Source organism: Macaca fascicularis, chromosome 19, assembly GCF_037993035.2.
Source record: "Macaca fascicularis isolate 582-1 chromosome 19, T2T-MFA8v1.1".
In the NCBI taxonomy this organism is placed as follows: Eukaryota; Metazoa; Chordata; class Mammalia; order Primates; family Cercopithecidae; genus Macaca; species Macaca fascicularis.
The window spans coordinates 43558983-44010799 of NC_088393.1; the positions used below are offsets into that span (position 1 = coordinate 43558983).

General features: G+C 42.7%; 9 protein-coding genes, 3 long non-coding RNA genes and 2 pseudogenes across 107 annotated transcripts; 5 read left to right on the plus strand and 9 right to left on the minus strand.

Annotated features, from left to right (window-relative positions):
- Positions 1–2806: 2806 nt before the first annotated feature.
- Positions 2807–41972, minus strand: ZFP14 (ZFP14 zinc finger protein). 5 transcript variants are annotated; one of them, XM_005588958.5, is made up of 5 exons: positions 41934–41972; positions 30947–31034; positions 26248–26374; positions 24549–24647; positions 2807–4546 (listed from the first exon to the last, which is right to left on the minus strand). In XM_005588958.5, exons 2-5 carry the CDS (start codon positions 30953–30955, stop codon positions 3180–3182), a joined length of 1602 nt encoding a protein of 533 aa, XP_005589015.1. In that variant the 5' UTR covers positions 30956–31034; positions 41934–41972; the 3' UTR covers positions 2807–3179. The 5 variants fall into 5 exon arrangements, with proteins under 5 accessions (XP_005589015.1, XP_005589013.1, XP_015297244.1 ...); XM_005588956.5 differs by having other exon boundaries at positions 24549–24650; XM_015441758.4 differs by lacking the exon at positions 41934–41972 and adding an exon at positions 39519–39654 and having other exon boundaries at positions 24549–24650.
- Positions 41973–55300: 13328 nt separating this feature from the next.
- On the minus strand, positions 55301–145729 carry ZFP82 (ZFP82 zinc finger protein). Of its 5 annotated transcripts, XM_065536499.2 has the most exons (6): positions 81187–81327; positions 79303–79469; positions 73050–73136; positions 71126–71252; positions 68463–68555; positions 55301–57444 (listed from the first exon to the last, which is right to left on the minus strand). In XM_065536499.2, the coding sequence occupies exons 3-6, from the start codon at positions 73056–73058 to the stop codon at positions 56075–56077; spliced, it is 1599 nt and encodes a 532-aa protein (XP_065392571.1). In that variant the 5' UTR covers positions 73059–73136; positions 79303–79469; positions 81187–81327; the 3' UTR covers positions 55301–56074. The 5 variants fall into 5 exon arrangements, with proteins under 5 accessions (XP_065392571.1, XP_045234775.1, XP_005589010.2 ...); XM_045378840.3 differs by lacking the exons at positions 79303–79469; positions 81187–81327 and adding an exon at positions 145642–145729; XM_005588953.5 differs by lacking the exon at positions 79303–79469.
- LOC141409087 (uncharacterized) lies at positions 80379–83215 on the plus strand. The gene is made up of 2 exons (XR_012427505.1): positions 80379–80497; positions 80969–83215. It is a non-coding gene; the product is annotated as an uncharacterized lncRNA (long non-coding RNA).
- On the plus strand, positions 85456–87032 carry LOC102137067 (peroxisomal succinyl-coenzyme A thioesterase pseudogene; annotated as a pseudogene).
- Positions 99969–146028, minus strand: ZNF566 (zinc finger protein 566). 15 transcript variants are annotated; one of them, XM_015441746.4, is made up of 5 exons: positions 145642–146028; positions 132983–133050; positions 129788–129914; positions 129366–129461; positions 101274–104754 (listed from the first exon to the last, which is right to left on the minus strand). In XM_015441746.4, exons 2-5 carry the CDS (start codon positions 132989–132991, stop codon positions 103730–103732), a joined length of 1257 nt encoding a protein of 418 aa, XP_015297232.2. In that variant the 5' UTR covers positions 132992–133050; positions 145642–146028; the 3' UTR covers positions 101274–103729. The 15 variants fall into 15 exon arrangements, with proteins under 15 accessions (XP_073879383.1, XP_015297232.2, XP_015297230.2 ...); XM_015441744.4 differs by having other exon boundaries at positions 129366–129464; XM_074023281.1 differs by having other exon boundaries at positions 145581–145729.
- A 5525-nt stretch (positions 146029–151553) lies between these two features.
- Positions 151554–155112, minus strand: LOC102126867 (C-terminal-binding protein 2 pseudogene; annotated as a pseudogene).
- A 10849-nt stretch (positions 155113–165961) lies between these two features.
- On the minus strand, positions 165962–184202 carry ZNF260 (zinc finger protein 260). Of its 6 annotated transcripts, none has more exons than XM_045378848.2 (4): positions 184035–184202; positions 180982–181182; positions 174426–174553; positions 165962–170999 (listed from the first exon to the last, which is right to left on the minus strand). In XM_045378848.2, the coding sequence occupies exon 4, from the start codon at positions 170534–170536 to the stop codon at positions 169298–169300; it is 1239 nt and encodes a 412-aa protein (XP_045234783.1). In that variant the 5' UTR covers positions 170537–170999; positions 174426–174553; positions 180982–181182; positions 184035–184202; the 3' UTR covers positions 165962–169297. The 6 variants fall into 6 exon arrangements, 5 of the variants coding, with proteins under 5 accessions (XP_045234783.1, XP_065392589.1, XP_015297275.2 ...); XM_065536517.1 differs by having other exon boundaries at positions 174426–174521; positions 180963–181182; XM_015441789.3 differs by having other exon boundaries at positions 180963–181182.
- A 14042-nt stretch (positions 184203–198244) lies between these two features.
- Positions 198245–250556, minus strand: ZNF529 (zinc finger protein 529). Of its 8 annotated transcripts, XM_045378854.2 has the most exons (6): positions 250134–250288; positions 246176–246260; positions 226714–226773; positions 210546–210639; positions 209427–209553; positions 198245–202107 (listed from the first exon to the last, which is right to left on the minus strand). In XM_045378854.2, exons 3-6 carry the CDS (start codon positions 226725–226727, stop codon positions 200651–200653), a joined length of 1692 nt encoding a protein of 563 aa, XP_045234789.2. In that variant the 5' UTR covers positions 226728–226773; positions 246176–246260; positions 250134–250288; the 3' UTR covers positions 198245–200650. The 8 variants fall into 8 exon arrangements, with proteins under 8 accessions (XP_045234789.2, XP_065392578.1, XP_045234792.1 ...); XM_065536506.2 differs by lacking the exons at positions 226714–226773; positions 250134–250288 and adding an exon at positions 250334–250556; XM_045378857.2 differs by lacking the exon at positions 226714–226773.
- ZNF382 (zinc finger protein 382) lies at positions 227731–279171 on the plus strand. 36 transcript variants are annotated; one of them, XR_012427514.1, is made up of 11 exons: positions 228044–228338; positions 241170–241341; positions 244061–244181; positions 252549–252619; positions 254469–254502; positions 254930–255056; positions 255651–255743; positions 270846–272262; positions 274883–275025; positions 276658–276791; positions 278210–279171. XR_012427514.1 is itself a non-coding variant. In XM_074023296.1 (9 exons), the coding sequence occupies exons 6-9, from the start codon at positions 255023–255025 to the stop codon at positions 276713–276715; spliced, it is 1602 nt and encodes a 533-aa protein (XP_073879397.1). In that variant the 5' UTR covers positions 227731–227888; positions 241170–241341; positions 244061–244181; positions 252549–252619; positions 254469–254502; positions 254930–255022; the 3' UTR covers positions 276716–276933. The 36 variants fall into 36 exon arrangements, 26 of the variants coding, with proteins under 26 accessions (XP_073879397.1, XP_015296899.2, XP_015296902.2 ...); XR_012427507.1 differs by lacking the exons at positions 228044–228338; positions 254469–254502 and adding an exon at positions 227731–227888; XR_012427506.1 differs by lacking the exons at positions 228044–228338; positions 254469–254502; positions 274883–275025 and adding an exon at positions 227731–227888.
- On the minus strand, positions 275588–279159 carry LOC141409088 (uncharacterized). The gene is made up of 2 exons (XR_012427518.1): positions 278399–279159; positions 275588–277181 (listed from the first exon to the last, which is right to left on the minus strand). It is a non-coding gene; the product is annotated as an uncharacterized lncRNA (long non-coding RNA).
- A 7881-nt stretch (positions 279172–287052) lies between the features above and the next one.
- Positions 287053–322958, minus strand: ZNF461 (zinc finger protein 461). 9 transcript variants are annotated; one of them, XM_005588990.4, is made up of 6 exons: positions 322820–322958; positions 320821–320909; positions 311528–311617; positions 309629–309724; positions 293236–293304; positions 287053–289086 (listed from the first exon to the last, which is right to left on the minus strand). In XM_005588990.4, the coding sequence occupies exons 3-6, from the start codon at positions 311568–311570 to the stop codon at positions 287699–287701; spliced, it is 1596 nt and encodes a 531-aa protein (XP_005589047.2). In that variant the 5' UTR covers positions 311571–311617; positions 320821–320909; positions 322820–322958; the 3' UTR covers positions 287053–287698. The 9 variants fall into 9 exon arrangements, with proteins under 9 accessions (XP_005589047.2, XP_005589043.2, XP_015296913.2 ...); XM_005588986.4 differs by having other exon boundaries at positions 311491–311617; XM_015441427.3 differs by having other exon boundaries at positions 311491–311638.
- A 96-nt stretch (positions 322959–323054) lies between these two features.
- ZNF567 (zinc finger protein 567) lies at positions 323055–383057 on the plus strand. Of its 16 annotated transcripts, none has more exons than XM_074023336.1 (8): positions 344902–344940; positions 346404–346496; positions 352532–352606; positions 370197–370323; positions 370594–370680; positions 378686–380299; positions 382084–382181; positions 382893–383057. In XM_074023336.1, the coding sequence occupies exons 3-7, from the start codon at positions 352598–352600 to the stop codon at positions 382167–382169; spliced, it is 1923 nt and encodes a 640-aa protein (XP_073879437.1). In that variant the 5' UTR covers positions 344902–344940; positions 346404–346496; positions 352532–352597; the 3' UTR covers positions 382170–382181; positions 382893–383057. The 16 variants fall into 16 exon arrangements, with proteins under 16 accessions (XP_045237051.2, XP_065392596.1, XP_065392601.1 ...); XM_045381118.2 differs by having other exon boundaries at positions 344916–345155; XM_045381116.3 differs by lacking the exons at positions 344902–344940; positions 382084–382181; positions 382893–383057 and adding an exon at positions 323055–323299 and having other exon boundaries at positions 378686–381050.
- A 14697-nt stretch (positions 383058–397754) lies between these two features.
- On the minus strand, positions 397755–428628 carry ZNF850 (zinc finger protein 850). Of its 4 annotated transcripts, none has more exons than XM_045381128.3 (5): positions 428598–428628; positions 416792–416872; positions 416503–416629; positions 415847–415942; positions 397755–401717 (listed from the first exon to the last, which is right to left on the minus strand). In XM_045381128.3, the coding sequence occupies exons 2-5, from the start codon at positions 416801–416803 to the stop codon at positions 398680–398682; spliced, it is 3273 nt and encodes a 1090-aa protein (XP_045237063.2). In that variant the 5' UTR covers positions 416804–416872; positions 428598–428628; the 3' UTR covers positions 397755–398679. The 4 variants fall into 4 exon arrangements, with proteins under 4 accessions (XP_045237063.2, XP_045237066.2, XP_045237064.2 ...); XM_045381131.3 differs by having other exon boundaries at positions 428465–428628; XM_045381129.3 differs by lacking the exon at positions 428598–428628 and adding an exon at positions 428353–428458.
- Positions 428629–429218: 590 nt separating this feature from the next.
- LOC141409090 (uncharacterized) lies at positions 429219–433868 on the plus strand. The gene is made up of 2 exons (XR_012427529.1): positions 429219–429348; positions 431694–433868. It is a non-coding gene; the product is annotated as an uncharacterized lncRNA (long non-coding RNA).
- The last annotated feature ends 17949 nt before the right edge of the window (positions 433869–451817 follow it).

Here is a 451817-nt window from a genome sequence, read left to right on the forward strand (position 1 = left end):
ATTTAATATTAATCCATGTCCACACTTCCCCCACTGTCTCCAAAATGGCTTTTTATGTTTTGTTCAAACCGGCTCCAAGTAATGCCAACATACTGAATTTAGTTGACATGTCTCTTTAAGTCTCTCTTAATCTGTTAACGGTTGCCCTTCCGCTTGTATTTTCATGCCACCTGTTAGTTGAAGAAATCAGGTAATTTGCTCTGCAGAATTTCACACATTCTGGATATGTTTGGCTTCTTCCTGTGGTGCCCTTTAAAGCCAGCCCTCCATATTTGCAGATTCAACCAACCTCAAATAGAAAATACTCAAAAAAAAAGAAGAAAAAAACAATAAAAATAAAAATACAATAAAAATAATACAAATTGCAAAATACGGTATAACAACTATTTACATAGTATTTACATTGTGTTAGGTATAAGTCATCCAAAGATTAAAGTATACAGGAGGATGTGAGTAGGTAATATGCAAATACATACAATGCCATTTTATACAAGGGACTTGAGCATCCTCAGATTTTACCATCACTGGAGGATCCCGGAACCAATTCCCCATGGATACCAAGGGATGACTATACACTGTTCATCTAGTCCCCTTGTTTTTTATTCCAGCAATAAGGCTTTGTAGATGGTGGTATTGACTTCTTATTGCACTATGTCAGGAAGTATGTGTGTTGTCTGATAGACCTATTTTTATTAAGGTTAAAATAGATCAAAGGGTTTAGAGGTGGCCAGCTTGATAAATCCACCATAAAAATCTCGCTATAAAATGTTTCACCTATTAGTTGTAGTACCCATTGAAGATCGTGTCTTCTGGACCCATTATTCCATTAAGGTCTAGAAAATGGTGATTTTTCTAATCCTATAATTCCTTCTGGATTTATTAGACTTCTTTAAAAAAGAAAAACCCATTCAATTTTTTTTTTTTTTTTTTTTTTTTTTTGAGACAGGATCTCACTCTGTCACCTAGGCTGGAGTGCAGTGGCGCGATCTCAGCTCACTGCAAACTTTGCCTCTTGGGTTCAAGCGATCCTCTCACCTCAGCCTCCCAAGTAGCTGGGACTACAGGCGTGTGCCACCACGCCTGGCTAATTTTTGTATCTTTAGTACACACAGGGTTTCACCATGTTGACCAGGTTGGTCTCAAACTCCTGGCCTCAAGTGATCCACCCACCTTGTCCTCCCAAAGTGCTGGAATTACAGGCATGAGCCCCTGCCTGTGCCAGGCCAAATCCACTTGAATCTGATGAACTTCTGGTGACCCTGAAATTTGGTTCACATGGGAAAAAGAAATGAAATGTCAATTTTTCCTCCGATTTATTGATTTCAAGAATAATGAGTTGGGCTGGGTGTGGTGGCTCATGCCTGCAACCCCAGCACCTTTGGAGGCCAAGGAGGTAGGATCACTTGAGCCCAGAAGTTCAAGACGTGCCTGGGCAACACAGTGAGACCCTTTCTCTAAAAAAAAAAAAAAAAATTAATTAGCCAGGCACAGTGGTGCACACCTGTAGTCCCAGCTACTCAGGAGGTTGAGGTGGGCCCAGGAGGAACAGGGTACAGTGAACTATGCTTGTGCCACTGCACTCCAGCCTGGGGGACAAAGTGACACTCTGTCTCAAAAAATATATATATAAATTGGTGCTCTAGCATCTTCCATAGGTGACCAAATTATGCAGCCACAATCAAGTAAACTATCAAATTACTGGTGGGATCACATCAAAAACTCAACTTGAAACAACTCCTACTGGTTGAAGATACTTACAGAATGATGTTTTCTTTCTTTTCCACAGCAGTTTTATACACACACATAAATATACACAATAATATGAAATTCCTAGGTGGTTCATTTCTTTTAAGCCACATTTTTGATAGTTTCTAATTAATTTTGAACTGTGGTCAGACAACAGGGATTGTAAGCCTTTTGCTTTTTGGAATTATGGGAAAATCATTTCCTGTTTCCCTCTAATTCTTCAACAGCTGTACTACAAATGACCTCACATTCATGAAATTCACAGGGTTTCTTTTTGGCATGAAATTTCTAATGCAGCTCAAGTGCTGAAGAACATCCTACATTCACTACAATCTAGATTTTACCTAGAATAAATTATGTTTAATAATTTCTGAGAGGTGACAGGAGGCATTTCTACATTTATTATATCTACAGATCTTCCTTGTATGTGAATTCACTAATACTAATGACAATAACAATTATAGATAATATTTACAGAATACATGCTATATGACTGTGATTCCTCCAAGTATTAACTACTTACTCCTTGCAACAATCCTATTCCACAGTGTGGCAGGCTGACTCTAAAAAGGCCCCCCAGTGGTCCTGTCTTGAGGACTTGTTCACACTCTTGTATCATCCTCTTCTCTTGAGTGTGGGCTATCCTAGTAACTTATTTCTACCAGTAGAAGGTGAGGGAATGTTACTTCCATGATTAGATAACACATGATTGTAACTTCCATCTTGCTAGCAGACTCTCCCTGCTTTTGGCTTGCATGCCTTGATGAAGCAAGCAGCTATGCTGATGAGACTATTGTGGCTAGGGAACTGCAGTCAGCGTTCAGCCAACAGCCAGCTAGAAACTGAGAATCTCAATGCAACAGGCCTCACGGAAATACATTTGGGTAACAACTGTGTTAGTATGGATGTGGATCCTTCCCCAGTTGAGCCTTCAGATGAGACCTCAGCCCTGGCTGAAATCTGTAGCCTTGCAAGAGACCCTGAAACAGAGGACCCAATTAAGTCATGCCTATACTTCTGATCCAAATTGTAAGATATAAATGTATGTTATTTTAAGCTACTACGTTTGTGGTAATTTATTACACAGCAATAAATAACTAATACATATAAGTACTATTATTACCATTTTACAAGTCAGCAAAATGAGGCACAGAAGCTTAGTATCTTGTCCAATAAATCACACTGGTAATAAAGTGGAGAAAGGGAGATAATGACAGATAAGGCTAAAGATTTTCCTACATTCATTACGTTATTCTCATAGGAATTTGCTGAAGATAAACCATGTTTAAATGGTGTTGGAAGGCTTTTAAATCAACATATTCTTTCTCTAATATAAAATTTATTATGTTTGGAATTAAGCATGGAACACATTTTCTCAAAAATGAATTTTCTGATGTTCTGTAACATCATATACATTTGAAGGCTTTCTTCTATTAAATTCCATTATGAATCTTCTGATGTTGAGTAAGGTGTGAATGCTGTCTAAAGGCCTTCTTACACTCCTTACACTTGTAGGGTTTCTCACCAGTATGAATTCTCTGGTGTTGAGTAAGAAATGAATAAAGTCTAAAAGCCTTACCACATTCCTTACATTCATAAGGTTTCTCACCAGTGTGAATACTCTGATGTTGGGTAAGTTGTGAGAGCAGTCTAAAAGGTTTTCTACATTCCTTACATTCATAAGGTTTCTCACCAGTGTGAATACTTTGATGCTGAGTAAGTTGTGAAAGCAGTCTAAAGGCCTTTCCACACTCTTCACATTCATAGGGTCTCTCACCAATATGAATGCTCTGGTGTGAAATTAGCTGTGAGTAACTACTAAAGGTCTTCCAACATTCCATACATTCATAGGGTTTCTCACGAGTATGTATTCTCTGATGGCGAACTAGTTGTTGTCTTAATCTAAAAGTCTTCCCACATTCCTTACATTCGTAGGGTTTCTCACCAGTATGAATACTCTGATGAACAGTAAGTTGTTGGCATATTCTAAAAGCCTTCCCACATTCCTTACATTCATAGGGTTTCTCACCAAAATGAATTTTCTGATGTACTCTAAGGTCTGGACCACATACGAAGGCTTTCCCACATTCCTTACATTCATAGAGCTTTTCAGCAGTATGAAGTCTCTGATGGCGTGTAAGGTGTGTACACTGTCTAAAGGTCTTTCCACAGTCCTTACATTCGTAGGGTTTCTCACCAGTGTGAATTCTCTGATGTCGAGCCAGTTGCTGATGTACTCTAAAGGCCTTTCCACATTCCTTACATTCATAGGGCTTTTCACCCGTATGAAGTCTCTGATGTTGAGTAAGTTCTTGGAGCACTGTAAAGGCCTTCCCACACTCCTTACATTCATAGGGTTTCTCACCAGTGTGAAGTTTGTGATGTCGAATAAGATGTGCACGCTGTCTAAAGGCCTGCCCACATTCTTTACACTTATAAGGTTTCTCACCAGTATGAATTCTCAGGTGTTGACTAAGTGTTGAGCGACGAATAAAGGTCTTCCTACACTCCTTACACTCATACACCTTTTCTCCATTATGAACGATCTGATACTCCGTAAGAAAATTGTGCCTTTTGTAAGTGGTCATTTTTTCAGAGGTAATTTTCACTTGCCCAAAATATTCCTCTTGTTGTTGCTTTTCCCCCTCAATCTTGCTTTTGCATTCCCAATCATTCCTAAAAACAGAACCCTGAAGGCTATAGCTTTTAATTCTTTCCATTATATCCCATTGAAATGAATATATTTCATAAATGTCCTTTTCTGGAGATAAAGTATTGGTCCTATATCTGGATTCCAAATCTGAAAGAAAACAAGAAAGCAAATACATACTGTTTTCCTGTTCCAGAAAGGAAAAAACAAAGAACAAACAAACAAAAAAACTTCTGTAAAGAAATAAAAGGCACTAAAATAATGCCTGTTACAAGCTGAATGGATGAGACAGATCTCAAACATACACATTTCTGCCACAATCTTACATATGTGTACCTAAAAAACTTTATCTTCTACAAAAGCATACACTAAAAAATTACTGCGTTCAGAGGAAAAATAGGCCCGGAGCAGGAACACTTAATTCTATGCATCTTTTTTTTTTTTTTTTTGAGATGGAGTCTTGCTCTGTCACCTAGGCTGGAGTGCAGTGGCACAATCTGTGCACTACAACCTCGGACTCCCAGCTTCAAGCAATTATCCTGCCTCAGCCTTCCTAGTAGCTGGGATTACAGGCACACACCACCAAGCCAGGCTAATTTTTCTGTGTGTATTTTTAGTAGAGATGGGGTTTCACCATGTTGGCTAGGCTGGTCTCGAACTACTGATCTCAGGTGATTCGCCCGCCTCAGCCTTCCAAAGTACTGGGATTACAGGTGTGAGCCACCATGCCCAGCCAATTCTATGCATCTTTAATCAGTAGAACACTAATAAATAAACTAGTTGACATCTAAAGGGATAAACCAAAAGGCAGCTCAGCATGGCTAAAATCCACTTCATGTGTATTAAAATGCACAAAAATAAAGAAGCAATGCTAGACTTCAGGTCCTGAGACACTGCACATGAAAATAAAGCTCAGAGCCAATGAGGACGTCGTTAAGGTGGGAGTAAGGTAAACTGAAGCCTGTCTTTAGATAAGAGGCCATGCAAGGTTGATGGTACATTCCTCTGGGGAGGGAGTCCTGGGTGCAGACATTTATTATTAATTTTCTTAAAACAGAGGTGAAAGGGCTCCTGATAATAAAGCATCATATGGAGGGCCTTTGTCTTTCCTACTGAACATTACAAATATACCTCTACTAAGCTAGCTCCACTGGACTAAGACAATTACTCATGAGCCAATCATCTTCTACATTATACACAATTCTTTTGTCACTATTCTGCTAATGTGTACCATGGGACAGATTGCAGTCTCATCATTTTGAAAAAGGGCAAGGGAAACATAGCAAATAGAGTCCAGGAGTGCAGGCAGGGCTGGTGATTAGGAAAGCAAGTCAAATCAGTGAAGGCCTGATTTAAGTGTGGAGAAGGATCACCTAGAGATTTGTTGAAACTATGCAGATGTGTTTTTAACTGACTGAAACCATCTTAGGACAAAGTCCTGGGCAAGTAATTGTTTTGTTCTTGTTTACATTCTCCAAGACATTATTGGGATGCTGATCAATATTTGAGTCTTTCTATTTAAATGTTTTCAATGCTATCTCTTTGCTATTAGAATAAAATATAAATACCTGAGCATAAATAATAAAGCTGCTGCTTGTCAACAAATCTCTTCTCCCATTTATTCTCTCTGTCCATAGCATACTGGGCCTCTTTCAACGCACAAAATGCCCCACAACTGTTCCAAATAAATAGGACTCTTCACAGGCTGCTCCTTCTTTGAGGAATCCTCTGACACTGCATGGTTGGCTGGTTTTCATTCTCAGCCTCAAATCAAAATCACTTCTTCACAAAGGCTAGTCCTGCTGGCCCTATTTAAGTCTATGCACTTTACGCTTGTCTTAGTCCATTTTCTGTTGCTTATAACGAAGTATCTGAAAATGGGTAATTTATAAAGAAAAGGAATGTATTATTATTATTTCTACTCTACTCTGACAGATTAAGGAGTTTATTTCTTAACAATTATGGGGGCTGAGAACTCCAAAGTTGAGGGACTGCATCTGGTGAGGGCCTTCTTGCTGGTGAGGACCCGGAAGAGTCCCAACGCGGCGCACAGACCATCAGTGGGTAATGGGGGCTGAGTGTGCTAGCTCAGGTGTCTCTTTCGCTTCTTACGAAGCCATGTGTCCCACTGCCATAATAACTCATTAATCCATTAAGCCATGAAAGCCCTTGTAACCCATTCACCCCTTATAGGTCCCACCCATGGGGATTAAGTTTCAACATGAGTTTTGGAGGAGACAAACATTCAAACCATAGCAACACTCTTAGCAAACTCTCTTTTCTTTTCTTGTTTTTTTTGAGATGGAGTTTCTCTCTTGTTGCCCAGGCTGGAGTGCGATGGCACAATCTCAGCTCACTGCAACCTCTGCCTCCCAGGTTCAAGTAATTCTCCTGCCTCAACCTCCCCAGTAGCTGGGATTACAGGCACCCACCACCAGGCTCGGCTAATTTTTCTGTATTTTTAGTAGAGACAGGGTTTCACCATGTTGGCCAGACTGGTCTTGAACTCCTGACCTCAGATGATCTGCCCGCCTCGGCCTCCCAAAGTGCTGGGATTACAGTGTGAGACACTGTACCCGGCCATGCACATTCTTTTTCATATTTATAACTCTTTCTCCGATTTTTGAATATGTTTATTAATTTTCTCATATTATTCTGTTAGCTTAGTCTGTTAAGTGTTATCCTTGAGTTACCCCTGGGGCAGAAACAATCTCTATTATCGCCATTAATTAACAAATCCCAAATACATATTACCAGTTTAATTCTCATAATTATATAGTCATTAATTAATATGTTTATCTGCCTCTAATCTTAATACCAGAGGTCCCCAACCCCTGGGCCACAGACCAGTCCATGGTCTGTTGGGAACCGGGCTGCACAGCAGAAGGTGAACAGCCAGTGAGTGAGCATGACCGCCTGAGCTCCACCTCCTGTCAGATCAGCAGTGACTTTAGATTCTCATAGGAGCGTGAACCTTATTGTGAACTGTGTATGCGAGGGATCTAGGTTGCACACTCCGTATGAGAATCTAATGCCTGATTATCTGAGGTGGAACAGTTTCATCCCAAAACCATCTACCATTTTCCCCCGCCCCAGTCCATGGAAACATTGTCTTCCATAAAACCGGTCCCTGGTGTCAAAAAGGTAGGGACTGCTGCTTTATACCATATTATAATGATTTACTTATCTCTGCTAGAATTTATATTATTACTTATCAATTCTACACTTACTCAAACTTCTGTTGACTAGGTGCAGTGGCTCACACCTATAATCTCAACACTTTGGGAGGCCGAGGGGGGCAGATCACCTCAGGTCGGGAGTTCGAGACCAGCCTGACCAACTTGGAGAAACCCCATCTCTACTAAAAATACAAAATTAGCCGAGCGTGGTGGCAAATGCCTGTAATCTCAGCTACTCGGGAGGCTGAGGCAGGAGAATCGCTTGAACCCGGGAGGTGGAGGTTGGGGTGAGCCAAGATCGTGCCATTGCACTCCAGCCTGGGCAATAAGAGTGAAACTCCATCTCAAACAAAACAAAACAAAACAAAACTTTTGTTCCTTCACATCCTTCCCTTGTGTGGTGCTATCCATTCCCATGTAGCCAACGCAAGTTAAGGTATTTTTTTTTTTCAATCATGCTAACATTGAAAGGCTTATGAAATCCTGAGCAAAAAGTCATGGCAAATATCAAGTACAGCAGAATGACTATCAAAAATGGAAGGGCGTCTGGGGTCACCTGAATGCACGAGAGTAAAAATAAAGGCTATGTTGGATGTGGGCTCGAAGATCATGATCCAGATGGGGTACTTTCATTAAGAAAATCTAAAATGCTGAATGAAGTAAGCAAAGACATGGGTTGAGACAGTATAGGAGAGGAGGAGAATTTTTTTTCTGTGACTACAGTATAAATGTGTAAAACTGGTGAAATGACCCAAGTAACAGTTTGTGATCACTGTGAAACAAAGTAGGAAAAAACAGAATGATGAAACCAAAAGACATCTTCACTTCAGATTTTAAAACTCTTTCCTAAATATAGAACAGTAATACTGAAAAATACTACATTATAAAGAACCTATGAAAATAGCTACGGATCTTAGAAGAACATTCATAGATACATTTAAATTCTTAGAGCAATAGAAATGAAGGAAAATATGAGTACCCCACTCAAAAGTTAGACAAAGAACAACAAAGTATACTGAGGAACAAAGAATGAAGAAATAGATTAAAATGAAAGCAGAATTTCATTGATTAGATAACAGAAATGAAAGTCACATATAAAAAAATCCAGGTTGGCCAGGCATGATGACTTATGCCTGTAAACCCAGCACTTTGGGAGGCTGACGCCGGAGGATTGCTTGAGCGCAGGAGTTCAAGACCAGTCTGGGCAACATGGTAAAACCCTATCTCTACAAAAAATTAGTCAGGCATGGTGGTGCTTGCTTATAGTCCCAGCTACTCGGAAGGCTCAGAGAAAGAGGATCATCTGAGCCCGGCAGGCAGACATTGCAATGAGCCATGATTATGCCACTGCACTCCAGCCTGGGTGACAGAGCGACAACCTGTCTCAAAACAAATAAACAAAAAACCCAAGTTGTTTGGAAAACAAAAACAAAAACAATCAGTGGAACACAACCATTAGCTAAGATAACAAGAGAAAAAGGAAAGCATTCAAACAAAATAAAAAATGGTCACTAGCTATTCAGTGACAACTCACCATAGAGCTCTTTTTTTTTTTTTTTTTTTTTTTTTAAGACAGAGTCTCACTCTGTCACTAGGCTGGAGTGCAGTGGCACAGTCTCGGCTCACTGTGACCTCTGCCTCCCAGGTTCAAGCGATCCTCCTGCCTCAGCCTCCCGAGTAGGTGGGACTATAGGCGCGGGCTACCATGCCCAGCTAATTTTTTGTATTTTTAGTAGAAACGGGGTTTCACTATGTTGGCCAGGATGGTCTTGATCTCTTGACCTCGTGATCCACCTGCCTCAGCCTCCCAAAGTGCTGGGATTACAGGCGTGAGCCACTGCGCCCAGTCACTCTCACATTTTTTGTACATCTTGTTGGCAGAAGCACTACCTACCTTTGTTCTGGGATATCTTTTCAAGAATGTTTCTATACTATAACAAACGGCCTTGCAAGGTAGAGATAATGTCTCTCTCTGGATCAATAGGCAGGTTTGCTTGCTTGTTCAGGATAATAAAGGTAATGTCTCCTTCCAAGCTAAGGCTACGTACACTTATTGCCCATGATGAATGATTTGGGTTCTCTAAGCTCAGTGTTCCTTTTCTATAAGGCAGCTCACTGCATGCTCAGGAACTATCTAGACCCATCCATACCAGCCTCATGGGACTTGCAAGCAAGGAGGAACTGCTGGCTGTGCTGACAACAATCAAATCCTTTGTCTTTGACTGAGAGTGTGTGTTTCCTGCCAACATCCATGACACTATGGCAAGCTAACTTGTCAGCTTGCAAGTAGGGTGAAGTTGTAGAAATAATATAGTTCTGGACACTAGTAAATAACAAAACAGAATATTTTGAAAATTGTCATGGACTACTATGACAACCAAGGCTGATTACTAACAAAGTACAGAAAAAGTAATCAAGGCTGGGCACAATGGCTCACGCCTGTAATCCCAACACTTTGGAAGGCCGAGGCGGGTAGACTGCTTGAGGTCAGGAGTTCGAGACCAGCCTGGCCAACATGGTGAAACCCTGTCTCTACTAAAAGTACAAAAATTAGCCAGGTGTGATAGCAGGTGCCTATAGTCCCAGTTACTCGGGAGGCTGGGGCAGGAAATCACTTGAAACTGGGAGGCAGAGGTTGCAGTGAGCCGAGATTGTGCTACTGCACTCCAGCCTGGGCAACAGAGCAAGGCTCCATCTCAAAAAAAAAAAAAAAAAAAAAAAAGAAAAGAAAGAAAAAGAAAAAGTAACGAAAGACTCACTCCAAAAATTATTTTGAAGATTATCAAAATTTGAGAAAGCACTCAATTATATTTAAAGTGGCCCAGAACATTTTATAAAACCTAAAACTCCAAGTTATCTTTGAGTATAAAAATGAAATCAGGCTGTGTGCAGTGGCTCACGCCTGTCATCCCAGCACTTTGGGAAGCTGAGGTGGGCAGATCGCCTGAGGTCGGGAGTTTGAGGCCAGCCTGGCCAACATGGTGAAACTCTGTCATACTAAAAATACAAAAATTAGCTGAGTGTGGTGGCACGCGCCTGTAACCCCAGCTACTCAGGAGGCTGAGGCAGGAGAATCATTTGAACCCGGGAGGTGGAAGTTGAGGTGAGCCAATATTGTGCCACTGCACTCCAGACTGGACAACAGAGTGATTAAAAAAAAAAAAAAAAAAAAGTCTTCTTTCTCTTTGCCCACACATATTCCCTTGGAAAAGTCAATTTCTAATGGCTTTCTTTGGTCACCAGACAGTCACCTAGAACAGGCAAAGCCTATAGAACAGAAATATAAGTAGTTGGGTGCCATGCAATAATACCACAGGGATTTGAATTAAGGATCGACATATCATTTTAAATGAAATTGTGTAACTGGCTTTTAAGTACATTTTTAAAGGACTGGGTAGGTACTTGAGTCGATACTTCTGTTTGACGTGTTCAAGCCACAAATACACAAATATACAGCTGTCACTGATAAACCTGGGAAGCTGACCCCTTTAGTCTAGGTTGGCCTTCATGAGATCAGAATGCCCAGCTCCTATTTATCAGGGTAACACCAGCTGACTCCCTGATATGTAGGTTCTGGAGGATGTCTTATCAGGACAGTCAGGGAGGTTAGGATTTTTTGTTTGTTTGTTTATTTGTTTGTTTGGACATGAAGTCTCACTCTGTCGCCCAGGCTGGAGTGCAGTGGTGCAATCTCGGCTCACTGCAACCTCCGCCTCCTGGGTTCAAGTGATTCTCCTGCGTCAGCCTCCCAAGTAGCTGGGATTACAAGCATGTGCCACCACGCCCATCCAACTTTGTATTTTTAGTAGAGACAGGGTTTCATCATGTTAGCCAGGCTGGTCTTGAACTCCAGAGTCAGGATTTGACCTGTGCTGCAACCTTCTGGGACCTCCTGTAGGAAGTGCTGTACCTGCTTTGGAAGAAGCAGCTCTCATAGGAAATAACAGCAACTGGTTCCTCCCCAGGATATCCCAGAAACAAGAGGTGGAACTTAAGCTGGCTTGTATTTTTTTTAATCAATGCTCTGACTCTGTATCTCAGTGGAAAATTCTATTCAACAAGAAGAGGGTCGGGCATGGTGGCTCACACCTGTAATCCCAGCACTTTGGGAGGCCGAGGTGGGTGGATCACCTGAGGTCAGGAGTTCAACACCAGCCCGGCCAACATGGTGAAACCCCATCTCTACTAAAAATACAAAAAATTAGCCAGATGTGGTGCCACGTGCCTGTAGTTCCAGCTACTTGGGAGGCTGAGGCAGGAGAATCACTTGAACCCAGGAGGCAGTGGCTGCAGCGAGCCGAGATTACGCCATTGCATTCCAGCCTGGGCTATAAGAGGGGAACTCTATTCCAAAAAAAAAAGAGGAAGAACATAATTTATTCTCCTCTAGAACTAAAAAAGGTTGTATTTTATCAGAATAATATACCAGTTTAATTAACTTCTTTAATGCTCTTTGAAAATGTGAATTTACAGACTAGGCACTGTGGCTCATGCCTGTAATCCCAGCACTTTGGGAGGCCGAGGCGGGTAGATCACCTGAGCTCAGGAGTTTCAGACCAGCCTGAGCAACATGGCAAAACCCCATCTCTACTAAACATTAGCCAGGCGTGGTGGTGTGCACCTGTAATCCCAGCTACTCGGAAGGTTGAGGCAGGAGGATCACTTGAACCTCAGGAGGCAGAGGTTGCAGTGAGCCAAGATGACATGACTGCACTCCAATCTGGGTGGCAGAGCAAGACTCTGTCTCAAAAAAAAAAAAAAGAAAAAGAAAAAGAAAAAAAATATATATATTTTATAAATACAAATGTTGAAATGAAAATTAAAAATCTAACAGGTAGCTTTAACAACAGGTTAGACTTAGCACACGAGAAGACTAGTGAATACAGGCGTGGATTTGAAGAAGATACCAAGGTTGAAAGGAATAAAAAAGAACAACAGATAGGCTGGGCGCAGTGGCTCAGGCCTGTAATCCCAGCACTTTAGGAGGCCAAGGTGGGCAGATTGCTTTGAACTCAAACTCCACAAGCTTGAGACCAGCATGGCCAACATGGTGAAACCCTGCCTCTACTAAAAATACAAAAAAAAAAATACAAAAAAAAAAAAAGTAGCTGGGTTTGGTGGTGCTTGAGCCGGGGAAGTGGAGGCTGCAGTGAGCTGAGATTGTGCCACTGTACCCCAGCCTGGACAACAGAGTCACACCCCGTCTCAAAAAAAAAAACCAAAAAACCCCAAAAACCAGAAAAGAATGTAAAAGATACATGGAACAACATTAAAGTGTCTAACATATGTGTAACCCACACAGAGAAAAGAACAAAAATGAGAAACAAACACTATCCGAAGATATAGTAACCAGAATTTTCCCAAACTGACAAAAGACATCAAACCCAAGATTTACAAAAATTCCCAGCTGAGCCTAGTGACTCAGGCCTGTAATCTCAACAATTTGAGAAGCCAAGGAGGGAAAACTACTTGAGGCTAGGAGTTTGAGACTATCCTGGGCAACATAGGGAGACCCCATCTCTAAAAAAATACAAAAGTTCACTGGGTGTGGTGGTGTGCACCTGTGGTCCAAGCTACTTGAGAGGCTGAGGTAGGAGGATCACTTGAGCCCAAGAGGGTGAGGCTGCTGTGAGCTAAAATCGTATCACTGCACCCCAACCTGGGCATCCAAGCAAGACCCTGTCTTTAAAACAAACAAACAAACAAACAGAAAAAAAACTTCCTAAATACTTCCAGCAGATAACACAATATCCACCACACTATAAAACTATTCCACAATATAATTGGGATTTTTACATTTCACTGCAATATAAAGGTACGCACACCACAGTAATCTGTTAAAAAAAAATTCTAAAAGCAGCTAAAAGGAAAAAATACCTGTAAAACAATTACCTCTGAAGGAGTTACAATGTAAGTGACAAACTACTACTCAATGGAAATAATAAAAGACAGAAGACAAGGAGGGGATATTTGCTAAGAGAAAATAACTGCCAACTCAGAATTCTATTCTCCACAAAAATAAAGACAAAATTTTGTACCCTGTAAAAATTAAGATGAACGGCCGGGCGCGGTGGCTCACGCCTGTAATCCCAGCACTTTGGGAGGCCGAGGCGGGCGGATCGCGAGGTCAGGAGATCAAGACCATCCTGGCTAAGGTGGTAAAACCCCGTCTCTACTAAAAATACAAAAAAAATTAGCTGGGCGTGGTGGCATGCGCCTGTAGTCCCAGCTACTCAGGAGGCTGAGGCAGGAGAATGGCGTGAACCCAGGAGGCAGAGCTTGCAGTGAGCCAAGATCGTGCCACTGCACTCCAGCTTGGGGGACAGAGTGCGAGGCTCCGTCTCAAAAAAAAAAAAAAATTAAGACGAAATAAATACATTTTCTAATAAAACGTAAGAGAATGTATTGCCAGTGGGCACAATAAAATAAATACTAAGTAAGTTATTTGGGTACACAGAAAATGGTTCCAGATAAAAGCAATGCAATGCAGAAAATAATAAGGCGCACTGTAAAAGGTAAACATGTGGGCAAATGTAAACAAACATTCACTACATATTACAATTAGAAATTAATGCCCTGTGGGGATTAATTTGTGGAATTAAGATACATGACAACATGGCTGGGTACAGTGGCTCACGCCTGTAATCCCAGCACTTTGGGAGGCTGAGGTGGGGGGATCACCTGGGATCAGGAGTTCAAGACCAGCCTGGCCAACATGGCAAAACCCCATCTCTACTAAAAAATACAAAAATTAGCCAGCATGGTGGTGCATGCCTGTAGTCCCAGCTACTCAAGAGGCTGAGGTGGGAGAATCACTTGAACCCAGGTGGCAGAGGTTGCAGTGAGCTAGAATCCCACCACTTCACTCTAGCCTAGGCAATAGAGTGAGACTGTATATCACAAAAAAAAAAAAAAAAGATATATGACAACAAATGCACAAAAAACTGAGGACACATAAAAGGAATTAAACTACTATTAAGGGTTGGGTACAGTGGCTCACGCCTGTAATCACAGTACTTTGGGAGGCCGAGACAGGAGGATTTGAGCCCAAGAGTTCAAGACCAGCCTGGCCAACACAGTGAGAACCCCATCTCCAAAATAAAACAAATTAGCCAGGCATGGTGGTGTGTACCCGTAGTCCTACCTACCCAAGAGGCTGAAGTGGGTGAACTGCTTGAGCCCAGGAGTTTGAGGTTGCAGTGAGCTATGATCACACTACTGCACTCCAGCCTCAGTGATGGAGTGAGACCCTGCCTCTATAAATAAATGAATACTTTTTTTAAAATTCTATTAAGAGCCGGCCGGGTGTGGTGGCTCATGCCTGTAATCCCAGCACTTTGGGAGGCCGAGGCTGGTGAATCACAAGGTCAGGATATTGAGACCATCCTGGCCAACACGGTGAAACCCCATCTCTACTAAAAATCCAAAAAAAAAATAGCTGGGCGTGGTGGTGGGCACCTGTAGTCCTAGCTACTCGGGAGGCTGAGGCAGGAGAATGGTGTGAACCTGGGAGGTGGAGCTTGCATTGAGCTGAGATCTTGCCACTGCACTCCAGCCAGGGCAACAGAGCCAGACTCTGTCTCAAAAAAAAAAAAAGAAAAAAATTATATTAAGATCCCTACAAGTTTGAGAAAGATATAAAGAAGCTAATTGCAGGTTTGATGCAATAAGTAAATAATGTATTTGTTAATCTCTAAGGCAACCACAAGAAGAGAACTAAATGTATGTATAACGATCATGTTATAAAAGGAAAAACTAGAATAAAAATGCTTGATTAATCCAAAAAAGGCAGGAGAATGAAAAAAGGAAGAACATACTGAGCAAAAAGAAAAACACTGGGAAGACAGCATATTTAAATCCAAATATATAAGAAAATTAATGAAATGTAGACGGATAAAATACATCAATTAATAGACAAAAATGGCTGGGCACAGTGGCTCACACCTGTAATACCAGCACTTTGGGAGGCCAAGGTGGGAGGATCCCTTGAGGCCAGGAGGTTTAGACCAACCTGGCAACACAGTCAGACACTGTGTCTATAAAAAATGCTTAAAAATTAGCCATGTGTGGTGGTGCGCACCTGTAGTCCCAGCTACTCAGGAGGCTGAGGTGGGAGGATCACTTGAGCCCAGGAAGTTGAGGCTGCAGTGAGACATGTTCATGTAACTGTCCTCCAGCCTGAGGCAACAGAGAAGACCCTATCTCCCAAAAAAAAAAAAAAAAAAAAAAAAGAAAGAAAAAGAAAAAGATCTTCCTTACCAACACTGTGGATAGGATGCTGTTTCCATTGATGGGGGCAGCCTAGTGCAGGCTGTTGCAGTCCATGCGCGGTAAGGGAAGTATTCAGAGAAGAGCAGCCCAGCATGTACCAGGCAAACCTATCAGGAATCTAACATTTTCTCTCAACCTCCCACTAGTACCATTCTCAGCAAAACCAGTATCATCTTCAATTTGAACAAATGAAATAGCCTCCTAGTGGGTCTTCCAACGATCCATCATGCCCTTATTCAATCTATTCTCTGTAGAGTGATATTTAAAAATCAGCTCATGTAGGCCGGGTGTGGTGGCTCATGCCTGTAATTCCAGCACTTTGGGAGGCTGAGGCAGGTGGATCACGAGGTCAGGCGTTCGAGACCAGCCTGACCAACATGGTGAAACCCCATCTCTACTAAAAATACAAAAATTGGCCGGGCGCGGTGGCTCAAGCCTGTAATCCCAGCACTTTGGGAGGCCGAGACGGGCGGATCACGAGGTCAGGAGATCGAGACCATCCTGGCTAACACAGTGAAACCCCGTCTCTACTAAAAATACAAAAACTTAGCCGGGCGAGGTGGCAGGCGCCTGTAGTCCCAGCTACTCGGGAGGCTGAGGCAGGAGAATGGCGTGAACCCGGGAGGCGGAGCTTGCAGTGAGCTGAGATCCGGCCACTGCATCACAGCCTGGGTGACAGAGCGAGACTCCGTCTCAAAAAAAAAAAAAAAAAAAAAAAAAAAAAAAAAAAAAAAAAAAAAAAAATACAAAAATTAGCTGAGTGTGGTAGTGTGTGCCTGTAATCCTAACTACTTGGGAGGCTGAAGCAGGAGAATTACTTGAACCCAGCTCAGCAGTGAGCTGAGATCACGCCACTACACTCCAGTCTGGGCAACAGAGCGAGACTCCATCTCAAAAAAAAAAACAAAAAAACCAGCTCATGTTACTCCCCTGCTCAAAAATCTCCAGCAGCTTTCTACCACACTTAAAATAAAAAATGTCAGATGCAGCTGAGTGCAGTGGCTCATGCCTGTAATCCCAGCACTTTGGGAGACTGAGGTGGGAGAATCACTTGAGCCCAGGAGTTCAAGACCAGCCTGGGCAACATAGCAAAACCGTCGTCTCTACAAAAAAATACAAAAATTTTCCAGGGGTGGTGGCATGGGCATGCGCCTATAGTCCTAGCTACTTGGGAGGCTGAGGCCAAGGTGGGTGGATCACCAGGTCAGGAGTTCAAGACCAGCCTGGCCAACATAGTGAAACCCTGTCTCTACTAAAAATACAAAAATTAGCCAGGCGCGGTGGCAGGCACCTATAATCCCAGCTACTCTGGAGGCTGAAGTGGGAGAATCGCTTGAACCCGGGAGGTGAAGGTTGCAGTGAGCCGAGATCACGCAACTGCACTCCAGCCTGGGCAACAGAAGCGAGATTCCATCACACACACACACACACACACACACACAAACACACACACACACACAGTCAAATGCCTTCTCCTATGATATACAAACCATTACATGATCTTGCTTTTGCCTAACATTATCTTGTTTCTATACCTTTCACCTACCTTTTGAATAAGCATCTGAATCATCTTGGGCTTCTTGCAGTTCCTCAAACATACAAAGCTCCCCTCTCCCCACCCAAAGCCTTTGTATTTGCTGATCTCTGCCAGGAATGTCCTTGCTTTAGATATTCATATGGCCGGCTCTTTTTTCATGTCACTACTCAAGTATCACCTCCTCAAAATGTCCTGACCACCCTATTTAAAATATCCCTCTCTACTTGCCAACTTCCATTCTTGCCCAGGCTGGAATGCAGCAGCGGGATCTTGGCTCACTGCAACCTCCACATCCCAGGTTCAAGCGATACTTCTGCCTCAGCCTGCTGAGTAGTTGAGACTACAGGCGTGTGCCACCACGCCCAGCTAATTTTCGTATTTTCAGTAGAGACAGGTTTCACAATGTTGGCCAGGCTGGTCTCGAACTCCTGGCCTCAAGTGATCCTCCCGTCTCAGCCTCTCAAAGTGCTGGGATTACAGGTATGAGCCACTGCGCCTGGCCCTTCTTACTTTTCTTAATCCTTGTCGCTACCTAGTGTTATGTATTGGTGTACTTGTTTACTTAATGTCCTTACTCCTATTAAGATGGAAACATGATTGCTGGGACGTATGGGTCTCATTCACATCTGCTCCACTAGCGTCCAGCACAACACATAGTTCCGACTAGGCACTCAAGTACTTGCCAAATAAATGAAGGAATATATTTCTAGCCAATGAAAGCCAAATCAACCTAATCATGATAGAAGCTGGAAAGAAACTGGGTCCTAAATATGGACTGAACTGTGTTCCCCAAAATTTTAATGTTGAAGCCCTAACTAACTGTATTTGGAGATGGGGCTTTTAGGAGGTAATTGAGGTTAAATGAGGCCTAAAGGTGGGGTCCTAATCCACTAGAATTACTGGCCAGGTAATTTAAGGAGAGGAAGAGGGCCAGGTGCAGTGGCTTGCGCCTGTCATCCCAGCACCTTGGGAGGCTGAGGTGGGAGGATCACTTGAGCCCAGGAGTTCAAGACCAGCCTAGGGAATACAGTGAGATCTCTGTCTCTACAAAAAATGTTTTTTAAAAATAGCTAAGTGTGGAGGCATGTGCCGGTAAACCCAGCTACTCAGAAGGCTGAGACGGGAGGATTGCTTGGGCCCAGGAGTTGGAGACTGCAGTGAGCTGTGATGGTACCATTACACTCCAGCCTGGGCAACAGAGTGAAACCTTGTCTCAAACAAAAAAAAAAAAGAAAAGGAAAAAAAAAGGAAAAAAAAAGGAAGAGAATGGCCTCTTTCTCTCTGTGTGTCATATGGGGACACAGCAAGAAGACAGCTGCCTGCAAGACAGGAAGAGAGACTTCACCAGAACCCGGCACCCTGATTTCGGACTTCCAGCCTCTAGAATCGTGAGAAAATACATATCTGGTGTTTAAGCCACCCAGACTATGGTATTCTGTTATGGCAGCTTAAGATGACTAATACAGATTTAGATAGAGATAAAACTGTAGTCACTGATTCAAAAAAAGAGTAGCCCCTCTCTTTGTCAAATCTTTTCCCCTTTCTCCTCAACAGCATCCTTAAAAAAAAACTTTTTTTTTTTTTTTTTTTGGTGACAGAGTCTCGTGCTGTTGCCCAGGCTGGAGTGCAGTGACTGGATCTCAGCTCACTGCAAGCTCCGTCTCCCAGGTTTACGCCATTCTCCTGCCTCAGCCTCCCGAGTAGCTGGGACTACAGGCGCCCGCCACTTCGCCCGGCTATTTTTTGTATTTTTTAGTAGAGACAGGGTTTCACCGGGTTAGCCAGGATGGTCTCGATCTCCTGACCTCGTGATCCGCCCGTCTCGGCCTCCCAAAGTGCTGGGATTACAGGCTTGAGCCACCGCGCCTCGCCTAAAAATTTTTTTTTATTTTAAAATAATTACAGATCCAATGGAAGTTGCACAAAAATGTACAGAAAAGTCCTGTGTAGACTTCACCCAGCCCCTCCCAGTGTTAACATCTTAGGCAAGTATAGTACAATATTCAAATCAAGAAATTCATGTGGCCAGGCGCGGTGGCTCATGCCTCTAATCCCAGCACTTTGGGAGGCCAAGATGGGTGGATCACCTGAGGTCAGGAGTTCGAAACCAGACTGGCCAACATGGTTAAACTCCTTCTCTACTAAAAATACAAAATTAGCCGGGTGTGGTGGCACATGCCTGTAATCCCAGCTACTTGAGGGGCTGCGGTGGGAGAATCACATAAACCCGGGAGGTGGAGGGTGCAGTGAGCCGAGATCCCGCCACTGCACTCCAGCCTGGGCGACAGAGTGAGACTCTGTCTCAAAAAAATAAAAATAAAAAAAGAAAGAAATTAATGTTGGTATATTCCATAGAGCTTACTTAGACTTCACCAGTTCTATGTGCACTCGTGTGTTTATGTGCATAGCTCTATGCAATTTTATCACAGGTAGCCTGCTAAAACCACCACCACAATCAAGATACTCACCCGTACCATGACTGCAAGACTTCCTTGTGTTACCCCTTTCTAACCCAAACCATCCTCTCCTCCCTACATCCCTACCCTTGGAAACCACTAATTTGTTTTTCCATGTCTATGTTATTTTGCAAATATTACATACGTAAAGTCATGTAGTGCATAACCATTTGTGATTGATTTTGTCACTCAGCATAATTTCCTTGAAATTCACCCAAGTTGTTGCATGTATCAAGAGTTTATTCCTTGCTGTTGCTCAGTCTATTCATGGTATTGGTGTGCCTTTCACTCAGTTTTAATTGGGCTACTTATCATTTTAGCACTGAGTTGTATATACACTAGATACTGGTCCCTTGTCAGATACGTTTTACCACTATTACTCTCCCAGTCTGTGACTTACCCATTCATCTTCTTATTGGTATATTCTCATGAGACAAAGTTTTCAATTTGGATAAAGTCTAATGTATTAATTATTTATTTATTTTGAGACGGCGTCCCACTCTGTCACCCAAGCTGGTGTGCAGTGGTGTGATCTTGGCTCACTGGAACCTCCACCTCCCAGGTTCAAGTGACTGTCCTGCCTCAGCCTCCCGAGTAGTTGGGATTACAGGCATGCCACCACGCACGGCTAATTTTTGTATTTTCAGTAGAGATCAGGTTTTGCCATGTTGGCCAGGCTGGTCTCAAACTCCCAAAATCAGGTGATCCGCCCGCCTTGGCCTCCCAAAGTGCTAGGATTACAGGTGTAAGCCACCTCGCCCGGCCTGATTTTTTTATTTTTATGGTTATTGTTTTCACTCAAGAAACCTTTGCCTACTGCCAAGTCATAAGTTGGGATACTCATCACTGTCCTGTTTCCCTCTAAAAACTTTATGATTTTAGCGTTTATATGTAGGTCTAAAAACCATCTCAAATTAATTTTGGTATGAGGTAAAGGTTGAGAGGTTTGTTTATTTGTTTCCCCAGTTATTCTAGTACTATATGTTGAAAAGACTTTCTTCTCCCCATTGGAATGCTTTGGCATCTTTGTCAAACAATAAATGACCCTTTAAGTGTGTGCATGGCAGGGTATGTTTCTAGGACCTCTGTTCTGTTTTGTTCGGTGATCTTTGCCAATATCATACTGTCTTGATCACTGTAGTTTTAATAAATCCTGAAGTTTGTTTGTTTGTTTGTTTTTTGAGATAGAGTCTCACTCTGTCACCCAGGCTGGAGTGCAGTAGCGCGACCTCCCTGCGCCTCCCAGATTCACGCGATTCTCCTTCCTTGGCCTCCTGAGTAACTGGGACTATAGGCACGTGCCAAGCCAACATCGGGTAATTTTAAATCCTGAAATATCTTGATGTCATGTCATCTAAGTCCTGTAATATGTTCTTATGTTTTCAAGTTGCTTGGGATATGCTAAGTCATTTGTTATTTTGTATAAATCTTAGAATCTGCTTGCTAATTTCTACCAAAAAAAAAAAAAAAAAGCCTGCTAGGATTATGACTGGAATTATATTGAATTAATAAAATTGAAATTTTTATAATACTGAGTCTTCCCATTCCAAAAATGATTATTTCTATTTATTTAGGCCTTATTTAATTTCTCTTAGCAATGGTCTATGGTTTTTAGCGTAGATGTCTTGCATATGTTTTATCAAACTCAATTTTTAGTATTTTATGTTTTTTGACACTCTCATAAATTGTTATTTACTTTTCCTTTTTTTTTTTTTTTTGCTTCTAATATGTAAAACACAACTGATTTAGCTATTTATTTATTTATGACTCAGAGTCTCACTCACTCTGTCACCTAGGGTAGAGTGCAGTGGTGTGATCTCAGCTCACTGCAACCTCCACTTCCCAGGTTCAAGCGATTCTCGTGCCTCACCCTTCCCAGTAGCTGGGACTACAGGCTCGCACCACCATGTCTGACTAATTTTTATATTTTTAGTAGAGATGGGGTTTCACCATGTTGACCAGGCTGGTCTTGAACTCCTGACCTCAGGTGATCCACCCACCTCGGCCTCCCACAGTGCAGGGATTCCAGGCATGAGCCACCATGCCCAGCCCTGATCATCTATCTATCTATCTATCTATCTATCTATCTATCTATTTATTTTATTTTTTGAGATGGAGTCTTGCTCTATCATCTGAGCTGGAGTGCAGTGGCATGATCTCGGCTCACTGCAAACTCTGCCTCCTGAGTGCAACCAATTTTCCCACCTCAACTCCTGAGTAGCTGGGATTACAGGCATGCACCACTACATCCAGTTAATTTTTGTATTTTTAGTAGAGATGGGGTTTCATCATGTTGGTCAGGCTGGTCTTGAACTCCTGACCTCAAGTGATCTGCCTGCCTTGGCCTCCCAAAGTGCTGGGATTATATGTGTGAGCCACTGCACCCGGCCTGATTTTTTTTTTTTTTTTTTTTTTTTTGAGACGGGGTCTCGCTCTGTCACCCAGGCTGGAGTGCAGTGGCCGGATCTCAGCTCACTGCAAGCTCCGCCTCCCGGGTTCACACCATTCTCCTGCCTCAGCCTCCCGAGTAGCTGGGACTACAGGCGCCCGCCACCTCACCCGGCTAGTTTTTTGTATTTTTTAGTAGAGACGGGGTTTCACCGGGTTCGCCAGGATGGTCTCGATCTCCTGACCTTGTGATCCGCCCGTCTCGGCCTCCCAAAGTGCTGGGATTACAGGCGTGAGCCACCGCGCCCGGCCAATTTTTTAACATTAACTTTATAGCCTGTGACCTTATTGTGATTTTTCAATTACTATTTCGAATAGTTGTTGTCTTGATTCCTTAGGACTTTCTATGTACACCATCATGTCATCTCCAAATGCAGACTTACGTCTTCGTTTTTTGATATTTATGTCTCATTTCTTTTTCTTATTGATAATGGATTTTTGCAGTTTATAGTGTATTTTTTTAATAGGTGCCCCTTACCAGATTGAGGAAGTTCCCTTCAATTTCTTGTTTGCTGAAAGCTTTTTATCATAAATGGATGGTGGATTTTGTCATATGCTATTTTTACATATATGAAGATGACTGCTCTGGTTTGAATGTTTGTTGCCTCCAAAACTCATGTTGAAAATTAATTCCTAATGGCAATATTGAGAGTGGGGTTTTTAAGAGGTGACTGGGCCATGACGGCTCTGCTCTCATGAATGGATGAACCTATTCACGGATTGGTGAGTTAATCAATTAATGGGTTATCACAGGATTGGGACTGATGACTTTATAAAAAGAAGGGAGGCCTGAACTAGCACATTTGCATGTTCAGCCCCCTTGCCATGTGATGCCCTGCAAAGCCTCAGAATTCAGCAGAGTCCCCAACAGCAAGAAGGCCCTCACTAGACACAGCCCCTTGACGCTGGACTTCTCAGCCTCCAAAACTGTAAGAAATAAACTCCTTTTCCTTATAAATTACTGAATTTCAAGGTATTCTGTTATAAGCAACAGAAAATGAACTAAGATAATGATCATATGGTCTTTCACTTTTTCTGTTAATATGGTGAATTAACAGGTAGAAAGAAACCCTACTTAATCATCATTTTTGTATATCATTATATTTGATTTGTTAATATTTGGTTAAAATTTTTGTATCTATGTATGGAAAAGATATGGGTTTATGCTTTTTTTGTAATTTCTTTTTCGGGTTATGGTATGTTATGTTGGCCTCATAAAATGCATTCCTTTTCGGAAGGAGTTTGTACGATACTGCTGCTACTTCTTCCTTAGATATTTAATGGAATTCACCAGTGAAACCATCTGGGGCTGGCATTTTCTTTGTGGAGATTTCTGATAACGAATTCAATTACTTTAATAGCATAAGGGTATTCAATTTCTTTTACATCTTGTGTCAGTTCCGGTAAGTTGTATTTCTCCAGAAATTTTAAAATTTAAGTTATCAAATTTACTGGCATAAAGTAATTCATGGCATTCTCTTATTATTCTTTTTTTTGGAGTAGGGGTAGAGTCTCACTCTGTCACTCAGGCTGGAGTGTAATGGCGCGATCTTGGCTCACTGCAACCTCTGCCTCCCAGGTTCATGAGACTCTTGTGTCTCAACTTCCAGAGTGGCTGGGACTACAGGCACCCGCCACCATGCCCAGCTAATTTTTGTATTTTTAGTAGAGACAGTGTTTTGCTGTGTTGGCCAGACTGGTTTGGAACCCCTGACCTCAAGTGTCCAGCCTACCTCGGCCTCCCAAAATGCTGGGATTACAGGTATGAGCCACCATGCCCGGCCTCTTATTATTCTTTTAATGGCTATTGGATCTAAAGCGAAAATTCCTCTTTCATTCCTGATATTAGTAATTTATGTTCTTTAAAAAAAGAGAACATAAATTACTAGGTGTTTACCATCTTTGTTGATCTTTTCAAGAAATCAATTTTTGGCTTTATTAATTTTATTTCTTTTCTATTTTGCTGATCTCTGCTCTTATATTTAATTATTTTTTTCTTCTATCAGGAATAGTTCTTCTCTTTAAAGTGAGAGAGAAATATGAAAGATGAGAAACAGTGTTGCAATCAAGGTCAATAGAAAGTTCCTTTGCTAGTCCAGGCTTAAAAGATATTAATTTGCTTCAAGTCCCAAGCCCTTCCTCCATAGGCCACGGACTTTTTGAAGAGAGATCCCAACATCTCAAGGGTGTGCCTCCACCCTAGTCAGTTTAGCTATTACCTGCAGTAATGATTTCTCAATGCCTGCTCAGCCCTCACTCACCAGGGCAGTATCTTCTTGTCCCTTCCCTTACAACCATCCCGGGTTCCTTCCCTTCTTCATCCAATAAGGTAATCACATCTGGTTTAGAAATGGAAGGTCCTGCTTAAAAGAAAAATGTGACATGAAATTATACACCCAAAAATCTTTAGATTCAGATTTGGTTAAATTTATAATTAACTATAAATCAATATGACACTTTATAAAGCCTAAGTGCAAAGAATTGCAAGGCAGTTGAAGAATGCTCATATTAAGGTAACTTGAGGGTCACAACGAATAGCCTGTGTGAGGTTAAATTAATTATACTAAGGTCATTATATTAACCATCTGGTCAAGAACAGGCCTTAATATAATTTAACCTCACACAGGCTCTGTTGAAAGGCAGTATTGTGTAGAGGGAAGAACACAGACTGGGTCCAGACTGTCTGGCTTTACATCCTGCCTTTGTTTCTGTGTTACCTAGCAAATTATTAACCTTTTGTGTCTATGTTTCCTCAAATAAAATGAAGATAATAGTATCTTTTCATAGAGTTGCTGTGAGGATTAATTAATAATGAACAATGCTTAGAATAATGTTTAAGCCCAAATATATGGTGATGTTTATTAACATATACACATAATATATGTATTAGCTATTAGCTATTTACTGTTATCATTTTGATGAGTGCATAATAAAAGGTTTATTGAGACATTCTCAGATCTTTTCTAGGATATTCATTCAATGTTAAAGGCCAGGCTTTTAGATTTTAATTTTCAATTACAAAGTAGGTAGAACTGAATAGTCTGTTATAGGAAACAGAATGTGTTTCAGGGTTTTTTCTGTTTGAGACGGAGTCTCGCTCTGTCACCCAGGCTGGAGTGCAGTGGCGCGATCTCAACTCACTGCAACCTCAGCCTCCTAGCTTCAAGCAATTCTCCCTGCCTCACCCTCCCAAGTAGCTGGGATTACAGGCACATACCACCATGCCTGGCTAATTTTTATATTTTTAGTAGAGATGGGGTTTCACCACATTGGCCAGGCTGGTCTCGAGCTCCTGACCTCAAGAGATCCACCTGCATCGGTCTCCCAAAGTGCTGGAATTACAGGCATGAGCCACCATGCCTGGCCTTGAGGGGTTGTTTTTGGGATGGAGTCTTGCTCTGTCACCCAGGATGGAATGCAGTGGTGTGATCTCAGCTCACTGCAACCTCCCCCTCCTGGGTTTAAGTGATTCTCCTACCTCAGCCTCCCAAGTAGCTGGGATTACAGGCATGCACCACCATTCCCGGCTACGAGTTCTAAACAACCTTTCTGGATCCATCTCACACTATCTATGTTCTACAGACTCCTTTGATTTTTAGAGAAACTCAGAACCCCTATGTCTAGGTATTCTACTTGCAGATGGACTAGAAAGTGGTGTGAAGCATTTATGTCAATTCCAAGCTCCAATATATGGTGAAGTCTGGTTTCTTGAACAATGCTTTTGCCATATTCAAATCCATCTCCTTGGATACTAAGGAAATCAGGAATTACAGAGTCTGAAGGAAGCCTGAAGGGCATAGCTGACTGGACATGATGAAATGGAGAGGCCTAGTTCCAACCTAACAAAGCTTAAATCATTCCTTTGGGAACAGAAAGTGGAAGTTTTAGATCGTTTTTCTAAATATAGTCCTGAAATTGACAGCAGAGAAAGTTAATATCATTTGGGATAAATAAACTTACCTAATGAAATGAAGTTGCTATAGTTCTCCCACATCACATCCCTATATAAGTCCCTCTGAGCAGGATCCAGGAATTCCCATTCTTCCTGTGAAAAGTCTATGGCCACATCCCTGAATGTCACTGAACCCTGAAAAAACAAACTCAGTTATTACTTGTGAAAATAAATTAAATACTTTTACAATGGAAAGAGGGGAGATTGAGGATTGCATTGCAGAGAGGGGTAACATGGCATGCAAACAGCACTGGTCTGAAAACTTGTGACATGAGTAGGGGCCAGTAAGAAAATCAGTATTTCTGAAGCATTGAGCCTACATGTTCTTAAATAGTCCTGTGGCTACAGATATGATGACATTTTCATCCAAACATATCTAGAAATGAGTACGTAACCCAAAAAATCCTAATTAAATGAAATATTGCACACAAGCCTTTTGAATACTATGTGCCTCCACCATAAATTCTTTTTTTTTTTTTTTTTTTTTTTTTTGAGACGGAGTCTCGCTGTGTCTCCCAGGCTGGAGTGCAGTGGCGTGATCTTGGCTCACTGCAAGCTCCGCCTCCTGGGTTCACGCCATTCTCCCGCCTCAGCCTCCCAAGTAGCTGAGACTACAGGCGCCCGCCACCACGCCTGGCTAGTTTTTTGTATTTTTAGTAGAGACGGGGTTTCACCATGTTAGCCAGGATAGTCTCGATCTCCTGACCTCGTGATCCACCCGCCTCGGCCTCCCAAAGTGCTGGGATTACAGGCTTGAGCCACCGCGCCTGGCCCACCATAAATTCTTTAAAAATGTGAGGTCTTGAGGCAAAGTACAGAGGCTCATGCCTATAATCCCAGCACTTTGGGAGGCCCAGATGAGAGAATCACTCGAGCCCAGAAGTTCAAGACCAGCTTGATCAACATTAGCAAGACCCTGTCTCTACAAAAAAAGAAATTTAAAAATTTAAAAAAAAGAAATATGAGGTCTTGGGCTCTCTTTTTCCCTTTAACGATCATTTAAAAACATTGATAAAAATTTATCTCACATGTGCTACAAAATCTCTAAGAAGATAGATTCAAATTCATCACAAACTCGGGTTTTATTATAAACACTTTCCCTTTTATAACCAATTTTTTAGCAAACTTTCAAAAATTTGTTCGATGGCAGTCTACATTTTTAATATATTAGATTCTTTTTTCTTTAGATATTTTAATTCAATAAAATCTTGAAAGTCTTCCCCAATTCTCAATGTCTACCATATCTAATCCTTACGGATGTGAATCATCTTCTTGCTTGTCACCATCTATCATCTCTCGAACATCGTTTTTTTGTTGCTGAGTTACAGGATACTGAATCATGAAGATATCATAAAGATATCACCGGGACACCAGTATCAATCATTTTCTTTTTTTTTTTTTGAGACGGAGTCTCACTCTGTCGCCCAGGCAGAAGTGCAGTGGCGTGATCTCAGGTCACTGCAAGCTCCACCTTCCGGGTTCACACCATTCTCCTGCCTCAGTCTCCCGAGTAGCTGGGACTACAGGTGCCCGCCCCCATGCCCGGCCAAATTTTTTTGTATTTTTAGTAGAGACGGGGTTTTACCATGTTAGTCAGGATAGTCTTGATCTCCTGACCTCGTGATGCACCCGCCTCGGCTTCCCAAAGTGCTGGGATTACAGACGCGAGTCACCACGCCTGGCCCCCTGTATCAGTCATTTTCATGAAGAGTCATTTTGCTCCCCAAAAGATATCTGGCCATATCTGGAGACAACTTTGGTTGTCACAATTGGAGGAAAAGGTGTGAGTGTTACAGGCATCTAATGGGTAGAGGCCAAGGACACTGTTAGACATCCTACAATGCACAGGACAGCCTCCTACAATACAAGACTCTCCAGCAAAATGTTAATAGTTCAGGCCAGGTGCAGTGGCTCATGCCTGTAATCCCAACACTTTGGGAGGCCAAGGTGGGCAGATCACTTGAGGTCAGGAGTTTGAGACCAACCTAGTCAACATGGTGAAGCCCTGTCTCTACTAAAGATACAAAAATCAGCTGAGTGTGATGGTGGGAGCCTGTAATCTCAGCTACAGGAGGCTGACGCAGTAGAATCACTTGAACCCAGGAGACGGAGGTTGCAGTGAGCTGAGACCACTGCACTCCAGCCTAGGCGACAGAGTAAGACTCGGTCTCAAAAAAAAAAAAAAAAGTCAATAGTTTCAAGGTTGAGAAATCCTGCTTTAGACCAGCACATCCTGTAAAAATACACAGTGGACCTCGTTCCTGGCATTCTTCTCCGCAGGAGGAAATCTCCATTGATTGATGTATCTATTTGCAGTCCTATTCTGATCACATCCTATTCACCCTATTGGTGAAGGAGGGATCCCTGCCCTAAAAAGTACAAGACAATCAAATAGCCCACGCCGGACAGATGAGATTGACAGCAATTTGTTAGATGCATATATTCAGAGCCTGAGAGAGGACATCATACATCACGCAGGGGCACAAGGGGGTTGCATTCAAGAACAGCATGAACAAGCAGGGGTGTGGGAGGCAGGCTTTACAGTAATAACAAGGTGAGGTGTTCCCTGGTTCCTGTAGTGGTATGTGATTGGCTTGTTTGAATAATTCCATAGGCTAGGAGGGAGGTGAAACCCATTAGGTTGAGGACCATGAGGCGTGTAACTTGTCCAGCTCATAGGGGAACTAGCTGAGTAGGAAGCCTTTCCCGCTGGGGGTGGGCATGTCGGGTAAGAGCAGGGAAACTCATGGTTAGGCCTTTAGGGTCTCGACAAAGGTGCCAAGGCACACATGAAAGTTTAGGCCTTACCTTATAAGGCCCAATTACATCTCTACCCAATTCACCTAACCCTAAAAGCCTTCCATAGCATAGGGTCTCAACACACAAAAAAACCAAGGTCAGTCAACACTAAATCCTATCTTATATACTTGAAAAACTCAGATCTGTGGAGAAGTTTAGAGTTTTCCCCATAAGCAATCAGATAAGACCAAAATCTCTCTGTCATCAAATCACAGATCTTAAGGAAAGCTCAAAATAGGGACCTCCCACTTAACATCAGTAATCAATTCCTGAAAATCAGACATTTTAACGATTAACCAGGTACCTATTTTTCCATAACGTATTTTCTATTTTCTTTCTTTTCTTCCTTCCTTCCCTTTTCTTTCTTTTCTTTTTCTTTTCTTTTTTTTTTTTTGACAGGGTCTCACTCTGCTGCCCAGGCTGTTGCCTAGGCTGGAGTACAGTGATGTGATCACAGCTCACTGCAACCTTGAATTCCTGGCCTCAAGCAATGGCCTCCCAAAGGAGGGATTACAGGCGTGAGCCACTACACATGGCCTCCCATTATGTTAAATCAGAGCATTATAAAGTGTTGTATGTCAATTCCATCCCTCAAACTAGCTTCGCACATTTTCCTCCAATATAGAACTATGGGACACAGTGGGTCAGTGCACACACAATATCTTTGCTTTTAGTATTTTTTTTTTTTTTTTTTTTTGAGACGGAGTCTCGCTCTGTCACCCAGGCCGGAGTGCAGTGGCAGGATCTTGGCTCACTGCAAGCTCCGCCTCCCAGGTTCACGTCATTCTCCTGCCTCAGCCTCCCAAGTAGCTGGGACTACAGGTGCCCGCCACCACGCCCGGCTAATTTTTTGTATTTTTTAAGTAGAGACGGGGTTTCACCATGTTAGCCAGGATGGTCTCAATCTCCTGACCTCGTGATCCGCCCTCCTCAGCCTCCCGAAGTGCTGGGATTACAGGCATGAGCCACCGCACCCAGCCTGCTTTTAGTATTTTAATCATCTCTTTTACTAAATTCATTTTTCTCACTTGCTTTGTTTCTTTCTCCACAATTTTCTTCAATACTTTTCCAACCTTTTAGGAACTCATTTTACACTAGACAAAAACGAGGGCTACATGTGAAGCACAGTATGGAAAATTGTTTCCAACAAGAACGTAACAGCAGGAACAGCTGACGCTCAGGATGGTGCTGCTACCTCCTCAGTCACTAGCTGCACCAGGTACACATATGCCCTTGAATGATAGTTAGTTACACACATTTCAAAACATCTGCAGATGGTTCCATTGGTCTAACAACTGTATTTGGGATATAACAATATTCTTCCTGGATGTTATTTTTGTTTTAAAAAAAAAAAGGCATTGGATCAGGAGCGGTGGATCACGCCTATAATGCCAATATTTTGGGGGGCTGAAGTGGGAGAATCACTTGAGCCCAGGAGTTCGAGTTCAGCTTAGGCAACGTAGTGGGACCCCATCGCTACAACAAATTTTAGAAGTTAGCCAGGAGTGGTGGCACGTGCCTGTAGTCCCCAGTACTCAGGAGGCTGAGGTGGGAGGATCACCTGAGCCTGGGAGGTTGGGGCTGCAGTTAGTTGGGATCATGCCACTGCATTCCAGCCTGGGTGACCAAGTGAGACCTTGTGTCAAAAAAAAAAAAAAAAAGAAAAAAAAAAAAGGCTAGGTGTCATGGTGGATGATGTCTCATGCCTGTAATCCCAGCACTTTGGGAGGTCAAGGCAGGTGGATCATTTGAAGTGAGGATTACAGGCGTGAGTCACCGTGCCCAGCCATGGAGCAGGTTCTTGGATGAAGCTCTGGTAAGCAGGAAGTTTCAGAATAAAAAATGAATCTATATACATGATACAGAAATTGACAGTATTTCGAAAAGGACAGAGAAACATTAACTTACATGGGCCATGGTTTTAGAAGCGCAAAAACTGGTCAGTCCTTTTCAAGATTTCTCTGTTGGAGAACTATGGAGTCCTGATAAGCCAGAGCTGAAAGAAAAAAAAGAAACCATGAAATAAGCTGTGCCACAGAGCTCCCAAAATGATGTACATCATAAATATGAAAACTTTTTTCTCTTCCATTCCTTCTCCCAAACTACTTCCATTGGCTCTTCCAAACTACTACCTACCATTATGACCATCCTATCCTATACCCACATAAACTGGGGAAAAGTATAGGGAGTCTAAAGAAATACAAGCTCTGGCCAGCTGCAGTGGCTCTCGCCTGGAATCTCAGCACTTTGGGAGGCCGAGGCAGCCGGATCACCTGAGGTCAGGAGTTCGACACCAGCCTGACGATCATGGAGAAACCCCGCCTCTACTAAAAATACAAAATTAGCCGGGCGTGGTGGCACATGCTTGTAATTCCAGCTACTTGGGAGGCTGAGGCAGGAGAATCGCTTGAACCCAGGAGGCAGAGGTTGCGGTGAGCTGAGATTGTGCCATTGCACTCCAGCCTGGGCAACAAGAGCGAAAGAAGAGAAGAGAAGAGAAGAAAAAGAAAAGCTCTGAAGAAATAGGTGACAAATGATGAACTTGGTGTAGAAGGCTAGCTACTTCTGCAAGAGGATTTTGGACCAGGTCGCCCTCTGGCAATGTGGATGGATCTGGTCCAGGCACTGGATTACTCAGATTTGTTCTGAGCAGCTCCTCCTCACTGTAAGACAACTTTTCAGGACTGAGATGGGCCCTGAATCCTGCCCCTAGAATCCTGCCTGAACTGCCTAAACACAACAACTAAAAGACCACACAGATTGAACCTGGCACCTTCCACCAATGTGAGGCTACCCTTGCCTTCCCCAGCCAGGAAGCTCACCACTCCAATTTTCCAAACAGGGCCTCCCATACCTTGACATCCTTCACCACTCCTTCTCTTTTATTGACTTTTTTTTTTTTTTTTAAGATGGAATTTCACTCTGTCACCCAGGCTGGAGTGCAATGGCACGATCTCAGCTCACTGCAACCTCCAGCTCCCGGGTTCAAGCGATTCTCCTGCCTCAGTCTCCTGAGTAGCTGGGATTACAGGTACACGCCACCAAGCCCAGCTAATTTTTATATTTTTAGTAGAGACGGGGTTTCGCCATGTTGACCAGGCTTGTCTTGAACTCCTGACCTCAGGTGATCCTCCTGCCTCAGCCTCCCAAAGGGCTGGGATTACAGGCGTGAGCCACCGCGCCTGGTCCCACTTTCCTTTTAGTATCCAAGCTGGGGACAGAAGGGATTCATGATTCCTGCAGTTGGTCAACAACATTCATTGAGAACCTCTATGTGTTAGGTACTTTATACACACTGTCAGTTGTCCTCAGTACTGTTCTGCAATGTAGTGCTCTCCTTTTAATAGCTCAGGAAACTAATGCCCAAGGGTCGAATCAGTTAAGTTGCAGATGGAGTCTTGTTCTGTCACCCAAGCTGAACTGCAGTGGCACGATCGTGGCTCACTGTAACCTCTGCCTCCAGGGTTCAAGCGATTCTCCTGCCTCAGTCTCCTGAGTAGCTGGGATTACAGGCGCCTGCCACTATGCCTGGCTAATTTTTGTATTTATAGTAAAGACAGGGTTTCACCATGTTGCCCAGGCTGGTCTCGAATTCCTGACCTCAACTGATCCGCCTGCCTCAGCCTCCTAAAATGCTGGGATTACAGGCGTGAGCCACCACACCCAGCCTAAAAGCCAGTTTCTCTTTCAACTCAGGTATTTGTCTCTGAAGCAAGGATTTCTGCTTCATCAGGAGAAATCTGATCATCAGCAACTTACTAAAAAAAAAGAGTAATAACTAACAGTAGATTTTATTTTGTTTTTCTTTTCTTTTTTTTTTTTTTTTTTGAGACGGAGTCTCGCTCTGTCGCCCAGGCTGGAGTGCAGTGGCGCGATCTCGGCTCACTGCAAGCTCCGCCTCCCGGGTTCACGCCATTCTCCTGCCTCAGCCTCCCGAGTAGCTGGGACTACAGGCGCCCACAACCGCGCCCGGCTAATTTTTTGTATTTTTAGTAGAGACGGGGTTTCACCGTGGTCTCCATCTCCTGACCTTGTGATCCGCCCGTCTCGGCCTCCCAAAGTGCTGGGATTACAGGCGTGAGCCACCGCGTCGGGCCCTTATTTTGTTTTTCAAAAACAGGGTCTCACTCTGTTACCCAGGCTGGACTGCAGAGGCATGATCTTGGCTCACAGCAGCCTCCCACCTCAGATTCCCAAGTAGCTGGGACTATAGGTGGGCACCACCATGCCCAGCTAATAATCTTTAAAAAAATATTAAATCTCAGAAGATAGCAAAATAGTTCTCTCCATCTATGGTCCACCTGCAGAAACATCAGTTTGAGCAATTATCCATGAACAAAAATGCCTTCACAATAGCTAAGGCAACCAGGTGAGAGATCGCAGTACTGGGTTGTAGCACAATAATAAGAAAAGAAGGCCGGGCGCGGTGGCTCAAGCCTGTAATCCCAGCACTTTGGGAGGCCGAGACGGGCGGATCATGAGGTCAGGAGATCGAGACCATCCTGGCTAACACGGTGAAACCCCGTCTCTACTAAAAAATACAAAAAACTAGCTGGGCGAAGTGGTGGGTGCCTGTAGTCCCAGCTACTCGGGAGGCTGAGGCAGGAGAATGGTGTGAACCTGAGAGGAGGAGCTTGCAGTGAACTGAGATCCAGCCACTGCACTCCAGCCTGGGTGACAGAGCAAGACTCCGTCTCAAAAAAAAAAAAAAAAAAAAGAAGCACTGAAGAGTGCAGGAAGGAGAGTTCGACATTACCCATGTCACCCTTCCCCAACTCAAGGCAGCACAGTGTAGACAAAGGTATTGCCCATTTGGGGAAGTCAGAAAAGTGAGCACAGAACTTTTGCCTGTTCCCTAATACCAGGCCTGCCCAGCAACAGGGAGACTCCCAACCCCAGACTCCAGGCCAGTAGCCACAGACTGACCCTCTAGACCTGCTCTGGCATCAAGAAAGATCATGAAGCCCAGGCTTCAGGCTTTCATGATGAACTCCACCTCCAGGCTGCCACCACCATCAGGCTGACATCAGAGGCCCTGGGCTCCAACAGCCCTCAGCAACAGGCAGGCCTCAGTGGCCTCTGCAATCAGGCACATAACAGTATGGCACCATTCACAGTGGTCTCAGGCTTTGAGCGTGCCACAGCACTGCACTGGCCAGATTGGCCCTGGCCTTGGGGCATGCTATGTGCAACATCAGAGAATGTGGTTCCAGCCTTTTGGAGCATCCCAGCACTATACCCACCATAGCAGCCCCAGCCTTAAGAACCAAACCAGACAGGCTGCCCAGAATCACTGGATGGGCTGACTACTGATGGGCTTTCCCAGATGAAACTCATTCTGCAAAGACTGGAATAAATACACAGTCCTTTCAAGTGTGCAGACATCAACGCACGGTCACAAGGATCAACAACAATCAGGGAAACATATCACCAATAGGACAACATAAAGTGCCATTGATTGACTCTAAAAAAATGGAGATGTCTGAACTGCCTGATAAAGAATTCAAATAGGCCAGGCGCGGTGGCTCACGCTTGTAATCCCAGCACTTTGGGAGGCCGAGGCAGTTGCATCACGAGGTCAGGATATTGAGACCATTCTGGCTAACATGGTGAAACCCCATCTCTACTAAAAAATACAAAAAAAATAGGTGGCGTGGTGGTGGGTGCCTGTAGTCCCAGCTACTCAGGAGGCTGAGGCAGGAGGATCACTTGGGCCCAGTAGTTCAAGGTTGCAGTGAGCTATGATCATGCCACTACACTCCAGCCTGGGCAACAGAGTGAGATGAAAGGAAAGGAAGGAAGATAAGGAAGGAAGGAGGGAGGGAGGGAGGGAAGGAAGGAAGGAAGGAAGGAAGGAAGGAAGGAAGGAAGGAAGGAAGGACGGAAGGAAGGAAAAAGAAAGAGGAAAGAGAAAAAAAGAGAAGCAAAAAAACTTTCCAAACCTGAGGAAAGGTAAATATCCAGGTATAGCCCCAAGTTAGAAGGAAGAAAATAATAAAGATTAGGGCAGAAATAAATGACACAGACTAGAAAGCCATTAGAAAGAATCAATAAAATTAAGAGTTTTTTTTTTTTTGAAAAAATAAAAAAACCTCACAAAATTGACAAACCTAACTAAGCTATATTAACCAAGAGAAAACAGAAAATATTGAAAATATTCAAATAAAACCAGAAATGAAAAAGGAGACATTACAACTGATACAACAGAAATACAAGAGACTATTATGAACAAATATACACCAGGAAATTGGATAACCTAGAATAAATGATTAATTCCCTGACACATACAACCTACCAAGATTGAATTATGAAGAAATAAAAAATCTGAACAGGCTGGGCATGGTGGCTCCTGCCTGTATTCCCAACACTTTGGGAAGCCAGTCATTATGACAAACAGTATGGAAAGGCCTCAAAAAATTAAAAACAGAACTACCATATGATCTAGCAATCACACTACTGTATATATCCAAAGGAAATGAAATCAGAATGTCAAAGAGATCTCTGCACTCTCACATTTATTATAGCATTATTCACAATGGCCAACACATGGAATCAACCTAAGTGTCCATCAATGGATGAATGGACAAAGAAAATCTGCTATGTATATAAAATGTAATACTATTTAGCTATGATAAAGAAACAAAACCTGTCATTTGTGACAACATGGATGAACCTGGAAGGACGTTATGTTAAGAGAAATAAGCCAGAAACAGAAAGATAAACACCACATGATCTCACTCATAAATGGAATCTTAAAAAGTTGATCTCAGCCAGGGGTGGTGGCTCACGCCTGTAATTCCAGCACTTTGGGAGGCCAAGGCAGGCGGATCACCTGAGGTCAGGAGTTCAAGACCAGCCTTACCAACATGGAGAAACCCCGTCTCTACTAAAAATACAAAATTAGCTGAGCATGGTGGTGCACACCTGTAATCCCAGTTACTTGGGAGGCTAAGGCAGGAGAATCACTTAAACCCGGGAGGTGGAGGAGGTTGTGGTGAGCTGAGATAACACTACTGCACTCCAGCCTGGGCAACAAGAGCAAAACTCTGTCTCAAAATAAATAAATAAACAAACAAACAAACTTGATCTGATAGAAGTAGAGAGTAGAATGGTAGTTACCAGAATCTGGGCAACATAGCGAGACTTCATCTCTACAAAAAAAAATTAAAAAATTAGCCAGGCATGGTAGCATATACACCTGTAGTCTCAGTTACTCAGGAGGTTGAGGCAGGAGGATGGCTTGAGCCTGGGAAGCAGAGGTTGCAGTGAGCTGAGATCATGCCACTGCACTAAAGCCTGGGCAACAAAGTAAGATCCTGTTGAAAGAAAGAAAGAGAGAAAGAGAGAAAGGAAAAGAAAGGAAAGGAAAAGAAAAGAAAAAAATGAGTGTTAAACAAAATGTACCTTTTTACAAGGACTGCATTGGGAGACCTCAAAGACGGATGATGTCCTATATCAGCAAGGTCGTGGGGATGCCGACACTAAGTCAGTCCACATTTAGAGCTATGTGAAGCAGCATTTCAACCCTGTAAACTCTGAATCGAAGCTCCACTTCCGACACTAAAGGGACTGTTTGTATCTGTACATAAAGATTATGCAGAGCTATGGCCAGGGCCGCTGGCCCACGCCTGTAATCCAAGCACTTTGGGAGGCTGAGGTGGGCGGATCACCTGAGGTCAGGAGTTGAAGACCAGCCTGGCCAACATGGTGAAACCCTGTCTCTACAAAAATATACAAATTAGCCGGGCATGATGGCAGGTGCCTGTAATCCCAGCTACTCAGGAGGTTAGGGCAGAAGAATCGCTTGAACCCGGGAGACGGAGGTTGCAGTGAGCTGAGATCGTGCCATTGCACTCCAGCCTGGGTGACAGAGGGAGACTCTGTCTCAAAAAAAAAAAAAAAATTTATGCAGAGCTATGCTGACAGCATGGTTTATAATGGATTAAAGCTGAAAGGAACCTAATTTTGGAATGATTCAATAACCTGTTGTTTATCCATACCACTGAAAATGATGCAACTATTAAAAATGATGTTGCCTTAATTTTGAATGGGTGAAGCCAGTGTGTTTTAAAAAAAGAAAATACCAGCATGTGTAGTGTGAAACTATTTTGACAGAAAAAAAAAAAAATCATGTTTCCCTAGCAGGACCAGTTAAAATGTTTACAGTCACAGCCAGCAACACGCATCACCACATTAAATAGCGTGAGCCTGAAATACCCAAATACTCCAAATAAGACTTTCCCGCTTCAAGTTTTTCTTTCAGTCTTCCCTTTAACTGAGAAAAAAAGCTAAGGATACTGTAAAAACAGATGCTGTTTTTCCTGAGTGGCTTTTTTTTTCACTTCAGCTTCCCATTCATGAACCAACGCTATGATTTAATTTGCCCATGTGTGTTGGAGTATGGCCTAGAAAAGAATGGCAAAAAGTCCCTGACTGATGTCTTCTAAGCACTGAAGGCAGCCCCATGCTGCTTCCTTTTACATCTTCTGGACAAACAGGTTTATTTTGCGTCTGAACCAGTTCTTTTGGCTAAGATGCCTATGAAGCCCTCCAGCAGATGTTGGGTCTCCTTGACCAACTGGTCTCACTTTGCATATAACATCATTAAAATAAAAACTGTAAGGCATACATCTGTATGAAATCCAGTTACCTCCATAAAGACCCTATAGCTTCAGTATAATCTGGACTAAACTTGACAGTGCGTGCCATCATCAGATCAGTATCTGTCAGATTGATATCTCTTCCCTTCATCATGAGATTGCTGAATAAAGCAGAAAGGATTTTTTTTTTTTTTTTTTTGAGACAAGGTCTCGCTTTGTCACCCAGGCTGGAGCGCAGTGGCACGATCTCAGCTCACTGCAACTTCCACCTCCTGGGTTCAAGCGATTCTCGGCCTCCCGAATAGTTGGGATCACAGGCGTGTGCCACTATGCCCAGCTCATTTTTGTATTTTCAGTAGAGATGGGTTTCACTATTTTGGCCAGGCTGGTCTCAAACTCCTGACCTCGGGTAATGCACCTGCCTTGGCCTCCCAAAGTGCTGGGATTACAGGCATGAGCCACCGTGCCCAGCCAGATTTTTTTACGATGATATTTGGTATACTGTTGTAATTACCAATATATGCTTTTTTTTTTTTTTTTACTGCATGATATTAGGTTACTTTCCAGTTCCCCCATATGAAATGGTGAGAACTACAGTTTCTACCTGAAAGAATTGTTATGAGAACTAAATAAGACACTACATATAAGGCACTTAGAATAGTAAATAAGCATTTCATAAGTCAGCTATATTACTAAAGATGAAGAATACTACTTATGCTTCTTCCCACAATTATTTTTAGAATTCTTCCCAGCACTTTGGGAGGCCAACGCAGGCGGATCACTTAGGTCAGGAGTTTAAGACCAGCCTGGCCAACATGGTGAAATCCTGTCTCTACTAAAAATACAAAAATTAGCCAGGCACGGTGATGCATACCTGTAATCCCAGCTACTTGGGAGGCTGAGGCAGGAGAATGGCTTGAACCTGGGGGGTGGTGGTTGCAGTGAGCCAAGATCGTGCCACCGCACTACAACCTGGATGACAGAGCAAAACTCTGTCTCAAAAAACAAACAAACAAAAAACATTCTTCGCAGCCCTGCTGTTGATAGGTAATCCTTCTTGATGATCAACAGTTTACAAAAGGAGGGTACACAGATAAGACAAATGTAGTAGGATACTAATTTTTGGATATGGGTGATGAGGAAAAATATTAAATTACAACCTAACGGTAACAAATCTACTGAGCATTTATTATGTGCCAAGCATTAACTAAGGGTTTTGCATATATTAATTCCTCTACTCAGAGCCATCCTATATCGTAGGGTCTATCATTATCCTCATTTTGCAGATGATGAAACTATGGCACAAAGAGATGAAATAAATTGTCCCAAGCTCAGGCAGCTCTAAGTGGCAGGTTGAGGACTAGAACCCCACTACTTTAGCTCCATAACCCAGACGACTGTCACTATACTAAACTGCATCTCATGAGACCTGATAAATACGTGGCCTGAAACAAACTCACCCTGTCAAAAACTTCAAACCACTTTCCAAATTTCTACTGTCTTCCCTTCCCTTCTAATAACCCCTTCCCTTGTTAACACAGACCTCTCCACTAAAAACCCTGTCATATTATCACTCCTTAAAAGCCTCAAAAGCAGAAAAGATCCTGTCGTCAAACCACCTCCTTACCTTTCCCTGCTTTTGAACTCAGGGCGGTGGGGATCAAAGAGACCTAGTGTGTCATTCCATCTCAACTGTAAACTCCTCAACTAATCACCATTGAATGAAAGTTCTGCGCGGTGGCTCATGCCTGTAATCTCAACACTTTGGGAGGCTGAGGTGGAAGAATTCCTTGAGTCCAGGAGTTTGAGATCAGCCTGTGCAACATAGGGAGACCTCATTTCTACAAAAAATTTTTAAAATTGGGCGTGGGGCCACGTACCTGTGGTCTCAGCTACTCAGGAGGCTGAGGTGGGAGGATCACTTGAGCCAGGGAGGTCCAGGCTGCAGGGAGCGAGATCACTTCATTGCACTCCAGCCTGAGGGACAGAGTGAGACTTTGTCCCCCCCACCCCCCCGCAAAAAAAAAAAAAAGTAATAAAATAAAGTTCTGGTCGGGCGCGGTGGCTCACGCCTGTAATCCCAGCACTTTGGGAGGCCGAGGCGGGCGGATCACAAGGTCAGGAGATCGAGACCACGGTGAAACCCCGTCTCTACTAAAAATACAAAAAATTAGCCAGGCGCGGTGGCGGGCGCCTGTAGTCCCAGCTACTCAGGAGGCAGAGGCAGGAGAATCACTTGAACCCGGGAGGTGGAGCTTGCAATGAGCCAAGATCGCGCCACTGCACTCCAGCCTGGGCGACAGAGCAAGACTCTTGTCTCCAAAATAAATAAATAAATAAATAAATAAATAAATAAATAAATAAATAGGCCGGGCGCGGTGGCTCAAGCCTGTAATCCCAGCACTTTGGGAGGCCGAGATGGGTGGATCACGAGGTCAGAAGATCGAGACCATCCTGGTGAACATGGTGAAACCCCGTCTCTACTAAAAAATACAAAAAACTAGCCGGGCGAGGTGGCGGCGCCTGTAGTCCCAGCTACTCGGGAGGCTGAGGCAGGAGAATGGTGTGAACCCGGGAGGCGGAGCTTGCAGTGAGCTGAGATCCGGCCACTGCACTCCAGCCTGGGCGACAGAGCCAGACTCAGTCTCAAAAAAAATAAAAAATAAAAATAAATAAATAAATAACAAAATAAAGTTCTGCAGTTAGCTTCTCTTCAGGAGGTTTACTTCCAGACCATCCAAATGATTAGAAAGAGGCAGCTCATAAGAGAAACTAAATTACTGCCAAATGCTCACGTCAATACCTACTGGAAGCCGGGCGCGGTGACTCATCCCTGTAATCCTAGCTACTGGAGAGGCTGAGGCAGGAGAATCCCTTGAACCCAGGAGGCGGAGGTTGCAGTGAGCCCATCCTGTCACTGCACTCCAGCCTGAGTAACACACCCAGACTCCGTCTCAAAAAACAGACCCAAAGTCCATCTCAAAAACAAAACAAAACAAAACAAAAACCTACTGGAAAGGGGTAGGAAGTTGGAATCTACCCTGATCACCCCATCATTCACTGGGAAGGAAGGACAAAGCACCAGGTCAGTGGACAGGACATTTCAGGAGTTAAAGCCTAACCAGCCGAAGATTAACGGGAACAAGCCCGCATAGTCCGACAAAATCGTATCTATTGACTGGTAGAAAGGGAGAAAATTCCACAGGAAGGGCTGGAATAGAATGGACGAGAGAGAGGAGAAAAGCTCTTTTTGTAAACGGTTGAGTTCCAGCTGAAGGATTCTAAGGAGGATCTAATGACAGCTGCGATCTGGAATGGCTGTTGTTTCCAAGGTGAGATTATGAAAGGCAGGAATTAATGAGATATTGAATGCAATCATGAGTGTAATCAAGAGGGTATCCCCAGTAATAGAATGAAAACAGCAAAGCAAGTCTAGAACATCACTGGTAAGAAAACTGTAATCTCTCAAAGAGGGAGTCATTATGCCATTTTACAACTACTGCACCATCTGGGAAGAAATCATGTTTTCTATTAATTTTGCAACTGGCGTTATCTGTCTCTTCCTTCCTAGCCTGATTAATGACAGAGCTGCTTCATTGTTCAGTCCGAGCTGATTTTCACCCCTTCACAGAAGAGGAAAGCAAATGTCCCCACGCCCAGAAAAATAAAGATTACACTTCATGGAACAAAAAGGAAACACTCATCTGGATGTTGACTTGTGTATATGCAACAGCAATAATTTCCTCCTCTCCCCGCTGCCTTCCTAAAGAACAGCAGGATTGGGAAAGGAGACGGGAATCTTGAGACCCCAGGCCTTTCCTGCAGCCGGCCTTGGCTGATCAGGACACACCCCCGCTAGCGCACTTGCTCCCTCCGTCTACTGCGCGCAAAACCCGATGGAAATAACAGGGAGCCTGGAATAAAGCTGACCCTTTCCCGTATCAGAGAGAAAGGCCAGGTACACGAAGAAGGGGCTGGAATCTGTCTCCGAGTTCCCCGCAGTTTCCATGGGAGGGAGCTCAGGTAAAGCTGTGCAATCTGCAGTCCTTCTTCAGACTGCGTCTTTTTGTTTGGGGGCCTTCATTCACTCCGGGGTTCCTGCATCTAACTCGGAGCCATTCCGGGCCGCTGGACCTGCGCGGCTCTGAAGCTGTAAGGCAGAGGACGCAACAGGGCACCCGGCGCCCAGTCAGCGGCACAAACTCCACAGCTACGGCCTCCTGGCTCACACAGAGGTCCGCGCCGCCCCCGCGCCGCCCCCGCGCCCATTGCCTGGGTGCACGCGACCAACTCACCTCTCGGATCCGACACCAGCAGGGAAGCCGGAAAGAACTGCGCGCGGAGGCCTGTGGGAAATGTAGTCCGCCGATGGGAGGGACTGGTTCCAGCCCCAACAGGCTGCGCGGAGTGCGCGTGCGCGGGCGCTGGAGCTTTGGACGCTCGGGGCAGGAGGGCTTTCCAGGCTGCCTGGGGCTGAGGCGAGCTCGGGCTTGCGTTTGTTTTTGTCGCTGAGGAATACTTTATTTATTTATTTTTTTCTTGAGGCAGGGTCTCGCTCTGTCGCCCAGGCTGGAGTGCAGTGGCGTGATTAGTTACAGCTCACTGCAGCCTCGACCTCCGGGCTCAAGCTACCCTCCCACCTGAGCCTCCAGAGTAGCTGGGACTGCAGGCGCGCGCCACCACGCCCAACTAATTTTAAAAATTTTTATAGAGACCAGAGCTCCCGATGTTACCCAAGCCGGTGTCGAACTCCTGGGCTTAAAAGATCCTCCCGCCTGAGCCTCCCAAAGTGCTGGGACTACAGGCGTGAGGCACCAGGCTCAGCTGCGGAGGATTTAGAAAGAAGTTTTGGCACCAGCAGGTGCCTAATACGTGTACTAAACACCTAGCAGTTACTCACCGCATACACCCAAGCAAGGTGTGGGCACACATCAGGCATGTAATGAAAATACTCTCAAAGCCCACCAGAACCTGGAGCAGGACCTAGATTCAGAAAGGTCGCTCGTGCTCACTGCGCTCTCCCTTTCTCTCCCTTTCTCTCTCTCTCTCTCTGTCTCGTATCTCCTGCAATTGTGAATGTGTCGTTCTACTAGAAATACAAAAAATTAGCCGAGCGTGGTCGCGCGCGCCTGTAATCCCAGCTACTCGGGAGGCTGAGGCAGGAGAATCGCTTGAACCCGGGTGGCGGAGGTTGCATTAAGCTGAGATGCGCCATTGCACCCAAGCTTGGGCAACAAGAGCAGAACTCCGTTCCAAAAGAAAAAGACTAACTGGAGAGGTCTCAGATAAGATTGAATTTGTCCTGCCCTGCGTTCCTTCAGGAAAGAAATGGGATAAGCCCACCAGGGACCATCCTGAGGCATCTTCTGTACCCCAAATTCTTTGATACATTAGTTAATACATGAAATACTTTGTTCTTTCCTTAAGAATATAAAACTTTAGAAGATATTTGAAAATGCCTAGGCAATCTTGTTTCATTTTGCAAAGAATAGTATATGCATGAAATAGGAGATAAATGAAAAATCTGAGCTACTATATAACCCTAAGAAGGCGGCAGGCACGGTTTGGGAGGCCGAGGCAGGTGGATCACCTGACATCAGGCGTTAGAGACCAGCCTGGCCAACATGGTGAAACCTCGTCTCTACTAAAAATACAAAAAAATTTAGCCGGGCATGGTGGCGCACACCTGTTGTCCCAGCTACTCGGAGGCTGAGGCAGGAAAATCGCTTGAACCTGGGAGATGGAGGTTGCAGTGAGCCAAGATCGTGTCACTGAACTCCAGCCTGGGCGACAGAGCAAGACTCCGTATCAAAAACAAACAAACAAACAAACAAAACTACTAAGAAGGCTGAAGTCCCAAAGTATTTTTTAAATTCAAAATCACAGTCCTATGTACCTGTTTACAATTAAATTTATGTAAGAAAATCAACACTCCATTAAAAAAAAGCAATAAAAAGAATTATTAAAACATCTCCTCCATATTCTCTTTCTGTTTTGACTTTTTTTTTTTGAAACAAAGTCTCACTCTGTCACCCTGCCTGGAGTGTGGTGGCACCATACTGTCTCACTGCAACCTCAGCCTCCCAAGTTCAAAGGATTCTCCTGCCTCAGCCTCCTGAGTAGCTGAGATTACAGGTGCCCACCACCACGCCCAGCTAATTTTTTGTATTTTTAGTAGAGACAGGGTTTCACCACGTTGGCCAGGCTGGTCTCGAACTCCTGGCCTCAAGTGATCCGCCTGCCTTGGCCTCCCAAAGTGCTGGGATTACAGGCTTGAGCCACTGCACCTGGCCTTGTTTTGACTAAGTTTTGAGGCCTTCTGACACTAGGGGCTAAATTCTTCACACCCTCTCTGGTGAGGAGACTGCTGGTGAACATAACTAACTGTGGGTCATTTTCCTTGTCCAACAGCACCAGAGAATTAACGCCTGACTTCACTGAAGTACAATGGAGGGATTTTTGGAAAGGGCCCTGCTCTGTGTCAAATGATGGCGCGCTTAGACCAATATCATGCTCACTGACCTTCTGAAATAGGATTTTCTTCAGATTGTTTCTTTTCTCGTATTGTTCAGTTTGAAAAAAGCGGTTTGAATCTTCAATTCATCATAATCATGCAGAATAAGAGTGTTTCTTTCAGAGAGTTTCATTTCTTTTCTTAGTATCTAAATCTGTACTATTAATATTTTCAGTTGCCTCTCAGACATCTGCAGTTTCTCTTAGTAGAAAAAAAAAAAACCCACGTGTCAAATGCTCCATCATTTGACACAGAGCAGTGTCCTTTCCAAAAACCCTTCCATTGTACATCTAAAACCTGTCATTCTAACCTTTTTGTTGTTCTTATTAACAGGTCATGGACAGGCATGGTGGCTCAAGCCTGTAATCCCAGAACTTTGGGAGGATGAGGTAAGTGAATGGCTTGAGCCCAGGAGTTTAAGACCAGCCTGGGTAACAGCTGACTCTACAAAAAAGTACAAAAATTAGCCAGGCATGGTGAGGCACATCTGTAATTCCAACTACTCAATTTTTTTCATATTTATATTTGTGTGTGTATATATATATATACACACACACACACACACACACATATATATATATATGATTTTACTAACTTTGAAATCATAAAAACTAAAGGTGCCTCACCAGGAATTAAATCCATGTTATTTCTCAACATATTTCTGGAGCCTTCATTTATTCCAAAACTGTATCTTGTGAATGTAATTTACATTAAATTTGCATATTTTGAAAGTGGCCCAACATGTACCAAACCTTGTGTTTTAATCATTTGTGGTAATATCGTATAATTTATGACCTCAACTTTTGTTAAATACCTTCATGACAAAGGCACTATCAGAATCTGCTGCAAAACCTCATACCATCAGCACTGGTGAAGGAGAAGGAGAAAGCTGTTGCTTTCTGCTTTCTTCTGTCTTCCTAATCTTGCATGAGTTTATCTCACTGGAAGAACATAGATCACATCTGGAATTCTAGAGGCAAGAGGGTCTAAAAACTGTAGTGCTGAGGCTTCCAGCCTCTGTAGCACAAAAAAGAGCCTGGGGCACAGTAGAATACTTATAACAAAACAACAACAACAACTGATATCCAACACACTTGGTTTTTTAAAAACAATTTTTTATTTTTATTTTTGGAGACGAAGTTTTGCTCTTGTCACCCAGGCTGGAGTGTAATGGTGTGATCTCAACTCACTGCAACCTCTGCCTCCTAGGTTCAAGCAATTCTCCCGCCTCAGTTTCCCAAGTAGCTGGGAATGCTACAGGTGTGTGCCACCGTGCCTGGCTAATTTTTTTTTTTCTTTTTTTTGGTATTTTTAGTAGAGACAGGGTTTCACCATGTTAGCCAAGCTGGTCTCGAACTCCTGACCTCAGGTGATCCACCCACCTCAGCCTCCCAAAGTGCTGGGATTACAGCCATGAGCCACCACGCCCGGCCGGTTTTTTAAACAATTTAATATCATCATTTAAAATTTGGCTTTTTTCTCAAAATTTCTCAAAAAAAAAAAAAAAGAAAAAAAAATCGTGTTGCTTCTCCAATGCTAGAAAGATATTCTACATTTTCTCCTGAAGCCCTTCTTGCTTTCCCTTTTACGATTAGATCACTCATGCATCTGGAATTTATTTATGTATTGTGAGGTAAGGGTCAAGATGAATTTTTTTATCAGAACAGATACACAACTGATCCAGTGCTTTTTATTGAAAAGACCACCATTTCCCAACCACATGGCCGAGGAAACTTTATCAGAAATTAGACAACCACATATATATATACAAAGAGAGATATTTCAGGGCTCTTCATTTTGTTCCATTGGTCTATTTGTTCATTCTTGCTCATTCTAACATACATGAATGAACATTCTTGTTCATTCTAACATACCTGCCTTAATGACTACAGTACAACTTGTCACATTAACAAACTCAAGGAGAAAAACATCGTATCAATGAGCCAAAAAGGCATCTGACTATATTTAGCAGATATTTCTAAAAAAAAAAAAAAAAAAAAAAAAAAGTTAAACAGGAACTGAGACAACTGAGCCACAACAAAATCTATTTATCTCAGACCTAGAGTAAACATTACACCAAGTAATTTTCATTAAATTGGAGAAAATGAACAGATGCCTGCTATCACCATGAATACTAAACCTTGTTCTGGAGACTCTATTACAATAACAATAATTTTAAAAATAATCACTATAAATATTTAGGATAAAACCAAAATTATATCTATTTGCACTTGACACACCTGATTGCCTAGAAAACCAACAGTCTAGTAAAAAATAAAATTTAAAAGATTATTAGGTAATAATGAGAGCTATGACTGTATCCACATTTAACGTATTCATATGACAGTATCAACATAAAAACAATATGGGAGAAGGTAAGTCCATTTATAATAAAGGACTACTATCTAGAATTTTATTTTTTAAGAATCCTATAATTCTTATATTTTAAAAGCTTTTTTAAAGGAACAGGCAAAGACATAAATTGGCAAGTTACAGTGTTGAGCCAATATGCAGATGTGAAAAGATGCCCAACTCACTATTAACCAGGAAAATATTACTATGCATACCAGAAGTAAGGATATAAGGAAAACATATTTCACTGGTTGAAGGGATTGTGAACTGGGAGCATACTGATGCTTTCTACTTCTATGACAGTATCTAGTGAGGTTGAAAATAAATATTAACTATGACTGAGCAATTCTACTTTTGATAAATACCTTAGAGAAACTCTTGCTTATGTACAGTAATAAACACAGACCTGTTCAATAAGGTATTTTTCACAGCAAGAAATTGCTTCTCACCTAAATATTGATCAATAAGAAAGTTTAAATACATATAGTGTAAATATAAAAGATAGGGCTAGTGGACTTTCTATTCTATTGAAAAGTATCATTCAAAAAAAAGCAAGCAGTTGGTTACAAAGCATGATGGGAGTTGCTTTCCTCACCATACAAGTAACCATACATCTGCCATAATGCTGACATTTTCATCTTTGAAGTCCTTTTGGTTATGGCAGCATCTGCCAAAGTAGAATCACATCTGCAATAGGTATTGGGAATGGGAGTTCTATGGTGAAGTCTGAATTACACTGAGTTAGAGAAAATAAAACTCCATTTTCTTTCATTTTGATAGGCACTTAATATGACTTTTTCCCCCAAGAAATATAGTATACAGAGCTCTCACACGTTTCACAAAATCATTTCCTTCAAGTAGGATTAAGTACTAGTGTTCTGTGGAACAACTTTTCAGAAATTCTGAGTAAATGTACTGTCTCCAGAAGACCTCTGTTAATGTGAAAATGTTACCTAAGAGGAGAAACACACTGTCCTATTAGCAAAACCTAATTTTACTATAGCACTTCAAATAGTCTTCCTCATGTTACATTTTACTGTTTACAAATTAAAAGCAATCTGAAATCTTGGGTGGGAAAGATTTATTATTCTAGATGATTAATGACTAATCAATGACATCTGCCCTATCTGAGCCAACTGGACTTGGAGGTACAAATCTTAATCTATGAACAGAGTGACATTACAGAGATTTGATTAAAAATAAGGAGTTATGGTAATACTTACTTTTATTTTGTGGAAGGTGCTGTGGTTTGAATGTATCCCCCAAAGTTCATTTTCAAGTTTTTGGGAGAAACTTGATCCCTAATGCAACAGTATTAAGAGGTGGGACTGTTAAGAGGTGATTAGGCCATGAGGGTTCTGCCCTCATGAATGGATTAATGCTGTTACCACAGGAATGGGTTTGTTATCACATGAGTGGGTTTCTCATAAAGGGTGAGTTTGGCCCCTTTTGCTGGCTTGCTGTCTCTCTCACCCCCTCTCTGCCCTTCTGCCATGAGATGACACAGTAAGAGGGCACTCATAAGATGTCAGCCTGTCAATCTTGGGCTTCTCAGCCTCCAGAACCATGAGTCAATATTTTTCTGTTTGCTGTGAATTACTGAGTCTGTAGTACTCTGTTATAGCAACACAAAACAGACTAAGACAGAAAATTGGTACTGGAAAAGTGGGGAGTTGCTATAATGAATACCTGAAAGTGGCTTTGGAACTAGGTAATGGGGAAGAGCTGAAAGAGTTTTGAAGTGAATGTTAGAAAAAGACTATTGCTGTGGGTGGAATGTTAAAGGGTGATTCTGGTGAGGGCTCAGAAGAGCTGTATGGAAAGTCTGAAACTTTTTAGAGATTACTTCAGTGGTTGTGATCAGAACGGTGATAAATATAGGGATGGCAAAGGCAATTCTGATGAGGTCTCAGCCGGAAATGAGAAACAAGGTATTGGAAACTAGAATAAAGGCCATCCTTACTAGAAATTAACAAAGAATTTGGCTGAATTTGTGACCATGCCTTGGGCTTTATTGGAAGGCAGAATTTAAGACCAATGAACTGAATATCTGGTGGAAGAAATTTCTAAGCAGAATACTGAAAGAGTTACGTGTTTTCTTTTAACTGCATATAGTAAGATGTGAGAGGTAGAAATGATTTAAAGATAAAACATAATTAAAAGGCAGAACAAAAAGATACGGAATTTGCAGGCTGTCCATTTATGAAGTGAAAAGGTGTGTTTAGGAGAGCAAACCAAGGTTGTATCTCCAGAGACTGCTGAAAACATTATTATAAATAGAAGGAACCCAGGAGCTATCAAGACGGTGGGAGAATGACCCCGAAGCCTCAAAACTCTTTGAGGCTGCCCCTTCCATCACAGACAGCATTCACTGGCTCATGCTGCCTCATGACTCTGCTTCCCACATGCCAGTAGCGTGCCCCTTGGCTGCCCCAGCCATTGGTTCCTGCTGGCTCAGGTGTGGCTCAACCTGCCACTGGGCATAAACTGTAAGCTTGTGGTGGCAGTATCCATGTGGTGTTAATTTGGCAGGAGTGCAGAATGCAAGAGTCATGGGGGCATGGCTTCCTTCACTTCGATTTCAAAGGATGCCTTGGGTAGCGTGGGGGCCCAGTCAGACTTGTCCATGGAACCACTGCAGAGAGTCCCCACTAGGACAGTGCCTAATGGAGTGAGGCCATCCCCAAGACCCCAGAACTGAAGACCTGCCAGTGTGAAACTCCAACCTGTGACAGATGCTGTGTGGCATGAGCCCAGCAAAGCCATGGGGGCAAGGACCCACCCCAGTGTGTCCAAATAGGTCACATAGTTAAGGAAGAGTCTTCTGGAGCCTTAAGAGTTAATGTTGTTTGGCCGGGCACGGTGGCTCATGCCTGTAATCCCAGCACTTTGGAAGGCCAACGCAGGCGGATCACCTGAGGTCAGGAATTCAAGACCAGCCTGGCCAACATGGCAAAATCCCATCTCTACTAAAAATACAAAAATTAGCTGGGCATGGTGGCAGATGCCTGTAATCCCGACTACTCGGGAGGCTGAGGCAGGAGAATTGCTTGAACGTGGAGACAGAGGTTGCAGTGGGCTGAGATCATGGCATTGTACTCTAGCCTGGGTGACAGAGTGAGACTATCTCAAAAAAGGAGTTAGTTGTTTGCACTGTTGGGTTTTGGACTTACTTGGGACCAGTTATCCCCTTTTTCTTCCCTATTTCTTTCAGAATAGGAATGTCTAGGCTATGCCTGTCCCACCATTGTGTTTTGGGAGTAAATATCTTGCTTGATTTCATAGACTAACAGCTGGAGGAAAATTTGCCTGAGGATAAATCATGCCTTGTCTCACCATATCTGATCTAGCTGAGACTGAACTTTTGAGTTTGTGCTGGAAAGAGTTAAGACTTTGGGGCAATCAGAATGGGGTGTATGTATTTTGCATGTGAGAAGAACATGAATTTGGGAGGCCAGAGAAGGCATGTTATATTTGAATGTGTCCCCCAGTGTTCACCCCCAAGTTTTAGGGAGAAACTTGATCCCCAGTGCAATAGTATTAAGAGGTGGGACCTTTAAGAAGTGATTGGGCCATGAGGACTCTGCTTTCATGAATGGATTAATGCCATTATCACAGGAGTGGGTTCCTTATCAAAAGATGAGTTGAGCTCCCTCTTGCCCTCTCTCTCTCTCTTGCCCTCTCTGCCCTTCTGCCATAAGATGATGGAGCAAGAAGGTCCTTATCAGATGCCAGCCTTTTAATCTTGGAATTCCTACCCTTCAGAACTGTGAGTCAATTTCTGTCCATTGTAAATTACCCAGTCTGTGGTATTCTTCTTTTTTTTTCTTCTTGAGATGCAGTTTCGCTCCTGTTGCCCAGGCTGGAGTGCAGTGGTGCAATCTCAGCTCACTGCAACCTCCACCTCCCAGGTTCAAGCAATTCTCCTGTCTCAGCCTCCCGAGTAGCTGGGATTTCAGGCATGCGCCACCACGCCTGGCTAATTTTGTATCTTTAGTAGAGATGGGGTTTCGCCATGTTGGCCAGGCTGATCTCAAACTCCTAACCTCAAGTGATCCACCAGCCTCAGCCTCCCAAAGTGCTGGGATTACAGGCATGAGCCATCATGCCCAGCCAGTATTCTTTTATAGTAACACAAAACAGACTAAAAAAAGAGGTAATAATTTTTGTGTTGAATTCCTATTTTTATATGTATTGTTCATTCCTTTTGTAAAGTCAATGAAACTAAGATAAATGAGAATAGAAACCATCTAAAAGATACTGTGACTGAATCATGTCATTTTTTATAACACTGTTGCATTGTTCAAGTCAGGAAACCTACAATCTGGATACATATTTAAATGAGAACAGGCCAGGCCCCAGGGTATTCCTAGTAAATCATTTTATGTTTTATAATTGTTTATAGACTATTGAGTTCAATTTATTGATACTGTTTTGCCAATGTTTGCATGTATCTTAAGTAAAATTGGCCCACATTTTGCTTTTTAGGAGGTATTTATCCTCATCTACCTACATTGGGATAGTTGCCTTACAGAATGATCTAGTAAGATTTTGTTATGGGTTATATATTCTTTTTTTTTTTTTTTTTTTTTTTGAGACGGAGTCTCGCTCAGTGCTCAGTCGCCCAGGCTGGAGTGCAGTGGCCCAATCTCAGCTTGCTGCAAGCTCCGCTTCCTGGGTTCACGCCACTCTCTTGCCTCAGCCTCCCCAGTAGCTGGGACTACAGGCGCCCGCCACTACGCCTGGCTAATTTTTTGTATTTTTAGTAGAGACAGGGTTTCACTGTGTTAGCCAGGATGGTCTCGATCTCCTGACCTCGTGATCCGCCCACTCGGCCTCCCAAAGTGCTGGGATTACAGGCGTGAGCCACCACGCCAGGCCGGGTTATATATTTTTTAAAGCTTTTTACTGCCTGTAAATCTATAGATTCTAGTTTTTAAAAAACAAGATCATAACTGTACTTTTTCCCCTTTATTTATGGATTAGTTCAGGGTTTTTTTGGTATCTGGAGTCAACTGTAACCATTTCGATTTCTCTAGATTGCAACATATTGAAATATATGTATATAGTAATACAGAAACATTGAAATATATGTATAAATATACGTATATAGTAATACGTAACTTAATTTTTAAAAATCTCATTATGTAGCTATTTCACCTTTTCCGTACATAAAGTTGAGTCATGTTTTTCCCTCAATAAATGCCAATTTTATATTAATGTTATTTTCAAAGAGAATATCCTTAGTCTATTATTTTATTAACTATTCCATTAATTTATTTGATCATATGAACAACTTGCCATTATTCACCTTAGTTTTAAAACATTTCTGGCTTAAGTTAATCCTTATTTTTTCCCACCACATTTATAAATTGCCTATTATGTGATAGGTACCATAGGTGTGTGAACAGAGTGGTGAACAAGACAAATACTTATTTCTCAATCCAGATTTTCTAAATGCATTGCTTTAAATTTTCTACCAAGTAGAGCTTTGGTTGGTGATTTCCCCCAAGTTATCTGTAGGCAACACGTGATCATTCATCACTAAACAGTCTACAATTTCAGACTTGATTTTCTTTTTTCTTTTTTGAGATGGAGTCTTGCTCTGTCACCAGGCTGGAGTGCAGTGGTGCAATCTCAGCTCACTGCAACCTTCACCTCCCAGGTTCAAGCGATTCTCCTGCCTCAGCCTCCCAAGTAGCTGGGACTACAGGACACCATGTCCAGCTAATTTTTACTAGAGATGGAGTTTCACTATGTTGGCCAGGATGGTCTCGATTTCCTGACCTCAAATGATCCACCCACCTAGGCCTCCCAAAGTACTACAATTACAGGCATGAGCCACCACGCCTGACCCAAACTTGATTTTCTACGTTAAAAAACTTCATGATGGAAATTTAAAATATATGTAAAGATAGTAAGAACAGCACAATGAACCCTGTGTACCAAATGACCCAGATTAAACATTTACCAACTTTTTGCTAATCTTGTTTCATATATCCCTCCCACCTTTTGTTTTTCTTAAGTATTTAAAAGTAAATCATAGGCATGACATTTCAGCCTCAAATACCTCAGTATGAATCTCTAACACTTAAGGACTCACACATATATACCCACAATGCCATAGTCATGCCTGACATATGAACAATAAATTACTTAGTATCATTTAGTAACCAATCCATGTTTACATTTGTACAATATCTAGAGACATTTTATTCCTTCAAATCTTGTATTGACTATGTTTTCTTTATTCTCTGTATTCTTGATGCTCTGGCCACTTGGGGCCTTAATCCTGGAGAGACTGCCCCTCCCAGGGCAAGCTAATGCACAGATGATAAATTCTACTTGCAATCATGCCTTTCATATACAGACCAACCAATCCAGAGCCCATACGCCCAACTATCTCCATCAAACTCTCATATACCAATTCAATATTCCCCTGCCCTAACTAGACAACTAGGAAACACCCCTAGAGCCCAGAGACCAACAAAATTACTCAAACTATCCAATCCTAAGCTTACCAGTGTGCCTACCCCTGCCTTGTCCATTCCTTCCCATGAAAACCCCCAGTAAAAGCTCTGGGCCATGCTCTGCCCTCACCCCGTCTGCCTCCTGATACACCTGGGTACTTCCCCTTTTTTTTTTTTTTTTTTTTTTTGAGACGGTGTCTCGCTCTGTCACCCAGGCTGGAGTGTAGTGGCGCGATCTTAGCTCACTGCAAGTTCTACCTCCCGGGTTCATGCCATTCTCCCGCCTCAGCCTCCCAAGTAGCTGGGACTACAGGCGCCCACTACCACGCCCGGCTAATTTTTTGTATTTTTAGTAGAGACGGGGTTTCACCGTGTTAGCCAGGATGGTCTCGATGATCTGACCTCATGATCCACCCGCCTAGGCCTCCCAAAGTGCTGGGATTACAGGCGTGAGCCCCCACGCCTGGCCTACACCCGGGTGCTTCTTTAGGTGACCTTGCATGCCATGCTACGCCTCCTGTTTCTGGGATCTGTGTATAAACTTCTTCCTTCATGACAATCATTTCCATGTCTGCCTGTCTCACCATGATTGATTAAAACAAATCCCAAGCGCAGCATTTTAACACAAGGATCCTAAAATGCTCCATACACTGTATTTGAAGGTACGTTTCTTAAGTCTCCTTTAATGTGTAGGATTCCATTTTTGTCTTTTTTTTTTTTTGACATGTATTCGTTAAAAAAATAGGCCATTACTTCTGCAGAATTTCCCAAATTTTGCATTGGTTGTTTGCTTCTTTGTGTTGTTAATTTGTTCTTTTATTCCCCATGTTTCCTGTAAACTGGTAATTAGGTTTGGAGACTAACTTGTACTTCTCAGTTTTGGGGGGGTGCCAAGAAAACTTCACAGGTGTCCACAGTATGCATCCATTTCATCATATCAAGTGCATCTAGCTGATCTCATTTAGATGTTAATATAGATTAGTGTCCTGTCATTCTGCTCCACGCATTATAAGCTTCCTATCCATTTTTCACCTAATCGTTTTCACATCCATTGCTATCACCATGAAAATCCATGATTTTGCAAAATTAAAGAGTGTCATTTTCAAAGTCTGTCATTCATTTGATCTTTTTTTTTTTTTTTTTTGAGACGGAGTCTCACTCTGTCGCCCAGGCTGGAGTGCAGCAGCACGATCTTGGCTCACTGCAAGCTCCGCCTCCCAGGTTCAGGCCATTCTCCTGCCTCAGCCTCCTAAGTATCTGGGACTACAGGTGCCCACCGCCACGCCCGGCTAATTTTTTGTATTTTTAGTAGAGACGGGGTTTCACCATCTTAGCCAGGATGGTCTCCATCTCCTGACCTTGTGAGCCGCCTGCCTCAGCCTCCCAAAGTGCTGGGATTACAGGCGTGAGCCACCGCGCCCTACCTCCTTTGACATTTTAACCAGTTGGAATTCTCTAATAATAAACAACTTTCCTTCACCAACTTTTGGTTGTCTTGAAATATAGTCTGTAAAGGATAGGCAAGGTAAATATTCTATTCTTTTCCTTTGTTAATAATGCTCTAAGTATGCTCCATAACTCATCAATGCATTTGGTTCAGGAAAAAAAAAAAAAGCTGAAAGGTTGGAGCGCTCATGATAAAAGGACACAGGAGTCAATTTGAGGGGATTGCCATTGGCCAAATATAGGACAATTTAGCATTTTTAAAAACTACAATGAAGTAATTAAAAAAAATTAATGGAGCTTTATAATAAGGTGATTTTTGATTTCCAAAGTTTCATGTTATCCTTTGTCAATTTTTAATATTGACTGGGGCCAGAGAAAGCTGATTGTAGATTTTTTTTTTTTTTTTTTGAGATAGGGTCTTGCTGTGTGACTCAAGCTTGAGTGCAGTGGTACAATCACAGCTCACTGAAGCCTCAACTCTTGGGTTCAAGTGATCCTCCCACCTCAGCCTCCCAAGTAGCTAGGACTACAGGCATGCACCACCATGCCCAGCTAATTTTTAAAGTTTTTTTGGTAGAGAAAGGGTCTCACGATGTTGCCCAGACTGGTCTCGAACTTCTGGCCTCAAGCAGTCCTCCTTACTTGGCCTCCCAAAGTGCTGGATTTACAGGCATGGGCCACCTCACCTGGTCTAGGATATCTGTTTTTTAATGAACAAATTGGAAAGGAATTCCTTACTTTCAATATTTTAATGAGAGTAAGATATCTCAAGTTCAATGAAGGATAAATGTTGGTAGAAGGCATTTCTATATTCATTATGCCCATAGCCTTTAGTATGATTTATCTACAAAGAAATATTAAATATGATAATAAAAGAAAGTTTAGTGGCTTAAAATGACAACCATTTTATTATATCTCATGTTTTTGTGGGTCAGAAATTTGGGCAGGGGCTCAGCTGGTCAATTCTTCCATTCTACATGGCATCAGTTGATGTTACCAAGTCACTCAGTGGCATTTAGCTGGTGGCTGGTCTGGTGGATCCAAAATTTCACTCAAATGTCTGGTATCTTGGCAGATGTCAAGAAGACAGGGTTCAGCAGGTGCCTCTCCCTCTCTATGTAGTTTCAGGGCCTCTTCATGTGGTCTCTTCAGCACAGTAGCCAGACTCTGTAACATGACAGTTCTCTCATTTCATGAGATGAAGTAACTCTACCAGTAAAGTCTGAGTCAAGAAACCAGCACAGCAGTACATCTACCATATTCTACGGGGCGAAGCAGTCACAGAGTCTGCCTATATACAACAGAGGGATGTAAATTCCACCTCTTGATTGAAAGAGTGTCAAATTGCTGCACTCTTATATGACCATTTCATAAATTAAAAAATTAAAGCACACAGCAGTTAAGCTTCTTGTCCAGTATGACACAAAGTGATGGGATAGGGATGACGGTATCTTTCTCATTCTTATAACAGGATTCGTTTTTAGAACAAATGTGCTGAAGTTTCAGGTTTGAGTGATGACGGAATACAATACATGATCACACTCTTTTAATGGTATAAAATCTCTAATGCCAAGTCAGTTGCATGTATGGAGCAAAAGAGATTAATTACTACATTCATAGAATGTTCTATTACACAGAAGTTGAAAAGACTTTCTTAGATTTTTACATTATGAATTTTCAGATGATGAGTAAGGTGTGAATGTTGCCTAAAGGCCTTCTTACATTCCTTGCATTCATAGGGTTTCTCACCAGAATGAATTCTCAGATGTTGAATAAGGGATGAATTAAGCCTAAAGGCCTTCCTACACTCCTTACACTCAAAGGGTTTTTCACCAGTATGAATGCTCTGATGTAGAGTAAGTTTTTGGCGCAATCTAAAGGCCTTGCCACATTCCTTACATTTATAGGGTTTCTCACCAATATGAATACTCTGATGCTGTGTGAGCTGTGAAAGTAGTCTAAAGGCCTTCCCGCATTCCTTACAGTCATAGGGCTTAACACCAATATGAATACTCTGATGTGAAATAAGTTGTGAGTAGCGACTAAAGGCTTTCCAGCATTCCTTACATTCATAAGGTTTTTCACCAGTATGAATTCTGTGATGGAGAATAAGATGATAACCACGGCTGAAGGTCTTCCCACATTCCTTACATTCATAGGGCTTCTCACCAGTGTGAATTCTCTGATGCAGTGTTAGCTGTTGCCGCACTCTAAAGGCCTTTCCACATTCCTTACATTCATAGGGTTTCTCACCAGTATGAAGTTTGTGATGTACTCTAAGACCAGAGCCACACAAAAACGCCTTCCCACATTCTTTGCACTCATAGAGCCTGTCAGCACTATTAAGCTTCTGATGCCGAGTCAGGTGTGCATACTGTCTAAAGGCCTTTCCACACTCTTTACACACATAGGGTTTCTCACCAGTATGAATCCTCTGATGCAGAGTAAGTTGTCCTCGTACCCTAAAAGCCTTCCCACATTCTTTACATTCATAGGGCTTCTCACCAATATGCATTTTCTGATGTACTCTAAGATCTGCACCACATATGAAAGCTTCCCCACATTCCTTACATTCATAGAGTTTTTCACCAGAATGAAGTCTCTGATGTCGAGTAAGGTGTGCAGTCTGTCTGAAGGCCATCCCACACTCCTTACATTCATAGGGTTTTTCACCAGTATGAATTCTGTGATGAAAAGTAAGCTGTTGGCGCACTCTGAACGCCTTCCCACATTCCTTACATTCATAGGGTTTATCGACAAAATGAAGTCTCTGATGTGAAGTAACAGATGTGCGTTTCTGGTAAGAGGACACCTTTTCAGATGGCATTTTCACACTACTGAAGTATCCTTCTTGAGGTCTCTCCTGTCCTTCCATTTTTCCTGTGGATTCCCAATCATGTTTTAAAATGAGACCCTTAAGGCCATGGTTTTTAATTCTTTCCATTATCTTCCACGGGGATAAATTTATTTCATAAATGTCATTTTCTAAAGATAACTTCTTGGTTTCATACTTGGTCTCCAAATCTAAAATGAAACAAGAAAGCAAACACATGCTGTTTTCTTTCACTAAAAGAAGCAACATTTCTAATGTAGAAATAAAAGACAACAAAAGTAATCCTCAACCAAACTCTAAAATTGGTTATACAATTTGGAAGAAAAAAAAAAGCCAAAGGGAACATCAGGAAAAATGAGAGTTCATACCATATAGCAAGATTGGTGATTAAATAAACATTTTAAGTCAGTGGTTCTCATACTGAGGTGTGGATCACAATCACCACGTAGCTGGTTACTAACACTGAAGTTTAGACACCACCCAAACCACCTGGATCAGACTCTGCAGTCCTGGAAGGATATTTAATATTCTCTACACGACAATTTTGATGAAGATGAGAGGTTGAGAATCTATACCTACATTTTTTTCATCTTTCGTCATTCTTAGAATCCACTCAATCTCACTGTGGTTAAGAAGGCTTACCTACATCATATGATCTCAACCCAGTATCCCCTTTACTGCTCCCTGGAGAGGTCTCCTTGTAGACCTCACATGTCCTAACTTACTTCCATCTCTTAGGACTCTTCACAGTCTGTTCCATCTCCCACAAATCTCCTGACTGGGCTCTTTGCATCGCTGGCTCCTTTCATCCTGAGATCTTAGAGTAAAAGTCATTTCCTTTAAGGTTGACCCTATTGATAGTACCTAAATCCATGTTGCTATTCTCTATTCCTTGCCTTTATAATAGCTCTCAATTTAAAAATTATATACTTATTAACTTCTCCAATTGTCATACTGTTTATTCTTACCTATAAATCTCCTCAAGGACAGAAACAATCCCTAGTTAACTCTACATTAAGTAATAAATGCTAAGCATATAATAGGTTTTACTTATTTAATTCCCATAGCTATATACTTGTTCTAAATGTATCTCTCTGCCTCTAGTCTCTCATGCCTTACTACAATGATTAAATATTCTCTTTATTCATCCAAGGTAGCCCAGCTAAATACAAGAATGGAAATAGGTGGCTATATATTCCTACGCATCCGCCACCGCTTATGCCCTTACCTATGCAGTACACTGCCCATTTGCTCCTTCACATAGCTATGGGTAACTTTTTCTTTGTCTCTACACCATAGCAAAGGTATTGAGGAGTTCTACCTACTCAATCTCTCCTTCAACTTATTCTCTTACTCATTCATTTGCCAAATGTTCAACTGGTTTTGTTCTTTCCTCCCATTGCTCAAGTTTTGTCCTTTCCATTCCCTCATAGTCAAGGCCATTCCTGTACTTTTAGGAAATGTGTATCAGTGATTTTTTAGACAGGAAAACACATCTGTATCTTATTGAAGTTCTTATGAAATTCATGGCACAAAAAGATAGGATATGCTTGTAACTCAGTAATGTGGACAAAAGTAATGTGCATGTTCAAATGCTGCAGTCATCTGAATGTGAAGGACTTGCTAAGAAACGTCACATCAGATGTAGGCCAGAGGATAGCAAGCCAGCAACAGGAACAGCCAGAGGAAAATCTACGTGCTGAATGAGTTGTGTATGAGAGAGAAACAGGATGAGGTTTTCAATTATGGCAATGTGGTCTCTATTAAAAAGTTGAAATCTAGAAACACAACTAGGAGTTAGCCAAAAAAAAAAAAAAAACAAAAGTTGAAATCATATAGACATTTTCTACTAAAACTAGAAATTAATAACAAAATTTAAAAAACTAAAACTAAAATCTACCTGAAAATTCAAAAGTCTATATTAAATAACTCTTAGGTCCACAGGAAAATAAGATCTGAAACAGTATTTTTGTTTTTGTTTGTTTGTTTTTTGAGATGGAGTCTCCCTCTGTCACCCAGGCTGGAATGCAGTGGTGTGACCTCGGCTCACTCACTGCAGCCTCTCCCTCCTGGGCTCAAGTGATTCTCCTGCCTCAGCCTCCCGAGTAGCTGGGATTACAGACGTGTACCACCACACCTGGCTTTTTTTTTTTTTTTTTTTTTTTTGGTATTTTGTATTTTTAGTAGAGACAGGGTTTCACCATGTTGACCAGGCTGGTCTCAAACTCCTGACTGATCCTCCCGCCTCCGCCTCCCAAAGTGCTGGGATTACAGGCATGAGCCAGGGCACCTGGCTGTATTTTAGTTTTTTTGAAAGTCATGGGAGGCCAGGTGCGGTGGCTCACACCTGTAATCCCAGTACTTTAGGAGGCTAAGGCAGGAGGATTTCTTCAGCCCAGGAGTTTGAGACCAGTCAGGGCAACATGGCAAGACCTCATCTCTAAAAAAAATAAATTAAAAAATTAGCTGGGCGCAGTGGTGTGCTATAGTCCCAGCTACTTGGGAGACTAAGGTAGGAGAAGTGCTTGAGCCCAGGAGGTCAAGGCTGCAGTGAGCTCTGTCTATGCCACTGCACTCTAGGTTGGGTGACAGAGCAAGACTCTGTTTCTTTAAAAATAATAATAATAATAATAATAAAGTCTACATTTTGAAAACTTTCATATAAGTATCTATAAAATATAACCATAGTGCTTATAAGAAAATTTAAAAACTAAAACACAGCAAAAGTGAAAAACATCATTAAAAGTCTCACTCAAAAAAAGAAAATAAAATTAAGCTGAAGCAAAGCAGAAGAAAAATATTAACCGATATAAAAGCAGAATCAGAATACAGAAATAGAAGTAATAAAGCATAAACAAATTTTTTTTTTTGAGATGGAGTTTTGCTCTTGTTGCCCAGGCTGGGGTGCAGTGGCCTGATCTTGGATTGCTGCAACCTCCACCTCCCGGTTCAAGCGATCCTCCTGCCTCAGTCTTCGGAGTAGCTGGGATTACAGGCACGTGCCGCCATGCCCAGCTAGTTTTTTGCGTTGTTAGTAGAGATGGGTTTCATCATGTTGGCCAGGCTGGTCAAAAACTCGACCTCAGGTGATCCACCCGTCTTGGCCTCCCAAAGTGCAGGGATTACAGGTGTCAGCCACTGCGCCTGGCCTCATAAACCAGTTTTTTAATCAACAAAATATAAACCGTGGTTAAGATATTGAAAACAGCAAGAAAGTACAGACATAGAAATAAGAACAAAGTAAAAATGATCATGAATACAGAGGACAGATGACTATGCTAATAAATTTGAAAACATAGCTAAAATGGATAATTTGTTGTTGTTTTTTTTTTGTTTTTTGGTTTTTGGTTTTTGAACGGAGTCTCAGTCTGTCACCCAGGCTAGAGTTCAGTGGCGTGATCTCTGTTCACTGCAACCTCCACCTCTGCCTGCCGACCCCCACCCCACCCCACTGCCTTCAAACAATTCTGCTGCCTCAGCCTCTCAAGTAGCTGCGATTACAAGCGCATGCCACCGCACCCGGCTAATTTTTGTATTTTTAGTAGAGACGGGGTTTCACCATCTTAGCCAGGCTGGTCTTGAACTCTTGACCTCATGATCTACCCACCTCAGCTTCCCAAAGTGCTGGGATTACAGGCATGAACCACCGTGCCCAGCTTAAAATGTATAATTTTTTAGAAAAATATAATTTATCAAAACTGACCATGGAAGAGACAGATATTAATAAAATGTTTATATAGATCAATTCCCATAGAGCAAATAGAGAATGTGGTGAGACTTACCATCCCTTTTGTCAAAAATAAAGCTTTACAACTTACTTAAGCTTAAAGACAGGCTATCAAAATTCTTTTTCAACTAAGAATTATCAGGACTTCCAAACTGTTTTCATAAAGTGATACTGAAATAAAGATCGCTCACAAAAAGAAAACTACACACTAATTTTCTAAACACTGAAGAAAAAATTCTAAATATTTAATAAAACAGCACACTGAAAGACCCAAGGGGTGTTTATTACAAGAACGTTTTAGGCCGGGCGCAGTGGCTCACACCTGTAATCCCAACACTTTGGGAGGCCAAGGTGGGTGGATCACGAGGTCAGGAGTTCGAGACCTGCCTGGCCAATATGGTGAAACCCTGTCTCTATTAAAAATACAAAAGTTAGCAGGTTGTGGTGGCGCACGCTTGTAGTCCCAGCTACTTGAGAGGAGCTGAGTCCCAGCTACCCGGAGCTACTTGGGAGAAGAATCGCTTGAACCCAGGAGGCAGAGGTTGCAGTGAGCCAAGATCGTGCCACTGCACTCCAGCCTGGGCAACAAAAGCGAAACTCCGTCTCAAAAAAAAAAAAACGAAGAAGAAGAATGTTTTAATGGTTCAATATGGGGAAATCTATTAAGACAATTCAACATATCAACACAATGAAGGAGAAAAAAAAATCACACAATCAATTCCATAGATGCTGAAAAGGTAACTAAAAAAAGACCAGAACTGTTCCTGAATTTGTTTTCCCAAGAAACAGCGTCTCCCTCTGTCACCCAGGCTGGAGTGCAGCAGTGCAATTACAGCTCACTGCCGCCTCTAACTCGTGGGCTCAAGCAATCCTCCCGCCTCATGTTCCTGATTTTTTTAAAAGAGCTCAATGAAACAGTAATGATACTTCCCTAAATGATAAAGTATATATTATCTTACCAAAAAGGCAGTTTGCCTAACATTACCACTACTATTAATGATGTAGTATTAGAGTTATTAGTCAACACAATTTAAAAATCAGGAAAAAAAATCAGAGATAGAAGAATTACAGGTAAAACTCTATTTCCAAAGGATATGCCTGTCTAATTGGAAAACTCAAAGGTTTAAATATTATAAATGGCAACAAAATTTAGAAAGAAAATGTATAAAGTCAAAAAAATTTGATTTTATATCAAAATCAAAATACAAACAACAATAACCTTTGAATATACATTTAACAATAAAATATGAAGGGAAAGATCTCATTCATAATACTTACAAAAATTTAAAATATATGGATAACCTTTATGAGGAAAACTTTGAAACACTCACGAAGTATTTAGCATTGGGTATACTGAAGAAATCATACACCAAATCACAAGGAAGAGATTCCTGCACAGAAGCTAAGGGTGTCCCACCAAGGGTGGTCATATTAAGAAGTTGCTGAGCAAGAAGCAGGGATGGAGACAGTGGCAAAACACAGGGTAACTGCTGTGTTCAAAGTGGTCAGATATACTTAACCCTCAGGTTACCTCTCCAAGGCCAGACAGCAATTACTACTGTTCACCTCCAGAGGAGGCAACAGACAAGGGGTTAGGGTATCAGAGACAGGTCAGTGGCTGGTCATGTCCTGGGGATACAGCCACAGTCACAGGCCCAGGTGACAAAGCACCCCACCTCACAAGAGGCAACTATGCTTGTTCCAAACAAGTTTAGGTGCGTTTCACTTTTTTCCTGAAAGTATCTAATTTAATAAACGTTAAATAAATTCATGAGTGTAAACTCACGAATAACAATGAGGAAACAGCTGATTCTATGAAAACAAAATTGAACACTTCAGAAAACTGATGATAAATACAGATTGCTAAAAATCTCAGCTGTTGAAAATTAAGTGTAGGAAATACAATAGTAAAAAGTGAAAGAAAACATAACAATCAAGAAGTATTCTGTACTCATACTGCAAGTTTGATTCCTATTCTACTTTAAAAATAAATAAAACTGGGCCGGGTGCGGTGGCTCAAGCCTGTAATCCCAGCACTTTGGGAGGCCGAGATGGGCAGATCACGAGGTCAGGAGATCGAGACCATCCTGGCTAACACGGTGAAACCCCGTCTCTACTAAAAATACAAAAAACTAGCCGGGCGAGGTGGTGGGCGCCTGTAGTCCCAGCTACTCGGGAGGCTGAGGCAGGAGAATGGCGTAAACCCAGGAGGCGGAGCTTGCAGTGAGCTGAGATCCGGCCACTGCACACTCCAGCCTGGGCGACAAGCGAGACTCCGTCTCAAAAAAAATAAAAAAAAAATAATAATAAAATAAATAAATAAAACTGGAAATAATAGACTTTGTATTATGTGTGTGATTTAGATGAAAAATGAAATACAATGAGACAATGGAAAGGAAGACTTGGACACTATCAAAAATACTGGCAAACAGACATACATTTGAATGTTCTAAGTTAAAATAATACTTTCATGGTATGTACATAAAATATATGACCCATTTTTTTTTAATGACTAACAGATCTATTACCAGTCCCAAATCTGTTGGATCAAAGGATTTCTAGTCTATTAAACACTTCTGATGAGAATGTAGAAAAGTCCTTTTTTTGATCAGGTAAAAATATATAAATATAAAAAATCATAAATGTGATTCCTCTTTGCAGAGAACCACCTTTAATTAAACAGAAAATGTCATATAAATCACTTAGACTTACTCTATTTGGGCACTGTATCGACCATCTTACTTTGTTGAAACAAGAAGTCTGGGATACAAAAGATTTGGTTCCAAGGAAGTCCTATTTGCATTTCAACACAGGGACAATGCACAAAGATGTGAAAATAATAAAACCTGACATCTAAGGAACTGTACTTCGGAGAACCAATTTTAATCACATCCTGAATAAGCCCATACTGAATGCTAATAATATTCCATTGATGCTCTCACATTCTATTGATCTTTCTTATTTCACTGAGAAAACAGCAACAGAAGAATAAGCTGTCTTCTCTCCACCATCCTGACCAACCTACCTGCACACGTAACTACACTGTTTTCCCTTTTATTCCCCTTACTCACTGGATCCTTTCCCACTCCAGTCTTGAAGACATTGCTCCAACAATTATGCCCTTTCTCTACTGTATTGATTTCCTCCACCCATAGAATCATTCCCATGAGCACACAAACATGCCCTCATGTCATAAAATACACTGCTTTTTAACCCATATCCCCAGTGTAACTGCCAACCCTATTTCCCAGCTTCCCTTCATACATAATTCCTCCAAAGAGTTGTCTTATATTCATTCTCATTACTGCCTCACCAACCCTTCTCTCATCAAGTCACTCCACTTGGGCTTTCATCCTGACTCCACTGAAATCTTTCTTGACAAGCTCACCAGGATTCTCCATCTTGCTAGAACCTGGGGTCAATTCTCAGTCCTCATTCTCTACTCCCTCCATGGTGAAACATTTACTTTATTTTTATTTTATCTCAATGGCTGCTCCTTTTTTCTCTTTTGTTGTCCCTCTTTCCCTCTTTCAAAGGTCTACATGGTAGAGTGACCCATGAGTCAGTTCTCAGGCTGCTTCTTCTCCTTATCTGCTTTATTTCACCTGCCTGCCTTCCCTAGTTGGTCACATCCAGACCCATGAATGTAAATTCCAACCATCAAGAGAGCCAAACATAAACCAGGCTGTAATCTCTCCAAGTTCCGGGTGTACATATTCAACTGCCTACGCAACATCTCAAACTGGACAGATACTAATCATATCAAATTTAAAATATCTTAAACAGAAATTCTTAGTGTCAACTTTCCAACTTGCTCTTCCTATCTTCCCACTTCAGTAAATTCTGCTTCTATTAACCCAATTGTTTAAGCCAACACCCATTTCTTCTCCTTTTATATCACTCCTTCCCACTTAGTTCACTTATAATCCTATCAGCATGTTCTTTTGACAGTGCCTTCAAACACATCATGAGCCTAACAGCTTCCTACTACTTCCTAACAATGCCATTCTTATCCAAACCACCACCCTGTCTAACTCAACAACTGAAACTGCCTCCATATCAGTGCTTCCTGCTTTTGCACTCAACTGGAGAAATCATTTTAGAATACAAGCAGCCTGTGGCTTTCAATTTCTCTTAGTGATTACATTACCAGGTCCTTGCCTAACTCTGATCTCATCTTGTTACTTTCCCTTTCCCTGCTCTGACCATAATGGCCGTCTTTGTTATTCCTCAGACAAGCAAGGCTAACGCCCCACTCAGACCTTTTCTATCAGCTCATAATGCCCTTTTCCCAGAAAATGACATGTCTTGAGCCCTTACTTCATGTCTTTTTTCAAATATCACCTTAAGAAAGTCATTTGTCCACTTTTCTGAAGGCATGTTATTTATAGTTTAATCAAACTTTCTTAAAGGAAGAATAGAAAAGAAAGAAAAAAAAATACATGGTCTTGTTTAAGGTGTCTAACTCTGAGCCAACAGTTATTATTTTGGCAAAATGCTTCCTGACTAAATGGATATTATCTTATTCACTTGGAACCTCTGCATTACATTTTGAGTATTAATAATTGTAGATGTCACTTAATTACCTGAATGTGAATTTTAAAATAGATTAGGGGGCTGGGCACGGTGGTTCACGCCTGTAATCCCAGCACTTTGGGAGGCCGAGGCAGGCAGATCACAGGGTCAGGAGACAGACACCATCCTGGCTAACATGGTGAAATCCCGTCTCTACTAAAAATACAAAAAATTTAGCCGGGCGTGGTGGCAGGCGCCTGTAGTCCCAGCTACTCGGGAGGCTGAGGCAGGAGAATGGTGTGAACCCGGGAGGTGGAGCTTGCAGTGAGCTAAGATCACGCCACTGCACTCCAGCCTGGGCAAAAGAGCGAGACTCCGTCTCAAAAAAAATAAATAAAATAAAATAAAATAAAATTTAAATTTAAAAATAAGATTAGAGATTAGAGGGAAAAAGCATGTTTTTCTTTCTTTTGGTAGAAGGTTAAGTCGGAAGATAGAACATTACAAACAGTGTAGGCACTGAAATGGCCCTACGGTTATAAAATAAGAACTAGTACCCTAAAATAAGTGTCCTCATCCAGACCTGAATATACAGAGAAGAAAATACAAAATTACAACATATGTCTCTGTATAAAAACATTTTGAAAGCCTTTTGTGGCTGGGTGCGGTGGCTCTCACCTGTAATTCCAGCACTTTGGGAGGCCAAGATGGGCGGATCATGAGGTCAGGAGTTCGAAACCAGCCTGACCAACATGGTTAAACCCCATCTCTACTATAAAAATTAGCCAGGCATAGCCAGGTGCGGTGGCTCACGCCTGGAATCCCAGAACACAAGGTCAGGAGATCGAGACCAACCTGGCTAATGTGGTGAAATCCTGACTCTACTAAAAAAAAATACAAAAACTTAGCTGGGCATGGTGGCGGGCGCCTGTAGTCCCAGCTTCTCGGGAGGCTGAGGCAGGAGGAATGGCGAGAAACTGGGAGGTGGAACTTGCAGTGAGCCGAGATTGCACCACTGCACTATAGCCTGGGCAACAGAGCGAGACTCCATCTCAAAAAAAAAACAAAACAAAAACATTTGAAACAAGAGCTGCAAAGAGAGATGAAAACAGCACCTAGACAAGGTAAATGAAAGATAATGAGATCATTCTCTCTAGAGTCTACTATATCCATATTTCTTCTTAATGTGAAGATAGATAGATACATAGATGGAAAAAGCAAGTAAGAATGATATTCTGTGATCTAGAAGCTATCTTCTAGAATAATTCATATGAAACTTTAGTTGCTGATAACACACATATGATTATAATATCAAGCATACCGTTTTTGTAGTCTTTTATTTTCCTTTAATAATTTAAGAGAAAAGATGGGGGGAAAAAGGCTTCTCTGATAACTAAAATAATCTTCCCATAGCACATCTCCATCCCCTTACTCTGCATACTTTTCGTTATAGCACTCTCATTACCTGACATTGTATTTCCTATTTATTTATAGGTATTACGTTTTTCTTATTACAAGGTAAATTCGGTGGGAATAGAAACTTGACTGGTTGTTTACTACTGTACTCCGAGGCCACCTATCTATTTATTAAAGACCGAAGTAAAAGTCCTAAACCCCGACAGACGGAAGGACCCTCTTTTGGCTAAAGACCCCCAAACTTTAAGTTCCCAGTCATGGCACATGGCGGAACAGAAGGCTGGTCATGACCCATTTGCTTCCAATCCCTTTCACCTTTCTGATCATTAGATTTTCTCAAAAGTCAGCTTGAGAAAATCAAAGGCTGAAAGACCCTTTTGCTTACTTCATCAGAACACTCCCCCACCACTCCACACTCCTGTTTTTATGGTTCCAACATGACAGCTATTCCAGTCCACAGCTTGTTCTTGATAAACAACTTACAGCCTTGGACTGGTTTTGACTGGTCTCCTAAGGATACACAGATCATGGACTTGTGTCCTACATTTACCCTTTTAAAGAATAGGTCCTACTTATAATGCATTTAAATGTTAAATCTCTACCCTAAAATGATCATAGGACTTATGTTAACCTAATATGCATGTGTACAGTCTCCTTCCTGAGTATTCATAGCTCCTCCTGTAGCCTGTTGAACATGTATACTTGGCTAACATTCAGCATATGTTTCTGTCTTACCCTCTACCTCCCTTGAAGTGCCTGTCTCTGGACAGAAACCTAGGCTACACTTCCCAGTCTGTCAGAATAACCACCTTGCAAGCTGCAACCCTTTATGAAAAATAAAACACTCCTTTCCAAATGTATGAACTTTGTCATTCTTCAGCTGACACTATAAATGCAAAAGAGGGGCCGGGCACGGTGGCTCACATCTGTAATCTCAGCACTTTGGGAGGCTGAGGTGGGCAGATCACCTGAGGTCAGGAGTTCAAGACCAGCCTCGCCAACATGGCAAAACCCTGTCTCTACTAACATGGCAAAACCCCGTCTCTACTAAAAATACAAAAATTAGCCAGGCGCGATGGCACATGCCTATAAACCCAGCTACTCGGGAGGCTGAGGCAGGAGAATCGCTGAACCCAGAAGGTGGAGGCTGCAGTGAGCCGAGATCGTGCCATTGCACTCCAGCCTGGCAACAAGAGCAAAATTCCATCTCAGGAAAAAAAAAATGCAAAAGAGGAAAGCAACTGAATCAAAATATACAATGGTTGTCAACAGTGAGCCAAAGAGAGCACCACCCCACCCCTCAGTTCCATCAAAGAGGAGGAAAACTACAGAGAACAATAATAAAAAAGAAGAGTGGTAAATGGGACAAATAAGTGGTTATTTTAGTACCCCCCAACTAAGACCTTAATTTGCTCCCCAGGTTGCAGACCTTTCCTCCTTGGGCCACAGACCTTTCAAGAGGGCTTTCTAAACAACATAAGGATGTGCCTCTTCCCCAACCATCTGGGGCTCCCTGTGGTGATGGCTTCTTCCTGCCCAACTGGCCCTCACCTGGATATTGTCTTCTTCCTTTCCTCACAACTTTCCAAGGCTCTTTTCCTTGTTCCAATAAGGAAATCACATCTGGTTTAGAAATGAAGCATCCTGTTTAGAAGAAAAGGAATATAAGGTACATGAAAATAAAAAATAAATCAAAATTACTTTGATTCAGTCTTGGTTAAATTATATGTCAAAACAGTAATTGATAAGGCAAAACAAAGAAGTGAAAGATGTTTTAAAAACATGTACATTGGCCGGGCGCGGTGGCTCAAGCCTGTAATCCCAGCACTTTGGGAGGCCGAGGCGGGCGGATCACGAGGTCAGGAGATCGAGACCATCCTGGCTAACACGGTGAAACCCCGTCTCTACTAAAAATAAAAAAAGAAATTAGCCGGGCGTGGTGGCGGGCGCCTGTAGTCCCAGCTACTCCGGAGGCTGAGGCAGGAGAATGGCGTGAACCCGGGAGGCGGAGCTTGCAGTGAGCCGAGATCGCGCCACTGCACTCCAGTCTGGGCGACAGAGCGAGACTCCGTCTCAAAAAAAAAAAAACAAAACAAAACAAAAAAAAAAACATGTACATTAAGGTTACACAATAAATAGATATTAGAGAAGGAATGAAAAAATCTTTTCAAAATCTATATTCATATAAGTGTTTCTTCTTCAGAGGCAATAGTGGTTGAGATCACAGACTGCTGGGTGCAAATCCTGTCTGAGCCACATCCCAGTTGTGTGGCCTTGGGCAAGTTACTTCTATGCTACCTTTTCCTTCCCTATAAAATAGGGATAATCATAGTACCTATCTTATATGATTATTGTTAATACTATATTTATATATGTCTGTATCTAAACATTGCCTAGAGTATATACCAAACACTATTCATATTTCATTAGCTATTGGTTATTCTTCTTTTGCTGAGAGGAAAAATAAGCTTCCTACGAGATGTATTATTATTTCTTGGATATTCATTCAAACAATGTTAAATTAAATGTAAAGTTCTTGGATTTTAACAGCTTTACTGCAATATAATTTATGTAACATAAAATCTAACTGTTTTAAGTGTACAATTCAATGATTTTTAGTAAATTTACAGAGTTGTGCAAACATCACCACAATCAACACTTAGAATATTTCCATCATCCCCCAAACATCCCTGCTGGTCACTGGCAGTCAATCCTCATTCCTACTCCCAGCCCCAGACATCCATTGATCTTCTTTTTGTCTCTACAGATTTGCTTTTTCTGGGCATTTTATATAAACAGAATCATATAATATGTAATCTTTTGCATCTGGCTTCTTTCACTTAGCATCGTGTTTTTGATATTCTTGCATGCTATAACATGTATCAGGAGTTTGGTCCTTCAATGAATAGTCTATTGTATGACTGTGCCATATTTTATTTAATTTTTTTTTTTTTTTTTTTTGAGACGGAGTCTCGCTGTGTCGCCCAGGCTGGAGTGCAGTGGCCGGATCTCAGCTCACTGCAAGCTCTGCCTCCCGGGTTTTTATGCCATTCTCCTGCCTCAGCCTCCCGAGTAGCCGGGACTACAGGCGCCCGCCACCTCGCCCGGCTAGTTTTTTGTATTTTTTAGTAGAGACGGGGTTTCACCGTGTTAGCCAGGATGGTCTCAAACTCCTGACCTCGTGATCCGCCCGTCTCGGCCTCCCAAAGTGCTGGGATTACAGGCTTGAGCCACCGCGCCCGGCCGCCATATTTTATTTATCCATTTATTTAGACATTGTGAATAATGCTGCTGTGAATACTTATACATCTTTGTATAGACACATGTTTTTATTTCTCTTGAGTAAACATTTAGGAGAAGAATTACAGGGTCATATCTTTAACATCTTACATTCCCACTGTAATGTATGAGGGTTCCAGTTTTTCCATATACTCACTAATAATTATTTTGTCTTTTGACTAATAATTGTATATATTTATAGGCTACAATGTGATGTTTTGATACATGTTACTGTGAAATTAGCAAATCAGGGTAATCAGCATATCCATCACCTCAAATATTTATTATTTCTTTTCTTTGTAGTGAGGACATTAAAAACACTCTCTTGTAGCCATTTTGAAATATACAATACACATTATTATTAACTATACTCATCTTGCTGTGCAATAAAACACATGAACAAAATTCTTACGTTTTTAATTTTCAATCATAAAAGTAGGTAAAGCTGGTAAAATTGAGTATGTTTATTTATTAATGAAAGGTATGAGTTCTTTTGAATTGTAAATAAATGCTGTCGATCCATTTTGCTACTACATAAATCATATGTATTCTTTTGATAGAGTAAACTCAATAAACAGGATCTAGCTATTTCCCTTACAAATACACCAACAAGCAACAAAACATCTAAAGTAATTCTGAATCCAAACACAAAGTGAAACTTGTTTTCTTTGACACTGGTAAGGCTACAAATCACAAAGATCTCAAACCCAGCCCCTTCGTTATTAAGGAAGGCCCAAGGGCTACTTAAGGATGGGGAGGGTGGATGTGCTTAATGAAAGTGCTCACTTCCAGTGAAATAAAGCTCAAAGTGTTCCCTTTAGAAAGTGGAGCAAAAATTTAGATAGTTTCCTAAAAGATACTCTTGAAATTTCCAGAGGAAAAAGTTGATGTTACAGAGAACAGAGTCTAAATTCCTAAGAAGCAGTTGACCTTACCCAGAGAGACCAAGTTGCTGTAGTTCTCCAACATCACATCTCTGTACAAGTCCTTCTGTTCCAAGTCCAGGTATTCCCACTCTTCCGGAGAGAAGTCTATGGATACATCACTGAACATCACCGATCGCTGAAATGACAAACCACACATTATAAATGAAATGGAAGAAAATGTATTTTAAGATAGAAGGAGAAAAGAGGGAAGAGATACTGCAGGAAGTGGACCATATGGTAAGAAAACAGGCTCGGGCTGGAAGCCTGCAACACAGCGAGTCAGGAAATGAGTGTGCCTGAAGCAAAGTGCCTGGGTTCCTGAAGGATCCTGTTGCTACAGACACAGCCTCTTATACTCCGGCAAATCTTAATCTAGACATGCCTGGGAAAGAAAAAAAAATCAGTTTTCCAATTAAATGAAATACTGTATATAAGCCTTTGCCTACTATGTCTCCCTCATAAATTCCCAAGGAAGGTGAGTTCTTCCACCCCTTTCTCCTTAAATAACAGATTGTTTTTTAAAGCCTCCCTCCATATAATATCTTTATTTTAGAAAAGGATCTAAATGCAATTAGAGAATGTCTTCTAAGTTTGTCCTAGAAGCAGATCATATCATAAGCATTTTTCTAATTATGACTGTTAAAAATTGGTTGTATAGTCTGGGCACCGTGGCTCACGCCTGTAATCCCAGCACTTTCAGAGGCCGAGGTGGGAGGATTACCTGAGGTCGGGAGTTCGAGACTAGCCTGACCAACAGGAGAAACCCTGTCTCTACTAAAAATACAAAATTAGTTGGGCCTGGTGGCACACACCTCTAATCCTAGCTACTCGGGAAGCTAAGGCAGCAGAATCGCTTGAACCCAGGAGGTAGAGGTTTTGGTAAGCCAAGATGGCACCATTGCACTCCAGCCCGGCCAACAAAAGCAAAACTCTGTCTCAAAAAAAAAAAAAAAAAATTGGTTGTATAATAGTCTATACAATGCATATGTGAGATTTAATCATTCTTCTATACTTAGATATTTTGGTTGGACAAAACCTTAAGATCCTCCTCAATTCTGGGAGTCAACATGACTACTTATGTACCTGGATTACCTTCTCACATGCTATCACTTTCCATCCCTCACTGTATGCCTTCCTGATTCCTGAGTTAAAGGATACTGATACAGCATAATCCAGAATCACAAAGATGTCATTCTAGACCAGCACATCCTGTTCAACCAAAAACGGAATCTTGTTCCTGTGTAACTCAGGAATTCCAAGAGAAGATCTCAGATCTCTCTGTATGTAAGACCTAGCCACACCCCTAATCAGTCCTAAAAGCCTCACAGAGCATGAGATCTTATGATATACTGAGGCTGAGGCCAACTAACAGCAACTCTTACCTTTTTGTTTTTTAACTTTTTCTTTTTTTTTAAGAGACAGGGTCTCCCTCTGTCACCCAGGCTGGAGTACAGTGGCACATCCACAGCTTCACTGCAGCCTCGAACTCCTGGGCTCAAGCAATCCTCCCATGTCAACCTCCTGAATGGGTGGGATTACAAGTGCCAGCCACCATGCCCAGCCACGACCCTTATCTTATGTACTTGGAAAACTCAAGTCTGGAAAAGTTCAGTTTTCCTATAAGTGGCTAAATGGGCCCATCCTCTCTTATCAACTCACAAAGACTGGTAAAATATTTAAGAGATTTCATTTTTCCTCCATCGCAGCTTTTAGCAGAAGACTGAGCACATATAGGAGACGCGGAATGATTTGTTCAACAAATACAAGAGCAATGACTAGAATAAAGAGTGTTCATAGGACAAGCATTGTGGTTCACCCGCCACTGGATGTGGAAGAACTGGAAGAAGGTTCTTCCAGTTAGGAAGTTTCAGGATAAAAAAATGGTGACAGGACCTTGACATGATAGTATTCCCAGAAGGAGAAAAAAACTTACAAGGGCCATGGTATAGAAATTCAAGAACTGGTCAGTCCTCCTTGGGGTTTACTTGCCAGGAGAAGCACCGAGTTCACAGAGGCTGATCTAGGGGGAGGAAAACAAGGCCGTGAGATCAGATGGACCTCAGAAATCCCCAAATGACTTGAGTTACTATGATCTTTCCCCTCTCTTCTGATCTCTCCACCACAGCACCCCCAACACACACGTGTGCACACACACACAGACAGAGAGAAATTTGAGGGAGCCTGGACGAGTCTAATCCGTTGCTAATTCCAGGGCTGATAAGGGGCCATATCATCTAAACCATAATCTTCCTCCTTCAAAGTTTCATAGGTCTGTTTAGATTCACGAGACACAAAGAGAGAAATTCATAAAGACCAAGCCTGGCAGCCATTACCACCACAAAATTGCTGCACTGGCAGCCCTGCTTGCAGCCAGAACAACTTTCAAAGTCCTCCTGGCTCATCACTCTCTCTTTCCAGTCAGAATCAGAATCATCCACATTGTCTTCTGGAATGAATTCATTTGTCATTCTCTTTCTTACAACCTAGGCTGAACAGGCATGGACTCATGCTCTTGGTCATTTGACAAGAACGAATGTCTATTTATCAAGAACTCCCGTATGTTGGGTGTTATATGTGTGTGTGTATGTGTGTATATATACATACATATATAAATATATATATATATTTTTTTTTTTTTTTTTCCTTTTTTTTGAGACGGAGTCTCTCTCTTATTGCCCAGGCTGGAGTGCAATGGCACAATCTTGGCTCACTGCAACCTCCAGCTCCTGGGTTCAAGCGATTCTTCTGCCTCAGCCACCCGAGTAGCTAGGACTACAGGCGTGCGCCACCACACCCGGCTAATTCTTGTATTTTTAGTAGAGACGGGGTTTCACCATATTCACCAGGCTGGTCTCGAACTCGTGATCTGCCCACCTTGGCCTCCCAAAGTGCTGGGATTACAGATGTGAGCCACCGCACCTGGCCTGTTTTATATATATTAACTCTATACTCAGGATGGCTCTTTAGCACAATAATTATTCTATCCATGCAATGGATCAGAAATTCACATGAAGAGAAATAAAACCACTTGGGCTGGGTGTGGTGGCTCACGCCTATAATCCCAGCACTTTGGGAGGCCCAGGCAGGTGAATCACCTGAGGTCAGGAGTTCGAGACCAGCCTGACCAACGTGGTAAAACCCTGTCTCTACTAAAAATACAAAAATTAGCTGGGTGTGGTGGCAGACACCTGTAATCCCAGGTGAGGCAGGAAAATTGCTTGGACTTGGTGGGGGCGGAGGTTGCAGTGAGCCGAGACTGCGCCATTGCACTCCAGCCTGGGAGACAGAGCGAGACTCCGTCTTGAGAAAAAAAAAAAGGAAATAAAATCACTTGTAGAAATGCAGTTTATGAGTAGCAAAGCTGCATTTGGAATCATTTATCTAACCACAGAGTCAGCTTTCCTTCAACTCTAGCTCTTTTCTCTGAAACCCAGAATTTCTATTCCAGTGAGAGAAAACTGGCATGTATGATTCACTAAAAATAAAATAAAATAAAAATAACACATCAACTCGCCAACAGGTATCTGGTACTGATGCCCATATTAGTAAGCATGAGAGCAAATGAACATTCTAACCAGTATACTGCAGATTATATAGATTTTAAAGTATGTACGAGCAGCATTTAAACCATACACACTCTTTGATTCAGAAATTCTACTTTGGGGATTAAAAAAATAATTGTACATATGATCAAAGGTATGTGTATGAGTATGTGGATATTGTTCATAATAGAAAAAAGCTGGAAAGAATCTAAATGTCCTTCAATAGAAAACAGGTTAAATAAATCATAAAGCATCCATAGAGTAAAACAAACTGCTGTCATTTAAAAAAATGATGATGTAGCTCTTTTTTTTTTTTTTTTTTTTGAGACAGAGTCTCGCTCTGTTGCCCAGGCTGGAGTGCAGTGGCCGGATCTCAGCTCACTGCAAGCTCCGCCTCCCGGGTCTACGCCATTCTCCTGCCTCAGCCCCCTGAGTAGCTGGGACTACAGGCGCCTGCCACCTCACCCGGCTAGTTTTTTGTATTTTTTTAGTACAGACGGGGTTTCACCGTGTTAGCCAGGCTGGTCTCGATCTCCTGACCGCGTGATCCACCCGTCTTGGCCTCCCAAAGTGCTGGGATTACAGGCTTGAGCCACCACGCCCGGCTGATGATGTAGCTCTTTAACTGGAAAGATGGAAATATATTCAGTACAGTTTGTTGAGTGAAGAATGCAGTAACAGTTGTGAGTGGTATGATCCTGTTAAGGTACAGCAAAAACAGATGTGAAAGAGAGAGAGAGAGAGAGAGAGAGAGCTTATGTGTGTGTGTGTGTGTGTGTATGAATCACTAAATACTAAGTTTTAGAAAATATACAAGGACATATTCTTAGAAAAATAAAATGAACATTATGAGGACATCTGTAAAGTATACATACAAATCAGCACAAAGAAACACTGAGAGGCATCAATAGATAGTGATCTTGATTTTCTTTTTCTTACATTTATTTCATGATTCTACATGACCATATATATATTTGAAATATGGATTTTAACTTTGCATAGTGGAAAACGTTCTTTTTTTTTTTTTTTTTTGAGACGGAGTCTCGCTCTGTCGCCCAGGCTGGAGTGCAGTGGCCGGATCTCAGCTCACTGCAAGCTCTGCCTCCCGGGTTCACGCCATTCTCCTGCCTCAGCCTCCCAAGTAGCTGGGACTACAGACGCCCGCCACCTCGCCCGGCTAGTTTTTTGTATTTTTTAGTAGAGACGGGGTTTCACCGTGTTAGTCAAGATGGTCTCGATCTCCTGACCTCGTGATCCGCCCATCTCGGCCTCCCAAAGTGCTGGGATTACAGGCTTGAGCCACCACGCCCGGCCGGAAAACGTTCTTTAAATAGGTTAGATACTTTTTAAAGTAGTCATCCCTTGAACTTGGAGAAAAAACTCAATATCTTAAAAAACGCTGCTATGTTTTTACTGGTTTTGTTGATTTCAGTTTCCAAAATTTGAACTGACTCCATTATTTCTAAGTGTGTTCATGTATGTTGGAATTCTGCTTACATAAACATGGCTACACATCTTCAATTAATGCCTTGTTTCACTGCTGCTACTTCTCATGACTTCTTGACCAAGCTTTTGTTTTGCTTCTCAAAGAGTTGTTTTAGCCATGAGGCCCTCCTAGGAGTTGCTGAATCTTCTTGTCCTGTTCATTTGCATCAACATCATGAGAATAAAAACTATAAGGCATATGCTTATTCCATAAAATCCATTACCCCATAGGAACCCCATGAGTTTGGTATTATTTGGCCGTGACCTGACAATGCTTGCTATAATCAGCTGTCTCCTTCCCATGACCTCTCAAGCCATGCCATCTGACTTCTTCAATGACCTTTACCTCACCTATCTCAGTCTTATTCTTGCATAGGCTTATCTACCTTGAAAGATAACAAACAACCTGAGGATATCAACCATGTCATTTTGGTCACTGTATTTCCCCTGAGGACTGGCACAGGATCTGGCATATTGTGAGTACTTTATAAATGTCTCATAATTCAACCCAGAAATTCCACTTTTAGGAATTTATCATTAGGAAATATTTATAAAAGTATACAAAGATGTATTGCAAGAGAGTTCATCAAAGAATAGTTTACTGGCTGGGCGCAGTGGCTCACACCTGTAACCAACACTTTGGGAGGCCAAGGCGGGCAGGTCACTTGAGGTCAGCAGTTTGAGACCAGCCTGGCCAACATGATGAAATTCCATCTCTACTAATAATACAAAAATTAGCTTGGCATGGTGGCGGACACCTGTAATCCCAGCTACTTGGGAGGCTGAGGCAGGAGAATCACTTGAACCTGGGAGGCGGAGGTTGCAGTGAGCCGAGATTGCACCATTGCACTTCAGCCTGGGCAACAGAGAGAGATTCCGTCTCAAAAAAAAAAGAATAATTTACGACAACCTGAAATCAAATATCTAACAGTAGGCAACAAGTTGAATAAATGATGTTCCACTATATTATAGCATATTATGCAATTATTATTGATGGCATTGGCCCATATTAATTAAAGAAGGAAGATATTCATGATAAATTACTAGCTATGGGAGTCAGACTAAAAGAACATGTACAATGTTGGGAGGTGGCAGATTCTCATTTATTAAAAATACAGGCTTTGTTGTCAAGATTCAGGATATGAACAGAGCTCTGGGAATTATTAACTGTGAGAATTTGGACACATTAATTTTCAGTGTCTCAGTTTCCTCAGAGATAAATTAAGGAATCAACAGTACCTACCTTATAGGGTTGTTGTGAAGGTTAGGAACATAATACGTAAAGCACTTAAAATGGCTTACTGTAAGCACTAAATTCAGTGAAAAACATTACATACCCCTCATTCCATTATTTTAAAAATTATCTTCGATAATTTTCAATTTAAAAATTTGGTATTTGCTGATAAATTATCTTTAATAATTTTAATAGTAGTCCCTTTCTCTAAAAACTTCTTGAGATTTTTCAGCACTGCTCTTAAAACACTGATAAATGTTAGAACTAGGCTTGAAAACGTAATTCTTTTTTTTTTTTTTGAGACGGAATCTTGCTCTGTCGCCAGGCTGGAATGCAGTGGCACGATCTCGGCTCACTGCAACCTCTGCCTCCCGGATGCAAGCGATTCCCCTGCCTCAGCCTCCCAAGTAACTGGGACTACAGGCACCCGCCACTACGCCCGGCTAATTTTTTTGTATTTTAGTACAGACGGGGTTTCACCATGTTGGCCAGGATGGTCTCGATCTCCTGACCTTGTGATCTGCCTGCCTCGGCCTCCCAAAGTGCTGGGATTACAGGGATGAGCCACTGCGTCTGGCCTATGTAATTCTTCTTAATAATGTTATCAAAAAAGGATTCACAGAAATCAAAAAGTAGAGCAAGGCCCCTGTTGCTTTCCATCCCTAGTAGTTCCAAAGGGAAATCATTCCATATCATAAAACCAGCTCAAGAATTTTGCTTTGATAAGGTATCATATTAAATACTTTTTTTTTTTTTTTTGAGACAGTTTCGCTCCTGTTGCCCAGGCTAGAGTGCAATGGCACGATCTCGGGTCACTGCAACCTCCGCCTCCTGGGTTCGGTTCTCCTGCCTCAGCCTCCCAAGTAGCTGAGATTACAGGCATACGCCACTACGCCCGGCTAATTTTGTAATTTTTTTTTTTTTTTTTTTTTTTTTGAGACGGAGTCTCGCTCTGTCGCCCAGGCTGGAGTGCAGTGGCCGGATCTCGGCTCACTGCAAGCTCTGCCTCCCGGGTTTACGCCATTCTCCTGCCTCAGCCTCCCGAGTAGCTGGGACTACAGGCGCCCGCCACCTCGCCCGGCTAGTTTTTTGTATTTTTTAGTAGAGACGGGGTTTCACCGTGTTAGCCAGGATGGTCTCGATCTCCTGACCTCGTGATCCGCCCGTCTCGGCCTCCCAAAGTGCTGGGATTACAGGCTTGAGCCACTGCGCCCAGCCTTTTTTTTTTTTTTTGAGACGGAGTCTCACTCTGTCGCCCAGGCTGGAGTGCAGTGGTGCGATCTGGGCTCACTGCAACTCTGCCTCCTGGGTTCACACCATTCTCCTGTCTCAGCCTCCCCAGTAGCTGGGACTACAGGTGCCCGCCACCATGCCCAGCTAATTTTTTGTATTTTTTTTAGTAGAGGCGGGGTTTCACTGTGTTAGTCAGGATGGTCTCGACCTCCTGACCTCGTGATCCGCCCGCCTCAGCCTTCCAAAGTGCTGGAATTACAGGCGTGAGTCACCGCGCCCGGCATAATTTTGTATTTTTAGTAGAGACAGGGTTTCACCATGTTGGTCAGGCTGGTCTCGAACTCCCGACCTCAGGTGATCCACCCGCCTTGGCCTCCCAAAGTGCTGGGATTACAGGCGTGAGCCACCACACCCAACCTCTTTTTCGTTTTTCAAACAAAGTGTTGGAGAGTCTTTGTCTCCTTAAATGATCAATTGTTGTGATTCTATTTTGGAAAACAAACACATGTGCACAAGTGCACAGAAAAAAATGGAAAAACAAACATTAGAATAGTAGTATTTATTCTGCACGGTGAGACTACGGGCAACTTAAATTTTAGTATTATAGAGTGAAGATGACTGGGTGGTAGGGGATGGAGAAAATCTTTTCTGAATAGTACTAAAAATAGTTGGCAGCTTAAACCAGGACTTACTTTCTTTTTTTTTTGGAGCCAGAATCTCACTCTGTCACCCAGGCTGGAGTGTAATAGCAGGATCTCGGCTCACCGCAACCTCTGCATCACGGGTTCAAGCAATTCTTCTGCCTCAGCCTCCCTAGTAGCTGGGATTACAGGCATGCGCCACCATGCCCAGCTAATTTCTGTATTTTTAGTAGAGACGGGGTTTCACCATATTGACCAGGCTAGTCTCAAACTCCTGACCTCAGGTGATCTGCCCACCTCAGCCTCCCAAAGTGCTGAGATTACAGGCATGAGCCACTGCGCCCACCCAATTAAACTATTTTCATACAAATAAAATTAAAAACAAGAGTTGTGAAGAGGGAATATCTTTTAGTTGTTAAGAAAATTGTGATTCTATAAGCCTGTGACATGAGTGGGTTTTGGGAAAATAAACAACAGCATGGCACAAATAAGTAACACCCATCAGTTCTTTGTTCTTCATCAAAACGATGGGCTATTTTCACTATCAAGATTCTTCTATGAATGAACACAATCAAGTAACATTCCTAAATTCAGTAAAAATATACCAAAGCAGACAGAACAGTGTGGTAAACAACTGTTTATCTCTTTTTCTCCACTAAGAAACTAGTTTTATATTATGTATAATCCTTGCAAAATGTTTTATTAATCTCTGTTCTAAGAGCTTTACACATAGTAATTAAAAGAAGGCCCACAGAAGTAATGAAAAATATCTACCAAACGGGTATGTGCATACAGGCTCTCGGGAGCGGACCTAGGTATCAACTCAATGGACAGGACATTTATGGAGAATGAAACAAATATTCTCATGTCCTAAGAAATAAGAATGCATTTCACAGAAGAAAGCAGAAACACCCACTCGCCTCGACCTTGACTTAAACAGGCAACAGCAACTCATTCCTCCTCCCCCTCAGACCCCTTTTCTTAAAGAGTTGGGCAGGACTGGCTAAGAAGGGAACCTGGCTTTTCTTGCAGCCCAGCCTCGCATGGTTAAATTAGGGCACAATGCCACTACCGCCCACCCACACATAACCAGAGTAACATAAGAGAAGGGGTTGTTAACTCTTCCCAGTATCAAAGAAAGATCAGGGTCATGGATGCCCGGGGCTGGAACTGGAGTTCACAGTAGCTTCCTGGAAGCAATGCTGTGGTTCTGAAACCTGCAGCTGGACTCTTCAGAGCTGTGAGTGTACGTGCATGGGTCCGGGTCCGCGGGGAGGTGGCGTGGGAGTCCCTCCAGGAGCAAGCATGGGCGGGAGCGGGGGCTCGTTCAGTTCTAACATTCCTATCCCAAGGTCGGGTCTGAGCCTTGTTCCGCTGTTGCCCAGGCTGGAATGCAGTTGGTGCTATCATAGCTCACTGCAGCCTCGACCTCCTCCTAGGCTCAAGCCATCCTCCCGCCTCAGCCTCTCCAGTAGCTGGGACCACAGGAGAGCGCCACCACACTCGGCTCATTTTTTAAATTTCTGGTACAGATGGGAGTTTCGCTTTGCTGCCCAGGCTGGTCTCGAACTCCTGGCTTCCTGCGATCCTCCCGCCTCGCTCTCCCAGAGCGTTGGGATTACAGATGTGAGCCACCTGGCCGGGCCTAGTCTGAGCCTTTCTGCTGGGAGTCTTTTTTCTGGCGCGCAGAAACTAACCAAGGGCCATTTCTCTGCAGCTGGGCCCGGTGTGGGCAGAGGATGCTGGGGTCAGTCACGCACTCCACGGCCACAACAACCTTCGCTCATACAATAGGCTCTGCACCCAAGTCAGCCGCACAGACGCCGTCACATCCCAGCCCCGGCCCCGTCACGCCCACGACACACACACCCGGGCCTGAGGCGCGGGGTCCCGCCGCTCTGCGATACTGCAGTGGTCCCGCTCCCCTCTCCTTACCCCGTGCCGCAGTGCTTTTCCTACGGATTGCCAGGACCGACGCTTCGAGCCAGGACTCCTCACTCGGGGCGCGAACCCGAGGCACAGCGATGCCGGAACAGAGGGAGCCACGGCCGGATCGGGCCACAATCTCCGGGGCCTAACGGGCTGCGCGCGGGGGCTGCTGGGAGGGCCGGGCGCGCTCACGGAGTGCGCAGGCGCGGCCAGTCGCAAGGGTCCGCTCACTGGTGCAGCTCCACGCTCTGTGTGAACCGCGAGCCGGAGTTAGGCCTGTCCCAACGAGGCTGCGCTTCGAGTCCCTTAGCGCTTGCGGATAGGGCGGCAGGGCCTGGGAGGGAGCGGGGACAGATGGCTGGCGCGTTAAAGAAAGGCGCCCGCGACCGCCTCTCCATAGGGCCGACTAGGGAGCTCTGTGAGCGAGGACGGCGCTGCGGGTCTGTCCTTGGCGCGGTCCTGTCCCTGGCACGGTCCTGTCCCTGGCGCGGTCCTGAGTGGGATTCTTTCACTGGGTGTGGCTGGTTGGGATTTGAGACGATGTGACTCGGCAGACTTGGGGATGACCGGGATGAGGTTTGTGACAGATTGTGTGACTGGAATTGAGTCGAGCTCCATAGGACTGAGAGTACCGTGGGCGACTGTGAGGCCACCCGGTTGACTGCGTGCGCTTGCGTTTCTGTGAGCGCGTATATAACCCACGATAAACTTTAATGTGGCGCGGTTTTTTTGATGTTTGTTTTCCTCTTCGGATCTTTCCTGGAGATCGTGTGAGTCAGTGTGTGTCTGAGAAACGACGTCCCTGATTGTGTGGTGGGTGTGTGCCCGCGGGGCTGTGACGAAGTGACTGGATAATTGATTGTGACCCAGAGCCTCGCTCTCCTCAACTACGAAACAGAGAGGGGAATGTTGCATCCTCAAGAGCATCAGCTTGACTGCAGGATTTGGTGAAAAGCGCATTTTTTTAAATTACGTATTTATTTTCCATTTAATCACAGGCTTATTATGGGGGAGAATGCAAATGAGCGTAACTTTTACATTAAGATTTTATAGGAGATTCTTGGCATAGTTTATTTGCTTCTGCCCCAGATTCCTTCTTTATTAGGGATTTTGAGGGGGAAGTGAGGGAAGATTTGAGAAGGCCTAGACTAAGAAAAAATAAAAGCAGCAGTATGGCTAAATCAGACAGCCCAGGATTATGGAGTCAGATATCTTGGGTTCTAGATCAGGCATTGTTTTCCCTTTATTAAAGCAGTGCAAGAAACTTGAGACCCAAAGCATGAGTTCAGACTCACATTACTAATCTAAATTTAACATCACAGGGTTTTATTCTTGCCTTTTATATTCCTGTTTATTTTCTTTAACAAATCTTGGTTCCTAGCAATATTAACATATTTATTAGTTTTAGACTAAATCGCTATAAAAAGTTTAAAATTGCAACACCAATATTATTGCTAACAACAAAGCTAGTAATTGAAATATCAGATTGCAGTTCTTTTAGAGCAGCTATATCCTGCAGGCCAAATCTGTCCTGCTGCCAGTTGTTGTATAGCTAAGGAAATAGGAATGGTGTGTGTGTGTGTGTGTGTGTGTGTGTGTGTGTGTGTGTGTAAATTTTTTTTTTTTTTGAGACAGAGCAAGACTCTGTTGCCCAGGCTAGAGTGCAGTGGCACGATCTCGACTCACTGCAGCCTTCATCTCCCAGGTTCCAGCAATTCTCCTGCCTCGGCCTCCTGAGTAGCTGGGATTACAGGTGCCCGCCACCATGCCTGGCTAATTTTTGTATTTTTAGTAGAGATGGGGTTTCACCATGTTGGCCAGGCTGGTCTCAAACTCCTGGTCTCAAGTGATCCGCCCACCTCTGCCTCCCAAAGTGCTGGGATTACAGGTGTGAGCCACTGCGCCCGGCCCGTTCCTATATTTTCCGTTTCTATATTTTTAAATAATAAAAAAATGAAAAGGAGAATATTTTGTGAAGTATGAAAATCATACATGTCAAATTTCAGTGTCCATAAATAAAAGTTTTATTGGAACATAGCCGTACTTGGTTGTGTACTGTCTATGGCTATATTTGAACTACAAGGACAGACTCGAGTAGTTACACAGACCAGATGGCCCACGCATCCTAAAATACAGTCAGTTCTCACTATTCACAGTAGTTATGGTCTATAAACTTGCTGCAAACATGGAATTAGTGCATACCATTCCACTGCTTCTAGGGGAAATACAGGGTTAGCTTCCTGTAAGCATCTCGTCACATTTTAGTCAACTGATGAATGCATAAGCTTATTTTGTTGTGTTTCTTGTCTTTCTTTCTTTTTTCTTTCTTGCTTTTTTTTTTTTTTTTTTTTTTGAGATAGGGTCTTACTGTGTCACCCAGGCTGGAGTGCAGTGGTGGGAACTTGGCTCACTGCAACCTCCACCTCCCAGGTTCCAGAAATCTCCTGCCTCAGTCCCCAGAGTAGCTGGGAATACAGATGCATGTCACCATGCCCAGCTGATTTTTGTATTTTGTAGAGACGGAGTTTCACCATGTTGACTAGGCTGGTCTCGAACTCCTGACCTCAGGTGATCCACCCGCCTGGGCCTCCCAAAAGTGCTGAGATTACAGGCATGAGCCACTGTGCCCAGCCTTATTGTGTTTCTATTTAAACACCTTAATATATATTATTGATTCATTAACACTTGAACTCATGGCCAACAGCTCCATAACTCATGCCTGAATGAAACTTACCTAACACATGTATTTTTTCTATAAGACACAAGACCGCCTTCTCATTCATAGCAACATTCAACAGCACTTTAGCACTACTCCATTTGGGGTCCCTTTGAAACAGCAAAATCACCAGCAATCACAAAAATACGAGAAGCCAAGGTACTAAATGGACGGTAAAAAGGGCACTTGTTTACAGTATGAGAGCTGAAATAAGAAGACAGAGAGTCACTTTGTTTGACTTTGGCTGAGAACATGCCTATTAAGGGACTCAAAACTGTTCACCGCTCTTCAGATGTCCACAAATAACCACAAAGGTGCTGCAAATATTGACTCTGAGTTTACACAAAAAAGTTTTAGGAAGTAGATGAATTCACAGATACAGAATCTGTGAATGAAGATTGACTGTATTTACTATCAGGCCCTGTAAAGTAAAAGTTTGCCAATCCCTGTTTTTATATGTCCCTCTTAGTTATACAGCTAGTGTTTAAAAACTACTTGAAATAATTATTTTCCCTATGCCATCAATTATGTCTATAATTGATTGTACCCCATTAAATAAGCAAAAAGAAAAAAAGCTTTCTTTATAGAAGGCCAGCTAATAACTATCAGGTGTTTGATTTTACCTGGCTTAGACACTGTGCTTCAAATGCATTTATGATGTTTGGTTTTAACAAGGATTTTGCACAGTATAGTATTTTCCTTAAGTTCAATGTCATTTCTATGTCATGGCAGCCATCACCTGCAGTTAGGTAAGACAGTGACATCATTAACATGGATGCATTTTCATGGCATGAAGGCTAGCCATTGGTGGGGTAATATTATAACCCAATTTATCAGTAAACGCTGAGTTTTCTTTGAAGTCAGTCTCTGATTTCTTACAGTACTTGATGTCTGCTTTGCCTGCTAGTGACCAATTCCCCTGCGTCTTTACAGAGCCTTGTCACTCACTCAGTGTAAATAAACACAGTGGTGGAAACGAGGTTTCCCAAAGTATCCTTATGTGCAAGAGTGTTTCTTATTACTTTGGAAATACTAAGCTGAGTTTAATGTTTATTCTTTTTCTACCAACAGACACAAAAAGGACAAGTACATTCCTTAGAATATTCAATAAAATTTTCTACAGGGATATGGTTAAATACTCTTCTGTCTTCACCACTTTTTTTGTTTTTACTTTACTTGGAAATTATAATTCTCTAGGAATAATGGGGCAGGAGTCTAAAATATACTTTGTGGGAGTGAAGTAGATATTTTTTCCAAGTAAAAAAAAAAAAAATCAGGCTAGGCGTGATGGTTTAGGCCAGGCGTGAAGGCTCATGCCTATACTCGTGATGGCTCTGACACATACTCGGAAGGCCGAGGCAGGAGGATAGCTTGAGCCTGTGAGATCGAGATTACAGTGAGCTATGATCAGCCACTGCACTCCGGCCTGGGCAACAGAGCGAGACCGTGTCTCAAAAAAAAAAAAAAAAAAAAAAAAAAAAAAAAAAAAAAAAAAAAATTCTGCGCTCCCCGGGGTCCGAGGAGAGGACCCAGGAGAGGAGTCTAGCTCCTTTTGCCTCAGACGAGTCCAGGGCGCCGGGTTAACTGGTCTAAAGTCCCAGGCGCTCTCTGGGACTGCTCAGCCACCGGCCGCTCCCGGCACCAGGAGACACCGGACGCCCTCTGGACAATCGGCGCACTTGCCACGATCTTGGACGGGCCTCGGGCATCAACCTTGGGATTCCCCGCTCCGGCTCCAAAATGTCAGCAACGCTGATCCTGGAGCCCACGGGCCGCGGCTGCTGGGACAAGCGGTGCGTATCGCCGTGCGCGGCCTGGCCCCGGAGCAACCGGTCGCGCTGCGCGCGCGTCCCTGCACTACGAGAAGGGCGCGCTCTTCCGGGCCCACGCGCGCTACTGAGCTGACGCCCGCGGCGAGCTGGACCTGGAGCGCGCGCCCGTGCTGGGCGGCAGCCTCGGGGTCTCGAGCCCATGGGGCTGCTCTGGGCCCTGGAATCCAAGAAGTCTTTTTGGCGCTTTCTGAAGCGGGACATACAGATTCCCTTTGTGGTGGAGTTGGAGGTGCTGGACGGCCACGACCCCAGGCCTGGACGGCTGCTATGCCACGCGCGGCACGAGCTCGGCTTCTTCTCGCTGGGGGTGCGGCGCGGGTCAGTACGCGCGGGCCGGGTGCGCGCCACGCCCTTCCTGTCGCCAGGACCTGGACCCTTCCTAGGGATCATTGGCATCTTTGGTTATCGGAGGGAGCCTGTTAAAATATCGAGCCAGCCTCCTTGCTGGCCGTGGCTTTGTCACGTTGGCTCTAGCTTATTATAACTTTGAAGATCTCCCCAAGATCGTGGACAACATACCCCTGGAGTACTTCGAAGAAGCCCTATGCTACATGTTTCAGCATCCCCAGGTAAAAGGTCCAGGCATTGGGCTTTGGGGCATTTCTCTAGGAACTGATACTTGTCTCTCAATGGCCTCATTCTTGAAGAATGTCTCAGCCAGTTTCCATCAATGGATCCCGGATCAGTGGGAACAGAGGCATAAACTAGAAGCAGAATAGCATTCCACGATTGGGCTATGACCTGAGGAGAATCAAGGTAGCTTTCTCAGGCCTCGTGGACGTCGTGGATATAAGGAATGATCTTGGAGGAGGGTATGAGAACCCCAGCATGATTTCAATAGAGAAGGCCCAGGGCCCCATCCTTTTCATTGTTGGTCAGGATGACCATAACCGGAGGAGTGAGTTGTATGCCCGGTCTCTGAACGGTTACAGGCCCATGGAAAGGAAAAAGCCCAGATCGTCTTTTTACCCTGGGACTGGGCTTTACATTGAGCCTCCTTACTTCCCTCTGTGCCCAGCTTCCCTTCACAAATTACTGAACAAACATGTGATGTGGATTGGGGAGCCAGGGCTCATTCTAAGGCCCAGGTAGATGCCTGGAAGCAAATTCTAGCCGCCTTCTGCAAACATGTGGGAGGTACCCAGAAAACAGCTTTCCCTAAATTGTAATTCATTTGTCTGTTGTTGACATGACAGATTCAACATCAGATTCTAGTGTTCAATAACCCTATGTGAATCAGCTGTCTCCTGGATAACATTAAAGCCATGTCTTTGTTATTAAAAAAAAAAAAAAAAATCGGCCGGGTGCGGTAGCTCAGGCCTGTAATCCCAGCACTTTGGGAGGCGGAGGCGGGTGGATCACAAGGTCAGGAGTTCGAGACCAGCCTGGCCAACATGGCGAAACCCCGTCTCTACTAAAAATACAAAAATCAGCCAGGAGTGGTGCAGGCACCTATGATCCCAGCTACTCGGTAGGCTGAGGCAGGAGAATCGCTTGAACCCAGGAGGCGGAGGTTGCAGTGAGCCAAGATCATGCCATTGCACTCCATCCTGGAAGACAAGAGCAAGATTCCGTCTCAAAAAAAAAAAGAAAAAAAAAAATCAGTAAACTAGAAATCTCTGAACGAAGTATCATACATGTAACTTAATTTTCCCATAGATATAGGCAAAGAGAAGTTGTTTAGTTACAGCCTCTATCTAGCACAGCAATCTCCTCAAAACACAAGGTAGCCACCTGGAGAGGCCACAGAGGAGATATCTAAGAGATATAACACTAGGGACGTTTGCAATTGGAAATTAAATGACACTTTAAAAGTGTATTTATCAATGTCAAGCCTTGATAGAGTGTTCACATATGTCTGAAACCTAATACATGTTTTATATGTAATAAATGTAAACAGCTTAGCTCTCATCCATTCAAGATGGGAGAAAAACTAAGTTAATGTGATAAATGTATTGAGGTGTTTGGCTTTCACTCAATGCTTCCTGATACTCAAAAAGTCTTCAAGGGAAGGAACCAAATAAATGCAGAGTATGGAAAAAATGAAGCCATACACATATTAGTGTGTGGTAAATGTTTCCATTGAAAGTAAAATCTTTACACTCACCAAAGCGTCTCCATAAGAGAGAAGCTGTATATTAGAAATGTAAATGTTTTGATAGCAACTGAAATCTTTACAGAGATAGAGAAATCTGATAACTGTTATTATTGTAGTAGGGATTTAAGCTAAGTTCTTGTCTCATGGTAGTCATCTAGGTTCTTGATGTTTTGAACAAAGAATTGGACAAAATGCACAAAGCAACAAAACAATGAAGCAACGGAAGCACAGATTTATTGAAACAAAAGTACACTCTGCAGAGGGGGAGCAGGCTTAAGCGCAAAGAGTTCTGGTTACGGAATTTTCTGGGTTTTAAATACCCTCTAGAGGTTTCCCATTGGGTACTTGGTTACACTGTATGTAAATGAAGGAATGGCCCACAACCAGTCTGATTGGTTGTGGAAGGCAGGACCAATCAGAGACTAAAAGGTAGTTACAAAGTTATGCCCTATGCAAGTGTCTGATTGATTTCTGCACCACAGTGCAAAGGTAGTAGCTTCTGATCCTTTTGTTACTTGGGTGTGGAGAGACAGGATTTTCCTTTTGATTCAGTTCTAAGAAGTCAGCGGGAATGGCCTTATGTTCCCTGCCTCCAGACCTATTCTCTTGTCTCACCTCCATTTATCACTGAAGAGTTCACAATACATGACTCTCCAGAAAGAGACATGTGACATTAATATGTCAGACTCAATCAGTGTCTTCACACTGGAATGACTTTATTAGTATGAAGCTGGAGTAACATTTTATCATTAGCACAGAACGAGAAGCATTGCAGATGATAGAGCCTTTTTTGGTCACCAAGTGATGCAGCCAGTACACTATTGACTAGCAGTGACGGTAGCAGGTCTTCTTGCCTTGGTCCTGATCTTAAAGGGAAAGATTTCAGTATTTCATCATTAAGTAAAAAATATGCTGTTGTTGTTTTTTTGAAACAGGGTCTCCCTCTGTCGCCTAGGTTGGAGTGCAATGGTGCCATCAGGGCTCACTGCAGCCTCTACCTCCTAGGCTCAAGTAGTTCTCCTGACTCAGCCTCCTAAGTAGCTGGTACTAGACAAGCACCACCACACCCAGCTAATTTTTTTTTTTTTTTTTTTTTTGAGACGGAGTCTTGCTCTGTAGCCCGGGCTGGAGTGCAGTGGCCGGATCTCAGCTCACTGCAAGCTCCGCCTCCCGGGTTTACGCCATTCTCCTGCCTCAGCCTCCGGAGTAGCTGGGACTACAGGCGCCCGCCACCTCGCCCGGCTAGTTTTTTGTATTTTTAGTAGAGACGGGGTTTCACGGTGTTAGCCAGGATGGTCTCGATCTCCTGACGTCGTGATCCGCCCGTCTCGGCCTCCCAAAGTGCTGGGATTACAGGCTTGAGCCACCGCGCCCGGCCGCTAATTTTTAAATTTTTTTGTAGAGATGAGGTCTCACTATATTGCCCAGGCTGGTCTCAAACTCCTGGGCTCAAGTAATCCTCCTGCCTCAGCCTCCCAAAGTGCTGGGATTACAGGTATGAGGCACCGTGCCCATCAAAAAAATGCGCTTAAAGTTCTCCTTTGATATCCTTTCTTAGAAGTTTCCTTGTATTTCCATTTTTCCAAGAGGCTTGATGATAATTTAATTTGAAATTCTATCATCTTTTCTATATCTTTTCAGATGATCCTGGGGTTCTTTCTAAATTAATACATTAATGTGGGGAATCATATTAACTGATTTTTAAATAATAAGTCAAACTTGCATTTCTGGAATAAATATCTCAAGTTGGTCATAATCTAGTTGGCTAAAAATCTAGTTCCCTTAATGATTTAGATAAGAACTTTGTATCTACCTTCATGAATACAACTACCCCATAATTTTCTTTTCTCATACTGTCTTTGAGAGATTTTGAAATCAAGGTGATCATATTTTCCTTCTTTTTAATTTTTTTGAGAAAAAGTCTGTCTCTGTTGCTCAAGCTGGAGTGCAGTGGCATGATCTCAGCCTACTACAACTTCCAACTCCTGGGTTCAAGAGATTCTCCTGCCTCAGCCTCCGAAGTAGCTGGGAATACAGGCCGCACCACCATGCCCAGCTAATTTTTGTGTTTTTAGTAGAGATGGGATTACTATGTTGGCCAGGCTGGTCTTGAACTCCTGACCTCGTGATCCACCCGTCTCTGCCTCCTAAAGTGCTGGGATTACAGGTGTGAGCCACCACGCCCGGCCAGTGATCCTATTTTCATTAAAGAAGTCATTGTTTCTGCCTTTTTATTCTCTGGGAAAGTTTATGTAAGGTTGGAATTGTTCTTAACCTGAATGGGTTGGTAGAACTTTTCAATTAAATCATTTGGAACTGAAATTCTCTTTCTGGGATGCTATTTGCTGATAGTCATTCCAAAAACTTCTGTGCCAAAAAAGCCACACACTAGGTATCTTAGTTCATGGTCTACTCAGTGTAACACACAATAAATATCTCCCTGAAGCTAAGGAAAAGGCCACCTTCCACCCTTCAGTGAACAACAATGAGTTCAGGGAGCAGTAATCTCTTTCTCAATTCCAGCTGGTCTTATCTATAGTTCTTCTATGCCAGATTCCCTTTTGTATCTTTTGTACCTTTGTGGATTTGATTACAAGTGGGGTCACAATTGTGGATAGCCTGAAGATATGAGAAATGTCTATTGTGAGAAGGTAATGAAGGAGAGTTGGTGACCAGCAGGATGAGAGCTTTAGCCATGGGGCAAATAAGACAGAGCCAAGTCAGCAGGGATGTAAGATGTAAGAGGGCTCTGGTGCTCAGGTAGAACTGGATAAAGGATGGGTGAGTTGGAGTTAAAAGTTCCATGTCATAACACCAGGAAGGCAATAAAAATGTTTTTATTGTGGCAAAATATACATAATATAAAAAGTCACCATTTTAACCATTTTTAAAGCATAACATTTAGAGGCACCTAGTGAATTCACAGTAGTTTTTGTTTTTGAGACAGAGTCTCGCACTGTCGCCCGGGCTGGAGTCTGGAGTGCAGCAGCACGATCTTGGCTCACTGCAACCTCCGCCTCTGCCTCCCGTGTTCAAGCCATTCTCCTGCCTCAGCCTCCTGAGTAGCTGGGATTATAGGTGCCCAACACCACGCCCAGATAATTTTTGTATTTTAGTAGAGACGGGGTTTCACCATGTTGGCCAGGTTGGTTTCAAACTCCCGACCTCGTAATTTGCCTGCCTTGGCCTCCCAAAGTGCTGGGAATACAGGCGTGAGCCACTGTGCCCAGCTGAATTCATGGTGTTCTTTCATCACCACTATCCAGTTCCAGAACATTTAATCACCACCCCCCAAAAAAATAATAATAATAAAAATAAAAGCCATTGATATGGTTTGGCTCTGTGTCCCCACCTAAATCTCATCTCAAATTGTAATCCCCATAATCCCCACATGTTGAAGGAGGGACTTGATGGGAGGTGATTGGATTATAGGGGCAGTTTCCTCCATGCTGTTTTTGTGATAGTGAGTTCTCACCAGATCTGATGGTTTTATAAGTGTTTGACAGTTCCTCCTTCACACTCTCTCTCTCACCTGCTGCTGTGTAAGACGTGCTTGCTTCCTCTTCCGTCATGATTGTAAGTTTCCTGAGGCCTCCCGAGCCATGCGGAACTGTGAGTCAATTAAACCTCCTTTCTTTAAAAATTACACAGTCTCTAGGCCGGGCGCAGTGGCTCAAGCCTGTAATCCCAGCACTTTGGGAGGCCGAGACGGGCGGATCACGAGGTCAGGAGTTCGAGACCATCCTGGCTAACACGGTGAAACCCCGTCTCTACTAAAAAAAAAATACAAAAAACTAGCCGGGCGAGGTGGCGGGCGCCTGTAGTCCCGGCTACTCGGGAGGCTGAGGCAGGAGAATGGCGTAAAAACCCGGGAGGCAGAGCTTGCAGTGAGCTGAGATCCGGCCACTGCACTCCAGCCTGGGCGACACAGCGAGACTCCGTCTCAAAAAAAAAAAAAAAAAAAAAATTACACAGTCTCGGGCAGTTCTTTATAGCAGTGTGAAAACGAACTAATATACCCCCATACCTTCTAAGTTGCTTTGCATTCCTTACTTCCTCCAGCCTTGGCAACTACTAATCTGCTTTCTGTCTCTATAGATTTGCCTGTTATAGATACTTTATATAAATGGAACCATACAATATGAGCCCTTTTATGTCTGGCTCCTTTCACTTAGCATAATATTTTGAATATTCATCCATGCTGTAGCATACATCAATACATCAATACTTTATTTCTTTTTCTAGCTGAATACTGTTCTATTGTATGAATGTACCACATTTTGTTGACCCATCAGTAGATAGAAGTGCATTGTTTCTACCTTTTGGCTATTGTGAATATTGCTGCCATAAACTTTGTGTACAAGTTTTTGTTTAAACACTCATTTTCAATTCTTTTAAGTATATACTCAATATATACAAGTGGGCCAGGCATGGTGGCTCACACCTGTAATCTCAGCCCTTTGGAAGGCCAAGGTGGGCAGATCACTTGAGGCCAGGATTTCAAGACCAGCCTGGCCAACATGGTAAAACTCTGTCTCTACTAAAAGTACAAAAATTAGCTGGGCATGGTGGTGTGCACCTGTAATCCCAGCTACTTGGGAGGCTGAGGCATGAGAATCACTTAAACTCAAGAAGGGGAGGTTGCAGTAAGCCAAGACTGCACTCCAGCCTGGGCAACAGTGCAAGATTCTGTCTTAAAAAAAAAAGTCTTAAAAAAATGCATAGCATGTGTGTGTATATATATATATATGCACACACACACACGCACACACACATACACAAAGCACATATATATATATGGAATTCCTGAGTCATACAGTAATTTATGTTCAGTTTATTGAGTAACCCCCAAACTTTTTTCCACAGCAGCTACACCATTTACATTTCCATAAACAATGTATGATAGTTCCAATTTCGCTACATTCTCACTAGCACTTATTTTCCTTTAAAAAAAAATTATTGGCTGTACGTGGTGGCTCAAGCCTGTAATCCCAACACTTTGGGAGGCTGAGTGGGCAGATCACAAGGTCAGGAGTTTGAGACCAGTCTGACCAACATGGTAAAACCCCGTCTCTACTAAAAATACAAAAATCAGGTAAGCGTGATGCCTCACGCCTGTAATCCCAGCTCCTCAGCAGGCTGGGGCAGCAGAAACGCCTGAACCCGGGAGGCGGAGCTTGCAGTGAGCCGACATCTCGCCACTGCACTCCAGCCTGGGCAACAGAGCGAGACTCCATCTCAAAAAAAAAAAATTTGCCCTTGAATGTTCATAGTAGCTTTATTCACACTGTCAAACACTGGACGCTACCCATTCTCTATCAACTGGTAAACAGATAAACAAATTGGAAGATGTCCACACAATGCAATATTACTCAGAAAACAAAGAATAATTTACTGACATATGCAACAACATGAATGAATCTCAAAAGCACTATGTTAAGTACAAGAAGCTTTACATAAAAGATCAAATACTATATGATTCTATTTATATGAAATTCTAGAAGAAGTACAACTATTGTGGACAGGAAGGAGAACAGCGGCCCTCAGGGGCTGGGGCAGGGGTTGGGGAGGAGACGGACTGCAAAAGTGCATGAGTGGCCGGGCGCCGTGGCTCATGCCTGTAATCCCAGCACTTTGGGAGGCTGAGGCAGGCGGATCACGGACCAGCCTGGCCAACATGGAGAAACCCCATGTCTACTAAAAATACAAAATTAGTTGGGTGTGATTGAGCATGCCTGTAATCCCAGCTACTTGGCAGGCTGAGGCAGGAGAATCGCTTGAACCTGGGAGGTGGAGGTTGCATTGAGCCAAGATTGTGCCACTGCACTACAGCCTGGGCAACATGCGGGGCTGGATGCGGTGGTTTACACCTGTAATCCCAGCACTTTGGGAACCCGAGGTGGGCGGATCTCTTGGGTCAGGAGTTCGAGAGGAGCCTGGCCAACATGGTGAAACCCTGTCTCTACTAAAAACACAAAAATTAGCCGGGTTCAGTGGCACCATAGTCACAGCTACTCTGGAGGTGGGGAGAGAAGGTGCAGTGAGACGAGATCACGTCACTGCACTCCAGCCTGAGCAACACAGCGAGACTCTGTCTCAAAAAAAAAAAAAAAGGACATGAGGGAACTTTCTGAGTTGATGGAAGTTCTGTATATCATGATTGTGGTTGTGAAAGGAACACATCTTGGGCCCCCAAAATCACTAAGGTAAAGAGAAAAGTCAAGCTGGGAACTGCTTGGGACAAACCTGCCTCCCGTTCTATTCAAAGTCATTCCTCTGCTCACTGAGATAAATGCATATCTGATTGCCTCTTTGGAGAGGCTCATCAGAAACTCAAAAGAATGCAGCCATGGTCAGGCGCGGTGGCTCACGCCTGTAATCCCAGCACTTTGGGAGGCCGAGCCGGGCGGATCACCTGAGGTCAGGAGTTCAAGACATGGCCAAACCCTGTCTCTACTAACAATACAAGAAAATTAGCCGGGCATGGTGGCAGGCGCCTGTAATCCCAGCTTGGGAAGCTGAGGCAGGAGAATCGCTTGAACCCAGGAGGTGAAGGTTGCAATGAGCCAAGATCATAGCACTGCACTCCAGCCTGGGAGACAAGAGTGAAACTCCGTCTCAAAAAATAAAAATAAAAATAAAAATAAAAGCCATGAATAAAAAGAATGCAACCATTTGTGTCTCACCTACCTGTGAACTGTCCTACCTTTCTGGACCAAACCAATGTTCATTTTACATATATTGATTGATGTCTCATATCTTCCTAAAATGTGTAAAACCAAGCTGTGCTCTGACCACCTTGGGCACGTGTCATCAGGAACTCCTGAGGCTGTGTCACGGGCGCATGTCCTCGACCTTGGCAAAATAAACGTTCTTTTTTTTTTTCCTGAGACGGAGCCTCACTCTGTCGCCCAAGCTGCAGTGCAGTGGCAAGATCTTGGCTCACTGCAACCTCTGCCTCTCGGGTTCAAGCGATTCTCCTGCCTCAGCCTTCTGAGTAACTGGGACTACAGGTGCCCGCCACCATGCTTGGCTAATTTTATTTTATTTTATTTATTTATTTATTTTTAATTTTTAGTAGAGACGGCGTTTCACCATGTCGGCCAGGCTGGTCTCAAACTCCTGACCTCGTGATCTGCCCACCTCGGCTTCCCAAAGTGCTGAGGTTGCAGGCATGAGCCACCGTGCCCTGCAGCAAGATAAACTTTCTAAATTAACTGAGACCTCTCTCAAATTTTCGAGGTTCAATGGTAATAATTACATGATTGCATATGTGTCAAAACTCATCAAATTGTACACTTAAAATTGATACATTTTGTTGCATGCAAATTTTCCCTCAATAAAGCTGATTAAAACAAAACAAAAACAGAAGCACCAAGATTCTAGAAAAATTGTGCCTCCAGCAGTAGTTTTTGAATCTTCCAAAATCCCCAAATAAAAATAGAGCAATCAGACAGCAAAACCAAAAGCCTGTTGACAACATTCAAACAAAACTACGTGAGATAATGTGATGGGCTGAATTGCACACTTCCAAAATTCGTATGTTTAAGCTGTAACCCCCAGTACCTCACAATCTGAGTGTATTTGGAGGTGCAGTCTTCAAAGAGATGATTAAGCTAAAATGAGGTAGTTGCGGTGGGTCCTAATCCTATATGACTGTTGTCCTTATTTTATCTTTTTTTTTTTTTTTTTTTTGAGACAAGAGTCTCACTCTGTCACACAGGCTGGAGGGCAGTGGCTTGATCTTGGCTCACTGTAACCTCCACCTCCTGGGTTCAACGATTCTTGTGCCTCAGCCTCCCGAGTAGCGGGGACTGCAGGCATGTGTCACCATGCCTGGCTAATTTTTGTATTTTTAGTAGATACGGGGCTTCGCCATGTTGCCCAGGCTAGTCTCCAACTCCTGACTTCAGGTGATCCGCCCGCCTCAGCCTCCCAAAGTGCTGGAATTACAGGTGTGAGCCACCACACCCAGCCTGGTGTCCTTATTTTAAAAAAGGAAATTTGGATATGCTGAGGCACATGAGGGATGTGCACATGCAGCGGAAATGCCGTGTGAAAATCCAGCAAGAAGGCAGTTGTCTGCAAGCCAAGGAGAGAGGCCTTAGGATAAACCAGACCTGCCAACACCTTGATCTGTGACAAAAAGCCTCTAGAGCTGTGAGAAAATAAAGTTATGTGTAAGCTACCCAGCTGTGGTGATCTGTTATAGCAGTACCAGCAAACTAATACAGGAAATGTCCCCATGAGCCCCCAGATATAAGCAGATCAGAACAATCATAAACATCACAATACCTGCAATAGTGGACCTGAGCATCTGTGAAGGAGGCAGCTGAGGGAAGTGATGGGGCATCTGAAATCATCTGAAAACGGAAGAGCCTCAAAACGAGTATTAAAACACAGAAGGGGTTGGGTATGGTGGCTCATGCCTGTAATCCCAGCACTTTGGGAGGCCGAGGCAGGTGGATCATGAGGTCAGGAGTTCAAGACCAGCCTGGCCAACGTGGCGAAACCCCATTGCTACTAAAAATACAAAATTAGCTGGGCATGGTGGCAGGCACCTGTAATCCCAGCTACATGAGAGGCTGAGGCAGGAGAATCGCTTGAACCCGGGAGGTGGAGGTTGCAGTGAGCCAAGATTGTGCCTCTGCACTCCAACCTGGGTGACAGAGCAAGACTCCGTCTTGAAAAAACAAAACAACGGAAAACAGAGGGCCACGCTGAGAGCAGCAAGCAGAGAGGGGTTGAGGCTTTGCCCACATCAACAGGAGGGGAATGCAAGTGGTCCACGAGGGAAGACCTGAAGGGGCCAGTGAACTCTTCTCTGTGACAACTCTTAAAACCGACAGCCAAAATTCCTTTCCATTTCTAAATAAATAAATAAATAAGCAACACCGGCGGGGCACGGTGGCTCACGCCTGTAACACCAGCACTTTGGGAGGCTGAGGCGGGTGGATCATTTGAGGTCAGGAGTTCAAGACCAGCCTGGCCAACATGGTGACACGCCGTTTCTACTACAAATACAAAAAAAATTAGATGGGCATGTTGGCACACTAAATCCCAGCTACTTGGAAGGCTGAAGCCGGGCGCAGTGGCTCACGCCTGTAATCCCAGCACTTTGGGAGGCTGAGGCGGGCGGATCATGAGGTCAGGAGATCAAGACCATCCTGGCTAACACAATGAAACCCTGTCTCTACTAAAAATACAAAAAAATTAGCCGGGCGTGGTAGTGGACGCCTGTAGTCCCAGCTACTCGGGAGGCTGAGGCAGGAGAATGGTGTGAACCAGGGAGGCGGAGGTTGCAGTGAGCTGAGATTGTGCCACTGCACTCCAGCCTGGGTGACAGAGCAAGACTCCGTCTAAAAAAAAAAAAAAAAAAAAAGAGGAAGGCTGACGCAGGAGGATCATTTGAGCCTGAGAAGTGGAGGTTGCAATGAGCTGAGCTCCCACCACTGCACTCTAGCCTGGGTGACAGAGCGAGACTCTGTCTTAAACAATAAAATTAAATGGAATCCCAGCACTTTGGGAGACAGAGGTGGGCGGATCATGAGGTCTGGAGTTCGAGCAGCCTGGCCAACATGGTGAAACCCCGTCTCTACTAAATTAGCCAGGTATGGTGGTGCACACCTGTAGTCCCAGCTACTTGGGAGGCTGAGGCAGAAGAATGGCTTGAACCCGGGAGGCGGAGGTTGCAGTAAGTCAAGATCGTGCCACTGCACTCCAGCCTGGGCGACAGAGCGAGACTCCATCTCAATAAACAAACAAGCAAATAAATAAATAAATAAATAAATAATTTTAAAAAGCAACAGAAAAGTATCAAGCATGAATTCTCTAAGAGTTACAATTTAAAAGAGAGAGAGAGAATAAGGAACACAATAACATTCCTCCAGACAATAAAAGCATATCCAAAAGCCATGCCCACAGGAGATCAGAGCTGGAACTTGCTATTTCAAATTGAGCTAAAATTTCATTAACAAAATGATACAAGATATGAAAGAATAAAATCAGTTAGAATCAGAAAATGTGGGAAATGAGGTAATAATTCAGAAAATAATTCAAAATAAAAGAATCATTTCAGAAATGAAAACTAAACTAAAAGGACCACCACAAAGAATAAACACAACAAATGCTTAAGAGAAACTGAAGGTAAAAATGGGAAAATTTCTTTTGTTTGGAGCAACCTCGTTAACTGAAAAATGAGGACAATTTCTTTCTTTCTTTTTTTTTTTTTTTTGAGATGGAGTTTTGCTTTTTTGCCCAGGCTGGAGTGCAGTGGCACATCTCGGCTCACTGCAACCTCCGCTTTCTGGTTTCAAGCGATTCTCCTGCTTCAGCCTCCCAAGTACTGGGATTACAGATGCCCACCACCACGCCTGGCTAATTTTTGTATTTTTAGTAGAGATGGGGTTTCGCCATGTTGGCCAGGCTGGTCTCGAACTGCTGACCTGTGATCCTCCTGCCTCAGCCTCCCAAAGTGCTGGGATTACAGGCGTGAGCCACCGCGCCTGGCCTGCCTTTCTTTCTTTTCTTTCTCTCTTTCCTTCCTTCCTTCCTTCTTTCCTTTGTCTCTCTCTCTCTCTTCTCTCTCTCTTTTTTTTTTTTTAAGTTTTTCAGACAGGCTTTTAGCTCTGTTGCCCAGGCTGGAGTGCAGTGGCACCATCATGGGTCACTGCAGCCTTGATGTCTTGGGCTCAAGCCATCCTCCTACCTCAGTCCCTGCGAATGGCTGGCACTACAGGCACGTGCTGCAATGTCCAGTTAATTTTTTTTTTATTTTTTGTATCACCAATGTGTCACTATGTTGCCCAGGCTGGTCTTGAACTCCTGGGCTTGTGATCCTCTTGCCTTGGCCTCCCAAAAGCTGGGACTACAGGCATGAGCCAGCCACCACACCCAGCTGTGATTGGAAGTTTTTAAAGTGACTCAAATCTTCTTTCATAGGATCTGAATTATTGTTAGTTACTATAGTTTTCTATTAACTTTTACTATTGTAAAAGGTAGAGGTAGAAGTTGACCCAGGGGAATCTTTGCATTCTATCCATGTTACATTTAGAAGGTTCAAACCTATTTCTAGCTTGAGAGCCAGGATCAATCAGCCCAGCAAACACCAACCTACTCCCCCTTACCTCTCCCACCCCAAACTTTGGTCTGTTGCCTATGGTCACAAGGAGCACCAAATAGCTGGATTATATTCTCACTTTCCATTTTATTGGAATCACTGTTGTGTCTCTGGTGAAGGTGCTCCTTCATCTATTCGCTACATTATTTTTAGATAAAGTTTCAAAATCTGGCAATATTTTTGATATGTAGTTTTGATTTCATAATTGGTCATTGAGAGAATGCTGAGGTTTTTATTACATTTTATGGTCTGGATGTTACAGGGGGAGCAAGAAAAACAGTAACACCCTTGCAAGGTAACTACCTCAGACACGATCATTATAGGATCTTGAAGCAAGACATGTCTCATAATGCATTTTGTCTTAAAGTTTCTGTTATTGGGCCGCGCGTGGTGGCTCACACCTGTAATCCCAGCATTTTGGGAGGCCAAGGCAGGCGATCACCTGAGGTTGGGAGTTCCGGACCAGCCTGACCAACATGGAGAAACCCCATCTCTACTAAAAATATAAAATTAGCCGCGCATGGTGGCACATGCCTGTAATCCCAGCTACTTGGGAGGCTGAGGCAGGAGAATCACTTGAACCTGGGAGGCGGAGGTCGTGGTGAGCCGAGATTGCACCATTGTATTCCAGCCCAGGTGACAGAGGGAGACTCCGTCTCAAAATAAAAATAAAATAAAATAAGATAGATATAAAAAATATTGTGATAGGTACGTCACCTTTATCTGCAGATTATGTAACTATAGAGCCCAAAAGAATCTATCACCTTATAAGCAGAACCCTAATAAATTTTCAAATATTACTAGCATATTTTAAGTTTTGTGAGACATTACAGTAAATAGTGTTATTATTAGATATTAGAGGGTCAGGAGGATAAGGAGTTATAAAAGAAACCTCAAGATGTGTTAATGAATATCCACTCAGCGTCAATCGTTTATTCATTTAGGATACTCTGTATTTAAAACTGAAGAAATTCAAAATATAATCCTAATGTGTTTTTCATTGGAAAACGAGTAAGTCAAAAATTCTCATTAGAAACATGTCTTTATTTGCAAATAATAAACTATATATTAATAATACATACATACATCTTTATTTCAAAGTAATAAAAGCTACTGAAAAGTGTCAAGGATTGCTAGAATATGGAGAATAGAAATAGATGTATAGCACTTAATATACAACTGATAGTATTTTAATTCAGTAGGAGAAAGGTGAATAATAGTTACTTCTGGCATAATTGGTTTTATTCCTGGATAGAAACAAGTCTGACAGCCTGCATTATATTGTATAATCAGTTCCTGATGTATTAAAAGATTAAATCTGTGTATACACACTCAGAATCACATGTGAAAAACTGCACTCTGTACCTTTATTCTCTTGCCCTCTGAAATCCTCTAGAAGCAAAACCTTCCTAGGAAACATAGAAAACACTGGAAATGATGCTGGGCGTGGTGGCTCACGGCTATCATGCCAGCACTTTGGGAGACCGAGGGGTGGATCACCTGAGGTCGGGAGTTCGAGACCAGCCTGACCAACATGGAGAAACCCCGTCTCTACTAAAAATACAAAATTATCCAGGTGTGGTGGCGCATGCCTGTAACCCCAGCTACTTGGGAGGCTGAGGCAGGAGAATCGCTTGAACCCGGGAGGCAGAGGTTGCGGTAAGCCAATATCGTGCCATTGCACTCCAGCATAGCCAATTAAGAGTGAAACTCTGTGTCAAAACAAAACAAATACACTGGAAATGACTTGGGGAGCTTATTTTACAGAAATAAAACAGAGAATACAAAAGCGTTTATTGCAGCATTACTTTTAGATGGCAAAAAAGCGCAAACAGTCCATAATATCACAATTGGGAAAGTGGTTGAAAAGGCATTGGTAAAGAATACTGTGGAACATACTGCAACCATCAGAAAGACTGTTAGATCATCATCTATTGAAGGAAAATCCAAGATGTACAGCTGAATGTAAAAAAGCAAATTTCAGGGAAATGTATAGTTATCCATTTTTCTGTAAAAACATAATAAAATAAATAACTGTGTGTTAATGTTTTAGCATGAAGATATATATGGGTAATATACACAACCTTTAAACATTATTCAGAAGAAAATGGACAGAGGGAAGGGAATGAGGAATGGAGAAGAGCAAAGATAATCATTTTTTCTTTTTTTTTTTTTTGAGACAGATTTTTTTGAGACTCTGTTGCCCAGGCTGGAGTGCAGTCAGGATCTCGGCTCACTGCATCCTCCGCCTCCCGGGTTCAAGCAATTCTCCTGCATCAGCCTCCCGAGCAGCTGGGACTACAGGCATGTACCACCACGCCCAGCTAATTTTTGTATTTTTAGTAGAGATGGGGTTTCCCCATATTGGCCAAGCTGGTCTTGAACTCCTGACCTCGTGATCCACCTGCCTTGGCTTCTCAAAGTGCTGGGATTACAGGCGTGAGCCACCGCACCCAGCCCCTTTTCTTTTTCTTTAATGGTATTGCTTCATTAATTTGGGTGCAAATGCACTATCTCTAATTTTAGATGAGGAACTTTAAAGACTTATAAGCACACAAGAAAAGAAAGTAAAAAAAATTTCATTGGGCAATTCTCATTTTGATAATGCAAAATATTACAACAGTCCATTTTTAGTAATTCTCTCATTTGCAGATATTTTTACTCACTCTACCTTTCTCAAATTTATTATGAAATATTTTACTTCCTTATGCCAGTAAAGTAACACAACATTCAGAGAGACCCGTCTACACAGGATCTAAGAAAAAAGGAAGTGGGGCATAAAATAACAGTTCTACAGACATAAACTTCATCCTTCCACACATGCGATCTGTCCAGTGTGGGGAGCTGCTTGCTAAGCATGCTTTGAGCACAGGGAAGGCCCATTTCAAAACACTAACTTAACCCCAAAGCTACACTGTGGACATTTTTTTTTTTGAGACACAGTCTCAATCTGTCTCAGGCTGAAGTGCGGTGGCGTGATCTTGGCTCACTGCAACCTCTGCCTCCTGCGTTCAAGTGATTCTCCTGCCTCAGCCTCCCCAGTAGCTGGGATTACAGGCATGTGCCACCACACCTGGCTAAGTTTTGTATTTTTTACTAAAAATGGGGTTTCAACATGTTGGCCAGGATGGTCTCAAACTCCTGGCCTCAAATAATCCTAACACCTAAGACTCCCAAAGTGTTGGGATTACAGGCATGAGCCAAGACATGTACTTCTATATAACTGAAATAGTTCCTTGAACATTTGATAAAGTTTTCCTTAGAAAGAAACTGGATTTCGTGCTTCATTAGTAATAGTTAATTGATCACATGCTCATTTTTCCCATTCTCTGTGTTTATGAGAGTCTTCCAAGAGTCCTAATTTTCTTGGAGTCAATATTGATGTATACTTGCCTTAAAAATCATTTTGTTTAAATTTTCAAACATATCAGAAAAAAGCATTATATTTAACATAACCTTTTAAATCTGTAACTATGTTTCTATCTCTGTCCATTTTTTAAATATGATGCTATTTCTCTTTTCATACTTTTTTTCCTCAGTGCACCAATATTTTGTTTATGTTCTCTTTTCTTTTTTACTGGGTATATAATGTGGCAAAAAGAGTATTCTGGAATAAAGTCCTTCACACACATTATTCACAGTACTTTCCCCACCAATAGCTAGGATTATTCCATGTTCAATAGGAAGTACATGATGATGGGAAATTTTCTTAACTTGTTACCTTCAAAAAGGGTCTTTCTTCAGTCAATTACCCTGCCTAATGGTGACTAAGTTCTGCAGAAGTTAAAAAGCCTTTCTACAAATAATAATACTGATGACGATGAATATAATAATGATGACTAACATTCAGTGAGTATGCATTTATCATGTCAGGCACAATGCTAAGCACTTTATGGGTCTTAATTTAACCCTCACAAAGCATTATGAGGTAGGTATTATAATTATCCCCCATTTTCTAATTTTTACTGAGACACGCATGTATATATAAACAGAAAAATGATCAGCAATAAACAATAAACTGATAAAGACTATACTTTGGGAAGGGAATGGACACAAGACAATGGTCAAAGGGTACATTTGCCTTTTTGTAATGCTTGCATCTTTTATAAGGAAAATATATTCACACATTATTTCTGCAGTTAAAAGATATGATACGAATATGTGCTTAGGGAGAATGTCCATCAGGGACTTGTATTTTGGCATGTATTATGGCAAAATATCTAGAGGAGACCATGATATCCACCAATAGGATTTCATAAGCGATATTACAGTAACACAATGAAACACCATGAAAATATTGAAGGATCTCTATTAAGTAAAATGTTGTTCATGAACATTTTTACAGTAAGAAAGCCTTAATGTTATAAAGAATGAAAAGAATAAGCCATCTTCAAAAATAAAGAGGTCATTTCTCCCAGATACTAAAAGTATTTTTAAGAATGTAAGTTAGACAAATTACAGGAAAAAATGAAAACCACAGGACTACATTTCTACAAAAATTCTCTGATGTTTAAGAGGGTTAGAAAGGTGTTAAAAGTGCTGTCATTTTCAGTACGACAGACTGAATTATCTGATGTCAAGAGAAGTGAGCATTTGGTTAAGGTTTTCAAAATATATTCTATCATAGGGTGTTTCTCCAACATTATTTTTTCCAGGCTGAATAAGCTATAGTCCACAAATACAATGTTTCTACATTATTCCATCTAGGGAAATTATTAACAAGATAAATTCTGTTTTGAGCCATAATTAAAAGCCTCCCTACACATTTCATATATTCTGGCTCATCACCAGTACAAATTTTGATGCTGAATAAGTTGTGGGTTATAATTAAAGTTCTTTCCACATTCCCTATATTCATAGGGTTTCTCACTAGTATGAATTCTATGATGACTAATAAGCTGTGAACTCTGAGAATAAGCCTTCCCACATATCTTACATTCATAGGGTTTCTCACCAGTATGAATTCTCTGATGTCTAGTAAGGTCTGAGCCAGAACGAAAAGCCTTTTCACATTCCTTACATTCATAAGGTTTCTCACCTGTATGGATTCTTTGATGTTTAATAAGTTGTGAGCTCTGACTAAAGGCATTGCCACATTCCTTACATTCATACGGTTTTTCCCCAGTATGAATTCTCTGATGTTGAGTAAAGTTTGAGCCACTACTAAAGGCCTTCCCGCATTCTTTGCATTCATAAGGCTTCTCACCCGTGTGAATTCTCTGATGTCGAGTGAAGTTGGAACCACTACTAAAGGCCTTCCCACATTCCTTACATTCATAGGGTTTCTCACCAGTGTGAATTCTGTGATGTCGCGTAAGGTCTGAGCCACAAATAAAGGTTTTTCCACATTCCTTACATTCAAAGGGTTTCTTGCCAGTATGAATTTTCTGATGATGAGCGAGTCTTGAGGGATGTCTAAAGGACTTTCCACATTCCTTACATTCATAGGGCTTCTCAATGGTATGAATTATCTCATGTGTAGCAAATTGTGAGCCATGTCTAAAGGTTTTCCTATATTCTTTAGATGCACAGAATTTCTTTTTACTATTAATGATTTGCTGTAATGTAAAGGATGGATGCTGACTCAAAGTGGGCAGATCTTCATGAGTGAATACCAATTGATTGAAATGTCCCCCCTGAGAGCCGAGCTGTTTCTCAAACTGGATATTACAATCCCAATCATCTCTGAAACTAGAGCACTGAAAATCATGTCTTGTGAGTTTTTCCATTATTTCCCACTGGGTTGATTCTATTTCATAAATTTCTTTCTTCAGAAATAATTTCTTGGTCTCACATCTTGATTCCAGGACTGAAAGAAAATATGAAAGTAATTCACTCATGTTTTTCTTATTTGGGAGAAACGAAACTTCAATCAATATGGGAGAATTTCACTGATTTTTTTTTACAAATGAATGAGGAAAAAAGAGAGTTAGAAGACAGGTTACATAATAAGATGAGGGTAGTGATTAGGAAAACAAAATAAGTCACTGCTTCCCAAACATTGCTATAGATCAGGATTACTTTGGGAAGCTTGCTAAATACACACATGCCTTAGTCCTGTCTCCCTTGTTAAAGGATGACTCTAATCATACACACACAAAATGTCTCATTGCATATATACACATGGGACATATAATAGGATCCCACAGTATTAATTGTAAAATAAGGGAAATGGCCAGGCATGGTGGCTTACACCTGTAATCTCAGCACCTTGGGTGGGTGAGGCAGGCAGAACACTTGAGGTCAGGAGTTTGAGATCAGCCTGGCCAACATGGTGAAACCTGTCTCTACTAAAAATATAAAAATTGGCTGGGCCTGGTGGCATGCGCCTGTAATCCCAGCTACTGGGGAGGCTAAGGCACGAGAATTGCTTGAACCCGGGAGGCAGAGGTTGCAGTGAGCCAAGATTGCGCCACTGCACTCCAGCCTGGGCGACAGAGTGAGTCTCTGTCTCAATAAATAAATAAATAATCAATCACACTGTTAACAGGGCTATTGTCAGGATGAAATGAATACGCCTAATGGAAAATTCCCAGGGATCAGTAAACTATGGCCTATGGCCCCGCACCGATTTTTATAAATGAAGTTTTATTAGCCATACTTGTTACGTATTGTCTATGGATGCTTTTGCGCTAAAAGGGCAGAAGTGAGTAGTTATGACACAGAACGTGTGAACTGCAAACCTAAAATACTTACTATTTGCCTTTCAAGAAAAAGTTTGCCAGCCCCTGGTTAGATACGCATTGTCTAACACGGTAGCTACTAGCTACATGTCGTATTTAAAATTTCAAATAATTAACAATGAGATCACTTGGACTCGGGAAGGGGAACATCACACACCGGGGCCTACCATGGGGAGGGGGGAGGAGGGAGGGATTGCATTGGGAGTTATACCTGATGTAAATGATGAGTTGATGGGTGCTGACGAGTCGATGGGTGCAGCACACCAACATATCACAAGTATACATGTGTAACAAACCTGCACATTATGCACATGTACCCTAGAACTTAAAGTATAATAATAAAAAAATTTTTCAAATAATTTAAATGAAGTGTGCATTTTATTTTGAAATAAAAGCCGAATTTGAAAATTCAGTTTCTCAGTCACACTATTCACATTTCCAATGTTCAACAGCCAAACTTGGCTGGTAGCTTTTGTACTGGAAGTCGGTACTAAACATCACAAATATAAAACATTTCCAATACCACTGAATGTTCTCTTGGATAGCCCTGGTCTGGATTCTGTAACTGGAGGTCCAGAGCTCTTTAAAAAATGATAAGGAACTAGAGGGTAGCCATCCAGAAAAAAGCCTAGCTTAAGAAAAGTCAAGTGTGGAATGAACATAGTATGAGTGGTAGGTAGGACTCATGTGTGCACAGATATGATATATGTTTGGGGTTGGATGAAAATAGTGTTTGTCTTGTAATTCTGAGATGCTGGCCTTTGTTAAAGAGAAGAGGGGACTTAACAAGTACACGAGCACTATAGTAGTGATGACTGACTGGCAGAAAAGACATTTGTAGGTTCAAGGAAAGGAGAGAGAGTAAAACGGAAGGCATTGTATGGTACTGACAGATCAGAGATACTAGATTCAGTTACATGCGTTTTATACTCAAACTTGAATAATTATAAGCTTTGTTTTCTTGGGCAAATTAGTTCCACTTTCCAAACCTCCAGTTCTCTGTCTAATACAATAGGAATGATAGCCCTTACAGCTGTTGTGAGGATTGGGATTAATGTTTGTAAATACCACAGAAGAATTTCCGCCAGGCACGGTGGCTTATGCCTGTAATCCCAGCACTTTGGGAGGCCAAGGCAGGTGGATCACGAGGTCAGGAGTTTGAGACCAGCCTGACCAAAATGGTGAAATCCCATCTCTACTAAAAATACAAAAATTAGCCAGTTGTGGTAGCGCGTGCCTGTAATCCCAGCTACTCAGGAGGCCGAGGCAGGAGAATTGCTTGAACCCAGGAGGCAGAGGTTGCAGTGAGCCAAGATCGCGCCACTGCACTCCAGCCTAGGGAACAGAGTGAGACTCTATCTCAAACAAACAAACAAACAAACAAACAGACAACACACAAAAAAAAGAATTTCCATACAAAAGTGGGGACATTAGGCCCGACCCCTTGATTCCTAAAAAAAATAAAGTCAGGGAGAATAGCTAGAAGACTTGAAAGTCACTGACTCGGCCGGGCGCGGTGGCTCAAGCCTGTAATCCCAGCACTTTGGGAGGCCGAGACGGGCGGATCACGAGGTCAGGAGATCGAGAGACGATCCCGGCTAACACGGGGAAACCCCGTCTCTACTAAAAAATACAAAAAAATAGCCGGGCGAGGTGGCGGGCGCCTGTAGTCCCAGCTACTCGGGAGGCTGAGGCAGGAGAATGGCGTAAACCCGGGAGGCGGAGCTTGCAGTGAGCTGAGATCCGGCCACTGCACTCCAGCCTGGGTGACAGAGCAAGACTCCGTCTCAAAAAAAAAAAAAAAAAAAAAAAAGAAAGTCACTGACTCTTAGACAAGGAAATGGAGGGGTAAGGAAGGTACAGCTTTGTAAACTATTATAATATACATGTAATACAAATATATTTTTAAAAGAAATAGCTTGGTCTGGTTACAGAGGGACAGGATCTCAGCTAGTATTCTTATCACTTACCCATAGAGAAAGAAATGACTACGAAATGAGATATGATGAAAAGAAAAAATGAGTATAGCAAGGTGGTTGAGAAAACTGAAGGCTTTAGGGTTGTAAAAGAGGTCTGAATTCTGGACTTTTTAACTAGCTGAGAGGCCATAGACAAATTATGAAACCTCAATGAACACTGTTTTTATCATCTGTAAAATCATCAAGTGTATGACACTAATAGGTACTCAATATTTTTGTGGAATAATGTTCTGAATTATGTAAGGAAGATAGTTTGAAATCATACCAGATGATATGGTAAAAACGTACATCATGCCGGGCGTGGTGGCTCACGCCTGTAATCCCAGCACTTTGGGAGGCCAAGGCGGGCGGATCACGAGGTCAGGAGATCGAGACCATCCTGGCCAACATGGTGAAATCCCGTCTCTACTAAAAATACAAAAAATTAACCAGGCAAGGTGGTGGGCGCCTGTAGTCCCAGCTACTCGGGAGGCTGAGGCAGGAGAATGGCGTGAACCTGGGAGGTGAAGCTTGCAGTGAGCCAAGATCGTGCCACTGCACTCCAGCCTGGGCGACAGAGTGAGACTCCGCCTCAAAAAAAAAAAAAAAAAAAAAAAAAAAAAAAAAAAAAAACCGTACATCATACAATCTTTCTCTGATAGCTGTAAGGCATTTAATCTGATCACTGAATCCCAAACAAAAGACGTGAGAGGATATCAACACTAGATTTAACTTATAAGAAACACCAAAAAGAGTTCTTCAAGTAGAAAGAAAAGGACACTAACAATATAAAAATATAAAACTCATTGTAAAGGTATGAATATAGTTATATTCAGAATACTCTGATAATGTAATAATAGTGCATAAATCACTTTTAACTCTAGTATAAAAGTTAATAGATAAGGTTGGGCACAGTGGCTCACACCTGTAATCCTAGCACTTTGGGAGGCTGGAGTGGGCAGATCACGAGGTCAGGAGTTCAAGACCAGCCTGACCAATATGGTGAAATCCCGTCTCTACTAAAAATATAAAAATTAGCTGGGTAGGTAGCGTGTGCCTGTAATCCCAGTTACTCAGGAGGCTGAGGCAGGAGAATTGCTTGAACTTGGGAGGTAGAGTTGCAGTGAGCTGAAATCGTGCCACTGCACTCCAGCCTGGGTGACAGACAAAGACTCTGTCTCAAAAAAAAAAAAAAAAAAAAAAAGTTAAAAGACAAAGGTATTAAAAATAAACCTACAATCATTTGCTAATAGATGCACAATATATAAAAGACGTACATTGTAACATCAATAACGTAATGTGGCTGGAAAAGTGCAGACTTTTTGTATGTGGTCAAAGTTAAGCTATTATTATTATTATTACTATTATTATTATTATTGAGAAACAGGGTCTTGCTCTGTAGCCCAGGCCAGGGTCCTCACTGTAGCCTCAACCTCCTGGGCTCAAGAGATCCTCCTACCTCAACCTCCTGAGTAGCTGGAACTAGATGTGTACCACCACACCTGGTTAACTTTTTTTTGAGACAGACTCTTGCTCTGTCTCCCAGGCTGAGTGCAGTGGCGCAAACTCGGTTTGCTGCAACCTCTGCCTCCCAGGTTCAAGCAATTCTCCTGCCTCAGCCTCCCAAGTAGCTGGGATTACAGGCGCCTGCCACCACATCTGGCTAATTTTTTGTATTTTTAGTAGAGACAAAGTTTCATCATGGTGGCCAGACTGGTTTCAAACTCCTGACCTCAAGTGATCCTTAAACATTTTGGTGGAGACAGGGTCTCGCTATGTTGCCCAGGCTGGTCTCAAATTTCTGGGCTCAAGCGATCCTTCCACCTCAGCCTCCCAAAGTGCTGGGAATACAGGTGTGAGCCACCACACCCAGCCTAAAGTTAAGGTATTATTAACTTACAATAGACTGTTATAACTATGAGATGTTTTATGTAAGCCTTATGGTAACCACAAAGAAAAACTCTCTAGTAGATACACTGAAGACAAAGAAACATCAAATCATACCACCATAAAAAAATCAAATCAGAAAGAAAGAGTGAGCTAGGAACAAAGACACCATAAAACAGTCAGGATTAGCTCGGCAGAGTAGTGCACGACTATAGCCCCAGTTACTTGAGAGGCTGAGGCAGGAAGATTGCCTGAGCCCAGGAGTTCAAAACTGGAGTGAGTTATGATCATGCCACTATACTCTAGCCTGGGCAACAGAGGGAGACTTCATCTCTAAAACAACAACAACAACACAAACAAAGAATCATAAGCGACTACTACGAATAATTATATGCCAACAAATTGGATAAACTAGGAAAAAATGGATAAATTCCTAGAAACATACACTACCAAGCCTGAATCATGAAGAAAGAGAAAATCTGAAGAGACCAATTATGAGTAGGATAGTTCAATCAGTAATCCAAAACCTCCTAATAAAGAAGAGACAAAGACTTGATGGCTTCACAAGTAAATTCTATCGGACACTTAAAGAAGAATTAACTCCAATTCTTCTCAAACTCTTCCAAAATGTTGAAGACGGAACACTTCCAAACTCATTTTATGAGGATAGTATTACCCTGATACCAAAGCCAGACAAAAAATCTACAAGAAAATAACAGGCCGGCCAGGCGCTGTGGCTCACGCCTGTAATTCCAGCACTTTGGGAGGCCGAGACGGGCGGATCACGAGGTCAGGAGATCGAGACCATCCTGGCTAACACAGTGAAACCCCGTCTCTACTAAAAATACAAAAAGTTAGCCGGGCGTGGTGGTGGGCGCCTGTAGTCCCAGCTACTAGGGAGGCTGAGGCAGGAGAATGGCGTGAACCCAGGAGGCGGAGCTTGCAGTGAGCCGAGATCGTGCGACTGCACTCCAGCCTGGGCCACACAGCAAGACTCCGTCTCAAAAAAGAAAAGAAAATAACAGGCCAATATCCCTGATGAACATAGATACAGAAATCCTCAACAAAATACTAGCAAATGGAATTCAACAGCACATTAAAAGGATCATACAGCATGATCAAGTGAGATTTATTCCTAGGATACGGACGTTTCAACATAAGCAAATCAATCAATGTGATACATCACATTAACAAAGTGAAGGACAAAAACCACATGATCATTTCAGTAGACACAGAAAAATCATCTTACAAAATTGAACATACTTTCATAATCAACACTCTCTCAACAAATTAGGTGTACAAGGAATCTACCTCAACATAATAAAGGCCATATATGACAAACCTACAGCTAACATTATCCTCAACATTGGAAAGATAAAGGTTTTTCCCCTAAGATCAGAAACAAGACAAGGATATCCGCTCTTGACACTCTGCTCAACATAGTACCAAAAGTCCTTTTTATTCATTTAAGGCAATAAAAAGGAATAAAAGCCATCCAAGTTCAAAAAAACCCTAGAGGATCTACCATAAAATTGTTAGAAGTAATAAATATTATTTATTTACAGCTCAGTGTGCTTATACCAGTAATTCCAGCACTTTGGGAGGCCAAGGCGGGCAGATCATTTGAGGTCAGGAGTTTGAGACCAGCCTGGTCAACAGGGCAACACCTCGTCTCTACTAAAAATACAAAAATTAGCCAGGTGTGGTGGTGGGCACCTGTAATCCCAGCTCCTCAGGAGGCTGAGGCACGAGAATTGCTTGAACCCAGGAGACGGAGGTTGCAGTGAGACAAGATCATGCCGCTGCACTCCAGCCTGGGTGACAGAGCACGATTCTGTCTCCAAAAAAAAAAATATGTAATAAGGCTTGGCACGGTGGCTCATGCCTGTAATCCCAACACTTTGGGAGGCCAAGGCGGGTGGATCATGAGGTCAGGAGATTGAGACCATCCTGGCTAACATGGTGAAACCCCTATTAAAAATACAAAAAATTAGGCCGGGCGCGGTGGCTCAAGCCTGTAATCCCAGCACTTTGGGAGGCCGAGACGGGCGGATCACGAGGTCAGGAGATCAAGACCATCCTGGCTAACACGGTGAAACCCCGTCTCTACTAAAAAATACAAAAAACTAGCCGGGCGAGGTGGCGGGCGCCTGTAGTCCCAGCTACTCGGGAGGCTGAGGCAGGAGAATAGTCTAAACCCGGGAGGCGGAGCTTGCAGTGAGCTGAGATCCGGCCACTGCACCCTAGCCTGGGCGACAGAGCAAGACTCTGTCTCAAAAAAAAAAAAAAAAAAGCCGGGCGCGGTGGCTCACGCCTGTAATCCCAGCACTTTGGGAGGCCGAGGCGGGCGGATCACCAGGTCAGGAGATCGAGACCACGGTGAAACCCCGTCTCTACTAAAAAAATACAAAAAATTAGCCAGGCGCGGTTGTGGGCGCCTGTAGTCCCAGCTACTTGGGAGGCTGAGGCAGGAGAATGGCGTGAACCCGGGAGGCGGAGCTTGCAGTGAGCCAAGATCGTGCCATTGCACTCCAGCCTGGGCGACAGAGCGAGACTCCGTCTCAAAAAAAAAAAAAAAAAAAAAATTAGCCAGGCATGGTGGTGGGCGCCTGTAGTCCCAGCTAATAGAGAGGCTGAGGCAGGAGAATGGCATGAACCCCGGAGGCGGAGCTTGCAGTGAGCCGAGATTGCGCCACTGCACTGCAGCCTGGGTGACAGAGCGAGACTCCGTCTCAAAAAAAAAAAAAAAAAGTTATAAATGTATGTGTATTCAGTAAGATACAAAAATCAGTTGTTTCTATACACTAGCAACAAATTATCAGAAAAAGAAATCAAGAAAACAATCCCATGTATAATAACATCAAAAAGAATAAAATACTTGGGAAAAACTTTAACAAAGGAAATCTGTATACGTAAAACTATAAAACACTGATGAAAAAAAATGAAGACACGCCAGGCGTGGTGGATGACGCCTGTAATCACAGCACTTTGGAAGGCCAAGGCGGGTGGATTGGTTGAGCTAAGGAGTTCAAGACCAGCCTGGGCAACACAGTGAAGCCCCATCTCTACTAAAATTCAAAAATAAAAGAAAAAAAAATTAGCTGGGCGTGGCAGCATGTGCCTGTTGTCCCAGCTACTCGGGAAGCTGAGGCAGAAGAATTGCTTGAACCCGGGAGGCATAGATTGTAGTGAGCTGCGATCATACCATTGCACTCCAGCCTAAGCAACAGAGTGAGACTCTTGTCTAAAAAAAAATTGCATTAAATAAAAAAGGGCGGGGGTGGGGAGCTAGGAGAGGGATAGGATTAGAAGAAATATCTAATGTAGATGACGAGTTGATGGGTGCAGCAAACCACCATGGCATGTGTATACCTATGTAACAAACCTGCACATTCTGCACATGTATCCCAGAACTTAAAGTATAATAAAAAAAAATGAAGACACAAATAAATGAAAATATATTCTGTATTCATAAATGGGAAGAATTAATATTGTTAAAATGTCCATACAACCCAAAGCAATGTACAGATTCAGTGGAATCCCTAACAAAATTCCAAAGGTACTTTTCACAGAAACAGCAAAATCAATCCTAAAATTCATATGGAACCATAAAAGACCCTGAATAGTCAAGGTAATCTTGAACAAGAAGAACGAAGCTGGAGGCATCACTACATCAGATAGATTTCAAAACAGATGACAAAGCTGCAGTAATCAAAACACCATGGCACTGGCATAAAAATAGACACATCAACCAAGGGAACAGAATACAGAACCAAGAATCCATACAGAACCCTTGCATTTACGGTCATTGGATTTTCAATAAAAATGCCAAGAACACACAATGGAGAAAAAGACAGTTCAATAAATGGTGATGAGAAACTGGATGTCCACATGCAAAAGAATAAAATTGAATTCCTATCACATACATATACAAAAGTGAACTCAAAATGGATTAAAGACTTAAACATAAGACACAAAACTATAAAACTACTAGAAGAAAACAGAGGAGGGAAAGTTCCATGATGTCAGTCTAGGCAATGATTTTTTTTTTTGCATATGACCCCAAAACACATAAAAGAAAAGCGAAAAATAGAAAAATGTGATTACACCAAACTAAAAAGCTTCTGCACAGCAAAGGAAACAACAGAGTAAAGAGACTATCCACAGAGTGGGATAAAATATTTTCAAGCCTTGTATCTGGTAAGATGCTAATATCCAAAATATATAAGGAACTCAACTCAGTAACAAGAAAAAAAATAACCCAATTTAAAAAGTGGGCATTTCTCAAAAGAAAACATAGAAACAGCCAATAGGTATATGAAAAAAACACTCAACATTACTAATCATCAGGAAAATGGAAATTGAAACCACAATGAAATATCACCTCCTTGCCGGGCACCATGGCTCAGGTCTATAATCCCAGCACTTTGGGAGGCCAAGGCGGGTGGATCACCTGAGGTCAGGAGCTCGACACCAGCCTGACCAACATGATGAAACCCCATCTCTACTAAAATACAAAAAGTATCCAGGCATAGTGGTGGGCACCTGTAATCTCAGCTACTTGGGAGGCTGAGGCGGGAGAATCACTTGAACTCCAGAGGCGGAGGTTGCAGTGAGCCGAGATTGCACCACTGCACTCCAGCCTGGGCAACAAGAGTAAGACTCCGTTTCAAACAAGCAAACAAATGAACAAAATCCTCTCACACCTGTCAGAACTGCTATAATCAAAAAGACAAAAAATAACAAGTGTTGGAAAGGATGTGGCAAAAAGGGAATCCTTGTACACTGTTAGTAGCATAAATTGAAACAGCCATCATGGAAAACAGCATGGAGGTTTCTCAAAACTACCCTATAACCCAGCAAACTCACTTCTGGGTATATATCCAAATGAAATCAAATCAGTATGGGGAAAAAATATCTGCATTCTTATGTTCATTGCAGCATCATTCATGATAGCCAAGATATGGAGTCAATGGATAAACTGATAAAGAAAATGTGATGTGTGGGTGTATGTATGTATACACACACACATACACATACATACACACACAATGGAATGTGTATGTATATATACAAATACACAAACACTGGAATATTATTAAACTTTAAAAATGAAGAAAATCCTGTTACTTTCAACAACATAGATAAAGCTGGAGGGCATATGTGAAATAAGCCAGGCACAGAAAGACAGATACTGCAGTGATTTCACTTATATAGGAAGTCTAAAACGTTGAACTCATAGAAGAAGAACGTAGAATGGAGGTTGCCAGGGGTTGGGGGATGGAGGAAAGAATATATTGGTCAAACGGTACAAAGTTCCAGTTACGCAGAATAAAAAATTTCTGGAGATCTAATATACAGCATTATATAGTAATAGTATATACTGCCATGTAAGTACATACCATTAATAGTAATACCAGTACAGAATGTATACCATGGTAACTATAGTTTATAATACTGTATTATATACTCGGAATTTATTATGGGAGTAGATCTTAATGTTCTTACCATATACACACATATACAAATTGGTAACTATGTGATATGATAGATACATTAATTGGCTTGATTATGGTAATCATTTCACAATGCATACACATATATCAAAACACCTAATTGCATACTGTAAATATATACAATTTTTTTTTTTTTTTGAGACAAAGTTTTCACTCTTGTTGCCCAGGCTGGAGCGCAATGGCACGATCTTGGCTCACTGCAACCTCTGCCTCCTGGGTTCAAGCAATTCTCCTGCCTCAGTCTCCCAAGTAGCTGGGACTACAGGCATGTGCCACCACACCAGGCTAATTTTTGTATTTTTAGTAGAGATGGGTTTCGCCATATTGGTCAGGCTGGTCACATAATCCTGACCTCAGGTGATCCACCTGCCTCGGCCTCCCAAAAGTGCTGGGATTACAGGCTTGAGCCACCACACCCAGTCAATATATATAATTTTTATTTGCCAAATATACCTCAATAATGCTAGGGAAAAAGCTGGAATGAATTGTTTAAAAAACTTTCAGAGAAGGATGAAAATGATGACAGAAAACAGTAAGTCACAGGGAAGAAAAATTGATGTAAGAAATAAAATGAATGTAAAATATGAATTCTGGAAGGAAAATATGGCAATGATATAGAACCCTAATAAAACAAATTTCCAGGGTTGATTAAAACTCTTAGTATTCAGATGGTTCCCTTTTTACTGAACAATATATATGAGGAAAGTGGTTTTTGTTTCATTTTGTTTTTGCCTCAGCCTCCCAAGTAGCTGGGATTACAGGCATGCGCCACCACACCTGGCTAACTTTTGTATTTTTAGTAGAGATGGGGTTTCACCATCTTGGCCAGGCTGGTCTTGAACTCCTGACCTTGTGATCCACCCACCTTGGCCTCCCAAACTGCTGGGATTATAGGCGTGAGCCACCGCACCCAGCCTATTAATTTTTTTTTTTTTTTAGATGGAATCTTGCTCTGTTGCCCAGGCGAGAGTACAGAGGCGTGATCTCAGCTCACTGCAACCTCCGCCTCCTGGGTTCAAAAGATCCTCCTGCCTCAGCCTCTGGAGTAGCTGAGATCACACCCAGTTAATTTTTTTGAATTTTTAGTAAAGACAGGTTTCAACACGTTGGCCAGGCTGGTCTTGAACTCCTGACCTCAAGTGATCTGCCCACCTCGACCTCCCAAAGTGCTGGGATTACAGGCGTAAGCCACTGTACCTGGCTTCCATAGGATTTAAAGAAGATCTGGGGTCTTACAGAATAATATTCAGAATGCCTTAGGATACCATCCAAAATCACTCAACATATGAAGAATGAAGAAAATTTTAACTCACATGGCAAAAGACAACAGACACCAAAATAAAGGTGATTCATGTTGGAATTATCAGATAATGACTTTAAAGCAGATATTTTAAAAATGCTTGAACAAGGAACCATGCACACTCTGCAAACCAATATAAAAATAGAAAGTTTCAGCAAAAGAGTAGAAGATATAAAGAAGAATAAACAAATTTTAGAACTGAAAAGTGCAGTAGCCAAAATAAAAACTACTGGCTAGTCTCAAAAGCAGAATGGAGGTAATAAAGTCAATAAACTTGAAGACAGTTCAAAAGAAATTAGCTAATATGAATAACAGTAAAAATAAGATGGAAAATGTAAAAACAACACAGCCTCTGGGAATGTAGAACAAGAAAAGATTTAACATTTGTGTCATCAGGGTTTCAGAAGAGAAAGTACAGGACTCAAAAAAGATTTGAAGAAATAATGGCTGAAAACTTACCAATTTTGGTGAAAGATAAAACAAAGCCATTTTGAGAAGCCACCCCAAATAGGATAAACCCAAAGAAATCCATACTCAGACATATCATAATCAAACTGCTGAAAATGAAAGAAAAAATAAATAGTGAAAGAACTGTAAAAAAATAATGTATTACTTATGGGTGAAACAATGATTTGAATGACTGGATTACTCTTCATAAACTCTGGAGGCCAGAAAAAAGTGGAACAGTAATTTATTGTGCTGAAAAAAAGAGCTGTCAATCCAGAATTTTATATCTAGCAAAAATATCCTTCAGTAATGAAGGTGAGATTAAGAAAGTAATATTGCAAATGTACGTTGCAGCTCAGGCTGTGCCCTCAGGGTCTGTGTGGGAGTAGGCAATAGTGGGGACAGTGGTTAGTGAAAGAGCTTGTACTCCTTCTCAAAGGGGTTAAGTGCTTGTTAAATCTAGGAGACAGCTGTCATGTAAGAATGAAGGTCCAGTGCTGCTTTCCAGCTCTCCAAAGAAAACCAGAAATCCAGATTTCTGTATTAAATCCCCTGATAGCTTGAGTCTGGTAACTAATTCAGAACTTTAGAGAACTGCAGGGGCAGCACCAAACACAAACATGTACAGGATACACCCTGAGTCACTAGGTTGTTACTTCAGTGGAGTTTTCTCTGTTTCTTTGAACTTCAGAAATTATACCAAGATACATCTAAGTAAAATTCTCGGCTGGGTGCAGTGGCTCACGTCTGTGATCCCAGCTCTCTGGGAGGCTGATGCGGGCGGATCACCTGAGGTCAAGAGTTCGAGACCAGCCTGGTCAACATGGTAAAACCTCGTCTCTACTAAAAATACAAAAAAAAAAAAAAAAAAAAAAAGGCTAGGCTTAGTGGTTAATTTGACTTGTTTATTGCATAGGATAGAGATAATTCCAGCTGGAGTGTAGTGGTAAACCCACAGCTCACTGCAGTCTGGACCTCCTGGGCTCAAGCGATCCTCCTACCTCAGCCCACGAGTGGCTGAAACCGCAGACGTGTGCCACTATGTCTGTAGTCCCAGCTACTCAGGGAGGCTCAGGCAGGAGAATCCCTTGAACCCGGGAGGCAGAGGTTGCAGTGAGCCAAGATCGTGCCACTGCACTCCAGCCTGGGCGACAGAGCGAGACTCTGTCTCAGAAAAAAAATAAAATAAAAAATAATAAAACATAAAATAAATCCTATGGAGATGGTTAATACTTTTGTTTTAACAGGTATTGACCGTGTTGGGTTCAGGCTGCAAGTTCCAACAAGCCTTGTGTGGACTGTGACTCCAGTGTCAGTTTTCAAGGCCTTTGCAGTGTTATTTGGATTTGTCCACTGTGTGCACCATCCAATCCAATCTGAAACTTACACTTTAGTTCTTAAAGTCTTCGATATGTTATTTAGGGACAGATCCACATATATTCAGGCAAAAATGAGCCTAAGAGTTCCTAAAAACTGAGTTTTTTTGAACTTTGGGGTTTTTTTTTGTTTTTGTTTTGTTTTTTAGACGGAGTTTCGCTCTTGTTGCCCAGGCTGGAGTGCAATGGCACGATCTCGGCTCACCCTAACCTCCGCCTCCCGGGTTCAAGCAATTCTCCTGCCTCAGCCTCCCGAGTAGCTGGGATTACAGGTGTGCACCACCACGCCCAGCTAATTTTGTATTTTTAGTAGAGACGGGGTTTCCCCATGTTGGTCAGGCTGGTCTCAAACTCCCGACCTCAGGTGATCCACTCACCTCAGCCTCCAAAAGTGCTGCGATCACAGGCGTGAGCCACCATGCTGGGGCCAACTTTGGGTTTTTTGAACTTGAACATGGGTTGCTTTTTGAACTTGTTCCTTTCTGGGATCTTCTTGATACTTTCTAGTTCCCTGGAGCTCCCCTATTCAGTTCTTCAGTCATAATGCTGGGGTTTTAGTTACCTCCCTCTGCTATGTACTTTCTACAACTATGCCTGGGTATGGCAGGAGGAAACAGAGAAAAAAAGTGATGGGGGTTCACTCCACAGCAACTCTAATAGGAAAAGAAGGTTCCTACCCCTTGTAGTTTTAGATACCTGCAGGCCCCCACTGCTTCCACTGTTGCTGCTGCTGCTGTGAGATTGTCTGGAGGCTGGGATGCGCAAAAACGGGGGGGAAAATATAGACACATATTTGTGTATATATACATGTATGTATGTATGTACATATGTATGTAAATACACACACAAGCAAGAGATTGCTCCAATCTCTCTTGGTGTTAAGAATCCCATTTCCCCCCATCTCTACTAAAAATACAAAAAATTAGCCGGGTGTGGTGGCACGTGCCTGTAATCCAAACTACTTGGGAGGCTGAGGCAGGAGCATCGCTTGAACCCAGGAGATGGAGGTTGCAGTGAGCCGAGATTGCGCCACTGCACTCCAGCCTGGGTGGCAGAGCGAGACTCTGTCTCAAAAAAAAAAAAAAAAAAGAATCCCATTTCCTGTGCCTTCTGCCAAAACTAGAAGGCTTGTTTGTCTTGGGCCAGGTGCAGTAATCCCAGCACTTTGGGAGGCCAAGGTGGGAGGACTACTTGAGCCCAGGAGTTCAAAATCAGCCTAGACAACACAGGGAGACGTGGTTTCTACTAAAATTTTAAAAATTAGTTGGGCATGGTGGCACACATCTGCAGTTGCAGCTACTTGGGGGCTGAGGTAGGAAGATCGCTTGAGCCCAGGAGGTCCAGACAGCAGTGAGCTGTGGGTTCACCACTACACTCCAGCTGGAATTACCTTTGTCTATACCCTATGCAATAAACAAGTCAACTGCATTTGTAGTCCCCCCAAAACATACAGAAAATACGTAGAAATAAAATATCAAATGAACTATAAGCCCTTTTTTGGGATAAGTTTATAAAAATACACTGAAATATCATCAAGAAGGCCTAAATAAATGGAGAAAAGTACTGTGATAATGGCAAATATGATTTAATATAATAAAGATATCAGTTACTACTAAAGTGATATAAAAATTCAATGTATTTTTTTTTTTTTTTTTTTGAGACAGAGTCTTGCTCTGTTGCCCAGGCTACAGTACAGTAGTACCATCTTGGCTCACTGTAATCTCTGCCTCCTGGGTTCAAGTGATTCTCATGCCTCAGACTCCCGAGTAGCTGGGACAACAGCTGTGCGCCACCACACCTGGCTAATTTTTGTGTTTGCTTTTGTTGGGTTTTTTTGAGACAGAGTCTCACTCCATCACCCAGACTGGAGTGCAGTGGCATGATCTCGGTTCACTGCAACCTCCACCTCCCAGGTTCAAGCAATTCTTGTGCCTCTGACTCCCGAGTAGCTGGGATTACAGTTGTGCGCTACCACGCCTGGCTAATTTTTGTATTTTTAGTAGAGCCAGGGTTTCACCACGTTGGCCAGGCTGGTCTCGAACTCCTGGCCTCAACCGATCTGCCCACCTCGGCCTCCCAAAGTGCTGGGATTACAGGAGCGAGCCACCGCACCCGGCCAAATTCAACTCAACATTTTAAATAAAATATAAAGTAATTTTTAATACTATATGAAAGATCACAGAGATAAGTATAACCAAAACACGCCTAAAGAAAAGGTGGAGGGATATGTCCTACCAGAAATCAAGACTTGTTATATAAACATGAGTAATTTAGACAGGGATAACAAGGCTCAATGTAACAAGAAATACCCGTGCATATATGAAATCCGAATATATGACAGAGGAGCATTATTGATCAGTGAAGAATAGATGGAGTTTTCATTTGAGAGGGAAACATAATTTTTTTTTTTTTAGGAGACGGTGTTTCCCTCTGTTACCCAGGCTGGTTTTGAATTTCTGGGCTCAAGCAACCCTCCTGCCTTAACCTCCCCAAGTGCTGGGATTATAGGCATGAGCTACCACACCCAGCCAATTCGTTTTCTATACAGGAAAAATAGCTGATCTCCATCTCATACTATTCATAAAAATCAATTAAAGTTGCATTAATAGGGCTTTAATAAGAAAGCGAAAACATAAAAATTGTTGGGAGTTTGAGATCAGCATGGGCAACATGGCAAAACCCTGTCTCTACAAAAAATATAAAAAGTTAGCCAGGAGTGACAGCACGTGCCTGCAGTCTCAGGAGGCTGAGGTGGGAGGATCACCTGAGCCTAGGAGGTAGAAGCTGCAGTGAGCCGTGATTGTTCCACTGCACTCTAGCCTGTCTGACTTTTTCTGTCTAAAAAAAAAAAAAAGAAAAATCTTGGAATTAAAATAGAAAATTGGGCTAGGAAAGGTTTCTGAGGATCCAAAAAGTATAAAGCATACAGGAAAAAGATAAAAATGTTTATAAGCAACATATAATTTAACCATTAAACATACAATTTGGCAATATTAACACAAATAATTACTGTTCATCAAAAGATACCATAACAAAAGTGAATAAAAAAGATGTAAACTGGAAAACATATCTACAAAACATGTGATTGATCAAAAATGAGTATCTAGAATTTATACAAGGAATTCCTACAAATCTTCGGAAAAAGACAAATTAGCCTAATACAAAAGGATCAAAATGACATTACACAGAAGAGACACTAATGACCAATAAACATAGGGAAAGGTGATCACCTTCAATAACGACCAGGGAAATTTAATTGAAAACGATAAAATAAGATTTCATACTCATCAATCAGATTATTAAAAAATGAAAAAATCTTATAATATCATAAGGAGAGATGGTGGAACAAAAGTACCTCCCACATAAACTAATACATCACTTGGAAAACAGTTTGGCATCACCTTGCAAAGCTGAGTAAGCATGTACACCAAGATCCCGCAATGGTATTCCTAAGTATATTTCCTAACAAATCTCTTGCACATGTAAGTCTGCAGATGTAAATATTATTGTCATAATTATATGTTTATGTATATACATGCTATATATTCTACTATGTTTATAAATACCATTTTAAGGGAAAATTTTTTTTTTTTTTTTTTTGTTTGAGACGGAGTCTCGCTCTGTCGCCCAGGCTGGAGTGCAGTGGCCGGATCTCAGCTCACTGCAAGCTCCGCCTCCCGGGTTCAGGCCATTCTCCTGCCTCAGCCTCCCGAGTAGCTAGGACTACAGGCGCCCACCACCTCGCCTGGCTAGTTTTTTGTATTTTTTAGTAGAGACGGGGTTTCACCGTGTTAGCCAGGATGGTCTCGATCTCCTGACCTCGTGATCCGCCCGTCTCGGCCTCCCAAAGTGCTGGGATTACAGGCTTGAGCCACCGCGCCCGGCCTTAAGGGAAAATTTTAATGGACGGGTTCAAAAGTGTAAAGGTCATTGTTACAGAATATATTAGCAAATCAATACAAATGAGGGCCAAAGAAATATATACAAAGGCAGTATAAATGGAAAAACAGATGAAGAGTAAGAGACACAGGAGATAATACAGACGTTTTATGTCAGTCTAACAGAAGGAAAAAAGGAAATGGTAACAAGGCAATATTTGAAGAGATGACTACTAAGAATTTCCTATCACACACACAAAAAAAGATGTAAGTCCTCAGATTGAAAAATGCTACCAGAGGCAAAGCATAAGGGGAATAAAGCTAACCATATCTGAATTTATCACAGTAAAAATTTAGCCTGTTAGAGGAAAACATTTTTCTCTAAAGGAAAGGAACAAGAATCGTCTATCAGAAAGAAAACAGTGGAGAGTACCTTCATGGCCTTGTGGCAGGCAAAGATACATTTACAAAGACAATAATGTACAGCTGGCCCTCTGTACTGGGTGGGAGGGGGGAGGAGGGGTGAGGTTTGGTTCCAGGATCATGGCAGACACCAAAATCTGCACATGCTCAAGTCCCTTATACAAAGTGGCACAGTAAGTTGGTTTCAACCAACTATGGCTCTCAACCTATTAATACAGAGGGCCAACTATATGTATTTTACCTCCATGATTGGTTGAGTCTGTGGATGCAGAATCAACGCATAGGAAGGGCTGACTATACACATGCGGTGATTCCATTTATGTAAGATTCAAATATAGGCTAAGGAAGAATTTCTTAAGTCCCTAGAAGTGTGAAGCATAAAAGAAAAGATGGATACATTTGACTACAGTAATCATTAAAAACTTCTCCTCACAGAAAAGAAAACCATAAAGAGAGCTAAATTCAATTCAGAGTAGAAAAAGAGACTTGTAGTTTGTAGAACATGCAAAGTCCCACAAGCAGAATATATAAAGAACCCTTACACATTATTAAGAAAAATACAGACAGCCAGGCGCGGTGGCTCAAGCCTGTAATCCCAGCACTTTGGGAGGCCGAGGCAGGCAGATCACGAGGTCAGGAGATCGAGACCATCCTGGCTAACACAGTGAAACCCCGTCTCTACTAAAAATACAAAAAAATTAGCCGGATGTGGTGGCGGGCGCCTGTAGTCCCAGCTACTCGGGAGGCTGAGGCAGGAGAATGGTGTGAACGCAGGAGGCGGAGCTTGCAGTAAGCCAAGATTGCGCCACTGCACTCCAGCCTGAGGGACAGAGCAAGACTCCATCTCAAAAAAAATAAAGTAAAATAAAATAAAAAAAAATACAGACAATTCAACAGAAAAACAGGCAAAAGATTTGAGCAGGCAATTCACTAAAGAATTTCAGCTGGCGTGGTGGCTCACACCTGCAATCCCAGCACTTTGGGAGGCTGAGACAGGCTGATCACAAGGTCAGGAGTTCAAGGCCAGCCTGGCCAATACAGTGAAACCCTGTCTCTACTAAAAATACAAAAAATTAGCTGGGCATGGTGGTGGGCACCTGTAATCCCAGCTACTCTGGAGGCTGAGGCAGGAGAATCGCTTGAACCTGAGAGGCGGAGTTTGCAGTGAGCCAAGATCTCACCACTGCACTCTAGCCTGGGCAACAATGTGAGACTCCGTTTCCAAAAAAAAAAAAAAAAGAATTTCCAAAAACTAAAAATGACATGAAAATGTGTGCTAAAACTCACCAGTAAAGAAAGAAACGTGGCCGGGCACGGTGGCTCAAGACTGTAATCCCAGTACTTTGGGAGGCTGACACAGGTGGATCACTTGAGGTCAGGAGTTCAAGATCAGCCTGGCCAACATGGTGAAACCATATCTCTACTAAAAATATAAAAATTAGCCGGGCATGGTGGCATGTGTTTATAATTCTAGCTACTTGGGAGGCTGAGGTAAGAGAATTGCTTGAACCTGAGAGGTAGAGGTTGCAGTGAGCCAAGATCGTGTCACTGTACTCCAGCCTGAGTGACAGAGCAAGACTCCGTCTCAAATTAAAAAAAAAAAAAAGAAAAAAAAAAAGATGGAAATGTAAATTAAAACCATACCGAATTATTATTATACACTCACTAACTGATAAAAATCAAAGTTTGGGCTGGGTGTGGTAGCTCATGCCTATAATCCCAGCACTTTGGGAGGCCGAGGCAGGCAGATCACCTGAGGTCAGGAGTTCGAGAGCAGCCTGACCAACAGGGAGAAACCCCATCTCTACTAAAAATACAAAATTAGCCAGGCGCATGCTAATTTTGGTGGTGGCGCATGCCTGTAATCCCAGCTACTTCGGAGGCTGAGGCAGAAGAATCACTTGAACCTGGGAGGCAGAGGTTGCAGTGAGCCAAGATCGTGTCATTGCACTCCAGCCTGGGCAATAAAAGCGAAACTCCATCTCAAAAAAAAAAAAAAAAAATCAAAGTTTGATAATACCGTATATTAGGAAGCATGTGCAACAATGGGAATGTTCATATACTGCTGGTGAAATTGTAAACAAATACAAGTGTTGAAGAAAAGTTAAAATTAGGCAGCTCAGCTGAGCGAGGTGGCTCCCTCCTGTAATCCTAACACTTTGGGAGGTTCAGGTGGGAGGATCACTTGAGGCCAGGAGTTAGAGACCAGCCTGGCCAACATGGCAAAACCCTGTCTCTACTAAATATACAAAAATTAGCTGGGTATGGTGGTGCATGCCTGTAATCCTTGCAATTCGGGAGGCTAAGGCATGAGAATTGCTTCAATCTTGGAGGCAGAAGTTGCAGTGAACCCAGATCACGCCATTACACTCCAGCCTGGATCACAGAGCTAGACTCTGTCTCAAAAAAACTAAAATATTAGGCAGCTAGGTTGGGAGCAGTGGCTCATGCCTGTAATCCCAGCACTTTTGGAGCCCGAGGCGGTGGGATCACTTGAGCCCAGGAGTTCCAGACCAGCCTGGGCAACATGGTAAAACCCCATCTCTACAAAAAATACAAAAAATTAACCAGGTGTGGTGGCATGCACCTGTAGTCCCATCTACCCAGGAGGCTGAGGTGGGGGGATCACGTGAGCCTAAGAGGTGGTCAAGACTGCAGTGAGCCATGATAGTGCCACTGCCCTCCAGCCTGGGCAAGAGTGAGACCCTGTTTCAAAAAAAAAGTAAAAGCACCCTCTGGAAACCAATAGGTAAATATTATTATTTTGCAAAGTCCATAAAAACTGAAAGAATAAACTCAGTAACAGATTAAAAGTATGAAATATAGGAATGAACAAGTTAATTATGCTATGGTGAAAACGTCCACTCTCACAAGTACTCAATATAACGACAATAAAGCAGTCCAGTATACAAAGAAATCACTGTAAAATTTATATAACTTTGCATTAAAGTTATATAACGGAGAAAATATCCATATTTTTTAGAATTACATAATGAGATTATGCAAGGGTGAAATGACATGAGGTTCTGGATTTACTTGAAATTATCTGCGGTGGGGCGCGGTGGCTTACATCTGCAATCCCAGAATTTGGGAGGACAAGGCAAGTGGATCATTTGAGGTCAGGAGTTCGAGATCAGCTTGGTCAAGCTGGTGAAACCCCATCTCTATGAAAAATACAATAAAATTAGCCAGGCATGGTGGCGGGTGCCTGTAATCCCCACTACTCGGGAGGCTGAGGCAGGAGAATCGCTTGAACCCGGGAGGCGGAGGTTGCAGTGAGCTGAGATCACACCATTACACTCCAGCCTGGGTAACAAGAGCAAAACTCCATCTCGAAAACAAGGAAAAAAAAAGAAAATATTTGTGCAACAATAGGGGTAGATGAGTGGCATGTAGTTTTGAAAATTTTCACAATGAAAAACAACATTCTATGACTTGTAAAATAAATGAGCGAAAACATTTATTTCAAATAAAAATTAACCATTCTTAAAGAGTACAGTGAAATGAATACTACCAAACATTGTGTCTGAAAGTTTCAGAAATATCTTGTCTCTGAGAATCTATCCTAAGCAAATACAGAAAAATCTATATGCATAAAGTTGTGCTTTTACATAAAGAATGGTGCTTTTACAAACAAGCATTGATTAGAAAGCAGCCTAACTATGTAAGTATAAGTACTTGAACTGTACTAAAAGAAAAAAACAGAATTATATGAGAAAATGCAGGTAAAAACTATTACATACCTATCTAATCTTCATGGCCAGATCTTTCTGGTACTTTTCTTTCTGAGTTTCTGAGTTCACCTTCCATCCTGCTGTCTTCTCAACCTACATTTCCTTGCCATATCTTCTCCTGCTGTAAACCTCTAGGTATTAGGGTGCTTCAGGTTTCTGTCCTTGCTATATTTATTCCCTAGGAGATTCCATCCAGTCACAAGACTCTATATCTCTTTTTTTTTTTTTTTTTTTTTGAGACGGAGTCTTGCTCTGTCGCCCAGGCTGGAGTGCAGTGGCCAGATCTCAGCTCACTGTAAGCTTCACCTCCCGGGTTCACGCCATTCTCCTGCCTCAGCCTCCTGAGTAGCTGGGACTACAGGCGCCCGCCACCTCGCCCGGCTAGTTTTTTGTATTTTTTTAGTAGAGACGGGGTTTCACTGTGTTAGCCAGGATGGTCTCGATCTCCTGACCTCGTGATCCACCCATCTCGGCCTGCCAAAGTGCTGGGATTACAGGCTTGACTCTATATCTCTATATTGAAGGCTCTCCAAATTTTCCTCCAACGCTGATCTGACCTCCCAGTTCCAGACTTCTATACTGAACTGCCTGCATGGCATCTATGCTGCGTCCAATAAGCAACTGAAGCTTAACATAAGCGAACCCACCCTTGATTTTGCAACCCCCAAATCTACTCTTTCCCCATTTCAGTAATTACAAAGCCCATTCTTCCATAGGCTCTCCCTAAAAAGCATGAATCCTTTTCCTCTTACACTCCAAGACTGAATCCTGCTAACTCTTCCTTGAAAAGATTTCAAACCCACCACTTCCTTCCACTGCCACTGATAACATTTCAATGGTCTCTGAGCCATCACTGTATCCCAACCAGACTACTATAAAAATCTGCTATACAGCCACTCTGCTTCCAACCTTGTCTCCTACAAAGCAGTTAGGGAAATCCTTTTAAAACACATGTTGCATCAAGTCCAGGTGTAGTGGCTCACACCTATAATCCCAGTACGTTGGGAGGCTGAGGTGGGAGGATTACTTGAGGTCAGGATTTCGAGACCAGCCTGGCCAACATGGTGAAACACTGTCTCTACTAAAATACAAAAATTAGTTGGACGTGGTGGCCTGTAATCCCAGCTACTCAGGACGATGAGGCACAAGAATCGCTTGAGCCCAGGAGGTAGAGGTTGCAGTGAGCCAAGATCATGCCATGGCACTCCAGCCTGGGCGACAGAGCAAGACTCCATCTCAAACAAAAACATGGCCAGGCATGGTGGCTCACACCTATAATCCCAGCGCTTTGGGAGGCTGAGGTGGGCAGATCACAAGGTCAGGAGATCGAGATCATCCTGGCTAACATGGTGAAACCCCATCTCTACTAAAAAAATACAAAAAAATTAGCCGGGCGTGGTGGCATGCGCCTGTAATCCCAGCTACTCAGGGGGCTGAGGCAGGAGAATCGCTTGAACCTGGGAAGTGGAGGTTGCAGTGAGCTGAGATCATGCCACTGCACTCCAGCCTGGGCAACAGAGCAAGACTCTGTCTCAAAAAAAAAACACAAACAAAAAAATAAGTTGCATCAAGCCATTTCTAGGTGCAAAGCCTTCTGATGACTTCTTGTCTTAGAATGAAAAGATTTCCCATGGCCTGTATGGCAGACTGTACATAAACTGACCCACTCTTTCCCACTCCTGCCTCTTTGATCTCATCTCCCACCCATGTACCCCTCTGCTACCAGTCACTGCCCTCTGGTGCTGCTCCTCAAACACAGCCAATGCACAGTTGCCTCAGGACTTTGAAGGTCTGCGTTCCTCCATCTGGAGCAGTCTTCCGCCTCGTGCCCATATACAATGACTTACCGTGGTACTTCTTTGGGTCTCTGCCCAAATGTTACCATATCATTTGGTAAGATATGGTAAATTTCTCTTGCTTCTTCACATAAAATATCATCCTTTATCCCTTTCCTCTACTTCTTATTTCTTTTTAGTATTTACTATTACCTGGTATGTTATATATTCATCTATTTTCATCTCTCTCCCTACACTGTGGGGTAGGCTGTGGGAACACAGATTATGCACGTTCTTTTTTTTCTTTTTTTCAGGCTGGAGTGCAGTGGCATGATCTTGGCTCACTGCGACCTCCACCTCTTGGGTTCAAGTGATTCTCCTGCCTCAACCTCCTGAGTAGCTGGGATTATAGGTGCCTGCCACCACACCCGGCTGATTTTTGTATTTTTTAGTAGAGATGGGGTTTCATCATGTTGGCCAGGCTGGACTCAAACTCCTGACCTCAGGCAATCCTCCTGCCTCAGCCTCCCGAAGGGCTGGGATTACAGGCGTGAGTCACTGCACCCAATCACGCATGTTCTATTCATTACTGTAACCTCAGTGTTGAGAATAGTGCTGGGCATACCATAGGCACTCCAGAAACATAAACTAAATAAATGAATGTGCTCTCCTCCCCTTCATACCAAATCTCTCTTTGCCAGCTCTTACCTTCTCCATGGAGACACAAGCCCTTTATTTCCAACCCTCTATATAAAGTCAATGACGCTCACAACCAAAATCTCCCCCTATGACTTCTATGTGGATCAACTCCTCTTCTACATCGTTAGCCCTCGCTTTCTGCTAAGCTCCCTATTTTAACTTCACTTATGGTGGTTCTATTTTGTAGAAGTTATTTGTAGACATGTTCTAGTACTTCTACTAGGCAGTAAGTTCTGAAATTGCTTATTCCTTTTTTAAACTCTGCAGCACCTAGCCGAGTGCCTTATACATGTTAGAAAATCAGTAGATGTTGGTAAAAAATATTAATGAATCAATGAGGGCATAAACCCCATCCCAAAAAAACTTAGTAAAAGAAAATAAGTCTCCGGCAGTGCAGGAAAAAATCTCTTTCTGGAGACAGTGATGCTTTTATTAGACTAAATACAAAGGGGGATGAAAAGCTAGGAAGGAAATGGGCCCAAAATATGGATAGAAAGGAATATCACTAGAGGGGTAAAGGAGGACACCAGCTGGTTAGAACTGAGAGAGAAGAATAAGAGAAGAAAAGCAGGCAAAGTGTGTTAGGTAAGGGGGAAAGGTAGGATCATTTGAAAGCTCATGTAGAAAAGGTCTTACATTTGCACAACAGGCCAAAAGCCTTTGAGGAGAGTTTCCCAGATAGCATCTAAAAGATGCAGTCTCTCTACTGGCCAAATCACACATTACCTACTGTGCTTCACTTACCTGGCCACTGGCCTCTTGTTAGCTCTCTGTCAACCAACCAGGGCTCCTTCCCTTGCTCCAAGTAGGAGATCACATTTGGTTTAGAAATAGAATGCCCTGCTTACAAAAGAAGTGACAAAACAAATTTATCATGAGAATATCCTAGAATTCAAATCCAGTCCCTTCATTATAAAGAAAGACATGGCACTACGAGAAGAGTCAAAGAGAGGTACAACGGACTTATGAAACATAACGGAAGATGTAAAACATCCCCCGAAACTCAATGCAGCCTCCTTTTTCTAACTCTACCATATTCAGAACATTCCTGTGAGAACAGGATGTCAAAATTCGACTGGTTTTTGAAAGCCAGGTGAGCATTTCACATTGGAGGAAGTAGGCCTTCCAAGGCCGGAATCTAAATTACTATGGACAGATGTCCTTACCCATTGAAACCAGGTTGCTGTAATTCTCCAACATCACATCTCTGTATAAATCTCTCTGATCATCATTCAGGCACTCCCACTCCTCCTGAGAGAAGTCTATGGACACATCACTGAACATCACTGACTCCTGGAACAATAACCACGTATATGACTTGATTAATTAAAAAAAAAAGTATTTTTGTGAAGGAAAGAGAGAAGAAAAAGATTAAGGTAGAGGAAGTAAAACATAGCATATGAATGCCTGGGATGCAGTGGAGGACTGTAATCAAGTAAGCACAACTGAATCACTGGGTTTCCATGTCATTCTTTTTCCTCCAAATGAAACTGCCTGAGTACGGGAGGATACCTCCATTATCCAAACAAGGTTGGGAAGGTATAAAAATTCAGCTAAGAGGGCTTTCCCAATTAAATGAGATTGTATATGCAATGCCTTGCACTATACCTGTCATATAATAAATCAACAATACATTTGATCTGTCTCCCTCTCTTTTCCCAAATAGCTGAAAGTCAAATTTCAGAATAAGGGATAAAGACAAGACATTAAAAGCCTCCAGAGCAAAGAGCAGGTCATATAAAAGGCATCAAAAATTAGAGTGGCAATTGAATTCTCAAGAACACCTCTAAAAGCGAGAAACAATAAGAACAATTCTTCAATATTCAATATGGAGAAAATAAACTCTGACCTAGACTTTCATAAACAAACTATCATTCTGTTTTGAGAGTTGAGAAAAGACATTTGTAGACATCCAAGGACTCAAGAAGAGTTTCTTCGGAAACTTCTAGAGGATATGCTCCACAAAAACGAGGGAGTAAATAAAAAAAGAAGACAACATAGGATTCAGGAAATAGGTAAAGTCTCAGGAAAGCTGTGACTGAGAGAGTAAACCAGACCAGATGGGAACAAGGACACAGGAAATGGGGAAGCAAGTCTCTACATCAAAAGGAACTGATGTGTCTGACCAGAGGGAAAACGTATTGACTGGCCTGTGGCAGTGATGCTGGAGATTCTGGATGTAAACACACAAATGACTAAGCAAATGGGGGGAAAGCAATTAACCCCAGGAAAATGAAGGTTTGTGTGGAACAAAACTATGAGCTCGCTTGGCAGAGAATAATATTTGCAGCCATAACAAGGTGTATACTGTTGATTTAACCAAAAACAGTCATATGGTAACAGTCAGGAAAAATGAAAGTGCAGTATGGGAATACAATGTTCCCTTTAACTTTGCAATCAATCAAGAGATAATGACTAAAGTGGGCTTATCAAAAAATGGTAGTAAACCAATTTTCAAGAGTTGCTTGGAGTGGGACTGGTAATGGGACAAAACCAGAAATGAACTACTTCCCTTGTAGACATGTGTAAAATTACTTGTAAAAAATTTGTATCTTAGAAAATAAAATTAGCATATAATTTAAGACTCTGATCCATTCCTATGCCAGACTATTATACAATAATAAATGTTCCTTGTTAAAACAAATACTATTCAAATTTGTTGTAACATAATTTGAATAATATTTATTATAAGCCTATAAATGATATCTGTTCTTTGGCCTTTAGAAATTCAGGCTGCAGGTGATCTTTAAAGACCTCTCCAACACTGGCCCAATCTTATTTATAACCACCTACTGCCCAGCTGTAAATTCCCCTTATAACTAAGCTACAGAAAATTAGTGAAGGGATGATCCAGTTTCACCGTTGGTATTAGTGACATCATTGTTTTTGTTTTTCAAACAGGGTCTTCTTCTGTCACCCAGGCTGAAGTGCAGTGGCATGATCACATCTCGCCGCAGCCATGACTTCCTGGGCTCATGTGATCCTCCCACCTCTGCCTCCCGAGTAGCTGGGACTACAGGCGTGCACCAACAGGCCTGGCTAATTTTTGTATTTTTTGTAGAGACGGGGTTTGCCATGTTGCCCAGGCTAGTCACCTGGGTTCAAGCAAACCACCAGCCTCAACCTCCCAAAATGCTGGAATTACAGGTGTGAGTCACCACATTTGGCCACTGACGTCAATTTTTCATGGATGCTTAGTGAGGTGTGAGAGCTTTGTACGAACCACTAGTCACACTCTCGAACATAAAAGGCTCATTAACCAGGAGGCCTTGCCCTGTACTAGGACCGAAATCAAACAAAACCACAGCATGTATTTTGTTATTGGAAAACCCAGGTCTACAGAGCTAATGAGGGCTTTTCCCTATAAGGTGCCCCTAATTACTTATTTTCATCCCATCAAATCACTGTCCAAGCAAATTAGATTCATACTAATTCAATGTGGGGAACACATTTCTGTCCTATCAGGATTTTTGGTAGAAGCCTGAGATAGGAGATGCTAAAGGACTTCGTAAACGAGTATGTAAACATTGTTTAAAAGCGGGGGTAACTGGAGAGGAGACTGGGGTTGTTTAGGAGGAAATGCATGTCCTTTTCCTGACAGGGGGCCCTGGAAACCAGCGTAAAAAAATTATTCCACACCTGATCTGGGTCAGATCATTTTTACATTACATAATTCTTAATCTCTTAATGGAAAGAAATAAGTATTCTTGATGCAATTGATAGGGGATTTTCTGATGGACATTAATCTAAATTAAAACTTCTTCAGAGAAATTTGTTATTCAACCACTTGGCTGACTAATACGTAACTGTGAGTTAAGAATATAAATTTTTTGCTGGGCACAGTGGCTCATGCCTGTAATCCCAGCTCTTTGGGAGGCTGAGGCAGGTGGATCGCTTGAGGTCAGGAGTTCGAGGCCAGCCTGGACAACACGGCAAAACCTCATCTCTACCAAAAATACAAAAATTAGCTGGGTGTGGTGGTGGGCGCCTGTAATCTCAGCTACTTAGGAGGCCGAAGTAAGAGAATCACTTGAACCCGGGAGGCAGAGGTTGCAGTGAGCCGAGATTGTGCCACTGTACTCCAGCCTAGAAGACAGAGCGAGACTCCATCTCAAATTAAAAAAAAAGGGGGGGTATGTGTAAATTTTCTAACAATGATTATCTAATCAATTCTTTTTTTTCTATGAATTGGCCTGTTAGAGATCCTTTCCTTTACAGCAAAATTCCGGCATTGCTCATAACCAAACTTTCTGAAAGGTTGTTTTTCTAACATCAAAAAGCATCATAATGAGGAAAACAAATGTTTACAGGTACTAGAGGTAAAAATCACTCTATCTGAGCAAAAGGAAACAGAATCTCACCTGAGCCATGGCTCTGATATTTGTAGAAAAGGACCTTCTCTTGGCTCTTCTTTTGGAGAAGAGTAGAGCTGGGAGAGGCAAAAGAAGATAGATAAGACCCCACTTTCTTCACAGCTCCGGCCCAGAATGATCATTTCCCTTCTGTTCATGCTTCAGAAATGCTTGCAGGGTATCAGTGAGGAGAATGGGCAAATGTCTCTATCATCCCTAGCTTCAAAGATACCAGGCTATAACTGGAACAGGATGGATTAGGGCAACTCAACATGGCTTGGAAAATATATGTTTATATACACACATATACACACATATAAAGTTGTTTTTTTTTTTTTTTTTGAGACGGAGTCTTGCTCTGTCGCCCAGGCTGGAGTGCAGTGGCCGGATCTCAGCTCACTGCAAGCTCCGCCTCCTGGGTTTACGCCATTCTCCTGCCTCAGCCTCCCGAGTAGCTGGGACTACAGGCGCCTGCCACCTCGCCCGGCTAGTGTTTTGTATTTTTTAGTAGAGACGGGGTTTCACCATGTTAGGCAGGATGGTCTCGATCTCCTGACCTCGTGATCCGCCCGTCTCGGCCTCCCAAAGTGCTGGGATTACAGGCTTGAGCCACCGTGCCCGGCCATAAAGATTTTTTTAACTCATATTATACACACTACTTATACACATTGCTATTTTTACTTAATGTATCTTGGAATGGGGTCCCAATGAGTATATATTGTGTTACATAACTGGTTTAATAGCTACACTGTAGTCCATTATATGGATATAACTTAACTTTTTTATTTTCCTTTTGAGACAGAGTCTCCATCTGTCGCTGAGGCTGGAGTGCAGTGGCACAATCTTGGCTCACTGCAACTTCCGCGTCCTTCTGCCTCAGCCTCCTGAGTAGCTGGGACTACAGGCGTGTGCCACCAGGCCTGGCTAATTTTTGTATTTTTAGTAGTGATGGGGTTTCACCGTGTTAGCCAGGATGGTCTCGATCTCCTGACCTTGTGATCCGCCCGTCTCGGCCTCCCAAAGTGCTGGGATTACAGGCATGAGCCACTGCACCTGGCCATAACTTAATTTATTTAACCAATCTGTGGCCAATCATCATTTAGGCTTTTTCTAGTTTTTCATTATAACAAACAATGCTGTAATAAATATCCTTGTGTATGTATCATTTTACTCATATATGAATCCTTCACAATTAATTCCTAAAAGCATAATTGCTCAAAGATAATACACATTTTAAGTTTGGATATACCTAGGTCAAACCAGTTTTCAATGTGCTTGGATTGTACAATCACGTTGCAAGTGCTAACAAAAAAACAACTCCTTTGCTTAGTTTGAGAAGACTTTTGGGATTAATCGGTCTTGACTTAAGATAATTGAAACCCAGAAAATAAAAAATAATATTACTGAAACCTCAGGAAGATACTAAAATTAATAACAGTAACAATAGGAAGGAATTAAAAAGTATAAAGTAATGTAGAAATGAACTAAACTCACATCACTGATATTTTAGAATAGCTTTTAAGTGTAAGTGTAGCAATAAACTTGTAACAATTCTATGTATTCTTTTTTTTTTTTTTTTTGAGACAGAGTTTTGCTGTGTCGCCCAGGCTGGAGTGCAATGGTGTGATCTCTGCTCACTGCCACCTCCACCTCCTGGGTTCATGCAATGCTCCTGTCTCAGCCTCCCGTAGCTGGGATTACAGGCGTGTGCTACCACACCTGGCTAATTTTGTGTTTTTGTATTTTTAGTAGAGATGGGGTTTCACCATGTTGGCCAGACTGTTCTCCAACTCCTGGCCTCAAGTGGTCCGCCTGCCTTGGCCTCCCAAAGTGCTGGGATTACAGGCGTGAGCCACCCCATCTGGCCAATTGTATGTTATTCTTTTTTTTTTTTTTTTTTTGGAGATGGAGTCTTGCTCTATCACCTAGGCTGGAGTGCCGTGGCAGGATCTTAGCTCACTGCAACCTCCACTTCCCATGTTCCAGGTATTCTCCTGCCTCAGCCTCCTGAGTAGCTGGGATTACAGGCTCCCGCCACCATGTCCGTCTCAATTTTGTATTTTTAGCAGAGATGGGGTTTCACCATGTTGGCCAGGTTGGTCTCAAACTCCTGACCTCAGGTGATCCTCCCACCTTGACCTCCCAAAGTGCTGGGATTACAGGTGTGAGTCACCGCACCCAGCCTTGTGTGTATTCTTTATAAACATCTTCACTTTAAGATGTTTAAAGTGCCTGAAAGAATAAGTTATGGCCGGGCGCAGTGGCTCAAGCCTGTAATCCCAGCACTTTGGGAGGCCGAGACGGGCGGATCACGAGGTCAGGAGATCGAGACCATCCTGGCTAACACGGTGAAACCCCGTCTCTACTAAAAAATACAAAAAACTAGCCGGGCGAGGTGGCGGGCGCCTGTAGTCCCAGCTACTCGGGAGGCTGAGGCAGGAGAATGGTCTAAACCCGGGAGGCGGAGCTTGCAGTGAGCTGAGATCCGGCCACTGCACCCCAGCCTGGGCGACAGAGCAAGACTCTGTCTCAAAAAAAAAAAAAAAAAAAAAAGAATAAGTTATACTAAAGGAAGACTACATTGTTTAAGGGGAAGAACTGAATTAGTGATCAACATTTAAATGTTTACGAAAACTTTGGTGTTTTGCTTATCAGCTACAAGAACTTAATAAACTTAAAATTATATAAGCTATAAAGAGCACTATTATTCTCTATGCACCAAGCTTCTTGATCATTAAACAATTCATCAATTATTTCATGTAAAACTGACCACCCAGAAAGTAGCACCATGTTGTCAATTACCTCACGGTTTCCTCTACTCATAGGCACTCACTCACTGTACTTCCCCAGATGAATACCAAAGGAATACAAGTGTCTCTTCTTTAAAACCTAAATGCACCCTTTGATATTATTATTATTACTACTACATATTACGCTCTTAGTATTCTTTTATCAACCAAATAGCCTATGATATATGATAGCCAGGCATCGTGCTAGATACTAAAGAGTCAAAAATTATCCAGAAAGATCTGGGAACAGAGTTCCTTCTTGTATAGTGCTCACTTTAAGCCCTCCTTTCTGGTCTCTCCTCCTGGCCTTCCTCTGGTTAAAGGGATGTCTTCAAATGCTGTACCTTCCAAGCAGGATGGCATGAAACATTCCCACTTCAACAGCTCCATACCATGCTTGTTGCATTCTCAACACTCCTTATCTTTGCCCCAGAGGGCAGCCTCCCAGACTGAATTTTTGCATGGGAGATCTGCTCCTCTCTTTTAAATTCAGCCCTCATTAATGTAAAAAAAAAAAAAAAAAAAAAAAAGTCTTAACGAAATGAGAAAGAAAACTTCCTCAACTTGATGAGTAGCATCTACAAAATACCTACTGTTGGGAAAGACAGTCACCGTGGGTCTCTCACATTCTTAGGCATCTTGCTGGGTATGCCTAGAATGCAAGATTCTAACTACTCATTTCCCAGGGTTATTTATGCAGCTGATAACCTTGAGAGAAGAGGTAAGAGCACAGACAGTAGGCTTGCTTACTGCTGACTATAAAAGCAATGGATTATCCAGGCTCAGTGTTCCTCAGTGGCTATGCCTGTGCACTGCATGAATAGCATCCATATAGACCCTCATGTTGTCCCCATGGGAGCTGAGAGAAAGAGGAACTGATGAACACTGATGCCTATGCTGCTTGCTGTGCCATGAGTAATTAAGTCTTTGTCTCTGATCCAGGAGTCTCATGTTTTCCACCAGCATTCATGAAACTAACAGGCTAATGTATTAGCTTGTATGTAGGAAAATATCAAATCCTAGAGTTAATATTATACCTAATGTTGAAACACTGAAAAATGTCCCCCTGAATCCAGGAAAAAAAGAATAATGTGTATTATCATCATTTCTTTTTAACAATGTACTAAAGGGCTTGGTCAGTACAATAGGGCACGATGAAGAAATAAAAGGTACAAAGATTGGTAGGAAAGAAATAAAACGATCATTATTCACAGATGATAAGTTGCAGACATAGAAAATCCTAAATAATCAATAAACTCTTAAAATTAGCAAGTGAATTAAATAACATGGTCTCATATAGGGCCAATAGACAAAAATCAATTGCATTTCTAGTAACAAGTAATTGGAAATTTTTTAAAAATGTAAATACTATTCAGAGTTTCGATAATAAACATCAAATACCCAGGTATAAAGCTAGCAAAAAATGTTGCTAACAACGACAACAAATTGGTAAGAGAAATTAAGGATCTTAACAAATGTAGACATATACCATATGTACTATAGACTGAATATTGATGTCAATTCTCCCAAAATGAACACAGTTTTTGTTTTTGTTTTGAGATAGGGTCTTGCTTTGTCATCCAGGCCGGAGTGCTGTGGCACAATCAAAGCTCGCTGTAGCCTCAACCTGAGGGGCTCAAGCGATTCTCCCACCCCAGGCTGCTGAGAAGCTGGGAGTAGAAGCACACCATCAAGTCCAGCTATGTGTTTGGGGTTTTGTTTCTTTGTTTGTTTGCGTGTTTGCTTGGTTTTAGTTTTGTTTTTGTTTTTTGTTTTTTTTGTAGAGACAGGGTCTCACTATGTTGCCCAGGCTTGTCTTAAACTCCTGAGCTCAAGCAATCCTCCAGCCTTGGCCTCCCAAAGTGCTGGGATTACAGATGTGAGCCACTGCATCGGGCCCCAAAATGAACACATAGATTACGTAAACAAAACCCCAGCAAGGCTTTGGGGGGTATAAGGTAAAAATTAGCAAGTTGATTCTAACATTTATTTGGAAATTGGAAGAGCTTATAATAGCCAAGATAGTTTGGAAAAGAAAAAAAGTAGGAGGACTAAAACTACAGATTTCAAGACAGCAGTCCATAGAAGAGAATAAATAAAACCAAACAATATAGAGTCCAGAAAGACAGCCACATAGCCACATGTATATACTGTCAACTGATTTATGAGAAAGACTCCATGCAACCAACCTTCCTTCCTTCCTTCCTTCCCTCCCTCCCTCCCTCCCTCCCTCCTTCCTTCCTTCCTTCCTTTCCTTCCTTGTCTCACTCTGTCACACAGGCTGGAGTGCAGTGGCATGATCTTGGTTTACTGCAATCTCTGCCTCCCAGGTTCAAGTGATTCTCCCACCTCAGCCTCCAGAGTAGCTGGGATTACCACCACGCCCAGCTAATTTTTGTATTTTTAGTGGAGACAGGGTTTCAACATGTTGGCCACGCTGGTCTCAAATTCCTGACCTCAGGTGATCTGCCTGCCTTGGCCTCCCGAAGTGCTGGGATTACAGGCATGAGCCACCATGCCTGGCGAATGTTTTCACATTCAAAATAGTGTAGCCTGCTACAATCAACCAGGATGTGGGGGAACCCAAATGCAACGAATGATCTTTAAATGTAAGAAAAATGAGTAGCAAAACCACACTGAAAAAAGTGGCAAAGAAAATAACTAAATTGAGTAACTTTGGAAGATGTTTTTTACTATATACTATAAGCTTAAAGAAAAGAGCTACACAGAGATTCTCTACTGTAGTTAGTAAATTTGTTTTTTACACAGGTCCGGGTTAGCAACTCTGAACTAATTTGCATGTATTCTAGGATAGCGCTAATTATTGATTCTGAGAAGCAGATTTCTCTCTGTTGGAAAATGAAGTAACCAGCAAATGGCTAAATTTGATGGGAGACAATTCTCCATGGGTCTTGCATGTTTCTGCGTATCTTGCAAGCAGAGGTACTAAGTGCTTTTGTTCTGCACTATTTTGCCAAGTTGTTTATACAGTGAACAGCCTTGGAAGACAGAGTTCATCTCCTTCTACAGCAAAGGGTAGGCATTCTAACTTCCCATTATAAAAAATTCAGGTTTCCTAGGGTCAAGAGAACACACAGATACCCATGTATTTTGCATAATCCTGGGTGTATGACTGAATCAGTGCCAAGAGAATGTAGATATTCTGAAGATTGCCATGAGCAACAAAGCATCCTTTGTCTCTGACTCAGAAGTCTAATGTCTTCTGAACGTATCTGTGATACTGACAAGCTAACTTACTGGCTTACAACTGAGGGTAAAATCTCAGATATTTCATAGTTCTTGGGGAAAAAAAATATCCTGTGGTACTGGAATAGAATTGAACATATGAGTGTAAACTGGTGTGTTTTTAACATATAAATAAATAGACATAAATGTGTGTATAGACATTTGTGTATTTTCTCACTGTCTGCACTGACCAGAACCAGAGCAAAGACACACCAGTAGTAATAAGCACACCAAGTGCCCAGATCTTGGTTTAAAAATTCATTCTCCAATAAAAGAAACTAACACTGCTTGGAGAAATTGCTGAGCCCAGAGATGGAAGAGGGAAGATACAAGATGAGCCTGGAATATCTTATGGTGCCAGAAAGCGGGGTCCGGGGGAAGCTTTAAAAAAATGATCATACGTTGGAAAGGACACAAGAGCCAACTTAAGGAGCTTCTGATGGCCAAATCTGGGAAATTTTAAACAGCAAAATAAATAAATAATAATAATAGAGAATAGAATAAAATAAATGTCCATGAGTCCATAGGTAGACAATTGAATAAACAAATGGGGATAAAAGAAAAACTTCAGCTGAATTAAATGTAAAGGAGTTTCACTGGGCAATGAACGATTCGCAAATCAGGCAACCCCCAGAATCACAGCAGATTCAGAGGCACCCCAGGGATGCCTTGTGGTCAGAACACATTTATAAACAAAAAGAAAGGGAAGTGACGTACAAAAATCAGAAGTGAGGTGGAGAAATAGCTCAACTGGTTACAAGTTGGTATTTGCCTTTTGTTTTCTTCCTTGAGATGGATTTTTGCTCTTGTTGCGCAAGCTGGAGTGCAATGGCATGATCTCGACTCACTGCAATTGTCCTCTGTCAGCCTCCTGAGTAGCTGGGATTACAGGCGCACTCCACCACACCTGGCTAATTTTTTGTATTTTCAGTAGAAGTGGGATTCCACCATTTTGGTCAGGCTGGTCTCCAACTCCTGACCTCAGGTGATCCGCCTGCCTTGGCCTCCCAAAGTGCTGGGATTACAGGCGTGAGTTACTGTGCCCGGACGGTGTTTGCCTTATTTAACACAATTTGAACACTCACCAGTTGTATGAATGGTTGAAGTATTGCTGCTGGGATTGGTCAAGACTCAGCTTGTTACAGGCACACAAGTTAGGTTTCCAATTCTGTCTACCTATTAGGATACAGTTCATCCGTAAGGACTCAAATATAGAAATACAAAGTCCTTCTCAGGCCATATTTAGTTCACTTTAACAGGAGGAAGAAGAGACAGCTCTTCCTTATAGTAGAATTTAAATTATCAAAGTGTAAGAAATGATAGAAGGAGAAAAGCACCACTAGGCAAACATCACAGTAATAATTGTTACAGGTAAAAAAATAATAATAATAATTGTTACATTGTAAAAATTGGTTTTTACAATGAATGTTAAAACCAATGGGTGAGAAAGCATGATGAGAAATCGGATTTTTGCATAGTTTCAAATTATTTCTCCACAAGATACTTACTAAATAAAGTGGGAAAAACAGTAATTTTACAGAGGAGAAATCTGGCAAACAACATTGTTACCAAGTTTTCAAAGTTAACATTGCCAACGAGATATACTAATATATATATCTCTCCTGATGTGACACACTGAGAAGAGTTTAACGTCATTTCTGTGACCTTCTTGCCAAAACTGCACGGTCTAAATCTAACCATAAAGAAACATCAGGTAAACCCAAATTGAAAAATATTCTACAGGCCGGGTGTGGCAATCCCAGCACTTTGGGAGGCTAAAGCAGGAGGATAGCATGAAACCAGGAGTTCAAGACCAGCCTCGGCAATATAGCAAGATGCTATCTCTACAAAGAGAAAAGAAAAGAAAAGAAATAGCCAGGAGTGGTGGTGTATACCTATAGTTCCAGCTACTCAGGGGCTGAGGTGGAAGAATTGCTTGAGCCCTAAAGGTTGAGGCTGCAGTGAGCCATGATCATGCCACTGCACTTGCATTCGCACTCCAGCTTGGATGATGGAGGAAGACCTTGTCTATTAAAAAAAAAAGTGGCCAGGACCAGGTGCGCTGGCTCACACCTGTAATCCCACTACTTTGGGAGGTCAAGTCGGGTGGATCACCTGAAGTCAGGAGTTCGAGATCAACCTGGCCAACATGGTGAAATCCCATCTCTACTAAAAATACAAAAATCAGCCAGGGGTGGTGGCAGGTACGTGTAATCCCAGCTACTCGGGAGGCTGAGGCAGGAGAATCACTTGAACCGGGGAGGCAGAGGTTGCAGTGAGCCGAGGTCGCGCCATTGCACTCCAGCCTGGGGGTCAAGAGTGAGACTTCGTCTCAAAAAAAAAAAAAAAAAAGCGGCCAGGCGCAGTGGGAGGCCAAGGCAGGTAGATCATGAGGTCAGGAGTTCAAGACCAGCCTGGCCAATATGGTGAAACCTCGTCTCTGCCAAAAATACAAAAATTAGCTGGGCATGATGGTGTGTGTCTATAGTCCCAGCTGCTCAGGAGGCTGAGGCAGGAGAATCACTGGAACCCAAGAGGCGGAGGCTGTAGTGAGCCTAGATCGTGCCATTATACTCCAGCCTGGGTGACAGAGACTCCGTCTCAAAAAATAAGAGAGAGAAAGAAAGAAAAAAAAAAAAGAAAAAAAAAGATATTTTCCAAAATAACTGGCCAGTACTCTTCAAAAGGGTCAAAGTCCTGAAAGATGAAAAGGATTAAAGAACTCTCACAGATGGAAGGAGACTAATGAAACAAGACAATTCAACGCAGGACCTTGGATTGGATCCTGAAACAGTAAAGAAAATTTAACAAAATATGAAAAAAGTCTCTAATTTAATTAAAAGTCTTCCTATCAGCATAAATTTCCTGGTTTTCATCATTGTACTATGGGCACCTGAAAAGTATTTGCAAATTCCTTATACTATCTTCACAATATGAAAATAAAATTTTAGGCAGGGCATGGTGGCTCACACCTGTAATCCCAGCACTTTGAGGGGACGAGGCGGTTGGATCACCTGAGGTCAGGAGTTCGAGACCAGCATGACCAACATGGCGAAACCCTGTCTCTACTAAAAATACAAAATTAGCTGGCCGTGGTGGCACAAGCCTGTAATCCCAACTACTTGGGAGGCTGAGGCAGGAGAATTGCTTGAACCTGGGAGGCGGAGGTTGCAGTGAGCTGAAATTGTGCCATTGCACTCCAGCCTGGGCAGCAAGAGGGAAACTCTGTCTCAAAAAAAGGAAGGAAGGAAGGGAGGGAGGGAGGAATATTTTTAAAAAATTAAAAAGGGGAAAGCAGACACAAAAAAGAGGATATACACTGGGGCTGGGCACGGTGGCTCATGCCTGTAATCCCAGCACTATGGGAGGCCGAGGCGGGCGGATCACAAGGTCAGGAGATCGAGACCATCTTGGCTAACACAGTGAAACTCCGTCTCTACTAAAAATATAAAAAATTAGCTGGGCGTGGTGGTGGGCACCTGTAGTCCTACTTACTCGGGAGCCTGAGGCAGGAGAATGGCGTGAACCCGGGAGGCGGAGCTTGCAGCGAGCCAAGATCACGCCACTGCACTCCAGCCTGGGTGACAAAGCGAGACTCCATCTCAAAAAAAAAAAAAAAAAGAGGATATACAAATGCCCAGTAAAAATACAAAAAGGTGCTGAACATCATTTCACATCAAGGAAATACAAATTAAAACTATGATGAGGCTGGATGCAGTGGCTCACACCTATAATCCCAGGACTTTCAGAGGCTGAGGCGGGCAGGAGTTTCACATGGTAAAACTCTGTCTCTACTAAAGATACAAAAATTAGCTGGGTGTGGTGGTGTGCACCTGTAATCCCAGCTACTCAGGAGGCTGAGGCAGGAGAATCACTTGAACCTGGGAGGCGGAGTTTGCAGTGAGCTGAGATCACACCACTGCACTTCAGCCTGGGCAACAGAGCAAGACTCTGTCTCAAAAAACAAAACAAAACAAAAACCTATGATGAAACTGTACCATACAACAAACAAAATAGTTAAAAGACTAACAGTACCAAATTACGGAGAGGATATGAAGCAACTGGAACTCTTATACATTGCTGGATGGAGTGTAAACTGGAACACCCCCATGAGAGCGTGGTAGCATCTATTAAACATTAGCCTACCCTATGAGCTAGCAATGCCACTCCTAAGTATCAACCCAGGAGAAAAGCCTTCATGTGCTCACCAAACACAGCGTAGAGTGTTCACAGCTGCAGCATCATTTGTAACAGCCCCAAACTGGAAACTATCCAAATAGTCATTAACAATGTAATCGACTAATATACTACAATATATCCCCAATGTAATGAGAACTATGTACAATTATGCTGAACAACATGAATGAATTTCACAAACATAATATATAACAAAAGAAGCCTGGCATAAAACAGTACATGCTATATAACTACATATATACAGGAAGTTCTAGAATGTGTAAGGGAGCCAGATGCACTGGCTCATGCCTATAATCCCAGCACTTTCGGAGGCCAAGGCGGGCGGATCACCTGAGGTCAGGACCAGCCTGGCCAATATGGAGAAACCCTGTCTCTACCAAAAATACAAAAATTAGCCGGGCATGATGGTTGGGTGCCTGTAATCCCAGCTATTCAGGAGGCTGAGGCAGGAGAATCGCTTGAACCCAGGAGGTGGAGGTTGCAGTGAGCCAAGATCACGTCACTGCACTCCAGCCTGGGCGGCAAGAGCAAGACTCTGTCTCAAAAAAGAAAAAGAAAAAAAGAATGGATAAAACTAGTTAATGATGATAGAATTCTCAATAGATTGGGGGAGAAATCACTGAGAAGAGGCATGAGGGAACCATCTCAGGTCCTGGCAAAGTTCTTTGTATAGATCTAGGAGTGTTACACAGCTGTACACTTAAGATTTGCACACTTTATATAGACTCTATCTATGTATCTATTGACAGCCTCCTGCTCTGTTGCCCAGGCTGAAGAGCAGTGGTGTGATCACTGCTTACTGCAGCTGCAAAGTACTGGGCTCAAGCGATCCTCTCATCTCAACCTCCTGAGTAGCTAGGACTTATAGGTGCCAGCCACCATGCCCAGCTAATTTTTTATGTATGTATGTATGTATGGTAGAGTTAGGGTCTAACGATGTTGCCCCGGCTGGTCTCCAACTCCTGGCCTCAAGCGATCCTCTTGCCTTGACCTGGCAAAGTGCTGGGATTACACACATGAGCCCCCACACCTGGCTTAAAAAATTTTTTTTAACTCTTGGAACTATGCTTTGGTAGTGATAAGGAACAATAAGATATTTCAGCCGGGTGCGGTGGCTCACGCCTGTAATCCCAGCACTTTGGGAGGCCGAGACGGGTGGATCACGAGGTCAGGAGATCGAGGCCATCCTGGCTAACACAGTGAAACCCCGTCTCTACTAAAGAATACAAAAAATTAGCCGGGCGCGGTTGTGGGCGCCTGTAGTCCCAGCTACTCGGGAGGCTGAGGCAGGAGAATGGCGTGAACCCGGGAGGCGGAGCTTGCAGTGAGCCGAGATCGCGCCACTGCACTCCAGCCTGGGCGACAGAGCGAGACTCCGTCTCAAAAAAAAAAAAAAAAAAAAAAAGATATTTCAAACACTGCTGTTCAACTACAAATTTGTGCAGCCACTCTGGTATATATTTTGACACTGTTTAGTAAAGTGGAAGATATACGAACCAGCAATTCTGCTGGTAAATAAGCATGTGTACCCCATGTGAAAGAATGTTTGTGGCTGTGTTGTTTATAAAATAAAAAACTATAAATAACTAATATGGGCATCATTACTAGAAAGGATGAATAATTGTGGTGTACTTCAAAAGCGAGAATACAATATAGCAAAGAAACTGAATTAACCGCTATTTTATCTAATAGAAATGATTCACAGAATTGTAAAAATAAACCAAAGACAGTATGACAACATTAATATAAAGTTTTAAAATGGGGAAAAACTGGAGTATAATGCCTAGAGAAGTATACTTAAGTGATAAAACCTCACACTGATAAGTCTATCCAGTCACACAAACCTGATCACATCCCCACCATGGGGACATTCAGCTACAGACAATCCACGCCCAAAGCAACAGGGTCGCACACGGAGGGCCTCCATCGGTCACATAAGCACAAGTGCACACTTAGCGAAGAGACATTCACAGTCACAAGCACATTGTCACAACCACATTGTCGGCGCACACCTGTACCCGGTCACAGTCACGATCACACATTAACCACAGCCACACACACAGATAGAAACATGCAGTTACTCGCAGGTATCCCCACCTGAACTCTGCCGCACAGTCACACAGCACACAGTCGCACATCACTACGGGGACAAACGCGGTAACACTCAACCAGACACCAGCTCCCCACGGCCGCACACACAATGCCGCACGTGGTCCCCCTCCCTCTCGCACACACCAGCAGCCACAGTCTCCGAGGCCGTGCTGCACACGGTGTGAGCGTTGGAAACACACTCATCACAAGAGCAGCCTGTCACAATCGCGCGATCATTCACCACACACCTCCACACAGACGCAAGCGCACACTTTCAACCTCACCTCCACCGCCGCACAAAGCCGAGGCCCGGCCCCCGGCCCCGCCCTCTCCCGGGTTCCTCACCTCCGGCCTTACGAGCTTCCGAAGCAGCAGAATCCTCCCCAGCACTGGGGTAGTTGCTGGTAAAGCCCTCAGGGTCCCGCCAGCGCGTGACTTGGATGCTGAATTCCCGCGAGAAATACAGTCTTGCCGAGGAGTCCTCTGGGAAACGTAGTCAGAGACGTATCAAGGCCGGAGAAGATGGCTCCCGATTGTTAGAATTGCTGTCCGCGCCTAGCGTCAGCCCAGCCGAAAGGATCGCCCCCCTCATCAAACCGCTCGCGCCCCAGAGGCCTCACGGAGCCCTGGCTCAGGCTCGAGCCTTGGCCCCCAAAGAAAGCCACTCCGACGTGTTTGAGATGGGCTTAGTTCCCGGACCCGTCCTACTGCCCCCAGGCGCTGGACAGCCTCAGAAAGAGGACAAGTCCACACGGAAAGATAATCGCACAGCTGAGCCTTCTGGGAGATGTAGTTCGGAGCTGGGAAGGCGGTTGGACCCTCCGAAAGTCATCTTAATTGCTCTCACAGATAAGCCGGCGCTGCGCTGTAGGCCTGAGTGCTGTGCGCCCAGAGTACGCAGGCGCAAACACGCCGGGTTGCTGTTTTGGCCTTTTAGTGCTCCTTAGTGCAGAGGGGTTATGGGACCAGAGGTTGTGAGACTCAAAACTAATTGGAGAGGCAGAAGGGGTGTAGACCAGGAACCTGCGACGTGATGGGGGAGGTCGAAGGAAAGGAATCGCCAGACGTGGGACAGGTTTGGAGAGGCAGAAAGAGAGGAGTGTGAAATTGCAAAGGGCAGGTGTTATTCTGAGTTCTGTGTACTTTGTGATAAATGAGTGCAACAGGAAGTAAGAGGAGTTTCACTTTCTCCTTCTGCAATTATTTGTGTACTTGGACTAAGTATATCTTATGGCCAATATTTGACTGCTTTTGACCTATAAAGATATTGTATAAACAGTAATGCATAGCTTAATAATAAGGATATATTTTAGCCGGGCGCAGTGGTTCACGCCTGTAATCCCAGCACTTTGGGAGACTGAGGGGTTCGAGACCAGCCTGGGCAACATAGTATAAACCCCATCTATATTAAAAATGCAAAAATTGGCCAGGCGTGGTGGTGCGCACCTGTAGTCCCAACTACTCTGGAGGCTGAGGCAGGAGAATCACTTGAACCCAGGAGGCGGAGGTTGCAGTGAGCCGAGATTGCACCACAACACTCCAGCCTGGGCGACAGTGTGAGACTCGGTCTCAAAAAAAAAAATACATTCTGAGAAATACATTGTTGGGCAATTTCATCATTGTGTAATAATTTCATCATTATAGAGTGTACTTACACAAACCTAGACAGTATAGCTGACTGAATACTTAGGCTATATGGTATAACCTGTTGCTCCTAGACTACAAAGCTATACAGCATGTTACTCTGCTGAATACGGTACTTGTACTGAATACAGTTGGAACGCTTTAGGGACCAGCCCCACAGGGTCTGTGGGTTTTTCTCCCCGTGTGTGGAGATGAGAGATCATAGATGTAAAGACAAAAGACAAAGAAATGAAAAGACAGCTGGGCCCGGGGGACCACTACCACCAAGACGCAGAGACCAGTAGTGGCCCCGAATGCCAGGCTGCGCTGTTATTTATTGGATACAAGACAAGGGGGCAGGGTAAGGAGTGTGAGTCATCTCCAATGATAGGTAAGGTCACATGTCCACTGGACAGGGGGCCCTTCCCTGTTTGGAAGCTGAGGTGGAGAGAGAGTGAAGACAGCTTGCACCATTATTTCTGCATATCAGAGACTTTCAGTACTTTCACTCATTTTGCTACTGCTATCTAGAAGGCAGAGCCAGGTGTACAGGATGGAACATGGAAGGAGACCAGGAGTGTGACCACTGAAGCACAGCATCACAGGAAGACGGTTAGGCCTCCAGAAAACTGGGCAGGCCTGACTAATGTCAGGCCCTCCGCAAGACGGGGTGGACTAGAGTCTTCTCTAAATTCCCCCAGGGAAAGGGAGACTCCCTTTGCTGGTCTGCTAAGTAGCGGGTGCTTTTCCTTGGCACTGATGCTACCGCTAGACCACGGTCTGCTTGGTAACAGGCATCTTTCCAGATGCTGGCATTACCGCTAGACCAAGGAACCCTCTGGTAGCCCCGTCCAGGCATAACAGAAGGCTCACACTCTTGTGTCTGGTCACTTCTCACCATGTCCCTTCAGCTCCTATCTCTCTATGGCCTGATTTTTTTCTAGGTTATGATTGTAGAGTGAGGATTATTATAATATTTGAATAAAGAGTAATTACTACAAACTAATGATTAGTTATATATATAATCATATCTGTGATCTATATCTAGTATAACTCTTGTATTATATATATTATACTGGAACAGCTCATGCCCTCAGTCTCTTGCCTCAGCACCTGGGTGGCTTTTACCCACAGAACACAATGGTAAGTATTTATGTATCTAAACATATCTAAACACACAAAAGCTACAGTAAAAAATCAGCATACGAAGTAAAAAATGGTATACCTGTATAGGGTACTTACCATGAATGGAGGCTGCAGGACTGGAAGTTGCTCTGGAGAGTCGGTGAGAGGTGAGTGAATGTGAAGGCTGGGACATTACGGTACACCACTCTAGACTTTATAAACACTGTACACTTAGGCTACATTAATTTAAAGTTTTTCTTCCATAATCCTTCCTTGCTGTAACTTTTTTACTTTATAAACGTTCAAAATTTTAAAAACTTTTTGACTCTTCTGTAATATCACTTAGCTTAAAACACAAACACATTGCACAGCCCATGTGGGATCCGTATTTCTTGGTAAGGAAATGTTCCAGGTCAGATGTCATTCTTATGTGACCGCGTAGAGGTAGAAAGACTGCATATATGATACCGCCTTTCCCAACCAGGGGTTCATATTCTAACATATCACAGCAATGCCCAATATTTATGGGGTCATAGAAAATAGGATTCACTATGGTTGGAGAATTTCCAGAGCCAACTTAAGTTCAGGAATGCTGGCAATGAGAATGGTGAGTGGGAATCTAGTGTAATGATTTACATAGTTGAAACTATTAACTGGACCAGGCACGGTGGCTCACACCTGTAATCCCAGCACTTTGTGAGGCTGAGGTGGGTGGATCACCTGAGGTCAGGAGTTTGAGACCAGCCTGGGCAACATGGTGAAACCCCGTCTCTACTAAAAATACAAAAATTAGCCAGGTGTGGTGGCGGCCATCTGTGATACCAGCTACTCAGGAGGCCAAGACAGGAGAACTGCTTGAACTTGGGAGGTGGAGGCTGCAGTCCGCTGAGATCATGCCACTGCATTCAAGCCTGGGCAACAGAGCAAAGACTCCATCTCAAAATAAAAATTAAAATAAAATAAAACATATTTCTGATAGCCATTATTTTTCTGTTTGGGGCAATTTTAAAGTTTTTCTTTTGTCACAAAAACAGGAGTGTACCTATGCAAAGACTTGAAATAGACCATCTTTTTTTTTTTTTTTGAGTTGGAATTTTGCTCTTGTTGCCCAGGCAGGCTGGAGTGCAACGGCGCGATCTCGGCTCACCACAGCCTCCATCTCCCAGGTTCAAGTGATTCTCCTGCCTCAGCCTCCCAAGTAACTGGGATTACAGGCTTGCACTACCATTGCCTGGCTAATTTTGTGTTTTTAGTAGAGACAGGGTTTCTCCATGTTGGTCGGGCTGGTCTTGAACTTCTGATCTCAGGTGATCTGCCTGCCTCAGCCTCCCGAAAAGATGGGATTACAGGCATGAGCCACCGTGCCTGGAAAATAGGCCATCTTTTTAAACAAAAGGCAATGATTCACAAAAGTCTATGAATAGAACATGTAACTAGTTGATATAAATCTAATAGGATTTGTTAAAAATCAGTCAAATCTTGGCCGGGCGCGGTGGCTCAAGCCTGTAATCCCAGCACTTTGGGAGGCCGAGGCGGGCGGATCACAAGGTCAGGAGATCGAGACCACAGTGAAACCCCGTCTCTACTAAAAATACAAAAAATTAGCCGGGCGCGGTGGCGGGCGCCTGTAGTCCCAGCTACTCAGGAGGCTGAGGCAGGAGAATGGTGGGAACCCGGGAGGCGGGGCTTGCAGTGAGCCGAGATCGCGTCACTGCACTCCAGCCTGGGCAAGAGCGTGAGACTCCGTCTCAAAAAAAAAAAAAAAAAAAAAAAAAAAAAAAATCAGTCAAATCTAATACATCTGAAGTGTTCTTGTATAAAATACCACGAAAAGAAGACTTTATTAATGTCTAAAAACAATGGGTTTGTTCATAGACAGTATGACAAGTTACCATTAAAAGTGTTTCCGGAGACATAAGGAAATGCAACATTATTCTTCCTGAACACTTTGAGTTCAAGACTTTCCACTCAATAAAATAGGAAAGGATCTGAAACTGAGAAAATGTATTTTGAGTACAAACAGCTTGTGAAACGTAATACTTTTTTTTCTTTTTTGCATCATCAGAGGGTTTTACTGAACTCATGACTAACTTCCTAACTCAGTATGCAATTCAGATGTGAGCGTGGGACCAGGCGCAGTGGCTCACGCCTGTGATCCCAACACTTTGGGAGGCTGAGGCAGGTGAATCACCTGAGGTCAGGAGTTTGAGACCAGTCTGGCCAATATGGTGAAACCGCATCACTACTAAAAATACAAAAATTAGCTGGGCGTGGTGGTGTATGCTTGTAATCCTAGGTACTCGGGAGGCTGACACAGGAGAATCACTTGAACCTGGGAGGCAGAGGTTGCAGTGAGTCCAGATCTCACCACTGCACTCCAGCCTGGGTGACAGAGCAAGACTCCATCTCAAAACAAAACAAAACAAAAAACAGATGTGAGAGGAGAAATGTGTCTCACAGGAGCCTGTACTGTCTTCAATCCTATGTGTGCAGGTATCTACCACAGGCAAACAGTTTTCTCCCCATTTTGTAGCAATATTATCTTCCTACTAGCAAAAAGAGTTAAACAGCCCCTGTAGACTGAAGGGACTAGAGTCACGGGATGAAGCTTTCCTCTTAATATTTTTTATTTTGATGTTTGAACTCTTTTTTTTTTTTTTTTTCCTTGAGACAGAGTCTTGCTCTTTCACCTAGGCTGGAGTGCAGTGGCACAATCTTGGCTTACTGCAACCTCCACCTCCCAGATTCAAACAATTCTCCTACATCAGCCTCCCGAGTAGCTGGGATTACAGGCACTCACCACCACGCCCAGCTAATTTTTGTATTTTTAGTAGAGACGGAGTTTCACCATTTTGGCCAGGCTGGTCTCGAACTCCTGACCTTAGGTGATCCACCTGTTGGGCTCCCAAGTGCTGGGATTACAGGCGTGAGCCACCGTGCATGGCCTGATGTTTGAACTCTTTTTTTTTTTTTTTGAGACAGAGTCTGGCTCTGTCGCCCAGGCTGGAGTGCAGTGTCCGGATCTCAGCTCACTGCAAGCTCTGCCTCCCGAGCTTACACCATTCTCCTACCTCAGCCTCTGGAGTAGCTAGGACTATAGGCGCCCGCTACGTCGCCCGGCTAGTTTTTTGTATTTTTTTTTTAGTAGAGACGGGGTTTCAACGTGTTAGCCAGGATGGTCTCGATCTCCTGACCTCGTGATTCACCCATCTCGGCCTCCCAACGTGCTGGGATTACAGGCTTGAGCCACCGCACCCGGCCTGATGTTTGAACTCTTAAGGCAACATTCTAGAGAACGGTGTTTGGGACCTGCTGTGCCCAAGGGACCAATAAAGAAAAAAGCTCTATTATTTGTGATTTGATGCACAGATGAAAAACTTAACACACAATAACGGAAGTTGGTTGTTAGTAAGTCACATCCTAGTCTTTCAGCGCTTCCATAAGCAGACGACATCTTCAGTTGTCTAGCTCTTGTAGTTTTAGCACTGTGACATCAGTGATGCCTCTGTCCAGAATCAGTTAAAAAGACTGTAATATTTTTTTCTTAGTTCATCTATTTTTCACTGGCTCATGGTCCCAAGTGTGTCAGAATGATTACCTTTGGGCATTCTTTGCTATTGCTCATTAGGGTGCTCTCAGTTGTCCCCATGTTTTGTGGGCTGGTTGGGAGAGGGAGCTTGGGAAGGATGTGCCACTCTCAGGAGGTTGTAAGTCATTGGGACGCCTCCAGGGATGATTCCTTCCATGGCTGCAGGAAGTCCTACTGGAGCCACGCCCATGATGCCTGGCAGATACCTGTATGTTGCACGGTTGAGCTCGGGATGAATTGCTTGCTGGTCTGTTGCTGACCAAGGTGCTGATGTGACAAATAATTCCTTGTTCACACAGTTTCTTAAGCTTTCTGGGATGCGAACTGTGATGGCTCAGCGAATCTCAGTGGCAGCTGCCTCCTTCATCTCCAGCGACGCCTGCTTGCTGTCCCAGGCAGTGTGCGGAGTGCAGATGAGATTTGGCGCATCTTTCAAAGGAGCCTGAGCAAAGCTAACGGGCTCCGATTTGTGCAAGTAGAGGGCTGCCCCTCGTATCCTGTCCTCCTTGAGGGCCTGTGGTAAGGCTTTCTCGTCCACCAGGCCACCACGGGCTGTGTTCACAAGGAATGCTCCCTGCCTCATCTGCTTTATAGTCAAGTCAATGACGAGGTGGTGGTTATGTTCACTGAGATTGCAGTCCAAGGAGACGCAGTCACTCTGATACAGCAAATCCTGCAGGGTGTATCGGCGTCCCCTCTGCACGCCCTGGGACTGCTCTATCCCGTCCTACAAGTAGGGGTCATAAAATATGACGCTGAATCCAAAGGCCTTGGCTCGAACTACAACCGCCTGCCCTGTGTGACCGAAGCCCATGAGGCCTAGCGCCTCCCCATGAATGTGGGCCACTCCCGAGGCCATCTCGAGGATCTGCTCCAGGCTCTGAACCTGTGTGCCTTCCCACAGTGCCTGGTACAGCCACGTGTTCCTCCGGCACAGATTGAGGATGTGGCAGACAGTGGAGTCGGCTGCCTCTTCCACGGCTGCAGAGGGGTGTTGCACATAGTAATCTGGAGCTTGCTGGTAGCCTTGATGTCTACATTGTTGTAGCCACTTGCCTATCCACACGATCACTCTCAGGACCTTGAACTTCTCCAGGTCCTCCCTGGTGAGGGTGACGGTGGTACATCATGGTGCCTACGGTTTTGTTTAAAACCTTCTCGTGGATCCCCTGTGTGGACTGTGCATCACAGAAGGCTGCGGTGGGCCAGATCCTTCAGGATGGGCATCTCCATGGTGCGGTCACAGCCATCCAGCAGTGCCAGCAGCGGGAGGGGGTGCAGGGGGCCGTTTGTGATCTGGAGGTGAAGACCTTCATAAATTCTGTCCAATCGCTGTCTTGTGATTTTGTGTTTATCCACAAGGGCATCTTTACAGAAGTTTGCAACTCTCAGATCAAAAGTCAAGGCAGGCCTGGCATGGTGGCTCGTGCCTGTAATCCAAGTGGCTCGTGCACTTGGAAGGTCGAGGTGGGAGGATCCCTTGAAGTCAGGAGTTTGAGACCAGCCTGGCCAACATGGGGAAACACCATCTTTACTAAAAATATAAATATTAGCTGGGCGTGGTGGCGCACTCCTGTAATCCCAGCTACTCGGGAGGCTGAGGCAGGAGAATAGCTTGAACCCAAGAGGTGGAGGTTTCAGTGAGCTGAGATCACATCACTGCACTCCAGCCTGAGCAACAGAGTCAGACTGTCTCCAAAAAACAAACCAAAACAACAACAACAAAACAAAAGGCAAAGCAGTCCTCTAAAAACTTATAGAAACTCACAGAAGTTCCCAGCACTTTGGGAGGCCGAGACGGGCGGATCACGAGGTCAGGAGATCGAGACCATCCTGGCTAACACCGTGAAACCCCGTCTCTACTAAAAATACAAAAAACTAGCCGGGCGAGGTGGCGGGCGCCTGTAGTCCCAGCTACTCCGGAGGCTGAGGCAGGAGAATGGCCTAAAAACCCGGGAGGCGGAGCTTGCAGTGAGCTGAGATCCGGCCACTGCACTCCAGCCCGGGCGGCAGAGCAAGACTCCGTCTCAAAAAAAAAAAAAAAAGAAACTCACAGAAGTGTGCGTGCATGACACCACTATGAACCCAAAATATATCTGTCCACAAACTCTGTAGTTCACAGGATGCGCTGTCCATCGTTTTTTTTTTTTTGGTCATCAGGCTGTTGGAGTACAGTGGCACGATCTCGGCTCACTGCAATCTCCACCTCCTGGGTTCAAGGGATTGTCCTGCCTCAGCCTCCCGAGTAGCTGGGACTACAGGCGCCCACCACCACGCCCGGCTAATTTTTTTGTATTTTTAGTAGAGACGGGGTTTCACCGTGTTAGCCAGGAAGGTCTCGATCTCCTGACCTCGTGATCCGCCCGCCTCAGCCTCCCAAAGTGCTGGGATTACAGGCATGAGCCACCGCGCCCAGCCTTATTTTTTTAATTTATTTTTTCTTTTTTTTTCTTTTCCTTTTTTTTCTTTTTTGAGACAGAGTCTCGCTCTGTCGCCAGGCTGGAGTGCACTGGCACGACCTCGGCTTACTGCAACCTCCACCTCCAGGTTCAAGTGATTCTCCTGCCTCAGCCTCCAGAGTAGCTGGGACTTCAGGTGCCTGCCACCATGCCCAGCTAATTTTTGTACTTTTAGTAGAGATGGGGTTTCACTGTATTGGCCAGGCTGGTCTCAAACTCCTGACCTTGTAATCTGACTGCCTTGGCCGCCTATATTGCTGGGATTACAGGCATGAGCCACTGCGCCCGGCTAATTTTTTTTTTTTTGAGACGGACTCTCGCCCTGTTGCCCAGGCTGGAATGCAATGGTGCGATCTTGGCTCACTGCAACCTCTGCCTCCTGGGTTCAAGCAATTCTCCTGCCTTAGCCTCCTGAGTAACTAGGATTACAGGCGCCCACCACCATGCCTGGTTAATTTTTGTATTTTTATTATAGACGGGTTGCACCATGTTGGTCACGCTTGTCTCGAACTCCTGACCTGGTGATCTGCCCGCCTCAGCCTCCCAAAGTGCTGGGATTACAGGCGTGAGCCACCGTGCCTGGCCCCAAATATTTATTATTTATTATTCCTTATATTACATTTCCAGGAGCTACTATATATTTTTTATATTTTCATTTTATTTTTAATTAAGAAGTAATAATTGCATGTATTTATGGGGTACAATTTAATGTGTACATTGTATTCATCGCGATGTGTATACAATGACACGGGTACATTGTGGAGTAATTGAATCAGCTTTTCCAAGTGTCTTTTCTTCTAGCATCTCCAAACCTCTCCTCAAGTTAACTTCAAGCCTTGAGAGACACAAAGTGCTCTCCCTTAAACTGGGTTGCTTTGATTCCCAGTGGAAAGGTGAGTCACAGAGGGAGGCTCTCTCTCTCTTTCACGTGCTTGGGTTTCACTCACTTTTATCAGCTGGCCACTGCCGCAGGGGCTGATTGCTCCCACTCCCTTCCCCAGGTTCTGGGTTATCGTTCATGATTCCAGTGGATTTCCATTTTTCTTCTTGAAATAAAGTGCGCAGAGTTTATCTTTATGCACTACCATGCTATTCCCAAGTGGCTGAGGCATGCTGTAATCTGCCATCTTGGACGAAGAGAAGTTTTATGTTTGATGTCACAGTTTACATGTAATTTGTGTCAATTAACAAATTATGGGTGTTTTGTCTTTTTTTTTTTTTAGTCGGAGTCTCGCTCTGTTGCCCAGGCTGGAGTACAATGGCGCAATCTCAGCTCACTGCAACCTCCACCTTCCAGGTTCAAGCAATTCTGCCTCAGCCTCCCAAGTAGCTGGGACTACAGGTACGTGCCATCATGCCCAACTTATTTTTTGTAGTTTTAGTAGAGATGGGGTTTCATCATGCTGGCCAGGCTGGTCTTGAACTCCTGACTTCGTGATCCGCCTGCCTGGGCCTCCCAAAGTGCTGGGATTATAGGCGTGAGCCACCGCACCTGGCCTCCAGTTTTGTCTTTTAATCTTCAAACTAGAGAGAGAATTGATTTACACCTCACCATTACAGTATTAGAGCGTTGTGAATTTGACAATATACTTATTTTTTATCTGTAAGTTCATTTTCGTTTTTTTGTTTTTTAAGATGGAGTCTCATTCTGTCACCCAGGCTGGAATGCGGTGGTGCGATCTTTGCTCACTGCAACCTCGCCTTGCGGGTTCAAACGAACCTCCTGCCTCAGCTTCCCGAGTAGCTGGATTACAGGCGTGTGCCACCATGCCTAGCTAATTTTTGCATTTTTAGTAGAGACAGGGTTTCACCACGTTGGCCAGGCTGGTCTTGGACTTCTGACCTCAAGTGGTCTGGCTGCCTTGGCCTTCCAAAGTGCTGGGATTACAGGTGTGAGCCAGCTTGCCTGGCCAGTTTTATATACTTTCATATGTTTTCATGTTACTAATAAATGACCTTTTCCTTCAGCTTGAAGAATTCTCTTTAGCATTTCTTGTAGTGCAGATATAGGAGTGTTAAACACCTTCAACTTTTGTTTGTCTGAGAAAGTCTTAATTTCTCCTTCATTTATGAAATACAGGTTATCTGAGTATAGTATTCTCACATGGCAGTTGTTTTCTCTCTAACAATGTATCATCCCACTCCCTTCTGGCCTGCAAGATTTCTGTGGAAAAATCCACTGATGATCTTATTAAGGTGACCTTGTACATAAGTGAACATAAGAAGTCACTTTTTCCTTGCTCCTTTAAAGATTCTCTCTTTGTGTTTAACTTTTGAAAATTTGATTATAATGCAACTCTGTGTGGGTTTCTTTTTTTTTTTTTTTTTTTTTTTGAGACGGAGTCTCGCTCTGTCGCCCAGGCTGGAGTGCAGTGGCCAGATCTCAGCTCACTGCAAGCTCCGCCTCCCGGGTTCACGCCATTCTCCTGCCTCAGCCTCCCGAGTAGCTGGGACTACAGGCGCTGCCACCACGCCCTGCTAGTTTTTTGTATTTTTAGTAGAGACGGGGTTTCACCGTGTTAGCCAGGATGGTCTCGATCTCCTGACCTCGTGATCCGCCCACCTTGGCCTCCCAAAGTGCTGGGATTACAGGCGTGAGCCACCGCGCCCGGCGTGGGTTTCTTTTGATTTCTCCTATTTGGTGTCCTTTTGGCTTCTTCGATCTGGATTTCTATTTCCTTTCCCAGGCTTGGGAAGTTTTCTGCCATTATTTCTTTATATAAGCTCTCTGTCTCCTTCTCTTTTATCCTTCTGACCCTTTGGCAATCTTGATGGTGTTCCAAAAGTCCCTTATGCTGTCTTCACTATTTTATGTTATTTTGCTCCTCAGATTGGATGATTTCCAATTACCTGTTTCTGAGTTTGTTGATCCTTGCTTCTGTTTGATCTAGTCCGATACTGAACCCGTTTATTGCATTTTTCAGTTCAGTTACTGTACTCTTCAGCCCTAATCTTTCTTTCTTTCTTTCTCTTTCTTTCTTTTCTTTTTTCTTTCTTTCCTTCCTACCCCCTTCCCTTCCCTTCCCTCTTTCTTTTTCTTTCTTTTTCTTTCTTTCTGTCTGTCTTTCTTTTTTCTTTCTTTCCTTCCTCCCCCCTTCCCTTCCCCTTTTCTTTCCTTCCTTTCTTCCCCTTCCTTCCTTCCTTCTTTTCTCTTTCTTTCTTTCTTTCTTTCTTTCTTTCTTTCTTTCTTTCTTTCTTTCTTTCTTTCTTTCTTTCTTTCTTTCTTTCTTTCTTTCCTTCTTTCCTTCTTTCTTTCTTTCTTTCTCAGAGTCTTGCTCTGTCACCTAGGCTGGAGTGCAATGGCATGATCTTGGCTCAGTGCAACCTCTGCCTCCGGGTTCAAGCAATTCTACTCAGCTTCCCAAGTAACTGGGATTACAGGTGCAAGTCACCATGCCCAGCTAATTTTTTGTATTTTTAGTAGAGATGGGGTTTCACCATGTTGGCCAGGCTGGTCTCAAACTCCTTACCTCAGGTGATCCACCTGCTTGGGCTTCCCAAAGTGCTGGGATTACAGGCATGAGCCTCCCTACCTGGCCATCCCTAAGATTTCTGTTTGGTACTTTTTTATACTTTCTGCTTATTGAAATTCTCAAGGTTGTTCATGCATTGCTTTCCTCACCTTGGTGAGCATCTTTGTGATGATTCTTTTGAATTGCCTGTTGGGTAAATCGCATTATCTCCATTTCAGTAGGGTTGGTTTCTGGAAATTAATTTTGTTCTATTATTTGGAACATATTTCCCTGTTTCTTCATTTTCCTTGTATCTCTGTTGGTTTCTGTGTATTAATAAGAAAACAGTCTCACTCAGTTTTTCACACTGGCCTTACATAGAAGAGCCTAATCAATATATGTAAGGTGCCTCTCACATTTTTGTGTTTGTCCAAACTGCAGTCTCTGTTTTTAGTGACCCCTAGGAGATTAGGATGTGCCAAGACCTGGCAGTCCTCTGAGTCAGGTAAGATAGAAGCCAGTCCCTCTAAATGTAGCTGGAAAGATTGGGGCGTTAGATTTGTCTTCCACTTCATTTTGTCCTCAGGGTGAAGCTGAGAGGAGTTTATCTCCAAGTCTCCCTGCATTAAGTCAGGGAGTGTATCTGTAGCAAATGCCTGCACTCTCCTTCAAATTGCATCCTCTGATCCTCTGCTGGACGTGGCGTCATTGAATGTCCACATCTTTGTTTTCTGTGGTCTAGGGAGGCTCAGAAATGCTGAGCTCAATCAACTTACAGAGCTAGGTGGTTATAGAGGCAACACCTTGGGAGGGAGCTGTAGAAGTTATGGCACTCAATGCTCCTTCAGGGAGCATCTACATACCTGGCTTTATTGCTCAAGCAAACTGAGGGGGAAAAGCACAGGAAATGCCTAAGCTCCTGTTCAGGCTCCCATAGGTCTATTGCTTTTCTACCCCATTAGTTTCCAGGTGCAGGATAGATTCTCAAACCACAGCTGAAAAAGTGTGCAGACAGACACTTCCAGAGAGAAACTGAGAGGTGTGCACTTTAGACCATTCGCTGCACTGGTCCTGATATGTAAACAATGGCAGGGTTCGTGTATCAGTTTAAAACCACCTCTTGGCCAGTGGCGGTGGCTCACACCTGTAATCCCAGCACTTTGGGAGGCTGGGGCAGGCAGATCACCTGAGGTTGGGAGTTTGAGACCAGCCTGACCAACATGGAGAAACCTTGTCGCTACTAAAAATACAAAATTAGCTGGCTGTGGTGGCACATGCCTGTAATCCCAGCTACTCAGGAGCCTGAGACAGGAGAATTGCTTGAACTCGGGAGGCAGAGATTACGGCGAGCCCAGATCGCATCGTTGCACTCCAGCCTGGGCAACAAGAGCGAAACTCCATCTCAAAAACAAAAACAAAAACACCAAAAAACAAACAAACAACCCACCTGTTCGTTCTGTGTTCTAGAGAGACTAGTGAATGCCAAGTCCTTTCAGTTCCCAATTTTAGATGGTTTAGGATGGAGTCTCTTAGTTGGGAGCTGTGAAAACTGGGGCACTCTATGTGTGGAAATAGTTTTTTTTTTTTTTTTTTTTTTTTTTTTTTAAGAAAGAATCTGTAGACATGGAGTGAGCCGGGGGAGACTTGGAAAGTGCCAAACTTCCATTTAGACTCCCAAGGGTCTATATCCTGTTAGATGTAGGCTGGTTAGAAGCCTGTCAAGCAGCAACTGGAGGAGTGTTCTGGGAAACCCCTTCTGTGGCAAAAGACACATAAAATAAATTTGCCATCTTAGACCTTTTTTTTTTTTTGAGATGGAGTCTCACTGTGTCGCTCAGGCTGGAGTGCAATGGCACAATCTCAGCTCACTACAAGCTTCGCCTCCTGGGTTCAAGCCATTCTCCTGCCTCAGCCTCCCGAGTAGCTGAGACTACAGGTGCCCGCCACCACACCTGGCTAATTTTTTGTATTTTTAGTAGAGATGGGGTTTCACCATGTTGGCCAGGATGGTCTCCATCTCCTGACCTTGTGATCCACCCGTCTTGGCCCCCCAAAGTGCTGGGATTACAGGCGTGAGCCACCGCGCCTAGCATTTTTTTCAAAATTTTTTGAGACGAGTCTCACATTGTCACCCAGGCTGGAGTGCAGTGGCATGATTTTGGCTCATTGCAACCTCCGACTCCTGGGTTCAAGCGATTTTTCTGCCTCAGCCTCCCAAGTAGCTGGTATTACAGGCACCCACCACCACAACCGGCTATTTTTTTTTTTTTTTTTGTACTTTTAGTAGAGACGGCATTTCACTATGTTAGCCAGGCTGGTCTCGCACACTTGACCTTGTGATTAGCCCACCTCAGCCTCCCAAAGTGCTGGGAATAGTGCTGGGAATACTGGCGTGAGCCACTGCGCCTGGCCCTCATCTTAGACATTTTAAGGTGTACTGTTCAGTGGTATTAAATACATTCATAATGTTGTGCAACTGTCACCACCACGTCTTTATAATTCTTTTCATCCTGTCATAATGAAAATCTATACCCATTAAACAATTAACTCCCCATTCTTCTTTTCTGCTAAAAACTGTAATTCTACTGTCTTTATGAGTTTGACTACTTTAAGTACCTTGTATAAGTGGAATCATTTAGTATTTATCTTTTTGTGACTGGAATATATCACTTAGCATTTTTTTTTTTTTTTTTTTTTGAGACGGAGTCTCGCTTTGTGGTCCAGGCTGGAGTGCAGTGGCCGGATCTCAGCTCACTGCAAGCTCCGCCTCCCGGGTTTACGCCATTCTCCTGCCTCAGCCTCCCGAGTAGCTGGGACTACAGGCACCCGCCACCTCGCCCGGCTAGTTTTTTGTATTTTTTAGTAGAGACGGGGTTTCACCGTGTTAGCCAGGATGGTCTCGATCTCCTGACCTCGTGATCCGCCCGTCTCGGCCTCCCAAAGTGCTGGGATTACAGGCTTGAGCCACTGCGCCCGGCCATATCACTTAGCATTATGTGCTCAAAGTTCATCCACATTGTAGCCTGTTGCAGAATGTCCTTCATTTTTAAGGCCTAATAATATTCCACTGTATGTATATACCACATTTTGCTTACCCATTCATCTATCTGTAGACACTGGGGTTGCCTCCATGTTTTTGGTATTATGAATAACGCTGCTATAAACATGAGTGTTTGAGTCCCTTCTTTCAATTCTTTTAAGTATATACTCAGAAATGGAATTGTTGAATCAGATGGTAGTTGTAGGTTTAATGTTTTTCTCTTTTTTTTGGAGACAGGGTCTCTCTCTGTTGCCCAGGCAGGAGTGCAGTGGTGAGACCACAGCTCACTGCAGCCTTGACCTCTAGGGTTCAAGCAATCCTCCCACCTCGGCCTCCTGAGCAGCCTTCTGAGGCAAGGGCTGAAGTTGCTGTGGACTGATATGAATACGCTGCTGGTAACTTGGGATAACTTGGATCTGTGCCACTGCTAACATTATCATGACATTATCAAGACTTCAGGGAGCGGTGGCTCATGCCTGTAATCCCAGCACTTTGGGAGACTGAGGCGGGTGGATCACGTGAGATCAGGAGTTCAAGACCAGCCTGGCCAACATGGTGAAACACGTCTCTACCAAAAATGCAAAAATTAGCTGGGTGTGGTGGCAGGTGCCTGTAATCCCAGCTACTTAGGAGGCTGAGGCAGGAGAATCACTTGAACCCGGGAGGCGGAGGTTGCAGTGAGCTGGTATCTCACCACTGCACTCCAGCCTAGGCGACAGAGCAAGACTCAAAATGTCTGGCTGGGCGTGGTGGCTCATGCCTGTAATCCCAGCACTTTGGGAGGCCGAGGCGGTGGATCACCTAGGGTCGGGAGGTCAGGAGCTCAAGACCAGCCTGACCAACATGGAGAAGTGCTATCTCTACTAAAAATACAAAATTAGCCAAGCGTGGTGGTATATGCCTGTAATCCCAGCTACTCGGGAGGCTAAGGCAGGAGAATCATGCCACTGCACTCTAGCCTCGGCAACAAGAGCAAAACTCCATCTCAAAAAAATAAAAAAAAATTTCAACTTAGGGGCATAAAGTACAGGTGCATGCCACCACAGCCAGCTAATTTTTATATTTTTTGTAGAGGTTGCCCAGACTGGTCTCAAACTCCTGTGCTCAAGAGATCCCCTTGCCTCAGCCTCCCAAAGTGCTATATATTTAATTTTTTTGAGGAACTACTCTAATTTTTTCCACAGTGGCTGTACCACTTTACACCCTCATCAATAGGGCATAAGAGTTCCCATCTCTTTTTTTTTTTTTTGGAGACAGAGTCTTGCTCTGTTGCCCAGGCTGGAGTGCAGTGGCTAATTTTCTTGTATTTTAGTAGAGACAGGATTTCACCATGTTGCCCAGGCAGGTCTCGAACTCCTGAGCTCAGGCAATCTGCTTGTCTTGGCCTTCCAAAGTGCTAGGATTACAGGTGTGAGCCACCGCACCAGGCCAGGTTCCTATTTCTTTTTATCCTTAAACACTTGTTATTTTCTGTATTTTGTTTAATAGCCATCCTAATGGGTGAGTTGGTAATCTCATTTTAGTTTTGATTTGCATATTCCTAATGATGTTGAGATTTTTTCATGCGTCAGTAAGCATGAAGCCAGTAAGCACTGGCGCATGAAAAAATCTTGGGCCGGTTTCAGTGGCTCATGCCTGTAATTCCAACATTTTGGGAGGCTGAGGCAGGTGGATCACCTGAGGTCAGGAGTTCGAGACCAGCCTGACCAACATGGCAAATCCTCATCTCTACTAAAAACATAAAAATTAGCCGTGCATGGTGGTATGCACCTGTAATCCCAGTTACTCAGGAGGCTAAGTCAGAGAGTTGCTTGAACCCTGGAAGCAGAGGTTGCAGTGAGCCAAGATTGTGCCGCTGCACTCTAGCCTGGGTGACAGAGCCAGACTTTGTTTCAAAAAACAAACAAACAAACAAACAAAAAACTTATTTGGATAAATGGCTATTTAATTCATTTACCCTTTTGGTCTCGTTGTTTGCTTTCCTGTTGAGTATTAGGAATTTTCTATATATTATCGATATTGATCACACATCAGATACATGAATAACTTCAAATAGTGACTTTGTCTAATAGCTCAGTTTTCAGAATTTCAGTATAATTGTTAAAAATAAATCAATTAGGGCCAGGCATGGTGGCTCACGCCTATAATCCCAGCACTTTGGGAGGCTGAGGTGGGCGGATCATGAGGTCAGATCGAGACCATCCTGGCTAACATGGTGATGGTGGTGGTGGGCACCTGTAGTCCCAGCTACTTGGGAGGCTGAGGCAGGAGAATGGTGTGAACCCAGGAGGCGGAGCTTGCAGTGAGCCGAGATCGTGCCACTGCACTCCAGCCTGGGTGACAGAGTGAGACGCTGTCGTAAAAAAAAAAAAAAAAAAAAAAATCAATTAGGTAAATGTAAATGGGGTAGACATAAAAAGACTTTTCATGTAATTTGACATCTTACCATTATGTTACTTAATTAATAGACACTAAATGTCTTGGTTGGTACCGAAATACAAATTGCTGAACATAAATGTTTGGTTTTGGCATTTTAAATTTTATAAAAACTCTAAATAGGCCAGGTTTGGTGGCTCACGCTTGTAATCCCAGCACTTTGGGAGGCGGGTGGATCACGAGGTCAGGAGTTCAAGACCAGCCTTGCTAACATGGTGAAACCCCTGTCTCTACTAAAAATACAAAAATTAGCTGGGTGTGGTGGTGGGCACCTGTAGTCCCAGCTACTCGGGAGGCTGAGGTTCAAGAGAATTGCTTGAACCTGGGAGGAGAAGGTTGAAGTGAGCCAAGATGGTGCCACTGCACTCCAGCCTGGCAGACAGAGTGAGACTCCGTCTCAAAAAAAAAAAAAGGAAAAGAACCAATAGGACAGAGAGATGTGAAGAAAGTTATTAATATGAAGATACATTTTTGGTAAGGCAAGTTAAAAGCAAAAGAGAATAACTTTGTATGAGAATGAATCTTATGTGATAAATATTGGTCCCTAAAGTGATTTTTTTTTTCTTACAGAAAGCACAGGACAAAGCAGAAAGTCAAAGCATGTTGTCAAAGGTCTGAATAAGTTGTGATAAAGTTAGTGGTGACAGATATCTGAATTACCCCATTACCAGTGGCATATTCATAGGAGTCCACAGCAACTTCAGCCCGTGACTTCTCAGAAGAAAGAATTCAACTGAGGGGAAGCAGAAAAAGAGACTGAGGCAAGTTTCAGAGCACGAGTGGAAGTTTATTTTAAAAGGCTTTAGAACAGTAAAGAAAGGAAAATTCACTTGGAAGAGAGCCAAACATATGCCTGAAGGTCCAAGAGAGAAAAGACCCCTCCCCCCTCCCCCCAAAAAAGGAGTCTTTGGCTGGGTGCAGTGGCTCACACCTGTAATCCCAGCACTTTGGGAGGCGAAGGAGGGTGGATCATGAGGTCAGGAGATCGAGACCATCCTGGCCAATAAGGTGAAACCCCGTCTCTACTAAAAATACAAAAATTAGCTGGATGCGGTGGCATGCACCTGTAATCCCAGCTACTCAGGAGGCTGAGGCAGGACAATCACTTGAACCTGGGAGGTGGAGGTTGCAGTGAGCCGAGATCACGCCACTGCACTCCAGCCTGGGCAACAGAGCAAGACTTCATCTCAAAAAAAAAAAAAGACTTTAACCTTGATCCTAGGACTTTAGAGACTCACCTCTTTCCCATGATTCTTCCTTTAGGGTGGGCTTGCCAAATGCACAGTGCTTTCCTTACCCTTTGGAATTAGGCACATGCAACATGTTTAGGGAGTTATGCACATGCCCATCTGAGGCTTTTTTCCTTTTTCTGGTGGCATGTGCCCCTGGTAGGTCATGTCACCATTTTGTCTCTTCACACACATGGCCAAGAAGCTGCTTTTCTCTGGGCCTGCATTCAGTTAACACGTTTAATGTTAACAGGTGTGGACCATCAGGAGATTGTCCCTCCTTGGAATTCTCATTTTTTCTTTTTTTTTTTTTAAGACGGAGTTTTGCTCTGTCACCTAGGCTGGAGTGCCATGGTATGATCTCAGCTCACTGCAACCTCTGCCTCCCGGGTTCAAGCGATGCTCCTGTCTCAGCCTCCCGAGTAGCTGGGACTACAGGCGTATGCCACCATGCCCGGCTGATTTTTGTATTTTTAGCAGAGACAAAGTTTCATCATGTTGGTCAGGGTGGTCTTGAACTCCTGACCTCAAATGATTTGCCTGTCTTGGCCTCCCAAAGTGTTGGGATTACAGGCATGAGCCACTGCGCCTGGCAGAATTATCATTTTCCAAGAGGCAATGTCAAAACTGCCAAACCATTACCTGACATTCCTAGCGGGTGGGCAGAGAGCCCTCACCTGCCTCGCTCATGCCTAACTACGTGTAACTATAAAATTCATGAAGGATAAATTTATGCAATAAATTTTGCGTGTGACCAAATTGGCTATAAATAAAAGGCAATTATTTGTCTAAATATTTAGCTTTTATATTAAAAATACACTAATATAAAATGGCCAGGTGCGATGGCTCACGCCGTAATTCCAGTACTTCAGGAGGCCAAAGTAGGTGGATCACTTGAGCTCAGAATTTCAAGACTAGCCTGGGCAACATGATGAGCCCTGTCTACAAAAACCAGAAAACTAGGGCGGGCACCGGTGGCTCATGCCTGTAATCCCAGCACTTTGGGAGGCCGAGGTGGGCAGATCATGAAGTCAAGAGATTGAGACCATCCTGGCTACCATTGTGAAACCCCGTCTCTACTAAAAATACAAAAATTAGCTGGGCATGGTGGTGTGCGCCTGTAGTCCCAGCTGCTCGGGAGGCTGAGGCAGGAGAATCGCTTGAACCCAGGAGGCAGCGGTTGCAGTGAGCGAAGATCGCGCCATTGCACTCCAGACTGGGCAACAGTGTGAGACTCTGTCTCAAAAAACAAAAAAAAAAAAAACAAGAAAAGAAAACTATAGCCAGGCATGGTGGCGCAGGCCCATAGTCCCAGCTACTTGGGAAGCTGAGGTGGGAGGATGGCTTGAGCCTGGGTGGTGGAGGTTGCAGTGAGCCAAGATTGTGCCACAATACTCCAGCCTGGGCGATACAGCCAGACCTTAACTCAAGAAAAGAAAAAGGGAGGCAAAAAGATAAATAATCCTATAGAAAAATGAGCTAACAATATGAAAACTCTCAAAGAAGCAAATCTGGGAGCAAGTGAGGTTTATACTCATCAAAGAAGCATACAATTAAGTAGCATCATAGGATCTATTGCAGGGCCAGAGGATATGTTGTTCTTTTGGACCTGATTCTGACAACATCTATTAAAAATTTTAAAATAGCATCCATCCCTTGATCTACCAATCCCTTCCCTATAATCTGACCCACAGAAATAAAGACAACTGAAATTGAAGGGGTGATTACACGAATTTTTATTGTAGCATTTCTTATGGTGGCAAATAAGCAAACTGTGAGTAAACAAGGGGGCAGATGAATAAATTTACAGTATACAATATTAGAGAATATTATATTGCAATTGCTCATCTTACTCTGACCATCAAAATCATTCTTTTTGCTGGGTCCAGGACCATAGCTAACTCAAGGCACAAAAAGATAGTCCTCCTGGTTTGGTCTGAATTTGAGTCCTAGTTATTCTGGTGACTTCAAGGCTACACAAGCACATGGGCAAAACACTTACAAAATATGAAAGATTATTTAACTAAAGCAAAATGAAGAACGGAAGAAGACAGAATAGTTTAGATTCATGTAGACATACAAATATTTTCTTTGGGTATATTACCTCAGAAAATCAACAACTGTCATTTTTAATCTTATCTCAAGACCAACCTCCAGAAACGCTAATAAGTGCTATAGTAATATTAACATTATATTGAGTTTAAAAGAAATTGATATATTTAAAATCACTCTAAGGTTTAAATGCTGTATACTCATTTTCATAATCATTCAAAAATATCAGGCCAGGCATGGTGGCTCATGCCTGTAATCCCAGTGCTTTGGGAGGCTGAGGTGGGCAGATCACCTGAGGTCAGGAGTTCAAGACCAGCCTGACCAACATTAGAGAAACACCGTCTCTACTAAAAATACAAAATTAGCCGGGTGTGGTGGCTCATGCCTGTAATCCCAGCTCTCTGGGAAGCTGAAGCAGGTGGATTACCTCAAGTTGGGAATTCAAGACCAGCCTGGCCAACATGGTGAAATTCCATCTCTACTGAAAATACAAAATTAGCCGGGTGTGGTGGCACATACCTGTAATCCCAGCTACTCAAGAGGCTGAGGCAGGATAACCACTTGAACCTGGGAGGCGGAGGTTGCAGTGAGCCGAGACTGTGCCATTGCACTGCAGCCTGGGCAACAAGAACAAAACTCCGTCTCAAAAAAAAAAAAAAAAAAAAAATCATTAGTAGTTTTCTCTGTCAATTTATTGTGGAAGGAAATCAAGTAAACAGAAATTCTCAAAAAGATTTGCTTCAAATAAGGTAACACTGTGTAGGTGGAAGATCTCTTTTTTCAGCACTGTCTTCCCAGGGTAACAAGGGGGTTGGGATTGACTTGGGTGTGTCTGACTAACTGTGAAAGAAATTTAGTCTGCAAGTTAAAAGTGAAGCTGAAATCCACAAGTTAATGTTTTACTCAATGGCTTATAAAAAAAAGTTTAAGAGTGACACAGTTTTCTCATTTTAAAAGTGGCTAATTTATAATGCTAATACTGGTTATGCAGAGTATTAAAATTTCTGATAAATGTTTTGGTAAAAACTAATTCTCTCCATGTCTGTGCATATATTATTTAATAATATGATCCTTAAATGTATGTGATCAACCTGTGGCAAATCATAACCTCCAAGACTATATACAGATTAGAACTACATACAGATTATGTAAAGATTACTCTTGTGACACGAGTTAGTTTAATTGCATTTAAGTTGCCACCCCAATTAAAAATTATTTCATATGATTTTAGAAATATCTTCTATAGAATATTAGTATCTCACTAGGAATGTAAGTCCATTATAATGTTTCATGTATAGCTTCCTCACTCCTCTCTGGACTTTTTAATTTTCAGAAGTTTAAGGAAATAAATAGCACGAATGATAGAATGAACACAAATATTACTACCACCCAGAATTAACATTTTGTTAGTTTACTTAGAATGTTTATGTCTTTTTAATAAGAAATAGATACAAAATTGAAGTATCCTTTAACTACCATGCTTGGTAACATTTCCCTTCCACCTCCTTTCTTCCTAGAGGTAACCACTCCACTTTTGGGAATTGAGTACATACATATCCTTTCAATCCATTCTTTAGTTTCACATAATTTATCTATAACCATGCTTAGTACTAGGGCTGGTTAGTGTTGATTTTATTCAAATTCACAGAAGCATCATTACAGTATGTTCATCATTTTTCTTCACTTGAATTTTTTTTTTAATCTTTCTGTTAATATATAGACTTAATTTGTCACTTAACTGCTAGAGAGTATTCTACTATGTTACTATGTCACATTTTATTCATCTATTTCACAAGAGACAGGCATTTGTTTCCCAATTTCTGGCTATTATAACTCATGATGCAATGAATTATACAGCTACAGACCAGTATGTGACTCCCTGTGTTCATGTGTTTCTTGGGTATATGCATATATATAGTAGTTCCCCCTTCTCCACAGCTTTGCTTTCCATGGTTTCAGTTACCTGTGGTCACCACAGTTCATAAACAGTTGAGAATAGTACAATAAGGTGTTCTGAGAAAGATCATATTCACATAACTTTTATGATTACAGCATATTGTTATAATTGTTCCATTATATTTATTACGGTTTTAAATCTCTTGCTGTGTCTAATGTGTAAACTAAATTTTATCATAGGTATGTATATATAAGAAAAAAACATAGACATAGAGTTTGGTCCTATCTGGGTTTCAGGTATCCACTGGGGTTCTTAGAGTCCATCCCTTGCAGAAAATAGGGGACTACCATACTCAAGAGTGGAACTACCAGGTATTCTGGAATGTTTTAGAAATTCTTTCCTGCCCTAAGGTTTTAAAAATATTTTCTTATAAAACTGTTATATTAAGTATTGCTTTTTGCATTTTAGTCTTAAGTACTTTTAGAATTCATAAGAAAAATATTTTAACGTATGATGATGGGCGAGATCTATTATTTTTCCATATGAAGAGTCAATTACTTTTTAAATAATCCATGATTTCCCCACCAATTTGGGATACCGCCTCTATCAATTACCAATTCCCCATATATTCATGCGTATATTTCTGAATTCAATATTCTGTCTCAGTCTCAGTTTGACTGCTTCAACAACACATAATTTTGATGATTCTAGTTTTACAAGTCATATACGTAGCAAAACATATCACAAAAATGATAATTTTGTCTCTTAATTTCAAAACCTTATACGTCTCCTATCTATTTCTTAATGCATCTGGTAGGCCTTCCAGGAACACATTAAGTAGTGTCCATGACTAGATCCTAACTTTAATGAGAATACTCCTAGAAGTAGAGCATCGATAATGCTTGTTGTGGGAGTTTTGGGGGTATGGGTTTTCTTTATACTATAATACTTATTAAACATCACAGTATTTAAGTTTTGAATTGCTGCTGAAGGACTTCCCACATTCATGTCACTTTAATGTAAAATGAATTTTCCAACACACTACTAAGTGTAAAATCTGCTGAATGTTTTGCTAAATCCAAGGCATTCATAGAGAACTTTAATGAGTATGAATTCTCTGGTGTCTAATGTGATGTGACTTTTGGCTGAAAGCTTTCCCACATTCACTACATTGATAAGGTTTTTCACCAGTATGGATTCTCATGTGCAGAGCAAGGGTTGAGAACTGAGAAAAGGCTTTCCCACATTCATTACAACCATAGGGTTTCTCACCTGTATGGCTTCTCATATGCACAGTAAGAGATGAGCTTTGACAGAAGGCTTTCCCACAGACCTTACACTCATAAGGCTTATCACCCGTATGAATTCTCACGTGTACAATAAGTGATGTGATTCGAGAGAAGGCTTTTCCACATTTATTACATTCATAGGGTTTCTCTCCTGTATGAATATTGTGATGTTTAATGAGGTATTGCTTCTGCCTGAAGATTGTTCCACATTCATTGCATTTGTAGGGTTTCTCTCCAATATGAATTTTCTCGTGCTCAGTGAGATTTGATTTGCCACTGAAGGCTTTCCCACATTCCTTACATGTATAAGGTTTCTCTCCTGTGTGACTTCTCTGGTGTCTAATGAGGCTTGACTTCTGAATGAAAGCTTTCCCACACCCTTTACATTCATAAGGTTTCTCTCCAGTGTGGATTCTCTGATGTATAATGAGGTTTTCCTTCTGGCTAAAAGCTTTTCCACACTCACTACATTTAAAGGGCTTCTTTCCAGTATGGATGTTCTGATGTTTAACGAGGTATTGCTTCTGGGTGAAGGCTCTTCCACACTGATTACATTCAAATGGTTTTTCTCCAGTATGAATTTTCTCATGCTCAGTGAGATACGCTTTGCCGTTAAAGGCTTTGCCACATTCCTTACATGCATAGGGTTTGGTTCCTGTATGATTTTTCTGGTGTCTGATGACGGTTGGCATCTGAATAGAAACTTTTTCACATTCATAAGGTTTCTCTCCGGTGTGATGTTTCTGATGAGAAAGGAAGTTTTCTTTCTGGCCGAAGGCTTTTCCACATTTATTACATTTATATGCCTTCTTTCCTGTGTGACTTCTAAGGTGTAGAGTAAGGGATGAGACTCGAGAGCACACTTTCCCACATTCAGTGCATTCATGAGATTTCTCTCCAGTATGCATGTTCTTATGCTCTAGGAGGTTTTGCTTCAGGCTAAAGGTTTTTCTACATTCATTACACTCATAAGGTTCCTCTCCAGTATGAATTTGATCATGCTGAAGGAGATCTGATTCATGCTGAAGACTTTCCAACATGCCTATCATGCATGTGAATGTAATCAGGAGATTTCCCTAGTATCAAATACGATGTAATAATGATGAAAGCTTTCCCACATTCACTAAATTCGTAGGGTGTATTTTCAATACTAATTCTTGGGTATCTAATGAAGTTAAATTTATGATGGAAGACTTTTCTCACACTGATTACCCTGAGATGAGATGATTACAAAAAGGGATAAAATGTAGCATTCTCTTTATATTCTTAATGGTTCTTATACAGCTTCTCTCATATTTAGGTAAAAATTATTTATAAATTATGTTTCAAACTGTTTTAAACTGAGTCCCATACACAGAAGGGTAGTCTTGAAGAATCAATGACTGTGTTCAGAAGAAATACTTTGTTTCCTAAATTTTCCCTCAGTCTGTATTTTCACAGAGAAAGATGAGACTTAATTTACAAGTCTTTCATGTTGCGTCTTTATCTGTTTATAAACTTCCCAGGCTTCTTCTAAAAGGAAGTACAAAAAAATCATCATTGAAAAAGAGTTAATAAAATATATAGTGCCTGGCACATAATAAATATCCAATAAATTAGGTTATCATTATCATCAACGTAACATCACTAACACCTTTGAAGTTTCCCATTATTAATCTGATTTCAGAAATGTGTTATTGTAAAACAGATTTTTTTATTGAGATGGAATTTTGCTCTTGTTGCCCACGCTGGAGGGCAATGGCGTGACTTTGGCTCACGGCAACCTCTGCCTTCTGGGGTCAAGCGATCCTCATGCCTCAGCCTCCGGAGTAGCTGGGATTACAGGAGCCCGCCACCACGCCTGGCTAATTTTTGTATTTTTAGTAGAGACGAGGTTTCTCCATGTTGGCCAGGCCGGTCTGGAACTCCTGACTTCAGGTGATCCGCCCGCCTCAGCCTCCCAAAGTGCTGGGATTACAGGCATGAGCCACTGCGCATGGCTGTAAAATAGATTCTTTATCCAAGCCTAGTCTCATTATAAAATAAAGTTCAAATACAAATAACATTCCCAGGTATGTGTAATTTTAACTGCTTTTAAATGTAACCCAGCACGCTTCATAAATCAGTAAAATCAGAGAAAATAAGGCGAAGTATGATGGTTCATACCTATAATCCCAGCATTTTGGAAGGGTGAGGCAGGAAAATTGCTTGAGGCCAGGAGTTTGAGAGCAGCCTGCGTAACATAGTGAGACTCCCGTCTCTATAAAAAATTTAAAAACTAGCCAGGTATGGTGCCTGTAGTCCTAGCTACTGAGGAGGTTGAGGTGGGCAGATGGCTTAAGCCCAGGATTTCAAGGCTGCAGTGAGCTATGATCGTGCCAGTGTCTGGGTGACAGAGCAGGACTCAGTCTTTTATTTTATTTTTTTGAGGCGGAGTGTTGCTCTGTCGCCCAGGCTGGAGTGCAGTGGCGTGATCACGGCTCACTGCAAGTTCCACCTCTTGGGTTCAAGCCATTCTCCTGCCTCAGCCTCCCGAGTAGCTGGGACTACAGGTGCCCGCCACCACGCCCGGCTAATTTTTTGTATTTTTAGTAGAGATGGGGTTTCACAGTATTAGCCAGGATGGTCTCAATCTCCTGACCTCGTGATCTGCCTGCCTTGGCCTCCCAAAGTGCTGGGATTACAGGTGTGAGCCACTGTGCCCAGCCGACTTGGTCTTTAAAACATAAAGAATAGGTGAGAAACAGGATGAAAGGACAAATACTTAAAAGACTGGGAGAGCATAGGAAGACAGGACAAAAATAAAATGAACAGAAAATTTTAAATACGGTATTTATTTCTATGTCTTCCCAAAACACCATTAAAATGACAGTAAAGGGTGAAAGGGGACACACACTTTTAAGAACCAAAAAGTTAAGAAGATATCAGTGGACAAAAAGTATTAGGAGGACTAGGGATAGTGGCTCATTCCTGTAATCCCAGCACTTTGGGATGCCAAGGCTGGAGGACTGCTTGAGGCCAGGAGTTTGAGATCAGCCTAAGCAGCACAGCAAGGCTTTATCTCTACAAAAATTAAAAAAATTAGGGAGGTGCAGTAGCATACACCTGAAGTCTTAGTTACTTGGGAGGCTGAAGTAGGAGGATAGCTTGAGCCCAGGACTTCGAGGCTGCAGTATGCTATCATCATGCCATTGCAATCCAGCCTAGGTGACAGAGCATGACCTTGTCTCTAAAAAAAAAAAAAGTATTAGTAAATTTTGGAAAGAAAGCAAATAGAGAACTGTAAATTAACAGCAGAACTGAGTGGTTTAAAGAAAAGCCAGCAGATGTGGGTGCCAGCTTCACAGGTCCGTAACACAGATATTGACAGATAGGCTCTATCAGTGGAGAGACTGGGCAAGAATGGAAGGCAGGGCTTACAAAATGACTGTGAAAGGACCAGCTAATGCCCTGAACTCTCCTAGCTGGACAGAAATGTGAAGTTTATCATCCAGACAAAACCAAGAGGCTCCAAATTGAGTGACAACCAGCAAAGTAATGAGAGCATCATAGTAAGAAGAGAAGAATGAGTAAAAGTTTATACATGTAACAGAGGCTCCTCTACTGTTAGATTTCGAGAATGCTGGTGGTTGCTAGGTGTCAGATGATGGAAGAATTATTTTCTTTTCTTCTTCCTTTTTTTTTTTTTTTTTTTTTTTGAGACGGAGTCTCGCTCTGTTGCCCAGGCTGAAGTGCAGTGGAGTGCTGCTTGGCTCACTGCAACCTCTGCCTCCCGGGTTGAAGGGATTCTCCTGCATCAGCCTCCCGAGTAGCTGGGATTACAGGCACCTGCCACCTCGCCCAGCTAATTTTTGTATTTTTAGTTAGAGATAGGGTTTCGCCATGTTGGCCAGGCTGGTCTCGAACTCCTGATCTTGTGATCTGCCCACCTTGGCCTCCCAAAGTGCTGGGAATACAGGCATGAGCCACTGCACCCGGCCCGGAAGAATTATTTTCTGAAAAAATGAGAGGACCATGAGAACACCTACAGATATTAACATTTAGAATCATCTAAAGAAACATATCTATATTACTGATTGATGCACAGTGAAAACCACCATTTTACAAGCCCCGCTTATGTATACAAATTAATGTAGAGCTAAAGATCAGAAAACATTTGATGAAAGCCCTAACATCAAAGCAAGATCAAACAAAATACAAGGCAAAGAGCAGAAAAACTCACTCATGTAACACTACAATTAATATCATGGAAAGTTAGGAGATTACTATTATCACTACAATGAAATATCAACAGTATTCTATAAAGAGGTGTTTTTAGAAATAAACAATATGAAATTGATCTTAAAAATTCAATATGTTGGGGTAAGAAAGTCTAGAAAATCTCCTAGAATAAAACAAGGAAGAATGGAAGAAGGGAGAAAAAAAGAGTATAATGACTGGAACATTAGTGGGTTAGTGGAAGAATCTAGAAGGTTCAACATCTACTAAAGGAGCTCCAAAGAAAGTATGAGGAAAAATTAGTACAGGACATTTTCAAAGAACTAATAAAGAACACTTCCCAGAATTACAAATCATGAGTCTACATACTTAACAGGCCCATTGAGTACAAAGAACATTCCATTTAAAAAGATCCCAGCAAAAGCACATCAATACAAAATTTCAGCTAGGGATAAAAAGAGGATCCTACTTTGAGACCAGCCTGTGCAACACAGTGTGATATTGTCTCTACTAAAAATGAAAAAGATTATCTGGGTGTGGTGGCATATACCTGTACTCCCTTCTACTTGGGGAGGCTGAGATGGTAGGATGGCTTGAGCCCAGGGGAGTGAGCTATTATTATGCTACTGAACTCCAGCTTGGGCAAGAGTGAGACCTTGTCTTTAAAAAAAAAAAAAAAAAATCCTAAATGTTCCAAAACAGTATTTATCATATAAAAGGAAATAAAAGAAAAAGACATACCACATCAAAAAGGCATCAGATTGCAAGACAATGGATAATCCTGACCATAAGTTGTTTCCAACCTAGAGTTCTAGGTTTTACAGTTCTGTTTAAAAGCTTGGGAAGAACCAAAACACAAAAATGGAAAACTAAGCAAACAAAACAAAGAGGCAAATATTAACTCAAAGAAAATCAAAAGGTTATACAAGAAACCAAACAAAATCAGAGCAAATCATTTGGTTTACCAGTCAACAATGCTTACAATGTTACAGTTATGTAAATACTTACAAATGCTTTAATAAAAAAGCAGTGATCTTCCTAGTATCAGAAGTCAGAAGGGGAAGTATGGGTATAACATACTGGGGGTAACCATTTCAGAACCCCGTTAGTAACTGAGAAAACAACCACTCTCAACCTCTGAATTCAAATCCATAAAATACAATATATATGAAAAGAAAAATGTATATACATTTATAAAATATTTTATTAATCAGTTTATCCTATATCTTGAAAATAGATTATAAACCACCTTTTTAAATGCCCAAAGAACATTCTTAAAATCAGCCCATATAGTATTATTCCACAAAGTAGTAAAGGATGGACAAAATACTCTGACCAAAAAAACAAAAACAAAACACAACACATAGAAATGGCAGAAGAAAAACAAAACCTTTCACTTGTAAATTTCAAAATCTACTGGTTTGAACAAACCCTTAGCCAGAGAAAATTAAAATAAATTGCAGAATATTTAGAAATATTATTCATGAAAACAAAGTATGACAGAACCTATAAAACATATTTTTAAAAAATGCTTGGAGAATGAAGTTTTAGCATAAATGCTTACATTATGTTTTAAAAAGTAGTAAAATAAGCACTCAAAGTAATTAACATAAGAAAAAGAAAATATAAGAAAAACACACCGGGCGCGGTGGCTCATGTCTGTAATCCCAGCACTTTGGGAGGCCGAGGTGGGCAGATCACTTGAGGTTAGGAGTTTGAGACCAGCCTGGCCAACATGGTGAAACCCCATCTCTACTAAAAATACCAAATTAGCCGGGTGTGGTGGTGCGCGCCTGTAATCCCACCTACTCGGGAGGCTGAGGCCAGAGAATTGCTTGAACCCTGGAAGAGGAAGTTGCAGTGAGCCAATTGTGTCACTGCACTCCAGCCTGGGCAACAGAGTGAGACTCTGTCTCAAAAAAAAAAAAAAAAAAAAAGAAAAGAAAAAGAAAAAGAAAAACAGAAAATTAGTAAATATAAGAGAAAGAAATTAATGTATTACAAACAGAAAAAGAAAAATAATAAATTCATGAGCGGATTCTTAGGGGAAAACTTAAAAGAAGAGCAAAAAAGAAAAAGATATTTGGAAATAACTATAGATAGAAAATAAGGATAGTACAGACTATTTTGTTAAACCCCATACAAATAGAACACTTAGCAAGTATAACCTATGCAAACTGAAACCAGAAAAGACAGAAAACCTAAACAGAAAAATAAACATAGAACAAAATAGGGCTGGGTGTGGTGGCTCACACCTGTAATCCCAGAACTTTAGGAGGCCGAGGCAGGTGGATCATTTGAGCCCAGCCGTTCAAGACCAGCCTGGGCAGCCGGGCACGGTGGCTCACCCCTGTAATCCCAGCACTTTAGGAGGACAAGGCAGGCGGATCATGAGGTCAGGAGATCAAGACCATTCTGGCTAATGTGGTGAAACCCAGTGTGTACTAAAAATACAAAAAAAAAAAAAAAAATTAGCCAGGCGTGGTGGCGGGCACCTGTAGTCCCAGCTACTTGGGAGGCTGAGGCAGAAGAATTACTCAAACCCGGGAGGCAAAGCTTGCAGTGAGCCGAGATCGCCCCACTGCACCCCAGCTTGGGTGACTGTCTCAAAAGAGCAAGACTGTCTCAAAAAAAAAAAAAAAAAAAAAAAAGAAAAAAAGACCAGCCTGGCCAAAATCGTGAGACCCTGTCTCTACAAACAATTTAAAAATTAGGTGGGCACAGTGGCAGGCGCCTGTAGTCCCAGCTGCTCAGAAGGTTGAGGTGGGAGGATTACTTGAGTTAGGAGCTCAAGGCTGCAGTGAGCTGTGATCATGCCACTGCACTCCAGCCTGGGAGACCCAGCAAGACCTTGTCTCAAAAAAAAGAAAGAAGAAGGGAAAAATAGAGCTCTTGCTCCTTAAAGCCCAAGGCATAGATGGCTTAGTATGTGAATTTTACTAAACTTTGATTAGATAGTGGTATTATTTATTTTAAGTTTTCCAATTACTTTTAAAAAATTCATGAAAATTGGTATGATGCATAACAGATCAGGACTTATGCTACTTACATTCCAAACAATCCAAAAGAAAATTCAAAATTACATCTCCTTTGTAATTAAAACCCTACATCTGGCCAGGCGCGCTGGCTCAAGCCTATAATCCCAGCACTTTGGGAGGCCGAGACGGGCAGATCACGAGGTCAAAAGATCCAGACCATCCTGGCTAACACAGTGAAACCCCGTCTCTACTAAAAAATACAAAAAACTAGCCGGGCGAGGTGGCAGGCGCCTGTAGTCCCAGCTACTCGGGAGGCTGAGGGAGGAGAATGGCGTAAACCCAGGAGGCAAACAAACAAACAAACAAAAAACCCTACATCCTTCACACACTTATCAGAATTGAATTTTTAACACTGTAAATGACAATGCTGAACTAAACTAGAAAACATCATCAGAATGCCAAGTAAAATGGTTCTTTCACTGGGCATAGTGGCTCACGCCTGTAATCCCAGCACTTTGGGAGGCCGAGGCGGGCAGATCACGAGGTCAGGGGATCGAGACCATCCTGGCTAACACGGTGAAACTCCGTCACCACTAAAAATACAAAAAATTAGCCAGGCGTGGTGGTGCGCGCCTGCAGTCCCAGCTACTTGGAGGCTGAGGCAGGAGAATGGAGTGAACCTGGGAGGCGGAGCTTGCAGTGAGCCGAGATAGCGCGACTGCACTCCAGCCTGGGTGATGAAGTGAGACTCCGTCTCAACAACAACAACAACAACAACAACAACAACAACAACACAAAAACAAAAAAAAAAGGTTCTTTCAACATTTATCCCATGGTTTAAAAAATATTCTCAGGACCGGGTGCAGTGGCACACGCCTGTAATCCCAGCACTTAGGAAGGATGAGGCAGGCAGATCACCCGAGGTCAGGAGTTCGAGACCAGCCTGGACAACATGGTGAAACTCTGTCTCTACTAAAAATATAAAAATTAGCTAGGCATGGTGGTGGGCACCTGTAAATTCCAGCTACTCAGGAGGCTGAGGCAAAAGAATCGCTTGAACCCGGGAGGCAGAGGTTGCAGTGAGCCAAGATTGTACCACTGCGCTCTAGCCTGGGTGACACAGCAAGACTCTGTCTCAAAAAATAAAATAAGGCCAGGTGCAATGGCTCACGCCTGTAATCCCAGCACTTTAGGAGGTTGAGGCAGGCAGATCACAAGGTTGGGAGTTTGAGACCAGTCTGGCCAACACAGTGAAACCCCGTCTCTACTGAAAATACAAAAAATTAGCTAGGCGTGGTGGTGGGCGCCTGTAATCCCAGCTACTTGGGAGGGTGAGGCAGGAGAATCACTTGAACCTGGGAGGCAGAGGTTGCCGTGAGCCGAGATCGCGCCACTGCACTCCAGTCCAGGTGACAGTGTGAGACCCATCTCAAAAAAATAAAAAAATAAAAAAATAAAAGCTTTCGAAATAGAAGTCAAAATGCTCTAACGCCTAGCAAACTCTTAATTGTATTCTATGTAAATAGTGACCTGTTAAAACAAGGGTTGGCGCCAGGTTTGGTGGCTCACGCCCATAATCCCAGCACTTTGGGAGGCCGAGGCAAGTGGATCACCTGAGGTCATGAGTTCAAGACCAGCCTGGCCAACATAGTGAAACCCTGTCTCTACTAGAAATACAAAAAGTTAGCTGGGCGTGGTGATGTGTTCCTGTAATGCCAGCTACTCAGGAGGCCAAGGCAGGAGAATCATTTGAACCTGGGAGGTGGAGGTCGTAGTGAGCCGAGATTGCACCATTGCACTCTGGCCTGGGCAACAAGAGTGAAACTCCATCTCAAAATAAATAAATAAATAAAATAAAATAAACAAAAACAAAAACATCACAAGGTTGGCAAACTAAAAGAGTTTTTCTGGAACATGGCCGTCTTTATTCATTGTCTTGTCCATGACTACTTTCACAGTATAATGCTAGAGTTGAGTAGCTGCAATGGAGACCCTGTAGCCTACAAAGACTTAAATATTAACCATCTGGCCCCTTACAGAAAAAGTTTGCTGAACTCCTGTCCTAGCGTAGCAATTCCTCCATCTTCTATCTGGCTGAAACCAGGATGCATTGTTGATCCAGCTCCAACCACAACCAGATAATAAAGAGAGAACCTGGGAGGAATCCATATCCTTCAGGGACCATAAGCACCAAAGTTAGCACGCAAATCCAGACTATTCACTACATGAGTGTTATGTGACCAAGAAATCAATTCCTACATTCCTTAAACTGGCACTTTGAGGTTTATTACAGTCACTTAGCTTTACTGTGATTAGTGCACTTCTTATTGCTTTAAGTATCATGAATCTGAGATGCCTAACAAATATTAATCACCAGCCTGGACCTCTCTCCTCAACAACCAATTCAAATATCCAACTGACTACTCAACATTTCCACCTGGATGTCTAATAGTGATCTCACTTACCCTACCCCTATTCAAACTCTTGCTCCAGCTCCCAAACCAACTCCTCTCAAATTCTTCTCATCTCTTCAAATAGCAATCTCATTCTCTTTGTTGCTCAAAAAACATTTATCTTTCTGTCAGATTACACACTCTTTACAACCTCGTGCTTGCCAGCTATTTTGGACAAGCCTCTCTGTGACCACCAAGGTCTAAGCCAGGTGTCTTGCCTGGATTATTTAACAGCTTCCTTACCAGTCTTGCTATTTTAGCTTTCACCTCTTTACAATTCTCAACACAGCAACCACAGTAATCTTGTCATCGTCAAATCATGTCACTGCTCTACTTGAAAGCCTTTTTGTATCCTCATAAAAACATTTAGAAGCATATAGCAGACACCGTTAACAGTGGCTGCTTCTGGGAAACAGGGAATTGAAGGCGAGGAATAAAGAGACATACCCAATTGTTTTAATTTTCTATGAAGTATATATATTACATTTTGATAATAATAGTTTTTTTTTTTTTTTTTTTTGAGATGGAGTCTCACTCTGTCGCCCAGGCTGGAGTGCAGTGGCGTGATCCCGGCTCACTGCAACCTCCGCCTCCCGGGTTCAAGTGATTCTCCTGCCTCTGGCTCCTGAGTAGCTGGGATTACAGGCGTGTGCCACCACGCCAGGTTAATTTTTGTACTTTTAGTAGAGACGGGGTTTCACCATGTTGGTCAGGCTGGTCTCGAACTCCTGACCTCGTGATCTGCCTGCCACAGCCTCTCAAAGTACTGGGATTACAGGCATGAGCCACCGTGCCCAGCCATTGTTATTTCTTTTTAAAATTAACAGCGAAATGAACTAATAGGAAGTTAGCACTAATCCCCAAGCCTGCAATATTGTTAAAAAGCAGGAGGTGACACAGCATTGGACTATGATGGCTGGAGGTAGGAAGACAATGGAAAACAAGAGTAAGGAAGTAAAATTCAATTCTGAGGAATATAACAATGGAAGGAGAAAGAATGACAGAAAGTTAAAATGTAAAGAGTCTACTTGCTAGTTTTCGAAATTTTTTTTATTGATACATAATAGTTGTACATAGAAAGATTACATTTTTTTTTTTTTTTTTTTTTTTTTGAGACGGAGTCTCGCTCTGTAGCCCAGGCTGGAGTGCAGTGGCCGGATCTCAGCTCACTGCAAGCTCCGCCTCCCGGGTTCACGCCATTCTCCTGCCTTAGCCTCCCGAGTAGCTGGGACTACAGGCGCCCGCCACCTCGCCCGGCTAGTTTTTTGTATTTCTTAGTAGAGACGGGGTTTCACCGTGTTATCCAGGATGGTCTCGATCTCCTGACCTCGTGATCCACCCGTCTCGGCCTCCCAAAGTGCTGGGATTACAGGCTTGAGCCACTGCGCCCGGCCGAAAGATTACATTTTAAAGAAAAGAGCTTACATGCTAGTTTTTGAAAGCTAACAGATCTATGAAGGACTGAATGCTTAAGGAAATGCATCTAGGCATACAGGGAAAAGTGAAAAATGGAGAATGTTAGTGAAAGGAAGAAAAGTGAAATTGAGGCTGTAAAAAAATCATAAACGTGAGACTGCGAATGATGTAGAGTGACTGGCATCCAGAACAGAGTTTAGAAGAGCAATCAGTCCTCTAGAATCTGATAAAAGGGATGCATAGATTCAGGAAGACAGTCTGGAAATGTCATTTAGGTATCTAAAGAACTCCCAGCAACAGTCACTCTAAAAGACAAAGGCTAGTACAAAAATCTCAAAACAACAACAACAAAAACCCACAACAACTCAGAGGCTGAGGCTGCAAACTCTCACTGAATAACTGCAGTAAGTCTTTATCCCATTCACACCTACCAGCTTCTTGCTTACTCACACAGAGAACCTTCTTCACATTTCTTTCTCAATCATCTGTTGCTGTTCTTCTTTTAAGTGTTGACTTTAAACTTGTGAGAAGAAAAATGACACTGGACTTGGATGTTATGGTTGGGGAACAAAGCAGCATCCCAAAATTCAGGCAGAGCCCTTAGAACTCTAAGAGGTTTTGCAGCTCCTGAGGATGTACAAGGAAGCAAGCCTGTGAAAAAGAACAAAGTAATGATGACTCTTTGGCTTTGACCTACATGCGAGCAAGTAGAAAAAGAGTATTTGTACATAGCATCTCAGGCCAGCATCCATTATGCCATTCAAAAGCTCTACACATTTCAATGGCCGGGCATGGAAGCTCACGTCTGTAATCTCAGCACTTTGGGAGGCCAAGGTGGGCAGATCACTTGAGGTCAGGAGTTCAAGACCTGCCTGGCCAACATGGTGAAACCCCATCTCTACTAAAAACACAAAAATTAGCCAGGCGTGGTGGTGGGCACCTGTAATCCCAGCTGCTCAGGAGGCTGAGGCAGGAGAATCACTTGAAGCCAGGAGGCAGAGGTTGCAGTGAGCCAAGATCACGCTACTGTACTCCAGCCTAAGCGACAGTGGGAGACGCCATCTCAAGGAAGGAAGAAAAAAAAAGCTCTAAACATTTCAAAAATGAGAAACAGAAGGGACTTTATTTTCAGAATTTAGGTTACACAGAGAAACTATAAGAGACAAAGATGCCAGAGTGATCCACAATCACAACCTGTACAGGTTCCTTCGAGCAGGTGTCACTTGTGACCTTGCTCCTGACTGAAGTCACATTTTTGAATATAATTTTTCCCCATAACACTTTTCTCATAAATATGAAGTAACCAACCTTGAGTGATATTGAAAAAATACAGGAAATTATTCTGATGGTATTTATAAGTCAGAGCTCTAAAAAATTTAGAGGACTAATATTTTACTTAGATTAACTAGAAGTTAAATATAGTAAGTATCCTATAATAATAGTCTTCCCCTGATATCACAGCGGATTAGTTCCAGGATCACTGTGGATACCAAAATCTGCAGATGCTCAAGTCCCTTATACTTTAAATATAAAGCCAGGCACGGTGGCTCATGCCTATAATCCCAGCACTTCGGGAGGCTGAGGCAGGTGGACCACTTGAGGTCAGGAGTTGGAGACCAGGCTGGCCAAGATGGTGAAACCCCATCTCTACTAAAAATTAAAAAATTGCTGGGCATGGTGGTGCACACCTGTATCCCAGCTACTTGGGAGCCTGAGGCAGGAGAATCACTTGAACCCAGGAGACGGAGGTTGCAGTGAGCCAAAATTGCACCACCGCACTCCAGCCTGGGTGACAGAATGAGACTCTATCTCAAAAAAATAAAAATAAAGTATATGGAAGTATACTTATTACATATAACCTAGGCACATCCTCCCATATACTTTAAAATTATCTTCAAATTACTTATCATACCTAATACAACATAAATGCCTGGTAAATAGTTGTTGTACTATATTGTTCAAGGAATCATGACAAGAAAAAAAATCTGTACATGTACAGCACAGACACAACCATCGCAAGCTTAACAACAGTTATGATTCATGTTTGTTGAATCCGTGGAAGCAGAACCTACAGACACAGAGGGCTGACTGTATGCTCATTCACTGATTCAGCAAACATATGCATTTATGATTATGTGTGCTGAGAAACCTTGGTTTACAATTTGTAATGGGATATAACAAATGAAAGGAGAAAACTTACTCAGAAGCCTTCTCTAAGATGTGAGAGACTTAGAACCTGGCTAGCCCGTGCTATGAACTGCTGAAACGGGTACAGAGGGGAAATAGATGGAGGCAGACTGCAGGAAGAAGGAGCTATCAGTATGACACTTCAGACATAAAGAGCTTGAAGTTCCGGTGCAACTTCCAGGTGGACTGTACATTGGGCAATTAGATAATATGGATCAGGAGCTCAGGACAAGCCTCCAGTAGAAACTGATATTTATTAGTCACTGCATTAGATGAAGCCATGGCAGCGTAATGTTGTTGCTGATAGGAGTACTTAGGGGTGAAAAGATGATCAAGGCCAGAAACTTAGAAACACCAATAGTTAGAGGAAAAGCAGAAACTAAGTCCTGTCTTCTTTGTATCTTTTACTTTTTCTGTGTATTTCAAAACTATTAACACTGTTACTTTTTTATTTTATTGAAAAATATGTTAAGAATAAGTGTGACAAGATACTTTAAGATAGAATACTTCTATCTTTATATATAGAAGAAAAAAATTTCCCCTATATTTACAAAAGGCTGGGGAAACCCTGATTAAATTAGGAGTCAGATTGCTGCCCTCATTGACGAACTAGGGAGTTTCTTGACCTCTGCACTAAAGGCAGGACAAGTAGCTTCCCAATTCTGTGCTGTCTGCACTAGAGGAAACTAGTGAGGATATTCCTTAGAAACTCTTAAAGATATTCCTTAGTTCAGGGTCTCTCTAAGCAACTGCACCAAAGTTTCTCCAAAGTATCAAGAAAAGTCAATGCCTACTGGGTGTACAGGCATCCAGTAACAAGTTTTTCGGCAATCTTTCCTCTTTAAAAAAAAAAAGGAAAGGTAATGCTGATTTTGTTTTCTACTCCACAATAGGTCTGCTTTTATATAAAAATCACGTTTAAAAGTACTTATCCGCTCAATTCCTTAGCCTTTCCCTTTTCCTATTTTCCAAAAAATGCATCTTTATTATTTTAGAAATGAGAAAAGTGAGGCTTAGAGGTTACTACCTCACAAAGCCATCTGTCCATCCTCACAAACTTGGAACCAGTTTCTCACTAACTCTGCAACCCTCAATACTCCCTCACACCCTCGGTCACCCACTCGCGAACCCACCCGTTTCCTACTGTACCCCTGCCCCCAGCCACACAAGCTCTGATCACCGCACATCACAGAAGGCGATTCCTCCCCTCCACACTCCCCAGCCCCGTCGCAGGCACTGCAAATCCTCTCCTCCAGCGTCCCTGGCCCGTTTCAGTGTCCACAAACCCAAGTCCCACAGAGCCGAAACCAACTCACCGGCAGACAAAGACCACCATGGCGAGTCGGAGAGTCCGCGCCTGCGCACTCCTTCGGCGGGCAGCGCTCCCAGAGGTCTCCTGGGCTGGGCCAGGCCCAGGCTCAGAACCGGACGGAATCTACAGATCTTGGCCCGTCCTCCGTGCCACTCTTTTGAGGGTAGACTACATTTCCCAGAAGGTTCAGCGGTTTGAGTCTGCTTTTCGCGCGAACTTTCTTTCCTCCGCTAGAGCTTGTGGGACTGTCTCCCTGGCCGGGGCGGGGTGTAAGGCCGAGTCTTAGTTTACCCGATCCCTGGGACTGGGTAGTGTGTGCCACACGTGTGAGATCAGCTTAAACACGCTGTACTGACTTCATGTAAGAGCCACGGTGCGATAGTAAGCCAGGACCCCCAGGAGACTCTCAGACACGGTTCGGGAATGAGGGTAATCACTTTGGCTAGGCTCAAGCCGAGCGCCATCTTGCCCATCGTGGGCGTGGCGCTGAACTACATTTCCCAGAAGGCGCCGCGCTCTCGGTCCTTCCCCTCGCGACTCCCGCGACTCCGTGGAGAGGTGCGAGCGACCCAGGTGCTGGGCTCTGAGCGGGTCAGCTGGGAGACTACGTGATCCCGAGGAGGTTGGAGGTGAAGCGTCTAGAATCCGGTGCGGGGGTTGAGACTGAGTATTAAGTCTGTTCAGGCGGAACGGGCCGAGGAAGGGCGATTGTGAAATTGTGATTTTGTGACTGTATGTCCTAGCACAGGGTGTGTGTGATTGTGACTGTGTGACACCCTGTGTACGGATGTGGGGAGGACTCTGTGGGTGTCCCGTGAGTCCCTGGGTTAGGACTGTTAATGTGTGACTGTGTAACGCTGTGTGAGGGTGTGGGTTAGCTGTGATTGTGTGCCCGCGGTTAGTGTGTGATTGTGACTCTGTGACCATATGTTCGTCTGTGCGCAGATATAGGGGGCTTTGTACTTGTGTAGTTGTGACTCTGTCCTTGTGTGGAAATATGGAGGTTGGGTGCTTGTGACTTTGTATCCAGTGTTGGGTGTGTGACTGTCAAGCACTGTGTGTGCGTGGAGTTGAGACTGTGTTTGTGTGTCTTTGACCAAATGTCACACATAGTCATATATGACAGCAGAAGACACCTCGGTCCCATGATAGTAAAGGGGATTTTTCTATGACACAGAGTTTGAGTTGGAAGCCCCAGTTTCCTCTGATAGCCCTCCCATGGTGGGGGAGGGGAACGCAGAGTAAGCTCTGGCGTTGTCATTTGGGCACCAGGGGAGGTGTATTGTCTTCTCCCTTCTCATTTCTGTCCTCCAAGAGAGGTTCCCCAGAGGAGAGGAAATAGTGGTTGTGATATCTAAAAGCCATGTTTAAGGTGCCTTGAAGTTTTCTCTTTGTTCCTGAAATGCTTTGTTTTTCCAGGACATGATTTTTTTTTTTTTTTTTTTTTGAGACGGAGTCTCGCACTGTCGCCCAAGCTGGTGTGCAGTGGGGCGATCTCGGCTCACTGCAACCTCTGCCTCCCAGGTTCAAGCGATTCTCCTTCCTCAACCTCCCGAGTAGCTAGGCTTACAGGTGCCGGTCACCATGCCCGGCTAATTTTTTTTTCTTTGTATTTTTAGTAGAGGCGGGGCTTCACTATGTTGGCCAGGCTAGTCTCGAACTCCTGACCTCGTGATCTGCCCGCTTCTGCCTCCCATAGTGCTGGGATTACAGGCATGAGCCACGGTGCCCGGCTGATTTTTTTTTTTTTTTTTCTCTTAGCAAATGCTGAAAAGGACTTATCAGGTAACCTGGAATCTTACGTTTCTCTTTGGAAATATCTTCCTAATTTTCTCTTATTAATATAGCAAATTGTTCAGTTTATCATGTATGCCTAGTTTGGTTTTACCTATATACATATGTAGATATATATGCATATACATACAAATACACATATTTGTATATGCACATATTGACATGTATCTAATGTTATAAGTGATATTTTAACTTCCTACATAATTGAAAGCTATTTAATATATTAAATTGTAGATACTATTCATTGTTTTGCCACATATGTGGCTAACCCAATATCCATTCCCTTCTTTATTGCTATAAAAGTCCTGATCTTGTTTGTTTGCTCTGCTTAAATAAAGAAAAACAAACAGAAAACCAACAAAAAAACCCAAACTCTACATGTTCTAGCTTCTCCTGTTGATGTAAGTTAAAGTTCTTAGATTGGGCTTCTCAGACAGTTCTTTTCTTTTTTGAGACGGAGTCTCCACTCAGTCACCCAGGTTGGAGTGCAGTAGCATGATCTCAGCTAACTGCAACCTCCACCTCCCAGGTTCAAGCAGTTCTCCCGCCTCAGGCTCCTGAGTAGCTGGGATTACAGGCGCCCGCCACCATGCCCGGCTAATTTTTGTATTTTTAGTAGCGACAAGGGTTCCACCATGTTGGCCAGGCTGGTCTCGAACTTCTGACCTCAGGTGATCCACCCACCTCAGCCTCCCAGAGTACTGGGGTTACAGCCATGAGCTACTGCGCCTAGCCCCTCAGGCAGTTCTTTAAAGGTGTGGGGATGGTGTGGGGCAGTCTCGGTGCGCATGCATTCTTTTCCCCCTTTCTGTCTGGAATGTGGATATCATGCTACATGCAGGGCAGCTATCTCATAACCATGTATTTTTTGTTTTTTGTTTTTTTTTCAGACAGAGTCTTGCTCTGTTGCCCAGTCTGGAGTGCAGTGGCACAATCTCAGCTCACTGCAACCTCTGCCTCCTGGGTTCAAATGTTTCTTACATTTTCTAGATATTAGCTCCCTGACAGTTTTAGACTCTGCTGATATCCTCTTATGTATTGTTTATTATACTTTTTATTAAATAGAAATACTTATTTTAATATTGTTATGTTTGTGTATATGTGTATGGCTTATGGTATTATTATTTAAGAAACATTTTTCTGGCTGGGAGCAGTGGCTCACACCTGTAATCCCAGCACTTTGGGAGGCCAAGGTGGGCGGATCACTTGAGGTCAGAAGTTCAAGACCAGCCTGGCCAACATGGTGAAACCCCGTGTCTACTAAAAATACAAAAATTAATCGGGTGTGGTGGCAGGCTCCTATAATCCCAGCTACTCAGGAGGTTGAGTCAGGAGAATTTCTTGAACCTGGGAGATGGAGGTTGCAGTGAGCCAAGATCGTGCCACTGTACTCCAGCCTGGGCAACAAGAGCAAAACTCTGTCTCAAAAAAGAAAAGAAAAAAAGAAAAAAAAAAAATTTTTCTTTTCTAAGGTCACGAAGAAATTCTTCTACATTTTTGTCTATTGACTTTGTAGTTCTATCTTACACAATTAGGTCTTTAACCTATTCCAGAGTAAAATTTTGTATTTTCAAAAAAAAACGATTCTCCCATAATTGTCTCTTGGAGCCCTTCTCTGTGAGATGGTATTTTTTCCTGCCTCTGGATGAAATGTCTGGCAAGTGTCATTGTAGTCAAAAATCCAGGGAGGCTGAGGCGGGCAGATCATGAGGTCAGGAGATCGAGACCATCCTGACTAACACAGTGAAACCCCATCTCTAATAAAAAAAAATACAAAAAATTAGCTGGGCGCGGTGGCAGGCGCCTGTAGTCCCAGCTACTCGGGAGGCTGAGGCAGGAGAATGGTGTGAACCTGGGAGGGGGAGCTTGCAGTGAGCCGAGATGGCGCCACTGCACTCCAGCCTGGGCAACAGAGCGAGACTCCGTCTCAAAAAAAAAAAAAAAAAAAAAAAAATCCAGTAGACAAGATCAGCCTTAATTTGCTAAATGAAATACCTGGTGTATTATAATTATTAGTACTTTAAACTGTTTAAGACTTCTTCCTACAGCTGAATCTTATGTAAAGATGGAAAGGAATGAGGAAAGGAGTATGTGAGCAGCTTCCATTTCCTCTCCATGGTCTTCTCAGCTTCCTCCAACAGTAGATTGCTCAGCTTCCCTAAAGTAGGAGAAGAGGAAGGGGAAGGAAGAAAGGTAAGAGACAGGAAAGAGCCGGGTGCAGTGGCTCACGCCTGTAATCCCAGCACTTTGGGAGGCCGAGGTGGGCAGATCACAAGGTCAGGAGATCGAGACCATCCTGGCTAACACAGTGAAACCCCATCTGTACTAAAAATACAAAAAATTAGCCAGGCGTGGTGGCGGGCGCCTGTAGTCCCAGCTGCTGGGGAGGCTGAGGCAGGATAATGGCGTGAACCCGGGAGGCGGAGCTTGCAGTGAGCCGAGATCGCGCCACTGCATTCCAGCCTGGGCAACAGAGCGAGACTCCATCCCAAAAAATAAAAATAAAAAATAAAAGAGACAGGAAAGGTCTTACTTAACTGGTATTGTTATAATCAGTGTTTGGTTCTCTCCTGCCTTCACGGATAGTCAAAGCTCAGCCTTTTTCTTATTGTTAGGCGTTTTTACGGGTTTCTTTTTTTTTTTTTTTTTTTGAGACGGAGTCTCGCTCTGTCGCCCAGGCTGGAGTGCAGTGGCGCGATCTCGGCTCACTGCAAGCTCCGCCTCCCGGGTTCACGCCATTCTCCTGCCTCAGCCTCCCGAGTAGCTGGGACTACAGGCGCCCACAACCGCGCCCGGCTAATTTTTTGTATTTTTAGTAGAGACGGGGTTTCACCGTGGTCTCGATCTCCTGACCTTGTGATCCACCCGCCTCGGCCTCCCAAAGTGCTGGGATTACAGGCGTGAGCCACCGCGCCCGGCAGTTTTTACGGGTTTCTAAGCAAATACCTTGCTGCAGATCTTCAACTGCAGGGGAGGCCATGTTGTCAGAACATCCTGTTTACAGAGGCCACTTAAAATCCTTTCCTTAACTGTAGGCATACTGTGGTCATCCTTTTCTGGTGGGTCACATTGATCCTCCAGAAGTTCTCTAGAACAGGATCCAAGATCTCCTGAGGTCAGCTTACTCCATATGGTCCATATCCTGTCACCACGTGCGAATCAAGTTCCTATCTCTGTTTCCCCTAAATGGCAGGAAAAAAGGTAACGTTCTCCTGGGAACTCTCCTAACACACTCCCCTTTGGATATTAGAGGGACTGGGATGGATCGGGTCAACTTGCTTGGTTTGATTAGAGGAGGAAACATCCACCTCCTTTCCTCAGGGTGCTGAGAACACACCCACAGCTCTTCCCAAAAATAGTCCCACCTCACAAAAAGTCCTCTTCCTCAGCCTTCCCAGCCTCACATATCCTTGAGAAACTGGCTATAAACAATTTTTGCTATGGAGAAACCCTGTCTCTACTAAAAATACAAAATTAACTGGGCATGGTGGCACATGTCTGTAATCCCAGCTACTTGGGAGGCTGAGGCAGGGTAATTGCTTGAACCTGGGTGGCGGCGGTTGCGGTAAGCTGAGATTGCACCATTGCACTCCAGCCTGGCAACAGGAGTGAAATTCAGTCTCAAAAAAAAAAAAAAAAAAAAAAGATAGGGTCTTGCTCTGTACTCCAGGCAACCTTGGCTCACTGCAGCCTCAACCTCCTGGGCTCAAGTAGTCCTCCCACCTCAGCCTCCTGAGTAGCTGGGACTATAAGCACATGCTACCACAGCTGGCTAATTTTTGTTTTTTTTTCCTAGACTGCGCCCAGCCTAGAAAGCAATTTTAAACAAATTTCGAGAAGGTGGCTGGATATAAAATATGCCAAAATAGTACATATAATATATATGATATACATATATATGAAAAAACAGATAGAAGATTCAATTGAACAAGTTGTAAAAGACCCCAGCAATGATGGACATAAAAATGTAAGTTACTAAGGAATATAATTAGCAAGAATTGGTATAACCTTATGAAGAGAACTTGAATATGGAGGGACTAATCAGAAAACAAGTGAAAAAGCATAATATAGGATGCCTCAAACTCCTAGCGATTTAAAAACTTAATTTGTAATAATTTAGAGTGATCCAAATCTGATAATTATTTTATTAATAATAATTGTTTTATTAAAGACAAGTTAATTCTGAAGTTAATGTGAAAAAGTCAATATGGCAGACAGAATAGCCAGGAAAATTCTGAAAAAGAGTAATTCAGAACATTTACTCTACCATATGTTTAAACATAAAATAATAGCCTTGGCTGGGTACGGTAGTTCATACCTGTAATCACTAAAAGCACTTTGAGAGGCCGAGGTGGACGATCACTTGAGCCCAGGATTTTGAGACCAGCCTGGGCAACATAATGAAACACCATCTCTACAAAAATACAGAAATTAGCTGGGTATGTTGACACATGCACATAATGTAGTCTCAGCCATCCTCCCAAATGCTTTGGGAGGCTGAGGCAGGAGGATAGCTTGAGCCTGGGAGGTCAAGACTGCAGTGAGCTGTGATTGCACTACTGCACTTCAGACTGGGTGACAGAGTGAGACCCTGTCACAAAATAAAAGTCTTAAAATAGCATGGTTCTGACAGATAAGCAAACAGATCAGCGGAGTGGAATAGAAACTCCAGACCCAGTAGGTAGTATATTCTTCTTCACATGATAAAGACAGCATTTCTAATTAGGGGCACACATATGGATTATTTAGTACTTCGCTTATAATATACAACTGTATATTGTAACCATTGTGGAGGGAAGGAAAATAGGTCCTTAACATTTCATATCTACTACTCCAAGTGGATCAGAGATTCAAATGTGAAAGATGAAATCATAAAAGTTCTAGAAATAATGTGGAAAAAATGTTAGCCTCAGGACATGGAAATCATTCTAAGTCTAACACAAATCCTAGAACCCATAATTGAAAATAATAATAAATTAATTTTTTTACTTGGCAAAAAACTATTAATGCTAAAACTCCAAAAGATAATTGATAGCCTGGGAAAACTTACCTGCAACATATATCCCAGAAAAAGCTAATTTTAATGAAATGAAAGTACTGCCTATCTAATGAGGAAAAATAATCCAAAAGAAAATAAGCACGGGATATAGAGATAGTTCATAGAAAAGGAACAAAAAATGGCTTTTTGGTATGCATGTTTTCTTCTGTTTGAACTGTCATAACAAAATATCACAGACTGAGTAGCTTAAAAAACATAAATTTAGGCCGGGCATGGTGGCTCATGCCTGTAATCCCAGCACTTTGGGAGGCCGAGGCGGGTGGATCACAAGGTCAGGAGATTGAGACCATCCTGGCTAACATGGTGAAACCCCGTCTTTACTAAAAATACAAAAAAATTAGCCGGGCATGGTGGCAGGCGCCTGTAGTCCCAGCTACTCGGGAGGCTGAGGCTGGAGAATGGCGTGAACCTGGGAGGCAGAGCTTGCAGTGAGCCGAGATTGCACCACTGCACTCCAGCCTGGGCGACAGAGCCAGATTCCGTGTCAAAAACAAAACAAAACAAAAACACATAAATTTATTTTCTTATAGTTCTGAAGGCTGGAAGTTCAAAATAAAGATGCCAGTAGGGTTGATTTCTGGTGAAGGGCTGTCTTCCTCGCTTGTAGATGGCCACTTGCTTTTGTCTTGACATGGCTTTTCTTCTGTGTGTTGGAGGAGAGAAAGAAATCTCTGGTGTCTCTTCCTCTTCTTGTAAGAACGCTATCATATTAGGTTCCCACACTTAAAACTTTCATTTAACCTGTTTAATATCTCCTTAAAGGTCCTATCTTCAAATCTAGTTCCATCAGTCATTCGGGCTTTAACATGAAATACAGGTAGACACATTTCAGTGTACAATAATGTGAAAAGATAATTATCCTCACTGATAAGAATGAAATGTAAATTAAACCTATACGTTTTACCTAGTAAAAGTTTAATGTTAACTAGGTTTTTTCAGATGTAAGGCCAGGCGTAGTGAGTCATGCCTGTAATCCGTAGTGAGTCATGCCTGTAATCCCAACACTTTGGGAGGCTGAGGTGGGCAGATCATTTGAGGTCAGGAGTTTGAGACCAACCTGGCCAACATGGTGAAACCCTGTCTATAGTAAAAATACAAAAATTAGCTGGGTGTGGTGGCATGTACCTGTAGTCCCAGCTACTCAGGAGGCTGAGGCAGGAGAATCACTTGAACCCAGGAAGGGAGGCTGCAGTGAGCCGAGATCATGCCACTGCATTCTAGCCACCTTTTTTTCCCAATAGTGATATGGTTCAGGTCTGTGTACCTACCCAAATCTCATGTCAAATTGTAATCCCCAATATTGGAGTGGGGCCTGGTGGCCTCGAGGTGATTGGATTATGTGGTCAGATTTCCTCCTCGGTGCTGCTTTCATGATATTGAGTGAATGCTCGTGAGATTTGGTTGTTTAAAAGTGTGTAGCACCTCCCCGCTCTGTCTTCCTGCTTTGGCCACGAAAGATGTGCCCGCTTTCCCTTCACCTTCTGCCATGATTTTAAGTTTCCTGAGGCCTCCCCAGCCATGCTTCCTGTGGAGCCGTAAGCCAATTAAACCTCTTTTCTTTATAAATTACCTAGTCTCGGGTATTTATTTCTAGCAGCGTGAAGAATGAACTAATACAAATAGCTTTTGAGGTACATGTGGTTTTTGGTTATGTGGATGAATTGTATAGTGAGAAAGTTTAAGATTTTAACTTTTTTTTTTTTTTTTTTTTTGAGACGGAGTCTCACGCTGTTGCCCAGGCTGGAGTACAGTGGCGCGATCTCGGCTCACTGCAAGCTCCGCCTCCCGGGTTCCCGCCATTCTCCTGCCTCAGCCTCCTGAGTAGTTGGGACTACAGGCGCCCGCCACCGCGCCCGGCTAATTTTTTGTATTTTTAGTAGAGACGGGGTTTCACTGTGGTCTCGATCTCCTGACCTTGTGATCCGCCCGCCTCGGCCTCCCAAAGTGCTGGGATTACAGGCTTGAGCCACCGCGCCCGGCGCGATTTTAACTTTTTAAGAAACAGCAAAGTTAGAAACTTAAGCTAGAAAAAGAAGAGCAACTAAATCCAAAGCAAGCAAAAGAAAAACAAAGATCACAATGGAAATCAAAGAAAGAGAAAACATTAAGACATATACTAGAAAATGTCTGAAACCAAAAGGTAGTTATTTGAAAAGATAACAAACTTGACAAGGAAAAAAAGAACACAAATTACCAAAATCAGAAATGAAAGAAGGGAAATCACTGTCAAAAACCTATAAAAATTAAAACTTTATGCTAACAAATTAGGCAAATTAGATAAAAGGGAAACATTTCTGATAAGTCATAAACTACGAGAACCAACTCTAGAAGAAATTTCAAAACTTGAATAGACCTATAACTAAAAAAGGACTTCATTAAAATTTTCATGTAGAATAGTCCATAAATAGAAATCTATAAAATATTTAAAGAAAAAATAATACCAATACTTCACAAATTCTTTCAGGAAACAGACAAGGAGAAGGAAACAATTCTGAGGTCATACTGTGTGGCCAGTATTAAGCCTATACCAAAGGCAGATTTTAAATATCAGAAGAAAGGCTGGGTGCAGTGGCTCATGCCTGTAATCCAGCATGTTGGGAGGCTGAGGCGGGCGGATCATGAGATCAGGAGTTCATGACCAGCCTGGCCAACATGGCAAAACCCCGTCTCTACTGAAAATACAAAAATTAGCCTGGCATGGTGGCTTGCTACTGTAGTCCCAGCTACTGAGGAGGCTGAGGCAGGAGAATTGCTTGGACCCACAAGGCGGAGGTTGCAGTGAGTTGAGATGGTGCCACTGCACTCCAGCCTGGGCGACAGAGAGAGACTCCATCTTTAAAATAAATTAATAATATAAAATAATACAAAAATTAGCTGGGTATGGTGGTAGGTTCCTGTAATTCCAGCTACATGGGAGGCCAAGGCAGGATAATTGCTTGAACCCAGGAGGCAGAGGTTGCAGTGAGCCAAAATCGCACCATTGCACTCCAGCCTGGGCAACAAGAGCAAAACTCCGTCTTAAAAAAAAAATTATAAATAAATATCAATAGAAAAACTGCAGACCATGAACTACAGAGTCTCACGAACATAGACACAAAAATCCTGAACAAGGCTGGGTGCAGTGGCTGACACTTGTAATCCCTGCACTTTGTGAGGCCAAGGCAGGCGGATTGCCTGATCCCATGAGTTTGAGACCAGCCTGGGACCCATGGTGAAACCCTGTCTCTACAAAAAGTAAAAATCTAGCCAGGCATGGTGGTGTGACTGTAGTACCAGCTACTCAAGAGGCTGAGGTGAGAGCATCATCTGAACCCATGGAGGTCGAGGCTACAGTGAGCCATGATCACGCCATTGTACTCTTGTCTTCGCAACAGTGTGAGACCCTGTCTCAAAAAACAAAAAAGTCCTTAACAACAACAAAAACAGGAAAGCATCTGACAGAATCCCAAACCCATTGATAATATAAGCTCTCAACATACAAGTAAGTTGAAAATACATGATTTCAATAGACACAAAAATTATTTGATACAGTCCCACATACATGCGTGATTTAAAACTTTTGAAATGCTAGGAATAGAACTAGGAAAATAAAGGAGTCTCCTCATCCTGATGAAAGGTATTGTATCAGTCAGGCTTGAATAAGACAAGCAGAGTCATTAAGAGATATATACATACGATATCTGTATATTAAGAGATTTATTAGAGGGCATTGGCTTATGCAATTATGGGAGTTGGGTAAGCAGTCTCTATAAGGCTGTATCTCTCTGATGCTACACCTTAAAGTCCAGGCATGGTACCTGGAGTCCTAGCTACTCAGGAGACTAAGTCAGAGGGATTGCTTGAGCCCAGGAGGTTGAAGATGCAGTGAGTTATGATTGTGCCACTGCATTCCAGCCTGGGCAACAGGGTGAGACCCTGTCTCTAAAAATAATAATAATGAAGTAAAAATAAATAATGTAAATGTTTCATGCAGAAATGAAAAGATACTAGAAAGTAACACAAAGCTATAGGAAGAAATAAAGAACATTGGTAAAGGTAACTATATAACTGTGTATTTACATAGGTAAATACAAAAGCCAGCAATATTGTATTTTTGTCGTGTATTCCTGTCTTCTTCCTATATGATTTTAAAGAAAAATGTAGCTGTGCACGGTGACTCATGCCTGTAATCTCAGCACCTTGGTAGGCTGAGGTGGATGGATCCCTTGAGCTCAGGAGTTCTGAGACCAGCCTGGAGAAACATGATGAAACCCTGTCTCTACAAAAAATACAAAAATTAGCCGGGTATGGTGGCAGGCACCTGCCGTCCCAGCTACTTGGGAGGCTGAGGCAGGAGAGTCACTTGAACCCAGGAGGCGGAGGTTGCAATGAGCCAAGATTGCACCACTGCACTCCAGCCTGGGTGACAGTGAGACTCCATCTAAAAAAAAACACACACACACACACACACACACACACACAAACGTAAATGCATAAAACAGTAATTATAAATATCTGCAAATGGGCACACAATGTGTAACGATGTAATTCCTGTCAATAATAATGTGAATGAGGAAGGACAGAGATGTATAGGACCAGAATTTTTGTAAATGATTGAAGCTAAGGTAGTATTAATTCAAAGTAGAATATGTGTTAACTCCAAGGTAAACACTGAGAAAATGAATACAAAATGTACAGAAAATAAAAGGAACCAAAATGATAAATAAATTCCGGCCAGGTGCAGTGGCTCCCGCCTGTAAGCACTTTGAGAGGCTGAGGCAGGCAGATCACCTGAAGTCAAGAGTTTGAGACCAGCCTGACCAATATGGAGAAACCACATCTCCACTGAAAATACAACATTAGCCGGCCGTGCTGGCACATGCCTGTAATCTCAGCTACTCAGGAGGCTGAGGCAGAAGAATCGCTTGAACCTGGGAGGCGGAGGTTGTGGCAAGCCGAGATCGGGCCATTGCGCTCTGACCTGGGCAACAAGAGCAAAACTCTATCTCAAAAAAAAAAAAAAAAAAAAAAAAAAAAAAAATCAAACACAAAAGGCGGCAATACTGGGAGAATTAAGAAACAAAAAGAGACATACACAAAACAAATTAAAATATGGCTGAAGTAAATCCTTTACAAGCAATTAATTTAAATGTATATTGATTAAATTCTCCAATTAAAGGGCAGAGATTGCCAGATGGATTTAAAAAAAAATGATCCAACGATATGCTGTCCACGAGAGACTCAGCAAATGTAAATAGGTTGAAAGTGAGAGGGATGGACAAAGATTCCATGCAAATAGTTAAGCGATAGAGAGGTAGGTGGCTATGCTAGTATCAAACAATACGGACTTTAAGTCAAAAATTTTTACAAGGCCGGGCGCGGTGGCTCAAGCCTGTAATCCCAGCACTTTGGGAGGCCGAGACGGGCGGATCACGAGGTCAGGAGATTGAGACCATCCTGGCTAACCCGGTGAAACCCCGTCTCTACTAAAAAATACAAAAAACTAGCCGGGCGAGGTGGCAGGCGCCTGTAGTCCCTCGGGAGGCTGAGGCAGGAGAATGGTGTAAACCCAGGAGGCGGAGCTTGCAGTGAGCCGAGATCCCGCCACTGCACTCCAGCCTGGGCGACAGAGCGAGACTCCGTCTCAAAAAAAAAAAATTTTTTTACAAGGGACAAAAAAAGACATTATATATTGATAGAACGGTCAGTGCATCAAAAGATATAATAATTATAAACAAAAACACACCAAATAGAGCCCCAAAAGAAGTGAAGCAAACACTACAAAATGTTGCAGGCAAAAAAAAAAAAAAAAAAAAAAAAAAAACAGTTCTACAATAGTGGGAGTCTTCAGTACTTCACATTCAATAATGGATGGACCATCTACACAGAAGATCAAGAAGGAAATAGGACTAGAACATTATAAACTAACAATATCTAACAAACATATCATGTACACAACACTATCTCAAAACAGCAAAATACACATTTCATCATTTTTCCCAGTATGGTTAAGAATTTCCCAAATCTTCACATTTTAGTTTCTTATTGCTTAAGAATTCCTCCTTCAATTCAACTCTCTCCTTTCCTATTTTATATGTGCAATAAAGAGAACCCAAGCCACAAGTTCAATAATTAGAAATCTCTGCTACTATTTAGTTTCATTGCTTGGAAGCGCTACCTTCCACAAAACACTAGAGCGTGATTCAGCCAAGTTCCTTGCTACAATAAACTGTTCCTCATTTCTAAGACTAAACCATTATGGCCTTAAATGTCCATATTTCTACCAACATTTTGTTCATGATTGTTTCTTTAACATGAATACTGTTCATGACAGTATTCTTTAAAATGGAAGCCCTCTCTCCAGTGATTCTATTTTGAGTCCTCCCCAGAATCATTTTTACATATATATTTCTAGCATACACCCTCAGAATTTTTCCAGCCTATATGCCCACCACCCAGTTCCAAAGCTTGAACTTGCACATTTTTAGGTATTTGTTACAGCAGCACCCCACTTCTCAGTACCAACAACTGTCTTAGTTTGCTTAGGGTGCTGTAAGAAAATGCCAAAGACTGTGAGGCTTAAATACAGATACTTATTTTCTCACTGTTCTAATTAAAATAGGGATTAGCAGGTTTAATTCCTGGTAAGGGCTCTCTTGGCTTCTAAATTCCCACCTTCTCCTTGTGTCCTCATGTGGCCTTTCCTTTGTGTGTGAGCACAGGGAGAGAGATCTTTCCCTCCGCTTCTCGTAAGATCACCATTTGTATCAAATTAGAATCACATTATTACATCCTCATTGCCTTATGTCCAAATACAATCACACTGCAGGTTAAGGGATGAATTCTGGCAAGTTGGGGGCTTGGGGGGGTGGCACAGTGGGTTATATAACTCCAGAAATCTCAATCACAGACTCTCTGCCTGTCCCTGACATACATATATTAGTCTTTAATATTAGTTGCTATTAAATAGAATTAGAATTCCTTCATTGGACATAGAAAATTTAATGGTGCAGGACAGCAGAAAACAGGATGAGACTGCAATATCCTATCCTATTGAATATGAGAATAAAGCTCCTATGCAGGCTAGGGAAAAGTCACAAAGAATAAAGGGGCAAATGAAAATGGAAAGAATGGTGAAATTTTATATTTTTGAGTAAGAAACTGTAGTAAAAACCAAACAGTAATACCACAATGATAATTATATTATGGTTTGGAGTAAGTGTGAAATGCCATTAAGTTCATAACAAAGTTAAATGAAAAATGTTAATATGATAAAAATATAGCTGTAATTACAAATAAGGAAAACATAATAGGATACATTTTATTCATTAATTTATCATTTGTTAATGACTTCAAAAAGTAAAAGCCAAGACACAAGGATATTTTGTTTCTCTCACTAATTTTAATTTTAATGTCTGTATACAAGGTTTAGATATTTAGTAGTTTTAATTTGTTTAAGCTGGAAGGAAAAACACTCACACAAAGAAACATAGGACAAGTTCTCCTGGAGAGCTATACCCAAAAGAGGAACATCAGCACTGATGGTAACTCAGGATAAAAGGTCCAAGAGTAAATTAGCTGTGTTGTCACTTAAATAGAATTTAGTTAGAAACAGAGCTACTACTCTATTTCAAAGATATGAAATAGCAAATATCCTGACAAAACTCTTGTTCTTACTGTGTAGGACATGAAACAACAACCAATTACATATCTTTTAAAACTACTTGAATAAGCAATACTTACATAAAACATTGCTCAATATATCAGATGAGAAAATGGCCTAATACTGGTAATCATTCAGACCTTTATAGAGTACATAAATTCTGGGAAAGACACCAGTTTCAAAAATTAAAATGTAATGAATGATGGTGACATAAATTTATCTGAAAATAGTAAAATTTTCTTATAAAAATCGAATAACTGGCCAGGCATGGTGGCTCACACTCGTAATCCCAGCACTTTGGGAGGCCAAGGCCAGCAGATCACGAGGTCAGGAGATACAGACTGTCTTGGCCAACATGGTGAAACTCTGTGTCTACTAAAATACAAACAATTAGCCAGGTGTGGTGGCACATGCCTGTAATCCCAGCTACTTGGCAGGCTGAGGCAGGAAAATTGCTTGAACCTGGGAGGTGGAGGTTCCAGTGAGCTGAGATCACGCCACTGCACTCCAGCCTGGTGAGAGCAAGACTCTATCTCAAAAAAATTAAATAAATAAATCCAATAACCAGGCCGGGTGCGGTGGCTCATGCCTGTAATCCCAGCACTTTGGGAGGCTGAGGTGGGGGGGATCACCTGAGGTCAGGAGTTCGAGACCAGATTGACCAACATGGAGAAATCCCATCTCTACTAAAAATACAAAATTAGCCAGGCGTGGTGGCGCATGCCTGTAATCCCAGCTACTTGGGAGGCTGAGCAGGAGAATAGTTTGAACCCGGGAGGCAGAGGTTAAGGGAGCCAAGATCGCGCCACTGCACTCCAGCCTGGGCAACAGAACAAAACTGTCTCAAAAAAAATGAAAAGTAAAAAAAAAAAAAAAAAAAAAAAAATTCAATAACCAGTGGCTTGTGATCTCACTGACTGCATAACCAAGACAGCTGTCCTGAGAGAGAGATGATTTTGGAGTTAAATGAGATTAGTTAAATCACAGAAGGTCTGTTGATTGTTGAAATGCCCAAACCTAATAAGGCAACTCTAGGAGAGAATAAAAATAAAAATAATGGTAATAGATTAAAAAAAATTTGAAGCTGTAGTTGTAAATCCTCTTAATGTAAGTTCAGTGGTCATTTTTTCCTCCCCTTTTAAAGGTGTTTGACAAATTTAAGAATGATAATTTAAGAGAATGATAAATTTTAACAGACTTATTGGATGAGTAATTTTATCAAATATTTAAGAGTTCTCTTCATTTGGATCCTGGTTGGTACAGCCTGTGGGTAAAAAGACTGCTTAAAGGAAGTGGTTATATTCCAATATAACAGACAAACACTATATATACACACACACACACAGTATATATTATATATACATATATACTGTATATACTATATATACATATATAGTATGTGTATATATATACTGTGTGTTATATATAGTGCATGTGTGAGTATATATAGTATACATCACACATACACTATATACACTGTATGTATATATACACTATATATATATATAGTGTGTGTGTGTGTTATGGTGGAATATAACCAGTTCCTATGTATATGTTATTTTGGGGGAACATGTTGTATCAAAATAAAATAGAAATTTAAAGAGAAGTGAACAATTTGGTGAAAATGGAAAGATCACACTTCTATCATTCAAAACAAAACAAAACAAGAACATTACACAAAATGAAGAGCAATAAGAATGTAAAACTACGTTATATCTGTCTAGGAGTTCTAACTCTCTGGAGGAAAATAAGTATAGATATCACAAGCAAAGAATTACAATGCAGAAAAGATACTGAAGTAATATTACAATTAAAAAACTGAATAGTGAAAAGAACAATAATGCAAACATCAAAGGCTATTGTAAACAAAACATGCCACGATGAGAAACTCATGGAAAAAAACTCTTTTTAACATAAAAAGGAGAAATATTTGGCAATATCTAACAAAGCTATAAGTATATATCAGCTATGACTAAGCAATTCTATGTCTACATACAGAATGGCCATGAAGTCTAAAAACAGACTTAAAAGAGGGAGATACTGAATTGCCTTGATTACCCATTAAATCCATCCATAGTTTTTTCCTGTGAAAATCTGAAATAAAAAACCACTTTATACATTTATTTCAGTCAAATGATTTCTCACCAGTGTAAATTTTCGGTTGGCACGTAAGATGCCCAACAACACTAAAGGAATTCCCACATTCCTTACATTCATAGGGTTTATCACCAGTATGAATGCGCTGATGTTTGGTAAAGGATGAACTATGTCTAAAGGCCTTCCCACATGCCTTGCATTCGTAGGGTTTTTCTCCAGTATGAATTCTCTGATGTTCTGTAAGGGCTGAACTATGTCTAAAGGCCTTCCTACATACTTTACATTCATAAGGTTTCTCACCACTATGAATTCTTTGATGTTGAATAAGGGCTGACGTAAGTCTAAAGAACTTTCCACACTCCTTACATTCATAAGGCTTTTGACCACTGTGAATTCTTTCATGTCGAGTAAGTTCACTACCTACTCCAAATGCTTTCTCACATTCTTTACATTTATAGGGTTTTTCACCAGTATGAATCCTCTGATGTCTAGTCAGGGATGAACTGTTTCTAAAGACCTTTCCACATGCTTTGCATTCATAGGGTTTCTTACCAGTATGAATTCTCTGATGACGAGCAAGTTCTCTACATACTCCAAAAGCCTTTCCACATTCCTTACATGCATAAGGTTTCTCACCAGTATGAATTCTCTGATGTTCAATGAGCTGTGAACTAATTCTAAAAACCTTCTCACAGTGCATACATTTGTAGGGCTTCTCACCAGTATGAATTCTCTGATGTTCAGTAAGCTGTGAAAGAAATCTGAAGTCCTTGCCACATTCCATACATTTGTAAGTTTTCTCATCAGTATGGATTTTCTGATGTCGAGTAAGTTGGGCATGCACTCTAAAGGATTTCCCACAGAATGAACATTCGAAGTGTTTCTCACCATCATGAACTCTTTGAAGTGGAGTAACTTCTTCAACTCTTCCAAAGGTCCTTCTGTATTCCTTACATTTGTAGAACTTCTCATTGTCAATTTTCTGGTATACATTAAGGTCTTTATAAAAACTACATGTATTCCCATATTCCATATATTTACAAGGTTTCACACCAGTATGAATATTCAGTTGTAACATATTGGAGTTGTCTATCCCAAAGGTTTTCCAACATTGATTGCATGCATAGTTTTTTTCACCAGTATGTATTTTCTGATATTCAGCAAACTCTAAGTCACAACTGAAGACCTTCTCATATTCCTTGTATTCATAGGGCTTCTCACTGTCATGAGTTCTCTGAGGTAACATAAGAGATTCATGAGTTTTGTAAGTGGGCACATTTTCAGAGATGATTTTCATTTGACTGAAATATCCCACTTCAGGTCCTTGTACTTCAATCTTGCTTTTGCTTTGCCAGTCATTTCTGCAAATGGAACTTTCAAGGCCACGTAACTTGCTACTTTCCATTACCTCCCACTGAGAACCAGTGTTTTTAATAATGTCTTTTCCTACAGATAAATGCTTAGTCTCACTCCTGGACTCCAAATCTGAAAGAAAGGAAAAAATAATTTTCATGTACTACAAGAATAAAAGTTATGGAAAGAAGAGACAATTTAAGAATAATTCACCATATACATGAATTGGTTTAAACAATGTTATGAAATTTGGAGAAAGATAAAGAGAGCTCACAGAATAACAGCAGAACATAAAGATTATGAGGAATGTGATTAAGTTAGTGGATCTGAAATTTGTGTGTTGGTCATCGCCTGGTAAGCTTGTTAGTTAAACAGAATCAAAATCTGTAGATGTAGAACTAGTCATTAGCATCTTATAGAGATAATGCTAATGCAGATCAAAATTTTATAATCCATATATACTAACACTTTTGTGGTTTTCTTCCCCAAAAATAAACTTTACCAAGGATAATAACAAGGTACAGTTTGTAAGACCTCATTTTGCCCGGGCATGTGGGCTCATGCTTGTTATCCTAGCACTTTGAGAGGGCAAGGCAGGTGGGTTACCTGAACTCAGGACTTTGAGACGAGCCTGGGCAACATGGTAAAACCCTGCCTCTACTAAAATACAAACAGCCGGGCATGATGGCACACACCTGTAGTCCCAGCTACTCAGGAGGCTGAGGCACAAGAATTGCTTGAACCCAGGAAGTGGAGGCTGCAGGGAGCTGAGATCGCACCACTGCGTAGACTCTAGCCTGGGCAGTGGAGCAAGAGTCCGTCTCAAAAAAAAAAAAAAAACAACCTCATTTTAACTCCATTCTGCTAATCATTTTTCACCTCCTAGATCAAAACAAATATCCTATCATTTAGAGCTATCCATAGGACATTTCATTTCACATAAACGGTCTCTTTGTATGCCAGCTTCTTTTCTTTGTTAAGGTCTCAAGATACCTGCCCTCAGAAAGGGCATATTAGTTGACCCTAAATAACTTCATTTCCATTTCTAATCCCGTATCTAGTGCCTTACCCTTATATATATGTTTTTTCAGTTGTGTATTCAGTACTTTTACACCATTTACTTCCTTATTCCTTAAATTCCACAAGGACAAATATAATAAATTTTCATGTGCCAATGTACAACAAGCCCTAAGGGCATAGTATATAATTAATAGAGGAAAAGTAAATCACTGAATGAATCCAAATAAAAATAAAAGTATATATACAAAGATAAGTCACTAGAAAACAACTATCAAAATAATTATGTAGCTATAAGAATAATGCCAGTTATCAATGCCTCCCAAACCTCATTGTATTAGTGATTACATACATATATTTATAATACAGTAAGATACATAAATACGGTGAACATTCATATGTATTTATTTTCCAATTGCTTCTCCACTTACACATATTGTCCCACCATTATTGCTTATTCCCTCGTATGCAGAGCCATGACTGACATGTGGAATGAAGAAATACAATCAAGATGGGATGTGTTATTTACTTCTCTTCAACAGCATATTTACCTTTACTCTGCTGTCCTTCTAAAACCTACCCCTATTTTTTCTTTTATGTTCTTTTACAGATATTCCTTTCCATTTTCTTATACCAAAAGTCAACTAATGCTATACTTCCCCAAAATATAATATTTCAGATATTAAAATATCTGAATATAATTGTAACTACTGTTAGACTTACACAATTCTGAGCAAAGGCTTATGAGTGAAAAGGAGAATATGCTAACAAAATAATATGAAGAAGGTGGTCTAGGTACACAAGACTGTAAGGCACTTTGTAACAAAGGATTTTATGGACATCATCTGGAGGCGAACAATGAGAAAAGGGAATGCCTGAGGAAAACTCAGAGTGACACATGAACACAGAAAAATAATAATTTTCTGTGACTTAATTATGTATAAGATGAAATAATGCAGACATCAATATCTGACAGAAACATTAAAACCAGATTTGAGTGCCAGTATCAATAAATCAAAAGTACTTTCAGTTAGAAATAAAGAAGCTCTCTACTAGGCTGGGTGCAGTGGCTGTTTCACACCTGTAATCCCAGCATTTTGGGAGCCCAAGGTGGGTGGATCACTTGAGGTCAGGAGTTCGAGAACAGCCTGGCCAACATGGCGAAACCCGTTTCTACTAAAAATACAAAAAAACTTAGCTGGGCATGGTGGCGCATGTCTGTAACGCCAGCTACTTGGCAGGCTGAGGCAGAAGAATCACTCAAACCTGGGAGATGGAGGTTGCAGTGAGCTGAGATTGCACCACCACACTCCAAGCTGGGCAACAGAGTGAGACTATGTCTTATTAAAAAAAAAAAAGAAAGAAAAGAAAAAGAAGCTCTCTGCTAAATAACTGTTGGGTCAATGTGGAAATGTAATTGAAATCACAAAGTTTGTAGTGAACCATGATGTTGAAAACATTTCTAACTGATATCTATGGAACATAAATATATTTGTCTCATAAAAAGTAAAAACTTAAATGCTTGTTTTTTTAAAAAAAAGAGTAAAAATAACCAATGTATATATCCTACTAAAGACAAAAGAACAGTGACCTAAAGAAAAGGTGAGAAATTAGCAAACAATCACAACGTGATGAAAACATACACAAAATGTTATAAGACTCCTATGCTAATAAAGCTGAAAATGTAGTCTAATGAATTAATTTCTTGGTAAAGAGATATTTAAAACCAACCCAAAAAGCAATAATAGTTGGAAAAACATTCCTGGAATGAGATAAAATTTTCTTTTTTTGTTTTTTTGAGACGGCATCTCGCTCTGTCGCCCAGGCTGGAGTGCAGTGGCCGGATCTCAGCTCATTGCAAGCTCTGACTCCCGGGTTTATGCCATTCTCCTGCCTCAGCCTCCCGAGTAGGTGGGACTACAGGCGCCCGCCACCTCGCCCAGCTAGTTTTTTGGTATTTTTTAGTAGAGACAGGGTTTCACCGCGTTAGCCAGGATGGTCTCGATCTCCTGACCTCGTGATCCGCCCATCTCGGCCTCCCAAAGTGCTGGGATTGCAGGCTTGAGCCACCGTGCCCAGCCAGAGATAAAATTTTCAAACACTCACTCCATGAAACAGAAGAACAATAACCATGCCTTATTGTCCTTGTTATTGAAATAAACCAGGTAATAAACCAGGAATCCTAGAACAAAGGCCTGGATCATGATCTAGACCCAGGGAGGTATGAGATGTACCCTGTAATGTTTTGCCAGAAAGAAGAAAGTTTTACAACAGTGGGTCACATCAAAGGGACACAAAAATAGCTTGAGGGAGCTAAAGTGCCACCATTTTGACAATACAAGAGTCAAATGAGGGGAAAAAAGTTTATGTAAAACTAATGCTAAACTAAACAAAACCAGAAAAATGCACTCATATCCAATTCAATGCCTGGGTCTGGGATAGGAAGGGTATGGAATGAGCCTTGGATAAGCTTTTGACAAAAAGTGACAATAAATTCAAAGGTTAAAGGATAAAGCCAAAGCGTACAGAAATCACCATAAGAAACATGGTATCAGTATATCAAAATTTCATCCAGGCTGGGCGCGGTGGCTCAAGCCTGTAATTCCAGCACTTTGGGAGGCCGAGACGGGCGGATCACGAGGTCAGGAGATCGAGACCATCCTGGCTAGCATGGTGAAACCACGTCTCTACTAAAAATACAAAGAAAAAAATAGCCGGGCGACATGGCGGGCGCCTGTAGTCCCAGCTGCTTGGGAGGCTGAGGCAGGAGAATGGCGTGGGCCCAGGAGTCGGAGCTTGCAGTGAGCTGAGATCCGGCCACTGCACTCCAGCCTGGGTGGCAGAGCGAGACTCCGTCTCAAAACAAAAAAAAAAAAAAAAAATTTCATCCAATATTCATACTGCTGGACATCAAAAATCAGACTCTGGTGGGCTAATGTATACTGAACCAGTAACATCAATAAACATAATGAGACATAATAGAAGGTATGAAAAATTCTAGTGCACCATTTGAGGTGGCTACTTATTTACAGTAATATAAAAGATATAATAATAAAAACAGCCTCTTTGCCTTTCCCATTAGAATTACAAAAGTTTACCAAAGAACATGACAGCAACTAACATAAAAGGAATGACAAATTGAAACACATTGATTCCAATGAGGACTTCCAAATGCAAAAACATTAGGTGAATCACTGAAAAGGAACTGTATAAAATGCCAAATTAAGACCAGAGAGATTGGTTTCTGACCACACTGTCTGAATTAGCTCTTTCTCCATCATTCTCTACCCCTTTATTCTTACACATACTGTTATATATATTCTCTACTTGTTTATTATACATCTCAAGAACTAGTATGTCAGTTCCATGGCAGCAGGGTCTGTATTGCTCTTGTTCACTATTGTACTGATATCTGTCTCAATGTAGACACTAAATAAATATTGAGGATATGAATGAGCATTTGTTTATGGTCAATATACACATACATAAGTCTAAATACAAGAGGAACTGGAAAACGGTGGCATTGAAGAAGATCTTAATTTCCTTCTCCAAGTGCCAGGCTTTTAAAAACAAAAACAAAAACAAAAAAACAGTCTGGGCCGGGCGCAGTGGCTCACGCCTGTAATCCCAGCACTTTGGGAGGCCGAGGTGGGCGGATCATGAGGTCAGGAGATCGAGACCATCTTGGCTAACATGGTGAAACCCCGTCTCTACTAAAAATACAAAAAATTAGCTGGGCATGGTGGTGGGCACCTGTAGTCCCAGCTACTCGGGAGGCTGAGACAGGAGAATGGTGTGAACCTGGGAGACGGGACTTGCACTGAGCCGAGATTGTGCCACTGCACTCCAGCCTTGGCAACAGAGCGAAACTCTGTCTCAAAAATAAAAAATAAAAATAAAAAAATAAAAACCCACAAGCTTTTGAAGGGATTTTCCCAACAGAATCCCAGGGGCTCATCTCCTGGACCAGATGGGCTTTGTGCTTTGGCAATGACTTTCTATCCCTCAGTGGCCATCACTCACCTGGCCCTGTCTTCCTTCACATCCCATAAACTCTATAGAGCAACTTCCCTTCCTCCAATAAGGTGATCCCAATTGGATCAGAAATGGAAGACTGCTTACAACAAAGAAATGTAACAATGTATTTTTTTTAATTATAACCAATTTTTAAAATACAGCTTTGAGAATTGGTTAAAGTTTTACTAAATAAAATCAAAATTATTATTATTTTTCTTTTTTTTGAGACGGAGTCTCGCTCTGCCACCCAGGCTGGAGTGCAGTGGCCGGATCTCAGCTCACTGCAAGCTCCACCTCCTGGGTTCACGCCATTCTCCTGCCTCAGCCTCCCGAGTAGCTGGGACTACAGGCGCCCGCCACCTCGCCCGGCTAATTTTTTGTATTTTTTAGTAGAGACGGGGTTTCACCGTGTTAGCCAGGATGGTCTCGATCTCCTGACCTCGTGATCCGCCCATCTCGGCCTCCCAAAGTGCTGGGATTACAGGCTTGAGCCACCGCGCCCGGCCCTAAAATCAAAATTATATGAAAAAGACAGAAAAAAGAATTGTGAGGGAACTGGAAAAACATTCACCTTAGAGTAACCACAGAATTATCACGTATAAAGAGACTAGACAGGTAAGGAAAGGTCTTATGTTATTTAAACCCATACTAATTCTTTGTCTGGAGAAGCAGTGTAACAGTTAAAAATACTGTCTTTGGTGCCAGATTGCCTGGGTAGAAAGCCTTCCTCTGTAATTACGTGGCTGTGGAGCCTTTGCAGAAGTGCCTAAATACTCTCTGTTGTAAGCAACCTCTTCTGTACAACAATAATAGAAACAGCACTTATGTCACAGAGTTATTGTAAGAATTAAACGAGTCATTTTTTTTTTGAGATGGAGTCTTGCCCTGTTGCCCAGGCGGAGTGTAGTGGCGCGATTTCAGCTCACTGCAACCTCCACCTCCCGAGTTCAAGCAGGTTCAAGCAATTCTCCTGCCTCAGCCACCTGAGTAGCTGGGACTACAGGCACACGCCACCATGCCCGGCTAATTTTTTTCTATTTTAGTAGAGACGGGCTTTCACTGTGTTGCCCAGGCTGGTCGTGAACTCCCGAGCTCAGGCAATCTGCCCGCCTCAGCCTCCCAAAGTGCTGGGATTACAGGCATGAGCTACCATGACTAGCCACGAGCCAATTATTTAAAGTGCTTAGGACGGGGCCAACTAGAAGGCAAGAACTATGGAAGCTGAGAGGAAAGTAAGTAACTTTCAGAGCTATTAAAAGGTCCTTGGTGGAATACTAATTTAATGTTAAATGCAACGTTCTTTAGCCATAAAGCAGGTGGGAGGAAATGAATATGAACTGTTTATCAATCCTTCAATATATAAATTGTAGAGATTCTTTTAACAATCATAACAAATCAGGACACACGGTATCTTAAAAGTTCTCCCAGAAGGTGGGTAAGAATATAAAGTATTTATAGCAATTCTGACCTCAAACACAATGTACGGGTTGCACATCCCTAATCTAAAATCTGAAATTCAATTACAAAATCCAAAACTTTCTGAGCACTGACATGATGCCACAAGTGAAATATACATAACTACTTAACACAAACTTGGTTTCATGCACAAAACTATTAAAAACATGGTATAAAATTGCCTTCAGGCAACTTTATATGTGTATAAAGTATACATGAAACATAAATGAATTTTGTGTTTCAATTTGGGTTCCATCCCTAAGATGTCTCATTATGTATATGCAGATATTCCAAAATCTGAAAAAAATCCCAAATCCAAAACACTCTCATCCCAAGTATTCTGGATAAGGGATACGCAACCTGTAATGTCTCAATGATATGCTGTGCGTGTTCCATAAGTCAAATCCAGCTCCTTGGTATCTAGGAAGGTAGAAATTATATGCAGGGCCTGAGAAGGTAAGAATATCATGAAGAATGTTAAAGACTGATAGAGATGTCATTTGCAACACAACAACACTGAAAGCATGCCTTTGGAATCAGAAGTTCACCTAGTTTCTTAAAACATAGCCTTGAGGCCGTCGCAGTGGCTCATGCCTGTAATCCCAGCACTTTGGGAGGCTGAGGCAGGCGAATCATGAGGTCAGGAGTTCAAGACCAGCCTGGCCAGTGTGGTGAAACCCTGTCTCTACTAAAAATACAAAAAATTAGCTGGGTGTAGTGGCGGACGCCTGTAATCCCAGCTACTCAGGAGGCTGAGGCAGGAGAACTGCTTGAACCTGGGAGGCAGAGGTTGCAGTGAGCCAAGATCATGCCACTGCATTCCAGCCTGGGTAACAAAGTGAGACTCCATCTCAAAAACAAAAGAAAACAAAATGAAAAACAAAATACAGCCTTGAGTTCACTGAATATCAGCTGATAGTCTAGAGCGTATATTCTAAGTTATTGGAGGCAGACAAATTTACCCAGTGAGAGTAAGTTGCTGTAGTTCTCCATCATCACATCCCAGTACAAGTTCCTCTGAGCAGAATCCAGATATTCCCATTCCTCCTGAGAGAAGTTGATGACCACATCCCTGAGTGTCACCAGTTCCTGAAACAACAAACCCGTACATTACAGGTAAAATTTAAGGAAATATTTTTGAGAAAAAGGCAAGATGAATTGCCTTATTGCAAGGGGACTGGACAGTAAACAAGGAGGCCAGGAGAAGACTGTGACACGGGAAGTAAGGAAATTAGTGCTTCCAAACCAGACTATCATCTTTAAAGACTCCCTTTGATCCACTGAAATCTTTCTGCATACTTATGGGATCTCTTATTTAGCCAACCATGTCTGGAAATTAATAACCAGTTTACAAATTAAAAGAAGTACTATATACAAGCACATTTCATGCTATGTGCCTGCCTCATGAATCATCAATAAATGTAAGTTTCTATACCCTCATTCCCCTGTACAGGAGAAAAAGATCTAACTTTGAAAATGGGGTGTGAACAAAATTAAAGATTTCTTGTAGCTCCAAGTTCATTACTATGTGACATATTATGTCACATTATATAATACAATTTATTACTTCTAGCAACAAAGTTTTTAGTAAGTGTTTTTTAGTGGCTACAGAGTAGTTTTCTTGCTAAAAATTTAACAGCCTTAATTATACTCCAATGTTTAGGTTAGACAAGGTCTTCTCCAATTCTGCACCTACAATCATCATCATTTTATATGACCTGAGGCCATTCAACATCAAATCCAATCTACCTGGAAACTCAAGTCTGTGGAGAAGGTCAGAGTATGCCCAATTGTCAAACAGATCCATCTGCTTTGTCCCTATTCCAGATATGACAAGGAAAAGTACAGGGATTCCACTTCTGCTTTATATCTGCTCTTGACAAAGGACTGAACACACAGGAGTGTTGAACATTCTTTGGAGAATAGAGAGGCACATAGGAGGGACACTATGCTGTTAGACTCCAGCCCTTACTAGAAAGTGAAAAAGTATGGGGTTGTGGTGCAGGTTCTTTGACAGAGGTGTGTGGTAGGAAGAATCAGAAAAAAGAAATATCACAAAGAAAAGAGAAATAGTAACTTACATGGTCCATGGTTAGAACTGTAAAGAACTGGTCAGGGAATTCCACTTCTGGCATGACAGCATGAGGAGCTCCATGGACACGATCCCCAATGAAACTGTAAAAATTATTTTTTAAAAAAGAACCACAATTTAAAGTCTCTGGAAATGGTGCTAGGAATGTACAGCAAATGAAGAAACATTAGTTTACGAAAATCTCCAAAAACATGTTAAGAACTCTGAGAGTCTGGACTATGTGAACCAAACCTGAGCCCTCCATTGTCCATTCTGTCTCGGTGAGAAAGACTCCACTCCAGCTAGGATAGCCAAGGGCATGGGGCTTCTTCGCCACTTCTCAACCTTTGCCCCAGTTGGATAGCTATCTTCCTAGGTGGGGTAAGACATCATCACTTTTCACTCTGCCCCAGTTACCTACCTGTTGCACAGCTGAAGAATGAAGACTCCCTTCCTCTGCCTCGCCCCAAAACATGAAATGTAGGCTTTAACTTGGACGTGGTACTGCTGAGCATACTGAGGTTCCAACTGCTGTGCCCTGGCTCCTGGGGCAGGTGTTCCATGCCCAAACAGGCAAGCCAGGGGACCTGGCTGCCGCCCCATCTGCCATCTACCAAGCACTCAGCTCCTAAAGCAGGGGAATCACTTAGAGAGATGCATGCCATTGTCCATACCTCCAGCACTAGAACAGTGGCTGTGGCTCTGAGATTTTGTCCAGGGGGAGAAGTAGGCCATAGAACAGAGTTCTGTATTTCTCCTCAAAGGAACTGAATTGACTTGCAACAGAATGTGGAGAAATTTAAACCTAAGGGCAATGTCAAAAACTGAAAATTTTGGTGAAGGGCAATTGGGAGGAGGTTGATAGATTAGAGGTGTATGTTATACTATAGGGTGGTTTGTTTGCCAGACAGAAACTGAGAGACCACCTGGGAAGAGACATTCTATTGTCAGAACAAATCTCAAACACTGACCTCAAGAAAGCAAGCCCCAGTTTGATTATATTAGCCTGTGAAGCAACATATACTCCAGGGCACTTACGAAAGCAATACTGCCATTAAGTTGCAATCGGTGGTGCTAACAGCTGGGGGTGGTCAGGGAGATGCTCAAAGACAGCCCTGTCAAAACCACTATCATCTAATGTTGTCTGTAAAAGTAGGCAAGGCTGTACTCCAATGAGCAACATTAGGGATTTTACACCATGGTGAGAACAGACTTCACTAAAACAATCCAGAGTCCATTCTCATGCTGCTATAAGGATACACCCAAGACTAGGTAATTTACAAAGGAAAGAGGCTTAATTGACTCACAGTTCTGTATGGCTGGGGAGGCCTCAGGAAACTTACAATCATGGCAGAAGGCACCTCTTCACAGGGTGGTAGGAGAGAGAATGAGAGCCGAGCTAAGGGGGAAGCCCCTTATAAAACCATCCGATCTTATGAGAACTCACTCACTATTAGAAGAACAGTATGGGGGAAACCACTCCCATGATTCAATCATTTCCTCTTGGTCCTGCTCTTGACATGTGGGGATTATTACAATTCAAGATGAGTTTCGGATGGAGATACAGAGCCAAACCATCTCACCGTCACTAAGCAAGTAAATAAGCAAGTACCAATGACAAGCCCTGAGGCAGAGGGTGTGGACAAAAGTACTGGAGTTCCAACAACTGTCTATAAAATCCACTTTCCACAAACAAGAGACAGGCAAAGAAACAGGAAAGTATGATTCACACACTGGAAAAGAAACCCACAACAGAAACTGCTTGTGAAAGCAACCAGATTTAACAGGCAAAGACTTCAAATTATAAACAGGTAAAGACTTCAAATTATACATTATAATATATATTCAAATAGACAAAGGAAACCATAAAGAAGTAAATGTAGGTATGATCATAATGTTGCATCAAAAGGAGAATATCAACAAAGAGATACAAATTATCAATAATAAACATGGAAATTCTGAAGTTACAAAGTATAATAACTGAAATGAAATTTTCACTAGAGGACTCAATAGTAGATATGAACTGGCAGAAGTATTAGCAAAGTTGAAGATAGATTAATAGCAATGGTGTAATCTGATGAACAGAGAGAAAACGAGACAAATTAACATCTCAGAGAAATGTGGGACCCCATTAAGCACACTGCTATAAACAGGAGTACCAGAAGAGAGATGAGAGAGAAAAAAAGCATTTAAAATTTACAAAGAAATAATGAATTTAAAATTCCCAAATTTATTGAAAAACATTAAACTGCACATCCAGGAAGCTCAACAAACACCAAGCAGGATAAATGCATAGAGATCCAAACATAGATGCATCATTATAAAAGCACTGAAATCCAAAGAAAGAAATGGAGAAAATCTTGAAAGCAGTAAAAGGAAACTGCAGGCTAGAAGTGAAACTAATACAGAAGTATTAACTGCTGATTTCTCATCAGAAAAAAATGAAAGCCAGAAGGCACTGGGATGACATATACAAAGTACTCACATACACAAAATCCTTCAACCCAGAATCCTAAATCCATCAACATGCAAAAAAATGAAGTGACCCCCCACCTCACACCACTTATAAAAATTAACTCAAAATGGATTAAAGACTTAAATATAAGGCCTGAAACTCTAAAAATCCCAGAAGAAAACATAGTGAAGCTCTTGACATTGGTCTTGCAATGATTTTTAAAAATATAACACCAAAAGCACCTGAAACAAAAGCAAAAACAAAGAAATCAAATCAAATTAAAAAGCTTCTATAAAATAAAGGAAACAATTTAAAAAGTGAAATGACATTCTACAGAGTGGGAGAAAATATGTGCAAATTATATATCTGACAAGGGGTTAATATCTAAATATATAAGAAATTCATTCAACTCAATAGCAAAAAAAAAAAAAAAAAAAAAAAAAATCCAACTAAAAAATGAGCAAAGAACCTGATAGACATTTTTCCAAAGAAGATATACAAATGGTCAACGGGTATATAAAAAGGTGCTCAATATCACTAAACATCAGGGAAATGCAAATCAAACCGCAATGAAATATCACCTCACACCTAACAGGACTGCTATTATCAAAAAGACAAGAAAGAAAAAAAATGTTGACAAGGATATGGAAAAAAGGGAAGCCTTGTACACTGTTGGGGATGTAAATTGGTATGATCCTTCTGAAAAAGAGTATGGAGGTTCCTCAAAAACTTAAAAACAGAACATTCATACAATCCAGCAATCCTGCTTCTGGCTATACGGCCAAAAGAAATGAAGTCAGTAACTTTTCCACCTGCACCGAGATGGAGTCTTGTTCTTTCGCCCACGGTGGAGTGCAGTGCTGCAATCTCGGTTCATTGCAACCTCTGCCTCCAGGGTTCTAGCAATTCTCCTGTCTCAGCCTCCCGAGTGGCTGGGATTACAGGTGTGTGGCACCATGCCCGGCTAAATTTTGTATTTTTAGTAGAGATGGGGTTTCACCATATTGGCCAGGCTGGTCTCGAACTCCTGAGCTCATGATCCACCCACCTTGGCCTCCCAAAGTGCTGGAATTACAGGCGTGAGCTACCACGCATGGCCAAAGTCAGTAACTTGAAGAGATATTTGCAGTCCTTGTTCATGGCAGCATTATTCACAATAACCAAGGTATGAAAACCTAAGTGTCCCTCAATGGGTGGACAGATAAAGTGTGCTTGTATGTGTGTGTATATACATAAGTATGTGTCAATTATGTATCAGTAAAACAAAGGGGGGTGGTTATCCTTATGCAGCAAACCTATATTTCAAAACTTAAGACCATTTCAAAACTTAAGATGAAAAGACATTTCCAGATAAAAACTGAATTTACTGCTAGCTGACTGACCTTAAAAAGTACTCAAGGAAGCTCTTTAGGCTGGTGATCCCAGGTAGTAATAAAAATCCATATGAAAAAAAAAAAGAGAAGAGGCCGGGCATGGTGGCTCACACCTATAATCTCAGCACTTTGAGAGGCTGAGGTGGGAAGATCACCTGAGGTTGCGAGTTCGAGACCAGCCTGATCAACATGGAAAAACCTGGTCTCTATTAAAAATACAAAATTAGCCAGGTGTGGTGACACATGCCTGTAATCTCATTTACTTGGGAGGCTGAGGCAGAAGAATCACTTGAACCCAGGAGGCAGAGGTTGAGCCGAGATGGTGCCAAGGCACTCCAGCCTGGGCGATAAGAGCGAAACTCTGTCTCAAAAAAAAAAAGAGAAGCAAGGCAATTTTATGTAATTGTAAATGACAGTATACATATATATCTCTTCTCCTCTTAACTGATAGACACATTTTATGAAACAATGTGTATATTATGTATTATTGGGCCCATAACATACAGAAATGTAATATATTTGCTAATAATAACACAAAGAAGGCAGGGGAAAGCAAAGTTGTACTGGGCTAAGGAAATGAATCCAGATGGTAACTCCAATCCGGATTATCTGGACCTCATGAGGAGAACCCAAAGTGAGAAATCAGACTGACAAAATAAAAGTTATAAATGTATAAAAGTTCTCCTCATTTTTTTAAAACATAGATTTATTTAATGTAAAAATTACAACGATTGGTTGAGTTCGAAACATCTGTAGATGTAATGTGAAGACCTATATTACTACAAGAGAAGATAAAAGGAAATAAGAGTTATATAGGAGTAACATTTCTCTATCTCACTTGAATTAAGCCAATATAAATCAGAAGCTGTTTCTGAAGTAAGATATTTGCCAGAATAAATCTCTAAGCAGCAAAGTGTTCACAGTGTTGCTCGGTTTCTCTTAACTAGAGTAAAATGTGAGAAGAAACAATACAAAGATGGGATTTATAACATGGAAGCAAAACATAGAGATTTAAAAATTCTCAGCCTGAGCATGTAAATCAAAAGACATTTAGGAAAGTAAACCAAGGGTGTGACCAAGTGACTTTTTGGTAAGAGTGTGGCTAGAAAGAAGCCAGATGCTTTTCATCATGACAACAGGAGAATGAATCCAATGGCACTTCAGAGAGCTTCAAGGCTGCTCCTCCCATCACAGGCCCAGCGTGCCAGGGCCTTGAAGGCAGGATGGTTTCAAGGGAAGGGTCTAGAGCACTCATGGGGCTTGCTGCCCGGGGCTGCCTCAAGTCTCTGCCCCTCCCATCCCAGCACAGTGCTCCTTGGCTGCCCTAGTTGTGGCTCCAGTGGGCCCAGGTGCAGTTTAGTCCCGGCTCTGGAGGGCAAAGTGGTGAACCTCAGCATCTACATGCTGCTGATTTTGCAAGTGTGCAGAGTGCACAAGATGTAGAAGCACGGCATCCTTCAAAGAGATTTTTCTTTTCTGAGACAGAGTCTCACTCTGTCGACCAAGCTGGAGTGCAGTGGTGCGATCTAGGCTCACTGCAACCTCCACCTTCTGGGCTCAAGCAATTCTCTTGCCTCAGCCTCCTGAATAGCTGGGATTACAGGTGTGCCATGCCTTGGAGAACCCCAGGGCCTAGACAGAGACCCACTACAGACTCAGAGCCACTGCAGACAGTCCCCCCTACGGCAATGTCCAGTGAAGTCATAAAGGCTGTGCCATTCCTCAAACCCTAGACCTGTAGAGCCAGCAGAATGCAACATGGGCCTGGGAGAGCCAGTGGCACCTGACTCCAACCCAAGAGAGCTGCAGTATGAACTGTGAACACCAAAGCCCTGGTGGCAGGGTCCCTTTGGGCCTTTGGGGTCCAACCCCCATCCCAGTGTGTCTGGAACATGCGACGAGGAGTCAAAGATGATTATTCTCCACGCTTAAGGTTTACTGTTATTTGCCCTGTTCAGTTTTGGACCTACTTGGGACCAGTGACCCATACTTTCTTATCTGTTTTGAAATAGAAATGCTTGTCCTGGCTGGGCGTGGTGGCTCACGCCTGTAATCCCAGCACTCTGGGAGGCCAAGACAGGCGATCACCTGAGGTCAGGAGTTCAAGACCAGCCTGACCAACATGGAGAAACCCCGTCTCTACTAAAAATACAAAAAAATTAGCCGGGAATGGTTTACGCATGCCTGTAATCCCAGCTACTTGGGAGGCTGAGGTAGGAGAATTGCTTGAACCCGGGAGGCGGAGGTGGTGGTGAGCCAAGACTGCACCACTGCACTCCAGCCTGGGCAAAAAGAGTGAAACTCTTGTCTCAAAAAAAAGGGGAAAAAAAGAAATGCCTGTCTTATGCATCACTGAATTTTGGAAGCACGTAACTAGTTTGGTGTCACAGGTACGCAACTAGAGAGCAATTTGCCTCAGGATGAATCATCACATGATTTAGATATCAAGATGAGACTCTGCCCTTTAAGTTGACTTTAAAGTTTATGCTGAAATGAGTTTTAATACTTTGGGGGCTATTGGAATGAAATGAATGTATTTTGTATGTGAGAAAGACATGAATATGGGGGGAGGGGGTCCAGGGGCAGAATGTAACATGTCCTCTCCAAAATTCAGATGTTGCCAATGTGATAGTATTAGAAGGTGGAGCCTTTAAGAGGTGATGAGGGCTCCTCCCTTTGTGAATGGGATTACAGCCTTCATAAAAGAGGCTCAATGCAGACTTCCTTGTCCTTCTCCCTTTTGCATGTGAGGACACACGTCCTTTCTGGAGGATGCAGCATCAAGGCACCCTTGGAAGAAGACAGTTGAACCTGATGATGCCTTGATCTCGGACTTCATAACCTCCAGAACTGTGATACATTTCTGTTCTTTATAAATCAGGTATTTTCTTATAGCAGCACAAACAGACTAAGAAAGTTGTCTATGGGTGACTCAGCTGCAAAGCTGCAAGCAGATTGAGAGTAAGATGACAGAAACAACAGTCAAGCCGAGAACCAAATCAGGAACACAATCCCGTTTAAAATTACCACTAAAAGAATAACATACCTAAGAATACAGCTAACCAGGGAGGTGAAAGATCTCTACAATGAGAACCACAAAACACTGCTCAAAGAAATGAGATGACACAAATGGAAAAACATGGTAGGAAGAAACAGTATCATTAAAATGGCGATACTGCCCAGGGCAATTTATAGATTCAATGCTATTCCTATCAAACTACCAAGGACATTCTTCACAGAACTAGAAAAAGCTATTTAACAATTCACATGGAACCAAAAAAGGGCTTGAATAGCCAACGCAATCCTAAGCAAAAAGAACAATGCTGGTTGCATCACATTACCTGACTTCAAGCTATACTACAAGGCTACAGTAACCAAAATGCAATGGTCTTGGTACAAAAACGGACACACAAACCAATGGAATAGAATAGAGGACCTAGAAAGAAAGTCACGCACCTACAACCAAGTGATTTTTGACAAAGTCAACAAAAATAAGCAATGAGGAAAGGACTCCCTATTCAATAAATGGTGCTGGGATGACTGGCATATGCAGAAGAATTAAAGTGGACCCGTACCTTTCAACATATACAAAAATTAACTCACGTTTGATGAAAGGCTTAACTAAAAATCCGAGAAGAAAACCTAGGAAATACCCTTGTAAACATCAGCCTTGGCAAATAATTTATGACTAATTCCTCAAAAGCAACTGAAACAAAACAAAAATTGGCAAATGAGACCTAACTAAAGAGCTTCCGCTCAGCAAAAGGAATTATCAACAGAGTAAACACCCACCCCCCTACAGAATGGGAGAAAATATTCACAAACTATGCATTTAACCAAGGTCTAATATCCAGAATCTACAAGGAATTTAAACAATTCAACAAGCAGAAAACAACCCCACTCAAAGTGGGTAAAGGATATGAACAGACCCTTCTCAAAAGACATACAAGCAGTCAACAAACACACTTTTTAAAATGCCCCACACCACTAACCATCAAAGAAATGCCAATCAAAACCACAATGAGTTAGCCATCTCATATTAATCAGAATGGTTGTTAAAAAGTCAAAATGAACAGACGTTGGTGAGGTTGCGGAGAAAAGGGAATGCTTATACACTGTTGGTGGGAGTGTAAATTAGTTTAGCCACTGTGGGATGCAGTTTGGAGATTTCTCAAATAACTAAAAACAGAACAACCATTTGACTCAGCAATCCCATTACTGGGTACATACCCAAAAGAAAATAAATCATTTTACCAAAAAGACACATGCACTCATGTTCATCACAGCACTATTCACAATAGCAAATACACAGAATCAACCCAGGTGCCCTCAACAGTGGCTTGGATAAATAAAATGTGGTATACATATGTCATGGAATACCATACATAAAAAAGAACAAAATCATGTCCTTTGAAGCAACATGGGTGCAGCTGGAGGCCATTATTCTAAAAGCATTAATGCAGAAAAAGAAAATAAAATACTGCATGTTCTCACTGCTAAGTGGGAGCTAAACACTGGGTACAGAAAGACATAAATATGGGAACAATACGACTACTAGAGACAGGAGGAAGGGAGAGAAACAAGAGTTGAAAAACTATTGGGTACTAGGTTCACTACCTGGAAGACAAGATCAATTGTACCCCAAATCTCAGCATCATACAATATACTCATGTAACAAACCTGCAAATGTACCCCCTGAATCGAAAATAAAAGTTGAAAAAAGAAACCAAAAACAAAAATGAAGGAGAAACTAAAACATACCCAAGTAAATAAAAACTGACGAACCTCATTTGAAGACACGCCATAATAGAAAAGCTAAGGGGGCCCTGCAAGTTGGAATAAAAAGACAGTAGAAAGTAACTCAAAGCCACGTACAAAAATGAAGAACAGGCTGGGCGCGGTGGCTCACGCCTGTAATTCCAGCACTTTGGGAGGCCAAGGTGGGCAAATCACAAAGTCAGGAGTTCAAGACCAGCCTGGCCAACACAGTGCTAGCTGGGCATGGTGGCACACGCCTATAATCCCAGCTACTCAGGAGGCTGATGTAGGAGAACTGCTTGACCCCGGAGGCGGAGGTTGCAGTGAGCCGAGATCGTGCCACTGCACTCATGCCTGGGTGACAGAGCGAGACTCAGTCTCAAAAAAAAAAAAAAAAAAAAGCAAATACAAAAGTCTATCGCATCTTGGGCTTGTAGGTCCTTTTAATTTCCCCAATATGATTTATAAGACTAATGAATGCATAAAACAGTCATTACAAACCAATGTTAAAGGGCACACAATGTATAAAAATGTAATCTGTGACAAAACAACATGAAAAGGAGCAGAACTATATAGGAACAAGTTTTGGATATACTATTAAAGCTAAGGAGTGTGCAACAGTTTTGACTCAACAAGTCTGGAATTTTGTTTGTTTGAGACAGGATCTCACTCTTTCGCCTAGGCTGGAGTGCAGCAGTGTCTGGAATGTTTAAACCCTGCCTATTCCAAAGAAAGTTCTAGCCCTTGACTAACACCTAGAAGATAAATTCTGGCCCCCGGGATAGCCAGCTCTTATTAATTTTAATGTGATCCTTTCACTAGTGGTAAAACAACAACAACAACACTTTTCTGAGTTGTGTGAGTCCATCTAGCAGTCAGTGAACCTGAAAGTGGTCTTGGAGTTCCCTGACCAAAGTCTATTAATTCAAACCAGTTATTTGTAAATGTAAAATATTCACTGTAATCTCCAGAACACATGCTAAGAAAACAATCAGATTATATAAAAGAAATGACAACGGAATTAAAATGGTACAGTACAATAAGTCAATTAAAAACAAAAGGAGGCCAGGCATAGTGGCTCATACCACCAATCCCAATACTTTTGGGAAGCTGAGGCAGGTAGATCGCTTGAGCCCAGGAGTTCAGGACCAGCTTGGCCAACATGGTGAAACCCTGTCTCTACCAAAAATACAAAAAAATTAGCCAGGCATGGTGGTGCTTACCTGTGGTCCCAGCTGTTGGGGAGGTGGGGGGGTTGGGGGGTTGGGGGCTGGAGCTAGGGTGGGAGGATCACTTGAGCCCAGGAGGTTGAGGCTGCAGTGAGCTGTGATTGCACCACTGAACTCCTGCCTGGGTGATGGAGTGATACCTTGTGTCAAAAAAAACAAAAAAAAAGGGCCAGGCCTGGTGGCTCATGCCTATAGTCCCAGCACTTTGGGAGGCCAAGACAGATACATCACCTGAGGTCAGGAGTTCGAGACCAGCCTTGCCAATATGGTAAAATCCCATCTCTACTAAAAATACCAAAATTAGCCTGGTGTGGTGGCAGGCACCTGTAATCCCAGCTACTCGGGAGGCTGAGGCAGAAGAAGCGCTTGAAGGAGGTGGAGGTTGTAGTGAGCCAAGATCACGCCACTGCATTATAGCCTGGGCAACAGAGCGAGACTCTGTCTCCAGAAAAAAAAAAAAAAAATCTTATGACATTGCAAGAGATTCAGAATAGCCAAAACAAAGCTGGAAGACTGGTATTTCCCAATTCAAAACTGACTATAAAACCACAGTAATCAAGACTGTGGGGCACTGAATATGGATAGATATATTGATCAATGGAATAGAACTGAGTGGAAATTTAAACCAGTGTAACTAGGGTCAAGTGATTTTTGACAAGGTTGCCAATCTAGTGAAATCGAGGAAAATAGTCTTTTCAACAAATGGTGCCAGGAAAATTGAATATCCACATGCAAAAGAATGAAATTGCATAATTCCTTAACAACACATAAGAAGAGTAACTGAAAACAGATCAATGACCCAAATATAACAGCTAAAACTATAAAACTCTTAAAAGGAAATGCAGGGGTAAGTCATCATGAACTTGTATTTGGCAATGGATTCTTTTTTTTTTTTTTTTTGAGATGGAGTCTCACTCTGTCACCCAGACTGGGGTGCAGTGGTGCCGTCTCGGCTCACCGTAACCTCCACCTCCCAGGTTCAAGTGATTCTCCTGCCTCAGCCTCCCGAGTAGCTGGGATTACAGGTACCTGCCACCATGCCTGGCTAATTTGTTGTATTTTTAGTAGAAGACGGGGTTTTACCATGTGGGCCAAGCTGGTCTCAAACTCCTGACCTCAAGTGATCCACCCACCTCTGCCTCCCAAAGTGCTGGGATTACAGTCTGAGCCACCGCATCTGGCCTATATTTGGCAATGGATTCTTAAATGATGACACCAAAAGCACAAGCAGCAAAAGAAAATTTTGATAAATTAGGATTTATCAAAACCAAAAGCTTTTGTGCATCAAAAAGTCATTATAGAAGAAACTGATAAGACAGCCTGCACAATGTAGAAAATATTTGCAAATCATATATCTCACAAGCATTTAACATCCAGAATACATAAAAACTCCTACAACTCAGCCCAACAAAAAGACAAACAGCCCAAGTTAAAAACTGGCAAAAGACTTCAGTAGACATTTCTTCATAAAAGATGAACAAATGGCCAACAAGTACATGGAAAGATGCTCAAAATCATTAGACATCAGGAAAATAATAACAGAACCATGAGAATAACATCAGCAAGATGGCATTTGAGGAAGCTTCAATTCCCTATTCTCTATTGAAACATTTAAAAAACAACTAGAGACTAGCTAAAATATCTTTGTAAGGGTCTGGAAATCACTCAAAGACTGTAACTATCAAACAAATGCCCAGTCAAGAGAAAGCCACTTCAAGATGGTAGTGACTTTGATGATTATGTTACTGGTGCCCTTATTCCATCTCTAGCGTAGCCTGGAAGAAGCAGCCCAGTTCCCATTTCCCTCCTTCAGGCCAGAAGGAACAAAGCAGAGCTTATTTGGAACATGTTAATCTGTCTGCGGGCTCCTTGAGGTATTGAGGTACTGGTTTCCATTTTGTCTGATTTTTTTTTGAGATGGAGTCTCGCTCTGTCATCCAGGCTGGAGTGCAGTGGCGTGATCTCGGCTCACTGCAACCTCCTTCTCCTGGGTTCAAGCAATTCTCCTGCCTCAGCCTCCTGTGCAGCTGGGATTATAGGCACCTGCCACCACATCTGGCAAAATTTTGTATTTTTAATAGAGATATTTTAATAGAGAGTTTCACTATGTTGGCCAGGCTGGGCTCGAACTCCTGACCTCAAGTGATCCGTCTGCCTCGGCCTCCCAAAGTGCTGGGATTACAGGCGTGAGCCACTCTGACTTTTGAGTTTTGACATGTAAAAAGCTGCACAGCTCAGATCTCAGGCAGGTAAAAGCCACAAAGGACAGTGGGTACTGTGGTGCATCAAAGCTAAAACACTATTAAAACTAGAAATAAGTGCAGCAGCACTGCAGGATATAAGATCAATATGCAAAACTCAATGATATTTTAATTGCCTGGACACCTGTGGATACTTGGAGCAAACGATTACCGGTGGAAAATATAATGTAACATCAACGGCCTAAAAAGCAAGGATGAGACCCTACGGAAATTAAGGCATTTGAAAGCAGTTATGCATATTGGGGAAACTGGTAAAAGCACATACACAGGTGCAAGCACAGGCACGCTACAGACCCAGGAAAAACGTAAGACTTTAGACTTTCACCCTGAGATGATCCCAAGGCTCTAATTAGTGAAGATCTTCTCCAATGGTCTGCAAAAATTAGGAGAAGTAGCAGTTTCTTCAAATGCCCAATTTTCAACAAAAGACTGCAAGGCATACAAAGACACAGGAAAACAGGGTCCCATCAAAGGAGCAAAATAAATTACCCTTGAAGAAACAAAAGCATTGGAGTAACTAGAAAAAGACTTTGTAAAAACTGTCTTAAGGCCGGGCGCGGTGGCTCAAGCCTGTAATCCCAGCACTTTGGGAGGCCGAGACGGGCGGATCACGAGGTCAGGAGATCGAGACCATCCTGGCTGACACGGTGAAACCCCGTCTCTACTAAAAAATACAAAAAACTAGCCGGGCGAGGTGGCGGGTGCCTGTAGTCCCAGCTACTCGGGAGGCTGAGGCAGGAGAATGGCGTGAACCCGGGAGGCGGAGCTTGCAGTGAGCTGAGATCCGGCAACTGCACTCCAGCCTGGGCGACAGAGCGAGACTCCGTCTCAAAAAAAAAAAAAAAAAAAAAAAAAAAAAAAAAACTGTCTTAAATATGCTTACAGAGCTAAAGGAAAACTGAAAAAGAACTAAAAAGGAAATCGGGAAAATGACATATCAACAAAGAGAAACAAATTATTTTTTAAAAAACTGGCTGGGTATGGTGGCTTATGCCCGTAATCCCACCACTTAGGGAGGCTGAGGCGGGCAGATAACATGAGGCCAGGAGTTCCAGACTAGCCTGGCCAACATAGTGAAACCCTGTCTCTAATGGAAAAAAAAAAAAAATAGCTGGGTGTGGTGGTGCACAGCTGTAGTCCCAGCATCTTGGGAGGCTGAGGCATGAGAATTGCTTGAGCCTGGGAGGCAGAGGTTGCAGTGAGCAGAGATCACACAACTGCACTCCAGCCTGGGTGACAGGGCAAGACTCTGTTGAAAAAAAAAAAAAAAAAAAAAAAAAGAAGAATTGGTTTAGAGTGCTCAAACCCTGTACATTCCAAAGAATAGTCCTTGACCAGCTCCTGGGAGATAATCTCTGAGCAATTAAGAGTATCCTGCCTGATAAGAGAGTCTATGTATATCTGAGGTCTTACCCATGCCAGATAGCTTTTGTAACAATGTGGTTTATGATAAATACCTGTACAAATCTGACTTCTGGATAGGCTTGACTAAGTAGCTAAGGTCAGTGCACAGAACCTTCATGCCCACATGACTTATCCTCAATAAAAACCCCAGACACGGGCCAGGGCAGTGGCTTACACCTGTAATTCCAACACTTTGGGAGGCAGAGGCAGGTGGATCACTTCAGCCCAAGAGTTCAAGAGCAGCTTGGGCAACATGGCAAAACCCCATCTATACAAACAATGCAAAAATTAGCCAGGTGTCGTGGTGTGTGCCTGTAGTCCCAGCTACCTGGGAGACTGAGGTGGGAGGACCCCTTGAGGCCGGGAAGTAGAGGCTGCTGCGGTGAGGTGTGACCACACTACTGCATTTCAGCCTGGGCGGGAGAGACCCTATCAAAAAACAAACAAACAAACAAAAAAACCCATGAGACCACAAGAAAACAAAGCAAAACAAAAAACCCTGGAAACCATGGCTTAGGAGAACTTCCTTGGTTGGCCATGCTTCACATCTGTATTCACACATTGTTGCTGGGAGAATCAGGTGCTGCCTGTGCAACTGCACTGGAAGCTTGCATCTTTGCCCTATGCAACTTTTCCCTTTGCTGATTTTAATGTGCACCTTTTCATTGTAATGAGCAATAACCATGAGCATAACAGCTTTTCTAAGTTCTGTGAGTCCTTCTAGCAAATCATCGAACCTAAGACAGTCAAATTGCCTTAAGTTAATAGAACATTTGCAAATCTGGCTTTTAAAAAATTCATTTCAAGTGCCCATCAAAGTTAACTTTATATTTTCATTGTTCTTGATTTACAGAAAATGTATGGGGAATACTAAGTATCTTCACAAACCAGCTTTTTTCTTCCCTTGCAGATAAGGACTTAAAGTGCCAGGCCTTTATTACATTCTCTAGGGTTATGTCCATATTAATGTATCCAGGCTTCACAAAGACCCTAAAGCACTGATATAATTATTGTCTACATTCTATAACAAGAAACTGTAAAGTGGAAAAATGAGTAACTATTAACCCCTTTGAAATGTAGTGTGAACATATAACTGAATTTTAAATTTTTTTCTCTTTTCCTAAGCTAATTAACACAGGATTACATTTAATTTTTTTTTTTTTGAGACGGAGTCTTGCTCTGTCGCCAAGGCTGGAGTGCAGTGGCCGGATCTCAGCTCACTGCAAGCTCCGCCTCCCGGGTTCACGTCATTCTCCTGCCTCAGCCTCCCGGGTAGCTGGGACTACAGGCGCACGCCACCTCGCCCGGCTAGTTTTTTGTCTTTTTTGGTAGAGACGGGGTTTCACCGTGTTAGCCAGGCTGGTCTTGATCTCCTGACCTCGTGATCCGCCCGTCTCGGCCTCCCAAAGTGCTGGGATTACAGGCTTGAGCCACCGCACCCGGCCATACATTTAATTTTAATTTAAATTTAAATACAAAAGCAATATAAATGTTTTTCTATTAAACGCAACTTTATTGTGTTGGGAGGACTATAATTCACCTTAAACACTGAAAATTTAGCATCTAAACTGACACATGCAATAACAATAAAACATACACCAGATTTTGAAAACTTGGTATAAAGATATGAGTGTAAAGTACTTCAGTGTATTCATATCATTACATGTTGAAATAATATTTTGGATATATTGGTTTAAATAAAATACAATACCAAAATTAACTTCAGCTGTTTCTTTTCCTTTTTAAAATGTGTTTAAAGCTGGGCACAGTGGCTCACGCCTGTAATCCCAACACTTTGGGAGGCTGAGGTGGGTGGATCACCTGAGGTCAGGAGTTTGAGACCAGTCTGGCCAACATGATGAAACCCCGTCTTCTACTAAAAATACAAAAATTAGCCAGGCATGGTGGCAAGCGCCTGTAATCCCAGCTACTCGGGAGGCTGAGGCAGAGGTTGCAGTGAGCTGACATCGTACCACTGCACTCCTGCCTGGGCAACAAGAGTGAAATTCCGTCTCAAAAAAAAAAAAAAAAACAACAAAAAAAAACTGTCTAATGGAAATTTTTAAATTACCTAAGTGGCTTTATATTATATTAGTATTAGACTGTGCTGCTTTAGACTCAAACACCACTGTATCAGGCTGCCTCTCACCATGTACACCAATATGTTGTCTGAATCAGTCACACGGCCAAATCTCAAACAAGATTTGGTTGTCACCACTTAAATCCCCTCATGAATGTTCTGGAAAAACTCCCTGCTCTTGTTGACATAGCCTTCTCTGCACAAAACTCCTATCATATTCCCACTCCTAGATGTCTCCAAAGCTACCTTTGTCACTTACTGATTAATACCTACCATCTCCTATCTTGCTTTGTTTGCAAATCAAGTCTATAAATAAGATCAAAGGTATCTAGTGTGCTATTCTACTTAATCACTCATCTCCTCCTTAACAAATTACAATCTAAAAAAATGTTTTAACTTCTCCCGGAGTTGTATTTCTATACCATAAGAATCCTTTGGAAAAAAAGCAGCACATGGGAGAATCGAATGATTTACCTAATGGGTATGTGAATATTCAATGAAAAGGAAATGGGCATTTGGAAAGTCACTGGAGGGCAAGGGGACCCATCTCTACGGTCTTCTTGTTAATTGGGAAGGGAAGGCTAAGGGACAGGTAAATGAAGAAAAAAATAAACTAACCTTGAGCTGGCCATTAGTACCAATGCTGTCTTCCACTTCAGGGGGCCTTCACTTGCAGAACTACATAACCAAGAGGGAGAAAGGACTCATGACATCCTGGACTGGTTAAATAAGAACACACTGTTCACCACCAGAAAAGCCCATCACACACAACAAACACATCCAGATCGAAGAGGGAAACTAGAATATTGTCGACTCCGCCCTGTATCTGAGAAAAAGGTACGACCAAGGCCTAGAGGTGTACTCTTTAAGTTCACAGCAGTTTCCAGGGGACACAGCTCAGGAAATACTGTAGTTCTTTAATGTATAAATGGCCTCCAAATTCATGCAAGGGGAGTTATCCCAGGAATGAATACTACACCTATGCCTTCCCCTTTCCCAAGAAACTTCATTTATCTATCGTATCTATCTATCATTTATCTATCTTCTACATATCTGTCTAATCTATCTATTTATATGCGTGTGTGTGTGTGTGTGTGTGTGTAAGACCTCACGAAGAGATTACATCACAGACATCCCAGAGTCAGAAAAATGACGCTTTACCCAAAACAAACTCCTACAGGCTCATGGAAAAAAAAAAAAAGCCTCTACGCCGTTCACACTTATAGTTGGTCAGTCACAACAGTGCTGTCACACGATCACATTACCATAGACTAGGGTCACACGATAGGCCCCGCCCCTACTCACCGTCCCATGAGCCCGATCAAAGAGCACCCACGGCACACACTAGGGTCTCGTCACACACACACACATACATACACACACACACCACAATGACGCCATAACAAGCAACAGCACCAGCAACCATCGTCCGCAGCTCCCGCGTACATAGGCCTGAGGCTCCCGGCTCCACGTGGACTGACCTCGCCTGGCAGCGCCGGGACACTTCACCGCAAGCTCCTCCCGCAGCCTGCCCGAGTCAGGCTTACCTCAATAACCAAAACACCGGAAAGAGATGCAAAGGTCAAAGTTCATCCGCGGCCCTGGGGCCTGTGGGAAACGTAGTCCAACAACGAAAGGGCCCCGAAGCTGAAGCCGAGCCCGTTGGCCGCAGGGGCCGCACCAGGCCATAGACTCCGGGAGTTTCCGGGTGCGTAGACCCTTTCCCTCGGCGGAGGCTGCGGCTGCGCGTCCTCCCGGCGCGGAAGAGGCGGCTGGTGGTCCTCGACGGCAAGGTGAGGTCGAGGCAGTAACCGGGAACCCAGGCTGGGAGGGCAGAATGAGGAACAGGAAGTTGGGGCGAGGGTGACCGTGAGGGAGGTGGGGGGCTGCGGAAGTCTAGGTGGCCCCTACCTCACCTCTGGAAAGAACCGGAAGCCCGAGCTGGGGAGGGTGAAGGAAGTCGCGGACCGGCTGCACAGCGGAGGAGAAAACCCGGACCCCAAGCTAAGGGAGGCCGAAGAAGGAACTGGAGGGCCGGGCTGGGAAGGCCTGAAGCGGGTACCGGCTTTAGGCTGGGGAGGGTCGAACGGAGAACTCGGAGCCCGAGTCGGGCGAGGTTTTGCTCTACTCTGGCCTCTAAATGTGGGGGCCTCAGGATGTGATCCGTGGTCGTGAACCGGAGGGTGACTTGGAGTTTTTGTCCGTTTTGCACCATGAGAAAGCCCCGGAATGGAATCTGGCAGGTAGCGGAGGCTCAGTGTGTGTGTGTCCGCCCTAGTGCGTGTTATACACTGTTGACGAAAAGACTCAAACTCTAAAGTATTTGAAGAGACTTATTTTGAGCTAAATATGAGTGACCAGTGGCCGGTGGCACAGCCCTCAGAAGATCTTGAGAATCTGTGCCCAGGGTGGTCGGGATTTATGTGGTTTTATACCTTTTAGGGAAACATGAGACACCAATTAAATACATGTAAAATGTATATTGATTCCCTCCGAAAAAGCGGGACAACTGGAAGGTGGGTGGCCTTCCAGATCATAGATAGATTCAAAGATTATTTGATTGACAATGGGTTGAGAGTTATTAACGTAAGACTTAGGATAGCAAGTAGCAGGCTTCACACATAAAAGAGTATAAATGTTTCTTTTCAGACGTGGGGCCTTTTTTTTATCAGTAATTCCAAAATGGAGGAGGGTATAATGAGGCATGTCCGACTAGCCCGCCACCCGCCTTTCTATCATGACTTTACTAGTAGTTTTTCAGGTTAGGAATGCCCTGGCCAAGAGGAGGAGTCCATTCAGATGGTCTGGGGGTGCTTAGGATTTTATTTTTAGTTTACAACACCAGCAGCACCGGAAAGTTTGCTGGTGTCCTTTGCAGTTTCAAAGTAGAGACAGCCATAGTTCTGATTTGCGTCACTGTAACTGTCAGTTCCGGAATTCCATATTTCTCCTTTACCCTAATGTCTGCGAGATTTCATGTGTAGTTCAGTTTTCTTTTTCTGAACAGCACTACATTATGTAAATAGACCACAATTTGTGTAGTCATTTTTCTGTTGTTGAACATTTGGCAGGTTTTATACATTATGAATAAAGCTGGCACTTTTCTATTTCTCCTGGGCAAATATTTAGAAGAAAAGTTGCTGGGTAATTGGTAACTTTACATTTAACTTTCCAAGAAGCTGATGAGCCTTTTAGAATAATTAGTTGTGATTTGTGGTGTGAGATTGTGTAACTGGAGTAAGTAGTTTCTGAGTTTGCTTTGCTATGTTCGTATGGAATTATGAGATGGGCTCAGCAGGGTTGTGAATGTCATGTAGGGTCCATAGGATTGTGGCTTTGTGGAGTAGGTGAGATCACAGGAAACAATGTGTCTGTATTAATTGTTGTTTATCATGGTTTTGTGTGTACATTCCATGATAACTGAAAATGGATCACTATGTAAGTGATGTTAATGACTGAAGAACTCTGTGTGTGTGGTGTATGTCATTTTGCTTGCAGAATTATGATAGTTTCTAATAAGTAAAATAGCATAAGCATTGGAAACTAAGAGGTAAAATTATAATTTCTAGATGACAGGGTTGCAATAACTGGAAACATCATACAAACTAAATCCAATATGTTGAAATGAGGAGGACTCCATATGTAGCACAGAAGAAAAATACTTTCATCCCTACCACTTTCAACAGTTATATAGATTTGAGGTTCCCTCCCACACACTACCCACCGCCTGCTTGTCCCTGGATGAAACTGGGGGTGATTTAATGCCCTCCTAAATCACTCTAAGCCAAGTAAAAGTACTTGAAATACTAAAAATCACAAGGTCAGCCTTATAGTAATTAAAATAGTCATTTTCTGATTAAAATGTTTACTGTAAAAATCAAATTTCAAACTTCATTTAAAAGAAAAATTTCTTTAAACTGTCTGGAGCCTACAGTGTAATTACTTTCTTCTCTACTTCCCCAACCTGTATTACTAAAGAGTTACTATCTAGCATAATGATTAATTAATATTTAATTGTAAATGTTTATTAGTTAACTAGGCAGGTTTAACCAAGTTATAGAAACTCTAAAGTAAGAGGTTTCACATGGTTTTTTTGTTTTTCTTTTCTTTTTTTGAGACAGAGTCTCACTGTCACCCAGGTGGGAGTGCAATAGTGTCGTCTCCGCTAACTGCAACCTCCGCCTCCCGGGTTCAAGCGATTATCCTGCCTCAGCCTCCCGAATAGCTGGCATTACAGGTGCTAGCCACCACGCCTAATTTTTGTAGTTTTAGTAGAGACAGGGTTTGACCACGTTGGCCAGGCTGGTCTCCAAAGTGCTGGGATTACAGGCATGAGCCACCGCACCCAGCCTCATGTGGCTTCTTTTGACTCCTTTCTTTCTATGTTGTTCACATTTTTAAAAAAAAGAATCCAAAACAGCAAGGGTCCTTTTCTGCAAATTATAAAAGCTATGGCTGAGAATGTTTCTTCTCTCCTTTCTGAAATAGTCTTTCTCCCAGGATATCTGAGCATTTGCCTACCATTAAACTTCCATGAGATAGGATTCTGTGGGGAAAAGAGAGATGAGACTGTTACTGTGTCTATGTAGAAAGAAGTAGACATAAGAGACTCCATTTTGTTCTGTACTAAGAGAAATTATTCTGCCTTGAGATGCTGTTAATCTATAATCCTAGCCCCAACCCTGTGCTTGCAGAAACATGTGCTGTGCTGACCCAAGGTTTAATGGATTTAGGGCTGTGCAGGATGTGCTTTGTTAAAAAAGTGCTTGAAGGCAGTATGCTTGTTAGAAGTCATCTCCATTCTCTAATCTCAAGTACCCAGGGGCACAATACACTGCGGAAGGTACCCAGGGACACAATACACTGCTGAAGGCCGCAGGGACCTCTGCCTAGGAAAGCCAGGTATTGTCCAAGGTTTCTCCCCATGTGATAGCCTGAGATATGGCCTCCTGGGAAGAGGAAGGCCTGACCGTCCCCCAGCCTGACACCCTTAAAGGGTCTGTGCTGAGGATTAGTAAAAGAGGAAGGCCTCTTTGCAGTTGAGATAAGAGGAAGGCATCTGTCTCCTGCTCCTCCCTGGGAGTACAATGTCTAGGTGTAAAACCTGATTATACCTTCTATTTACTGAGACTGGAGAAAACCGCCTTAGGGCTGGAAGTGAGACATACTAGCGGCAATACTGCTCTTTTTTTTTTTTTTGAGACAGAGTCTCCCTCTGTCGCCCAGGCTGGAGTGCAGTGGCTGGTTCTCAGCTCACTGCAAGCTCCGCCTCCCGGGTTTACGCCATTCTCCTGCCTCAGCCTCCGGAGTAGCTGGGACTACAGGTGCCCGCCACCTCACCCGGCTAGTTTTTTGTGTTTTTTTAGTAGAGACGGGGTTTCACCGGGTTAGCCAGGATGGTCTCGATCTCCTGACCTCGTGATCTGCCCGTCTCGGCCTCCCAAAGTGCTGGGATTACAGGCTTGAGCCACCGCGCCTGGCCAATACTGCTCTTTATTGCACCAAGATGTTTGCGTATGGGCACATCAAAGCACAGCACCATTTCTTAAACTTACTTATGACACAGAGACCTTTGTTCACATGTTTTCTTGGCTGACCTTCTCCCCACTATTACCCTATTGTCCTGCCACTTCCTCCTCTCCGAGATGGTAGAGAGAATGATACTGAGGGAACTCAGAGACCAGTGCCGCCTTGGGGCGTGGGTCTTCTGTATGCTGAGCGCCAGTCCCCTGGGCCCACTTTTCTTTCTCTATACTTAGTTTCTGTGTCTTATTTCTTTTCTCAGTCTCTCATTCCACCTGAGAAACGCCCACAGGTGTGGAGGGGCAGGCCACCCCTTCAGGATTCCCCATTTTCTTTTATTCCAGTCAGATAACCATGTTGCCTTCTCCAAGTTTCCCTTCTAATTGTAACTACTGTTCACTTAATAATTGGGTATTTTGGCCGGGCACAGTGGCTCACGCCTGTAATCCCAGCACTTTGGGAGGCTGAGGTGGAGAGATCACGAGGTCAGGAGTTCGAGACCAGCCTGGCCAACACAGTGAAACCCCGTCTCTACTAAAAATACAAAAATTAGCCGGGCGTGGTGGCATGCACCTGTAGTCCCAGCTACTCAGGAGGCTGACGCAGGACAATTGCTTGAACCCAGGAGGCGGAGGTTGCAGTGAGCCAAGATCGTGCCATTGCACTCCAGCCTGGGTGACAAAGCAAGACTTCATCTCAAAAATGATAATAATAATAATAATTGGATATATCCCTCAGCACTCTTTTCACTCCCATAAACAGAAACATATTCCCTTGAATTATATTACTTTTTTTTTTTTTTTTTTTTTTGAGACGGAGTCTCGCTCTGTCACCCAGGCTGGAGTGCGGTGGCCGGATCTCAGCTCACTGCAAGCTCCGCCTCCCGGGTTCACGCCATTCTCCTGCCTCAGCCTCCCGAGTAGCTGGGACTACAGGCGCCCGCCACCTCGCCCGGCTAGTTTTTTGTATTTTTTAGTAGAGACGGGGTTTCACCGTGTTAGCCAGGATGGTCTCGATCTCCTGACCTCGTGATCCGCCCATCTCGGCCTCCCAAAGTGCTGGGATTACAGGCGTGAGCCACCGCGCCCGGCCGAATTATATTACTTTCACAAACCTTTTTTATACAGATAGTGATTTGATGTCTAGATAGTGAGTACTCAGGAGAGCCCATACTAGGGAAAACCTCATCATGTCCACATATCTCAGTTTACTAGTGAGTGATTCTTTTTCTTTTCTTTTTTCTTTAATTTTTTTTTTGAGACAAGGTCTCTCTCTGTCACTGAGGCGGGGGGCAGTGGCGCAATCTTGGCTCACTGCAGCCTCAACCTCTCAGGCTCGTGATTCTCCCATTGCAGTCTCCTGAGTAGCTAGGACCACAAGCACCCACCACCATACCCGGCTAATTTTTGAATTTTGTATTTTAGGTGGAGACAGTTTCGCCACATTGCCCGGGCTGGTCTCAAACTCCTGAGCTCAAGCAACCCGCCCTCCTTAGCCTCCCAAAGTGCTGGGATTACAGGTGTGAACCACCATGCCCGGCCCTACTTTCTATCGAAGTAGAATGGGTAGATAACATTATTATTAACAGCATATGGGAAGAGGGAGGTCCTCCCATGTTACATTGTTCTCCCTGCCCCTTCTGGGTCATGTTGCACCACTCTTTCCCTTCTAGTCATATCCCAGGGGGCCTTGTCCCATTTATACAGCTCCATTCTACTCCCATCCCACCAGAAGCATGGGAGTAGTCTGACTGAAAGATCAGATAGAAGAGTGTACTCTCTTTTTTTTTTTGAGATAGAGTCACCCAGGCTGGAATGCAGTGGCATGGTCATGGCTCACTGGAGTCTCAAACTCCTGGGCCCAAGCAGTCGTCCCACTCAGCCTCCTGAGCAGCTGGGACTACAGGCATATGCACAACCACATGCAGCTATTTTTTAAAAAATTTTCTGTAGAGATGGGGTCTCACTATGTTGCTTAGTTTGTTCTCAAACTCCTGTGCTCAAGTGATCCTCCTGCCTTGGGCTCACAAAGTGCTTAGGATTACAGGCATGAGTCACCACGCTCAGCTGAAGTCTACTCTTTATATTCAGGAAAGCACTGGAGAAGAGAGAGGACAAGAGAAACAGGTCCGTGGTGACAGGAGCCTAGGAAGAGAGTAGGCCTTCAGTCTTGGTGGAAAAATAAATGGTATTCTAAGCCTTTGGATGCTAATTTCAGTACCACCCACTCTTTTTCTCTTGTCCATTTCTCCCTTAGATTTTTTATAAAATGAAGAACTGAATCAATTTTTTTTTTTCCTGTCATTCAAGTGAGGAGCAAGAATAAAGGGTGTAGGGGAGATTTCTTTTTTTTTTTTTTGAGACAGAGTCTCACTCTGTTGCCTAGGCTGGAGTGCATTGGCGCTATCTCGGCTCATTGCAACCTCAGCATCCCAGGTTCAAGTGATCCTCCTGCCTCAGCCTCCCAAGTAGCTGGGACTACAGGTGTGCACCACCATACCCAGCTAATTTTTTGTATTTTTAGTATAGACAAGGTTTCACCATGTTGGACAGGATGGTCTTGATCTCTTGACCTTTTGATCCCCCTGCCTCAGTCTCCCAAAGTGCTGGGATTACAGGCATGAGCCACCATGCCCGGCTGGGGGAGATTTTTTTTGTTTTTGTTTTTTTGTTTTTTTGAGATGAAGTCTTGCTCTGTCACCCAGGCTGGAGTGCAGTGGCGCAATCTCGGCTCACTGCAACCTCTGCCTCCTGGGTTCAAGCGATTCTCCTGCCTCAGTCTCTGTAGTAGCTGGGATTACTGGCAAGCGTGCCACCACACCTGGCTGATTTTTGTATTTTTAGTAGAGATGGTTTCGCCATTTGGCCAGGCTGGTCTCAAACTCCTGACTTCAAGTGATCTGCCAGCCATGGCCTCCCAAAGTGCTGGGATTATAGGCGTGAGCCACCACACCTGGTCACATGTAGTATTAAGTTGGGTATTTGCGGCTAGATGCAGTGGCTTACGCCTGTAATCCCAACACTTTGGGAGGCCAAGGCGGGTGGATCCCCTAAGATCAGGAGTTCGAGACCAGCCTGACCAGCATAGCAAAACCCTATCTCTACTAAAAATTAGCCAGGCATGGTGGTGGGTGCCTGTAATCCCAGCTACACTGGAGGCTGAGGCAAAGAATTGCTTGAACCCAGGAGGCGGAGGTTGCAGTGAGCTGAGATTGCGCCATTGCACTCCAGCCTGGGAGACAGAGTGAGACTCGTGAGACTCCGTCTCAAAAAAAAAAAACAAAGAAATTCTAAGCTGAAAAAGCTACTTAAAATTGGTCAAGAAAAAGATAATACATTAAGTATAAGAAAGTTGGCATGGCTATAGTAATATCAGATAATAGCCCTCAAAACAAAATATTGCAGGAGATAGGTAACAATCATAAAAGAGCAGGTCATTAGGAATTTGCATATACATTTGTCACTTAACTACAGGGATACATTCTGAGAAATGTGTCATTAGGTGATTGCATCATGCAAGCATCATAGAGTACACTTAACACAAACAGAAATGGGGTAGCCTACTACATACCTGGGTTATATGGTATAGCCTATTGCTCCTAGGCTACAAACCTGTATAGCATATTACTGTATTGAATGCTGTAGGCATTTATAACACAGTGGTATTTGTGTATCTAAACATAGAAAAGGTACAGTAAAAATACTGTATAAATTATTAAAAAATGGCACACCTCTATAAGATACTTGCCATGAATGGAGCTTGCAGGACTGAAGCTCTGGGTGCGTCACTGAATGAGTTGTGTGAGTATGCTAAGGACTAGGACATTACTGTATACTACTGTAGACTTTACAAGCAGTACGCTTAGGCTTCACTAAATTTATTTTTTAAAGTTTTCTTCAATAATAAATTAACCTTAGCTTCCTGTGATATTTTTACATTGTAAACTTACTATTTTTTATCTTTTTGAATTGTAATAACACTTCACTTAAAACACAGACACATTATATAGGAACACAAAAATATTTATGTCCTTACTCTATAGGCTTTTTTCTATTTAAAAAAATTTTTATTTTAAAAATGTTTGTTACTTTTTAAACTTTCTTGTTAAAAACAAAGACACACACACTTTAGCCTGGGCCTACACAGGGTCCAAAGTATCAGTATCACTGTCTTTTACCTCCACATCTTGTCCCACTGAAATGTCGGTCTTCAGGGTTAATAATATGCATGGAGCTGTCGTCTCCTATGAAAACAATGCCTTCTTCTGGATACCTCCTGAAGGACTTGCCTGAGGCAGGTTTTTTGTTTGTTTGTTTGAGACAGAGTCTAGCTCTGTTGCCAAGGCTGGAGTGCAGTGGCACAATCTCACCTCCCAAAGCTGGAGTGCAGTGGCACAATCTCACCTCCACCTCCCAGGTTCACACCATTCTCCTGCCTCAACCTCCCGAGTAGCTGGGACTACAGGTGCCCACCACACCCGACTAATTTTTTGTATTTTTAGTAGAGACAGAGTTTTACCGTGTTGGCCAGGAAGGTCTCTATCTCCTGACCTCATGATCCACCAGCCTCCGCCTCCCAAAGTGCTGGGATTACAAGTGTGAGCCACCACGCCTGGCCACCTGAAGCTGTTTTACAGTTACCTTTTTTTTTTTCTAAATAAGTAGAAGGACGGAGTACAGTCTAAAATAATAATACTAATAGTACAATAAATACATAAACTAGTAACGTAATAATTTATTATTATCACCTATTACATACTATACATAATTGCATGTACTATACTTTTATACAACTGGAAGCACAGTAGGTTTATTTACACCAGCCTCACCACAAACACCTGAGTGATATGTTGCATGAAAACGTCCACAAGTGATAGGAATTTTTCAGCTCCACTGTAATCTTATGGGACCACCATTGTATGTGTCCATCATTGACTAAAATATTGTTACCTGGCACATGGCTGTATGTGTTCATCAGGAATATGTACACTGGTATGAACCTATAATGAGAGTGTTAAATTTCATGAAGCAAAAACTAAAAGAACAAAAGAAATAAACAGATCCACAAGCATAATTGGAAATCCACAATTATATCTCAGTAATTGATAGCATTTGTAGGCAAGAAACTCAGTGGTATATATAATCAGCTCTTCATATATGCACATTCAACCAATGGCAATGCACAAATACTCAGAAAAAACACAATGACAGTAAAAATACAAATTTTAAAATACAGTGTAACGTTTATATAGCATTTACACTGTATTAGGTATTATAAAAAATCTAGAGATGGTTTAAAGTATACAGAAAGATATGTATAGGTTATATGCAAATTGTACACCATTTTATGTAACAAATTTGAGCATCTGCAGGTTTTGGTATCCACAAGGTGTCCTGGAACCAGTCCCCTGTGGATAGCAAGGGACAACTGTACAGAAGATGCGAACCAAACCAGTCAACATGACCTAATTGTTGGTTTACAGAACACTATACTCACAATTGAAAAATTACATTCTTTTCATGTACATGAACAATCCCCACGATAGACCATAGCTGGACCATAAGTCACAATAAACTTCAAAAGATTGCCACGTTACAGGGAATGTGCGTTAGAAACCAGTAATAAGAAACCTATACTGGCCAGGTGCTGTGGCTCACGCCTGTAATCCCAGCACTTTGGGAGGCTGAGGTGGGCGGATCATGAGGTCGGGAGATCAAGACCGTCCTGGCAAACACGGTGAAACCCCGTCTCTACTGAAAAAATACAAAAAATTAGCCGGGCGTGGTGGCAGGCGCCTGTAGTCCCAGCTACTCGGGAGGCTGAGGCAGGAGAATGGCGTGAACCCGGGAGGCGGAGCTTGCAGTGAGCCGAGATCATGCCACTGCACTCCAGCCTGGGCAACAGAGCGAGACTCTTTCTCAAAAAAAAAAAAAAAAAAAGAAATCTATACAATCCCTCAATACATAGAAATTAAATAACACACTTCTAAATCTGCAGATCATTGAATAAGGGGGAAATATTTTGAACTATGAAATTTGACAGCATGTCAAAAATGGAAGGATACAGCTAAAGCAGAGTTGAGAGGAATGTTAAGTACTTAAATTAAGAAAGAAGAAATTCATAGCAGCATTATTCACAATAGCCAAGAAATAGGTACAACCCACATGTCCATCAGTGGATGAGTGGATAAACAAAATGTGATGATATGATTTGGATATTTGTTCCCTCAAAATCTCACGTGGACATGTGACCCCCAATGTTGGAGGTGGCGCTTAGTGGGACGTGTTGGATTATACGGGTGGATCTCATGAATGGCTTGGTGTCCTCCCCATGGATATGAGTTCACCCTATAGCTAGTTGTTTAAAAGAACCTGGCACCTCCTCCCTCTCCCTTTTGTTCCCTCTTGCCATGTGATATGCTAGCTCTCCCTTTGCCCTCTGCCATTTTTGTAAGCTTCCTGAGGCCTCACCAGAAGCAGATGCTGGCACTATGCTTCTTGTACAGCCTGTAGAACCGTAAGCTAAATAAACCATTTTTCTTTATAAATTACCCAGCCTCAGGTATTCCTTTATAGCAGCATAAAACAGACGAATATATGTGGCATACACATACAATGTAGTATTATCCAGCCTTGGAAGGAAATTTTGACATATGCTACAATGTGGCTGAACCATGAGGACATTATTCTAACAAGCCAATCACAAAAAGATAATTACTGGTCTCCTACTTTTTGGCTATTAACGCTATAGTGAGAGAGTCTGTAGGTTTCTTATGGTGGTTGCCAGGGGCTGGAGGCAGGGGGAAAAGGGTAGTTATTATTTGATGGATATAGTTTCACATTTACAGGATGAAAAAGTTGTGGATATTGGTTGTACAGAAATGGGAATATACTTAATGCTACTGAGCTATACACTCAAAAGTAGTTAAGATGGTAAATTTTATGTTACATATATACTTTGCCACAACTTTTAAAAATGAAGAAAGTCTTCAAGAAACTAGAAAAAGAATAACAAACATGCTATATGCTAAACCCAAAGTCGAAAAAAAGAAATAAAGATGGGCATAAATCAATAAAGTAGAAATAGAAAGCAGACCATTAAGAAAATGAACAAAACAAAAAGTTGTTTATTTGAAGGTATTTAAAAAATTGATAAATCCCTAGTAAGCATAACTAATAAAAGAAAACACAAATTACCCATGTCAGGAATAAAAATGAAGATGCCACTACAGATCCTACAGACAGTAAAATGATATGCCAATAATATGAACAATTTTATGCCAATAACTTTGACATCTTAGATGAAATTCATCCATTCCTTTAAAAGCACAGCTTCTCAAAACTCTTGACTCAAGATGAAATAGAAAAACAGAAAGTCTGTATCTAATTTTTTTTTTTTTTTTTTTTTTTGAGACAGGGTCTTACTCTGTCACCCAGACTGGAGTTCATCCAGACTGGAGTCCAGTGGCATGATCATGACTCACTACTAGTATCAAGTGATTGTCCTGTCTCAGCTAACAAGTAGCTGGGACTATAGGTAGGCACCACTATGGCCAACTAATTAAAAAAAAAACTTTAGAGACAGGGTCTCACTTTGTTGTGCAGGCTGGTCTTGAACTCCTGGGCTCAAGAAATCCTCCCACCTTGGCCTCCCAAAGTGCTGAGATTTCAGGCATGTGCCATGAAACGTGGCCTAAAATTTTAATTTTTAATAAGTAAAAATCCCTACATACAGAACCAGCTTCAGCTCCACTGAAACCCCTGCAACTCAGCCAAAAGTAAATGTAACATGGTTTTGAACACTCTCTCAATCCAGGGCACATGAAAAACCCTTAAAAACAAAAACAAAGCATACCTCTGCCCCACTGAGATGAGCTCAAAAATTACAAACAACAAGGAAATAACCATCACAGGCGGGTCAGCAGACTAAATAAATAATAAAGTTGGCATCTATTAAGAACTGCATATTATATGACAATATGAAAGAATATTAAATGTTTTAAATGGAAAAAACTCAGAATGAAAGCACAATACTTAAAAAGAATCAATAGATTTAAAAAATAACCAAAGAGAATTTCTAGAAATAAAAGAGATCTTAAGTATAGAGAACATAACAAGCACAGCTCAAAATTAATGAACTTAAAGATATATCTGAAGAGATTACCTATAATGCAGCACACAGATAAAAAGTGAAAGACAAATGAGAAACTAAGAGACATGGAAGAAAATAAAAGGGCCCCAAGACACATCTAATGAATATCATAAAAGGAGAAAAAGGAGGAGGAGCATCAGTAGAAAAAGTGGTTTAGAACTTTTAATAATTAAAGTCAATTTTAAGTTGAGGAATCAAAATGAGTGTCAAGTAGGATAATGAAAGCCGATCTAACACCTAGACACATCACAGTGATAATGCAGAACAGAAATCTTGAAAAGAAGGGAGGCAAGGAAAGAAAAGAAAAACGGAAAAGACATGCTACCTAAAAGGAAAGATGATTGCACACAGATATCAGAAGACAGGAGAATAATACCTTCGAAGTGATAGAGAAAAAGTAGCAATTAAGAGTGGGGCAAAATAAAGACATTTTCAGACAAAGGTTTTTTTCATAGACTCACTGGAAGAATTTCTAAAGGATTTGAATCAGCAAAAAGAAAAACTCAAAAGACAGAATGAGATAAAATTTTAAATGATGAGCAAGGAATTGGTGAGTATGTTGGGGATTCTGTTTACCAAGTAATGATGATTACTTTTTATGGAATTTCAAAACAAATTAGATCAAAAGCATCAGACAAAAATAGAAAGAGGCGGGATGCGGTAGTTCACACCTGTAATCCCAGCACTTTGGGAGGCCAAGATGGGCAGATCCCTTGAGGTCAGGAGTTGGAGACCAGCCTGGCCAACATGCTGAAACCCCATCTTCACTAAAAATACAAAAATCAGCCAGGTGGGCCGGGTGTGGTGGCTTACGCCTGTAATCCCAGCAGTTTGGGAGGCTGAGGTGGATGGATCACCTGAGGTCAGGAGTTTGAGACCAGCCTGGCCTCAAACCCTGTCTCTACTAATAACACAAAAATTAGCCAGGTGTAGTGGCGTGCACCTGTAATCCCAGCTACTTGGGAGGCTGAGGAAGGATAATCTCTTGAACCCAGGAGGCGGAGATTTCAGTGAGCCGAGATCGTGCCATTGCACTCCAGCTTGGGCACCAAGAGTGAAACTCCGTCTCAAAAAAAAAAAAAACAATCAGCCGTGTGTGGTAGCACGCACCTGTAATCCCAGCTACTCAGGAGGCTAAGGCAAGAGAATCACTTGAACCCAGGAGGTGGAGGTTGCAGTGAACTGAGATCGCCCCACTGCACTCCACCCTGGGTGACAGAGGGAGACTCTGTCTCAAAAAAGAAAGAAAGAAAAAGACAGAGAAAGAGAAAGAACCTAAAGCATTCTAAGGTCTTTTTTATTGCTCAAGAAGGAGATACCAGTTAGTCATTAAGTCAAAGATGCAAGGTTAAGAGTAACTTCCAATAATAAAGCAATACAATATCTTATTTTTAATCCAGTGCAGGGGAAAGGAGAATAAAGAACACTTAATTGATCTCATAAAAATCAAAGCATAAAAGAAGCAGCAAGTATAAGCCTGATTAAAAAGAAAGTAAAGAAGGAGATGGGTCATTGAACTAAGGGGAGGCCTGGTGACAGCTCTTGGAAGATGAAGTCTGACCAGAATAGCACGTAAGTCAATCAGGTTGCTGTGGCCAAAGTGCATGGTCCTTGCCTTTCTGAGTTTGTGGTGGGGAGAAACAACAAACCCAATATTAAACATGGAGGAAATAATTAAAGACTCAGGCCTATCAGTTTCCACTTGCTGCCCTCCCATTACTTCCAGTTTAAAGGTTTACAGGGGCTCATGGATGAGTGGGAAGTTTTTGCGAAGTTTGATACAGAAATGAGCTGCCTCTTGACCAGCAGAGAGCCCCAGATTCATCTTCATGTGGAGTAACTGAGCTGCAGGGCAGTCAGTGTTCCAGAGCTCTGTGCTCAGACAGATCTAGCTACAATCCCCACCTGCACTGTTTTTAGTTGTGTATATCCCTTAATGTTACTGAGCCTCATTCTCTTCTGATGTAAAATGAAGACAGGCATTTCTGCTCTACCCATCTCATCTGTAAATGGAGGGAGTAAGTTTTTATGAAATGAGACAAAGTATATTCAGTGTCAGTGTAGTAAATAAATTAGTGTCTTTCTACCTGTTTCTCACAAAACCGAAATAAAAGCTGGAAAATTGCTTTGTAAACCGTAAGGCACTATGTATACAAAAGAGATTACTATGAATTTTTCTTTTTTTTTTTTTTTTTTTGAGACGGAGTCTCGCTCTGCCACCCAGGCTGGAATGCAGTGGCCGGATCTCAGCTCACTGCAAGTTCTGCCTCCCGGGTTCACGCCATTCTCCTGCCTCAGCCTCCCGAGTAGCTGGGACTACAGGCGCCTGCCACCTCGCCCGGCTAGTTTTTTGTATTTTTTTAGTAGAGGCGGGGTTTCACCGTGTCAGCCAGGATGGTCTCGATCTCCTGACCTCGTGATCCGCCCGTCTCGGCCTCCCAAAGTGCTGGGATTACAGGCTTGAGCCACCGCGCCCGGCCTACTATGAATTTTTCTAAGTGATTAGCTCGTGACTCCTTTCCATACTCCTCAGCAGTGGCCACATTGGGAGGCTGGATTTTGGTGGGATGGAAGGTAATGAGGAGACTGGTTTCTGGCCAGCTCCAGGACTGAATGTGATGGTTAATGATACTTAACATCACCACACAGCTCATTCCCTAGCTGGCTCAGTAACTATGGATATCTAAGCAACATCTTAACATTTATGCTTACATCTTCTAAGCTATGTATGTACTGTTCCTTGATTTACATGCCACATTGATTATTTAAGGGGTTCCAACTGTGGATCATGAGGCAGAAGAGGTGACAGTGAAAGGGCAGGCAATGACAGGAGTGGCAATGACTATAAAACATTATATGCTCTTTATTAACATTTTAACTTCAAAAATTGTTGACTCCATTTTCCATTTCCTTGTAATATGTATTGAGCTTTTCAGTCCTGTTTTGTCATCACGCAAACAAGTAAAATTCTTAAGGATGCAGACCCACCTAATAGGAGTAAAAAGGAATCTTTTTTTTTTTTTTTTTTGAGACGGAGTCTCGCTGTGTCGCCCAGGCTGGAGTGCAATGGCCGGATCTCGGCTCACTGCAAGCTCTGCCTCCCGGGTTTACGCCATTCTCCTGCCTCAGCCTCCCAAGTAGCTGGGACTACAGGCGCCCGCCACCTCGCCCGGCTAGTTTTTTGTATTTTTTAGTAGAGACGGGGTTTCACCGTGTTAGCCAGGATGGTCTCGATCTCCTGACCTCGTGATCCGCCCGTCTCGGCCTCCCAGAGTGCTGGGATTACAGGCTTGAGCCACCGCGCCCGGCCGTAAAAAGGAATCTTTTAAAAATATGGAGGAGATGTGTTCTCTCTATGGAGCTACAGGGGAAAAGACACCACTCTGTGTCATAAAATCTATTTAAAAGAACCTGATATGATAAACTATTGAATTGAGAACACTCAGTGAATATCAGTGTTACTCTCCTGGTCAGTAGAGAGAGAACTCTGATCATCCTGAGCTATTTTCCTGTCTATAATTTGCTTATTTGTATTATTTGTGCAAAGGAGTCTTTAAGACCTCATATTTCAATAGTAATCCTAAATCCTGTTGTTTATGTCATAATTTGCTGCCCTGATAATGCTTAAACTCATCTCTGTTTTTCCAGAAGACATCAGTATGTATAAGGTTTCTATGTGAAGGAAAAAGAGGAGTTTGCAGATTCTGTTTACTCCTATCATGCATAAAAGTATAATAAAATCCCATGACCGGCTGGGTGTGGTGGCTCACGCCTGTAATCCCAACACTTTGGGAGGCTGAGGCAGGTGGATCACTTGAGGTCAGGAGTTTGAGACCAGCCTGGCCAACATGGTAAAACCCCGTCTCTACTAAAAATACAAAAATTAGCCAGGCGTGGTGGCAAGCGCCTGTAATCCCAGCTACTCAGGAGGCTGAGGCAGGAGAATCGCTTGAACCCAGGAGGTGGAGGTTGCAGTGAGCCAAGATCACGCCACTGCACTCCAGCCTGGGTGACAGAGCAAGACTCCATCTCAGGGAAAAAAAAAAAAAAAATCCCATGACCTTCTTAACCATTAGGGAAATGCACAACACAATAATGAGATACTATGAATACTTTACACCTACTACGATGGCTATAATTTTTTTTAAGTGTTGTCAAGGATGTTGAGAAATAAAAACTCTTTTACCCTGCTAGTGGGAATGTAAATGGTCCAGTTGCTGTGAAAATCAATCTAGCAGTTCCTGACATGGTTAAACATCATGTTAGCATAATCTCCAATTCTACTCCTCAGGTCTACCTGACAGAAATGAAAACATTTCCACACTAAAACAAGCACATGAATCTTCACAGCAGCATTATTCACAGTAGCCAAAAAATGGAAACATCCTAAACATCCGTCAGCTGATGAATGGGTAAGCAAGATGTCATATCTTTACCATATCTTAGAATATTATTCAGTCATAAAAAGAAAGTAATAATGATACACGTTACATGGATGAACTTTCAAAACATTATGGTAAGTTAAAGAAGCTAGTCATGAAGGATTTACATACTGCATGACTCCATTTATATGAAATGTCCAGAACAGGAAAATCTGTCAAGAAAAAGCACATTAACGGTTGCCTAGGGCTGGAGGGCATGGGGGTTTGGAAGCGATAGCAAAGGGGAGCTGGATTTCTTTGGGAGACAAATACGATCTAAAATTGTGGTGATGCTTGAGCCCAGGAGTTTGAGACCAGACTTGTCAACATGGTGAAACCCTTTCTCTACTAAAAATACAAAAATTAGCCAGGTGTGGTGGCGTGTGCCTGTAATCCCAGCTACTTGGGAGGCTGAGGCAGGAGAATCACTTGAACCCAGAAGGAGGAAGTTGCAGTGAGCCGAGATCATGCCACTGCACTACAGCCTGGGCGAAAGAGCAAGACTCTGTCTCAAAATAAAATAAAATTGTGAGGATGAATGTATTACTCTGTGAATATACAAAAATCCATTGAATTGTACACTTTAAATGGGTGAATTGTATGTGAATTATGGCTCAATAAAGTGGTTTTAACATGTCTTATGCCTTAAGGGATTACTAGTTTAGTATATGACCTCCGGTAGTAGTTTAATTAAATTCCGAGGGAGATCTCTTGAGCTTGATTCACAGCGTTGTTTTACCCTCCTAGCGTCCACTCCCTGCCGTCTTTGCATAGGAGAACCACAGTCCTGTATTCAAAGGTAAAAGTGGATAAGTACCTCATGATTTGAGGGTGGGTGTGATGGAAAGAGTTGTCATTCACTTGGTCTGCCCTATCCTCTAAGTGTATGTTTGCTCCCCACACCTCTGTCATCCTTGGTCTGAAGTGAGTGCTATTCCACCTTAGGAAAATACTGATGACCCCCAGCACTGTGAAAATCAGAACACTGAATGGCAGGATTCAAAAGGGCCATGACAAATATGAGGGAAATGGAAAAGGAGAATGAGATCCATCTATTGTGGATCAAACTTAACAGACAATGGCAGCAAGAAGTGGGGAGAGAAGAGAAACTTTCTCTGGAGTCTTGCCTATTCTGCGCTTCCAACAATATGCCCCTTCCCCATACCTTGCCCAATGCATCTCTTCATCTATATCCTTTGTAATATCCTTTATATTAAACCAGCGAACATAAGTGTTTCCTTGAGTTCTGTGAGCCACTTCAGCAAATTAATTGAACCCAAAAAGGGAGTTGTGAGAACCCCATCTTTTTTTTTCTTTTTCTTTTTTTTTAAGACAGGATCACGCTTTGTTGCGCAGGCTGGAGTGCAATGGCACAGATCACTGCTCACTGTAACCTTGAATTCCTGGACTCAAGTGATCCTTTCACCCCAACCTCCCAAGTAGCTAGGACTACACAGACTTGTACCTCCATGCCGAGCTAATTTTACTTTTTATTTTCTTGAGACAGGTCTCACGTTGCCCAGGCTGGTCTTGAACTCTTGGCCTCAAGTGATCCTCCAGCCATGAGCCACTGTAAATGTCTGGGAACGCCAACTTGAAGCCCGGTTGGTCAGAAGTTCTAGAGGCCCAGACTTGCAACTGGTGTCTGAAGAGATGCCAGTCTTAGGGACTGAGCCGTCAGCCTGAGGGATCTGATGCTATTTCCAGGCAGATAGTGTCAGAATTAAATTGGAGGATACGCAGTTGGTATCTGCTGCAGAACTGATTGCTTGCTTGCTTGCTGGTAGGGGAAATCCCCACATATCTGGGGGTCACTGAAGTCTTTGGTGTTGACTCTTACTGTGTTTGTTGTTTTCATGTGAGAGCGGAGCAGAAAAGCAAAGAAATGTTTTCCCCTGGTCTGTTTTCCAGACCAGTCTTTACAGAAACACACACACAGCTTCAAACAACATTGCACTTACACAACCCTAAAAGTTAGTAAGTACCTCTTTCAGTTCTGCTCCAAGGACTTCAATGATTTCAGCCTTACTGTAGTCCTGGCCTTGATTTTTAACATCCATCTCTCAGCAACTGGCAAAAAAAAAAAAAAAAAGACAAAAAATATCAGTGAAGATATATGGATTAGCAACCAACTTGATAAAATTAATATTTTGCAAAATAATGCACCCAACAACTGTAAAATACACGTGCTTTTCAAGTGCACATGGTATATTCAAGACAGATCACATATTAGGCCATTAAAAAAGCATTCGTGAATTTCAAAGGATCAAAATCATACACAATGTGTTCTTTGGTGAAATGAAATTAGGAATCACTGACAATGAAGTACCTAGAAAACACACAAATGTTTGGACATTAAACACACTTCTACATAATCCATAGGTTAAAGAAGAAATCAATGGGAAAAAGAAAATAGTTTGAACTAACTGATAGTGAAAATGCACCATATAAAAATTTGTGGGGCTAGGCATGGTGGCTCATACCTAAAATCCCAGCACTTTGAGAAGCCAAGGCAGGTGGATCACCTGAGCTCAGGAGTTTCAGACCAGCCTAGGCAACAGGGTGAAACCTCATATCTACAAAAAATACAAAAATTAACAGGATGCGATGGCATGCAATCACATGCTGTGGTCCCAGCTACGTGGGAGGCTGAGGCAGGAGGATCACTTGAGCCCAGGAAGTCGAGGTTGCAGTGAGCCGTGATCGCACCACTGCACTCCAGCCCAGGTGACAGAGTGAGACTTTGCCTCAAAAATAAGTAAATACCTAAATAAATAAATAAATAAAAAGAAAATTTGTGGAATGGAGTTAAAGTAGAGATTCTGGATTTAAATGCTTATATTAGAAGAGAAGGCCTAGAATAAATAACTACAGGTTCTACTTTAAAAGGCTAGAAAAGAAAAAGCAAAGTAAACTCTCAATATCCAGAAGAAAGGAAATAAGATGAGAGAAAAAAATAAATGAAATATATAATTAGCCAAACTAAAAGCGAATTCTCTGAAAAAAGGAACAAAATTGGTAAAACCTTGGGTGGACATGATGGCTCATGCCTGTAATCCCAGTACTTTGGGAGGCCGAGGTGGGCGGATCATCTAAAGTCAGAAGTTTTTTTTTTTTTTTTTTTTTTTTTTTGAGGCGGAGTCTGGATCTGTTGCCCAGGCTGGAGTGCAGTGACGCAATCTCGGCTCACTGCAAGCTCCACTTCCCGGGTTCACGCCATTCTCCTGCCTCAACATCACGAGTAGCTGGGACTACAGGCGCCCGCCACCGTGCCCGGCTAATTTTTTGTATTTTTAGTAGAGACGGGGTTTCACCGTGGTCTCAATCTCCTGACCTCGTGATCCGCCCGCCTCGGCCTCCCAAAGTGCTGGGATTACAGGCGTGAGCCACCGCACCCAGCCTAAAGTCAGAAGTTTGAAACCAGTCTGGCCAACATGATGAAACCCCATCTCTACTAAAAATAAAAAACTTAGCCAGGCATGGTGGCATGCGCCTGTAGTCCCAGCTACTCTGGAGGCTGAAGGATGAGAATCGCCTGAACCTGGGAGGTGGAGGTTGCAGTAAGCTGAGATAGCGCCACCACACTCCAGACTGGGCAACAGAGCAAGACTCCGTCTCAAAAAAAAAAAAAAAAAGAAAAAAAATTGATAAAAACTTAACTAGAATTATCAACTAAAAAACTGCAAAGACAAATTACTAATATCAGAAATGAAAGATAACTTATCACTAAGGAACATATTAGACATTAGGAGTCTAACAAGATAATTATTATTGGGAGGCCAAGGTGGGCAGATCACAAGGTCAAGAGATCGAGACCATCCTGGCCAGCATGGTAAAACCCCATCTCTACTAAAAATACAAAAATTAGCTGAATGTGGTGGTGCGCGTCTGTAGTCGCAGCTACTCGGGAGGCTGAGGCAGGAGAATCACTTGAACCTGGGAGGCAGAGGTTGCAGGGAGGCAGAGGTTGCAGGGAGCCAAGATCACGCCACTGTACTCCAGCCTGGTGACAGAGTAAGACTCCGTCTCAAAAAAAAAAAAAAAAAAAAAAATTACGATAGACAACTTAATGTCAACAAATTTGAGAATTCAGATGAAATGGACAAAATTCCTTTAAAAAAATACAACTTACTAAAACACACAAGATGAAACAGATATATCAAGGAAATTGAGGCCAGGCACGGTTGGTCACGCCTGTAATCCCAGCACTTTGGGAGGCTGAGGCAGATGGATCACCAGGACAGGAGATCGAGACCATCCTGGCTAACACGGTGAAACCCCGTCTCTACTAAAAAATACAAAAAAAATTAACTGGTCATGGTGGCGGGCGCCTGTAGTCCCAGCTACTTGGGAGGCTGAGGCAGGAGAATGGCATGAACCGGGGAGGCGGAGCTTGCAGTGAGCCGAGATCGTGCCACTGCACTCCAGCCTGGGTGACAGAGCGAGACTACGTCTCAAAAAAAAAAAAAAGGAAATTGAATTTATTACATCAAGAAAAGAAATCTCCAGGCATAGATGATTTTGCCAGATAATTCAACCAGAAATTTAAGGAACAAATAATACCAATCTTATACAGACTTTTTCAGAAAATAGGGAAGGACAGGACAGTTCATATATTTTTAGGCCAGTACTACCCTAATACCAAAACCTGATAAAGATACTACAAGAAAAGAAATGACAGACCAAAAACCTCATGCAAAAATTCTTAAGAAAATGGTAGCAAATTTGGCTGGGCATAGCAGCTCATGCCTATAATCCCAGCACTTTGGGAGGCTAAGGCGGGTGGATCACTTGAAGTCGGGGGTTGGGAGACCAGACTGGCCAATATGGTGAAACCCTGTCTCTACTAAAAATACAAAAAAAAAAAAAAAAAAAGCTGGGCATGGCAGTGGATGCTTATAATCCCAGCTACTTGGGAGGTTGAGGCAGGAGAATCACTTGAACCCAGAAGGCGGAGGTAGCAGTGAGCTGAGATCACACCACTGCACTCCAGCCTGGGCAGCAAGAGTGAAACTCCATCACACACACATCTTTGGAGAAAGGAATCCTACTTTTGGGGCCTCAATATCATATCTTCCCAGGACCTTGCCTTGGGAGCAATTCCAGCTCTAACATCTCCGTATCAAACACAAGGCTGTGCATATCAGTACACAGCCTTGTCCATGTGAAACACAAGGCTGTGCTTTTTCAGTTGGAAACTTCATTCTGGATCTCAAATATCCAGCTTCCCTTTCGATAGCCATTTGACTGCACACTGTGCAATGTGGTTATAAGGTGAAATGACTGAGGCAGTGAAAGAAATCCCAGTACAACAAACTCTTAAGAAATCACGCAACTTAAAATTGGCCCCAACATTGGCAAGGCTGCATGCCACTGTGCATTATGCTTTATGAAAGCGACAGGGGCCATGCTTTAGAACAGAAGGTCTCGGAGTCTTCCACAGACACAGATCGAGCCACACAGCGATTTTGTCCACCTATTCCCGAGACCCAGAACTGCAGAAATCAAACTCTGTAAAGCTGCACCAGGCCAGTTTTGACCACAGTCTCCAGTGGGTCACAACAGCGCTATCACAGGATCACTGATAACAGCACGACACATTCACTGTCACCGCTCAGCGCCGTCATAAAAACGGTCCCGCCCCCACTCGGTCCCGCGGACCCAATAGGGGACAGTCAGGGCTGTCCCGGCTGTGCACCTGCTGTGCACATACCCCGCACCCGTCCCGGGCCCGTCACAGGCGCGCCCACTCACAATCACACCACACATGGACGCAGCCACAGAACCGCATACACACACACAGTCACACAGTCTCCCTCCCCAGCAGGTAACTTGCACACAGGCCTGGGGCTTCTGCCTCCACAAGCCCTCTCCGCGCCCCAGGAACCCGGGTCCCCTGCCGTGAGCTCCTCTCGCATCCAGACCCGGGTCACCTCAACTCACCACACGGAAAACGACCACCAGGTTAACGGAAAAGGGAGCCGGGGTCCTGGGAGAAGCGTAGTCCCCGTCGCAATAGAGTCGGCGTGGGTGCAAATGGAGGGGAGCGCCCGCAGCGAGCACCGCGCGGCGCCTAACGGGCCGCCCCGGAGACTCCTGGGAGCTCAGGCCCACGCGCGAGTGCGCAGGCGCAGACGACTCACCCTGGGCCGGGGGTGAGGCTTGGTGGGTGCCTGGGGTGCTGAGGAGGCCGAGGAGGGCACTGGGAGCTCCGTTCCGGGAGAGCTGTCTAAGGACGCGGAACCGGGTGGGGAGGCCAGGGAGGTAACCAAGAGTCCCAGCCGGGCCTGGTAATTCTGAAGAGGGAACCGAGACCGCGGTATCCAGACGCTCAGATCTGTACGAGCCGGGCCCCGGGCGTGGTCCGTGGGCGTGACCTTGAGGGTGACCCGGAGCGAGCTACGCGAAGGGGGATTTTGCCCGTTCTGATCCCGCGGAAGCGCCATCGCTGGCGGCGGGTCCCTGCGCGGAGCGGGCGCTGAGTGTGCGCGCGCGCGCGAGTTGAATGGGGGTGGCCTCCTGCGCCCAACCTGCTGCATTTTAGGTGCTTGTCTCTCTTTGGGATGTTGTGGCCGATTGTGTGAAAAGTGGACGGAGTAGTGTTGCTGCGCGAGGTTTCCTCTGCGTGTGTCTATTTTTAGATTAGGTGTGAGTCGCATTTGAGACTGTGAGTGTGGAGAATTGAAAGTGATTTGTGGATGTGATTGTGACTTTGCCTGGAATCGTGTTAGCTGCTGTCTGAGGTTGTGAATGACAAGTGGGGCCTGTAGGTTGCTGGTTCTCTGAAGGATGTTTGATTGACTGACTCTGCATGTGTTTGTAACCTACTGTTACTTCTGGTGGTTTTGTGGCCTTGGTGACCTAAATATTTGAATGATTGAGGAACTCTGTTATGACCATGGCTAGTTGGTTATGTAAGATTTGATTATCTGAATGGTAGCCATTAAACCTCCCTCCAAAATTGTAACTAATCAGCAATTTAGCAAATAAAATAGAGATAACAGTATCAGAGGGGAAAAGGTGATTTTCATAATTCCCAGATTCGTTACCTGGAAACACTATATTAACTAAAACCAATATGTTGAAATGAATAGCGTTCCACTGGGGGCCATGCAGGAAAAAAAATTTTTTTTTACCATAGCTACCACTTTTGTTGTTGTTTTTGTTTGTTTGTTTGTTTGTTTTAAGATGGAATCTTGCTCTTTTGCCCAGGCTGAAGTGCAGTGGCGTGATCTCTGCTCACTGCAACCTCTGCCCCTGGAGTTCAAGTGATTCACCTGCCCCAGCTTCCTGAGTAGCTGGGACTACAGGCTTGCGCCACCACACCCAGTTAATTTTTGTATTTTTAGTAGAGATGGGGTTTCACCATGTTGCCCAGGCTGGTCTTGAACTCCTGACCTCAAGTAATCCTCCCCCTCCAGGCCTGCCAAAGTGCTGGGATTACAGGTGTGAGCCACCATGCCTGTCATAACTACCACTTTCAACACTTCTATATGAGTGAGGTTCCCTACTCCCTTAGACATGCTAAGGTAATAAAAAGTATTGGATAGATTCTTAATAAGTCCAGTCTCACTGTAATAATTAAAATTGTTATTTTGCGGGCCTGGCGTGGTGGCTAATACCTGTAATCCCAGCGCTTTGGGATGCCAAGGTGGGCAGATCACCTGAGATTGGGAGATCGAGACCAGCCTGACCAACATGGAGAAACCCCGACTCTACTAAAAATACAAAATTAGCTGGGTGTGGTGGTACATGCCTGTAATCCCAGCTATTCAGGAGGCTGAGGTAAGACAATCGCTTGAACCCGGGAGGTGGAGGTTGTGGTGAGCTGAGATTGTACCATTGCACTCCAGCCTAGGCAACAAGAGTGAAACCCCGTCTCAAAAAAAAAAAAAAAAAAAAATCATTCTCAATACAATATAGACCAGATAAGCACAGATTTAAAAGTTGTCAACTGTCTTCATCAGGGCTTGGGAAGGTATTCTCATCCACTACTGTCAGTGTAAATTGGCAAAAAGTCCAAGAAGAACCATTTGGAAATACACAGTAAACCTGTGTTTAGTGGGAGATGGAAGGCAGAGCTGCAGAGCGAAAAACACAATGTTCCCTCTCTTGAAGTTAAAACAGGTTCCCCAGAATCCTGTCTACTTTACCAACAGACTGGGTTTCTGGTGTTTGTGAGGGAGACTGATTTGTCCGTTTTCCCACTAACTACCATCCTGGACATCTGAAGGGTACGTAGGGTGGACAAGTGCTGAAATAGTGAACATTCATGCAGATTTAACTGAGTTAATTCCGGGAGTTCTGAGTTAAGTATGGTCTTACACATACATGTATCCTCTATCTCTGCTTTCTCAGGACTGTTTCCTTTTCCAAAAGAAGAGCTCAAAAGAGAAGTTTCATCTAGAAATCTCAAAGCCATGTCTCAGGTGAGATGATGTTTCCTCTCTTTCTGGAATAACTTTTTTTCATGGTGTATGAACATGAGCTTCCCTGTCCTTTAACCTTCCCAGATATTGGGATTTTCTTCCGTGAAACTAGTCTTCAGTCAGGGCCAGATTAGGATGAGGCAGGCAAGTGGCATGAGGTGAAATATTTAAGGGGTACCCTCAGGGCTGTGCCTTCCTAAATTTTGCATTCTAGATGCCTCACCTGCCTCATCCTTTATCCAGCCCTGTTCACAATTTCTCCATTCCAACCAGATCAACTTAAGCCTTCCCCAAGCGCACCTTCTAGTTGTACATATTCATTGGGTACATCATTCATCATCTCCTTTCTCAGTCTTCTCACAAACAAACTGCTGAAACAGAAAGGTATTGTCTTGATTTAAATGGGAATATATGGCTTGAATCAATTTAACTTGTCCTGATGCTGATTTGAGATCTAAGTTGTGAGTAGTCATGGAGCAGACATGGAAAAACCTTAATTATCTCTGCTAGCCTAGGTTTTGCAATGATATGTTGGGAGATAGAAGTGGTAGATCCCAGCATTAGTTTCTGGAAAGATGTCCTGCTTTGTGAGGCGTTTAGGGTAGCAATTTGATTGCAGGCTTGTCAAAGAAACAGGTTTTGTGTTCCTCCTCTCTGATCTTCCTGTTTTATTCATGTCTGCTAGCTGATCCTATAAATTGTGGCCTGCCAGTGAAAACCTTTCCAGTATTCTGATGCTGTTAGAGATTTGTTATTTTCTTTTTAGTTTCTTTTAATGTTTTATATGCTGGTGCAGGAGAAGGAAATCCATATGCCAGGCCACTTTTGAAATACTCTATTGTTGATCAAACAGTACTTTGTCCTCTTTTCATATCTTTCAGAAAATTCCTCTTTAGCTCATCCACCAACCTTTACAATATTGGTTTTCGTCAGATGCTAATTGGTTCTCTTCTTCACAGTCCCTTTTTCTCTATGCATAATCATATTCACTCTGAAGGCTACACTTAGTGTGATTCTAGTGACTCTCAAATACCCCTCTCCACTCTAGACCCCTGTCCAGAGTGTCAAAACTATATATCCAACCTCCACTAGCTATCACCACCTGTATGTTCCACAGACACTTAAAGTACACTTCCAAGGTTTACCTCATTACTTCCTTTGGTCCAGCCTACATTTTCTTCTGTTTCCCATTTTCACTTTCTAGTCCCAGCAGCCATGCATTTGCCTATGCAGATAACATGCCTGTATCTTTTCCACTCTACAGCCAATTTACAACCATCTCTGTTGTAATGGTGGTCATGTAGGTGCAGTTGTTCTCCGTCAGTCCGCTGACACTTCCTTAATCTAGAAGACATCTCTAACCATGGTTACTTAATTGTCATTCCCACATAATATACATTAAGCCTTTTCTAGTCTTCAGGAGTATTGCCTCAAAACTTTTATCACGTAACATGTGTGTCCTTATGTTTATTCACGTTCTTTCTGTTCCTTAAAGCAGCAGACCCAAAGTAGGGCATGCATCACAGTAGAATGTACGAGATAGTCTACTGGAAGGAAATAAAATGTTAACAATTTACATTCAAGAGCAGTAATCATTAACAATGTAGATTTTCATAAATGCCTATTGATGGTTTATAAATAGCTACAATGTTGGGAATGTGTTCAGTATATCTTTAAGACCGCTGTTCTGTAGGAAAAAAAAATCTAGTGTCATGTCATAATATCCCCACTGCCTACCTCCATATACCTTTTCCTTCTTAGAGCTCAAAGACTGTTTCCTAACATACTGTGCCTTTTGCTATTTCCTGATTTACTAACTGGTTTTTTTCTCCCCATGAATTTTTAAAAGCTGATGCCCTGTATTCCTACAAAACAAATTCGTTGTGAGTACAAAACTTTTATGTCCTCAGTGAAGCCTCAGAGTACAAAATGAAATTTTTCCTTGTTTTGTGACACTTTACCTTGTACGTATTTCTGTCATTGCATCTGTAAAACCTACTAAGTGCATGTATTTACATGTATGCCCCTCTCTTAGCCTGTAACTTCTCATGAGCAGGGTCAGGGTTTTATTCATTTTGGTCTACCAGGCAACCAGTCACATTCAGGACAAGTAGTGTGATCTCAGTATGTTTAGCATGAGATTATAAGTAAATACAAATGGATGTATTTTCAGAGAGAGAATTTTATACAATATAAAACATAAATAAGGAAACTAGTCTGACCAGTAAACATTGTCAGTACTAGGTCTCCAATATCTAGTTCTCACACATTTCCGATCACTTCAGGATGAACTAGAGTATGCCCTTACAGGGATCAGTGTCATTCAAGGATGTGACTGTGGACTTCACCCAGGAGGAGTGGCAGCAACTAGACCCTGCTCAGAAGGCCCTCTACAGGGATGTGATGTTGGAAAACTATTGCCACTTTGTATCTGTGGGTAAGAAGCACTCCTGAATCTTTCAATGTCATGCATCTCCTTCTAAGAATTCCTGATACATATAGAACTTTGAATTTCAGGGATTAGAGGTAATTTTTTTTTTTTAGTAGAAAGTATTATCTTGCCAGGCGCAGTTGCTCACGCCTGTAATCCCAGCACTTTGGGAGGCCGAGGCAGGTGGATCACTTGAGGCCAGGAGTTCAAGACCAGCCTGGCCAACATGGTGAAACCCTATCTGTACTAAAAAGTACAAAAATTAGCTGGGTGTGGTGGCACATACCTATAATCCCAGCTACTTAGGAGGCTGAGGCACGAGAATTGCTTGAACCTGGGAGACGAGGTGGCAGTGAGTCAAGATTGCACCACTGCACTCCAGCCTGGGTGACAGAGCGAGACTGTCTCAAAAAAAAAAAAAAACAAAAAAGAAAAGAAAAGAAAATATGATTATATCATCACTTGTGTAGTATAAGGTATTAACTTTGGTAAGACATTAATGTATACCTCATTTACTACCTTGAAGTTGTATCTTTATCTTACTTCAATAGTTTTAAAGTCGAAACAGCTTAGACCAAGAGTCTCATTTTCCATCATCAGGGTTTCACATGACTAAGCCTGATATGATCCGCAAGTTGGAACAAGGAGAAGAGCTATGGACACAGAGAATTTTTCCAAGTTACAGCTATCTAGGTGAGTCTATAAATGAAGTCTAGTAAATATTAAATGTCAAGTAGTTGATGCCTTTGAATGTTTTTAGGGATCTATTTTTGTTATTGTGGTAAAATACACATAACATTAAATATACTATCTTAAACTTTTTAAGCATATAGTTCAGTGGCATCAAGTACATTCTCACTGTTGTGCAACCATCACCACCATCCATCTCCAGAACTCATCTTGCAAAAATGAGGCTCTGTACCCATTAATTTCCCACAGCCGGGCGTGGTGGCTCACGCCTGTAATCCCAGCACTTTGGGAGGCCGAAGTGGGCGGATCATGAGGTCAGGAGATTGGGACCATTCTGGCTAACATGGTGAAACCCCGTCTCTACTAAAAATACAAAAAATTAACTGGGCGTGCTGGCGGGCATCTGGAATCCCAGCTACTTGGGAGGCTGAAGCAGGAGAATTGCTTGAACCTGGGAGGCAGAGGTTGCAGTGAGCCAAGATAACACCACTGCACTCCAGCCTGGGTGACAGAGCGAGACTCCATCTCAAAAAAATAAATAAATAAAAATAACTTCCCTTTATCCCTACTCCCTAGCCCTGCCAACCGCCGTTCTACTTACAGTCTCTGTAAATTTGACTACTCTAGGTACCTCTTGTAAGTGGAATCACATAGTGTTTATCCTTTTTCTGACTGGCTTATTTTACTTAACATAATGTCCTCCAGGTTCATCCATTCCTTCCTTTTTAATGCTGATTAATATTCTGTTGTATGTATATACCACATTTTGCTTATTCATTCATACATCAGTGGTCAGTTGGGTTCCTTCCATCTTTTGGCTATTGTGACTATTGCTGCTGTGAACATGGGTGTACAAATATCAGTTTTAGTCCCTGCTTTCAGTTCTTTTGGGTATAGTCTCAGAAGTGGAATTGCTGAATAATGTGGTAATTCTGTGTTTAATATTTAAGGAATCACCATACTGTTTTCTGTAGTAGCTGCATCATTTCACATTCCCACCAACAGTGTACAAGGGTTACAGTTTCTTCACCAGCACTTTTTATTTTCTATATTTTCATAGTAGCCTTCCTATTAGTGATGTATTAAAGACCTGAGACCTGTAAAGTGCCTATATATGGCTGACTTTCATGCCTCTAAAATGTAAATTTTAGGTATGAATATCACCCCCATGTAAATCTTTTCCTTGTTTACCTGTGTTTATGGAAATATTGGCTGCTATTACCTTACCAAGAATCTATTCCATGTTTTATAGGTATAACGTACATGGAGATATAAAGTGTAAAGTTCTGTGAGTTCTGACAGAAGTATAAACCCATGTATCTCACACTCCAATCAAGATAAAAGACAGTTTCATTAACCCATTAAGATCCACCAGGCCTCTTCCAACTCAGTCCCTCCCATTAAGACAATCAGAGTTGTGACGTCTACCAACATAGATTCATTTTGTCTATTGCAAACCTTTTTCATATCTGCTTTCTTTCACTCAGCTTCATGTCTGAGAGATTTATACATGCTTCTGCATGCATAAGTAGTTTGTTAACTGTGAAACAGTTTTCCATTGTATGAATATATCAGTTTATGCATCTCTTGTTGAAAGACATTTGGGGTGTTTTTAGTTTAGGATGTTTTTAGTTTAGGATGTTTTTAGTTTATGCTATAGTCATTCTTGTAAAAATATTTCTGTGGACATACATGTTTATTTTTCTCCAGTAAACACCTAGCAGTGATATTGCTGATTCATAAGGCAGATACATATTTTACTTCTTTAGAAACTACCATTTTAGTTTGGTAGTTTAGTAGCTAAAACTACTATACCACTTTAGACTTTCATCAGCACTGTATGAGAATTTTGATTGCCCCACATTCTTTTCTACATTTTATGTTCATTTTGGCCATTCTGGTCATTTTGGCCATTCTTGTTGTATAACTTTGCAGTTTTTTTTTTTTTTTTGAGACAGAGTTTCGCTCTGTTGTCTGGGCTGGAGTGCCATGGCGCAGTCTCAGCTCATTGCAATCTCCGCCTCCTGAGTTCAAGCAATTCTCCTGCCTCAGCCTCCTAAGTAGCTGGGATTACTGGCGTGTGCCACCATGCCCAGCTAATTTTTGTATTTTTAGTAGAGACGGGGTTTCACCATGTTGATCAGGCTGGTCTCAAACTGCTGACCTCGTGATCCGCCCGCCTTAGCCTCCTAAAGTGCTGGGATTACAGGCGTGAGCCAGCACACCCGGCCAACTTCGCAGTTTTAATTTAGATTTATCTTACGGCTAATAATATTGAAAACCTTTTCACGTGCTTTTTATATTAGAGGCATCTGTTCAAGTGTTTTGTTTGTTTGTTCATTTGTTTGTTTCTTTGGTGTTGAGATGGAGTCTCACTCTGTCGCCCAGGCTGGAGTGCAGTAGCGCAATCTTGGCTCACTGCAACCTCTGCTTCCTGGGTTCAAGTAATTCTCCTGCCTCAGCCTCCCAATTTGCTGGGATTACAAATGTGCACCACCACACTGGGTACTTTTTTGTATTTTTAGTAGAGATGGGGTTTCATGATATTGGCCAGGCTGGTCTCAAACTCCTGACCTTGCCATCCGCCCACCTTGGCCTCCCAAAGTGCTGGGATTACAGGCGTGAGCTACCATGCCCAGCCCTGTTCAAGTGTTTTATCCATTTTTTATTTAAGTAGTATCTATTTTTGCTTGAGTAGTAGGAATTGTTTACATATTGTGGATAGACATCTTTTGTTCAATGTACGTATTACGAATATTTTCCCTAGTCTATGACTTGTGTATTCATTTTAATTGTGTCTTTTGAGGAATAGAAGTTTTTAACTTTGGTGAATTTCAGTTAATCATTGTTTCTTTTATAATTAATTAATTATTTGACCTCTCAAACAAATATTTGTCTTTTTCTAAGTATAGTGAGGATAGTTCTCTTTTCTAGGTATGGTGAGGATAGTGCTCTGTATTTTCTGTGTATATTTTGCTTTTTTTTGAGACAGTATTCTGCTCTTGTTGCCTAGGCTAGAGTGCAATGGCACAATCTCAGCTCACCGCAACCTCCGCCTCCCGGGTTCAAGCGATTCTCCTGCCTCAGCCTCCCAAGTAGCTGGAATTATAGGCATCCACCACCACGCCCCACTAATTCTGTATTTTTAGTAGAGGCGGGTTTCTCCTTGTTGGTCAGGCTGGTCTCGAACTCCCAGCCTTAGGTCATCTGCCTGTCCCAAAGTGCTGGGATTACAGGTGTGAGCCACTGCACCTGGCTGTATATTTTGCTTTTTATGATTAGTTCTGTGATGGATCTCATGTTTTTTTTATGATGTGAAGTAGGGTTCGAGAGTCTATTCTTCTATATGGTTATCAATTTGTTCCATCAGTATTTGTTGCCTGAATTACTCTGATGATCATAGAGAAAATTGATCACATTTGTGTCAGTCTATTTTTGGACAATCTGTTGTTTCTTTGGACATATTTTAAGTCACATTGACAATACCACCTGGTCTTTGATTATTGTAACTTTATAAGAAGTCTAGAAGTCAGTTAGAGTAAGTCTTCTAACTTTGTGCTTTTTAAAAACTTTTAGGGCCAGGCATAGTGGCTCATGCCTGTAACCCCAGCACTTTGGGAGGCCGAGGCGGGCAGATCACCTGAGGTCAGGAGTTCAAGACCAGCCTGGCCAACATGGTGAAACCCCATCTCTACTAAAAATACAAAAATTAGCCAGGTATGGTGCACACGCCTGTGGTCCCAGCTACTCGGGAGGTTGAGGCAGGAGAATTGCTTGAACCTGGGAGGCACAGATTGCAGTGAGCCAAAACTGTGCCATTGCACTCTAGCCGGGCAACAGAGTGAGACTCTATCTCAAAAAAAAGCAAGCAAACAAACGAAAACAACTTTTAGCTATTCTAGGTCATTTTCTTCTCAATTTCATTTTGGAATCAACTTCTTGATTTCTTTAGATAAACGTGCTAGGTTTTTTATTAGTGAGAACTAATGTCTTAGCAATATTGAGTTCTGTGGTTCATGACAATGCTGTAGCTTTCCATTTTAGTTAGCTTCTCTAATTCCTGTAAGAAATTCCTGTTTTTAGTATAGAATTCTTAAGTATTGCTCATTAAGTTTCTCTCTAAGCTTTTTTTTTTTTTTTTTTAAGACGGAGTCTCGCTCTGTTGCCCAGGCTGGAGTGCAGTGGTGCGATCTCCGCTCACTGCAAGCTCCGCTGCCTCCCGGATTGACGCCATTCTCCTGCCTCAGCCTCCCGAGAAGCTGGGACTACAGGTGCCCACCACCACGCCCGGCTAATTTCTTTGTATTTTTAGAAGAAATGGGATTTCACCATGTTTGCCAGGATGGTCTCGATCTCCTGACCTCATGATCCGCCTGCCTCGGCCTCCCAAAGTGCTGGGATTACAGGCGTGAGCCACTGCCCCGGGCCCTCTCTAAGCTTTTAATATTTCTGATGCTATTGTAAATAGTAAGAGTGAGCCGGGCACAGTGGCTCATGCCTGTAATCTCAGCACTTTGGGAGGCTTAGGTGGGTGGATTACCTGAGGTCAGGATTCAAGACCAGCCTGGCCAACATGGCAAAACCCCGTCTCTACTAAAAGAATACAAAAAATAGCTGGGCGTGGTGGTGCACACTTGTAATCCCAGCTACTCAGGAGGCTGAGGCAGGAGAACTGCTTGAACCCGGGAGTCAGAGGTTGCAATGAACCATTTCTTTCTTTCTTTTTCTTCCTTTCTTTATTTTATTATTATTATTATTTTTTTTTTTGAGACAGTCTTTCGCTCTGTCGCCCAGGCTGGAGTACAGTGGCAGGATCTCAGCTCACTGCAACCTCCAACTCCCGGATTCAAGCGATTCTTGTGCCTCAGACTCCTGAGGAGCAGCTGGGATGACAGGTGCGCACCACCATGCCCAGCTAATTTTTGTGTTTTTTTAGTAGAGACGGCGTTTCACCATATTGGCCAGGCCGGTCTCGAACTCCTGACCTCAGGTGATCCGCCGTAGCCTCCCAAAGTGCTGGGACTACAGGCGTGAGCCACTGCCCCCGCCTATTTTTAGTAGTTTTAATTACATATAGTGATTATAATGTTAACCATTAGTAACCTTTTAACAGAGTAAACTAAGAAGTAGATAGTTGTGAATTATCTGCTACATACTAGCATGCTGTAACAGATTAGCAAATGTTATGAATACATCATCTCACAACTTTTTCAATACATGTTTTCTCATAGTACAATTTTTTAGCGTTTAACAGATCCAAATATGTTTAGTCTTTCTATTCTGTATAAAATTAAAGAGCCAAAAGTATGTAAATTTAAACTTATATTCAATAATGAATGTTTCAGTAGAGAAATTATAAATGAGTATTAGTTAACTTAGCATGACTCTTAGGTTGCAGGTTACCAAGAAGATTTTGGAAACTGTTTTTAGGCAGATATTATGAAACAACTGTGGAAAAGCCTATTTATAAAACTCTTATTCCACTTATATTGACCTACACAAATAGTATTTATTATGTTTGGATTGTTCATGAAAATTTCATAATACGTTAAACAAAACTAGCCATTATCTCAAGTCACTTCTTTGTTAACTGTATAGCATATACAAGTAAAAGGCAATTAAAAGCAAATCAGGAAAACCTGAAAAGTTAAATGCATAGGTTTGTTTTATTTTGTTTTCCTGCTATGTTTGATGTATATGAAATAATGGATATCAGACAATTCATTTTTACTACATATTTATTTGTGCCTTTTTTCTTAAGTTGAATGTATAGTTTTTATAGTTTTAAACATAGTAAATACAATAGTAACTTATTTGACTAGTAAAGCCAAGTAAAATAAAAATATGTGCTCATAGATGAACCTCTTCTTATTAAACCAAAAATATTAAACTCAGTTATCAAAATTTTACCCCAAGTCACATGAACTTGAAAGGCCTTTGGGTTAGTTCCTATATTTCTGGGGGTGTTAGGAACATTTCACTTACACAAACACTCATTTTTATCTTAAAACAATTTGAATAAACTCTTTAAGGGAGTTTATACATGACTTTGGCCAAGTGCTGTGGCTCACACCTGTAATTCCAGCTACTCAGGAGGCTGAGGCAGGAGGATCGCTTGAGGCCAGGAGTGTGAGGCCAGCCTGGGCAACATAGCAAGACCCAGTCTCTGAAAAAAATGTATCCCAGTGCAGTGGTGTGCACTTGTAGATCCAGCTATTCAGAAAGCTGAGGCAGGAGAATCACTTAAGCCCAGGAGTTCAAGGCTGCAGAGAGCTATGCACTACTGCACTCCAGCCTGGGCAACAGTGAGACCTCATCTCTAAATAACTAAAATGTTTAAATAAATAATTAATACCATCTCGAGGTAAGAAAATATCACATATACATAATATACATACATAGACATACATAGGCAGACAGTCCCAAACAGAGATCTTATAACTTTCATTCTAAAATGTTAGCCAGGAGTCAGTAAAATAGTGTTACACCTCATCGTTGCTCCACTTTATATTTTTATCTGAATTGTGTTTCTGACACATGGAACAAGGTTAGCTGTTCAATGTGTGGGCTAATGCTTTTTAGCCAATATTTGTGGAGGAGATTTTCAGATTTTCATTTTCCCTGTTATATAATCTTAAGGAAGCTGTGACTGAATTTTAGGTGTGCCACTGAGCTATCTGGATGTCTCCAAAGCTTGGCTGAGTGAATAAAATATCCACTTTGTTTCCAGTTAGCCCTTTTTTCCTTCTCAGCCACAGGTGTTTCTTTTGGGGGCCCCTTGAGTGCCCCCAATGTGGGGCAGGGCACCTAAAGTTCAAGTGACTGTAGGGGTTAGAGTGGGAAGGGAAAGGTCTGGCAGGGTGGATAAAGGGATGGAGGAGTTCTGAAGGGCCACATGTCAAAGGATTCAGGGGAACCGAAGGGATGATCAGAGGTGGTGAGAGGAGGAAGGAGGAGTGGAGCAGTGGGAAAGGAGAGGTCTTACAGGAACCAGTTTAGAGAATCCTTAGTAAAGTGATGCCAAGAAGAAAGGAAGCGGAGGGAGCTGGCAGAGCATATACCAACAGGGGAACATACACCATCAGTCAACTGAGAAGTTCCCATGGGAGAAACAGGATCAAACAGAGAGGCCTCACAGGTCAAGAATTTTCTAGCCCCGAGGGTCAGGAAGTGAATTCCCACCCAAAAGAAAGACACAGGAAGAAAGACCTGTAGCCCAGCAGGTACTTTTTAAACAAAGAAACCAATGTCTCTAACCCAACTTCATATAAACAGAGGAACCTAGGATTCTAACCCAGCCTCTAGAGTATGCTCAGAATCTAAGGAATCAAAATGTTGTACCAGCTTCAATGGGAGTTTGTCCAGAGCGGTGAACCAGGAGTCTGACTCACCAATGGGTCCCCAGTCAGTCAGGAGTGAAGATTAAGGCTCAAAAGGTGTGCACTTGGGGTTCTGGGTGAGATGCCAAAGGGGTCCAGTAATCAATCTGTTCCTATCCAAGCTGTGTTACTATAAATACTAAAGAAAAACATTATCCTGACACTTGTAAGGCAGATCTCAGGGACTGCTACAATGGGGTTTTGAAGTAGTGGGGAGAGAATGGGCCAACTCTGAATACGATAAGGAAGAGAGGACATTTATAGTTGGGGGAGAGGGGCCGTGATGGGAAATTACTGAGTGGATAGGGTAATCTTGCTCAGCTGACCTACCAGGATTCCTACTGAAAGCAGGTCATGGTGATCAGATATCACCTGCAGGGGCTGGTGAGGCGAGAGATCAGATATTGAGAGTGGGGGATTCCAGCTAAACCGACTTGACAGAATTCTTTCTAAAACTGGGCCCTTCGGTGGACATGCCCAAGGACTGGGCCTAGTTGATTAAAGTTTTATGGTGTTGTCCTGAGTGCTGGGATGCAGTCTCTACTCCTAAAACACGGCCCTTCTGGAGTCTCAATGGAAAGACCAAAGTTGTTTTGTTTTGTTTTGTTTTGTTTTCACCTAACCCAGGACAAAGATGAATGGACCAGGATTTTTTGCTCTTTTATTTTGTTTTATTTGCCTGTTTTTCCACTCTGCTTTAAAATTTTCAGTGCGTTTAAAAATACCAGAAAGGGACTGCCCCATATTGGTCTTCATGAATCCATGCTGAACTGCTCTCTTTTAATATCACATTTCCAATTTGCTGGTATTGGGACCAAGATTTTAACAAGGTTCCTGTTGGCACAGGGCTAGAATCGCAAACTCTTTCTCAGAGCTAAGCAGCCACTGAACTCTTTGCTCAGTTCCTTCAGGGCTCTAGCATTCTTTCCCCTTTGGGCTCCTTGCAGTCTTGCCCTGCAGCAATGTAGTTAACCGAGACTTTGAGATGAAGTCTCGCTCTGTTGCCCAGGCCGGAGTGCAATGGCGTGATCTGGGCACACTGCAACCTCTGCCTCCCAGGTTCAAGTGATCCTGTCTCCTCAGCCTCCCGAATACCTGGGATTACAGGCACATGCCACCACACCTGGCTAATTTATGTATTTTCAGTAGAGATGGGGTTTCACCATGTTGGCCAGGTTGGTCTCGAACTCCTGACCTTAAGTGATCTGCCCGCCTCAGCCTCCCAAAGTGCTAGGATTACAGGCACATGCCACCACGCCTGGCTAATTTTTGTATTTTCAGTAGAGATGGGGTTTCACCATGTTGGCCAGGTTGGTCTTGAACTCCTGACCTTAAGTGATCTGCCCGCCTCAGCCTCCCAAAGTGCTGGGATTGCAGGAATGAGCCACCACGCCAGGCCTGTTCCCATAATCTTATTTATTATTATTTGTTTCTGTATTTTCTTGTGCCCATAATCAGCCCAAGTAGTATAGGATTCAGTCCATCATCTCTTATACTTTCTTAATCATCTCTCTACAATGTGTTATATTATCGCACCCTGTAAAATATCTTTACATCTTCTTTTTTTTTTTTTTTTTTTTTTTTGAGGCGGAGTCTGGCTCTCTTGCCTAGGCTGGAGTGCAGTGGCCAGATCTCAGCTCACTGCAAGCTCTGCCTCCTGGGTTCACGCCATTCTCCTGCCTCAGCCTCCCGAGTACCTGGGACTACAGGCGCCCGCCACCTCGCCCAGCTAGTTTTTTGTATTTTTTAGTAGAGACGGGGTTTCACTGTGTTAGCCAGGATGGTCTCGATCTCCTGACCTCGTGATCCGCCCGTCTCGGCCTCCCAAAGTGCTGGGATTACAGGCTTGAGCCACCGCGCCCGGCCTCTTTACATCTTCTTTTATTCTCATTTGCCATTGACAGCTTCCAAAATGAGAGCCATATCATTTCAGGTGTGGGCTGCTGTAATTAATCTTTGAATTTGCCATGATTTTTCCTTAGTTTTTTTTTTTTTCCAGTTTATTCTGTCATTATGCTAAAAAGATAACACTTTTTAATATGAAATTTAAATCCCTCTGTTTTCATGGGTGACAGGATCATACCTCATTTGGTCATTCCAAATGTATTTCTGTCTGTGACTAAGAGCTTTTGATAATCTCTTATTTGTTCAAGAGTCCTAAATATACTCCATATACAATCAGCCCGCCAATTCATGGCTTCCACATCAGCAGATTCAACCAACTGCCAATAGAAAAAAAATACACAAACACACACACACACACAAAATACAAATAAAAATCAGTATAGTATAATAGCTGTTGGCATAGCATTTGCATTGTGTTAGGTATTATAAGTCATCTAGAGATGATTTAAAGTGTACAGGAGGAGATGTATAGGTTATATGCAAATACTACACTATTTTATATGAGGGACTTGAGCATCTTTGGATTTTAGTATCCTTAGGGGTTTCGGAACCTGTCCCCTTGGATTGGATAATGAGGGAAAACTGTAATTGGTTCTATTCATCACAGCTGGACCTTTCCTTATATGATGGATACTACATGTTCCATATATACTTGCAAAGTTAGCCAGCTATGAAGTTAGAGGGTACAGTAATCCATACAAGACCACCCTTACTTCTGACACCAGCTGTAAATTCAGGGATACCCAGGACTGCCCTTAGGGCCGATAATTTTTTTTTTTTTTTGAGACAGAGTCTCACTCTGTCGTTCAGGCTAGAGTACAGTGGCGCGATCTTGGCTCACTGCAACCTCCACCTCCCAGGTTCAAGCGATTCTCAGACTCCCAAGTAGCTGGGATTATAGGCATGTGCCACCATGCCTTGCTGATTTTTGTGTTTTAATAGAGACAGGGTTTTACTATGTTGGCCAGGGTGGTCTCAAATCTCTGACCTCAAGTGATCCACCTGCCTCGGCCTCCAAAAGTGCTGGGATTACAGGTGTGAGCCGCCACACCTGGCCAGGTTTGATAATTTGCTGAAAAGACCCATGGAACTCAGTGAAAGCTGTTATACTCACAGTTACAATTTGTTACAGGAAAAGATTAAAATCAGTCAAGGGGGCCGGGCGCGGTGGCTCAAGCCTGTAATCCCAGCACTTTGGGAGGCCGAGACGGGCGGATCACGAGGTCAGGAGTTCGAGACCATCCTGGCTAACACGGTGAAACCCCGTCTCTACTAAATAATACAAAAAAAACTAGCCGGGCGAGGTGGCGGGCGCCTGTAGTCCCGGCTACTCGGGAGGCTGAGGCAGGAGAATGGCGTAAAAACCCGGGAGGCGGAGCTTGCAGTGAGCTGAGATCTGGCCACTGCACTCCACCCTGGGCGACACAGCGAGACTCCGTCTCAAAAAAAAAAAAAAAAAAAAAAAAATCAGTCAAGGGAAGAAGGAAATAGGCAGAGTATGGGAAAGTGCCAAACTTGCAGCTTCTAGTTGCCCTATCGCTGTGGAGTCATGGATAGCAATCCTGGCAACACTGTGTGACGATGCATACAGAGTACTGCCAACCAGTGAAGCTCAGCACAGCCTCAGTGTCCAAAGTTTTTACTGGGGTTCCATCAAATAGGCCTGATTGCCCACGTGACTGAGCTCAGTTTCCAGTGCCTTAGGAAGCTGAGCTGATGCTTGCTGCATGACTCAAAGCCCCTACCCTAAATCACATTGTTACTGTCTGGGCAGCCAAAGACTCCCTGGCAAACAAATAAACTCCTATTAGCCATGACACTCAAAGGCCTTAAAAATTACCACCCTGAAACTGAAGTTAAAGGTTAGGCCTCTCATTTGGCAAGGTTGAATTCTTTTTTTTTTTTTTTTTGAGACGGAGTCTCGCTCTGTGGCCCAGGCTGGAGTGCAGTGGCGCAATCTTGGCTCACTGCAAGCTCTACTTCCCGGGTTCACGCCATTCTCCTGCCTCAGCCTCCCATGTAGCTGGGACTATAGGCGCCCGCCACCGCACCCAGCTAATTTTTTGTATTTTTAGTAGAGACAGGGCTTCACCGTGTTAGCCAGGATGGTCTCAATCTCCTGACCTCGTGATCCGCCCGTCTCGGCCTCCCAAAGTGCTGGGATTACAGGCGTGAGCCACCGCGCCCGGCAGCAAGGTTAAATTCTTTACCACACAATACTAATATATCACTTAACTAAAAAATCAAGTTTCATTTCCTCCATGAAATACCTTGACTACTGTGTAGACTGTGTCTATTTCTGTTTTTTATGCATTCCCATTCTACTTAACATCTGTAATATGTGAGCAGACACGTCGTCTGATATGATCTAGTAATTTGGTACCTAATTCGAAGTTGTTTTACATGAAACTTCTTTCTCCATTTGGTTCATCATTTCCCCAAAAGAAGGTCCTCTCTTTTGCCTTTCCTTACTGCAGCTTGTAACAGAGGCCAGGTATTCAGTAGTTATCTTATTGACTGTCATACCGTGCAAGGAAAATATCTTTCTTATCCATTTAGAAATCATTTACTACTAAGTTCTTTTTAGGTGTACCTGCCAGCATTGTATCCCCTAACTTCAGATAACAGTGTGTAAATGTATACTCAGAAGATTTTAGAGAAGATCGTCAATAAAATATTGACCTCAAAAATGTGAGTTTTAGTTGGGAAAGCAATATTATATTATCAAATCAAGGACTTTACATAGAATGATCATGTTAAAATCCCAGGTTGTTGGAAAATATCTTGAAGTGAATGTTCCAGACCATAATTTTATTACAATTTCAGACAGACGGGATACTGAAAGGTAGAAAAACTATGTGAAAGCTTAGCCGGGAGCAGTTGCTCATGCCTAGAATCTCAGCATTTTAGGAGGCCAAGACGGTGGATCACTCGAGGTCAGGGGTTCGAGACCAGCCAGGCCAACACAGTGAAACCCCATCTCCACTAGAAATTACAAAAAATATTAGCCAGATGTGGTGGCACACACCCATAGTCCCAGCTACTCAGGAGGCCAAGGCATGAGAATCGCTTGAACCTGGGAGACTAAGGTTGCAGTGAGCTGGGATTGTGCCACTGCATTCCAGCCTGGGTGACAGAGTGAGACTCTGTCTCCAAAAAAAAAAAGGGTGGGGATCAGGTGCAGTGGCTCACACCTGTAATCCCAGCATTTTGGGAGGCCGAGGCAGGTGGATCACGAGGTCAGGAGTTCGAGACCAGCCTGGCCAACATAATGAAACCCTGTCTCTACTAAAAATACAAAAATTAGCCAGGTGTGGTGGCACATGCCTGTAATCCCAGCTACTCATGAGGCTGAGGCAGGAGAATCACTTGAACCAGAGAGGTGGAGGTTGCAGTGAGCTGAGACCATGCTGTTGCACTCCAGCCTGAGTGACTGAGTGAGACTTTGTCTCCAATAAAAGGAAAGACTATGTGAAAACTTTAAGACAAATTGGATAGTAGCATATACTTGGAGGTATATGCTTAGGGAGGCAATGTAACTCCAATTACCAATACAGATTAGTTTTACATGTCCTAGAACTGCGCAGAAGTGGAATTGTATGATATGTATTCTTTTTCGTAAAGCTTACACACTGCAAAATATTTGAGATTCATTCCTGTTGTCATTGTGTATCAGCATTGTTTCAGCATTGTTTCTTATTGTTTCTTCTTATTGCTGTGGTAGTATTCGATTGTATAATACATGACACAGTTTTACCTGTTCATCTTTTGATGGATACTGTTCCCAGTATGGGACTATTATAAATAACAATGTAAATCATAGGTAAGATGAATCCACCTTTAAATTGCCCTCCCAAATATGGATGGTAGTAAGGCAACTATAGTTAGATATACATTAATTTTTTAAAAATGATTAAGATTAATCAGTGCTCTGCACATACATCGAAGGATCCAGCCCTTTACAACTCCAACGGGGAATTGCAGAGTTAAGGTGACTGTATTGGGAGGAAAACTCAAACCTATCTTTCCCTAAAGCTGAAAAAAGTAATTTGGCAAATTGAAAGAATGAAGTTAGAATTGTTGGTCAGGAGAATTTCATTATTGACCATCTCTGGCAGAATAAATTGATGGTAACAGCAATCAGAATACTATAGTCTCCGGGCACTGTGGCTCACGCCTATAATCCCAGAACTTTTGGAAGATCACTTGAGGCCAGGAGTTCAAGTCCAGCCAGGGCAACACAAGAAGACCCCATCTGTAAAAAAAAAAAAAAAAAAAAAAATTAGCTGGATATGGTGGCACACATCTGTAGCCCCAGACACTTGGGAGGCTGAGGTGGGAGGATTGCTTGAGCCCAGGAGGCCAAGGCTACAGTGAGCCAGAATCACACCACTGTATTCCAGCTTGGGGGACAGAGCGAGACTCTTTCTCAAAAAAAAAAAAAAATGAATTTAAATACATATATATATATGTAAAATATGTATACACAACAGTGATTATATTCATGTTGGAATTATATTTTGTCTGTTGGTGTATTTGATAATTCCTCATGGGAATATGTTTTCCAGATTCTCTGCTTTCAAGAGAAAATAAATTGCAGTTACATGGACATCTAGGGCCTAGACTATAGACTAATGTTTCTGTAAACACTAGGAAATGAGCTGAGAAAGTTCATTTACCATTCATGGGCTCAATGCAAGTGAAGAAGAAAGAATTGGAAGCACTTATAACACTTAGTCATGAGGGGATAAATAATGTATAGCTTTTTGTCTCTTCCTAAATCATTTTCTGTCGCATTGCCTATTGTTCAGCACCCTTGGTAGGCTCACTTCAGCAGCTCTGAATCTTCTATTCCAAGGAGAATACCTCTTTCATCATTCTTTCTCTTCTGCTCACTTATCCTTTTTTTTTGTTCTTTTTTTTTTTTCTTTTTGAGACAGACTTTCGCTCTTGTTGCCCAGGCTGGAGTGCAATGGCACGATCTCGGCTCACCGCAACCTCTGCCTCCCGGGTTCAAGCAATTCTCCTGCCTCAGCCTCCCGAGTAGCTGGGATTACAGGCGTGCGCCACCATGCCCAGCTAATTTTGAATTTTTAGTAGAGACAGGGTTTCTCCATGTTGGCCAGGCTGGTCTCAAACTCCTGACCTCAGGTGATCCACCCACCTTGGCCTCCCGAAGTGTTGGGATTACAGGCATGAGCCACTGAGCCTGGCCATCCTTGTGTTTCTTATACCTTCTCAGTGCAGCTTATATTTATTTATTTATTTATTTATTTATTTTAATTTTTTTTTTTTTTTGAGACGAAGTCTCGCTGTGTCGCCCAGGCTGGAGTGCAGTGGCACAATCTCCGCTCACTGCAAGCTCCGCCTTCCAGGTTTACGCCATTCTCCTGCCTCAGCCTCCCGAGTAGCTGGGACTAGAGGCGCCCGCCACCGCGCCCGGCTAATTTTTTGTACTTTTTAGTAGAGACGGGGTTTCACAGGGTTAGCCAGGATGGTCCGATCTCCTGACCTCGTGATCCGCCCGTCTCGGCCTCCCAAAATGCTGGGATTACAGGCTTGAGCCACCGCGCCCGGCGCAGCTTATATTTATAACATGCCAAAGATATGAGTGTTTTTTACTTATGCCAGTTTTTCTTCATTTTAACAGAGTAGCAAGATTTGTATTTGTGTTTATACATTTTCGCTACCAAGAGGTAGTTTATTCTGGCCATTTTGTAGATCAGAGTAGTGAGATAGTCTCACCATAGTTTGTCTGGATGTATACCCAATCCGTAGCATTTATGTGAAGACTCACAGTGTTGATTGTATTCTTTTCTAGAAGAAGATGGGAAAACTGAAGATGTCTTAGTGAAGTTCAAAGAATACCAAGACAGGCATTCTAGATCCCTCATATTCATCAATCACAAAAAACTAATTAAGGAGAGAAGTAATATTTATGGTAAAGCACTTACTCTAGGCAAGAACCGTATTTCAAAAACCATACTATGTGAATATAAACCTGATGGAAAAGTTTTGAAAAATATTTCAGAACTAGTCATTAGAAATATAAGCCCCATAAAAGAGAAGTTTGGGGACAGTACTGGATGGGAGAAATCACTCCTCAGTACGAAGCATGAGAAAATTCATCCTGCAGTGAATCTCCAGAAACAAACAGAAAGAGTTCTCAGTGGTAAACAGGAACTTATTCAGCATCAGAAGGTTCAAGCTCCAGAGCCACCGTTTGACCATAATGAATGTGAAAAATCCTTCCTGATGAAAGGAATGCTATTTACACATACTAGAGCTCACAGAGGAGAAAGAACCTTTGACTACAATAAAGATGGAATTGCCTTCATAGAAAAGTCAAGCCTCAGTGTCCATCCAAGTAATCTTATGGAAAAGAAGCCCTCTGCTTACAACAAATATGGGAAATTCCTCTGCAGAAAGTCTGTCTTTATTATGCCTCAGAGACCACAAACAGAAGAGAAACCCTTTCACTGTCCTTACTGTGGGAATAACTTTAGAAGGAAATCATACCTCATTGAACATCAGCGAATTCACACTGGTGAAAAACCTTATGTTTGCAATCAATGTGGAAAGGCCTTCCGTCAGAAGACAGCCCTCACCCTTCATGAGAAAACACATATAGAGGGGAAACCCTTTATTTGTATCGATTGTGGGAAGTCCTTCCGCCAGAAGGCCACCCTCACTAGACATCACAAAACACATACGGGGGAGAAAGCCTATGAATGTCCTCAGTGTGGAAGTGCCTTTAGGAAGAAGTCATACCTCATTGATCACCAGAGAACTCACACAGGAGAGAAACCATATCAGTGTAATGAGTGTGGGAAGGCATTTATCCAGAAGACAACCCTCACTGTGCATCAGAGAACTCACACAGGAGAGAAACCCTATATTTGCAATGAATGTGGGAAGTCCTTCTGCCAAAAGACAACCCTCACTCTCCACCAGAGAATTCACACAGGGGAGAAACCCTATATTTGTAATGAATGTGGGAAGTCCTTCCGCCAGAAGGCAATCCTCACTGTTCATCACAGAATACACACAGGAGAGAAATCCAATGGGTGTCCTCAGTGTGGGAAAGCCTTTAGTAGGAAATCAAACCTCATTCGCCATCAGAAAACTCACACAGGAGAGAAACCATATGAATGTAAACAGTGTGGGAAGTTCTTCAGTTGTAAGTCAAACCTCATTGTCCATCAGAAAACTCACAAGGTAGAAACCGTGGGAATTCAGTAAGTAATGCGGCTTTTTTTTGTAAAAAAATGTTAAGTCATAGTAAACCCTGTAGATGATGTTGCTTGCAAGCATAATAATATCCAACAGTTTAAGGTACTATACCACATGGTAACCTACTATTTGCCAGCCTGTAAAACACACACACACACACACACACACACACACACAAATATTATTAGACAAATTACATGACAAAAATCATTAAAAAGTCCAAATTTTTTTCTTACTAGCTTCAGCAGACAAAAACTTCCTCTGTCAAGGTGTTATAAACATTTTAAATCACATTTTCCATTTCAATACATATCCTTTTGTTAATCAGTAATAACTAGTTGGCCAACTGACTGCGGTCCATGGACTACACAGTGAGTAGAGAGGTTCTTTAAAAGAAGGAGGTATAAACTGTATTTCTCATTGCAAATCCAAAATAAAAATTAGTTGTTACCTCCTCACAGTTGACCACGATTCTGACTTTTAACATTACAAATTAGTTTTTACATATTATAAACCTTTCTATCAATTGGATTATCATGCATTCTTTCATGTACGGCTTATTACATTCATCATGTCCCTGAGTCTAATCATTAGTGCATGTGGCAGAAGTTTGTTTATTTTTATCCAGTATAGAATTCTATTATATGATTATATCACAATTTATCCATTCTCCTGTTGATGAACTTTTACATTGTTTACAGCTTAGGGTCATAATAAATCATGCTTCTGAGAGCATACTTGTCTTGGTGTACATACATGTATTTCTCTGGTGTATATACTTAGGAATGGAATCGCTGGGTCTTAGTGCATATGTGTATTCAGTCAGATACTGGCAGACGATTCAGAACTTTCACCACGTGAGATAATTGACACTGAAGGGAAACAGCTATAAATTTTATCAATATGGTGCTGGTTCAAACCAGAGAATTCTTGCTACAGGGAAACTTGATCAGTGTTATTGTGAAAACTGGGAATGTGAATGAACGTAATATATGTAGAAGGACGTTTAGCCACAGCCCAAATCTTGCAGGCAAATGTCATAAATGTGAGATTACTGTTAACCACAGTTAATGTCTTATTTGAAAGCCAAAAGTCTACTAGAGAAGGAGAGGCATCCAGCATTTCCCTTTTTCACCATCAGAGAATTCCAACTAGAGAAAAGTCCTGTGAGTGTGTTGAAGTTGGAGCATGGGGAGGAATATAGTCTTTACCTACGGTCTGTATCTTACTGGTCAAGTACAAATGATGAATATGGAAAAGCTTATAGCCATCGTTCATATATTACGCTACGCCAGGGAATTCACATAGGATGAGAACTTTTCAAATGAAATGATTGTAAGAATGACTTTAACTGTTGCTCATTTCTTTTACACCATCAAAGAATTAATACTAAAGAAAGGAAGATTAAAAGGAAACAAATGGTGCTTGGGACTTTGTTTTTTTTTTTTTTTTTTTTTTTTGAGAGAGTCTCTTTCTGTCACCCAGGCTGGAGTGCAGTGGCATGATCTCAGCTCACTGCAGCCTCTGCCTCCCAGGTGCCAGTGATTCTCCTGCCTCAGCCTCCTGGGTAGCTGAGATTATAGGCAAGCACCACACGCATGGCTAATTTTTGTATTTTTAGTAGAGACAGGGTTTCATCATGTTGGCCAGGCTGATCTTGAACTCCTGACCTCAGGTGATCTGCCCGCCTCAGCCTCCCAAAGTGCTAGGATTACAGGGACTTTTAACTCTGGGGAGAGCTCTCTTCCATGACAGAAGTCTAGCCATACTGAGACTATAATGCTAGGAAGTCTATGTGTAGGCACCCAGGTCAACAGCCACAGCTGAGCTCCCAGCCATCAGCTAGCATCAGCTGCCAACCACGTAAGTGAAGCCTCTTGGACATCCAGTCAAACCTTCAGATGACTGTGGACCCTGCTGATACCCAACTGGTACCACAAATGAGACCTCAAGCAAGAACTGCCCAGCTGAGGGCTTCCCACATTCCCGGCCAACAAAATGGTCAGGCTTTTAAACTAAAAACAGTTTTATTTTTTATTTAATAAAAAAGTTTTTATTTAACTTGATTGTTTTATTAAAAGGGAAAAGTAATTTTTTAGTATCTATTAACATATAATAAAAATAAAGGTATAAGGCTGGGCTTGGTGGCTCATGCCTGTAACCCCAGCACTTTCGAAGGTGTTAGGAGGATCACTTGAGCCCAGGAGTTTGAGACCAGCCTGGGAAACATGCCAAAACCCCATCTCTGCAAAAAATTAGCCAGGCATGGTGGCACATTCCTGTAGTCCCAGCTACTGGGGAGGCTGAGTGGGGGGATCACTTGAGCCCGGGAGGCAGTGGTTGCAGTGAGCCAGGATAGTGCTACTGCACTCCAGCCTGGGTGACAGAGTGAGGCCCTATCTCAAAAATAAATAAATAAATAAATAAATAAATAAAGGTATAAATATTTGGATTCTGCAGTCAATGAGCAAAGATATGGTGGTTACTAATAGGTGATTTTGGCATGAAGAAAAACTGACCATAAAATACAGTTGAAGATTTGGCTGCATTTTTGGCTTGTAATTACATACCTTAATAACAACTCAATTGAGGGGTCCATATATGTTCTTTCTCATTTTCTGGCAGTAAATCATATTCATCATATACGTCCCAATTTTGCACACACAAAAAATGAAAATAGCCCCCAAAGAAAGGCTGTGGATAATGTGATCCATCCTCAAAAGACCCTGTGCTGTCATTTCTCAACAAAGGCGCAGAGAGAAATCAAGGTATGGAATCTAATAAATGTCTGTGAAGGAGGTACTTTTGAATGCTTTAAAGAAAGTCTAAATGAAGTTGTGTTTTCTTTCTTTCTTTTTTTTTTTTTTGAGACAGGGTTTCACTTTTGTTTCCCAGACTGGCGTGCAATGGTGCAATTTCGGCCCATTGCAACCTCTGCCTCAAGCGATTCTTCTGTTTCAGCCTCCCAAGTAGCTGGAATTACAGGCGCCCACCACCACGCCCAGCTAATAGAGAGGTTTCATCATGTTGGCCAGGCTGGTCTCCAAAGCCTGACCTCAGGTGATCCCCCCGCCTCGGCCTCCCAAAGTGCTGAGATTACAGGTGTGAGCCACTGTGCCCGGCTAAAGTTGTGTTTTCTAAAGCTATTTACATATAAGCTGCTGCTCCTTAGGAAAATTTGGTCCTGTGGTTTATATTTTGGCATGAAACAACATGGGGCTATATTCCAGAACCCTGCTTGAAGATTTCTTTTGAAGAAGTCAGAAATTTTCTTTGCCTTTTTTTTTTTTTTTTTTTTTTTTTGAGACAGGTTCTCAGTCTGTCACCTAGGCTGGAGTACAGTGGTGCCATTATAGCTCACTGCAGACTTGAATTCCTGGACTCAAGCAATTCTCCTGCCTCAGCCTCCCAAGTAGCTAAGACTATAGGCATACACCATCCCACTCAGTTAACGTTTTTATTTTTTATACATATGGGGTCTCGCTGTGTTGCCCAGGCTGGTATCAAACTCCTGGCCTCAAGCAATCCTCCCTCTTCAGCCTCCTAAAGTGCTGGGGTTACAGGTGTGAGCCACTTCACTCACTTTAGAGATTTTCACTTTATGAATTGATAAATACAGCATTGCCTCACTTAATAGGGATACATTCTGAGAAATACATCATTAGGCACTGTCATGATTTTGCAAGCATCACAGAGTGCTTATACAAACCGATATGGTACAGCCTTCTAAACACCTAGGCTATATGGTAGAGCCTATTGCTTCTAGGCTACAAATCTGTACTGCATGTTACTGTGCTGAATACTATAGGCAATTGTAACACAATGGTAATTATTTGTATATTTAAACCTATCTAAACACAGAAAAGGTACAGTAAAAATATGGTACTATAATTGTTTTTTCTTTTTTTTGAGACAGAGTCTCACTCTGTCGCCCAGGCTGGTGTGCAATGGTGCGATCTCGGCTCACTGCAACCTCCGCCTCCCCGGTTCAAGTGATTCTCCTGCCTCAGCCTCCTGAGTGGCTGGAAGTACAGGTGCAAGCCACCAAGCCTGGCTAATTTTTGTATTTTTAGTAGAGATGGGGTTTCACCATGTTGGCCAGGATGGTCTCAATCTCCTGACCTCGTGATCCACCCGCCTTGGCCTTCCAAAGTGCTGGGATTACAGGCGTGAGCCACCACACCTGGCCGGTACTATAATCTTATGAGATCACCATTGTATATGCAGTCTATCATGAACCAAAATTTCATGTGCCGCGTGAGTATTTTTCATCTAAGTTATCTATTGCTCAATGAAGTTTGGGCAGCTCTAAGGAGCAAACATGTTTATAGAATCTAAGTCAACTTGGCCTAAATATATATGACAAAATAGGAGTGATTTTGCAAATTCATATTTTGTAGACCTAACTGCAAGGTCATAAGACATATGCAAAATGATTTCATCAGTTCAGAGGACTAACAAGACTCCACAGAGCACACCCAGGAAATGTTTTTGGTTAGAAGCAAAGGATGTGGCTCAGCAAAAGAAAGGGAAGGTAAGCACTGGGGCTCAGAATCATCTAGCTGCACGCTTCTCAGTGGTTTTATTCATGTACAGACTGCACACTGTCTCTGAACTGAACCACTAAGATCTGTATGAAACTTGATTTGGGGAGAGCTGATGGCAGGATGTCTCAACATGGGTTTTTTTGTTGTCATTGTTTTGTTTTTTTGAGACAGAGTCTTGCTCTGTCGCCCAGGCTGGAGTGCAGTGGTGCGATCTCAGCGCACAGCAACCTCTGCCTCCCAGGTTCAAGCAATTCTCCTGCCACAGCCTCCCAGGTAGCTGGGATTATAGGCATGTGCCATCACGACCAGCTAGTTTTTGTGTTTTTAGTGGAGATGGGGTTTCTCCATGTTGGCCAGGCTGATCTCGAACTCATGACCTCAGGTAATCCACCCAACTCAGCCTCCCAAAGTGCTGGGATTATAGGCGTGAGCCATCATGCCCAGCCACTGCATAGGTTTTTTATTCCTCTCTGTTCACTGGTTACATAGTCATGCCAGGCTATCTAACTGGTTATGTGAGTTAAAAAAAGTTAAAAAGCCATCATTAACAAATTGGCTGTGGGAGTCTCCCAGGGAATATAAGACTTTAACCGGCCAGGCGCGGTGGCTCACGCCTGTAATCCCAGCACTTTGGGAGGCCGAGGCGTGCGGATCACAAGGTCAGGAGATCGAGACCATCCTGGCTAACACGGTGAAACCCCGTCTCTACTAAAAATGCAAAAAATTACCCAGACGTGGCGGCGGGCACCTCTAGTCCCAGCTACTTGGGAGGCTGAGGCAGGAGAATGGCATGAACCCAGGAGGCGGAGCTTGCAGTGAGCCGAGGTCACGCCACTGTACTCCAGCCTGGGCAACTGAGCGAGACTCCATCTCAAAAAAAAAAAAAAAAAAAAAGGACTTTAACCAGTACCTCGCGTAGCTCACCGGCTTTATCCCAACCAAGAGTCAGAGCCAGACATCCAGGCATCATGGAGATAATGTTAGAGCTTTGCAGTCTGACTGTAAATCAGCTCCATCCTACAAACATGGTTCCTATAACTGTTGCGTATTTCCTGATAATGTATGTGAACAAGCATATCTCCTCACCCTCTGTGTCCCCAGTATCAGATAGTGCACAGTACATCTCAAATGTGATCATTTCTTGCCAGCTAATGCTTTAATTTCTCCACTCAGTTTCTGGTCTAGCAGTAGAACCAGGCTTGCCATGCCCTACTTCACAAGTAAAATGCAACAGCAAAAGCACAGGCTCCAACACTAGTCTTCAACATTCACCTGGGATGTTCTACTATTTGAGATATTCATCAGTTTATAATTGGGCTTTTCAAAACCCTAGATATGTGACAATACCAAGTGCTGACAAGAATGTGGAACAACTGAAACTCTTTCCTTTTTTTCTTTTTTTGAGATGGAGTCTCGCTCTGTCTCGATCTCAGCTCACTGCAAGCTCCGCCTCCAGGTTCACGCCATTCTTCTGCCTCAGCTTCCCAAGTAGCTGGGACTACAGGCACCCGCCACCATGCCTGGCTAATTTTTTGTATTTTTTAGTAGAGACGGGGTTTCACTGTGTTAGCCAGGTTGGTCTCGATCTCCTGACCTCGTGATCCGCCCACCTTGGGATTACAGGCATGAACCACCACGCCCAGCCGGAACTTTCTTTTTTAACCTTTATTTTAGATTCAGGAGTACAGATACGGATTTGTTACTGGAACTCTCATACATTACTAATAGGAAAGGCAAAATGGTAAAGCTGCTCTGGAAAACAATATGCCAGTCTCAAAAAGTTACACATCCAATATGACCCAGCAATCCCACTTATAAGTATTTTTCCTGGAGAAATGAAAAATTATGTGCACACAGAAACCTGTACATGAGTGTTTCTGAGTATCATTTATAATTTAAAAAAATTAAAAACTAGAGACAAGCAAATGTTCTTCAGTGTGTAAATGGATACACTGTGGTACATTCACAGGATGGAATTCTACTCAACAATAACAATAATGAGCTACTGAAACATGCAACAATATAGATGAACGTCGAATACATTATGCTAAGGGAAAGAACCCAGTCCCAAAAAGTTACGTACTGTATGATTCCATTTATATGACATGTTGGAAAAGGTGAAAATATAACAACAGAAAACAGATCAAAGGTTGCTGAGTGTCTGGGGTGGGGTGGGGTCTGAATACACAGGGGGTGCACAAGGGAATTCTTTGAGGTGTTGGAATTGTTTTGTATCCTGCTTGTGGTCATAGATAACAAAAATCTGTGCATGTGTAAAAAATAGAAGCATAAAAAAGTTAATTGTACTGTCTGTAACTTTTTAAAATAAAAATCCCTAGCTCTGCTTCATTAGCAGCAGTACCTCCTGATTTGTGTCTCCAAAGATATCTTTGACTGGCTTCTGAATTATATATCCAGTAGTAGTCAGTCTACACACACACAGGCCTTGCTACATGGTCTCATCATTGTTCCGCAGGTCAACTCGCAACACAAGGAACACACTGCACTTAGCCCATATTTTAAACTCCATCCAGATGATCAGCCCCCCACTGGAGTGGCAGGCTTTATATCTAGGGGTGGCACACCTATGGAAGATGGAACTCAGGGTGTGTGTTCTGTTGGGCGTCTCCAACACATCTAACAATGGCTGACAAACCAGTCAATACATAGTCATCTGGGCATATGCAATCATTGGGAATAATACTAAATGGGGCCAATTCTGCTATCCCTTGGTTCTCAGCAGTATTCTTTTTTTTTGTTTTCGAGACGGAGTCTCACTCTGTCACCCAGGCTGGAGTGCAGTGGCCAGATCTCAGCTCACTGTAAGCTCCGCCTCCTGGGTTTACGCCATTCTCCTGCCTCAGCCTCCCGAGTAGCTGGGACTACAGACGCAAGCCACCATGCCCAGCTTAGTTTTGTAGTTTTAGTAGAGACGGGGTTTCGCCATGTTGGCCAGGACGGTCTTGATCTCTTGACCTCGTGATCCACCCGCCTCGGCCTCCCAAGGTGCTGGGATTACAGGCATGAGGCACCGCACCCAGCCCTATCTAACCATATTTTTTTTTTTTTTTTTTTTTTTTTTTTTGAGACGGAGTCTCGCTCTGTCACCCAGGCTGGAGTGCAGTGGCCGGATCTCAGCTCACTGCAAGCTCCGCCTCCCGGGTTTACGCCATTCTCCGGCCTCAGCCTCCCGAGTAGCTGGGACTACAGGCGCCCACCACCTCGCCCGGCTAGTTTTTTGTATTTCTTAATAGAGACGGTGTTTCACCGTGTTAGCCAGGATGGTCTCGATCTCCTGACCTCGTGATCCGCCCGTCTCGGCCTCCCAAAGTGCTGGGATTACAGGCTTGAGCCACCGCGCCCGGCCTCTAACCATATTTTTATATCCATTAACTAACCTCTCTTCACCCCTGACCCCTCACTTCCTGACCTCTGGTAACCATCATTCTACTCTCACCTCCATGAGATCAACTCTTTTAGCTCCCACTTATGCATGAGAACATGCCAAGTTTGTATTTCTGTTCCTGGCTTATTTCCCTTAACATAATTAACCTCCACTTCCACCCATGTTGCTGCAAATGGTAGTATTTCATTCTGTTTATGGCTGAATAGTATTCCATTGTGTATAAATCCATTATGCATTGATGGAGACTTAGGTTGATACCGTATTTTGGCCATTGTTAATAGTGCTGCAGTAAACATGGGTGTGCAGATAGCTCTTTGATATACTGATTTCCTTCATTCTGGATATGTGCCCCACAGTGAGATTTCTGGATTATGTGGATTATCTATATTTAGTTTCTTGAGAAAAGTCTATAATTTTTTCTATAGTGGTTATACTAATTTACATTCCCACTAGCAGTGTACTAAAGTGTTCCCCTCTCTCTGCCCTCACCAAGATCTCTTATTGTTTGTCTTTTTTATAATGGTCATTTTAAAATTTCTATTCATTTTTTTGAGACAGAGTCTTGCTCTGTTGCCCAAGCTGGAGTGCAATCTCGGCTCACTGCAACGTCTGCCTCCTGGATTCAAGTGATTCTCGTGCCTCAGCCTCCTGAGTAGCTGGGATTACAGGTGCGTGCCACCACGCCAGGCTAATTTTTGTATTTTTAGTAGAGAGGGGGTTTCACCATGTTGGCCAGGCTGGTCTCCAACTCCTGACCTCAGGTGATCACCTGCTCTGGCCTCCCAAAGTGCTGGGATTACAGGCATGGGCCACCACGCCTGGCCTTAGTTTTTGCGATGGAGTTTCGCTCTTTCACCCGGGCTAGAGTGAAATGGCGCGATCTCAGCTCACTGCAACCTCTGCCCTCTGGGATCAAGCAATTCTCCTGCCTCAGCCTCCTGAGTAGCTGAGATTATAGGGGCCTGCCACCGCACCTGGATAATTTTTGTATTTTTAGTAGAGATGGGGTTTCACCATGTTGGTGAAATGTGCATGACATTTAGAAGGTGGAAGTGAAGCAGTGCCACTATTCTTGGAAGGTTTTCACGGATGAGCAAATGGCTACATGTGTCATGTTCTTCTCATGGCCAATAGCAAAAACTAAGTCATAACATGAAAGCACATGTAAAGTTCTGTGGGGGACCAGCCTCAACACCACCCATAGGGTACCCGAAGTCCATTGGCGACAAAGGAATGAGAAGAGACAGGTTAAGAGTTCATAAAGTTGGGAGCCAGAGGGCCAGAGCAAATCAGAGGCTGCAAAGGTACCAAGCTCTGGTCTCCACACTATTTATTGAGCACAGTCACTTAGATCTAAGAAGCAGATGTTCAGGGGTGAAACAGTGAAAGGGGGGCAATGGTGGTTTAGGTAAATTTCCTTTGTGCTGAAGCAGCATAAACTTAACTACTGATTTATTCTTTTACTTATCAGAGAGCAACTGTGGGGAGTGGGCCTAACTAGGAGCCGGCATATCTGGCCACATTCCAGTGCTTCAAAGGAGTGTCTTGCTCCTTGAGCACAGTGTTTATAGATAAGAGAGCAGGTCACGCTCTGGTCATGGGAACGTGATGGCAAATAGAAGGCTTTCTTCCTCAGAGGCCTCTTGTGGCTTTCCACAACTTATTGTCCCATATTTTTATGGCCAGTTGATACAGGCACCCCACAAGCCCTTTTCCCAACAGTTCTACCAAAAATGACTTCCACGGCCGGGCACGGTGGCTCAAGCCTGTAATCCCAGCACTTTGGGAGGCCGAGACGGGCGGATCACAAGGTCAGGAGATCGAGACCATCCTGGCTAACCCAGTGAAACCCCGTCTCTACTAAAAAATACAAAAAAAAAACTAGCCGGGCGAGGTGGCGGGCGCCTGTAGTCCCAGCTACTCCGGAGGCTGAGGCAGGAGAATGGCGTGAACCCGGGAGGCGGAGCTTGCAGTGAGCTGAAATCCGGCCACTGCACTCCAGCCTGGGTGACAGAGCGAGACTCCGTCTCAAAAAAAAAAAAAAAAAAAAAAAAAAAAAATGACTTCCACCCACATTCTATTGGCTAAATCCAATAAATTGCATGTTAGAATGCATGTTGACATTACCCATTGGTTGTGTTTTGACAATTTTCATCCACATCAAATAAGAATAAATATAGCTTATTGGCCAGGCATGGTAGCTCACAGCTGTAATCCCAGCATTTTGGGAGGACAAGGCAGGTGGATCACCTGAGGTCAGGAGTTCGAGACCAGCCTGGCTGACATAGTGAAACCCCGTCTCTACTAAAAATACAAAAAATTAGCCAGGCATGGTGGTGGGCACCTGTAATCCCAGGTAGTCGGGAGGCTGAGGCAGGAAAATGGCTTGAACCCAGGAAGCAGAGTTTGCAATGAGCCACGATCGTGCCACGGCACTCTAGCCTGGGCAACAGAGCAAGACTCCATCTCTAAAGAAAAAACACAGCAAAGAAAGGAACATACCATGTTTATTGTTGATTTCCACATGGAATGGGTTAATGCATGTGTGTATCTAATTTCTGTCATTAATATTTTATCTTTTTTTTTTTTTTTTGGAGATGGAGTCTCACTCTGTCACCCAGGCTGGAGTGCAGTGGTGCGATCTTGGCTTACTGCAAGCTCCACCTCCCGGGTTCACGCCATTCTTCTGCCTCAGCCTCCTGAGTAGCTGGGACTACAGGCACCCACCACCATACCTGGCTAATTTTTTTTATTTTTTATTTTTTTGAAATGGAGTTTTGCTCTTTTTGCCCAGGCTGGAGTGCAATGGCACGATCTCAGCTCACCACAACCTCCGCCTCCTGGGTTCAAGCGATTCTCCTGCCTCAGCCTCCCGAGTAGCTGGGATTACAGGCATGCGCCACCATGCCTGGCTAATTTTGTTATTATTTTTTTTTTTTAGTAGAGACGGGGTTTCTCCATGTTGTTCAGGCTGGTCTTGAACTCCCATCCTCAGGTGATCCACCTGCCTTGGCCTCCCAAAGTGCTGGGATTACAGGAGTGAGCCACTGTGCCCGGCCGATTTTTTATATTTTTAGTAAAGACAGGGTTTCACCGTGTTAGCCAGGATGGTCTGCTGACCTCATGATCCACCCACCTTGGCCTCCCAAAGTGCTGGGATTACAGGCATGAGCCACTGCGCCTAGCAAATATTTTGTCTTTTTAAGAACAGATCATTGGCTGGGTGTGGTGGCTCATGCCTGTAATCCCAGCAATTTGGGAGGCTGAGGCGGGTGGATCATCTGAGGTCAGGAGTTCGAGACCAGCCTGGGCAACATAGTGAAACCCTGTCTCTACTAAAAATATAAAAAGTAGCCAGGCATGGTGGCGGGTGCCTGTAATCCCAGCTACTCGGGAGGCTGAGGCAGAATTGCTTGAACCCAGGAGACGGAGGTTGTAGTGAGCTGACACGGTGCCACTGCACTCCAGCCTCGGTGACAGAGTGAGACTCCATCTCAAAAAAAAAAGAAAAAAGAAAAAAAGATCAGTATTTTAATGTATATAAATGAGAAAGTATAAACATAGAAAAATCTAAATTAGTCAAGTAAACACAAATGAGGCTGCAGTGAGCTATAATTGTGCCACTGCACTCCAGCCTGGGCAACAAAGCAAGACCCTGTCTCAAAAAAAAAAACAAAAAAAAAACAAACAAAAAAACCAGCCTATGAATGTCTTTTTTTTTTTTTTTTTTTTTTTGAGACAGAGTCTCTCTCTGTCACCCAGCCTGGAGTGCAGTAGCACAATCTCGGCTCACTGCAAGGTTCGCCTCCCGGGTTTATGCCATTGTCCTGCCTCAGCCTCCCAAGTAGCTGGAACTACAGGCACCCGCCTCAGCCTCCCAAGTAGCTGGGACTACAGGCACCCGCCACCTCGCCCGGCTAGTTTTTCGTATTTTTTAGTAGAGACGGAGTTTCACCATGTTAGCCAGGATGATTTCGATCTCCTGACCTCGTGATCCGCCCATCTCGGCCTCCCAAAGTGCTGGGATTACAGGCTTGAGCCACCGCGCCTGGCCGAATGTCTCATTTTTTAAAATAAAAGACAACCTAACCACTAGTCATTCAGAATAGCAATGGGAAACATAATAAAGTCCCATGTTCTACATTACAGTACATTGATAATTCAGATTCACATATTTGTCTGAAACGATCTTTCCTAAACCTCAAAAAATCAAGGTTTTTATTTTGAAACAATTTTAGAGTATATGCAACTGCAATAATAATACAAAAAGATCCCATGTACCCTTGACCAAGTTTTCCCCAATACTAATTATCTTGAAAAACTGTACATCACAAGCATGATGTTGACATTGAATCAAGACACAGAACATTTCCATTACCACAGGATTCCTCATGTTGCAATTTTTTTTTTTTTTTTTTTTGAGATGGAGTCTCCCTCTGTCACCCGGACTGGAGTACAGTGGCGCCATCTCAGCTCACTGCAAGCTCCGCCTCCCGGGTTCACGCCATTCTCCTGCCTCAGCCTCCCAAGTAGCTGGGGCTACAGGTGCCTGCCACAGCGCCCAGCTAATTTTTTGTATTTTTTTTTTTATTAGAGATGGGGTTTCACTGTGTTAGCCAGGATAGTCTCGATCTCCTGACCTCATGATCCGTCCACCTCGGCCTCCCTGGATTTTTGACTATAATGACACTTGCCAGACATTTCATCCAGAGGCAGGAAAAAATACCATCTCACAGAGAAGGGCTGCAAGAGACAATTATGGGAGAATCGTTTTTTTTGTAAATACAAAATTTTACTCTGGAATAGTTTTTAAAGACCTAATTGTGTAAGGTACAACTACAAAGTCAATAGACAAAAATGTAGAAGAATTTCTTAGTGACCTTAAAAAATAAAAATGTTTCTTTTTTTCTTTTCTTTTCTTTCTTTCTTTCTTTTTTTTTTTTTTTTTTTGAGACAGAGTTTTGTTCTTGTTGCCCAGGCTGGAGTACAGTGGCACGATCCTGGCTCACTGCAAGCTCCATCTCCCAGGTTCGAGAAATTCTCCTGACTCAACCTCCTGAGTAGCTGGGACTACAGGCACCTGCCACCACGCCCGGCTAATTTTTTTTTTTTTTTGTATTTTTAGTAGAGACGGGGTTTCACCATGTTAGGCAGGATGGTGTCAATCTCCTGACCTCATGATCTGCCTGCCTCAGCCTCCCAAAGTGTTGGGATTACAGGCGTGAGCCACTGCACCCGGCCTCATGTTGCATTTTTATAGCCACATCCACATCCCCCTTGACCTCACTCCCTCCTTAACCCCTGTCAATCACAAAAAGAGACTAAATTTCATGAACTTATTGACTGAATGAAACAAATTTTGGATTGCATAGCATGATACAAAATATGTAATGTTAAAAATTGTACACACAAGGAATTCTGTTCTTGACAGTATTGTTGGACAAATAAGCAAAAGACCTTCTAAAAAGACAGGAAGAAAAGGTCAACATATAATTCAGAGGATAGACAGAGAAGGGAGAAGTGGGCAGAGAATGAGGGAAAGGAATATTTTAAGTGGAAATAGTTGATAATTTTTGAGAATCAATGAAGGATGTGAATTCTTGGATTCAGGAAGTAAAAAATCTCTGAAATATAAATATACATAAATCCACCCTACAATACAGTATGAATGAAGTCACTGGTTTCTTTCTGTCCAAAGGATTTAAAAATTTTACCTGGAATATTCATGGAATACAAAAGAAAGTGGTAGCAGTGACTGACCCTAGAAAGTGTGGACTGAGATACCCAACCCAAACTAGCCCACTCTCCCACAGGCCAAAATCCAGGCCTTCTTAGAAAGGGCAGAGACATGGTTCAGAATGGCAGAGATGTAGGACTAGCCTGGAAGTCAACCTCTTGGTAGACGGCAAAAGCCATCTTCAGAGAGATGCCACTACCTCTTATTACTTGCTGTGAAGCCACCCAAGTACGTGTTAGAGGCTGGTCCTGCTGGGTGTCACACACTACAGGAGCCAAGGGCTACTGCTGCAAGCCCTACAGGAGGCTGACAAGAGTGAAACAAAACTAAGAAGAGAAACAACCTCCTCCTCTAGTGTCCTCCCCGCACTCTACTGGCAGAAATGAACATCATGCCAGGTGACAAAGGAGAAATGTTCGCAGAACCCAGTTCCAATACTGTAGAGCAGGCAATGAAGGATTCGGAGCCGAGAGGCAGTAAATTGATGGTTAACACAAAGTTTTTAAATTCCTAGAATATATTGAAAAATGAAGTGGGCTGGGTGAAGTAGGTTACGCCTGTAATCCAAGCACTTTGGGAAGCTGAGGTGGCTGGATCACCTGAGGTCAAGAGTTCAAGACCAGCCTGGTCAACATGGTGAAAAACTGTCTCTACCAAAAATACAAAAAGTAGCTGGGCATGGCTGCACACACCTGTAGTCCCAGCTACTTGGGAGGCTGAGGCAGGAGAATTTTGAAACTCAGAGGTGGAGGTTGCAGTGAGCCAAGATTGGGCCACTGGACTCCAGCCTGGGCGTGTCTCAAAAAAAAAAAAAAAAACGAAGTGGGCCAAATGTGGACTTACGATGAGAATGTGTAATAAATCACGTATTATGAATAACCTACTTTTGTCCAAAAATTTATGAAATTTACATGAAATATTCCTGTTAGAATAAAAAGAAACTGCTAGCAGTTGTTGCACCTGTGGAGAGAAGGTGAGTGGCTACAGAACTGGATGTTAGGGGAGAATTAATTTTCACATTTTTGGTAATTTTTGAATTTTATAATGTGTGCTTCTATTAAACAAAAAATTTAGAAGGTTTTAAAAAATAAATGTGATGCCAAAATACATACGCCAGATACTCTTTAATCCCACTGTTGGGAATCTGCACAACAGAAACAAAAGAAGGTAAAACTAGAGTTCCAGGTGAACATTAGAAACAACTTGAATGTCTGTAGTAGGTAATGGCTCAAAATACAGACACATTCCATTCTAGAAATATTCTGAACCTTACAAAGAATGGGTTACATCTTTATGTACTGACCTGGAAAAGTATTCATGATTATTGTGAAAAGGACAAGATGCTGTCAAATGTCCGTATAGGGGGTAAAATCTCCTCCAAACACATGCAACAAACACTTTCTGTGTACAGGCTGTTTGAGCATAAAGGAAGAAGAAATACACATACTGGTTATCGCAGAGATTTGTGGGAGGAGAGGAAATTGTTTTCATTTTATTTATGCTATATTTCACTGGTTTCAGTGAAACATGTAATTTTAGAAAATTTATTCTCAATAACGGTTAATACAGTAACTCAGAAACAGCATTAAAATGAAAGCAAAATTTACACTTTAATTAGTTTTCCATTTTCTCACTTAAAAACATTTGATTTTCAAGGATTACCTAAATAAATCAATACTAATGAAACATGGTGGCTTACCAACATTTTCCTTAAATAAAACAAAGACAATGTATATTTCCATCAACAAATTTCATGCTAGACTAGGATGGGGAGGGAGGAGAGGAAACCTGACTGGCTTCTCACCAGTATGAAGAGTCTGACCTAAGTTAAGTTGTAATCCACGATTAAACGCCTTCCCACATTGATAAGGTTTCTTTCCAGAATGAATTCTCTGATGGTGCGAGAAGCTTGAATGATAGCTAAAGGCTTTCCCACATTCCTTACATTCATAGGGTTTCTCACCAGTATGAATTCTTTGATGTTGAATAAGGTGTGAATGAAGTCTAAAGGCCTTACCACATATCACGCATTCATGAGGTTTCTCACCAGTATGAATTCTCTGATGTCTTTTGAGGTGTGAACACTGTCTGAAAGTCTTCCCACATTCTTTACACTCATAGGGTTTCTCACCAGTATGAATCCTCTGATGTAGGGTTAGTTGTAAGCCATCACAAAACGCCTTCCCACATTCATGACATTCATAAGGTTTCTTGCCAGAATGAATTTTCTGATGGTGCGAGAAGCTTGAGTGATAGCTAAAGGCCTTCCCACATTCCCGACATTCATAGGGTTTCTCACCAGTATGAATTCTCTGATGTATAGTAAGATGTGAGCGATGCCTAAAAGTCTTTCCACATTCTTTACATTCATAAGGTTTCTCACCAGTATGGAGTCGCAGATGTTCAGTAAGTTGAAAGCCACGAATAAAAGCTTTCCCACATTGCTTACATTCATAGGGTTTTTCACCAGTATGAAGTCTCTGATGTTGAGTAAGCTGTGATCGCTGTCTAAAGGCCTTCCCACATTCTTTACATTCATAAGGTTTCTCACCAGTGTGAATTCTTTGATGTAGAGTAAGTTCTGAGCCATAATTAAAGGCCTTCCCACATTCGTTACATTCATAGCGTTTTTCACCATTATGAATTCTTAGATGTTGTTTAAGTTGTGAGCAATGAACAAAGGCCTTCCAACATTCTTTACACTCATTGCATTTGTCACCATTTTGAATTGTCTGTTGTTTAAAAACGCATGGTGTATTAACAATTTCCGTGCATTCTTTACATTCGGAAAGTTCTTTAGAATGAGTTTTGTGGTGACTAAAATATAAATGGTAACTGAAGATTTTTCTACACTTTTTACATTCAGAGATTTTCTCTCTATCATAAAATTCTTGAGTGAGTAAAGTATGTTGGCTAAAAATGGGCATGTTTTCATGGTTAATCATAAGTTGTCTAAAATAACCCTCCTCTTGTCCCTGATGTTGCTCAAAATGACAGTTGCCTTCCCAGATATCTCTGAAAATTGATCTCTCAGGACTATGGCTTTTAAATTCCTCCATGTTAACCCACTGGAATAATTCTGTTTCATAAATATCACTTTTTGGAGGTAACTTCTGGGGCTCATCTCTGGATGCCAAGTCTGAAAGATAAGAAATACATTTTAACTCCTGATTTTGTACTATAAGAGAAATAAAATATCTATGGTAGCAATGAGAGATAACTACAAATAATTCACATAAGAAATAAAAGGCTTGGAGAACTCTTACGTGGGTAAAGGAGCACAGGGAAATGAGAGCACTCAAATGAAGGAGTTAATTAGGGAAATAGTTCAATGGTGCTGAAATTTTGATCCGCCTCTGAATTACCTTGAGAGTTTGTTGCAATTATGGATGTTTAGGAAACATTCTAAATCAACTCAATCAGAATTTAAGAGAGTTAGTCTTAGAATGAGGTCAACTGAGTCCAAGTCCATATGCTTAACACTATCAGGCCAAAGGTTTATGTGGCAGATTGTCAGCTGTTGTCAAATATCTATTTTCCTTTTTAAAAAATATCAATTGAACCCACGGCTTTTTATTTGAGAATAAAGCTGCCAATATGAACTCTGCATTTCCCAAGCTCCTTTACAGCTGGGAATGCCATGCAACTTGGGTTCTGCCTAAAGAAATACAGAAATATTATGTAATACCATCTGAGTTCTTTCCTTAAGAGTCAGGTGGCCCAACCCCTATATTGCTTGTTTTCCCTCTTCCTCAACAAAGCTGATGGCAATATTGATTTGCTGTCATGTCTGTCACATAATGGTTTTGCAGAGTAGGTACCTTTCCAGCTTGGATTTTAATGCAAGAGAAAATTAAATTTCTATGCCTGGGTTGTATCAAAAAAAGAAAATTAATTTAAACATCTATATGGTTTCAATCACAATTGTTCTGGGTCTCTGTCACAAGCAGCTTAATCTACATACATACAAAAACAGCTTCCCACGGAAATTTTAAAACTTCAGCTCCTTGTCATAAGAATACAAGGCTTCTGCTAACCAATATAATCTCACTTTGAGTTCAATTCCTTTTTATTCATTAGGCTATAACGAAATTAATCGGTCAACAACTAGGACATGCCAAAGCTGTTCCTATGTTAGAGCTTCATAGCCTCTTCCATGTGCTAAGAATCTTTTTGCCTAGATTTTTTGTAAAGCGGGCTTCATTTCATCCAAGTCTCAGAGTAAAAGTCACTTCCTCAAAAGTGTATCCCCGATAATATTACCGAATGGAGTCCTTCCTGAAGTACTACTGGAATTACATATTCATTTATTATTCATCTTTTTAATATTTGGCCAGGCATGGTGGCTCATACCTGTAATCCCAGAACTTTGTAAGGCCTAGGCAGGTAGATCACTTGAGGTCTGGCATTCGAGACCAGCCTGGCCAACATGGTGAAACCCTGTCTCTACTAAAAATACAAAAATTAGCTGGGCGTGGTGGCACGTGCCTGTAATCCCAGCTACTGGGGAGGCTGATGCAAGAGAATTCCTTGAACCGGGAGGTGGAGGTTGCAGTGAGCCAAGATCATGCCACTGCACTCTAACCTGGGCAACAGAGTGAGACTCTGTCTCAAAAAAAAAAAAAAAAAAAAAAAATATATATATATATATATATATGTGTGTGTGTGTGTGTATTTTTTTTTTTACCCATAAAGCTACTCAAGGAGAGAGAAATCACTATAAAACCAACCTTTACAATATAATAAGTATTCAACAATCAGTTGCTGAATAAATGAATTAAATTATTAAGGAAAAGGAATTAAGATGAAGAGAAACAATACAAAGATAACAGTTGACAATCATAATCATTTAATGCCCTTAAATTTGTAATAAATACTGAACATCTCTCCATGTTTCTATTCACTCCTACATCTACTGCACTGATTTTATATATAAACACATACGTGGCTGGGTGCGGTGGCTCAACCACACTGTACAGATGTTCAAAACTGTTTTCTATCCTTATTCTAAGTGCTTTTTCTGTTCTTAAAAATTTTGATTTTTACTTTTTACCTTTTTTACTTTTTAACTAATCCCAGCACTTTGGGAGGCTGAGACGGGCGGATCACGAGGTCAGGAGATCGAGACTATCCTGGCTAACACGGTGAAACCCCGTCTCTACTAAAAAATACAAAAAACTAGCTGGGCGAGGTGGCGGGTGCCTGTAGTCCCAGCTACACGGGAGGCTGAGGCAGGAGAATGGCGTAAACCTGGGAGGCGGAGCTTGCAGTGAGCTGAGATCCGGCCACTGCACTCCAGCCCGGGTGACAGAGCAAGACTCCGTCTCAAAAAAAAAAAATAAACACATACGTAAATAAACCATGTACTTGCTTATCTATAACAAGCCACTCCAACTGAGTGGCTTAAAACAGTAAGCCATTTATTATTACTGTTACTACTGCTGTTGTAATTATTAGTGAAAACCAAGTCATGCTTTGTTACCCAGGTGAGAGTGGGTGCAGTGGTGCAATCACAGCTCACTGCAGGCCCGACCTCCTGAGCTCAAGAAATCCTCCTACCTCACTCAGCGTTTGGAGAAGCTGAGACTATAGGGGTGTGCCACTATGCCCTGCTAATTTTTAAATCTTTTTTTTTTTTTTGTAGAGAAAAGATCTCACTTTGTTGCCCAGGCCGGTCTTGAACCCCTGGTTTCAAGTGATTCTCCTGCCTCAGCCTCTCGAAGTGCTGAGATTATAGGCACGAGCCACCACACCAGACCCATTTATCATTATTGTCTTTCAGTCCTGAGGATTAACTGAGCTCAACCAGGCATTCCTTACTTGGTGTTTCTCCAGTGACAGTCACACATTGGTCAGGCTGGATCATTCCAATAGCTTCCCCACTCACATGTCTGGTACCAGACCTGAGGAAATATGTAAAGCTTGGGACTGTACCAGCTGTGATGCCTGGGGCTTTCTATCCTTATGTGGTCTCTCTACATGGTATGCCCAGCATAGCTGTTTCAAGGTAACAGATCCCCTCTTACCTGCAACTCAAGACTCCAAAAGCATATGGGAAATGCAGGGAGGGAGGGAGGGTATGTGAGCATATGCCAGGCACAAGCTGTCTACTTTTATGACCTAGCCTCAGAAATCACAAAGTATTTCTATTTGTTGGAAACAAGTCACTTAGGGCTGTCCCATTTTCAAAGCAGGAAGTTAGACTCCATTTTTTTTTTTGGTGGGGGTGTTCGAGGACTGTCACAGAAATGGCAGACATGGTGTGTGTGTGTGTTTTTTGGTGGGGGAGGGGCACAGAGTCTTGTTCTGTAGCCCAGGCTGGAGTGCAATGGTGCGATCTCGGCTCACTGCAACCTCTGCCTCCTGGGTTCAAGCGATTCTCCTGCCTTGGCTTCCCAAGTAGTTGGGATTACAGGTGCCCACCACCATGCCCAGCTAATTCTTGTATTTTTAGTTGAGACAGGGTTTCACCATGCTGGCCAGGCTGGTCTTGAACTCCCAACCTCAGGCGATCCACCCGCCTTGGCTTCCCAAAGTGCTGGGATTAAAGGCATGAGCCACCGTGCCCAGCCAGCAGACATATTTAAAACAACCACTACACTCACACACATACTTATTAAGCACAGATATAAGCACAAACACACACTTTTCTACATCACTTCCTTACAGAAGACGTTTTTACTAAGTGAACATACCTGTGAAACCACCACTTAACCAAGAAACAGAACATTACCAGGAACCCAGAGCCCTCAAGGCCCTTCCCAGGCTTACCTTACCCACGAAAGGTAAGCAGTATCCTGCCTTCTTACACCATGCAGTGGGTTTTTGTCTATTTCTGAATTTCAAATAAATGGAATGATATAGGATGTACTTTTTTCCTCCAGCACCTTCTGTCCAGTACCATGTGTGAAGTTCATTTGTAATATTACATATAGTAGTAGTTTCTTCATTTTCATTACTATATAGCAGCAGTACGCAATGGGTGGTCCCAGGACCATGGAGGGTACCTGAGACCCTATCAGGAAGTCTGTAAGGTCAAAGCTATTTTCATACTAATCCTGAGACATTTGTCTTTTTTACTTATTCTCTTAACACTGGACAGGGGAGTTTCTGAGAGACTACTAGAAGTGTGATAACATCACATTCTGAAATCTAACAGAATGCGTGATTATGTGTTTCTGTGTGTTCTAGAAGTTTCTATAGTAGGTTTGGGGAATAAACATGTACGTTCAGAGATTAGTTTTGTTATCAGTACTTCTACTGTGCTCTTAAAAACTGTATTTTATACCTGCTTTTATGTCTGTAGCCTCATTATTGTCCAAGAAATTATTGTGAAATCCCCAAGTTTTCCATGTACCTACATGGAAACAAAAGAATACTTCATTTTAGAATAATATTTTATTATACAATAAAAAGAGAATATGTATTTCTTTTTTTTTAATAGACAGAGTTTCGCTCTTGTTCCCCAAGCTGGAGTGCAATGACACAATCTCGGCTCACTGCAACCTCCGCCTGCCAGGTTCAAGCAATTCTCCTGCCTCAGCCTCCCGAGTAGCTGGGATTACAGGCACGCACCACCACGCCTGGCTAATTTTTTGTATTTTTAGTAGAAATGAGGTTTCACCGTGTTAGCCAGGCTGGTCTCAAACTCCTGACCTCAGGTGATCCGCCTACCTAATCCTCCCAGAGTGCTGGGATTACAGGTGTGAGCCACCGCGCCTGGCCGAGAATATGTATTTCTTATACTTGAAAATGGATTTGGGTTTTTTTGTTTTTTGTTTTTGGAGACAGAGTATGTGTTTTTTGGTGGGAAAGGGGCATGGAGTCTTGCTCTGTGCCCCAGGTTGGAGTGCAATGGTGTGATCTTGGCTCACTGCAAGCTCCACTTCCTGGATTCAAGCAATTCTCCTGCCTCAGCCTCCCAAGTAGCTGGGATTACAGGCGCAAACCACCGTATCCGGCTAATTTTTGTATTTTTAGTAGAGATGGGGTTTCACCGTGTTGGCCAGGCTGGTCTTGAACTCCTGACCTCAGGTGATCCCCCCGCCTCAGTCTCCCAAAGGGCTGGGATTACAGGTGTAAGCCACCGTGCCTTGCCAGTTTGTTTGTTTTGAGATGCAGTCTTGCTCTGTCACCCAGGCTGGAGTACAGTGGCACAGTCTCAGCTCACTGCAGCCTCTGCCTCCCAGGTTCAAGCAGTTCTCTGCCTCGGCCTCCTAAGTAGCTGGGATTACAGGCACATGCCGCCACATCGGCTAATTTTTTTTGTATTTCTAGTAGAGATGGGGTTTCACCATGTTGGTCAGGCTGGTCTCGAACTCCTGGCCTCAAGTGATTCGTCTGCCTCGTCCTCCCAAAGTGCTGGGATTAGAGGTGTGAGCCACCGTGCCTGGCCAGGTTTCTCTATTTTTTGAGACTACTTTTATTATTAAAATATCTGGCCTGGTGTGGTGGCTCACATCTGTAATCCCAGCACTTTGGGAGGCTGAGATGGGAGGATTACTTGAGTCGAGGAGTTTGAGACCAGCCTGGGCAACATAGCGAGACCTTTTCTCTACTAAAAAAAATAAAAAAAGAAATATCGTTGGGTGTAGTGGTGTGTACACCACCTGTGGTCCCAGCTACTTGGGAGGCTGAGGTGGGAAGACTGCTTGAGCCTGAGATGTCCAGGCTGCAGTGAGCTGTGATCACTCCACTGTACTCCAGCATGGGTAAGAGTGAGAGACCCCATCTCAACAACAAAAAAGTTCTGTTGTACAACCCTGTGCCCACACTTGACAACACTGCATTGTGCACCTAAAAATCCACTAAGAGGGTAGATCTCATGTAAAGTATTTACAACACAAGAAAAATTTTAAAAGTGTTTACATATTTAATAAATACTTTTCTCTATTTCTTAGCACATAATACCAATGTAAATAAATATTTATGATAGCAATCATAGTTAAATTTCTCAATATTTGTTTTTGAGAAACACTTTATTATTTTTTGAGAAACACTTTATTTCCCACTTTATTGAGGGAAAATTGACAGTTAAAATTTATATATTTAAAGCATACAACCTGATAATTTGATATACATTTACATTGTGAAATAATCACTACAGTCAGCTAACTAACATATTCATCACCTTATATAGTTAACTGTTTTCTTTTTTTTTTTTTTTCTGGTGAGAACATTTAACATGTACCCTCAGCACATTTCAAGTATACAATACAGTACTGCCAACTAGAGTCATAATATATTATGTCAGATCTTCAGAATCCACCCATCTTGCACAACTGAAGCTTTATTTTATTTATTTATTTATTTATTTTTGAGATGGAGTCTCGCTCTGTTGACTAGGCTGGAGCGAACTCAGCTCACCACAACCTCCGCCGCCCAGGTTCAAGTGATTTTCCTGCCTCAGCCTCTTGAGTAGCTGGGACTACAAGCATAAGCCACCATGCCTGGCTAATTTTTGTATTTTTAGTAGAGGCGGGGTTTCACTATGTTGGCCAGGCTGGTCTGGAACTCCTGACCTCGTGATCCACCTGCCTCGGCCTCCCAAAGTGCTGGGATTACAGGCGTATGTGCCTGGCCGCATAACTGAAGCTTTATACTTTTCGACCAACATCTCCCCATTTCCCCTACCCATCTCATTATTCTGTTCTCTGCTTCTATGACTTTGGCTATTTTTGGTGCTTTCCTTTTTTTTTTTTTTTTTTTTTTTGAAATGGAGTCTCACTCTCGCCCAGGCTGGAGTGCAGTGGCATGATCTCAGCTCACTTCAACCTCCACCTCCTGAGTTCAAGTGATTCTCCTGCCTCAGCCTCCTGAGTTGCTGAAACTACAGGCACACCCCACCATGCCCGGCTAATTTTTGTATGTTTAGTAGAGATGGGGTTTCACCATGTTGGCCAGGCTGGTCTCAAACTCCTGACCTGAAGTGATCTACCCGCCTCGACCTCCCAAAGTGCTGGGATTACAGGCGTGAGCCACCGTGCCTGGCAAGATTTTGACTATTTTGTTGTTGTTGTTGCTGCTGCTGTTGTTGTTTGAGATGGAATTTCACTCTTGCTGCCCAGGCTGGAGTGCAATGGTATGATCTCAGCCCACTGCAACTTCCGCCTCCCGGGTTCAAGCGATTCTCCTGCCTCAGCCTCCCGAGTAGCTGGGAATACAGGTGTGCGCCACCACGCCCGGCTAATTTTTTGTATTTTTAGTGGAAACAGGGTTTCACCATGTTGGCCAGGCTGGTCTCTAACTCCTGACCTCAGGTGATCCGCCCGCCTCTGCCTCCCAAAGTGCTGGGATTACAGGCATGAGCTGCCACACCAGGCCAAAATTAGACTTTAGGAAAGTTTGTATTGGCCCCTGTGAGCTTGACAGCTTCCAAATACTTAAAGACTTTTCTGACTAGATGAGTGGTGTTATTAACAAGTATGATTTTTTGGCTATTTTATAAGAAAATGTGTCAAAGTCTGGAAGATCTGCATAACTAATTGGAGCAATATTTTCCAAATAACTAATGAACCATGTTACAAAACAGGTACCATAGATAAGAGAACCATTCAAAGAACAAGACAGACTAGTGAGTTTTAATTTAATAGATTAAATTCAGAGGCAGATGTGAGATCCACCTATCTTCTTTTAATCCCAGCATTAAAGAAATGTGCAAAAAATGAAAAACATTGCCACTTTTCACACTAAATATTTTTGTTTTGTTTGGAAAACATAACTGATTTATGTTAACATATAGTTCATTCTCTTTAAATGAATTAAATGAATATTTCCTTTTTCCTAGATTTAATTTATAATACAGTTAATATTGAAGGATATAATCTACATATGCAAGAGCTCTTGGGGTTCTCAATAATTTTTAAGAGCATAAAGGCATCCTGAGAATAAAAAGTTTGAGACTGATAGCTATATACAGCACTCCATTCTAACACAATATATTTTTCCATACACCTAATGATGGACAATCTGGTTGCTTCCGATAGTTGACTATTATGATTAGTGCTGCTATGAACATTCTTGTACATTTCTTTTAGTGGAAATAATTACTCTTTTCTGTTGGGTATGCACATCGGAGTGAAATTGCTGCATCATAGGATATAAATTTCTTCAGCTGTAGTTGACATTATGCAACAATTTTCTAATTTAGGCCAGGTGTGGTGATTCATGCTTGTATTCTCAGCACTTTGGGAAGCTAAGACAGGCAAATCTCTTGAGGTCAGGAGTTTGAGACCAGCCTGGCCAACATGGTGAAACCCTGTCTCTACTAAAAATACAAAAATTAGCTCGGTATGGTGGTGGGTGCCTGTAATCCCAGCTACTTGGGAGGCTGAGGCTGAGGTTCAATCGCTTGAACCCAGGAGGTGGAGGTTGCAGTGAGCTGAGATGTGCCAGTGCACTCCAGCCTAGGTGACACAGCAAGAATCTGTCTCAAAAAAGCAAAAATAAATAAATAAATAAATAAATAAATAAAATTCTAATTTTAAATTCCATCAGGCTGTCAGAGAGTTCTGATTCTTTACATCCTTATCAACACTTGCTATTGTCAATCTTTTTATGTTTAGTCATCCTGGCATGTGTGTTTACATCGTAGTATAATTTGCAATTTCCATAAGGACAAATGAGGCTGAGTACTTTTTTATGTTTATTGGCCAACTGGATATCTTTAATAAACTGCCATCCAGGCCTTTTGTCCATTTTTACTGATTTTTAATGTAAAATTCATGTAACGTAAAATTCACCATTTTAAGCATTTTAATGTACACAATTCAATAAGTTTTAGTATATTCTCAATGATGTGCAACCATCACCATCATCTAATTACACAACGTTTGCATCACTCCAAAAAGAAACCTAAAACTCACAGTCACTTCCCACTTTCCCCTTTCCCCTGTCTGGACAACTATTAATCTGTTTTAGGTCTCTGTGATTTTGCCTATTCTAGACATTTTATATAAATGGAATCATACAATATGTGACCTTTTGGGTTTTGCTGTTTCCACTCAGCATGTTTTCAAGGTTCAGCCAAGTAGTAGCATTCATTCCTTTTTATGGTTGAATTGTATGGATATACCACATTTTGTTTATCCATTCATCAGTAAATTGGACATATGGGTGATTTCTGGGTTGTCTTTTCTTTCTTTTTTTTTTTTTTTTGAGACGGAGTCTCGCTCTGTCGCCCAGGCTGGAGTGCAGTGGCGCAATCTCTGCTCACTGCAAGCTCCGCCACCTCCCGGGTTCACGCCATTCTCCTGCCTCAGCCTCCCGAGAAGCTGGGACTACAGGCGCCCGCCACCACGCCCGGCTAATTTTTTTTTTTTTGTATTTTTAGTAGAGACAGGGTTTCACCGTGTTTGCCAGGATGGTCTCGATCTCCTGACCTCGTGATCCGCCCGCCTCGGCCTCCCAAAGTGCTGGGATTACAGGCGTGAGCCACCGCGCCCAGCCTGGGTTGTCTTTTCTTAATGATTTATAGAAACTTTGTAAGTTCTATATATGACCAAGTTATGCATTACAGATGTCTTCACCCACTCTAGGACTGGCACTGGCACTTTCATTCTCTTAGTAATATATACATATATGTGTAATATACGTGTGTGTGTATATATATTTTTTCTTTTTTTTTGAGACAGAGTCTTGCTTTGTCACCCAGGCTGGAGTGCAGTGGCACAGTCTCAGCTCAGTGCAGTGCAACCTCTGCATCCCAGGTTCAAGTGATTCTCCCGCCTTAGCCTCCTGAGTAGCTGGGATTACAGGTGTGCACCACCATGCCTGGTTAATTTATATGTTTTAAGGAACAAAAATTCTTTTTTTTTGAGACGGAGTTTCGTTCAGTCACCCAGGCTGGAGTGCAGTGGCGCGATCTCGGCTTACTGCAAGCTCCGCCTCCTGGGTTCACGCCATTCTCCTGCCTCAGCCTCCCAAGTAGCTGGGACTACAGGCGCCCGCCCCCACGCCTGGCTAATTTTTTGCATTTTTAGTAGAGACGGGGGGGTTTCACCGTGTTAGCCAGGATGGTCTCGATCTCCTGACCTCATGATCCACCCGCCTCGGCCTCCCAAAGTGCTGGGATTACAGGCGTGAGCCACCGTGCCTGGCAGGAACAAAAATTCTCAATTTTAAGTAATCCAATCCCAAGGTTACGAAAATATACTCATATTGTCTTCCAGAAATGTAATTTGTTGTTTTTTTTTTTGAGTTTTGCTCTTGTTGCCCAGGCTGGAGTGCAGTGGTGCAATCTAGGCTCAATGCAACCTCCGCCTCCTGAGTTCAAGCGATTCTCCTGTTTCAGCCTCCTAAATAGCTGGGATTACAGGCATGTGTCACCACACCCAGCTAATTTTGTATTTTTAATAGAGATGGGGTTTCTCCATGTTGGTCAGGCTGGCCACAAACTCCCGACCTCAGGTGATCTGGCTGCCTCGGCCTCCCAAAGTGCTGGGATTACAGGCATAAGCCACTGCGGCAGCCAGAAATTTAACTATTTTACCTTTCCTATTGAGATCTATAATCCACCTGGATTACATATTCTGATGTGAGGTCAGAATCAACCTTTCTATTTTTCCAGATACCCAATTGACTCAGTATCATTTACTGAAAAGACCATCCTTTCCTTACCTTTGTCTTAAATCAAATGACTGTATAAATTAGCCATTTTCTCTGTAGTCCACTCCCATACATATTTCAACTCCTAGAACTATATTGAAACAGCTCTAGCTAAGGTCACCAAGAAAATCACCTTGCCAAAATCAGTGCTCAAGCACCCGTTCTTACTCTACCTAACTCTTCAGCATCACAACACACCTAATCAATCCCTTTGCTTCCTGTATAACATATTCTCCTGGTTATCTTCTTACTTCTCTGACCACTTGTTTTCAGTTCCCTTTAACACATCCTCCTCCTTTCCCTGACCTCTAAATGTTGGAATGTCTCTAGCCAGCCCTCTTCTCAATGTACACTCTTTCTGTAGGCTTAAATACAAGCCATACACAGCTAGTCTTACAATATACCTCTAGTGTTTTTAGAAAAAAAATTGTGGTAAAATAACATATAAAATAGAATTTACCACCTTAACCATTTTTAAGCGTATACTTCAGTAGTCGTATGTGTATTCATATTGTTGTGCAACTAATTTTCAGAACTTTTGCATCTTGCAAAACTGAAACTCTATACTGATGAACTCTCCATTCCCTCCTAGCCCCAGCTACTAGCAACCACCATTCTGCTTTCTGTTTCTGTGAACCCAACTACTCTAAATACCTCATATAAGTTAAATCATACAATATTTGTTTTTTGGTGACTGGCTTATTTTACTTGGCATAATGTCCTTAGGGTTCTTCAAAGTTACAGCATGTGTCAGAGAGTCCTTCCTTTTTATATATTTTATTATTTTTTTGAGACAGAGTTTCACTCCTGTGGCTCGGGCTGAAGTACAGTGGTGTGATCTCAGCTTGCTACAACCTCCGCCTCCAGGGTTCAAGAGATTCTCCTGCCTTAGCCTCATGAGTAGCTGGGACTATAGGCGCTCGCCACCATGCCTGGCTAATTTTTGTATTTTTAGTAGAGACAGGGTTTCACCATGTTGGCCAGGCTGATCTTAAATTCCTGACCTCAGGTGATCCACTCGCCTTGGCCTCTCAAAGTGCTGGGATTACAGGGGTGAGCCACCGCGCCCAGCCCAATGTCCTTCCTTTCTAAGGCTGAATAAGATTTAATTGTATACATATACCACATTTTGTTTATCTATTCATCTATTGATGGACACTGGGTTGCTTCCACCTTTTGATTATTTTGAATAATGCTGTTATGAACGTGGGTGTAAAAACATCAGTTTGCGGCTGGGCGCGGTGGCTCACTCCTGTAATCCCAGCACTTTGGGAGGCCGAGGTGGGCGGATCACTAGGTCAGGAGATGGAGACCATCCTGGCCAACATGGTGAAACCCCGTGTCTACTAAAAACACAAAAATTAGCTGGGCGTGGTGCTGCGTGCCTATAGTCCCAGCTACTCGGGAGGCTGAGGGAGGAGAATCGCTTGACCCCAGGAGGTGGAGGTTTCAATGAGCTGAGATCGTGCCACTGCACTCCACCAGGTGACAGAGCAAGACTCTGTCACGAAAAAAAAAAAAAAAAGGCCGGGCACAGTGGCTCATGACTGTAATCCCAATACTTTGGGAGGCTGAGGCGGGCGGATCACCTGAGGTCGGAAATTCGAGACCAGACTGACTAACATGGAGAAACGGCATCTCTACTAAAAATACCAAATTAGCTGGGCGTGGTGGCGCCTGCCTGTAATCCCAGTCGCTTGGGAGACTGAGGCAGGAGAATTGCTTGAACCCAGGAGGCAGCCCTTGCGGTGAGCCGAGATCCCGCCATTGCACTCTAGCCTGGACAACAAGAGTGAAACTCCGTCTCAAAAACAAAAACAAACAAAACAAAACAAAACAAAAAACCCCATCAGTTTGCATCCCTACTTTCAATTATTTTACATATATACCTAGAAGTAGAATTTCTGGATTATATGGCAATTCTATTTTTAATGTTTTGAGAAATTACCATATTGTTTTCCACAGTGGCTGTATGAGACAGCTTGGATATGTGTATCCCCTCTAAATCACATGTTGAATTGTAATCCCCAGTGTTGGAAGTGGGGCCTGGTGGGAGGTAATTGGATCATGCGAGTGGTTTTCTCATAAATGGTTCAGCACCATTCCCTGGGTGCTATCGTCATGATGGTGAGTTCTCATTAGATCTGGTCCTTGAAAGTGTGTGGGCTGGGTGCGGTGACTCACCCCTGTAATCCCAGCACTCTGGGAGGCCGAGGCGGACAGATCACCTGAGGTGAGCAGTTCAAGACCAGGTTGACCATCATGGTGAAACCCTATCTCTACTAAAAATACATAATTAGCTGGGCTTGGTGGCGGGCGCCTGTAATCCCACCTACTCAGGATGCTGAGGCAGGAGAATCGCTTGAAACCGAGAGGCGGAGGTTGCAGTGAGCTGAGATTGCACCATTGCTTTCCAGCCTGGACAACAAGAGTAAAACTCCATTTCAAAAAAAGAAAGAAAAGAAAAGAAAGAAAGAAGGAAAGAAGGAAAGAAAGGAAGAGTGTGGCACCTCCCCACGCCCCCACTCGCTCTCTTACTCCTGCTTTCACCATGTAAAATGCCTGCTCCTGCTTTGCCTTCCACCATGAATGAAAGCTCCTTGAGGCCTCCCTAGAAGTTGAGCAGGGCCATGCTTCCTATAAAGCCTGCAGAACCATAAGCCAATTAAACCTCTTTTCTAATTACCCAGTCTCAGGTATTTCTTTCTTTTTTTTTTTTTGGGGGGGGGGGAGGGGGGACAGAGTCTCGCTCTGTCACCCAGACTGGAGTGCAGAGGCGCAATCTCGGCTCACTGCAAGCTCCGCCTCCTGGGTTCACGCCATTCTCCTGCCACAGCCTCCCGAGTAGCTGGGACCACTGGCGCCCGCCAGCACACCCGGCTAATTTTTTGTATTTTTAGTAGAGACGGGGTTTCACCGTGTTAGCCAGGGTGGTCTCGATATTCTGACCTCGTGATCCTCCCGCCTCGGCCTCCCAAAGTGCTGGGATTACAGGCGTGAGCCACTGCACCCGGCCTTTAGGTATTTCTTTACAGCAATGCAAGAATGATCTAATACATTGTACCATTTTACATTCCCACCAATAGTGCACAAAGGTTCCAATATCTCCACATTCCTGCCAACATTTGTTATGTATTTTTTTACGTTAAGCATCCTATTGAGTGTGAGGTGATATCTCATTGCGTGGTTTTTTTCATTTTTTGTTTTCATTTTTGTTTTTCAGACACAGTCTCACGGTCACTCAGGCTAGAGTACAGTGGTGCGATCTCAGCTCACTGCAACCTTTGCCTCCCAGGTTCAAGTGATTCTTGTGCCTCAGCTTCCCAAGTACCTGGGACTACAGGCACATGCTACCATGCCCAGCTAATTTTTGTATTTTTTGGTAGAGATGGGGTTTCACCATGTTGGCTAGGCTGATCTTGAATTCCTGACCTCCAGTGATCCACTTGCTTCGGCCTCCCAAAGTGCTGGGATTACAGGCATGAGCTACTGTGCCCAGCCTCACTGTGGCTGTGACTAGCATTTCCTTAATGGCTAGTGATTTTGAACATCTCTTCATATGCTTGTCGGCCCCAGCAGAACGAGACGTATGGAGCAGATCAGAATAGCAGTGTAATGGTTCTGAAAACTAAACTGGCATTGGAACTAAAGCCTACAAAAGTAGATCAGATCTTTCCTAAATCTAACAGGATAACTACTTGCTCAAATTGATTAAATAGAATCAAGACTCTCTGAAACATAATAACTGAAATATCCAAGGTACAACTGAAAATCATTTGTCATACCAAAAACCAAGAGAACCAAAATCTGAAGAAGAAAAGGCAATCAACTAATGCAAATACAAGGATGACTCACATTTGGAATTATCTGACAAAGACTTTAAAACATACTTAACAAAAAGGCTTTGCCAATCAATTATAAATTCTCTTGAAACAGTATGTTTTATTATTTACTTATGTTTTTTTTTGAGACAGAGTCTCACTCTTGGCGCCCAGGCTGGAGTGCAATGACATAATCTTGGCTCACTGCAACCTCTGCTTCCCGGGTTCAAGCAATTCTCCTGCCTCAGCCTCCTGAGTAGCTGGGATTACAGGCTGGGCCATCATGCCCAGCTAATTTTTTGTATTTGTAGTAGAGACGGGTTTCACCATGTTGGCCAGGCTGGTCTTGAAATCCTGATCTCAGGTAATCCACCCGCCCTCGCCTCCCAAAGTGCTGGGATTACAGGTGTGAGCCACCTCGCCTGGCCTGAGCCACCACACCCGGCTGAAACAGTATAGTGCAAACTTAAAAACTGCTAGGAGAGTAGATGTTAAATGTTCTCTCACACATAAAAAAATAAGTTTCTAAGACAACTATTGTGGAAGAACAAAAAAAGAAGCATGTGAGATAATAGATATGCTAATTAGCTAGAGTTAATCGTTTCACGATATATACATATAACAAAACATTATATTGTAGGCCATAAATACATACAATTTGAATTTTTCAATTAAAAAATAATTTATAAAATAATCCGGCTGGGCTTGGTGGCTCACGCCTGTAATCCCAGCACTTTGGGAGGCTGGGGTGGGTGGATTCCAGCATCAGGAGTTCGAGACCAGCCTAACCAACATGGTGAAACCCCATCTCTACTAAAAACACAAAAATTAGCCGGGCGTGGTGGTGGGCACCTGTAATCCCAGCTACTCAGGAGGCTGAGGCAGGAGAATCACTTGAACCCGGGAGGCAGAGGTTCCAATGAGTTGAGATTGTCACTGTACTTCAGCCTGGGCAACAGAGTAAGATTCTGTCTTAAAAAATAAAATTAAATAGGCCGGGCGCGGTGGCTCAAGCCTGTAATCCCAGCACTTTGGGAGGCCGAGACGGGCGGATCACGAGTTCAGGAGATCGAGACCATCCTGGCTAACACGGTGAAACCCCGTCTCTACTAAAAAATACAAAAAACTAGCCGGGCGAGGTGGCGGGCGCCTGTAGTCCCAGCTACTCGGGAGGCTGAGGCAGGAGAATGGTGTGAACCCGGGAGGCGGAGCTTGCAGTGAGCCGAGATCCGGCCACTGCACTCCAGCCTGGGCGACAGAGCAAGACTCTGTCTCAAAAAAAAAAAAAAAAATAAATAAATAAATAATAATAAAATAAAATAAATAATAATAATAATAATCATGGGTCGAAGAGGGAATCTCAAAGGAAAAAATATTCAAAACAATTATAAATACATACATACATCCTTTATATATATGAATATACAGAATAATAAGACCACCACATACAACTTACACTTATAACTTTAACAGATTAGAAGATATGGACCAAATGTTTGAAAATCACAAACTACCAATACCCTGCTAAGATAAAATAGGTAATCTGAATAGTCCTACAACTATTAAATAAATTGAATTTATAATGAAAAAGTCCCCAAAAAGAAATCTCCAGGTTCAGACAGTTGCACTGGAGAAGTTTACCAAACATTCATATAATGTTTTACACAATTTCTTCCAGAAAACAGAAAAGACAACACTTCTCAACTCACTTTATAAGGCCAGTATTACTGTGATACCAAAACAAGACTACGGTGACACAACAAAGAAAATAAACATCAATATCTTTCATGAACTTAAACGAGAAAATTGTCAACTAAATTTTAACAAGTCAAATCCAACCCAACAATGAATAAAATGCATAATATACCACGACTAAGTGGGATTTAGTCTAGGTATAAGAAGCTAATTTAATATTTAAAAATAGTTCAATATATTATATAAATATGATACATAAGAAAAATAACATGATGACATCAACACTAATTCATATTCAAAAAACAACCTCTGCCAGGCACGGTGGCTCACACCTGTAATCCCAGCACTTTGGGAGGCAGAGGCGGGCGGATCACCTGAGGTCAGGAGTTTGAGACCAGCCTGGCCAACATAGTGAAACCCTGTCTTTACTAAAAAAAAAAAAAAAAAAAAATACAAAAGTTAGCTGGGTGTGGTGGTGTGTGCCTGTAATTCCAGCTATTTGCAAGGCTGAGGCAGGAGAATCGCTTGAACCTGGGAGGCGGAGGTTGCAGTGAGCTGAGATCACGCCACTGCACTCCAGCCTGGGTGACAGAGCAAGACTCCGTCACCAAAAACAAACAAACAAACAAAACTATAAAATGTCTAAAAAATAAAATCTTAAGGACCTTTGAGTAGGCAAACAATTATTAGACTGGACACTAAATACACATACACACACCAAAAACACAATTCATAAGAGAAAAGAAGATAAATTAGACCTCATCAAAATTAAGAACTTTTGCTCTGCAAAGACCCTGTTAAAAGGATAAAAAGACAAATTACAGGGCAACCCACTGGGGTCCCCTTCCATGCTGTGGAAGCTTTGTTTTTTCACTCTTCACAATAAACCTTGCTAAAAAAAAAAAAAAGACAAATTACAGTCTGGGAGAAAATATTTGCAGGTTATATATCCAACAAAGGCATTCTGTCTAAGATACAAAAAGAACTTTGAAAACGCAACAGTATAAAACCAACCAAATTAGAAAATGGGCAAAAGGCATGGAGAGACATTTCACTGAACAGGATAGACAGATGGCACACACAGATGTTCAACATTATTTGCCATTAAGGAAATTCAAATTAAAACCACAATGAGATATAATTACCCACCTATTAGAATGGCTAGAATGAAAAACAATTAGAACACCAAGTGCTGGCTATGATTAAAGAAACTAGATCACACATACATTGCTGGTAAGAAAGTAAAATGGTACAAAGATTGTCAACAATAATTTAGCAGCTCCTTGAAAAACTAAAAATGAACTTATTACACTACACAGCAACTACACCCTTGAGCATTTATCGTAAATAAATGAAGACTTATTTTCACATGCACAAGTTTGTACATGAATGTAAAAAACAAAAAACCCATATATATGTGTATGTGTATATGAAATAAAAGAAAAAAAAACATTTTCAAAAGGGCAAGTATTGCAGGATTCTATTTATATAACATTTATGAAATTACATAATTATACAGAGAACAGAACAGTTGGGCCAAGGTGTATTAGTCTGTTCTCATGCTGCTGATAAAGACATACCTGGGACTGGATAATTTATAAAGAAAAAAGTTTAATGGACTCACAGTTCCACGTGGCTGGGGAGGCCTCACAATCATGGCAGAAGGCAAAGGAGGAGAAAAGGCACATCTTACGTGGCAGCAAGCAAGACAGAATGAGAGCCAAGCGAAAGGGGAAACCCCTTATAAAACCATCAGATCTTGTGACACTTACTACCACGAGAACAGTATGGAGGAAACTGCCCCCATGATTCAATTATCTCCCACCTGGTCCCTCCCACAACACATGGGAATTATGGGAGCTATAATTCAAGATGAGATTTGGGAGAAGACACAGCCAAACCATATCACAAGGGATAGGAAAAAGAGAAATGGGACAAGTATATAGCTATAAAGAGGTAACACAAGGGAGTCTTGTGATGGTATTGTTGAGTACTTTGACTATTGTGGTGGTGACACAAGGCTACATGTGATAAAACTGCATAGAGCTATAAATATACACACAGAAATGAGTGCATGTATAACTGGTGAAATCTGAGTAAGTTCTACGAATTGTAGCAATGTCAATTTTTTGGTATGGTATTGTACTATAGTTGGATAAGGTATTAACCCTGGGGGAAGCTGCAAAGGGGTGCACAGGACTCCCCTGTACATTTCTTTGCAACCTCTTGTGAATCCATAATTATTTCAAAATAAAGGGTTTTTTTTAAAGAAAATCCATGCCAAAGAAAAAGCCTAACCAGTATTAAAAAACTGGTAAAGGAATGTTATCTTTACATTAAAACATGTATGAGAATATGTATCATTTTTCCATGATTCCTCTCTATTAGTTTCTTAGGGCTGCCATTAACAAAGTCCCACAAACTGGGTGGCTTAAAACACCACAAATGTATTCTCTCACAGTTCTGTAGCACTTTATTTATTTATTTATTGAGACCCTGTCTTGCTCTGTTACCAGACTAGAGTGTAATGACAGAATCATGGTTCTCTGCAGCCTTGACCTCCCAGGCTCAAGCAATCCTCCCAACTCGGCCTCTTGAGTAGATGGGACTACAGGTGCATGCCACCATGCTAGGCTACAGACAAGGTGTCACTATATTGCCCAGACTGGTATCAAACTCCTAGGCTCAAGCAATCCTTCCACCTTGGCCTCCCAAAGTGCTGGGATTACAGGTGCGAGCCACCACGTTCAGCCTATAGCGCTTCAATGAGTCACAGACATCATCAAAGAACTCTGGCCTATAGAATGGATCTGTTTTTGGCCTACACACCCCAAACTTTCCTGGTTGATCTCCTTTCTTCTCAATCATCCCTCTGCCATCTCTACCTCCTCAATATAGTCATATATTACTTTCTCTAATTTTCTTAATTTCTAATCAACACTATTTTTTTGCCTAGTGATTCTATTAGAATATCCATCCATGTATTCTTGATCCCCTACTAGATTGAAAATGTCTCTATAACACTTTAAAAATGTATTCCTATCACCTAGCAAAGCAACTTGTATGAATCTTTTATTTATTTATTTTGAGACAGCATCTTGCAGTGTCACCTAAACTGGAGTAAAGTGGTACAATCTTGGCTCACTGTAGCCTCAAACTCCTGGGCTCAAATGATCTCCCACCTCAGTCTGCTGAATATCTGGGACTACAGGCATACACCACCATGCCTGGCTAATTTTTTAATTTTTAATTCTTTGTAAAGACAGGGCTTTTGCTATGTTGCCAGACTGGTCACAAACGCCTAGGCTCAAGTAATCCTCCCACCTGAGCCTCCCAAAGTGCTGAGATTACAGGTGTGAGCCACTGAGCCTGGCCTGAATCTTTTTTAAAAAGTTATAAACAGGCTGGGCACAGCAGCGCATGCCTGTAATCCTAGCACTTTGGGAGGCTGAGGTGGGAGAATTGCTTAAGGAGGTCGAGACCAGCCCGGGCAATATAGCGAGACCTCATCTCTGCAAAAATTTAAAAAATTAGCCAGGTATGGTGACGTGTGCCTGTAGTTCCAGCTACTCAGGAAATTGAGGTGAGAGGATTGCTTAAGCCAGGGAGGCAGAGGTTGCAGTGAGCCAAGTTTGCACCACTGCACTCCATCCAGCCTGAGTGACAAAGTAAAACCCTGTCTCAAAACAAACAAACAAAAATTAATAAACACTGTAGATTGTGTCCTTTGATGTACAGAGTTTTTAGGTTTGATGTAGTCCCATTTGTCTATTTTTGCTTTTGTTGCCAGTGCTTTTGGTGTTACATACACAATAAATCATTGCCAAATCCAATGTTATGAAGCTTTTCTCCAATATTTTCTTCTAAGAGTTTTTGTTGTTTTAGATCTCACATTTAGGTCTTTGATCCATTCTGAGTTAATTTTTCTTTTTTTTTTTTTTTTTTTTTTTGAGGCGGAGTCTTCACTCTGTCGCCCAGGCTGGAGTGCAGTGGCACCATCTCGGCTCACTGCAAGCTCCGCCTCCCAGGTTCGCGCCATTCTCCTGCCTCAGCCTCCCGAGTAGCTGGGACTACAGGCGCACGCCACCGCACCCGGCTAATTTTTTGTATTTTAGTAGAGACGGGGTTTCACCATGTTAGCCAGGATGGTCTCGATCTCCTGACCTCGTGATCCGCCCGCCTCGGCCTCCCAAAGTGCAGGGATTACAGGCGTGAGCCACCGCGCCCGGCCAAGTTAATTTTTCTATCTGGTATAAGACAAGGGTACAAATGTATTCCTTTGCCTGTGGATAATCCAATTTTCTCCATGGAAGTGTTGGCACCCTTGTCTAAAATCATTTGACTATTTATGCAAGGGTTTATTTCTGGGCTCTCTATTCTATTCCATTAGTCTACATGTCTATCTTTATGCCAGTACCACACTGTTTGATTACTATAGGTTTGTAATATGTTTTGAAATCAGGTTTTCCCTAAGTATTTGATTTAAAATAACCTTGCCAACCCAACATTCTGAACAGCTGGTCTGTTCCCTGCAAGGGCTTCCTGTGCATGCTCACTCACCTGGGCACCATCTTCCTGTCTCTTCCCTCACAACCATCCAGGGCTCCTTCCCTTGCTCCAATGAGGAGATTATGGCTGGCTTAGAAACAGAAAGACCTAGTTATAAGAAAAGAAATTGAGATGAGATGGAAATGAATGTATCCAAATACCGTAATTTAGAACTGATTAAAATAAAAATAAATCACAGATAAAAATGGTACTTGATAAGGGATACAGAGGAAATAAAGGAGAAGAGATGAAATCCTCATATTCATATGAACACAGGATCATAACAAACAAAGCAAACAAATAGGCGATAAAATAGTACTTAAATTTATGTAAGCTTTCTCTTATTTTGCTGTGAGGAAAAAAAAAAAGAAGCTTCCTGAAATATTTATTCTTTTAAAAAATTTTCTTTTTGAGACGGAGTTTTGCTCTTGTTGTCCAGGCTGGAGTGCAATCGCACAATCTCGGCTCACTGCAACCTCCACTTCACGGGTTCACGTGATTCTCCTGCCTCAGCCTCCTAAGTAGCCAGGATTACAGTACACCCACCACAGTGCCTGGCTAATTTTTGCATTTTTAGTAGAAACGGGGTTTCGCCCATATTGGCCAGGCTGGTCTCAAACTCCTTACCTCAGGTGATCCACCCGCCTCAGCCTCCCAAAGTACTAGGATTACAGGCATAAGCCACTGCACCCGGCCTCATATTTTTTAAATGTTAACTGTACAAAGTTCTTAAAAAATAACTTCCAAAGGCAAATCATTTAAAAGAGAATACAGGTCAGGCATGGTGGCTCACGCCTGTAATCCCAACACTTTACGAGGCCAACGCAGGTGGATCACTTGAGATCAGAATTTTGAGACCAGCCTGGCCAACATGGTGAAACCCTGTTTCTACTAAAAGTACAAAAATTAGTTGTGCCTGGTGGTAGGCACCTGTAATCCCATCTACTCAGGAGGCTGAGGCAGGAGAACTGCTCGAACCTGGGAAGCAGAGGATGCGGTGAGCTGAGATGCGCCATTGCACTCTAGCCTGGGCGACAAAAGTGAAACTCTGTCACAAAAAAAAAGAAAAAAGTTAAAAGGCCGGGTGTGGTGGCTCACGCCTATAATCCCAGCAGTTTGGGAGGCCAAGGCAGGTGATCACCTGAGGTCAGGAGTTTGAGACCAGCCTGACCAACATGGAAAAAACACGTCTCTACTAAAAATACAAAATTAGCCAGGTGTGGTGGCGCATGCCTGTAATCCCAGCTACTCGGAAGGCTGAGGCAGGAGAATCGCTTGAACCTGGGAGGCAGAGGTTGCGGTGAGCCGAGATCACGCCATTGCACTCCAGCCTGGGCAATGAGAGCGAAACTCCATCTCAAAAAACAAACAAATAAATTAAATAAAAAATGAAAGAGGACATTTATTATAGGAAATGGAGTGGTGTTCCTTTGAGAATAGTAAATGAACCTTTATTACTCTAGCCTACCACTCTGTTACCCAGCAAAGAAAAAAGCTTCGCTCCTGGAACCCATGTGTCTAGTTTTAATCTTATGCTAGTACACTGGCAGATTTAGTACAGTGGATGTGAAAAAAAGACAGAGTGCTTTCTTTGACAGCGTTATGCTTTAACATTGCAGATTTCCAATTCTGCCCCTTAAACATCAAAGAAGAGTTATTATAAGAAAGGACCAAAAGAACATGTAAGGATGGGGATAATGAAAATATCCCTCCATTTAGCTGTGCTTGTTTCTACAAAACATAAAGAGAAAATTCATCCAGTTATTTGAAAGCTAGCCCTAAATTAATAGGGGAGAAAGAAGAAATTCTAAGTAGATTGTGAATTGTTAGAAGAATTCTGAATTGTCAGGTTCTTAATTTTTAGATAACTTTACCAAGTGACACCAAGTTGCTATAATTCTCCAACATCACCTCCTTGTACAAATTCCTCTGCGCTGGGTTCAGGCATTCCCATTCCTCCTGAGAGACATCTATAGCCACATCTCTGAACATCACCAACTCCTAAAATGACAAATCGTAGTACTATTTTTGAAATTATAAGAAACATTTTTAAAAAGAAAAGAGAGGCGCTAAAAGAAGGTACTGCAAGAAAGGAGACAGTCTACTGAATATATAGGCTAAGCCTGGGTCACGGGTCAAAGAGGAATTTAGTGTGACTGAAGTGGAGTGCCCACATGTTCTTAAACAATTCAATTTCTGCAGATACATCTTCTTGTGTAGGTGGCAAACTCCTGTTAATCAGTCATCTCGAAACTAGGAAAATAAGTACAGGCTCCCAATTAAATTAAATAGTTAAAAATGTTTAAATCTTTCCAAAATGTCTTATTAAAATCTCTATCTTGAGAAAAATAACTTGAAGACTTGACTTTATGATTATGACTATCATGCCATAGGCATTTTTAGTTTTCCTGCAAATTCTTTAGTACACATCTGGTGCACACTACATTTTCCATAGATGGACACTGCTGTATCTTTCATCGCATATATTCTTCAATTTAATCTTGACATCCCCCTTCCAATTGGTGTAAAGTTATGTGTCCCCTTCTCTTGAACCTGAAAGGACATCTTTCAACCTATAGACTTATTCACCCTATAGAATATGGCAAAAGTGATTATGTGACTTCCGTGGTTAGATCACAAAAACATATCATACTTCTGCCTTACTTTCTGGGGATGTTCGTTCTGGAAACCCAGCCACCATGTTCCTAGGAAGCCTAACCAGCCCATGGGATAGCTCATGGGGAAAGGAACCAAGCCTCCCCAAACAACAGTCAGCAACAGCTTGCAAGCCATGTGAGGGAACTATCTTGAAAGTGGGTCATGTAGTTCCCAATCAGACCATTTCAGCTGATACCACAAGGAACAGAGGTGAGCAATCCCTACTGAGCTCTGCTCAGATTGTGGATTTGCAAGCCCAACCATGATTGCTGTTTTAATCTACTAAATTTTGGGTTGGTTTATTATCTAGAAATAGTTATTGTAACGTAATATGATTTTTATTGGTAGCATAGCATTTGATTTTTTTTTTTTTTTTTTTTGAGATGGAGTCTCGCTCTGCCACCCAGGCTGGAGTGCAGTGGCCGGATCTCAGCTCACTGCAAGCTCTGCCTCCCGGGTTCACACCATTCTCCTGCCTCAGCCTCCCAAGTAGCTGGGATTACAGGTGCCCGCCACCTCGCCCGGCTAATTTTTTTTTGTATTTTTAGTAGAGACATGGTTTCACCGTGTTAGCCAGGATGGTCTCAATCTCCTGACCTCGTGATCTGCCCGTCTCCGCCTCCCAAAGTGCTGGGATTACAGGCTTGAGCCACTGTGCCCGGCCCCCATTTTTTTTTTTAAGAGACGGGGTCTCACTATATTTCCCTGGCTGGTCTTGAGCTCCTGGGCTCAAGCAATCCTCCCACCTTGGCCTCCCAAAGTGCTGGGATTACAGGCATGAGCCACTGCACCCAGCCTCATTTAATCTTACAATAAAAGATTTAATAATTCTCTTAAGCTTGAATCTCTGGGGTGAATAAAATCTCTACGGTATTTTCTAAGGTACATATTCCATTGTTTTATAATTACACTTGAGAGGTCTTAACTGTTACCATCCACCACCTCTCCCTGTATATTTACTATGTTCCTAAACTAAAGAATATTAATGTAGAATGATCCAGACTCTCATAGATGTGACCCAAGTAAGTCTAACATATGCTGTTCAATCTAAAACTGGAGTTTGTAATTGGTGATCACATATTTTCTGGCAAGATCTTCAGTTTTTCCACGCAAGCACTAATCCTATCTCCATCTAATCCTAAAGCCTCACGCAGCAAAGTCTGTCTGCTCAATGAGATTACCAAACACCAATTCCTGGCCGGGCGCGGTGGCTCAAGCCTGTAATCCCAGCACTTTGGGAGGCCGAGATGGGTGGATCACGAGGTCAGGAAATCGAGACCATCCTGGCTAACACGGTGAAACCCCGTCTCTACTAAAAAATACAAAAACCTAGCCGGGCGAGGTGGCGGGCGCCTGTAGTACCAGCTACTCCGGAGGCTGAGGCAGGAGAATGGCGTGAACCCGGGAGGCGGAGCTTGCAGTGAGCTGAGATCCGGCCACTGCACTCCAGCCCGGGTGATAGAGCGAGACTCCGTCTCAAACAAAACAAAACAAAAACAACAACAACAAAAAAACATACCAATTCCTATCACATCTCACCGGAAAACCCAAAATTGTGAAGTTCAAAGATTTCCCACATGTGATTTAATTAACCATTCATTCCCTGAGGACACCTCAAGTGGTAGCTTTTTTTTTCTCCCACAGCCTTCGTACCACCGTCCTCCTTGTTTCTAATCGTTGATGTCAGACAACTGTCTTTCCTTCTCTAAAATCTTTTTTTTTTTTGAAGTGGAATCTCACTCTGTCGCCCAGGCTGGAGTGCAGTGGTATGGCCTCAGCTCACTGCAACCTCTGCCTCCTGGGTTCAAGCAATTCTCGTGCCTCAGCCTCCCAAGTAGCTGGGATTACAGGTGCACACCACCACACCTGGCTAATTTTTGTATTTTTTGTAGGGAAGGGGTTTCACCATGTTGTCCAGGCTAGTCTCAAACTCCTGACCTCAAGTGATCTGCCTGCCTCGGCCTCTCAAAATGCTGGGATTACGGTTGTGACCCACCGCACCTGGGTCCCTTCTCTAAAATATAATGTCATCATTTCATCAGTCTATACCATGTATTATCTCTCTCTCCATTGCAGTGATGTATTTACATGCAGGTTTTTGCCCCTCAGGAATTTTCGCTCCTGGCTCAGTATCACTAACTCTAATACTATAATCTTAATTTTCAGTGATTTCAAATATCCGTATACTGCGTTCTTCTAACATCATGGGCCCAATTCCTTAACCTCTTCTACTTTTCTATGAGCTTATCTTCCACTCTACTGTACTCACTCCCCACGTTATTACTCTAGACCTTGTGACTAGCAATAACTGTATCACCTCCAAAATATCAAGTATCCTTCTCTGATCCCCTTCACATTGGCACTCACCCACTCCATGCCTCTTCTCCCCCTTCTTACCCAACTTAAATTCCATGCTCAACTAATCACTTAACTTTATAATCACTCCCAGCATGAGCTCCCTTAACCCTCTCATTTCACACTTGCTTGACAAAGCCTGAATCCTTGATGAATCCATCTCTCTTTCTACTCCATCACCAAATCTAAGTAGCTAAAATTGGCTAGAGAAAATTATAAAACTTAGTAACAAGTTTTATTTTTATATTTTCTTTCTCTTTTTTTTTGCGAGGGGTGGTAAGGGTGGGGCATCTTTCTTTGTCACATAAGCTGGAGTCCAGTGGCGAGATCTTAGCTCACACTGCAACCTCAAACTCCCAGGCACAACTGATTCTCCCATCTCAGTGTCCCAAGTAGCTGGGACTACAGGCATGTGCCACCATACTCAGCTAATTTTTTTTTTTTGTGTACCGATGGGGGTCTTTGTTGTCCAGGCTGGTCTCAAACTCCTGGTTTCAAGCAGTCCTCTTGCTGTGGCCTCCCAAAGTGTTGGAATTATAGGCATGAGCCACTGCACCTGGCATATTTTTATATTTTTCTTTTCCTTTCTTAAATGGTTAAGAACTAAAAAGGTATACATTCAGATGTCTTGCCTCATATTTATCCTTTCCATTTTGTTTCCCACCTCTTGCCCCCATGAGTGCAAAAAGTTATTAAAAAACTTCATAAGTAAATACATACATATAATTTTTCATGCTTTTATACAAATAGTAACATATTATAATATATGCACTGTTTGGTACTTGATTTTTTTTCACTTATTAAATTCAAAGTATCTTGCCATATCTGTGATGAATGGCTTCTTTATTTTTACATAAGTATATATAGTCCAATTATTTGTATTAACACTGATGGTTTATCAATTAAACCTATAGATTCATTATTTCTAGTCTTTGGCTATTATAAACAACAGTACAATGAATGCTATTGTGAATTTATCATTTCATACAAATACGGGTATATCTGTAAGAAAAAGTACCAGGAGTTGGATTGCTGGGTCAAAATGGAAAATACATTTTGGTAGATGTCAAATTGCCCTTGAAAGCAGTTAGACCATTTTGTTCTCCTCACAGACTCACTAACAGGGTGCTTTGTCAAAACATTTTATTTTTACCAATCTAACAAGAAAGAAATGTCCACTAAAACTCTATGTCATAAACTCTACTGCCACAGAGTTTTAGTGGACATTTCTTTAATTGTGAGTTTAGTACTTTTCTTTTTAGAAGAACCCTTTATATTTCCTTTTCTGTGAACTCTCTATTCAGGTCCTTTGGCCTTTTTTCTACTGGGCTAGTCATCTTTTTTTCTCTAAAAGTTCTCTATATTAGAGAAATAATAAGCTCTTTCCTTGTTTATGAGTGGTAAATACTCCAGTTTGTCATCTGTCTTCTGACTTTGCTGACAAGTATTTCTCGCCATGCAGAAGTTTTTTTATTTTAATGTGGTAAAATGTGTTAACTTTTTCTTTTTCTAGTTTTTGGATTCTGAGTCCTAGTTAGAAAGGCGTTCCCCAAACCAAAGTTATGGAGGAATTCTCCCATGTTTTATTCTAGTGCTGTTATCACTATATTTTTAACAATTAAATTATTTGATTTATTGTAATTTATCCTATATGGTACATGGGATATAGATTGGACTTTATCTTTTTCCAAAATTGCTACCTATCTGATAATGTTATCAACAGTCCATCTTTAGCCTACCGATTGGACATGTCATGTTAACCATGAGTTATATTCCCATTTTAGGTATAACTCTAGGATTTCTATTCTGTTCACTTGATCCAATTATCATGTTTTCAGTATTGTGCCTTTCCATTATATGTAATTATGTATAATTACCTGGTAGAGCTAATGTCCCCTCTACAGAGGGAATTAACAGAACCCTGAGTCAACAACACATAACATGCAATAAAAAGTGTACAATAGGCTGGGCGTGGTGGCTCACACCTGTAATCCTAGCACTCTGGGAGGCTGAGGCAGGCGGATCACTTGAGGTCAGGAGTTTGAGACCAGCCTGGGCAACATGGTGAAACCCCATCTCTACTAAAAATACAAAAAATTAGCTGAGTGTGGTGGCACACAACTGTGGTCCCAGATACTTGGGAGGCTGAGGTGGGATAGTCGCTTGAACCTGGGAGGCAGAGGTTGCAATGAGCTGAGATTGTGCCACTGCATTCCAGCCTGGGTGACAGATTGAGACTCCGTCTCAAAAAAAAAATAAATAAAAATAAATAAATAAAATTACTAGAAATGAAAAAATATGATTTTCAAGAGAAAACCACTTAATAGAAACATATCGACAAATGACACAGATGTTGAAATTGGCAAAGACTATAAAAACTATGAGATATATTTAAAAAATCTACAGGAGGGAAAAAGGGAAATTTCAGGTGAAATTTGAATACTCTAAAAAAGAACCCAAGGCAAATCCCGAAACTAAGAAATGAACTATATGAGGCCGGGTGTGGCGGTGGACACCTGTAATCCCAGCACTTTGGGAGGCTGAGGCGGGTGGATCACCTGAGGTCAGGAGTTTGAGATCAGCCTGGCCAATGTGGTGAAACCCTGGTCTCTACTAAAAATACAAAAATTAGCCAGGCATGGTGGTATACAAAATTGTTAAAGGAAATTCTTCACGTGGAAAAAAAAATTGATACTAGATAAAATCTTCAGTCTATACAGAAGAATAAAGAGTGTTAGAAATGGTAAACATAGGGTTAAAACATAAGATATTCTTTTCATTTAATAATTTCTTTAAAAGATAATCAACTAAAGAAAGAAATATATGCTTTAAGCAAATTTAGAAATAAAATATATGACAAAAAAAAAAAAAAAAGACGGGAAGGGGAAATAGAAGTATCCAGTTGTGCCTGGTGCAGTGGCTCACCCCTGTAAGCCACTCCAGGTAGGCAGGATTGCTTAAGGCCAGGAGACCAGCCTGGGTAACAAAGTGAGATGGCATCTCTACAAAAAATTAAACAATTAGCCAGACGTGGTGGCACACAACTGTAGTCCTAGTTACTTGGAAGGCTAAGGCAGGAGGATCACTTGAGCCTAGGAGTTCGAGGCTGCAATAAGCTATGATGACACCACTGGACTCCAACCTGGGCAACAGAGCATGACCCAGTCTCTTAAAAAAAAAAAAAAAAGAAAAGTATCCAGCTGTAAGACGTTTACATTATACCTGAAATGTTCTAAAATGACTCGAATAATGTAAAGCACATTGCAAACCTTAAAACAACCCCTAAAACAGCAAAACAAAGAGATACAGCAAATAATCCTATAGTGAAGATAAAATTAAACACTAAAAAAATAAGATTAATCCAAGACAAGGCAGGAAAACAGGAAAAAAAAATTTAAAAAGAACAGTTGACAAAATGATAGAGTAAAACCTAACTATATTGCTAATTACATTAAATTTAAGTGGTCAAACTACAGTATATTTCCTGACTTATTTTATGGAGCCAGCATTGCCCTGACACTAAAACTTAAAAATTAATTAAAAATTAAGATGAAAGAAAGTCATTTTTACATAATAAAATCTGAGAGAATGTGTCACCAAAGACCCAAACTACAGGAAATGCTAAGGGAAGATCTTCAGGCTAAAGATAAATGATACAGGATGGAAGTTCAGATCACAGGAAGGAAGGAAAAGCAACTAGACATTTTTTCCTGTTTTCCAACACATATAATTTCTTATCTTTGCAAATTCTTTCCACATTTCCAAGTGTTTCTTTTTTATTTATTCCTTTTTTTGAGACGGAGTTTCGCTCTTGTTGCCCAGGCTGGAGTGCAATGACACAATCTCAGCTCACCGCAACCTCTGCCTTCTGGGTTCAAGTGGTTCTCCTACCTCAGCCTCCCAGGTAGCTGGGATTACAGGCATGCACCACCACGCCAGGCTAACTTTGTATTTTTAGCAGAGACGGAGTTTCTCCATGTTGATCAGGCTGGTATCGAACTACCGACTTCAGGTGATCTGCCTGCCTCAGCCTCCCAAAATGCAGGGATTACAGGCGTGAGCCACAGCACCTAGCCGTTTCCATGTATTTCTAATTCATATATTTTCACTGTTTTTGGTAGGAGCATTCAAAGCTATGATTTTTCCTTAGGGTCCTGCTATTTTATTTTATTTTTTGAGATGGAGTCTTGCTCTGTCATGCAGGCTGGAGTGCAGTGGCAAGATCTTGGTTCACAGCAATATCCGCCCCCTGGGTTCAAGCAATTCTCCTGCCTCAGCCTCCCAAGTAGCTGGGATTACAGGTGCACGCCACCACACCCAGCTAATTTTTGTATTTTTAGTAGAGATGGGGATTCACCATGTTGGCCTGGATGGTCTTGATCTCCTGACCTCATGAATGGCCCACCTCAGCCTCCCAAAGTGCTGGGATTACAGGCATGAGCCACTGCACCTGGCCAGTGTCCTGCTTTAATTAAATCTCTTTTTTTTTTTTTTTTTTTTAAGACAGAGCCTTGCTCTGTTGCCCAGGCTGGAGTGCAGTGGTGTGATCTCGGCTCACTGTAATCTCCGCCTTCCAGGTTCACGCCATTCTCCTGCCTCAGCCTCCCTAGTAGCTGAGACTACAGGCGCCCACCACCACGCCCGACTAATTTTTTGTATTTTTAGTAGAGACGGGGTTTCACCCTGTTAGCCAGGATGGTCTTGATCTCCTGACCTCATGATCCACCCGCCTTGGCCTCCCAAAGTGTTGGGATTACAGGCATGAGCCACCGCGCCCGGCCCTGTTTTCTTTTCATTCTATTTGTCTGATATAGTTTGCCAGTCCTTTTCTTAACCTTTCTAAATTAGTGAATCATTCAGGTGTCTGGGTTTTAATTCATGATTCAATCTGAAAGGTCTTTTAATAGATGAGTTAAACACCATTTGCATATATTAATAAGGCATATATATTTGCTCTCTGGTCTTAACTTTATCATGTAGTTTTTTTTTTTTTTTTTTTTTTGAGACAGAGGCTTGCTCTGTCACCCAGGCTGGAGTGCAGTGCGATTGTAGCTCACTGCGGCCGCAAACTTCTGGGATCAAGTGATCCTCCCACTTCCGCCTCAGCCTCCCCAGTAGCTAGGACTACAGGTGCACACAACCACAAGCAGCTGATTAACAAAAAAAAATTCTTTTTGTAGAGATGGGGTTTTATTATGTTGCCTGGACTGGTCTGGAACTCCTGGACTCAAACAATTCTCTCGCTTCAGCCTCTCAAAGTGCTAGAATTACTGGCGTGAGCCTCCGTGCCTGGCTTTTATCATGCGATTATTTTGTTAATTCTGTCTTGCTCACTCTCTCTGCATATATCTGTGTGTCTTAAGTCTTACTATACATAAGTTATTTTTTGTCTCTCAATACCGGTTAAGCCTCAGAAGGGAAGATATGCATGTATGTGATATTTTTTCCCCACTGATTTATTCCTAGTTACCTAGAAGAATGCCTGTCACATAGTAGGTACTCGGTAAATATTCGTTAAATCACCTCATCCAATCAAAGTTCTCACAAGAGAAACACTAATATTTTCTTCAAAATAATATTATTTGTGTTCTTTCCTTGTTTCTGTTAAAAGATTTCACGTAAGGGAGATGAAGAATCATTTATTCAACAAGCATATGAACACGGGTTGGAGAGGAGAGAAGCAAAAATGAAGGCCCTGAAATTCTGGCCCGTCACTTACTCACTAGTAAGTTACTGTATAATTCTCAGGTAAGAAACAATGTCAGAATAAAGAAGGCAGGCCAGGCGCAGTGGCTCACGCCTGTAATCCCAGCACTTTGGGAGGCTGAGATGGGCGGATCACTTGAGGCCAGGAGTTTGAGATCAGCCTGGCCAACTTGGCAAAACCCCGTCTCTACTTAGAGTACAAAAATTAGCTGGGTGTGGTGGCATGTGCCTGTTGTCCCAGCTACTTGAGAGGCTGAAGTCGGAGAATCGCTTGAACCTGGGAGGTGGAGGCTGCAGTGAGCCAAGATCGCGCCACGGCACTCTAACCTTCCCACCTGGGAGACAGAATGAGGCTATATCTCCAAAAAAAAAAAAAAAAAAAAAAAAAAAGCAAATAGTCACAAGCCCTATACAAAAAAACCAAACCAAAACAAAAAAACCACAAAAAATCTATTTTAATTAGGAGCAAGAAAAAAACAACTTACATGGGCCATGGCTTATTTTAGAATTGAATGTATTAATTAATCCTCTTCTTGGTTCCCTCTGGAAGAAACTCAGTCCAAAGAAGGTGTTGCTGGGGGAGAGGGCAGTTAAAAAAAAAAAAAAAAGACAGGAGATTATTGCCTCTAAGCTCCCAAAATGTTAATTCAGAATGACATTTTTCTTCCCCCTTCATATCTCCTATTCCCAGACCTGATACATACGTACATAAATTATTAGTGGGAATTTGGACAAATCCTAGCTTTACTCAAAACCATGAGGAAACCCAGCTACAGCAGGATAGACTCAAGAAAAGCAAGGATCATTCTCTTCAGCAGAAGGGATAGTTAGGCCAGCCCAGTGTCCCAATACTATGATGAAATGGAAGCCAGGATCAGGGTGCTGAGAACTGCCCTGAGTAGATTTTTACTGAATTAAGAGGAAAAAGAAAAGTTAATGGACATTATGAGAAAAGATCAGGGAAACAGAAAACAGACCCAAAAGACCCAATGTATGTATAACAGGAATTTCAAAAATAAGAGGCTGAAACAACACAGATGGAGGAGAAGAAATAAATAGAACAAAAATTTCCAGACCAAAATAAACTCTTGAGTCTTTAAAGTACAGTGCTGTAAGAATTAAAGAAGAATCGTACCTGCAAACATCCTGAGAAATATTCTTAAATTTGTCTTTGAATACAGACAAAAGGACATAAATATCTTTTAGTAAGAAGTTGCAGAGGTTGGGCGCAGTGGCTCACGCCTGTAATCCCAACACTTTGGGAGGCAGAGGCAGGCGGATCACGAGGTCAGGGGCCCAAGACCAGCCTGGCCAACATGGTGAAATCCCGTCTCTACTAAAAATACAAAAATGAGGTGGGTGTGGTGGCGGATGCCTGTAATCCCAGCTACTCGGGAGGATGAGGCAGGAGAACTGCTTGAAAACCCACGGCGGAGGTTGCAGTGAGCCCAGATAGCGCCACTACATTCCAGCCTGGGCGAAAGAGAGAAACTCCGTCTCAAAAAAAAAAAAAAAAAAAAAAAGAAGTTGCAGAACAATGTGTATGTATTGTGGCCTAGCCTAATCTTAGGAAAAAAAAAAAAAATCAAACACATATGTACATAAGCATACTACATATGTGGTGTTTTTCTGAGGCTGTGATGATAAATGCGGGGTAGCAATGTGATTTTGGCTTGTGTTGTATGTGTAAATCTACAGCTAACTCCTCAAGTAGTCAGGAGGGGAGATGGCTGAATGACAGATCTCTGGGGCAGGGCGTCCTGAGCCTTAGATGTGTGCACAGGAGCGGGGTGAGGTGACTGTGCGTGTGTCTGTGTGTGAGAGACCAGAGTTGACTGAGAGGAGTGGAAGCTCTCTGACTGATCGTGTGAGCCTGAGGATAAAGTAAATGCTTTTTTTTTTTTTTTTTTTTTTGAGACGGAGTTTCACTCTTGTTGCCCAGGCTGGAGTGCAATGGTGCGATCTCGGCTCACCGCAACCTCAGCCTCCCGGGTTCAAGCGATTCTCCTGCCTCAGCCTCCCGAGTAGCTGGGATTACAGGCATGCACCACCACACCTGGCTAATTTAGTGTTTTTAGTAGAGATGGGGTTTCTCCACGTTGGTCAGGCTGGTATCGAACTTCCGACCTCAGGTGATCCACCCGCTTCGGCCTCCTAAAGTGCTGGGATTACAGGCGTGAGTCACTGCGCCCGGCGTGTGCTTTTTCTTTCATGTAAATTAATGGGACTTAAACAAATAGCCATTCACAATAATGGTCACAGTCACCTACATTTACACAAATGATCGGGCACAGAATCACACTGTCAGTAAAGCACACCCACGCACCAGGTCGCTGTCCCAACAGTAACACACACTTAGCCCAAAGATAAACCCTACTTCCTCACGCATGCAAAACACACCCCCCTAAGGGGTGATCCCGCACTCAGAGGCTTAAAACTACAGACATTCCCCTTCCACGACACTGGTGAGCCAGGATTTCTCACCTTCAGCATCCTCAGGGAAGGCTCTGGTCCAAGTCCTGATTCGGATTCCAGGCGAGGCCGCTCTACCTTCTCCACCGGCCCGGGACACCCTTACCTGCTTCTACCCGGAGACCATTCCTCCGAGGCTCCTACCGGAAGTAGCTGTGGACAGCGGTGTCCTCTGGGAAATGCAGTCCGAGGGGAGAGCGCCTGAGATGGAAAGGGTGTGTTCCGCCGGGCTCCGGGATGCACTTGCGCAGTTTCACCCGAGGCTGGAGTGACGCCAACCTCTTAGGGTTCGTTTTCGGATACCAGACTTCGGGTTCCGCTGAGGACGGATTTCAGAATAGGGACAGTGGCTGCCCCGACCTCCTCAAGGCGGCCGCCGCGGGGTGTGGCTGAAGATAATTTTTGGCGGGCGCGGACTAATCCGGCTTCCCTTTGTGGAGTTGTGGTGAGAGAGGTGTTTTGTTGCGAGACCGCACGTGCGCCTATCCGAAGGTGACTCTGGTGGAGAAGGTGGATATGAACCGACTTGTGAGGGTGTAGCGCGTGAGATTCGTATGTGAAACGATTTTTTTTTTTTAATTTTTTTTGGCTGGGCGCGGTGGCTCACGCCGAGGCGGGCGGATCACCCGAGACCAGCCTGACTAATATGGAGAAACCCAGTCTCTACTAAAAATACAGAATTAGCCGGGCGTGATGGCGCCTGCCTGTAATCCCAGCTACTCGGGAGGCTGAGACAGGAGAATCGCTTGAACCCGAGAGGCAGAGGTTGCGGTGAGCCGAGATTGCGCCATTGCACTCCAGCCTGGGCAACAAGAGCAAAATTCCTTCTCAAACAAACAAAACTGTACGTCATATATTTGACTCAATTTATTTTATATATATATTATTGTTATTACTACTATTATTTTGAGACGGAGTCTCGCTCTGTCGCCCAGGCTGGAGTGCAGTGGCGCGATCTCGGCTCACTGCAAGCTCCGCCTCCCGGGTTCACGCCATTCTCCTGCCTCAGCCTCCCACGTAGCTGGGACTACAGGCGCCCGCCACTGCGCCTGGCTAATTTTTTGTATTTTTAGTAGAGACGGGGTTTCACCGTGTTAGCCAGGATGGTCTCGATCTTCTGACCTCGTGATCCACCCGTCTCGGCCTCCCAAAGTGCTGGGATTACAGGCATGAGCCACCGCTCCCGGCCTGTTTATATATTTTTTCATACAGAAAAAATATATTCTTGCCTGGGCAAGAAAAACAACAACAACAACAAAAAAAAAACAAAAACTGTACGTCATATATTTCACTCAACTTTAAAAATTTTTTTTTTATTTTTTTGACACAGGGTCTTCATGCCCTGTTGCCCGGGCTGAGTGTGGTGTCGGGATCCTAGCTCACTGCAATCTCCACCTCCTCTGCTTCTCCCGCATCCACCTCCCAAAGTGCTGTGATTACAGGCGTGAGCCACCAGGTCCAGCCAAAACGATATTTATTTATTTATTTTTGGTAAAGACGAGGTCTCGCTATGTTGCCCACGCTGGTGGTCTCGAACTCCTGGACTCAAGCGATCCTCCCATCTCGTTTGCCAAAGTGTTGGATGACAGGTGTGAACCAGCGCGCTGGGTCGTGAAACGGTTTTGAGGCCTTTTGAGAATGGCTGTGCTATATGCCCGCGTGGGGTTCATATGGTAAGCGCCGCCACTCCCGCAGTGGCCCCTGTGGGGTGATACCTGATGTGGCTTAAATGTGAGAGGCCACCTGGACCCGTGTGATTGCCATGTTTGCGGGAGCGCAGCCACCTGCACAGGGATCCTGTGACATTCTGTGTGAGGCTTTTTTGCGCTGGGTCCACCCATGATTAGAGGACTAGTGTGACTGTGGCGGCCCCTGGGAAGGGAAAAAGCTGGTTGGGACCAGGAGGGTCTGAGACGGATGAATGACAGATCTCTGGACCAGGGCGTCCTGAACCTTAAATGTATGCATAGGAGCGGTGTGAGGTGACTGTGTGTGTTTGGTTGTGTGTGAGAGTCCAGAGCTGACTGAGAGGAGTGGAAGCTGGTACATGTTATCTGCCAGAAGGGACAGATCCATGGTAAGGACTTTTAACTTCGCTGAGAGACCAGTAACTCCATCACCAAGTGTAATATGAGGAAATGGTGCTTGAGAACAAGTGATTCTGCTTGTGTCTGATTCTTGTTCATGTATGTGGGATGGTTTGCTCTTGAAACTGTCACTGAAAGGAGAGTGAAATATATGATGTATAGCTGGCCCTCCCTATCCATGGGTCTTGCATTGGGGATTCAACAAACCTTCAGTTGAAAATATCTGGGAAAAAGTTGATGTTTGTATCTGTACTGAACTTGTACAGGCTTTTTTTTTCTTGTCATCATGCCCTAAACAATAGAATATAACAACTATTTACATGGTTATTAGGTATTATAAGTAATCTAGAGAGGGTTTAAAGGATTTTCGTAGATTATATGCAAATACTGTGCCATTTTATATAAGGGACTTGAGCATCTGTGGATTTTGGTAGGGAGGAGTCCTGGAGGGATGACTGTATGTGAAAGTGGTTTGTGAATATGCTCAAGTCTCTGGATGAATTGTATGACAGTGAAGGAGTACGTGATTAGGCTGTTGTGGCTTTGAGGTTTATGTGTATATTTTAAAGGATTATGATTGAGCTGGAGATCATGTGAGATTCGATGTGTTTGAATGTGACTTCTGAGTTAAAATCTGAATGAAAGATTGCGAGGTTATATAAATGTAGTAACTGCATAAGAGAATGCAGGTATCTGGGACCCATGGACACGTTACAGTGGGGAAAATAAATAATCAGACCTTTCAGTGATTACTTTTCAGGGTAGTTTGGTGGCAGCACTTTGTGCAAGGAAGGCAAATCCATATCCATAGTGTCTATTTCAGTGAGAAAAAAGCAGTCCAATGTAACCAACCTTCCACCAGAGAATGGTGCCATATTGGGGACTCACTGTTGGTCTCTGCACAGTCACTCTAATAAAAGCCATAGGTCCCTTTTGGAAGACTGGGAGAAAGATTAACAGTATAAATTTCTGGAAGTATACTGGTGTTCTTCCTCAAGGGGACCTGGCCTCCCCTTCATTCAAGGGCTTCTAGGTGTCTTCACTGACTCAAGTCCGGGTATTCATTGAGGGACCTGACTTTCTGTCTTTATGAATCAAGTTACGCTTTTGTTCACTTGACCTAGAAGTCTTCCACTTACGCAAATCAATTAATGCTTTAGTAGATTTCCCATCTATTTAACTTCCACCAAAGAATATCAGCCATCTTCCCAGATAGTTACCCTGTAACAGATATTTTCTTTGACGTGTTCTTTCATGGCCATTTTGCATTCCTTATCACAATAAATCATTGTTTCATATTTATTAACTTGTTTTAAATTAGACACTGGCTCTGAACTGACCTTAATTCTAGGAGACCCAAAACATCACTGTCATCTACCAGTCAGAGTAGGGGCTATGGCAGTTAGGTAATGAATGGAGTTTTAGCTCAGGTATATCTCACAATGGGCACAGCAAGTCCCAGAAGCATTCTGTGGTTGTATCCCCAATACCACACACAAAATTGGACTAGATCTACTTAGTAACTGGCAGAATCCCCACACTGATTACCTGACATGTGAACTGAGGGCTGTTATGGTGGGAGAGGCCAGGTGAAAGCTACTAAAACTGTCTCCACCTAGAAAAATAGTAAATCAGAAGCAATACCACATTCCTGGAGGGATTGCAGAGATTAGTACCACCACTAAGAAAAATATGCAGGGGCGGGGATTCCCACCCCATCCCCATTCAGCTTGCCCGGTTGGCCCTGCAGAAGACAAATCGGTCTTGAAGAATGCCACTGGATTATCATAAGCTTGACCAGGTGGTAACACCTGTTGTAGCTGCTCTACCAAATGTGGTTTTGTTGCTTAAGGATATTAACACATCCTCTGCTACCTGATGTGTAGCTACTGAGCTGGCAAATGCTTTTTTTCTCCATCTTTGTTATTTAAAACCACCATAAATAGCTCGCTTTCAATTGGTAAGGCCAGTAACAATACTTTCACTGTGCAGCCTCAAGGGTATATCAATTCTCCAGACATATATTGTAAGTTAGTTCACAGGGATCTTGATTGCCTTTTCCTTCCGCGAGATACTGCACTGGGCCGGGCACAGTGGCTCAGGCCTGTAATCCCCGCACTTTGGGAGGCTGAGGCGAGTGGATCATCTGAGGTCAGCAGTTCCAGATCAGCCTGGCCAACATGGCAAAACCCCGTCTCTACTAAGAATACAAAAATTAGCTGAACATGCTGGCACACACCTATAATCCCAGCTCCTTGGAAGGCCGAGGCAGGAGAATTGCTTGAACCCAGGAGGCAGAGGTTGCAGTGAGCTGAGATCGTACCACTGTACTCCAGCCTGGGCCACAGAGCAAGATTCCGTCTCAAAGCAAACAAACAAAAAATACTGCACTGATCCGTTACGTTGATGACATTACACTGATTCGACCTAGTGAACAAGAAGTAGCAAGTACTGTAGATTTATTGGTAAGACATTGCATGTCAGAGGATGGAAATAAATCCAGTAAGAAATCAGGGGCCTTCTACTTCGCTGAAATTCCCAGGGGTCAGGTGGTGTGGAGCATGGTGAGATATCCCTTCTAAGATGATGGATAAATTGTTGCATCTGGCTCCTCCTACAGTCAAAAAGGAGGCGCAATGCATACGGGGTCTCTTTGGATTTTGGAGACAACACATTCTTCACTTGGATGTGTTATTCTGCTGGCCATTTACCATGTGATCCAAAAAGCTGTTAGTTCACAGTGGGGCCCAGAACAAGGGAAAACTCCCCAACAGGTCCAGGCTGCTGTGCAAGCTGATGTGTGCCACTTGGGCCACGTGATCCAACAAATATAATAGTGCCTCCAGTGCCAGTAGCAGAGAGGGATGCTGTTTGGAGCCTTTGGCAGGGCCCAACAGAAGAATCACAGGATAGGCCCTGAGGATTTTGGAGCAAAGCTCCATCTTCCTTTTTAGAAAACACCTCTCCAGAGGCAGCTTTTGGCCTGCTACTGGACCTTAGTAGAGACTGACCATTTAATCATGGGCCACCAAGTTACCATGCAACCTGCACTACCCATCATGAAATGGGTGTTATCTGACCCACGAAGTCATTAAATTGGGTGTGCACAGCAGTACTCTATCATAAAATGCAAGTGGTATAAATGTGACCAGGCCTAAGCAGACCCTGAAGGCACACATGTGAAGAAGTGGCCCAAAAGCCCATCGTTCCCCTCCTGCTGCAATACCTTTCTCTCCCAGCCTGCACTCGTGGCCTCATGGGGAGTTCCCTATGATCAGTTGATAGAGGCAGAGAAGACTCAGGCCTGGTCTACGGATGGTTCTGCATGATAGACAGACACCACCTGGACAGCACTACAGTTCTGTTCTGGGACATCCTCAAAGAACAGTGGTAAAGGGAAATCCTCCCAGTGATTGGAACTCGGAGCACTGCACCTGGTTGTTCATTTTCCCTAGAAGGAGAAATAGCCAGATGTGACATTATATACCAACTTATGCACTGTAGCCAATGGTCTGGCTGGATGGTCAGGGACTTGGAACATTATTTAAAAACTGGTGACAAGGAATTCTGGGGAAGACATATGGACCTTGCTGAACAGGTAAGAAATATAAAGATATTTGTGCCCTATATGAATACTTACCAAAGGGTAACTTTAGCAGAGGAGGATGTTTAATAGTCGGGTGCATAGGATGATCCATTCTGTGGATATCAGTCAGCCTCTTGCCCCAGCTACCCTTACCATCACCCAATTGGCTCGTGAACAAAGTGGTCATGATGGCAGTGATGGAAGTTATGCATGGGCTCAGCAATGTGGACTTCTGCTTACCAAAGCCAAACTGGCTACAGCTACTGCTGAGTGCCCAGTGTGCCAGCAGCCAAGACCAACACTGGTTCCCCAATATGGCACCATTCCCTCGTGGCAGGCTGATACATTGGATTGCTTTCATCATGGAAAGGACAGTATTTTTTTTCTTACTGGAATACACACTTTAGATACGAATTTGTCTTCCTTACCCAAAATGCTTCTGCCAAAACTACCATCCAGACCCTTAACGAATGAAGGTTTGGGTCACCCCACCGGTTAAAGAACCACAATCAGCTGAGGAGCTTGCTTGCTGAGGGGAAAAGGAATACATAATGGGTAAGGGAAGAAGGGAGGCATGAATACCAGCTATAACCACGTGAGCAGCTACAGAAACAAAAACTGTAATTGTCATGAATGTATCTTTATTTGTAATGAATGTGTGTACAACAAAGCTTTGTTTTCCTCCCTTTCATATCTCTTTATCGTGTACAGTAACATATACTGACTTTATATTAGAATATTTAAATATTGTTAACTTTATATCAGTTTTCAAGTTATGGGATATGGGGGAGAAGTATTAACATCATCCAGACTTTGCATCCTCTTCTGGGGAAGGGTTAGTTATTTTTGGTTGTATGCAGCATAGTTGTCCCATGTTAAGCAAAAGTATAACCTTGTTACTGTCTTTATTCAGATATGAAGTATGGTTTTGGGAGATGCTTATGGGTACCAAGTTGACAAGGGTGGACTTATGATGGTTAATTTTATGTGTCAACTTGAGTGGGCCATGATGCCCAGATATTTGGTCAAACATTATTCTGGATGTTTCTGTGAAAGTTGTTTTTGGATGAGATTAACACTTAAATCAGTGGACTCTGAATAAAGCAGATTATGCTCCACACAGTGGGTAAGCCTCATTCAATCAGCTAAAGTTCTTAATAGAACAAAAGCTAATGTCCCCTGAGCAAGAAGGAATTGTGTTAGCAGACTGCCTTTAGACTTTGAACACAACTCTTGTCTGGATCTTCAGCCTGCAGGCCTGCCTTGCAGATTTTGGACATACCAAGGCTCCACAATTGCATGAGCCAATTCCTTAAAATAAATATTTCTGTGTACGTGCATACACACACACACACACACACACACCTGTTTGTTCTGTTTCTTTAGAGAACCCTAATATACTGTCCTAAGTATTTTACATGTTTAGTATCATTTAACTCCCCTCAGAACCCTGAGGGAGTTATTGATACCATTCCCAGTAAACTGGTGATGCAGGTGAGGCACCAAGAGCTTAAATAACTTGTAAAATGTCACAGAGTTCCTAAGAGGTGGAACTGGAATTTGAATTTCAAAGCCTTCAGTCTTTAACTATTAGATTACCATTTTCTAACTTGACACCTTCTATTCTGTATCCCATCTACTTCACAAAGCCATTCCTGATGAGTGTCTTTATTGCCAACTAATTTGGAATGAAAATTATTAGGATTATGGATTCTATTATATGATATTTAACACACTGTTTATTCTCAAACATTTTTATTTACTAATTATTATCAGGAATTCTTTGATGAGCATTCTTGTAATACTATTTTGTTCATTTTTATAATTACTTTCTAAGAGACAAAGTGTCCTAGAAGTGGGATTTCTGAGTAAGACATTGGGCATGCTTGGCAACATGTAAGACTTTGTGCTTCAATACTTGGAAGAAGCACAAATTATTAAGATATAATTACTGCCTTTGCATTGCTTATAATTCAACAGGGGCAATAAAAGTAAGTGAAAGGTAGAGCATGACAAAGACTTCTAGAGAAGTACAGATGATAACCCTGTGAGTTCCCAAGAATTCACAGGAGCTCTGTGTGTGAATGAATGCCCTCTCGTCATGTATATGTCTTACAGATTAGAGTCTCTTGATGTTGGGTCTAAAGGGTACTAATGGAGCAAGGCTGTCCTCTTACCCATAGCAGGACATTATGGCTAGTATTTCAGAGGTGAAATAAATCCTTCTGTCAAGAAGGCATAGAAAACAAAGCAGCAAGTCCAAGGTAAGGTTTAAGCCTCTTAGCTCTTCTTCCCTGGTCAGAAAACCCACAGTCATAGTTGGGTCAAAATTAATATTTTTTTTTTGAACGTAAGAGAAATCATTCATCACATAGTATTTAGAATGTGCTTAGCTGTACATGTAAAGACTTCTTAAAGCTTTTTTTTTTTTTTTTTTTTTTTTTGAGACAGAGTATCACTCTTGCCCAGGCTGGAGTGCAGTGGCATGATCTCTGCTCACTGCAACTTCTGCCTCCTGGGCTCAAGCGATTCTCATGCCTCAGCCACCCAAGTAACTGGGATTACAGGCGTGCACCAACATGCCTGGCTAATTTTTGTATTTTTAGTAGAGACGGGGTTTCACCATGTTGGCCAGGCTAGTCTCAAACTCCTGACCTAAAGTGATCAGCTTACCTTGGCCTCCCAAAGTGGAGGGATTACAGGCGTGAGCCACTGCAACCGGCCTAAAAGTTTTTTTAATCTACTTTTTGAAAATCTTCCATGTAATAAAATGCCTTAAACATATATTCTAAAATCAGCAGATGTTTCTTGCAAAGAAAATAAGAAGTATATGTAACAAGTATACTTAAGTTTAAATTTCTAGAAGTATACTTAAAACAAAAAATCAGTATCACAGCCTATTTAATGTTAATTTATTTATTTATTTATTTTTTTTTTGAGACGGAGTCTTGCTCAGTCACCCAGGCTGCAGTGCGGTGGCGCGATCTCGGCTCACTGCAAGCTCCGCCTCCCGGGTTCTCGCCATTCTCCTGCCTCAGCCTCCCCAGTAGCTGGGACTATAGGCGCCCGCCACTACGCCCGGCTAGTTTTTTGTATTTTTAGTAGAGACGGGGTTTCACCGTGTTAGACAGGATGGTCTCGATCTCCCGACCTTGTGATCCGCCCGTCTCGGCCTCCCAAAGTGCTGGGATTACAGGCTTGAGCCACCGCGCCCGGCCAATGTTAAATGTTAAAGGTATACCTTGGCCGGGTGTGGTGGCTCACACGTGTAATACCAGTACTTTGGGAGGCTGAAGCAGGATCGCTTGAGCCCAAGGAGTTGGAGACCACTCTGGGAAACAGAGTATGACCCCATCTCTACAAAAAAATTAAAAATTGGCCAGGCACGGTGGCTCATGCTTGTAATCCCAGCACTTTGGGAGGCTGAGGCGGATGGATCACGAGGTCAGGAGTTTGAAACCAGCTTGACCAACATTGTGAAACCCCGTCTCCACTAAAAATACAAAAATTAGCCAGTCATGGTGGCGTGTGCCTGTAATCCCAGCTACTCAGGAGGCTGAGGCAGGAGAATTGCTTGAACCCGGGAGGTGGAGGTTGCAGTGAGCCGAGATTGTGCCACTTCACTCCAGCCTAGGTGACAGAGAGACTCCATCTCAAAAAAATAATTAAAAATAATAAAAATTTTAAAAATAATAAAAAATTAGCCAGGTATGGTGGCGTGTGCCTGTCGTCCCAGCTACACAGGAGGCTGAGGCAGGAAGAGCAGTTGAGCCCAGCAGGTCAAGGCTGCAGTGAGCCATGTTCATGCTGCTGCACTCCAGCCTGGGTGACACAGCAAGACTGTCTCAAACAAAAAAACTCAGTATACCTCTAGATATTTTTCTTTCTATTGCTAATGTCTGACATTCTGTCTGTATGTATATGTACATGTATCTGTATGTACATATGTATACTTTGATAAATGGTATAGCTGTACATATTATATAGTTACCTGCTTTAGCCACTCTTAGCATGTTTTGGATTTGTCTATATTTTTCTATTATTCTACAACTTTTTTTTTTTTTTTTTTTTTGAGATGGAGTCTCACTCAGTTGACCAGGCAGGAGTGCACTGGCACCATCTCCACTCACTGCAACCTCTGCCTCCTGGGTCAAGCGATTCTTCTGCCTCAGTCTGCCGAGTAGCTGGGATTACAGGTTCCTGCCACCACACCTGGCTAATTTTTGTATTTTCAGTTGAGACGGGGTTTCATCATGTTGGCCAGGCTGGTCTCGAACTCCTGACCTCAAGTGATCTGCCCGCTTCAACCTCCCAAACCGCTGGGATTATAGGTATGAGCCACTGTGCCCAGCCAACCTTTTTTTTTTTTTTAACTGATCACTTAACAGTTCGTGGTGGGGAAGTTCTGGAATATTTAAACAGGTATATTCCTGCTAGACTCAAAGCCGAACCAAGCCAGAGAAATTTCTTCCATATGCTATGCAGCTACTATGTATACCCCAGCCTCCCATTTCTCTCAGGGTCATGTGAGACTTACTTTCAGTGGCAAAAAGCGGAATTACTTTTGCACCAACCTAATACATTTGGAGTGTTTTTTGTCATTTGCAGGACTGTCACTTCCAGGGATAACCATAAAGTTCTCCAGGTGCAGAGTGAGTGGCTGAACCCTGCTTAGAGGGATGTAACTGCAAGAATGTGATGTCAGAGCCTAATCTTTTTTTTTTTTTTTTTTTTGAGACGGAGTCTCGCTTTGTCACCCAGGCTAGAGTGCAGTGGCCGGATCTCAGCTCACTGCAAGCTCTGCCTCCCAGGTTCATGCCATTCTCCTGCCTCAGCCTCCCACGTAGCTGGGACTACAGGCGCCTGCCACCTCGCCCGGCTAGTTTTTTGTATTTTTAGTGGAGATGGCGTTTCACCATGTTAGCCAGGATGGTCTCGATCTCCTGACCTTGTGATCCGCCCGTCTCGGCCTCCCAAAGTGCTGGGATTACAGGCTTGAGCCACCGCGCCTGGCCATCAGAGCCTAATCTTGCTAGTTAAGAATAATTTCCTGGCCAGGCACGGTGGCTCACGCTTGTAATCCCAGCACTTTGGAAGGGCAAAATCAGGGGATCGCTTGAGCCCAGGAGGTCGATACCAGCCTGGGCAACATGGTGAAACCTCATCTCTATTTATAAAAATAAAAAATAGGGCTGGGTATGGTGGCTCATGCCTGTAATCCCAGCACTTTGGGAGGCAGAAGTGGGCAGATCACCTGAGGTTGGAAGTTCGAGACTAGCCTGACCAACATAGAAAAAACCCGTCTCTACTAAAAACTCAAAATTAACCAGGTGTAGTGGTACATGCCTGTAATCCCAGCTACTTGGGAGGCTGAGGCAGAAGAATCACATGAACCCAGGAGGCAGAGGTTGTGGTGAGCCGAGACCATGCCATTGCACTCCGGCCTGGGCAACAAGAGCAAAACTCCATCTCAAAAAAAAAAAAAAAAAAAAAAAAAAAGACTGAGTGGGGTGGCTCACATCTGTAATCCCAGTACTTTGGGAGACCAAGGTGGGCGGATCCGGATCACGAGGTCAGGGGTTCAAGACCATCCTGGCCAACATAGTGAAACCCTGTCTCTACTAAAAATACAAAAAATTAGCCAGGTGTTGTGGCGGGCACCTGTAATCCCAGCTACTTGGGAGGCTGGGAGGAGAATCGCTTGAATTTGGGAGGCAGAGATTGCAGTGAGCTGAGATTGTGCCACTGCATTCCAGCCTGGGCGACAGTGCGAGACTCTGTATCAAAAAAAAAAAAAAAAAAAGGCCTGGCGCGGTGGTTTACGCCATTAATCCCAGCACTTTGGGAGGCCGAAGCAGGTGGATCACCTGAGGTGAGGAGTTCGAGACCAGCCTGACCAACATGTCTAAACCCCATCTCTACTAAAACTACAAAAGTTAGCCAGGCATGGTGGTGCGCACCTGTAATCCCAGCTACTCGGGAGGCTGAGGCAGAAGAATAGCTTGAACCCAGGAGGTGGAGTGAGCTGAGATTGCACCACTGCTCTGCAGCCTGGGTGACAGAGTGAGACTCCATCTCAAAAAATAAATAAAATAAATACAATTTTAAAAATAAAAAATTAAAACTAAATAAAAATTTTTATGCAATATTTTCCTTTATTATTTATAATCTGCTTGCTGGGAGTATTTTCCTTCATTGTGAGTCTCTTGAGAGCTTTTGAAGAACTGATCTGGCATTTTTATAGCTGGAAACACTCGACTGTGTTTTTAGTATTGAGGTTTCATTTTCTTGACACCTAAGGTGACTTTATCTTCCTCTGTCTTGTTTATTTCTCTCCCTGAATTGACATCACCACAACAGGCCTAAGTCCAATTTCTTTTCCTATATACAGGACCTTTTATTTCTAAGCCAGATGTGATTTCCCCATTGAAGAAAGGGAGATAGCCATGAATGTGTAGAGAGTAATGTGTTAAGGTGGCTCAAAGAAGAGGGAAGCCATTGCAGGTAAATGCTCAGCTGAAATGAGAGTCAAAACTTCCAGGTATTGTTTGAGAAACTTTTCCCTCAGTGGCCAGTGGAGAGAACTGAGGTCCTTTCAGTCTGAGTTCCCAAAGACACTTCACCATCATCCCCCTGTGTCACTGTGCCCATAGCTCCTTCTATAATTCTTCCAGTTTTAAGGAGGGAAGGATTAGCCTTATAGAGTTTCTGATTATAAAAGAAATACATACTAAGCATTAAAATTCAGAAAACAGAATCCTATTCTGCACAGCAAAGGAAACAATAGGATGAAGAGACAACCCAAAGATTGGGAGAAAATCCTTGCAAATCATATATTGGATAAGGGGCTAATATCCAAAATGTAAAAGGAACTCAGACTTCTTAACAAGAATACAAATAACCCTATTAAAAATGGGCAAAGGACTTGTATACATTTCTCATAAGAAGACATACAAATGGCCAACACATATATGAAAAATGCTAAACATCTGTAATCATCAGAGAAATGCAAATTAAAACCACAATGGGGCCGGGCGCAGTGGCTCACGACTGTAATCCCAGCACTTTGGGAGGCCGAGCCGGGCAGATCACGAAGTCAGGAGATCGAGACCATCCTGGCTAACATGGTGAAACCCCACCTCTAATAAAAATACAAAAAATTTGCCAGGCATGGTGATATGCACCTGTAGTCCCAGCTACTTGGGAGGCTGAGGCAGGAAAATCGCTTGAACCCAGGAGGTGGAGGTTGCAGTGAGCCGAGATCGTGCCACTGCACTCCAGCCAGGGCAACAGTGAGACTGCATTCCCCACAAAAAAACCATGAGATATTACCGTGCACCTGTTAGACACCTGCTGTTATAAACAAAGATGAAAGATTAGTGTTGGTGAGGATGTAGAAAAAAGGAACACTTGCACACTGTTGAGAGCACTGTAAATTACTACAGCCATTTTGACAAAGTGTAGAGCTTCCTCAAAAAACAAAAAATAGAATTACCATATGATCCAGCAATCCCACAAGGAATTGACATCAGTATGTCAAAGATGTCTGCACTCCCATGTTCACTGTAGAATTATTCACAATAACTAAGATAAGGAAACAAGCTAAGTGCCCATCAATGTATGAATGGATTTATTTTTTTATTTTTATTTTTTTGAGATGCCCGAGTCTCGCTCTGTCGCCCAGGCTGGAGTGCAGTAGCACGATCTCGGCTTACTGCAAGCTCCGACTCCCGGGTGCACGCCATTCTCCTGCCTCAGCCTCCCGAGTAGCTGGGACTGCAGGCACCCGCCACCAGGCCCGGCTAATTTTTTTTTGTATTTTTAGTAGAAACGGGGTTTTGCTGTGTTAGCCAGGATGGTTGCGATCTCCTGACCTTGTGATCCGCCTGCCTTGGCCTCCCAAAGTGCTGGGATTACAGGCGTGAGCCACCACGCCCAGCTGAATGGATTTTTTAAATGGAGGATATATATACAGTAGAATACTATTCAGCCTTAAACATGAAATTCTGTCGTTTGCAACAACATGGGTAAACCTAGAAGATGTTATGTTAAGTGAAATAAGCCAGGCACAGAGAGACAAATACTATATGATCTCACATGTGGAATCTAAAAAGTTGAACTCTTAGAAGTAGAGACTAGGAGGATGGTTACCAAAGGCTGGGGGGTGGGGATGTGGTGGATGGGGAAAGGGGAAATGCTGGTTAACAGGTACAAAGTTTCATTTAGATAGGAAGAATACATTCTGCTGTTCTTTTGCCCAACACAGTGACTACAGTTACTGTATTGTATATTTCAAAATAGCTAAAAGATAGGATTTTATATGTTCTCACCACAAAGAAATGGTAAATATTTGAGGTGATGGATATGCTAACCAGCCTGATTTGATCATTCCATCATGTGTTCATGCAGAGAAATACCACATTGTACCATATAAATATATATACAATTATTGTACAAATATATACATCAATATACAATTGTACATACAATACGTACAATTACTGTACAAATATATACAATTGTCAATTAAAAATTTTAATAAAGAAATCTAAAATAACAGTTGCCCCCTTTTTGCATTTCATGATAAATCCCTTTACTGTCCTTCTCTACATACACTGAGTTTTAAAAACAGAATCAGCTAGAACATTGTTGCTGTTCTGAAACCTATCTTTCTCATTTAACACAAGTGAACATTTTTCTTTGTCAACAAGTGGTAAACATCATCCATTCTAATGGCTGTATTTTTTAATAGGTGGAGTTGTATCTTCAGGGCAGATTCCTAAAAGTGGAATGGCTGGGTCACAAGGGAAACATGTAGGTAGTTTATGTACATGTTGTCAAATTTCCCACCATAAGGGTTGTGCCAGTTTGTTTTCCCACCAGCAGTATATGAGACTGCCCGATTCCCCGTACATTCATTCCTGTGGCTGCTCTAACAAGTCACCGCAAACTTGGTGGCTTTAAACAATAGTTTACTCTGTCACATTCTGGAGGCCAAAACTCCAAAAATCTAGACATCAGCAGGGCTGGACCACTCCTAGAGATTCGAGGGGAGAATCCTCACTTTGCCTCTTTCTCTGATGGCTGTAGCCATTCCTTGACCTGTGGATCCACCTCCAGGGTCACATTGCTGCCTCCTCTTCTTCTGTCTGCCAATCTCCTTGCGTCTCTTTTAAGGATGCTTGTCACTGGATTTAGGACCCACGCAGACAATCCAGGATGAACTACTCATCTCAAAATTCTTAATTTCATCTGCAAAGACCCCCTTTCCAAATTAAGTAACATTCACAGTTTCCAGAGATTAGGACATGGACATATCTTTTTGCAGGGTCATCAGTCAGCCGACTATATCCTGTCTCACCAACAGAATATGTTGTTATACTTTTTAATTTTTGTCATCCTGATAGGTTAAAAATGGTCTCAGTATTCCGCCCTCCCCCCACCAAGAGACAGGGTCTCACTTTGTTGTCCAGGCTAGAGTGCAGTGGTGTAATCATAGCTCACTGTAACCTCAACCTCCTGACCTCAAGCAAACCTCCCACCTCAGGCTCCCAAAGCACTGGGATTATAGGTGTACGCCACCTCACCTGGCCTTTCTCTATATTAATTTGCATTTCTCTTTTTACACATTTAAGGGCCCCTTTTACATATTTTTTGTGAATTGTTAATTTCTCTTACCCATCTTTTCTGTCAGGTTTTTGGGTCTTTCCCTTGACATTAAGAGCAGTTTTGTTTTGTTGAGACAAGGTCTCACGCCGATGCCCAGGCTGGAGTGCAGTGGTGCAATCATGGCTTACTACAGCCTTGACTTCCAGGGCTCAAGTGATTCTCCCACCTCAGTCTCCCAAGTATCTGGGACTACAGACACACAACCACACCCAGTTAATTTCTTGTATTTTTTTGTAGAGATGGGGTTTCACCATGTTGCCCAGGCTGGTCTTTCCCTTGACATTAAGAGCAGTTTTGTTTTGTTGAGACAAGGTCTCACGCCGATGCCCAGGCTGGAGTGCAGTGGTGCAATCATGGCTCACTACAGCCTTGACTTCCAGGGCTCAAGTGATTCTCCCACCTCAGTCTCCCAAGTATCTGGGACTACAGACACACAACCACACCCAGTTAATTTCTTGTATTTTTTTGTAGAGATGGGGTTTCACCATGTTGCCCAGGCTGGTCTTGAACTCCTGGGCTCAAGTGATTGGCCCACCTTGTCCTCCCAAAGTGCTGAGATTACAAGGTGTGAGCCACGGCACCTGGCCAAGTTTTTTTTTTGTTTTTTGTTTTTTCAATATATATATTGGGAATTGTTATAGACTAATTTGTTCCCCCTCCAGTTCATATGTTTAATATTATTAACTATAGTCATCGTGTTGTGCAATAGAACACCAGAACTTATTCCTCTCGTATAACTGAAACTTTGTACATACTGATCAACCTAACTCTTAATTTCTAGTAATTTATGTAGTAAATTAAAGACTTAAGACATACAACCAGATATGTGTAGAGAGAGTGAACAAGAGGGAATTAACAAAATAATTACACGATAAAGGGTGGGTGCTATGGCTCACACCTGTCGTCCCAGCACTTTCAGAGGCTGAGATGGGGATCACTTGAGGCCAGGAATTCAAGAACAGCCCAGGGAACATAGTGAGACCCCATCTCTATAAATTTTTTAAATTATCTGGGTGTGGTGGTGGTATGCACCTGTAGTCCTAGCTACTTGGGGAGCTGAGGCTGAGGTGGGAGGATTTCTTGAGTCTAGGAGTTTGAGGTGGCAGTGAGCTATGATAGTGTCACTGCACTCTAGCCTGGAGTACAGAATGAAACACTGTCTCGAAAATAAAAAAGAAAGGTTAAATTACAAACTACTACTATGTACAGCAACATGAATATAATGTTATATCTATATGTATCTATGTATAGAAATAATGTTGAGCAAAGGAGGTCAGACACAACAGTACATACTATGTGATTCTATCTATATAAAGTTCAAAACCAAACCATACTATTCTATTATAGAGGTCAAAATAATGGTTAACTTTGAGGTGTAATGATTGGGAAGAGATATAAGGGAGACTTCTGGGATGTTGGAAAGTTGCTATGTCTTTAATGGTGGTCGCATGGGTTAATTTTTTTATTATTTTATTATGTTTTTTTGAGACGGAGTCTCACTCTGCCGCCCAGGCTGGGGTGCAGTGGCACCATCTCGGCTCACTGCAAGCTCTGCCTCCCGAGTTCATGGTATTCTCCTGCCTCAGCCTCCAGAGAAGGTGGGACTACAGGCCCATGCCTGGGTAATTCTTTGTATTTTTAGTAGAGACGGGGTTTCACCGTGTTAGCCAGGATGGTCTCGATCTCCTGACCTCGTGATCTGCCCACCTCGGCCTCCCAAAGTGCTGGGATTACAGGCATGAGCCACCGCGCCCAGCCGGTTTTATTTTTTTAAAAAGCCAGCAAGCTATAATTGTATTTATTTATTTTATTTATTTATTTATTTATTTTTTTGCGACGGAGTCTCGCTCTGTCGCCCAGGCTGGAGTGCAGTGGCCGGATCTCAGCTCACTGCAAGCTCCGCCTCCCGGGTTTACGCCATTTCCTGCCTCAGCCTCCCGAGTAGCTGGGACTACAGGCGCCCGCCACCTCGCTCGGCTAGTTTTTTGTATTTTTTTTTAGTAGAGACGGGGTTTCACCGGGTTAGCCAGGATGGTCTCGATCTCCTGACCTCGTGATCCGCCCGTCTCGGCCTCCCAAAGTGCTGGGATTACAGGCTTGAGCCACTGCGCCGGGCCTCTATAATTTTAAAATTTGTGCTTCCTCGCTCGCTCGCTCTCTGTGTCTGCGTGTGTGTGATTTCATGTGTTCATTTCTTTTACCCACTTTTTTCTATCAGGTTTTTGGGTCTTTCCCTTGATTTTAAGAGTTTTTTGTTTTTGTTTTTTTGAGGCAGGGTCTCACTCCAACGCTCAGGTTGGAGTGTACTGGCACAATCACAGCTCACTACAGCCTCAACCTCCTTGGGCTCAGGTGATCCTCCCATTTCAGCCTCCCAAGTAGCTAGGACTACAGGTGTGCCACCACACCCAGCTGATTTTTTTTATTTTTAGTAGATAGGGGATTTCACCATATTGCCCAGGCTGGTCTCAAACTCCTGGACTCAAGTGTTCCACCCATCTCAGCCTCTGAAAGTGCTGGGATTACAGGCATGAGCTATACACACTCAAAATAAATGGAATATCTGCATTTTTAAATCACATTTTTCTAACTACAAAACCAATTTTCTTTCAGTTCTGGTTTTTGCTTCTGAAGCCCAAATTTTATTACACTTAATGAAACCTGTGCATGGGTAATTCATTTAAATAAACACAATTTCCACTGGATTAGTGGACTTAAAAGACTAATGATGGCCAGGTGCGTTGGCTCACGCCTGTAATCCCAGCACTTTGGGAGGCCAAGGAGGACAGATCACGAGGTCAGAAGATCAAGACCATCCTGGCCAACATGGTGAAACCTCGTCTCTACTAAAAACAAAAAATTAGCCATGCATGGTGGCACGCGCCTTGTAGTCCCAGCTACTTGCAAGGCTGAGGTGGGGGAATTGCTTGAACCTGAGAGGCGGAGGTTGCAGTGAGCCGAGATCATGCCACTGCACTCTAGCCTGGCAACAGAGTGAGACTCTGTCTCAAATAATAATAATAAAATATAATAATATAAATAAATAAAAGACTAATGATACCATATAGTAGTGAATAGACACTCTCATAGTATGTTGTATATTGGTGCAAACTTAATCAGGGCAATTGATAAAGATGTGTAAGCAGGTTTTAACTATGAAAGCCTCATTCTCAGCAAAATATCTAAGACTCTATAAAAAGATACAATTTACATGTGCACAGAAAGGCATATGCAGTAAAACATTGCATATAATGGGAAAAAGCTGGACAGAACTTACATATCCAAACAAAACAGTGCAGCCATTAAAAGATTATGACACAGTTCATAATTTAGTGACATGAAAATTTGTTCACTATATTTTGTTAGAAGAAACAAGTAGATTTCAAAACAATTGTTATATAACCCTGTTCTGAATAGAAAAATCCTATATGCCTATATCCATGCACTTATTCATAAATAAGGTGAAGTTATTTGGAATAAAATGTTCAAAGTGCTTACTTTAACCTTTTTTAATCTCCAATCTGCTGAATTAAGAATCTACTAATTTTACAATGAGAGAAATCTGCTTTGAGAGCAGAAAAAAAAAATAAAAGGAGATATGTGTATGATACCTGGATTGCAATGTTGAAATGGTCTGAATTCTGGCTGAAGAGACCCAAACTTTCTTCATAGACATTCCGGAGCACTAATTCAAATACTGTCTCAAAGGTCCTAAATCTAGAATCCTAAGATTTTATACACAATGAGTTCCTCTTCTCAGTTGCCTCTCATTTACCTGGACACAGAACTCCTGTTAACCTCTTCACGAACTATTGCTCCAAGAAGGAAATCACATCTGGTCTGGACATAAATTAATAGGGTAATTAATAATAAATCCTTCACATAGGCAAAGAAATGGAATTTTGGTCTGATGTGGCTATGGAGAATTGAGACAGTTCCTTAATCATCAAGTAGAAAGAAGTTTAGAAAGTATTCTGAAGGATTAGGGTGATAACACTTTATAAATAACACAGGAGAGACGCCCATTTCCACCTAGAAATCTTAAACCGGTCCTTCAGAAAATAACCTAAGAACCCTGAAGATTCCCTAATCAATCAGGGTGAAGAAAGTAAGATGTTCCCAGAATACAGAATTTGAACTGGAAAGGGGAAAACATGTAAAAAGGGAGACCCGGCTGGCCGCAGTGGCTCACGCCTGTAATCCCAACACTTTGGGAGACCAAGGCAGGCAGATCACCTGAGGTCAGGAGTTTGAGACCAGCCTGGCCAACTTGGCGAAACCCCATGTCTACTAAAAATACAAAAATTATCCGGGCATGGTGGTGGGCACCTGTAGTCCCAGCTACTCGGAAGGCTGAGGCAGGAGAATCGCTTGAACCTGGGAGGCAAAGGTTGCAGTAAGCCGAGATCGCACCACTGCATTCCAGCCTGGGCGACAGAGTGACACTTGCTCTCAAAACAAAAAAAGGGGAGACCCAATTGACTAGTTAAATGTATGTAGGTGTTGTTATATCACACCCCTGAATAAATTCCTCTGATTTGGGGGAATGTGTGTCAGTCATCTGTACTCCACTCAGAAGTCAGTGCCACATTCCTGAGTCTACATACCCGTGAAATGACAGGAACCCGTGTGCCCATAAGGTCCTGGAGGGGAATGTAAAGTTGGTCAAGACATGGGAGCTAGACAGCAAGGAAAAGAAATTTCAAAGGGAAGTTAGTAGTCAAATTACCAACTATCCATGTAATATAATACTAAGACAAATGCAAAGTTGTAGAAAATAGTTAAGGATAAGGAATCTTTTCAAGATACTATTCAGAGAAATCACTTTACAAAACAGGTTGAACAATACAATTATATCAATATGGTCATTTTAAAAGTCTGGAAAGTTAAACACCTGTTTCAGTTATCTATTGCTATATAACCACTTCAAAAGTTTATGGCTTAAAACAAAAAATAATTAGCTCATTATTTGCGGGGGTTGGCAATTTGGGCTTGGCTTGCCTGAGTGGGTCTTCTGCTGATCATATTCATGTGGCAGCTGTCAGCTGTTGGCTTGGTGGAGGCTGGATGGTCCAAGATGGTCTCCCTGAAATACCTGGCCATTGTTACTCACTGGACTTCTCTCTCCAAGAGATCTTTAATCCTCAAGTAAGCTGCTCTTAGCCTTCAGTCATGGTGGTCTCAGGGCAGGAAAAGGGGAAGAGAAAAAGCTGCACGACTTCCTGAAGCTTTGTCTCAGAAGTCTCACAATATCACTTCCACCACATTCTATTGGTCAAAGCATTTCACAAGGCCCTGCCTAATAGTAACCAAACCACTGACTAGCATTTCAGGAGGAGAAAAAAACACTCCCTTTCTGAAAAACAAAAAGAGAACAAAAATAGAAAATACAACAAAACTTCCTTGACCTTGGTTTTAAGATATGCTCAGCAATGGTTCCCTTTCCTTGGGGCTCTTAGAGAACCTCAAGGCAAGGGAGAAGGGGAAAGGAAAGGGGTAAGGAATCATGAGACATCACACCTTTCTTGGAACCCAGACTGGCTAAACTGGAAAAAATTATTCCCACCACACAAGCTCTCATCATCTACCATACACATACTCAGATGGAAGTAAAAGGGAGATGGGAGTACTGATAATCCTTCTTAATATTCAAGGGAAAGGCCAGGGTCACTGATTCCCAGGACTGGGGACTTTCTCTAAATTCACATAAGTCTCCCGGGGAGACATCTCTGGGAATGATGTGGTTCACATGGAACCTGACCTCTGGGAGTTCCCAAGGGAGAGCATCTGAGGAAGGAATCCTACTCCTAGGCTCTCCCCATCACGTCTTCCCAGAACTCTGCCTGAGAGACACTTACAAAGCCTCGTTCCAAAAACAGGTCTGTGCTTTTTCTGTTTGCAGATTTTACTCCACCACTCGATTATCCCTTCCCTTTTACGGCTATTTCACTGCAGCTGGGGTCTATACAGCTATAAAGCAGGAGAAAAAAGGAAGCTGGGAACTCAGAGATGCAGAGCCCAAGAAACAATCAAGTCTAAAACTGTCACATAGGTGGGGACTCTACCAGGATCCCGTGTTAAACACCAGGCTGAGAACTGGGGACGGGGGTGCCCTGAGAAGACAACGCGGGCCATGCTTCATTGCAAGATGACTCTGATTAACATAGGCATCATCGTAGTCCTCACAGGCACATGGGGGAGATCTTCGACAGACCCCTCAGTCCCAACATTAAACACAGCACTGCAGAAATGAAGCTTTACCCGTTACACACACAACACCACAGACTTAAAGGTTCTTCCATCACACTAGGCCACACTGTCACGATGGGAGGTCTCAAACCCTACAGTGTCACACACCCCACATGACAGCCGACCACAGCCACCCAAAGGTCCCGCATCCGAGCAGGGACAGGAACACAATCACGCACCTGTTGCAGCCTCCTCGCCGCACACACAGCCGCCTTGTCCTGGCGTCAAACACGCACACACGCATACACAGGTCCGAGCTACGGCCCTGCACACCCCGTCTGCGTCCCGGGAGCCCGGGGCTTCCTCACTTTGAGCGCCGCCCGCACCCCAGCCATGCACTAGGAGAACTTGGAAGGGGAACCTGAGATCAAAGTTCGAAAACGGCCCGGGAGCCTGTGGGAAATGTAGTCCAAGGCCGGTAATGCCCGGATGTGGAGAAGGCGCGCGTAACCGGTGGCCCGCAGGAATGCGCCGCGGAGACACCTGGGAGTCGCCCTCCGCGCGGGAGTACGCATGTGCAGACGCCCGGCCGGCGACCGACGGTGAGGCTGGTTGGTCGGGTGGTGGGACCCGTAGGGAAAGCTGAGAAGGCAGGAGGGAACCTGGGCTGGGGAAAGCAAGAAGGGAAGAGGAGCAACCTGGGATGAGGAGTTGACGGGAGGAAAGTGCGAGTCCGGGCCCCGGAGAAGGCTGGGAGAGAAGCAGGAACCAGAGCGCGGGCCGGGGAGTGCCTGAAGAAGGGAACCGGTTGCCCGAGGTGGGGGTGAGCTCCGCAGTGGCAGGAATTTCGTCTGATTTTCGTCCCCCGGCTCCTGGAGCACGGCCTGGCATACAACAGGCGCTCCGTATGTGTGTGGCTTTTCGTACCTGTCCTGTGTGTTGTGGTAGGGGAATGTGTTATTCTGCGTGGTAGGGGAATGTGTTATTCTGCGTGACGTTGTGGAACTGGTTGTTTATGAAAGTGATGCGGTCCCTGCGTGTCTTAAGTTTTAACTTAAATTAGGTGCGGGTCGATTTGTGTTTGAGCCTGTGTCCGACTTCGGAGAGGCGACAGTGAGAGCATTGTGAGTGAAAGGTTGTTACTTTTTGTAGAAGTATAAGTTCAGCGAAATTGTGCACGACGTGGGGGCCTGTGGGATTATGACTATGTAGTGGGTGATACAGCTATGAATATGCCTAATTTTTAAAGTACTTTGTGTGCACGACCTATGGTGACTGTGAATGTAGCACACTGTGCGACTTAGGTGGAGTGCTTGAGAAACCGAGTGCTGACTAAAGTATGCATTGTTTAGATTGATTTCCGAGTGTTGGGCATTTTATATATGCCTATAGAATTTGAGTCTGGTAATTAGACAAGTAAAATAGTGATTTTTTTTTTTTAATGGAGAGGAAGAGGCAAAATAATTTTCAGAGGGTAAGATTGGACCCATGCGCGGTGGCTCACGCCTGTAATCCCAGCACTTTGGGAGGCTGGGGCAGACAGATCACCTGAGGTCAGAAGTTTGACCAACATGGTGAAACCCCGTCTCTACTAAAAATATAAAAATTAACTGGACATGATGGCGCATGCCTGTAGCCCCAGCTACTCGGGAGCTGAGGCAGGGGAATCGCTTGAACTCGAAGGTGAAAGTTGCAGTGAGCCAACCACTGCACTCCAGCCTGGGCGACAGAGCAAGACTCCCTCCCTCCCCCTCCAAAAAAGATCATTTATTGGGAAAACCTGGTATTGACTGATGACTGATATGCTTAAATGAATAGAACACCACTGGGACCAGTATTTTAAAGATTAAAAAACTGTATCTCGTAACTGTCACTCTCAAAATTCCTATTTGGGTGTGTGTTGTGTGTGTGTGTGTGTGTGTGTGTGTGTATATATATATTTGTAGTTTTTATTTTTTTGCTGGATGAATTTCTTCTGCTGGAAGCCTGCAATGTGAAGGGATACATGATTAGTTTCTTCTCTAATTCCCCAACCTTTATTTTTTCTCCTCTTTGCTCCCTATAGGTAGTCTTCAGCTCTCATGGATTGGGAGCTAATGAGAAGACAGAAGTCAGAGACAAGAAGAGGCTAACATGACCGATACCGCTATAATTTAGTGTAAGTCATCTTTTACCTTCCAAGAGAACCTGCTGCTTGGAACCTCCAGATAGGCTTCCCTTCTCATGGACATAGCCTCTTCTCCAGCTGCTGCCCCAGTGCTTCCTCTGGGCATGCAGTGGCCCACCCACTCTGGTGGGTGGGTTTGTCCAGTCAGTCCTCTTTGATAGGACCCAAGACAACCCAGACAGCCTCCACCCATGGGGTCTTCACCTAATGCTAAGGTGAGAATTAGCCACCTCAGTCACTTTGCCTTCCCAAATCCTAGAAACATGTACATTTTTGCCAAGAATTCTCTCACCACTTTGGTTCCTGGTGGACTCAGGGTCTGAGGGACCGCTTTGTGTTGTAAAGAAGGGAGAATCACTCATGTTTTTCCCCCTGGAAAAACACTGTTTTAAAAATAACAATCTCTTAAAAATATATTTTCTTCTCTCTTCTCTCAGCCTCTCCACCCTCCTAAAGGAGGAGTTTAATGATAGCAGAATTTTACACTCAACAGCTGTGTAAGATCCTGTTCTGAAATGAAGTTCTCTTAGAATTTTGTTTCATTCACCATCTTTGGGATGTCAGCTGAGGCTGAGGCAGAAAGACTTCTAAGTTTGCATCCTATTAAAAATGAACAGTGATAACGATTAGAAAACTCAGGGTTGTTGGAAAAAACATTAACAAATCAATAGGGTTTGTATGTGGAAAGTATGGGGGAAAAAGACTTTATTTACAGTGGTCATCAAAAATAAGGGATACAAAGGAAGTGACTTTACTAATTACATGATATGTCATTAAAAAGCACATCTTAAAATAAGACTTTGGGTGGGGCACGGTGGCTCATACCTGTAATCCCAGCACTTTGGGAGGCTGAGGTGTGTGCACTGCTTGAGTCCAGGAGTTCAAGACTAGCCTGGGCAACTTAGTGAAACCCTGTCTCTACAAAAATACAAAAATTAGCCAGGCGTGGTGGCACGTGCCGGGTGGCTAGCTACTCAGGAGTCTGAGATGGGAAGATCACCTGAGACCAGGGAAGTCAAGGCTACAGCGAGCCATGATCACACCACTGCTCTCCAGCCTGGGCAACAGATTGAGACCTTGTTTCAAAACAAAACAAACTATAAAACCCTTAGGAAAAAACACATAGGCATACATCTTAATGATCTTAAATTTGGCATGCATGCTTTTGGAGTTACTTTCCTGGTGATTGAAATGTTCTAAAATTAGATTGTGGATGATTGTTCATTATGATGGTCTGTGAATATACCAAAAACCATTGAATTGTATACTTTAGATGAGCGAATTTTATGGTGTGTAAATTATATCTCAATGCTGTCATTTGAAAAATCTTGGCTAGGCCACCTCTGCAATGTGTAACTGAGCAAGCCGTGAGGGTCTCCTATGTTAGTCATGTTAGTCAATTTCAGGTATAATGGGACCTACCTCACTCAGGGTTTTTGTGAGGGTCATTGGATCTACATCACAGGGAATTATTTTGGAAAGTGTAAAGAAATAATTGAATTCCAACTATCCAAGAGAGGGAAACTGGGTGAATTAACCAAGTACAGTGCCACTGAGAAGTATTATGCAGCCATGAAAAGGGATCAATTGCATGGATTTATGGAGAAGGGCCTCCAGGATACTTCGGATTTTTTTGTTTTTTTGTTTTATTTGTTTCTGAGACAAGGTCTCACTCCATTGCCCAGGCTGGAGTGCAGTGGTTTGATCATGGTTCACTGCAGCCTCGACCTTCCTGGGCTCAGGTGATCCTCCCACCTCAGCCTCCCAAGTAGGTGGGGCTACAGGCATGTACAACCATACCTGGCTAATTTTATTTTTATTTTTTTGTACAGTTGGGGTCTTGCTGTGTTTCCTAGGCTGGTCTTGAACTCCTAGGCTCAAGTGATCTGCCCACCTTGGCCTCCTCAGGTGCTGGGATTATAGGCATGAGCCACCTTGCCTGGCCTCCAGGATACTTCGTTAGTGACAAAAGCAATAGAGAATATCATATTCTATCTTTTATCTAAGTTTTCAGCTTATCCTTTCATTATTTTAATATAAGCAAATGTATATATTTGCATTTTTTTAAACTCATGTCACCACCATCACTCAAATTTAAAAAGAAAACAAAAACAGAACACTTCTAGCCCCCATCCAGTTACCCTGGCACAAAAATAACCTCTGTTCTAATTTCATCTCATATAAAAGGAGTCATGCAGAATGTAACCTTTTGAGTCTGGCTTCATTCAGTAAGGATGTTGCAATCAGTAAGCTATAGCTGGGACTACAAGTACATGCCACCTTCATTCAGTAAGGATGTTGCAATCAGTAAGCTATAGCTGGGACTACAAGTACATGCCACCATGCTGGCTAATTTGTGTATTTTTACCTTGTAGAGAGAGAGTCTCACTATGTTGCCCAGACTGGTCTCGAACTCCTGAACTTACGAGATCCTCCTGCCTTGTCCTCCCAAAGTGCTGGGATTGCAGGCAGGAGCTCAGTTCAGTTGCATGTTGCAATTCATTCATATTATTGCATGTATCATTGCTTCATTCTTAGTACAAAGTAGTATTCCACTGTCTGGATGGATCAGGATGGATCACAGTCGGTTTCCATTGATTATCCATTTGTCCAATTATCCATTGATGCACACATGGGTTGTTTCCAATTCTGAGGTGCTTATGAATAAAACTGCTATGAACATTCACATTCGGGTCTTTTTGTGGATACATGTTTTTGTTTGTCGTGGATAGATACTCAGGAGTGGTATTGATGGGTGGTTTAAACAATTACTTTAAAATGGTATCTTTACATGGAATAGTTTGGCCTCTTGTTTGTGGTGGTGGTGACACAAATCTAAATGCGTGATAAAATGGTAAAAACATGCACATAATGAGTACATGGAAAATTAGTGATATCTGAAAGAAGTTGGCGCATTGTGTAATGACAATTTTCTAATTTTTTATTTTTATTTTTTTAGAGACAGAGTCTTGCTCTGTTGTCCAGATTGAGGTACAGTGGCACAGTCATAGCTCATTGTAGCCTCAAACTCCTGGGCTTAAGTGACCCTCCCACCTCAGCCTCTTGAGTAGCTAAAAGTGTACACACCATCATGCTGGCTAATTTGTGTATTTTTATTTTGTAGAGACAGAGTCTCACTATGTTGCCCAGGCTGGTCTCAAACTCCTAAGCTCATGCAGTCCTCCTGCCTTGTCCTCCCAAAGCGCTGGGATTACAGGCATGAGCTACCTACTGTGCCCAGCCAGTTTTCTGATTTTGACCGTGTGCTATGGTTATGAAGATGTGACCATTGTGGAGAAGCTGGATGAAGGGTAAATGAGACCTCTCTGCACTATTTTTGCAAGCTTCTGTGGATCTATAATCATTTCAAAATAAAAAAAATAAATTTTAAAAAGAGCCTGCTGCAAGACTGAGAAGTGCCTATGGTGTCTGATTCCCTGTTGTTGGGCATGAATTCTATTTCCTACTCTAGGCACTTTTGGACAAAGCCATGCAGAATATCTTATCCCATACCTGCCCCTGTGAGCTGCTTACCCTTTCTCAAAGTTTCCAGCAACGCTGGGAGTGGGCGGGATGTGGTGGTTCACACCTATAATCCCAGCACTTTGGGAGGCCAAGGCAGGAAGATCACTTGAGCCCAGGAGTTGGAGACTAGCCTAAGCAACATAGTAAGACCCCATTTCTTTAAAAAAAAAAAAAAAAAAGCCAGTCTTGATGGTGTGCGCCTGTAGTCCCAGCTACCCAGGAGGCTGAGATAGGAGGATCATTTGAGCCCAGGGAGGCCGACACTGCAGTGAGTGGTGATGGTGCCACTGCACTCCATCCTGGGCAACAGAGTGAGACCCTGTCTCAAAAACAAAAAAATTAAAATTAAAAAATAATTAGCTGGATGTGGGTGGTGCATGCCTATGGTCCCTGCTATGCAGGAGGGAGAATTGCTTGAGCTGAGGAAGTCGAGGCTGCAGTGAGCCATGATCATGCCACTGCATTCTAGCCTAGGCAAAGAGTGAGACCCTGTCTCAAAAATAAAATAAAAGTAAGACTTGAATAAAAGGACAGGAAGACACAACATGATAAAATGTCAAAACTTCCTAACATTTCATGGATTTCCATTAAAATTTTAATAAAAATGTTTGAACTTTCTAGCATTGTTAAGAGAAAATAAACACCAGAAATTCTGAGAGAGAAAAACTGTCAGGGAAGTAGCCCTCGTAGATATTAAACTGTTTTAAAACTGGTAACTGTAAGGTGATCCTAGCAGTTAAATGAACAGTTCAGTGGAAATAAGTATAAAGCTCAGGTCTACTTAGATATATTAAAGGGAATAAAATATGTGATAAAAATGGCAGTTTTGATGAGTGAAGGAAATACAGATTGTGGAGTACCTTGTGATACCAAACTAGATGGGCAAAGTATTTTTATTTTTATTTTTATTTTTTATTTATTTATTTTTTTTGAGACAGAGTTTCATTCTTGTTGCCCAGGCTGGAGTGCAGTGGCGCACGATCTTAGCTAACCGCAACCTCCACCTCCCAGGTTCAAGTAATTCTCCTGCCTCAGCCTCCGTAGTAGCTGGGATTACAGGCATGTGCCACCACGCCCAGCTAATTTTGTATTTTTAGTAGAGACAAGGTTTCTCCATGTTGGTCAGGCTGGTCTCGAACTCCCAACCTCAGGTGATCCGCCTGCCTCAGCCTCCCAAAGCACTGAGATTATAGGAGTGAGCCATCGCGCCCAGCCTAATTTTTAAAATTGTATTTTTACATGGAAAAAAACAATCAAATGAGAAACTATAAAAAATTATTTGGGGCTGTGCACAGTGGCTCACGCCTGTAATCACACGTAGGAGGAGCACATGAGGCCAGGAGTTTGAGACCAGCCTAAGCAACATTGCAAGACCTCATCTCAAAAGAAAGCAATAATTTAAAAAATTAGCCAGTCATGGTGTTGTGTGCCTTTCGTCCTAGCTACTTGGGAGGCTGAGACAGAATTGCTTGAGCTCAGGAGTTTAAGGGTGCAGTAAGCCAGAATAGTGCCACTGTACTCCAGCTTGGATGGCAGAGTATGACCCTGTCTCTAAAAAAGAAAAATTATTTGGAACTCCTACCACAAAAGTAAAGGATTAATTTCCTTCCTTTAGGCCGGGCGCGGTGGCTCAAGCCTGTAATCCCAGCACTTTGGGAGGCCGAGACGGGCGGATCACGAGGTCAGGAGATCGAGACCATCCTGGCTAACACAGTGAAACCCCGTCTCTACTAAAAAATACAAAAAACTAGCCGGGCGAGGTGGCGGGCGCCTGTAGTCCCAGCTACTCAGGAGGCTGAGGCAGGAGAATGGCCTAAATCCGGGAGGCGGAGCTTGCAGTGAGCCGAGATCCGGCCACTGCACTCCAGCCTGGGCGACAGAGCGAGACTCCGCCTCAAAAAAAAAAAAAAAAAAAAAAAAAAAAAAAAAAAAAAAAAAATTTCCTTCCTTTAAAGAAGTCTAGCAACATTTCAGAAAATAAAAATAATAGAAAATGAAATAAATGATGAGACCACAGATAAGAAGCTAAAAGCGTTCTTTAAACTTATGAAAAGAAGCTTATTGTTCATGGTAAGAAAACTAGAAACTAGAACCACAATTTACATGTGTTAGACAAGCATAGAAAAATTTGTATCAGTAGTATTCCTTGGTGTGGAATGACAGGTATTCTCATATATTGCTGGCAGTACTATAAATGGTACAGCCTTAATGGAGAGCAGCTTGGAAGTAGTTAATAACAATAGGCTGACTAGGAGGGAAAAGGTAGTGCGTGAGGGGAGATGAGCTTGTCCAAAATCCATCCTGCTGCCCCAAAAGCCTGTATCTCTGGCCTTGGGGATAAAACGGGATTTGCCTAGCTGGTTCTCCCCTCTATGTGGCATGTTCAGAGTGAACAAGGATCAATACAAGGGAAATGGAGGCAATTTTAATAGAATTATAAGAGCTGCGAGGCACATGTGGTTTCACGTGGCTTTTTTTTTGTCTCGGCTTTGCCTCCTTAGGAACTGCCTCTTTTCTAAAGAGGACCCCAAAGGAAGGACTGGTCATCTCTTTCATATCTCAAAACCATGGCTCAGGTAAGGCGATGGTTTCTCTCTCCTTTCTGAAAGTCTTTTTTTTTTTTTTTTTTTTTTTTAAAGGATATTTGGGTATATGTCTGTCTTGTCCTACATCCTCCTGCCTATCTTTCCCTTCAGAAAACTGGTCCTCCCTTTTTCCCATATTGGTTAGATATGACTCTATCTTCCACAAATGCTCCCAATTTTAACCAGTGTTCACACGTTAAGTGAATATATCAAGCCAGGTATGGTGGCTCACACCTGTAATCCCAGTACTTTGGGAGGCTGAGGCAGGAGAATTGCTTGAGCCCAGGAGTTCAAGACCAGCCAGCCTGGGCAACATAGAGAGATCCTTGTCTCCACCAGAAATAAAAATAAAAAAAAAATTGGCCAGGTGCAGTGGCTCATATCTGTAATCCTAGCACTTCAGGAGCCGAGGTGGGTGGATCACCTGAGGTCAGAAGTTTGAGACCAGCCTGGCCAACATGGTGAAATGCTGTCTCTACTAAAAATATAAAAATTAGCTGGGCTTGGTGGCAGGCGCCTGTAATCCCAGCTACTCAGGAGGCTGAGGCAAGAGAACTGCTTGAATCCGGGAGGCAGAGGTTGCAGTGAGTGAAGATTACGCTGCTGCACTCCAGCATAGGTGTCAGAGTGAGACTCTGTCTCAAAAAAAGAAAAAAATTAGCCCAGTGCAGGTGCAGTGGCATGCGCCTGTGGTCCCAGTTATTTGTGAAGCTTAGGTGGGAGGATAGCTTTAACCCAGAGGTCAGGTCTACAATGAGCCATGATCATGTCACTGCACTCCAGCCTGGATGACAGAACAAGACTCTCTTTATTAAAAAAGAAAAAAAAAGGCTGGGCGCTGTGGCTCAAGCCTGTAATCCCAGCACTTTGGGAGGCCGAGACGGACGGATCACGAGGTCAGGAGATCGAGACCATCCTGGCTAACCCGGTAAAACTCCGTCTGTACTAAAAAAAATACAAAAAACTAGCCGGGCGAGGTGGCGGGCGCCTGTAGTCCCAGCTACTCGGGAGGCTGAGGCAGGAGAATGGCGTAAACCCGGGAGGCGGAGCTTGCAGTGAGCTGAGATCCGACCACTGCACTCCAGCCTGGGCGACAGAGCGAGACTCCGTCTCAAAAAACAAACAAACAAAAAAGGCCGGGCGCGTTGGCTCACGCCTGTAATCCCAGCACTTTGGGAGGTCGAGGCGGGCGGATCACAAGGTCAGGATATCGAGACCATGGTGAAACCCCGTCTCTACTAAAAATACAAAAAATTAGCCGGGCGTGGTGGCGGGCACCTGTAGTCCCAGCTACTCAGGAGGCTGAGGCAGGACGCCACTGCACTCCAGCCTGGGGGACAGAGCGAGACTCCGTCTCAAAAAAAGAAAAAAAAAAATAGTATATCATTCACCATCTCCTCTCTCAGTCTTCTTCCAGAAGCTATGCAGGGACAAAAATGCATTTCCTTGAATTAAATGAAAATGTATTACTGAATGAACCCGTCTTGTGTAGATTAAAAAAAAATACGACTTTATTGCATCCACAGACTGGAGTCTAGATAGTAGTGAAATTGACAGAATTTATATAGAATCAGTAAGTAGCAAGAAGTCTTGTGTTGAGGCTTTGAGGATGGAAATATGATTGACAACTTGTACAAAGAACTGAGAATCTTGTGTTTCTCCTCTATCTTCAGTTTTGCTCACAGCTGCTAACAATTTCTAAAAATATGTGGCCTTCCAATAACACCTGCTTAGTATATTAATTCTAGATTTATTTCTGTTTTCACATTTCTTCCAATTTTATGTTTGGATGTAGAAGTAAATATATTTGTATAGACTGCCATACTAAACTAGAAGTGTAAGTCTTAAAATATTCTGCTTCTGGTTTCAAAGACACTACTCTTTCTTGTTTCACTCAGAACATTTATCTTCGTATCTGGACTTCTTAAATACTGGTGTTCTCTGTATTCTGTATCGGTTCTCTTCTATTTACACTCTTCTGTTCACTATCTACCACTATTATTCTAATGATGCTCATGTAATTTTAATTCTAAACCTCTGTCTTTTTTGATGGATAGTCAAAATTATATATCCAGCCTCCAGCAAGATATCACCACCTACATGTTCCACAGATCCTTCATGCACATGTCTGAGATTCACCTCATTGTCTCCTTCTGCCCATTCTATCCTTTTGTTTTTTCCAGTCTGGTTAGGGCCCCAACCCCTACCCATCTGCTGATACAGCCAACATGAGTTAAAATCTCCCATTCACTGCAAAACCATTGAGTGGCAAATTCTGTTCCTCTTACCACAGTTCCCTCCATCCTCCACTGATAATGTCTTTATTTGGATTCCTCTCTCATAGCGGTCACTTGTCTTCCCATTTAACATCTTCACTTATTTTCTACTTCTCCAAGGGCTCACCCCAGGGCTTGCTTACATATTTTTGTTTTCTGTGCTTTTGTGTTTAACTTTTTATCATGGTAAAATATACATAACAGAGAGCTTACCGTTTTAACCATTTTTAAGTGTATAATTCAAAGCCATTAAGTACGTTCACAAGTTGTGTAACTGTCACCACTATCTATTTCCAGAACTGTTTTTCTTCATTTCACTTAGAAATTCTGTACTAGTAACACTAAACAGTTACTCCCCATTTTATTCTTTATAGCATCAGATGGAAGGTGCCTTAGAGGAATATATAGACATTTCATTAGAAGACAAGAAAATGTTAAAATGCTTATAACAGTTTAAATACAAGAATAATAATCATTAATGCTAATAGAGTTTTCCAATTCATGAACATGATGCACATCTCCTTTTATTTAGATCTTCCTTAAATTCTCTCAGTAATGTTGTTGCTTTCAGTGTACTAGTCTTGTAAATATTTTTTATATCCTTGGATTTTTTTTTAATGCTGCTGTAAATGGTGTTCATTTTTATTTAAATTTCCCACTGTTTATTACTAGTTTGTGAAAATGCAATTGATTTTTTTATCTTGACCTGCAACCTTTCAAAACTCCCTTATTCTAGTAATTTTTTTTTTTTTTAATAGATTCTTAGGATTTTCTACATGGACAATCCTATCATATGTGAATAATGACTGTTTTCTTTTTTTCTAATCTATATATTCTCTTCATTTCTGTCTTTCCTTACTACATTGTCAAGAACCTCCAGTACAATGTTGAGTAGAAGTTCTAAGAACAGACATTCTTGTTTTGTGCCCAACTTAGGCGAAAGGCATTGTTTTTCATTATTAAGTTTGATATTAGCTATAGGATTAGGATTTTTTTTTTTTCTTTTTCTTTTTTCCTTGAGACAGAGTTTTGCTCTGTCATCCAGGCTGGAGTGCAGTGGTGGATCTCAGCTCACTGCAACCTCCGCCTCCCAGGTTCAAGAGATGCTGGCATGTCAGCCTCTCATGTTGCTGGGATTACAGGCATGCACCACCATGCTGGCCTAATTTTTGTATTTTTAGTAGAGACGGAGTTTCACCATATTGGCGAGGCTGGTCTCGAACTCTGGCCTCAAGTGATCCGCCCGCCTTGGCCTCCCAAAGTGTTGAGATTACAGGCGTGAGCCACCATGTCCGGCTTGAATTTCTTTTTAAATGAAGACATTCCAGTTAGCTGATAGTTTTTATCATGAATGAGTGTTACATTTTCTCAAAAGTTTTTCTGGGCCAGGTGCAGTGGCTCATGCCTGTAATCCTAGCACTTTGGGAGGCCAGGGCAGGTGAATCACTTGAATCAGGAGTTCAAGACTGGCCTGGGCAACATACAAAATACAGAAAAAATTATCTGGGTGTGGTGGTGGGCACCTGTAATCCTAGCTGCTCGGGAGGCTGAGATAGGAGAATCGCTTGAACCCAGGAGGTGGAGGTTGCAGTGAGCCGAGATCGTGCCACTGCACTCCAGCCTGGGCAACAAAGAGCAAAACTCCGTCTCAAAACAAAACAAAAAACAAAAAAAGTGTTTCTTCATTTATTGGTTTTTCACATTATATGGCTATTACTATAATGAATTATATTGATTGATTTTTGAAATGTTAAATGTAGTTGTCCTGGGATAAACTCCACTTGGTCATGATATAATACTTTTGTATATATTGCTTCATATGTTAATTTGATTCATATATAAAGCAATATATAGCTTTATATATGAATATGATGAATTTGCTAATATGTTGTTACTGATTTTTCTTATCTGTGGTTCATAATGGATCTAATGTATGTTTTTCTGTTTGATGTCAGGGTAATGCTATCTCATAAATGAATTGAGATGTATTCTCTCCTCTTATTATTTTCTGAAAGAATTTATGTACAATTGATATTGTTTCTTCTTTAACATTTGTTAGAATTCACTGTGAAGCCATCTATCTGACTTGGAGATTTCTTTGTGGAAAGATGTTTAACCAATAGTTCAATTTTTGTAATAGAATGAAGACTGTTCAGGTTATCAGTTTTTCTTTTAATTCAATGAGCTTTTGTAGTTTGTGACTAGGAATTTTGTTCAGTTCATCTAAGTTGTAAAATGTATTGGCACAAAGTTGTTGCTCTTTTTATCCTTTTAATGTTTGTATAATCTGTAGCAATACCCCTTTTTAATTCTTGTTATTGATGATTTGTATCTGTCACTTTTTTCCCTGGTTCATTGGCTACAGATATATCAACGTAGTTGATCTTTTCAAAGTACCACACCAGCTTTTAGTTTCATTGATTTCTTCTAGTATTTTTGTTTCCTCATTTCTCCTCTTTTATTTTGTATTTCCTTTCTCTCTCATGACTTTGGGTATAATTAGCTCTTCTTTTTGAATTCTTACATAGATGGAAGTGTATATTGAGTTAAGACATTTCTTTTTTTCTAATAGAAGCTTTAAATGCTGTAAATTTCCCTGTAAGCACTATTTAAAGGGCTCCCAACAAATTTTGACATGTTGCATTTTCTTATTCAGTTGAAAATATTTTCTAATTTTCTCAGGTTTGTTTTTTACCCATTGGTTATTTAGAAATGTGTTTAATTTCCAAATATTTGGGGATTTTCCAGATAGCTTCCTGTAACTGGTTGTAGTTTAATTCTGTTGCAATCACAGCAGAGTCTATATGATGTCTTCCTAAATTTATGAAGACTTCTTTTATAGCACAGAGTACAGTTTAATTTGGTCAGTGTTCTCTGTGCCCTTGTAAAGAATGCATATTCTTACGTTGTTGGGTGTATCCTGTAAATAACAGTGAGATTAAATTGGTTGATTGTGTTGAAAGTTTTCTGTATTCTTATTGTTCTTCAGTCTGTTACAGAAATGACCGAAGGAAGAAAGTTGAAATCTTCTATTATAACTAAGCTTTGTTTTTAGATGAGTTTATATTTAGGATTGTTGTGTCCTGTCGTGAATTCACCCTGCCCTATTATTATGAAATGCTTTAATTAATCCCTGATAATATTCTGAATAATATTGTCCTGAGATCTATTTTGATTAATATTTTTATAGCTATTCTAACTTTCTTATGATTGTATGATGTCTTTGTTCTTTGTGCTGCTATAACAGAATGCCTGAAACTGGATAAATTTATGAAGAACAAAACTAAATTTTCTCACAATTCTGGACCCTGGGAAGTCCAAGATGAAGATTCAGGCAGGTTTGGGTGTCTAGTGGTAGTAACAACAGATTACACATTGAAGAAAGAAAAGATCAGTGTTCTCTGCTTCCAAGATGGCACCTTGAGGCTGTGTCCTCACATGGCAAAAGTACAAGCCAGCCACATGCTACATGAAGCCCCTTTTACAAGGGCCTTAATCCCATTCACAAAGGGAGAAACCTTAATGACTGGCCTAATGGCGTATTAAAGGCCCTACTTCCTTCCACCTCAGCCTCCTGAGTAGCTGATACTACAGGCGTGTACCACCACGCCCAGCTAATTTTTCTATTTTTTTCAGAGACAGAGTTTCACCATGTTGCCTAGGCTGGTCTTGAGCTTTTGGGTTCAAGCAGTCTGCCTGTCTTGGCCCCCCCAAAGTGCTAGGATTATAGGTGTGAGCCACTGTGCCTGGAATACACCTGAATTTTAGAGGGGACACATTCAAACTATAGTATATGATATACCTGATTTCCATCCTTTTTACTGTTGTTGTTTTGTGTGTGTGTGTGTGTGTTTTATTTTTTGTTTTGTTTTGTTTGTTCTGTCACCCAGACTGGAGTGCAGTGGTGCAATCAACTTCCCAGGATTCAGCAATCCTTTCACCTTAGCCTCCTGAGTAGCTAGGACTACAGGCATGTGCCACCTCATCTGGCTGATTTTTAAATTTTTTGTAGAGATGGGGTCTCCCTATGTTGCCTAGGCTGGTTTTGAACTCCTGGGTCCACGTGATCCTCCTGCTCGGCCTCCCAAAGTGCTGGGATTATAGGTGTGAGCCACTGCACCTTGCCCTTCCTTTATTCTTTTATTTACCTATGTTTTAATGTTTATAGTTAATCTGGTACAGCTAGGAGATAGTTTGGTTTTTCTTTTTTCTCTTATCTGATACCCTTATCTTTTAATTGGAGTTTTTAGTTCATTCAATGTAATTATCAATATAGTTGAGTTTAAATATGCCATCTTCCTATTTTTTCCAATTATATTTTTTCTTTCAGATTGAGAAATCTTTTATGATTTCATTTTTTTCTGTATGAGTCACTTATTAGAAGTACCTCTTTATTTTCTTGTTTGTTTTGTTTTTTAGTGGTTGCTCTAGGCCAGAGATTGGCAAACCATTGCATTTGAGCTAAGTCAGGCATGATGCCTGGTTTTGTAGAGTTTTATTGGAACTCAGCCAACTGTGAAAGCATTTTGCATAGTTTATATTGCTTTCTTTCTCTTCATGTTCACTGATCTTTTCTTTCTTCAATGTGTAATCTGTTGTTACTACCACCTGTTGTATTTTTCATATTGTGTATTTTTCTTCTCTAGAAGTTTTCTTTGATCCTTTTTATATCTTCTATTTCTCTCATAATTATCTTTTTTTCTACATTCTTGAGCTTATGGAGTATGTTTATAATCCTGTTTTTTTGTTGTTGTTGAGACGGAGTTTCACTCTTGTCGCTCAGGCTGGAGTGCAATGGTGTGATCTCAGCTCGCTGCAACCTCTGCTTTCCAGGTTTAAGTGATTCTCCTGCCTGAGTAGCTGGGATTACAGGCACATGCCACCATGTCGGGCTAATTTTTGTATGTTTAATAGAGATGGAGTTTCACCATTTTGGCCAGGCTGATCTCGAACTCCTGACCTCAGGTGATCCGCCTGCCTTGGCCTCCCAAAATGCTGGGATTACAGGCCTGAGCCACTGCGCCCGGCCTATAATAGTCCTGTTTTAACATCCTTGTTTTTTGTTTGTTTGAGGCAGGGTCTCACTCTGATGCCCAGGCTGGAGTGCAGTGGTACAGGCAGAGCTCACTGCAGCCTCCAACTCCTGGGCTCAAGCGATCCCCCTACCTCAGTCTCTGCAGTGTAGCTGGGACCACAGGTGTGTGCCACCACACCTGGCTAATTTTTAAATTTTTTGTAGAGGCAGAGTTTTGCTATGTTGCCCAGGCTGGTCTCAAACGCCTGGGCTCAAGTGATCTTTCTGCCTCGGCTTCCCAGAGTTCTGGAATTACTGGCATGAGCCACTGTGCCCAGCCCATCTTGTTTGTTAAATCCATCACCTCTGTCATTTCTGGGTCTGTTTCATTTCTGGGTCTGTTTCTTTTGATCATTTTTTTTCCTTCATGAATATTAGTCCTATTTTGCATGCTTGGAAATTTTTTACTTGAATTTTAAATTGCTGAATGCTGGATTTTGTTATGTTACATTAAAGAGTTAAGTTATTTCAGTCCATTTTGATCCTTTTGAGGCTTGCTTTTAAGTTTTTGTTAGTGTAGGTCCAAGAGCAGCATTTGGTCTACGGCTAATTTAGTCCCATTCCTAAGGTCAGCAACCTATAGCCTGAGATCCAGATCCAGCTTTCTGTTGGCTTGTGAGTATTGAAACACAGTCACACTCACTCATTTACATTCCATTTATAGCTGCTTTCCTATTAACTGCAGAGTCGCTGTGACAGAGACCATTCAGCTGAGAAAGCCTGAAATACTTATCTGCCCCTTTGCAGAAAAAGTTTGTCAAGCCCTGCTCTACCTAAAACTTGTGTATTACCAATTCTTTCTACTCTGGCTGATAGGAACATAAATTTCCCAGGACTGTTTGACTTTCCTCTGATTCTTCATGTAATTTTATGTAATTCTTCATGTAATTTTACCCCCATATATTTGCAGATCAGTGATTAGCCATGGATTCAGAGGGACAACTTTGCAGATATCTAGATTGATCTTTCTCTGTAACATTCTCTTTCTCTCTCTCTCTCCCTGCCCCTGCAGCCACCATGTCTGTCTGTCTCTCTCTCTCTCTACTATTTCTTCGTCTTCAACTTTCTTCCAAGAGTTTTAGCCATCTTGGACTTCCCAAATCTCTGTTTCTTGTTTTTCGTTTTTTTTTTCTTTTGAGATGGAGTTTCACCCTTGTTACCCAGGCTGGAGTGCAATGGCACAGTCTCAGCTCACCACAACCTCTGCCTCCCGGTGATTCTCCTGCCTCAGCCTCCCGAGGAACTGGGATTACAGGCATTCACCACCACACCCTGCTAATTTTGTATTTTTAGTAGAGACAGGGTTTCTCTATGTTGGTCAGGCTGGTCTCAAACTCCCAACCTCAGGTGATCGCCCGCCTTGGCCTCCCAAAGTGCCGGGATTACAGGCGTGAGCCACCGCTTTCAGACATGTTTTGCGCCTGGCCCGTTTTTTTTTTTTTTTTTTTTTTTTTTTTTTGAGACGGAGTCTCGCTCTGTGGCCCAGGCTGGAGTGCAGTGGCCAGATCTCAGCTCACTGCAAGCTCCGCCTCCTGGGTTTTATGCCATTCTCCTGCCTCAGCCTCCCGAGTAGCTGGGACTACAGGCGCCCGCCACCTTGCCCGGCTAGTTTTTTTTTTTTTTTTTTGTATTTTTTGGTAGAGACGGGGTTTCACCGTATTGGCCAGGATGGTCTCGATCTCCTGACCTCGTGATCCGCCCGTCTTGGCCTCCCAAAGCGCCTGGCCCCGTTTTTGTTTTTAGAGATAAGAGTCTCAGTCTGTTGCCCAGGCTAGAGTGCAACAGACTCAAACTCTTCCCTCTAAAAACAAAACAAAAAAAAAACAAGAAAAAGCTATGCATGATCATAGCTCACTGCAACCTCAAACCCCTTGACTCAAGTGATCTGCCCACATTGTTCTCCCAAAGGTCTGGGTTTACAGGTGTGAGGCACCGCCCCGGCCTGTTTGTTCGACTCAGGGACACTGCTGGGCTGTTTGTGCTTCCCCTTCCTTGTGCTATGGCCTAGAAAATGCTTTTAGGCAATAAGCTGGGACAATTATAGGGCTTACTTTGTTTACCTCTCGCAAAGATCACCATTCTGTGCTGTCAACTGGTCAGTGCTTCAAGCATTAATATATTTCTGTTGTTTAATATATTTTTATAATTTTTTTAGTTGTTTATGGTAGGAGGGAATTTCTCATAGCAGTTAATTCTTCTGACATGAAAGGAAGTCAGAAATATCTGTTTGTTTTATTGGGCAGTTAACTTGACTGAACTCAAACTTCAGACTATTCCTTACGATTGGTGGCAGCTTGAATCCCTACTTTATTTCTTTTATTTTTTTTACCAGGCTGCTTGGTTCTGACCCATGCATGCCTAATTGAGTTAGGTATCAGCCGAAGACGTTAACAAAGTTTATTCAGTGTCTTTTCTCCAACTCCCACATTCAGTTTCATAGGATTTCTCCACTTTCTTTCCAGCTGTTGTTGTTGCCCTGAGTTCTGTCCTTTGCTTCTTCAAGTAAGGCAGGCCATGAGTTCCCACCTGAATTGCATTTGCCACACATGGTGTCTACAAGGGACCTGCCCCCAGGCCACAAGTAATATAAATTGCTAATTGTCCCATTGCTCTTCTGTTCTTCCAAGTGTAGACCCCCCCCCCACTCCAGTCTGTCTGTTTGAGACACTTTGCAGTGCCTTCAGATAGTTATTTTTATATTTTATCCAAGATTAACGTTGTCATTTTCAGTAACATAGTCAAATAAAAGCTACTTTGCCATTCTCTAAAGCAGAGTTTGTATTTTTTAATCAACTTAATAAATACTCATTTTAAGCATATAGTTAATGAAGCTTGGAAGTATATAGCTCTACATAATCACCACAACAATCAAGATTACAGAATTTTCATTACTCCAGAAGTTGCCTCATGTGCCATACAGTTAGTTGCTCCACTGCCAGCTCCAGCTTCAGTGGTCATGTATCTGCCTCCGTCACTATAGTTTTGCTTCTGGAATTTCATAAAAATGGAATCATAGAATATATAGCTTTTTGGGAGGTTGGCTTACTTAACTCAGGTAATGTTTTTGAAAGTCACTCATATTCTGTATGTCATTACACCCCTGTATTGCTGAGTATTTTTCCATTGTGTGAATATACTACAATTTGTTTATCCAGTCACCTTTATTTCTTTTGAGTAAATACCTAGGTGTGGAATCTGTGGGTTATGTGGAAAGTGTTTGTTTAACTTTATCAGAAACTGTGAACTCAAAGCAGTTGTGTTGTTTTATTTTCCCATGATCAAATGCATGAGTGTTCTAATAGCTCCACATATTTTCTGGATACAATTCTTTTATCATATAAAAGGACTATGAATATCTTCTCTCAGTCTGTGACTTGATTTTCTTATTTTCTTAATGGTGTTTTTCAAAGCCGAAGTTTTTCATTTTATGAAATTCAATGTTTTTAAAATTTTATGATTCATGCTTTTTGTATTAAATTTAAATTTGTAAGTCTCAGCTTGCATCTGCAAATTTTGATGTTTTTATTTAGTTGGAAATATTTTCTGAAAATTTCCTTTTTGATTATCCTTTGACCCCGAATTATTAATAGTTACTTAGAAGTATATTGTTTAGTTTTCAAACATTTGGGGCTTATCTAGGCATCTTATTTTTATTGAGATTTACTTTACTTTCACTGTTGTCAGAGAACATATTCCATATGAATTTGTCTTTACTCTATTGAGACTTGTTTAGGTTCCACCTTGGTGAGTAGTCTGTTTGCTCTTGAGAAGGGTATGTATTGTAAAATTACTGAAAGTGCTTTTCTATAAATGTCAAATGGGTTTAGATGGTTGGTAGTATTCTTTTTTTTTTTTTTTTTTTTTTTGAGACGGAGTCTCGCTCTGTCGCCCAGGCTGGAGTGCAGTGGCCGGATCTCAGCTCACTGAAAGCTCCGCCTTCCGAGTTTACGCCATTCTCCTGCCTCAGCCTCCCAAGTAGCTGGGACTACAGGCGCCCGCCACCTCGCCCGGCTAGTTTTTTGTATTTTTTTTTAGTAGAGACGGGGTTTCACCGGGTTAGCCAGGACGGTCTCGATCTCCTGACCTCGTGATCCGCCCGTCTCGGCCTCCCAAAGTGCAAGGATTACAGGCTTGAGCCACCGCGCCCGGCCTAGTATTCTTTACATATTCTGGCTGTTTACAGATTTACCCCCTTTGGTTTGTTTCTTTCAGTTGCTGACAAATATTAACATCAACTATGATTTTGGACTTTAAAAAATCTCATTTTACTTTTGTCAAGTTTTGCTTAATGTATTTTGGAACTATTTAATTAGGTGACTATACATTTATGACTGTAACATCTTCCAGATATATTTGTTCTTTATTACTATGAAATGTCCTTCTTTGTGGCTAGTAGTAACACTCCTCTAGTTGAAATCTGTTTTGTCTGATATTTCTGTAGCCACTTCAGCTTGTATTTGTATGTCTTTTTAGTGGTTAGTGTTTCTCTATCTTTTTTCATCCTTTTACTTTCAGCCTATTTGTATCTTTGTTTTTTTAAAATAAGTCTCTTGTAGACAGAATGAATATATTTGAGTCTTTTTTTTTTTTTTTTTGAGACGGAGTCTCGCTCTATTGCCCGGGCTGGAGTGCAGTGGCGCAATCTCAGCTCACTGCAAGCTCCACCTCCTGGGTTCACACCATTCTCCTGCCTCAGCCTCCCAAGTAGCTGGGACTACAGGCACCTGCCACCACGCCCGGCTAATTTTTGTTTTTTTGTATTTTTAGTAGAGATGGGGTTTCACCATGTTAGCCAGGATGGTCTCGATCTCCTGACCTTGTGATCCACCTGCCTCAGCCTCCCAAAGTGCTGGGATTACAGGCATGAGCCACCACGCCCAGCCAAGTCTTTTTTTTTTTTTTTTTTTCTGAGACAGGGTCTTACTCTGTTGCCCAGGCTGGAGTGCAGTGGTGCAGTCAATGCTCACTGCAGCCTTGACCTCCTAGGCTCAAGTAATCCTCCTATCTCAGCCTCCCAAGTAGCTAGGACCACAGGCATGTGCCACCATACCTAGCTAATTTTTTTTTTTTTTTTACTTTTTTTTGGGAGTCAGAGTCTCACTGTGTCGCCCAGGCTGGAGTGAAGTGGCACAATCCTGGCTCACTGCAGCCTCTGCCTCCTGAGTTGAAGCGATTTTTGTGCCTCAGCCTCCGGAGTAGCTGGGACTATGGGCATGCATCTCCACTTCCAGCTAATTTTTGTATTTTTAGTAGACATGGGGGTTTCACCATGTTGTCCAGGCTAGTCTTGAACTCCTGACCTCAAGTGATCTGACTGCCTTGTCCTCCCAAAGTGCTGGGATTACAGGGGTGGGCCATCACGGATGCCCAGCGCCTAGGTAATTTTTTTTTTTTTTTTGTAGACACAGGGTCTCACTATGTTACCCAGGCTGCTTATGAACTCCTGGGCTGAAGTGATCCTCCCACCTTGGTCTCCCAAACTGTTGGGATTACAGCTGTGAGCCACCACACGCAGCCTATTTGAATCTTGCTTTCATAGACACTGATAATCTCTGCCTTCTCATTGGAGTGTTTAGTCCATTTACATTGAATACAAGTAAAGGTATAGTTGCATTTAGGGCAGTCATTTTCGCCATTTGTTTTATGATTGCCTAACTTGTTTCGTTTTGCATTTCAATTTTTTTTTTTTTTTTGAGATAGAATCTTGTTCTGTACCCAGGCTGGAATACAGTGGTGCCATCTCAGCTCACTGCAACTTCTGCCTCAGCCTCCCTAATAGCTGGGACTATAGGTGTGCACCACCACACTCAGCTAATTTTGTATTTTTGGTAGAGACAGGGTTTTGCTATGTTGGTCAGGCTGGTCTCAAACTCCTGGGCTCAGGTCATCCGCCAGCCTCGGCCTCCTAAAATGCTGGGATTACAGGCCTATTTTTTAGAGCAGTTTTAAGTTCATGTCCAAACTGAACAGAAAAACAGAAAGATCCTATATACTTATTCCCTGCACACACACAGTATCTCTCACTATCAGTATCTGGCACCAGAGAAGTCCATTTGTACAAACGCTGGAGCTACATTAACACGTTATTGTCACCCAAAATTTATAGTTTACATTAGGGTTCACTGTTGATATTGCTATTGTGGGTTTTGACAAATATATAATGGCATATATTCACCATTATATTATCTTACAAAACGGTTTCACTGCCCGGAAAATCCTCTTTGCTCTGCCTGTTTATCCCTCCCTCCCTGCTACCCCCTGGAAACCACTGATCTTTTTACTCTCTCCAAAATGTTGCCTTTTCCAAAATGCCATATGGTTAGAATCTGGAAGGCTATATACCATGTAGCCTTTTCAGAGTGGCTTCATTCACTTGGTAATATGCATTTAAATTCCACCTAACCTGTTTTTGCTTATCTATTCCTGCATTCTGTTGTATTTTGTGTCAGTCACATACGTTTTAATGATTCATTTTCATTCCTCTGTTACCTTTTTAGTTATGCATTTGCATTTTTTGCGTGATTGCCCTAGGATTACAGTATGGATCTTCAACTTATCAGGATTTTCTTAGGATTAATGTTAAATTAGTTATGGTAAAAATACATCAATCTTGCCACATTATAGTTTCATTTATTAATACCTGTCTTTTACTTTTTTGTTTGCCATGTATATGATATTTATGTTTGTAATAAATGGTATTGGAATGTTTATTTTAAGTCAAGGTTCTATAGTCCACAGGCCAAATCCAGCCTATTTCAAACCTATTTTGTACAGATTGTGAGCTAAGAATTGTCTTTGCGGCCGGGCGCGGTGGCTCAAGCCTGTAATCCCAGCACTTTGGGAGGCCGAGACGGGCGGATCACGAGGTCAGGAGATCGAGACCATCCTGGCTAACCCGGTGAAACCCCGTCTCTACTAAAAAATACAAAAAACTAGCCGGGCGAGGTGGCAGGCGCCTGTAGTCCCAGCTACTCGGGAGGCTGAGGCAGGAGAATGGCGTAAACCCGGGAGGCGGAGCTTACAGTGAGCCGAGATCCGGCCACTGCACTCCAGCCTGGGCGACAGAGCGAGACTCCATCTCAAAAAAAAAAAAAAAAAAAAAGAATTGTCTTTGCATTTGAAACGTTTGAAAACATTTACAAGAAAAAATATTTCTGACACACTAAAACTTCATGAAATTTAAACATTAGTGTCCATAACTAAGTTTTATTGAAACACATCTTTGCTCATTTATTTACATATTATCTATGGTTGCTTTCGTGCTAAAATAGCAGAGACATTCCCTGACTGCTGCTTGAAATAGTTGTATCTTGTAAAGAAGAAAGGAAATGAATATTTATACTCTTAAAATTTTTCTTATTTTCTTCATACCTTCTTAAAGACCTTAGTGTTATTTTTACCTTAAGCCTGAAGAATTTCCTATAGGCCCCACTCCCCCGCCTTCCCCCGCCCCAGAGATGGAGGTCTTACTTTGTTGCCCGGGGTGATCTCAAACTCCTAGCTTCAAGCAGTCTTCCTACCTCAGCCCGGCAAAGTGCCCAGATTACAGAAGTAAGCCACCATGCCCGGCCTGTTAGCATTTTTGATGGTGCAGTCCTGCTGGTGATGAATTCTCTAGGTTTCATCTGAAAATATTTTGATGTTGCCTTCATTTTGAATATATAGTTTGCTGCATGTGGAATTCTTGGCTATGTAGCAGTTTAATTAGGATTTGGCTAAGTGTGGTTTTCTTTGGTGTTTATCCTTTTAGGGTTAAACTCTTTGAATATGTAAATTAAAAGTTCTTGCCAAATTTGGATGTGTTAGGCCATTATTTCCATAAAATGTATTTATGCCCTTTCTTTTTCTCTCCCCATTCTGGGACTCGAATTATATCCATGTTGGATTTTTGAATATGACCCACAGATCTTTGTGAGTCTGTTCATTTTTCATGATTCTTTTTTTCTTTCTGTTCAGATTACTTACTTTCTCTTGATTAATTTACATGGATACTGATTCCGTATTTCTGCTCTGCTATTGAGCTTATCTAGTTAATTTTTTATTTCAGTTATTTCTTTGAATACATTTAGAGCAGCTACTTTGTAGCCTTTGTTTTTTTTGTTTTTTTGCAAAATCCAACATCAGGGCTCACTAGGAGTTAGTGTCTGTGATTGTCTTTTAGTGACTATAGGTCTTATTCCCCTACTCCTTTTTGTTTTGTTTTGTTTGCATGTTTAGTAATTTTTGCTAGAAAACTGGACATGATAAATATTATTGTAATCCAAATTCTGTTACGTCTGTTATGTTCTTCTGAGAATTATTATTATTAGTAGTAGTAGATAATTAGCTTGCTTGTAATCAAACATCAAACTTTGTCTCCCTGCTCAGTATAAAGCAGCTGATATATCCTTCTGGTTCTTCAAGCTTCTAGCTGCTGCCTTTTACCCTGACCTCCTGAAAGCAGATAGGTTCTCCCTTGTGTTCATGTACTTTTCTCTCAGTCAAGGAATTGGTGAGTGTTTAGATTTGGGGGCTTACGTCCCGCATTTCTCTTTTTCAAGTTTTACCCTCTACACTTCCTGCTGCTTTGTCAGTGCAAGCTGTGACACCTTAATCCAGTAAGCCTCCAGTTTTATTCTTCTTGGGCTGTGAGCAGGTTGTAGAATACCATCAGTCAAGAAGCAGAAGCCTTAGAATCTTGCTAGGTGCACTTTTATTTTTCAAGATTCTTTTCTGTTGTAGTTTTGTCTGCTTTTTGCTAAGCCCTCTGTGATCTCTCCAACACATGCATATTTTATCAACCAGGAGTTGTGGCAGAGTTTATGCTCAGATTTTCATTTTCATCCTTTTTGCAGTTCCCTCGCTTCCAGAATTAACCTAAATTTCCAGCTCTCGTTTCTTTTTTATTCTTTTTTTTTTTGTTTTTTGGTAACAGTGTCTCTGCAGGGTCACAACCTCGGCTCACTGCAACCTCCGTCTCCTGGGTTCAAGCAATTCTACTGCCTCAGCCTCCCAATTAGCTAGGATTACAGGCGCCCACCACCACACCCAGCTAAGTTTTGTATTTTTAGTAGAGACAGGGTTTCACCATGTTAGCTAGGCTGGTCTCAAACTCCTGACCTCAGATGAGCCACCGCGCCTGGCCTCGGGCTCTCGTTTCTGTCCTCCATCACCTTTGAGGAAGTAAGTGGTGGTTTTATGCCATGAGAGCTGTGGGGTTTCAGGTACCATGATGCAAAAAAAGCCACAAAATTAGCAGTTACTGTACATTGCAGTTGCTGTCCTTCAAGGATAAGCTCTTTTCCCATTTCTGCCTGCTTTGGTTGCTTTCCAGTGCCTTCTATTAGTTGTTTATTGTATGGCATGTGCACATTTTATAATTATTATCTGAGGGACTGTTTCCCTTACTGTTTTACTCTGTTATTGCTGCATGCTGAAAAATCTCACCAAGCACATACAAACCATTTTCTTCATGTATAACATACTCATGTTAAATGGGGAAACATTTACCTCATTAGTGAAGCCTGAGAAATTGTTCTACCTTTGTGATACATGCTGTATCTTGTACATATTTCTTTGTTGTACCTTCTTGCAGGTTTGTGTTGACTTACATTTTCTTGCAAGTATGTGTTACATGCCTCTGGTAACTTCTGAGCAGAAACGGTGTTTGTCTTGGCACTTCCATAAATAAATACAGTTTTCGGCATTAAGTGACTTCACAGTAAATATTCTTAGAATGTGTTGTTTAAAAATTAACTGATGGGTATTTCTACCTTGATTTTTGTTTCCCATTCAATATAAATCATAAAACAGGGAAAATTGTAGTCTTTCTATACAAGGATTCATATGAATGCCACAAGGAAGCAGGGTCAAAAGTAGTTCCCAATATCCAGTCCACCTGTTCTTTTCTTTCTTTTTTTTTTTTTTTTTTTTGACGGAGTCTTGCTCTGTCACCCAGGCTGGAATGCAGTGGCATGATCTGGGCTCACTGCAACCTCCGCCTCCTGGTTTCAAGCTATTCTCCTGCCTCAGCCTCCTGTGTAACTGGGATTACAGGTGCGCGCCACTATGCCTAGCTAATTTTTTTTATTCTTACTAGACATGGGGTTTCATCATCTTGGCCAGGGTGGTCTTTAACTGCTGACCTCAAGTGATCCACACACCTCCGCCTCCCAAAGTGTTAGGATTACAGGCGTGAGCCACTGTACCCAGCCAAGTCCATCTGTTCTGATTACAGTTCCTTCCATTCTAGGGATCAGTGTCATTCAATGATGTGACTGTGGACTTCACTCAGGAGGAGTGGCAGCACCTGGATCATGCTCAGAAGACTCTATATATGGATGTGATGTTGGAAAACTATTGCCACCTCATCTCTGTGGGTAAGAAAAATTCTCTTTGAAATTTTCAGTAGCATGTACTTCCTCTCAAAGTGCCTAAAGTATGTATAATCTTGAATTTCAGGAATAAAAGGTGATGAATTCCTTTTGGTTAGCAGAATGAATGATTGTGTCTTCACTTGCCCAGTGCAAGATGCTACCTAGATTGATACACAAATGGGTATCTTAATTTGCAGTACTGAACATGCACCCTTCCTCATTTTCCAACAGTATTATAGCCCAATCAACGTAAGCCTTTTTTTCCCTTATCAGGGTGTCACATGACCAAACCTGATGTGATCCTCAAGTTGGAACGAGGAGAAGAGCCATGGACATCATTTTCAGGTCATACCTGCTTGGGTGAGTTTCTGGCTCCTAGGCAGACCTAGCAGAATGTAAATTTAAAGAGGTCAAATGGTGGGTGATACCTTTGAAATGTTTCAGGAGTATCTTTTTAAAGGCTCCTGACCTCTGAAAACCTTCACGCCTATAATCTACACTTTGGGAGGCCAAGGTAAGAGTTTCAGGCCACGAGTTCAAAGCCAGCCTGGACAGCATAGCAAGACCCCATCACTACAAAAAGACAAAAATAAAAACTTAGCCAGGGTTGGGTGTGGTGGCTCATACCTGTCATCCCAGCACTTTGGGAGGCCAAGATGGGCAGATCCCTTGAGCCCAGGAGGTTGCAACCAGCCTGGGAATCATGGCAAAACCCCATCTTTACAAAAAAAAAAAAAAAAAGTTAGCTGGGCATGGTGTTGTGCACCTTTAGTCCCAGCTACTCAGGAAGCTAAGGTGGGAGGATCACTTGAGCCCAGGAGGTCAAGTCTGTGGTCAGCCATGATTACACTGCTCCAGCCTGGAGACAGAGCAAGATCCTGTCTCAAAAAAAAAAAAAAAAAGAAAAGCCAGGAATGATGGCATACACCTGTGGTTCCAGCTACTTAGAAGGTTGAGGTAGGAGAATCACTTGAGCCCAAGGGTTCAAGGTTACAGTGAGCTAGAATTATGCCACTACACACCAGCCTGGGCTACAGAGCCAAGACCCTGTCTCAAAAACAAAAACAGAACCAGACTTTTAAATATCACTCTTTCTACTGGGCATGGTGGCTCACACCTGTAATCCTAGCACTTCGCAAGGCTGAGGCAGGTGGATCACCTGAGGTCGGGAGTTTGAAACCAACCTGGCCAACATAGTGAAACTCTGTCTCTACTAAAAATACAAAAATTAGCTGGGTGTGGTGGCACATGCCTGTAATCCCAGTCACTCGGGAGGCTGAGATCGGAGAATCGCTTAAACACAGTAGGCAGAGGTTCCAGTGAGCCAAGATCGTGCCACTGCACTCCAGCCTGGGCAATACAGCAAGACTCCATTTCAAAAACACACACACACACATATATATATATCACTTTTCCCAAATACATTCGTTCCTAGTTTGCTTCATATTATCAAAAATAACTGCCACTCTGAGTGTACCATAAGCCTTCTTTCTTTTAGATCTTTTTTATTGACTTGTGTCTCTTTTTTCCAGCATTCTCAGTTCTTACCTTGCCATTGTGATAGATTTCATCAGGAAAGCTTTATGTATTTATTTATTTTTGGTTGTTTTTTGTTTTTGTTTTTGAGACGGAATCTTACTCTGTTGCCCAGGCTGGAGTGCAGTGGTGTGATCTCAGCTCACTGCAACCTCCGCCTCCTGGGTTCAAGCAATTCTTCTGCCTTGACCTCCTAAGTAGCTGGGATTACAGGCGTGCACCAACAGGCCCAGCTAACTTTTTTGTATTTTTAGTAGAGGTGGGGTTTCACCATATTGGCCAGGCTGGTCTCAAACTCCTGAGCTTGTGATCTGCCCACCTCGACTTCCCAGAGTGCTGGGATTACAGACTTGAGCCACTGCACCTGGCACCATTATAATAGATTTCTTTCAGGCTTTCTTCAGCCTGTCTTTAAAAAGAGAGAAAATTATTGGTTAGTGGTCCTCTCCTTACTTAACATTTCCTTTCCTTCATACCACCTCGGCTTTATTTTCTGTGCTAAGTTCCCCTTCTCACTACAAATTTAGCTGTTAATTTTAGAAGTCACTTAACACGACCCAGGTTGATAAAGTCGAAGGTGCCATTTTCTTCCATTAAACCTTTGTGGTTCATTTTACATGGCTCTTCATCATTCCTGCAATCAATCCTTCATTTAAGTGACATAACACTAATTCTTTTTTTTTTTTTTTTTTTTTTTCTGGAGACGGAGTCTCGCTCTGTCGCCCAGGCTGGAGTGCAGTGGCTGGATCTCGGCTCACTGCAAGCTCCGTCTCCTGGGTTCACGCCATTCTCCTGCCTCAGCCTTCCTGAGTAGCTGGGACTACAGGCGCCCGCCACCTCGCCCGGCTAGTTTTTTGTATTTTTTAGTAGAGACGGGGTTTCACTGTGTTAGCCAGGATGGTCTCGATCTCCTGACCTCGTGATCCGCCCATCTTGGCCTCCCAAAGTGCTGGGATTACAGGCTTGAGCCACCGCGCCCGGCCAACACTAATTCTTATCCTAATTCCTTAAATGCTTATTTACAACTTGGCCTCTTTTCTTCACCACTGTGGCCATATCACCTGAAAAATGCTTGACACATAATAGTCACAACAGATTTTATTTTTTTAAATATATGTTTATTGTTTCACTGGACACTTGGTCTCATTTCTCTCATATGCCCTCCCATGATCTACCTTTCAATTATAATGATTCCATCCATTCTCAGACTGACACTCTTTATTTTATGTGTAGATGGCACTGACGTCAATATACAAAGCACATTTCTCCTACCTTCACTCCAGTTCATCAGGCGTACTATAGTCTATCATCTCACCTATTTTCTGACAATGTGTCAGAAATGAAAATCACTGGCTTTTTCAGCTCTTAACATTTTTCCCATTTATTTGTTTATTTGTTATTTATTATTATTATTAGTTTTTGAGACAGAGTCTTGCTCTGTCGGCCAGGCTGGAGTGCAGTGGTGCAATCTCGGCTCACTGCAACCTCCGCCTCCCGGGTTCACGCCATTCTCCTGCCTCAGCCTCTCGAGTAGCTGGGACTACAGGCGCCAGCCACCACGCCCAGCTAATTTTTTGTATGTTTAGTAGAGACGGGGTTTCACCGTGTTAGCCAGGATGGTCTCAATCTCCTGACCTCGTGATCCGCCCGCCTTGACCTCCCAAAGTGCTGGGATTATAGGCATGAGCCACCGTGCCCAGCCATATTTATTTATTATTTTTGAGATGGAGTCCTGCTCTGTCGCCCAGGCTGGAGTACAGTGGTGCGATCTTGGCTCACTGCAAACTCCACCTCCTGGGTTCAAGTGATTTTCCTGCCTCCGCCTCCAGAGTAGCTGGAATTACAGGTGCCCACCACCACGCCCAGCTAATTTTTGTATTTTTAGTAGAGATGGGGTTTCGCCATGTTGGCCAGGCTGGTCTCGAACTCCTGACCTCAGGTGATCCACCCGCCTCGACCTCCCAAAGTGTTCAGATTACAGGCATGAGCCACTGTGCCCGGCCTCCCAAAGTGCTCCAATTACAGGCATGAGCCACCATGCCTATCCTCCCGTTATTTAATTCATTATTATTATTTTTATTATTTTTATTTTTTTATTTTTATTTTTATTATTATTATTTTTTATTTGAGATGGAGTTTCACTCTTGTTGCCCAGGCTGGAGTGCAATGGGGTGATCTTCACTCACTGCAGCCTCCGGCTCCCAGGTTCAAGCAATTCTCTTGCCTCAGCCTCCCTAGTAGCTGGGATTACAGGCATGTGCCACCATGCCCGGCTAATTTTGTATTTTTAATAGAGATGGGGTTTCCCCCTGTTGGTCAGGCTGGTCTTGAACTCCTGACCTCAGGGGATCTGCCCGCCTTGGCCTCCCAAAGTACTGGGATTATAGGCGCCCAACCCCTTCAAAATAATTTTGTTTCTACTACAAAGTCAACTTGGTTTTTCTGTTTCTCTTATCATCTCTTTGCAATTTGTGATATGGTTATCAGCTTGTGAAATATATTGACATTCTCCCATATTCTCATTTCTCACTGACATCATACAAAATGACAACTATCTTATTTCATGTATTTATTACTGGAATTATCATTTGTCTTTGTGATAAGTTTTGTCTGGATTCATTCAATGTTTATTGTTACTTTCCTCACAAAGTATCCCATCAGTTTTTCCCTATTTTTTATCATTTATTATATGAAATTGAAATTTCTTTCAGGAACTGTCACAATAAGCCCTCATCTGGTCTTTTCAACTTTCTCTTGGAGAAAATTCTTGATAATTTCCACATGATCTAGTCTCCTAATTGTTGTTCATGAATGTAGGGTTTGTTATCACATAGATGCTTTTCGTTGTGTTGTGTTCTCCCTTTATACTATATATCTTTTTTTTTTTTTTTTTTTGACAGAGTCTCACTCTGTTGCCCAGGCTGGAATGCAGTGGCTTGATCTTGGCTCACTGCATGCTCTGCCTTCCTGGTTCATGCCATTCTCCTGCCTCAGCCTCCCGAGTAGCTGGGACTACAGGCGCCCACCACCACGCCCAGCTAATTTTTTGTATTTTTTAGTAGAGACGGGGTTTCACCGTGTTAGCTAGGATGGTCTTGATCTCCTGACCTTGTGATCCACCCACCTTGGCCTCCCAAAGTGCTGGGATTACAGGCGTGAGCCACCGTGCCCAGCCTATACTATATATCTTCTATGTCTCAAGATTTCTCTGTGAACTCTTCCTTGATTACTGCACATCATATGTACCTTACTTTTTTTCTGAATTCCTGTGCTAACTACTGACTATAACACAAACATGCACAATTCTTGAATACAGTCGTATAATTTCTTTCCTAATTGTTTATGCTTAAGGATTTTTAAGGATGCTTCAGGATTCTTTCCCTCAAAAATAAGATCCCTTTTGAATCTTCATTTTTTTGAGGGAATCAAGCATTCTTAAGGATTCTTTTCCTAAAAGATAAGATCCCTTTTGAAACTTCATTACTGTGGTATTATTTAACATGTTAGGTGTTCAGTAGTTGCTGCGTTAATTGCTTATGGAGCTATGTAAGGGAGATATCTTTTCATCCATTCAGAAAGCATATACTAGCAAGTTCTTTTTAGATGTACCTACTCATGCTGTGTCCCTATAGATTGTGCTTGAAGTGGTTGCATTCTGCCAGACATCACCTAACTATGATTATGCAGGGATCATGTAAACTCAAAAGAATTTTTTTTTTTTTTTTTTTTTGAGACGGAGTCTCACGCTGTTGCCCAGGCTGGAGTGCAGTGGCGCGATCTCGGCTCACTGCAAGCTCCGCCTCCTGGGTTCACGCCATTCTCCTGCCTCGGCCTCCTGAGTAGCTAGGACTACAGGCGCCCGCCACCCCGCCCGGCTAATTTTTTGTATTTTTAGTAGAGACGGGGTTTCACTGTGGTCTCGATCTCCTGACCTTGTGATCCGCCCGCCTCGGCCTCCCAAAGTGCTGGGATTACAGGCTTGAGCCACCGCGCCCGGCCAGAATTTTTTTTTTTTTAAGACGGAGTCTCGCTCTGTCGTCCAGGCTGGAGTGCAGTGGTGTGATCTCGGCTCACTGTAAACTCCACCTCCCAGGTTCAATTGATGCTCCTGACTCAGCCTCCGGAGTAGCTGGGACTACAGGCGCATGCCACCATGACTGGCCAGCTTTTTTTGTATTTTTATTAGGGACAGTTTCACCATGTTGGCCAGGCTGGTCTGGAACTCCTGACCTCAGGTGATCTGCCAGCCTCGGCCTGTCAAAGTGCTGGGATTACAGGCATGAGCCACTGTGCCCAGCCCAAAAGAGTTTAAAGATCACCAAAAAAGTATTTCTATGACAAAGGATCACTATCAAGTCTGCATTTTTCATGAAATATTTATGTCAAAGTGTAAGATTGTTAAAAGAGTTGTTAACATAATTTTTCTAGACAATAATTATATTGTCTAGAAAATTTTAAAGAAATAGAGCTTAAGGCCAGGCGCGGCACTCTAGCCTGGTCGACAGAGTGAGACTCCGTCTCAAAAAAAAAGAAATAGAGCTTAAAATGATGGGGGAAATATATGAAGGGTTTATGAGATCGTGGAACGATATGATTTCTTTGAAGATTCTCTAAAGATAAATGGAAGTAAACCTGGAAGGCAAGCTAATTAATTAAAAGAATGTGGCTGGGCGCAGTGGCTCAAGCCTGTAATCCCAGCACTTTGGGAGGCCGAGACGGGTGGATCACGAGGTCAGGAGATCGAGACCATCCTGTCCAACACGGTGAAACCCCGTCTCTACTAAAAAAATACGAAAACCTAGCCGGGCATGGTGGCGGGCGCCTGTAGTCCCAGAGAGGCTGAGGCAGGAGAATGGTGTGAACCCGGGAGGCGGAGCTTGCAGTGAGCTGAGATCCGGTCACTGCACTCCAGCCTGGGTGACAGAGCGAGACTCCATCTCAAAAAATAAATAAATAAAATAAAAAAAAATAGGCCGGGCACGGTGGCTCAAGCCTGTAATCCCAGCACTTTGGGAGGCCGAGACGGGCGGATCACGAGGTCAGGAGATCAAGACCATCCTGGCTAACACGGTGAAACCCCGTCTCTACTAAAAATACAAAAAATTAGCCGGGCGTGGTGGCGGGCGCCTGTAGTCCCAGCTACTCGGAGGCTGAGGCGGGAGAATGGCGTGAACCCGGGAGGCGGAGCTTGCAGTGAGCCGAGATCGCACCACTGCACTCCAGCCTGGGAGACACAGCGAGACTCCGTCTCAAAAAATAAATAAATAAATAAATAAAAATTAAAAAAAATAAAAGAATGTGTACACAAGTGTGTTATTAGGAATAAGTAAGGTATATACAGGGCAGTAAGTATCAGGCCTGACTGAGGCAAAAACTACCTGTTATAAACAGGTGAGATCTGTCAGGTATGTGGACAGCCCTGAAAACTTGTGAGAATATAAAAAATGAATCTAGACAATATAGTTTTGTTTATAGGAGAAATTCCTTGTATATGTTAGTATTGGAGTTTTTGGACTCAATGAAGAAATAGGTTTTTGAGCATAGCTTTAACATTGCTTCATTAGATATAGATGATTGCAAGGTAAGTAAAGTTAGAAATAGCTATACTTTTATAAGAGAAATGAAGGTTAAAGTTAATGTATGATCTAGGACCAGATTGTTTAATCTACCATATGAAATTAGTATTCTAATCTACCATATGAAAAGCTGGAATAAAGGAATGTTACTGCATTGGGGAAGGATGTAAGCCAGTCTTTCCTTAAACCTGAAAAAGTGAGTCAGTAACTAAAAAGAGGACTAGTCATGACAGCTTTGTTATTGAACAATTCTGAAAGAAGTGATTTAGCAGCTGTCTGAATACAGCAATTGAATATATTCTGATCTGTTTTAAAGTTGCTATTGGAAGTATTTTACTAATTTTCCCTTCGTAAGAGAAAATAATTCCTACCTATGTAGAGGATAGAGCATAGACTATAGGATTGTTTTGCTAAATACTAGAAAATGAATTGATAATTTAAAAACTAAATCAATGACAACTGCATAGAGGAGGTGGGTTCAACAGCTGTATGTGTTTTACCGCAGTCATCTAGGGATGTTTGTATAAAAGTATTGGTGATCGGCCAGGCACAGTGGCTCATACCTGTAATCTCAGCACTTTGGGAGGCCGAGGCGGGCAGATCAAGAGGTCAGGAGTTCGAGACCAGCCTGGCCGGCCTGGTGAAACCCCCGTCTCTACTAAAAATACAAAAAATTAGCTAGGCGTGGTGGCATGTGCCTGTAATCCCAGCTACTCAGGAGGCTGAGGCAGGAGAATCGCTTGAACCCGGGAGGCAGAGGTTGCGGTGAGCTGAGATCATGCCACTGCACTCCAGCCTGGGCGACAAAGTGAGACTCTGTCTCAAAAAAAAAAAAAAATTATAGGTGATCTGTGTCCTCCAGAAATAATCTTTCTTCTAGTATTATCACTCAACAAAGATTTTTACTAATTTTTCTTGTCCATCCTACTTACATTTTAATGCTTTTGAGAGGTTCACTTCATTTTTTCTGAACACTTACCTAACCATCAACCCCCTTCTGCCATTCTTTGACTTCTTGGTTGGTTTCACTTTCTCTAGGTTCTAGTGCAAAATGCAGAAGGTATTAATGCTTATTCTTTACATCTTCATCCTTTTCCACTCTGAAGCAGTTTTTGTTTAGGTTCCCCTCCCCGCACCCCCGCCAGGCCAGTGGTCATTTGTCCTGGGTCTCTTTTTGTGCCATATGCTAGACCCTAGTGAAATTCCTTTGCATAGCAAATGTGTGAAGATTCACAAATTATATTTTTTTCTAGAAGAAAACTGGAAAGCTGAAGACTTTTTATTAAAATTCAAGGAACACCAAGAGAAGTATTCTAGATCAGTTGTAAGCATCAACCACAAAAAACTCGTGAAGGAGAAAAGTAACATATATGAAAAGACATTTACTCTAGGCAAAAACCCTGTTAATTCAAAAAATCTACCTCCTGAATATGATACTCATGGAAGGATTTTGAAAAATGTTTCAGAATTAATCATCAGTAATCTAAATCCTGCAAGAAAGAGACTTAGTGAGTATAATGGATATAGGAAATCACTCCTGAGTACTAAACAAGAGACTACTCATCCTGAAGTCAAATCCCATAATCAAAGTGACAGAGCTTTCAGTCATAATGAAGTTCTTATGCAGTATCAGAAAACAGAAACTCCAGCACAGTCATTTGGATATAATGACTGTGAAAAATCATTCCTTAAAAGGGGAGGCCTGATGACACATAATAGACCTTACAGAGGAGAAAACCCATCTGTATATAATAAAAAGAGAAGAGTAACCAATATTGAAAAAAAACATACATGCAATGAATGTGGTAAATCCTTCTGCAGGAAATCAGTATTGATTCTGCATCAGGGAATTCACTCAGAAGAAAAACCCTATCAATGTCATCAATGTGGAAATGCATTTAGAAGGAAATCATATCTCATTGATCATCAGAGGACTCACACAGGTGAGAAACCCTTTGTTTGCAATGAATGTGGTAAGTCCTTCCGCCTAAAGACAGCCCTCACTGATCATCAGAGAACACACACAGGGGAGAAATCATATGAATGTCTGCAATGTAGGAATGCCTTCAGATTGAAGTCACACCTCATTCGTCATCAGAGAACTCACACGGGAGAGAAACCATATGAGTGTAATGACTGTGGGAAGTCCTTCCGCCAGAAGACCACACTCTCTCTACATCAGAGAATTCATACAGGTGAGAAACCCTATATTTGTAAAGAATGTGGGAAGTCCTTTCACCAGAAGGCAAATCTTACTGTACACCAGAGAACTCATACAGGGGAAAAGCCCTACATTTGTAATGAATGTGGGAAATCCTTCTCCCAGAAGACAACCCTTGCTCTTCATGAGAAAACCCATAATGAGGAGAAACCCTATATTTGTAGTGAATGTGGAAAGTCCTTCCGCCAGAAGACAACCCTTGTGGCACATCAGAGAACACATACAGGGGAGAAATCTTACGAATGTCCTCACTGTGGGAAGGCCTTTAGAATGAAGTCATACCTCATTGATCATCACCGAACTCACACAGGAGAGAAACCGTATGAATGTAATGAATGTGGTAAATCATTCAGTCAAAAGACAAATCTCAATCTACATCAGAGAATTCATACGGGAGAGAAACCCTATATTTGTAATGAATGTGGGAAGTCCTTTCGCCAGAAAGCAACCCTCACGGTACATCAGAAAATACATACAGGCCAGAAATCCTATGAATGTCCTCAGTGTGGGAAAGCCTTTAGCAGGAAGTCATATCTCATTCATCATCAAAGAACTCATACGGGAGAGAAACCATATAAATGTAGTGAATGTGGAAAGTGCTTCCGCCAGAAGACAAATCTTATTGTACATCAGAGAACTCACACAGGTGAGAAACCCTATGTTTGTAATGAATGTGGTAAGTCTTTCAGTTATAAGAGAAACCTCATTGTCCATCAAAGAACTCACAAGGGAGAAAACATTGAAATGCAATAAATGATGTGGTTTCTTATATGAAATCTTTACAAGCTATTGTAAACCTTTAGTTTTAAAAAGAAAAGCATGCTGAAACATGTTAATGTAATTTTAAATCACAAGTCTAATAATTATTAAAGTACCATACTGAATAACTGTCTACTGTTTACTAGCATATAAAATGGGTGTGATCATTATTATTGAACTCTATCAGCTATGAAGCAACTGCTCTTCCTACTGACTCAAATAGTTTATTTTTAAAAAATACTTATATAACACATGCAGAGACAAGATACGGAATGATTATAAGCATTAATCTCCATAAGAGAAAATATTTATGAACTATATTTCTCATTGCACTCTGTAATAAAAAGCAGTTAGTTGTTACTTACCTAAGAGTTACCACTTCCATACCCTATAACATCAAAACGTAGTTTTTGCATGTTTATAATTTTATATATATATATATTTTATCAGACATCATGAATTCTTTTATGTCTTGCTTATTTCACTCAGTGTTTTTAAGATCTGTACATTATTGCATGTGGCAGTAGTGTATTTTCATTTTGCATACTATTCCATTTTAAGAATATATTCATATTTATCCTATTGATGGATATTTGTATTTTTATACTTTTGTGTAATAATAAAATTGCTGCTGTAAATATTCTTGTTTATGTCATGTGTGTGTGTATGTATTTCTGTTGAATTTATACCTGGGACTGGAAGTATTCATTCCAAGGGTGTATACGAGGTTTTTTTTTTTTTTTTTGGTCATTCAGACTGGAGAATTTCTACTAAAAAGAAACCTTGCGGTTTTATAATTGTGGAAAGGCTATTAATAGATCATGGACATGTGAATGCAGTAAATGTAGACAGCCTTTAGCTGTCTCTCAATGCTTAAATGCAAAACAAGCAATTCATATGGGAGGGAAATCCTCTAGTTGTCATGATTTTAGGGGTACTTTAGCCATAGCTTATTACACCTTATTTAATATCAAGGAATTAGAATTCATACAAAAGAAAAGGGACATTGAGAAGGGAAATAGGTGAGGAGGATTTGAGAGTATCAGAGTCTTTTTTTTTTTTCTTTCTTTCTTTTTTTTTTTTTTTTGAAACAGATTCTCGCTCTGTTGCCCAGGCTGGAGTGCAGTGGCGCAATCTTGGCTCACTGCAACCTCTGCCTCCTGGGTTCAAGCACTTCTCCTGCCTCAGCCTCCTGAGTAGCTGGGATTACAGGCGTATGCCACTATGCCCAGCTAATTTTTATATTTTTAGTGGAGACGGGGTTTCACCACGTTGGTCAGGCTGGTCTTGAACTCCTGACCTCATGATCCTCCTGCCTCGGCCTCCCAAAGTGCTGGGATTACAGGATGACCCACCGCGCCTGGCTACAACACAAGCCTTTTATACCTTAATCTATGTTACAGGAAATGTAAGTCTCTGAAAATCCCAAATAAGTGACTAGAGATTTTTATGTTTGAGAATTGGAAATCTGCTAAGACAGTGACTTCCACAGTATCCTTTTGGCGAGAAGAGTAAACTCAGTGGCAACTTGAAAAGCATTATTGCAGGTCCTTCCTGGGAAGGATTACTTACAACCAATATTTACTACATTCATGAAGTCATTGTAATAAAATTCAGTAGAAATTGATATTTATTTATTTATTATTTTGAAACGGAGTCTCTATCGCCCAGGCTGGAGTGCAATGGCGTGGTCTCAACTCAGTGCAACCTCCGCCTCCTGGGTTCAGATGATTCTCCTGCCTCAGCATCCCGAGTAGCTGGTACTACAGGTGCGTGCCACCACACCCAGCTAATTTTTGTATTTTTAGTAGAGACAGGGTTTCACTATGTTTGCCAGGCTGGTCTCGAACTCCTGACCTTGTGATCCATCTGCCTCGGCCTCCCAAAGTGTTGGGATTACAGGCGTGAGCCACTGTGCCCAGCCTGACAATTATTTTTTAAAAGATTTCGAACTGTAAACCATATCTGCATAAACAAGAAGATGGTTCATGGTTCAAATATTTGACTTTAAATATATTAAACAGACCCTCTAGCCTGTTAGAAATGGACAGCCATTGCCAATCAGTAGTAAATTGAACCATTGTTGTCAATCCTTATTTTTCTGATAATTTCATAGCAAAAAATGAACAGGGTGATGAGACAAAAGCATAAAAATTTAGACTTGATAGTAGCATACAGAAAACACACGTTGTGTGTATGTGTGTATATATGTAAAATGCCTTGTCTATAATGACTAGACATCATTAAATTTAGCCTTAATTTATATATGCATAAAGATTTTTTAAAGACTATACATGGGATAAACCTATTAAGGTAACTAAAACAGGTAATTATAGGACTTATAATCAGAACTGTGAGAACCCAAGGATGTTGTCACTGTGAATTTATAGGGGAGTTATATAGTAGTATATGCTAACAGTGGTGACTAATGGAAGAATTGTACTCATGACCAAAGATGCAAGCCTACCTTGTTTTTCTAGGTGGAGCAGATGGCCTAACTGGATGTTTGTCCTAGCATCAGCCCACCAAAGATTTGGGGAACATGTGAGTCACATTCTCTGGAACATTGTACTCCCCTTTGATTTTGCGTTTCCAGACATTTAAGTGGCTACCACAAAAAATAAAAAGTATCTGTGGTATCACTACATGTGCTCCGCTGTCTCCTGATTTACTGATTATCATGAAATAGCCATGTACTGTTTCAGTAGAACATTGTATCCAATGTCCACTTTATTTTCAAACATACTACATATATTCATGTTTTATAGCTCTTGGATATGAAGAACTAGAAAGTATGAGTTATTAATGGGCAGTTTTATAAAAGGCCAAACTTCGAAACTTTGAGTCCGGGCATGGTGGCTCACACCTATAATCCCAGCACTTTGGGAGGCTGAGGTCGGCGGATCACCTAAGACCAGGAGTTTGAGACCAGCCTGGCCAACATGGTGAAACCCCCTCTCTACTAAAAATACAAAAGTTAGCCAGGTATGTGGCGCATGCCTGTAATCCCAGCTACTCGGGGGCTTGAGGCAGGAGAATCACTTGAACCCAGTAGGTGGAGGTTGCAGTGGGCCAAGATGATGCCATTACACTACTGCCTGGGCAAGAGAGTGAGACTCCATCTCAAAAAGAAAATACAATCATGAACCCAGAGATTATTTAAAGATGTTTTGTTATCTAAGAAAACTTCCATTGTAGGATACATAAACAATTCACAAAAGTATTTGTATAATAATCATTGAGCATCTTTCCATAATCATGCTCATAACTTTCAGTTTTAACATTCTTTGCATGAAAAACTGACTAAATAGTTTCTTATGAAACTGTCTGTATTTCAGTTTTTTTGTTTGTTTTTTGAGATAGTTTCACTCTTGTTGCCCAGGCTGGAGTACAATGGGATGATCTCGGCTCACCACAACCTCTGCCTCCTGGGTTCAAGCGATTCTCCCACCTCAGTCTCGTGAGTAGCTGGGATTACAGGCATGCACCACCATGCCTAGCTAATTTTGTATTTTTAGTAGAGACAGGGTTTCTCCATGTTGGTTAGGCTGGTCTCGAACACCTGACCTCAGGTGATCCACCCACCTCGGCCTCCCATAGAGCTGAGATTACAGGTGTAAGCCACCGCGCCCTGCTGTATTTAATTTTTTTTTAACAATCATCATTCTGTTTTCCACAGTGGCTTCACCATTTTATATTCACAATGGCAATGCAAAAAGGTTCAGATTTCTCAGGCCAGGTGTGGTGGCTCATGCCTGTAATCCCAGTGCTTTCGGAGGCTGAGGCAGTCCGATCAATTGAGGTCAGAAGTTCAAGATCAGCCTGGCCAACATGGCGAAACCCCGTATCTACTAAAAATACAGTAATTAGCAGGCTTAGTGGTGCGTGCCTTTAATCCCAGCTACTCAGGAGGCTGAAGCGGGACAATTGTTTGAACCAGGCAGGCGGAGATTGCAGTGAGCAGAGATCGCGCCACTGCACTCCAGCCTGGGAGAAAAAGCAAGACTTCATCTCAACAAAAAAAATTAGCTGGGCATGGTGCTGGGGTCCTGTAATCCCACCTACTTGGGAGTCTGAGGAAGGGGAATAGCTTGAACCTGGGAGGCAGAGGTTGCAGTGAGCCGTGATTGTGCCACTGCACTCCAGTCTGAGTGACAGAGTGAGACTCCATCTCCAAACAAACAAAAAAAGTTCAAATATCTTTTTTTTTTTTCTTTTTCTTTTTTTTTTTTTTTCCCCCGAGACGGAGTCCCGCTCTATCGCCCAGGCTGGAGTGCAGTGGTCGGATCTCAGCTCACTACAAGCTCCGCCTCCCGGGTTTACGCCATTCTCCTGCCTCAGCCTCCCGAGTAGCTGGGACTACAGGCGCCCGCCACCTCGCCCAGCTAGTTTTTTGTATTTTTTAGTAGAGACGGGGTTTCACTGCGTTAGCCAGGATGGTCTCGATCTCCTGACCTCGTGATCTGCCCGTCTCGGCCTCCCAAAGTGCTGGGATTACAGGCTTGAGCCACCACGCCCGGCCAAAAGTGCAGATTTCTCCATATTCTTCCCATCACTTATTTTCCTTTAAAATTTTTTTTGGGCCGGGCGCAGTGGCTCAAGCCTGTAATCCCAGCACTTTGGGAGGCCGAGGCGGGCAGATCACGAGGTCAGGAGATCGAGACCATCCTGGCTAACACGGTGAAACCCCGTCTCTACTAAAAAAAAATACAAAAAACTAGCCGGGCAAGGTGGTAGGCACCTGTAGTCCCAGCTACTCGGGAGGCTGAGGCAGGAGAATGGCGTAAACCCGGGAGGCGGAGATTGAAGTGAGCTGAGATCCAGCCACTGCACTCCAGCCCGGGTGACAGAGCCGGACTCCGTCTCAAAAAAGAATAAAATAAATAAAAATTTTTTTGAATTATAGCCTTTTTTGTGGGTGTCAAGTATCTCATTGATATTTTGATTTACATTTCCCTAATGATTAATAATGTAGGTTTCTTTCATTCTTGAATATATTTGCTGAAAATAGGATTTGGGATTGAGAGTTCTTCCTTTTAGCACTTGAAAAATATCACTTATTTTTGGTCTTCATAGTTTCTCTTTTTTTTTTTTTTTTTTTTTTTTTTTGAGACGGAGTCTTGCTCTGTCACCTGGGCTGGAGTGCAGTGGCCGGATCTCAGCTCACTGCAAGCTCCGCCTCCCGGGTTTATGCCATTCTCCTGCCTCAGCCTCCCGAGTAGCTGGGACTACAGGCGCCCGCCACCTCACCCGGCTACTTTTTTGTATTTTTTAGTAGAGAGGGGTTTCACCGTGTTAGCCAGGATGGTCTCGATCTCCTGACCTCGCCATCCGCCCGTCTCGGCCTCCCAAAGTGCTGGGATTACAGGCTTGAGTCACCGCGCCCGGCCAGTCTTCATAGTTTCTCATAAGAAATCTGCTATTTAAAATTTTTTTCCTCTAAAAATATGGTATTTCTCTCTTGCTACTTTCAACATTTTTATTTTTTGTCTTTAATTTTCTTTGATTTATTTTTTTATTTTTATTTTTGAGATGGAGTTTCACTGTTGTTGCCCAGGCTGGAGTGCAATGATGTGATCTCTGCTCATTACAACCTCTGCCTCCCAGTTTCAAGCGATTCTCCTGTCTCAGCCTCCCAGGTAGCTGGGATTACAGGTGCATGGCACCACACCTGGCTAATTTTGGTATTTTTAGTAGAGACAGGGTTTCACCCTATTGGCCAAGCTGGTCTCGAACTACTGACCTCAGGTGATCTGCCTGCCTCGGCCTCCCAAAGTGCTGAGATTACGGGTGTGAGCCACTGCACCTGACCTTGTCTTTAATTTTCGCAAGTTAGGGATGATGTGTTGTGGTGTTACATTTTGGGGATGGGAAGAGTTATCTTGTTTAAATTCACTCAGCTTCTTGAATCTGCCTTTTGCCAAATTTGGTGAGTTTCCAGCAATTACTACTTTAAGTCCTTTGTGGTAGGGGAGAGGGGTTGTCTTGCCCTGTCACCCAGTCTGGAGTGCAGTGGCATGATCACAGCTCACTGCAGCCTCGACCTCCTGGGTTTAAGCGATCCTCCCACCTCAGCTTCCTGAGTAGCTGGGACTACAGGAACGCACCACCAGGCCTGGCTAACTTCTGTATGTTTTATAGAGACAGGGTATCACTATGTTATCCAGGCTTCCTTAAGTACTTTTTCAGCTCTGTCTTCTTTTTCCTCTCCTTCCAGGATTTCAAGGGCATGAATGTTAATCTTGTGTTACATTCTCACAGTTCCTCATTCTTTTCATGTTATTTTTTTCAGTGTACTATCTCTCTGTTGTTCAGATTGGGTAACTCGTATTGTTCTGTATTGCAGTTCACCGATTCCTCTGTCGCCTGTTTCCACTCTTTGTCCCTCCATTTGAGCTTATTTTAGTTATATTTTCAATTCCATATTCTCTGTTTGGTTATTTTGCATGTCTTCTGATTTCTTGTCTGGACTAATTCTTTGTTGAGATATTGTATCTCATTTGTTTCAAGTGTGTGATTGTTCAGGCATTTTTATGATGTCTGCTTTGTGTATTTATCAAATAATTCTGACATCATTGTCATCTTCATGCTCTTATCTTTTTGAGATTTTCCTGGTTACGATTATTGAATTTCCATTGAAATGTGCAATTTTATCTATTTTGAGATTGTAGATCTTATTTAAACCTGTTTTAGCTGGCTTTCTGATACCACCCTGGCATGGTCCCTGGCAAGTGTGCCATTTTGCTGTGCCACATAGGGGGTGAGAATCCACATTTCCCACTCACCCTCCACTGACACCTGGGCGGAAGTGCTTCTCCTCACAGTTAGGTGTGAATGAGAAGTTCTGGCTCCCTATTAGTCACCTTTTTATACCTCTCTTATACCCCAATAAGAGCCAGGGGTTCCTCGTTAATGGTTTCCATTTGCCTTCCACATACACCACAGAGGCAGGGCTGGCCCTGTTAGGCGGGATAGTGGTGAAGATCCTGACTTTACAATGCCTGCTCCGACACTGGCCCAGCAGGTAGTTAAACAAGTACCTTTTTACTGCTGCATATGGGGATGGAAATCCAGGTTCCTCACATGAGTCCAGGGGCCCTACGTAATTCCATCTGTAGTGTGATAGTCCTGGCTCCCTTCAGTCTTCCTGAAACCATCCTGGCAGGGAGGTCAGAGTATCTTGTTACAGCCTAGTGAGAGTAGAAGTCTAGGTTCCCTACTCAGCCTTTCCTAGGTGCATGTGTGGCATCAGGTGTTTTGGGTTCTTTCCTTTTTTTTTTTCCTGTGCTTTTTGGTTAGAGTAGATCTTTTTTTTTTTTTTTTTTTTTTCTGAGACAGTCTCACTTCTTCACCCAGGCTGGAGTGCAATGGTGCGATCTCAGTTCACTGCAACTTCTGCCTCCCAGGTTCAAGCAATTCTCCTGCCTCAGCCTCCCGAGTAGCTGGAATTACAGGTACGTGCCACCACACCTGGCTAATTTTGTATTTTTAGTAGAGAAGGGTTTTCCCATGTTGGTCAGGCTGGTCTCAAACTCCTGACCTCAAGTGATCGGCCTGCCTCGGCCTCCCAAAGTGCTGGGATTATAGGGTCGAGCCACTGCGCTTGGCTGAGTAGAGCAATTCTTATCTAGAAGTTTTGTCTCACTTAGGTGCCATTTTCTTGGTCTTTTTCTACACAGAGCAGCCTTTTGTTAGGACTTTTTTTCCTTTTTGAGACGGAGTCTCGCTCTGTCACCAAGCTGGAGTGCAGTGGCACAATCTCGGCTCACCACAACCTCCACCTCCTGGGTTCAAGCAATTCTCCCGCCTCAGCCTCCCGGGTATGGGATTACAGGCATGTGCCACCACACCCGGCTAATTTTGTATTTTTAGTAGAGATGGGGTTTCTCCATGTTGGTCAGGCTGGTCTTGAACTCCCAACTTCGTGATCTGCCCTCCTTGGCCTCCCGAAGTACTGGTATTACAGGCATGAGCCACCGCTCCTGGCCTGTTATTTGTTTGTTCATTTGGTTTTTTTCTTTAGGCCAATAATAGATAAAACAATGCCATGTGCCTCCTAATGAGATGCACTGAGAAGGATACAACATCATTGCTGTAATGGTATTTCTGCTTAAAATGTATAACCTGTATCTAAAATGAGGAAACGTCAGATAAATCTGAATTGAGGTTATTAAGAACAATGATTCTAATTAAATTGCATGAAATAGAGGAAAAGTAAGTAAATACTCTCTATTCCTGAATTTTAATTGGTGGGAGTATCACTTTGACCAGTCCGGCAGTAATACATATCACTAGCACATACATTATGGTATTTATGGACCATTTCCTGCTAAAAGAAACCAGGATTTCTTTGGAGAAGTGGCTGATTCCAAGTATGGGCAGAAAATTTTTAATGAGCCTGCAGTATTTTGTCATACCAGATAATAACAAAGGTAATTTAAAAAATCAGTAGATTAATGACAAAGCACTGCCAACTTGGAAAGGCTCCCAATGACCAAGGATAGGACAAATCAAGCTTAAATATAAAAATAATTTATATTTGAAACATACCAAATACATTTACATTTGAATAAATATAAATTACATTTACATTTATATTTATAAAAATAATTTATATTTGAAACACACCAAATACATTTAAATTCCCAAATTTATAGCAATATTAAAGAATCAGTGATCACAGAACAATAAGGAGCAAAGTTATTATCTTAACTGGTATCTAAAAGGAAAAAATATATCTTGGTTATCCTATGTGAACAATACCAGTGGGGGTATCCAAGTAGCATCAGTGGGCAGCTTCTCTTTGTAAAGTATTCCAGCTAATGTATTTCAAATTTTTTTCTTCTGGAAATAATGTATTTATGTCATACCTGGTCTCCAAACCTGAAAAAAGCAAGAAAACAGATGTTTTCCTGCACCAGGGGAAAAAAACCCAAAACCGTGGAGATAAGTGATGAATTGAAAATAATGTACGTTAGAAATATATTTCAATAATGTTTTTACACAACTTGAAGGAGGCAAAGAGTTTAGAGAGTAATGAAAGAGTATGTGGTGAGGTTGGTGATAAAGCAAATAGGTTGTCATTGGCTCTAAAATTTAAGTGTTTGAAGACTACTCATTCCAAATGACGGAGCAGAAGAAAACTGGCTTCACTGCCCACCAACAGAAAACCAAAAACAAGTGTGCATCACCAAGATTATCACCAACAATATCCTAGAACTCAGATATGAAGATCAGTCAGTTCTGGAGCTACAGAGAAGTGAAAAATCTCTGAGGAGTGGTAGCAGAATCAGACTTCCACACCCATGACACCTCTTCCCCCATTCTGCCTGGCACCAAACATGTAGAAAATTTCCCCTCAACGCATGGTTTCTGTAGTGGAAAAAGTGAGATTGAGGCGCACCACCAGCCTCCCCACCATCTTGGCCTTGTCTTAACCCATGGGAAACTCTGGTTTGTAACTTGGCCAGAGGAGATGCCAAATCAGTGTGGTTAGGCCAGGTGCGGTGGCTCTCGCCTGTAATGCCAGCACTTTGGGAGGCCGAGGTGGGTGGATCACGAGGTCAGGAGATCGAGACCATCTGGCTAACACGGTGAAACCCTGTCTCTACTAAAAATACAAAAAATTAGCCAGGCATGGTGGCGGGCGCCTATAGTCCCAGCTGCTCAGGAGGGTGAAGCAGGAGAATGGCATGAACCAGGGAGGCGGAGCTTGCAGTTAGCCAAGATCATGCCACTGTACTCCAGCCTGGGTGACAGAGTGAGACTCCGTCTCAAAATAAATAAATAAAAAAGATATATAAGAGCTTTATCCTCTAAGCCCAACATGTAGATCTTGTTTAAACTCAGTGTGGTTAGTCAACAGCACCATGCTGTAGGAGGTTCACTCCACAGATCTCTTGGGCACAAACCCCTAGCGAGCCAGAATACCCTCTTTAGGACCTACCCCATTAAGGAAGTGAATTGCTCCAACTGTTACTAAAGCTAAGGCAAACCAGGTTTTAAGGCACCACCTAGAGCTGAAAAGGAGGCAGTAACCTCATGATAAAGAACCTCTAAGCAAATATGTCTAGTAAAAATTGTAACAAGCCAGAGAACATTGGAATAAATAAATAATACTTCAATGCAAAGACATCAGTGTACATCCATAAGAAACACACCTAAAGAGGGAACCATGATCTTACCAAATGAACAAAGCAAGAAACCAGTAACTCACCCTAACAAGATGGCAATATGTGAGCTCTCTGACAAAAATTGAAAATAGCAGTTCTAAAGAAACTTAGTGATTTCCAAGATAAGACTGAAAAGCAATTCAGAAATGTATCAAAGAAATTTAACAAAGAAATTGAAAAAAATAGAAAAAACCAGAAATCTTGCAACTAAAAAATGAATTTTCTAAACAATTCATTATAGGCTCTCAATGGCAGAATGGGTGCAATGGAAGAAAGAATCCATGAGCTCCAAAATAAGCTATTTGAAAACAGAGGGGGGAAAAAAAAACACAGAATGAAAAGGAACAAAGATCATCTATAAGATGTAAAAAATTACCTCAAAAGACCAAATTTAAGAATCATTGGGGGCCGGGCGCGGTGGCTCAAGCCTGTAATCCCAGCACTTTGGGAGGCCGAGACGGGCGGATCACGAGGTCAGGAGATCGAGAGACGATCCCGGCTAACACGGTGAAACCCCGTCTCTACTAAAAAATACAAAAAAAATAGCCGGGCGAGGTGGCGGGCGCCTGTAGTCCCAGCTACTCGGGAGGCTGAGGCAGGAGAATGGCGTAAACCCGGGAGGCGGAGCTTGCAGTGAGCTGAGATCCGGCCACTGCACTCCAGCCTGGGTGACAGAGCAAGACTCCGTCTCAAAAAAAAAAAAAAAAAATTAAAAAAAGAATCATTGGTATTTGGCCAGGTGCAGTGGCTCAAGCTTGTAATCCCAGCACTTTGGGAGGCCGAGATGGGCAGATCACGAGGTCAGGAGATCGAGACCATCCTGGCTAACACGGTGAAACCCCGTCTCTACTAAAAAATACAAAAAACTAGCCGGGCGAGGTGGCGGGCGCCTGTAGTCCCAGCTACTCGGGAGGCTGAGGCAGGAGAATGGCGTAAACCCGGGAGGCGGAGCTTGCAGTGAGTTGAGATGCAGCCACTGCACTCCAGCCTGGGCCACAGAGTGAGACTCCGTCTCAAAAAAAAAAAAAAAAAAAAAGAATCATTGGTGTTCAAGAAAGATTTAAGCAAGAGAAAGGGGTACAAAGATTATTTTTAAAAATATTAATAACTTTCCATTCTTTGGAAAGAAAACTTTCCAAAACTTGAGAAAGATATACATATCCAGGTATAGGAAGGTCAGAGAACACCAAACAGAGTTGACCCAAATGTAACTACCCCAAGTCATATAATAAACTCTCAAAGGTCAAGGAAAAAGAGATGATCCTGAAAGCAGTAAGAGAAAGTAAACAAATGGCATTTAAAGGAGCTCTAATTCATCTGGCAACAGACTTATCAGTGGAAACCATACAGGACAGAAGGGAGTGAAATGACATTTTAGAAGTGCCAAAAGAAAAAACATTGCCATCCAAGAATACCATATCCAGCAAAGTTAGCTTTCAAATATGAATGAGAACGTTTTTGCCAGACAAACAAACGCTAAGAGAATTCACCACCACCATACCCATGTTACAAGAAATGCTAAAGGGAGTTTTTCTTTTTTCTTTTTTGTCCTTTTCTTTTTTATTTTTTGAGACAGGGTCTCACTTTGTCACCCAGGCTGGAGTGTAGTGGTGCGATCTTGTGTCACTGCAGCCTCAACCTTCCAGGTTCAAGCAATCCTCCCACCTCAGCTTCTTGAGCAGCTGGGACTACAGGTGTGTACCACCATGCCCAGCTAATTTTGGTATTTTTTTGTAGAGATGGGGTTTTGCCATGTTGCAGAGGTTGGTCTTAAACTCCTGAGCTCAAGTATCTGCCTGCCTTGGCCTCCCAAAGGACTAAGATTACAGGCATGAGCCACCGCACACAGCCTAGGAGTTTTTCAATCTGAAAGAAAGAACATTAATGTGCAAAAAGTTTTTTTCAATGAAGGTATGAAACCTACCAGTAAAATGAAGGAAACAGACAAACCCAGGATACTCTACTACTATAAATGTGTGTAATTCACTTATAACTCTAGCATGAGGCCAAAAAGACATATCTATCAAAAACAATAATAGCCACAGCAACCTGTTAAGAGAGAGGTAATATAAACATGCAAATTTGGAGAACTAAAAGTAAAAATATGGGGGGAAGGGGTTAAAGTGTGGAAAATTTTTTTCATTTTATTCTTTTATTTGTGATCTAAGATAGGTTGTCATCTTTTTAAAATAATTTACTGTATCTATAATATGTTTTTTGTAAGCCTCATAGTAACCACAATGCAAAAACCTATGAAAAAGTCACTAAAAATAAAAAGCAATGAATTAAAACACCTTACCAGAGAAAAATCACTTAATCACAAAGGGAGACAGGAAAGAAGAAAGGAGGAGAGGAGTAAAACAAGCAACAAAATGGCTGTTGTAAGTACTTACTTATCAAAAATAATACTGAATGTAAATGAACTCAATTCCCCAGTTAAAGGCAGAGTGGCTGAATGAATAAAGATAAAACAAAACTATATGCTGCTGACAAGAAACCCACTTCACCTACTAAAATACACACAGATTGAAAGTGAAGACATGGAAAAAGATACCCCATGCAACTGGAAACAAAATGGAGTCTCTTATGTCTACTTCTTTCTAAATAGACACAGTAACAGTGTATAGTAGTAGGTGTATATATTTATAGGGTACATGAGATGTTTTGATACATGAATGCAATGTATAATAATGACATCATGGAGAATAGGGTATCCATCCTCTCAGGCAAATAATCATTTGTGTTACAAATAATCCAATTATACTCTTTTAGGTATTTTTAAATGTACAATTACATTATTATTGAGTGTAGTCACCCTGTTGTGTTATCAAATAGTAGGTCTTATTCATTCTTTCTACCTTTTTTGTACCCATCAACCCTCATCACTTCCCCCATGACTTTTCTCAGCCTCCATTAACCATCCTTCTACTCTCTCTGTGAGTTCAATTGTTTTGATTTTTAGATTCCACAAATAAGTGAGAACCTGTGATGTTTGTTGTTGTGTGCCTGGCTTACTTCACTTAACATAATGATCTCCAATTCCATCCATGTTGTTGTAAATGACAGGATCTCATTCTTTTTTTATGGCTGAATATTATTCCCTTGTGTACATAAACTACATTTTCTCTCTTTTTTTTTTTTTGAGATGGAGTCTTGCTGTGTCACCCAGGCTGGAGTGCAGTGTTGCGATCTCAGCTCACTGCAACCTCTGCCTCCCGGGTGCAAGCAATTCTCTGCCTCAGCCTCCCGAGTAGCTGGGATTACAGGTGCCCACCACCACATCCAGCTAATTTTGTATTAAAAATACAAAATTATTTTTACAATTAAAATTTAAATTGAAATACAATTAAAAATACAGCCAAAAATATTTTTAATTAATAAAACCGTAAACCTACAGCAATCATCCTTAATGGTGAACATTAAAAATATTCCCTTGGCCAGGCACAATGGCTCACACCTGTAATCCCAGCACTTTGGGAGGCCGAGGAGGGCAGATTGCTTGAGCCCAGAAGTTCAACACTGGCCTCGACAACACGGCAAAACCCCATCTCTACAAACAATACAAAAATGAGCTGGGCATTGTGGTGCACACCTGTAGTCCCAGGTACTTGGGAGGCTGAGGTGGAAGGATTGATTGAGCCTGGGAGGTTGAGGCTGCAGTGAGCAGTGATCATGCCACTGCCCTCAAGCCTGGTGACAGAGTGAGACCCTGTCTCACAAGAAAACAACAACAACAACAAACCTCACTTAAAGAAAGGGTCAAGATGAGGAAACTAATTAGTGTTGTAGACATTCAATATTAGACATATAATCCAAGCTACAAGTATAAATTAAGAAAAGAAGGCATATAGAAAGGAATAGGCAAATACTTTTATTTACAAATAATACCAACATCTCTTTAGACAATTCAATCTCATGAAGAAACCATTTCATCTACTAAAGTAGTTCATCAATGTTACAATCCTTAGACAAAAACCAATAGTTTAGTACATAGTAATAGTAATCAATTACATAACAGAAAAAATATCCCAATCGTATTATAAACAAAAACCATAAAGTATCTAGAAATAAGTAAAACAAGAAATGTGTACACTTTTATGCTAAAAATATAAAGACTTACTGAAGCACATAAAAGAATACCTACTGAAATAAAGAGATATACCAGGTACAAGAGAAAAACTCAATGTCGTAAAGATGTCAGTAATGATTCTTTTCTTTCTAGTACTATTGCAGACTAGAAGTATTGAAACTCCAGGCCGGGCGCGGTGGCTCACGCCTTTAATCCCAGCACTTTGGGAGGCCGAGGCGGGCGGATCACAAGGTCAGGAGATTGAGACCACGGTGAAACCCCGTCTGTACTAAAAATACAAAAAATTAGCTGGGCTCGGTGGCGGGCGCCTGTAGTCCCAGCTACTCAGGAGGCTGAGGCAGGAGAATGGCATGAACCCGGGAGGCGGAGCTTGCAGTGAGCCGAGATCGCGCCACTGCACTCCAGCCTGGGCGACAGAGCCAGACTCTGTCTCAAAAAAAAAAAAAAAAAAAACTCCTCTACTAAAAGGATTTACCAGCCAGGCACGGTGGCTCACGCCTGTAATCCCAGCACTTTGGGAGGCTGAGGCAGGCGGATCACCTGAGGTCAGGAGTCTGAGCCCAGCCTCAACATGGAGAAACCCCCTCTCTACTAAAAATACAAAATTAGCTGGGCGTGGTGGTGCATGCCTGTAATGCCAGCTACTCGGGAGCCTGAGGCAGGAGAATTGCTTGAACCTGGGAGGCAGAGGTTGTGGTGAACCGAGATCACGCCATTGCACTCCATCCTGGGCAACAAGAGCGAAACTCCGTCTCAAAAAAAAAAAAAGAAAAAAGCATTTACCCCCTGAATAGATCATCTTTGGTCGATAAGAATATACACGAGATTTTTCTGTCTTCATTGTGCTTTTCTCTGCTCCTTAAAAATTCTACTTTTTTCATAAAAGGAGTTAATTTTTAAAAGTGAAAAGTAAAAACATAAAACAGAATATTGGCTGAACACAGTGGCTCACACCTGTAATCCCAGCACCTAGGAGGCTGAGGTGGGAGGACCAATTGAGCCCAAGAATTCAAGACCAGCGTGGGCAACAAAGTGAAACCCTGTCTCTACAAAAGATACAAAAATTAGCTAGGCGTGGTGGTGTGTGCCTGTAGTCCTAGCTACTTGGGATGCTGAGGTGGGGGATCGACTCAGCCCGGGAAGTTGAGGCTGCAATGAGCCAAGATTGTGGCATTGCACTCCAGCCTGGGCAACACAACAAAAACCTGTCACACACAAAAAAGACAACTGAACTGTAAAAAGTACTTCTCCATCTTAACCCTCTCTCTATACATTTATGTTTAAATATCTCCAAGGAAGCAGTAACAAAAATATGGAGAAGAAATAATAAATGACAGAGTAAGAATTTGAGAACAAACATTTGATTTGTTTCCATAAATTGTGACAAACCTCAACTGACTACAAATTGAGACAAAAGAATCAATTGAGACAAAGCGTCAATTGATTAACCTTAAAATAACCTTAAAAGATATGTGTATATATATATTTTAAATCATCCATAAACATATTAGAAAAAGTACAAATCAACAGATATGTAAGTTGTAGACAAGTGTTGACTTTTTAAAACACAAGTGTGATTTAAATAGAATGAAATACAACAATCCGAAGTGAATAGTTGATAAGATTTTTTCATCAACTTAATTGAAGTATAATTTACATATAATAAAATGCAACCATATGTCTACGTTCATGCAAATACCACCTTGTAAGAAATGCCTTTCCTGACTACCTTATCTAAATTAGCCCTGCCCAGAGTTCAGAGACCAGCCTGACCAAAATGGAGAAACCCCTTCTCTACTAAATAATACAAAATTAGCCTGGCATGGTGGAGCATGTCTGTAATCCCAGTTACTCAGGAGGCTGAGGCAAGAGAATCGCTTGAACCTGGGAGGCGGAGGTTGCGGTGAGCCGAGATCGTGCTGTTGCACTCCAGCCTGGGCAACAAGAGCCAAATTCCATCTCAATAAAAAAAAGGGCCAGGTGCAGTGGCTCATGATTGTAATTCCAGCACTTTGGGAGGCCAAGGTGGGCCATTCTTTACATTCATAAGGTGGGAAGATTGCTTGAGGACAGGAATTCAAGACCAGCCAGGGTAACAAAGCAAGACTCCAACTCTACTGAAATAAAAAATAAAAACTTAGCTGGTTGTCATGGTGCTGCTGGGAGTATAGCAGTGAGGATGACCAGAGATCACTCTTGTCACGATCTTGGATTTGGCCGATTTCTTTACTGCAAGATGTTTTATCAGCAAGGTCCTTATGACCTGTATCTTATGCTGACTTCTTATCTCATTTTATGACTTAGAATGCCTTAACTGTCTAGGAATGCAGCCCAGTAGGTTTGAGTGTTATTTTACACAGCTCCTATTTAAGAAGTTGTTCTGGTTTACGTGCCTCTGACATAACCATGCAGTGAACAAGTCTATTGGCTCCATTTATTCAATAGCATGTGTTCATATTTGGATGATCCCAACAATATTTCAACTTTCTCATTGTCATTTTATCTGTTATGGTGGCCTATGATTATCTTTGGCACCACTACTTGTTTTAGGGCATCACAAACTGTGTCCATACAAGACAGCAAACATAACTGATAAACGTGGTGTGTGTTCTGACTACAAACTTAATTGATAAACACTGTGTGTGTTCTGACTGCTCCACTGACTAGCTCACCGCAACATCCGCCTCCCGAGTTCAAGCGATTCTCCAGCCTTGCCTCCTGAATAGCTGGGATTACGGATATACGCCACCATGTCTGGCCAATTTTGTATTTTAGTAGAGATGGGGTTTCAACATTTTGGCCAGGCTGGTCTTGAACTCTTAACCTCAGGTGATCCACCCACCTCAGCCTCTGAAAGTCCTGGCATTACAGATGTGAGCTACCTCGCCTGGCTTGGAATTTCTAATATAAATTGCCCAGTGGATCCAAAGGAGAAGGTGCACACAGACTTTAGTTTTGCTTGCTTTCTTTCCAGCAAGGGCTCTCTTAGCCACCTTTGCAGATATGGGCTAAAGTAGACAGGGAAGTAGACACGGAAGTGAGGCTTAAAAAGAAGCCAGTAGTCAAACACGAAAAATGTAGTCACACTTATTTATTATAAAAAAAAACTATTACTAGCCAGGCACAGTGGCTCACGCCTGTAATCCCAGCACTTTGGGAGGCTCAGGCAGGGAGATCACAAGGTCAGGAGTTTGAGACCACCCTGACCAACACAATAAAACCCCATCTCTACTAAAAATACAAAAATTAGCCCAGCATGCTGGCGCATGCCTGTAATCTCAGCTACTCAGGAGGCTGAGGCAGGAGAATAACTTGGACCCGGGAGGCAGAGGTTGCAGTGAGCCAAGATAGTGCCACTGCACTCCAGCCTGGGCAACAGTGCAAGACTCTGTCTCAAAACAAAACAAAAGACAAAAACAACTATTACCATCAACATTTTACCAATTAGTAATTTTGGCACAGAGAATTTACATAATTAGCCTAATGTCACATAGGTAGTAAATGGTTGTCTTTTGTCATTGACCACATTCTCTAATATGAATTTGTATAACTTCAACAAGCTTTGAATCATGATAGAAAACTCATCTACACTCATTATCAATTTCTTTTAGTATTAAATGTCCTAATTTTGTTGGGTGGATCACGAGGTCAGGAGATCAAGACCATCCTGGCTAACACAGTGAAACTCTGTCTCTACTAAAAATAGAAAAACAAAAAAATTAGCTGGGCATGGTGGCAGATGCCTGTAGTCCCAGCTACTTGGGAGGCTGAAGCAGGAGAATGGCATGAACCCAGGAGGTGGAGCTTGTAGTGAGCCAATATAGTGCCACTGCACTCCAGCCTGGGCGACAGCGAGACTCCATGTCAAAAAAAAAAAAAAAGGTCCTAATTCTGGAAAAAGTGAATATGAAGTAAAAGGAATTCCCACATCCATTGTATTTGACCCACATATGGAATCTGCTGATGATCCATGACAAATGGCATGAGAACGGTTTCCTACTTTAATTATGTTAGGTCATGAATTCTCCCATGTCGAGTAAGCTGTGTAAGTTGTCTAAAGGCCTTCCCACATGTCTTACATTCATAGGGTTTCTCGCCAGTGTGAATACTCTGATGTCGGCTGAGTCCTGAGGCATAGAAAAAGGCTTTCCCACATTCTGGACATTGATAAGTTCTCTCACCAGTATGGATTCGTTTATGTTGACTAAGTTGTGAAGGACATCTAAAGGCCTTCCCACATTCCTTACAATCATAAGGTTTCTCACCAGTGTGAGTTCGCTGATGTCGAATTAGTTCTGAGCCGCAAGTAAAAGACTTCCCACATTCTTTACATTCATAAGGTCTGTCACCGGTATGAATTCTCTGATGTAGAGTAAGGTGTGTACGCTGTCTGAAGGACTTCCCACATGTCTTACATTCATAGGGTTTCTCGCCAGTGTGAATACTGTGATGTTTTGTGAGTCCTGAGAAACGGACAAAGGCTTTCCCACATTCATGACATTGATAAGGTTTCTCACCAGTATGGATTCGTTGATGTTGAGTAAGTTTTGAACGACGTCTAAAGGCCTTCCCGCATTCCTTACAATCATAGGGTTTCTCACCAGTGTGAATTCGCTGATGCTGAATTATTGCTGAGCGAAAAGTAAAAGATTTTCCACATTCCTTACAATGATAGGGTTTCTCACCAGTGTGAATTCGCTGATGTTCAATTAGTGTTGAGTGACAAGTAAAAGATTTCCCACATTCTTTACAACTGTAGCGTTTCTCACCAGTGTGAATTGGCCGATGTTGAATTAGTGCTGAGCGGAGAGTAAAAGATTTCCCACATTCCTTACAATGATAGGGTTTCTCACCAGTGTGAATTCGCTGATGTTGAATTAGTGTTGAATGAGAAGCAAAAGATTTCCCACATTCCTTACAATCATAGAGCTTCTCACCAGTGTGTATTTGCTGATGTTGAATTAGTGTTGAGTGAGAAGTAAAAGATTTTCCACATTCCTTACAATCATAGGGTTTCTCACCAGTGTGAATTTGCTGATGTTGAATTAGTGTTGAGTGAGAAGTAAAAGATTTCCCACTTTCCTTACAATCACAGGGTTTCTCACCAGTGTGATTTTGCTGATGTTGAATTAGTCCTGAGCAGAAAGTAAAAGATTTCCCACATTCTTTACATTCATAAGGTTTCTCACCAGTATGAATTCTCTGATGTTGATTAAGGTACGTACGCTGTCTAAAGGCCTTTCCACATTCCGGACATTCATAGGGTTTCTCACCAGTGTGAATTCTGTGATGTTGGGTGAGTCCTGAGACACTGATAAAGGCTTTCCCACATTCCTGACATTGATACGGTTTCTCACCAGTATGGATTTGTTGATGTTGAGTAAGTCGTAAACGAAGTCTAAAGGCCTTCCCACATTCCTTACAATCATAGGGTTTCTCACCAGTGTGAATTTGCTGATGTTGAATTAATGTTGAGCCAACAGCAAAAGATTTTCCACATTCCTTACAGTGATAGGGTTTCTCACCAGTGTGAATTCGCTGATGTTGAATTAGTGCTGAGCGAGAAGTAAAAGATTTTCCACATTCTTTACAATCATAGGGTTTCTCACCAGTGTGAACTGCCTGATGTCCAATTAGCCCTGAGCGAAAAGTAAAAGATTTTCCACATTCCTTACAATGATAGGGTTTCTCACCAGTGTGAATTCGCTGATGTTGAAGTAGTGCTGAGCCAGAAGCAAAAGATTTTCCACATTCTTTACAATCATAGGGTTTCTCACCAGTGTGAATTCGCTGGTGTCGATTGCGTGTTGAGCGAAAAGTAAAAGATTTTCCACATTCCTTACAACAATAGGGTTTCTCACCAGTGTGAATTCGCTGATGTTGAAGTAGTGCTGAGCCAGAAGCAAAAGATTTCCCACATTCTTTACAATCATAGGGTTTCTCACCAGTGTGAATTCGCTGATGTTGAATTAGTGTTGAGCCAGCAGTAAAAGATTTCCCACATTCTTTACAATCATAAGGTTTCTCACCAGTGTGAATTACCTGGTGTCCAATTAACCCTGAGTGAAAAGTAAAAGATTTTCCGCATTCCTTACAATCATAGGGTTTCTCACCAGTGTGAATTCGCTGATGTCGAATTAGTGCTGAGTGAAAAGTAAAAGATTTTCCACATTCCTTACAGTCATAGGGTTTCTCACCAGTGTGAATTCGCTGATGTCGAATTAGTGCTGAGCCTGAAGCAAAAGATTTTCCACATTCCTTACAATCATATGGTTTCTCACCAGTGTGAATTTGCTGGTGTCGAATTAGTGTTGAGCCAACAGTAAAAGATTTTCCACATTGCTTACAATGATAGGGTTTCTCACCAGTGTGAATCTGCTGATGTTGATTTAGTGTTGAGCCAGAAGTAAAAGATTTCCCACATTCTTTACATTCATAAGGTTTGTCACCAGTATGAATTCTCCGATGTTGAATAAGGTGCGTAGATGGTCTAAAGGCCTTCACAGATTCCTGACACTCATGAGGTCTCTCATCTATATATATTTTCTGGTGTTGAATAAGATGTGAGCCAGAAATAAAAGCTTTTCCATATTCTTTACATGCATAGGGCTTTTCCCCAGTATGAATTCTCTGATGTTTAACAAAATAGGAAAAATGACAAAAGGCCTTTCCACACCCCTTACATTTATAGAGTTTTTCACCAGTATGGGTTTCTTGCTGTTGTGTAAGTTCTGAGCCATTCTTAAAAGCCATACATTCTATGGATTTATACAGTTTCTCTCCAGGATTAATCTGATGATGCAGAGTGAGAGATGTCTGTAGGCAGAAAGTTGGCGTTTTCTCGTAAGTCATTATTGCTTTTTCCAAATACCGTTCCTGATTTATATCGTGGTGCTGAAACTGGCCTTTGCATTCCCAGTCATCTCTGACACTGGAGCCCACAAGGCTGTGACATTTTTCCATTCTCACCCACTGAGATGATGTTACTTCATAGATTTCTTTTGGGAAACATGAATCTTTGGTCTTACATCTAAACTCCAAGTCTGAAAAATAAACAGAAAGCAAAAACATAGCATTTCCTTGTTGAGTAGAAATAAAAACATCTGGCCGGGCACAGTGGCTCAAGCCTGTAATCCCAGCACTTTGGGAGGCCGAGACGGGCGGATCAGGAGGTCAGGAGATCGAGACCATCCTGGCTAACACGGTGAAACCCCGTCTCTACTAAAAAATACAAAAAACTAGCCAGGCGAGGTGGCGGGCACCTGTAGTCCCAGCTACTCAGGAGGCTGAGGCAGGAGAATGGCGGGAACCCGGGAGGCGGAGCTTGCAGTGAGCTGATATCCGGCCACAGCACTCCAGCCTGGGCGACAGAGCAAGACTCTGTCTCAAAAAAAAAAAAAAAAAAAAAAAAAAAAAAGAAATAAAAACATCTATGGTAGAAGAGGGAGACAAACTGAAAATAATGTCCTAAAGAAGTAAAAATGTGTTGGGCGTGGTAGCTCATGCCTGTAATCCCAGCACTTTGGGAGTCTGAGAGAGGAGGATTGCTTTAGCTCAGGAGTTCAAGGTTGCAGTGAGCTATGATTGTGCCACTATACTCCAGCCTGGGCGACAGAGCAAGACTCTGTCTTTAAAAAAAAAAAAAAAAAACAGATCGAGACCATGGTGAAACCCCGTCTCTACTAAAAATAGAAAAAATTAGCCGGGCGCAGTGGCGGACGCCTGTGGTCCCAGCTACTCGGGAGGCTGAGGCAGGAGAATGGCGTGAACCCGGGAGGCGGAGCTTGCAGTGAGCCGAGATTGCGCCACTGCACTCCAGCCTGGGCGACAGAGCGAGACTCCGTCTCAAAAAAAAAAAAAAAAAAAAAAGAAAAGATAGTGTACATACATGGTGATAGTATGTACCCTTATATGATGTGATGAGAACAACATTTTATCTCTGTGATCTTCCTTCTAAAAATACTGAACTCCAGTTTAATCACTGGAAAAACACCAGACAAATCCCAAAATGAGAGATAATCTACGAAATACCTGGCCAGTACTCTCCAAAACTATTGAGATAATCACAAACAAGGAAAGCCTGAAAACCTGTCAAAGAGCCAAGGGAAACATAATGACTCAATGCAATGTGTTCTCCTAGCCAAGATCCTAGAATAGGAAAAAAGGACATTAGGTAAAAGCTAAGGAGGCCGGGTGTGGTGGCTCATGCCTGTAATCCCAGCACTTTGGGAGGCTGAGGCGGGCGGATCACAAGGTCAGGAGATCGAGACCAGCCTGGCTAACATGGTGAAACCCTGTCTCTACTAAAAATACAAAAATTAGCCAGGCGTGGTGGCCCATGCCTGTAATGTCAGCTACTCGGGAGGCTGAGACAGGAGAATCGTTTGAGCCCGGGAGGCTGAGGCTGTACTGAGCCAAGACCGCACCATTGCACTCCAGCCTGGGCAACAAAAGCCAGAATCTGTCTCAAAAAAAAAAAAAAAAAAGATAAAGAAATCTGAGTAAAGTAGGAGTTTCCATTAATAATAATAGATCTCAGCACCATAGGAAAGGTAAATAATAACCACATTCCTTCAATGATGTTATTATTGAATAGGATCAACATTAATTAGTTAATTATGACAAATGTACAAACATACAATGTTAATGAGAAACTACATGTGATGTATATGGGAAATCTCTGTACTTACCTGACAACGTTTCTGTAAGTCTAAAACTATCCTAAAACCTAAAGTTTACTTTTTTAAAGTGAGAAAGTAATATCTCATTAGCAAAAAGGCCAAGCAAGTTTTTGTAAAAGACACAAATGGGGTATCTAAAAATTAAAAAATAAATCATTGAAACTTAAAATTCAATGAATGAATTTGAATTGGCAGTATAAGAGTGCAATCATGATTTTTAAAAAATACTTTCCATCTTCATCCATTGAAGCCTTAGAAACAACCAATCCAGCAGCAATGAACACGCTAATGACAGATTACTGTCTCTAAATACCATTTCTTACTACACAGAACCTAGGCTCCTTGGAGCATCTTGGGATTAGGACAGAAAGGTGCATTATGAGCATGGAAAAAGCTGGCATATTAGAAAAGCAAAGAAGCTTATTCAAGACCCCTAGGGTCATGTCAAAAAGACTCAGGAACCATTGTGAAGAGGGTCCCATTGGCCAAAGATGGGACAAGTTGAGCATGAATTCGAGAATAATAACTGTAATCATTATAATGTAATTACAATAAATCACATGAAATATTTTTTAAATCTGTGTGTTCATAAGGACAATTTTAAAATTACCTAGTAATTTTTAGGGGATGAGATGAGGAATGGCTACTAACATCACAAAAACAGAAACAACCAGATATGTGCTTCTTGATGAAATACACAATACTAATATCACAGTCTGTTTATAGGAAAGAAAGGAATAAAGGGAGGGGAGCTAAATGTTAAATGACAGATGATCCAGTTTCTTCAACATATAAATTTCAAGGAGAAAAAGAGAGAGAAAGAAATCAACATCAAAACCTCACTGGAATGATTAAATAATTAGAAATGCAAAAGCAAGGTTAAGAGTCATAAAGAAAAGTCAAAGAATTCATTTGTCTTCCTGAAAGTAATACTGAAAGAACAGGGAGCAAACTGTATTCAAGATGTAACAGCTAAAATTTATTCAGAAGTGATGAGGTTTTCTAAAAAAAATCTGAGTCAGGTGCAATGAGTGCCATGGATGGTAAATTTTAAAAGTTCTATGGGGCAGGGTGCGGTGGCACATGCCTGTAATCTCAGCACTTTGGGAGTCTGAGGCAGGTGGATCACCTGAGGTCATCAGGGAGTTCAAGACCAGCCTGGTCAACATGGCAAAACCCCGACTTTACTAAAAATACAAAATAAGCCAGGCATGGTAGTGCACGCCTGAATTCCCAGCTACTTAGGAGGCTGAGGCAGAAGAATTGCTTAAACCCAGGAGACAGAGGTTGCAGTGAGCCAATATCGTGCCACTGCATTCCAGCCTGGGCAACAGAGGGAGACTTCATCTCAGGGGAAAAAAAAAAAAAGTAGAAGTTCTACAAGCCAGGCATGGTGGTTCATGGCTGTAATCCCAACACTTTGGGATGCCAAGGCTGGAAGATTACCAGAGCCCAGGAGTTCAAGACCAGCCTGGGAAACAGCTTGGGACACTGTCTCAAAAAAAAAGAGCCGGGTGTGATGGCATGTGCCTGTAGCCTCAGGTACTCGGGAGGCTAAGGCAGGAGGATCACCCATGCCCAGAAAGTCAGTGCTGCAATGAGCTGTAGTCAAGCCACTGCACTCCAGCCTGGGTGACAAACGAACCTGACTCTTAAAAGAACTACGCATGATGAAATCCCAATAAGAACAAAATGAACAGAAAAAAAAAAAAATAGCTTACACATCATGCTTGCTATGTGCCAGGCACTAATTTTACTGCTTTACACATTTACTATATAAGCTCATTTAGAATGCTGTGAATAGCGTATATATTTGCCAGTGAGGACCAGAGAGGTTAAGTAAATTGCCAAAAGTCATAGAGGTATTAAATGACAGAGCTAGGATTTGAATGGAGGAAGTCTGGCTCCAGAGTCTGTGCTTTCAACTTCCAAATCAGTGGAATCAAACTAAGTACGGGCATCAGATTTTTTTAAAACCTCAAATCTAAAACAATGTAAAATAAAACAGGCCACAGAAGACAGGAAAAGTGAGACAAATAGAACAAAATAAGCTGGTTAAAAAAATTCAAACAGGCCAAGAGAGGTGGATCATGCCTTTATTTTCAGCTACTCAGGAGGCTGAGGTATGCAGATTGCTTGAGCCCAGGGGGTTGAGGCTGTGGTGAGCTGTGATTGCACCACTGCACTCAGCCTGGGCAACAGAGAGAGAGAACCTGTCTCAAAAAAAAAAAAAAAAAATCCAAATACATCAGTAATTATAAGGAATGTAAACAAAGAAAAAGTAAATTTCAACCCTTTTAAAATAAAAAGTATCTAAAAAACATGAAGACACAAAAAAGTTGAAGTAAAAACTAAGAAAATGAAAATCAGGCAAGTATTCACGAATAGAAAGCTAGGGTCTTAGCACTGGAAAAAAATAGACTTCAAGGTGAAAATATTATTGGGAATAAACACGATTACTACATAATAAAATGTTCATTCACCAAAAAGATTTAACAATTCTAAATTTGTAAGCATCCAGTAAAATAAACTCTAAATATGTAAAGTAAAAATTGAGAAAATACAAAAAGATTAGGCTTCATCTTGATTGTGGGAGATTTTTTTTTTTTTTTTTGAGTCTCACTCTGTCACCCCAGCTGGAGTGCGGTGGCACGATCTTGGCTCACTGCAACCTCTGCCCTCTGAGTTCAAGTGATTCTCCTGCCTCAGCCTTCCAAGTAGCTGGGATTACAGGCGCCTACCACCGCGCCTGGCTAATTTTTTGTATTTTTACTAGAGACAGGGTTTCACCATCTTGGCCAGGCTGGTCTTGAACTCCTGACCCCATGATCCCTTTTGGAGGCCTCAGCCCCCCAAAGTGCTGGGATTATAGGCGTGAGCCACTGCACCTGGCTGATTGTGGGAGATTTCAATACACCTCTTTTAAAACTGAGAGGTCAAGCACCCAGAAAATATGAAAAGGATACAGAGTATCTTTACATCAAATTAACAAGCATGATATGTTGAACATGTGAGAATTCTGCACGCAAAAATTAAAAGAAAGCACAAGAACACGTGAATCCCCCATCCCCGCAAAAACACTGACAATGCACCAGTGCATTAACTGAGTCTTAACACATTTCCAGAAACTGGTCTCATATTGACCATGTAAGTACTGACTACAGTGCAATTAAGGTTGAATTCAGGAATAAAAAAATGGGAAAAAAATTTAAATGCAAAACATTTACAAAAGCTCATGGGTTAAAAATGGTATCATGAAAATTAAAAAATTCTTTTTTGGTTTTTTTGAGACAGAGTCTCGCTCTGTCACCCATGCCGGAATGCAGTGGTGCGATCTCGGCTCACTGAAACCTCCACCTCCCAGGTTCAATCAGTTCTGTGCCTCAGCCATTCAAGCAGCTGGGATTACAGGCACACCATGCCCAGCTAATTTTTTTATTTTTAGTACAGAAAGGGTTTCACCATGTTAGCCAGGCTGGTCTCAAACTACTGACCTCAAGTGATCCACCCACCTCGGCCTCCCAAAGTGTTAGGATTATAGGCGTGAGCCAATGCGCCTGGCCTACAAATTCCTTTGATGCTAAGTGATGACAATAAAAATTGTCCTATGGGCCAGGTTGTGCAAAAAGCAAACGCAAAATCTCTGTGGACAAAATCAACCTCAACTCAACCCTCAAAATATTCTCACAAAGTTTCAAGGAGGCCGGGCGTGGTGGCTCAAGCCTGTAATCCCAGTACTTTGGGAGGCCGAGACAGGCGGATCACAAGGTCAGGAGATCGAAACCATCCTGGCTGACACAGTAAAACCCCGTCTCTACTAAAAAATACAAAAAACTAGCCGGGCGAGGTGGCAGGCGCCTGTAGTCCCAGCTACTGGGGAGGCTGAGGTAGGAGAATGGCGTAAAACCTGGGAGGCGGAGCTTGCAGTGAGCTGAGATCCGGCCACTGCACTCCAGCCTGGGCAACAGAGCGAGACTCCATCTCAAAAAAAAAAAGAAAAATTTTTTTTCAAGGAAAAAGAGAGCACTTTGCAATTAAAAAACAAACAAAAAACAACAAGTCTAACACATACAGGAAATGAGAAATCACATGAAGAAAAAAACAGCAGAAACAGAACCAAAAGGCTTCAAATACTAATATTAAAGAGAATTATTATGTTCAATAATGCTTAAAGTAGTCTTGACACCACTAGTAAATAAAGCAACTAGATAGTTTTTATATATATCTAGTTTTTAGCCTTTTTTTTTTTTTTTTTTTTTTGTGACGGAGTCTCACTCTGTTGCCAGGCTGGAGTGCAGTGGCGTATTCTTGGCTCACTGCAACCTCTGCTTCCTGGGTTCATGCGATTCTCCTTCCTCAGGCTCCTGAGTAGCTGGGATTACAGGTGCCTGCCACAACGCCAGCTAATTTTTGTGTTTTTAGTAGAGATGGGGTTTTACCATGTTGGTCAGGATGGTCTCAGTCTCCTGACCTTGTGATCCACCTTGGCCTCCCAAAGTGCTGGGATTACAGATGTGCGCCACTGCCCTGGCCTTAAGCCAATGTTTTAAGTGCCATATCACCTACTTGTTCATTAAGATCTGAACTATACTTTCAGCACATTATATCATCTTATTTCCAGGAAGATGTGTATTTGCAAATGTTTCTTTCTGTTTGAAACACATGATTTTCTACCCCCAGAGGAATGCATACTTGTCTGGAGTGTTTCTTTTCCCAAGTTTATGCACATCCACATATTCACCCATTCATATATGATGTATGTGTATCAACGTGTGCGTTTTCTTCCTTTTATAAAAATAGAATTGTCCTATACACACTGGTGTGCAACTTTTGCCCACAGATAACAATAGATCAAGGATAGTTTTAAAGTTGCTATTTACAGATTTACATCATTTCCTTGAATAGCTGCATAATATCCTATTATGTGGATATGCCATAATGTCACAGTTTTTTTGTTTTGTTTTGTTTTTTGTTTCCCCCTCAAGACGGAGTCTAGCTCTGTTGCCTAGGCTGGAGTACAATGGCATGATCTCGGCTCACTGCAACCTCTGCCTCCTGAGTTCAACCAATTTGCCTACCTCAGCCTCCTGAGTAGCTGGGACTACAGGTGCGCACCACCACACCTGGCTAATTTTTTGTATTTTTAGTAGAAACAGGGTTTTCACCACGTTGACCAGGCTGGTGTCGAACTCCTGACCTCATGATCCACCTGCCTTGGCCTCCCAAAGTGCTGGGATTACAGGCGTGAGCCACCACGCCTGGCCCATCACAGTTTTTGTTAATGCCCATTTAGATTGTTACTGCTATTCCAGGAAATGTGTTTCTGTATATATCAGAATTAGCTACTTCTTTTATTTCTGTAGTAGACAGTCCAAAAATGAGATTACTCATTCCAAGTGTAGGCACATTTTCATTTGAGTGGCTAGTTTGACGCTTCCTGGCAGTGTCACAGACGGTCTGTTCCTAGCCAGCAATGAATATTCCCATGCATTATAGTGTTGAGCTTTTGTTTATCTGAGGGGCGAACTTTGGCAGGGGTCCGTTGGGATATGCTAACAATGAGATAACTAGTAAACAGAAGCCTCTTCTTAACCCGAATGGGTAGATCTGTCATGATTATGTTGGAATTTCAGGAGTTCTAGAAATGAATGTGCACAATTCTAGAAATGACAGTTGCACAATATGAATACAATTAAAGATGGTTAAAATAGTAACACATTTATGCTATGTATATTTTACCATAATTATAAATAAATGAAAAAATGAATGAATGAATCACTTCTAAAAATTAGTAAGAAAATAAAACCAAATAATGAAGTAGAAAAGATGAAACATAAAAAGAAAGCACAAACAGGAAATATAGTTTTTTTGTTTTTGTTTTTTTTTTGAGACAGAGTCTTGCTCTGTCACCCAGGCTGGAGTGCAGTGGTGTGATCTTGGCTCACTGCAACCTCCACTTTCTGGGTTCCAGTGATTCTCCGTCCTCAGCCTCATGAGTAGCTGGGATTACAAGTGCCTGCCACCACACCTGGCTAATTTTTTGTGTGTTTGTTTTAATAGAGATGTTGTTTCACTATGTTGATTAGGCTGGTCACCATGTTGACCGGACCACTCCTGACCTCAAGTGATCCGCCCACCTCAGCCTCCCAAAGTGCTGAGATTACAGGTGTGAGCCACTGCACCCGGCCTGTTTTTCTTTTTGACATAGGGTCTTGCTCTGTCACCTGGGCTGGAATGCAGTGGTGTGATCACAGCTCACTGCAGCCTTGAGCTCCTGGACTCAAGCAATCCTCCTGCCTCAGCCTCCCTAAGCGCTGGAGTTACAGGTGTTAGTCACTAGGGGCCCGACCAAGAAGTGAATTTTTCATTTTATTTAATTTTAATTACTTGACAGTTAAATCTAATTAGCCACATGTAGCTAGTGGCTACTGTATAGAACAGCACAGCTTTCATAGACCATCTGTTGAAATTGGATTGCAAGAACCTTTGTGTCATCCCTTCACATAAAAAACTAAAACCTTAAATGATGACTCATACCTTACAGGTATAGTGTGTATACAAAATGAAGCAGAACTCCCAGCAGGGAGCCCATTTTCAAACAAGATGCTTTGCCGTGCTATCAGAGACTAGTAAGTAAGTAAATGAATAAATAAATTCAGTAATAAAAACTACTATAAAAATGGGAAAAATTTAAAGGCAAAACATTGGCCGGGCATGGCGGCTCATGCCTGTAATCCCAGCACTTTGGGAGGCAGAGACAGGTGGATCACTTGAGGTCAGGAGATTGAGGCCATCCTGGCCAACATGGTGAAACCCCGTCTCTACTAAAAATACAAAAATTAACTGGGCATGGTGGCGGGCACCTGTAATTCCAGCTACTCGGGAGGCTGAGGCAGGAGAATAGCTTGAACCCAGGAAGTGGAGGTTGCAGTGAGCCAAGATCATGCCACTGCACTCCAGCCTGGGCAACAGAGCAAGACTCTGTCTCAAAAAATAAAAAAAAATTTTTTTTTTAAAGGCAAAACATTTATGAAAGCTCATGGGTTAAAAATGGTATCATGGGACGGGCGCGGTGGCTCAAGCCTGTAATCCCAGCACTTTGGGAGGCCGAGACGGGCGGATCACGAGGTCAGGAGATCGAGACCATCCTGGCTAACACGGTGAAACCCCGTCTCTACTAAAAAATACAAAAAACTAGCCGGGCGAGGTGGCGGGCGCCTGTAGTCCCAGCTACTCAGGAGGCTGAGGCAGGAGAATGGCGTAAACCCGGGAGGCGGAGCTTGCAGTGAGCCGAGATCGCGCCACTGCACTCCAGCCTGGGTGACAGAGCCAGACTCCGTCTCAAAAAAAAAAAAAAAAAAAAAATGGTATCATGAGGCCAGGCGTGGTGGCTCACGCCTGTAATCCCGGCACTTTGGGAGGCCAAGGCAGGTGGATCACCTGAGGTCAGGAATTCAAAACCAGCCTGACCAACATGGTGAAACCCCATCTCTACTAAAAATACAAAAATTAGCTGGGCATGGTGTTGCATGCCTGTAATCCCAGCTACTCAGAGGCTGAGGCAGGAGAATCACTTGAAACCGGGAGGCGGAGGTTGTTGTGAGCCGAGATGGCGCCATTGCACTGCAGCCGGGGCAATAAGAGCAAAACTCCATCTCAAAAAAAAAAAAAAAAAAAAAAAAAAAAGTATCATGAAAATTAAAAAGTTCTTTTTTTGTTTTCTTGAGACAGAGTCTCACTCTGTCACCCACACTGCAGTACAGTGGTGTGATCTTGGCTCACTGCCTCCTCCTCCTCCTCCCGGATTCAATCAATTTTGTGCCTCAGCCATTTGAGTAGCTGGGATTACAGGCATGCAACACCACACCGGGCTGATTTTTGTATTTTTAGTACAGAGGGGATTTCGCCACATTTGCCAGGCTGGTCTCAAGTGATCCACCCATCTCTGATTAAATGCTGTCATCTAAATTCATATGGTCGTGGCATATCAGATCTTTTCACTTTAAACTTTTAAATTAACTAACCAGCTACAAATACTTGTCTGAACTGAGTTGTATGAGGTAGCTCCAGTGTTTCATGCATTTCTGTCCTAGACTGTCATGAGTTTTAAAAAGTTTAAACCAGGCCGGGGGTGGTGGCTCACACCTGTAATCCCAGCACTTTGGGAGGCTGAGGCGGGGCAGATCACGAGGTCAGGAAATCCAGACCATCCTGGCCAATGTGGTGAAACCCCATCTCAACTAAAAGTACAAAAAAAATTAGCTGGGCAAGGTGGCACGTGCCTGTAATCCAAGCTACTTGGGAGGCTGAGGCAGGAGAATCACTTGAACCAGGGAGTCGGAGGTTGCAGTGAGCCCAGATCGTGCCACAGCACTCTAGCCTACCAACGGAGCAAGACTCTGTCTCAAAAAAAGAAAAAAAAAATTGGCCCAGGAATCTCACATCTGAAAGATTAAATATGAAAATGTCCATTTAAATAAAGATACCTCAGAGCAGTCATTTTAAATAGAAGAAACAAGCTGGGCACAGTTGCTCATGCCTGTAATCCCAGCAGTTTGGGAAAGTGAGGTGGCAGGAGGATTGCTCGAGCCCAGGACTTCCAGACCAGCCTGTGGCACATAGGGAGAACCCATCTCTACAAAAAAAATTAGAAATTGACCAGGTGTGGTGGTGTGTGCTTGTGGTCTGAGCTACTCAGGAGGCTGAGGTGGGAGGATCACTTCAGTCCTGGAGGTCAAGGCTGCAGTGTACTCCAGCATAGGCAACAGAGAGACCCTGTCACAAAAACAAAAACAGGAGAAGAAACACTGAAAAGCTACCTATACATTTAATAGTACTGAACTCATGATATCCAGGACTTGCTTTAACAAACTCCAGGGAAGGTGCAGAGGTCAACAGGCATAGATCAAGTAAGACTGGAAACATGGAAACTCATTGATAACTACTGCAGCTAGGAAATAGATTTGGGGGATGTCCATTCCACCATCCTTTCTACTTTTGTGTATGTTCAAACACTTCCATAATCAAGTTAATAATAAAAAAAAAATTTTTGTAATGTTCTATGGATAAAAGAAAATAAAGTTATCTATATCCCACAATTAAAACACTTTTTAAAATGGATAGTTTGCATTACTTAAAAGCACATTTTGAAAAATAAAATGCCTTTTCTTTTTTTTTTTTGAGACGGAGTTTCACTCTTGCTGCCCAGACTGCAGTGCAATGGCACCATCTCGGCTCACCACAATCTCTGCCTCCTGGGTTCAAGCGATTCTCCTGCCTCAGCCTCCCGAGTAGCTGGGATTACAGGCATGCACCACCACACCCAGCTGATTTTTTTGTATTTTCAGTAGAGTCGGGGTTTTTCCATGTTGGTCAGGCTAGCCTCAAACTCCCAACCTCAGGTGAGCCGCCCGCCTTGGCCTCCCAAAGTGCTGGGATTACAGGCATGAGCCACTGCGCCCGGCAATGCCTTACCTTTTCTACTTCAAAAGAAAAATCCCTCAGTCTATGCTACTTACAGCCCAATTTTTGCCCATGTTAAGACTGTCACCAACTTATTGAAAATGGATCACTCCCTTTTCCTTGACACTTAAGTCTTCTATATTTAACTTATTGTCCTCTTTTATACATAATCATTTCTGTGTACCTTTTCCTCCTAAAAGCAGCCATATCCTATTCCTTCACATTATATCTTCAGCTCTTTCTTCTAAGCACCATATTAGAAATCTCCTGGTTGAGTCTACTTTTTAGAAAGTGATTTATACACATGATCTAGACCCTTTATTAGGCTGGGTATGGTAGCCCATGCTGGCAATCCTGGCACTTTGGGAGGCCAAGGTGGGCAGATTGCCTTAGCTCAGGAGTTCAAGACCAGCCTAGGCTATGTGGCAAAACCCTTCTCTACTAAAAATACAAAAAGTTAGCAAGGTATGGTGGCACGCGCCTGCAATATCAGCTACTTGGGAGGCCGAGGCATGAGAATTGCTTGAATTCAGGATGCAGAGGTTGGAGTGAGCCAAGATCACTCTACTGCACTCCAGCCTGGGAAACACAGCAACATATTGTCTCTAAATAAATAAATAAATAAATTTATTAGACTGTAATTCTGAGAGCTTGTATCTTCTGTAACTGTCACCCACCAAGAAAAGAAGGCTTCATGATTTAAGTCAATAAATGTTGATCAAAAGTGAATCAGGCCAAGCATGCTGGCTCACACCTGTAATCCCAGCACTTTGGGAGGTTGAGGCGGGTGGATCACCTGAGGTTGAGTTCAGGACCAGCCTGGCCAACATGGAGAAACCCTGTCTCTACTGAAAATACAAAAAGTAGCCAGGTGTGGTGGTACGTGCCTGTAGTCCTAGCTACTCAAGAGGCTGAGGCAGGAGAATTACTTGAACCCAGGAAGTGGAGGTTGCAGTGAGCCAATATCACGCCACTGCACTCTAGCCTGGGTGACAGAGTAAGACGCTGTTTCAAAAAAAAAAAAAAAAAAAAAAAGGCCAGGCGCGGTGGCTCACGCCTGTAATCCCAGCACTTTGGGAGGCTGAGGTGGGTAGATCACCTGAGGTGAGGAGTTCGAGACCAGCCTGGCCAACATGGTGAAACCCCGTCTCTACTAATAACACAAAAATTAGCCAGGTGTGGTGGCGTGCATCTGTAATCCCAGCTACTCGGGAGACTGAGGCAGGAGAATCGCTTGAACCCAGGAGGCGGAGGTTGCAGTGAGCCAAGATCGTGCCATTGCACTCCAGACTGGGCAACAAGAGTGAAACCATCTCAAAAAAAAAGTGAATGAATATCCATTGATGAATGAAATGGCTGCATCAAAGGAAAACTAGACAAGAAAAGACAAGACAAAAAAAAGTTAAGGATCAATATGAAAAATAAATATATTTTGAAAGATTTTTCTTCTTTTTTTTTTTTTTTGAGACGGAGTCTCGCTTTGTCGCCCAGGCTGGAGTACAGTGGGGCCATCTCAGCTCAATGGAAGCTCCACCTCCCGGGTTCACACCATTCTCGTGCCTCAGCCTCCAAGTAGCTGGGACTACAGGCGCGCACCACCACGCCCAGCTAATTTTTTGTATTTTTAGTAGAGACAGGGTTTCACCATGTTAGCCAAGATGGTCTCATCTCCTGACCTCGTGATCTGCCCGCCTCGGCCTCCCAAAGTACTGGGATTACAGGCGTGAGCCACCGCGCCTGGCAAGATTTTTCTTTAAAGCAAGAATACAGGTTTAAATTTCAAAGGGAAAGAAGTAGCTCCAAGATAGAGGAAAGAGATGGCTCCCGAAGAAGGTAACTTTATTCTTTGAAATGGGAAGAGGCTGGGCGCGGTGGCTCAAGCCTGTAATCCCAGCACTTTGGGAGGCCGAGACGGGCGGATCACGAGGTCAGGAGATCGAGACCATCCTGGCTAATACGGTGAAACCCCGTCTCTACTAACAATACAAAAAACTAGCCGGGCGAGGTGGCGGGCGCCTGTGGTCCCAGCTACTGGGGAGGCTGAGGCAGGAGAATGGCGGGAACCCGGGAGGCGGAGCTTGCAGTGAGCTGAGGTCCGGCCACTGCACTCCAACCCGGGCGACAGAGCGAGACTCCGTCTCAAAAAAAAAAAAAAAAAAAAAAAAAAAAAAAGAAATGGGAAGAAATTATGACAAGAGGGTAGTAGAGACTGAAAAGGTGAAGGTAAAAGGGGATTCTTGGCCAGGCGCAGTGACTCACACCTGTCATCTCAGCACTTTCGGAGGCCGAGGCAGGTGGATCACCTGAGGTAAGTTCGAGACCAGCCTAGCCAACATGGTGAAACCCCATCTCTGGCCGGGCACGGTGGCTCAAGCCTGTAATCCCAGCACTTTGGGAGGCCGAGACGGGCAAATCACGAGGTCAGGAGATCAAGACCATCCTGGCTGACACGGTGAAACCCCATCTCTACTAAAAAATACAAAAAACTAGCCGGGCGAGGTGGCAGGCGCCTGTAGTCCCAGCTACTCGGGAGGCTGAGCCAGGAGAATGGCGTGAACCTGGGAGGCGGAGCTTGCAGTGAGCTGAGATCTGGCCACTGCACCCCAGCCTGGGCGACAGAGTGAGACTCTGTCTCAAAAAAAAAAAAAAAAGATACCCCATCTCTACTAAAAATACAAAAATTAGCTGGGCATGGTGGTGGGCACCTATAATGCCAGTTCCTTCAAAGGCTGAGGCAGGAGAATTGCTTCAACTCGGGGGCAGAGGTTGCAGTGAGCCGGGATCACACCACTGCACTCCAGCCTGGGCGACAGAGTGAGACTCCATCTCAAAATAAATAAATAAATAAATACATTTTTAAAAGTGTGTGTTGGGGGGTATTATGACTTTTCTCCATGTTTCTTAGGCCACAACCCTTACAATGGACCTTAAGGAAGAGACTCCTCAACCAATACCTGTATGGTGCTGCCTCCCTGACAGGCTGGGTTCTAAACAGCAGTGTCTTCCCCATCTGCTCAGTCCTTACTCACCTGGGCACCATCCTCCCAGGACGTCCCTTGAAACCATCCAGGGCTCTTTCCCTTGCTCCAGTAAGGAAATCACATCAGGCTTTGGGATACACAGACCTGTTTATAAGAAAAGAAGTAAGACGGCCAGCCATGGTGGCTCACTCCTGTAATCCCAGCATTTTGGAGGCCAAAATAGGTGGACTGCTTGAGGTCAGGAGTTTAAGACCAGCCTGACGAACATGGTGAAACCCTGTCTCTACTAAAAATACAAGAATTGGCCAGGCATGGTGGTGGATGCCTATAATCCCACCTACTCAGGAGGCTGAGGCATGAGAATCGCTTGAACCCGAGAGATGGAGGTTAGAGTGAACTGAGATCACGCCATTGCACTCCAGCCTGGGTGACAGAGTGAGACTTTGTCTCAAAAAAAAGAGAAAGAAAAGAAGTAAGACATACTCCTGTTGTTCCTGAATTCAAAGTTAGTCCCTTAGTCCTCATGAAGGACTAGAGAAAGGTGTAAAGGTCTGAAGCATGGAGAAGATGGAGGGACCCCAAAGAGCTGCCCATCTCTTAATCTACAAAACAAAACAATTCCCTAGGCAACAGGTAAAAATTCACCCAGACAATTAAAAGGTACACCCAAAATTCATGAGTTATTTGCGGATAGACATCCTTACCTAGTGAGACCAGGCTGCTGTAGTTCTCCATCATTACATCTCTGTATAAGTCCTTCTGAGCAGCGTCCAGGCACTCCCATTCCTCCTGAGAGAAGTGTATAAACAGATCCTGGAACATGACCAACCCCTGAAATGACAAACCCATGCAGCGCTGTTGAAATTAAAGGAAAGGTTTTTAAGATGAAGGAAGAGATAGAAGGGTGCTGAAGGATGGAAGAATATAGTGAGCAGACTGGATAGGATGAGAGTGGGGAAGAGTAAAAAAGTTAGTGTAACTTAAACAAAGTACCTCCATGTTCATGAATATTCCTGTTGCGACCGGCAAACCTCCTTCACAGAATGGGGCAATCCCAATATTCCATGGTTAGAGCTGAGAATGAATAAAACACATTGATATATTATTTCCTAAATAAATGAAACAGAGTACAAAAGCACACAGCAAGCTGTAGGCCAGGCAAAACTGAAAGAATATTACAGTAAACATCTGATATGCAAATTACTATTTACAACAAAAGCTTAATAAATAGGCACTCCTCCCTTACCACTTTCTTTCTTGTTATTTTTTTTCCTTCTTGCTTCATTTTTTTTTGTTTTCGTTTTGAGACAGGGTCTCGTTCTGTTGCCCAGGTTGGAGTGCAGTGGCATGATCACAGCTCACTGCAGCCTCAACTTCCCAAGCTCAGGTGATCCTCCCACCTCAGCCTTTGTGTTAGCTTTGACTATAGGCGTGCATGCCCAGCTAATGTTTTGTATTTTTAGTAGAAACGAGGTTTTGCCATTTGTTCGGGCTGCTTTCAAACTCCTGAGCTCAAGCAATCCACCTGCTTTGGCCTCCCAAAGTGCTGGAATTACAGGCATGAGCCACCACACCCAGCCTTTTCTCATTTCTTAAAGGAAGACAGGATCTTTCAAAACTATCTACAAAAAGTTTAAAAACCTCTATTGGCCGGGCGTGGTGGCTCAGGCCTATAATTCCAACACTTTGGGAGGCCAAGGCGGATGGATCACCTGAGGTCGGGAGTTTGAGACCAGCCCGACCAACATGGAGAGACCATTTTAGTCTCTACTAAAAATACAAAACATGGAGATCATTTTAGTCTCTACTAAAAATACAAAATCAGCCGGGGGTGGTGGCACATGCCTGTAATCCCAGGTACTTGGGAGGCTGAGGCAGGAGAATTGCTTGATCCTGGGAAGTTGAGGTAGCGGTGAGCCGAGATTGCACCACTGCACTCCAGCCTAGGCAATAAGAGCGAAACTCTGTCTCAAACAAAAACAATAAAAAACCTCTAATGCACTTCGCTAGTTAGTACTTCCATAAAATAGTATAGCTAGCACTTCGATAATTAAATGTACATTGGCTGGGTGTGGTAACCCACACCTGTAATCACAGGTGGGCAACATGGCAAGACCCTATCTCTACAAAAATATGTATCATATACAAATTAGCCAGAGGTGGTGGGACATGCCTGTAGTCCCAGTAACTTGGGAGGCTGAGGTGGGAGGATTGCTTGAGCCCAGGAGGTTGAGGCTGCAGTGAGCTGTGATCCTGCCACTACACTCCAGCCTAGGCACCAGAGCAAGATGTGCCTCAAAAAAAAAAAAAAAAAGTCAAGTTGGATGGCTCACGCCTGTAATCCCAACACTTTGCGAGGCTGAGTCGGGCAGATCACGAGGTCAAGAGATTAAGACCATCGTGGCCAACATGGTGAAACCCCGTCTTTACTAAAAATACAAAAATTAGCTGGGCGTGGTGGCACGCACCTGTAGTCCCAGCTGCTCGGGAGGCTGAGGAAGGAGAATTGCTTGAACCCAGAAGGTAGAGGTTGCAGTGAGCCAAGGTCACGCCACTGCATTCCAGCCTGGTGACAGATCGAGACTCCGTCTCAAAAAAAAAAAAAAAGAGTGGGTATCATGGTAGGAATAAACTGCACACAGGTCAGACAAAAGTTGCAAGGCATCTGCCAGTATAAACAAGTTTCCTGTGAGACACCTGGCCATGGGTCAGACACTTGAGCATTAGGCTGTTGGCCAGGAAAAATAAATGTCCAGTGAAAGGCTACTGTAAAGACCCACAAGCCCCTCCCCTAGAGCCCCATTAGGGTGAGACTAGAGTTTATACCCATTCTCCTGAGAGACCTCAAGGTCCAATTAGAAAATTACAACATTTGTTATATAGAAGGCATTTTCCAAAGGGTAGTTCAAACATAAAAGATAGAGTCTTCCTTTGGATATAAAACAAAATCTCAAGATACGTTAAAACTGTTTTGCTTTTACTGAATAATTTTTGTGCATGTGTGTTGTTGCTTTAGCTGCAAGTGGCGAACAAGCTGTGATTTTCTTTTCTTTCCTTTCCCCCCTTTTTTTTCTCTTTGAGACAGTCTCGCTCTGTCACCCAGGCTGAAGTGCCTGATCTCGGCTCACTGCAACCTCAGCCTCTTGAAGCTGGGATTATAGGCGCCTGCCACCACACCCAGCTAATTTTTGTATTTTTAGTAGAGACGGGGTTTTACTGTGTTGCCGAGGCTGGTCTCGAACTCCTGGTCTCAAGTGATCCACCCACCTTGGCTCCCAAAGTACTGGGATTACAGGCGTGAGCCACCACGCCCGGCCAACTCTGATTTTCTAACTTGCCCCATGTATTAGGGTCATACTGGGAAAAAAAAACAAGTCAGAACCATTGGAGCCACGTGTACAGATGCGCAGTAGCCCTGCTAGCAACACTGCTGCTCGCTTCCGCTCTTAGGAGAGATGAGTTCAGCAGGTGTCTGCCCTTGCTCTAGCTGTCTCTGATTACCCCCAACAGATGCACAATCATTTCACTCCGTTAGTTTCACTTTGGATATCCCATCATTAGATTAAAAACAGCAGGCCAAAAAGCTAACTTGAGGAAATGCTTTCACATCCACAGCGGTCTCATAGGGGCAGTATCATTTGGTCATGACAGGACCGTGGTTGCAGGGGACAGAATGAAGCGTCATCCTTAACTGGCCATCCAATGTCATCAGCATGAACAGGAGGACTTTATATGATATTATCTGATGTTTTCTGAATTTGTATTTATTTACTTTTTTGAGACAGAGTCTCGTTCTCTCACTCAGGCTGGAGTGCAGTGGCGCAATCTCAGCTCACTGCAAGTTCTACCTCCCGGGTTCACGCCATTCTCCTGCCTCAGCCTCCTGAGTAGCTGGGACTACAGGTGCCCGCCACCACGCCCGGATAATTTTTTGTATGTTTTTAATAGAGATGGGGTTTTACCGTGTTAGCCAGGATGGTCTCGATCTTCTGATCTCGTGATCCACCTGCCTCCGCCTCCCAAAGTGCTGGGATTACAGGCCTAAGCCACTGCGCCCAGCTGTTTTCTGAATATTACCTTACAAATGCTGCTTTATTTATAACTAAAGAATAGGGACCCTGTCTTTTAAAGGTTTATATATCCTCAAGTAAAGGTTTTTCATATTAAATCCATTAATAATATCTAGTGGCTAACCTGGAAATTCCATTTCTAAGTACTTATCCAAAGTAAAGTTTTGTTTTTTTCTTTTTTTTTTTTTTGAGACGGAGTTTCACTCTTGTTGCCCAGGCTGGAGTGCAGTGGTGCGATTTTGGCTCACTGCAACCTCTGCCTCCTGGGTCCAAGCAATTCTCCTGCCTCAGCCTCCCAAGTAGCTGGGTTTACAGGCATGCGCCACTACACCTGGCTAATTTGGTATTTTTAGTAGAGATGCGGTTTCTCCATGTTGGTCAGGCTGGTCTCAAACTCCTGACCTCTGGTGATCGGCCCGCCTTGGCCTCCCAAAGTGCTGGGATTACAGGTGTGAGCCACCACGCCCAGCCAATAATTTTTTTTTTTTTTTTTTTGAGACAAGTCTCAATCTGTTGCCCAGGTTAGAGTACAGTGAGGTGATCACAGCTCACTGCAACCTCTGCCTCCTGCGTTCAAGTGATTCCTGTGCCTCAGCCATCAAAGTAGCTGGGAATACAGGTGCACACCACCACACCTGGCTAATTATTTTGGTATTTTTGGTAGAGACCGGGTTTCACCATGTTGGCCAGGATGGTCTTGAACTCCTGGCTTCAAGCGATCCACTCCACTCGGCCTCTCTTTTTTTTTTTTTTTTTTTTGAGACGGAGTCTCGCTGTGTCACCCAGGCTGGAGTGCAGTGGCCAGATCTCAGCTCATTGCAAGCTCCGCCTCCCGGGTTTTTACACCATTCTCCTGCCTCAGCCTCCCGAGTAGCTGGGACTACAGGCGCCCGCCACCTCGCCCGGCTAGTTTTTTGTATTTTTTTTAGTAGAGACGAGGTTTCACCGTGTTAGCCAGGATGGTCTCGAACTCCTGACCTCGTGATCCGCCCGTCTCGGCCTCCCAAAGTGCTGGGATTACAGGCTTGAGCCACCGCGCCCAGCCACCACTCGGCCTCTCAAAGTGCTGGGATTACAGGCATGAGCCACTGAGCCAGGCCAGAGAATTTTTAAAGTATGAAGTTGTATGCAGAAGAATGTTCCTTGAAGACAAAACCAAAAAATCTGAAACGAATGTCTTGTTGGTAGATATATAATACAATACTTTTCAACGGAAAAGATATGCAATATTGAGGGAGACAGGCAAAAGAAAAAACAAGAAGAAAAGGGAGAAAAAGAAAATTACTATTAGGACTTAACGCTATTTCTCCCCAGTCTGTTTTCCATACACAGAACAATACAGATGTGACCACAGTACACATGTAATTTTGTATTCCCCTTTACACTTTGATTTTTTTCTTATCATCAAAAACACCTTATATGTGGCATTTAAATGGCTTATAACTTTCCTAAATGGCTACTGCACTGTGTACTTAACCATTGTTTCCTTCTACTTATGATTTTTGCTGCAAATGTTTCCCCTCCAATCTGTCCACATTTAAATTCCTTCAAGGAAGTGGGCTGTATAGAAATTTTAATTTATGTGCATTTTACTGAAGCCTATCTTTTTCTTTGTGGTTTCATTTCTTACTTCTAAACTCGAATCTATTTGAATGTGATCAACCATTCCTTAAAATGAACACAAACACACAGGAAAAAATTGGGGAACTATGTCCATCAAAATATAAATATTTTGGCCACATGTGGTGGCTCATGCCTGTAGTCACAGCACTTTGGGAGGCCAAGAGGGGTAGATCATTTGAGGTCAGGAGTTCGAGACCAGCCTGATCAACACAGTGAAACCTGGTATCTACTTAATCCTAACACTTTGGGAGGCCGAGGCAGGCGGATCACAAGGCCATACTGGTTAACACGGTGAAACCCCATCTCAACTAAAAATCCAAAAATTAGCCGGGCGTAGTGGCGGGCGCCTGTAGTCCCAGCTACTCGGGAGGCTGAGGCAGGAGAATGGCGTGAACCCGGGAGGCAGAGCTTGCAGTGAGCTGAGATCGCCCCACTGCACTCCAGCATGGGTGACAGAGCGAGACTCCGTCTCAAAAAAAAAAAAATACAAAAAAGGCCAGGGGCAGTGGCTCAAGCTTGTAATCCCAGCACTTTGGGAGGCTGAGGGCTGGGGGGGGGGGGGGGGGGCAGATCACCTGAGGTCACGAGTTCGAGACCAGCCTGGCCAACATGGCGAAACCTTGTCTCTAATTAAAATACAAAAAGTACCAAGTGTGGTAGTGGGTGCCTGTAATCCCAGCTACTCAGGAGGCAGAGGCAGGAGAATCACTTGAGCCTGGGAGGTGGAGGTTGCAGTGAGCCAAGACCGTGCCACTGTACTCCAGCCTGGGCAACAGAGCGAGACTCCGTATCAAAATATAAATTAAAAAATATAAATAAATATAAAAACACAAAAAAGCCAGGCATAGTGGCTCATGCCTGTAATCCCAGCACTTTGGGAGGCCGAGGTGGGCAGATGACTTGAGTCAGGAGTTCCAGACCAGCCTGGCCAACATGGCGAAACCCTGTCTCTACTAAAAATACAAAAATTAGCTGGGTTTGGTGGCTTACACTTGTAATCCCCACTACTTGGGAGGCTGAGGCAGAAGAATCGCTTCAACCCGGGAGGCAGAGGTTGCAGTGAGTAGAGATCGTGGCATTGCCCTCCAGCCTGGGCAACAAGAGTGAAACTCCATCTCAAAAAAAAAAAAAAAAAAAGAATACAAAAAATCAGTGGGCTATGGTGGCGCATGCCTGTAATCTAGGCTACTCAGGAGGCTGAGGCAGGAGAATCGCTTGAACCTGAAAGGTGAAGATTACAGTGAGCTGAGATCGTACCACTGCACTCCAGCCTGGGTGACAAGAGTGAGAATCCGTATCAGAAAAAAAAAAAAAAAAAAAAACTTCTATTTGGGGGACCAAAAAAAAAAAAAAAAAAACCAAAAATGGAACAGAAGGGATTTAAGGAAATTGAAAGTCAACAGGCTAATAATGCCAATAAACAATGATGGAGCAAAGAAATCCGTGTTGGCCAAATAACAGCAATGTGTTTTTTAATATTTTTTTGAAATTTAGACAAAGTTTTCCAGTACACTGAGACACTTCTACTATCAAGACTGTAATAGTGGCTGAGCACACTGGCTTATGCCTATAATCCCAGCACTTTGGGATGCCAAGGCAGGAGGATCGCTTTAGCCCAGAAGTTCAAGTCAAGCCTGCAAAAATAGTATAAAATAAAATAAAAGGCCGGGCGCGGTGGCTCAAGCCCGTAATCCCAGCACTTTGGGAGGCCGAGACGGGCGGATCACGAGGTCAGGAGATCGAGATCATCCTGGCTAACACGGTGAAACCCCGTCTCTACTAAAAAAAATACAAAAAACTAGCCGGGCGAGGTGGCGGGCGCCTGTAGTCCCAGCTACTCGGGAGGCTGAGGCAGGAGAATGGCGTGAACCCGGGAGGCGGAGCTTGCAGTGAGCTGAGATCCGGCCACTGCACTCCAGCCTGGGCGACAGAGCAAGACTCCGTCTCAAAAAAAAAAATAATAATAAAATAAATAAATAAATAAATAAAGAAATAAAAAAGCCAGGTATGGTGGTGTACATCTGTGAGCTGTGACTACCCTGCTGCACTCTAGCCTGGGTGACAGAGCAAGACCCTGTCTCAACAACAACAACAACAAAACTATAATAAAGAATAAATGACATTCAGGTAAGTGGAATATTAGGTGTTCAATAAACATACGTTATTCCCTCCCTATTTCCATAGACTCATCAATTTTATTTTATTTTATGTTTTTTTTGAGATGGAGTCTCACTCTGTCGCCCAGGCTGGAGTGCAGTGGCGTGATCTCGGCTCGCTGCAAGCTCCACCTCCTGGGTTCACGCCATTCTCCTGCCTCAGTCTCCCGAGTAGCTGGGACTACAGGCGCCCGCCACCACGCCTGGCTAATTTTTTTTTTTTTTTTAGTAGAGACGGGGTTTCACCACGTTAGCCAGGATGGTCTCAATCTCCTGACCTTGTGATCCACCCACCTCAGCCTCCCAAAGTGCTGGGATTACAGGCATGAGCCACCGCGCCCCGCCGAATCAATTTTTTTTAAAGAGAAATTTTGATTAGAATCTTTAAAAATATCAATACTTCTCTTTCCAAAAAAGGACGATTTAAATGTAACAATTTCTTGAGTATTTCTATTTATTTTCATTGTTGCTTAATATTACTCATAATAATGAAAATGTATTTGCTCTCTTTCAAACACAGTTTTAATTAGTTGCACAGTATGCCACCTTATAGCCTGATGTACTTCAAATTTCCCTACCTATGAAAGCTAAGTTTGGATATTATCATCTCAAGTATATTATAATCTCTGTCTTTAAATCTATCTAGGGTTCTACCTTTTCTGTAACCCTTAGTGAATCTCACTATAGTCCTCCTTCCCTTTAAAAATGCAGTGATAGGCTGGGTGCGGTGGCTCTTCCTTGTAATCCCAGCACTTTGGGAGGCTCAGGTGGGAAGATTGCTGGAGCTCAGGAGTTCAAGATCAGACTGGGCAACATGGCGAAACCCTGTCTGTGCAAAAAATACAAATTTTAGCCCAGCATGGTGCCATATGCCTGTAACCCAGCTCCTTGGGAGGCTGAGGTACGAGGATCCCTTCAGCCCCGGAGGTCAAGGCTGTAGTATGCCACTATCCTGCCACTGCACTCCAGTCTGGGTAATAGACTGAGACCCTGTCTTAAAAAAAAGGCCGGGTTGGCCGGGCGCGGTGGCTCAAGCCTGTAATCCCAGCACTTTGGGAGGCCGAGACGGGCGGATCACGAGGTCAGGAGATCAAGACCATCCTGGCTAACACAGTGAAACCCCGTCTCTACTAAAAAAAAATACAAAAAAATAGCCGGGCGAAGTGGCGGGCGCCTGTAGTCCCTGCGACTCGGGAGGCTGAGGCAGGAGAATGGCGCAAACCCGGGAGGCGGAGCTTGCAGTGAGCTGAGATCCGGCCACTGCACTCCAGCCTGCCCGACAGCGCGAGACTCCGTCTCAAAAAAAAAAAAGGCCGGGTGTGGCGGCTCACACCTGTAATCCCAGCACTTTGGGAGGCCAAAGTGGGTGGATCACCTGAGATCAGGAGTTCATGACTGGCCTGGCCAACATGGTAAAACCCTGTAAAAAATTGGTTGGGTGTGGTGGTGGACACCTGTAATCCCAGCTACTCAGGAAGATGAAACAGGAGAATCACTTGAACCTGGGAGGCAGAGGCTGCAGTGGGCAGAGTGAGACTCTGTCTCAGAAAAAAAAAAAAAAAAGAAAGAAAAAGAAAAAAAAGAAAAAAGAAAAAAAAAGGAAAAAAGAAAAGAGAAAATCAGTGATAGGTGAGGTAGCTCATCCCTGTAATCCTAGCACTTTGGAGGCAGAGGTGGGAGGATCACTTGAACTCAGGAGTTCAAGACCAGTCCAGGCAACATAGTGAGTCTTCTTCTCTACTGAAAATTATTTTTAATTATGCCAGAGTGCTGGTGTGTACCTCTGGTTTCAGCTTATTTGGCAGGCTGAGGTAGGAGAATCACTTGAGCACAGGAGATCAAGGCTGCAATGAGCCGAGATCGTACCACTGCACTCCAGCCTGGGAGACAGAGTGAGACCCTACCTCAAAAATAAAAATAAATAAATAAATAAAAATTCAGCAATGGGGTTGATGGATTCGAGGTTGAGAACCCCCAATGTGAACCCATTTGGAAAAAACTCAAACTGTGTTTCTTCCTCTGCTTCACACCAAAACCACAACAATCAACCCAGAAGACTTCTGTGGCCTCAAAATATGAGATTTCTCTCCATCAACAGCAAGGAATCAGTTCTGCAGCAGACACCAGCTGGGTGTCCACCAATTCGATTCTAACACTATACACCATGACATAGCGTCACCCCACAGGTTGAAGTCTCAGCCCCCAAAACTGCTCCCCTTTCAGACACCAGTCACAAGTCCCAGCCTCTAGAACTTCTGACTGACAGGTTCAATTCGGGGTTCCTACGACCCCCTCTTTGGGTTAGATTAATTTGCTAGAATAAAATGGCTCACGGACCCTCAGGGAAACACATTTACTGGCTGATTATAAGGATATTCCAAAGGATACAGATGAAGAGATGCCTACGGTGACGTATGTGGAAAGGGGCACAGACCTTCCATGCCCTCCCTGGGCACGACCCTCCAGAAACCTCCATGTATTAGGCTCTCTGGAAGCTCTCCAAATACACTCCTTTTGGGTTTGTAAGGAGGCTTCATTACGCAGGCATGATTGATTAAACCATTGGCCACTTGCCATCAACTTAATCCTCAGTTCCCTCCACTCCCCAGGGGTGGGAGGGTAGGGGCTGAAAGTCCCAACCCTCTAATCCTGCCTTGGTCTTTCTGATGACCAGCCCCCATCCTGAAGCTATCGGTCAATTGCTGACATATAAAAACCCAAAGGCTGGGTGCGGTGGCTCATGCCTGTAATCCCAGCACTTTGGGAGGCCAAGGCAGGCAGATCACCTGAGGTTAGGAGTTCGAGACCAGACTGGCCCACATGGTGAAACCCTGTCTCTACTGAAAAAACAAATACAAAAATTAGCCAGCGTGGTGGCGCATTCCTGTAGTCCCAGCTACTCGGGAGGGTGAGGCAGAAGAACTGCTTGAACCCGGAAGGCAGAGGTTGCAGTGAGTGCAGATCGCGCCACTGCACTACAGCCTGGGTGACAGAGCTAGACTTCATCAAAAAAAAAAAAAAAAGAAAAAGAAAAGAAAAGAAAAGAAAAAAAAAAAAAGCCAGTACTTAGGAGATTCCAAGGATTTTAGGAGTTGTATGCGAGGAAATAGGGACAAAGACCAAATCTGTATTTGAGAAAATCACAGAACCGTATGAGCATTTAATTCAATACAGACATGGAAACTGGCCGAAGCATTTACTCACAGATGACTGGGCAAATCCCTGGTCCTACTGGTACAAACTATTGATCAAGCCCCCAATCTCATTCCTACCCTAAAATACAGCAAAGCAAAAGATCTTATTACCTATTTGGACTGAGATTAACACCATCCCATAAACTGCATGGCTTTCAATCCCAGGGCTACGGTGTGTGATGCCACATAGAATATGCACTAATCTCTCCAGCAATTGAGTTGTTAGGGTAAAGGCTCTTTTTGCCTTCTTTCTCTCACGGCCAAGAAAATTAAGGAACATGGACACAAAGGATGAGGTCGGAGCGGACGTTTAATAAGCAAAAGAAGAAAGCTCTGTCCAGCGGAGGGGACCCGAAAGAGGGCTGCCAACTAGGAGGCTGAATCTGGGGCTTTTATGAACTGGAAAGGGGAGGAATCTGCTGACTGGTCGGTCTGTGCGCTGTCTTGGAGAAAGCACTACTCAACTTGGCCCTGGAACCTTAGCCCAGGACCAATCAGGGGCTGAAGTGAAAGTTTGGCGCAGGACCAATCAGGGGCTGAAGTGAAAGTTTGGCGCAGGACCAATCAGGGGCTGAAGTGAAAGTTTGGCCCAGGACCAATCAGGGGCTGAAGTGAAAGCTTGGCTCGGAACCAATCAGGGACTGAAGTTATGATTCAAAGAGGCTGGGCTCAGTCTAAAGCATATCCAAAAAAGGAAGTGGCCGCCGGAACCTGTTAGTCCAAGCTGCACCATTTTGTAAGCCCCCACCATTTCACAGATCCTGGTCAGAGGGAAACATTCCATTGTGGTTTGGGCTGTGAAAAACATCCTTCCCAACCGCCTGACTTCCTTATCACATCCTGCTGGGCAAAGGCCCAAGAAACATCCTTATAAACATTCTCCCAGGCAACAAGCCATACCGCCCAGACCCCTCCTGCTCAGGCCTGTAGTTACCCCAGCCAGTGAGCGGCAGTGGGCTCTGGGATTTAGTTGGTCCCCGCCATAGAGCCGCCAACTCTCTCTTTCTTTAACCCTCACCTTCCCTTCAAAATCTAACACCCCACCGTGTACATGCCCACAAAAGAAGCGACTATTTCCTGGAAGCCCGCTGGTCACACAAAGGACAAAGGCGTTTCTATGTTGGGCCTTGGTCCCTTATCAGCGCAGCTGAGGAATGTCTTTAGAACAACCCCCTGTGCGAGTTTTCCTTATCTGTGCCTGCAGCCTGATTTTTCTGGCTATTTCTCTGTTTAAAGGAGTTTTATCAAGGACCCACTCTAACTGCCTAACGGGTTTTTTTCTCTCAAGGGGACACACAAAGCCCCAATCGCACACACACCTCCCTATATCCACTTCCCCACTGCCTCACAGCCAATCGCACTTTCCTCTCTCACACACACCAAGGGGCCTCACACACACCAAGGGGTCTCTCACACACACCAAGGGGCCACACAAATTGCACCTGCACAGCCACAGACCTGCAACTCACGCACACACGGTACAGCACACACAGGTAAAGTCAAACACCCACCCCGGGACACGCAGTCCAACCACCCAGTCACCGGTTCTCCACATCCGCACGCGCCACAAGGCTCGTTCGGGACACACATCCACTCCGGGCGCGCACAGTCACAAGCGCCCACCTGATCACCCAGAGTCAGCACCACACAGCCACAGTCACAGACTACGAAGACCCGCGGCAACCATGGCGATCACACACGCAAAATCTTCTCCTCAGCCCTCCACACACAAAATGACCGGAGCCGGATTCCTCACCCTCAGCTTTCCGCGGCAGCTAATTCGGCACAGCAAACGGTCCCGCCACCTGGCTAAGAGGAAGCCGAAATCTCGCGAGACGTGGTGTTGGCCTGCGGGATCCTCTGGGAAATGTAGTCCAGAGCCCTACTGCGGGACTTCCCTACACCTCTCATCGCCAAGCCGGGTTTGTTTCCATTTACCGCTCCTCTGCACCGAGGATCGCAGAGCCCTCATGCCGAGCGGCTCGCTATGGGGCTGGCTCGCCCGCTAGACTGGCCAGGCCTGATTATCCCTGGCAGCTCTGTTATCTGGGGTACGACGCAGGAAAACGTGCTTCCGGTTCTCGGCGGAAGTAGCTGCAAGCGGTAGAACCGATGGGAAATGTAGTCCGGGGCAGAGACACGGTCAACCCAGCCACGATGCGAGCCAAAGCATTCTTCGCTCCAAGCCTGGTCCTGGCTGTTAGTTTGGAACTCACATACCCAGATGCTAACTCGCCCTCAGAATGCAGAGGGGATGAAACACTGAGTGGACAGTTCAATCTGTATATGGGTGAGTCCAGGGCTTAGTCTGCATTGCGCTGAAAATGAAGGTGAAGGTGGAGATGGGACCTGATAGTCTCGTCCCGGATCGGGTTGAAGAAGCGGAAGGAAAGGAATCAAAATCGTGGATGGGATGAGATTGTGCGCGGATGCTCTCTGGGAGCGGTTCGTGGGCGACGAGGGCCCGAAGATGCTGCCTTGTGATCGCAGGTGTGAGTGGAAGCTGTGTGAGTGTCAACGTGGGTTGCCTGTTTGGGAGACCAGCATTGTATCTTTGTATCAGGTAGTCACCTTGGAGCCAGGTATTTATAAAATTATGATAAAAGGGCATCATTCTGGAGCATCGATTTTATTTGAAGGTTGACAGGAGAGGGAAAAACAACCCTAATATCTGATAAACAACATAAATAGATTTTTATGTTAAAATAGTTATATTTATTATGGGCTAGAATGCAAATCCAACATGCCTTTTAAAGCAAGAAAGAATATTTCTTTTTGTATATATACAAAGTCAAAGGTATTATTTTTATACACTTATTACAAAACATATAAATAGTATACCAAGCCTAAGAATATAAAGAGTAGAGTCTAGCTTTAATTAATTGAATGTAAATTTAAAAACAAGTATCTAATAAATAGTCCTTTTCACACATCGGAAAGCCAATTTCGGTATTTTTAAAAAAACTCAAATTACAAAGTAACAGATATCTAGTGTCTTAGCAACTTTAAGATCAGTACTAATCATTAAGCCAGCTTATATGCTAATATGATACATGAAAAAGCCTGTATTTTACAAATAGCAAACCACTAAAACTTTAACTTTCCACAGAAGCCATTGTTTTACACCAATAATTATGTTAAAGATCAAGTCAGGCTAAAAGTTTTTTTTTTTTTTTTTTTGAGACGGAGTCTCGCTCTGTCGCCCAGGCTGGAGTGCAGTAGCGCGATCTCGGCTCGCTGCAAGCTCCGCCTCCCGAGTTCAGGCCATTCTCCTGCCTCAGCCTCCCGAGTACTGGGGACTACAGACGCCTGGAACAACGCCTGGCTAATTTTTTGTATTTTTAGTAGAGACGGGATTTCACCGTGTTAGCCAGGACGGTCTCGATCTCCTGACCTCGTGATCCGCCAGCCTTGGCCTCCCAAAGTGCTGGGATTACAGGCGTGAGCCACCGCGCCTGGCCCCAGGCTAAAAGTATTTAATGAGTATTGAATCCATGAAAACTTGGCAAATTTCTCCACGAAGGTAGAATTTTAATTTCTGTTTAAATAATGGATAGATGGTACACCCTTGTGAGGGTGTACTGTAAGTACTTCTAAGGAGCTTTATTAGACTGATCCTAAATTATGTACCTAGTAAAAGATGTACCAATGTCTACTTTGGAATAAGAAATTATTCCTTTTTTGAGCAAGGATTAAGCAGAAACTGAAAGTGTAGTTTATAGCCTCTTACATAAAGTAGATGGGCACCCCTCACAAACAAACCAATATCCTGGCTTCTTAAATCTCAACATTAATCTAAGTAATGTATAGCATGCTCCTGTCCAATCGTTCCCGCTAATTTGTAGTCTTCTCAGATCGATGCTTCATTTTAGTCACACATTTCTATCCTGCAAGACTGGGTACCTGGGTTTTTTGCCTGGTTTTATAACACTAGGCAGGTTTGGCCTTACTCAAAATGTAAGATTGCAAAAGGCCTATGTTTTACCTCAACGATACCGCTTCAGGAAATGGTCTGTATTTCCAGCAGAAAAGTGGTATCTAACTCTCATGATGGTTTCTAGCAACTGGATAGATACCTGGGTCTTTGCGGCCCGTGATGCAGCCTAACAATAGAGCACCTTGTGTGGTCAGCTAGGTCTGCTAAATCAACGGGACATCCATGTTTCAGATTTATTTTTTATTTTTATGTTTGTTTGTTTGTTTTTGAGACGGAGTCTCGCTCTCTTTTCCATACAAGGGGTGGCCTCTGCCAAGTTAACTGCTTTGTAGGGTGGGAAGAAGATTGCCTTTCCTTTGATCTGCATGTTTTAAGGGAAATGCCACATACACCTACAGGAGCTTATCTTTTTTTTTTTTTTTTTTTTTTTTTTTGAGACAGAGTCTCGCTCTGCCGCCCAGGCTGGAGTGCAGTGGCCGGATCTCAGCTCACTGCAAGCTCCGCCTCCCGGGTTTACGCCATTCTCCTGCCTCAGCCTCCCGAGTAGCTGGGACTACAGGCGCCCGCCACCTCGCCCGGCTAGTTTTTTGTATTTTTTAGTAGAGACGGGGTTTCACCGGGTTAGCCAGGATGGTCTCGATCTCCTGACCTCGTGATCCGCCCGTCTCGGCCTCCGAAAGTGCTGGGATTACAGGCTTGAGCCACCGCGCCCGGCCGGGTTTTTTTTTTTTTTTTTTTTTTTTTTTGACACGGAGTCTCGCTCAGTCGCCCAGGCTGGAGTGCAGTGGCCCAATCTCGGCTCACTGCAAGCTCCGCCTCCCGGGTTCATGCCATTCTCCTGCCTCAGCCTTCCGAGTAGCTGGGACTACAGCCGCCCGCCACCACGCCCGGCTCATTTTGTTTTGCATTTTTTAGTAGAGACGGGGTTTCACAGTGTTAGCCAGGATGGCCTCGATCTCCTGACCTCGTGATCCGTCCGCCTCGGCCTCCCAAAGTGCTGGGATTACAGGCGTGAGCCACCGCGCCCGGCCAGGAGCTTATCAATAATAGACAAGGCTCACTTTCAAACTCTTTCAGGAGATAAACTGGAGGGGAAGACGAACGGCAGGAGGGTGAAGAGGAAGCTGAATGACCGTGCAAACACCCCCAACTCAAATCCGGGTGGTTACCGCAGAGTGACTAACGATAGGTACGATTTCGTGGAAGGCAACGTCCTTTGAAAGGGCTCCCAGAGCTTCAAGGCCCCCTCCCCTGATGAACGAGTAAGTCATGCAGGCCCAGCTCCACTTCACGGATGGCAAAACTGAGGTACGAGGGGGCGAGATGACTGGCCCGAGGCCTCGCTGAAAGATCGGAGGCGGAGCGGAGAACCAGAAGCACCGCTTCCCTCAGGCTGATGCTCTAATCTCGGCTCCCCCCGCCCCTACGTTGGCGTAGACGGCCTCCGCCCCCCGACTCACACACACACCCTCCCCCGGGAACGGCAAGTCTCGTCGGGTTCCAAGGACGCGGTCAAACGACCAGAGGCCCCAGGCGCTCTCGCGGTGATTTGCGCAGAGCGTTGGGAGCGTGCGTGCCTCCAGTCCAACATGGCGGCGGCAGAGGCCGGCCCAGCTCTCCAGACTTCCTTCGGGGCCGGAGGCTTCTCCTCAGGGTCCTCGGGTAGGTGGGAAGACAGTGCAGCCCCGCCAGGCCTTTCTTGTCGCTGCCGCTGCTCACTGAAGGAGTCACCTACCCGACAAGACTAACGGCTGCGGCTGCGGCGCGGAGGCCCCACAGCCCGCCGAGAACCAGGAATACGAGAGCCAGGCAGCGCCGCGGCCGGAGCTGTACTGAGCAAGAAAGAAGATTTCAAAGTAATTTATTGTTATGAGATCCGTGCTTTTATCTTGTCTCAGACTCCCAATGATAGGCACATACTCTCCTCTGTACATTTAATGAAACTACTAAAATGTTTCGATTTAAATCTTCCACCTATTTGTTTTCTGTGTATCCTACCTGTTCACGACCTTGACATTTTCAAAGAATACAGGTTACTTATTTTGTTTTTGGTGATGGTGAGTTTTCGGGGGTTTTGTTTTTTGGTTTTAGTTTTGGAGACAGGGCTTTGCTCTATCGCCCAGGCTGGAATACAGTGGCGCGATGATAGCTCACTGCAGCCTCGAACTCCTGAGCTCAAGGGACCCTCTTGCTTCAGCCTCCTGAGTAGCTGGGACTACAGGCCTGCGCCATCACGCCTGGCTAATTTTTTATTTTTTGTAGAGATGGGGTGTTGCTATGTTGCCCAGTGTGGTCTCAAACTCTTGGGCTCAAGAGATCCACCCACTTCTGCTGCCCCAAGTGCTAGGAGTACAGGCACGAGCCACCGCGCCGGGACAGTTATTTTGTAGAGTGTTCTTTAATTTGGATGTACCTCATCTTTTATACATCTTTGGAAGGAATACCATATAATTAATGCGGTTTATCCCATCAGGAGACACACAGTGTCAATGTGTTCCATTTTTGATGATGTTAACTTTTATTACTTAGTGAAGATAATTCTAAGAGTTTTCACCACTGTAGGGTGAATAAATTAGTATTTGGGATTCATCAATGAATAAGTAAAAAGAAGCCAGCTGGCGAAAGAACTGAGTTCGGAGGATGGCTTGAGCCTGGGAGGTCGAGGCTGCAGTGAGCTGTGATGGCACCACTGCATTCCAGCCTGGGTGACACCACAAGACCCTGTCTCAAAAAAAATTAAATAAATAAATAGATACCCAGCACCTGATCATCTCGGGAATTTCCTGTGCCTCTTTCTTATATTGGGTCACTGGTTTCTTGGAGCTTATGTCTTTTTTTTTTTTTTTTTTTCTTGGTTTAGCTTCTCATTTTTGTAAAAAGCACATTCTTATTTTGTTTACTTTGATAAAAGTGAATTTGGGATAAAAGTCTGGGATCCTTATAAGCTTGACAGTGTCTGTATTCTACCTTTTTTGGTTGATAACTAGGTTTGAAATTTTAGGTTGAATGTGGTTTTCACTTAGAATTTTGAATTATATAACACTGCCTGCTAGCTAACAGTGTTTATCTTAAAATATGATTACAATTTGATTTGTGTTGTGTTACTGTTCTTTGTCTTTTAAAGCATTTAAAGACCAGGCTCAGTGACTCATGCCTGTAAATCCCAGAACTTTGGGAGTCCGTGGCAGGAGGATTGCTTGAGTTCAGGAGTTCAAAACCGGCCTGGACAACATAAGGAGACTGTTTTTATAAAAGTAAAAATAGACCGGGCGTGGTGGCTCACACCTGTAATCCCAGCACTTTGGGAGGTCGAGGTGGGCAGATCACCTGAAGTCAAGAGTTTGAGACCAGCCTGGCCAACATGGTGAAACCCCATCTCTACTAAAAATACAAAATATTAGTTGGGTGAGGTGGCATGCACCTGTAGTCCCAGCTACTCAGGAGGCTGAGGTAGGAGAATCTCTTGAACCCAGGAGCCATGGTTGCAGTTGAGCCAAGATCACGCCACTGGACTCCAGCCTGGTTGACAGAGTGAGACCCTGCCTCAATAATAATAATAATAATAATAATTACAAAAACATTTAAAATTGTCTCTTCATACTAGTTTTCTGAAATTTCACAGAAATGTATTTTAGTGTGGTTCTTGTTTCTTTCATTGTACAAGGTGCTCAGTGGACCTTTGTATTAATATTTTGAAGACTCATGATCTGTTTCTAGAAATTGCCTTTTGTTTGTTCTGTGAAGTTTTCTTCCATTCATTTTTCTCTCTTTCTTTCTGAAATGCCTTTTAGTTGGATGTTGTAATTTCTCACTTCATCTGGTAGTTTTGTTATCTTTCATCACTTTTTTTCTTTTTTTTGAGATGGAGTCTCTTCTGTTGCCAGGCTGGAGTACTGTGGCGCGATCTCGGCTCACTGCAACCTCCGACTTCTTGGTTCAAGCAATTCTCCTGCCTTAGCCTCCTGAGTAGCTGGGATTATAGGCACCCACCACCACGCCTGGCTAATTTTTGTATTTTTAGTAGAGATGGAGTTTCACCATGTTAGCCAAGTTGGTCTCAATCGCTTGACCTCGTGATCCATCCACCTCAGCCTCCCAAAGTGCTGGGATTACAGGTGTGAGCCACTGCTCTCAGCCATGCATTGTCTGTTTTCTCATTATTTATAGCATTGTTTTGCAGCAGACTTGTTGGAGTCACACATTTGTTACTATCCAATTATTATTGTTGTTATTTGGGACAGCTTTTTGCTCTGTCGCCCAGGCTGGAGTGCAATGCTGCATTCCTAGCTCACTGCAGCCTCAACCTCCTGGGCTCAAGTGATTCTCCCACCTCAGCCTCTCAAGTAGCTAGGACCACAGGTATGTGCCACCACACCTAGCTAATTTTTTTATTTTTTATAGAGATGGGATTTCACCGTCTCCAGGTTGGTGTCAAACTCCTAGGCTCAAGCTATCTGACTGCATCAGCCTCCTAAAGTGCTGGGATTACAGGTGTGAGCCACTGTACCCAGCCCAACTATCATCATATTTATTATTATTATTTGAGACAGAGTCTCACTCTGTCACCCAGGCCGGAGTGCAGTGGTATGATCTCAGCTCACTGCAGCCTCCACCCCCCGGGTTCAAGCGATTCTCCTGACTCAGGCTCCCGAGTAGCTGGGATTACAGGTGCCTGCCACCGTGCCCAGCTAATTTTTGTATTTTTAGTAGAGACGGGGTTTCACAATCTTGGCCAGGCTGGTGTTGAACTCCTGACCTTGTGATCCACCCGCCTCGGCTTCCCAACGTGCTGGGATTACAGTTGTGAGCCACCGCGCCTGGCCACTATCTTATTATTAAATAATGTTACATGCAGTGTCTTTGGGGAGAGAAGTCAGTTTTCGGAGACAGACTGCTCATTTCCTGATTTGTTCATTTTAATTCAAATAGTAAAAGCTTTAGAAAGGCAGGAGGATTGCTTGACTCCAGGAGTTCAAGACCAGCCTGGGTAACAAAGCAAGACCCCATCTCTACAAAAAATACTTTTTAAATTAGCCAGGCCTTGTAGTATGTACCTTTAGTCTCGGCTACTGGGAAAGCTGAGTTGCGGGGATCTCTTGGGGCCAGGAGTTGAAGGCCACGGTGAGCTATGATTGCACCACTTCACTCCATCCTGTGTAACAGAGTGAGACTCTGCCTCAATCAATCAGTAAAGATACTTATCAAAAGTAAGTAGACATGCAGGCAGATCACCTGAGGTCAGGAGTTCAAGACCATCCTGTCCAGCATAGTGAAACCCTGCCTCTACTAAAAATACAAAAATTAGCCGGGCGTGGTTGTGGCCGCCTGTAATCTCAGCTGCTTGGGAGTCTGGGGCAGGAGAATCACTTGAACCTGGAAGACAGAGGTTGCAGTGAGCTGAGAGCGCGCCACTGCACTCCAGCCCGGGTGACAGAGCAAAACTCTAGTCTGGGAGGAAATTCTAGTCTGGGAGGAAAAAAAAAAGATTTTAAAGTAAAAGAGAAAATGAGGTAATTTTATATTGTGATCAATACTGTGAAATAAATCAATAGGTGGTATAAGCAGTAACTTGAGGGATACTTCCCGTAGCATTGGTAGGACAGATGTTGAGCTTTGGTCAGCAGTGTGGAAGGGTATTCCAAGCAGAGGCACAGTTACACTAAAGACCCTGAAAAATCAGAAAGCACTTAGAGCATTCCAGAAACAGAAAGCAGCCTGGTGTGACTGAAGCTTAGCAAGTGAGTAGAAAATTAGTTTAGATTTAGGATGTAGAAGTCGGCATTTTCCATATCATATGAGGAAATGATAGTGCTGAGATTACAGGTGTGAGCCACTGCACCCAGTCCCACACCAAGTTTTTACAGCGGCAAGAATAGATGTTCTGCTACGGTCAGTGTCTAAGTATTTTACAAACAATATCTCTTCTTCTAGTTTGCAGTCATTATTGAAATAACAAACATGTCCTATTGTCAGGCCTTACTGTCAGTAACTGGTTTCATTAATCTGAGTAGGAAACTTACTTGATTTATCAGCTACTCTTTGGTATTACCTGACATCTCATTAATGCATCTTTGAATTGAATTATTGCTCAGTAGGAGTGATCATTAAATAGTGGCAATGTGATACATCACTACTGAAGTTATGGTCTCAAATGTGGGTCCTATGTCAGTTTCAGCAACTATATAAGCACTACAGGGTTTTACAATGATTTCTGCAATTTTTTTTTTTTTTTTTTCTGAGACAGAGTCTTGCTCTGTCAGTCAGGCTGGAGTGCAGTGGCATGATCTCAGCTCACTGCAACCTCCATCTCCCGGGTTGAAGTGATTCTCCTTGCCTCAGCCTCCAGAGTAGCTGGGATTACAGATGTGTGCCACCATGCCTGGCTAATTTTTGTATTTTTAGTAGAGGTGGGGTTTCCGCATGTTGGCCAGGCTGGTCTTGAACTCCTGACCTCAGGTGACCTGCCTGCCTCAGCCTCCCAGCCGATTTCTGCAATTTTATAAGGCAATAATTTCATCATAATTTGTTTGCTTATCCTTTTTCTTTTTCTTTTTTTTTTTTTTTTTCTGAGACCGAGTGTCACTCTATCATCCAGGCTGGAGTGTGGTGCTGCAGTCTTAGCTCACTGCAACCTCCGCCTCTCAGGTTCAAGTGAGTCTTCTGCCTCAGCCTCCCGAGTACCTGGAATTACAGGTGCACACACCATGCCCAGCTAGTTTTTGTGTTTTTAGTAGAAACAAAGTTTCACCATATTGCCCAGGCTGGTCTCCAACTCCTGGGCTCAAGGGATCCACCCACCTCAGCCTCCCAAAGTGCTGGGATTAAAGGTGTGAGCCACCTCACCTGGCCACTTGTCCTTCTTAAATAAGGAAGTAGCAGTGTTACAGTTCAAAATTCTGTTTTTTTTTTTTGAGACGGAGTCTCACGCTGTTGCCCAGGCTGGAGTGCAGTGGCGCGATCTCGGCTCACTGCAAGCTCCGCCTCCCGGGTTCCCGCCATTCTCCTGCCTCAGCCTCCTGAGTAGCTGGGACTACAGGCGCCCGCCACCGCGCCCGGCTAATTTTTTGTATTTTTAGTAGAGACGGGGTTTCACTGTGGTCTCGATCTCCTGACCTTGTGATCCGCCCGCCTCGGCCTCCCAAAGTGCTGGGATTACAGGCTTGAGCCACCGCGCCCGGCCCAAAATTCTGTTTTAAACTTTTTAAATATTCTGCTTCTCGACTTTATCAGGATGTTTCTTTTTCCAATGATCCACAAATCTTAATGGTTTCATAGCCCTGTTTGTAAAACAAAACAAAACAAAACTGTTATTCATAAGAAACAAGCTGTTTTGAGTTAAATGGGGTTTTCAGTAAAACTGTAAGCTAGGTCGGGCGTGGTAGCTCACGCCTGTAATCCTAACACTTTGGGAGGCCGAGGTAGGTGAATTGCCTGAACTCAGGAGTTCGAGACCAGCCTAGGCAACAGGGTGAAACCCCGTCTTTACTAAAATACAAAAAATTAGCTGGGTCTGGCAGCATGCATCTATAGTCCCTGCTACTCAGGAGGCCGAGGGAGGAGACTTGCTAGAACCCAGGAGGCAGAAGTTGCAGTCAGCTGAGATCATGTCACTGCACTCCAGCCTGGGCAACAGGGTGAGACTCCGTGTCAAAAAACAAAAACAAAAACAAAAAAACCCGTAAGCCAGATATTCATTCATTCAGATGTAGTCAACGTTTTTCATTTTCAGCCCTTAACACAATTAATGCTAGGTTGAATTATTTTCATAATATAAACTAGTTTACGTAATTCCCAAAGCACTGAGGATCAATCATAAATACTATCCAGAAGGCAGCCAATAGACACACACAGACCACCTCTCATATAACTTTGGGATAGAGCATTCAATCAAGAAAAAGTTTTCTGATTATAGCCATCAATTTGCCATCATTTTGTAGCACTGATCTTGCATAGTTTTTTTTTTTTTTTTTAAGATGGAGGCTTGCTGTGTCGCCCAGGATGAAGTGCAGTGGCACGATCGGCTTGCCGCAACCTCTGCCTCCTGGGTTCAAGCAGTTCTCCTGCTTCAGCCTCCCATGTAGCTGGGATTACAGGCACATGCTACCGCTTCCGGGTAATTTTTTTGTATTTTTAGTTGGCACAGGGTTTTACTATGTTGGCCAGGCTGGTCTCGAACTCCTGACCTTCAGTGACCTGCCTTCCTCGGCCTCCTAAAGTGCTGGGATTACAGGTGTGAGCCACCGTGCATGGCCTGATCTTGCATGGATTTTTCATCTTCCATAAAATGTTTAATGCTGTCCGTAAGACTTGAGAGAAATTAAATACCAAGGAGTAAAATTTTGTGCAATAGGCCAGGTGCACGGTGGCTCACACCTGCAATCCCAGCACTTTCAGAGGCCAAGGCAGGTGGATCACTTGAGGTCAGGAGTTCTAGACCAGGCTGGCCAACATGGTGAAACTCTGTCTCTACTAAAAATGCAAAAATTAGCCAAACGTGGTGGTGCATACCTGTAATCCCAGCTACTTGGAATGCTGAGGCAGGTGAATCGCTTGAAACCAGGAGGCAGAGGTTGCAGTGAGCCGAGCTTGTGCCACCACACTCCAGCCTGGGTGACAGAGTGAGCCTCCATCTCAAAAAAAAAAAAAAAAAAAAAAAAAATTCTGTGGAAGGCCACAAACCATTACAACAACTATAATTCATTTTACCTTAAGTAACCAATGTTCACCCTCTTAGGGGCAATATCACACCCATTAAGAATGCTTGGCCAGGCACAGAGGCTCATGCCTGTAATTCCAGCACTTTGGGAGGCCAAGGGGGGCAGATCCACTGAGATCAGGAGTTCCAGACCAGCCTGGCCAACATGGTGAAACCCTGTCTCTACTAAAAATACAAAACTTAGCCAGGCATGGTGGCATGCACCTATCGTCCCAACTACTCAGGAGGCTGAGGCAGGAGAATCACTTGAACCTGGGAGGTGGAGGTTGCATTGAGCTGAGATTATGCCACCGCACTGCAGCCTGGGTGACAGAGTGAGACCCTGTCTCAAAAAAAAAAAAAAAAAAAAGCCGGGCGCGGTAGCTCACGCCTGTAATCCCAGCACTTTGGGAGGCCGAGGCGGGCGGATCACGAGGTCAGGAGATCGAGACCATCCTTGCTAACACAGTGAAACCCTGTCTCTACTAAAAATACAAAAAAATAGCCGGGCGTGGTAGCGGGCACCTGTAGTCCCAGCTACTCGGGAGGCTGAGGCAGGAGAATGGCATGAACCCAGGACGCGGAGCTTGCAGCAAGCCGAGATCGCGCCACTGCACTCCAGCCTGGGCGACAGAGCGAGACTCCATCCCAAAAAAAAAAAAAGAAAAAAAAAAACTTGCAGTAAGGCTAAATAAAAATATAATTAGGTATGTGTGTTAGTATACATACAATATATTTCCTAGTTCTGCCCACTAAGAGGGCCTAGAAGCAATGACACACTAGTAGCAATGAGCACACCTGTCACCCCGATCTTGGTGATTTTGTTTTTGTTTTCTTTTTAAAAATAGAGATGGCGTCTCACTGTGTTGCCCAAGCTGGTCTTGAACTCTTGGCCTCAAGGAATCCTCCTGCCTCAGCCTCCCAAAGTGTTGAGATTAGAGGCCTGAGCCACCTTACCCAGCCCAAGATTTTGGTGCTTTGTAAATAATACTCTTCAATAAAAGAAACCAAGGATCTTTAAATACATGGTTTATTCCACATCTGGATCAGGGAAAATACCAGATGAATCAAAACATTTTATAGTGCCAGAAAGTTAGGAATTAGTGCCGCACCCCAACTCCCTGATAAAGCCATGCTACAAATAGAATACAGGAGCTAACCTAAAGAAACTCCCAAGGCCAGTGCTTTTTCTTTTTTTTTCTTTTTCTTTTTTTTTCTTTTTCTTTTTTTTTTTGAGACGGAGTTTCACTCTTGTTGCCCAGGCTGGAGTTCAATGGCACAATCTTGGCTCACTGCAACCTCTGCCTCCCAGGTTCAAGCAATTCTCCTGCCTCAGCCTCCTGAGTAGTTGGGATTACAGGCATGTACCACCACACCCAGCTAATTTTGTATTTTGAGTAGAGATGGGGTTTCTCCATGTTGGTCAGGCTGGTCTTGAACTCCCAACCTCAGGTGATCCGCCCACCTTGGCCTCTCAAAGTGCAGGGGTTACAGGCATGAGCCGCCGCACCCGGCCTTCTTTTTTTTCTTTTTTTTTAAGATGGAGCTTCACTCTTGTCGCCCAGGCTGGAGTGCAGTGGTGTGAGGCATGATCTTGGCTGACTGCAACCTCCGCCTCCCTGGTTGAAGCGATTCTCCTGCCTCAGCCTCCTGAGTAGGTGGGATTACAGGTGCCCACCACCATGCTTAGCTAATTTTTTGTACTTTTAGTAGAGATGGAGTTTCAACATGTTGGGCAGGCTGGTCTCAAACTCCTGAACTCAGGTGATCTCCAAGCCTTGGCCTCCCAAAATGCTGGGATTACAGGCATCAGCCACTGTGCCCAGCCTACATTCTTATTGTTTTCAGTATCATAACCACGTACATGTTCAATTGCACATATAGTATGTTCTCTACAAAGGTGCAGTTTGGACCTGACTCATCTCTATCTCCAGCTCCTAGGAACATAGGAAGTACTCAGTTACATGCTTGAAAACTGCTGGGGAACAGAAATATAAGTCCAAGGACCATGAGTAACTTTTGTTTTCATCTACCACAAACAGATATACAACTCATCTGTGCCTTGGTTTGATTCATTCATATGTTCATTCTTTAATTTTTGAAGTACTTATAAATGTCAGTACATACTTGATAATGTAATGGATGCTGGAAATTCAGGAGTATTCATTCAACTTCCTTACAAGATCTATGGAATGAAGTGTGTACTATGGTCAAGGTCAGCACATGGTTCTAGGAAAAGCTAGAAGAAAAGTAGCTCATTTCTGGAAAAGGTGATATCTGAGCTGAAAAAATGTTTTCAAGTAGAAGTGAACAAGATTGCTAAAATACGTACTACTCCGGAATATGATAATGAGCACGGATGTCTGAGTAGAATAGAGGTAAAGGTCACTGGAATTAATAAAGCAAGGTGTGGCCGAGGCAGGCAGATCACCTGAGGTCGGGAGTTTGAGACCAGCCTGACCAACATGGAGAAATCCCATCTCTAGTAAAAATACAAAATTAGCCCAGCATGGTGGCGCATGCCTGTAATCCCAGCTACTCAGGAGGCTGAGGCAGGAGAATCGCTTGAACCCAGGAGGCAGAGGATGCGGTGAGCCAAGATCACACCATTGCACTCCAGCCTGGGCAACAGGAGTAAAACTCCGTCTCAAAATAAATAAAATAAAAAATAAAGCAAGGTGCATGGCCTGATCTTGCATAGATTTTTTTTATCTTCTATGAAATGATCAATGCTGCCCATAAGACTCGAGAGAAAGTAAATACCAAGGAGTAAAATTTTGTGCAGTTGGCTGGGCACGGTGCCTCACACCTATAATCACAGCACTTTGGGAGGCTGAAGCGGGCAGATTACTGAAGGTCAGGAGTTCTAGACCAGCCTGGCGAACATGGTGAAACCCTGTCTCTACTAAAAATACAAAAATTAGCTGGATATGGTGGCTTTCCTCTAGAGGAGCTGGATGCAGTGGCTCATGCCTGTAATCCCAGCACTTTGGGAGGCTGAGGCAGGTGAATCACTTGAACCTAGGAGTTTGAGACCAGCCTAGGCAACCTAGGGAGACCTGTCTCCACAAAATAAATTCAGTAATTTATTATTGAATGGGTCTGTGGTCCCAGCTACTTATGAGTTTGAGGTGGGAGTGTCACTTGGACCCAGGCGGTGAAGGCTGCAGTGAGCTGTGATCATGCAATTGCACTCCAGTTTAGGTGACAGAGGTGACACCCTGCCTAAAAATAATAATGATAAATTAAGTATTGCTACTTTACAACAAGAGCGTTGCATTGTCACCCATGTAGACAGTGAATTGACTCAGAATCACAAATAATTGTATTGGGGACCTGTATGGAGACATCAAGCCCTAGGAAGAGTGCCAGGTCATCATCTGGGAAAGGAAATATTAGGAGTATCGGGGTGTGAATAGTACTGTATAGAATTCCAATTCATTTCAAAATATATTTCACAGATTATCACAAACCTTTGTTTGTTTGTTTGTTTGTTTGTTTTTGAGACAGAGTTTTACTCTTGTTGCCCAGGCTGGAGTGCAATGGTGCGATCTCGGCTCACCTCAACCTCCGCCTCCCTGAAACCTCTGCCTCCTGGGTTCAAGTGATTCTCTTGCCTCAGCCTCCTGAGTAGCTGGGATTACAGGCATGTGCCACCACACCTGGCTAATTTTGTATTTTTAGTAGAGGCGGGGATTCACCATCTTGGCCAGGCTGGTCTTGCACTCCTGACCTCGTGATCCACCTGCCTCAGGCTCCCAAAGTGCTGGAATTACAGGCGTGAGCCAGTGCACCCGGCCAGTTTGGGTTTTTTGAGACAGAGTCTTACTCTGTCATCCAGGCTGGAGTGCAGTGGCATGATCTCGGCTCACTGCAACCTCTGCCTCCCAGGTTCAAGCGATTCTTGTGCCTCAGCCTCCTGAGTAGCTGGGACCACTGGCATGGGCCATGACACACAGCTAATTTTTGTATTTTCAGTAGACACAAAGTTTCACCATGTTGACCAGGCTGGTCTCAAACTCCAGGCCTCAAGTGATCTGCCTACTTCGACTTCCCAAAGTGTTGGGTATAGGCATGAGCCACAGCACCCTGCCAGTTGTATGTAGTTTTAATTAAACAACTCCCCAAATTCAATTAAGATACCAGTTGTATTCATAGCCTGCCTTTCTAGTCACCCAAGTGAATATCATTATCCAATAATGAAATACCTCTAAACCACATGCTGGAGGGCTGGGGGGTTAAAGGAAGGAAATGTATGATTTTTACTATTTGCTTTTTTGTTTTGTTTTGAGACAGTCTTGCTCTGTCACCCAGGCTGGAGTGCAGTGGTGCAATCACGGTACTGCAGGCTTGACCTCCCCGGGCTCAGATGATCCTCCCTCCCCAGCTTCTGAAGCAGCTGGGATTACATGCGCACGCCCCCATGCCTGGCTAATTTTTGTATTTCTTTGTAGAGACCGGGTTCTGCCATGTTGCCTGGGCTGGTTTCAAACTCCTGGGCTGAAACGATCCACCTGCCCCAGCCTTGCGAAGCGCTGGGATTACAGGCGTGAGCTACCAGGCCTGGCCTGTTTTATTGTTTAATACTTTAACATTCAAGGCTTCTAATTGCAAGCAACAGTCCCAGCCTTTGGTAATTAATCCAAAAAGGTAGGTAGCTCTCAGAATGATTGGGAGCGATAGAAATCCAGAGTCACAGGCTTCTAGGAACTATGCCCAAAATTATGCCATGGGACAGGTATAGTGAGTAAGTGGCCTGCCTCTCCTGCTGGCACAAGAACTATGGGAATTGCCACTGATGTGCTGTCTGCACCTGATACATGATGTATGAGCAACTACTCTTGCCTGTGAAAGCTGGAACCTCTGCCTCCACCCTTGCCCACAAAATGAATTCCTTGTGAAACCGTAAGTTGATCAATCTTGAAATATCTTGATACGAGTTTCATTGGTGAAACTTAGACACATGACTTAGTCACATGCCCTTCTTCAAAAGAGCCCAAGGAACTGAAGAAATTTCCTAGAGCTGGCAAAAATGTTCAAAAGGGACAGGGAGTGGTGGCTCACGCCTGTGTTCCCAACATTTTGAGAGGATGAGGTGGGAGGATTGCTTGAGCCCAGGAGTCTGAGGCCGCAGTAAGCTGTGACGGCACCACTGCACTCAAACCTGGGCAACGGATTTTTTTGTCTCAAAAATTTTTTTTAAATATTCAAAAGATACTGAGTGACCAGAAAAACAGAATAAATGCTTCCTATCGTCTATCTTTTGACATCTCATCAGTAACATACACCTTTCTTCCACAATCAAATGTAACATCTTCATCTACAACAAAATGTTCTTGCCCCATATACTGCCACTACCCCACTAACAAAAATGCAAAGTTCCTCCAAGTGTTATAAGTTACTGTGACCATTTTCTTTCCTCCCTCTTTCCCTCCCTCCCCTTTTCTTTCTCTCCCTCTCTGTCTCTCTTTCTGTTTCTTTTTTCCTTTTTTCTCTCTTTCCTTTCCTTTCCTTTCCCTTTCCTTTCCCTTTCCTTTCCCTTTCCCTTTCCCTTTCCCTTTCCCTTTCCCTTCCCTTTCCCTTTCCCTTCCCTTTCCCTCTCCCTTCCCTCTCCCTTCCCTCTCCTTTCCCTCTCCCTTCCCTCTCCCTTCCCTCTCCTCTCCTCTCCTCTCCTCTCCCTCTGTTGCCCAGGCTGGAGTGCACTGGCGTAATCTCAGCTCACTGCAACCTCTGCCTCCCAGGTTCAGGCAATTCTCCTGCCTCAGCCTCCTGAATAGCTGGGATTACAGGTGTGAGCTACCATGCCCAGCTAATTTTTGTGTTTTTAGTAGAGACCCGGTTTCACCATGTTGGTTAGGCTGGTCTCAAACTCCTGACCTTGTGATCCGCCCACCTCGGCCTCCCAGCTTTTAGTTTAATTAGGTACCACTTGTCTATTTTTGTTTTTGCTGCAATTGGTTTTTTGGAAACTTAGCCAAAAATTCCTTACCAAGGCCGATGTCGAGAAGAGTATTTCCTACGTTGTCTTTCTGGATTTTTATAGTTTGATGCCTTATATTTAAATCTTTAATCCGTTTTGAGTTAATTTTTGTATATGATGAAAGGTAGGGGGCCCAGACTCAATCTTCTGCACATGGCTAGCCAGTTATCCCAGAATCATTCGTTGAATAGGGAGTCCTTTCCCCATTGCTCGTTTTTGTTGACTTTGTCAAAGATCAGATGGTTGTAGGTGTGTGGCTTTATTTCTGGGTTCTTTAACCTGTTCTGTTGGTCTATGTGTCTGTTTTTGTACCAGTACTATGCTATTTTGGTTACTGTAGCCTAGTAGTATAGTTGCATATGTGATGCCCATCAGCAGTGGACTGGATAAAGAAAATGTGGTACGTATACACCATGGAATACAAAAATTAGGCGGGCGTGATGGCATGCGCCTGTAATCCCAGCTACTCGGAAGGCTGAGGCGGGAGAATCGCTTGAACCCGAGAGGCGGAGGTTGCAGTGAGCCGAGATCGCGCCACTGCACTCCAGCCTGGGTGACAGAGCGAGAGTCCTTCAAAAAAAAAAAAAAAGTTTGTGGGACCAATTCCAATCCAGTCCGGGGGAGCTACACACTGGCGACCAACATCACCCCTCAGGTCCCTTCAGGGTCGAGAGAGTGCGCTTGGAACAGACTGGGAAACTCCAGCAGGCAAAGTAAGGTGCCAGGAATAAAGACACCGCCTGACACATTCTCCATGTTCCCTACACCCACCCCTCTCCCCAGCACGCTTCCATCCGGCTGCAACTCTGTCCTCTCCCCGGGAGCCTCAGATTGAAATGTTGCAAGGCAGACACCGATTCTCAAAGTCACAGGCTTAGGAATCTGAGCTACAAAGAAAAATAAACCCCTGCTTCCCCAACTCCCGGCTACTCCACTCGGCCCTGCTGCCCGGCACCTGCCCCCTCCTCCATAATTTAAACTGTCCTCCCAGAAGCTGGAGAGATGGCCCGCCCGTCAGGAAAGAGAGGACCAGCATGCGGCAAATGCCTGGGGTAGGTAGGAGCAGACGGCGATATTAGCGCAGGGATGTAAGAAACAAGTGGCTCTCAGACCAAAGAAGAGTCTGCGGGAGACGGCACGCTAGGCTTTCATAGGGGCGTGCGCTGGACAGGAGCTCGCAGGTTACGGAAAGAATTGTCTGAGAAAGGCTCTGGTGTGACCCGAAAGGCCCTTGGTTCCCATGGCAACGTCTCAGCGTCTGGCAGTAACAGACTCTGTGCCCGGACTCTCTGGGTCTGGAGGTCCCGCCTCCTCCAGCCTCTCACAGCCCAGAGGCACCTCCCATTGGCGCCTGACGGTTTAGGGCGGCTCTTAGTTGTTTCTTCCCGCCCACCTGCCACTCAAAGCCACCACCCACTTGCATGCCCCCTTGTGGACACCTTAAAGGTACCGTCTAGATCTGAACCGCGCCGAGGGAATGGTTAGCTTCGCTCCCATTAGATAGCTTGGCCCAAAGGACCTAGCGACCGCCCAGACAAAAATTTCTTCCTGCAAGCTGCATGTGTCTGTGGCCTCTAAGAGTCAAAACCAAACCCAAAAGAAAAAGCCAACCCCCACCCCCGGCAAAAAGCAAACAAACAAAAAACAACCCCAAAACAGCCGCCCACCCACCTTTCATGTGAGGAGTCCTTGAGAAGAGCCTCTCCAGCCAGGACCAGGTAAGGGAATCTGCACTTGGTGGGACCCTGAACACCCAGTGGCAGGAACGTGACAGCCACACTCTGACCCCACCACTGACACACAAATCAGGATGCATCACCCTGAGAGATGACACCACAAATCTGGCTCTCATGGATTGATTTCACACTGTCTCATCGATCCCACACACATCCCATCACTCACACCAGATTCCCTTATCACTGACCCTACGTACCCACAATCATTGATTCCATGGACCTCATCACTATCCCAAAGACCACCCATCACTAATCTACAGACCCTCCTCTATCACCCCAGGGACCTCACAGATTCCCCATCCCTGAATCCAGGATCTATAGAACCTCATCTCTTACCCCCACAGACCTATTAATAAGAGGATACATTCAGGGGAGACTGTGTTGACCATTTTACACACCCACCGTGTGTGTGTGTGTGTGCTGATTAATGGACTTAGGTAAACTTTAGCGTTTTAGTAGGCAATGCAGTTTTTCAATGCCTTTTCTTTTTCTTTCCTTTTCTTGACATCTTTAAAGGCCTTACCCCAGTAAGTGTGGATTGCAATTTATTAATGCCTATCCCTTATTGAGTCCTTGTCATGCGTATTTATTAATAATAATTCATAATTCTTACAACTCAGAAACACCAGAGACTCACATAAGAAGAATGGCTATGGGATTTTATTTACTTATTTATTCATTTTGGTTTCTGTGGATTATAAAAGTCATTCATTTGTATCAAGTCACTAAGTGTATACTTTATTTTCGAAAAAAAAATTCTAATTACACAAAAAATTTTTTTAGACAGGGTCTCACTCTGTCACCCAGGCTAGAGTGCAGTGGTATAATCATGGCCACCACAGCCTCGACCTTCTGGGCTCGAGTGCTCCTCCCACTTTAGCCTACCTAGTAGCTGAGACCACAGGCATGTACCAATACATCCGCCTAATTAAAAAAAATTTTTTTTTGTAGATATGTGGGTCTCACTATGTTGCAGAGACTGACCTTGAACTCCTGGGCTCAACTGATATTCCTACCTTGGCCTCCCAAAGTGTTGAGATTACGGGTGTGAGCTATTGCACCCGGCTGATAAAATCTTAAAAAGAGTAACTTTGGGACCTAATGTAAAATTTCCACTGAGCTGATGCATCAGAAATTAAGGTAGAATAAGATGGTCCTGACCAGGCACAGTGGCTCATGCCTGTAATCCCAGCAATTTGGGAGACCAACGTGCAGGACTCACTTGAGGTCAGAAGTTCGAGACTAGTCTAGCCAACATGGTGAAACACTGTCTCTACTAAAAATACAAAAATTAGCCTGGAGGTTGCAGTGAGCCCAGATTATGCCAATGCACTCCAGTCTGGGCAATAGAGGGAGACTCTGTCTCAAAAAGGAAAAAAAAAAAAAAGAAGAAGAAGAAACAAAATCTTAATTTCTTCATCAAGTGTAAAAATGTGGACTGGAGTCCGGATGCGGTGTGGCTCACGCTAGTAATCCCAGCACTTTGGAAGGCCGAGGCGGGCGGATCACAAGGTCAGGAGATCAAGACCACGGTGAAACCCCATCTCTACTAAAAATAACAAAAATTAGCTGGGCATGGTGGTGGGCGCCTGTAGTCCCAGCTACTCGGGAGGCTGAGGCAGGGGAATGGCGTGAACCCGGGAGACGGAGCTTGCAGTGAGCTGAGATCATGCCACTGCACTCTAGCTTGGACTACAGAGCCAGACTCCGTCTCAAAAAAAAAAAAAAAAAAAAAAAAGGACTGGACTCTGGAGGAACAATACATAAAAACACACACAGGCACTATTTTTTTTTTGAAGATTTATTGAGAAATATTCATAACATATCACAGAAGCCACCCATTGAAAGTGTAAAATTCAACGGTTTTCAGTATTTGCACAACTGTGCATTTTTGCACAACTGTGCAAATATCACCACAATAAATTTTAGATCATTTTCATTACCCTGAAGAAAACTCCATATCCCTCCATTTCCCCCCAACTTCCCTAATCCTGGGCCACTACTAATCTACTTTCTGTTTCTATGTATTGTTCTATTTTGGACATTTTATTTCAATGGAATTACATAACCTGTGGTGTTTTGTGACTGGCTTTTTTCACATAGCATCATATTTTCAAGGTTTATTAAATGTTGCATGTGCAGAGGGGGCACTTTACATAAGGATAAACCTGGGGCGGTGAGTGCTTATTGATTTTGAAACTTCAAAATTGTAAAAGGGAAATTATTGGTTTCAAATAGAGGAAAAACCTATTCGGGCTAAAATCCTCCATTCTCGCCAGTTTGTAATGTGGAGTTTTATTGCGAAGAATTCCAAGGTTTTTATGCACATTTTCTGCAAATTCTCCCTGTGTTTGGGGAACACTCACAGAATGTGGAGGTGTGGGCTTCTGGACTCTGTGGCTGGAGATTCGAGTCCAGGAGAACTCAGGTCCCAGGGTAGGCAGAGGAAAATAGTGCCAGAGTGCCAGTAGAACTCTTTGAAATGGAAAATTTAAAATGTTCCCTCCCAAAGGAGTCCCAGATAACCACAAAAAAGAGGAGTTTGCTGAGCCGGTCAGTCGCAATTGTCCAATAAGATGCAGACAGGCTGGGAAAGAAGGAAGTTTATTTCTGCAACCGGTTAGGTGGAGAAGGGCCAAGTAACTCACCAGAGCAACTCAAAGTTACAAGTTTTTTTCTAGTGCTTATAAACATCTTAAGCTCCATGCTATGGTGGGATTGCACCTACAAGCAGGAGTGTTGCATTCAACCAACATCTAATCTTTAACTAGGGTCTAGGATCTGGAAAGATTTCTCTAGAGTCTTAGAAAGTTTCTGAATCTTAAGACAGGCCGAGGTGAATGTATAAGAATGCTATTATTATTCTATCAGACTTTAGGGTCTGAGAAGACCCAGGCAGGGTCTTAATGGGTTTGTTTTTGCATTCCATCCCTGATACTCAGGTGAAGGGGGCCCGCCCCTCCACACCTGTGGGTGTTTCTCATCAGGTGGGACAAGAGACTGAGAAAATAAATAAGACATAGAGACAAAGTATAGAGAAAGAACAGTGGCCCAGGGGACCGGCACTCAGCATACAGAGAACCCGCGCTGGCACTGGTCTCTGAGTTCCCTCAGTATTTATTGATCACTATCTCTACCATCTCAGAGAGGGGGATGTGGCAGGACTATAGGGTAATGGTGGGGAGAGGGTCAGCAGGAAAACGTGAGCAAAGATCTCTGTGTCATAAATAAGTTTAAGGAAAGATGCTGTGCCTTGATGTGCACGTAGGCCAGATTTATGTTTGACTTTACACAAACATCTCGGTGCATTAAAGAGCAGTGTTGCAGCCAGCATGTCTCACCTCCAGCCATAAGGCGGTTTTCTCCTATCTCAGTAAATAGAACGTATGATCGGGTTTTACCCTGACACATTCCATTCCCAGGGACAAGCAGGAGACAGATGCCTTCCTCTTATCTCAACTGCAAAAAGGCCTTCCTCTTTCACTAATCCTCCTCAGCACAGACCCTTTACAGGTGTCGGGCTGGGGGACAGTCAGGTCTTTCCCTTCTCAGAAGGCCATATCTCAGGCTATCACATGGGGAGAAACCTTGGACAATACCTGGCTTTCCTAGGCAGAGGTCCCTGTGGTCTTCCGCAATGTATTGTGTCCCTGGGTACTTGAGATTAGAGAATGGTGATGACTTTTAACAACCATACTGCCTTCAAGCATTTGTTTAACAAAGCACATCCTGCATGGCCCTAAATCCATTAAATCTTGAGTCAACACAGCACATGCCTCTGCAAGCACAGGATTGGGGCTAGGGTTACAGACTAACAGCATCTCAAGGCAAAAGAATTTCTCTTAGTACAGAACAAAATGGAGTCTCTTATGTGGACTTTCTACATAGACACAGTAACAGTCTGATCTCTCTTTCTTTTCCCCACACTCAGGCACCAGTTTCTCCATTTCCTTAACGTTTAACTTATGCATTCATCACAATTATAGTAAAGGGTTAGTGGAAACTGTTCTGGTTGCTAATGGAAACCTCGCCTGCCACACTGCCATCGGAACTGAAGCCCACTACAGAACACTGAAAATGCCTGCAAACACTGACTTTACTGACAACTCTTAAATTACAGAAAATCAAGTTCATGCTCCCTCCCAGCTCTGTCCTCCAGAATTGCAAGTTAGAAACGTGCACATTTTCCTAGGTTCAGTTTTGCATAGATGGAGCTCGTCAGCGAAAGCATTTGTTTGATTTCATGCATTAATGTTTCCTTTTGTCATTTCCTTTTTATTTATTTATTTATTTATTTATTTATTTATTTATTTAGAGACAGTTTCCATCCTCTCGCTCAGGCTGGAGTGCAATGTCGCGGTCTCGGCTTACTGCAACCTCCGCCTCCTGGGTTCAAACGATTCTCCTGCCTCAGCCTCCCAAGTAGCTAGGATTACAGGCATGCACCACCACGGGTGGCTAATTTTTTTTTTTTTTTTTTTTTTTTTTTTTTTTTTGAGACGGAGTTTCGCTCCTGTTGCCCATGCTGGAGTGCAATTGCGTGATCTTGGCTCACTGTAACCTCCGTCTCCCGGGTTCAGGCGATTCTCCTGCCTCAGCCTCCCGAGTAGCTGGGATTACAGGCATGC

Coding starts and splice junctions, on each gene's coding strand:
- ZNF382 (XM_015441413.4), top strand. Junction 252,620..254,929: donor ATCTCAAAGCCATGTCTCAG/GTGAGATGATGT, acceptor ATGCCCTTACAG/GGATCAGTGTCATTCAAGGA. Junction 272,263..276,657: donor GTAGAAACCGTGGGAATTCA/GTAAGTAATGCG, acceptor CATATTTTGTAG/ACCTAACTGCAAGGTCATAA.
- ZNF260 (XM_045378847.2), bottom strand. CDS start 170,536: ATGATAGGCATGTTGGAAAGTCTTCAGCATGAATCAGATCTCCTTCAG.
- ZFP82 (XM_045378840.3), bottom strand. Junction 68,556..71,125: donor CAGCAACTTGGTCTCTCTGG/GTAAGGTCAACT, acceptor TCTTCTAAACAG/GATGCTTCATTTCTAAACCA. Junction 57,445..68,462: donor AGGAAGAAGACAATATCCAG/GTGAGGGCCAGT, acceptor GTTTCATTTTAG/ATTTGGAGACCAAGTATGAA.
- ZNF529 (XM_045378851.3), bottom strand. CDS start 211,138: ATGGGGCGGCAGCCAGGTCCCCTGGCTTGCCTGTTTGGGCATGGAACA. Junction 210,640..210,956: donor ATTCTTCAGCTGTGCAACAG/GTAGGTAACTGG, acceptor TAATTTTTACAG/TTTCATTGGGGATCGTGTCC. Junction 209,554..210,545: donor CAGTTCTAACCATGGACCAT/GTAAGTTACTAT, acceptor TTGTTGTTTCAG/GAACTGGTGACACTCAGGGA.
- ZNF566 (XM_015441744.4), bottom strand. Junction 129,465..129,787: donor CAGCAACCTGGTTTCAATGG/GTAAGGACATCT, acceptor TTCTTTTGTAAG/CAGGGCATTCTATTTCTAAA. Junction 104,755..129,365: donor AACAAGAGGCCAGTGGCCAG/GTAAGTGAAGCA, acceptor ATTTTCTTTCAG/TCCTGGAATCAAGATGTGAG.
- ZNF461 (XM_005588987.4), bottom strand. Junction 309,725..311,490: donor TAGCAACTTGGTGTCACTTG/GTAAAGTTATCT, acceptor TCTTATAACTAG/GTCTTTCTGTTTCTAAGCCA. Junction 289,087..293,235: donor GGCTACAGACATAAAAGCAG/GTATAAAATACA, acceptor CTTATCTTTCAG/ACTTGGCATCCAGAGATGAG.
- ZNF850 (XM_045381128.3), bottom strand. Junction 415,943..416,502: donor CAGCAGCCTGGTCTCACTAG/GTAAGGATGTCT, acceptor TCTTATAAACAG/GTCTGTGTATCCCAAAGCCT. Junction 401,718..415,846: donor CCTGGGAGGATGGTGCCCAG/GTGAGTAAGGAC, acceptor TTTATTTTTCAG/ACTTGGAGTTTAGATGTAAG.
- ZFP14 (XM_005588956.5), bottom strand. Junction 24,651..26,247: donor TAGCAACTTCATTTCATTAG/GTAAGTTTATTT, acceptor TTTTCTTTTAAG/CAGGACCTTCCATTTCTAAA. Junction 4,547..24,548: donor GACAAGAAGATACTGCCCTG/GTGAGTGAGGGC, acceptor GTTTTCTTTCAG/ATTTGGAATCCAGATATAGG.
- ZNF567 (XM_045381116.3), top strand. Junction 370,324..370,593: donor TTGCCACCTCATCTCTGTGG/GTAAGAAAAATT, acceptor TTCCCTTATCAG/GGTGTCACATGACCAAACCT. Junction 370,681..378,685: donor TTCAGGTCATACCTGCTTGG/GTGAGTTTCTGG, acceptor ATTTTTTTCTAG/AAGAAAACTGGAAAGCTGAA.